The 576,716-nt window shown below is 47.0% G+C and overlaps 1 protein-coding gene across 1 annotated transcript; it reads right to left on the bottom strand.

Annotated features, from left to right (window-relative positions):
- Positions 1–129,139: 129,139 nt before the first annotated feature.
- Positions 129,140–459,481, bottom strand: LOC146785787 (mast cell carboxypeptidase A-like). Its single transcript, XM_085635046.1, has 11 exons — positions 459,344–459,481; positions 459,184–459,259; positions 456,574–456,698; positions 378,557–378,662; positions 378,327–378,428; positions 375,099–375,200; positions 343,331–343,441; positions 280,192–280,282; positions 264,717–264,919; positions 195,645–195,729; positions 129,140–129,433 (listed from the first exon to the last, which is right to left on the bottom strand). Exons 1-11 carry the CDS (start codon positions 459,412–459,414, stop codon positions 129,246–129,248), a joined length of 1,260 nt encoding a protein of 419 aa, XP_085491172.1. The 5' UTR covers positions 459,415–459,481; the 3' UTR covers positions 129,140–129,245.
- Between the last annotated feature and the right edge of the window lie 117,235 nt (positions 459,482–576,716).

Below are 576,716 nucleotides of genomic sequence, written 5' to 3'. Positions count from 1 at the left end.
TAGTACGATTAGGGGGAGAAGAGTCTCAGAGGTTTATGGTTAGCAGGGGCACGAGGCAGGGGTGCCCCTGTTCCCCACTTCTGTTTGCTCTATATATAGATCCTCTTATAAACAGATTGGAGGCCGATTATGAAATTTGTCCGGTTAAAGCACACATGTATTCAGTGAAAGTCTTGGCCTATGCGGACGATCTGGCGGTGTTGTCTGCGGATATGGGTAAGGCCATGGAAAGAATTGTGGTTGCTACTAGCGACTTTGGTGTAGTATCAGGCTATAAACTGAATCTGGACAAGACACAGGTGTTACACACGGAGGTTGGTTTACCATTAGGGATGGATATATCCAAGGAGGCAATGTATTTAGGGGTGCTTATCTCTGTTAAAATTCAAGAGATACCAAGGATCAATGTTGATCCACTGATCATATCAGTAAGTAACACCTTGGAGCGCCTAAATAGGCTCCATCTATCTATATATGGAAGGGGGAATGTATTAAAAATGTCAATTTTTCCGAAATTTTTATATCTGTTTCGGGCGATCCCAATTATGTTTCCTAATATTTTTTTTAAGAGAATGGAGCGAATGTGTTCACGGTTCCTCTGGGGGTATCGGCGCTCTAGAAGGGCGATGAAATGGTTATATTTGCCGGTAGAGCGGGGAGGTCTGGCTATTCCTAACTTTTACGCTTATTATTGTGTTTCGCTGCTCCAATTTATGGGGGTTTTGCTATGTGGGAATACTGAGGTACAGGAGGCTGCCTTTTCCCCCTCAATTTATGAATGGTGTCTTGGTGACTCGGCCCGAGGATTGTTGGTTAAAGTGCTAGAGCCTAGCTACTATAAAAAGACTAGGTTTAAGATTATACAGGCAGCATATGCAGTATGGAGGAGGCTCAGGAAACAATTAGATATGCCCACTATCATATGGTGCACACCTTTTGACTCGTATGGTTTGCCTTCCACTGTATGTCATGATTCAGTTATGAGGAGGTGGTCACAGCAAGGTATAAGAGTAATAGGGGATCTATTTGAAACTGGCAATATTCTTACTTTTTTAATGCTACAAGAGAAATTTGGGGTTGGTAGGGCGGATTTTTTTAAATATCTGCAACTTAGAAGTTTCCTTCAGGCCGAAATTGTGAGGGGGAATTGTCAAGTGTCCCAGATCCGGATCTTGGAGCTGATAAAGCGTAAATCTAAAATTGGTCAATTATATAAAGAATTTATGGTGAAGGAGCCTGATGACATCCACAAATTCGAGGCAATGTGGGAGGGGAAATTAACATTGACCAATATTGATCTTCAGCTGGTTTGGAGGACTGCTTATGCCATTTTGCTTTCTGGCAGTTTAAGAAGTCAAGCGTATATGGCTATGTTCAATTTATATTATACGCCAGCAAAGATTACAAAGTGGAAGGCTGGAAGGGGGACGAGATGTGCTAGATGTGGGTTATATGCTGCAGACTCAATACATATGTTTTTCTCTTGCCCATCGCTCTCCCAACTTTTATTGGATATTGAACGTTTTATTTTAGGATCTTTGGGTATCCCGATCTCCTTGACCGCACATTTGGTTTTGTTCGGAATAGAACATGGCACGGATGCGGGGAGGAAGATGGTTTCACACAGAGGTTTAAAGTTTATATGTATGGCAGTGTTGAGGCTATGTATAACATCTCAGTGGTTAGATTCAGAACCCCCTTCATTTGATAACTGGAGGGCTAAGCTTATCTCATTGTATAATTTGGAAATGGCCCTATATAAATTAAAAGGTAGGGCAAGAAAGAAATTGGGGGTAGCAATATGGGAGCCGATCGCAAATTGGGTATAGGAAATTATTTTGATGATCAGTTTCAGGTTAACGTCTGTAAAATCAAGGATTATTTTTGTTGTATATGACTGTATGTTTGTATATGCCCCTAACTCAAGGCTGTTCTCTGTATATTATGAAATTTGTTTAGCATTTTTGCCTCACTGAATTGAATAAAAAAAAATAAAAAAAAAAAAAAAAAAAAAAAGAAAGTGTTTAATGACCTGATGCATCAGACGAACAACTGAATATAAAAAGAATTGTGAATACATTTTATAAAATGAGAGTAAGAATATTTTTGTACTAAAAACAATTTTTGTATTTCACTAGCATTGAGAATATTTGCTAAACATGAGGTATTTTATTGTTTTGTATTTGCAGCCCCGATGAAGCCTTTCTGGAGGTGAAACGTGATGGCTGCACCTGTATGAAATTGCACTTTAAAGAAGAAGTTTGGCTTCGACACTCAAAATTTTCCTTTTTTTCCCTACTCTTTGCCTCTCTGTTCTGATTGTATTAAATTATTATCATCTCCTTGGATTATATTCTGTATGAAAAAAGAGTAACAAGATTAAAGTGCAATGGTTCTTATGAAGGTGATAAATGAGATTTTAATTTCTTCTCCGTGAGGCTAAAACATCTAACAATTTGGACATTGATTTTTACAGTATCTCCAATGTAATATTCTATAATGGCTTGGCAACGGTTTCGTACGCCCACACTATGAAAGAGGTGCCGCAATGTTCAGGGAGGAGTGCATGGCATGTTCAGGTGACCTGCACATTGGTTACTTGACCCTGGTGGCACCATCTGCAGATACCACCATGTCCAGTCACTATCCATTTTGGTTAGTGGTCTACCATTGAGAGGCCTCCTAGAGGCTGTTTGACAAGTCTCATTTTCATGGAGCACTTTGCTAAAACATTTTTGTCTTCAAGTAGACAACTTCAGCTTTGTGTAGTTAACATACTTCTTGAAGACTGCAAATGATGTTGGCTGGGTCCACAATTGGTTGATTTGCTAGTTCCTTATGCACCTCTGTAAGTAATCACTGTACACCGATTTCCTGGAGCCATCAGCCAGTTCTTGTCAAAGTAAGTGTTCAGACGAACCCTCCCGGGCAGCTCTTAACTGAAAACTGCTGGTTTTGAGAATGTGCCATGTCTTGCGGTGGATTGCTTTACTAGCCTAAATTCCAGCCTGATTTGAGCTGGACGTTTTTTTGTCCCTTTTTTTTTTGTTGCCAGAACTTTGAGCTATTGGAATTACATGTTACATATTGCTGTAGTTATTTGTTCAGCTGGTACTAATGAAGTGAAACTTTTACCCAGAGAGTATTAATCTGTGTTAAACTGCATTGGCGGCTGGTATTTAATGGTGGTGGGGAGTCGGGTCGCAGGGGGGAATGAAAAATAAAATTAAAAACTTACCTGTGTGCCACCGCTGCTGCCTCTTGGTCCTCGTCTTCGTCTGCCTCCAGGACTCCAATGCAGGAAGCAGAAACCACCCGGCTCACAGCCTCCCCATAACCAATCAGAATACTGCAATGCAGCATTGCGATTGGTCTGAGCGCTGTGATTGGGCCACAGTCAGGGAATGGAAGCCTGTGCATGTTCTCCACCCAGGCTGTAATGCAGCCAGGGTGGAAAACATGCAAAGTGCGCATGGCGATTTAGTCGGCCCGAGACGGGCGGCCAAAGCCTTATGTGCACTTGAATTGGGCAAACCACTCCTTCCCTGCCCTGCGCTGTGAGCAGAGCAGCCCCACCCCTACCTAGCTGAGCAAGGACGGAAAAATAAAATGATAATAACAATTGCATAATTTATTCATTCCTAAAGCATAATTTGTTCTCTTTGCTGCCTAATTCCAGTGGCCCTACCTGTACTGGACATTATTCCCAAGGTCACACCATCCCCTCAACCTTTCTCACTCAAACAATGCCTAACGGAACACAACACAACATATTACAACATAAAAATTTGCAAACTCGCATCTGTTCCTGTGAACACAAGGCCATGTAGCCAACAGTGTCACCATAATCCAAGTGGAAAAATGACGTTTTAATTGGGCCCTTTCGTGGTCCCTTGAACAGAGCTGGGCCCAAGGGCAAGTCCTCCCACCGCCCAGCCCTCTGTTTGCCGTGCACGCCAATGCAATTAAACACAGTCCCTCTAAATGCCAATTTTCTTATGCGAATTGCATAAAAGACGGACTTTTCATTCTCTTTTACATTGAAGTTTAGCTGTCAGATTGTAAACGTTTTCCCTGCTTCCCTGCGCTCTTGCAGAGATTAAATGATTCACAGTCTCTATAAACTGTACAAAGGGATATGTTCGGATTTAGCTGGCATGCACAGCAGTATAAAGCAAAGAAACACCAAGAGCAGAAATACCTTGCATTTAAAAAAAAAAAGGAATGAACATTCTGTTCCCTGGTAGCCTGCACAGCCCCAGATGCTGTAATCCTCCGCATCAGGAAGGCTGCCCCTGCTCAGCCCTCATTACCCACGCTTGATGGGTTCAGCTATAAAAGAGAGAGAAGCAGAGGCGGCCTTTCTGCAAGGATTACCCGGGAAAAGCAGAAAAGGGCTTCCCCTGTTTTCATCTCAGACCAGGGGGAAGCATTGTCATGCCGGTGTTTGTGCTTTGTCTATAACACAGCAACAGACAAGAATCGCGTGTCTGACACTGTGGGGATGGTTTTCTGTGCTGACCTTTTGCAGATGCTTATCTGGGTCATCGTGTCAGTGGCGTCTGTTACTGAACATGAAAATACTGCACTGCACAGAGGGATGCACAAACCATAGCTGCTGCACCAAGAACACTGACTCCCAAATGCATTAACTAGAAATACATTCCAGATTATTGTTTTATTGATAATGAGGCAACCGGTGAAACAACAGACATCATTTTTTCCTGCAAAATTGTCTTTCTTGCGCGCCCCACCATCATGATATAAGATCCATGGCAAATTAGGTGTCAAGTTATTTTCTTATTGATCTAGGCCATCTGAGATGCTTTACTGATGGGTATATTATGCTGGTCAATAACACTCAGGAAAACAAACACTGGCAAAACCAACAGGACGGGCTTCAACGGGCAAACACACAAACACATTTGTCAATGCCTGTGACTGTAATGACTGGCAGAATAGGCAAGCACTTGTACTCAGTAGTGCCAACTAAAAGAACATATATCACTAGATTATTATAGAAAAGCAAGCCATGGCTTTAGAAACTGGATTCAATTAGAGAAGGGACTTCGGCCACTCTGGGTGTGGACGAAAGAGTCCATGCTAGATCAAGGGTGGGGTGGGGTGGGGGGTGGAGCATGCTTGACTGACTGATGTAGTGATTGGAGCAATAACATGCAGGGGCTGAACTGATGTGTACCAAGAGGTTTCCATGCCACAGGCAGTTAGTTCTGGAGCCTCGGAGGATTAATGTGTAGTGAGCTGATGACAGTGAAAAGAAGCCACACGCTTGGAAAAAGCTGAGCAGTGAGTGCAGGTCAAGTGTATAGTAAACATCAACCACAGAGCACAATGGTGGAGTCAAACAAACAGCATAGACAGAGCTTCAGCTGCAGAGGGATCTTAATTTACACCATTGAATAGAGCAAATGTGACAAGGATCAGCAGCTCTTTGTGAATCCGTCCTACCTTGATGCAGATAGAAGACACTAAAAGCATTCATTTCTTAACTTGGGTGTGGCCAAGAAGAAAAGATGAAATGGAAGAGGGGTGAGTGTTGGCCATCTTGAAATAGTACCATTGTACACAGCTCATGAGCACATGTCCATGGTACTTCTCATACACATTGATATGATGAGTGTTCATCACTGGCTGGGTAAATAAAAAAAAATGGCTTTGGAGCAGTACAGAGCTATGCAGAACAGAGCAGCACTAGAAGAATGAGGGATGAACAATGAGGTGAAGTATTTAGAAAAAGAGGGAGGAGCGGTAGCATTGAGAATCATAAACTCTTGGCCACCAAATAGTCCCTAATGACTATTAAAGACATTGCACAAAATGCATTTTAATGGAAGAACTCCATTGTAGAAGATAGAATAAAACAAAAAGCCAGTAGGATGTGCATCATGTGAGAGATATTTACTCATTTGAGACCCACTATGAACACATGCACACACACACTCCATAACACACCTCTCTCTCAAAAACACACACAGCCAGACACACACATGCACTCACGCATGCACGCACGCACGCACGCACGCACGCACGCACGCACGCATGCACACACACATTGAAAAACCAAAGTTTTTAAAGTGGAATTATATGGGAGGAAGGTAGTAACATTTTAACTTAGGTTAAAAACCTTAGACATGCACATAAAAAACACTACTGTTTAAAAATTAAAACCCCCCACTGAAATTCAATAGTTATACGTAACAGGCATAAGTAAAACGTGCACCTCCATAGATTTCAGATGTCACCAGTGAGGTAATATGTGGGGCCATAGCAGTGCATCAGAGAAGGTGCAAGTTATACTTATGCCACTTTATTCACTTTTAACCAGCACTACTTTTTCAGTGAATTACTATTTTTTTTCAGCATAGGTTAAAAAACTTACTACCTCCCTTACATATAACTCCACTTTAACCTTTGTTTTATTCTGCCAATCCCTCAACGTATGTAGCCTTCTGCTGTGAGTCAGAATTTCCATAGGAATAGCTGTTTTTGTTTGGCTAATAACTTTGACACCATTTGACGGATCTTCAAGAAAGTTTAAAAAAAGAAAAGATCCTCCACCCATGCTCATTCTTGGAAAGTTTCAGGTCGACAATCTAGTGGGGTTCGAGAAAAAGGGGGTACCAAAACAATTTTTCCCCCATGCATTATCCTTAGGAAAAATTACTATATTAGAAAAAAACGGCTGAACAGAATTACACTAAATATAGCACACAGCTAGATTTGTACTGAAAAAGCATGATTCTTGGTATAAAACTGTTCAGTAGTTTTTAAGCAATTAAGTTTCAAAATGTATAGGTATATTGATAGTTGGTCCCACGGGAGTCCCGTGGGACAGAACATTTACAAATATAAAGCATTTTGATTGGCCGAGAGGGCTTTATTTCCTTGATGGCCGTCTTGCTTGTGCAGTGATTGGTTGGATGCAACCTGAAGAAAAATGTTGTAGCTGCCATTATAGGACTTGGGGACTTGACCGCTGTCTTGCACCTAAACAAAATAAGGTATAAGGGTGCAGGGTATTGCCTCTTTGACCCCTGGATCTTGTGGGTGGGGGTGCCAGAGGGTCCCAACTTGGGGTTAAATAAAAAAAAAGAAAATGGTGGTGCTGCGATCCTGCTGGAGTCCAGTAGGAGCCAGCTGGACAGTCATGTACTCTCATAACAGTACCATTGGAGCCAGGAGACCCCCTGGGGCTCCTGTGAGATAGGGAAAACAATTATGAAAAACAAGAATGTGGGGTGATTGTCCATGGGTGGTTGCCCACTAATGGGGGCTTGACTGCCTGCAGCAAATCCCCTGCAGTGCATCGCAGTGCGCAGCGAAGGGTTGGCTCCTCGCAGAGGGATGGGTGGCAGGAGGGGGTTGCCACAAATGTATCATAATAACGTATGTAGAAATTCACTGAAAAAAAGGTTAAAGTATAACTCGCAATGCTGTGATGCACTGCTTATAACCTCTCATATAACCTCACATAGTACCTCAAAGATGACATCTGGAATCTATGCGATGCAAGTTATACTTTAGTCAAATACGTATAACTGGCAAATTTCAGTGCTTTTTTCAGTTTTTAAATAGCTGGGTTTTTTCAGTGAATATCCAAGATTTCTTTTAATGTAAGTGAAAATCTTAATACCTTTCTCTTGTATAACGCCACTTTAATCTTGCTTTTTGTAGTGAAAAAAACTTTATCTATAGCTATATATATATGTAGATATTACCTTCTGGCGGTCAACCGTAGGTAGTTACAGTTAGGATCATGTTTCTCTAGAAAAAGCGTTTTTTGACTTGCCTGTATTTTGCCATAATTTGACGAATGTTCATAATATTTCCCCCAAAAAGTGTCATAGTGAGTCCTGTTGTGCATGGAAAGTTTCGGGATGATCCATCAATCGGAAGCTGAGAAAAAGGGGGAGGTAGAAAAACACTACAATTTCCCTAGTCAATTCCCATAGGAGCGTTGAAAGTGACTACAGCCTGAATAGCTGGGCGAAATTACACCAAATTTGGCTCAGAGGTAGATTTTGGTTCAAAAATCACACTTTCAGTTGTTTGGTGAAAATCCGTTACGTAGTTGTTGAGAAATTTATGGGAAAGCAAATAAGGATATCTGGGCTAAGCCTAAGCATAGATCTCATAGTAAGATCTCATTGGCTATCAGCATTTCAACTAGAAAGCGCTGGCAACCATTTGAGACAAAACATACAGGATAGCACCCCATTGAAATGCATTGTAGTGAATGGCAGGTTTTGAGGGTCACAAAAAGGAGAAATCATTTGTTGATGGTGCCATACTAATTTTAAGAATTGCGGTATGCTCTAAGGTGATTTTACCCTGTCAAAAAGCCTTTTCCTGGGAGTTCATTCAACCACGTTTGAGAGAAAACAGTTTTGTTATGATTTTCCTATACTGATTATGGAAGGTGTTCCAGGAACTAAAATGAGAGCATATTTTCTGAAAATTCACACTATGCTTCTTATCCATAAGAAAATGAAGTCAGACAGTCTCAGTAAAACATGTACTTCCAACTGGAGCAGCCTGTCAGTTGATTCCTCTGTGTTCTACTGCAGCCTCTCACAGTGTTCTAAAGAACAACTAGAGCACTAACCGTCTTACTTATGACAAAAGTATGGCACACCTGAATCCATTGTCGTAAGATTTTAGAGCTCCTGCCAGATACGGCAAAGAAAACAGTCATCCAGGCGCTTGTAGTGTCATGCCTGGACTACTGCAATGCTCTTTATCTTGGTGTTTCAAAAGGCAGAATAAGAATGTTGCAGAGGGTTCAGAACACTGTGGCTAGAATGCTTATGAATAACCCTAGACGTTATTCTTTGCGCCATGCCCTTGCCGAGCTCCATTGGCTTCCTATTCACGCCAGAGTAGATTTTAAAGCTAGATGTTTATGTCACATAATTTTAAATCTAAAGGATCCTCAATATCTGCTTCCCCTTATCAAACTCCATCTGACGAATCGCTGCCTCAGATCCTCTGGAAAGGCCAGGCTTATGATACCCATAACGCACAGAGTTCGTTTAGGTGGTAGCTCTTTCAGTCTCCTACAGCAAAGATGTGGAATCTCCTTCCTATGGACCTTAAAATGCAACCTTCAGAAAAACAATTTGCAGAAAGTTAAAGACCTGGTTCTTCAGTCCAACTGTGGTAATCTAATTACCATGGCTGGCTCTCTGAATAGATTGAATAGGTTGCTATTAGGAGAAAACCAGAACCTTTACAAATTAATAACATATCATAACTTATGTCAAAAGTATGGCGCACCTGAAGCTATCTTGATGGAATCAAACTGGTAAAACTTAAAACATTTAATTTAGAAAGAAACACAGTGAGGGGGTTAATTTTGTCATAGAAATGATGGTTAGTGCTGTAGCAAGAAAAATTAGAGCACGTTTTAAGCGAGTTCTCAAATATGTTCCTCTTCTATTTCATTAAAACCTTCTGACATGTAGAGTGAAACATGCACGTTCAGCACCTGCAGCAGACTGCCAGTCAACTCCCTGGTGATCATAAGTTTACTACAGTGTTCTGATGAGCAACTAGAGTGCTAACATTCTGCATTTATGCCAAAAGTGTGGCACATCTGACTGCCTTCTTGATGGAATCAAAGTGGAAACATGAAAGCATTTTCTACTGAGGATACCACAGTAAATGAGGAGATCAGGGAGGTCCATAACAAAGAAATCTCCCAAGATTGTCACTAGAGAGAAAAGAGCATAAATGTAAGCACAAATATCACCCAAGTGTAGCCTAAGTATTTCCCAAAGTCAGAAGTGTGCAAATCAACCACATACATTGGGTTTCCTTATAAAAATTTATGAAAGGGTTAACATATACTAACCATTCAGGAATGTAGTGACAAAATAAAAAAATGTAAGATATGTTTTCATTTGCTACCTTCTGCATTAGAAGAGGGTGCAAAGTTGAAAATTCTGTCATTAATGGTTGCTTTTTGTGAGAGAGGTGTGCCGTTCTTATGCTTAGTTTTTAGATAAGACCAAAATATAATGTTTGATCAACAAACTCAATTTTCTGGTATGTGAATTACATTTAATGTGGAGAGAAAAATTGTTGAAAAGGTATATGTGTATGTGAGAATTTTATAAGAGAGAATCATATATTTTTGAGAAAAATATTGGATATATGAGGTAATGTATGAGTGGCTCTGTATGTTTAATAACAGGTAACATAAGAAGCATTATGAGTGCATGAGAATGTAACAGTTTGTCTGATATGCTGACTAGGTGTGTGAGAAGTTGGTTCGCAATCGGTCCCTTTGAATTAGCATGTTGTACATTTGCTGCTTACTACATAGTGTAATTAGTAGTAAAAACACTGTAGATTGAGTTAAACTTTTAGTTAGCAAGGCATTAGGAGATGTGGAAATATTTACAAGTGTATAAATGATGTGCTGTTCTCAAAGACTGTTTTTCTTTGCATTATGGGTATTGTAGTTCTTTTTACACTGCTTTGTCAGACAGCTACAGACGCACATATACATTCAGTCACTCATCCAGACACGACTTGTGCATGTGGCAGATTGAAACATAGTTGTAGTCACATCTATATTGCTCTATTTTCTGTAACACAGGCACTGAGGTGTTTGTTTATAGCCACTTACATCGATATTTAGAAAAGTCATAGAGATACTAAAATAGACACTCACATACCAGCACATTTACTCATGGCACTGCCACAGGTGTACTCCTAAAATTTCCCAGATCTGTTGGCAAGTACTGACACAACCTTCTTATTCATGTAAAGAAATACTCTTTCAAACATGGATGAAGGTTGGTAGCACAGGACCTGTGTGTGCACTTTCACTTGTAGCTTGGTTTGCAATGTAAAATCTATTTGTCAGGTCTTAAATCCAAGTTTCAATAAGTCACTTGTGAGAGATGCTGTAGGTGTGCTATAAAGCATGCTGGTTTGTGCTTAAAAGATGAGAGATGTTATTTTCAGTTCACTGAGTTACTTGTGCACTTGCATACCCCTATGCCAAGTATTACATAGAGTATGACATCCCTAATGTAACTGACATACATGTTCAGAAAAACATAACGCTTCTGTTTCAGCTATTGAGACATGTATAGATTCAGTCACACACAAAAAACTATTAATACAGGCAGCATACCCAAAGTTAGTTGCAGTCACACCTACGTATCTCTATATTGCCTAACACAGGCACTGAAGTATTTCTGCAGCCACTTACATACATATTAGACAGCCATAGAGGTATTAGAGCAGGCAGTTACATACCCGCACATTTACTTAAACCTCTCATGGCAATGATAGAGGTGTACTTCTACACTCTCACGGGTATGTAGGCAAATACTGACACAATCTTCTCAACCATGTACAAAAATAGTCCTTCAAACATGTGTGTTGGCTACTAGTGTAGACCCTGTCTGTGCTCTCCCACTGCAAGCTTCACTTGACATTGTACAGGTTTTTCTCAAGTGTCAAATTCACTCAAAAACATATGCATCCAGTCACTGACCCACTCAGACACTCGTGCACCCACTAATGCATCTACTTAAATAGTCAGACACTCAGACAGAGATGCACCCACTCACACACCCAGTAAGACACATATGGAGGTAATCCCTGGCCCACTCAGACACACACACCCAGTCACACACCCATTGAGACACTCATGAACTCAGTCGCACACCCACTGAGGCAATCTTGCACTCACTCACACACTCATTTTCAAAGGTTATAGTTAGGAAATAACATTTAAAAACCTTGGAAATTCACTGAAAAAAAGGTGACAGGGATGCTATAGTTAGGAGATAGAATTTAAAAACATTCAAAATTCTCTGAAAAAAACAAAGGTTACAGGGTCATTGTAGTTATGAATAGAATTTTAAAAACCTTTGAAATTCACTGGAAAAAACAAAGATTACAGGGACATTATATTTAGGCTCTCATTTCATTCGTACAAAACCAATAAAATGTAGCAGTTATAGTTACCTGAGCCAACTATAACAGTTGCCACCCTAGCTTGCTAAAGAGCCACTAGTAAAGAATAGTTTTTTTTGTTGCTGCACTGCTTATGACCTCACATATTTCATCAGTCAGTGACATCACTGATGGCATCTCAAATTACATCACTGATGATATCATCCAGTGAGTGTGAGTGTTTTCTAAAGATTTCTGAGTGTTAACGATATATACTAAGATACTACAAAACTTAAATAAGTATAGTTTGTGTACTATTAAAGAGTAATGCTATTTGTAACACATAGATGAGTGAATTTTTGATTGTATGTATCCGAGTGTGAGTAGGTGTGTGAGTGGCTCTATGAGAGTGTTAGTGGTTCTATAAATGAGTGAGTGGCTGTATGGGTGAGTGAATGACTGTGTGTGTGGCTGTGTTGGTGAGTGAGTGGGTGTGCCAGTGGTGTATGGGTGAGTAAGTGGGTATGTGAAAGACTGTATAGGTGAGTGATGGGGGTGTGAGTGTCAGTATGGGTGAGGAAGTGGGTGTATACATGGTCTATGGATGCGTATGTGGGTGGGTGAGTGACTGTATGGGTGAGCAAGTAAATGTGAGAGTGGCTTTATGGGTGAGTGTGTGCTTGTGTGAGAGACTGCAGACGTGAGTGAGTACATGTGTTAGTGTCTGTATTTGTAAGTGAGTGGGTGTGTGAATAACTGTATGGGTGAATGAGTGGCTGTATGAGTGACTGTATGGTTGAGGGAAAAGGGGTGTAAGTAGCTGTATGGGTGACTGACGCAGTGTGTGAGTGTCTGTATTGGTGCATGAGTGGGTATGTTAGTGTCTGTATGTCTGTATGACTGGATTGAGTGACTGTATTGATGATTGAGTGGGTGCATAAGTGGCTGTATTTGGTGAGTTAGTGGTTATGCGAGTGGCTGTATAAGTGAGTAGATGTATGAGTGGCTTATGAATCAGTGAGTGGGTGTGTGAGTACCTGTATGAGTCTGTGAATGGGTTTGTGAGTGGTTGTTTGGCAGTGGGTGTTTGTGAGGGTTTATAGGGGTGTGAATGGGTGTGTGAGTGGTTCTGTGGATGAATATATATATATATTTAATATATCTTAAAAACACAGTTAAAGGTCAGTTAATATTTAGCGAATAAAAAACAGAGTTATGGTGTGAAACACACAAAGCACACCATTGCTCATACCCTATCATGTTTTGCTCTAGACGGACAGTCTTTTCTTTTGTATGCCATTGCTGAAGGGGAATACAGAGCATGGCTTGGGTGTGTGGCTGAAAACTGTGCACTGCACAACATAACTGGGGAATTTCAGTGTCTTTTTAGTTTTTTTTTCACTGAACTATAATTGCCCTTGACCTATTTTTTCATTCAAGGTCGTGGTATTTTATGAAGTAATGCATTCATCATCCATGTTCTCATTCTGAGCTGTGCACTGTCTTTCGCCAGCCCCTGAGCCCAACTCTCCTTTGAGATGTGCAGCAGGGGTTGGTCTCAGAGCCTGTCACTGGGCTTAATGTTATAGATGCCAAATTTCAGTTAGATTCATCAAACATCACCAGAGTTATTTGTGGATGAATCTTTTATGACCCCCCTCACCCCATCTATACCCACCACAATGGTTCTGCTCAAAACTTGACATAAATAACTGAAAGCTAAACCAGCTAACTGTCTGCCAATTTTTGTGTGGATTTATGAAATGGAGCCAAACAAATTAGCAAATCAACACTTCTTTGACACGTGGATAAAGGAGTCATGCCGGGAGGGAATTGTGAACGTCTCCTGTACTCTCGACGGTCGCTCCCGGAATGGCCTGGGCACACCAAAGTGGTCGTCCAGTGTTGGAGGGAAGCCAATAAATTCCTGGGATGGGCGGATAAATTGACAGGAAAAACCCCGGTCTGGGTGGGTAACTCTTTAAGCGAGGTTGCGGCGCTGACGGACTTTAAAGGTGGAAATTGATCGATCGGTAGAGAATACTTGGGGGATGTATGGAAAAGGGACTCACCCCTTACATTTGACGCACTCCAGAAAGAATATAACTTACACCAATCACAAAGGTACTCGCACCTGTGAATGATTCATGCTCTCCACACACACATCCACAGTGGGGATTCAGTTCCAGACTGCTCCCCGCTGGAGGATAGGCTCCTACTAGATCCCATCGCGGAGAAACCAACTTCCACGATATATCGTAAACTAATAAACAATATGCCGGATCCGCTGATTAATCTTAGAGCGGACTGGATTTCGGATCTGGGGATCATAGACAATGAGCAGTGGCAAGAGGCGATACAGAGTCCTAGAGAAATTGCCACACGCTCTAGATCCTTCACCGCACCAACTTTCCCCACACTCATCTATACTCTTGGGGTAGGGCACTGTCTGCGCGGTGCGTGAGGGGCTGCGGGGAGGACGGAACCTTCATGCACATTCTGTGAGGTTGCCCTGAGATAGCCAGATTCTGGCAGGGAGTCACAGACACTATGACGGCAGTTGTGAGAGAAACGGTCCCGTTGGCACCCAAATGGGTTCTATAAATGATACGTGGCGATGCGGATTGGTCCAGATACGTGGAGATATGGCTGGGTCTATCTGCGGGGGTGGCAAAACATAACATAGCCAGGAGCTGGTGGGCACCTACACCCCACGGGTGGAGGATTGGAGGCGAGATGTTGACTCGTGTCAGAGAGCAGAAGAGACGGTGTATAAAAGTAGAGGATGTGCCAAAAAGTGGGAAAAGGTGTGGGCTCCGTGGCGAAACTACAGATAGCTGGGGGAGGAGGATTAATGATGTGTCAGAAGGTGACAGTGCTGTTCTCTTTCATCTATTGCTATACAGTCATTACTTTTCTGTGTCTGATACCTGATGTACTAATGGTAATGCTTGTGTATGGTATGGTCTTTCGAGCTTTTCTAATAAAAAAAGATTTACACAAAAAAAAACACTTCTTTGACTCCTCTTGAAATCGGCACCCTCAATGGACCTGCATGAAATCGAAAAAATCAAGAATAATAGGCTAAACATGCTGAGTCTTAGCCATATTCCGCCATATTTCTTCCAGATCCAACAAACAGTGCCAAAGTTATTAGTAAATCAAACATGTTTTAACCCTCTCCTTTTTCTTCACGTCTCCTCTTCCCAATAGATCTGCACAAAACCTGTAATACCTGCTCTGGGTGTCACATGCTAACTGCCTTCCACAGTCTGGTAGTAAGGTAAACCCAGTGCAGAGATCTCAGGCTTCAACAAGATCTGACATTGGTGGCAAAGGTAAAGGGGTGGGCAAATGTAAAGCAGCCATTCATAGCAGGGGTTGGCCAGTCCCTGTGTGATGCCTGTGAGGTTGAAGGCCATGTGCAGTGGGATTTGCTACATGGTTTTGCCTTCAGCAGGATCTGCATCCAATCTGCCACACATAATTGTGACCCCCTGCTGAGCATGACATTAGGCTGTGCTCTGCGAGGGTTGGCGGTGGAGCCTGTCCAAATGCCAGACCCTTTGCCCAAATTTAGAAATGCCCACAGTCTGTGATCCTGTATTTGTGGACTATCTGCCGATTACCGGTCCAGTGATTGCTAACCTTTAATCCTTTTAAGCCCACTGACATATTTTTGTAATGCTATTTTCTTTAAATGTACTGAAGCGATTTCCACCAAACCAAGCAAAGGCACTTCCCTGAGAACATTTCCTGTTTCATGCCAAGTTTGGTATAATTCCGGTTTTACAAATTTCCATGATGTGTGCTCACAAGTGGAAGGAGGTTTTCTTACTGTTGCTTCTCATGATGGACCAGTTCCTTGTGGACTTCCGCCTATATTGCCTTGCCATGACAGGCAGAAATCCCACAGCATTGCAGTGTCTAAGCAGTCATCTTACCTTCCTTCCTTGTGCATCAGAGTGGAGCACACAAGGGATTCTGGGGCGAGTGGTTCCTGTATGCGGCAATCCTCGCAAAGCTGCATGCAGAAATAGTCTATGCACTTCATGGGGTCTTAAAGGCAATTTAGTTTATTCTGGTTGCCTGCTTTTTTATATATGCTTATACATATTTTCCCATAAATCTGAGAAGGGTTTAATTAAACTCCATTTGTTATTTTTGCATTTAAATCTGTATTATTTTATTCCCAATCCAAGATGGCCGAACCATTTTCTAAATTACCTCACATCCTGATTGGGACTATAAATGGGGAGTCCAAGTTGAGTCCAGTTGAATCACAATTGTTTCTGTTTGATTGCTCGTTCACTGGACTCCGTGGATTCACCGCTTCCTCCAGTTCCTGCTTGTGGTTTTGCTCTTCAGCTTGCTGCTTGGCCTGGTCAGCTGGAATGTTTTACTGGACTTTAGTTTTTACTTCTTGCTAGATATTATTTTCTGGAGCAATTCTAGATTTCCAGTTACAGTCTGGTGTCTGGGTTTCTTTCCGAAAGCAGTAGGCTGTTCCTACTTATGAAGAAGACTCTTCCATCTCTTCAGAGAACTCCAGCTGTGAGCTTCCTAGTTATGTAACTTTCTGAATGACAGCAGTAGTATGTCTTAATAAAATGCCTTGCCCTTTATAGTTCGAATGTAGCGTGCTCCCTAGGACTAAACCAGGCCACAATTTCCCTGCCTCTCCCAGCCCCCTCAATGGGCACAAGACCAGTAGTCAATTGCTTAAACTAGCCAATGGATTTGGGTACAAGGGCAACTCCTCCACTTACCTCCTCATCTCGTTTCAGAAGGACATTTTTCCTTCACAACATTGCAATTAGTGGATTGGTGATCATTTTGTCATTAAATTTCAGGTCCAGCTCGACTCCATCCAGACTCCATCCAGACCCACACTTAAGCAGGAGGTCCTTTCCATCAACAAAGCTGAAGAAGTGCAAGAAATAAAAAGCAATCTCCAGATACATACCTAGGATCTGAAAACACGTTCTCATAAACATCAGGGCCGCTCCCACCCTTCTTCCATTTATGATTTAGGAAAGAGGTGAGGACACAAATTACCAAAGAGAACACTGCATCAGAACACAGTAAATAGTTCACCTCCTGTTCCGGCATCGCTGCCTACACACGCTCTCTGATTGGCTCTTTGCCTCTGTAAAAGTCGCCACTGACTTGTGGCTAGGATAACACTATACAATTATCATATAATATACACAAAGCAGAACTCCCACTGCCAGATTCATGTAGCAGCCTCTAAACAACTTCTCTGCAGCAGCTTTTGTTCTTCCTGTAGCTGCTACCACTGGGACATTCCCAGCCAATGAACGCTCCAGTACTACTTGCTACAACTTCCTGTTGCAGCTAATGAATTCATGAATTCCTTTATATTGAAACTGATACAAGTCTGGTTTCCTCTCGCTGTATTTTTAATTGAATGTAACTGTGTGATTGTGTTTCACTGATCTCTCTGCTCATCTAAAGGAAAGCCTTAACTTCGTTCTCACTATCACGAAGCAAACAGGTGAGTGATTTTTAGGATGTTGCTGTTTCACCAACTGGACACCGATCTGCACCCGACTTTGCAATTTGGTTCTTTCAGGGGTCGTTAAAAAATTGAGCAGTTAGTTATTCGCTTGTTTAAGTGCATAACCTTTTTAAGGCGGTAGTTGTTATGGTAATTGCCACTTCAGAATTCTAGTTGAAAGTTTTTTGCCTCGTCTGCAGCCAGCATTAGCAGTCTGTTTGTCGAAGACCTAATGTCTACAGTACAGAACACTGAGTGGCCTTCAGGTCAGCCTTTTGCTTTGATTGCTGTCTTGTCAACTCAATTCCTTTCTCCTGATTCAAAGGCTTTCTTCACTGTCTTTTTATTTGTACAACTGCTACTGTATGCTGTGCTCTTACCAGAGCCAGCAAGTGTTCAGGCGAAGACAATGTACTGATCTCTAAGCCAGGGAGTGCATTGCAAGACCCAAAGTGCAGCTGGATATCCATATGACATACCGCACTGGTGGTCCCTCGCCCTGGGTCACTTGGAGGGGTACTTTTCTACTTGCGAGGATAGGTGAGCCGACAGGGTGATGACGGAGCATTACAATTCGGCACTGGGGAAAATATGCAAATGTCTTGGTGATGTGCCTATTTGACACCATGGGGTTTATTTAAACGCACCCTGCACCACCAGTATGTCACATTTTCCCATGTTAAAAGTAATGCACCGGCGGTTACCCATTCCAAGATGGTGGTCTGTTCCAAGATTTTTGCCTGATGTTGACAGTCCAAGATGAAGTTGAGCCTTTTTCAATGATGTCAGTTCCTGTTTGAAAGATATAAAAAGGCATTAGAAAGTGGTGGATGCATCCAAGCACATTCTCTTCCTTTTTGTTCGCTGTGTTGATTGCCCACTTACACCTATTCTTGTTCCTGAATTTTGCCCCTTGAAGCCAGGTTTCCCTTTGGATATTTGATGGATGTCTGCCCAGGCTTGGCTTATTTCTCTCCCCAGATGTCAGGTAGAGTTTAGCAACCTGCTCGTCTACCTCTGCATTAATCATTAATCGTCACCTTAAGTCAGGAGCTACAATATTGCCAAGGAGTATTTTCACCCTTATGTTGTTTCTTTCTAACTAGGACCCTCATAAGGTGCCTTTGAAACCTTTCACATGTAATATTAAGTGCAGGGTGATGCTGTGTCTACTAGGAGACATTCCTCAGAGAATCATTAAAAGAACTTGACTGACCTTCACTGGGTCCAGTCCATTACACCCACCCATGGAGCAGTTGTCTCGTGTTTTGAGTGGATGAGTTGCATTCTTACACTGCTGATGTCAAGACCCTGCTTTACAGTGCCTGGTGGGCTATTTTCTCTCCCTTTATCTTTTTTTATTGTTTTTCCTACTCCCCTGCCTCCAATCCTTTCCAGCTCCTATTCTCTTCATTTAAAAATGTGCTTTGCCGGCATTATAGCTGGTGGCGCCATTTTTGACAATTTTTGTTGCCCCCCCCCATTTGACCTCCTCCTTGGATCACCTCACTACCACTTGGGCAAAAGTGCACCTCATCTCTCCATAGCCCCTCTCTCAAACACATTTAATTTGTTTAAAGCGCTGGTAAAGGCTGGCTTTAAAAATCCACTTAGCTATGCACATAAAATATAAATCTGTTCTTTGCAGCAGGCATATTAACACTTGCGATACTTTAATTATGGTGAGTCGAAACTGTCACTAGAAACAACTCTTATCTCTCTCTAGCTGGAACATTAATCACAAGAGTTATCATGATATTTTCAATGCTGTCTGAAGGCTGGACGCACAACGAACTCTGCAGTAGGTGCTGTTAAATCTTACGTTATTGCTATAGACAGTGCCCACACCCAGGTCAGTCACCTCCTCCAGTTAGTGCCCAGTGCAGCTGCACCAGTCATAACACCCTAAAGCCAGCCCTGGGCTTGCTTGCCCCACAGCCCCTCGCTCCATCTCCTTGCCAATCACTGTATTAGGGGGTGGCCATTCTTAAATGTTTTTCAAACCATTCTAAGATGGACAAGAGTGCGTGGACTGCAGCCACCTTAGAGTGATTTTTATTTTGTCTTAAATTTAAAAAAAAAACCCAAGGTGCAGTGCATTAGCATGCATGACGGATCTCTTGGAATGTTTTTCCTTAAAATAAAAACAAAAAACAAAATCCAAGATGATGTCTGCGCATGTGCAAGCAGACATGCACATTCAGTGCAGCCATTTAGGAATGATTTTTCCACGTTAAAACATTCAAAGATGGCTGCAGTACTTGCGTAAGCATGGAGGCCATATTTTTTTTTCTCAATATAAAAAAAGCATTTCAAGAGGACTGCCATGCGTGCACATTGCTGCAATACATATATCACCATTTTTAAATGCTTTTTCTCAATTTTCAAGAAAATAATCCTACTGTGGCCACCAATGTGTTCACGCATTACAAACATATGGGGAAAATGATTTGCTAAAGGAGATAGAACTGCACCTGACTGTCATAGGTGAAAAGGCCAATGCTTGTTTTTTGGATTTAATCCTGGACATTCAAGCTCTTCATGGCTAAGGACATCACAGAGTTGCACCCCAGATAAAGATTTGCGATGTGTATGACAGAGTATGCTAGTTTTGCAGATAGCATACTGAACAATGTTCAGTATTAAGTTCACACATTGCTAACAGGACGATTTCTTGCAAAAATAGGCGCACATATCATAAAGGGGATTGTGGTTTAGCTCTTGAGGTGGTATCGTCCACGGGCGCAGTGACGCAGAGCCATGCAGTGTGCCAGTTTTTAAGACATTACACTGTGTTTAGTTCACACACTTAGAAATCTTCTGAGTGCATGAGCTACAGAGAATACAACTCGGAAACTGGCAGCACTCGTTGGCTCTTTTTTGCTTCTGAGCCTCTGCGGCTATGCCACTGACCTGTGCTCTTGAGCAGGGCACAGATGTGCACCTGCTTTTACACAAATGCACTGTCAAAAGTGCATATATTTTATTTAGAATTTCTCTGAGGTAGTGCATGAGCTGCAGGCACCACCTCTTGGAAACAGTGAGCTGTGGCTGCCTTACTCTCTTTCTTAGCTGTGCTGTCTGCAGTTCCGGGACCAGTTCAGAGAAATGCTGAGTTGTGTGTGCATGCTTGACAGCAAAACTCTTTCAATTAAGAATGACAAAACTACTGCCAACCATGCACACCTTAACAGTGTAGCATGCCACTCATCCAAAAATGCACTTTAGTGCCCCACAACAGGATATGCAGCACTGTATAAGAGAAACACTTTGCCTCTGCACCAGCGTTGTATTATGGATGGCCGTCATGAGGCAGGCTGACTGTGCAAAGCAGAGGCAGCACGCAATGAGTGCGCCCCCCGATTGTGCCCCTCTGGTGGGAGTGAAGGGGGTCCCATGGACCCCCCTGCCTTGCCCCAGCAGGAGGGTCCAAACATGCGCAGAATCCCCCTTAAGGGGGCTATACCTCCCCATAAAAGTGCAGGCCGGATGACACTTGCACAGTGAAAGATGGAGCTTTGTCCTTCATCCATGCGCCACCCTAGAGGCAGCGTGGCATCACGGCTGCCTCCGGGGCTGCACAGTATCAGTAATAGGGCACACTCACTCTGTCTGCACCCAGAGCACCTCATTAAAGATGCCCTACTGTAAAACAGCCCATGACACTTTTAAGGACTGCCACCCACCCCCAGAGCCAGGCATGTGCCACCCAGGTCAGTGCCTGCATATTACTTAGCAACATGCCAACAACTGCCAAAAGAATTGTTTTTTGTCTCTGGCTTTTCCGCTTTTTCTGCAGCCTGCCCTTGTGGGCATTGGGTCGGAGGAATACCTAGTACCTGCATTGTTTTATGACTGTGCTACTCTTTTTAGGAGACAGATGCCAAAACACAAACATGGAGCGCCTTGACACTCCTGAGTCTCTTTTAGCAGCACCTGATTTAGGAGTGGAGAGATGGGGTGGCACAGACTCATCAACAACAAAATAGACGCTGTTGAGCGGTGGACGATTTACAGCAATCATCGAAATATATTTTTTTATATACACGAAAGGTCTGTCAGCTTCCACGCTAAAATCTGTTCTGCCCCACGTTATTTGTTTGACAGAATATTTGTTTATGTAGCACGATTTGCTTTGTAACCTATTTATTTGAACTCTTAAATAACCATTGTTTTTATGGCAATGGAGCCACATTCCATTTCGATGTTGTTTTTCATATTTATTTCATAAAAAGTGTGAATAAGCCCTTTTGTCGGTGGTATTTCTGAAAGCTCTTTTTTCTGTTGATAACATTAAGCCTATATTACAAGAAGGCGGTCTCAAGCCAGATCTAATAAAAAGGGCTACTGATACTGCTTGATGAAAGCATAAGAGGAAGAGAGGAAATGTATTTTAGTGAGAAGAAAAATCTTCCTCGAAAGGCTTTCCTTTTCCATCAGCTCATTTGTACAGTGTGATCATGTGTCTATTTTTAAACCCAGGGCAGACTGATATAATATTCTAAAAATAATTTACTGTTTGCATACTGATAGCAATCGGTGTAACAGATTTTTCCCACGCACGAGAGTCAGGGATCCTTTGGTCATACAGGAGACGAAACCTAAGGGCCGGTGCTACCATCTAGTGGTCATGTTTGAGAATTCATACATTATTTTGTAGTTTCATGTTTTTCAGGCGCAAAAAAAAAATCTCCTTTGGGAATGCACTCCATAAAAGTATGTGTGAAGTGAATAGCTAGATTAAAAAAAAATGGTAACTCTATTTGCAACATAAGACTTAAATGAAGTTTTGTGAGACTTGGTGGTTTTAACACTTACAAGTTCGTTGAGACTAAAGTGACTCATGTGGAGCACGTTATTTGCGGTCAGCCATTTGTAAATATAGCTATTAGAGTATTAATGTCAACGTGGCCTGGTAAAATTCAAGGCAGCAGGGGTATCCCCCCCTACCACCGGCTGGGAAAACGCAGAGGACGAGCAGTAACTGCTAATGAAACTCGGAGGCCCGTGAGTCCGACGAAGGAAGACTACATTCCACGCTGTGAAACCAGCCGGTTAATGTTTCACATTCTCCACCGAGTGAGGGAGGCCCAGCCCGGATCAGCAGAGCAGGCCTTGAAGCGGGGCCGCCGACAAAAACGCCTCTTAATGCGGATTGTCTCTAAAAGCGTCAGCGGGGATTGGCTCCTGACATCCCGTCATTGAGAAGGACGGTCCGCTGAGCACGTGTGCTTCAAGTGGACATAGGCAAAAAGTAAATAAAGAAAGAAGTATATAAATAAGTAAATAAATAAAGATAAATTCGATTAAAAAATAAAGCATGGAGCATGTTTCTGCCCAATCCCGGTGCTTTATACCAGGTAGTAATCGCTTTCTCTGGTATTTTCGACATCCAGCACTGTAAACAGAATTTTACATTAAGGTGATCTGTTGGGCAACCTGATTGATTATGCGACTTTGGGATCTGTTACCAAAATAAAATAACAAAATTATAGACATCACTGCCCACCTTTTCAATATTCTCTACAATCGATGGAATGTGCTATAAACACGAATGAATGGATGGAGCGTGCAAGGAAGGGAGGGAGTACGTTTATTTTCCACCTTGCAATCTAAGTCACGTCAAGGCTTTTCTTCTCATTAAATCGATGTCCAGAGTGTGTAGAAAGAGTGCACTGTTAGCTTTCCAGTTTGTTTAAGAAATGGTTTGTCTGGTTGCAGATATGCACAGTGCGAGCATTCCATTGTTAGGGCCATGAAACAGTAAAACATCCACCATTACAAACTACAGACTCCAGAGTAGTGTGTAAAATGCAACAAACTCTGTGGCACCTGGCTATACCACTATTACTCTATTAATCTAAACTGAAAACTCAGACAGTATTGAATTCCCTTCCAGTTTAGCAGAAAAAGTCCTCCCCTATTATTGTTGCAATGTGTTAAATTCCCTTTGCAATGGGCCATTCCGAATCTAAACAAGTGGTCATCTCGTGTTTCCTACTCTGGACCTGCCTGTTCTCCTTCCCTTCCTGGTTGTGCAGACCCTCGTTGTCATTCTGAATCTACCGCGCCTCCTACTCCCCTCTGGATCTACTGGTTGTGGAGATCCCACTGGCTTACTGACCACCCAGTGCCATGGGCTGTCTATCACCTCTGACATAAGCTCGACCCCTCTGTATCATCCGCAATCAAAACAAACAAAAATAACAATATATATACCTCTAACTTCTACACCAAGAAAAATCCTGCCAGAAGGTGTTGTCCTGTTCCTCCACTTAGCATCCCTCCTGCAATTTGGAAACAGATTTAGGTCTTCATGTATTTACATTAGGTATAATTTGCTGACCAAAATAACAAATGCATAATATCTTCTCTAAAAAACAAACTTTTCATAAAAAATTCTCATGTGTTAGCCTCATAATCCAATAGAGATCAATGGGAACTAGCTACAGAGTAGAAGCTCCATGTGTATGTTTGTAAATGAAAAAACATTTGTTTTGTTTAGGAAGACCCCCACCCATCAACCTAGTTGGTGGCATGCTTCATCATCGGGTCCCACCCAAGGTGCTGAGTGCACCCTGGGTGTGCTTCAGTGCCTGATTACAGCGGAGCAGGTTGTGTGCAGTGAAAGTGCAAAGTGTGTGAGTTAAAAAACTGTCCAAACGGTCCCTGATGCTCAAAGAACTATTTTAATAGTGGGCCATTGGCAGCCTTAAAAAACTGAGAAGCGGATACTACTGGAGGTACTTTATGGCTCCAATATCCCATGCGGTCAACATGTTTCAGCCAGGTCTCAGTGCTAAACTGGCTTTCATCAGGACCTATGTGAGTGGTAATTAGTGGTAGTCTAACTGTGTTTTTTCAGACCAAAATGTGTTGTGCGCGCTAAGGTGCAATAATTGGAAGAGTATAGTTTCCACTAGTAGCTCAATACTCTGAAATTTTCAGAAAAGAGCCCCATGAGTTCCGTGGGGGGCCAGACCTATTGTCACACATTCGTCAAGGTCTGCGGCCCTCTGCCCGTACATACTGCGGCCTGCATCTGAACTCCGTCGATGGAAACCATCCTCTTCCAATTATCGCACCTTAGCGCGTGCAACATAGTTTGGTTAGAAAACACACAGTTAGACCACCACTAATTACCACTCACATAGGTCCTGATGAAAGCGAGTTTAGCCCTGAGACCTGGCTGAAACATGTTGACCACACGGGATATTGGAACCATAAATTACCTCCAGTAATATCCACTTCTCAGTTTTTTAAGGCTGCCAAGGGCCCACTATTACAATAGTTCCTTGAGCATCTGGGACCCTTTGGACAGTTTTTTAACTCACACACTTTGCACTTTCACTGCACACTCACTGCACACAACCTGCTCCGCTGTAATCAGGCGTCGAAGCACACCCAAGGTGCACTCAGGGCCTTGGGTGAGACCCGATGATGAAGCATGCCACCAACTACGTTGGTGGTGAGGGTCTTCCTAAATAAAAAACAAATGTTTTTCCATTTACAAACATACACATGGAGCTTCTACTCTGTAGCTAGTTCCCATTGATCTTTGCATACTCAACAGGGGAAGTGAACTATCACATGCTTTTTCTTCTCTCTCGCTTGATACTTATCAGCCTCATAATCCCCACATATCTGCAAAACTGTTCTTGTTTTCTGGCGCAACCAAATCTCCATAGGAGCAAGCAAAGAAATGCAGAGCAGGAAGCATGGAAGGAATGGAAAACAGGGGGACATATGTACAAGCCCCTATCACCACGGGAACGTCACTTTTTGTGACTTTCCCCTGGCGATAGGGGCCTTGCCTTATGTACAAGGCAGCCTTAAATCACATCTTCGTAAAAGTTTTTTCTTATATTCGTTGTGTAATTAATTATTTAAATATTTTTTATATACTCGTTATGTAATTTTTTTTTGTTTACATAAACAAACCTTTTAAAAAAAAGCCATTTTGTAACTTCGATGTGTGCTGCATGAAGCAGCACACATGAACGTTACAAAATGGCATTTTAGACTTGTTTATGCGCAGGAAGGGACACCTTCCTACACATTCCCAATCCTCCCCTGCACGCAGACACCCTTGCTCTCTGGTGCAAGGGTGCCTGCGTTGGCGCTAAGTTGTTAAACTTAGAGGATTTTGTGTTATCTCTATCTCCTATAGAATTAAAATCTTTCTTTAAGATTTCTAGTGGCTTAATTAGCTATCAGAGAGATATTAGGATTTGCAGAAAGAGAGCCAGACTGGAAACAATAGTCAAGTATGCTTCCCTGAGAGTTTCTCAGAAATATATATCGTGGAACTTAAGCCACGGTATTCGTAGATGGATTATTCTCTACCGGATGAACCTCTTACCCATAAATGATTTAATTGGAAATTGGTCACCCAATAGGGAAGGTGGAAAAAATGGTAACCTTTGTAATCAGGCTATTCAGAATTTTGATCGTGTTTTGTTTGTTTGTCCTGCTCTGATTACATTTCGATTTAGGTGGCTATGTCCAATGTTTACCCAGAATGGCATTAAAAATGTTACATCAGCTAGAGAATTTTTGCTCTGTCCAAAAATGAAATAGTATGCATTAAAGTTTTTAACTTTATTAGGGAATTTATGAATATATTTTAAATAGTTTTATTAGACCCCCACTATGACTGTTTCTAATTCTCTGTTGTTTGCACTAATTAGGTTCCTTTTCTCATCAAAAAAGTTTTGAAAGGGAAATATCGTAGCTACTCTTGATGCACCTTAGATAAATTGTATTCATACTTGCCAGGACCTGATTCTTTATTGTTCTAAAATAGGAGATAATTGTTGGATTGCTGCTACCCTATTGCTGCTGTAAGGTGCACTTTACTTAATGATTTGCTATTATTGATACATGAAGCATTTTATTCTATAACATGCCATTAGATGAAACTGCATTTTAATGTTAATATATTTGATGTTTAAATAATATCCTAGAGGTGATTTTGGAAACTTTTATGTCTTTTTATGATGAATCTTTAATGACGTATTGTTTTAAAGGCTGTTGGGTTTTGCTATGATTAACTATGTATGTTTTAAGAGATCCAAATGCTTAATATATATATTGAATTGAATTCAGTTGAATTAGTGCCATTGCAGGGGGAAACGCAAGGCTGCACCACATTCTTGTAAATATGGTGCAGCCTTGCGTTTCAGCAGTGGCGGAGCGTGTCGTTAAACCCAGGAGGCTAACGACACACTCTGCCACTTCATCGTACATATTCCCCAGGATTTCTTTTAACTACCTCTAAACCAAGGAAGCGCCTCACTCCCTTGGTGCTACACACACACAAGAACACTTCTAAAGTGGGACTCCTCCTCACACCTGTGTGCAAGGACTATTTTGCAAACCTTTACATTTGAGAAGGTTAAGGGGGACCAAGTGTGACAGGCTGTACTGATAATACCTGGGATAGCAGTAGGCAATCTCTCATTGAGGTGCAGGTAAAAAGACCTGTGCTACGAGCCGGTAGATTAGCTGCTACCAAGCGTTAGTCATGTCAGGCATGGCCTGATCAACCTGGAGTTTGGACAATTAGCTGTTGCAGCTGTCAATTGATTTGGAACTTTTCATTTTGATGTGGACCTAAGATAAGAGTTACAGCATGCCTCCTGCAATCAGAAATTAAACTGGGATCTGAGGAACCAGTAACAATGATATGGACACGTTTCCATCAATGTAGCAGTGTTACCGAACAATTTTCTGGAAGTAGGGACTTTCAAATTTTGAGGACTGGGACTTGGCATTAAGCCAACCCAAAAAAGGGCCTCTTCATCTCCACTTCAACCTTTTCTGTCCACTCTGATCTTTTATGATCTTTTAAAAAATAATTAGACTAGAGAGGAATTGCTCAACATAACTAGCTCAGCTGGTGGACCCATTCTCAGCTACAGCTTCAGCATTGCCCCACTGATGATCTTTAACCTGCAGAATACATTTTAAGATGGTATCTTAAATCGATGACTGGTAAAAAAATCACCAACTTTTACCCATCTCTGGTCATGCGTGACTTGACCGCACAGGATGCCTGCTCTACTAAACCACATCTGTTAACATCATTTTTTGTACTTAAACCACATCTGTTAACCTAACTTTTTAAAACTTTATTTTACTTTTCATTGAATGTTTGGAATTTGTTTTGATTCTTCGATGTGCATAGGGACCTTTTTCTTATTTTCTTGATCTTGATGCAATCCACTCACAGCATTTTTATCATTTTAATTAACTCACTTGTAACTTTTTAAGCTGTTTATTTCTTCACTGTATGGTTATTTTCAATATTTGCTTCACATATACCCCATTTATGTTCTCTAAGGAAGGCCTAATGATGCTTTCAAACTAGGAAAGGCGAACAAGGGATTCATCAAAGAAAGTACTCTATCTGCATCAAGGCTCTGGGCCTTGTTTAGAGTTTGACAGATGGAATATTCCTCAACAAATGTGTCAGAGGACACTGTCCACCCAATATACTGCCTGCCCGCTCTATTTTGAGTCACGTGTGCTGCCACGTTTCTGCCAGCGGAGCCTCCACTGGCTCTGCTGATAGAACCCATTGACCAATGGCCCACCGGATATTGGGGCAACAGTCAATAGGTGTCAGACTCTCATCCCTATTTAGAACAGATGTTCGGTTATCAATATTTCATCCTTCGAGACTTCTCGCTTTGGGAGATTGTTATTGAAAAACAAGAATCTTTGCTCAGAGGCTTCATGAAGCATGGTGACACCTTAGCAAATTGACAGTGCCTTCAGAGGAGCTACCATAGCTCCTCTGCCGTCTCAGAGGTCCTCATTAGACAGGTGGAGATATCTCAGTAGGGTAGGACGTAATCCACCAGAGTAGTGGAGGTTATGACCTCCTCCAATTTGGCAGGGTGGCTGACTGCCTGCCCAATCTTAAAACGGCCTCATGCCCTGTCTCTGCCTTAGCTAAACACCCTGACTTCTTAAACTCTTAGGGGCATATAATCAAGGGCAATATCGCCGCTTTAGCTGCACTTTTTGCCGCTAAAGCGGCAATATTTTTATCGCCCTACCAGCAAGCTGTCGCTAACAGCTGTTAGCGACAGTTTACTGGCAATAGCGCCCCTTGTCAGCACTCCTCCCATCGCATCACTAATGAGATGCCAAGGAGGCGTGCCTGACAAGACTTCCTTGGGAAAATATCGCTAACCCAGCTTCGTCATATTGACAGCGAGGGTTAGCGATATTTAAAATCACGTTAAGTATGCCTTAACACAGGAATTTAACGTCTGTTAAATTCCTGACTAAGGCATACCTAACATTGGGGGTGGATTGTGTGGCTAAGACCACATGTCCTATCATCTAGGATATCGCCGTTTTACACCATGGAAAACGGCGATATCCCCACTATCTTTGGAATTTTTATCACCCCGGCGATTGTGCGTTGTTGATAACCCGCTAACCGAGCGATAAATTCCAGAGATAGCCGGCGATAAATATGCAAGTGGTAAGCGCGCTTTGCGATATTTATCGCCGGACCTTGATAAGATGCCCCTTAATGCTTTCATTGTAATTTATCTAATGCCACAGCTATTCAAATATCTATAGAGTCAGAAACAATCTATGCACATCGACCTTTCTAGTATGCTGATGTTTCAAGTATTCTTTCAAGAAAGTGTCTTTTTAACTTCATAAGTGGTAAAATGTCCTAACTGCCGTCTTTACGATTTATTTTTAGAACAAGAACATTGTAATCCGAGTTTTGGTATTTTTTTCAACCCCATTTACACTTGCTGATGACAGTATGGAGTTCCATTCCTGGCCAGGCCCATCTCATCTCCCCTTTTTTGATCCCATTGGTTGAAAGAGCACCTCTTCAAGAGTTCCCCTGTATGTAAAAGTGATAGGCTGATGAAGTTGCTGCTGCAGCTGAAAGAATAGAAAGCCAAGGGCTTTCAAACATATTTCGTAATTACCTATGATGGACTACCACCCTCAGGAGTGTGCAGTGAGGGCAAAGGCTGAAGAGAGGTATGTCCTGCTCCTATGGGGGCGGCTGTATTTCCAGCAAGGAAGTGCATTTCTTCTTGCAAACACATTCAGCACCCATTCCCCTTAATTGGCAGAAAAATTAAAGTAGGAAGAGTGACATGTCTTTGGATTCTACTTAAATATTTTTATTGATCCATCGCTAACAGAAATCATTGTACACAAATGAAATAAAATGTAAACATACCACTAACATTTAAAGAAAGAGCCTGAGGCATAAGACTTAGCTTTCTATTCTTCATACCCTGGCACTCTTTGTGAAAAATTACGCTTTTTTATGCGAACAATAAAAAAAAAGTGCAGTTCCGGGTTTACATAGGGTCACATATCAATGATGTCATCAACAACGCTCAAGCACAAAAGCCTACAGTATTGGGTCAAGGTGAATAAACCAATAGTGTTTGTGCCAGTCCACCACAGACACGCCCCCTTTACATAAATTAACAGGAGTTTGGCACAAACTGATTTTAGTCTTTTGTGCGGGTGAACACTTCGGCACTGTAAACCTTTAGTGCAAGAAAGTAGACCGACATTCCTGTTTGTACCACTTTCTTTGGCGCAACCAAGCAGGCAAACCTTTAGACATTTTGGGCTTTCCTGCTCAGTTTCTTGCCCTAAGCCTTTTGAGTAAATGCACATTCATTGCCCTTCACTAACAACATGTCGGAACCTTATTGTGTCTGTGCTGTGCTTGGGCATTCCTGACAGTGATTAAGGCAAGCTTTACACAGTTTAATGTATTACTTTCTACAGTAGCTTCCCGTTCGACGTTGGGTGGGGGTAGGGCTGGTGGGGGGTGTAGTTTATTAAAGATTTAGAAGAATCGGTTGGGCGTGGTGGTCCTGTCTGCCTTTGCATGATGAAGTCACTATACAGGCAGTGCTTTAAATGGGAATGCAGAAGTGCAGGTACTCTCTAGATAGAGTGCCTGTTTGCTCCCAAGAAGTGCAGGTACTCTCTAGATAGAGTGCCTGTTTGCATTTGCTCACAAGAAGTGCCTGTACTCTCTAGATAGAGTGCCTGTTTGCTCCCAAGAAGTGCAGGTACTCTCTAGATAGAGTGCCTGTTTGCATTTGCTCACAAGAAGTGCAGGTACTCTCTAGATAGAGTGCCTGTTTGCTCCCAAGAAGTGCAGGTACTCTCTAGATAGTGTCAGTACTCTCCCATTAAATGTATTGCAGTAATGCTGAGAAGTGCAGGTACTCCCCCTTTCAAATTAAAGAAGTGCAGGTACTCAGTACCGGACAGTACCATGCCCATTTAAAGCACTGACTACTGTTCGACGTGAAACTATAGTGCTAACAGGAGCCCTAAACGTAAAGCCTCACAGTTTATCAATTGTTTCCATTGGACTTTCTATACAAAGTAAAAAATAAAAGATGCAATGTGAAGCCTCATAGTTTGTTTTGAGATGCGTTTATTATCAGCATTATGTATGAATGGCCTCTTTGCAAACTGTTTAGTGGTTCAGTACATCTTACCCCTTGCGGACCACACCGTGAAATGGGATACCAACCTCGACCAACCTTGCCTTCGCCGAAATCCCTCGCATCCACAGAGCGAGAGCAGAAGGAAGATCCTTCTCCTACATCGCGGCCAAGATCTGGAACGAGCTCCCTGCAGACATGAGACGCGCCCCCTCCCTGAACACCTTCCGGAAAACCCTCAGGACCTGGCTCTTTGGCTGAGCAGTACCGCTGCCCACCCCAGCGCCTGGAGGCCCTCACGGGTGAGTAGCGCGCTTACAATTCCCTGATTGATTGATTGACCATGAATGCCTTTTTTTAGTGGGGGATTTGAGGGCCTTAGCAACTAATACATATTTACTCCATTAACGTTTATGAATGCAAATGTGTGTAGTTTTTTAAATATAGTTTTTGTTACTGAAACGTGAAGTGCCTGGAAAATGGTTTTGTCATTGTACCTTTTCCGTGGCTCTGTGTCCTGGGTGAATCAGGATCAGGGACAGAAAATAGACCCTGTCACCAAGAAATTGTCCCCCTTTTGTGAATTAGAAAGCTTACACGTATTTGCAATGTAATCGGTCTCGCATTTGTGAAAGTTAGAGCTATTGGCGTTGTAAATGACAATGGTTTTTACTTATGTTTTTTTGTCTGGAGTGGAGTGATCATTTAGAAAATGAGAGTTAGAGCTATTGGCATTGAAAATGTAATTTTGTGGGATTGTGTGTTATGGAGAGTCATTTTGTGGTATGGTATTTTGTGTTGTGGAGTGTTATGTAGTGGAGTTTAATTCTGTTGTGTGCTATTGAATTTGTGGTGTGATGTGGAATTATGGGGTGTGGATTGTATCTATGTGGAGTGTTATGTAATTGTGTTGATTGTATTATGTGGTTTCTTGTTGAATTATGTGGTGTGGAATGGAAATGTGTTGAGTTGATGTGTGTGTAACTGTGTGGCGTTGAGTGAAATTAGGCTGATCAGAATTCTGTGGCATGTTGTGGAGTGTGTTTAAATGGATTGTTGCTATATGGTATAGATTGGTTTTATGTGGGGTGTATTTATGTTGTAGTGATTAGAGATTTTTGTGTGGAGTTGAACTATGTTGTGCTGAGTGGTATTATGTCTAGTGTAATTATGCTGGGTGGTTTTGAATTGTGTGCAGGTGAACTGTGTGGTGGTGTGTGTGTCAGTAAGCATCAAGTGATAATGACGAAATGGTGGGTTTGAAGGAAGGATATAGGGAGGTAGGGCGGAAGAGATGTCAGAGAGAGAGTAAAATAAGTTAGGAGGTTAGGGTGGGTTAGAGGTAAGGAGGTAGGGAGGTAGGTAGGGAGGGAGAGAGAGTGGAAGAGAAAAAAGGGAGGATAGAAGGGAGGAAGGAAGAGAAGAGGTTTAAGGAAGAAATAAAATGAAAGGATTTTGTGAGAGAAAAGAAGGAATTAGTGACCGAGAAATAGAGGGAGCATGAGAGGAAAATAGTGGGGTAGAGGTGATGTAAGTAATGAAGAGAATGTACGGAGGTAAGGAAAAGTGAAAGGATTGAGGGAAGGGAAGGAGGGATGAATTAAGTGATTGTAAGGAAGTAGTACTTGATGGACAGGAGGACATAAGGTGGTAGAGAGCGGATACTGTGGAGACAAATGAAAGTGAAAAGAGGACTAGAGGATTGACTCAAAGAATGGCAGGAAGGGAGTGGAGGCTGTTTCGGTATCCCCGAAACACAATAGTGAGTGTGGATTGCTACAGCAGAATCTGCCATCCCAAGCGGATTACATGCCTCAATACATTTGTGACCACAAAGTTGTAACCACTAGGAAGAACCTACTCTGCCTTTCATCTTTCTAAGTTCAGTACGATAAATACAATTGAGTTCAGTAATAACACACATCGTTTGCGGTGCTGTGAAGCTACTGTGTGGTGATAACAAGGGTCAAACAAAACACAGCCCATTTATCTCTTCAAGTGTAATCTCAGAAAACTCAGGGCTATAAATAAAGGATATTAGTTGCCAGAACTATTGGTGTGTGCTGTCCAGCTATGAGTGTTCATGCTATTTTGAATAAAACATTTTTATTATAATTTCAAAACATCAGACATGGGGAATTTTGGACGCCGCTATGAGAGATTGTGGAAGCTACTTTCTCCCATATTGTGCATAACGCCGCCTGACTGTAGGATGTGACTGGTAGCTTGGTATACCCAGCCAGGCATAGGTAAAGGGCCTGAGTGTCAGCTGTTATCCCTGATGAAGGTGGATAAACATTATTATTGAGTGAAGTTCACTGGATATCCTATGGACATGTATGTAAAAAGTGCATAGCTATGGTTATATCACATCACTCGTGATGGAATAAAAAGGGAACTGCTTAAGTAAAGTGCTCCGATACCTCCAAGTTTAATTGGTGCTATAGCGCTTTACATGAGCACCAGTTACAAATACACAAAGACACCTTCATTTTTGGTAGGCTCGGGGACATTAACTGATTTGCTCAGAATCACAGAATATGGAGCCGACGCCGAGACTCAAATCTGGTTCCCCAGTTCCAAATTTGTCCGCTCTGGTCATTATGCCAGATCCTCTCCCCAATGTTTAGTTAGACATGGTACTATCTAAGGGTCCCGCACCTCTAGGTAAATGTAGTTTTGTTGTGTAAATAGCACACAAAGAATACGTGCGGTATCAATAGCGGTGTAAAAATAAGTTGGTGATTTTGTTGTTTAAAGGGCTGTAGACGTCCAAATATTTACAGGAAAATCCATGTGGAGAACAGCAGACCTTTGCAAACTCCACGTAGTAATCTTTATAATTACATGTTTGTGAGAAAATCTTTGTAGGATTGCATGCCTTAAGATAGGGCCACCCAAGATTTAGATAGGAGACACGTTGAGCACTAGTCCCTTTAACTACTAAAAGCAAAACTAACAAGAAAATGTACCCTGTTCACCTGGGCACATTAACTGTTGGCAACCCACACCTTTGTACGGCATCCACACCCAAAACAAAAACAACAGTTGATGGACAGAATGCAGAACAATGTCATACATTCACCCCAGTACAGAGATCTGGGCCTAAATCCATCGTTTTTTGCTCACCATGCCATTCCAGTTTGAACCCAGCCATATGCAAATCAGTCTTGACCCTGTGCCTCATGGGAACAGTCCAGCCCGAACTGCCAAGCCAGGTCCTTCCTGGACTGGAAACAAGCATCCTAGGACCGGTTTCGGAGTTTCACCCCTCTTCAGCCAGGATAGATTGATTCCAGTGGCATGGAGAGCAAGGGACTCACGTCTGAGCATACCCGTCCAACTCAGGGTGCAAATGCAAAAACGACAGTAGATGGACAGAATGCAGAACAATGTCATACATTCACCCCAGTACAGAGATCTGGGCCTAAATCCATCGTTTTTTTGCTCACCACCCAAAACAGTCAGCTATTAAATGACCTTGCAGCACAGAGTGACGCTACATTAAATAAATACTTGCAAAGAGAGGTCGACAACAGCAGTTGCCACACCGCCTCAATCAGTGCCGTGCTGAAACACTGAAATAAGTATCACACAGTGAATAGCAAGTCGCCACATTCAAGTTTTTTTGTGTGACAAAGATCTCTTCAGAGTAAGTACCCTGTAAATGAACCAACAGCACCGCGGGCTAGGCAGAGGCGGTCAATAGAAACCATGGACTGTCTGCTGTTACTGTTCTACTGCAGTGTGACCTGCTGTGTGCTCCTGGACAGGACCGAGTGCCAGACCAGGACACGTGACATCTCACTTGTTTACCGGGTGCACAGCAGTGCGCGTTCACTACTGCGGCTTGAGCGGGACTGGACAGGGAGTAGGCGCACCCCACTCTGCACCAATGAAGAGGGAGTGGATTGCTAAATAATGCAATGGTATATCAACCACTGCCCTGCTCACATTTGTGTGTCTGGGTGGACAGATAATTACTACTCACTGCTAGGGTAACTGGAGAACAAGCACAGGGTCACCAAGAAAACACGTGCGAATGACTGCTGCGGAGTAGAATGCTGGGCTCTTATTGGTGGTCACACAGAGTCTGGAGCAGTTATGCACATAAAGCAGGTGTTGATAATGATAAAAGCAGGCTCTGTGTGGGGCGCGTGTTGATAATATGAAAGCGGGCGTTGATAATAGTGAAAGTTGGAGCCGTGTGGCGCCCGTGTTGATATTAATGAAAGCAGACGCCGTGTGGCTCCTGTGTTCATGACAATGAAAATGGGTGCCGCGTGGCCCCAGTGCTGAATATAATGAAAGCGGGCGTTGATAATCATGAAAGTGTGTGCTGGCACCCGTGTTGATAATATGAAAGCAGGCATTGATAAAAATGAAAGCGGGCACCATTGTCTTGGCTGCTTGGAAAGTGGAAGCGCCCATGGTGTGCTGAATAGAAGCAAAGCACGTGGTCGTGCCTGAAGTCGGAGAAAGTCAATAAAGAAAATAGTGCTTACAAGACTAAATAACACATACCGTGTAACAACTGAAGTAAAGGAGCCAGTCGTCATGTGAGGTTACAAATGAAGATAAGGCAGTACTAAGGAGGGAATAACAAGCCTATTAAGGAATAAGAAGCCAGCATTTACAAAGGACAATGACACAAGCCAATGACAAATATGGGTGGAGAGTGGGTGGGCCTTCTATTCCATACTCCAGTACAAGAAGTCTTGCAGGCTCGACCCAAAAAGGGGCCTATGTTTATAAAGTGGGGCAGTTTTAAACTTGTGACACACTGTATACGTGTTTTGCAAGGCATGGAAGACTGGATAAATTTGAGTTTGCTGCAGGCAATATTTGTTTTAATATCATGAAAATCAGTAGTAAAAAAAAGCCCAGGAGATCATAAAACAGGCCTACAAACAGCCAAAAATACAGCTTACACACTGACATGTCATACTAGCCCATCGGGCACTGCCTGATTGCCCTATAGGGCAGTCCGACCCACTACTTGAGCGGTAGTACCTGATTCACATGGGTAACTTACCTGTAATAAAGTTATCAGCTCAAAATCTCTGCACTCAGGGTGGAGTCTCCACAATGGGGTGGAATCTCAGCACCGTGCACTCTCTGCAGAGTTCACAAATGTAAAGTGGCTAAGTTAAGGCTCCTTTGCCACCAACTCATGCATGAGCGAAGAAGATTGAAAGTGGATGGCTTGTGACAGTCAAAAATAAAAGATCTTCAGAGGACAAAGCTGGAAGCTGTAGCTGTGAAGGAGTTCATGAGATAGATAGGTAATGTTGAGTTATTCCTTATAGACTTGACTCTCCAAGTGTGAAAAAGGCTGAGATTAAGACACCAAGGTCTCTTTTTTGGGTAGGCTTGCCACCTTATACTGGTCCTCCAAAAAAGAGACTACCTACTTACTGAAATTTCTTCTGTAGGACAGTTACCTTGATGGAAAAGGGTTCACTCTTTTGGGACATGCTCCTCAGGGCCAAGTGCAAACTTTCCCTTTGCTGGAGACATCCTGCAACTCTTATTTAATGTTCACAGCAAAGTATAAAGTTCCAAGACAACAGAATCTTCCACTGCCCACTGCACTTTGTAATTTTACTACCATAAGAGGGAGGATCCACAGGGCTATACAGGAGAAATGTCCAGTTGTAACAGGTTCAATTGTTTGTATTACTTCCTCAAGGCAATCGAGAATGTCCCCAGCCAAAGTTCATTCTGCATCATACAGCCACAGGTAGGAAGTCCCATCTGGATAAGCAGATTTTAATACCAGGACCCAGACCTGGATTTTCAGTATCACATCCAAAATGTATTTATAAAGTACCAGGCAGGATTGTCATATGGCATTTTACTTCTCCTGTAACCAAGCTGAATGACCCGTAATGTTTCCTAGGTAATCTTTACATTGCTCTCCAACAAAGTGCTAGAATTTGTTGGACCAGAGGAGCCCACTAATGTGGAGCTCCTTTCATAATGGTTGACAACTTTCTTTATGACCAGGTCATTTCATGCCAAGGTTCAAAACTGGACCCCAAAGTGGAAGACTGTCTACTGCCGTTCTAATTTATTTTCTGTGTGGTCTGCGATGTCTGTCCCAAACCCTCCTGAGTGAAAAACATGTGTGAAATATTATTTGCACATGTTTGAAAGTTTGAAAGTGTTCCTGTATGTATGTAGGCCCAAGGGAGGGAGTTGCTTCATAGGTTTTGTAGCAGATCAGTGCTGTTTCAATTTACTCCATGTCCCCTGCTCTGTGTTTCTTTGCTTGAGGAACGGAGATCATGATTGAGCCAGAAAACCAAGGGGCATATTTACAAAGCCTTCCCCAAAGCAGGTGTAATGAGGAGAAATGCTTACATTTCTCCTCATTTCTTTCTCTTTCCATGTGTGCTGCATTCTGCAGCACAAATAGAACAAGGAAAACACCTCCTTTGCTTGTTTTTTTGTAGGAATGTGTCCCTTCCTGCACAAATACCATCATGCCACCAAAGCAGACACCCTTGCACCATGATGCAAGGGTGCCTGCGTTGGCACTTGGCTGCAGTTTGCGCGCTGACAGAAAGGACAGGAATTCGTCGTATCTTGTAGATATGGGGCATTCCTGCCCTTTTCTTTTGACGTAGGGCAGCACAGCCAGATTACTTGCGGCGCTGCCATACGCTGAAATATTGCAAATATGCCCCTAGGTTTTCACTCTTGTGGCAAGGGAGTAAAGACCCTAGTGAGAGAGGTTATACAAAGTATTGTATTCAGCCTATCCAATGAGCACATCTTCAAGCCATAGAGGGTCAGCATGTGACACACGTACAGCTTTGAATTCCATCTGATGGGATCTTACCTGCCAGATTCATCAGCTGAATGATTTCAGCATAGGTCTGCTTGTTCAAATTATGTCCTGTGTAGCCCACCCAGTGACTGTATATAGATATTGAACAACTGCAGAGGGAGTGGCGACCCCAAAGGAACACCACACATCACATTCTCAAGGGAAACAAATGTCAGCCAAGGCAGATACATTATTTTTTCTATTGAAAGCAAATCCACCCAACCCTTGGGGTTCCTTAAAATTCTGGCAAACTTAAGAAAGGGAGAATTCCCATATAAGTAAGCAACCGAAAGCTCAACACTAGAAAAATCAACACTGCTGTTTGTAGTTTGTGAATGGCACATAAGAGTTGATCCTTGGTATTTATTAATGCCTACTCTAGCCCATGTCCTGGCCTGCAGCCAGAGTGAAAGTGTGTAAGACTTTAGGAGTTTCTATATGAGCATATAGTTGTCAATTGCCCCCATTTTCCTTAACTTTCCCTACAAAGGACCCATTCAAGCCTTTATCTATTGCACAGACATTACCTATTCACCTATTGCTCAATTAACCTTCCATGACTGTATGCTTTTGTACAGTGGAGCCTACAGTCCCTTCCCTCCACTAATCCTCTGTACACCATATGACCAGTATGTTTGATGTTCTATACATACCTTTAATAAAATCAAAATGCCTTGCCAAAAGGAAGAAATAAATAGGAAAGTAAGATAAAAAGATAGAAAGAGAGAAAGAAAAGAGAATAAAAGAGGGAGAGTCAGTAAAGAGAGAAATAGAGAAAGGAAACTAAAGATGGCAAGAAAGAAAGGGGAAAGAAGGGAAAAAATTGAAAAGAACAATAGAAAAAAAGAAGAAAGGAGAAAAGAAGAAAGTAGGAGAAAAAAGGTATGGGAAATGAAGAAAGACAAAAAGGAAGAAAGATAAATGAAATCAATAAAAATAAAGGAATGCAAGAATGAAAAAGTAAAGTAGGAAAAAATGGAAGGAAGAAGCAATGAAGAAAGAAATCAAGAAAAAAGTTAGAGGCAAGAAGCAGAAGCAAAAGAAAGAAGGAAGAATTAAGAAAACGATAGAAAGAAAAAGGAAGGAAAGAAAGAAAAAATATGAAAGAAAGAGAGAAAGAAGGAAAGAAAGAAGAAAAGAAGACAGAGAGAAGGAAAAAACTATGGAAAGAAAGAAATAAAAAAGAAAGAAAGGAGGAAGGCAAGTCAGAAAAAGAAAAGAAGGAAAGAAAGACGTTGAAATAAGAGAAAGAAAGAAAGAACGAAGGAAGGAAGAAAGGAGAAGAAATCAATCAATCAATCAATCAATCAAAGCATTTATATAGCGCACTACTCACCCAGAGGGTCTCAAGGCGCTGGGGGAGGGGGGTCCGCTACTGCTCGAACAGCCAGGTCTTGAGTTGCTTCCTGAAGGCGAGGTGGTCCTGGGTCAGGCGGAGGTGGGTCGGGAGGGAGTTCCATGTCTTGGCGGCGAGGTAGGAGAAGGACCGTCACCCTGTGGTGGCTCTTCGGATGCGGGGGATGGCGGCGAGGGCGTGGCCGGTCGATCGAAGCTGGCGTTTGGGAGCGTAGAAGTTGAGGCGGCTGTTGAGGTATCCTGGGCCTTGGTTGTGTAGGGCTTTGTGTGCGTGGGTGAGGAGTCGGAAGGTGATTCTCTTGTTGACCGGGAGCCAGTGCAGGTCTCTCAGGTGTCCGGAGATGTGGCTGCGACGGGGGATGTCCAGGATGAGTCGTGCTGAGGCCATCTGGATTCGCTGGAGTCTCTTGTGGAGTTTGGCGGTGGTTCCGGCGTAGAGGGAGTTGCCGTAGTCCAGACGGCTGGTGACGAGGGCCTGGGTGACCGTCTTCCTGGTCTCGGTGGGGATCCACCGGAAAATCTTACGTAGCATGCGCAGTATGTTGAAGCACGACGAGGAGACAGCGTTGACTTGTCTGGTCATGGAGAGGGAGGAGTCCAGGATGAAGCCCAGGTTGCCTGCGTGGTCTGTTGGTTTGGGTGCGCTGTCTAGGGCGGGGGGCCACCAGGAGTCGTCCCAGGCGGAGGGTGAGGATCCCAGGATTAGGACTTCGTCTTGTCCGAGTTCAGTTTCAGGCGGCTGTTCTTCATCCATTCGGCTACTTCTTTCATCCCTTCGTGAAGGTTGGCTCTGGCGGTGGCGGGGTCGTTGGTGAGGGAGAGAATCAGCTCGGTGTCGTCGGCGTAGGAGATGATGTTGAGGTTGTGCTGGCATGCGATGTCTGCGAGGGGGCTCATGTAGACGTTGAAGAGGGTTGGACTGAGCGAGGAGCCTTGAGGAACGCCGCAGATGACTTCGGTGGCTTCAGATCTGAACGGGGGGAGGCGGACTCTCTGTGTCCTTCCGGCGAGGAAGGAGATGATCCACTCCAGTGCCTTCTCCTGGATTCCGACGTTGCTGAGTCGCTGCACTAGTGTAGGGTGGCAGACAGTGTCGAAGGCCGCGGAGAGGTCTAGGAGGATGAGGGCTGCTGTTTCTCCGTTGTCAAGCAGTGCTCGGATGTCATCTGTGGCTGCGATCAGGGCGGTCTCGGTGCTGTGGTTGGCCCGGAAGCCAGACTGCGAGAGGTCGAGGGAACCGTTCGTCTCGAGGAAGGCGGCCAGCTGCTTGTTGACGGTCTTCTCGATGACTTTTGCAGGAAACTGGAGCAGCGAGATGGGGCGGTAGTTCTTGAGGTCGGTGGGGTCGGCTGATGGCTTCTTTAGTAGAGCGCTGAATTCGGCGTGCTTCCAGCTCTCCGGGAAGGTAGCGGTGTCGAAGGAGGTGTTGATGATGTCCCGCAGGTGGGGTGCGATGACAGCGTCGCCCTTGTTGAAGACGTGGTGAGGGCAGGGGTCGGTAGGAGATCCGGAGTGGATGGAGTTCATCGTGCGGACGGTGTCTTCGGTGCTGATCGGGGTCCAGGCGCGGAGGGTGGTGGTGGGGGGCGGTGGTTCGGTCGTGGCATGCGTCGGTTGAGTGCTGAAGCTGTTGTGTATGTCCGCGATCTTGTTGTGGAAGTAGGAGGCGAGGGAGTTGCAGAGGTCTTGCGAAGGGGTGATGTCGTTGTTTCCGGCGTTGGGGTTGGAGAGCTCTTTAACGATGTTGAAGAGTTCCTTGCTGTTGTGTGCATTGTTGTCCAGTCGTTCCTTGAATGCGGTTTTCTTGGTGGCGTGGATGAGTTGGGGGTGCTTTCGGGTGGCGAGCTTGAGGGCAGTCATGCTTTCCGGTGTTGGGTCTCTGCGCCATGTTCTCTCGAGGGCTCGGCAGTTCTTCTTGGAGCTCTTGAGTTCGTCGGTGAACCATGGGGCTTTCTTGCTGCCGGGTCTGCTAGGCGGGGCCTTCAGAGGGGCGAGGTCGTCTGCGCAGTTGCTGATCCACTTCGCGAGGTTGGTGGCCGCCTGGCTTGGGTTCGTTGCGCTGGTGGGAGGGTTCATGCTCAGGGAGGTCGCGAGCTGGTCGGCTGTGATCTTGTTCCAGCTTCTGCGTGCAACCTGTTGCTGGTGGTGGTGGATCGTGGTCCTTCTGAAGCTGAAGAAAGAAAGAAAGAAAGAAAGAAAGAAAGGTAGATAGATATGTGTATAATAGGTACATTCATAGTTTTATGACAGTAAAAAAGAAAAAGAAGGCAAGAACGAAAAAGGAAAGAAAGAACAAAAGAAAGAGCAAAGAAATAAAGTAGAAAGAAAGAAAGAAGAAATAAAAGACATTGAAAAAATGAAGTTTGAAACAAGGAAAAAAAAGAATTACCTTATGTGCAGATGCGCTAGATGTGGTCATTGTGAAGGGCTGAATGAGTCACTGAGAGTGAAGCTAGTCAGTGGCTAAATTAAGCTAACCCATTGCCCCATGCTGCATGCTGTAGTCCAGTGTTTCCCGAACTGTGGGATATGACCCACTACTGGGTCACCAGCCGTTTTTCGGTGGGTTGACAAACTCCAAGCAATAAATAAAGATACCTTTACATTCTGTAATATTCTTCACACATTTGCTGCGCTTCAGTGCCAAAGGTCAAATGTCAGGCTATGTCTTCTGCTGCTTATTTTGTACGATGAAGGCTGATGTTTGCAAACTCCTCTCACTTTACAGGCAGAGAAAGAAAAGTAAAGAGAATTATGTGACAATCATGCTGGAGTACATGAAGTATAAATGAAAATGCTGTAGGATGTCACTTTTTTGATAACACAACAAAATGTCAGTACCTGTAAATGACCTGTACACATTCAACGGTTTGGAAAGAAAAAATGAAGCATAATTGTTTGTAATTCTGAAGTGTAATGAAAACAAACATTTTAATAGGATGAGAACAAATCAAGACTTTGTACATGGTGATGAAAAATGAATATTCATTGAAATCCGGTTTCCACATATTATCATTTGTGTGCAATATAGTTTTGTCAGTAAAATTGAATGTCTGTGCAAATTTAGTGACCATTTCATTGGAAAATGTGCTGTCTGTAAATGACAATACGCTATTACATGATACTTTAGTTACATAAGCAATTTGCCCTCCAGAAGCCTGGTTCAGCTGGGCCTCATCATTGCAAAAAGAGACATTGCCTGACACTGGCGCTCAAGACTAGCCCCACCATTTACTGAATGGGCCAGTGGGATGGATTATGCCGCCTCAGAAGAGAGATTTGTGTATAAATCCAGGATGTGCCCAGAAAAGCACAATACGGTCTAGCTCTTACGCGATACCCTTTTGTTACTTCTCCTGCTTGGTATTCTAGGGTTCAGGCTTGTTGCAACAAAGCTTTCCTAGTATTGTTCTTTTTATATGTAACCTGAAACATAAAGAGTTAAAAAAAAATTGCCCTCTGCATGTCTATTGAAGCTAGGTGGGTTGCAAACGTTTGAAGTACTAAAAAGTGGGTTTTGATTCTAAAACGTTTGGGATGAACTGCTGTTGTGGGTGGAAACAGACTGTGAATGACTCAACAACTGACCAATGGACGAAGAGAGGTGGCTGAAAGCCCCTTTAAGTAAGTTTTTAAACATATCGGGGCAGATTTACAATTTCTGGCGCATCTCTGCAAGTCAGCAGAGATGAGCCAGAAAAGATGCGGCACGCAATTCCCTCCCTGCACCACCACGAATGCGTCGCATTTGCAATGCGGTGCACCGTGGCGCAAGGTTAGGGTGATGCGTGTCGCATCCTGTGGCGTAAGGGCGGCGCATTGCTGGAGTCATGTCGCAAGCGCAACGTGGCTCCAGCAATACTCAGGGGCGCCCTATGCCTAACATGCTGCGTCACTCCTTACGCATGCTTCAAGCAGGCGCAGGGTTTTGACGTAGCATGCACGTAAAAATGATTCAGTGAAATCTTGTAGATTTCACCGCGTCACTTTTACGAGGCGCCAGAACTCCCACCCTGCGCCGGAACGCCCACATGAAACCCAACGCAGGTTTCATGTGGCACAGGGCTTTACAAAGTGACGTATCTCCCTAGATGCGTCACGTTGTAAATAAGGCGCAACACAGCACATGGTTTACGCCGCAGCTGCCTCACGGAAGTGACGCAACGGCAGCGTAAATGTGGTGCATGGGGCCTGTAAATCTGCCCCATCATTTTCATACATCAAAAAGTCTTGGTTAACGGCAGACGTAAAAATGCAATATGTAGTAATTACAAAGGCAAGTGCTATCAGAAAACAATAAAATAGATCCTTAAACATTGTCATGGCTTTTTTAAATCTCAGCCAGCTAACACCTTATTCACATCTACAACATATGCGGCAGATTAGAAGTAGCTTCCAGAGCAGGGGAGGGAGTTTAATATTAATTCAGTTGATGTTATAATATTGATGCAGAAGAGGGCCATGCTGAGAAAATGGAAATATGTACATGAAACCACTACTTTGATTAAACCTGCTGAGACGGATTTGCTGGGCAAACAGAGAGGAAGAAATCCTGCCTGTAGATACAGATTAATGTACTGGAGTCAAGTGACGCTGCTCTTGGTCTTGTTGAAAGGTGGGAAGAGGTATATTGATTTTTTTGATTAATTGAGGGTTAATGACTAATGGGCTGGTGCACCATGTAGTCTTGTCTCTTTTGGCTCACTTGAACTAATACCTACATGAGGGTGGTGCCACAAATGTGCTTTGTGAGAACAGAGACTTTTGTCTAGGAGGGGCAGAAAGGTGGCTTATAAACTGTAAAACATTGATAGAATACAAGTATAGGAGAACACCATTTGCAGGAATAAGGGGACAATAAGGTTATTTTTGTGGAATGTTTGCATTTTTTATAGAGAGGATATAATGCATTTGTCATTTCTGGTCAATGAATAGTGCCTTATACAGATACATAAACCCACAGAACATGTTCCTTGATAGCAGAGGTGTTAAGGGGAGGAATATGGCAAGTTTTTCCTTGGGTGCAGAAATAACAGATGCTAATTGTTATATTTTTTTGTTTTTAGGGACAGTACAAAGGGGTTGAGGTAGTATTGGAACAGATAGGACAGCCCTTGGCACTAGCTGGTTTGTACGCCATGGGAGCTCTGCCGGTCTGGAGGGGAACAGGAGGAGTGGTACTACTTTCCAGTGCACAGTATATATGCTCTGACTTGTAATCCTGATTAAATTGACTAATTCCCAATTAGCATATGTTGGGACTGAAAAGTCATCTACATGATAATAGATATGTAACCCTGTTCTGAGTGCCTAACTGTACTATATCTGGATCCCTGATGCTGCTTTTTGTTGTCATAGGCACACACGGATCATGAGTGTGCTTCATGACATAGTCCTTGTCGTGTAGTTTCCACTAATCAGTAGGAACTGCACATTTGTGGACGACATAAACTTTGGAATGGTGCCCGACTAATTCCGTGCAACCCTGAAGGATATGTTGTCCCTAGACTAGCTGGCTCACAGTGTCACCATAAGCTCCCCTAAACCTAGACAAGGAGGGAACAGTTTTGTCAAATACTGAACATGACAACTCTGTTCCTTAAGGAACCATGGTGACAGATCTAGAACCTTTCGCTCACATACTTGTGCTCTCTTGTGCTCAGGGAAATATACACAGAATACACAGATGGACGCTTTCAATGTTATTGAAACATTGTGAATCTTGTATAGAATATATGTGCTGAAATTATCAATAGACAGAAGCAGATGGGTTTTAAGGTTTTAAGAATTATCAGGACGGTGAACAGTACAAAAAATTCCACCAATGTGCTGAAACAAAGTATATGAAATACTATACCGATCTGGCGTACTTCTACTATGCAGACTCTAACCTACGTGCCTAAGGTGTATATGTGTGTTCTGCCAAGAATCCCCTTACTTGTTGATCCAACCCCATTACTTGGTGAATAAGAATGTAGGACCCCATCTTGGTCATGAGCTGGACACCCCTCAAAGAGATGTCTGTCAGCTGCTAGGCAAAAACATCAGTCTGTATAGACCTCTAGATGTCAGCAGAAGTGTCTCCTCTGACTACACCCGGAAACAGATGTTTAATGATAGAAATTGTGAATAGATTGTGATCAGGCTGCCAATGTTTGTATGCTACAGATAGCCATGTCACTATATCGACAAAAATAGCAAACACATTTGCACAATGTACTTGGAGGCCTTGTACATAGTGCTAAAGCAATACCATAGTGTTTATGCAAAGTTGACTCGTGTAAGTTAGGTTGGTGTTTCTAGGAAACGAACCCAAAGTGTCACTAATGCAAATGTGTGTCAAAAGTCGCTGTGACATGTGAAGGCAACTTTAGGAAAGCCCCCTGTTTATATAAAATGGCAATGTTTCCTCTAGGCCTAACTGGAACACATAACAGCCTGTCTCACTGATTGCAGTCTTGTTGGAGTGGGAGGGGCACCCAAAATGCTACCATCATAGTGGTGGAACGTCTTCACCAGGAGTTAAGCAGTGAACAGACCATTTTCAACCTGTGTCACTGGAGTTAGGCTTACAGGCTCACTCACTTTTAAAGTTCCACGGTGCTTAACTCACCCTTGACCTATACCAGATTGCTTTGAAGGCCTGCGCAGTGCAGAAGTGGTGTATCTGTACTAGGTGTATGTGTTCCTGGAAAGCACACAATTCAGTGATAGGACAGTACTGAGCAGTGCGAGCATTGTGCATGCATATGCTGGATGTACTTGTGCGTATGAGTGGTACGGTGCCTGAATGATTTAGTGCTGTGCAGTGTGTGCAGGGTGTATTTCTGCCTGGGAGTGGTACAATACATGAAGGGTAAAGTGTGTGCATGTTAAATGCCTATGCTGTATGTATGTGTGCCTATAAGTGGTACAATACATAAAGGATAGAGTGCTGGGCAGTGGGCACATGTTAAATGCAAGTGCTGAATATGTGTGTGCCTCTGAATGGTACAATACATGGAGTATACAGTAATGTGCAGTGCAGGTATGCTATATCATAAATAATAGGGCTTGGGGCCCTGGGATAACCTTTTGATGCATACATCACTATGGCTGACATCCAGATGTGACCTCTAGTTACTCCCATGGCCTGTGCTGTGGGACTATCAGTTTTGGAGACACTCCTTGTTAGACCTGTAATCCTTGGAGTGGTCTTTACCAAAATCTTTGCCGGCTTAGCTCCCCTTTTTTTAAATTCTTTTTATTAGCCTTAGAACTCTGAGCACTTTACCACTGCTGACCTGTGCTAAAGTGTATGTGCTTCTCCCCTAAACATGGTAAGATTAGCATATTTAGTTAAACTTATAAGTCCCTTGTAAGTGGTATACCACTTACTCAGGGCCTGTAAATAAATGCTACAAGTGGAACTGTAGCACTGATTCTACCACCCACAGAAGTAGCCTTTCCAACCTATCTCAGGACAGCCATTGCAGAGCCTGTGTGTGAAGTTTACTGGCACTTTGATTTCAAATTTAAACTACTTGCCAAGCCTGAATCACCCCGTATATTACACATAAGTTACACGTGGTAGACCCTAGGTAGTCCAAAGGGCAGTGCACTGTGTAAGTAAATGGCAGGACATACACTTTAAAGTCTTGCATGTCCTGGTATTGCCAAAAACCCAAATTTGTTTTTTACTACCCAAATGTGTTTTTCACTACTATGAGTGCTACTCCTCGCATAGATTAATAATGGGAATTACTTAATACACTTTTAAGCTGTAATGTCTGATTAGAATGGAATAGCTACATCGTGTTTTATATCTTTGGAACAGTATTGATAAATCCTCTTTACTGGTAAAGTTGGATTTGACATTACTATTTTAGAAATGCCACTTTTAGATAGTGGGCATTTCTCTGCTCCTACTGCTCTGTGTGCCTGCAGCCTGTCTCCAATACACGTCTGGGGTGGGTGACAGCTGCACTGTGTGCATTCCCTCTAGACAGCCACAAAAAAGGAAGGTTAGGTGTGTCCGAGTACTCATCTGCATTCTGATGGTTCTTCCTGGGCAGGAAGGGGGGGATGGGCTGACACTTGCATCTTATAGGTACTGGCCTGAACCCACACGAAGTACTGATTACCCGCAACAGATAGTCTGGAGCCAGGGCTGAGGAAGAAAGGATATGTGTAATCTTCAAAGACCCTTTTCTTTGAAGTTACCCCCATTCAAAAACACATTTGGGTATACTGGGTCTCTGATCCCACCAAATCAAACACTTCTGGCCCTACAACTGGACTCTGTCATAAGAACTGCTGTGCTGAATTATGGCCTGACACTCTTCTGGACTGCTGACCTGATACGCCTGCTTTTCTCCTGTGCTGACCTCCTGCCTGCTGCTCTCTGACTCTGCTGAGGAGAGCTTGACTCTGCCTTGCACTGAAGTGATCTCCAAGGGCTTGTTACCTTCCTTCCTGTTACATGGGACCGGGAGACATAAAAGTCTCTACCCCTGCTAACTCTGCCTGGTTCATTGGAAGTGGACCCAGATACTTGCACCAGAAAAATCAATGCACCTCCAGTCTGCTTGGAGCAGAACCGGTGCATCAACACTGCTGTGGGAGTAGAATCAGTGCATCGCTCCCTGAACCAACGCATTGCCTTGTGAACCCGACGCACCGGAACCGCACATCGGCGCCGCAGTGGTGAGTGGAGAGATCGGTGCATTCCCTTGACTTTGTGGAGTAACCTGGTGTATCGGACTTCAGAACCAATGAATCTCAGCTGGGTGCTTCGTCTTTGTAACTGATGCATCGGCATCACATTGTAAATAAAATCGATGCATCATCTGCTGCGGGATCGACATTGACACATCGATCAAAGCATCACTCGACGACACCTTGTATCGTGCTGTTGCGACCAGGATAATATACTTTGTATATTAGGGCCTGCGTGGGTCCTGTAGCCGCCTGTGCTCTATCGTGGTTGGGGTGGACTAGTGACTTTGCCCTGGTCCAGCACAATCAGATGACCCACATTGGCACTTATTGCTTCTAATCATTAGAAGTCTTTTTATCCTTTAAACATTTGTATCTCAACTTCTACTTATTTAATTTTTGTAGTTCTGGTCTTGATTTATTTATACAATTCTTGTCTATTTCTCTAAACCTGTGTGGAGTCACTTTGTGGTTTTTACATTGTTTTACTGTGTGTGTGTTGCACAAATACTTTACACACTGCCTCTATAGATAAGCCTGATCGGTTTGTGCTAAGCTACCAGAGGGTGAGCACAAGTTATTTTTTAGTGTGCATCTAGCTTACCCTGACTAGAGTGGTGGTCCCTACTTGGACAGGGTGCATACTTCTGCAAACTAGCGACCCCATTTCTAACACTCTTGCACTCATAGACTGCTTTTTGAGAGGAAGAAGCGGCACAGGACTGGACACTTCAACGGAAGCAGAACCCCAATATGGAAATTTAAAATTCAAACCCTAAATTGCATTAAGTGTCTGGAAATGGATTATAAGAAGGGAAGGTTGAGACCCCCAAAAATGGTATTTGCTCATCTGCCAGACAGGCTGTGTGAGGAGGGGAAGCTCTGCAAGACTAGTCTTCCTGCTGACTGAGGGGGACATCACCCAGATAATTCATGACCACCTGCCCTGGAGCCTGGAGCACCAGAGCTTGCCTACTTGCCAAGACCAGTGTGCCCAGTGAGGAAGAGGAGAGCATTTGAGGGAGTAGAGTCCAGTGGGGAGCCCTGTTGAGTGGACTCCCTGTGTGAGGAAACGGCTTCTATACCGATTAGGTTGCTGCTCATGTGCAGAACAAAGTCAGCAACTCCGTATGCCATCTTGAAGTTAGACATGCAGCTACGGTTAGCGAGGCAGCTACCCCATATCCCTGGAGGGGCTGCCGGAGAATGACTGCCATGTGAAAAGGGGCTGCAGCTCTGTGCAGTAACGAAGCACAACCCTGTGCAGTAGCAAAGCGCAACCCCATATGCCAGAAGGAGCCACCAGAGTAAGTCTGCACGTGGAAAGTAGCCGTAGCCTTGTGCTGTAGTGATGCAGCAACCCCATATGCCATGAAGGGTCGCTGTGGAGAGTTAAGTTGCAGCGACTCTGTCTCCGAGAGGGGGTCATCGGGAGCAACGGGGACTCTAACTTGTTCTGCTCTTCTGAAGAAATGAGGAAGCTGTGGGAGCACCGTCACCCAGGCGAGGGATCCAGGACAGGAAAGTTGTACCTATCCCCAAACAGGATACCCACAAACACCCTGCAGGATGAGCCATTGAGTATAATCATTAAATAACCCCTGTCATTGATCATATGGAGCTTTGCTAGTTGACAAGGAGAGATGATAAGGAAAAATCATTTGCTCCAAACACAATGAACAGTATAGTCCAATTAGGGCTTCACAAGAACTATTAAGAAGAGATAATATGAGTTAAAGGATTTTATTAACAAATTGATTCAAATTGATTTCTTCATTAGGTAAATATTACATTTAGTCATAATTGTTACATATTCAAATAATCCATTATTTGGAATTTCAAGACAAGATAAAATACGACAGTAGTAAGATTTATCAATAAAATAGAGAAAATACAGCAAGAGAGTTCCATAAAGGAAATCCCTAATCTAAACAAATAGGGTTTTTGGCTTAAAAGCCAGTTTCTTCAATAAGGAAGGTAAAGTGTCAGTTTCAGAAACCTAAATGAAGGGTGCTGATGAGAGAATACATGTGGGTAACATGAAGCCTTAGTACTTAAGCAGTCAAAGTTAAAAAAACCTAGAAAATATTTTCATCTATAAGTCAGCAGGCAGATCTTCTTCTTAAGTTCTACAGGAAGCTCTCCATATATAATGTCTGAATGAGAAAGGGAAGGGCTTTGATCGGTTCTTTCCTGACTAATCTTAGGAGTACACACTAGTATAATTCTACCTGAACCCCATCAGCAACAAATCATGTATTTCCCTGTTCCCAGCAACCAATCAGTTTCCAGCAGATTCTGGGAGCAGGTAAACTCCCAAGTTTCTCAGGTCTTCACAATGCACTATGGAATTATGTCCTTGGGTTGTTACATTTGATCAAATCTTGTTGTTCAGAAAGTTCTTCCCATGAGTCATATTTCCTGACATCTACTCTCCTCCTGGTTAGAACTTCACTATCAGTTGTCTAATATATAACATACACCAATTCACTAGCTAACCGAAGGCTTCTGGAAAAATACAGCATCTGCCTTTAAATAGAAAACATCTTGTGCCAGACAGCAATTTAATGCAAAACAAGGCCTGTTAACTCTAACATTTAAAGTTGACATTTAACATGACATCAGTAGTCAGCCTAACATAAGTCAATAAACAATTTTACTTCATTAGTGTGCTTTCAATGTCTAAATATGACAACCTAGTACACATTTTTGCATTATTTGTGAGTGTTATTCAGCATTGACATTTTACTTTTCAGTTAAATGTGTTTAGTTGGCAAAATGAGGAAATTCTCTCTATCAAGACTCCCCTCATGTGGCTGGACTAGCCATCACATTTTATCACAGATGAATCTTTACTAAGCATCTATCTTTTCCTTCAAGTTTTGCATCTGCTTCAATTCCTGGTAAACCTTATTCTTTTTTTCTTCAATTTCTATTTATTCACTTTTTTTCCATGTTCGTTCTTGCTCGGGAACATCTAAATACCTTATATAAAGCAAATAAGCATATGAAGCAAATACCAATAATCAATATCTGCTTTAATTTAACCCCTAAATATCCACTACCAATATTACCAAGCCATTTACTCACTGCAGAAGCTCCTTTACCTAAGCTTTCTATTTGAGGTTTTAAAACAGAAATGTGCTTTGAAATTTTTCTATCATCTGACTCTTGTATGCTATATATCAACAGCAATATTGTGCCTTCAACACAGTGGTGGTTTAGGGTCCCAGGGCTACACCCCCCCTTGTTATACCAAAGAGTGATACGCCTTGCCCTTAATAAACCGGCCCGCACCCCTTCTGCACCCCTTTTGAGCCAACTTCATTGGCTTCCGATTAGGAAACGAGCTATCTTTAAGATGCTATGTGTGGTCTTCAAGGCTTTACAGGGGAATGGCCCTGCCTACCTCAATAAGAAGTTTACTTTATATAATCCAATGTGGCAATTAAGATCTAGCAACCGTCACTTTCTGTGCCTTTATTTATTTATTTATTTATAAATTTATACCGCGCTAGAATCGACTCTTGCATAAGAGTATCTCTGCGCACAGAAAGACAGAAGAAGAGAGGTTGGCAGCTACAGGTGACGGGAGAAAAGAAGGCACACCACAAATACAGCGTGTTTCCAGCTAACGTAGTGAAAAATTACTAAAATAAAAACGTTTTGAGTTTTTTTCGAAAACTCAAGAATTCGGAACATTGCCTTAACTCATAAGGAAGATTGTTCCATAGGGTCGGGCCTGCCACAGATAGAGCTTTCCCCCCTTGTCTACTCTTCTTAATGGTCGGTACTTTAAGGTGAAGTTTACTGCTGGATCTGAGGAGTCGAGTAGGAATGTAAGGAATGAATTTATCTTTCCAACAAGGAGGACCAGTGCCATATATGGTTCTATGGATAAGACAACATGTCTTAAACCTGATCCTTTTATAGACTGGGAGCCAATGTAGTTTGTCGAGAAGAGGTTTAGAAGGAGTTCCTGGGGGGGCATTCATCACCAGTCTTGCCGCAGTGTTTTGTATTACTTGGAGTTTAGCTAGGACTCCCTGATTGGCCGATAGCAGGAGTCCGTTGCAATAGTCCAAGCGACTCAGCACTAGAGCCTGAACCAAAGTTTTTCTGATGGAATCAGGCAGTAGTGGAAACACTTTACGTAAGAGCCCAATAGCATGAAAGCATTGGCCAAAGACCCAGTTGCCATGTTGCTTGTAGGTAAGTTCACGGTCAAGACGGACCCCTAGATTTTTTACGACCGTTTTGGGTTCAGGTACTTGTCCCAGTTCACTTGGCCACCACTCTGAAGTCCACAGATTTCTAACCTCCCCAAAGAGCATTACTTCAGTCTTGCTTACGTTGCATTGGAGATAGTTCGCTTTCATCCAATTCGCAACAGCTTTCATGCCGTTTGAGAAGGTCTCCCTCACTTCGTCGGTCAGATGTTTAAAAGGGAATATAAGCTGCGTGTCGTCAGCGTACGAGACAGGTACAAACCCAAATTCTCTCAATATGTTGGCCAGGGGTGCCACGTAGATGTTAAACAAAGTAGGGCTTAGACAAGAGCCCTGTGGCACCCCCTTGGTGATATGGGTTTCTGTCGACCTAAATGTGCCCATGCTGACAGTTTGGGTGCGGTCAGACAGAAAACTCTTTAGCCAGGTTAACGCTGTGCTTTCTATTCCAATTGCGGTCAGACGTTTGATTAAGATGTTATGTGATATAGTATCGAACGCCGCCGATAAGTCCAACAGTACCAGAATCGCAGAATACCCTCGATCCTGGTACATGTGAAGGTCATCTGTCACCGACAGCAGAGCAGATTCAGTACTGTGTCGGGGTCTAAAACCGAACTGAGAACTGTCAAGCTTGCCATGTAGTTCTAGGTACTGAGAAACCTGCTTATTGACATGCTTCTCTATGACCTTCCCTAAAAAAGGGAGTAGCGAGATAGGCCTCAGATTGGATAAATCAGTCCAAGGAATGGAGGAGTTTTTTCTAATAGGCCTTACCAGTGCTTTTTTCCATTCCTTAGGAACTTGCCCATTGGTCAGAGAGAGGTTGATGAGGCTTTGAATCTGAGGACTCAAGCTTTTTCCTACAATCGGAAAAATTCTTGCTGGAATAATATCAGAAGGGCTTCCGCTTTTAATCTGCCCCAGATAACCTTCTGTCTCACTCAAGGAGATAGAGGAAAACGATTGTAGGTTTGTATCTGCTATCTCTTTATCCAATTCTATAGGTGATAGAGTATCATCTATAATGGGTGGCTGAGAATTTAGGATATTATCGTGAATCTTGTTTATTTTGTCGTTGAAGAACTGTGCTACTTCATTACAGAGTTGTTGTGAAGCCAATTCCAGCTGTTGGTTTCACAAATGATTGTAAAGTTTGGTATAATATTCTAGAAGAATTTCCTGCAGCTAGGAGAAGGGCCTGTAAGTGGGATTTCCGGGCACTGCGAATTTCCTTATGATATTTAGAAAGGGCTACCCAAAAATGATTTTTATCCGTATTATCATGGGTTGATCTCCACACCCTTTCTAATCTTCTTACTTGCTGTTTGAGAGCTCTCAGATGTTCTGTAAACCATACCTCTTGTTTCCGAGCTCGGCAGGGTTTATAGGTTTTTATAGGAGCAATCTTGTTTACCACCTGGAGTATCGTCTGATTATAGAGATCTAATGCTATATCAACGTTCTCTCCAAGTGGGGTGGGGTATCCAGCAAAGGATTCTTCAAATGTTTCTGGAGTAATCTTGTGCCGTGGTCTATGCCTAATAGGAAGGGCAAGTGCCTGGGTGGAGGCTTTACCCAAGTATGAGGAAGAACATTTCAAGACAAAATGGTCTGTCCAATTGACCTGGGTAGAGGAATAAAATAGCAGGGTATTAGGTTTGTTTGAGAAAATAAGATCCAAAGTATGCCCTGCCAAGTGGGTAGGACCAGTATTTGTTAAAATTAGACCCAGCACGGACATATCAGTTAAAAATGATTGTACCTCAACATTGTCCTTGAGGTCACAATGCATATTAAAATCTCCTAATAGTAAGAACTCATTATCAGGGTCGATATGCCTAGCCAGTACCTCCAGCAACAAGATATTGAAGTTGGTATAGGGTCCAGGGGGACGATAAACCAGTGCCCCTTTATAACCAATATTCTTTGAGAAATTGATTTTAAAAACCAGAATTTCTAAATCTGGATTACTTATTTCTTCTAGGATGGTTATTGATAGATTATTTTTCTACACAATAGCAATGCCTCCTCCAATTTTGGTAGGCCGATCGAGCCTGGCTATTTTATAGCCCTCTGGAATCCCTAATGTGATAGCAGGAACAGAGTGTGGTTTTAACCATGTCTCTGTCAAATAACAGAGTTCAGGCTGCGATGAAGCTATCATATCCCACACTTCACTGTAGTGTTTAGATAATGATCTAATGTTACAGAGGAGCTGACGACTCTTATGCGAATCATCTAGGAAGGTGATCACAGGTGGTACTTCAAGTGGTGTGATTTGCAAATAATCAGCAGAAGTTTGATATTTACAGTTTCGACATGAGAAGGGACCCTCCAAAATACACCCTTCCTCCCTCATGCAATCCTGAAGTGCCGGCTTACGAATACACAACAGCTCTTCTGAAGAATATTTTACCAGGGGTTTCATACCAGTCGTCAGTTTGGTAGCGTTCATGGTCATATCCTCTAGCCCCTAGCCTCGTCCAGTCGCGGACGGGCGCAGACGGGCTTCTCTTTGGCTTGTCTTAGGCGCGTTCTTAGGCACACCCCTGCGCGCAACCACTGCGCGCTTGGAGTGACGAGCACCCTTTGTAGTCTTGCGAGGGCGAAGCTAGAGCGCTAACCACCCCTAACCCGGAAGTGACAGGGTCTGCCTGTCCGCCCTCCGCTCAACGGCGATAGCCACCGAGTCGGACCGAGGCGTGCAGGCTGTCAGCTGACCCAGACTTCCTATCGGCACAACGAGTGAGTGGGGGGGGATTGACGGTATTACACTGCCCTATGGCCGATTCAAAAGAATTAGTGCGATTTAAAATTTACATTAAAATTATTTAGCAGAGAAAAGCGTGTGTTGCCAAAATTAGCTTACGCCTCCTGTAGCGTTTCCAACAGCCTGTGTAGACGCTGCCACCGTCCACACTGAGCCGCCAGAGCCAGTCGTTCCTCACTCCCTTTGTAGTCTTGCGAGGGCGAAGCTAGAGCGCTAACCACCCCTAACCCGGAAGTGACAGGGTCTGCCTGTCCGCCCTCCGCTCAACGGTGATAGCCACCGAGTCGGACCGAGGCGTGCAGGCTGTCAGCTGACCCAGACTTCCTATCGGCAGAACGAGTGAGTGGGGGGGGGGGGATTGACGGTATTGCACTGCCCTATGGCCGATTCAAAAGAATTAGTGCGATTTAAAATTTACATTAAAATTATTTAGCAGAGAAAAGCGTGTGTTGCCAAAATTAGCTTACGCCTCCTGTAGCGTTTCCAACAGCCTGTGTAGACGCTGCCACCGTCCACACTGAGCCGCCAGAGCCAGTCGTTCCTCGCTCCCTTTGTAGTCTTGCGAGGGCGAAGCTAGAGCGCTAACCACCCCTAACCCGGAAGTGACAGGGTCTGCCTGTCCGCCCTCCGCTCAACGGTGATAGCCACCGAGTCGGACCGAGGCGTGCAGGCTGTCAGCTGACCCAGACTTCCTATCGGCACAACGAGTGAGTGGGGGGGGGGGATTGACGGTATTACACTGCCCTATGGCCGATTCAAAAGAATTAGTGCGATTTAAAATTTACATTAAAATTATTTAGCAGAGAAAAGTGTGTGTTGCCAAAATTAGCTTACGCCTCCTGTAGCGTTTCCAACAGCCTGTGTAGATGCTGCCACCGTCCACACTGAGCCTTCACAGAATAAACGGAGCAAAAATGGGGGGCCGTGCCTCTTCGTATCTTGCCCCCAGTCACTGGAACACTCTACCAGAGAAGATCCGGTCTTGTACCGAGATATCCTATTTTAAGAAACTCTTGAAGACGTGGCTGTTCTAGGAGACTTTGACTATGAGTACTCATTTCTTTAAGCACCGAGAGATCCTTGTGGGGATGATTTGTTTGCGTTATATAAATGAGTAAATAAATAAATAAATAAATTAATAATCTTTTAGTCACTCTTGGTATAAAAAAGAAATGCAGTCTAGCAGCATCCAAGCTATGCAACTCTCTGCCACGTGAGCTCAGATTCCTGGAAGCAGAAACAAGGTTCAGGCTAAAAGCTGAAGACCTGGCTCTTTAATCAATACAATTAAACCTCCTCTAGCTTCTGCTTTGCACCCCACCGCCAGTGCTGGGAAGGCCCTGGGCAGCTATGCACTCTATCCTAAACATAAACATAAACCGAAGTCTAAGACAGCTCGGCTAATGAGTATTTCTAATGTCTGGAACAGAAGCGTGAAGGCTCCTGCACCATCCATCAAAATAATCCAGGGCTGGTGAAACCTCTAGCCCTGGTCTCTGGACCCTGGCACACCTCATTGCCTTTCAATCTCTAGTGAGGTAAAGTGTCCCAGCTAAAGTTAGCCACAGCCATTGCAGGCTTAAGCCCTGCAGTGCCTGTGGCTACATGTCAATCAGCCTGTCACCCCAGCCTTTCCCAACTAGCCACAGAGTTGGGAAGGGGTGGGGTGAATGAGCAAAAACTAGAACCAAAATGCTATGACTGTGCAGGTTTGAGGTTTTAGTTTTAAGTGTCAGAAGCTGAAAGAAGCAGCAGGTGTCTAAACGGATCCTGCTCAGGCATCAAGGTCATCAAAAAAATGCTTTTAAATGCTGTGTATGTATGTGTGAGAGTGTGTTTCTGTGAGAGAGTGTGTGTATTTGTGAGCATGTCTGTGTGTCTATGTGTGTATGGGTGAGTACAAGTTAGAGTGTCAATGAAAGAGTAAATCAAAGAGAGAACAATGAGTAATAAGAAGAGTGAGTATAAGTGAGAATCTATGAGTGAGGGAGAATCACAGGGAGTGTCACTAAATGTTACTGTGTGTGAGACTGAGTGAGTCAAGTCCAAGTAAGTTTTAGTGAGTCAGAGAGTGAGTGAGACATAGTGAGTCAGTGTGAGAGTGAGACTGATTGAGTCAGGCTGAGCGAGAATGATTGTACCTGAGTAAGTTTAAGGCACAATGAGTGAGTCTGATTGAGTATGAGAGAATCATAATGAGCATGACTTAGTGAATCGGTGAGAATGAGCGAGACTGAGTGAGAATGACTAGGGCTGATTGTGAATTAGTGATACTCTGTCACAGTGAGATTGAGTAAGTCAGAATGAGTGAGACTGAGCTGGACTGAGTGCGAATGAGTGATTCTGATTGAGTATGGGTGAGTCACAGTGAGATTGAATCAGAATAAATTGGACTAAGGGAATCAGGGAGTACAAAGTGAGTTTTGGGGATACTCAGGGTGACTAGGCAAGAAGGAGTGAGACTGAGTGGGAATGAGTGAGTCAGAGTAAGACAGAGTAAAACAGAGTTAGTCTAAGGGAGACTGAGTCTGAGTGAGATTAAGTGAGTCAGAATGTGTGAAACTGAGTGGGACTATGTGAGAATGAGTGGGACATGAGTGACAAGGAGCTTGTCTCAGTGAAAATCAGAATGAGTGGGACTGAGTCAATCAGGGAGAACAAGTGACCTATGGGGCGACTCAAGGAAATTAGGTGAGAATAACTGAGACTGAGCAGGAATGAGTGAGTCAGAGTGAAGCTAGATGAAATTGAATGAGCCAGTGTGAGATTGAGTCAATCAGAAGAATTGAACGTGAGTGGGATTGAGTGAGAGGAACTGAGAATGAGTGAGACTGAGTGAGTCAGAGTAAGAATTAGTGAGACTGCATGAGTCAGTGAAAGTAAAAGTGACTGCAAGTGTGAATGATAGTAAATGATAAAGACTGAGTGAGAATCTGTGAGAGATGAAGATGAGCACAAGTGAGTGTGAGCAAACGAATGCTCCAAGTAAGTCAGTCAGTCTCGCTCACTGGAATTCAAGCCAATGATTACGTGCAACCACTTTTAAATGGTCACTACCCTCCACCGCTTCAACATCTTACAGACTCCGCCTTTTTTGCCAAGATGTTCGAAGCTAATTGATCTTGCATAACCATTGATCTAATAGCTATTAATTCTGTATCTACTGCGAACAAAGCGCAAAAAGTACTAGTGGCTAGATTTCCACTACTGTAGAAAACTTTCTGATTTTATAATCATTTAGGACTACTCCTACTAGGGGAATATTCACACCAAAAATATCTTCCACTAATTGTGTCCCATCATCTCTACTACTCCTATGTCTGTGAGATGGATTCATGGTTAAAGCTTCTATGCTATTCACATGATACATTTTAGAGAACAATAAAGCTAAATAACAAACACCTTCCTAATCAGCAGTGAATTTGGAACAATGTATCTCATCAACATATAATTACACTCCAGAAATAACTGGTTCTTCTGCAGTTAATATTTGAACAGGCCCTCCAAGAACTTCAAACGTTTTCACAGCTACTTATCCCCTTGTTGTGTCTAGTTCCGGAGAGGTTCCTTCTCTTGTAAAAGCATAATTTTCCCTTCTATCATCTGTCTAATTTCAGACTTTCATACTCATCTTTCTCTTCTTTCCGCACATTGTTCAAAACACCTTGGTTGTTGCCTTATGAAACAGGTGAGCTTTCTTTTCTTCTAAAGCTTGGATACATTTATTTTCTAGTGGTTTCATTTAGCATGTTAAATTCCATTCATATTCCTTAACAGTGTCTATCTTTGTTGCTGGCCTAAAGAAAAACTAAGCTCTCTCCATGTTGTTAGCTTTTGGGCAAGGATTCATTCTTTGTGAGAGGGACTTCAAAAAGCATAAAGTCATAATAGGGAAAATAATATTAAAAATGATTTTTTCTATAAAAAAATCTAAATAATATACTACATGGAAGTGCATATGAAAGTGGAAAATAATGATAGGTCACATCCTCAGTAGCTGAAGCAGGTAAGTGTGCACAAGCATTACAATACTTAGCATCTATAGCATGTGGGTACTCAAACTAATCTAGAATAAAAGTTTAATGTGAAACCGCCCTCTGGAGCATCTAAAAATGAAGCCTTTAATTTTCTGTCATCTAGATTATGTGCAAGTGATGTAGGTGCAGGTTTAAATCTAAGTATTTCTATCTCAGGTGTGATACTTACACGAACTAAGAAAACTCTCTACATTAGGGTAACAGCAATCACTATTCATCATCTAACCATGTTAATGAAGCATATGTTTCTCAACAATCAGACCTTCAGTCAAATATAGCAACAGGCAGACTTAATATTCTGTGTTGGTTTCTACTTGAGCAAAACAAGCAATATGCATTGATGGTTAGTTTACAGTTATTTCGATCAGCTTCTATACAGCAGTCTTCATGAGGCATCCCTAGCCCTACATTGTATTCTTCAACGAATGTAAATGCTACTGTTCTAGCACAACATTGGCCCTAGGGAATTCTTCTTAATCAGGTTTTTATTTGTTTTATTTCCTTAAGCAACTATTGTTATTTTCATTTATCAGTTGTCTGTCTATTCAGTAGTTCAGTTCAGACACAGTTAATTTCTCAAAGAGTCAATTGTTGTTGAATTGAATCAGTCAGATATCAAATACTTTGAGCTCAGTTATGATTTTGTTTCAAGAGTTTGAATTAGGTGCTGTGATAGTGAGGCATATCATGGAGGTTCAAGCTGTTCTGTTCTCAGCTAATTTGTATCCCAGTCTGTCGGATTAGGCTCACTGGGCCTGATTCACAAAGGCAAACTTACACCTTTATGTAAGTTTACTACTTTTTGATATTCACAAAGGTAAACTTAGACCAAAAATCTAAGTTTATGACTTTTGGTATTCACAAAGGGCATTTACGAGTAGTATCTCTACGTCTGCACTCAGGGTGGAATATCCACACTCGGGGTGGAAGAAGTTTGCTTCGATCCTGACCAGTGGCGGCTGGTGACTTTTTATAGTGGTGTGGCGTAAAAATTGTGGTTGAGTTTGACTTACAAGTGAGCCTGACTTACATGTATACTGATGATAGAACCCAAATAATGTGACTTAAGCTTGTGACAATACCACAGAACTGCAGAAGTATGAAGTGAGAGGAAACATTTGAAATACTCCCATGATTTTTAACAAGATTTCTCTTGCTTCCTGGTGCACAAATACTCAAAGAGCTCTCTACTTGTCTTTCGTTAGGTTTTCAAATATTCTTATTCTTTTTGTTGTACATTTATGAGTCCTTGATATTTCATGGAACACGGATTTGCAAGTACCATAATATGGAGCAGAAATGAGTGTTAACACTACCATCAACATTCTAAAAAACCTAAAATCTCTTGTCATAAAGCTCCTCATCCTGGTATGCTCAACCTGCTAGGCGATACTATAGCTGAGCTAACAAGTCAACCTATGAAGTTGTTAGAACTGCTCCTCAGCCATTGTGAGTGAGGTGTGGAATGTTGGATGAGTGATGATGCTGTGGAATGTTGGATAAGTGAGGTTGGCAGTTGGTGTATGGGCTGAGCAGCAGGAAGGCTGCTCCTGGTGGGGCTCTCTGCACTTCTACTCTTGAATTTACAATCATAATAAATGCTACCTAAAGATACCCTGAAGATGGATCTCCGTTTTGTTTACAACAGAAGTTCACCCAGATTGTCAGAAAAAAATCTGATAGACCAGTGCTGAAAAGCCTGTGGGATTGGGGAAGAGTTAGTCACGCAGCAGGTGGTTGCTTGACATGTGATGGCCTATGTTCCCCACCCTACAGAACTTTTAGAGACCCCAGGCTAAACAGAGGTCCTGGACAGTTGAGCGTTCTGCAGATTCTGTTAAAGTTCAGTGGTTAAATTGCATAAAAAGTATGGGTTTCCTGAGTAGAGTGAAGGTGGGGTTAGAAATGCGGCTAATAACAAACTATTTTCTTGACCTTTCACCTGAAAGGTAAATGCTGCACACTTTAAATGAAAAAAATGCAAATTAAAGTAAACAATTGGAAATGCACTTGTTTAAATGCATTATGTTAATGCGATCACTGCAGATGTCTGTGTATAACCAGAGAGTCATAGACCTGGTTGGTGCAGTGGGGAATAGTGACATGAGCTCCAACAGCAACTGTACTGCAATTATGCAAGTTATAGCTGATTGGCACGAAGCCCCGTCACTATAGAGCGTGAGTCTGAAGTGCCCGGGGCTTACTTCACCAGAATGATCTCAGGGGGTAGAGATTGCTTGTCAAGGTTATAGCTTTGCTGAGCTGATGACTACACAGACCTCAGGGTTGTGAGTTTGTCAGCCCAGCAAATGTTTTTGTAGGCAGAGGTCAAGGGACACTGCACATGAGCCAGCTGGCACAAGGGCCATGATGCAAATGCTCCCTTATTTAATTTTAAAGAAGCTTCAGCCAGGGGAGAGGGAAGGCTGGAATCAATGGGGGCAGAGCCCCAACTCCCATAACGGCGCACCGCCCCTGATCCTGACACACTTGTGTTAGTGCCTACCATCACCCCAGCCAGCTCCAGGGGAAGCCCAACAGCAAATTCCAGCTTTGCTGCAAACATAAAAGCAGAGCTGCCAGAAACAAATCCTTTCAGACTTTTCAATATGTTCGGTTTATTAGTTTGCCCCTTTCCGTGCGAAACGACGATTTGAGGAGAAGGAGGAGGAGGAGACTTGAAAGGATTTTTAGACAAAGTATAAACCACTTTGGGATGTCCAGCAAGATGTCAGGGCCAGATACTGGTTTTCCCTTTTGTCATCTTAGAGATGATTTGTAAGTGGGAGCATGATCTTGACTCTGCAACCTGCCGCTCCCACACCATTCCAGCCTATGTCAAGATCCTAGCAGCTCTAAATTTTATTGCTATATGGTCATTTCAGAGGGTCTTGGTGACCTTGTGGGCATCTCTCAGGCAAGCCAATCCCGATGCTTGCATCAGGTACTGAGCTGAATCAATAGGGGAGCCCATTTCCACATACGAATGTCCCATACATTCGACAGAAGGCAAAGGGGAGCTAGGAATTTCTACCTCTTTTCCCCCTTCCCATGTCTGCTAGGTGCAATTGATTGTACCCATGTGGGTCTTCAGCCACCTCGCGACAATATACACATCTTCAGCAGCAGACGCAGCTGGCACGCTATTAATGTGCAGGCTGTCTGTAATTCCAGTGATAGATCCATTGAAGTGCTTGCAGTGTTCCTAGGTAGTGCCAATAACAGCTATTTATTCCGCAGGTCACCTCTTGCTGGGCAAATGGCAGCGGGAGATTTTGGCAACATATGTCTAATCTGTACACATGCATGTCCCCAACAGACATAGCATTGACCAATCCATACATCATGTACTGTACAGATGCTAAGAGGGACAGGTAAATATATTCCCTAATTGTCCTCCTCAGGTGATGCTGCATATGCACCCTTCCCTCATCTCCTCACACCCTACAAATGTGCAACCACTGTACCTCAGTGGCTGTACAATAGAGCACACATATGTCCACAAGCCACCATAGAGTGCACTTTTGGTCTCCCTAAGTTGCGATTCTGATGTGTTCACTATATTGGGGTCGGGGAATGAGGGGGGGGGGCTGTATTTCCTTGAAGTTGTGTGAAGTTTTGATCCATATAGTAAGACCACCTGAAGGCCTACCTGTGTTAGAGGCACTGGCTTCAATACTGTATATGGTGAAACCTTGCCTATAGACCTTATTTACTGTCCAAGTCTCTTGCAAAATACAAATATGGAAATTATCAATAAAGCTTCCCCAATTTAGATCTGACAGTTTAGATGTGGTTCCAGCGTACTAACTGTATGTTGTTTGTCCGATGCTGAAAAGCATGGTTTGAGCTTTATAGAGAATCCACTGGAGCTATTGCAAGTTTTGGAATAATTTTATAAGAACTAGATGGAGCAGAGTTAAAGGTAGTCCCCTCCCTAGTAGCACTGGCTTTTTCCTCACTATCCATTTGAGAGAATTGCGTGTCCCAAACAAGGGGTTTTGTTGACATCTGGGGGGGGGGAGCAAGCATGTTGATTAGTCAGTCAACCATAGCCAGATTACTTTCAGCAGAGCCACTTTCAGCAGCATGAGTTGGTGGTGCTCTGGCAATTGGGCCACTATCATTCCCTGCTATAGGGATAATGGAACCATTTGCACCTTTATCCTTACTATCTTCTGGGAGATTCAGTTTAAAACAAAATTTAGAACCCCCATATGGAGTGGTGCACTGGTCTAGCGAAAGAAGGCCCTCTACCAGTTCTAGTGCTATGAGTTTTATCTTAATCGCATCCCAAGCACCCCCTCCCCATTATCCAAGAAAGTGCCTCAAATAGGCAATGCCACATTAAACAATCGAGTAGCAATGCCTAACATTTCTGACAAGTACAAGAGGCTACTTTAGGGACCTTTTTCACAAAAACAGTATGGCCCACTTCAGGTCACAGAGTAGAACAGTTTTTTCTGTATGATGCCATTTGACAGGGCAATAAAACAGTTGGAGACCGGGTTCATTGGAAGCATGCCAGTTACAGGTGGAGGGCGTTGTGACCAGGTAGTTGCGCAGTCTGTTCCCCTAGAAAGGATCAAAATCTTGGGTGCATGCGAAGCTAGATGCTTGGAATGATGTTGCAATGAAGGTAATCAGCTATCAATACAGTTGGTGTATGTAGGGCACAAGGAATCAGGCTTGTCGCCTCTTAGATGTCCATCCAAAGATGCCCATACAGATTTATTGGGGTTTTCAAAGTGGAACAGGATAGTATTGAATGTTGGGGCCCCATTCGTTGATGGACCCCAGGTAGTTTGGCAAGGGTGGACACTGGGCCCAACAAAACAAGCTTTAAATCATTTATCTCAGTCCTCAAAGCTTGAATAGTCCTAACCGCCTATTACTTAATTAGGGGGCTAGAGCAAGGGGGAGGTAGCAAGGGGAGGAATTGGGGCAGACCTTTGGGTGTCAGAAAGTTGGTCTGGTTGAAGGATCTCATATCTATTCAAGCACTTGATATTGGGAATTGCTTGGGGGGGATTCACTGTTTACAATTGTGCTTTCCGCCTGAGCAGAGAAGCTATGTTGCTCCTTATTTTGTGAGGAGGCCTCTTCAATAAGGACTTTTTGGGCACTTGTGTTTTATAGAAATAGTCTTGTCGCCTTCCCCACTTTGGGTCCCCAGGCTTTGCTATTGGCCTTATATTTTAGTATGCATTCCACCTCTTCATTTAAAGTGTCAATTTTCCTGGAGACACTAATGATGTCTCCATATTTGAGCTGTTTTGGGGAGTTTGACAGGACAAGCAAGGAGGGCCACTTGGTCTAATCAGTTATTGCTTTCCTTCATTTTGCAATGATAGGAATGTTTTCCAAATATTGTTTTTAACAAGAAAAGTCTTCCTTCAATTCAAAGGGTTTCCGGAAACTCTCTTCTCCCTTTCTTCTTCCGCTTCTCTCTTGGTCTTGCCGTACCCTCAGGAGAAAACCAAATTATGAGACCATTAAATATATGTTCCTTATTGTCTCTCCCTTCACCAAGATTACATCTCTGTGATGAAAGAACAGGCTGTCAATGCTGTGTTTAGAAAATAAAGTGTACCAAATGGCAGGAATTTCTTTTAGAAAGTGCAAGGGGTGATATCAGTGTTGTCTCAACGAATGTTCTCCACCCAATTCTAAGTACTGAAAGTACAGACGACTTAAACTTAAATACCCCACACCTTCCCAGAGTCAAAGAGAAGCTCACAGAGACTCAACCCTAGACTCAGGACAAAGCCAACTCCCAGGACATGGAGGGGATTGTGCCCCACTTGCATGAGGCTGGGACTCCCGTTCAGAGTCCTGGTGGTGGTCTCGTCCTGCACGTCCTCCCTCAGGTTCTTTTTCTCTCGGTCTCTGAACTAAGTGAAGCTGACACCGTAGTTAACTCCTCTCGCCGCCTTCCTTGGATTTGTCCACCCTCCATTCTCCACTACTTCCTCTGTGTTGTTCACAACGTTGCTCATCTTTTCCTAAATCGCTGTCTGCAACCCAGCCAAATCCTCGCCTCTAAATGAGCGTTGTCACGCCTCCTTGTACAACCAATTCCGAGTTATCAAGCCAGACTCTTCCGGGTCAGAAAGGGAGGAAATGCAAGAATGCGGTTTGCTAGTGCCCCCGGGGTCCTTCTGTCGCTCCAGGAAGTCAGACACACTACTGGGGATTACCTTGTGTAGGGCATCTGGAGGTCTAGTGGTTGCCTTCCTTTTACCCATCGAATTTTAGGCAGATGGTGAGTGGCTAATAAAAAGGTAAAGAAGTTATAACACCAATCACAGTTATACAGCCGGTCAGCACTGGATGGATAAAAGGCTACAGTACCTTTGACCATCAGTGCTTCTAGGTTCAGGACTGCAGCAAGTTCCTGAAGTAAACCCAAGAGGGATGGCCCAGCACTGCCTTAACCTGGCTTTATCAGGCTTGGATGGGTTTGGACGGGTCTACCCTTGGCCTGGGCTCGGCCTAGGCAGGGCCCTAGCATGTACGCGTGCTGTAGGAAGATGATGAAAACCCTTTTAGGAGCTGGTGGGGCCAATCCAATGCAGTCTTGCCGTCTTCTGGTGGGAGAGTTGAGTGGTGCCCCCAACAAGCAGGGCGTCTCATGCTGCAGGAGGATAAAATCCCTTTTAAGTGCTGCACGGGCCAATTAGATGCAGTCTTGCCACCTCATGAAGGGAGAGTCGAGTGGTGCGCTCTGGGGAATGGAGTCCCCCAACAAACTATGCATCCCACGCTGCGGGAAGATGTAACCCCTTTTAAGGTCTGGCAGGACCAGTCAGATGCAGTCTTGCCCCTTCTGATGGCAGAGTGAAGTGGTGCCTTCTGGGGAATGAAGTCCCCCAACAAATGATGCGTCCCACACTGTGGGAGGATAAAAGCACTTTTAAGGTCATTCATATGATCCACATAAGTGTTCAAAAGTGATAAAAATGACTTTTGGCTAATGGCACTACATATGTTGCTTCAGTATGAATTTTGGTCCAATTGATTATTTTGGTAAACATTGTAAGATTATTTTTCAAAGATGTGAGTACTCTTTATTTTCATTTACCTGGTACTTGGGTTACATTAAGATATTCTTTGCAATCCTTAGGTCATTCTTTCTTTACTCATATCATAGGAAACGTGGTACTACATAAGTATATAACTTGCCATCTATTTTTCTTGTTCATTAATATAGCTCAGTCATATCTATGTGCTTCATTTAAGTTCTTGAATCGGCAGGGATTAGGGTTCAAATTGGATTCGTTTTTTATTAACTTCCAGTTTTGCAATACATATTCACTAAAAAATTTATTTTTTCATGTAAGTACAATTGATATATGATTTTCTATTTTTTTTTCATTTTAAAACAACCTATTACATTGACGTAACACCTGCATGGCGGATGCACTTAGTGGCCTAGTTGTTAAATTCAGTGCATTTGTTTTAAAGGTAGGAGGGTTTCTAAATGGAGACTTATGAATTATATTAGTTGCTGCTTCTCATGCAATCATCTCACCAGTGAATTGATCTGCCACAACCTTCAGGTTGGGACTGTAATTATTGTTCAAGTTTTGGGATTTTGATGGTGGTTTTTTGGTGTTTTCTTTCAGACCTTATCAAGGGTTTGCAAATATATTGAAGCTATAATTGGAATGCATGTAAAGGTTCTATCATTATTCTAGGTGAGTTTTAACAGACGAATATTCCTTAATTATTCCAAAATTGAAATATACTGAATGTGAGTTAATGGCTTGACATATGTTACTTCAGAATGTATTTTGGGTCAAGGGATCACTTTGGTAGAAATTGGATGTTTTTCCTGTCAATAAAGGAATATCTACTCCTTAAAATGTGAATACTCCTCATTTTCCATATATGAGGTTTAGGTTTTTGGATCACTACATTACTTTAGATAGTCATATGACTTGGGGCCCGATTTATAACTGCATATTTATAGCTACTCACCCACGCATACAAGACACTACAAAACGAAATACCTGCATATCTCAAACAACATGTGACCTTTCACCAGCCCACCAGGAAACTCAGATCTGGTTCCTTCGCCCTAGCTGCCTCCCGTCGCATCAGCAGGACAAACTACGAAGTCCGCTCCTTCTCCCATTTAGTAGCCAATAACTAAACAACCTCCCCCTGCACCTCAGAGCCTCACTATCACTCAAGCAATTCAGCAAAGACCTCAAGTCCTGGATGTTCAACCAATAGGAAAACTGGCAGCATGATCTGACAGCACTTTGAGGCCCTTGCAGGTGAAGCAGCCTTGCTCTCCAAATTCTGATTGATTAATGGATTGCTTGGTAGGAGAGGTACACCATCGCTATGGTGACAGAGTAACTCTACCAACAAGAAAATGATCTGCCTGCCAGACTTTGATGCAGGTGGACCATCAGTTTGTCTACGGTGATGACTCATAGGAAGTTACACAGTGATTGCCACTTTGATAGATGACTCATATGAAGTTCCACCATGATTGCTGTGATTGCTGACTCACAGGAAGTTCAACAGAAGGGAAGACTGTTCTATAAATATGATCGTGCCCCATCTTCTTTGCTTGTTAGTCTGCAAGATCAGCAGGACCAGTCGAAGCCATGGAGAACTTGCAAATCCTGAGATAAGCACAAGACAGAGTTAGCAGGGTCCCATCTGCGCCTTCAAGGAATCACGGAAGAAGAACAGTGAGTTCTCAGGAAGCTGCTGCAACAGAAGCGGTAGAGAACTTTAACGCGGCTCCAACATTGTACCAAAAACGTCACTTCAGTCGGAGAAGTGGGAGAGTCTTTACCAGTTGACCTTGTGCAGTTGGTGGAAGTTCAAACAGCGACAACCCACGCTGGCACAACAAACAAAAGGCAAGTGTGGGTCGTTTGGAATAAGGGTAGGCTCCGCTTTTGTACAAATCATGTTGGGAAAAGAGCAGGGGGATCTGCTAAAGACTTGCTTAGATAATTTGGATTAGTGCAGAGTGAGGAAACTTCGCTTTAATCAAAGATTGAACAAATCTGTAGACTGTGCAAATAATAGTAATACGGAGTGAGGGAACTCCACTATTAGCATACAGAAATAAAGAATAATACTTGTCAGATCACCTGCCTTTGTCGCTAAACAGGAAAAGGGAGAGTAAAAGACATTTCCTGTACCCTTTCAGCGATTAAGAATCAAGGGGAGATTCCATCCCATTAAAGGTTCCTAGAACAGGTTCAGCTGAACTCATTTTCTTTTCAGGTAAGGTGGTATTGATCACAAGTCTGGATATTAGCAGAGTACTAATATGGTAATAGCAGGGACTTATACATTGACTTTGTTGTGTCTTTTACATCTCTGTCCCAGCTGCCCCCTTCCTTTTCTTCCCTTGCTTGATCCTTCCAATTTTCTGTGCCTTAACAGCAAGCAGCAGTTGGGAAGGTCGGGGAGTGGATCCACTTGAGCATCGCCTTGATCCCGAGGAGTTAGTCTGGCTGACAGAAACTGTATTTTAGAGTCAAGGTGAAGAACAGAAGGAAGGTAATCTTCACGAGAAATGTACCAAGAAGACTCAGAGGCAGAGCAAAAAAAAAAAACAAGAGGACTCAGAGTTTCATTTTTGCCACCAGTGCAACACACACACCCAGCAGCATTTCACAATAGTGGAGAGGTGTGGTGCAGCAGCCAGGGCAGCTGACTTCAGAGCACAGGGCTCACAGTTTGATCCCCGGCTCTGGCGGCAGCTTAGCTCAGCATCATGTGACTCTGGGCAATAGCTCACTTAATTTCCACAATGGCCCCCAGCACCTTGAGACCCATAAGGGTGAGTAGTTCACGCTGCTTTACAAATACGGAATTACATTTTACAATGCACCTCTCTCCATTCCATGTACATGAGTACTAGGCCTCAGAGGCATAGTTTCCCTTTGAAGTTGATAACTTCTTGCTTCTGGCTGTTGATGCGGTAGTCCTACCCTGAGTTCATCCTTCTTCCTCCTGACTCTAAGAAACTCCGTCCCAGTCAAGGCCCGAGCAAGATAGACATATAGTGCACTGTTGTTGAAGAATAAGTAGAGAAACAGAATTGCAGTGTTTTGTATAGGTCTTTGTTTGTTAACTAAAGTGACTGTTCTGGTCTTGGAAGAACCAGAAAAAGGAGTGGACCATTCAAATGACTCTGACTGAATGTCAAAGGGCTAATCACCTCCAGGAACAAATGCTCACCCATAATTCAGGCCCTGAACATTGCAAATCATCTCAAGCAAGTTCCCAAATCACTGTCGGCCACCACCTGAAGCATCAATCATCACTCACAATCACTCACTTTTCATAATACAATGGTAAAAGATGTTTGCATCACTCACTGCCTTAACTTACCACCAAGGACAAGAAATAGCACCAGTCCAAAATATTTTTATTTGATCCGGCACTCTAGGGTGCTATGCCTTTGTCCCTCCCTAGCTTCTCTGGCCAAGTAGACCGTACATAAAGTGTTGCATGAAATAATGATCACCCCATCAACATGAAAGGTAGAAATCCCACACTTGGACGTTAAGTTAATTCCTCTCATGCATTTTCGAAACATCTACCAATTACCCTTCCTAACATCCTCATTGGGAACTGGTTGGATGTGGGCAGAAGGAGAGTCAATCACATTGTCAAATAAACAACGTGGACTTACTTGTGCAGAGTGTGACTGTTGTACTTTCTAAGTCATTTTAATTCTCCAATCTCTTACTTAGGGTCATCCAAGCATTACCGTTGCTCTGGTGAAGCAAGATCTAACTGAATGACATTGTTAACCAAACTGATTTGTTCCCAGGAAGTTGACTCAATACTCTGGCCCAGCCAGTGAGCAGAACATTCACCTTGTAGACCCTTTGGAGAGGACCTCAAATAAATAATGCTCCACTACCTACAGGCTTGAAGAAACATTGGAAGTGCCAATGGGTATGGTGTTGGTTGCCAGTCTTTTGGCTTTGTCACGCTTGTTTTGTCATGTTTTTTATAAAATGTTGTTGTTGAGGAGCTGCTGGGCCCTTCAGTATAAAAAAAAAATTATATAGCAGTTCGAAGCAGAGAGGGCTGCCATACAGGGCTGCCCTAGAGGATGTGGCCAAACGGCTAGAATGATCGACCTCAACACTGGGTAACCGGGTTGGATTCTCTGCAAAATCCTGTGATTCTGGGCGAATCCTTTAATCTACCCGTGCCTGGCAAAATAAATGTGCCTGTCTGTACCACAACTGGTGTTTTTGTAAAGCACTCTGATACCTTCGGTTTGAGTTCATGCTGTGTAAAACAAAAAAAAAATCCTAGGAGTGAGTAGAAAATGTATTTGCCCCCACTCTGAAACTTACCTTTAATGGCATGAACAGTTTAAAGCTTGCTTGCCTAAAACTCTTAAATAGACTTCTCTTCACCCATCCATACTTTGATCGATCCACCCATCATCCATCCATCCACTCTTTTATAATCTATCCAACATTTTCCTGCACATCCGTCCATCCATCCATCCATATTATGACCCCTTCATCCATGCATCCTTCTAATCATCTACCATTAGTCCCTTTCGAACCTTTTAGTTTTCCAGCCAAGCGCTCTTTTCGTCTTTCTTCCTTGTTTTCATCCTTCCTGTTTTCACCCTCCCTACGTTTTCACTTTTCCTTTCACCTTTGTTTCTCTACTTGCTTCCTTCTATTCCCATTTGCTTCTTTTTAACTTCTATTTTCTCCCCTTCTCTCTACCCCCTTTTTAGCTACCCATTTTTCTTTGTTCTTCCCTCATTAAAGTGTTCTTATTTCAACTTCTCTATCATACTCACAGTATTTGACTGTCTCGCTTTGACCTCTTTCCCAGTCTTCATCATTCGCCTGTCTTTATCACTGCACTTGCTCATTTGACGGCACTAGCCACGCCTCTTACTCCATTATAGTATTATTTGTGGGCTGCAGACAGAGGAGGACTATATATATGGAATCAATGTTTCAGTGAGTCTGTGGCAATCCATGCTGTACCACTGAAGTGAGGCGACCATAGCACCACTTTATATTTATCCACTTCACAATTGTTCACATCTGACAATATGCTAGTGAGTGTATAGATTTTTTTTTAATGCTTTGGTAGAGATTGGTCAAGAAGGACCAAAGTTAATAACATGTTAAAAATAGCCTTTGCTAAGTAACTCATAGTTTTACCATATTTTTAGAGATACAAACATTCCACGTTTTCAGTTGGGGAATCAGGAGTTGTATGAAATTTGCAAAGTAGTTTTTGCCAACTTTGAGAAAGTTTTTCAAAAAAATCAAAATGTGTTGTAGTTGAAAAAAGTGAACCTCCTGCAATAAACTGATTTAAGGGAGAATAAACAGCCGCCTTGATCGCTTTTGCATTTCTTGGGCAATGTTTTTCGCGTTTCCTTAGAGCTAAAATACACAGTAGGTGCATGTTAGCGCTTTACAAAAGCTAATCCTTAGGTAACCTTGCCTGATGCACACATTCATTCATCAATCCTTCCACGCAGTATCTCAATACTGCCTATTACTACAAGATAAGCATTCTAACTTGTATTTTGGTGTACTTAAAAATGCTATTTATTCCTAGAAGTATTTGTCTTTTACATTTTCATGCCTTGAAAAGAAAGTCATATATAGACAACACTAAGCAGAATGCAATTCTATGGCATTGAAATACAGAAATAAAAGTATGGACAGTGTCACTGGAATTATGTGATATTGGAGACCAAAGTAGGCATCAGGGTTCACTATATTATACGGCAAGAAAAGGCAATTTTTGTCACGTAATGTGGCACCTTATGCGTTAGTATTACTTTGTTATGTTGCCATTTTTACATATGTTAACACTGTTTGGGCAAAGGTTTCACCTCATTAGTTCCAGTTTATGTCCCAAATACAGCAACTTCTCATAGTCCATAACCAATAGCCAATCTTAGCAAAGACCTTACCACTGCATGGCAACACATGTAGAAGCATTTTTAGTATCTTTTGATTCGTTTGTGCTAAAAAAAAAAAAAATTCTGTTAAAATCAGAGAAATATGAAGCAGATGATTTATTATGTGGCAAATGTGGCAAATCCACAATTATTCTGAAAAGGCTGCAGTTGCTCTTAGTACAGGTTGCTCTTTTGCTTGCTTTTGTTTCATGCAAAGTTTAATTTTAGAAGAGGGTATGATGCAAAAGGTTCTACAGGAAACGTGATCAGTTTTAAATGCAAGCGTGTGGTAGAAGCATTAGATGGTATGTTTCAAAACATAGCTAGTGATGAATTGTACTGCAAGCATAATCTCTTCACAGGTCAGTTTTATCTTGAATTTAGGGAGTAGAAATCCAAAATAGTCATCATTGCGAAGCTCAAAATCAAATGTGTAATTCACGCCCGCTTTATATATCCAGTCCAGAGGTGTACCACCAGTAATAGCTGTAGAAATAATAATGAGGAGAATTGGAATGAGAAATTCGCACTTTTGATAGCCACACAACTCTCAGTTTAGATGTATTTTTTATTATAAGGCAGTTCATTATGACATTGCAGGCACCCTTTCAAGGCCATGGGTAAAGCCCTACGTGTATTAAGCTCCTTCACAAAAGGCACAATATCATTATACTTTTGAGGATAGAAACAGGAAGGAATCGGGAAATATCCTGCTTTAAATCAAAATTGACAGTCACGAAAATTACAATTCATTTATGCTCATGAGTATTGCAAAAATATTATTTTTGTTTACAAACTAAGGACCTGATTTATGGTTTTGTTGACAGGGTACTCGGCCACAAATGTAGAGCGATACCCGCCCGTCAAACTATCGGTCTGCCCATTCTATTGTGAGTCGAGTGGTCTGTCAAGTCTTAAACAGCAGCGCCCAGCTGGTTCCGCCATCAGGACCCTCACACCAATGGCCTGATGAAGTAGAGGCCATCAGTGTAAGAACATCGGACTTCAGCCCTTTTACGAGTGGACATTCTCCAGAGCCCCCTCGGATCCCTGCCCTAACCACATCTTCAACAGAGCCGACACCTCCATTGCACTCGAACTGTGCCACACCATCAACTGCTCCATCAAGTCTGCAACCTTACCGGAAGACTGAAATCATACAGAGATCAACCCCCTGCTGAAGAAATCTTCTGATGATCCGATGGACCTCAAGAACTACAGACCCATCTCTCTGCCCCCTTCGCAGCCAATGTCATTGAGAAAGCCATCAATGCCCAACTGTCCGAATTCATCGAAACAAACAACATCCTGTAACTCTCCAAATCGGGCTTCAGAAGCAACCACAGACCACTCTCTCTTTCGCTACAGACAACATCGACACCCTCCTCGACTTTGGCGAGACTACCGCCCTCATCCTTCAGGACCTCTCAGCTGCCTTCAATACCATGTCCCTCCACACCCTCTGCACAAGACTCCACGGTGCCAGCATCACAACAAAGCCCTAGAATGGATCTGCTCTTTCGTTACTGGCTGAACGCAGAGATACAGGATTCCATCATTCAACTCAGAACCCAGAAAGATCAGCTGCGGAGTGCCTCATGGTTCTTCTCTGAGCCTCACCCTCTTTAACATCTGCATGGCCCAGCTTGCAGCTAAAGTCCGAAGCCACAGACTCAACATCATCTCCTAGTTCAACAACACCCAGCTGATTCTCTCCCTCACAGACAAACCCAGAGCCGCCAAGAGCAACTTCCACAATGGGATGAAGTCAGTCGCCACCTGGATGAATGACAGCTGCCTCAAGCTTAACTCAGATGAGACCAAAGTGCTCAACATAGCCTCCTCCCCCTCTGCGTGGGAAGACTCTTGGTGGCCCACAGCATTCGGGTTCCCCCCACATTCACGGACCACTCACAAAACCTCAACGCTGTTTTGTCCTCCTGCTTCCACACGCCCGCCTCCTTAACCTTCAAGTGGATCCCCCCCGAGTCCTGGAAAAATGGTCACCCATGCACTCATAAGCAGAAGACTTGACTATTGAATGCACTCTACGCCACCACCACCGAGAAACTCCCCAAAAAAGGTAACACCATCCAGAAGGCCTCTGCCAGACTCATCCTTAATATGCCACGCCACAACAACATCAACTGCCACCTGAGAGAAGTTCACTGGGTACCTGTCAACAAAAGAATCACCTTCAAGCTTCTCACGCATGGCTACAAAACCCTCTACAACACCGGACCTGCATACTTCAACGAATACATCTCTTTCTACACTCCCACAAGACATCTCAACTATGCCCAAAACTAGCCCTGGGCACCATCCCATGGATCCGCAAGACCACGGCTGGAGGAAGATTGTTCTCCTACCTTGTTGCAAAGAGCTGGAATTCCCTGCCTCTGCACCTCAGGCAATCTCCATCACTGCTGCAATTCAAGAAGGATCTCAAAACCTGGCTTTTTGATTGAGCCGCAAACCCCCCCTACTCAGGACCTCGAGTCCCTCACAGGTGATTATTCGCGCTTTATAATATCACTGATTGATTGATTGATTGATGTTTACTTCTAAGTTTGAGACCGAAAGGGAAAGCCACTTGATTCAAAACCACTTGATAATGGCTAGAAGAACACAGTGGATGGGGACTGATATAAAATCAATTAATAAAGACTGCATAATTTTACATTTTAAAAATGAAAGTTTGGTTAGAGTCTTATTAGGAAGTCTGTCTGCTGGCTGCCCTTCTCTCAATTCCCAGATTTATGCAGTTCCTCTTAACTTCTCGGCCCGCAACAGTATGCGCTAATCAGGGTTACTATCCCGGGAGACCCGGCCCTATGCATGAAACGGTGGCTCCCACTTCTCTTCCCTTATTTAACAGGTACTCAATGTTAGTAGATCTGGAGGCCCGTGATTGACTGTCCTCTGAACAAACGGCTTCTGGTCTGGTATCTGTAGAACGGGCTCGCCTGGCTAGTCCTGATTTAACAAATAACATCCCCCCAATACGAACTTATGATATTCCATCTACCTCTCCGGCCTCGACGGTGCACCATTCACAAGATTCCAACAGACTTAAAGTTTCTATCTTGGAATATAGCGGGATATGGAACCAAAAAAGATAATCCAAACTGGCATAAAGTATTCCTAACTTTTGATATCATTTGCTTCCAGGAAACGTGGTCAGAACAGCCTCTATTTGTAGATGGTTATCGTTCTTATGTTACCCCAGCAGTCCCCTCAATTTTTGGCAGATCTAAGGGGGGGTTTACTTACCCTTATTTCAAATGCGATCACCCTAGGTAAGGTGAAGGTTATTAATAATTCCCCTCATTTTCACATAATTTTGGCTGAAGACCCTGGGCAAGTCGATCTGCTATCGATTAATTTTTATAACAATAATTTTAAGAATACTACACATGTGATAGACGAATTAAGGGAAATACTGGATGCTCTATTACCATTTTATCCACAAATGTGGGCAGGATATTTTAATATACACTGTGGCCTTAAAACAGATCAATGTATTTGTGGTGTTACTGATTCAAATGATTTGCTGCTTACCCATTTTGTGCATCAAAATGATGGCAATATTTTAAACAGTTTCCTATTAACCTGGGATTTAAAAATAATAAAGCCATGTCACCAAATGACAAGCCAACTCCTCCCCACTTTTCAACGCAACAGAGTCACATTGACAATTGATTTTATAATCACTCAATGCAACAATATGCATATTATTAAGTCTATTAAGGTAGAGTGGACAAAGTTTAGTGACCATGCTTTCCTTGCCTTTAATCGTGCATGGTCCTTTAATGTGAATTTAAGACTTTTATATACTCCTAAACTGATACTGAGCAAGAAAAATGGATTTACCCTTAAATGGGACAAAATCGATACAACTCATTTCCTCCCAAAGGTTATCAAAGAGGTCTTACCTGAGATTGAAACTTGTCTAAAACCCTACACTGACAATGACCAGGTAATAATATCATATAATAAAATCTTAACATCTATAAAAATCTAATCTTACATGCCATTTATGAGAAACACTCCATCCACGAAAAAGTGGTTCGAGTCAAACTGTTCGTAGGCTTCTAGAGCTCTTCATACAGCTCTAAAATCGAATCCTAGAAATAAAGACCTAATAAGGTAATTGCATGCTGATTATAAGAGAGCTAGAATGGTGAGTAAAAAAGTGCGACGAGATGAAGCTTGGGAAAAATTGCGAGAGGCATCGAGAAGTAAAGACAGCAAGGCATTCTGGCGGGTAGCAAATGCCCCCTTTCTACAGGAAAAGGGAGGGCCCTCTCTTGACACCCACATATACGAATCCTTCTGGCTCTCTCACTTCAAGAGTATTTTTAATGTAGTGAAGGATAGAGCTACAATTCATCTGGATGACTCGACGATCGTCCACTGGGATGGAGTTCTCCATAGAGGAAATTGATCTTGCACCCTCCCAATAGCCAGCCTTAAAGGCTGCAGGGCCAGATGGGGTCCCTCTGGATATTTTCTTTACACATAAAGATTTATGGATCCTGCTATTGACACAAGTTTTTATGTAGTTTCTAAAATGGAACCTCCTGGAAACAATCAGTGATCATTCCAATATATAAGATAGGTGACCACATGAATCCAGCAAATTATTTCTTTACTAGACAGCACTGCCAAATTAATGGGCCAAATTGCTCCTAAATAGGCTGGAGGAATGGGCAACCTCCATCAACATTTTAGCAGAAACTCAATATGGGTTCAGAAAGGGGAGGGGAACTATTGATCAAGGGCTTAATCTGTCACTACTAACAGCAAAGTATCTCTGTGCGAAGAAGGGCCAGTTTTATATGGTTTTTGTGGATCTGTCCGCGGCCTTCTTCTGCGTAGACCACTCAAAATGATGGATCCTTCTGGAGTCTATGGCGGTGGACAAACCCATAATTCTTACTATCAGGGAACTTTACAGAGAGGCCAGGGCTGTAGTTAGATTTGGAAAACAGGGGGAATGCACAGAGCCATTTAAAATAAAAAAAGGGGTGTAACAGGGTTACATTTTCGCCCTCTTTCTGTTCTCCCTATATACCAACAAATGCAACAAAGTCTTGACCGCACAGTGCTTGAATGTTCCATCAGCAGGTGGCATATTGCTGACAGCCCATTTCTATGCAGATGATGCGGACTTGATGGCCAGGACACCAATGGCCCTACAGCGCATGATTAAATCCTATTCGTCTTTTATGGCTGAATTGGGTTTGTTGGTCAACAAATCGAAAACCTTTATATTAACAGCGGGAATGGGAAGGAAAAGGTTTATTTTATTTAACTTAGATGGGCACTTTGAAACGATTAGAGTCCTTTATGTATTTAGGCATCTTTTTTTACTCTAAATTGAACTGGTCCGCCATGATTACAAATATAATAAATATGTTACAAAAAAGCACAGCCCCCCTGTGGACAACTGCTTCTAAATTGGGCAAAAAATCAATCAGGGAATTGGTTGAAATAAACCAGGCAAAATCTGTTGCCGTAGCTGAAGTGGGTGCTTTGCAAAAAGTGAAGGATACGTTCGTAAAAAACTGCTTTCAGTTAGCCCAGGCTGCTCAAATTCAATCGCACACAACAAACTGGGCCACCCCTACATCACTGATATAGTTAAACTGGCCCCGCTCTTTTTATGGTTGCGCATATGGAAAAGGGACTCTGTTGGTTTGAACCAAGCCGTAATTAATGATATCATCATCCTTGACCGAGCCAATAGTATTCCCTGGCTTGCATATGTTAGTTAGACTTTTACAGATCTGGGTTTGGCAATCTTGTACACATCACCTACACATCACCTAGTGAGTGTATGTTCTTTTCTAAGGATAAGCTAAAAGTGGCCTTTTTTAACAAATGTGAGGCTGAAAGATAGCAACGGAATCAAAGCAAAATCACTGTTATATATTACCACACGTTGCCTAGAGTACGCACGGGTCACGATTCATATGTGTCTTTCATGACGAACAATACCCACCGATATCTATTAACAAGGATGAGGTTAAACTTTTTCCCACTCACGGCAGGCTACCCAGAATCTATACATTAACTAGGCAAATTATCACCATGTCCCTGTGATGGCCTGTCTACCCAATCAACACCACACATTTTATTCTTCTGTGGCATCTGGAAAGGAAACAGTATATCCTCCCTCTGTTAAGTAAATTGAGCCTACACTCTTATTCCCTAGCTCTTTTAGTTATTTACTCTTTAGAAACACCCTACATTTGTTTTACATTAGCAAACTTTTTTTTTCAGTCCTTCGGACTAGGAGGAGATCCACAGATAGGGGTGTTGTTTTACGTGATTATTTTTAACAATCTTTATCAATGGTTTATATTGTTTTTAATTAAATTGCTGATAGTTAGCTAATACGTTAAATTGAATCTGTAAACGAAAAAGGAAATGTATACGTGATGGTGATGTAATCACAATTTGATTAATGTACATATTCCACTTCCGATGTATAGCTGCCAGTTTTAGAAATGCAGATGTACCTAAATTATGTTATTTTTAATAGGCAAATGTACAAAATGAAGTTTAACTGTTTTAAAATATCTAATATCAATTCGTATTATGATAATTTTTTGTACTTTTATGCATGTACTAAGTGCGAATAAAGTTATTTGATTGACCAGCACTGGAGTGTCAATGAAAATAAAATAGTGGTGGTACCAGTGTAAGAATGAGAACGTTTACATGAAGCTTTGTGTTTCTTTCCATTTTACGTGACTCACTTCCTGCTGGTCTACCGAACGACTCTGGATCGCAGCTTTCCCTTCGAGACAAACCATAAGCCGATCTCGAAGAAGCTCCTTGAGTTATGACTGTTCTTTCAGCTATTATTGCACCCATGAGGGATGCATGCCTTTGGAGCTCGCGGTGACCATGCGAGCTTCCCTTTTGGAAAGCTCCCTACTTTTGTTGTATTCTACTATTGGGTGATTCCGGTCCCATATTGTCCTTAGGAGGCCAAATTTGGAGGCCGAAATGCCTTGACGTTTTATCATTCAATACTGTACATTTTAAAGAAAGAAAAAACCCATCTGGGATTAGACTATAAATCTAATTGTGAACTCAATTAATTTGAGAATTGTAACTGGTCTATAATGAATTAGTGTTGGATCCTTCAGACGTTTTTTTATTTGCCCAAAGGAGGGTATATCATCCGTCATTTGCGGAAACCCTACTCACCTAATTTTTGCAAAAATTTGAGTTCCATTAATTATGTACTGTGATTTAGTATTGTCTATGTGTGGAGACATATTACCAAACCAAATAAATGTTTTAAACAACAAAGTTATTTTTATGTCAATGTTTACTGTTCATTTGCACAGCAATACTTTCATTAATTTTAATCGAGAGATTCTACATGATTGTTAAAAAATGAATAGACTAAACTTGGCGAGCACCTCTTCCAGAGGCCAAATATTAAATAGTTAGCCTTTCTAGATTCTTGTTTGTTATCTATCCTGCTGGGGCCATTTTCTCCTTCGACACATGTTTATGTTGTAGCCCAGGCCCTAGAGGGTCACATGGCTGTTGCCCTTCCTTGGTCTTACACTGCCTTGTTGGCATTCCTTTTTTTTCTGTACCTGGGTGTGCCCGTTTTGTCTCTTGTTTCTCCTCTCTTGTAAACATTCCATAGGGAAGGAGATACGTTGTGTCCTGTCCTCACCTGCTTGTCTTTCCTGTAGTGTCATCCATTGCATGCACTTCTCATGCTGTCTTCGAGGCTGATTCCTAACTAGGAGAGTGAAGCTCAGGGGTGGTTTGACCTGAGGAATGCAACATGAGCCTTGATTCGATTGAGGCTTTGATGTGTGGTCATGGGTAAAAGAGTGCATAACAAGAGACAGCATACATGACCAGAAAAGTGAAGCCATGACCAACAGCAGACAAAGGAACACGTTGAGGACAGCAATTCTGAGCACAACATAGTAAACAAATTATTTAATTCACAATTAACACAAGAAGGTTAAATGGAGATAATGGTACTTAATGTTACAGTTTTACAAAATGCTCCAGCACCAAAGAAATTAGGACACCTTAAAGATTACTCCAATTGGAGCACTTTAAAAATAACTCTTATGGGAGCACAGATGAACTCCAGGTCTGCACAAATGTTCTTGTACACTTTCCTGTCCATGAGGTCGTGATTCGATGGTGAGCAAATGTGTACAATTTTCTTCAATTAAATTTTGTGAATTTACTATAAATTCATGACACTATGCTCTTAGCACAAAGTATGGTTTGTCAATCTCTTGAATGAATTTTTATGCGAGGGTGTAACTTGCTTAAAAATGTCACAAATGATACCAGCAGGAGACTGGTTTGAGCAAAAAATGTCTGATGGATCATAATGTGAAATTTTTGTGCATTGCAAAAATAAGAAATGTCACAAATGTTGCCTGAAAGTTAATGTTCCTCCTGTTTTAGCAGGTGGAGCAAGAGTTTGTCAGAAAGGATACTCCACCATGTTGCGGCAGAGTGTCCTTTCCGCCAAACTCTAAATCAAGGACCTAATCCAACCAATCATAAACAGCTAAGTGGCTACTCTTTCTGGCATGGAGTAATGGTCTCCTGCAGTCAATAGGATACATTAAGTCCAGTTTTGAATAAAAAGAAAGAAAATAACATGCATTATTTTTGTTTTGCATTTTACTTTCAAGTTACTAACACAGTTGTTAAAATATTACTTAAACATTATTGGATATAATTTATTCTCTATTTTGAAATAACTGATATAGCTGATGTTAAAGAAAATAGGTGGTTAATTTACATCAAATTCGATTAAGAGCGCCTTCTTTTTATTTTTAATTCTAAATATATAACTAATAACTGAATATTAGCTTGAAAACGTTTTTTTCACTAATAATATATATATTTTTACATACCTCACAAAAATTCCACACCCTCTAATCACTACCAATGCATCAACCCTCAAAATGGCAATGTCCCTCAAATAACTATCTACAATAACCCTTAAAACCCCCTTACCCTATTTAAAATTGTGAGCAATTGAGTTTTGGTTTGAGTGGGGTGCTAACCCTGTAAGCAACAGCCACAATCCCTGTCAGTAAACTACAAAAGTCACAACATTAACCTGTGCTTAACTCTCTGATAGCTTGGCACAAAGAGGTCAGGCTTGACATGGAAAGCAATGTGTAAAGTATTTATGCAGCGCACAAACAGTAATAAAGTGAAAACAGAGTACAAGAATAATCCCTCACCAGTTTAGAGAAATAGAGCAGCATTTAATTAATTATTTGACAATAAAGTGACAAAAATCAAAACAGTAGCACTAGAGTTATGAATTGTTAAAGATTAAGGTAAAAACTAGCTCCTAAAAGATCGAAGCACCAACCGTGGACATCAAGTCGTGCGAGACATGTTCAAAGTCGAAAGATGTGGCCAACCGTGTTGGAGTGCAAGCTGGATACAAAGAATGGGTTGGGCCCGGTCAGTGCTTTCCTTCAGACTGAGAAGAAATTTTAAGAGAAAGTCTCTGAGTAGATAGGTTGCTTGTATCTGAGTAGATAGATAGTGGGGAAGGTGACAGGCAGTGCAAGAGGAGGAGATATTACTATCGGTGGCTGCTGGACGAAGTTGTGGTAAAGATTTAAACATTCCGACTTAAGGGCCGTTGGTGGTCAACTTTGGTGGTGAACTTTTATAACTCCTTTGGTAGAAAAACAGAAACAGAACACATCCTCGCCCTGCAGTGCTTTTTTGAACACTACGAGGAGAAAATGACCACTTACTATCAGGTCATAATATTGGGTGATTTCAATGTACATCTATGTCAGCAAGGCTGTGTTTTTGTAAAAGGATCCCTAGATGTATCTCCTGGGGTTGCTCACTTTGAACATTCGGAGCAAGGTAACTTGATGGAGGAGTTCCTGGTGGCCAGTAACCTGTACTGTCTGGAACAGACAAGGGAGGGCAAAGTTATTCCTTTTTTTCTTGTAGGGGTTGTTCCTCTACTATTGATTTCATCAAGTTATCTGCACCCCTGGCCTCTCTGAGAGTAACTTGGAATAATTTTAGTGATCACAATTACATAATGTTGGATCCGGCCTGGTTAACCCAATAGAATCCTCAGCACCAAGTACCAGGCCCAGAGGTTGAAGTGGGACAGGGTGATACCCGAAGCTTTTTCAGAAAATCTTTATACAGTAAATGTGGGATATATTAAACTATACTTAGAAAGTGGTATGCAGATTATGCAAGCAGATTGACTTGAACCTCTTGTCCCATGGCAAACACAGGAACAACAAAAAGGAAAGGTGGTGTGGTATCTGTGCATTGTTTCTCAGTGCACTTTCTTTATATAAAAATGTTGGGATGTTACTTGGTACTTGTCAATGTATTCTATGTAATACTTGTTTAGAATGTTTGGGCCAGACACTGGAATTGCTTCACAGGCAGTTGGAGCTACCACCTCGAGCCCTCTACACTTGTATACCTGTTTATCCTGTGGATTACAATAAATCTACTTTGAGAGTGAAGACTTTGCGTCCATGTGAATTGCTGTACAACTTCATTGAAGGAAACCCACTTCAGGTGGCATGATGGTAGTGTTTCTAGGGCTCAAAAGAATTTAACAGTCACCTTGCAGCAGTGGCCTAGGGACAAGGATAAGATTAGGGCATGCCGCAAAGCATATATATTAGCAACGCTGCAAAGAAAAAAGGAAATCAAGGAGCAGGACCGGGCAGAAGTACTTCAGTCCTGTGTGAAAGCTAACAGTACTTAATTCGGGGAGATTGCAAATAGACAATTTTTTTGCAGGATCAGTAAATTCTGGGGTGGACTGCACCATCACTCCCGATAAATGGGTCTCCCATTTTGTGGGAATGTATAGTTAGAGGGATATGGAGGGCTCTGATACCTCTTGGGTGCCTGGGAGTGACATATTATCACTGACCTTTAGTATAGAAGTATGTAATGCCATCTATGTTACGGCTGGGGGGATGCCCCGGGCCCGGATGGGGTTCCTGCAGACCTCTATAAAGCTGACCCCCTAACCTGTTTCAAGATACTGACTCGCATTTTTAAAGGGGCATGTAAATGTGGTTACCATTCTGCCATTACTTTACTAATCTTTTCAAATCTCTTTTAGATTCGGCTACTACAACTTTGGGGGAGGTTGTTTATCAGAGCTACAATATGGCTTTAGTCAGGGGAGAGGGACATTGGGCCAGTGTGTCAACCTGCATTTGATTGTGAGTAAATACCCTAAAGCTAAGGGGGGTTGTCTGCATATGGCTTTTATGAATCTTACCTCGGCATTCGATGGGTAAATGGATCCAAGCTTTAGCCCCTTGTTCTGGACTTGGGTATGGAAGCTGAGCTACTGGCTTTTATTATACAGCTCCCATTCCAATCTCTCTGACTCTGTGAGTTATGATGAGAATGGCAGCTTGGCTGCCTCCTTGGGGATACAGAGGGGGATAAGGCAAGGGTGCTTTTTGGTACTCCTGATATTTACCCTATACACATTCCCAGGGTAGGTTCTAAATTATCCTGCGTTGTTATATGTAGACGATGCGGTCTACATTGCACAGACCGCTCTGGGCCTCCGACATCTCTTAAATGCCTCTGTTGATTTTATGGATTCTCTAGATCTGTGAACTACCTAAACTAAATCACACACTATGATGACTGGCCGCGGGAAGGCAGTTGGGATTACGTTTTTTGATAAAGGGGTCAAACATACCACCAAAGTCTCAATTTGGGGGGTACTTGTAGATGATAGAGGGTCTTGGATTGCACAAAAGTTCCTCAAAAAGAACATTTTAATCAGGGCAGTAGGTGCGACGATGGATTTTGACAAGAGACTCAGGGCCAAACCGGTGCAAGCCCTTGTAAAGGTATATTTAGATAAGTGTATTCCAATGGCAAGTTATGGGTGTGATGTTTGAGGGTATAAAGATGTGGTAGAGCTCCAGGTGGTTGAAAATGAATTTCTGCATAGACTCCTCACCATTCCCGCTAGTACTCCATCGTTTATGGTTCATGAGATTGGTTAAGTCAGGTTATAGCTCCGATCTTATTGCTTTGGCACTCGTTATGTGATGGCTGAAAATTTGATCTAGCCCTGCTCTTAAACCAACTTGTAATTGAGGACTGCAGATCACTTGCGGGGGCACTGATTATCCCATGGCTAGGGTACGTCAAAGAGATGCTGAAGAGTGCAGGTTGTTTAGCTTTGTTTACCAATCCGATACCTTTAGGCTCAAAGAGATGCACAATATAAAAAATATGCTTTTAGCCTGGTTACAAAGTGAAAGAGAGGAAAGCAAACTTGTTAAACCCACTGTTTAACAAAGTATTTGTGGAAATCATGTCTTCAAGGGAAACCCTATTTGTCGATTGTTAATAACGCTCACCATCATTTCTTTTTACTGACAAGGTTCAGGTTCAATACAATACACTGGTTTCTAGCTGTCCCCGAGGAATTTGTAAGTCGGGAGATTTAAAACCATGCTCTTGTGACAATTTTTCTGACCAAGACATTACATATTTTATATTTTTCTGTGATTTTTATGGCAAATTAAGATTAAGATTTATTCTCCTGCTGGTAAGAAATAATCAAATTGGTCAAGTGAGACCAACGTTCCTGTACATACAACTACTTTCTTCCCCCTTGGTATGTTGTGGGGTTGCAAGTTTCCTTTCTGGTGCACTTAGACCAGGGAAAAAGCTATTTAATGATTAGAGGGTCTTTAACTAGCTATGGGCCTCATTACAATGTTGGGTGGACACTGTATTGGTCTGGAACTGCCCGACGATATGCCAGCGGTTCTGACCTCACAATTTGGATGCATACGACCGGTTGGAAACATCTATTTTGCTATGACAGGTTGTGTGTGGGGAGGGGAGGGGGGGGGGCGGAAAAGGCCGACAGCAAAAGCTGCCATAGCAAAATGAACCCAGCGCCATGTGGAAGGCACCTCATGGTGCCTGCCACACGGTGCAGAGATGTTTAGGGGGCACCATAAGTGCTCCCCAGGCCCCATAGCAAAGTTATGGGGGGCTCTGTCAGAGGCCCACATAGTCACTTTTGCCTGCCTTTTCATGGTGGGCAGACATGGCGGGCAGACAGTGGAGTGGCGTAGAGTGGAGTTGCATAGAGTCGAATAGCAGAGTGTGGAGCATAGTACAGTGGAGTTCCATACAGTGGAATAGTGTATTGGTGTATAGTGTAGCAGTGCACAGTGGAGTGGCATTGACTGGAGTGTGTTAGAGTAGAGTGGCATACAGTGGAATAACCTAGAGTGGAGGGGCACATAGTGGAGTATTATACAATAGACTGGTGTACAGTGTAGTGAATTAAAGTTTAGTGGCATTGATTGGAATAGTGCAGAGTGTAGTGGAGTAGCATATACTGGAGTGGCATACAGCACATTAGTGTACTCTGGATTGGGGTACCGTCGAGTGGTGTAGAGAGGAAAGGTGTAGAGTGTTATAGCATAGAGTGGGATGGCGTACAGTATATTAGCTAAGAGTAGAGTGGCGTAGAGTGGTGTGAGGTACAGTGTAGCACCATACAGTGGAATAGAATAGATACGAATGGCATAAAGTGGATTGGCATACAGTTTAGTGGCATACAGTGGACTGTTGTAGAGTAGCATACCGTAGAGTGGAGTGTTGTAGAGTACAGTGGGAAATGGTGTAGAGGGTAGACTGTAGTGGCATACAATGCACTAGCATACTGTGGAGTGGTGTACAGTGGAATAGTGCAGAGTGTAGTAGCATAGAGTGGAATGGCATACAGTGGAGTAGAGTACAGTGGAATGCTGTAGACTGGAATATCATTGAATGTCACTGGTGTACAGTACAGTGATGTACAGTGGAGTTGCATATAGTGAAATAGGATAGAGTAAAGTGGCGTAGAGTTGAGTGTCATATAGTGGAATAGTGTAGAGTGTAGTAGGGTAGAATGGATTGGCGTATAATAGAGTGACGTGGAGTGTAGTGCCATGGAATGGAATGATGTACAGTGTAATATCGTACACTCAATCATCGTGGAGTGGAGTAGCGTATACTGGAGTGGTGTACAGTGCAAAGCTGTACAGAGAAATAGCATATACTGTAGTGCTGTACACTGAAGTGGCATACAGTAGAATCGCGCAGAATGCAGTGTCATAGAGTGGAATTGCCTACAGTGGAATAGCGTATAGTGGCGTAGCATAGAGTGGGAGGGCACACAGTGTATTGGTATACAGTGGATTATCATAGAGTGGAGTGGCGTATAGAGGAGGGATGTAGAGCAGAGTGCCATAAAGTGTAATTTCATAGAGTGGAGTCACGTAGAGTGAAGTGGCATTGGGTGAAGTGGCGTAAAATAGAGTGTGATAATTGAAAGAGTTGTACCGTGACAGTGCGTTAACGGATGTAGATGTATTGTGGTAGTAGAATAGATTATTTTGTGTAAATGCTAATTTTTGGTAGCATATGTGAATAGTGTAAGTAATGTTAAAGTTATAATTGTTAAAATACTTAGGTATAAATTGTCAGGCGCGGCGGGCTTAGGCGCCTGCCACATCAACACAAACGACTCCAAACTACAATTCCCATGAGTGCATGGGTATTTCTGTGGGGAATTGCACGCAATCGGCGTGCGTAATTACTTCTGGTTCCCGTGTCAGCACCCGATTCGGCTGCTACGAACACGCTGGGTTTTCTTGTTGGATGATTGAATCCAAGTTTCCACCCAGGTATCGTAGCAGTTCCTTAATCCGCGTGTGAGCAGGGCTCTGCTCGCGCACACTGCGTGAAGACAGGTGTCTTCCCGATTCCATGTCCGCCACAATTATCCTCGAGGAATATCAAGAGAGGTAATCGGGAGGCGGGTTCTCTCAGTTTTCCCCCGGTGGAGTTCCCTGCTCTTTGCTGTGGGTCACAACACTGAAAATCCCTTCTTGGTGACGTAACCTGAAGGGAAGGCTCTGATTTATTGTTTGTTTTGTTGACTTGCTGCCGGTTCTTGCTTTCATGTGAACGCGAAGAGTGCTTTTTGATCAGGAGTTAAGGTCAAGTGTTCAGGACATTATATTTTCCTTAAACTAACCCTCTATTGGACCTTGTACATTGGCTTCCATTTCCTGAATGTGGTATGTTGAATGTAGAAATACCTTTCCTAGTTGCCTGATGAGGTTTGGGGTATGAACGTGGTTTCTCTTTACCTTAGCAGAAACATTCAGGAAGGTTGGTGGTTCAAATGGATGTTGTCCATAGGGAATGCAGTTGCACTTTTAAAGGTATATATTGTTTCATTACCCAGCGAGATTATTGAGTGTAGCCAGTTGAACTTGTATGCCAATTAAATGTGTTCTTTTCTTTCACAGCTTCCAATTCCCTGCAGTTCCCGTCCCTAATCCCTATCCCTCGCTTGACCACTTCACTACTCTATGTATATGACTATAGTCATAGAGTTGGAGATGTCAGGAGGTGGACCATTTTAAGCATCATTTCCGGTTCTGAGGTGTTCGAATTCGCTGGATGCTGACATATATTGTGCTATGGAATACCACGGTACATGAACAAGGAGAAAAGGTACACCCCATGTAAATTTCCAGGTCCAAGAATAACGGGGACAGACAATTACTGTAAAGAAGGACTCTTGTTAGACCTATATTTATTTATGTATGGCCTCCTAGGGCTCACATGCAAGACAGTTCCCCAGCACAAATATTATACACTGCAAAGTATTCAAAAATGCATTTTATTTGTGTTTTTTGTGCATAAAAAATAATTTTTCCTTTTTTTATATAAAATGATTTTCTGCAGTTTTCTGTTCATATCTATTTATTATTTCACAAGTATGTACCTATGTTACACAATTCATATGTAAACAGATAAACAGCAAGTACCATTACAGAAATGCAAGGATTTTGGTTTCTTTGTAAACAATATATATTTTGACATAGGACATGAAATATAAGAATCAATATGCAATATATATAAAAATCAACAATAGCCCCACTCTTAACCATCAAGCAATCACTATCACCATTCAAACCATTTCGCCCATACCAACATTCATTCACAGAAAAATCCAATTGTGTAAGGAAATACTAAGGTTTTTTCAGCAATATACACTGTATCTGAATTCTGTGGTTTGATTCAATAGATTCAATATAAATGTTTTCCACTGGTGTGTTTTTAAGGGATTTCCCATATGAATAGTTGTGGTCAATGCACGTTTCGGACCATATTGGATAGAAGGATAAATCTCAAGAGTGGTCGGGGTTATCTTATATATGGGGGAAAACTTTCATATTTCTCTTTCAAAGACTTATGCTGACCAAGCGGGACGTTAACTCAAGGTGTGCAACAACACTTTCTCATATGCTGGTAGGCACTGTACTATTTAATTCATATTTTTGAAACACGGGTGTTGATCAAACATCCGCTACCGTAGTGGATTCCCACTGCTGGTCTGACTATGATGGCATATTTTCATATAAGCTGGCCCATATGCTTACTGCGCGTTTGGCAGTAATTTCCTTAGACCTCTCTGAGCTCGCATATAGCACGTCTTCCCGGCTGGCTCCGATAAATCCAATGAGTTGATTTGATTGGTGAGAGTGATTACTTGATGGTTAAGCTTGGGGTTATTGTTGATTTTTATATATGTATTGCATATTAATTCTTATATGTCTTGTTCTATGTCAAAGGATATAATGTTTACAAAGAAAAAGAAATTCTGGCATTTATGTAATGGTACTTGCTGTTTATCTGTTTACATATGAATTGTACGTCGCGATTTTATTTTAAAAAATAAAGATTTATTTTTCACACTTCTGGGTCCTTTTTGGACCCCCTGACAAAGGCTAGGGGGTCTGCAACTCTCTACCTTGCCCCCTTTTCACGTTCTTTACCTTTGTTTTTCAGTGTGAGACACACAAAATGGCGGCCGACACTTCCTGATTTCGACCGACTGGAATGTTTAATGTCATGTAACCACCAATCAGAATTACGCTCGCACACGGCAGCGTGCGCGTACGGTATGCTTACCGTACACGCACGGTGCGCGCCTATAGATATGTATGTACTTTTAACTGCAATTTTCTCAGGAACTACTGAACAGATTGACTCCAGATATCCAAAAGGCACATCCCTGACCTGAGGACTACCTCTTTGCCAAATTTCAAGTAATTCTGTTCAGCCGTTCGGGCTGTACCTTGGACTAAAGGTCCCTATAGAAAAATGCATGGGGAAAATGTGTTTTGGGACCCCCCTTTTTTCTCAGCCCCCGCTTGACGAATCCCCCCAAGACTTTCAGGGTAGGAGCGGAGCAGAGCGCCCCACCTATTTTGAAAATTTCACAAGGATTCGTCAACCGGCGCCAAAGTTATTCAAAATAGAATTTTCAGATTTCCTATGGAAACACGGTCCTAACTATAACTATCTACTGGCGACAGCCAGTAGATAATATATACACAAACATAAATATTTCTCAGTATCTATTACCACTTTAATAAAGTGGTAATAGGTGGGGTAAACATATTGAACCTAATAGTTACTTACATCTAAGTGTCAAATGCAGCACCCTGGCAAAGTGTACCTACAACAACATGGCTGCAGTCAACTTTTGTAAAGGTAGTCATTAGACAATCACAGAATGACTTGTCATCTCTATGTACCACTGCACAAAAATAGCACTGTGACAACAGATATCACTAGGTTAAAATGCCTTATAACTTAACAAATGTTTATCCTACTCATCTATAGTATCCAAAATGATCCTCTGCACTCCATCATGTCTAATCCAGCGGAATTTCAAGTATATATGTTCAGCCATTTTAGCTCTATGTGACATAAAAAAATCTATGTAAAAGGCTTTCGGTTACAAAATTTGTTTTGGCATTCCTACGCTTTAATCTTGCACCCCCTGGACCAATCGACGCAAAACTTTGCATAATCTGCCAATGTAGAAGGAAGAATATGTCTGCAAAGTTCTGTGGAGATTGGTAGAATGGGTACAAAGTTATTACTGGTGAAAAATGAAAGGAACTACTTGCTCTGGTATCCCTAATTATAACTACTGAGTGGCTACATTAGATTTTAGTAATTAAAAAGTACTTACGTTCGAAGTAGAGTATTAGCGATGTAAAGTTTTACTAACTTTACATCAGTAGTACTGTACTTCACATGTAATGGCTCCCGATGCAATGCTACAGATGTAAAGGTAGTTTCCCCCACCTAACACAGAGTATAATGCTACATTAACCATATCTGCTGTACATAAGCTAATTAAACACTATAGCCATTGCAAGACTTTTTCAATCTTTTATTTTTAAACTGTAAACATTCAAAACTCATTTTCTAACCTTTCAATAAATACCATCTGGAAGCCACATTCTGCAGTCTGAGTGGGTTGACTTAGACGTTCATCCTTTCATAGTTCTTAAAATAAGTATGAAGCTTAATTCGGTGATGACAATTTTGTAAGCTTAGCAGCTCAAGAAAAATCTGAGAAATAGCAATTCAATTACAGCTGGGACGCCTTAATACACACATCCATACAAATCAGGACAAGACTGAGTACAGTGCAGGCAAATAAGGACACACAACATTGAAAGACTACGGGCATGTGACAACTCACAAAATACTGCTCTCTTAACCCACGTGCCATCTATCTGATCTGACATCCTTCTACATCACTTATCAGTAAAACTAACTGTCATATGTACTCATATCACATCTGTTGGCTATAACATGTATAAGAAATGCTCTATCTTACAAACACAAACTCCTACCACACACTGGTCAGTCCTTCACTGCAATTTGGCACTACTTTCAACACCTTATTACTTCGAGGCGAAAAGACTGCTCCCATGAGTACCCAGGCAGAGTCTGATTCTATGGTTAGCTGTTCTTGTTTACAACTCAGCAACAACCCTTGGGTCCACTGTGACTACATATCACCTCGAAAGAGCACACTTAAAGTCAATAATGAAAATCTCCAATATGGACTCATCAGACCTGAAGCAATAGAGGCTTATCTCATATTTTTCAATATTCTGCAAAGTCAGTAGCATGAGGTACCTAAAGCACTAATATCTGCATGGCAGGGCTGGGCGAAAGAAACTGTCTCCAGTGTAGGCAGAGTCCTGACACCCCAAGATGTTTCGGTTTCAACAGCTAAATTACAGGTAAATGAAATCAAATTTCAACCTGTTTGCACAATCTAGGCATCACTAGCATAAATTCCATGTGAAACACCTTCACCAATTTATCACAATGTGATTGAAACCACAATATTGATGGGATTCAATATTAAGTACAGAATATCACAAAGAAAATATTGACACGTAAGTCTAGATTTTGTTTACAAAGCTCCACATCCATATACCTACGATTACATGAATCTTCAAGGTGAGTATATGTGGAGTTATGAGCAGTACATCTATACTTTCCTTTATGCACCAATATGTTTCTCTCAATATTCTTGTAACACAATATTGTTAGTGTCAATTTACAGTAGTACAATCATAGATCACAAAGTATATCTCCTGCTGAGGAGTCCTCAGTGTCACACGTGTTCTTCAAACTATTCTTCAACCTGTAGTCTCTCTTATATGATCTTTCAACCTCACCTTACACAAGTATGCAAACAAAACCCCAGAAAACCTAATCAAGAGACTTTATTATGAGTCTTTCATTGATTTTCAGAGATAACAGTCGGCAATTGCATGATTCATCAAGTTGCCATCAAGCAAAACTATGATGAGAGAGCATCTAATAACATATGAAGCTGCCTTTGAAATTTGGTACCCACGCCAACCCCACACGTCCTCAAAATCCACCCACTAGACATACATGGTACCCATGAAGAATACAGCCACAGAAATGAAACAATGATGTCCGGAGTCACCATCACAATATTTCTTTCACAGGGCTCCAGTGAGGTGACATGCATGTTACCCCTTGAGAAGTCCTCCCCGCCTAACGACTCACATGAAGATACGGATCAGCAACTGAAGGAGTCGCTGAAATAATGGGCAATCCTCCTGTCCCAGAACCCATCCATACCAAGTCTAGAAGGAAATCTGGCATCATCTAGACAATCTTGGTAATCAGGTAGGCTTTGTCTAGTGAGCAAATTGTGATGTGTTTGCATGAAAGGAGAGGACCATCCTAAGAAAGTTGCCTACAAGCTTGGCGTAGTGGGATAGAGCTGACAACAGAGCTATGGAAGATAAGAAGAGTGCTCTTGGGGCACATGTGTGAAACAGGAACCTCACCGATCTACAAAATTCAAGTGTGTTCGTCTTTTTACCCATCTTACTTTGGCTTAAGAGCAAGAATCAACCATAGAGAGTCAAACACTGTTTCAGTCAGAAGTGGAGCATCTTTTTAGAGCTAGTGATAATCCATCAGATACTGGATCTGGCATGATAGATATAAATGTTCACCGGTTACAACCCAGGATTAGTGAAGGTGGAATGTAGTTCTCAAATATGCGTGCATAGTGTTGAGGGGGATGGAGGACATTTTTCCATCCTATTCCTATTGGGTTCTCTTGAGCTAGTTGAGGAGCATATCATTGTTACAATCCTTAAATGTGCAGTACCAGTTAGCTAGGGAGAATGTTGGCCCAGCTTCTAAACACAGTATATCTTCCATATAAGATTTCATACTCTATGCAATCTCCTTGCACCATGATAATATCTTTATGGCAAATATTCTTAATCAGATCATGCCTGACAAAGCAAAACAGGGAATTGCACCATTGAGTATACAGTTACCACTAGCATCAGTTGGGTTGTCCTGCTAACCTTTTTGGAAGCAGATAATATCAAAGCTAAAATCTGTCTGCAAGCAAGATGACTGGTCAATTCCATTGATTTAAATGATCTTCACTCATTTGTAAAATCTCAGCTTTCCTAATTTAATACTGGAATCTCTTTAAACTTACACGAGGCTCAGGTTGGGAAAGAGAAACACAGAGACAGAAAGACAGTTCCTGCCAGTCCTATAATCACTGTTTAGTGACCCATCAGCCCAGGCACCTATGTGCCACGTATATTAAAACACTGTTCTCAAAATGTGATCACATATTGTAAACTTACTTTTTGTGTCAATTCTTTAATTTTGACATGCAACCTGTGTACTAACAGGTTTTAATGCTATATATCCAATCACTGGGGTGCACCATGACTTTCCTAATAAATATTATCTGAAGGTCATTATTTGTGACCCATTGTCACTGGATAGAAACAGGAGGATGTAGGCCTGTGAGGAGCAACAAACCAACATTACGGTGTTTGCATTCCTAAATATGAAATAGTTATTTAAAGCAAAACACACAAGATGATAGACGGAATGTTTCACATTGGCAAAACATTCACCCCCACTCACAGATCTGGGTTTAATCCATCATTATTTTGCTCACCACGCCACCCCAGTTCAGACATGGCCACATGCAAATCAGTCTTGACCCTGTGCCTCATGGGAACAGTCCAGCCTGAACTGCCAAGCCATGTCATCCCTGGACCGGAATCAAGAAACCAAGGACCGGTTTCGGGGTTTCACCCCTCTTCAGCCAGGATAGCTTGACTCCAATGGCGTAGTGAGCATGGGACCCACGTCTGGGCATACCCTTCCCACATAGGGCGAACAGCGAAACCCACAAGTTGATGGACGGAATGTTGCACATTGGCAAAACATTCACCCCCAGTCACAGACCTGAGTTTAATCCATTGTTATTTTGCTCACCACGCCACCCCAGCTCAGACATGGCCATATGCAAATCAGTCTTGACCCTGTGCCTCATGGGAACAGTCCATCCCGAACTGCCAAGCCATGACTTCCCTGGACCGGAATCAAGCATCCTAGGACTGGTTTCGTGGTTTCACCCCTCTTCAGCCAGGATAGCTTGACTCCAATGGCGTAGTGAGCACGGGACCTACGTCTGGGCATACCCTTCCCACATAGGGCGAACAGCAAAACACACAAGATGATGGACGGAACGTTGCACATTGGCAAAACATTCACCCCCAGTCACAGATCTGGGTTTAATCTATCGTTATTTTGCTCACCACACCACCCCAGTTTAGACATGGCCATATGCAAATCAGTCTTGACCCTGTGCCTCATGGGAACAGTCCAGCCTGAACTGCCAAGCCATGTCTTCCCTGGACCGGAATCAAGCATCCTAGGACCGGTTTCGGGGTTTCACCTCTCTTCAGCCAGGATAGCTTGACTCCAATGGCGTAGTGAGCGCACGGGACCCACGTCTGGGCATACTCTTCCCACATAGGGCGAACAGCAAAACACACAAGATGATGGACGGAATGTTGCAGATTGGCAAAACATTCACCCCCAGTCACAGATCTGGGTTTAACCCCTTCGATGCTCATGACGGAGCGGTTCCTTCATGAGCATCGGTTGGGCTGTGCTTATGACGGAACCGCTCCGTCATGAGCACAGCCCCTGGGGGAAGCGCTGGCGCTCCCCCCCTGGGGCATCGATTCTGCCCCCACAGAGGGGGATAGCAGCGGAAGAGATTCCGCTGCCACCCCCGAGCCCCCCCACGCTTCCCCATGACGTCAGCGCGCACAGCGCGCACCGACGTCATAAGGAAGCGTTGGACGCGCTGGAATTCATTTCCTCCAGCACGTCCAAGCAACGAGGTACGTGTTTGCCTCCGGTGGGGCTGGGGGGGGGGGAATTGGAGTGCCTTGTAGCAGTGGGGGAGAGGAAAGAGTATTTCCTCTCCCCTGATGTCTCAATGCTGGGCATTCCTGTTTCACGATCGAGCACAGTGTCGCGATCGTGGAGCAGGGATGCCCCACTAGACACCAGGGATGTCTTTGTTGTGTTAAGGAAGCGACCCCTTGGGCAAGGGTCGCTTCCTGGGGCCCCATATTAGTATTAAGACTTTTCTGCCCCCCCTGGGGGCAGATCGGTCGTTTTTGTTGCCGTTTCTGCTCCCAGGGGGGGGGCAGAAAAGCCCACTAGACACCAGGGATGTCTTTGTTGCGTTAAGGAAGCGACCCCTTGGGCAAGGGTCGCTTCCTGGGGCCCCATAATGATATTAAGACTTTTCTGCCCCCCCCTGGGGGCAGATCGGTCGTTTTTGTAGCCGTTTCTGCTCCCAGGGGGGCAGAAAAGCCCACTAGACACCAGGGATGATATTTTTTGAGTAAAGGAAGCGACCTCTTGGGCAAGGGTCGCTTCCTGGGGGCCCACATTAATATTAAGTCTTTTCTGCCCCCCCTGGGGGCAGATCGGTCATTTATGTAGCCGTTTCTGCTCCCAGGGTCGGCAGAAAAGCCCACTAGACACCAGGGATGTTATTTTTTGAGTAAAGGAAGCGACCCCTTGGGCAAGGGTCACTTCCTGGGGGCCCGAATATTTATCAAGACTTTTCTGCCCCCCTGGGGGCAGATCGGTTTTTTGTGTAGCCGTTTCTGGTCCCAGGGGGGGCTGAAAAGCCCACTAGACACCAGGGATGTTATTTATTTGCGTAAAGGAAGCGACCCCTTGGGCAAGGGTCGCTTCCTGGGGTCCCAAATTTTGAATAAGACTTTTCTGCCCCCCTGGGGGCAGATCGGTCTTTTGTGTAGCCGTTTCTGGTCCCAGGGGGGCAGAAAAGCCCACTAGACACCAGGGAATTAGTTTAAATAAACATGGAAGTGACCCCTTGGGCAAGGGTTGCTTCCAGGGGGCAATTTTTTATAATATGTATTTGCCCCCCCCCCGCCCCGGGACAGAGTAGCCTGTTTTTTTTTCCTGCTGTTTTCTGCCCCACCTGGCACACAACCCGATTGACCATTTGGGTAGTAACATAGCATGTTATAATGTTTATTGTTATATTTTTTGGGAATTGCAATTGTAATGTTTTTTTTTTTACTTTTTTGTTCTAGGTGAAGGCTTTTGCTCTTTCCAGTTTGCGGTTTCGTTACTGGTGGTTCTTCTGTTTGTGTAGGTTGGTAAGAGACTTTTTTTTGTACAATGTAAATGTGTTTGATTTCTCTGCATGAATTTTTTTTTGCAAATGGTGTAATAATAGCAGTATGTTTGGTTTTTGCTCGATGTGTATTTTGTTTTCTTGTGAGTAATTTTTTTTTTTTCTTCTTTCTAGTTGGATATCGTTGGTTTTTGCTGTGTCACTGCAGAGTAGGTTCTGGTGAGTGTAGCTGTCTCTTGTAATTGAATTCTATAGTTTTTTAGTACATTGATCTTTGTGATAAAGGTACACATTTCTTTATTTACTTGGTATGCACATTGTTGGTTGTTGTTGACTTGTTTGTGCAGTCTTCTATCTTAGTAAGTATAATGGCTAGCCGCAGGATTACTGCTCAGCAGGTTGTTGGTTTGCTTTTTGAGTCTTCTTCTGACCATGGTTCAGAGACTGACTCTGCATCTGAGGCAGAGGAGGCAGGGGACGATTCTGGCAGTGAGTTTTCTCTCCATATGGAGTCATCGGATGATGAAGATACTCTTAGTGCGGATGAAGTGCCTGTGTTAGAGGAGGAGACTGATGTGCCGATAGTGCGGCAAGAGGCATCTGGGCTGCAGCCTGGGCTGCAAGGCTTCCCGTTGGTGTAGAGCGGCAAGAGGCTTCTGGTCTGCAGCCTGCGGCTGCAAGGCTTCCCGTTGGTGTAGTGCGGCAAAAGGCATCTGGGCTGCAGGCTGGGGCTGCAAGGCTTCCCTTTGAAAGTGATGACCTCTGGGTTGCCCCTGGCATGGTGCATCTGGCATTGCCAGACTTTACTGGTGTTCCAGGGTGTAGAGCGAATACTGAAAACTTTTTGCCGATAATTTTTTTTCAGTTGTTTATGGACGATGTCTTTTTGGCAGAGATTGTTGAGCAGACTAATTTGTATGCCGAACAGTTTTTGAGGGACAACAGTGCCAGTCTTAAGCCACACTCTAGAGCTACCCGGTGGACTCCCACGAATCTTGAAGAGATGAAGAAGTTCTTGGGTTTAACTTTGTTGATGGGCTTGCTAAGGAAGCCATCAATGTCTTCATATTGGTCTACTAGTCCCTTGATGGCAACTGCTATTTTTCCGGCAGTCATGACTCGTGACAGGTATTTGCCTCTGCTTCGGATGAACCATTTTGTTGATAATGGTTTAGTGTTGCCACAAGATCACCCTGAGTGTGACCGTCTAAGATTAGGCCTGTCCTTGATCACTTTGTTGATCGATTTTCTGAGATCTATGCTCCTGGGAAAGAAATTGCAGTGGATGAGTCTTTGGTGTTGTTCAAGGGCCGCTTGGTTTTTAGGCAATACATTCCTAGTAAGAGGGCACGCTATGGAATGAAGCTGTATATGCTGTGTGACAGTAGGACTGGATATGTCTCTAATTTCAGGGTGTACACCGGTAAGGAATCCAGGATTAACCCCCCTGGTTGTCCGTCCACTTTTGGAGTGACTGAGAAAATTGTTTGGGAACTTGGTAGAGGATTTTTTAACAAAGGCCACCATTTATATGTAGATAACTTCTACACTGGTGTGCGGTTGTTCAGGGAATTGGCCAAAGTGGACACTGTTGCTTGTGGCACAATCCGCTCTAACCGTAAAGGTTTCCCAAAATAACTTGTTTGTCAAAAGCTTGTGCGGGGACAGTGCAGTGCGTTGCGTTGTGATGAGCTGCTTGCTGTGAAGTTTTCAGACAGGAGAGATGTTACATGCTGACTACCATCCATGATGAAAGCACTGCACCTGTGACTGTTTGGGGTCAGGTCGCTGAAGCGCGCAAACCTGTGTGCATTTTAGACTATAATAGGCACATGGGTGGTGTTGACAGAGTAGATCAGAGGTTGGAACCTTACGCTGCTCTTCGTAAGGCTTACATTTGGTACAAGAAGTTGGCTATCCATCTTTTCCACTTGGCAATCTTTAATGCTTTGTTGTGTTCCAGGATTCTTGCTCTGAGTCAAAGATGACTTTTGCTAAGTTTTAGGAGTCTGTAATAGGCAGCCTTGTTGTAGTGGAACAGGCAAGTGTTCCTAGAGTTGGAGTGGTGGAGGATGTTGCTAGATTGAGAGATCGCCACTTTCCTGATCACATTCCTCCCACACCCTCAAAAGATTTTCCCAGTAGGAGATGTAGAGTCTGTTGGCGAAGAGGTACGCGGAAGGAGATTCGTATGTACTGCCCCGACTGTCCTTCTAAACCTGGGCTGTGTGTCCCTGCTTGTTTTAGAGCGTACCACACGCAAAATAATTTTTGGGAGCATTCATGAGTGGGAAAGTGAACTGCCTGGTCTGTATTCTTTGGAAAATTTGATTCTGTTTCAAGGTTGGCGTTAGTGCAATGTATTTAGTTTCTGATTTTGTGTTTGTAGATTTGTATCTGTAAATGTGATGGCGGTGTGTGTAGGCTGGCGCTTGGCTGTTGGTGTGTGTGGACTGGCACTTGGTTGGCAGTGTGCGTAGAATGGTGCTTGGCTGGCGGTGTGCATGGACTGGTACTTGGCTGGCGGCGTGCGTGGACTGGCGGTGTGCGTGGACTGGTGCTTGGCTGGTGGTGTGCGTGGACTGGAGCTTGGCTGGTGGTGTGCGTGGACTGGAGCTTGGCTGGCGGTGTGCGTGGATTGGCGATTGGCTGCCGGTGTGCCTGGACTGGCGATTGGCTGGCGGTGTGCCTGGACTGGCGCTTGGCTAGCGGTGTGCGTGGACTGGTGTTTGGCTAGCGGTGTGCGTGGACTGGTGCTCTGCCAGCGGTGTGTGTGGACTGGCGCTCGGCTGGCTGTGTGTGAGTAGTGACTTGCTGCTGGTCACTGCACACACTGCTAGCTGAGTGCCACTCCACGCAATCCATCAGCTTGTGTAGTTGCTGTGTCAGGAATGTGGGCGTGTGAAAGTGATGGGCCCTTGAATGGCACTGTGTGCTGGTGTGAGTTTTGTTATGTGATGGGCCCACGGCTGGCGGTGTGAATGGTTTTGTTTGTCTCGCACGTATGAAAGGTGTATGAATGGCCTGTAAAGAGGTTGGTGCCTTGTCGTGGCTTTACAGCTCATGAGCTGTGAGTCAATGGTTCAGTTTCTCGCCCTTTCAATTATTAACAGTGCATTTCATTTTTGTGAAATCACTTGCTAATACAATTGTATGTACTGAACCATCACTCACCCTCGTGCCAAATCCAACCAGTATGTGTGTGTGCTTGAGGATTAGATGGCTGTGCAGTAATATTTGTCTTTCTGAAGCAGGGTGTACCTTGTCCCTTTTCGTGAATTTTGTAATGTGTTGCTTTTGTGCCTGGTGGTGCGAATGGTCTTGTTTGTATCACGTATGAAAGGTGTGTGAATGGCCTGTAAAGTGGTTGGTGTCTTGACGTGGCTTTACAGCTCACGAGCTGCGAGTCATTGGTTTGGTTTTTTGTGAATTTAATTATTGACCGTGCATCTCATTTTTGTGAAATCTCTTGTTAATAAAATTTAATACACTGAACCATGACTCGCCCTCGTGCCAAATCCAACCAGTATGTGTGTGTGTTTGAGGAATAGATGGTTGTGCAGGAATCTTTGTCTTTAGTTTCTCTACCAAGGTGTACTTTCCATGTAAGATTAACCCACCAACTGTAGATATTGTCGTAAACCCATGGGAGTTCATGGTGATGTCTCTCTTGCGAATTCAAAAAGTTTTTTTATCCCCAATGTTCTGCAAACCTCAAAATGTCGGTCACATTTTCATAGCAATACTGTTCAAAATTCTCAAGCTGTAGATACAAACAAATAATTATGTCTAAACAATCTGGTTTTGCATGGGGTGTCACCTGGGTTTTTGGCCCGGTGCTCGGCGGCCATCTTGGGAAACCTACCAAACTCATACATTTCTGAAAACTAGACACCCGGCGACTTCCAGGGAGGTATGGCTTGCGTGGATCCCCCAACGTTTCCTTACCCAGAATCCCCTGCAAACCTCAATTTTAGCTGAAAAAAGCACTTTTTTCACACAGTTTGGTGTGGGAAAGTTGTGGCATCACCGGGCTCACACAAATTTACCACCACCCAGCGTTCCCCCAGGTCTCCCGGTAAAAATGGTGCCTCACTTGTGTGGGAGGCCCAAATACCCGCGACAGGCAAGGGCCCAAAACGTAGTGAGGCGACATCAAAATGGCCTATCGCAAAACCACCTCGTTTTGCAAGGGGGGTCACTTGGGTTTTTGGCCCGGTGCTCGGCGGCCATCTAGGGAAAGCTACCAAACCCATACATTTCTGAAAACTAGACACCCGGCGGCTTCCAGGGAGGTATGGCTTGTGTGGATCCCCCAACGTTTCCTTACCCAGAATCCCCTGCAAACCTCAATTTTAGCTGAAAAAATCACTTTTTTCACACATTTTGGTGTGGGAAAGTTGTGGCATCACCGGGCTCACACAAATTTACCACCACCCAGCGTTCCCCCAGGTCTCCCGGTAAAAATGGTGCCTCACTTGTGTGGGAGGCCCAAGTACCCGCGGCAGGCAAGGGCCCAAAACGTAGTGAGGCGACATCAAAATGGCCTATCGCAAAACCACCTCGTTTTGCAAGGGGGGGTCACTTGGGTTTTTGGCCCGGTGCTCGGCGGCCATCTAGGGAAACCTACCAAAAGCATACATTTCTGAAAACTAGACACCCGGCGGCTTCCAGGGAGGTATGGCTTGTGTGGATCCCCCAACGTTTCCTTACCCAGAATCCCCTGCAAACCTCAATTTTAGCTGAAAAAATCACTTTTTTCACACATTTTTGTGTGGGAAAGTTGTGGCATCATCGGGCTCACACAAATTTACCACCACCCAGCGTTCCCCCAGGTCTCCCGGTAAAAATGGTGCCACACTTGTGTGAGAGGCCCAAGTACCCGCGACAGGCAAGGGCCCAAAACGTTGTGAGGCGATATCAAAATGGCCTATCCCAAAACAACCTGGTTTTGCAAGGGGGGTCACTTTGGTTTTTGGCCCGGTGCTCGGCGGCCATCTAGGGAAACCCACCAATTCCATACATTTCTGAAAACTAGACACCCGGCGGCTTCCAGGGAGGTATGGCTTGCGTGTATCCTCCAACGTTTCCTTACCCAGAATCCCCTGCAAACCTCCATTTTAGCTGAAAAAATCACTTTTTTCACACATTTTTGTGAGGGAAAGTTGTGGCATCACCGGGCTCACACAAATTTACCACCACCCTGCGTTCCCCCAGGTCTCCCGGTAAAAATGGTGCCTCACTTGTGTGGGAGGCCCAAGTACCCGCGACAGGCAAGGGCCCAAACATTTTTTTGATAGGCAATGTTGATTTCGCCTCACAACGTTTTGAGCCCTTGCCTGTCGCGGGTACTTGGGCCTCCCACACAAGTGAGGCACCATTTTTACCGGGAGACCTGGGGGAACGCTGGGTGGTGGTAAATTTGTGTGAGCCCGGTGATGCCACAACTTTCCCACACCAAAATGTGTGAAAAAAGTGATTTTTTCAGCTAAAATTGAAGGTTGCAGGGGATTCTGGTTAAGGAAACGTTGAGGGATCCATGCAAGCCATACCTCCCTGGAACCCCCCGGGTGTCTAGTCTTCAGAAATGTATGGGTTTGGTAGGTTTCCCTATGTGCCGGCAGAACTAGGGTTAAAAAACTACAGCTAGTCACTTTGCCAAAAAAGGGTCATTTTTCACTGCAAAATTGAGGTGTGACCACGTTGCGTTTTGCGCCGGTTCCTGTCGCGGGCACTAGGCCGAACCGCACAAGTGAGGTACCATTTTTCTCGTAGGACTTTGGGGAACGCGGGGTGGGTGGAAATTTGTGGATCCACGCAGATTCCAGAACTTTCCATCACAGAAATGTGGGGGAAATGTGTTTTTTTTGTCAATTTTTTAGATTTGCAAGGGATTCTGGGTAACAGACCCTGGTGGGAGGCACTCAAGTCACCCCATCCTGGATTCCCCTGGGTGCCTAGTTTTCAAAAATATATAGGTTTGCTAGGTTTCCCTGGGTGCCGGCAGAGCTAGGGTTAAAAAACTACAGCTAGGCACTTTGCCAAAAAAGGGTCATTTTTCACTGCAAAATTGAGGTGTGACCACATTGCGTTTTGCGCCGTTTCCTGTCGCGGGCACTAGGACGACTCGCACAAGTGAGGTACCATTTTTCTCGTAAGACTTTGGGGAACGCGGGGTGGGTGGAAATTTGTGGATCCCCGCAGATTCCAGAACTTTCCATCACAGAAATGTGGGGAAAATGTGTTTTTTTTGTCAATTTTTTAGGTTGGCAAAGGGATTCTGGGTAACAGACCCTGGTGGGAGGCACACAAGTCACCCCATCCTGGATTCCCCTGTGTGTCTAGTTTTCAAAAATATATAGGTTTGCTAGGTTTCCCTAGGTGCCGGCAGAGCTAGGGTTCACAAACTACAGCTAGGCACTTTGCCAAAAAAGGGTCATTTTTCACTGCAAAATTGAGGTGTGACCACGTTGCTTTTTGCGCCGTTTCCTGTCGCGGGCACTAGGCCGACCCACACAAGTGAGGTACCGTTTTTCTCGTAGGACTTTGGGGAACGTGGGGTGGGTGGAAATTTGTGGATCCACGCAGATTCCAGAACTTTCCATCACAGAAATGTGGGGAAAATGTGTTTTTTTGTAAATATTTTAGGTTTGCAAGGGATTCTGGGTAACAGACCCTGGTGGGAGGCACTCAAGTCACCCCATACTGGATTCCCCTGGGTGTCTAGTTTTCAAAAATATATAGGTTTGCTAGGTTTCCCTGGGTGCCGGCAGGGCTAGGGTTCAAAAACTACAGCTAGTCACTTTGGCAAAAAAGGGTCATTTTTCACTGCAAAATTGAGGTGTGACCACGTTGCGTTTTGCGCCGTTTTCTGTCGCGGGCACTAGGCCGACCCGCACAAGTGAGGTACCATTTTTCTCGTAGGACTTTGGGGAACGTGGGGTGGGTGGAAATTTATGGATCCACGCAGATTCCAGAACTTTCCACCACAGAAATGTGGGGGAAAAGTGTTTTTTTTGTCAATTTTTAGGTGTGCAAGGGATTCTGGGTAACAGATCATGGTGGGAGGCAGTCAAGTCACCCCATCCTGGATTCCCCTGGGTGTCTACTTTTCAAAAATGTATAGGTTTTCTAGGTTTCCCTAGGTGCCGGCAGAGCTAGGGTTCAAAAACTACAGCTAGACTCTTTGCAAAAAATGTGTAAATTTTAATTGTGAAAATGTGGTGTGTTCACGTTAGGTTTTGAGCCACTTCCTGTCGTGGGCACTATGCCTACCCACACAAGTGAGGTACCATTTTTATCGGGAGACTTAGGGTAGTTCGGATTTTTAAAGCAACTGTTATTACCTATTGATTTTTGATGCATTTCTCCCTTCCAAATGAAAGACATTGTGTAAAAATAAAGTCATTTTGAAAAATTACCAATAATTCTTATGCTAGTATGAGTATTCCCAATTTCGAAAATGTGCAAATATGCACTGTTTCTAAACTCTGTAATTTGTTCCCATTTCAGAAATACATAGGTGTCTTTCATACCGATTTTTCCATGTATACATTTTCCCACAATAATTGCTATATACCCGGAACATAATAAAAAACCATTACAAAAGGCTGCTCTGTTTTTTACTCTGGGTTCGTTGGGCTCTTGGTGAACCTACAAGTCCTATATATCCCCACAACCAGGAAGGTCCAGCGGATGTAACGGTACATTGCTTTCAAAGAGATGTCATAATTAGAAGAAGTTACAGGTGAAAACGTTGACACAAAAGGCTGCTTTTTTCAACTAATTTTTAATTTTTCCTATATTTAACTGGTAGTTTCTATAAAGACACCTTGATGGATCTACACAAATGACCCCTTGCTGAATTCAGAATTTTGTCTAGTTTTCAAAAATGTATAGCTTTCCAGGATCCATTATTGCTTTTGTACCCATTTCTACCATTAACTGGAAGGAGGTTGAAAGCACAAAAAATAGCAAAAAGAGGGTATGTCCCAGAAAAATGCCAAAACTGTGTAAAAAATGTTGGATTTCTGACAAAAATCTGTCATTCCCTAAAAGCTGGAGAAATGGTGATTTCAACCCCACAAACCCTTTTTTGATACCATTTGCAGAGAAAAACCAGACGCTTTCATTTGCAGCCAGTTTTTCCCATTTTTCACAAAAAAAACAAGATTTTGCTGTATTTTGACTAATTTCTGGGAACCCTCTAGGAGAATCCACAAACCCTGGGTACCTTTAGAATCCCCATGATGTTGGAAGAAAAGGACGCAAATTTGGCGTGGATACCTAACGTGGTCAAAAAGTTACAGGGGCCTAAGCGCGCACTACCCCAAATAGCCCAAAAAAGGCTTAGCACAGGAGGGGAAAAGGCCTAGCAGCGAAGGGGTTAACCCATCGTTATTTTGCTCACCACGCCACCCCAGTTCAGACATGGCCATATACAAATCAGTCTTGACCCTGTGCCTCATGGGAACAGTCCATTCCGAACTGCCAAGCCATGTCTTCCCTGGACCGGAATCAAGCATCCTAGGACTGGTTTCGGGGTTTCACCCCTCTTCAGCCAGGATAGCTTGACTCCAGTGGCGTAGTGAGCACGGGACCCACGTCTGGGCATACCTTTCCCACATAGGGCGAACAGCAAAACACACAAGATGATGGACGGAAAGTTGCACATTGGCAAAACATTCACCCCCAGTCACAGATCTGGGTTTAATCCATCGTAATTTTGCTCACCACGCCACCCCAGTTCAGACATGGCCATATGCAAATCAGTCTTGACCCTGTGCCTCATGGGAACAGTACAGCCCGAACTGCCAAGCCATGTTATGTAAAGCAGCATGCCTTCCTTCAATGAATCAATGTTTCTTCTTAGAAAAGGTTTCCCATTTGGGAAAACACTGGGGAAAGTAGGCTGCGGTCTTCTGGGCTGGTGCCTACTACCACGAGGTTGCCAATGGCTTTTCCATTCAGGAATATGCATGAAGTGAACGTCTCCCATTTGTGAATCAGTTTCTATCTCCTTTGAGGTGTTGATAAGTGATCAAAGGTTTACAACTCCCAACTACAGTCTCAGACCATTGATAATACGACAGTGACTTAAAGGGCCTCATCTACAAGAAAATGCTGCAGTGTGGCAGGGCAGGACATTTAGCTGTGCTGTGCTGCGTCATTTTCAAAGCACAGGGATAAGTCGTATTAACAACGTAACAACTCTGTGCTTTTTCATGCATTGGCACACAATTGGCTGCCATGCGCCAGCGCAGTCACCCTTGCGTCATTTTGCAAGGGTGCCTAAGCTGTGGGGATGACTGTTTTTGCGCAGGAAGGTAAACCTTCTTGCACAAAAACAATCATTAATGGTATTTTCCTCTTTCTATCAATGCTGCAGAATGCAGCACACATAGTAAGATGAAAAAACAAGGAGAAATAAATGCATTTTGCCTAGTTAAGCAATTTCCGATGCCTCCCCTAGGGAGGTGTAGAATTATGATGCATTCCCAATTTTACGAAATGCTGTAAATCTGGGAATGTGTCAAGTTCCATGGATGTTACGTGGGAACACCCACAGCAACACCCATGAAATGTCCCTTTCAAGCAGGGTAATGCTTGAAAGGGACCCATATTTACAAGGCCATGAAAAGTCACGCAGGGTGACTTTACATGGCTTTGCAAATAAGGGAAAGCCTGTTGCACCGCTGATGCGTCAAAAAAGTGATGCACTGGTGGCACAATGGGCTTGTAAATAAGTCCCAAAATTAGGAGTTGATAATCTCTTTTGAAGCTCTTCCTAATTGCAATTTACAATACAACACAAAACCCATTTTGCAAGTTGGAAAGACTATTCAAACAAATGACAGGGTTTGCAATCACAAAATGGCTTTTTGCATCTAACCAGTAGTTCTTGGATTGAGCAAGAAGATAAAGACATTGTGAGAGGGTGACATAGACATTGGAGAAGGGAGATATGCAGCAATACAGAAACTATGGACACGGTAACTGGCAGACCTGTATAATAGCACAAGAAGTCATGAAGACTAGGAAAGTAAGTCAAGGGCAGAGTCCCAGGTGACACCATAGGAAAGGGAGGAACAGAAACTGGATCACTGAGAGATGGACACAGGGCAAGGAGGAGTAAACTCATGGAAAGAGAGACAAAGGTACAGGAAGAGGGTCACACAAATACTGATTAAGGTGGAAGATACAGGCAGTAGAGCACAAAGACACACATTCCGGAAAATCTAGCTACATATACTAGGACTAGATGACATGTACCCTAAAACATGAAGAAATGGACTTTGGGATAGGGACACACACCCACAGGGAGAGGGAGACAACAACACTTGGACAGAGAGATAGACACTGGAGTAGAGAAACATAGACAGAGATATAGGCACTGAGAGAGGGAGACATGGAGCACTGTGACCGGAGGCATGAACACGGTCACAGAGACATGTAAACATCAGAAGAGGGAATGCATGCTACGGGATAAGTAGACTTAGATACTAGGAACTGGGGAAATGGATACCAGGTAGGGGTACTCTTATGGGACAAGGAGACACTGACAAGGCATTAGGACAAATAAACATGAATTTGAAAATTATGAATATTTAGTAGAGGACAAAACTCTGGGCAAAGCAACATAACCTAGGATCCACAGTCATGTATTAGGCTACAATGCCCTCTCATGAATTTAATATCATTAAATATAATTTACTTGACTTTATGATTCTACCTGCTTTGGTTCCATTCCTCAGGCAACTGATCAATGAAAAATGCTTTACATAGGGCAAAGGGTAGACAAAGGAAAGGAGTGTGGGAAATAACCATATTTTGTGTGATGTTCTCCCAATTGTTGCCCTATGCCTTGCTGTGCTTAGAACTCTGTGCACTCTACCACTTAAAACCAGTAGTAAAGTCCTTTTTCTCCCCCTTTACACATGATCAAATTAGCTTACCTTGCCTAAAGGTCCCTAGTATATGGTGTATGCACCCAGGACTTTAAATGTATGTGTCACCTGTGGACTGCCACCTGTGGACCACCTATTGTGCCATTCAGAGAGTTGGCCTGCAAACCATGGCTTCAGGGCAACAATTGTAGCCTGATTGCTGCAGTGTAAAACCTGCAGTGCTACCTTTCAACACAATAATTTTTGATAGGCAAACACCTCCCTTTTAAATATTATTAAGTCACCCCTATGTAGGCCTTGTGACCACATCATGCATTGTAATTAAAAGTGAGACATGAAGAAAATGTATTTCACCATGTTCCTACAGTGAGACTGACAGCTATTTTTTACTGTGTCAAGCCTGACTGTCCTATAGAGAAAACCAATGGCTTGGAACAGTTAGAAAAATAATTAAGCTACTATTTTTAATAGTCATTAAAAATGCAATTCAATGCTGAAGTCAGAATTTACATTAATATTAAGGAAAAGTGACCTTTAGAAAGTTACCATTATCATTCCTGAAGTTCCTGTGGGCTAATTTACATTAAATCTCCAGAAGCTGCCCAGCCTTTAATAAGGTGTGAAGTTCCTTCAAAGGGTTACACAATACACCACTTTGATTGAAAGGATTGAAAGTTCAACCTGAATTGACAGGGATGACTCCTCTAGGCTCAGCTATGCATTCAGGGTGGGGTCTGCTGCTCCTCCTGTTGACTTCGCAATGTCAAATCCTCCCTGAAAGAACCTGTCTGAGGCACATATTGCTGAAGGACCCTGCTTTTTCTCCCCAGAATTTTATGACACTGTTTGTTGTCTGTCCATGGCCTGCTTCAAACTAGATTTTAGTGCTACATGTGAGAGGACACTAGTAATTCCCATAGTCCACTCCCCTACACAGCCTGTGCTCTCAGAGCCCAAGTTTAGTGCAGCCGAAGGCTTTGTCCATATCGCAGTTGTTCTAACACAGTGCATTTTGGGCCTGTTTGCAGGGAGGCAAACAGGAACTACTGGAGATGGTAGGTAGAATAGACTCTGTAAACGTTTATCCAATTGGCAAGAGGGTACCCAGGAGTCACTTCTACCCACTAGCTAGTGCCAATGATAAATGTAGAACTCCAAGGTCTCCTCCTCAGGACACGTTCTGGAGCTGCAGAAGAACAGAAGAGGATTTGATCTGCGGTCTGTTACCTGAGAAGAGCCCTGATGGACTTGATCTATTCCCGTTTGTACCCAGGACAAAGATACAAAAGTGCCAGCATCCTGTGTGGCTGCAAAGACACAACAGGCTACAAGAGGATTTTTCCCTGAAGTGGCCAGTTGACCAGTGGTAACTTTACCTGGACAGGACTTTGGTTTTGGCCTCTGCTTGACACCTGGACAGTCTATAAGAGTCTTCTACAGAGGTCATAACAGTCTTAGAAGTGTACTTCTCAGGTTGTTTAGGCACCAGAAGAAAGTTTGATAACTTTTAAAAACTAACTATAGAGCTATAAAGTTTCAGAGGGACCTATTGTGAAATGTATCTAACCATCAGTTCCACAGCCTCTTATTGAATTTCAGCTTCGTTGTATATTAAATTTTACTCTATTTTTCTAATTTTGGTGGGGTTTTTATTGTGGTATTTTGACTTTCTTAGTATTTTGGTACTACATACATACTTTACAACTTGCCCTAAGTTAAACCTGTCTGCTGTGTGCCATAGCTACAAGGGGGTTGAGCTCAAGTTAATTTAGTGACTTTGAGGGTTCATTCTGACAAGAAGTGTTATTGTTCCTTGGGATGGGCAGTCGCCCACCCCAAATATTTATCCACTTTATTAAAAGGGGCTAGAAAAGGGGCTAGAAATGTTTCCTGTTGTGATTGTCAGCACATTCCATAAGGACAAAGAGAGGTCTCCAAAATAAATTAGAGAATATTTTTTAAAAAAAAAGAATAGTCCAATAGGGATCGTCACTTATTTCTAACACTAAATTCCATCAGTATTGCAATAAACTACATTGAAGAGAAAAATAATTCATCATAATGCCCTGGTTTATTAAATACTGATACAAATGTAACACATCCTTGACTGTCTATAGAACTTCATGAACTATTTAGGTTTAATATTTATTTTGTCTGTAGCTTCTAAAACAGTGTTCCACTATGATATGCTTTAAAAGATGGCCATCTTGATGGCTGAAATGGCTATTAAAATTCCCCAGTTCCCCAGAACGTTTAAATGTGCTTTTAAAGTTTGACGTGCTACCTAATAAAGAGAGAATTGCCTCCAAATATAAAAGAGGGACAAACGAATGCAATCACTGAAAGTTTATTCCTTACCTTTGCTGAAAGACTTCATTTCTGATGTTTTGTTAGTCCTTTCTATTGTTCTCAAAGGTCAACCATTATCCTAAACAAATTCATAATTTAAGCCTTTTCTTCTAGATGCAATAGGTTTTTACACAACTATCAGCTCATATGTAGTTGCTAACAATCAGTGATGTTTTGTTATTTAATATGTTTAAAGTGTGCATTCCGTGTGTTGATCTGTTGCCTCCATTGCAGGGGAGGTGCAGCAGTGTAATCTATAGACAAGTTCCAAGCAAGGGGGGCATAACTTGTATAATTCCATCTAGAATATTCATGCGGAATTACCCTAAAATTCCACAAGATTATGTAGAACCATACGAGAAGAGTAATTCTGCATTGAGTACTTTAGCCTCAATGGACGCGAGGATACATTTTGCACTAAGAAATAGCACTGAATACAACAGAACATGCATAGTGAGTGCGAGTAGCTGATCGTGATTACTAAGGTGCCAATTCCGATCCTGTAAAAAAAAATTGCGTACGACTCGTATCCGTATTTTTTCACTTACGAATCGTACAAGTACCGTACAAACGGCCAAGTGCGATTCAGACGTCAAAAATACCTACGAATTGCGTCGGGAAATGTCTACGAGAGGGAGTCGGAATTTTTTACGTCCGAAGGGCCTCGTGAAAAGTGTACGAGAGGGAGCCGGACATTTTTACGTGCAAATCGTAAAACAAAAGTCCGAGCGCGCAAGTACGATTCGTACCACCCGTCCGAATACACAACCGCATGTAAGAGGCCCCGTACGGAGCCAACACAGTATCACACATGTACACGGGTAAACTTGTGCCCGTGTACGAGCCGTACAGCCCCCCCACCCCCCAATATGTCAGCACCGTACACCCCCCCTGTCCGCACTGTAACCCAGGCCCGCACCTGTACGCACCATACCCCCGCATGTACATGCCGTACCCCCCCATGTACGTGGGTACCCCAGGCAAACGCACCTGTACGCGCTGTACCCCCTCAATACGCGCCGTACCCCCGCATGTATGCACCGTACCCCCCATGTACGTGGGTACTCCAGGGCCGCACCTGTACGTGCCGTACCCCCGCATGTACGTGCCATAGCCCCTCCATGTACGCGGGTACCCCAGGCCCGCACCTGTATGCACCGTACCCCCACATGTATGCGCTGTACCCCCCATATACACGGGTACCCCAGGCCCGCACCTGTATGAGCCGTACCCCCACCACCCCAGGCCCGCACCTGTACGTGCCGTACCCCCACCGCCCTAGGCCCGCACCTGTACGTGCCGTACCCCTGCATGTACGCGCAGTACCCCCCAATGTACGCGGGTTCCCCAGGCCCGCACCTGTACGCGCCATACCCCCACCGCCCCAGGCCCGCACCTGTACACGACGTACCCCCACCGCATGTATGCGCAGCACCTCAACCCCGTACCCCAGCACCCTAACCCAGCATCGCGTATTTACGGACCGTACCTACGCGAAAAATAATCGTACTGAACCAGGACACTGTAAAACAGCACAAGGAGGGTCAATTCGACTCGCACAACACCACAAAACACGTCTACATGACAAAATACATCTCAAAGACTGACCTGGCACATCCAAACAGGCAAACAGAGGCCCAAACTCACAAGCACCTCTTATAACACACCCACCAAAATTCAAACACAGCCACACCCAAAAATAGACCAATAAAAAGGGCCCACACACACAACCCATGAGCCTTTGCAACAGACCCACTGCTGCCAGACCCCACACACAAACAACTGCACCTTACTGAGCCCTTAACTACACCTTAACTCACACAGCTTCACACAACCTTCTTCACAAACACCCCCACTCACATTCACACACACACCGTCACATTCACACCCACACACCCACAACCATCCACACCCACACCCCACACCATGCCCATAGACAAGAATCCAAAGTTCACAACGGCGGAGCTGGAGCTCCTTGTCAACGAAGTCATCAGAGTCGAGCCACAGCTGTTTGGAACATTGGTCAGACAGACCAGCATATCCCAAAAAACCAGCCTGTGGCAGAGGATCGTCGATAAGGTGAATGCTGTTGCGCCCATCCGAAGGACCAGGCATGAATGCCAAGCCAGGTGGTACTATCTGCGCAGGGCAGTCAAGAGGAAGATGAATGAGGAATACGCCCAGAGTAACATCACTGGAGGCGGGCTGCCCCGCAGACCTGTACACTACCATCCCTGGGAGGAGAAGGTGATGGCCACGCTTCCGCCGGTGGGAGTACACGGAGTCCAAGAAGTCGCAGAGCCTGGTGAGTACACAAACAACTCACGTAATATGGGGGGAATGCCATCCACACCACAAAGACACTAAATGCATGCAACTTCCCCCAAGCCCTCACCGCACACAACCATACTAAAAAACCACGCTCATGCCACCAACGTCTCCATGCACCATTCACAAATCAAGCCAATTACATGTCCCAGGCTACACCAACCACAAACCGAGGACTGGATGTCCGGGAGGCTGGGAGGGTGGGCCTCACACAACACATTGTGAAAATGAGAAGCAGACACCAATGCCCTCAGCCCATATGGCATAGGTACATACCCATGCACAATGCACAGGGACTGGCAAAGTACTGACAAGGTAGCTGACACTTGGCCCTGCTGTATGCAGCGCTAGGCACAAGGACCACTGTACACTCAAACACCAACTCCACAAGCACAGGTAACTAGCACAGGAACTCACACTCACTGTCATGCCAGCATTCACCATGAGGGGACAGACACATCACCTGGGAGACCCAATGACAAATCACACTACACACAACAGCAGGCCTGGTCACACACACCCCCCTTACACAAGCACACACCCCCGGGGCAGGCAACGGATTTACACACTCTCACAATGGAAATGTGACACAAGACCAATCCATAGCCAAATAAGCATCCTAGCCTAATTTCTACAGGTCAAACACTCAGGAGAACATCTCAATCTGTCCCCCGCAACATACCCATCCCCAAGTGGACATTGAGAGGAATGCTAGGCACATCCAAATACCTGGAGGAACTGTGACAACATGAATATATATGAAACATGGATGTCGCATGAAACAGCATTAACATTGTCACTCTCTCGCACACATGGCAACGTCGTGGATCTCCCCCCAACACTGGGGGGGAATAATCACAGTCCCCGGCTCGGCGTCAAGATGACCCCACCGGCAGCGATGACTCTCACCACTCCGTGGATGACCACGACCAACCTGGCCCCTCTGCTGCCCAAGCCCCTGCAGCACCTGCATCAGGTACATCTGTGCCAACCACCACCCCCATTCCTGCCACATCCCAGGAGACACCCAGGAGCCCTGCTCGCACTGAACAACAGAGCCAGTCTGACCAGGAAGGACAAGGTTCTCCGGGCACCCAGGAGGAGGCAGGCAACCCTGCAAACACCATCCCTCAGGGGTCCCGTAGACCCGATGTGCCCACAACGGCAGGCCAGGCTCAAGTGGGCAGGGGTGGTGGGAGTGGAGGCAGGTGGAGGCGTGAACCTGACCAGCCAGCTGAGGGAACCGATATGTCCCACATACGCCACATCCTGGACACATACCGGCGTGACACCAGGGGCATCAGCCAGGTAGTGTCAAGACTCACAGAGATGCAGGGGACCCTCAACGAGATCAAGAACATGCAGGCCGAGCAACATGCCAGTCAAAAACAACACCAAGGATGGATGGAGGCAAGACAGGCTGAGCTCCTGGCGGTGCAAAGGGACATAAGCCATTCACTCCGTCGGATTGCCGACAACATGGGCAACCCTTCCTGTGACAGCAGGCGCAGACCAGCACCAGCCACAGGGAGGGAGGAGGAGGAGGATTCATCCGACGGAGCGTCCCTAACATCGTCAAGGCCTGCATCTGAGGGTCCCCGGAGGAAGGTGGGTCGTCCACGGAAAAGACCGTGAGAGTCAGCGGACCATCAACATCTCCCAGGTCACCTGGCCTGGCACCTGGCTCTCTGGCGCAACAGCAGCACCTCATCCAATGACAGTCTCTGCCACATGGACTTGCTGGTCACAGTCTGACCAATGATGACCAACACTGTGCTCTGGACTCTGATGACTTCCAATGCCAAGGATACCATCTCCCCCTGTGAACTTTGGATTCTATTTCCCCGGTAGAGCACCTAATTTCACCTACCAAAACGCGTACCCCACCGCAAATAAAAATATGATTTGGTTCATGAGACGTTGCTGTCATGTAGCTTAATTCCACAACATATGTGTGTGTAAATGTCAAACTATGCCTGAGTGTTGAATTAACTCCAGCCAGCCATACCCTGGGATCTGAGTCTGGTACAGGACACACATGGGTCACAAGGTATCATTCAAAGCAGGCATGGAGCTGAACCCTCACCTGTGATGGCCACAAGCTGCTGAGGGGGGGCTTGCAATACTGTGCGGACAGACCTATTTGGAAGATTATCATTAAGGCGTAGAGGTCATGGCTCATGTGGAGGTTCCCGGGGAGGGAGTCCCAGGTATGTGTGGGCAGGTGGGAGAACTATGTCCTGCATGCTGGAGTACGGTGGATGTGAAGAATGGTGGCCAGGGCCAGGTCGGATGCACGGAGATGGCCTAACGGGGTCTCGTATGACAAGACGTACAAGGTTGGTTTTGTGTCTGGGTTGCCTCCTGAGTGTGGGTGGGGAGTGTTGAGGTCATCCTGCAGCAGACAGTGATCCATTGCAGCTATCTATGGTGGACGGTGATGTGGCTGGGGCGCAGGATGTTGAAGCTGAGGTGTGCAGATGCACCCTGGATGTGGAGAAGTTTCCCGGGAGTTTGCATGTACGTACTCCGTAGAGGGCAGGGCAGTATTTGACACGGATGTTGTCGTGGACATGAGGGATGGTCTGTCTTTCCTTGGAGTGGATCTATCTGTGGATCATGTGCATAATGCAGAGGGCGTTGCGGCATGAGGTACAGATGCTGTGGACTGACATGGCAAATGTGTGCGAGCAATACATCATGCACACCATCTTGTGTGTGTGGCCACTGGGTGCTTGTGCAGGGCTCTTGCGGGTGGGACACAAGCAGTTGACCCAGCTGTAAGGGGACAATCCTCAGATGATCACCTCAGTCCTGTACAAGTCCAGCCTCAGGTGGCTCATGTACAGCCATTCATCAATGGATCTCATGCATTCAGGAATAATGGAACTGGCAATGTCTGCGTCTTTGGTGAGGGTGAGGAGCACCTGGCTGTCAATGGCATTTGAGCTGATGAGGTGATGTGTGCATGTGATGGTGGAGAGGGGGGTCCTGAACACATTGTAGATTGACACGCTGAGAGATGATACCTGTGCCATGTGCCAGACGACGACACCATACTACATGCAGAAGCCTTGAGTCCCACTCCCATGGCCTTGCTGGGGTACAGAGCTGGTGGGGAGTATGAGGGACATGACCCGGTTGGTGTGACAGGGCCTGGAAGGCGTGGCAGCGCTGTGTAGGCAGTTGGAGTTGCATACTCAGCATGCAAACCTGTCGTGTGTGCACTTAGGGTATGTCTGACAGCAGGCGGTAGATTTGCGGATGGACATTGCTTGGAGTGTGGCTGCTACATCAGACTGTAGTGTGATGTGGGTTATGCAAGGACATGAGGGTCGTGCAATGTGCACGTTGCATGTGCTGATGGTCCAGCCTTTGCCACCGCGTGGCGCCAACTGTGGCATAGACAAGCTGAGGACAGCCAAATGAATGGGTGGAGGGAAGAAGTGAGGAGCATCTTTGAGGCGTGTGTGTTGCCAAATCAGGATACTCTGTGGGCCCTTGCTGCAGGGTCCGCAGCAGCAGGCGGCATGTCCTTGAAAATATTCCACAATTTGCACACAAAGACTAGGATGTCAGAAGGATAACTGCAACAGGCGTGTGTAAAGGAAGGAGTGTCCCGTTTTACATGGCACACCCAGAGAGAATGCATGCACAAACACCAAAGATGAATGACACCGGATCAGGGAACTGAAGGCCGAGCTGCGCACAGGAGACACACCCTCAGCAGGTGTTGATGGCCCATTGTGTGGACCAATATGCCAAAATACATACACAACCATGGACTTCATGCACAATAGGGATCATTATCCATGAGGAACTGCATGCATGTTGTTAAACGACACATGGACTCCTATGCACAATCTTTCACAACTATGCCAGAGATGCCGCATGCAAAGTGGCAAGAGACCAGCATTGACAGAGATGAGGCACCTTGGAGTGTGAGGAACACCTTTAATACTCAGGCTCACACTAAGGGAAATGCATCCTTTTGAACAGACTCACAGGTCATTCCTCTGACCATGTGGGACCTACACTGGACACCCCCTGCAACACACAGATGTGTAAAATCCTACTGGGCTGGCACACAAGTGAAGTGGGTGAGCCAAACACCCCTTGCTCCACACGGAGAGTCTGCAATTCACCATTGAGCCTCTTATGGGGATGTCCCGCACTATGTCTACCATCAACATCCCGTATGTTCCTGAGGGACGTTTTACACACATTGATGCCTTCATCACATTCCACAAAACATTACAAATGACTGTCAGGAAGGGTGAATATCAAGTCATGGGAGCCATGCCACATGTCATGTGCCCCATGGTGAGTTGACAGGTATGCATGGTAACACAACATGCACAGGAGCAGTCCCAACATAAACCAAACACGTACCACCCACAAAATCCCTTGCTGCACTCCTTACCCAAAATTACTTTTCACCATGTCCGGCAATGGAACGCTGATTCAGCACACGTTGCAATACTCCTGAGGCCAACAATGACACGAGCAGACGACAGGCACAAGACACTGTGGATGACAGACACACCACAAGTCAGCAAAGAGCTAGTTATCGGCAGACATGGACATGTACTCTACAGGAATGATGTTGTCACCATGTTAATTAAACAAATTAGTGTCCCAGCTAAAATGTGTGGAATTACATCATCACTTGAATGACACATCCGAACACACCTCCAAGTCACTTAGCACACAGTCAGCTGGACACACACATTGCAACACATGCCACACAAGGATCAAAGCATGCACACTCAGACACAGGGACTCACCATTATGAGAAGAAGTTGCGGATGAGCTGACTCCGGATGTCCTCCTCCTCCTCCTCACTTTCCTCATGCCCAAGCCCTTCATCCTCCACGGGTGGATGTTCCTGCTCATCAGGATCCAGGATGAGTGGCACTGCCTTCTCCACTGCAATGTTGTGCAGCATGCAGCACACAAGGAAGATTTTGCAGACCTTCACCGGGGCATATGGGAGGGACCCACCGGTCTTGTGGAGGCACCGGAATCGGCTCTTCAGGAGGCCAAATGTCCTCTCAATCACGCACCTGGTCTGCCCATGGGCATCGTTGTAACGGTGTTCTGCGGCTGTTCTAGGATTGTGGAGAGGTGTCATCAGCCATGGCATGTTGGGATAGCCAGAGTCCCCTACATGGAAACATCATGTGAAGAAGTGGGTCAGGAGATGCCGTAAGATACAAAGATACCGCTAAACAGAGGACAAACAGAGTATACCCACCAACAAGACATGCTCGTTCGTCGTGCAGCTGCAGCATCATTTCTGGCACCCTGCTACGCCTCATGATGTAGGCATCGTGTGCTGACCCTGGAAAACGGGCACAGACATGGGAAATCCACATGTTAGGTAGACACACCACAAGGGCATTAATAGAGTGATAATGTTTGCGGTTCCTAAAGGCTACCTCCTGTGCCTGTGGTGGTACCAAAGCCACATGTGTCCCATCAATGGCCCCAATTACATGAGGCATCCCTTCCAGGGCATAGAACTCACCCTTGACACCTGTCAACTGCTCACGAGTGGGAAAATGGATGAATTCATCCAGGTGCTCCAACATGGCTTCTAAAACATCATGCAGGACACGGCTGAACATTGTCTGGGACATGCCACCGACATCAGCTATGGTGAATTGAAAGGTACCGGTGGCAAAAAAATGTAGGGCTGCCATCACCTTCATTTTGGGGGTCAGAGCAGTAGGATACCTGTGTCGCGGTTGGAGGTGTGGTTCCAGCCGGGTGGTCAAGCGCTCAATCAACTCTTGCGCGAAGCGGTATCTTCGGATGCAGTCATGTTCACGCATGGCACCCAGGTCTGGCATTGGTCGGGGGAGAGGCGGTGCCCTGCAGAGATTTGGAAGGAATACCGAAGAGTGAGTACATCACAACACCAATGTCAATAAAATGAGCACATGTTCAACAGCTAATACACATCTGCTAAATACAGAGTCTGGTCTGTGCAATACATCCAGCACACGTATGCCAGCAAGGTGATACTCCTACGAAGAGCCAGCTACAATAGTTTATTTGCAAGGTTGACGTGACATGCCATGAAACGAGCTGTGTGCCAGTGTTAGTGAACAGCCAGACACATTACAGGAGTGACAGACATCCCCATATCTGCATTTGAAGGATGTAATCTCATACAGACAGCTGGCGGGAAGCTAGACGCACAGGTCACATGTCATTTAATAAGGGCAGATCAGACACCTTTCCATGAAGGGGTACATGTCAAATGCTGATAACCCAGACATTCAGACAATGCAGATATGTCCTCAGGTCGCAATACCATGTTCGATGCATGCAGACACATGTCACGTGGGATTCCACATGTGGCATGGGGTGCGTAGTTGTGTGCCATACACATATGCACACAGACACATGTTGGATGCTGCAACAGCAGATGGAGTTGACGGAACACCAACTGCAAGCTCATGGGAACACATGACATAGTCACATCGTGGCACGCTGGTAGTCACATGTCAGGTGTATTTATCCGTGTACCTGGCATCAGGGGACAGTTGCGGGTGTTGGTGACTGTGCCATCCCAGTGATGCAGTGCTTCACGCGTTTGTACTACATGCACACATGTGCAAAGTGTGAAGGGGAAGTGTGCCACGTAGTGCCCCATCACACATGACATGTGTAAACAGCTCATCACACATCTATTGTGCCACAACATGAGGAGACATGTGCCACATCACTGCCTGACACACCTAGGCCCTGCACATGAAGGACTGCACTGACAATGACTTGATGTACAGCCTTGTGCGAGTTTGACACCTCCATTCCTTCCGTGTGCGCCTCCTATCACCAGTGTAAGCTGTGAAACGCAGTACACATGCTCTGAGGCCGTGTGTATGGCCCGTACACGCGTGAGTACGGGCCGTACACGTGTGAGTATGGCCCCTATCACTATAGTTGTGTTACCGTAGGCCATAGTGATAGGGGCCGTACTCATGCGTGTACATCCCGTACACGCGTGTGTACGGCCCGTACTCACGCGTGTACGGGCCGTACATGCGTGAGTACGGCCCCTATCACTATAGTTGTGTTACCGTAGGCCATAGTGATAGGGGCTGTACTCACGTGTGAGTACGGGCCGTACACGTGCGTGTACGGGCCATACACGCGTGAGTACGGCCCCTATCACTATGGCCTACGGTAACACAACTATAGTGATAGGGGCCGTACTCACGCGTGTACGGCCCGTACTCACGCGTGTACGGCCCGTACACGCGCGTGTACGGGCCGTACACGCGTGAGTACGGCCCCTATCACTATGGCCTATGGTAACACAACTATAGTGATAGGGGCCATACTCACGCGTGTACGGCCCGTACACGCGCGAGTACGGCCCGTATCACTGTAGTGATGGTGCCCTAGGGGTACGTGTGAAACGCGCCGTACCTGTGTGGGGATTTAAACATTACAATGGGGACACATGAAGGACAAGTATTAGGGCATAAATGCATGCTGGTTGTCATGGATACCGAGTTTCAAGTTCAAAACTTTACATCATGTGGTTTGGAAAAAGCAGTTGGCCACATTATACATTGTTGCAAAGTGGTTGTTGACTTGACATGATGCTGCAAATTCGATAAAAGCTAAGGCTGTCACTGGTGTACGTTTAAAGGGATTGGAGGAAACGTAGGATGCAAATGAGTCTGACCAATCACTCTGTACTCCTGCAAATGAAATTGGCCAGCAATGCAGATATAAGGCAGGCAGAACCCATGAGAGGACACTTGCCTGCACAACATGTCAGTCGATACCACTGCTGCTGTATTGTCTCCCTCTGGCACCATGTCAAGGACTGTGGAGAGGGCCCAGCCTTTCACCCAGGAGGAGAGTGAGGCCCTGCTGGATGTGATCCTCCCACAGTACCCCATGCTGTATGGTCGACCAGGGGAGCAGGTGAGTGCTGACTCCACTACCTTTGCCTGTGCACCTTTTTTGTGGTTGTCACTTCTGGCATTGTGTCCAGGTGTGACAGACATGCAATGTTGTTTAGAGTGGGTCCCGGGGGGGTGGATGGCTTATGTCTCTCATGCAAGGCTTGATGTAGTTCATGTGTGCACTCCTCACTTGCATTGTGCTTACTGTGACATTCACTGCATAGTGCATGGCACATTCAGCCTGGCTAATCCTCTTGGGCATTCTTGTTCTATTGTCATGCGGTGATTCAGTGGTCACCCCGGTGTGACAGGTGACTGCACCCACAGATGTGTGTGAGTTGAGTGGAGCTGTGGTGAGAGTGGTGAGAGTGTCCAAATGATGTGTTCGCCCCCTGGACATTGATGTGTGTGAATGTTCCTTGTCATGTGGGTGAGTGTCTATGTGGAGTGTTGCACCAGAGCTGCATGGAGGAGGCAACTGCTCGACCCATCTGATGTGAGAAGGAAGCCGTGCTGTGTGTCTGACTTGCTGAGCTAGCCCCACACCTGTGACACCCACCTGGCAAGTGGCACATGTGCAGAGTGAGCTTTGTATCCGCTGTTGACAATGGCAGGTGATTGATCTGTGCCTGTGTGTGTCTGTGTACTCTGCTGAGGTTTGGTCAGTGGCCTGGGGCATGTGACTGCTTTGCGGTGCTGTCCATCAGCCTTGTGTTGCTTGGGATACACAGTGTGTGCCATGATCAGGGATTGGTTTGCACCCCTCATGCCACCTGTGTACTTACTATGCCATGTAGTGCATTGGTGCGTCCACAGTGGCAAATGTCCCTATGACTAAGGTGCTATTACTTGCCAGCATACTATGCCCTGTTCTACAAATCAAAGATGTTCAAATGTGTGTCTCTGTGACATGGTGCAGGTGTAGTGATGTTGTCCCACTTTGTCATCCTCACAGGTAACCGCCTACCAGAAGGGGAAGATCTGGAAGGAGGCCGTCAAGGCCGTTCAATCGGTGGAGGGTCGCAGTCGGCGCCTCCCACAAGTGAGGAAGAGATGGCAGGACATCCGGTGCTGGACCCGGAGGATCGCCCGGGTCATGCTGAAGGAGGAGGCTCCCCGCAAGCATGGTGGGCGCCGGCGCCTGACCCACCAAATGAAGCGTGTCCTGGTGGTGGTCTTCCCTGACCTGGATAAGCGGATACAGGAGTTACAGCAGCAGGAAGGGGGTAGGTACATGTGTGTTTGTTGTGTGTCGCCAGCTTTTGTAGCTGCTCAGTCGCCTGGATACACTGCCAGGGTATATATGTGCAGTGCATATCCTGTTCCCCAAAGTCAACCTGTGCTGTTCTTCCTCCCTTCCCCTCCTTGACATGTGTTACCTGGTCTGTGTGTTATCACTATTGCACATGGTCATCTAGGCTGCCAGTTAATCAAGGTGCACACTGCTTTCAGCATCATGTGTGGGTGTGGTCTGCCTGTGCCCTGTCCTGTTCAGTCATTTGGGGGTGCATAATTGTTGGCACTGATGCTGAGTCTCAACATAGGAGTGTGAGGTTTCAAAATCACAGACTTGCAGCATGCATTACCAATGTTGTGGCCTCAGACATGATGTGCATGAGTGGGAGATATGCATAGTGCCGGGACGGTTGCTCCTGTTACAGTCAGCTCATTCCAGGACCATGGAGCAGTGTGCCCACTACAGTCCCTTTAACACAGCCTGCCCTCCTAATCATGTGTGTCATCCAACACTGTGCACATTCACTGTGGGTTCAGCATGGCCCTGCCTCTGTGGCATTGTTCCCTGGCATAGGTTGTATTTTTCACATGTGTGCTACATGTGTCCACTGGACAGGGATACACCAGTTTGCTTGTGCATACTCACACTGGGCAGTGCCTGTGTGGCTATTCACAACAATCTGTTGCTGGTTGTTTGTGACAAATATGTTTTGCCAGCCCTACAAGGTGATGTTGTGTTAATGAAGCTAGTTTTCAAGCACAGTTATTGTAACCATGAATAAGAGGTGTCACTTCTTGATCGGTATCAGTCACATTGACTCAGGTATGGGTGGGTGTGTGCGGGAGGGGCGTACATGTTCAACCCTGATTTTTCATTGCCAGTTCTGACTTGTGTGTGATAATTCGCAGTACAGAAAGTCATCATGCAGTGCCCCCGTGATGTTGGCCAGTGCTGAATGTTTGTGCTTCGTAGCCTGTGTCAGTTTTTGACAATCATGTATCCTGCTTGTACATTTTTTGCACCTGTGTGTGGTTCAGATGCTACACAGTTGTGACTTTGTGTGCTGACATCTGTGGGTACATTCTGGCTTGCCATGAGGGTGTCCCCACAGTACAGCTAGGCTTTTTTACAAAACAATTGCTGGCCCATTAGCTTATTCATTGTCCTGGGTGTGGACATGTGTGCCACTCCAGATGACAGTCAGTAGGTCATAGCCATGTGACAAATGACATTATTCAAGTTGTTACTCAGAGATATTGTCCCTTGCCAATCACTAGAACTGTCAACATGTCTCAATGTTTCATATGCCTGACCTTGTCGTTAAGTTGTGAAGGACAATAATGTGCCTGCATGACAGATGTCTCCCAAGGAAGTGCACAAGACACCACCTTTACACTTTCCAGGGACCCGCTGGCACATTTTAAAGTAAGGCACAGTTTGAACAAAACTTGTTTAGAGTTCATACATATACATGTTCCCACAGTGTGGTTGCATTTGGGTTAGTCCTTGGTTGTTGCTGATACCAACTTACGAGTGTCAAGTCATCCAGACCACCGTGGTGCCATGTATATGTACTTACTGATACCCCATTTCTGCCTAACAGTGGCTTATTTGAATGAGTCTGGCAGCTCAGACAATGACTGTGTACATGTAGTTTGGTGTGCACCTCCTTGAGTGACTTCTGTTATACAGACACATGTGTGTTCTGTTCACAAAGTGGCACATTCACACATTCTAGACATGTCCATTGTGTAAAGGGTTGTGATTCTCCAGGAATCACAATGTATTCCTTTGGGGTTTCCTAAGTACTCACAGGTCTCAGTGTGTGGGGACACCTTCTGCATTGGCATGTGGTATTTGGCCTTGGGTGCGACATTACTGTTTGGTTCACAATGAACAAGAGGTGGCATGCCTTCATAGTCTTGCTGTGCTCAACTGATCCCAGACACTAGCTTCTCAGGATCTTGGGATTACAAGTTATTTGCTGTTGTGTCCTAATTTTCATTTTTTCCAAGTGGCATGGTGGCTCAACCAACTGGGGAGTGCAGGGCTTACATATGTGGGGAGTATTCTAGATGTTACTCATGATGCCTTTCCTGATATGCACTGTTGCCTATTTTGTTTGGACTCATGTGTCAGATGTATACAGGTGACTGATTTTTTCCTGTCTCTTCACCTTGCCCACAGCATCATCGGAGGACATCGAGGGAGACACCGGCACGGACGTGGAGGAGGGATCGAGCACTGGTGCCACCACTGCTGAGGAGTCGGCGGAATCAAGTGGCACGGAGGGCGAGGGGAGTGAGGCGGAGGACCTGCCCAGTACCAACACTGACTACGAGGCTGACGGGTCCGAGGCTGAACTCCCTGAGCGTGCGGAGGCTGCTCCAACAGCTGGCAGCAGCACTCCATACGTCACCACCCCCTCCATTTCCATCACCACCCTCCCACTTTCTCAGGTCCCTTCTGTCCGGGCTAGGCAACACCGTGTCTCCTTCGTGCCAGGCACCGCACCCCCTGCCCCTGTCCCCCCTGCTGCCCTCACTGCCGAGTCTGTGGACATTCTGCGGCAGTTGCAAGTTGGGCAGACATCGATCCTGACTGTCCTCCATGGCCACACCAGACTGCTGACCCAGATGGTGTCGTACATGGAGGGCATGTCATCAGCGATGTCTGACCAACGGATGTTGCTGAGGTCCCTGGACTCGTCACTGACGGCTGCAGTGAGTCACCTGCAGCGCTGCGTCCCCCCCCTACCTCTGCACCATTCACAAGTCCCACACCCATGCCTGTCCCATGCACACCAAGACATCCACACACACGCACCCCACCAGACAGAAGCAGCACACCACCACGTAAGGGCAAGCACACACCTCCTGACACGCACACTCAGTCAGGGGGAAGCAGGCACACCCACTGGGTCTGGGGCACACAGGCAGGCACACAGCCACAGTGCTTGTCCACATGACTCACTCTCCAGTCCCTCCGATGTCACTCCCTTGGCTCCCCTGCCCCAGATTCGGAGAAGGAGGCCTACTTCGCTGGGCTGGGCCTCAGCCCCACTAGTTCACCTGGGGGCAAACGGTCAAGGCCCTCCACGGGTAGGGGAGTTAAGTCCCCCAGCCTGTCCACCACCTCCCCCAGTAGCGCTGCAGCCCATCCCTCCAACCCCCCCCCCCCCTCCTTGGGGCCTGTTGTTTCTCCGGGTGCAGGGGAGACGCTTGAAGATCTGGCAGAAGTGTGCAGCGCCGAGCTCGCCTCCACCTTTGGTGCTGCCTCACCCCCTGTGGTGGAGTCGTCCTTCTCTGCACCCACCACACCTACCTTTCCCCCTCCTGTCCCTGCGGTGCCTGGTCCTTCAACACATGATGCCCCCCCCAGTCGACTAGCCAGAGGATTCTGATGTGCAGGCAAGCTAGGGGAGACGCGTGGCCATGTGTCCCCCCAAAGGACTTCATATCTGGACTGGCCATTGGCCTTTGTACATAGTGTTCTTTACTACATCTTATTTTTTCATGCTGAAAAAAGCATTTTCTTTTCCGTTTTGAAAAGTCTTGCATTTCATGTATTGATGTTGATGCTGAGGCTCCAGGAGTTGGGGTTGTGGGAATGTGTTATGTTTCATGGAAATGTTGTAGTCTGCATCTCATGGGGTGGAACATGGTATCTGCGTGCCCTCACAAGGTCACTGCAAAGAATCTTTGGTTGTGACTGCTCTTTGTGTTTGGAGACATTGTCCCTAGGAGTGTTCCTTCCTCTGTGGCACCTGAAACCTCCCCTGCAGAGGGTTGCACAATTGTTGTGTTGCCCTGTGTCTACATTTCCTTTGTTGGTGATGGATCCCTTCAACTCTGGCCATGTCTGCTCAGCAATGTCTCCGGCTGCATCGTCTGTGCCATCCTTGGTACTCACTGTACTTGTGTATAGAGTATTTTGCCATGCCTTCATGGAGAAATTGTCAATTTTCCACACAATGCTTGTGTGTAATCCCAGCCTACACACATATGGTACTTGTTCTGCAGGGTATTTGAACACCTGACTCACAATTGTGGGCATTGTATCTGTGGGAACTCCACCCTATTCCTTCCATGACAGACAACATCTTGGTGGCTGTCCCAGCACCTGTACATTCCTATCAGTCCTGGGATGTGCATGACAGTGTGTGTTCCCTTTGTCTCTCTTAGTTTAGTAGGCATTGACATGACCATACAGTCTTGTGGCATGATCTCTGTGTGTGTATTGTGCTGCATCCGCCAGGCGTGGGTATGCATGTGTGATTTGTCCTCACACCCACATGTGGTGTGTCATGCAGTGGGGGAAAGACATCCATCCTCATGGGAGTGGGACACTGCTGTCAGTGATGTGTTGTTATGGCGCTATCAACATAGTCCAAATATCGGGCTGCGTATATACATCCATGGAGTTGGGATCATCTGATAAGGATGTACCCACCCCCATGTCTGTGTCCACTGCTGGTATTCCTCTGCACCCACCTCCATGTCTGTGTCCACTGCTGGGAGTGATAGGCACCCACCCCCATGTCTGTGTCCACTGCTGATATTCCTCTGCACCCACCCCCATGTCTGTGTCCACTGCTGGGAGTGATAGGCACCCACCCCCATGTCTGTGTCCACTGCTGGGAGTGATAGGCACCCACCCCCATGTCTGTGTCCACTGCTGGTATTCCTCTGCACCCACCCCCATGTCTGTGTCCACTGCTGGGAGTGATAGGCACCCACCCCCATGTCTGTGTCCACTGCTGGGAGTGATAGGCACCCACCCCCATGTCTGTGTCCACTGCTGGTATTCCTCTGCACCCACCCCCATGTCTGTGTCCACTGCTGGGAGTGATAGGCACCCACCCCCATGTCTGTGTCCACTGCTGGGAGTGATAGGCACCCACCCCTCACATGTCTGTGTCCACTGCTGGTATTCCTCTGCACCCACCCCCATGTCTGTGTCCACTGCTGGGAGTGATAGGCACCCACCCCCATGTCTGTGTCCACTGCTGGGAGTGATAGGCACCCACCCCTCACATGTCTGTGTCCACTGCTGGGAGTGATAGGCACCCACCCCTCACATGTCTGTGTCCACTGCTGGGAGTGATAGGCACACACCCCCATGTCTGTGTCCACTGCTGGGAGTGATAGGCACCCACCCCTCACATGTCTGTGTCCACTGCTGGGAGTGATAGGCACCCACCCCTCACATGTCTGTGTCCACTGCTGGGAGTGATAGGCACACACCCCCATGTCTGTGTCCACTGCTGGGAGTGATAGGCACCCACCCCTCACATGTCTGTGTCCACTGCTGGGAGTGATAGGCACCCACCCCCATGTCTGTGTCCACTGCTGGGAGTGATAGGCACCCACCCCCATGTCTGTGTCCACTGCTGGTATTCCTCTGCACCCACCCCCATGTCTGTGTCCACTGCTGGGAGTAATAGGCACCCACCCCTCACATGTCTGTGTCCACTGCTGGGAGTGATAGGCACCCACCCCCATGTCTGTGTCCACTGCTGGTATTCCTCTGCACCCACACACCCACCCACTTGCCCCCTTGCGGTGGTACACTGCTGTCCTGGGCATACACCACCCTCAATTTACAGCTGATGTGCTGCACCAAGCCGTAAACCAACATTCATGGCGTGTGTACGCCTTGTATCCATCATGTAATGGGGCCGTAGGGGTACGGGTGGTACGGCCCATACCCCTGCATTCATAGGGTGTGTACGGGCCGTACCACGCGTACCCCTACATCACCACTGCAATGGTGGTACGGACTGTACCCATTCTCTGAGGTGCGTGGGTACGTCCCGTACCACCATTGTAGTGGTGATGTAGGGGTATGTGTGTACAGACCGTACCCACGCTCTGGGGTGTGTGGGTACGGTCCGTACACGCGTACCCCTACATCAACACTGCAATGGTGGTACAGACCGTACCCACGCTCTGAGGGGCGTGGGTACGGTCCGTACACGTGTACCCCTACATCACCACTGCAATGGTGGTACGGACCGTACCCACGCCCCCCAGAGCGTGGGTACGTCCCGTACACGCGTACCCCTACATCACCACTACAATGGTGGTACGGGACATACCCACGCTCTGGGGGGCGTGGGTACGGTCCGTACCACCATTGCAGTGGTGATGTAGGGGTTCGTGTGTACGGACCGTACCCACGCCCCCCAGAGCGTGGGTACGGTCCGTACCACCATTGCAGTGGTGATGTAGGGGTACACGTGTACGGACCGTACCCGCCTCTGGGGGGCGTGGGTACGGTCCGTGCCACCATTGCAGTGGTGATGTAGGGGTACGCGTGTACGGGACGTACCCATGCTCTGGGGGGCGTGGGTACGGTCCGTAACACCATTGTAGTGGTGATGTAGGGGTACGCGTGTATGGACAGTACCCACACTCTGGGGGGCGTGGGTACGGTCCGTACATGCGTACCCCTACATCACCACTGCAATGGTGGTACGGACCGTACCCACGCTCTGGGGGGCGTGGGTACGGTCCGTAGACGCGAACCCCTACATCACCACTGTACGTACGTGACGTCCGGACGGAGTCAGGCAGCGTTTTACAAACCAGCAAGTACGATTCGTGCCTACATCATTCCGCACGTAGCATTTTTTACGGGAGCCAAAAACTGCCGGGAAATTGAGGAGGACGCGAGGAAGGAGCACCTGTACGCGACGGACAGCCATGGACCCCATCCTGCGTGTCATCCCGGCCCTCATAGCCTACGACCTTGTGTACAGAAACCGCCGCAGATGCCGCAGAAGGTCAGAACAACCCCCAGGGGCAAAGGGGGGGTGGTGGGGGCAAGGGGCAGGAAACATAACCCACACCCCACAAAAAACATATATATCCTGCACATTAATTACCTCCATGGTCTGGTCACTTCGGGGGGTGTGTCCACCAATCCCACGTCCCGCCACAACGGAAGTGGACGTGGACGCGTACCCGTCACCACCACAATGGTGGTGCGGGACGTACCCATGCCCCCCAGAGCGTGGGTACATCCCGTACCACCATTGTAGTGGTGATGTAGGGGTACACATGTACGGACAGTACCCACGCTCTGGGGGACGTGGGTACGGTCTGTACACGCGTACCCCTACATCACCACTGCAATGGTGGTATGGACCGTACCCACGCTCTGAGGGGCATGGGTACGTCCCGTACCACCAATGTGGTGGTGACGGGTACGCGTCCACGTTCACTTCCGTTGTGGCGGGACGTGGGATTGGTGGACACACCCCCCGAAGTGACCAGACCATGGAGGTAATTAATGTGCAGGGGATATATGTTTTTTGTGGGGTGTGGGTTATGTTTCCTGCCCCTTGCCCCCACCCCCCCCTTTGCCCCTGGGGGTTGTTCTGACCTTCTGCGGCATCTGCGTCGGTTTCTGTACACAAGGTCGTAGGCTATGAGGACCGGGATGACAAGCAGGATGGGGTCCATGGCTGTCCGTCGCGTACAGGTGCTCCTTCCTCGCGTCCTCCTCAATTTCCCGGCAGTTTTTGGCTCCCGTAAAAAATGCTACGTGCAGAATGACGTAGGCACGAATCGTACTTGCTGGTTTGTAAAACGCTGCCTGACTCCGTCCGGACGTCACGTACACGGTGTCCCGGATCGGAATTGTGGGTATATTTTAGCAAGTCGGTGTTTTGTACGAATCGTACAGAGATGGTATTTCAGTACGAATCGTACTTGCGGGTTTGTAAGGTGGTTTTCCCGGGTATGAGTCGGACGGAGAAAACGCTCCGTACGACGGTTCGTACCCGGGTTTTACAGGATCGGAATCGGCACCCAAATGCGCACTTGGGGGTAAGAATTTCCCCCAACTTCTTTCTTGGCAAGTTGGCTTTCAGAGGTACTCAGGGAGGAGGAAACCATAATCGTCTGAGAGTAATTCTGCATTAAAGCTATTTTCTTAGCAAAAAAATGCCCCTTGACCCCAAAATGGACACAAAGATATGTTTGGAGCTAAGACATAGCATAGCACTGAATGCAACTGAACATGAGTAGCAAGTGGGAGCAGCTGCTTGCACTTGCTAAATGTGCACTTGGAGTTGGGTTTCCCCCCAACTTACTCTCGGTATTTAGAGCAAAATGCACCCTCGCATACAAAAAGGATGCAAGGATATATTTAGCAGTAAGAAAATAGTGCTAAATTCAACAGAACATAAAAAGCAGAATGGACAGTCACCCATGTTTGCTAAATGTGGTCTTGCGGCAGGATAGTTTCCCCCAAATGACTGAATTACGCAAGTGGGCATAATATTAGCTGTAATTCTACTTCAAAGAGTAGCATTTTGTCACATAAAATTATAAGAATTATGCTCCAAGAGTGATGAGGTCGTTTCCAGGCATAGATGTGAAATTTCCTGGCAGTGATTGACCAGCAAAATTCTCATTTCTTGATGAGCCAGGTTACAATATTGACATTTAATGCAATAGCAAAAAATCTAGTTTACTTGTTCAAAGTTATGTAAAGTGCACATTAAATGCAGACCTAGCAACACAAATGTTACACAAATTATTCAGACAACACAACTTCTTAATCTATCCACACACACACATTTTTCATTATAAAACCCAAAATCAAAATGGATTGACTGTCTCAAGGCATGTTTATTCATCCTATGTTGCATCACAATATGTTTCTGCTAACAGTTGTTGATCTGTCCAGCACAGATACCTCTGTATCATCTTTAGATTTAAGCTGCAGTCCCGAGAACATGATTAGCAATAGATTTCACAGCCAGCATAGTTTCTTGACAGGTTGGCTTTATGAAGTACTCAGGGAGGAGGAATCCATAATCGCCCGTGTCACGAAGTTCAAAGCCGAATGAGTACTTGATGCCATAATCATAGGCCCAGTCAACCGATGAACCAGCAGTGGGATCTAAAATACACAATTAATGAAAACAATATATGACTAACACTGGAAAACACACTGTATACTCAGAGCAAACACTCATCAGAGCTTTAGAAGTTTAGAAAAATGCAATAGCAAGTCTTGTATTAAGATCATGTCAAGTTTACTCTGCTGTTGATAGTAACTGTTTAGGGTGTGTGAAACTGTAAATTTTATTTCCCTTCAAAACTTCTGGAAAAGGTCCTCAAATTATGCGAATTGAGATTTGTCTATATCTGGAGTGAAATTTGAGGCAATACCTTGAGTTAAAAGAACACACAAGATACTTGAAGAACACCAGTTAAAGTGGAAATGGGGGTGTTTTCTATGCAAATCAGCCTCCTGCATTTGAAAATTAATCAATGTCTAAGGCCAAGCTGAACAATTATCACAAAATTTGTGTAAATCAAAATCACCAGTTTTGCAAATTTTACTAGCGTAATAAAATATCACCCAGTCCTTTGGTAGATCCTCTGGCCAGAACTCTGTTCAAGTGAGTTGACCCGTCTCTCTCAAAAGCCACTGTCACACTTAGGACATGTTTAAAGTTTCCTCTATCAACACACCAGTTTCCACCATATGTATTCAAGACACTTATCCATATCTGGGCCAGTCACCCACATTGATAGCTCTAATTAGTGCAGCAAGGGCCATGCCTGTGATTGGTTGATTACACTCATATTTTGGCTTTTTCAAGGCAAAAACATGGGTATGACAGACATTTTTCTTGCTTGTGTTATGAGTCATGACACACTTGCACATCACTGCAGTCACTGCCAGAAAGGATTGGATCTCAATAAGTAAGGAGTTCTGAACTCCATCCGTTAACTAGGCGCTGGATATCTAGCAATATACTTGTAAATAGGATTGGATCTTTGATCTTAAATGTTCTTTCATTACTGTATGTCAGAACACTGAGTCTTCAATATTGTGTTGCCATACTTTCTATAACAATGACTGAAAAATCAGAAATGTAAGTCTATACTGGTAAATTCAGATTTACCATTCTTAAAACATATATATAGAGTTATGTATAGTTAGCAATTACTCACCTCTATATAGTTATCTTGTAGATAATTTTGTCGTCAATTTGTTTGTCCTACAATATTAGAGGCTCAATATTCAGCAACCCTACTCTGGTAACTTCCTGCCCTATTTCCATCGCTGTGCACAAATATTTTGTGTTTATCAATATATTAATAGGTATCTCCTGCCCATTGGTGCACAGTGAAATTACGGTTCAGTGACTAAATATCGATGGACATAATATAGAATGCCCAAAATATCGACGCCAAAATATAGAAGGACAGAATATCGACTCCCTATCTACAATCAGGTAAGTACTAAAATATCGATTCCAAAATATAGAATGTTAAAATATAGTTAGCTAAAATATTGAATTTTTTAAATGTATTAAAAATAATATAAAAGTAATTAAATATTAAAAACAATTAAATAAAACATACATAATATAATATAAAAAAGCTTAAAATGTAAACATAATAAAAGTAATGTAAAAAAAGTAGAGCTTTTGTTGGATAGTGAGGGAGTAAAAATTACTATTCCCACTCCAGTGAGTGCAACAGTAGGGAAAACGTTGGATAGCGTAGGGGTAAAAATTACTATTCCCACTCCAGTGAGTGCAACAGTAGGGAAAGCGTTGGATAGCGTAGGGGTAAAAATTACTATTCCCACTCCAGAGAGTGCAACAGTAGGGAAAGCATTGGATAGTGGGAGGGTAAAAATGACTATTCCCACTCCAGAGAGTGCAACAGTAGGGAAAGCGTTGGATAGCGGGAATGGAAGAATTACTATTCGCACTCCAGTGAGTGCAACAGTAGGGAAAGCGTTGGATAGCGTAGGGGTAAAAATTGCTATTCCCACTCCAAAGAGTGCAACAGTAGGGAAAGCATTGCATAGCGGGAGAGTTAAAATTACTATTCCCACTCCAGAGAGTGCAACAGTAGGGAAATCGTTGGATAGCGGGAAGGGAAAAATTGCTATTCCCACTCCAGTGACTCCAACAGTAGGGAAAGCATTGGATAGCGTAGGGGTAAAAATTACTATTCCCACTCCAGAGAGTGCAACAGTACAGAAAGCATTGGATAGCAGGAAGAGAAAAATTACTATTCCCACTCCAATGAGTGCAACAGCAGGGAAAGCGTTGGATAGCGTAGGGGTAAAAATTACTATTCCCACTCCAAAGAGTGCAATAGTAGGGAAAGTGTTGGATAGCGGGAGGATAAAATTTACTATTCCCACTCCAGAGAGTGCAACAGTAGGGAAAGCGTTGGATAGCGGGAAGGGAAAAATTACTATTCCCACTCCAGTGAGTGCAACAGTAGGGAAAGCGTTGGATAGCGTAGGGGTACAAATTCCTATTCCCACTCCAGTGAATGCAACAGTAGGGAAAACGCTGGATAGTGTAGGGGTAAACAATATTTTGAATTCGATATTCTGGGCAGTCGATATTTCTGAATTGATATTTAGGGTGTTCACCTGAAATTTCACCAATGATTGTTTCATACATTGATATCTCTTCACATCCATTAGAAGGCTAGCTGTTCCATATTGGAAAAGTCAACATGTGTCAATAGTTCACAAATGTTCCCAAGCACATGTGCTTTTTTCTACTGGATATATAATTTTGTACATGAGGAAACCCCTCCCCATCCCCTCATTAAATATGACAACCTTCCATTCCACTCCTAACATGAAAATGCACTTACTCCTGATTTTGCCAAAAAGAAAAAAGCATGTGTTTAACGGATATACTTCATTATAGATGTTTATAGTAGGTCTCTAAGAAATTGGCTACTACTCATTAAATACGCAGGATTGTGAAGCACAGGAAAACAAGATGTTGCAATGTATGGCTCTCTTTCCTGTCTGCCATGAAATATAATGCAATCTAAATTAATTATTAGGCTCTGAAATACAATAACACTTCTGTACAAGCATGACCAATGCACGTCTGATGTTTGAACACTTTATACAGACGTTGGTTAATATAGTGGATATTTAACTGGCAACAAATCTCATATACATAGTTAGGAATTAGAAAGATAGGAGCATGGTCTGGTAGATGACCACTCAGTGTGTGTTAGTGCTCAAAGCTGCCTAGTTTGCTGACCAGAACAGGCTAACAAAGCTGGTTTTATGAAGTGGATGTAGAAATTGAAGAAACAGCACATCTAACTGAGAAACAATAATGTTAGGATTTCACAGGATCAAGATCATGGCATTTATTCACTAATAAATAAATAAGACCTAAATGGAGACGACTTCTTGCAAAAGATTGCATGTTCCAATGATATTGCAATATCATAATGTCAAGTAAATCTAACCAGACCAACATTATGTAAAACCAACAAGAAATGTATTCAAAGATAGTACTCTGTATATCACAATTGATAATAATTCAACCAAGGAATTTCAAAAGATCTTGAATGATATTCACGAGAAAGTCCTCAATGCAATTGCATAAAAGAAAATAAACAATACATTTTCCCATCTACCAATCTCAAATGACCATGAATATATCTTACTGAAGATCACAAAGTTCACATCAATTCACCATTCAGAACTATGTGTTATGTAGTTCTATAGACAAAGCAGCAGGTAAATACATCAATTATTTCTTCCAACCTCTAGTACAACAAAGTAATTTGTCTGTGAAAAGTACCTTTGAGATTTGGAGAAAAATCAAAAACTTTCAAATCGCTGATAGAATTCAAATCGTCTTACATACAGATGTTTCGAATGCTTTATATACCTGAAGGGTACATCATGGGGGCTTGCACAACTTAGATTGGGCACATTTGAAGCATGAGATGAAAGGAGCTAATAAAGATTTCTTTGTGCTATATTTTTCATTTTATTCTTTATATTTCAAATAGGATAGCAATTTATACCAATGAGATAGAAACTCATGACTTTGTGGATTAGATTGCAATGCAAATATAGTTATGTCTGAGTTTGAGGATGAAAACATTTATAAAACAATGAATGGAAAGAGAAAGTACTCATTTACTTGTAGTATATTAACAATATTTTTGTCATTTGGAGACGTCAACAAGAAATACTAGTATGCATAATCAATGAGCTTAATACCTAAATTATTGTATATAATTCAGCAAAAACCTAAGTTTAAAACAAACTGCTTTTTTATGTACTGGTAGAGACTGATGACAGGACACTGCAAATGAGTATGTATGGCAAATCCACTGATAATGATAAAAACAGTTTGTTGCTTTATCAAATTTTTCATCCTGAAGATATTGAAAATATCTGCCTTATCTCAAATTAGTCTGACTTCAATTAATAACATCACAGAAAACAACATATGTACATCAGGAATATGAATTTTGACAACGATTTAATAAAGACTAAGGGGATATTAACAAAGTGTAACAGATGATGAAAAATCACATCAGCAATATTCCATGAATTGTTTCTAAGTATGCTACTGCCAGTAGTAACATCAAAAGGATCATCAATAAAAGTTGTGAAATAGTGACATTTTATCCAGATTTTCAAGGAATGTTTACAAAAAAACGTTATTTGTATACCTGCAATCCAGGAGTATTAAAGAAACAGTTACTGTAGCTAAACACTTACAGCAAAAAGCAGGCTTTAAATTGTATTTTCTGTAACTAAACTGTGTACAATATGTGATACAAATGATTGTGTGTGTGCTTTTACATGTCCTTGTGGAAGAACATGATTAATTATGATTATCAGAACATAAAAGCGATATATGCAACAGAAATCCAAAATCTTCAGTAGCTACACTTTTGGATCTGTATAGGCTTAGTATTAGTCTACTAAAATTTTTGATCTTGGAAATTGCATGATCAGATGGTGAACATGACTGTCATAAGGCTTTGTAACTATAAGAAAATAGATGGATAAAATTATTGGAAAATATGCAACTGCAAGCACTAAATGATAGAGTTGAGATGTTATGCTTTCTATGATATTGTATATTAAAATTTGTAGGTAGAATTTAGACTGTAATTCTTTATATAATTTGAATTGAGTATCAGATTAAACTACTTGATTCATCTTTTCACTTTGTTTTGATCCCATTTCACACTTGTATTACAGATCATTGTTAGTTAGTGCCTGCAGTTCTATTTATCTCATTTCAAATTTGGGTAATTTAAATTTAGCGTACCACAGATTCTGATATATTAACACTATAGGTTGTGTAAGAAAAGGGGTTATTAGTTGGGAGGGTATAAGTCCAAATAATATGTCCAAAATGCTGTCAGGTACAACACACAAGTTCAATAAATACACCGGATCTCAACCCCTGATAGCAATGACACAAGGCAGACCAGCCTAACATGAGGAAAAGTGTGAAAGGTATTTAGTAGTACCAATTAAACTTAAAACTCAGAACACAACACAATAAAAATCCCATAACCAATGACAAAAACTAGAGTGATTTCATAAAATTAAAATGTCCCCAAAACAACTAAAGTTCATTAGAAGGAAGGCAAGATATACATTTCTAATGTTTCAGGGCAAAAAGCACCAAGGAAAAGTAAAGAGTCAACCGGAAGTCACTGTTCATTGCTGACTGAGACCTAGGCATGTATTCTGTTTTGTCAGTGCAATAGCGGCGCAAGTTCTAGAGCCCACCCCACCAAAACCCAGCAGGGTGTTTTGGGTTGCCTCCTGTACTCGAGGTTGTGCTATGTGTTGTGGAAAAAGGGATTTTTTCTGATCGGCACACTGGTGGCTGCACTTTCCCACCCAGTGGTAGTGTAGCCAGAGTTTGTATATGTCTTAAATAATATAGTATAGACAACTGTGTAAATGTCTGTTATTCTTATGCTTAAAACACTCTTCTGTTTTACAGGCCCTCATTGGGACTTAATTTCCCAGCTGCCCTAGAGGGCAGTGATCTTGGGAGTGGCCCAAGTTCATATCAGCAGCCCTACCCTGGGGGAGCTGCGCACTATTCTGGATACTTTGGTTGGAGCACGAGCTCCAATTTTTCCTGCAAGCTATAATAGTTCCTTGGTAGCCCTCCTGGTGTTCTGTCCTTCGTTTGCTTGCATGAAGTTCGTTCTTGTCCTTGCCTGTGTCAGCCATGGGTGACTCTTTTGTGGTGCTGGTGCGTGAGCTCCTTGTGGAGTTTTGGGTCGCTGACGGCTTCCGCAACAGCCTGTGCCGGATCCAGTTTTCCTAGACATTGCAGATTGCTACCGGCAAGTTTCCATAGATACAGAGGTAGGTTGTGCTCTGAAGAGTAAGCCCAGCTTCAGGACGCGCTTACTGTGTTTTGTTTTGAAAAATCGGCAACATTAGCCTAAAAGGGTTCACCTTTATTTTCTCACGCACTAGCAAAAGAAACCTCGGGATCGAGGTTGGTGGAAGTTTATTTTTGTATTTGGTTTTTATGAACATAAGTAACTTATTCAAAAGTCCTCCCAGTTTGTAAGTCGATACTGTGTTCTTGTGAATGGTGCAAGTTACACTTTGACACAATCCGTGAAGCATCTGTTTATTTTGATTAGTGCAAGTCATTGAGGACATACTTTGTGAAATACCTTTTATTTTGTCGAATGCAAGCTGTATGTTGGTGTACCCTGTGAAGTAAACAATAGATGTATGTCTATCATATCTGTTGTTAAGCAGTGAAACATTATTGAAGAAATAAGTCTTTATGTTCTTCCAGAAGATTCATGGTTGTTTTGATCACCATTATCTGTCTGTCTGCTAATCAGTTTTTCTGTCAGATCTCCTTCCCTGCTGTTCCCTTCCCACACGCTTCCACCGCCTGGCCACTCTAATCCTCAGTGCTATTAAAGCTACTGAGTTGGAGCTGCCTGGAAGTGGGCCTTAATATCATCATGCAGGAATCCGAAGGCTGTGACAGAATAGTGAGCCAGCAGAATGTATTCCTTCCGATCTGCACAAGGGCTTAAATCATGGCCATAACTCAGATGCAAAGGAACACTTAACGGAGTCAAAAAATGTCATGGCCGCTTTAGCAGATAAAGTAGTGCAGTTACAGACTAAGATTAGTGCAGGTCAGACTGGGCCTGCGTGTCACAATGTATACTCACCTCCTGGTTCTTTGCAACCTACCAATATTTCATCAATAGTTCCCACTCAAATCCTGTCAGCTGCTCCTGAGCATTATTCTGGGACTCAGGCATGGTGCAGATCTTTCTCACTCAGGTAGAATTACATTTTACATGTTGACCAAGCACTTTTCCAGATGCACAATCTCGCATAGCATTCCTTATCTAATATTTGTCTGAAGATGCAGCCACTTGGGCTGTACCAATGGTGTGTCAAGACAGCTTGTTATTGTACAACTGGAGACAGTTCATTCAAGAATTTGAAGAAGTCTTTGACAGATGGGTAGTCACGTTGTCTGCCAACCGCAAACTGTTGGAGCTACAACAAGGAAACAAGTACCTAGTGTCCTACCTAGCACAGTTCAATAGACTAATAGCAGAAACCTCGTGGCCAGAGGAGGAAAGGTCAGCACTGTTCTATCAGGGCTTGAAAGATGCCCTGCAAGATATCTTAGCACAGATTGATTCACTGCCTACTACCTGTGCAGATCTCATGAACCTTACGTTATGGTTAGATCACCGTCTTTAAGAAAGAATAGAAGAAAGGACCAAGCCAGAAAAATCAGCCTGGCACTTTGACAGAACAAAGGTACCATCAGTATCAGCCGATAACACCACAGAACCTATAGAAATAGGGACAATTTGCCAACCTCTGACCAAGGATGCAAAAGAACTAAGCCGCAAAAATGGTCCAGAAACAAAACGTGGTATTAAAGCAACATTAGATCAGTTGCAGTATCAAGGCATCACAGTGCCTTGTCATTCACCAATGAACACTCTCCTTTTCCTGTTCCCATGCCAGACGGTTCCTACAGAATAGTCTTAGGCTATAAAAATTTGAATTCCAGAATTCCAGTTGATGACAAACCTGGCGCTGGAAATATTTAAAATGACTCTGGATATTTCCAATATTTTTTTCAGTCAAAACACAACACTTGAGAGTGATTATCTAACCACTTTCAGTTTTAACGGAGTGCAATTTTCTTCCCAGAGCTTGGCCATGGGCTAAAAGGACAGTCCTTGCTTATTTTCAGCACAAATCATGGACATCTTACAACCAGATCCCAAGGTGTTGTCGGGCATTGATGATATCTATCTCATTGAAGATGATTTGACTTTACACATAGCCAGGGTAGACAGAGTAGTGATGTTATTTACATCACATTGTTACAAAATTAATTTAAAAGAATCAAATATTGCCCACCTGATGATGACCTTCCTAGGATATGAGTTATCTAGTGAGGGAAAGGGATTAGCTCCGGACTTCCTTCAGAAGTGTGCTACCTTGCAACCTCCCCAACACACTGAAAAAGTTGCATTCCCTGCTGGGATTTCTTAAGTTTGGATGCACTTATTTGGCTCACTAAGTGGAGAGAGTGAAGCCTTTGTATGATTGATATCCTTGGTGACTATGGTCACCAAGGATACATGTCATTCTTCATTCCAGCGAGATGGGAAGGCAAAGGCCGTCCGTCAGGAGGTCTTACGACTTGGGTTGCATCTCATCTGGGCTGTGTGGCAATTCGGATGCCGACCAATTCTGAGGACATTCTTGCGATTTCTCTATTATGGCCCAATCAAGTTAAACTGGTGTTCATTAATATTTATTCCAGGCCAATGGGGAATGTAAAGGAATCGCCGACCATAGATGAACTCTCTAATTTTTTAGTTGACCTACCGAGTGATTCATACTATGTTGTGGGAGGGGATTTCAATTCTCATTTTGAGCCACTCCCTGGTCTTTTGGATGGGCTATCATCTGAAGAAGAAGTTAGTTGGGCAGTCCCTATGGTGGAAGCCCCACCCCCAAAGGCATGGACCCCTTTAGCCGTGCAAATCACAGCCCTCACCCTGAAGTTCGGACTCAGAGCTTGTAATGGGCGAACAAAATCTGATATACCCAGCAAAACCACCTATAACAGACTGGGAAGAGAGTCCCGTCTGGATTATGTCCTGGCTCAAATAGTGAAGTGGCAGACAATCCAAGACTTCAGGGTGATGGAAAGGTCCGATAGTGACCATAACGCACTGGAGCTCGACCTTGTCCATCCTGGCCCCCAAGCTCTTGTGAATAACGTGGTAGGTAACACCCCGGCGCTTCTCCTTGACAACAATAGGAGAAGGATCAGGTGGGAGCACCTGGCCACAAGCAAGAATAAACTCCCCAGGCTCTATGATGGGATAATTCCCATTTTGGAAACTGTGGGTTGCTTGGACACTGAGCCATATAACAAAGACTCCCAGGGTAAATTGTCCAAAGCCCATGAGGAACTTATAAAAGCTGCGGCACCTCATTTCACTTGCAGCCCACGAAAAGCAAAAGGGGGGCGTCGAGGTAAAACATTATGGTATAACCTTGCTTGCAGAAGGGCAAAAACAGAGCTCCTTAAACTAATCAAGGAGGGTTTAGGTGGGGATAGTCTAAAACAAAGCAGACGAGTTTATAAGAAACTCACTGCCCACGCTAAGGCAGAATGGGAGGAAAAACAGTGGGAAGAACTCACTAAGACACTAGCGACCCAAAACCAACGGCTGTTTTGGAGGATTGTGAATGGGGGGTCGGGGAACCTAAAATCTGCATTCGAGCCCAATATTGCCCCAGGGGTGTGGCAAGCTCACTTCCAGACCCTATACAGTCCTGACCCGGGAGAATCTCCTGCTGTTGACGGGGTAGGCTGCCCGGACTATGAAGGGGAGCCGATAACGCTCGGTGAAGTGACCGCTGCCATTTCAGGACTTGCTTCTGGAAAGGCGCCGGGACTGGACGGTTTACCAGGGGATATGTTTAAACAAGAACCTACTATATGGGCCCCTTATCTTACCGCCCTCTTCAACGGAGTTCTCAGTGGCATGGAAATCCCTAGTACTTGGCTGGGGGCCGAGGTGGTCCCCATTTTTAAAAAGGGCTCACCTCTCCTCCCAGCCAACTACAGACCAATCAGTCTGACAGATGTGGCACAGAAACTGTTTGGTAGGGTGATGCTGAATAGGCTCCAGGACTGGATGGAGGAGGTGGGAGCCCTCAGTCCATACCAGGCGGGATTCAGGAAGGGGGTATCCACAGTGGACCAGGTTTTTAGATTGAATCTGATCTACTGGCGGGCAGCAAAAATCGAGGGCGGTAGTTTGTACACAATTTTTGTGGACTTACGGGCCGCATTCGATCTGGTGCCCAGGGGGAAACTTTGGAGCATCTTGGCAGAGATGGGCGTTCCCCCGGACATCCTATTGATCTTACAGAGACTGCACCATAATAACTACGCCCGAGTGAGGTGTGGGAGGTCGGGGGAACTGACCGATAGATTCCCCGTTGACCGGGGGGTAAGACAGGGCTGTGTGTTGGCACCGACCCTGTTTTGCCTCTTTGTCAACGGGGTAATCGCTCATCTGAACGCCACCGAATATACCGACGCCCCGAAATTGAACGGCAGCAGGGTGCCCGCAATTATGTTTGCGGACGACACCCTGCTGCTATCCAAAACCCCCATGGGCATTCAGAGGATTCTTGACTCCTTCGTGGCCTTCTGTACTGATAGGGGGCTGGAAATTAATGCGGCAAAAAACAAATTTATGGTTTTGAATCCGAGGCAAAAACTACGGCCAAATCCGCAATTGGGAGCTGGACGGCTTGAGAGAGTGGCCACCTTTGAATACCTTGGTGTGACTCTCAATGAAACCATGACTTGGGGATCCCATCAGAGCAGGGCTAACCTTAAACTTACGCAAATCACTGGGGGTATTGCCCGGATGATGACTGGTTCATCATATCGTCCATTGGGGGCACTGATCCAGATATATAAGGCCCAGGCTAGGGGAGCGATAATGTATGGGGCGGAAATATGGGGCCATACGCCTTGCCAGAGTCTGTCATTAGTGGAAAATAAGTTTATAAGACAGATAGCCGCACTCCCGCCCAGTACTCCGCTCTTCCCCCTGAGGCTTGATCTGGGCCTACGACCGTTAGCTGACGAAATAAGCCTGAGACCTTTAGCATTCTGGCGTAGGCTGTGGAGCAGCAACGATCTCGTAGAATATAGGGCGGAATTGGTTGAACTTCTGAATCACCCAATAGCGCTCAATATCCCTTGGGTCAAAAATATTCAAGCCATTTGCATGGGAATAGGGCTCCCCGACTTATGGACTGAGCCAGCGAAAGCCGCACTAAATATATCCAAAAAGTCACTGGCCAAGGTCTATCACGAATATAAACTAGCCAGGGCTCAAGCTACCCAGGCAGAAGGGTCCTTAGCTTCTGTGTTTATGCAGAGCAAGGATTTCTATAGATTTGAGAGGGTGTTGGATCCTATCTCCCCCGTACTGACCCGGAAGCTGTTCCTCCAATGGAGATACGGTACACTGCCGTTCCGGTCTTTTACAAGTAACTGGTTACCGGCTCCCACCCTAAAGCAGTGTCCGGCCTGTGATGACACGGAGGAAACCGATCTGCATGTGTTTTTTTTTTGCCCAGCCTACAAAATAGCACGGAAATATTGGCTTCTCCCGTTGATAAGGAATATGGGTTGCAGGGAATACGCACCAATGTATAGAATTTTAAAAACTGACCTCTCTGGCCCAATTGTTTTTGCATTAGCTAAATTTCTGACCAATGTTTGGCACACGCGTAACCGGATTTTAAAGGCGTTGGGTCCCTCTTAATAGTTTTTATTCTTATATTAGAGATTGAATACGTATACTGCAATTTTTTATTGTTTCCACTTTGATAACTGCTGTTTAATAATTTTTTTATCTCAACTCCTGAATTATTTATGTATTTTATGCTTGTATATATTTTACCTGTGCTTTTATGGTCACCGACCGAAATAAAGCTATCAAAGTGAAAGTGATTGATTTCTCCCATGTTTTCATTCAAACAGTGGTTGAAGACAGACACTGATATCTTGTATGCTCAACATGCAGACATGCTGGAGACTAAATATTTTCAAACAAGGGACAACAAAAACAATATAGTTATCAGAGTCATACCCGGTCACTATGGTTACCCCTATGTGATCTGCAACGAAGGACAGACCATTCCAGCTGCTTACAAGTCTCACTTGTAGTCCCTGGCTGCATCACGTTTTGCCTGCATCAATTAAAATCTGATGGTTGTGCAAACAGCTTTCTTAAATGTGCCCTTTGGTGCAGGTAAAACATAAATGTATTGTTTCTCCCATATAAGCCCCACATGCAGCCACAAAAGCATGCATTCCTAATACTCCTACCCTACACCTGAGCATAGTGGGAGTCCAGTGGATGTGAAGTTTCATTATGATCCCTCTGTTCGTACACAAGCTTTTCTTCAGTATGAACAGGGTCTTGCTCCGACTCTAGCCACTTTACCCATTGAGTCTTACCAGAGCATCTTCTACATAGATGGATCTGCACAACCTGCAGTAGGAAATAAATACAAATACTCCGCAGCCTGAGCAACGGTAAATGTTGTAGTGAAGGATGGTGAGTTCATCCCACAAAACACTAACACTAAAATCTTAGGTGACAGTGCTGCACAAGATGGAGATTTACATGCCGTGCTAATTGCGTTACGAAAGACTGATTCGTCAGTTCCCATGCTTATTGTGTTCAACTCAGCCTTCTGTGTGCAAGCCAGGTGACAGTGCGCTCTATAAATGAAATAAATAAATAAATAAATAAATAAATAAATAAATAAATAAGGCTACAATGTCGATTTGCAGCATTTGAGATTAACTAGATTTAAGGATTTAAAGAGAAAACCTATGAAGAATAAACAGATTTGGGGAAAGTTACCTGTCGTATGAAGACAAGCTTTCATTAGTCCATGCGAGGCACAGTTTGGGCTGTCAGCCTGATGGCATTCATGCTAAAGAGAACTGTGCAGCTGACTTAGCTGCAAAGGCTGCAATACAGAGTGTCCGAGTAGCAGCCCTAACCAGCTCTCAAATGAAGATACACGCACATTTTTTAACAGCTATAAATTCAACCAAGTAAGCAGGAATAAACTCCTACAGGTTTTCCCACTAAATACTCTTACACCTTTAATACAGATAACATTCCTGTAATTACAGTCCCAGGAGTGGAAGACAGGATTATACCCAACAGTCTCTCTAGATTTGGTTTAATCAAAGAAGCACATGAGGGGTTGGCTCCTGCCCTGGCTGGAATAAATGCAACTGCAGCCGTTCTACAGCTGCGCTACTGGCCTAGTTTATATAAACAGACTAGGAATATTTTGGAAAGTGCGACATTTGTCAACAATCAAACACCCCACTGCAAAAAGACCCATGCCAACTCTCCTCATGAAGTCAGATATCTCCTTCCGGTTGGATTATTTGGACCACATCAGTCCCTTCCATTCAGCTAACCAACATAAGAACATATTGGTAGCTATGATTTATGTTCCCAATTCCTATGGATTTTGCCACAAAGAGACGCAAGCGCTTCAGCAGTAGTAAAAGATTAGCAGTGCCTAGTGCCAATGGGGGCAATTCATTCATTTCATTCAGATAACAGTCCTGCATTGGCCTTTAAAGTTTACAATGATTAAATGTCTGCTCTGGGAGTTTGTCTTCAATCCAGCAACCCGTTCAAAGATTAATCAAATGGCGCTGTAGAGAGGGCCAATGCAATGATTAAACAAGCTTTGCCTGCTAGAGTGCTAAGTTCAGGGAGCGTTAAATGAATTGCCCTGTTGAGTACTGGAAGAACACACTCCATACAAGGCTCTCTTCGGAATTCCTATATATTTGCGTGGCTTAGGTAATTCTTGGAAGGTGGCCTACGATAATATATTTGACTTGGAGAAATGTTTGAAAGTTTTACAACGTTTCCAAGACGTCAGAGACCAGCTATCCAGTACAAACCACTCTAATGCGCCACCTGTGAAGAGGTTATCAATGCTGCTGACCTAGGAGCCCAGTTCGGAAGAAAATCCACGACAAGCAACCTTTTGAACCATCTTTTAGACAACCTGTCACTGTTCTTGGGTAAAAGGCAACAGAACTGTGATTCTGCCTCTTCTGCCTGGCTCTAGGAAAAACAGACAGGTATTGATCAACTATGTCAAAAAGCACTATGCGGCCAACCATCAACAGCCGACCTCCACAGACACCAAAAAGGATTCAAAGAAGTACTTCCCAGACTCTCCCTACTCTGAATATCCTACCCCCTGAATAAAGCAGTAACCTTGAGTTCCCAGCTGGGGATAACTGAGCTCAACACTCTAAGCAGAACATTGAGTGTAACCGACACAGTGGATATTGCCAATATGACAGTGGTTACTGTCCAATACAATGCTGTGGTTTACTTAAAAAATCCACCTGATGCTATTTGAACTGGTACCCTTTTCTGAGAGCCTCTAAAGACCAAAGATATTAAAAATCACTCTGGATAAATCACAGGAAACTTTTCAACCCTTTCAACAGTCACTCACTTCAAGAGACTGCTTTGTGCTTTTCAGTGGTTTTGAGACAAGTATTTGATTCCTCCATGCTCTTATGCCTGGATAATTTTGGGAACTGCTGTTCTCTTCATTCGCTTGTTAATGATACTCGTCATTCTACTGCTACTAAATGGACACTTCGTCCCTGCAAGAACAATTGCCTCACCTGTGGTTTGTGAACTGCAAACATACTCCTCAGAGTTCAAAGAAGTCTCCATGCTGTGAACATTACAGCTTGTCCTGTGCCCAAGGGTATAGCTTGGGAAAAGGTTCCATATCAGTTTATGGGGCTCATTGAGACATTGCAATTGCCTTATCTGATAAACGTTTCAATGACTGATGTTACAATACCTGGCTCTATTGCAGATGAGTAAGACATTGAGACTGTTGAAAGGATTGTCTGGTTTACAGCCATATGCTACTTTCAGCAAGAAGATCCTTATTTAAACTCAGCAAATACAAAGAAATGTATTGTTATCACCATTATGCACACCATTTCATACATAGGACTCCACCTCCTGAAAGCCATCCTAATTTCTTAAAGAAATGTCCTTACTTTCAAAGTGCTGTCAGATAACACCTATTAGCCATCTATTTAACAGAGACCATAACACTTCAATAAATATAATCGCTACCAACAAGCTGATTTACTTTATTGAGTTTAGTGAAAACGTGGCTATTCAAGGATGATAGTATTGGAAAGCAAACGTTGACGAAAAAAGCATTTGGGCAATCGAATTTTGGCAGATCTAAGGCAAAGCAGCTTTATTGAGAGACTACATAATACCAAAAGAAACAAGCCTCCTAAACAAAACATCCAGCAGACTACTTATCTGGGATTCGGAACAATAAAGGACTTAAAAAACCTTCTATTCCAAAAGTCAACTTGACCATGTTCGGTAATTGGTGATTTCAAATGAATATGAATGATATGATAGAGAAAGGAACCTATAATTCCATCTAATTTCCTGTTAAAGTATTGACCTTATCTTTCTAAGAACTGTGAAATTATCAAGCCATTGATGACACAGATACAACCATCAATGCAACTCTTATCAAGAACAAATGCATTCTTTCCATCATGTCAAGGTTAATAAAGAACACATACAGATATATAACTAAAATAGTTTAGTCTGAATTGATGTCCTTTTACCTTCTATGCTCAGAAGGAAATGTCTAAAGCACTTACCTTGATGCAAAGTCTATGTCAGATGTTGTTAAACCAATGTAGGAAATTCCAATTCTGATAAGATTTAGTGTATGAGAACAACTAATTGGCCACTTGTCAGTAGGTGTCCTTCGTCCAAGATTCTGCCAGAGACAGTCTCACATACTGCCAGCACACTTTGCACTTTGCAGATGCTACATCTCGCCTGAAGCCTGGCGCTTCCAGAGGAAGACCAACTGACTGCTACCGCCGGAGGTGTTTGCCTTTTGCGGGGAATGGTATTTGGACAAATTACTGCATTAACAATATCGAGTTGCAGAAATATTAGGTATTTAATATCATGACACAGAACTTTTGTGTGCAAACATATCACTGATAAAAATATTGATTTGTTAAGGTAAAAAATATAGTTTTTTAGATTTCTTTATGTGTTTAAATAATATTTTACATGTATATGTTTTATGTTGTTTGTATAATTGTTTTGCTTTGCAATTTTTTGATTAACTAAATAAAAGTGATTCAGCATGAATGCCACCGACATCCAAATATAGTAACTCTGAACAGTAATAGACAGGGTGATGTGGTACATTGTACTGAGAAGGGAAGGGAGGTAGGTGGGCATTTGCAGGATGGAAGGTAAAAGGCAATCTCCAAGAGAATTTAGGAGATGTCAAAGTAAAAAGGGGGGAGAAGAAGAAAAGAAGAAGGAAAAAGCCCTCCGCTGGGATTGCAGGTGAATCTCACATGCGCTGTTAGGAGGGTGTGGTGAAGTCTTGGTAGAACATTAGACTGACGGGACTGAGTGCAGCATCAGTTACCCTTGGTAAAGGAAGGGGGTCTTGTCGTTCAGTAAACCTGCGTGTCTGAAGGAGATGGGAAGAGAGGAGTGATTTGAGGAGGGATGAGGGAAATAGGAAGAAACAAAGGAAAAGGGGGTGGGGATGGGGGTGGAAGAGAAGGGTGTAGGAGGGGCTGAGGGGTTGTGTAACTCACAAGGGGGATGGAGGAGGGGGTGGGAGTAAGGGGAGGGGAGGGAGAATGAGAGAGTCAGGGAAGGGGGAGGGAGAGGGAGACAATATGGGGTGGGGTGGGAGGATAAGGAGGGGAAGTAGACACCATCATTACTCAGATAGCGAGGGTGGGTGTGGAGAGAAAAGGAGGGGAGGGGTAGTAAGCATTCCGTGGGACTGCAGTAGTCAGTTGTGTGATTCAATTTAGTTAGATGCGATACAAGGGGGGGTGGAGAACCTGGGGCAGGGTGCCTGTTAGAAGTCTCATCACAGAAGAAAGGCGTCCATGTCTGTAAAAATAGCTCAGTCTGGTCCTGCACGTTGTAAATGACGCCTTCGTGTGCGGCTGTTTGAATCCTTGCCACCAAACAGGCTTCCTGCAAAGGGGGTACGGGCGACCTCCACTGGTGGAGAATACATATCTTGGCTGTGGCAAAGGCTGTTTGCAGGAGGCGGTGCTGCGGGCGGGAGAGTTCTGGTGAGTCCTCCACGTCATGACTGAGGGGGTAAGTGGGAGGTGAAGCAGCATAGAAGCACCCAAGACTGCTCCAATGTGAAAACAGAAGGGTTGAATCAAAAAGCATTCACAGATGATGTGGGCTATATCACAGTGGACAATCACACATCAACAACAGTTCATATGAGTGAGGAGTCCTGCTCTGTTCAATTTCATCCGTGTTCAGTGCCAGTCGAATAGCATTTTAAAAAGGCAGAACTTCAAGTGGGCCTCTCTTGTGCCCTTGCCCAAAGCTTCTTGGATGTCTGCCCATTCATCATCCTCATAGGAAGCATGTAGGTGAGTTTGATATTTGATGCAGCACTCGTACTGAGTGCTGCGGTTTTTAAAACTACGCTGCTTTAAAAACTTGAATGTGATTCTGTATTGTTTTAAACAACTTGTTCTTAACTTTTGAATCTTGCGCACTCAGCACTTTCATTTGGGCTTCCGCATTTGGACGCCGTTGAACGCTGATTGGCTGTTTAGGGCTAACCAGACGTGACCCGGAGGTGCCTGTTCGTGCCCACCGTCTATTTTAAACGCACCCGATGCGGATGCGCAGCGGACGAGCGCAGCGGGCGCGCCGCAGGCGCGCCGAAGGCACGCCTAAGGCAAGCCCGTCTGCGCCGAGATGCTGCCAGATGCCAGTCATCCTGCTCAAATGTTTTATGATAAGTATATTTATAGACGCTCTGATCTTTTGTCACTCCATATCAATTGTCTCAGTTGTTTGAAGCATACCTGGTCTCCTACGGTTGATTCCTTTCAGTGTCAACAATGTCTCCTTAAGTTTAAGTCAGTTGGGAGAGGTATCTCTCTCTCTGGCTCAACTGAGTTTAGGTTTTATAGTTTAAACTGTCGTTCTCTTGTAAGACATCATTGACATTTTAACAGATGAATCGCCTGTTGGACTTTTTTTGACTGAGACCTGGTTAACACAGGATTCTGGTGCAGAATCCTGGTTGGCACTCCCCCCAGGCTATATTATGCACCAACTTAATAGACCTGTTAATCGTGGCGGAGGTATCGCACTAATCCTCAAGGAGCCTTTTTCAGGCAGTTTTAGGAAGGAGGATATTCCTGAGTGTGAAAGTGTGTTTTTTCAAATCACCCTCAACCACAATTTTACGGTTTCAGGGCTGCTTATATATCGTCCTCCAGGGTCATCTAAAATATTCAGGGAAGCCCTTGTGAATAGGGTTACCCTACTTGCTAGTAAACTAGCTAATTTTACTATCTTTGGCGATTTAAACCTTCATCTGGAAGATAGTGGCAAAACAGATATTGCCGATTTCTTAGCTGACTTAGAGGCCTGTCAACTGATACAATGTGTGGCAGATAGCACACACGTTGCTGGCCATCTGCTGGATCCCATATTTTCAAATTTGAGTTCTCTAACAGTGTCGCCCCCACTCCCTTTGGTCTGGACAGACCATTTTATGGTCTCTTTTTCCCTCCGGCTGCCAGGGAAACCTGTTCTGAACCGTTCTCGGTCAGTGATGAAACGTCCTTGGCATAAATGGGATGTTAGTCAATTTTCAGACTCTCTGTTAAGTCTCATGCTACAGTTTCCTCCTAATATAAAGACAGCTGATATGCTCTTTCAGGACTGGCTGATCGAAGCCCTAGATACCTGTATTCCTGCTAAATTGAGCTCAAAGAAGAAACAAGGGCCCTCTAATCCCTGGTACAATGAAACCTTGGCTAAAGCTAAAAAGGTCTGTAAGCAATTGGAGTGTACCTGGAGGCGGGCCTATGACATGGAAGCAAAAAATAAATACAGTGATTCAATTAACACGTACCATAGGTTGACCCGGAAAGCCAGAGCTGAATACATTGCTGCAAAAATTGTGGAGAGCAATGACCCTCCCAAAATGATCTTTTCCCTTCTTAAAAAGATGCAACATTCTAATGTGAAAGCTGATCCACCAGTCTCCTCCAATACTCAGTGCAATGAACTTGCAGGGTTTTTTGTGCTTAAGGTGGAGACTTTCAACTATTAGTCCCTGCTCAGTTATTGTCAACATTGATCGAATAGATGAGCTTGAGGATAGGATAATCATCTCTGAACCAACGTTGTTTCTTTCCCCTCACTTTCGCTCTCTGAGACTGAATATCTTTGTCTTAAAAATTAAATCAGGCTCTTCAGCCGATCCTTTTGAAGAAATCAAAACCTTCTCAGGGGTTTTACTGATACACCTGGTCCTTTTAAACCAACAGCTAAGAAGAGATTGGCACAGAAGCTGTAATATAAAAGACATCTTTTTTATTAACCTCAGAAGAGGGAGATTGCGTCATACAGTAATCTCAAGTCACTGTAGGGGGCATTCTAAAGAGTACAGAGAACAGGGGCCTTATATACCCACACAGGGGCTCAAAAGAAGGCGGTACAAGTACACATGAGAAGAGTTGCACACATAGATGGTCATACAGAAAATGCACAGTCAACAAGTAAGAGGAGTAATAAGTTGCTGACATCAGTTAGAACAGCCTGACAGTTCTATACTAGGAACAGGTGCATTCTACTAGCTAGGCAATTCTAAGCATGTGCAAGGCTCTGGAAGAGGGAGAAAGCAAATGGCCAGAACATAGCTAACTAAAATGGCTGCCAAGTACAAAATGGCTTTCAGCTCATGCTAACACATCCCTGTAATCTTTAACACTTTGAGACCAGATCAACTTTGTCAAGTTCATAATTCCATTTTACCAGTGGTTAGAGATTTGATCAATTTATCATTGTCTTCTGCATTATTGCCTCTCGCGAGAAATGCGCAAGCGCGGGCGTCCGCACATGCGCATTTGTGAGAAGAAGTTGCCGTGAACCAGGAAGAGGGAGCCCCAGGACGCCACACCGCAGGAAAGGCATTTTCTCTTACTTTTAAAATACTTTAAATTATTTTAAAATAAGGGCGGGCGGGAGGCGGGCGGCGCGTAGTGGGGCTACGCGGAGCGTGCGAGTGTGCGTAGATTTGGCCACACTACGCGATGCTCCATGTATCCCCACTACGCCCACTACGCCCAGGGTTAGTTGAAACCTCTGCTTGGATATTTTGAACCAAAAATCCGCCAAAGCATTCTTCAGGCTACAATCTTAGCCAGGTTAGATTATGGCAACTCTCTTGATCTAGGTGCTAATAAATCTTGCCTTCTACATCTCCAAAGAATTCAGAATGCTGCTGCACGTGCTCTGTTGGCACACCCCAAGTCATGTTCGGTATCTAATTTTCTCCCTAAACTTCATTGCCTGCCAATAGCTAAAATAATTCAGTTTAAGTCTCTGTGTGTAACCCATAAAAGTTTGACTCAACATGTCCCTCCGATTTTAGGGGATTTGATAGTCCATTATGTTCCAAATCACCCTCTGCGCTCCGCCAACTCGGGTTTGATCTGTACCCACTGATTTCAGAGAGCCAGAGCTGGTGGTCGCTCTTTTAAGGTTCAGGAAGCCCACCTATGGAATTCCCTTCCGATTTCCATTAGAGAACTTCAGAACCATCTGGCATTTCGAAAGGCCATAAAGACCTGGCTCTTTCCAGCATAACTGTTTTGTTTACTTGAGTGGTCTCTTGACACTTGTTCTTTGGGTAGCGCTGGGACGTCCCATTGCTGGGGCCGCTATGCGCTATGTAAATTCGTAAATAAATAAATGCAAAGAGTTCGTTAAAGGGGTTGAGAGATAAGGTGAGTTGAGAGCGTGCCATATAATCCTGACATCAGACCCTTGTGATGCCCCCACACATTCAGATAAGACAGTATAGGCGAGGACTGTAAAGACCGGGGCGAGGGCACCTTAGGCAGTGCTGCAGTTGCTTGTAGCACCAGGTTTGTCATGGATGGGGGCCTAATCCCTCTCTCAGCTGGTTGAATGGTTTAAGGTCTCCAGTAAGTAGGAGTTGGTCCAAGGTATGAATACCAGCTTCATCCATTGAGTCCAAGACAGTGTGCGACCATCAATGCCGTATACCATTGTTGCCCCATGGGGCGCCTTTTCATGGAGTCGTGGATCTACCCCAAGTGGATGATGTGCGGATAACCAGGCCATGCGCATATCGCGTAACACAGGGTGCGATGGCCCTGATTGATGGGTGTGGCCCCCGTACAGAATGGAGAGTCCTGTGCCATCAAAGAGTAGCTCTGTTCGACATGGGCCCAATGCAGTGGATCTGGGACACCAGGGAGCATGCATGACAATTGGGAGAGCTGGAGGGCAAGGGTGTAATGGTCTACAGACGGGAGTCCCAAGCCACTGCATGAATGGTGTGCTGTAAGTTTGGTCACAGCCAGTCGGGGTTTCGAATATTTCCATACAAAGGATCAAATTTGGTCATCAATGAGGCACAGTGTGGATAGAGGCACCGGGAGGGGAAGCAACCCAAGCGTATATGTGAAGCGAGGCACCATTACCATTGATACTGCCTGCACCCTGCCCCACATAGAGAACCCCAAGCTTGACCATTTCATCTGGACTATTAATGGGTCCATGTTGTCCCAAACCATCCCCTCAATGCCCCTGTTCACCAGTATCCCTAGGTATTTGAGGGATGAGGGCTACAAGCAGCAGGGGTATCCATGTGAGGCCACTTTGGTGGTTCCAGCCGAGATTGGGAGGTCCTCGCTCTTGATACAATTTACTTCATAGTCAGATAGGATCGAGAAGTCATCAATGATGCCCAGCAAAGCCGAGAGAGAGTGGTTAAGATCGGTTAAAGTAAGCAGGATGTCATCTACATAGAGATATATCTTGGAGTGGCTGGTTATGAGTGGGACACCCACTAGGCTGATGGAGTTGCATTTGGTGGAGGCCAGGGGTTCAATAGCCAGGAAGAATAGGAGTGGTGAGAGAAGGTGCCCCTGGCTTGTGCTCCTCCGAATTGGAAAAGGGTTGGATAGGAATCACCCACAGTTAACCTGGGCAGTGGGTCAGTCATATAAAACTGCACCTTGGCAATGAAATGGTCTCCGAGGCCAAAACGTTCCATTGTAGCAAAGAGGTAGTCCCATTCAGTACGGTCGAACGGTCTTTGGGCATCAAGGGAGAGAACCATCGTGTCTGTTGGAAGGGCCTTGACCACCCTGAGGGTGTGTGCCAGGATGCAAATATGTTTTCTGGAAGAACGGCCCAGCACAAAGCCTACCTATGTGTGGTGCATCAGAGAAGGGAGAACCTTACTCAGACATGCTGCCAAAACTCTGGCCAGGATTTTAATGTTGCAGTTTAGTAGGGAGATGGGCTTGTAACAGCCACACAGTAAAGGGTCTCTCCCAGGTTTGGGTAAAATTGCAATCATCACCTTATTAGATAGGGGTACCAGGGAGGTCATCTGCTCTGCCGCCCTGAAGGCAGTATGCAGGGTGTCGACCGTCTCTTCTCCAGACCATCTGTAAAATGTGTTGCTGAAGCCGTCCTACCCGGGGGCTTTATGATAGGGCAATTTGGATATAGTGAGCTCTATCTCTTCTTTACTGATTTCCCCCTCTAGGAGATCCCTACCTTTATTGGAGAGACAGGGAGGTCAACCCCTCCTATGAAGGTGGCCACACTATGTACTGATTATGTGTGTGAGAAATACAATTCCCATGCACTCTTGGAATGAGCTTCCGGGTCACTGACACACATGCAAGTTGTACATTCGTTATGTCATACATTAAGAGACATGTCCCCCAGGAGTCTCCCTCCTGCTGATTCGTCATGAGACCCAGCCTACGAGGACTCGATAGTTAAGACATTCTCTATCGGCTCCCCAGTTTGACACACCTCTCCTTTTGGTCATATTGGCGGTTGGAAACTACTTTAGTTTGGAGTCCATGTACATGGCGTAAACCGTGTCTTTATATACCAAGGAAACTGAACTTCCATTCCCCTTCAGTCTGCCCAAAGTTTTAAGTGGCAAGATGAATGTCAACATATGCTTTTAATCCTGTAAGAAACTCCTCTGTAAGCCAGCTACGGTAATAGTATGATGTACTTCAAACTTGGTCCCGTTTAAAAACGATTCTACACAGCTCACTAAGTAATGCTCAACTAAGATTTAGACTGAGGTATGGAAATCAACATTATCTCGTGAAACGTGTTTATATGAAAGGTTGTTTATTTACAAGAATTTCTCCTTCTGTATTTTTAAGAGGACTTTTTTTTTTCTTTTATTGTTTGGTTTGACCAATGAAGGGTGAGCAGACCTGACATGCTGTAGATGGTAAGGACATACGGAGTATCCTCATGGGCATACAGATTCACTTTACACCAGGTTTGCAGTGTTAGTGATGGACACTGGGGTTTTATTGATATGAGGATTGTTTATCATTGTTGCGCTTTATTTTATTTTACTTTCAGAATCTTGTGGATCTTCCCATAGGATGGTACCACGAGATTGACCAATACCATGAAAGTATGGTCTTTTTTGGCTTCTTTAAATAATTTGAATTAGCAGAGTGACATACACCTTTGGTCCCGAAGAATGCTACAAACCTTTTTAGTCAAATAAGGCAGAAACATGTTGACCATAGAATAGGGGAATATCTATATCCCATCTCACTTAGCTTGTTTTTAAACCTATCCATTTGGGTTCCAGAAATAAAGTTGTCTTACCCACCAAGAGATAGTTTTAATTAACCTTTTTTTTGCACTCTGCCCCTCCCTCCCCATACAGGAAATAGTACTTGCAGTGCCTGTGACAACCCCACTCCTCTCCTATGGGAAAATTGTAGCCCACACTGGGTTCCTTGAGGTCCCAGTGTGAAGAGGGGACCTAATGATGAAGCATGTCACCTTTGGCTGAGTGAGTGTTCTCGTCTTAACACAGTAGTGCTTTCCAGTCTCTCTTTCTCCTATTTTTCTCTTCTTTGTACCACCCGCTTACATAGTGTGAGTTTAAGGCCACACTTTCTATGCCAGCTGATTTCCTCAGAGTGTATAATTTCTTGTAAAACAAGGCAAACTCATTTACAATGTCCTGGGGATAGGTAAGAACCTCACCACCCGTGAAATTTATGGATGGATGGCCATGGCAGCCTCTCGTTGCCGTAGTTGGGCTGCCAGCAGTCGACCAGCCTTTTCCCCCTGGTCATAGTGTCGCCTTTTCAGGCGTTGCAGAGCGTACTTGGCCTTAGAGTTGAAAAGACGATTAAGGGCCATCCCGGCTTGTTCTAGGAGTCTGCGGTGATGCAAGATGAGGTGGGTATAATAGAGGTGAGTGAGTGAAGCGATGTCCCTCTCTTTTTCCTTCTGGTAGGTAATTGCCTGTTTATTAGCCATTGAGGCATCTTTCATGAGTTGGCCTCTGATGGTGGCTTTCGCAGCAGCCAAAAGTACTTTATGAGAGTCTACTGAGTTATTATTGTCTATTAGAACATTGGAATGTTGGGAGCTCCATTGAAAACAATGGAGTGCTCCGGGCTTATAATGGCTGGTATAAGCCCGGAGCGCCAACATTCCAATGTGTCTTTGTTCACAGCTCTGGCTGTGAACAAAGACTTCAGGGAGCCGGAGGAGATTTGAATCCCCTCGCGCTCCCCGAAGGCTTCGTTTTGTTAGAACATTCTGTCCTCTAGTGGCAGAATGTTCTAATAGCCTTATAGCCCTTCGTAGCAGGGCTATACCGGCTTTTAAAGTCCCGCTGCTGTTGTTAAAGTCCCTCGCCTTCGGCTCGGGCCTTTAACGCTGCAGCGGGCCTTTAACAGCCGGTATAGCCCGCTACGGTGGGCTATAAGGCTATAAGATATACATGGGCATGTGAGTTTTTAGTTGGGATTTGCCCTGAGGTGTGCGGAACCTCTCTTTGTTTATGTGCCATGGTTTGCATCCCAGGGAGGCCAGTCCCACCTCTAAGGACACTAGAAACATAGAATGATCGTATAGTGCCGCCTCTAGTATTCAAGACTCCTGGACAAGAACAACCATTTTCTGTGAGATAAGAAAGTAGTCCAGCCTGAAATGCATGTTGTGGACTGAGGAGACAAAGTATACTCTGTGTCTGTTGGATGACTAAGGCACCAGTGGTCTATAGTCCCTTATCCGAGGTCACATTGCTCATCAGGGCCCTGTCCACATCATTGCCTCTGTCTAAGGGTCCTGTCCTGTCCAGCACCGGGTCCCATGCAAGGTTCCAGTCCCCACCAATAATGTATTGCGATGCTCCTATCTCCATTAGGAACTGATTCAAATGGAGGAGGAAGGACCATTTTGCACCAGTCGGTGCATAGACAGAGCCCACGCATAGGCAACTATCTCCGAGGCGCAGTTTGGCAAATGCGTATCTGCCATTGGAGTTGGACCATGTCCTTGTTATGGCGACGGGGAGTGATTTACGAATAAGGATTGCGACTCCGTATTTGCAGGAAGGCCCGCTGTTGGGGGTTGTCTTTGTTGCTATACTGCTATGCATTACTCGGGTGGCCACCACAGTTTGCTCTATAGACTGGGTTTCTGACCAAACTCTATGACCTCGGTTTTTCGGTGTTTAGCTTCAGGAATTTTATAATTATCCAGGCCATTAGTGCCATTAAATAGTCCCGGAACCTTTCCACCCTCAAGTCCACACTTTGCATAACTGTCACCACTAATTGGGTGTCATCTGCATATGACACAAGCGTGAGACCATGGCTTTTTATCAGTCTTGCCAACTGAGCCACATACACATTAAACATGGTGGGGGACAGGGCCGAATCCTGGGGTACTCCACAAGGGAGAGTAAACTTTCCAGACTGAAGTCCTTCTCAGTGAATTACTTGTTCCCTGAAAGCCAAGTATAATGCTTAGAGGGCTAGAGCCTTGTCCCTGATACCAGCTGCATTCAACCTTTGCAACAACACCGCGTGATTTACAGTGTCAAATGCTGTGGTTAGATCGAGCAATATCAGGGTGTCCCTGCCCCCTCCATCCATCACCTTTCTGATTTCTTCCGTTGCCATAATCAGGGTTTATTCTGTCGAGCGCTGAGCTCTGAAACCATGCTGAGTGGGATCAAGGATGTTGTTCTTAACCAGAAATTCCGTCAGCTCTCTATTAAGAGCTTTCTCAAGTATCTTAGAGGGAAACGGGAGGCAAGATATTGGCCGATAGTTTTTAGTTTCCATTGGATCAAGTCTGTTTTTTTTAAAAATGGTTCTGATGCAGACCTTTTTCCAACACATTGGAAAGACCCCCGAATTCATATTTAATAAGAGGGTCAGGGAAGCACTGATCTACTTCGGGATTAGATGTAAAATGTACTGGGGCAAGGGTCAAGGGGAAACTCTGACTTGGTTTGCACCAGTAGATCTGCCACTTGTTTCTCACCTAATATAGAAAACCATGATAGGCTACAATGGGGGACAATATCTTCTAGTCCATCAGTGCAGTTCGCCTCTGGCTTTAGTACTACATTCAGAAGCTCATTATACACCGACTGGATTTTGTTTAAAAGAAAGCCAGCCATTTTGTCCACAAACTGTTGGTCCAGTGTGAACACCGTATCCCGTGAACATTTAGATAAGACGGTATTAGTTTTAAACAATTCCTTGGAGGAGTTAGTAGCCTCCTGGATTTTGGTAGTGAAGTAATCTGTTTTGGCTTGTTTTATAGTGGACTTGTATTCCTCTAATGCTGCGTTAAAGGCAGTCCTATATTCTGTGCTATAGTTGGATCTCCAGGTTCGATCCTGGCGTCTGCCTTTTTAAAAAAAAAAACCTTTTTAATTAATTTTTCCATCAGTACTGTGATGTTTCAAAGAAATCCCGGTTGATTGCCTCTTAGGTGGTATGTTTGTATTTTTAAATTTAAATAGATCTTAACTGATCAATGCACTTGTTTTTTTATTTTTCACAGGAGACTGAGTTAATACCTTGTCATGAAGAAACGCTAAAGAGCAACTATAGAGGGTGTGAAAATGTGATACATAAATTGCTTCATTATGTGGAATTTGCCCAGTGTGGCTTAATTGGACCTTTTGAGATCAATTCAAGTCTTTACATGGGGATTATGGAGTTATTGTGTATTAATATGGCCCACTGGGGCAGAATTGGATTCATTTCACTACATGTATGCACATGATTTATTCAAATCTTGGAAGTGTAGGGTTTGCAAATATGAATCAATTCCCTATATTTATTATGTGGATAAAGAACTTGAACATGTTGCATTTGCCCACGGGGGCTTAATGCGATATTGTGTGATGAAGTCAGGCTTTCACTTATGGAATATCAAGTTATTGCGAATTACCATGCCCACTGCAGCAGAGCTGGAGTATTAATTATATCATATGTATATATAAGAATCAATATTTTGGGGTACAAACTAATCCCCCATGTCTATTATGTGGATAATTATATTTTTAACATTATGGTACCACTTATGAATTCACCACTCCAAAATGGATGCCGTTTTTGCCTCACATTTAAGGTAACAATGTAGTCCTTTGTTAATGTTTACACTAAGTGCACTATATGTAATGGTTAATAACAAATGTCAATCCGACCCGTAAGAAAGTTACGGCTGTTGCGAAACGCGTCAGGAATTGTTTGCCACATGATTTGGATTTAATAAACCATGTTGAAAATGGATTTTGGGCTTGGCACAATGTTTGACGCACTGTGAGAAGAATTGGTGTTTGTTTATATATATATATATATCCACCAACATGCTTACCAAAATAACATAAGCACGAGCCACACCGATCCAAGGTTACTTCAATCTGATTTATTATCTGGGCACAAACCGACGCGTTTCGAGCACAACAGCTCTTGGTCACATTTATATATATATGTATGAAGTTTAAACAGTCCTGGCCTACTTCCCTTCACGGTGGGACTCAACAGGTACCGACCACAAAACGCACAAACTCAATGTTGCTCCATCAAAAGTGCTTTTTAATCCAATATGTAAACCTCAAAATAGTTCAGGCTTAGTGCCCGCCATGACGCATTTCAATCGCACGAACGCGATCATGATCACATTTTAGTTGTTGGTTGTTAGGTTTGTAGGTTTGTAGGGTTATAGGGTTGAAAGTTAATTAATAATTCATTTATAATTAATTATTAATTCATTCTTAATTATCTAATTGATAAATAATTTTGTAGTTATTAGATTTTGTAAATTATGTTTTAGGTGCAGGTTGTTAGGTTTGTTGGTGTATAGGGTGGGAAGTTAATTATGTAATAAGTGATTATTATTTTTTTTTATTGAGAATTAATTATGTACATTTTCTAGTTAATATATTTTAAAGTTGTATTTTAGGAATGGGTTGTTGGGGTTTTAGGGGGGGTAGGGTAGGAAGTTATTTAAGTAATATTTAATTCACAAATCATTATTAATTTATTACTAACTATTCTTGTTTACTTAATATGTTAATTGTGTTAAAAAAATATTTTCAATATATGTTAAATGTGGGTTGCCAGGTATGTCAGAGTGTGGAAATGTAATAATGCATTTTTTACTATAAGCTACTTTACAATTGTATGGTAATTCAAATAGTTTAATTGTTTTTTCAATGTAGATATTTAATTTTATAGTAATAGTTTTATGATTGTATTATATTAATGCTTCTTTTAAAATATTGTATGTGTTTGAAGTGTAGTACTTTACCTACTGTTACACAGACTGGAGTGGGAATAGTAAATGTTACCCCTCCTGAGTCCAATGTTTTCCCTACTGTTGCACGGACTGGAGTAGGAATAGTAAATGTTACCCCCCCTTAGTCCAACACTATCCCTACTGTTGCACAGAATGTACTGGGAATAGTAAATTTGAACTCTCCGGTCTCCAATGCTTTCCCTACTATTGCACAGAATGGAGTCGGACTAGTACATTTTACCCCTCCTCAGTCCAATGCATTTACTACTGTTGAACAGACTGGAGTGGGCATACTATATGTCTCAGCCCTAGAATTTTATAGTTTTGTTAATATTGTTTAAAATTATATTATTATTTTGTTTCTGTGTATTTACAAATATATTTTTTCATACAGTATGTGTGTAATATATAATATACTTTTAGGAAGATGTATTATTTTAATTTGTTTACTTTTTAAATGTAATTAAATTGGTAAGTTGAAAAACAAAATTACACTTTATTTGTTACGATTTTTGATTTATTGTGTGTATATATATATATATATATATATTCACTTAAAAAACCATAGGTTTCACACACGTTATAGTTAGGAAATTAGCAATTAAAAAATCTTGCAAATTCACTTAAAAAACCATAGGTTTCACACATGTTATAGTTAGCTGGACATTTCACTCGTAAAAAACCATTGAAATTCCCCTGTTATAGTTAGTTCAGATAACTATAATTCGCGCGCCTGCAATCCACTGCTCATATTACATCACTCATGACATGGTCAGTGGCATCACTCATGACATCACTGATGACATCATCCTTGTGATAGAGTGGCGGTCGCGCAAGTTATAGTTATCTGAACTAACTATAACGGGGGAATTTCAATGGTTTTTTATGAGTGAAATGTCCAGCTAACTATAACATGTGTGAAACCTATGGTTTTTTAAGTGAATTTGCAAGGTTTTTTAAATGCTAATTCCTAACTATAACGTGTGTGAAACCTATGGTTTTTTAAGTGAATTTGTAAGGTTTTTTAAATGCTAAGTTATGTATGTATTATTATATTTTGTATATATTTATTTTACAATAAACTACCTATGTATATAGTAATAGATTGACTGTATCCTGTAATATGGAATGGCTTGTTTAAAATATATATATATATTTTTAAGGTTTTTCACCGTGCGCGCACCCCGCGATTTTTTGAAAAAAAATAAAATGTTTTTTTCATCCTTCGGGGTCCTTCAGGGACCCCCTGACAAAGGCTAGGGGGTCAGGAACTCTCTACCCTGCCCCCTTTGCACGTTCTCGACCTTTCTTTTTCACTATCACACAACCAAAACACAGAAAATGGCGGCCGACACTTCCTGATTTCGACCGATTCGAACGTTGACTGACATGTAACCACCAATCAGAATTACGCTCGCGCACGTTAGGGTGCGTGCCTATAGATATTTATGTGCTTTTAACTGCAATTTTCTCAGGAACTACTGAACAGATTGACACCATATATGCAAAAGGAACATGCCTGACCTGAGGCCTACCTCTCTGCCAAATTTCAAGTAATTCTGTTCAGCCGTTCGGGCTGTACCTTCGACTAAAGGTCCTATGGGAAAATGCATGGGGAAAACGCGTTTTGGGACCCCCCTTTTTTCTCAGCCCCCGCTTGACGAATCACCACGAGACTTTCAGGGTAGGAGCTGAGCGAGCGCCCCATTAGTTTTGAAAATTTCGCGAGGATTCATCAACCGGCGCCAAAGTTATTCAAAATAGAATTTTCAGATTTCCTATGGAAACACGGTCCTAACTATAACTATCTACTGGCGACCGCCAGTAGATAATATATATATATATATTCACTTAAAAAACCATAGGTTTCACACATGTTATAGTTAGCTGGACATTTCACTCGTAAAAAAACAATGAAATTCCCCCGTTATAGTTAGTTCAGGCAACTATAACTCACGCGACCGCAATCCTCTGCTGATGATGTCAGATATTACATCACTGTATTTAGACACTTATTTACCCATGTCTTCTTCCATTAATCTTTAGCTATACATATATTACAAATATTTATTTTTCATAAAGACACATATGTCATCAGTGATGTAATATCTGATGTCATCAGCAGAGGATTGCGGTCGCGTGAGTTATAGTTGCCTGCACTAACTATAACGGGGGAATTTCATTGGTTTTTTACGAGTGAAATGTCCAGCTAACAATAACATGTGTGAAACCTATGGTTTTTTAAGTGAATTTGCAAGGTTTTTTAAATGCTAATTCGTAACTATAACGTGTGTGAAACCTATGGTTTTTTCAGTGAATTTGTACGTTTTTTTAAATGGTAAGTTATTTATTTATTAATTAATTTTTTTCAGGTTTTTCACCGTGTGCGCACCGTGAATGTTTTTTGTTTTTTTTAAATCGCGATTTAAAAAAAAAAATTAGTTTTTTTCTCCCTTGGGGGTCCTTCTGTGACCCCCTGACCAAGGCTAGGGGGTCAGGAACTGTCCACTCTGCCCCCTTTTCAGGTTCTCCACCTTTTTTTTTCACCCCCTCAGACTGCGAGAGACAAAATGGCGGCCGACACTTCCTGGTTTCGACCGATTCGAATGTTTACCGACATCTAACAACCAATCAGAATTGCGCTCGCGCACGGCAGGGTGCGCGCACCGTGCGCGCACGGTGCGCACGTATAGATATTGATATGCTTTTAAATGCTATTTTCTCAGGAAATACTGAACAGATTTACACCAGACCTGCAAAAGGCACTTCCTTGACCTTATGGCTACCTCTCTGCCAAATTTCACGTAATTCTGTTCAGCCGTTCGGGCTGTAGCTGCGACTAAAGGTCCTATGGAAAAATGCATGGGGAAAACGCGTTTTGGGACCCCCTCTTTTTCTCAGCCCCCGCTTGAGGAATCACCCCGAGACTTTCAGGGTAGGAGCTGAGCGGAGCGCCCCATTAGTTTTGAAAATTTCGCAAGGATTCGTCAACCGGCGCCAAAGTTATTCAAAATAGAATTTTGAGATTTCCTATGGAAACTAGGTTGTAACTATAACTATCTACTGGCGACCGCCAGTAGATAATATATATATTTATAATATTATTAAATGAAAAAAGTAGAATATTATAATATAAATCAAAATCTTTATTTTATTAATAGTTTTATATTTTATATGTTTACATAAACACACACATATAGATATATGTGTGTGTTCATTTAAATAAGGATATATTTATATATATTATTTATAAATTATTTAAAAATATATTTATTTACATTATATTACATGTTAATATATTACATAGTTACAATTTTTAACGATATATCTTAAAAACTACAGTTTGAATATATTTTTTGATATTAGTGTAAAAAGATATTTTTTTCGATATTTTTGTACTTACCGTTATATGTATAGGAAAACTACATTTTTTAGATCAATATTTTTGACATTATATTATTGTATCACTTTTTTTAGGGCTTCGGTATATTTTCAGTGAACCGCGGGGAACACTTTCTTCACACCTTTGCTGATACATCTAGCCTTTGCTGTGGTGCGTCTCTTCTCTCTATGAAAATCTCAACTGCAAGTTGCTCTGCCTTCCATGACCTCTTGGGGCCTGAGTTTTGCTGTCCTCCTTTCGGTGCAGTGGTGCAGTTGAGATTTTCATCGAGAGAAGAGACGCACCACAGCGATTATGAGTTTTGCCACCACTGCGCCAACAGGAGGACTGCCAAGCCTGTAGTGCGTTAGACCGTCGGATTATAAGTTTAACCATGGTGGGCTGGCCGTGCTGTGGCGGTCTCACAGAAGTGGTCTGCAAGGTTCAATGGAGAGACTTAACAGCAGTCCGCCGCTGTGACAGTGCCTGCAGCACTTTCCTGCCTGATGTGGCATATGCACCATGTCGTGCATGCCACACTGTGCAGGAATGGGGTTTCAATTCCAGGAGCACACAACATGTGCCCCCCCATGTAACCCCAGGCCTAGGAGTGGCAGGGGGCCTTGTTAGGGCCCCAATCGTTACCTCTCCACCACCCTTTTCATGGCGGGCTCACTGCCATGAATTGGGCTATGGACAAGCAACTATCAATATGCTCAACGGTGCCGCAGCAGCACTGCAGCATATTGTTGCCCCTGTCTGCTGCACCACCACCGCAGGGTCCTCGATCCCAGAGGAGACGGTAGTCCTGTGGTGGTCTCACCGCCACACTCACAATACTGTGGGTGGACCCACAGTGGTGGTAGTAGTCGGACCACTGCCGTGAGTACAGCAGTCCTGAGGACCACCGTACTCATAATAAGCCCCTTGGTGTAGCGCATAGGAATAGGTATTAGGAATTTAAATTTTAACTGACATTTTAAAACGTTCATTTTATTCTTGTTACATATAACGTGTCCCCTTCCTGTTTTTTTATAATATTCTTGTAGTTGTTCCAGACGTACAGTGAAACAGATTATTCCTGTAGTCATGAATTCTTTTTAATTAAAAGTGTTCATTCTTCTTAGTACATTGTGTGTGATATGGTGAGTGATGAAATAAGGTTTGTTTCTGTTTCTATGGTGCCCCTGATCCATTTATGGGAATTTTAGTAACTCAAAAGCAATGCTTCTATTTTAATTACACATGAAATAGTGTTTTGCTGAACTACAATAATCTGTCTTTCACATTCCTCCCTGGTGTATTGAACCGAGCCCACTCGTGTCTCCCATGGGTGGGAAAGCACACCTTGTAGAGCTACATGAAAGCCATAACTTACGCAACTAGTCTACCACAGGATTTCTTTTTTCTTTCTCTCTTTTTTTAATTTATTAACAGAGGGTAACGATAAAGAAAACACAGTATTAAATGCATACAGATATCAAAGAAAATGATGACACAAAAAAAGGAGAAAAACAACACCAGCTAAATTAAAATTACAGAAAAATAATTCATTGAACAGAGAGCATAATTAAGCCACAATGAACTCCATGTAATACTGATTATAAATTAAAACAGAGACCCCCAGATTGCATTACATTTGACTACAGAGCGAATGCCCCTTGATTTAGCCAGTGCTTGTTCCATATCGTACGTCTGTCTTACTAACAACCACCAATCAGTGACAGAAGGGGGTTTTGATGAGATCCAAACACGAGCAGTTGTTAGTCTTGAGGAAACCAATAAAATAGCAAGTAAGCCATTAGATTTGGAGCTCAAATTCCTACAACCCATCATGATTTCCATAGTCGTAAGAGGTAATTCCATCCCCATCTTCTGAGACAGTACTTGACCGACCTTCTGCCAAAATATTGACAATTCTGGACACGTTACAAACATGTGTTTTATGTCGGCTGCATACAGATCACACCTTGGGCATTTTGTCAGATTACTGACTAAGTTGTTAGATGACCACTTAGCAATTCTTTCTAGCGTATAATATTGTAGACATATTGTACGATGTTGCTGCAGTCGCAAATTAGTAGAATGCACTACCTTATCTATAGTGCTAAGAGCTTACGATATGGTAATAGCTGTAACCGGCGTCCCCAGGACCTTACTCCAACGATCAGCTAATCTCACACAGTCATCTGATCTACAAGTACTTAAAGATTTATACACCCTGCTGATCAAAGACTTTATATTTACATCATGTAGACAATCCCAGATGTCAGAACAAGACATATTCGTCAAATTTAAATGCCATAAAAAATAATCCCGGATCTGATAGTACTTAAACAGCATATGATCAGATAGTTTATGCTGTATTTGTAGTCCCTCAAAAAAACAAAGCCACTGTAATCATACAGATTCCCTAAGCAGACAACACCACAACTAGCCCAGCATTTGCCCACAGCATCATGGAATATCTCCGGCAGGCCAGGATTATACCAAAGGGGGAATTTATCATGAAAAAGCGATATATTGCACCTGAGAGAAATAGCACGTCAGATGAATATGCTATCTCGTACAGCCTTGAACTTAACCTTTTTGAAATATTTTGGGTCATTAATTCTAGAAAGAAACATATTGCTCTCCTCTCCCAACATGAACTTGTGACAAAAAATAGTGCAAGCAGGATTAATGAGACTACGAAGACGGCCCAAAAGAGCTGACCAAAAATAAATTTTAGGGTCAGGCACGGATCACTGACATAATATCGACTACAAAAATATAGACTTACAAAAATATCGATGCCAAAATATAGAATACCAAAATATCGACTCCCTATCTCCAAACAGGAAAGTACAAAAATATAGAATCCAAAATATCGTTGTAAATAATATAGTTAGTCAAAATATCGAATTTTTAAAATGTTTTAAAAGTAATGTAAAATTAATGAAATAATACATATAATTAACTGACACATACTTAAATATACTTAAATAACATTAAAATTTATAAATAATTAATGTAAGTTAAAAAAATAATTAATACATATATATTAACGTAATATTTATTAAAAATATTCAATATTTTCTGCGTAGGATAGCGGGCGGGTAAAATTTACTATTACCACTCCAGTAAGTGCAATAGTAGGGAATGCGTTGGATAGCGGGAGGGTAAAAATTACTATTCCCACTCCAGAGAATGCAACAGTAGGTAAAGCGTTGGATAGCGGGAGAGTAAAAATTACTATTCCCACTCCAGAGAGTGCAATAATAGGGAAATCATTGGATAGCGTAGGGGTAAAAATGACTATTCCCACTCCAAAGTGCAACAGTAGGGAAAGCGTTGGATAGCGTAGGGGTAAATATTACTATTCCCACTCCAGAGAGTGCAACAGTAGGAAAAGCATTGGATAGCGTAGGGATAAAAATTACTATTCCCACTCCAGAAAGTGCAACAGTAGGGAAAGCGTTGGATAGCGGGAGTGTCAAATTTACTATTCCCACTCCAGAGAATGCAACAGTAGGGAAAGCGTTGGATAGCGGGAGGGTAAAAATTACTATTCCCACTCCAGAGAATGCAACAGTACGGAAAGTGTTGGATAGCGGGAGGGAAAAAATTACTATTCCCACTCCAGAGAGTGCAATAATGGGGAAAGTATTGGATAGCGTAGGGGTAAAAATTACTATTCCCACTCCAGAGAGTGCAACAGTAGGGAAAGTGTTGGATAGCGGGAGAGTAAAATTTACTATTCCCACTCCAGTGAGTGCAACAGTAGGGAAAGCGTTGGATAGCGTAGGGGTAAAAATTACTATTCCCACTCCAGTGAGTGCAACAGTAGGGAAAGCATTGGATAGCGTAGGGGTAAAAATTACTATTCCCACTCCAGAGAGTGCAACAGTAGGGAAATCGTTGGATAGCGTAGGAATAAAAATTACTATTCCCACTCCAGAGAGTGCAACAGTAGGGAAAGCGTTGGATAGCGGGAGTTCAAAATGTACTATTCCCACTCCAGTGATTACAACAGTAGAGAAAACGTCAAATGGCGTAGGGGTAAAAATTACTATTCCCACTCCAAAGAGTGCAACAGTAGGGAAAGCGTTGGATAGCGTAGGGATAAAAATTACTATTCCCACTCCAGAGAGTGCAACAGTAGAGAAAGCGTTGGATAGCGGGAGGGTAAAATTTACTATTCCCACTCCAGTGTGTGCAACAGTAGGGAAAGCGTTGGATAGCGTAGGGGTAAAAATTACTATTCCCACTCCAGAGAGTGCAACAGTAGGAAAAGCATTGGATAGCGTAGGGATACAAATTACTATTCCCACTCCAGAGAGTGCAACAGTAGGGAAAGCGTTGGATAGCGGTAGGGTAAAAATTACTATTCCCACTCCAGAGAGTGCAACAGTAGGGGAAAGCGTTGGATAGCGGTAGGGTAAAAATTACTATTCCCACTCCAGAGAGTGCAATAATAGGGAAAGCATTGGATAGCGTAGGGGTAAAAATTACTATTCCCACTCAAGTAAGTGCAAAAGTAGGGAAAATAATAAATTAATATTTTGTTAAAAATGTATCAATTATTAATACCAAAACAAGTATTACAATTAATTACCAATCACACAAGATTTAATAATTGATTATTTATAAATACCAATATATTTTTGTTTAATTAATTACCTATTAATAATTAATTAACAACCATTAATAAATTCTAATAATACCAATTAATCATTAATTAATAATATATTGATTAACGATATACCCAAATTATTTGAATAATTATTTTTTTACAATTATATTACTTCCCACAATATTCCCCTATAAACACACTACCCACTACAAATATTAAATGAATACAATTAACATAATTATCAATTAAACAATTAATACAAATTAATTACCAATTAATACAAATTATTTACCAATTAATAATTAATCAACAACCAATTAATTTTCAATACCAATTATTAATTAACTAATAACAATTAAATTACTTCCCACCCTATTCCCCTATAAACCCACAACCCGCTACAGAAGTAAAACGCAAAATTAAATTAAAAATAATTAATAATTCCTATAAATTATTATTTAATGTACTATAATTAAATTACTTCCCACCCTACTCCCCTATAAACCCACAACCCGCTACGGAATTAAATTACACAAAAATAAAATAACATAAAATTCATTACTTTAAAAATATTCTAACATACATTACAATATTAATACATACTTTTAACACATATACTAACACTTAAAACACTATAAAAAATTCGACATTTTTAACAACTATATTATGACTGTCGATATTACTTACTTCTATATTATTGCAATCGATATTTCTTACCTGTTTTTCGATATTCTTCACCACTATATTTTGGCAATTCGATATTTTGTCCATTCTATATTTAAAACTCGATATTCTGTCCACTCGATATATTTTTTTCGATATTATGTCTATTTACCCAGGAAGCTCAAGACCGCCTTGACTAAAAGGAAGTTTTAACAAATCTATTGCTCGTCACTCTTTTCTGTAACCCCATGTAAAACTGCTTAACGTTCCCTCTAATCGCTTAAAAAATGAATTAGGAACTCGTAGTGGAATGGAACGGAACAGATAAAGGAATTTGGGCAGAATCTTCATTTTTATAATGTTACTTCGCCCAATAATACCTAAGGGCAGCTTATACCCATTCTTTAGTGACTTAGCTGTCTCTTTCAGCAGTACTTCATAGTTTAGAGAAAATATCCTGTCTATCTCTGCTGACATCCTGAACCCCAAATAAGTAGCAACAGAACATACCCCATGCATTAAAACTAGAGGTTTATAATTAAGAAGAACTTGGGTCGTATTGACGTTTAATTTATAACCCGAATATGAACCAAACCCACCATCTTCTTCCTCTATCACTTTGAATGCATCCCCAGGTTCCGTTGAGAAAACCGCAATATCATCTGCGTATGCAATAACCTTGAGAGAGTTCACTTCTGACGTAAAAGAACAGATTATGGGAGTACTTTGAAAAACAGAGATAAATGGCTCTATCAATAAAGCGAATAACAAAGGTGAAAGGGGGCATCCCTGATGGGTGCCACAGAGGATCGGCAAGATAGGAGACTGCAACCCTGAATATACTAATTTAGCGCAGGGCTTATCATGTAAGGCTTGTACCCATTTCTTAAATTGGCCCTTGATTCCAAATGCTGAAAGTGTGGCCGAAAGGAAGTCCCACCCCACTCGATCAAATGCTTTTTCAGCGTCTAGCAAAATCATACCGAGTGGGGTCGACCTTGTAGTTGCCACATCAAATGGGGGCTTGGGGGTGGCATTCGAAGAATGTCCACCCCCGGGCAGCTTCGGGCTTGTGGTATCGCCCAGGGCCGAGCACGTGCAGGCAGGGAGCCTGCTTTAGAACGCTGGCGTTCAAACGCCGAGTTCTAATTATTGGCAGTTGGGGGTCCAGGAGCAGGTAGGCAGGAGGCGCGCTCGTGTTTCGTGCCTCTTGTGTGATTTATTGGGTCTCTGGCAGGCTGCTAATTAGTCTTTTATGATGGCTGAAGCTGCGGAGAGAGGCAGGGAAGCCCTTAGAACATTGTGCCAGGCAGGGAGGGAGGATTTATTGGCCCCCTGGTGTCCTGAATCAGGCTTGGACTGGGTTAACACTTAAGAAGAGGGCTTCCTCTGAGGGAGTGTCTGCTGCAGTTATTGCCTGCACATTATCGGACAGCTCCCCTGAAGTTTTTTCTGTGGAAAATTCAAAGTCTTTGAAGAAATTATCTAGGGAGGCTCCCCTTCTTACCTCTTTTCAGCAGTCAGCTCCTACTGTTGTGGTAAAAAGCAGGGGGAGGGCTCGCACACGCTCAGTGAGGGGTAGAGGGGCAAGGAAACCTGCCTTTCTTAAAGGGATATCCAAGGTCTCTGAAGTTGTGGAAACTGTTAGTAATGAGGCATTGGCGCCATCTAGCGGCGATGCACAGTTTCGCGATTCTGGCAATGGTGAACACATGTTTTCTGGTAAATCGCCTATAAAACGCGATATTCCTATTTTTAATAAGAAAATGCTATACTCAGCGGATGGTAATTCTGTTTCCGGTGACCGGTTTCTTACTCCTGTTAGGTCTTAAGATAACATTAATTTGTCAGCGGAGTTTTCAAGTTTGCCAATTGTTCCCATTGGAAGGGCTGAAGAGAATATGGCTTCTAGAGTATCTTCAGATTTGCCTTCTTTTGATTTTCCGGTCAGGGAATTAAATAAGGATTTTTTGTCTGTTTCTGTTGTTGGCGGAGCAGACGTTAGCCGTTTTAGGTCAGCGAGTGAGCCTCCTGCCGCAGGGGGATGGGTTTGGGTGTGGGGGGGAAATAAAGGCAGTTCTGCGGTGCCTGAACGTCACCGCTCTGCGAGTAATAGCGACTCGCAGGCCAACTCTGCGTCCAGATTGCAGAAGGGCATCAGGTGTGGCGAGTTTCCAGCGTCTTGCTCACCTTTTCACGCGGTGCCTGAAAATTTTCAAAGACCCCCTCAGTCTGCAAGTACTAGCGGATTGCAGGCTGACATTCCTACAAGCCTGCGCAAGGGCAGCGGGCGCGGCGAACAACCATTGAGCAAGTTTCAGGCGTCTTGCTCGCCTTTTTCCACGCAAGAAACATCTGTTAAAGAGATTTTTCCAAATTCCTTACCTGATTATAGGCTTCCACAGTTTAAAAAAGCAGTGAATTGGAGGGTTTTCGATGGTGGTGTTGGGGATGGGGCTAGGCCTTCAGGTAGTGGCGTCGAGCAGAATTATTATGACAATGGGGATAACAACTTATCTGACCTGGAGGAGGGTGAAATCCCCCATCAATAGAACCTTTCTAATGACTGTTTTCCTTCCAAACAGGGGGGGCTTGTTAATCAGTTTTCTCGAGCTGATCTTTTACAGACACAAGAATCCGAGAGGAACTGGAAGTGGCTAGAGCGTTTTTCCAAGGCCTCGGAAGGAATCCAGACGAGGAAGCGCGCAGCTTTGGACAAGCCCCTTCAAACAGGTGGGCAAGTTAGCGATGCTTGTTCTTTATTTGATGTTAAAAAGCGTAGGGAAGTAGCAGTTCCGGAGTCAGTCACAGGTGATAAGGTCTGTTGTCATTGTAAATTTGCGAGTTCACCGGGACAGGTATCCCCTAAAACAGATGCGGTTGCAGCTAAGGTACCTGTTTCAGTTTCGCAACAGGAAAAGAATACCAAAGACAAAGGTACAGGTTTAAAGAGGTTGCCTTATATGGGGTTGTCCATGTCCCTGGGGTCACATTTAACTAAACGTACTAAAGAAAAGATTTGGAGCGGGGAGTTTGTAGACGTTTTTAAACTACTACATCGGGAGCTTCAATCTAAAGAGGGTTCAAAGGAGAAGGCATGGGAGCTAGCGAGAAGACCCAGGGTTCCCACTAATATTGATTCCTGGACCTCTGCCTTTTTGATTTTCGCAAGCGTTTACTGTGAAAAGTTCCCGGACCGTTCAGTCTCTCTTTTAAAATATATGGATACTATTAGAAAGGCGCATGCAGAATTTGGGGGCTTTGCACGGTTACACTATGATGAGGAGTTTCAAGCTCGTTTAGTGTTAATTCCAGAAAAACCCTGGGGTGAGGTAGATAACGAGTTGTGGGTCCAGTGGATGTATCCCCAAAGGCCTCCTCCTGCATTACATACAGCAAGCGGTTTGGCGATTACCCCACGGCCCTTTCTTAATAGACCCACTCTGGGAGGGGTGGGGTCATGGGCTAAAAACACAGCTTTCACCACGGGGGCGTGCTATAATTTCAACAGGGGTTTCTGTCAAAAGTATCCATGCAAATATAGGCACGAATGTTCAAAGTGCGGTGGTAAGCATGCCGTGTTGCAAAGTTTTAGAGAACAAAACCCCAGCTTCTAAACAGGTCAGGGCAGAGGGAGAGGAGTCCCTGTCCAGCCTCCTTTCAAAGGCGGTTGGGCCAATTGACATTCCCAATTTATGTAAGTGGCTAAAATTTTACCCTCTCAGGGAGAAAGCTTTAAAGTTAGATTGGGGGTTTAAGGAAGGTTTCAAACTCGGTTATCAAGGTCCTAGGCAATGTATGTTTGCACAAAATTTAAAATCTGCAAAGCAGTTTCCTCAAGTTATTGTTAACAAATTAGTCTCTGAAATTGCTGAAGGTAGAATAGCCGGCCCCTTCTTTTCCTAGCCCCTTCCCAATCTTATTGTTTCTCCTTTAGGAGTGGTTCCCAGGAAAACGGAGGGAGAATTCCGTATGATTCAACATTTGTCTTGGCCTCAAGGACTGTCAGTAAATGATTTTATAGCTAAAGAAGATACTGTAGTGCAGTTTTCTTCTGTGGACGTAGCTCTGGATTTAGTTGAAAAGGCCGGCTCAGGAGCGGAGTTGGCAAAGTGTGACATTAAGTCAGCTTTCAGACTGCTTCCAGTGCATCCTCAAGATTTTGAGTTGCTAGGGATTCATTTTCAAGGTCAATTCTTTGTTGACAAAGTGTTACCTATGGGATGTGCAGTTTCCTGCCAACTTTTTGAAGATTTCAGTTCTTTCCTACAATGGCTTTTTTCATTCAGGTCCGGCTACATGCAAGTGTCGCATTATTTGGATGATTTTCTTTTTGTGGGTAGAAAGGGCTCTCGTTCATGTGGCAAGGCCCTCCAATTTTTCCAATCTGTGACTCAGAAATGAGGCGTTCCCTTGGCGGCAGAAAAAACAGAGGGACCAGAGACTTGTCTAATATTTCTAGGCATAGAAATTAATACTGAAAAGATGGAAGCTAGGTTACCATAAGGCAAGGTGCAAGAAATTGTACAGTTGCTCAATTATGCTAAGGCGGCGAAAAAACGGACTCTATTTGAGATGCAACGGTTGTTGGGTCATTTGAATTTTGCCTGCAGAGTAGTGAAGGCCAGGAGATCATTCTGTAGGAGGTTGGGTTTTGCTATGCTGTTGCGTCATTACCTCATCATAGGGTCAGGGTATCTCTTCACATGAGAGCAGACTTTGAGGTCTGGTTGATTTTCCTGGACAGTTTTAATGGTGTTCCTATTAGGTCCATGGGCGACCAGTTTTTATGGTCTATACAGATATTCTCCTATGCTTCAGGATCTAACGGTTTTGGACTTTTCTGTGATGGCAAATGGTGTGCTGAGCAGTGGCCTCCGCACTGGTTTAGTGAGAAGCGCAGTATTGTGTTTTTTGAATTTTTTCCCTTGATAGTAGCACTGTCAGTCTGGGGTAAGTTTCTAGCTCACAAATCTGTTCTCTTTCATGTCGATAACAGGACCGTGGTCGATCTGGTCAGTGGTCAGAAGGCAAGAGACAAACGCCTGCTCCAGTTATTGCAGAATTTCATACTGAGTTGCTTGTTGTTGAATATAACTTTTAGAGTGAAGCATATTCCTGGAATAGACAATACTATAGCTGATGCGTTATCTCGTTCCCAGTGGCGGAGATTCCGTGGTTTGGCACCCACAGCGGATGCAGAAAAGACTCCAATTCCTCAGGAGTTATGCTGCTGGTGGACGGACGATTAGGAAGTTGGTGGAGCAATCTCTGGCTATCGGCACACGCTTAGCGTACAGGAGGGCATGGGCGGAATTTCTACAGTCAGGAGCGGCTTGTCATAGCAATGATCATACAGGCCTTTTACTACGCAATGATGACATTCTCCGTTTTGTGTTGAGCAACATTGATAAGGGCATTACAGCTGCTACCATTGCAGGAAAGCTATCAGAATATCCTTTTACGGAAAATGTTTTGTGGGATATGACCCGTCTTCGGGAGAGTTGGGTAGAAGGATTTTGTCAGGATGGTCCAAGGTTAAGAAACGTAGTACAGTACAGCGCAAGCCTATATCTCTAAATTTATTGGAAAGGATAACAACGTTGCCTACACTTTGCTTTTCCAAGTTTGAAGCGGCGCTCTTTACACTTTGCATGTTATGACTATTTTTTGGCGCCTTTAGAGTATCTGAACTTTTGGGTAAACCTTTTATTCAGGGTCTCAGATATTCAAATGTCTCTATGTCTGCAGATTCACTAAAAATGTATTTAGAATCATTCAAAACAGACCAAAGAGGAAAGGGGGCTACAGTGGTGTTGTGGAAATTTAGTGGTCCGCTATGCCCATGGTTTGCCTGGTTAAAATTTCAAGAATTTCCTCATTATCCTAACAGCAGCTGCATTTTTCAACACCAGGATGGCTCTCAGCTGACTGCTTCTCAGCTTTTGGCCGTACTGAGGAAATCGTTGTTGTCATTAGGGTTAAACCCTTTTGAGTTTGGAACACATTCATTTCGTATAGGAGCTGCTTCAGAGGCTGCCAGAAAGGGCTGCTCTTTACAACAGCTGCGTAGGCTAGGCTGTTGGTCATCTAATTGTTGTTTGAAATATGTTAGAGATTTTAATGAATGTTAAACATCCATTTCGCTGTTGCTAATATGTATCTCTTTCCAGGTCACCACTTACCTTCATCAACCTCCATGGCGAATGTGTGGATTGTAGGACACTCTGGCGCCGATCACGATCCTGTAAAAACCGGGTACGAACCGTCGGACGGAGCAAAACCTCCGTCCGACGCGTACCCGGTCGTCAAAATCTACCAACATGGAATTACGATTCGCACGGAAACACCATTTCCGTACGATTCGTAAAAAAGCCCGACCGAACAAAATAAACCTACAAATGCGATCCGGGAAAGCGCCGACCTGACGTCGGGACGCTCGCAGCCAGCCATTCACGACCCAGGAATTACGATTCGCACCGACGTCATCCCGCACGGTGAATATTTTCCGGCTGCCAAAAACTGCCGGGAAAGCAGGACGACGCGAACAAGGACCACCAGTACGCGACGGACAGACAGGACGACGCGAACAAGGAGGACCAGTACGCGACAGGACGACGCGAACAAGGAGGACCAGTACGCGATGGACAGACAGGACGACGCGATCAAGGAGGACCAGTACGCGACGGACACACAGGACGACGCAAACAAGGAGGACCGGTACGCGACGGACAGACATGGACCCGAACCTACGTGACATCCCGGCCCTCATAGCAGTCGACCTCCTCTACAGCTTCCGACGCAGACGCCGCAGAAGGTCAGAATAACTAAGGGAGGGGGGAAAGTGGGGTGGGGTGGGGGTGGCAGGACCAGGCCAGGCCACAAAACCCCCACCAAAGTCACACACCACACATGCCCAGGACATACCTGACACCCATGCCCTGGTCACTACGAGGGGGTGGGGGCGTGTCCAGCTAAGCCAGCGACCGCCACAACGGAAGTCCGTCACCACGCGAACCGGCAACACAACCAGACCGGTACATCCCGTACCCACGCCTGAGGAGCGTGGGTACGAGACGTACCACGCCCACACCCACGTCACCCCAACAATGGCGGGACGGATCGTACCCACGTGGCAAAGGCCTGGGTACGGCCCGCACAAGCATCACATAGCGTGGGGACGGATATGTATGGATCCTACCCCCACCCGCGTACGTATGGAGCGTACCCCCACCCCCACCAGTGTAAGTATGACACGTACCCCCACCCCCGTATGCATGGAGCGTACCCCCACCCCAACAGTGTAAGTACGACCCGTACCCACCCGCGTACGTATGGAGCGTACCCTCACCCCAACAGTGTAAGTACGACTCGTACCCTCACCCGCGTATGCATGGAGCGTACCCCCACCCCAACAGTGTAAGTACGACTCGTACCCTCACCCGCGGACGTACGGACCGTACCCCCACCCCACCAGTGTAAGTACGACTCGTACCCTCACCCGCGTATGCATGGAGCCTACCCCCACCCCACCAGTGTAAGTACGACTCGTACCCTCACCCGCGTATGCATGAAGCGTAGCCCCACCCCAACAGTGTAAGTACGACTCGTACCCTCACCCGCGTATGCATGGAGCGTACCCCCACCCCAACAGTGTAAGTACGACTCGTACCCTCACCCGCGCACGTACGGACCGTACCCCCACCCCACCAGTGTAAGTACGACTCGTACCCTCACCCGCGTATGCATGGAGCCTACCCCCACCCCACCAGTGTATGTACGACTCGTACCCTCACCCGCGTATGCATGGAGCGTACCCCCACCCCAACAGTGTAAGTACGACTCGTACCCTCACCCCGTATGCATGGAGCGTTCCCCCACCCCAACAGTGTAAGTACGACCCGTACCCACCCGCATACGTATGGAGCGTACCCCCACCCCAACAGTGGAAGTACGACCCGTACCCACACCCGCGTACGTATGGAGCGTACCCCCACCCCAACAGTGTAAGTACGACCCGTACCCACTCGCGTACGTATGGAGCGTACCCCCACCCCAACAGTGTAAGTACGACCCGTACCCACACCCGCGTACGTATGGAGCGTACCCCCACCCCAACAGTGTAAGTACGACCCGTACCCACCCGCGTACGTATGGAGCGTACCCCCACCCCAAGTAAGACACGTACCCTCACCTCGAATGCATGGAGCGTAGCCCCACCCCAACAGTGTAAGTATGACACGTACCCCCACCTCGAATGCATGGAGCGTACCCACATCCGTGTATGTCATGAGCGTACATATTGTGAAATTGGACAGGTGGGTGCAGAGTCCTCCCAGCAGTGCCCTGAGACAGGAGGGGTGGGTGCCTATCACTCCCAGCAGTGCCCTGAGACAGGAGGGGTGGGTGTGGAGTCCTCCCAGCAGTGCCCTGAGACAGGAGGGGTGGGTGCCTATCACTACCAGCAGTGCGCTGAGACAGGAGGGGTGTGTGCAGAGTCCTCCCAGCAGTGCCCTGAGACAGGAGGGGTGGGTGCAGAGTCCTCCCAGCAGTGCCCTTAGACAGGAGGGGTGGTTGCCTATCACTCCCAGCAGTGTCCTGAGACAGGAGGGGTGGGTGTGGAGTCCTCCCAGCAGTGCCCTGAGACAGGAGGGGTGGGTGCCTATCACTCCCAGCAGTGCCCTGAGACAGGAGGGGTGGGTGTGGAGTCCTCCCAGCAGTGCCCTGAGACAGGAGGGGTGAGTGCCTATCACTACCAGCAGTGCCCTGAGACAGGAGGGGTGTGTGCAGAGTCCTCCCAGCAGTGCCCTGAGACAGGAGGGGTGGGTGCAGAGTCCTCCCAGCAGTGCCCTTAGACAGGAGGGGTGGGTGCCTATCACTCCCAGCAGTGCCCTGAGACAGGAGGGGTGGGTGTGGAGTCCTCCCAGCAGTGCCCTGAGACAGGAGGGGTGGGTGCCTATCACTCCCAGCAGTGCCCTGAGACAGGAGGGGTGGGTGTGGAGTCCTCCCAGCAGTGCCCTTAGACAGGAGGGGTGGGTGCCTATCACTACCAGCAGTGCCCTGAGACAGGAGGGGTGTGTGCAGAGTCCTCCCAGCAGTGCCCTGAGACAGGAGGGGTGGGTGCAGAGTCCTCCCAGCAGTGCCCTTAGACAGGAGGGGTGGGTGCCTATCACTCCCAGCAGTGCCCTGAGACAGGAGGGGTGGGTGTGGAGTCCTCCCAGCAGTGCCCTGAGACAGGAGGGGTGTGTGCCTATCACTCCCAGCAGTGCCCTGAGACAGGAGGGGTGGGTGTGGAGTCCCCCCAGCAGTGCCCTGAGACAGGAGGGGTGTAACACATGTGTGTGAGGCTGGAAGTACACACATGCATACTGCCTACAAGGGAACATGTCCCCATGAACTCATGTCAACAGACTCCATACACAAGTACAGTGATCACCAAGGATGCCACGAATGTTGCAGGTGGAGACATGGCCCTGCATGCATGGCCAAAGTAGAAGGGCACTGTCACACACACAGCTCATGTAGACACAGCTCTGCGCTAAATATTGGGAACACCCTGCAGGGAAGATATCAGGGTACACAGAGGAAGGAATACACCCTGGGACAATTGCACCATGCAGTAACTGCTTACATGAACAAAGAAAGTTAGCTAACACCTTGTGATGGCACACAGATCCCAGGGTCCCCCCAATGAGCAACACACTACTACATATCCCACACACCCAACACATAAACACCACCCAAAACCATGTAACAGCCCCACCAACACCAATACCAGCATAGCAGTAGTGTTATAATGAAAAAAATAATGAAGCTTTATTCAGCATGAGCACAATGTCCATGGATCGCAGGCAGTGCAATATTCACAAAGCCCATAGGGCAGTCAATGAGTCTCAGCTGGATGGGGGACACAGTGGGATGCGTGTCCCCTACCTTGCCTGCACAGTTACATGCCTTCGTCTTCCACAGGGGTGAGGGCATCATGGGGGGGGGGAGCACCAGACACCGCAGGGACATCAGGGCAAAGGGGAGGCGTTGTGGGTGCAGGGATGGAGGACTCCACCACAGGGGGTGGGGCAGGGCCAAAGGCGGAGGCCAGGATGGCACTACACACCTTTGCAAGGTCCTCCAGGGATTCCCCTGCACCCGAAGGATCCACAGGCCCCAAGGAGGGGGGGGGGTCAGAGGGATGGGTCGCAGCGCCACCGGGGGAGGGTGTAGACAGGGGGGGAGAATCAACCACCCTGACCGAGGACTTCCTTGACCGCTTGCGTGGTGGTGTCACTGTGGGGCTCAGGGACAGAGCGGCCATGAAGGAGTCCTTGGGGGAGATGTGGCCAGGAGAGCTGAGGGGAGGGGATTTGGAGGGAGTGGACTGGGTGGAATGCGGACTCCCACTATGGCTGCGTGTCACACGTTTGCCCCCCGACCCAGTGGGTGTGCCTACCTCACCCTGTGTGTGCGTGTCAGGAGGAGTGCGGTGGACCTTCCCTGCTGGTGTGGTGCCTGTGTCTGTTGATGTGGGTGCATGCCGACGTCTGGGTGTACGTGGGACAGGCATGGGAGTGGGAAGTGTGGATGGGGCAGGGGTAGGTGGGGGGAGGTCGCGCTGCAGGAGACCCACTGCTGCAGTCAGTGTGGAGTCTATGGACCTCAGCAAGTTGCGTTGGCCAGCCTGCGATGAATGAATGCCCTCCAAGTATGCCTCGATGTTGGTGAGGGTTTGGCCGTGGGCATGGAGGACATTAAGGATCGCAGCCTGACCAACCTGCAGCTGCCGCTGGATGTCCACTGACTCGGCATTGGCGGCAGCAGTGGAGACAGGGGCAGGGGGTGCGGTGCCTGGCATGAAGGAGACATGCGGTGACCGGGCACGCTGGGAAGGGACACGAGCAAGTGGGAGGCGGCTGATGGGAACTGAGGGGGCGGTGCGAGGTGTTGTTCCGCTGTCAGCTGCTGGTGCAGCCTCCGCCCACTCGGAGACATCCTCCTCGGACCTGTCAGCTTCGTATTCTGACATGCCAGTCGACAGGTCCTCGGCCGCACTCTCCTCCGCCTCTGTCCCACTCGATGTGCCAGCCCCGATGTCACGGCTGGCACTGGTGCTCGGTCCCTCCGCCTGGTCTGTGTCCATGTCTCCCTCTGTGTCCCCCGACGATGCTGTGGGCAGGGTGGAGAGACAGAAATTAATCAGACACCTGTACACATCTGTCACATGAGTCCAATCTACATAGGTTACATTGCATAGCCTGAAAAGGAAGATCCCTAACATCTACTAAACAAGGTACCGATGTAGGGCACAGTTGGTTGAGCCACCATGCCACTGAAATACCATGGAGAGCATGAGACAATAGCAAAAGACAGGAAACGGAGTCTGACATAGCACCCAGGCCCTGGGGACAATCCAGCACTGCATCTGCACCACACAGCGTTGGCGAAAATAGGGATGACCAGGGACCATATCCATGAACTTGAGACACATGCTGCATAGGTAATGCTGAAAACATGCCCAACATGACTGGGTCACTGCACCTTGCGTGTGTGTCCAGACAAACATCACACACTGCCCAGACCCAGCAAGTAGAAATCAGGATTTGACATATAGGCTTTGCCCGCACCAACCACCCCCTACACGAGGCAAATTGTTGAGACACAGGTGGCACCAACATCTCATAGTCTGGGTGATAAACACAGGGGCAGGCAAAATGCAAGATTGGACGCCAAACACCCAAGGTGCACCTGTACAAATAATGAGGTACCAGTGCCCATCCTCAGATGAGTATAACAAGACACACAGGCACTGGCAACTGTGAGTATGAAGAAGGACATTCAGGTCAGGCTGCACAGTGGACACCTGTACAAAATTGCACGTCAATATACATGGTGCCAGGGGACAATGGCACAGAGCACAACCTACGCTGTAGACACTGAGAGTGTCCACGTTTTGTGATGACACATACAACACTGAGGAAAAGGTGCCCCAGGGGACAGTAGTGGCCACGCAACTCCATGCTCCTGAATGGTAATGACTGCAACACACGCCACCATCCCTGCACTATGCGTATCGCACACTCAAGCACATCATGTCACAGGCCACTACATAGGACATGCGCGCTGTCAGGCATGACACTTGAGAGACTAACTCCCATGTCTGGACTCAGCATCAGTGCCAACTGACATGGAACCCACATGCAGTGAACTGGACAGGGCACAGCCAAGGTCCCAAAACCTGTTACACACCACCCCCACACATGATGCCACAGGCATAGTTCTCGTGGACAAAGCGCCAGCCTACATTACCTTGTGAAGGAGTGACTACACACAGACCAGGGAACACATTGCAAGGAGGGGAAGGGTGGCAGGAGCGCAGCGCTATACTGGGGCAAACTGGATCTGCACAGCACCTTTAAACCCTGGCAGTGAATTCATGCTACTGTGCCCTTACAAATGCCGGTGACACACAACAAACACACATGTACCTACCCCCTTCCGGCTGCTGCATCTCCTGTAAGCGCCTCTCCAAGTCTGGAAAGACCACCGGCAGCACACGCCTGTGGAGGTGGCTCAGACGGCGGCGCCCGCGGTTCTTGCGGCTCTCAGGTGAGTCCCCCAGCAGGACCCGTGCAATCCTCCGCGTCCAGCACCGGATATCCTGCCAGTGTTTCCTCACCTGGGACAGGCTCCGCCTCCGACCATCCACACCCCTCACGGCACTGACGGCGGTCAGCCAGATCTGCTCCTTGGCAGTGGCGCCTACCTGTGAGGAAGAACAAGTTACACCACATCAATACACCAGCCACATGTCACAGAGAGACATATGAGAACAAATTAGCTGGTTACAACAAGGCATGTCATGCAGCCAACGCATTGCACCTTTGTCATAGGGACATGATCCTCTGGTGAGGGAAAAAGCAGTACGTGCCATTGTGGGTACACAGGTGGAATGATGGCAATTTCACAATCAATGATCAAGGCTCACACTGTGCATCACACCCACCCCTCCTGTCTCAGGGCACTGCTGGGAGGACTCTGCATCCACCCCTCCTGTCTCAGGGCACTGCTGGTAGTGATAGGCACCCACCCCTCCTGTCTCAGGGCACTGCTGGGAGGACTCCACACCCACCCCTCCTGTCTCAGGGTACTGCTGGGAGGACTCTGCACCCACACCTCCTGTCTCAGGGCACTGCTGGGAGGACTCCACACCCACCCCTCCTGTCTCAGGGCACTGCTGGGAGGACTCTGCACCCACCCCTCCTGTCTCAGGGCACTGCTGGTAGTGATAGGCACCCACCCCTCCTGTCTCAGGGCACTGCTGGTAGTGATAGGCACCCACCCCTCCTGTCCCAGGGCACTGCTGGTAGTGATAGGCACACACCCCTCCTGTCTCATGGCACTGCTGGGAGGACTCTGCACCCACCCCTCCTGTCTCAGGGCACTGCTGGTAGTGAGAGGCACCCACCCCTCCTGTCTCAGGGCACTGCTGTGAGGACTCTGCATCCACCCCTCCTGTCTCAGGGCACTGCTGGTAGTGATAGGCACCCACCCCTCCTGTCTCAGGGCACTGCTGGTAGTGATAGGCACCCACCCCTCCTGTCTCAGGGCACTGCTGGTAGTGATAGGCACACACCCCTCCTGTCTCATGGCACTGCTGGGAGGACTCTGCACACACACCTCCTGTGTCTGGCCAGCACCTCAAAGCAGTCACATGCCACAGGCCACTGACGCCACCTCAGCAGAGTACACAGACACACACAGGCACAGGACATTCACCTGCCATTGCCAAATGCAGATACAAACCTCACTGCACATGTGCCACTAGATCGGGGGGGCTCACAGGTGTGGGGCTGTCTCTGCACGTCAGACACACAGCACTGCTCCCTGCTCACATGAGATGTGCAGGGCATATCCAGGCCTCATGCATCTGGGGTGGTCCACTACACATATGCACCCACACAAATGACATTGGACTTACACACACAGATGTCCAGGGGACAAACACATCATGTGGACACCCTCAGCATAGGTACAGTGGACAAACACACATCTGTAGGCACAGTCAACTGTCACACTGGGGTAACCACAGAATCACAGGAAGACTGTAGTAGCCCCATTCCCTGGAGGATTAGACAGGCACAATGTGTAATGCCACATGCAGTGAATGTCACAGTAAACACAATGCAAGTGAGGAGAGCAGACATGCACCACAGCATGCTCTGGCTGGGAGACATCAGGCATCCCCCCCTGGGACCCCCCCTACAGTACATGGCATGTGTGTCACACCAGGACACAATGGCAGAAGTCACAGTCACAACATAGGGACAGTCTGTGCCAGTGGCCTATGCACTCACCTGATACCCTGGTCGCCCATACAGCATGGGGTACTGTGGGAGGATCACATCCAGCAATGCCATGTTCTCCTCCAGGGTGAATGGCTGTGACCTCTCCACAGCCCTTGACATGGTTCCAGGGAATCAGTAGCAGCAGCTGGGTCGACGAATTCAAAGATGTGCAGGCAAGTACTCCCTCATGGGACCTGGCTGCCTTATATGTGCCTTTCTGCCCTGTCTCATGCACAGGAGTACAGAGTGATTGGTCACTCACATTTGCATCCTATGTTTCCACCAATCCCTTCAAACCTAGCAGTCTGTGTGTACTCTATCGGTTTCATTCTCCTGCATGATCTCAGCTCCACAAACACATTGCAACAAAGTAGATTAATTCCAACTGACTTCTGCTGTGCACCTTCCAGAAGAAATTCGATTTTTGAACTTGGTCTCCATGACAACCAGCATGCATGTAGGCCTTAATACTTGTCCCTCATGTGTCCCCTATGTAATTTGGAGCTTCACACACAGGTATGGTGCGTTCCGGGGCCCTAGGGCACCCCAAATGCATTGCAACGGCCCGTACACGTGTGCCTACGTTCACTATCACTATGGGTGTCCTCGCGTATGCGTACTCGTAGTGATAGGGAGCGTACAGGCGTGTGTACGGCCCGTACCACTATGGGTGTCTGCGTACTCGTAGTGGTACGGGCCGTACACACGCCTGTACGCTCCCTATCACTATGGGTGTCCTCACGTATGCGTACTCGTAGTGATAGGGAGCGTACAGGCGTGTGTACGGCCCGTACCACTACGAGTACGCATACGCGAGGACACCCATAGTGGTACGGGCCGTACACACGCCTGTACGCTCCCTAGCACTATGGGTGTCCTCACGTATGCGTACTCATGGTACGGGCCGTACACATGCCTGTACGCTCGCCATCACGATGGGTACACATACGGCAGCACTCCCATAGTGATATGGGAACGTACACAGGCCCTCTTCGCAGCAGTACAGCGGTTTTCACACATCACAGTGGTGACATGCGGCACACAGGTAGGGATAGGGCGGACATACTTGTCCATGGATGGACATACTTGTCCATGAATGGACATTACTGTCCATTAATTGACATCAAGGCATCGTCTGTGCATCACTACATGTGTGGGGCACAGGTGTGACGGCCTGTGATGTGGAACATTACTCCTGAGTCGAGAAGGCACCAGATGTATGATGAGATGTGTACAGATGTACTGTGTGATGGTGCTATGTGTGCCAGGCATGCCCTTGACTCCTTTGACATGTGTGCATGTCGTACTGCACACTTGGGGTGAGCGGCACTGGCATGGCACGGACACCAACACACGGAAGTGTCCCCTGATGCCCGGTACAGGGGTCATGACACCTGACTTGTCACTACCCACGGTGCACAATTTGACTATGTCATGTATGTGTGGGGGCTTCCCATCAGGTTGATGTTGGAGCACCCTCAAAAGCTGCAGCCGTTGCAGCAACCAACATGTGTCTGTGTGTAGATTGTCAGTGCACACTGTTCCGCACACCATGCCACATGTGGTATCGGATGTGAGGTGCACATGTATGCATGGGACACGGAGTAGCGTGACAAGGACATGTCAGCATCCTCACAAGGAATGTGTGGTGAGTCATGACATGTGCACCTTCATGGCAAGGTGTGTGGGCTGACCTAGTGTAATGTCATGTGACCTGTGGCTCCAGTGTTCCGCTACCAGTCTCTGCAATTGGCATCCTACGGCTGCTGATGTGTGGGCGTATGTCACTCCTGTCTTGCGTCTGGCTGTTCACTTGCACTGGGACACAGCTATTCCCATGGCGTGGTATGGGGAGGTTCTCAATCTCCGTGTGTAGCTGGGTCTTGGTAGGAGTGTCACCTTGCATCCATACGTGTCCTGGCCATGTAGCACATACCTGACTCCCTATGTAGCATGTGTGTATTGACAGATTAACATGTGCTCAGTACACATGATTTGTTGTCGTACTGCACTCACTCTTCCTTGTCACTTCCAAATTACTGCAGAGCGCCGCCTCTTGCCCGACCAATTCCGGACTTGGATGCCATGCAGGAGAATGACAGCATCTGGAGTTGACGGTGAGACTGGCACCACACCTGCAACCGCAGCACAGGTATCCTACGGCACTGACACTCCAGCTGAAGGTAATGGCTGCCCTACATTTTCTTGCCACGGGTACCTTTCAAAATACCATAGCTCATGTTGGTGGCATGTCCCAGAGCATGTTCTGCCGTGTGCTGCATGATTTCTTAGAGGCCATGTTGATTCACCTGGATGAATTCATCAAGTTCCCAACCCCTGAACAGATGACTGAGGTCAAGCGTGGATTCTATGCCCTGGGAGGGATGCCCCATGTCATTGGGTCCATAGATGGGACACATGTAGCTTTGGTACCACCACACGCACGGGAGGTGGCGTACCGCAATCGAAAGCACTACCACTCCATTAATGCCCTTGTGGTGTGTCTGTCGAACATGGTGATTTCACATGTCTGTGCTCGTTTTCCAGGATCAGCACACGATGCCTACATCATGAGGCGTAGCAGGATGCCTGAAATGATGATGCAGCTGCGCAACGAATGGGCAGGTGTTGTTGGTGGGTACAGTCTGTCTGTCCTGTATTTTGCATAACCTACCAGCACGACCGCTTCACCACTTCTAACGATGTCCATGTGCTTCCCATGTAGGGGACGCTGGCTATCCCAACATGCCTTGGCTGCTCACACCTCTCCGCAACCCCATCACGCCGGCCCAGCTCCGCTACAACACCGCCCATGGCCGGACAAGGCGAGTGATCGAGAGGACGTTTGGCCTGCTGAAGAGCCGATTCAGGTGCCTCCACAAGACCGGCGGCGCACTCCCATATGCCCCGGCGAAGGTCTGCAAGATCTTCATGGTCTGCTGCATGCTGCACAACATGGCAGTTGAAAGAGCTGTGCCACTCATCCTGAATCAAAATGACGAGGACCATCCACCCGTGGAGGACGAAGGGCTTGGAAATGGGGCTAGTGATGTGGAGGATGTGGAGCCGCAAGAGGACATCCGGACTCGGCTCATACGCGACTTCTTTGCTTAGTGGTGAGTACCAGTGTCTGAGTGTGCACGCATTGGTCCCCATGTGGCATGTGTTGTGATGTGTGTGTCCACCTGCATGTATGGCACGTGAGTCAGAGGTGTGTGTGGGTGTGTCACTGGAGTGATGGTGGCAGTGATGGTTGTACTTCCCCAGTCATAATTGTGACCTAGCATGTTGTCATCCATACATGTGTCGAGTAAATGCACATGCAAGTGGCTGTGCTTTTTGTGGCTGACTTCTTGTGTGTCTCTCTTCCCCAGGTACTTGCGCATGCCGTCTGCTGCTTGCATTGTTGTGGCACTGCTATTCCTCATGGACATGACATCGTGGGCTGACTCAGCGTTACAGGCACGGACACGTTTGGAAGTCTCCATGGGGTAAGGGATGCATCTGGGGTGTATTGGGTGTGGCAGTTGTTCACGATGTATGCACACTGCCCCTGTCGATGTTTGGTTCCTCTGCAGCCATGTCGCATCCCCATGGGACACGACATGCAGCTGGGTACACCTGAATAGATGGTCTGCCTGGTTGACCGTCATCAGTGATGGGATAGGGGATTGTGATGATGGCATAAATGTGTGTGACACTGCCCTCGGCCACATACGGTTAGCATTGGCTTGACATGGTGTGGGACTTCGACATCAGCGGATCTATGGTGTATGGCAGGCTCTCCGTGTGCAGCTGTGGGTATTTAGCTGTTAGCCGACGCTTGTGTGCCAGTTCCATGGCGAAAACGCATTTGTGCTGCAGAAGGGGGGTGCCAGTGTTGGACCCACATGTTACTCCACATGACGTCTCCATGTGTACTTCGAGTTGCCTCTGCAATCCCGAATACATGACTAATAAAGGTGTCCCTATGCCTCCAAGGTGCCTCTTCTCAGTCAATGTTGGTGTGTTGCCACGGTGCATCCAGCATGTCTGGCATGGTATTCCCTGATTGTGGCTATGTGTCAATGTGTCGAGTAGCAAGATGCAAGCTGTGTGTGGGCTGAGACTGTGTATTGGGCATGATGTCCATGACTGTGTGGGTATTGTGACATGTGCCATCCCCATGCATCCAACTTTGGCCAGGCCCCCATTCTCTGCATCCACCGGACTCAAGCTTGCAGGACATGGTTCTGCCACCTGTCTACACATACCTGGGTGCCCCCCAGGACACTGGACTGGATCCCTGACCTCTGCGCATGACTGTTGCTGTACTCAATGTGTCTGTCAGCACGGTTGTTCGCCAACCCCCTCAGCTGGTTGGGCCCATCACGGGTGTGTATGGTGCTCCATGTCTGTCTTGCCTAATACACTGTGACCCATGTGTCCTGTGCCAGACTCAGGCCCCAGGGTGTGGATGGTTGAAGACAAAAGATGACTCAGGCATGTTTAAACTTTACAAGACACATGTTAGGTAATAATGCTACCAGCAGGCATCTACTCTTCATAGTGTGATTTATTATTGGGGGGGGGGGGACAAAGTGAGGGGCTTTCCGGGATTTTGGAATCCAAAGTTCAGTAGGGGAGTTGGTGTCCTAGCCATTGGAAATCCTCATAGTCCATGCCACAGTCTTTGTCAACATTGGTCAGCCAGTGACCAGCAGGGCCATGTGGCAGAGAATGTCTCTTGATGCTGTGATGCTGTTGCTCCAGTGGGCCAGGTGCCAGGCCAGGTGTCCTGGGAGATGGTGATGTTGCGCCGACCCTCACGGTCCTTTCCGTGGATGACCTGGCCTCCTGCGGGGACCCTCAGCAGCAGGCCGTGACGACATCTGGGATGCTCCGTCGCATGTTTCCTCCTCCTCCTCCTGATCCCTCCCTGTGGGTGGTGATGTTCTCCGCCTTCTGGCACAGGGAGGGTCGGCCATGTTGTCGGCCATCCGACGGAGTGTAGCGTGAATCCCCTGGAATGCCGTCACTTGCTCAGCCTGTCTGTCCTCCATCCTCCGTTGGTGTTGCAGTAGACAGGCATGCAGCTCCGCATGTTGCTGGGCCTGCTGGGCCTTGATCCCCTCGAGTACGGACACAACCTGGGCCATGCCCGTGGTGTCCTGCCTGTATGAGTCCAGGATGTTACGGACATGGGAAAATACCGGATCCCCAGCCAACTGGTCAGGCTCGCGCCTCCGCCGTCCTCCACTCCCACCACCCCTGCCCAATTGCACCTGGCCTGCCCTTGTGGGCACATCGGGTCTCCGGGACTCCTGAGGGGTGGCATTGGCGTTGTCGCCTGCCTCCTCCTGGGTGCCCGGGACACCGTGTCCCTCCTGGCGAGCCTGGCTGCATTGTGGTGTTGGGGCAGGGATCCTGGGTGTCTCCTGGGATGTGGCAGGAGTGGGGGTGGTGGTTGGCACAGTTGTACCTGACACAGGTGCTGCAGGTGGTTGGACACCAGAGGGGCCAGGTCGGTCGGGGTCGTCCACAGAGTGGTGAGAGTGGTCGCTGCCGGTGGGATCGGGCTCCTGCAGATCCGGGTCCTGTGAGGCTTCCCCCCCAGTGTTGGGGGGTGAACCACGACGTTGACCTGTGTGTGAGAGAGACAATGTTAATTTTGGTCCATGCAACATCCATGTTTCATCAGTGTCAAAGTTGGCACTTTTCCTCTTGGAATTGGGATCTGTCTTGCATTCCACTCACAGTGCACTTGTGCATGGGTGTGTCCCTTGTGCACCACTTTTGCCCTTTTCACTATGTGTGGCACGGTCTTACTTGCTGCGTCAAGTGTGACTGCAGTCAGCAGTGGAGTGGGCAGGTGTGGCGAGCCATGCATTGGCGCCTTCCGTGTAGCACTGTACATGTGCACATGGAGTGGATCCACACACTTATATGATCCAGGTAGCTGTCGTTGTGCTCGTGAACAGGTTGTGACATGGCCCTGTGTTTTGCCATGGTGAAGAGGGGGGGTTCTGGGACTGGCCACCCTTGTCTACATGCACGCAGTCTACCTGCTGACGAGCAGACATTCGCACACGCCACACGGCTGATTTGCTCTCCCTGTGTCTCGCTCCCTCTGTGTCCCCCTCTCCCTCCCTCCGTGTGTCAGCCTCCTCCCTCTGTCCGTCTCCCTCCCTCTCTGTCCCCCTCTCCCTCCCTCTCTGTCCCCCTCTCCCTCCCTCTGTGTCCCCCTCTCCCTCCCTCCGTGTGTCAGCCTCCTCCCTCTGTCCGTCTCCCTCCCTCTCTGTCCCCCTCTCCCTCCCTCTGTGTCCCCCTCTCCCTCCCTCTGTGTCCCCCTCTCCCTCCCTCCGTGTGTCAGCCTCCTCCCTCTGTCCGTCTCCCTCCCTCTCTGTCCCCCTCTCCCTCCCTCTCTGTCCCCCTCTCCCTCCCTCTGTGTCCCCCTCTCCCTCCCTCTGTGTCCCCCTCTCCCTCCCTCCGTGTGTCAGCCTCCTCCCTCTGTCCGTCTCCCTCCCTCTCTGTCCCCCTCTCCCTCCCTCTGTGTGTCACCCTCTGTCACCTCAGCCCAGCTTCCTGGGCACACACTGTTAGCAGATCTTTGAGTGGCCCTTGGCTTGTTGATGTGAGTTTGTTTCTGATCTGCAGGCACCCATTGGGTGTGATGTGTGTCTGTGCGCTGCTGCTGTGGTGGTGTGTGCTGCAACTCTTTCACAATGTTGGCTGTTCATCAGCTGCTGTCATGTGCAAAACAGTGCCTTCACCCCATGTGTTGATGCAAGGCGTCCGCCATTTGCTGGCAAGTCATTCCTGTGTTGGGACACACTGTTTGTCTGGCTGTGACCTAGGCCATATGGGCAGAGGGCATTGTTGTCTGCTTCTGAGTTGCACTTAGTGATTTTTGTGGCCAAGCCTCCCGCCATCCGGGTTACCGTGTCATGTGTTGGTGTCTTCTGTGGCCTGTGACTTGACATTGTCCAGCTGGGTGCATGGGGCATGGTGGCAGCAGTGGCATGTGCGTGCTCATGGAGTGTGGTTGAGTCATGCGATGGCTTGTGGTGGTTGCGTGCCTGTTAGTGATTTTGGTTGTGGATGCCGTTCCCCCCATGTGAGGTGCGTTGTTTGTGTACTCACCCGGGTCTCGGAGTCCCTCTAATCCTTCGACTGCCTCCACCGGCAGTATGGCCATCACCCTCTCCTCCCAGGGCTGGTAGTGTACGGGTCTGCGGGAGGGCCCTCCTCCTGTGGCGTTGGCCTGGTCGTGTTCCTCCTGCCTCTTGGCTCGGACCCTCCTCCGCAGATCGTACCACCTGTTCTGGCATTCCTGCCTGGTCCTTCTGGTGTCCGCAACAGCATTCACAGCATCGACGATGGTCTGCCACATGGCTGTTTTTGCTGCCATGCTGGTGTTTCTGACCAATGTTCCAAAGATCTGTGGCTCGACTCTGAGGATTTCATCAACAAGGACCTCCAACTCTCGGTTACTGAACTTTGGATTCTTGGTGGTGGGCATGGTGAGGGGTGTGGGTGTGGATGGTGGGGGGGGTGTGTGGATGTTGGGGAGTGTGTGTGGATGGTTGTGGGTGTGTGTGTGTGAATGTGATGAGGGTGTGTTTGTGAAGGTGGTTGTGTGAAGGTGTGCAAGTGTAAGGTGTGATGAAGCTTGTAGTATGGTGCTGTGGTGTCTGGCAGCAGTGAGTCTGTTGCAAAGGCTCATGGTTTGTGTGTGTGGGCCCTTTTTATTGGTCCATGGGTGGGTGTGGCTGTGTTTGAAGTTTGGGTGGGTGTGTTATAAGTAGTGGTGGTGTTTTGGGCCTCTGTTTGTCTTTGGCAGTTGCAGGTCAGTGAAGGTGTTTTTGTAGTGTTTGTTGGCCATGTTTAGTGGCTTTGTGCCATTCGTATAGTGTATTATTGTGTGGTTTTGTTTTGTCCTGGTTGTGTACGTGCGTTTTGAGCGTGTGTACGGTGTGTACATGGGCCATTTGGTTGTACGGTGCTGTCCTTGTGTGTGGGTTGGTACGACTCGTACATGCGGTTGTGATGTTGGGGCCTAGGGTGCGCTCCGTACTTAGGAGGTTGTGTTGGGGGTAGGACCGGAACGTACTGGGGTGTACATTGACGGTGGAACGACACGTACACGGGTGGGGGTTCGACACGTACACGGGTGTACATCCAGGGGGGGGTGTACATTGAACGGGGGGTACGACTGGAACGTACTGGGGTGTGGGTACACGGTGGTATGACACGTACAGGGGTGGGGGTACGACTCGAACTTACTGGGGTGTAGGTACACGGTGGTACGACACGTACAGGGGTGGGGGTACGACTCAAACGTACTGGGGTGTGGGTACACGGTGGTACGACACGTACAGGGGTGGGGGTACGACTCGAACGTACTGGGTTGTACATTGACGGTGGTACGACACGTACAGGGGTGGGGGTACGACTCGAACGTACAGGGGTGTACGTACACGGTGGTATGACACGTACAGGGGTGGGGGTACGACTCGAACGTACTGGGGTGTGGGTACACGGTGGTACGACACGTACAGGGGTGGGGGTGGGGGTAGGACTCGAACTTACTGGGGTGTAGGTACACGGTGGTACGACACGTACAGGGGTGGGGGTACGACTCGAAAGTACTGGGGTGTGGGTACACGGTGGTACGACACGTACAGGGGTGGGGGTAGGACTCAAACTTACTGGGGTGTAGGTACACGGTGGTACGACACGTACAGGGGTGGGGGTACGACTCGAACATACTGGGGTGTGGGTACACGGTGGTACGACACGTACAGGGGTGGGGGTACGACTCGAACTTACTGGGGTGTAGGTACATGGTGGTACGACACGTACAGGGGTGGGGGTACGACTCGAACGTACTGGGGTGTGGGTACACGGTGGTACGACACGTACAGGGGTGGGGGTACGACTCGAACGTACTGGGGTGTGGGTACACGGTGGTACGACACGTACAGGGGTGGGGGTATGACTGGAACGTACTGGGGTGTGGGTACACGGTGGTACGACATGTACAGGGGTGGGGGTACAGCTCGAACGTACTGGGGTGTGGGTACACGGTGGTACGACACGTACAGGGGTGGGGGTACGACTGGAACGTACTGGGGTGTGGGTACATGGTGGTACGACACGTACAGGGGTGGGGGTACGACTCGAACGTACTGGGGTGTACATTGACGGTGGTACGACACGTACAGGGGTGGGGGTACAACTCGAACGTACTGGGGTGTACATTGATGGTGGTACGACATGTACAGGGGTGGGGGTACGACTCGAACGTACAGGGGTGTACGTACACGGTGGTATGACACTTACAGGGGTGGGGGTACGACTCGAACGTACTGGGGTGTGATTACACGGTGGTACGACACGTACAGGGGTGGGGGTACGACTCAAACTTACTGGGGTGTGGGTACACGGTGGTACGACACGTACAGGGGTGGGGGGGTGTACATAGACGGTGGTACGACACGTACAGGGGTGGGGGGTGTACATGGACGGTGGTACGACACGTACAGGGGTGAGGGTACGACTCGAACGTACAGGGGTGTACATACACGGGTGGGGGTGTACATACACGGGGGGTACGTGTCGGACGTACGGGGGCTGGGGGGAGTGTTTGGCGCATATGCGGGCACATGTCTCCATGGTTGCTATGGGAGTTCGGTGCGGACGGTGTTTTTTCCATACGGTTGTAGCCTCGGACGCACGGGATGGATCGTGATTCCTCGGTCGGACTTCACCTTTCACATTTGTACGGTAAATCGTACGAGGACGTGTCGGACACATTTTCCGACCCGAGGACGTGTGGGGAAATATTCCCAATGCGGTTCGTATGGACTTTTTACCATGCGAATCGTGATTGCCAGTTCGTACGGCACTTGTACGATTCGTACGGTAAAAAGACCGGATACGAGTCGCACGGGGAATTTTTTACCGGATCGTAATCGGCACCTCTTTCGTCAGATGGGCAGCCAAACAAGCAAACAGGAGCCACTATGGTGTAAATTTAGGCTTTAGTTTTGAAGATGCAGACATTGTGTTTTGGTAAGAGGGGAATGAAATGGGGTCAACTGTTGCCCAGTTTAAATGAGTTGGCTTCTTCAAAGCCGCTACCTAAGGTGTTATTAATTCATTTGTGCGAAAATGATTTAGTACAGTTGTCTGGCCTGGGACTCCTTTTGGAGGTGAAAGCTGATTTAGCCAAGATAGTGCTTGCATGGCCTAATACAAAAATTGTTTTTACTGCACTGGTGCCAAGGAGGGTTTGGAGAGGCGCTGAGAAGTTTTCTGCCATCGACAGGGCTCGGCGTAAATTTAACAGGGAACTACGCCAGTTTTGTCTCATCAATGACATTTCTTGGTTGGCACATGAGGACATCAGTAAAGATGACTTTCAATTTTTCAGAGCGGATGGTGTACATCTACCGTTCATTGCAAGTGAATTGTACATTGTAAATATTAAAGATAAGTTATCGTATATTTTGGGGTTGCATCCGTGGGGTTGAAGGTTTGCAGTAGCGGCGTTCCTTCTTGTTTGGGGAGCATATTTCATATTAAACAATCTCTGGTTATTCTTGCAATGGTGATTTTCTATCATTTGGGGAATGCGTTTAGCACAATATCTGATACTCCAAAAAAAAAAATGGGGAACAGGGGGGGGGGGGGGGGAGACAGGAAAAACACCTTTACAGGGTTTTTTCCTGGTGGCCGATTGGGACGGGATTGAGGCAGGTAGGAAGGGTTGGGTCAGGCAGAATAGCTTAGGACAGAAGGGAAACAGAGATAAGGCGCTGGGGTAGAGGTTCCAGGTGGGGGAGAATTGGGGATCTACGTGGGGGAAAAATTCATGGGGAAAATCTCTTGGGGGATCGATATGGGGGAAATTTCATTGGGGGTCGATATGGGGGAAATTTTATTTGGGGGATCGATATGGGGGAAATTTCATTGGGGGATCGGTTTGGGGACTTTTCTTGGGGGATCATTGAGGGGTGGCGGGGGTGGGGTAATTTTGCATTGAAAGTCATTGTTTGGCATTATGATTATTTTGCTATGTTGCTAAATAAAAGCGACCTTTTAACCCCCATCGGCCTGCAATGTGATTCATTGCCAAATGGGGGCTTGGGGGTTGCATTCGAAGAATGTCCACCCCCGGGCAGCTTCGGGCTTGTGGTATCGCCCAGGGCCGAGCACGTGCAGGCAGGGAGCCTGCTTTAGAACGCTGGCGTTCAAACGCCGAGTTCTAATTTTTGGCAGTTGGGGGTCCAGGAGCAGGTAGGCAGGAGGCGCGCTCACTTTTCGTGCCCCACCCACCCTCCCTATTTTGTTGTAGGTTTTATATTTTGCGGTTACGGTAACGTTTCCCGGTTCCTGGGTTTTTGGGTCTCTCTCTCCCTCCCCCTCTCCTTCTTTTTCCATTAGGGGCAGATTGGGACGGGATTGAGGCAGGTAGGAAGGGTTGGGTCAGGCAGAATAGCTTAGGACAGAAGGGAAAGAGAAATAAGGGGCTGGGGTAGAGGTTCCAGGTGGGGGAGAATTGGGGATCTACGTGGGGGAAAAATTCATGGGGAAAATCTCTTGGGGGATCGATATGGGGGAAATTTCATTGGGGGATCGATATGGGGGAAATTTTAATTGGGGGATCGATATGGGGGAAATTTCATTGGGGGATCGGTTTGGGGACTTTTCTTGGGGGATCATTGAGGGGTGGCGGGGGCATTGAAAGTCATTGTTTGACATTATGATTATTTTTCTATGTTGCTAAATAAAAGCGACCTTTTAACCCCCATCGGCCTGCGATGTGATTCATTGCCCGAGGCAACCACTGCCATATTAACGTGGGCAGTACTGTCTCTCCCTTGGATGAACCCATGCTGATGAGGGGATACCAGACTAAGCAATACTGGCAAGGTGATTCGCCAGAATCTTTGCAAAAATGTTAGCATCGGCATTGATGAGCGAAATTAGTCGATACGACCTAAAAAGACAATTTGCGTCTCATTCCATGACTCGGAGACCTAACCATTTGTCCCAATGAACCTTATTACCTGACTAAACAGTAACAACAAAACATTTTTAAAGATCTTATAAAATTCCAAACGCATGAGTAACCATTTCTGCCAGCTTGTTGCCAATAATTGCTTCGGTAGCAGATTCCGAGGAGAATAACTCCGCTGACTTTCCTGTATGTAGAAAGCGCAATACCGGCTTGCCAAGCCCTGTAACTTCCTTAGAGGGATCCACCCTCAAAACCTCCACATTCACCACCAACCGATCGCCCCCAGAAGTCACTGCTGTACTCACTGGCAGTCGATTAGCTGCCCGAGTGCTTCTAGCTGAAAGCTTCGGCGGAGCCATGACCTGGGATTCTTCGATATTCAGGTGTGGCCGCGGGGTAGAGCCGAAACAGAAGCACAATGGTAATTGCCAAGCCACCAAACGTGCAGCCACATACGTGGACGGTAAGCGCCTGAAGCCAATCCTCACAATCGCCTGCATTCATCGCGGAGAGACTTCCAGACTGTGAGTCCGTGCAACAACGGTCAACCATTAGCCTGCTGAGAAAATGCCAAATGCGAGTAGAGAGTTTTTCCCTTTCCTCATTTTTCAAAGCCAATTCAGTCCTTTGAACTAATCCTCATAGTATCGTGTTTGAAGAGACAGAGGGACAGCAGCCTCGGGAGCTCCTCTGTGCGCTGGTTCACAGAGACGGCATCAGTCCGCCATCTTGCCTCCTCCCCGTCTACCACAGGAGTTCCAAGCAACAAAAACAGAGTCGGTTTCTTGGAGGCTCTTGGTGTCAAATTCTGGAATACTCTCCACTCAAGCTTGGTTTTAGAAACCAATTCATGAATGTCAGGACATTCCATGAAGGTAAACTGTGGTTTTAGACTGAGAACCTACGTTGTGGAGGTCAGTGACTGAGGAATACAAGTATGGGGATTATGAATCATAATCAGATTCTTCAGGTTATTTATGATGTATTTCGTTTGCCATTTCACTCAGTATCGCTCTGCATCCTATCATCCTACAGTGGCTGACAGTTAATGTACAGAGCTTAATAAAATTAGTAAATAAGACGCAGCAATAATTACAAAATAAAAACCTTGAAAAATACATAAGTAAATATAAACACACACAAACAGTGAGACAGCCTGCATTTAATTTAGAATCTAAATATTGGTCGGTATATCCACATAAACATATAATTGCAATGAAAAAATATACAATAATAATTTAAGAGAACAAATTAGCCTGCTTTGTGCTTTCCTCGCCATTAGTTGTAGCAATCAAAATTGATTTGTATTACTCAATTTTGACAATTATGTTTAAAGTTAATTCTTCAAAGTAAATATTTGCAGGCGTGCCGTCATTTCAGGCACTCATGAGTAACTAATAAAAACTTGATCAGGCACTGTATAAGTAATCCTTCAGGCCAAAGACACAAAAAAGTAGTAAATAGGCACCTGTAGTAATACTCCTAGGAATGGGTGCAGATTTACTTCTTTTAGGATTTTTGAAATTCTCGCACTAATTTCCGTGGAAAGCTGCATCAGACTTCGGTTTACAGGCGTAATACTGGGAATGTCATTTACATTTCCCATTGCGGAATTATACGAAGCACACATAACCCTTGGGGAAATATAGCCAATGCAAAAGCACATTTTTTCTTTTCTTTTCTTTTCTTTTTCCTTTGGGAAACCAATTTTCCTCTGTAGACACCTCTTCCCCAACTATCCCTTGTTTTATGTCGAGGATTCAAGGCCTCTTATATATATACATTAGTATATACTTGAGTATATATACTTTAGTATATACTATAGTATATACTTATATGTGTATGTACTTTGTGGCCTCTGGAGATCATCCCTCTGACTTGTCTGCTTCTGCTAAGGGACTTTTTTTTCTGTTCAACTGCCTCTATTTAACTGTCTTGATAGAAAAAGACCAGCAGAGGTAAGTAAACTACCAGAATTGCTTTCTGCTGCGAGACTTTCTTGTTTTTATTTTTCAAGCAGCTGCCTCTTTAACTTTCTTGATAGAAAACAACCAGCAGAGGTCAGCTAAATACATATAAGGTCCCAAAGGCGAGACCAATTGCATTGCAAATGCTTGTTATTAGGGGATGTTTTCCCTTCCGACCCTGAAATGTTTTGCTCCATTTCTTTGCTGGAGCTAAACTCTGAACATTTACTTGGTTAACTGGAATTTGTGAATTCTGCAAAGCTCATAGGTTTGTGGGTGTTTCAAGGCAAAGAGCGCCTGGACCTTCTCAATCCCCACCCTTGGTGTGGGGTTTGCTACTGCAGGTTGCAACAGCTTGTCAGACCCATTTGCAGTATTGGCTTCCCCCAAAGTGACCACAGTTATCACACATAAATATAACAGTTAATTGTCATGTTTAGAGATGAATCACGTGCTCCATAAATAAAAAATGCAGAAAAAAACTTACAAATTGTAGTTGCTAATTGTCCGTATGTGTAGTTTGTCCCATATGCAGTTTCCAAAGCTTCCACCGCAGCTTTTGCAACAGCATTCTGAATTGGAAGAAATTACTTTTAAGTTTTCAAAGGTACAAAGACTGTGAAGTACTTGTTGATAACTCTAAGGTGTTAAGTGGAGCCTGACAAAGAATACATTTTTACTATGCGTTATTTGTGTAATAACCATCAAATACATTAATTGAAAGTTTTTACTGCACTGAAATATGCATACATTGAGAGAAACAAGGAGAATCACTACTTTCATATTTTGATATACAAAGTGAGCATGTGAAGACCGATAACAAATAAGCTGGCTGTCTGCCATTCCTTCCAGTTGTTCGGTCGCCCTGATCTCTCCTCCACCAGTCTGTTTGGCTGCAGAGAAACCCTGTAATGGCCGAGTTTAGCTTTTGAAAACCAAGTGATTAGCCTACGGTCATGTATTATGTTATGTAGAGTTTGGATTTCTCTGTGTGCGGGGGTTCTACACAGTGTGCTCTCCACAGCATGTGGAGTGTGTGTGTAATCCAACCATAGAGTTGCAACTAACCCTCCTATCGTCTTCTGTTTTCGATCAGCACCAGGAAGGACAGAGGTACCCCACCCTCACAGAGGTCACACAATGTGTGGATTTCAGTCCCCCCTCTCATCTTATCAATTTTTGGGGTATGAGTAGGCCCCCCATTGTAGGGAAGCCCAGTAATGGAGTGGGTATTTTTTCCCAATAATATCCAAACTCTAGGGGGTTATGACTGGAAAATGTCTTCTCTATTTAGTGCTTGTGGTAGACAGTTGCTTGAAGAATGCTGGAACAGTCAATCTAATCTAAGCAACATACAACTAATGTGGAGGGGGAAAAAGGAGTATTCTCGAATCCATTTCTGCACCTCCAGGACTGTTCATGCACTCATGGTCTTAGCATTACGCACGGTGGGTGAGAGTGGTCAAGGGCTACATAAGGACATTTAAAATTGCCCCCAGTACCCAAGGTATATGCACTGATGTGGTTAACTTCCTAGATAATACTTCCAAAATGGTTAAATTGTCAACATTAGGGGGAAAAATTCTACCCAACACTATTGGTTGGTTGTCTAGTCACCCTTAAAGCAAGATGTAACAACCGTAGGGTCAAGTTGTTCTTCTTCCTTGGTGAAGGGTAGGTCCTCCTAACTTGATCCAGATCTCTGCGCCTCTAGCATACACCATGCGGTTAGCATAAAACAGATTGTTCCTTCCTTTTATGACACAATCTGGCCCCTTCTGCTGCCATTAGACGAGTCTCTAGAGGCAGCTCTATATTGTTCCCTCACAGCTTCAGCTGTCAAAATCTTATAGCATTTACTGACAATGCCCAAGCCCCAATCCCCTCGCTATCCAAGTTGTAAACACGTATTTACCTTTGACTGTCATGCCTTGCCTTCCTAGAGTAGGGTGAATGTCTACATTTCAGGGGTGTATGGCCACAACTATGGCTACCTGTGCAAGCCCTCCACTGGACCCCACCCCCAAAATAATAATGGGATACCCGGATTGATAACCCACCACTCTTGTCAAACTCCCAATCAGTTGCAGAATGGCAAAAAAATCAAAACAGTACAACTCCAAAACCATAACTGTGAACAACAGAAATGTGAGGGTGTGGCTACAGCGTTGGGTAGGCTTTATCTTCCAGGAGAGAGTGAGGTCCCAAAATCTATCAGAGTGCAGCTTATCTATTGGGCCACCACGTCCCGAAGGAAAAATGTAAGGGGAACTGTGAGAGCAGTAAAGGAGCATTGCCTCGGCTCAGCATTTATGGGACCATAGTGTCTCCAGGGGCTATACTAGTTCACCAAATGTTTGGGGAGTTACCAGGGTGCCAGCATATGAGTTGCCACTGAAGTCAGAGCCTGTTGTTTCACCTGTTATGTCTCCAGTGAGAGAGGTTGGGGCAGAGTCATGCAGGATGGCCGTGGTTGTGAGGGCCACTCTATTGTCATCCTGGATCTGGGTACGCGCGGAGCCGCCCCATGCAGCGTCAGTGATTACATTGTGTTGGAGATCACTGTGGCAGGCCCCTGGCCTCCCTTGCACTCAACTCAGCCTGGTAGCAATCGATCCAGGCTTAGACATCATCTATGTCGATATAAAAGTGGGAGCATTGGTCTGGCACAATTTTCAAGTGAGATGGGGAAAGAAGGGCATAGGTTAGGCCAAGCTCACTAAGTTTCTTACTTTCTGTTTAACACGCAGAAAGGAGGCCCAGTGTTTCAACACAAATAGCGTGCAGTCCAGAAAAATCAAGATGCTGTAGTTATCGAGCACTCAGGGTGGCCCGAGTGCGCCCGTTGCATCTCGGTCCCATAAGTTGAAGTTCTTGGCCACTATAAGTCGTAGTGGGGCTCCCGGTGTAGAGGTTTTGGTCAGCACACTGTTAGTGATTTTTACCACGAACATTACCGACAAGCCCTACAGGGAAGCCACAGTCTGCAGCCAGTTATCAATGTAGATAATAGTTTTAGCCCCTTCTGTGTTCTCTGGGAGGCCAACTTTATGGAAGTTATTTCATCAGTTCTGTCCTTCGGCATCTTTGTTAAATACGAGAGACGACTATCTTGCTATCATGTTCTAATGTTTTTTCTAGACTATTGTGTGTTTCAAAGTACATGTTATTATGTTTTTTTAACTCTGCCACTATATCTTGTTTCTCAAATTGGCTCACTTACCTCTGTTTGTACGGGCAGGGTAAAGTGGCCTGCTCTTTTTTTAAAAATTTCTTTTCTCAGCCCTAACGCTTGTGTTTAATAGTGTTTGGATTATTCCTTACTTTATTTCCAGTAATGGTTTACATGGGGCAGGCCAGTGTGAGCTAATCGGGCAGCTATCAGGATAAAAGGATGGCTGTGTACCCACTTCCGCTATGTTCCCACTAGAGCCGCCATTTTGATAGGCTGCGTTCTAGTCTTTAAGCACAACAGGGCCACAGCCGATGTACCGAACGTGCAGCAGTCACACACTGTGCGTGCTGCTGGCGCTCCAAAGGCAAGCCCGTCTGTGCCGGCCTGCGCCTGTCCGCACCCGGCCAGGACCAGGGGCCAGGACCCCGGCCTACCCTGGACAAACTTGTGCCATTACCTATACCAGAGATTGACTTTATCAGCTCGCACCTGTTATAGCAGTGAACTGCAACCGATCAATTTCATCTCCAAGGGAGTTCCATGGTGCAATCATTGCAACTTTGACCTAAGAGGTGAGCTTACACTGAAGGGGGGCTCAGGTGGAAAGGGTCAGACAAGACAAGCGGTGCAGTGTTTGGTGGTTAATTGCCGTTCGCTACCTAAGCACAAGTTAGAGATTTTTGACATTCTTTCTTCACAGTCCCCTGACCTTCTGTTTCTAACAGAAACATGGCTCTCTGACTCCTCAGCAATGGACATTCTGAATGCCATTCCAATTGGCTATGGTAAAGTGAGATGCCATCACATCTCGCAGCATGTGGGAGGCATTGCAATCATTTTTAAACATATCTTACAGTGTTATCTCACAGCCTTAGATGTACAGGATAGTGATACAGCCTTCTTTGCTTTTACAATATCTGGTGAGTCCACCATTGCAAGTTTTTTAATCTATCGCCCACCCGGATCTGAAATGCAGTTTATTTCAGCATTACTGGATATAATACCATCTTATGCACTTCGCAAGAAGCATATGTTGGTCTTAGTGGTTCTAAATGTACACTATTGATGATAAAACTGCTCTGCAGCTTATACACTGGTTGAGAACTTAGGAATTCTGCAGCTAACACAGCTAGTTAAAACACCCACGCACCAGCTGGGGCACAAGTTAAATCCCATTTTTTCTAATTTTGCCAACAGTACAGTTCAGCTTCCTGAACAGGTAATCTGTCCAGATCATAGAATTATCCTCATCCAGATATAGCTAGTCATACCATGCGCGGGGACCACCAAAACTTGAATGCAGCAAATCCCGTAAATGGACAAAAATGTCACTGGGGTGTCTGCTGAACGCTCTACATCAAATGAGCCCAATGGCCTGTAAAGATGTGGAAGCAGCTTTTACTGCCATTGGAAATTGGTGGTCCCTTTAACTCAGATCAAGAGGACACGTACCCGACCCACTGCAGAGTTGTTCACGAAAGATCTATCTCTCTCCAAGAAAGACTGTAAACTTCTGGAGCGAGTATGGCAGAGAGACTATAGTATAGAAAGCTAGTATGTAGATAAGCAGGCTTTAAAACGATACCATTGATCAATCCGCTGTACACGTAGGGCTTACTACACCCACAGAATTTAGTCCTCACAAACTTTACAAAAGATGTATTTTCTATAGTCAAATCTCTATCCTCTCTAGATCGTGTGGCAGTTTGCAACCCACCATCAAAGATTAGCTGCAATGAAATTGCTGGTTTCTTTGCTATAAGATCTCAAAAATCTATGAGGCCTTCCCTCAAGAGGCTAGAAATTTCTGTGCAGCAGGATATTATTGTGACAACCACCGAACAGGGGCCCGTCTTATTCAGCTTTAGGGTGCCCCCCCAACAGTGAGCTCAATGGGCTTTTGGGTAACATTACATCTGGGTTTCCATTGGACCCAGCCCCTGCTAAAATCCTCGTTCAAGCACAGGAAGCTATTCTGTCCTATTTTAGCAACCTATTAGCCATGTTTTTCACACTGGGACTAGTGCCCCTGAAATGGAAACAGGCAATGGCTATTCCATGACTGAAAAACCCCTCCCCAAACCCCTCACAGTTGGAAAATGTAAGACCTATCTCCCTGCTCCCCTTTTTCGGAAAAGTCACAGAAAAACTGGTCAATAGCCAACTCACTAAGTTTATTGAGGCCAATAACTTATTGCATTCTGCTCAATCCAGCTTCCGGGTGAACCATTCCATGGAATCAGCCTTATTATTGGCCACTGAATCTCTGTGGAGCTATGTTGATGGGGACCAGACGACAGCACTCATTATGTCAGACCTGAGCGCTGCCTCTGACACTCTGTTACCAGTGGCGGCTCACAGTGGGAGTGCTGCGGGGTGGTGGGCTGGGGTGAGGCATGGTGGGGGTAGTGGAGTCAGACATACGACGTCCACGAGTAAGGTAAGCAAATACAACTATTTACCTTGCGCTCACTGCATCGCAAACTCAGCGATGCGCAAGGGAAATAGTTTTATTTATTTATTTACTTACTTTACTCGTGGACGTCGTATGTCCGACTCCACTACCCCCCACCCTGCCTCTCCATCACCCACCCCACCCCACCGCCTGCAGCACTCCCACTGCGAGCCAGCACTGTGTGTTACACGGCCTACTCTTACACCGGCTAGGTGCCTGTGATGCGACAGGTATTGCCTGGCAATGTCTGCCATCCTTTTTACAGGACTGCTCCTGCCAAGTGGTGCAAAATCTTTCTCCTCAGATCCGATCCTCTGTCCCTGGGGTGTCACAGGGCTCTATGTTGAGCCCTATGCTATTTAATATCTATGAGAGCCCCCTGGCTGAAATTGTTGAGTGTCATAACGTGATGATTGTATCCTATGCAGATGACGCTCAACTAATAGTTGCTCAATAGCAGGAGTCGGATAGGGAGGTTGTAGAATATGAGATGTGCCTGACAGAGGTGGATAAATGAATGACCAATAGCTGCCTCAAATTAAATGGTAACACAACTGAGGTTCTCATTGTAGGGAAAAGTCCCTCTATTTGGCCATCAGCTTGGTGGCCTGACGTAATGGGCCCCACCCTTGTCCCAAAGAAAAAAATAAAGAATCTGGGAGTGTGGTTAGACCTGGAATTATCATTAGAGTACCAGATAGCTGCTGTGCGGTGAAAGTGCTTTAAAACCCCAAATATGTTAAAAAAGATCTTTGATGTCCTTCCACTCTCAGCAAAAAAAATCATCCCACATGCATCGGTCACCTACCAGTTGAACTACTGCAATGTACTCTACTTGAGAACTACTGAAAGGAGTTTGCAGAAACTACAGCAAGTGCAAAATGTTGCCACCCACCTTGTACTGAATCTTCCTAGGTATGCTGCTGCCAGGCATGCTCTGACTAGCCTGTACTGGCTGCCCCTTAAAGAGAGAATCTTAATTAAAGCCAAGTGTTTCTGTCATTGAATTCTAAATGATAGAGGTCCAGGGTAACTCACCTCTTTGGTGAAATGCCACAAACCAAGCTGTCATCTCAGATCATCAGGAACAAACCAGGCAGTTATTCTGCAGAAAAGGAAAGCTAGATGGGGCGGTCACTCTTTGCCTTTCTAGTAGCTCAGGCACGGAATTCCCTACTCCTCCATCTGAGGATGGAACCATCAACCAACAGTGACTGTTCCGAAGGAGACTAAAAACATGGCTATTTCCTCTAGATGCCAGCGTAGTTATGAATCTCATATCCATCAAGTAGATAGACATATGGCATGATATCTTTCTTGTGGTCACTCTCTAGCAGCACTGGGAGGCACCATTAGGCATAACCAAGCACTTTATAAATATTCTTATTATTATTAGCGCTGCTTTGTCTGGTTATCATACATTTGGTTGACATTGATGACCAGTGTGTTGATCTCCGATTCAAGGGGGTTCTGAGTGTCACCTATAACAGCAAGATTTTGGTCTAGCCTATCTGGAGCCGGTTCCTCTTCTGGTAACATCATAAGATCAGATGTCGGCAAATGCCACTTCCTCATTGCTCCATCTTAGGGTGTCACCTGATGGCCTCGAACCTGCCATTTGGAATGGTAAATGTGTTTGTCAATGTCGGTTGGCAGGTACAACGGCACCCTGGTTGGAAAGTAAACATGCAAATAGCCTGCCTGGCACCTATGGGTCTGGGGCTGACCCGACAGGCTATTGTCTGGTTCCAGGGCCACTAGCAATGCGCTGGTAGGAATCTGCAGAGACACTGAGGGTCCAGTCTGTGGCAATGGGAGCCCCCTTCTTCAGCGATAACAAAGATCCCCACTGGGCACCACCTCCACCTGACTGATACGACTCCATAGTAGAGCCCATATTAATAATATGGAGCAGAGTCATTAGCGTCTCTGAGGCATCATGTAGACTCCCCTCATGGAGTTGCCAGGTGTCCCCAGGCCACAACAAGTCTCCTTGTGTGCCAGTCAAAAAACACAACTTACCTCAGGGCACTGTTCTAATGCCCTTGGTCCCCTAATAACAGCATTCAATCAAAAGGCCCCCACCCCTAGTGGGAAGGTGGTGGAGAAGGCTGATCAAGGGAAGTAATATAGCAAGGAAAGGGGTAGAAGGGAAATCCAAGGCCCCCATCCATCATGAGCTCACCTCCCTCTGGAACTGTAGGTCTTGGTCTCCTCACAGCTGCATAGCCAAGATGGGCCTCTCCAGCCCTTCGGTACAGTCCAGAGGTAGGGTACTCCACAGCCCACTGGTGTCGCTTCCGCCTCACTACTACTCCAGGAGGCAAGTCAAGGGTGTCCAATTGTCCAATCGCTCCGTGGACCGATTCCACCTGTTTAACTGGTCAGGGCCTACTGGTTAAAAGTAGCTGGCTCTTAAGCTGCTGGCCGAAGAGGGAAAATTGTGGTTTTCCACCAGATGATGGCAGATTATGATGGGCTGGTGCCAGAAGCTTCCTCAGAAAACATCTGCTTTGTTCAACAGTTGGCCACATCTTCCAACTCAAGATGTCTTTATAGAGTCATGATCTCTTGTCGCTTTGAAAGAAGTCACACACTTGCACTTTTTCCAAATAATTACATGTATCATAATGTTTTGTATTTTCTTTTTCTTTTTTTCATTTAAATACTACAGCTGACCACCACCAGATTCATAAATGTGTGAGAGGCTTTACTCCAATGAGATGGAAACAGAAGTCATGTTGTATCTGATTCACACAGGCTAGGTATGAAAATTTGTAAAGTACCTGGCTGCACACTGGGTGACTTCTAAAAATTGCAGGATCTTCAAATTGTGCAGTAGATCCTCATTTTATGTGGTATATACTCACATTTTTATGCAGCCTGCCACTCAGATGGAGCCTACGGTCATGACTTTTAGGATGCCTGCATGGAGACAGCAGTGAATGTGCTTGTGATGCTAGTGTAGACCCAGGGGTAACAACCAGGCAGCACATGAATGATATCCACAATCCTGGGTGGCATGACTTCTGTCATGGAGCACAAATGACATCCTGTGTGACAATGTCCTGAGCAAGAGGTGGAAGGGTCGGCCAATAATGCCCAGGTCCAGAGGTGGATGGGAGTGAGACTGAGAACCTGTGACAAGCCCTGGCATCCAATTTCTCCTGAATTGAGTCATAAGCACTTATAGACTGTAAACCAATCACTGTGGACAGTGATAAATCCTTTGGTGTCTTTGTAGACATCAAATTTTACCTACAAAACAAAATCTCTGCAATGGCTAAAAGTTCACTGCATCATACAAATGTCTACTCTCACTTACTTAGCTAGGACCTGAAAATATGTGCTGGCCAACAAGGACCTAGAAATGCACAGTGCCTTCTCCTGGAGCATCCTACCTTTAAAAAGTACAATATAGGAAGCAATATTTCTAGGGCAGTGCCACAAGAATTTAGAATGCACAATCTCCAGGTCTTCACTGCAAAATAATGCCTCCCAGACTATGAATTGTGTGTATTTCATTAATAGAGAACTAAAAGAGTCTCTCTACTTTTGTTCAGCTATTGAACAATCTTACTCTATTTGACTTTTGGGAAATACTGAGGTTTCCCTAATTTTACTTAAATTGTGAAACCCAACTGGTTATGTTGAATAAATACTCGTGCGCCAGGTTGTTACCTAATGTTAAATGTTTATCATTGACTATTTTTTTAGTGATTTCATCTTGTGTTCTTTAAAAAAATAGCAGTAACATACACAGTGACATTACATTGCATTAAAAAATGCACAAACCAAAAATTGAAATAAAGAATAACAGTACATTTTACAAATAAACATTACATGTATACTGAGACGTGACTACCTACACTGTATACATCCAACATAGGCATTGTAAATCTTGTGTGTTATTACATGTATTTAGTTCTTGTATGCCCTACTGGAATTTAACATCGGGACCTATTGCCCTTGTGTCCTCAACCACTTTTAAGGTGGTGTAAGGTCCTATAGAGGTCAGAGTGTTAATATGTTGATTCCTGTCTAAGCAGTCTTAATTGTGCTTAAGCATTTGGTGCTTTTTTTGCTCCCATTGATTGATCATGGTGGCTCTTGGCCTCAGTTTGAAATGTGCAGACACGTTTGGACCTTCTGGGTTGGACCTAGGTGTGGTTTTGGTGGAAGGTCTTCTTCAGGGCAGGGTATGCTCTTGTAGGACACTATAAACATATTTAAGAGACAAGGGAAAATTAGTTGGTGTTGTTGAAACAGGTTTCTGTATGGGTGCTGTTACTGTTCCTATACTTTACACATACCGTTATTTGTCTTTGGGTTTCCTAAATTACATTTGTTGCCCAACATGGAAAGGGGTCTTTCTGTGATGGGTATTGTAGGCGAGATACCTTCACTGCAATTTCTTTTCTTTTCTTTTTCCTGGGGGATAAATAAGGAGGATGACAATTGTGTCTTGTTCACTACATTGTATTGACACAGGCATGTGGCTCTACATATCTAGCAGGGTGTGTAGCTTGGTACTGACACACAGTGCTCATCCTCCCTAGATATAGGAGTTGAGTAGCGCTGACTTCCAGAGATGTATGGGCCCTCTTCATAATTCCGCTGTCACTGGGGCCCTGATAGGGCTGGCTCACTCTGTTATACTAGACACGGCAGCAGGTCTCATGCGGCTCCCTTATCCCTCCTTGGATTAAGTTGTCCTCATTTTGTTGTACCCTATGTCCACAGTTTGGCATAAGACGCACTGGGTCTGAAACATTCATAAGCTGTCCAGTGATCAGACTCTGGGGCACCGATACACCCTCTATACAGACGCTGTCATGAGTCTTCTATTAGTATCTATTGAACAACTCATCTGTCTTTTTATAGTTTAGTACTGGATATTGTAACATTTGCAAGCAACTGTACATGGTGCATATGCATTGTTCTGGTTGTATGCTTAAAATGTGAAAAATGTCAATAAAAAAGATTTCAACAAAAACAATGGTGTGTAGTTTGGTGTCTTGCATGCAAGGTGGATCTGCTTGCACTTATTCTTAATTTAATAGTGCGTGGTTGGTGCCAAGAATGGATCTTATTGTTGAGATTTAGATGTGGTGCAGGTGCATCCTATTGATGTCCAATTAATGCATGCTGGGGTGTTCACATTCTAGTGATGTCCATTACATGTTTGTGAAAGGGGGGGTGAACATGCTTTGGTGCTGTGGTGTCACTTGTATCGGCTCAGCATCCCCCATGCACGTAAGTAGGCATTATATCGTAACTCACTGACTGCACCTTGCTCGGGCGTAAGCACTGATTACCTCAATGTCAGGGCTATATTCTTCACTCACGGGGACTTGGGGACAGTGGCTTGCTTCAACTGCTCCTAGAGGTGGCGTCTTTCCTGCACTCGCGGTGGCGGCTGCCTTCTCTTCTGTTTGATTTGCGGGGGCGGGTGCCTGTTACGTTTCTTTGTTATCGCCGGACGTCAAAGTCTCGATGACGCAGTGGGCATGGCTCCCAGTTTGGCATGTCTTGCCAGACTAGTGCCTGGCTTCCTGTGAGGAAGCGCTCCTCGGTTGTCATCGCAACTGGGGAGGTACTTTGTTAAGGTTCTTATGCGCATGCAGTCCTCGGTTGCCTAAATGAAAAGAGTGGTAATATTACGTGGATGACGGACTGTCTTTTGACCATGTCCGTATGGTGTAATTCCAAGTTGGACCGCTGTATTATGCTCACTGTGACCAGATGCAGCATGCTGTTGTAGACACGATTTTCCCATTGTCTTATGCCATAAATCCCGCTCTTGCTTGGGGAAAATCTCAGTTCACATTGACTTGTGGCAGTCAGCCTATGTTTCTGGTGTGCTAGTTGGAAATCTCTAAGGTCTTTGCAGCACCTCATGCCTTTCAACTGTCAAAAGCAAACTCAAAATCCTCTTGTTCAATATACCTCAATGTTCTGTATACCTAGGAGTGGATGATACTGCTTGCGCTCTGCTTTTCACCTTTGTTCCTCTGCTTTGGCTTAGCCCTTCACATGTGTTCATCACTCTCCATTCAAGATTATTGTTAAACCAGATGCCCAGAAATTGTTGGACTCCTGCTGGGCGCTATATCGTCTCCTTCACCTATGTACTACAATTCTGCCACATCCTCAAAGTTGTGCTGCAACAACAGTTTTTTGGGCCTCTCCAGTGTTATGTGCAGATCATGTGTGGACCTTTGTTTCTGATGTATGTCAAGTTGTGCACCATTAACAACTGCTGTAGGACATTGGAACATCAGTCTCATGACTCATGAGAATTTGTTTGGGTCTGACATGATTAAGATGCTATACCACTGATATGTTTAAATGTTAAATGCTAACTATGATATGGTGAATCATGGTTTATTACTCTCCATGTTTGACTGTGTTTTATTGTTTGTAATTATGATATATAACAGATAATGTAATTGTTCTATTTTGAAATGACAAAAAGAAATCTTTTTTTGCAATAAGAAAACATATGTTTCACTTAATATATTCATGTCAGCTTGGCCTCATCATGTCCATTTTTTAATAAAATCTTATTTGCTGAGGGCAGTTTCTCACACTAATCCTCTATCCTGTCCTTGGGACAGTTATTCTTCAACAGGGGGTCCTTGTTTTGTCTCAATACGATAAATACTTGGAAATCAGCAACATGATAAAGATTAAATATATGCTTTCTTTTCAATCCAACGAAAAAAAAGGTAATTGAACAAAGCTTGCAGGAAGTCTAACCACTGACAATTGATCAGGTAGCACCCCAACCCATCGTTCTTTTGCCCACCATGTTCTTCTGGTTAGTCCCAACTATACACAAATCAGTCTTGGTCCTGCGCCAATAGCAACAGTCCAGCCTGAACTGCCAAGCCAGGTCCTCTCTGAACTGATAAACAAGCAATGTTAGACTGGTTTCGGACTGCTTGGCCTCTTAAGTTGGTTGTAGCTTGGCTCCAGTGGCACAGTAAGAAAGCGACCCATGTCCGGCCATACACTTGGCCATTGAGGGTATTACAACAAACACATAAAGGTTGATGGAAAGAATGCTTGCCATAACTCTAACCACTGGCAATCACTCAAACCCATTGTTCATTTGAATACCATGCAACCTCTGAATGGAGCCACCAGTTTGCAAATCAATCTTGATCCTGCTGCAATAGAAACAGTCCAGCCTCAACTGCCAAGCCAGGTCCTCTATGAATTGGAACACAAACAACACAAGACTGGTTTCAGCCTAATTGGGCCTCTTTAGTGGGGTGCAGCTTGGTTCCAGTGGGACAGTAAGCAAGGGACCCACAATTGAAATCCAACATTTCTGTAGTGTTGCTCAGATTAGAAAAGTAAATCTGACCCCTACAAAGTACAATAATTTATTTACTGTTGCTCACATTGGAGTGTGTATAGTAAGTCTACCCCTTTTGAAGTCCATGACTTTTCCTTCTATTGCTGAGGTTGGTCTAGGCCATTATATCTGCCCCTCCAAAGTACAACTCTTTTCCTACTGTTGTTCAGTTTGGAGTGGGAATAGTAAATTTCACCTCCGAAACTCCAATAATGTCCTTACTGTTGCTTAGATTGGATTGGGAATAGTAAATCTGACCTCCTCTGAAGTCCAACATTTTCTCTACTATTACCCAGTTTAGAGTGGGAATAATAAATCTGAAACTTCCAAAGTCCAACATTGTTCCTACTGTTGCTCACATTGGAGTAGTAATAGTAAATCTGGGAATCGTATATTTAAACCCTCCAAAGACTCACATTTTCCCATTGCTTGGGTTGGAGTGGGAATATTACATTTGTTTTTTTTATGTATGTTTTATGTTTATTGTATTGAAGTTAAAATTGTAAATATTGTCCCCTTTATCTTAGTTCTATCTATTTCTATTAATGTTCATTGGATTTTATTTATAGTAATATGTGTGTATATTATTTAACCATTTTTATTTGAATCTTACTCATTGTTTTTTATCTGTCTCAGTATTTTTATATATGTTGTGCAATTTAATTTGAAACTTCATTCTAATTTAACATTTTTAGTTTCCTTTTGCTATTTTTGTTTCAGTTTTAAAAAAAACATTAGTTTTAGTTTTCTAATTTCTGTATTTGATTTCAATTAATTAATGATTGTATTGCAAAGTTTATTTTTATCTCATTATTGTATTTTTTGTTTATCATTTTATTTCTGTATATACTAATTTAAGTGCAAGAAGAGTTGCCTCTAGGTGGGATGCACTCCCAGGTGGAGATTACGCCAAAGTAAGGGTACACACCATGAACAAAGTCCTTTTTCGGATTCCTGCCAAAAGGTTCACCTGAGCATAATTATTACGGGGATTTACTGGTGGATGCCGTACGCCGTCACGTCACATGGTCTGCCACTGAAGAGGGCGTTGTCCCGAACCGCGTCTGGCAGGAAACCAAAAAAGGACTTTGTTCATGGCGTGTGCCCTTGCTTTGGCGTAATCTCCACCTGGGAGTGCATCCCACCTAGAGGCAACTCTTCTTGCATACTAATTTAAGTATATAATGTGTTTCAAACAATATTTAAGTTACATATTTATTTATTAGTTTGTTACTAAATTTACACATAAAGTTTCTTTATTATTATATATATATATTCTACATGTTTTAAAGTAATTCTTCTATAGATATTTTGTTAAATATTGTTAAATGCAAAAATATAAATCCTTACCTAAGTAATGTTGATATTTTGTACACTTTATTTTTGTTGTCAACATTTTTGTACTTTAAATAATAAACACAAAAGTGTGTATTATAATCTTCACAATTTTTTCAGCAATATTTTCGCATCACAAGATTTTCAACTTTGATATTATGTCAAAGAAGCAACTCTATTTAGATCTGTTTGTTAACCGAATGGAGTACAAAATCTTGCGCCAAAGGAAACAAGTAAATATCAAACAGTAGCAGTGAGATGGAGGAATGCTGTAGACTTCCACATTGTAGTTTGTGGGATGATGAGCTGGAAGTACATATTTGTTTGCTCCAGATGAGAAGGAATGAGTGAAAGGCTGACCCTGAACCCCCACCCAATTCCTTAGCCTTGTTAGAAGTGTGGTGTGGTCGAATGTATCATAAGCCGCTGAACTCATTCAGTTGTGAAGCCCTGTGTGTTCTTTAGTGCATTTTACTGTGAAATCGTACCTGAAGTGCTTTGAATTTAATTAAACCACTTCTCCCATATTGCCCTCTACTGCCACATATTCTCACTATGCCTTTTTCTTTACCTCTCTCCCCTTGTGAAATTGACCCACTCAGCTATAGTGTTCTTTACTCACACTTTGTCCTAAACTTTGCAGGGTTTTAGAGATACATAACATAAAACAAAAGTAAATCTAGTCACTCTTTGAATAAGAGTCAGGATGCCTCAGACAGTTTTTTTTCCCTTATAGTTAATTCTGTCATCTTAGTGCCATGCAAATATTATTGAAGGCAATGAAACTACACTTATATAATCCTGGAATCTGGAGTGGCATATGACACCATTGTTTACATGATGACAGGAATCGCAGGTCCCTATTTTCTCTGAAAATAGAAAATCACTGAAATATTTATACTTCTCCTTCTTGCAAAGTTTTCCTCTCGTTGCCATAGGCCTGCAGACATACAAGGATATATTAGCCATGTCAGCTGACCTCTTCAAAACTTACTTTGAAGAAAAGCTTTCTCAGCTCTCAGCTTTACCTTTGTAGAAAAGGACAAATTAAAGTATCTCTTTTGAAGTGGCTGTGTGGGACCTAGGCACCATAGATAAACAAATGCAGTCAGATAGTTATTTGTGGCTGGTCTTGCTGAAATTGATTACTTTTTTCGATTTCAGGAGGAAGTAAATCTTCTGCAGGGCAAACCTGAAAGCCATGGGAAGATATGATTCTTCAAGGTTAGCTATGATAGTCAAGTGATTCCAAGATAGTCACTATATCTTATTAAAAGCACTCAGTGGGTCAAAGTGCAAAGTTGTATCTAACAAGATCATGCCTTAGACAGAGTGAGTTTGTACCTTTCCTCACGTTCTCCATTTGACATTTTTCAAAGATTGTGGTGCCGATCACGATCCGGTAAAAATTTTCCCCGTACGACTCGTATCCGGTCTTTTCACCGTACGAATCGTACAAGTGCCGTACAAACTGCCAATTAGGATTCGCATGGGAAAAAGACCATACGATTCGCATTCGGAATAGTTCCCCTCACGTCCTCGGGTCGGAAAATGTGTCCGACACGTCCTCGGACGATTTACCGTACAAATGTGAAAAGTGAAGTCCGACCGCGGAATCACGATCCATCCAGTGCGTCCGATGTTACAACCGTATGGAAAAAACACCGTCCGCACCGAACTCCCATAGCAACCATGGAGACATGTGCCCGCATACGCGCCCAACACTCCCCCCAGCCCCCGTACGTTCGAGTCATACCCCCGTGTATGTACACCCCCACCCGTGTATGTACACCCGTGTACGTGTCGTACCCCCCTGTATGTACACCCGTGTACGTGTCGTACCCCCGTGTATGTACACCCGTGTACGTTCGAGTCGTACCCCCCGTGTATGTACACCCGTGTACGTGTCGTACCCCCCCTGTATGCACACCTGTGAACGTGTCGTACCCCCCGTGTATGTACACCCGTGTACGTTCGAGTCGTACACCCCGTGTATGTACACCCGTGTACGTGTCGTACCCCCGTGTATGTACACCTGTGTACGTGTCGTACCCCCGTGCATGTACACCCATGTACGTGTCGTACCGCCCGTGTATGTACACCCGTGTACGTGTCGTACCTCCCCCTGTATGTACACCCGTGTACGTGTTGTACCCCCCATGTATGTACACCCATGTACGTTTGAGTCGTACCCCCCCTGTATGTACACCCGTGTACGTGTCGTACCCCCCGTGTATGTACACCCGTGTACGTTCGAGTCGTACCCCCCGTGTATGTACACCCGTGTACATGTCGTACCCCCGTGTATGTACACCCGTGTACGTGTCGTACCCCGTGCATGTACACCCGTGTATGTGTCGTACGCCCTGTGTATGTACACCTGTGTACGTGTCGTACCCCCCCTGTATGTACACCCGTGTACGTGTCGTACCCCCGTGTATGTACACCTGTGTACGTGTCGTACCCCCGTGTATGTACACCTGTGTACGTTCGAGTCGTACCCCCATGTATGTACACCCGTGTACGTGTCGTACCCCCATGTATGTACACCCGTGTACGTGTCGTACCCCCGTGTATCTACACTTGTGTACGTGTCGTACCCCCGTGTATATACACCCGTGTACGTTTGAGTCGTACCCCCCCTGTATGTACACCCGTGTATGTGTCGTACCCCCCATGCATGTACACCCGTGTACGTATCGTACCCCCATGTATGTACACCCGTGTACGTGTCGTACCCCCCCGTGCATGTACACCCGTGTACGTATCGTACCCCCCCGTGTATGTACACCCGTGTACGTGTCGTACCCCCGTGTATGTACACCCGTGTACGTGTCGTACCCCCCCTGTGTGTACACCCGTGTACGTGTCGTACCCCCGTGTATGTACACCCGTGTACGTGTCGTACCCCCGTGCATGTACACCCGTGTACGTGTCGTACCCCCGTGTATGTACACCCGTGTACGTGTCGTACCCCCGTGAATGTACACCCGTTTACGTGTCGTACCCCCCCTGTATGTACACCCGTGTACGTGTCGTACCCCCGTGTATGTACACCCGTGTACGTGTCGTACCCCCGTGTATCTACACCCGTGTACGTTAGAGTCGTACCCCCACCCGCCTATGCATGGAGCGTACCCCCACCACAACATTCTAAGTACGGAGCGCACCCCAGGCCCCAACATCACAACCGCATGTACGAGTCGTACCAAGCCACACACAAGGACAGCACTGTACAACAAAATGGCCCATGTACACACCGTACACACACAAAAAACGCACGTACACAACCAGGACAAACCAAAACGACACAAGAATACACCATTCGAATGGCACAAAGCCACTAAACATGTCCAACAACCACTAAAACAACACATTCACTGACCTGCAACTGCCAAAATCCAAAACAGAGGCCCAAAACACAACCACTCCTTATAACACACCCACCCAAAGTTCAAACACAGCCACACCCACCAATGGACCAATAAAAAGGGCCCACACACACAAACCATGAGCCTTTGTAACAGACTCACTGCTGCCAGACCCCACAGACAACCTACAGCACCATACTAGAAGCTTTACCACACCTTACACTTGCACACCTTCACACACACACCTTCACAAACACCCCCACATCACATTCACACACACACCTGCACAACCACACCCACACACCCACAACCATCCACACCCCCCCCCACCATCCACACCCACACCCATCACCATGCCCACTAACAAGAATCCAAAGTTCACTGGCCGAGAGTTGGAGGTCCTTGTCGATGAAATCCTCAGAGTTGAGCCACACCTCTTTGGAACATTGGTCAGACAGACCAGCATTTCAGCAAAAACAGCCATGTGGCAGACCATCGTCGATGCTGTGAATGCTGTTGCGGACACCAGAAGGAACAAGCAGGAATGCCAAGCCAGGTGGTACGATCTGCGGAGGAGGGTCCGAGCCAAGATGACGGATGAACACAACCAGGCCAACGTCACTGGAGGAGGGCCGCAGACCCGTACACTACCATCCCTGGGAGGAGAGGGTGATGGCCATACTGCCGGTGGAGGCAGTGGACGGATTAGGAGGACTCCGAGACCCGGGTGAGTACACAAACAACTCACCTCACATGGGGGGAACGTCATCCACAACCAAACTCACAAACAGGCACGCAACCACCCCAAGCTATCGCATGACTCAACCACACTCCATGAAGACGCACATGCCACTAGCGCCACCATGCCCCATGTACCCAGCTGAACAATGTCAAGTCACAGGCCACAGAAGACACCAACACATGACACGGTAAGCCGGATGGCGGGAGGGTGGGCCCAAAAAATCACATAGTGCAACTCAGAAGCAGACAACAATGCCCCCTGCCCATATGGCCTAGGTCACAGCCAGACAAACAGTGTGTCCCAACACAGGAATGACTTGCCAGCAAATGGCGGACGCCTTGCATCAACACATGGGGGTGACGGCACGTTCTTGCACATGACAGCAGCCAATGAACAGCCAACACTGTGAAAGAGTGGCAGCACACACCACCACAGCAGCAGTGCAGACACAGACACTACACCCAATGGGTGCCTGGAGATCAGAAACAAACTCACATCAACAATCCAAGGGCCATTCAAAGATCTGCTAACAGTGTGTGCCCAGGAAGCTGGGCTGAGGTGACAGAGGGTGACACACAGAGGGAGGGAGAGGGGGACAGAGAGGGAGCGAGACACAGGGAGACGGACAGAGGGAGGAGGCTGACACACCGAGGGAGGGAGAGGGGGACAGAGAGGGAGCGAGACACAGGGAGACGGACAGAGGGAGGAGGCTGACACACAGAGGGAGGGAGAGGGGGACAGCGAGGGAGGGACACACAGGGAGACGGACAGAGGGAGCAGGCTGACACACAGAGGGAGGGAGAGGGGGACAGAGAGGGAGGGACACACAGGGAGACGGACAGAGGGAGGAGGCTGACACACAGAGGGAGGGAGAGGGGGACAGAGAGGGAGCGAGACACAGGGAGAGCAAATCAGCCTTGTGGTGTGTGGGAATGTCTGCTCGTCAGCAGGTGGACTGCGTGCATGTAGACAAGGGTGGCCAGTGCCAGCACCCCCCCTCTCCTCCATGGCAAAACACAGGGCCATGTCACAACCTGTGCACGAGCACAACGACAGCTACCTGCATTATCTAAGTGTGTGGAACCACTCCATGTGCCCACGTACAGTGCTACACGGAAGGCGCCAATGCATGGCTCACCATACCTGCCTACTCCACTGCTGACTGCAGTCACACTTGACGCAGCAAGTAAGACTGTGCCACACATAGGTAAAGTCGCCAAAGCTGTGCCCAAGGGACATACCCATGCACAAATGCACTGTGAGTGGAATGCAAGACATAACCAAATTCCCAGAGGAAATGTTCCAACTTTGAAACGAATGAAACATGGATGTTGCATGGAACAAAATTAACATTGTCTCTCTCACACACAGGTCAACGTCGTGGATCACCCCCCAACACTGGGGGGGAAGACTCACAGGACCCGGCTCGGCCGGATGAAGGAGCCACCGGCAGCGACGACTCTCACCACTCTGTGGACGAACCCGACCCCGACCAACCTGGCCCCTCTGGTGTCCAACGACCTGCAGCACCTGCGTCAGGTACAACAGGGCCAACCACCACCCCCACTCCTGCCACATCCCAGGAGACACCCAGGATCCCTGCCCCACCACCACAAAGCAGCCAGGCTGGCCAGGAGGGACACGGTGTCCCGGGCACCCAGGAGGAGGCAGGCGACAACGCCAATGCCAACCCTCAGGGGTCCCGGAGACCCGATGTGCCCACAAGGGCAGGCCAGGTGCAAGTGGGCAGGGGTGGTGGGAGTGGAGGACGGCGGAGGCGCCAGCCTGACCAGTTGGCTGGGGATCCGGTATATTCCCATGTCCGAAACATCCTGGACACATACCGGCAGGACACCACGGGCATGGCCCAGGTTGTGTCCGTCCTCGAGGGGATCAAGACCCAGCAGGCCCAGCAACATGCGGAGCAACATGCCTGTCTACTGCAACACCAACGGAGGATGGAGGACAGACAGGCTGAGCTCGTGACGGTGTTCACGGGAATTCACAGCACACTCCGTCGGATGGCCGACAACATGGGCAACCCTCCCTGTGCCAGAAGGCGTAGAACATCACCACCCACAGGGAGGGATCAGGAGGAGGAGGAGGAAACATCCGATGGAGCATCCCAAACATCGTCACGGCCTGCTTCTGAGGGTCCCTGCAGGAGGGCGTGTCGTCCACGGAAAAGACCGTGAGGGTCGGCGCTACAGCACCATCTCCCAGGACACCTGGCCCACTGGAGCAACAGCAGCACAGCATCAAAAGACATTCTCTGCCACATGGCCTTGCTGGTCACTGTCTGACCAATGTTGACAAAGACTGTGGCATGGACTCTGAGGATTTCAAATGGCAAGGACACCAACTCCCCTAGTGAATTTTGGATTCCACACACCCGGAAAGCCCCTCATGTCAACCCCCCCCCCCCCCACTAAAATAAAAAGTCACACCATGAAGAGAAGATGCCTGCTGGTTGCATTATTACCTTACATGTGTCTTGTAAAGTCTAAACATGCCTGAGTTCTCATTTGACTTCAACCATCCACACCCTGGGGCCTGAGTCTGGCACAGGACACACGGGTCACAGTGTATTAGGCAAGACAGACATGGAGCACCATACACACCCGTGATGGGCCCAACCAGATGAGGGGGTGGCCGCACAACCGTGCCGACAGACATTTTGAGTACAGCAACAGTCATGCGCAGAGGTCAGGGATCATGCCGAGTGTCCTGGGGGGTACCCAGGTATGTGTAGACAGGTGGCACAACCATGTCCTGCAAGCTTGAGTCAGGTGGATGCAGAGAATGGTGGCCTGGCCAACGTTGGATGCATGGGGATGGCACATGTCACAATACCCTAAGTCATGGACATCATGCACAATACACGGTCTAATCCCACACAAACAGCTTGCATCTTGCTACTCTACACATAGAGACATAGCCACTATCACGGAAAACCATGCCAGACATGCCGGATGCACCGTGGCAACACACCAGCATTGACTGAGAAGAGGCACCTTGGAGGCATAGGGACACCTTTATTAGTCATGTATTTGGGATTGCAGAGGCAAGTCGGAGTACACATGAACGGGTCATGTGGAATAACATGTGGGTCCAACACTGGCACCCCCCTTCTGCAGCACAAATGCGTGATATCCATGGAACTGGCACACAAGTGTCGGCTAACAGCTAAACACCCCCTGCTGCTCACGGAGAGCCTGCCATACACCATTGATCCGCTGATGTGGAAGTCCCACACCATGTCAAGCCAATGCAAACCGTATGTGTCCGAGGGCAGTGTTACACACATTGATGCCATCATCACATTCCACAATCCCATCACTGATGACTGTCAACAAGTTTGAAGCAAAACCAAAGGAAATGATGGACGGAGGGTTGAACATTGCAAGCACTCACCCCCAGTCAACTGATCTGGGTTTAATCCATCACCGTTCTTTAGCCCACTCTGCCACCCCAGTTCAGACATGGCCATATGCAAATCAGTCTGACCCTGTGCCTCATGGGAACAGTCCAGCCCGAACTGCCAAGCCATGTCTTCCCTGGACCGGAAAAAAGCTTCCTAGGACCGGTTTCTGGCATTTCAGCCGTCTTCAGCCAACTGATCTGTTGACTGGGGGTGAGTGCTTGCAATGTTCAACACTCCGTCCATCATTTCCTTTGGTTTTTGCTTTGTTCGCCATAAGTTGGCAGGGTATGCTCAGACGTGAGTCCCTTGCTCACTTTGCCACTGGATTCAAGCAAGCCTGGATGAAGACGGCTGAAATGCCAGAAACCGGTCCTAGGAAGCTTGTTTCCGGTCCAGGGAAGACATGGCTTGGCAGTTCGGGCTGGACTGTTCCCATGAGGCACAGGGTCAGACTGATTTGCATATGGCCATGTCTAAACTGGGGTGGCAGAGTGGGCTAAAGAACGGTGATGGATTAAACCCAGATCAGTTGACTGGGGGTGAGTGCTTGCAATGTTCAACACTCCGTCCATCATTTCCTTTGGTTTTTGCTTTGTTTGCCATAAGTTGGCAGGGTATGCTCAGACGTGAGTCCCTTGCTCACTTTGCCACTGGATTCAAGCAAGCCTGGCTGAAGACGGCTGAAATGCCAGAAACCGGTCCTAGGAAGCTTGTTTCCGGTCCAGGGAAGACATGGCTTGGCAGTTCGGGCTAGACTGTTTCCATGAGGCACAGGGTCATACTGATTTGCATATGGCCATGTCTAAACTGGGGTGGCAGAGTGGGCTAAAGAACGGTGATGGATTAAACCCAGATCAGTTGACTGGGGGTGAGTGCTTGCAATGTTCAACACTCCGTCCATCATTTCCTTTGGTTTTTGCTTTGTTAGCCATAAGTTGGCAGGGTATGCTCAGACGTGAGTCCCTTGCTCACTTTGCCACTGGATTCAAGCAAGCCTGGCTGAAGATGGCTGAAATGCCAGAAACCGGTCCTAGGAAGCTTGCTTCCGGTCCAGGGAAGACATGGCTTGGCAGTTCGGGCTGGACTGTTCCCATGAGGCACAGGGTCAGACTGATTTGCATATGGCCATGTCTAAACTGGGGTGGCAGAGTGGGCTAAAGAACGGTGATGGATTAAACCCAGATCAGTTGACTGGGGGTGAGTGCTTGCAATGTTCAACACTCCGTCCATCATTTCCTTTGGTTTTTGCTTTGTTCGCCATAAGTTGGCAGGGTATGCTCAGACGTGAGTCCCTTGCTCAGTTTGCCACTGGATTCAAGCAAGCCTGGCTGAAGACGGCTGAAATGCCAGAAACCGGTCCTAGGAAGCTTGTTTCCGGTCCAGGGAAGACATGGCTTGGCAGTTCGGGCTGGACTGTTCCCATGAGGCACAGGGTCAGACTGATTTGCACATGGCCATGTCTAAACTGGGGTGGCAGAGTGGGCTAAAGAACGGTGATGGATTAAACCCAGATCAGTTGACTGGGGGTGAGTGCTTGCAATGTTCAACACTCCGTCCATCATTTCCTTTGGTTTTTGCTTTGTTCGCCATAAGTTGGCAGGGTATTCTCAGACGTGAGTCCCTTGCTCACTTTGCCACTGGATTCAAGCAAGCCTGGCTGAAGACGGCTGAAATGCCAGAAACCGGTCCTAGGAAGCTTGTTTCTGGTCCAGGGAAGACATGGCTTGGCAGTTCGGGCTGGACTGTTCCCATGAGGCACAGGGTCAGACTGATTTGCATATGGCCATGTCTAAACTGGGGTGGCAGAGTGGGCTAAAGAACGGTGATGGATTAAACCCAGATCAGTTGACTGGGGGTGAGTGCTTGCAATGTTCAACACTCCGTCCATCATTTTCTTTGGTTTTTGCTTTGTTCGCCATAAGTTGGCAGGGTATGCTCAGACGTGAGTCCCTTGCTCACTTTGCCACTGGATTCAAGCAAGCCTGGCTGAAGACGGCTGAAATGCCAGAAACCGGTCCTAGGAAGCTTGTTTCCGGTGCAGGGAAGACATGGCTTGGCAGTTCGGGCTGGACTGTTCCCATGAGGCACAGGGTCAGACTGATTTGCATATGGCCATGTCTAAACTGGGGTTGCAGAGTGGGCTAAAGAACGGTGATGGATTAAACCCAGATCAGTTGACTGGGGGTGAGTGCTTGCAATGTTCAACACTCCGTCAATCATTTCCTTTGGTTTTTGCTTTGTTCGCCATAAGTTGGCAGGGTATGCTCAGACGTGAGTCCCTTGCTCACTTTGCCACTGGATTCAAGCAGGCCTGGCTGAAGACGGCTGAAATGCCAGAAACCGGTCCTAGGAAGCTTGTTTCCGGTCCAGGGAAGACATGGCTTGGCAGTTCGGGCTGGACTGTTCCCATGAGGCACAGGGTCAGACTGATTTGCATATGGCCATGTCTAAACTGGGGTGGCAGAGTGGGCTAAAGAACGGTGATGGATTAAACCCAGATCAGTTGACTGGGGGTGAGTGCTTGCAATGTTCAACACTCCGTCCATCATTTCCTTTGGTTTTTGCTTTGTTCGCCATAAGTTGGCAGGGTATGCTCAGACGTGAGTCTCTTGCTCACTTTGCCACTGGATTCAAGCAAGCCTGGCTGAAGACGGCTGAAATGCCAGAAACCGGTCCTAGGAAGCTTGTTTCCGGTCCAGGGAAGACATGGCTTGGCAGTTCGGGCTGGACTGTTCCCATGAGGCACAGGGTCAGACTGATTTGCATATGGCCATGTCTAAACTGGGGTGGCAGAGTGGGCTAAAGAACGGTGATGGATTAAACCCAGATCAGTTGACTGGGGGTGAGTGCTTGCAATGTTCAACACTCCGTCCATCATTTCCTTTGGTTTTTGCTTTGTTCGCCATAAGTTGGCAGGGTATGCTCAGACGTGAGTCCCTTGCTCACTTTGCCACTGGATTCAAGCAAGCCTGGCTGAAGACGGCTGAAATGCCAGAAACCGGTCCTAGGAAGCTTGTTTCCAGTCCAGGGAAGACATGGCTTGGCAGTTCGGGCTGGACTGTTCCCATGAGGCACAGGGTCAGACTGATTTGCATATGGCCATGTCTAAACTGGGGTGGCAGAGTGGGCTAAAGAACGGTGATGGATTAAACCCAGATCAGTTGACTGGGGGTGAGTGCTTGCAATGTTCAACACTCCGTCCATCATTTCCTTTGGTTTTTGCTTTGTTCGCCAGAAGTTGGCAGGGTATGCTCAGACGTGAGTCCCTTGCTCACTTTGCCACTGGATTCAAGCAAGCCTGGCTGAAGACGGCTGAAATGCCAGAAACCGGTCCTAGGAAGCTTGTTTCCGGTCCAGGGAAGACATGGCTTGGCAGTTCGGGCTGGACTGTTCCCATGAGGCACAGGGTCAGACTGATTTGCATATGGCCGTGTCTAAACTGGGGTGGCAGAGTGGGCTAAAGAACGGTGATGGATTAAACCCAGATCAGTTGACTGGGGGTGAGTGCTTGCAATGTTCAACACTCCGTCCATCATTTCCTTTGGTTTTTGCTTTGTCAACAAGTTTGACCATCTATTCAGGTGTACCCATCTGCATGTCATGTGTACCATGGTGATGCAACATGTCTGCAGAGGAACCAAACATCGACAGGGGCAGTGTGCATACATAGTGAACTACTGCCACACCCAATACATCCCTGATGCATCCCTTACCCTAAGGAGACTTCCAAACTTGTCCGTGCGTGTAACGCTGAGTCAGCACACGATGACATGTCCATGAGGAATAGCAGTGCCACAACAATGCAAGCAGCAGACGGCATGCGCAAGTACCTGGGGAAGAGAGACACACAAGAAGTCAGCCAAAAAAAGCACAGCCACTTGCATGTGCATGTACTCGACACATGTATGGATGACAACATGCTAGGTCACAATTATGACTGGGGAAATACACTCATCACTGGCACCATCACTCCAGTGACACATCCACACACACCTCTGACTCACGTGCCGTACATGCAGATGGACACACACATCGCAACACATGCCACACGGGGACCAATGCGTGCACACTCAGACACTGGTACTCACCACTAAGCACAGAAGTCGCGTATGAGCCGAGTCCGGATGTCCTCTTGCGGCTCCACATCCTCCACATCACTAGCACCATTGCCAAGCCCTTCGTCCTCCACGGGTGGATGGTCCTGGTCATCTTGATCCAGGATGAGTGGCACAGCTTTCTCAACTGCCATGTTGTGCAGCATGCAGCAGACCATGAAGATTTTGCAGACCTTCACCGGGGCATATGGGAGGGCGCCGCCGGTCTTGTGGAGGCATCGGAATCGGCTCTTCAGGAGGCCAAACGTCCTCTCTATCACTCGCCTTGTCCGGCCATGGGTGGTGTTGTAGCGGAGCTGGGCCGGCGTGATGGGGTTGCGGAGAGGTGTGATCAGCCATGGCATGTTGGGATAGCCAGCGTCCCCTACATGGAAAGCACATGGACATAAGTAGGACAGGAGAAGCGGTCGTGCTGGAAATCTACGCAAAATACAGGACAGACAGACTGTACCCACCAACAACACATGCTCGTTCGTTGCGCAGCTGCGTCATCATTTCAGGCACCCTGCTACGCCTCATGATGTAGGCATCGTGTGCTGATCCTGGAAAACGAGCACAGACATGTGAAATCACCATGTTGGACAGACACACCACAAGGGCATTGATGGAGTGGTAGTGTTTGCGATTCCTGTAGGCTACCTCCTGTGCCTGTGGTGGTACCAAAGCCACATGTGTCCCATCTATGGACCCAATGACATGGGGCATCCCTCCCAGGGCATAGAATCCACGCTTGACCCCAGTCAACATTTCAGGGGTTGGGAAATGGATGAAGTCATCCAGGTGAATCAACATGGCCTCTAAGAAATCATGCAGCACCCGGCAGAACATGCTCTGGGACATGCCACCAACATGAGCTATGGTATTTTGAAAGGTACCCGTGGCTAGAAAATGTAGGGCTTGGGTGTCAGTGCCGTAGGATACCTGTGCAGCGGTTGCAGGTGTGATGCCAGTCTCGCCGTCAACTCCAGAATCAACCGTTGGGGGAAGCGGTAGGACCGGATACAGTCATTCTCCCGCATGGCAGCCAAGTCCGGAATTGGTCGGGGAAGAGGCGGCACTCTGCAGTAATTTGGAAGTGACAAGGAAGAGTGAGTGCACCACAACAACAATTGATTTGTACTGAGCATATGTTCATCTGTCTATACACATATGCTACATACGGAGTCAGGTATGTGCCACATGCCCTGGATACGTATGGCTGCCAGGTGACACTCCTACCAAGACCCAGCTACACACGGAGATTGTGAACCTCCACATGCCATGGCATGGGATTAGCTGTGTCCCAGTGTAAGTGAACAGCTAGACGCAAGACAGGAGTGACATACATCCACACATCAGCAGAAGTAGGATGTCGATTTCAGAGACTGGTAGCGGAACACTAGAGCCACTGGTCACATGAAATTACACTAGGACAGCCCACACACCTTGCCATTAAGGTGTACATGTGATGACTCACCACACATTCATAGAGAGGATGCAGACATGTCCTTGTTACGCTACTCCGTGTCCCATGCATACATACACACCTCACATCTGATACCACATGTGGCATGGTGTGCGGAACAGTGTGCAATGTCAATCTACACACAGACACATGTTGGTTGCTGCAACAGCTGCAGCTTTTGAGGGAGCTCCAACATCAAGCTAATGCGAATCCCCCACACATACATGACATAGTCACATCGTGCACCGTGGGTAGTGACATGTCAGGTGTGGTAACCATTGTACCTGGCCTCAGGGGACACTTCCGTGTGTTGGTGTCCGTGTCATGCCAGTGACGCTCATCTCAAGTGTGCAGTACGACATGCACACATGTCAAAGGAGTCAAGGGCATGCCTGGCACACATTGCACCGTCACACATTACATGTGTACACATCTCATCATACATCTGGTGCCTTCTCGACTCAGGAGTAATGTGCCACATCACAGCCTTTCACACCTGTGCCCCACACATGTAGTACTGGCCAGACAATGCCTTGATGTCCATCCATTGACAAGTATGTCAGCCCTATTCCTTCCTGTGTGCTGCCTGTCACCACTGTGATGTGTGAAAACCACCGTACTTTTGCTAAGAGGGCCTGTGTACGTTCCCGTATCACTATGGGAGTGCTGCCGTATGCGCACCCATAGTGATAGTGAGCATACAGGCGTGTGTACGGTTCGTACCACCATGAGTACGCATACGCGAGAACACCCATAGTGGTACGGCCCGTACACGCGTGCGTACGTTCACTATCACTATGGGTGTCCTCGCGTATGCGTACTCGTAGTGGTACGGCCCGTACACATGCCTGTACGTTCACTATCACTACGAGTACGCATACGCGAGAACACCCATAGTGGTACGGACCGTACACGCGCCTGTACGTTCACTATCACTATGGGTGTTCCCGCGTATGCGTACTCGTAGTGATAGTGAACGTACAGGCGTGTGTACGGGCCGTACCACTACGAGTACGCATACGCGAGGACACCCATAGTGATAGTGAACGTACAGGCGTGTGTACGGGCCGTACCACTACGAGTACGCATATGCGAGGACACCCATAGTGATAGTGAACGTACAGGCGTGTTTACAGGCCGTACCACTATGGGTGTTCTCGCGTATGCGTACTCGTAGTGATAGTGAACGTACAGGCGTGTGTATGGGACGTACCACTACGAGTACGCATACGTGAGGACACCCATAGTGATAGTGAACGTACAGGCGTGTGTACGGGCCGTACCACTACGAGTACGCATACGCGAGGACACCCATAGTGATAGTGAACGTACAGGCGTGTGTACGGGCCGTACCACTATGGGTGTTCTCGCGTATGCGTACTCGTAGTGATAGTGAACGTACAGGCGTGTGTACGGGCCGTACCACTACGAGTACGCATACGCGAGGACACCCATAGTGATAGTGAACGTACAGACGTGTGTACGGTCCGTACCACTATGGGTGTTCTTGCGTATGCGTACTCATAGTGGTACGGCCCGTACACACGCCTGTACGGGCCGTTGCTATGCATTTGGGGTGCCCTAGGGCCCCGGAACGCACCGTACCTGTGTGTGAAGCTCAAAATTACATAGGGGACACATGAGGGACAAGTATTAAGGCCTACATGCATGCAGGTTGTCATGGAGACCAAGTTTAAAGTTTGAATTTGTTCTGGAAGGTGCACAGCAGAAGTCAGTTGGAATGAATCTACTTTGTTGCAATGTTTTTGTGGGTTTGACATCATGCTGAAGAACAAAACACAATAAGAACCCACTGACTGTGCTAGGTTTGAAGGGATTGGAGGAAACATAGGATGCAAATGTGAGTGACCAATCACTCTGTACTCCTGTGCATGAAACAGGCCAGCAAGGCAGATATAAGGCAGCCAGGTCCCATGAGGGAGCACTTGCCTGCACATCTCTGTATTCCACGACCCAGCTGCTGCTACTGATTCCCTGGAACCATGTCAAGGTCTGTGGAGAGGTCACAGCCCTTCACCCTGGAGGAGAACATGGCTCTGCTGCATGTGATCCTCCCACAGTACCCCATGCTGTATGGGCGATCAGGGTATCAGGTGAGTGCAGAGTCCACGAGCACAGACTGTGTCCCTTTTTTGTGACTGTGACTGCTGGCATTGTGTCCAGGTGTCTCACACACGCTATGTACTGTAGGGGGGGTCCCGGGGGGGGAATGCCTGATGTCTCCCAGCCAGAGCATGCAGTGGTGCATGTCTGCCATCCTCACTTGCATCGTGTTTACTGTAACAATCACTGCATGGTGCATGCCACATTCTGCCTGTCTTATCCTCCTGGGAATGTTGCCTCTACAGTCCTCATGTGATTATGTGGTCAGCCTAGTGTGACAGGTGACTGTACCCACAGATGTGTGTTAGTTCTGTGTACCTGTGCTGAGAGTGTCCACATGATGTGTTCGTACCCTGGACATGGGTGTGTGTGTAAGTCCCCTGTCATGTGGGTGGGTGCATATGTGGAGTGTAGCACCCCAGCTGCATGAGGGATGGATATACCCTGGCCATGTGATGTGAGCAGGGAGCAGTGCTGTGTGTCTGACGTGCAGAGCCAGCCCCACACCTGTGAGCCCCCTCCATCTAGTGGCACATGTGCAGAGTGAGGTTTGTCGCTGCATTTGGCAATGGCAGGTGTATGTCCTGTGCCTGTGTGTGTCTGTGTACTCTGCTGCGGTAGCGTCAGTGGCCTGTGGCATGTGACTGCTCAGAGGTGCTGCACATTATCCTGGTGTACCTTCTGATGCACAGTGTGAGCCTGGATCATTGATTGTGTAGTTGCCCTCATTCCACCTGTGTCCTTTCAATGGCATGTACTGCTTTTGCCCTTCCCCAGAGGATCATGTCCCTATGACAAAGGTGCAATGCGTAGGATGCATACTATGCCTTGTTGTAAACAGCAAATGTGTTCTAATATGTGTCTCTGTGACATGTGCCAGGTGTATTGATGTAGTGTCACTTGTTCATCCTCACAGGTAGGCGCCTCTGCCAAGGAGCAGATATGGCTGACCGCCGTCAGCACCGTGAGAAGTGCGGATGGTCGGAAGCGGCACCTGTCCCAGGTGAGGAAACGCTGGCAGGATATCTGGTGCTGGACGCGGAGGATCGCACGGGTCCTGCTGGGGGACTCACCTGAGAGCCATAAGAACCGCGGGCGCCGCCGACTGAGCCACATCCACAAGCGTGTGCTGCCAGTGGTCTTTCCAGACTTGGAGAGGTGCTTACAGGAGATGCAGCAGCAGGAAGGGGGTAGGTACATGTGTGCTTGTTGTGTTTCACCAGCATTTGTAAGTGCACAGTTGCATGGATACACTGCCAGGGTTTAAAGGTGCTGTGCAGATCCAGTTACCCACTGTATAGCTGTGCTCTCCTGCCTCCCTTCCCCTCCTTGCAATGTGTTCCCTGGTCTGTGTGTAGTCACTCCTTCACAAGGTTATCTAGGCTGGCACTTCCTCCACGTGAACTATGCCTGTAGCATCATGTGTGGGGGTGGTGTGTAACAGGTTTTGGGACCTTGCCTGTGCCCTGTCCAGTTCAGTACATGTGGGTTCCATGTCAGTTGGCACTGATGCAGAGTACAGACATGGGAGTTAGTCTCACAAGTGTCATGCCTTACAGTGCGCATGTCCTATGTTGTGGCCTGTGACATGATGTGCATGAGTGTGCGATACGCATAGTGCAGGGATGGTGGCGTGTGTTGCAGTCATTCCCATTCAGGACCATGGAGTTGTGTGGCCACTACTGTCCCCTGGGGCATATTTTCCTAGGTGTCATGTGTGTCATCACAAAACGTGGACACTCTCAGTGTCTACAGCATAGGTTGTGCTCTGTGCCATTGTCCCCTGGCACCATGTATATTGACGTGAAATGTAGTACAAGTGTCCACTGTACAGCCTGACCTGATTTTCCTTGTTCATAGTCACAGTGGCCAGTGCCTGTGTGTCTTGTTACAATCATCTGATGCTGGCCATTTGTATAAGATTATTTGGACAGGCGCACCTTGGGTATTTGGCGTCCAATCTTGCATTTATGCAGCCCCTGTGTATTTCACCCAGACTAAGAGATGTAAGTGCCACCTGTGTCTCAACAAATTGGCTCATGTAGGGGGTGGTTGGTGCGGGGCAAGCCTACATGTCAAAACCTGAAATCTCCTTGCTAGTTCTGGCCAATGTGTGATGTTTGGCTGGACATACACTGAAGGTGCAGTGAGCCAGTCATGTTGGGCATGTTTTGAGTATTACCTATGCAGCATGTGCCTCAAGCTCATGGATTTGGTCCCTCCTCATCCCTATTGTCGGCAACGCTGTGTGGTGCAGATGCAGTGCTGGATTGTCCCCAGGGCCTGGCTCCTATGTCAAACTCCATTTCATGTCATTTGCTATTGTGTCATGCTCTCCATAGTTTTTCACTGGCATGGTGGGTCAACCAACTGTGTGTTGCATGCCCTACATCTGTACCTTGTTATGTAGATGTTACTGATCTTTCTTTTCAGGCTATGCACTGTAACCTATGTAGATTGGACTCATGTGACATATGTATACAGGTGTGTGATTAATTGCTGTCTCTTCACCTTGCCCACAGCATCGTCGGGGGACACGGAGGGAGACATGAGCACAGACGGAGCGGAGGGACCGAGCACCAGTGCCAGCGTTGACATCGTGCCTGGCACATTGAGTGGTACAGAGGCGGAGGAGAGTGAGGCCGAGGACCTGTCCACTGGCACCACCGAATATGAAGCCGGCAGGTCCGAGGATGATCTCTCCGAGTGGGCGGAGGCTGCACCACCAGCTGACAGCGGCACGACATCGCACCCCGCCCCCTCCATTGCCATCAGCCGCCTCCCACTTGCTCGTGTCCCTTCCCAACGTGCCCGGTCACCACATGTCTCCTTCCTGCCAGGCACCGCACCCCCTGCCCCTGTCTCCACTGCTGCCGCCAATGCCGAGTCTGTGGACATCCAGCGGCAGTTGCAGATTGGTCAGGCTGCGATCCTTAATGTACTCCATGGCCACAGCCAGGTCCTCAACAACATGGAGGCATACTTGGAGGGCATTCACTCATCGCAGGCTGACCAACGCAGCTTGCTGAGGTCGATAGACTCGACACTGACTGCAGCAGTGGGTCTCCTGCAGCGCTACGTCCAACCCCCTACCCCTGCCCCATCCACACCTCCCACTCCCATGCCTGTCCCACGTACACCCAGACATCAGCATGCACCCACCACGACGGACACAGGCACCACACCAGCAGGGAAGGTCACCCGCACACCTCCTGGCACGCACACACAGGGTGAAGTAGGCCCACCCACTGGGTCGGGGGGCAAACGTAAGACACGCAGCCAGAGTGGGAGTCCGCATTCCACCAAATCCACTCCCTCCAAATCCCCTCCCCTCAGCTCTCCTGGCCACATATCACACAAAGACTCCTTCATGGCCGCTCTGTCCCTGAGCCCCACAGTGACACCACCCCGCAAGCGGTCAAGGGAGTCCCCGGTCAGGGTGGTTGATTCCCCCCCTGTCTACACCCTCCCCCAGTGGCGCTGCGACCCATCCCTCTGACCCCCCCCCCCTCCTTGGGGCCTGTGGTTCCTTCGGGTGCAGGGGATTCCCTGGAGGACCTTGCTAAGGTGTGCAGCGAGATCCTGGCCTCCGCCTTTGGCCCTGCCCCACCCCCTGTGGTGGAGTCCTCCATCCCTGCACCCACGACGCCTACCCTTCGCCCTCCTGTCCCTGCGGTGCCTGGTTCTTCCCCCCCACATGATGCCCTCACCCCTGTGGAAGACGACGGAATGTAACTGTGCAGGCAAGCTAGGGGACACGCATCCCACTGTGTCCCCCATCCAGCTGTGACTTCTGGACTGCCCTATGGGCTTTGTAAATATTGAACTTCCTACAAACAAGATTTTTTGGTTCATGCTGAATAAAGCTATTTATTTTTTTCCCCTTGGAACACTTCTGCTTTGCTGGTATTGCTGTTGGTGGGGCTGCTACATGGTTTTGGGTGGTGTTCATGTGTTGGGTGTGTGGGAAATGTAGTAGTGTGCTGGTCATCGGGGGGACCCTGGGATCTGTGTGCCATCACACGGTGTTAGCTAGGTTTCTGTGTTCATGTAAGCAGTTGCTGCATGGTGAAATTGTCCAAAGGTGTATTCCTTCCTCTGTGTACCCTGACATCTTCCCTGCAGGGTGTTCCCAATATTTAGCGCTGAGCTGTGTGTACATTAGCTGGGTGTGTGACGGACTCCTTCAACTTTGCACATGCACGCTGAGCGATGTCTCCACCTGCATCATTCGTGGCATCCTTGGTAGTCATTGTACTTGTGTATGTGGACTATTGACATGACTTCATGTGGACATGTTTTCTTTTCTGCGCTACGCATGCGTATACTCCCAGCCTCGCACACATGTGGTACATGTACTGCAGGGTCTTTGTGCACCTGACTGAAATTTGTGGGCATGGTATCTGTGGCTACTCCACCCTTTGCGTTCCATGGGCACTGCTGTGAGTGTTAGGCACACACCCCTCTTGTGACTGGGCACTGCTGGGAGGACTCTGCACCCACCCCTCCTGCATCTGGGCACTGCTGGGAGGACTCTGCACACACCTCTCCTGTCTCTGGGCACTGCTGGGAGTGATAGGCACACACCCCTCCTGTGTCTGGGCACTGCTGGGAGGACTCTGCACACACCACTCTTGTGACTGGGCACTGCTGGGAGGACTCTGCACACACCCCTCCTGTGACTGGGCACTGCTGGGAGGACTCTGCACCCACCCCTCCTGTGTCTGGGCACTGCTGGGAGGACTCTGCACACACCCCTCCTGTGTCTGGGCACTGCTGGGAGGACTCTGCACACACCCCTCCTGCGTCTGGGCACTGCTGGGAGGACTCTGCACACACCCCTCCTGCGTCTGGGCACTGCTGGGAGTGATAGGCACACTCCCCTCCTGCGTCTGGGCACTGCTGGGAGGACTCTGCACACACCCCTCCTGTGACTGGGCACTGCTGGGAGGACTCTGCACCCACCCCTCCTGTGTCTGGGCACTGCTGGGTGGACTCTGCACACACCCCTCCTGTGACTGGGCACTGCTGGGAGGACTCTGCACACACCACTCTTGTGACTGGGCACTGCTGGGAGGACTCTGCACCCACCCCTCCTGTGACTGGGCACTGCTGGGAGGACTCTGCACCCACCCCTCCTGTGACTGGGCACTGCTGGGAGGACTCTGCACCCACCCCTCCTATCTCTGGGCACTGCTGGGAGTGATAGGCACACACCCCTCCTGTGACTGGGCACTGCTGGGAGGACTCTACACCCACCCCTCCTGCGTCTGGGCACTGCTGGGAGGACTCTGCACACACCCCTCCTGTGACTGGGCACTGCTGGGAGGACTCTGCACCCACCCCTCCTGTGACTGGGCACTGCTGGGTGGACTCTGCACCCACCCCTCCTGTGACTGGGCACTGCTGGGTGGACTCTGCACACACCCCTCCTGTGTCTGGGCACTGCTGGGAGGACTCTGCACACACCCCTCCTATTTAACAATATGTACGCTTAGAACATACACGTGTGTGGGTTCGCTCCATGGGGGTACGGGTCGTACTTACACTGTTGGGGTGGGGGTACGCTCCATACATCCGCGGGTGAGGGTACGGGTCGTACTTACACTGTTGTGGTGGGAGTACGCTCCATACGTACGCAGTGAGGGTACGGGTCGTACATACACGGTTGGGGTGGGGGTACGTGTCGTACATACACGGTTGGGGTGGCGGTACGGTCCGTACATACACGGTTGGGGTGGGGGTACGTGTCGTACATACACGGTTGGGGTGGGGGTACGGTCCGTACATACACGGTTGGGGTGGGGGTACGCTCCATACGTACGCGGGTGAGGGTACGGGTCGTACTTACACTGTTGGAGTGGGAGTACGCTCCATACGTCCGCGGGTGAGGGTACGGGTCGTACTTACACTGTTGGGGTGGGGGTACGCTCCATACGTCCGCGGGTGAGGGTACGGGTCGTACTTACACTGTTGTGGTGGGAGTACGCTCTATACGTACGCGGGTGAGGGTACGGGTCTTACATACACGGTTGGGGTGGGGGTACGTGTCGTACATACACGGTTGGGGTGGGGGTACGCTCCATGCATACGCTGGTGAGGGTACGGTCCATACATACACGGTTGGGGTGGGGGTACGCTCCATGCATACGCTGGTGAGGGTACGGGTCGTACATACACGGTTGGGGTGGGGGTACGTGTCGTACATACACGGTTGGGGTGGGGGTACGGTCCGTACATACACGTACATACACGGTTGGGGTGGGGGTACGCTCCATACGTACGTGGGTGAGGGTACGGGTCGTACTTACACTGTTGGGGTGGGAGTACGCTCCATATGTCCGCGGGTGAGGGTACAGGTCGTACTTACACTGTTGGGGTGGGGGTACGCTCCATACATCCGCAGGTGAGGGTACGGGTCGTACTTACACTGTTGTGGTGGGAGTACGCTCCATACGTACGCAGGTGAGGGTACGGGTCGTACTTACACTGTTGGGGTGGGGGGTACGCTCCATACGTACGCGGGTGTGGGTACGGGTCGTACTTACACTGTTGGGGTGGGGGGTACGCTCGATACGTACGCGGGTGAGGGTACGGTCGTACTTACACTGTTGGGGGTACGCTCCATGCATACGGGGGTGGGGGTACGGTCCGTACATATCCGTCCCCACGCTATGTGATGCTTGTGCGGGCCGTACCCAGGCCTTTGCCACGTGGGTACAGCCGTCCCGCCATTGTTGGGGTGACGTAGGTGTGGGCGTGGTACGACTCGTACCCACGCTCTTAAGGCGTGGGTACGGGACGTACCTGTATTGTTGTGTTGCCGGTTCGCGTCGTCAGGCACTTCCGTTGTGGCGGACGCTGGCTTTGCTGGACACGCCCCCACCCCTTCGTAGTGACCAGGGCCTGGGGGTCAGGTATGTCCAGGGCATGTGTGCTGTGTGACTTTGGTGGGGATTTTGTGGCCTGCCCCTGGTCCTGCCCCCCCGCCTTTCCCCCCTCCCTTTGTTGTTCTGACCTTCTGCGGCGTCTGCGTCCGAACCTGTAGAGGAGGTCGACTGCTATGAGGGCTGGGATGACACGTAGGTTCGGGTCCATGTCTGTCCGTCGCGTACAGGTACTCCTTGTTCCCGTCGTCCTGATTTCCCGGCAGTTTTTGGCAGCCGGAAAATATTGTCCGTGCGGGATGACGTCGGTGCGAATCGTAATTCCTGGTTCGTGAATGGCAGGCTGCGTGCGTCCCGACGTCACGTCGGCGCTTTCCCGGATCGCATTTGTATGTTCGGGGTTTTGTACGATTTGTACGGAAATGGAGTTTCCGTGCGAATCGTAATTCCATGTTTGTATATTTTGACGACCGGGTACGCGTCGGACGGAGAATATGCTCCGTCCGACGGTTCGTACCCGGTTTTTACAGGATCGTAATCGGCACCTGTGTGTCCAATTATTGATCATAATAATATTGTGGTAAACAAATATTATGGTAAAAACAACACTTGTTGCTAAAATAACAAATGTGTTGGCTACCTCAATATCATAATGGTAAGTAAATGTAATCAGCTGTCATCAGCATTATTATTAATTTAAATAAAAGCTAAATTAATTTTTTCAAACAAACCCTACATTTAAAATATATCAAACATAAAAAAATAACAAAAATATTAATGCAAAAATACATATAATTTAAAAAATATATCACATAAAAATGATTTATTATTGAATTGTAAATGACAATAATTGATTATAGAAATAAAATAAGTATTCAATTTAATATATTAGTAATTTATATTGCAGAATATTACATAAAATATATATGTATTATGATTAATTAAAAAAATATATTTGGCATGTTTTACATGTATTCCCATGTATTAGAATTTAAAAGATGCTCCAAAAAAATAATAACCTTAAATACTAAAAGAATAACAAAGTAATAAATACTTTAAAAAATCAAAATACAATATAACGCTAACTACAATCTGACACACATTGGGGAAAATACGTACATTGTGTGTAGGGGCACATTTACTATTCTAACTCCAGTGTAACAAACACTGGGGGAAATTCATACCCTGGGCAGGGTCAGCTCTAACTCTAGTCCAACAAATCCTGGGCACAACACATACATTGGGGGTAAATGTATATATTGTGTGGGCATATTACTTTTCTAACTCCAGTTCAACAAACACTGGGGAAAGTGCATTCTTGAGGAGGGAGGGGGGTCGAAATGTATTATTCTAGCTTCATTTTAGTAACTATTGGGGAAAGTGCATACATTTTTTGGAGGGGGGTCACATTTATACTTATACAACCAGATTAATAAACTTTGGGGGAACTGCATACTTTAGGGGGCAGAGTAAGTCAGATATAACCAAATATGATAAATCTAAAATGAAATATGTTCATAAATTTAAATACAAACTTTAAAAATCCTATATATATGTCAAATGTCAAAACACATTGAAAACATATTAAAATTGCCACATATATCCAGATATGTAATTTTTTCTATGTATTGAATAGATTATACCATTTCCCCAAAAACTCCACATAAAAACACAGAAATAAGTAAAGTAATAAACAAAGAGCAATGTCAAACATTACAGATTTAACATTAAACAATGAACAACTAGTACACACCTTAAAAATAAAAATACCCAACCACACCCCACAATCCATAACAAATACGCATGCTACCCATAAGCAAAATGTACTGACCGACACGGACCCAGAACGGAGACCGACTGACACGGACCAGCACCGTACGACCCGTGCAGTACGATTCAACACGTGTGAATTACAACCGACACGTACGGAATACAAGACGTACGACCGAGCCGTAGGAAAAACATTGATTCGCCGGGAAAACGGACGCGAGTAGCACCGACCGACATGTACCAGGAATGAACCCTACCGACACGTAGCCACGATGTCCGATCCGCGCAGTACGATGCAGTGCGTGTAAACCCAGACCGACTCGCACGGAGCCCAAGCCGCATGACCGACACGCACAGAAAACAGGGACCTGAAGCAATAGAGATCCCCACCACCGACGCGTATGAAACACAGAAGAAAGACAGCGTGAACAAGCCGGAGAAGCCCGCACGAGCCAACATCAGCATCCGTCTCGGTCAGAAGAGCGTCTCCTTCATGCCTAGAACACCCAAAGGAAAGAATACAAAAAATGGACCAAACAAGCAATGACAAAGCCAATAAATAACAAACAAAAAAACTTGGAACAAAGACACACCCACAACTGCACCTATATAAAGGACATCAATCACTACCATGATCCTTTGTAAAGAGAAGACAACAACCAGCAGAAAACACCATCACACAGCAACCACAGACACACTCACAACTCACCCATCACACAACTTTCACACCATTAGCACCTCACCAAAAGCACCCACACATACAGCTAGCAAAACCGACACTCACCCACCCTCACTTGCACCCTCAAACACACATCACTCACCACCACCACCCATCACCATGCCCCCAAAGAAGAATCCAAAGTTCACAGATAGTGAGTTAGAAGTGCTGGTAGATGAGATCATCAGAGTAGAGCCACATTTGTTTGGTACATTGGTCCAAAGGACCCCCATGTCACAGAAAACAAAGATGTGGGCGAGGATTGTGGACAAGGTGAACGCACAAGCACCAACGTTGCGCACGAAGGACGATATCCAGAACAGGTGGTATGACGTGCGCAGGAGGGTCAAGAAACTTATAGAGAAAGATCACGCCTGAGTCAGCGCACTGGCGGTGGCCCTCCTGCCAAACCAGTATACTTCAGGTCCTGGGAGGAGAAGGTGTGGGACATCCTACCACCTGAAAGCGTCCATGGTCTAGCAGACATACTAGAGTCTGGTGAGTACATAACCAACATACTCAATATTGTGTGGCAAGGGGACAGTGAAACCATGCACCGTTAGCAAAGCCACAGTAACCAATAGATGTGTATGCTAGTCAGACAAACACAATACCTGCCATCTCATAGTGACTTGTAACTGTGTCATGACATGTACAAACCTACCAACAAATAGAGCAAGGCAGTGCCACAAAGCCAAATAAACTCTGTCAGACAGTTTGTCACCACAAACACACTACCTCACAGTGCAGCTGACTGACAGGAAGGAATAGTGGGTATGCAGGTGGAGTGAGTGTATCCAAAAGCATGATGGGGTTTGTAGTCACAGATAATGCTCCCCCTCCAAATTGGCCCATCAAGACCTCTCTGAACCACGCCCACATCACAGGGAGTGGAAAATGAATGACAAGATGTCTGACACTGGGTCCTGCTGTGGGGAACACAAGACCCTGGTAGGGGTTGTGCGCAAATCAAAAGCAGGACACCACTGACTGACATCCTGAAAGACAACTTGCACGCCCTCCAATGGAAGCATGTTTCATGGTGGGATGTCTCGCCGGGTGGGAAGGAGGTTTGACAGCTCTGACCATACTTACCAGCATGTGGAGACACACAAACCCCTCAACACAAACTCCACACAACTCACCAGGTAGAATACATTGACTCACACTGTAGTGAAATATCACCCAAAGATACACTGCACTGGGTGCTGCTGTGTGAAGCACAGGGTCCCTCTTTGGACTTGTAGCCAAACAAACCCCAGGACTTCACAGTCAGCCATCTTGCCATTGCTGTCACACCCCCTCACAGGGAAGCAGAGTCAAAAGAAAGGAAGTATGGGCATGCTGGGAAGGGGGGTGTAGCCAAGAGCATGATGGGAGTTGCTGTCACAGACATTCCCCACCCACCCACATGGCCCAGCAAGCTCACACTGAACCATGCTCGCCTCACAGGGAGTGGGAATTGACTGACATGATGTCTGACACTGGGCTCTGTTATGGGGAGCACAAGGCCATGCTGGGAACTGGGCACCAACAAACACCAGGACTGCACAGTCAGCCATCTTGCCATTGCTGTCACAACCCTCACAGGGAAGCAGAGTCAAAAAGAAGGAAGTATGGGCATGCTGGGAAGGGGGCGTAGCCAAGAGCATGATGGGAGTGGCAGTCACAGACATTACCCACCCACCCACATGGCCCAGCAAGCTCACACTGAACCATGCTCACCTCACAGGGAGTGGGAATGGACTGATAAGATGTCTGACACTGGGCTCTGTTGTGGGGAGCACAAGGCCATGCTGGGAACTGGGCAACAACAAACACCAGGACTGCACTGACTGACATGCTGAAAGTTAACCTGCACCCACTGCAATGGTGGCACGCTTCATGATGGGATAACTGGCCTGGGTGAGAAGGAGGCCCTGACTTGAAAACAAATAACACCGATGCTGGCCATACACACACCTTCTATGCTAAAACACATTGCACACGTGGTACCAGTCACTCACAAAGATGATGCCTGGGCAAGATGTCTGACACGTGGGCCTGAGAAATTATGTGGCTGAAAATCACACATATGCACTGGCCCAAAAAAAAATGGTCGCACACACAGCCATTGTAACTATATGTTCAAACTCACTGTCTGGGGATGCAGTGTCCAGGGGTGCCCCCTGGCCTGGCTGGGGAGGTGTGTCTTGCAGATGACAAGTGTGGAGAGCCATATATAGTACATTGCACAAAACACACAAGAACTCCCATATACATCATTGACAGGGGACATCTGACAGTGAATGGAATGGACACACCAATATAGTCGACACCATAGCATGGTCTCATTCACACTCGGTGCTGTTGTGAGCTGTATTCCACTCCTACATCGTGCTGCAACATATGCATCCTTCACACAACACACCACTCACTGACATAGACACTGTAGACACAAGGTCTAACCTGGACTGCATTGGAGGAGACATACTACTCACAGCAGCCAAACTGCAACACACACACCACCGGCTCTCACTGTCATGAGCATTGAAAACCCAGAGTGCTACCTTCCCCAATCCATGTCACCATGGAGAACATTGACAAGTCAAATCACATGTGCACGTATAAAACTCAGCACCAGACTCATTAATGATGGTGACATCATCACTTGTATGAAATGAGATGGGAACTAAGAACACTGTAAAAAAAACACTTTCTCCAAAGAGATCACATGTCGTACCAATACACCACTGTGACACACAAAGACTAGCAAAATCTGCTACCACCCATGCCCCAAACTTAGAACGTCTCCTCAGTGGAATTGCACGTATGTCCTTGTTAAAGTTCAAATGTGTACAGGGATGACACACCTGTGTCAGCAACGTGATGGCCCTAGAGTAGTAATGGCCATGTACAGACAAATCTATACATGAGCTGGGCATGCACACACTTCGACGTGCCCATTGAAATGTTTCATTTTGGCTGGGCAATGTGCCACAACAATATCAATCTCTGTCCGTGACAATTTTGGACAAAGCAGTGTACAGGCACGCATCCTGACGTACAGTAGAAAATGTCATGTATGTGAACCATTGATGCCTGTAGAAACATAACTTACATTGTGTGTCTCTTCCAAACACAGGTGATGCTGGGGACACAGCACCAAATGAAGAGGAGTCCCTGTCCCAGACTCTGGTGGACCCTCAGCTCTCTGGTGTGGATCCGTCTCTGTCCTCTTCGGATGACGACGAACAACCTGGCACCTCCGGTGTGAGTCATCATGCAGCACCAGCAGTACCAACATCTGCACCCCCTGTACCCACGCCTCCAGCTTCTGGCAACAGACAGGGCATCCCCGCCAACACAGACAGACCAAGACCACAGAACACTGACAGCACAGGGACACAGGACCCCCAGGATGCTACGGACAACACCACCAGCAACAACACCCAAGGGGGCCCAGTGTCACCTGTCCGTGCCGCTGCAGGTCCTGCCCGTGTGGATAGGGGTGCTGGGAGGGGTGGTAGGCAGAGGGCGCGCCTTGCAGAGGGGTCTGGACTGCATGATGACCCCCAAATGGCACACATCATAGATGCGTACCAGGATAGCACCGAAGGATTCGGCCAGGTAGTGGGGATCCTCAAGGACATTCAACAGGAGCAGGCTGCCCACCATGCCCGCATGGAGGCAAAGTGGGATGCACTTACTGCGGTGCATCGGGACATACTCCAATGCCTCCGTCAGATAAGCACAAACATGTCCACACCTCCCTGTGTGGCCACAACATCTGTTGCCACACCATCTGCCAGTGCCACAGGGAGGGAGGATGTCTCTGGTGGAGAGTCCCCTGCACCGCAGACGCCTGCACCTGAGGATCCCCCCCGAAGAAGAAGAGGGGTCGTCCGAAAAAGGACAAGTGAGACGCAGATGTCCCTGAACATCCCCCAGGGCCTCTTAACCTGATCTGGACAATGTTCTTTGTGCGCAACCCGTCCACCTTGTCGTATTTGACACAACTTGCCAACATGACATGAAGGGTTCATGTTGGTCCAATGTAGCAGATGACTGTGGACTTTACTCTGGACATTTCAGATACCAACACTTCTACCTCTGCTGTGAACTTTGGATTCAAAACCCAATGTACAGCACACACCATCCAGTGCACTATCCTCACACATGTTTGTAAATAAACTCACCAGTACACCATACTTGCCTCTGTTGTGATTAGGGGTGGACGGAATTTGCGAAATTCACTTTAGCAAACTAACGCAAAAATGTTAAAAATCTCCGCAAACACGCAGAAATATCACGAAGACGCGGACGTTTTTTTCCCGCCCGTTCGTGGTATTTTCTGCGTGATCGTGCCCTTGCCAACTTACCCATGCGGTTGATCACAGGCGCGGCCATCTTGTTTTCACTTGTCCCGCCCGCTCGCGTTCGATATGACGTGCCCGCGTCCTCATGCTCTCGCTCGCAGTGGAGAATGACGTGTTCGAGATCTCAAGCATCTCATACTCTCGCGGTGCATGATCGCGAGAAGAAAGACGTGATCGCGCGACGAATGACGTGATCGCGCGACAAATGACGTTGATGTGGGTGTGAACTGTCGCGAGACAGAGCAAATGGCTACCAACAATCCAACATCTCGTGGAGAGCGCGACCTGATCGGGAAAACTTGACGGCGAACGCGGGGATTCAGGTAAGGCGATCATGTATTTTTTTACAGCGCGAGCAAGAAAAAAATTTCCGGTAAGATGCGGATTGCGGAAATTTTGACATTTTCGCGCTCTCCGCGGAACGCGAAAATGTCAAATTATCGCAATTTCCGCAAGCGGAACGGAATTTTCGCCCAGGCCTAGTTGTGATTCCAACTTGTCATGTGTCATGGAGATGTTGATCTGCTAAACAACACAGTGCATGCCAAATACTACAACAATGTGACCACCGTTATGTGAGTCATGGTGATGTGACACATGTGAGGGAGACACACCACTATGGCACCACAACACATACTCACCATGTCCATGTTACTCATCCCACACAATGATGTTGACCTGAAATACATTGGTATGCACAGACACCACACCTATCCACAGTCAGTGATAAGAAGCCCACAGGTGAGGTAAGCAAATGTTAGTCAGATGTGGGAATACAGACAACGCACCTAACAAAGCGTAGCACAGGTTCATTACACATCATCAACATGTTTATTCCACAATAGTTGCAAGGTAATTGTACGTTACAGTGGACACACGGTCACAAACTGTCGGAGAATTGAAGTCCAGGGGTGTGTGGCACATCACTTGATGGGAATTGACAACTTCCACACTGGTGTTGGATTCTGGGTGTTGGGGGTCAGTGTTGACCAAACAACAGGCAAAGTACCCTGGGAAGGACAGACACAAGACACAGTAAAAAGCACAGCAGAACAGGAGAGAAATGCAATACACATGCACAAAACATGTCAAAAGAAAGCTACACAGAAACAAGTTAGCAGTTCGACACTATTGTGGAGTACAGACCACCTGAAAGGACACATCATTGCATGCATCCAGTCAAGTGGCACACACACACTAAAACAGCAACAGAGCAGCCCCAACACATTTCAGGCTAACCCAATACATTGACATAACAACCCTGTAAACTCACATTCAGGCGAAGAAGTTGTTGATGAAATGTGTGTGGACGTCACCCTCATCATCATCATCACTGGCATCGTGGCCCAGGCCTGGATCCTCCACAGGTGGCGGAGGTAGGTCATCGTTATCCTGGATGAGAGGCAACTTCTTCCGCACTGCCATGTTATGTAGCATGCAGCATACAAGGATAATTTTGCACACCTTTGCAGGGTCATATGGGAGGGCCCCTCCGGTCTTGTCCAGGCAGCGGAAGCGGCTTTTCAGGAGACCAACTGTCCGCTCAATCACCATCCTGCTCCGACCATGTGCCTCATTGTAGTGCATCTCGGCTGGTGTCACAGGTTTCCTGAGGGGTGTCAGCAACCATGGCATGTTGGGGTATCCGGAGTCATCTACTTACAAACAATTGAACAATTAGCTGAGTTTTGAAAGAGGGTGGAATACAACATTGCCAAACACACACAATGGTAAACAGTCAGTACACACCTACAAGCCAGGCACTCTGGTCTGGCATCTGTGACATCAGCGTTGCAATGCAACTACACCTCATGATGTAGGCATCGTGCGCAGAACCGGGGAAACGTGCACACACATGTGTGATACACATGTCTGCAAGACATAACACCAGAGCATTGATGGAGTGGAAATGTTTCCTGTTCCGTTATGCCTACTCATGTGCCTGTGGTGGTACCACGGCCACATGTGTACCATCAACAGATCCGATGACGTTCGGCATCCTCCCCAGTGTATAAAAAGCATCCTTTATTTCAGTGAGTTGACCTGGGCTAGGAAACTTGATGTAAAGGTCAAGGAAATGCAACATCCCCTCCAAGACATCGCGTAGCACACGACTGAACATAGTTTGCGACATACCACCAGCAGTAGCAACAGTGTACTGGAAGGTACCAGTAGCAAAGAAGTGCAGGGCTGCCATTACCTTCACCTCTGGGGTCAGTGCTGTAGGGTATGTCTGGCCAGGTAGCAGATGGGGCGCCAACTGCTCCGTCAACTCCTCAATCAGTGGCCTGGTGAAGCGGTACCGTCGGATGCAGTTGCGTTCCTGCATGGTTTCAACGTCTGAGAACAGTCTATGGACAGCTGGTGCCCTGCAGTACAGAGATGAACAAAGGAAGATTGTCGATTCATCCACCCATGTGGCTATGACCAAGCAAAATATCACATGATACATCATGACAATACAAAATGTACTGAGGTGTGTGCTGTTGGGCATGGACACATATGTCACCTACATGCCCATCAGCTCACATCTCAAGTCCACATGTCTACATAAGTCCCATGTAGTGCAATGGCCAATCATTGGGCTGTGTCACACTACCTATGTACTGCTGTGATGTTACAAACACACACCACAGTGACAAGTGAGGCCTGATGCCTCCCAGGCATCACAGATCTTTGCCATGTAGATACCCAGGGTCCCTGTATCGCCACATGGACACTGGCATGACATGGCGTATCATGTACATGCCACAAGACAACTGTGAGTCCCACCGGTAGTGGCCACTGTTGTCTTTGCAGGCCCTGCATGTAGTCTCTTATACACACACACAGCATCAATGTTGATGCACAAACCACATGGATGTGGAGACTGTCTCCCATTGGGCACATTTGATCAGCCCCATCTGAGACACAACATGCACACAGACTGTGGGTGTACATCTGAATTGGGGCTATAGGTCTCACTGTGACGTACATACCATCACCCCCAGGACTCAGGGTGTATGTGACATGTCCTAAACATATCAAACCTGAAACTGTGTCCATGACTCTTGCCCATAACTGAACAGTTGCACATCACAGTGGTAATGTGCACAACACACAAAGGATTCTGTCCCTATGAACACGTGCACAGCCTGGGAGTGGCTGCACAAAAGTGCCACACAACAAACAAAATGTTGCCCCCCAAACACACAGGGAATGCAGTCTTACATGCCATGGGACACAGTGTGGCACATGCTGTAGTGTGGTAGGTGTGCACCTGAGTCCCTGGCAAGTAATTGTGTGTGGAAGCCGTCAAAAAGTCACACCAATGAGAACCGACGCGGGTGACTATGCGTATGCATTGCACAGTTCAGGACCGAGCCGTGCGTACGCTTAGCCATTGACTGCAATGAGGACTGACGTGGGTGACTATGTGTACTCATTGCACACTTCAGGACCAGGTCGTGCGTACGCTTAGCCATTGACTGCAATGAGGACCGACGCGGGTGACTATGCGTACGCATTGCACAGTTCACGACCGAGCCGTGCGTATGCTTAGCCATTAACTGCAATGAAGACCGACGCGGGTGACTATGCGTACGCATTGCACAGTTCAGGACCGAGCCATTGACTGCAATGAGGACCGTCGGGCAGGCATGGACCGAGACCGGCGTACGCCTTGGCCATTGAATCGTATGGAGACGGGTGCGTGCGTATTTTCAAACTATGCGTTGTACAGTCAGTTGACTGAGCCGTGCGCACCCATTGGCTCTGGACTGTCATGGAGACGGATGCGGATTCAAAACTTGTACGAGTCGTGCGCAGGAAATTCAGTTGGATGCCTACAGCAATGTTACAATTCCTAGGGTTTTATGAAGGTGAAGAGTTGAACGATGTAGAAGACGTGTACGAGTCGTACATTTCCATGGATTGGCCAGATTCATAGAATGCAACCGTGTTGGACCTATCACTTGGGACACATGGCACAGATTCTGCCTCTGCAGCACAGATATAAGGCTGGCTGGCCCCAGGGAGCTCACTTGCCTGCACTACATGCTACTGGACCACATCCCTGATACCACTGCTGCTGTCTCTGCACCCTGTGGCTACTGCTATGGCACGTAGTCTGGAGAGGACCCCAGCCTTCACTGAGGAGGAGAACCAGGCCCTGCTGGACGGGCTCCTTCCACAGTACAGCAAGCTGTATGGGAAACCAGGGGAGCAGGTGAGTGTGCTGTCCACTGCCTTCCTAATTGTGCATGTTGTCTGACTAGCAGTACTAGCAGTGCGTACACCAGTGGCAAGCGTACTCACTGAGTACTTTCATCCCCCAAAGTGTGTAGGTACATGTAATGAACAGGTATTCTGCAGCTAAAGTGCATTTGTGCAAGCTTAAACTTCCCAGGCATTGTTAACATGTCAGACATGCAGGGCATTTGTCCATTTCCATGGGTGCACTACCTGTGTAACTTATTTTCCTTTGTGATGATGACATGTCTATCCAACTGTGTGCGGCACACATATGGGCATGTGTGTTAATGGACTTTTAACTTTGTCATCCTCACAGGTTGATGCCCACCAGAAGCAGGAGATATGGCTGACCATCGCCCGGGCAGTTCGATCGGTGGGGGTCTACAAGCGCCGGATCCGCAACTGCCAGAAGAGGTGGCAGGACCTTCGGGGCTGGACCCGGAGGATCGCAAGGGTCCAGCTGAAGCTGTCACCTCCTCGCAGGAAGGGCAGACACCGGACCCGGCCCCCCCACATGCTCAGGATCCTGGCAGTGGTCTTCCCGGACCTGGATGGGCAGCTGAAGGCCAGACAGCAGCAAGGAGGGGGTAAGTCCATGCCTAATCTGTGTACTATGTCTGACATGCTATTTGGTGTCTTTTGGCCTGGTCACACTTCCACATTACATAGGTCTTGTAGCCCAATACTCATGTCCCTCAATTGTGTGATGCACCCTCCTCATCTGATCCACAGGTGTGGACCCTACAGTCTGTTGCTTGTGTCACTAGGGCACTGTGTCCCTGCAGTCAGCTATGCTTCAGCTTCCGGACAGCATCTGTTACCATGACTCTGTTGTGGGTTTCATGGGTGGGTCAATTGTTTACACAATGCCTGAGATCTGACATGTGATCTGTGTGTGCCCTTGATATGTGTTACAATTGCTGGTCTGACTCACCACATGTGGCTGGGGTATTTCAAACAAACCCATGGAGCAGGGGACTCCAATTTGTGTGCCTCAGGAGTATGTATATCAAGTGTGTCACACTTGCTTAGCCACCTGACTACTGTCCAGGGCTAAACACTGTTTCACGTAGACCTGGGCAGTCATGCCTACTCAAGGGCACTTAGAAACAATCTGTAATCCCACTCCTGTGTATCAACGTACAGGTTGTGCTTAGAGACATGTGCCTTCATGTGTCTGCCTCTCTGTCATTGTGGTGTGGCTTCCTTTTCCATACAACTGGGGTGTTCATGAGATTGAGGGTCAGTAGGACATCTGAGATGTGACTATGGGAGACAATACCTGTGTGACATATAGGTGTGTGATCACTTGACAGTGCACAATGGTATATGCAACTGTGCACTTCAGGCAGCTGTGTTTCATGCACAGCAGACTATGGATGTGCTCATGTACAGGGAGTTGTGTTCGCAGAGACTCATATGTCTGTTTTATATGATGTGGGGTCTTCTGGGTCCGGGATATGTTGTTTGCAGGGCATGGGCAAGTGCACTTGTCAGCTGCAGAGTTTGCTTTACCCATGAGCTATGATCGTGACACAGTGCATGCTGTTGTTGTCTGGATGCCCTGCCCCTGTGATGGGAGATAGTGTTGATTGACTTTCCAGGCATGCCAGTGCCATGGCATTTAACTTGCTATGAGTGATCCTGCATTGTGTTCAAATGTGCTCCATGCACCCCATTGTAGCATTGACTATCAGGACATGAGAACATCATAGTGTGTGTTGCTGGCATGCATCACAAGCATGTGAAATGAGACTCTGGCCATCCCTTCATCCTGACACCTGTACTGAGTCAGTGGCAAGAGATGTGATGTGTGTATAGTGACATACTCCTACATGTTCACTTGCATGTCCAAAACATTTGTAGGTGGTGCATGTCGGCACATAGGGATATTAGCATCCAACATGCAACAGACATATGGGTGCAAGTCCAGGAGAGATATGAGTGCCATGGTTGATGGTGAGACTGACAATTGGCTTATTCTAAACAGTGTGAGCACTTTGAGCAGTGTTCAGCTGATGATGCCAGGGCTTGCTCTGTGATGTGCTGTACTCACTGTGGTGTGTGCAGTCAGTGCAGGTTACTGATGTTGTTCTCTTTTGTCATAATTCTATCCAGACACATCCACGGCCACAGGAGGGGACAGCTCCATGGACCAGGAGGAGCGACAGAGCCTGACTGGGACAGAAGGCGAGGAGTCGGAGGGACCCAGTGGCATGGAGGGCGAGTGGAGCCACACCAAGGAGTCCTCAGCACCATCCACCCCAGCTGAGGGCCACAGCAGCTCCCTTGTGGAAGCGGGTGTCAGCAGCCACCAAACCCCAGCTAGAGAGGCTGTCCCCGCCACCGCCCCCACCACCACCACCACCACCCTCCCATTGGCTCCCATCCCAGAGGTCCGTGGAGGCTCCCGTGTTCGGGAGCATGTCTCCTTTGTGCCAGGCATCGCACCCCCTGCCCCTGTGTCCCCTGCTGCCCTGAGTGAGGAGTCTGTGGACTTGCTTTGACAGATCCATGTAGGGCAGACATCAATGCTGAGTGTCCTCCATGCACACACCAGTCTGTTGACACAACTGGTGTCGTTCATGGAGGGCATTTCATCGGGAATGTCTGCCCTACAGAGGACCAATCAGTCCGTGGCCTCCTCCCTGATGGCAGCAGTGTCACTCCTCCAACAGTCCCGCACCCCTCCTACCCCTACACCACCCACAAGTCCTAGCACCCTACCTGTCCCAAGCGCACACACACACCAGCACATTCTCACAAACCCACAGACACGAGCAGCACACAAACACCCAAACTAAGGGCTAGACGGGCACACAAGCAACCTCAGGGGACTGATACCACACTCACAGGGGATGGTTTGCAGACACACACACAGTCATCCACAACCACTCCTCAGTCCTCTGATACCTCTCCCTCCCAGCCCCCTTACCTTGCCTCACCTGCAACCCCATCTCCCCAGAAGCTCTTCCTGTGTGATGTTGGCCTCTTCCCCACCGACCCAGCAGATCCAGCTTACAAGGGGAAGAGGAAGTCCCCACACACAGAGGGGAGTGCCCCTCACACCCGGACACCCTCCCCCAGGCACAGTCAGACTGAGGCCCCCACCCACAAGTCACCCCCGGAGCCAGAAGAGCAAGACCCCACCCCCGCCCTGCAGCTCCACAACGAAGCCTCCGTCCTCCATCCCCCAGTCCACCACTCTACAGGTTCCCCGCCACACCCTGCCCCAGGTTCCCCCACCCACAGATACACCATCCCTAAATTGCTCAGGCCCTCCCCCCACCCCTTCCTCTTCCAACCCCACCACCCCCGGTCAGACAGTTTGTGCCACTGATGTGGGGACCATGTCCCCCCTCTGTCCTGCCGACCTCACCTGAACCCCATTCCGCTCCCATTGAGGTAGGCACTGCAGTGGAGTTCACGACCACCCCGTCTGACTTGGGCACTGCACTGGGGACCCAGTCCACTCCATCTGACCTACCCACTGCACCCACCCCATCTGACTTGTGCCCCACAGTTGTGACTGCACCCACTACTTCAGACAGCTCCACTGCAGTTGTCAGTGACTCTCCTGCATCCACCACCCCTTCACTGCCTCCTTCTGCTGAGCCCTGATCCTGTCCCTGTGGTGCCTGGCCTGCCCCCATATATGCCCCTCCGAGGGGATGTCCCCTGTCCTTACCAGTGCAGGCAAGCAACGTGTGACAGTTGTCATTCAAGTTAACTTTTTGTCATTTGGATATGGACTGGCCATTGGCCTTTGTTTTGAAAGGACTTGGCATTTAAAAATTGCTGAATAAAAGCATTTTTCTTTATCCTTGTGAATTTGATTTAGCTGTACATTATGTTGATGATGTTTAGCATGAACTTGCAGTTGTAATGCTAGATTTCCAATGTTGAATACAGAGGTGTTGATGTGAGGTACTCCATGTGGTCCATGAGATATGTATCCTATTCTGGTCGTTATCCATATCATCCTTTGCAGCTAACGGGGTGTGTCATGATTAACAATTTGTGAACATCTCTGTAAACATTTCATTTGCATGGTCACATCTGTGGCTTGCACACATGCGATGTGCTTCCCATTGTCCAATTTGTCTATTTTCCTGACTGTGGACGCATCTCCACTGGACATGTAAGTGTGGGCATCATTGGTGTAGGAGCAACTGGGTCCTCTGTGCAACTTGCTGGACATATGTATTGAGTATGTGCAGATGACTTAAGGGACACTCCCATACCCAGGCTGTTGTGACCGGAGCCTATATTGTGTGGTAACTGATGGCTGACTGACCAAGTGTTCTGCTGACATGACTGAGACCTGCTGGGACTATGTTTGGCACAGCTGAGCTTCCACAGGAGTTGAGTTCCCTCAAGTAAGTGTGTTGTTCCGTGACATTGCCTGGGCCCATGGTGTGTGTTTCGTGAGCATGTGTGTGTGTGTGTGTGTGTGTGTGTGTGCACATCCCTTTTCATACACAGGCAGTGTTCCCTTGATATGTTCTTGTTGTTGATGCTTGCTGAGTTGTACTGTGTTCATCTCACAACTTTGCCATGGGCTACCAGATGTGTGGGTGCATGACACACTACTGTTAATTGGTGTTTCATCATTGGGATTTGTCAGTTCTGAGTGCTGATGATGTGGTGAGTCAGGGGTCCCCAAGGCACTTGTTTGTTTGCAATATCATGTAGTTGTCCCTAGGTGGTACCTTTCAGTGATTGAGACATGTGTATGTGTGTGTGACTATTCCCACTTGTCAGGTTCAGGGCTGCAATGTTGGCAGGTGTTAGCATGTGTGCCTTGTGGTTCTCCTTGGCTTCTGCATTGTCCTGGGACTGTGGCAGGTATTCCGAAGGTTACGGGAGCTTTGACGTCATGGCCATGTACCGCATACTGTGCCGTATGTCTGTCATTCACCAGGGTTATAGACTGTCCTTGTGTGATGAGTCTGTGCACCTTAGTTCCTTCTAACATTACTGTGTTTGTCATGGGTGCATGTGCATGTGGGCTTCACAGATGCACATTGGTGCAGTTCAGGGTGTGTGGTGTTGAGGGTGGACTGATGTAAATGTTTGCATGGATGGGCCCCTAGCTCCCGTTTGTCCATGGATGATGGGCCATGCTGAGTGATTTGTGTTTGTATAGGTGTGATGTACGTTTGTGGCACAGGACACTTGTCAGTTTGCACGACATCTACCTTTGTCAGCACAGTGGACGTATCATGCATGCTTGTGTCACCCCAATGTCTGGTCCCTGGGGGTAGTGCTGTTGTGTGTCAGTCTCTTGCTGTGTTAGTTGCTGTTCATTCCAGCTTGTGTCACATGTGTCTGTTGTGCTCTCTCTCATCTCACAATGACTGATTGCCCAATAAGGGGGGCCCATTGATGGGTTACTTTTGTATGGCACTGTGTCCACATCTGTCTCACTGTGGTTCAACCCCCCTCATGTGTTGTGTAGTTGCCTGGGGATACTGAGACACACGCATGTTGTGTCAGATGTGCTGTGTGAGGTTGTCTGTTTGTGTTTGTGCATCTGCACCAGTGCATTGGTATTGCTGTTGTGGGCCATTGTCTGGATGTTGTTTTTGTGATTTACCCTGCAGTCCCTGTGAGTCATATCACATCATTCTGCACATTCATCCTGGTACTTAGGTCCTATTGCTGGCATGGAATGGGAGTTTGTGACCTGACACCTACAGTCTACTCATGATGTTTTGATTTGTGTGTCTATTTTAGAGATGTGTGTATGCTTTGTGATGGTCACTTCTGCTTTTGTGTCATTGTACACTGTATGCATTGTCAGCCCCCATGGGTGGTGCTTGTCTGCATATGGAAGAGAGTATGTTAGGGTTTCACAGCACTGTTAGCCTCACCACATCTCTGTGGGTATGGGACACAACCACTACTTTGCCCCAAAAGTGTTTCATGTGTTGGGACCAGGAATCATACATGCTGTTTGGCATTTGCAGCTTTGACCATGATGACACTTACCTTTTGGTCACTGTGATGAGGAGGGCTTTGGACCCCATCACCACAATGCTCAAAATTGGCTGCAGTTTGGAACCACACACTTAACTTTTGTTCTACACAGTGAGGGGATGTTAGTTTTACATTGACACAGTGCTATAGTGATGCTTGCCTTGTGTAGGCCACACTCCGTTTTTGGTCACACATGTGATGGTAGTTACATTGTAAGGCCTAATTACTGTTGTGGGCATTTGTCACAGACTACACACTGTTGTCGTGATGTTAGGGGGGATGTATTTTGCTGACATACCTAATGTTGGTGTATGCTGGATGTGTGGTGCATCACCCATCCTATGGATGGGGGTGGCAGGGGTGATAGGCAACATAAGCCCTATGAGTGGGGGTGGCAGGAGTGCTGGGCAACATAGTCACTATAAGTAGGGGTGGCAGTAATGCTGGGCAACAGGTTCCCTATGAGTGGGGGTGGCAGGAGTGCTGGGCAACAGGTCCCCTATGGGTGGGGGTGGCGGGAGTGATGGGCAACAGGTGCCCTATGGGTGGGGGTGACAGGAGTGATGGGCAACATAAGCCTTATGAGTGGGGGTGGCATGAGTGGTGGGCAACAGGTCCCCTATGAGTGGGGGTGGCAGGAGTGATGGGCAACATAAGCCCTATGAGTGTGGGTGGCAGGAGTGCTGGGCAAAAGGTACCCTATGAGTGGGGGTGGCAGTAGTGCGGGGCAACAGGTCCCCTATGAGTGGGGGTGGTAGGAGTGCTGGGCAACAGGTCCCCTAAGGGTGGGGGTGGCAGGAGTGCTGGGCAACAGGTCCCCTGTTGGTGGGGGTGGCAGGAGTGATGGACAACATACGCCCTATGAGTGGGGGTGGAAGGAGTGATGGGCAACATAAGCCCTATGAGTGGGGGTGGCAGGAGTGATGGGCAACAGGTCCCCTATGAGTGGGGAGTGGCAGGAGTGATGGGCAACATAAGCCCTATGAGTGGAGGTGGCAGGAGTGCTGGGCAACAGGTCCCCTATGAGTGGGGGTGGCAGTAGTGCTGGGCAACAGGACCCCTATGAGTGGGGGTGGCAGGAGTGCTGGGCAACAGGTCCCCTATGGGTGGGGGGTGGCGGGAGTGCTGGGCAACAGGTCCCTTATGGGTGGATGTGGCAGGAGTGATGGGCAACATAAGCCCTATGAGTGGGGGTGGCAGGAGTGATGGGCAACAGGTCCCCTATGAGTGGGGGTGGCAGGAGTGATGTGCAACATAAGCGCTATGAGTGGGGGTGGCAGGAGTGGTGGGCAAGAGGTCCCCTATGAGTGAGGGTGGCAGGAGTGATGGGCAACATACGCCCTATGAGTGGAGGTGGCAGGAGTGCTGGGCAGCAGGTCCCCTATGAGTGGGGGTGGCAGGAGTGCTGGGCAACAGGTCCCCTATGGGTGAGGGTGGCAGGAGTGCTGGACAACAGGTCCCCTATGGGTGGGTGTGGCAGAAGTGATGGGCAACATAAGCCCTATGAGTGGGGGTGGCAGGAGGGATGGGCAACAGGTCCCCTATGAGTGGAGGCGGCAGGAGTGATGGGCAACATAAGCCCTATTAGTGGGGGTGGCAGGAGTGATGGGCAACATAAGCCTTATGAGTGGGGGTGGCATGAGTGGTGGGCAACAGGTCCCCTATGAGTGGGGGTGGCAGGAGTGATGGGCAACATAAGCCCTATGAGTGTGGGTGACAGGAGTGCTGGGCAACAGGTCCCCTATGAGTGGGGTGGCAGTAGTGCTGGGCAACAGGTCCCCTATGAGTGGGGGTGGCAGGAGTGCTGGGCAACAGGTCCCCTATGGGTTGGGGTGGCAGGAGTGCTGGACAACAGGTCCCCTATGGGTGGGTGTGGCTAAAGTGATGGGCAACATAAGCCCTATGAGTGGGGGTGGCAGGAGGGATGGGCAACAGGTCCCCTATGAGTGGAGGCGGCAGGAGTGATGTGCAACATAAGCCCTATGAGTGGGGGTGGCAGGAGTGCTGGGCAACTGGTCCCCTATGGGTGGGGGTGGCGGGAGTGCTGGGCAACAGGTCCCCTATGGGTGGGTGTGGCAGGAGTGATGGGCAACATAAGCCCTATGAGTGGGGGTGGCAGGAGTGATGGGCAACAGGTCCCCTATGAGTGGGGGTGGCAGGAGTGATGGGCAACATAAGCCCTATGAGTGGGGGTGGCAGGAGTGGTGGGCAAGAGGTCCCCTATGAGTGGGGGTGGCAGGAGTGATGGGCAACATAAGCCCTATGAGTGGAGGTGGCAGGAGTGCTGGGCAACAGGTCCCCTATGAGTGGGGGTGGCAGTAGTGCTGGGCAACAGGTCCCCTATGAGTGGGGGTGGCAGGAGTGCTGGGCAACTGGTCCCCTATGGGTGGGGGTGGCGGGAGTGCTGGGCAACAGGTCCCCTATGGGTGGGTGTGGCAGGAGTGATGGGCAACATAAGCCCTATGAGTGGGGGTGGCAGGAGTGATGGGCAACAGGTCCCCTATGAGTGGGGTGGCAGGAGTGATGGGCAACATAAGCCCTATGAGTGGGGGTGGCAGGAGTGGTGGGCAAGAGGTCCCCTATGAGTGGGGGTGGCAGGAGTGATGGGCAACATAAGCCCTATGAGTGGAGGTGGCAGGAGTGCTGGGCAACAGGTACCCTATGAGTGGGGGTGGCAGTAGTGCTGGACAACAGGTCCCCTATGAGTGGAGGTGGCAGGAGTGCTGGGCACCAGGTCCCCTATGGGTGGGGGTGGCAGGAGTGCTGGGCAACAGGTCCCCTATGGGTGGGTGTGGCAGAAGTGATGGGCAACATAAGCCCTATGAGTGGGGGTGGCAGGAGTGATGGGCAACAGGTCCCCTATGAGTGCGGGTGGCAGGAGTGATGGGCAACATAAGCCCTATGAGTGGGGGTGGCAGGAGTGCTGGGGAACAGGTCCCCTATGACTGGGGGTGACAGGAGTGCTGGGCAATAGGTCCCTATGGGTGGTGGTGGCAGGAGTGCTGGGCAACAGGTCCCTTATGGGTGGGGGTGGCAGGAGTGATGGGCAACATAAGCCCTATGAGTGGGGGTGGCAGGAGTGGTGGGCAACAGGTCCCCTATGAGTGGGTGTTAGACGGCGACCTCAGAGGAGCCTGGAAGGGGTCCTGACTACCCTGAGTCCCACCCTCAAGGTATCGTAACCGGGCACTGGCGGGAGACTCCCCAGGGGGAGGAATCTCGTATCTAGGATCGTACTTCTGGCAACACACGACACAGAGTGACCACACCGGGTATTCTGAGAAAACAATCTTTATCAAGTAGGTTATCACTGCAAATATGTACAAGGTGAGCACGGGCTCAAGAGTCTCGGAAGGGGTAGGGGGTAGCTGGACAGTCTCTGGTAAAGGTTCAAGCAGGGACGTATCCGGCGCACAGCTCACAATCCTCGAGCTGGGGGATACGATGTTGTAGTCTGGGTCCGGCGGGACCATGAGGGTCGGTTGGAGCCGCGAGTCACTCAGCGGGCTCAGGTACAAGTTCGGAGGTCTTACGATCTTCAGGGAGCCGCGAGTCACTCAGCAGGGCTCAGGTACAAATTCGGAGGTCTTACGATCTTCAGGGAGCCGCGAGTCACTCAGCAGGGCTCAGGTACAGGTTCGGAGGTCTTACGATCTTCAGGGAGCCGCGAGTCACTCAGCAGGGCTCAGGTACAAGTTCGGAGGTCTTACGATCTTCAGGGAGCCGCGAGTCACTCAGCAGGGCTCAGGTACAAGTTCGGAGGTCTTACGATCTTCAGGGAGCCGCGAGTCACTCAGCAGGGCTCAGGTGGGTTCAAGTTCCAGGAGCCGCGACCAGGTCGGCAGGCTCTCGTTGTTCCAGCGTCGAATCTACCGGACAGACCCAGAGCACCCCTTGTTATAGGTCGACCCCTCTTTGATGTCCGGAGTCTGTGCAGGCAGGGGTCTTGTCACCTGGGGGTCGCTTGTCGGGATTTCCTGCTATAGTCTTTTGATCTTTTCAGGGCCGGGTCGGGAGGAGTCCCAGACACCCAGCAGGCATGGAGCCAGCCCTCAGGGAGGCCGGAGGGCCGATCGAAACCCATCGTCCCGGGGGAGTTCAGAGGTGCGATAGAACGGCTCCTCCCTCTCTCATCCCCTGGAAGCGTGATGTCCTCCAGCCGGAGTGGCGCCTCTAGGCCCGGTCGCGCTGGGGCAGGGCGGCCATCTTGGTGCATGAAGTGGGCACGCGGGCCCGGGGTGGCCGAAAGGAGAGAGGCCAGGGACGGGGATGTCCGGGTCGGTGCGTGTGTCCTGGTGGGGAGGTTCGGCTGGGCCGTGGGCTCGGGCTGTAGGTACCAGGTTTCGGTGGTGCGGGGGCACGGAGGGCCATTCTACGAGGCCGGGTCCAACACGCGTCCCCCCCAGCTGAAAGCCGGAGAGAACTGCCCATCAGCTTGGGGGTTCTCTTCGCTGAGGCGGAAGAACCGGGAGAGGCCGTCAGCATTGGCGTGGTCCGTACCAGGGCGGTGTTCCACGGTGAAATCCATCCCCTGGAGGGAGATTGACCACCGCAGTAGCTTGGGGTTTTTTCCTCGCATCTGCATGAGCCATCGCAAGGGCCGATGGTCAGTCTGGACTCTGAAATGGGTGCCGAACAGGTAGGGTCGTAGCTTTTTGAGTGCCCAGACCACGGCAAAGGCTTCGCGCTCTATGGTGCTCCATCTCTGTTCTCGGGGCAACAGCCGCCGACTGAGGAAGGCGACGGGCTGGTCTAGGCCTTGGTCATTCACTTGGGACAGGACGGCCCCAATGCCATGCTCGGAGGCATCGGTCTGGACTATGAACTCCTTGGCGTAGTCGGGAGCCTGGAGGACGGGGGCAGTACACATGGCCTTCTTGAGGGCATCGAAAGCTTCCTGGCAGGCAGCCGTCCACTGCACTTTCTTTGGCTGTCTTTTAGACGTGAGTTCTGTGAGAGGCCCGACAAGGCTGCCATACCCCCGAATGAATCTTCGGTAGTAGCCCGTGAGTCCCAGAAAGGCTCGGACCTCCGTCTGGGTGATGGGTGGGTCCCAGGCCAGGATGGCGTCGATCTTTGGCTGTAGAGGGGCAACCTGGCCACTCCCGACCTGGTGCCCCAAGTAGACCACGGATCCTTGCCCGATCTGGCACTTGCTGGCTTTTACTGTGAGGCCTGCCTGGCGCAGGGCGGTTAGCACCCTCCGGAGGTGCTGGAGGTGCTCACTCCACTCTGAACTGAAGACAGCGATGTCGTCCAGATATGCCGCGCTGAACTGTTCTAGCCCGGCCAGGACCCTATTCACCAGTCGCTGGAAAGTGGCCGGGGCATTTTTCATCCCGAAGGGCATTACGCGGAAGCGGTAGTGCCCATCGGGGGTGGAGAAAGCGGACCGCTCCTTGGCCCCTTCGGTGAGCGCAATCTGCCAGTATCCGCAGGTGAGGTCGAATGTGCTGAGGAACCGGGCTGCCCCTAGTCGGTCAATGAGTTCGTCAGCTCGTGGAATGGGGTGGGCATCGGCTCGGGTAACGTCATTGAGCCCCCGGTAGTCCACGCAGAATCGGAGCTCGGGGGCGACACCGGGGCCGCTGCCTTCGGGACCAGGACCACGGGGCTGGCCCAGGGACTGTCAGAGGGCTCGATCACCCCCAGGGTCAACATCTTCGAGACTTCCGCTTGAATGCAGGACCGGACCCGGTCAGGAACCCGGTAGGCTCGGTGTCTCACCGGCGGGCTGTCCCCGGTGTCCACGTCATGAACACACCAGTTGGTGACCCGGGGGGTCAGGGAGAAGAGGTCGGAAAATTGTCTCAGGAGCCGGCGGCAGTCCGCTTGTTGCTGGGCAGTGAGGGCTGGGGAGAGGTTCACTCCTTCCACGGAGCCATCCTGCTCCTTGACACACAGGAGGTCCGGGAGGGGATCCGACTCATCTTCGGCCCCGTCATCGGTGGCCAGCAGGAGGCTCAGTTCTGTCCGCTGGAAGTGAGGCTTGAGGCGGTTCACGTGCAGGACCCGGAGGGGATCCCGAGGTGACTGGACGTCCACCAAGTATGTGACTTCGCTCTTCCGCTCAACCACCTTGTAGGGCCCAGTCCATCGGTCCTGGAGGGCGCCCGGCTTCACGGGGGCCATGACCCACACCTGCTGGCCCGGCTGGAACTCGACCAGAGTGGCATTCTGGTTGTACCAGCGCTTCATCTCTTCTTGACTTGCCTCCAGGTTGGCCTCGGCCAGTTCTCGGAACTTTCTGGTCTGGTTTCGGAGGGCCAGGACGTATTGGAACACATCTCGGGGGGTGGTCTGGGGTGCTGCCTCCCACCCTTCCTTAACCAAACTGAGGGGACCTCGGACGGGGTGTCCATAGAGTAATTCAAACGGGCTGAACCCTAAGGATTTCTGGGGGACCTCCCGGTAAGCGAACAAGAGGCAGGGGAGCAGGACGTCCCACTTACGCCGGAGGGGCTCTTCTAGGCCAGCGATCATCCCTTTCAAAGTCCTATTAAACCTTTCTACTAGGCCGTTCCCTTGGGGATGGTACGGGGTGGTGAACTTATAGGACACCCCACATTGTTGCCACAGGGACGTCATATACTTCGAGATAAAATTAGTGCCGCGATCGCTCACGACCTCGCGGGGAAAACCCACCCTGGAAAAGATTCCCATCAGGGCCCGGCCCACCACGGGGGCCGTAATGGTGCGTAGGGGAATAGCCTCAGGATAGCGGGTGGCCTGGTCCACGAGGACCAAGATGAAACGGTGGCCTTGGGAGGTGGGGGGGTCCAGTGGTCCCACGATGTCGATTCCGACTCGTTCAAAAGGGGTACTGACGACCGGGAAGGGTTGGAGGGGAGCCTTGCACTTCCCCCCACTCTTCCCACTAGCCTGGCACGTGGGGCAGGACTTGCAGTGGGCCTCTACCGCTGCTCTCATTCTAGGCCAGTAAAAATGGGTCACGAGTCGGCTGTAGGTCTTGTCCTGACCCAGGTGGCCGGCGAGGGGGACGTCATGGGCTAAGCCCAGGAGGAAATCTCGGAAGCGGAGGGGTACCACCAGTACCCGTCCGGATCCCAACTCCACCGACTTCTGCTCACTGTACAAGATGCTATTTTCCCAATAGATTCGGTGTGTCCCGGTCTGGTCACCTGCGGCTTGGCCCTCGGCCTGGCGCCGCAGTCCGACCAGGGAAGGACAAGTGGCTTGTTCCCGGCAAAACTCTTCCCGAGTGGGCCCGCCCTCGTGGCGCCAATGTGCCAACTCGGGTAGATCTCCCAACTCGGGGACCGGGGCGGGGTCGGATGGTGCGGGTTCGTCGTGGGCGACTGACCCTTCTGCTGGGGGGACGGGAGGACCCTCGGCGGGGACTGTACTGGTCTCTTCGATCGGGGTGTTCTCGACTTCTCTCCGGGGAGTGAGCCGGGCTGACATAGATCGGGTGGTGGCGCACACCCACTCGGGGAGTCCCATCATTCCTAGGTGGGCCTTGCGCTTGACGTGCTTCCAGGGAGAACTCTCTAGGTCATTCCCTAAGAGGCAGTCGACCGGCTGGGAGGTTCTTACGGCCACCTTGAGTTTACCTATCACCCCTCCCCACTCAAACGGCACCAGGGCTACCTGACACATACTTTCTCTATTGTCTGCGGAGATTACGGGGCAAAAGACGTTGGGGAGGATCTGCTCCTCGGGGACTAGGTGCCTGAGGACACCGGTGATACTGGCCCCGGTGTCCCGCAGGGCCTCTACCTGGTGGCCATTGATTTTGACGAGCTGCCCGTACTTCTGTGTGTTGGAGGGTAGGAGGCTACCAGGGATCATCTCTCTATCTCCCAGGGATACTAGGGCCATTGCTGCGGGTTCCCACTCCTCGGCTTCCTCAACCTCCTCCCCCAGAGCTACGTTGGCTATCTGTCTCGCAGGGGTGGTAGGGGAGACTTGGGTGGCCATGGGGCACTCTGGGTCATTGGCGTAGTGCCCGGGTTTCTGGCAACGGAAACATGTGACGGTCACCCGGTGTCCCCGTCTCCCAGGGGGCCCTGTCACCAGTGGGGGGGGGCGCCGGGAAAGGTGGAGGTTGTCTTTTCGGGGGGCTAGGCTGGGACTCTCTCGGCCCTCCCTGGTTCCCTCCCCCTCTCTGGTGGAGTGGTCCCTGACCGGCTCGGGGGTACTCTCCTACCATGCCCCGGGAGACTCGGGTGTTGGTCCAGCGGTCGGCCTCCACAGCCAGCTTCCGGGGATCTGTGAGCTTGCTGTCAAGCAGATGCTGACGTAGTTCTATGAAGCAGTTCGCAGCCAGATGTTCCCACAACATGAGGTCAGTGAGTTCGGCCAGGGTGGTGACTTTGCTGCCCTTGATCCACCCATCGAAGGCCCGACTGAAAAAGTTTACATACTCCACCCAGGTGGTGCCCGGGATCTTCCGGCAGTCCCGGAATCGCTGACGGTACATTTCTGGGGTGAGGCCGTATCTTGTGAGTAGAGCCTCTTTCATGTGGCTGTAGGAGGTCTGCAGGGAGAGGGGTAGGTCGAGCAGGGTGTCCCTACCTTCGCTCAGAAACCGCCCCCACAACCCCGCCCCCCAATCCTTCTGCGGGATCCGATGGGAGGTCATGGCGACCTCGTAGGCCCTGAACCATTGCTGAATGTCATCGTTTTTATAATATTCCTTGACCACATCCTTGGGGATGTGGACCTTCTGTTCCGCTGGGGAGGCCGTCTCTCGGTTTCCCGGGGGCCTTCCTTCCTCGCTTCTGGCCTTGAGCTCGATTTCTTTCAAGCTGCGTTCGTGCTCTAGTTGGAGCTTCCTTCCCTCGTGCTCCCGTTGGAGCTTCTTTTCTTCCAGTTCGCCTTGTACACGCATTTGCTCTACTGCTAGCTTTTTTTCCGCTAACTTCAATTCGCCCTCGATTTTGAGTTTGGCTAACTCGAGTTCATGATTGCGGCTTCTCTCTCTGTCCGCGAGCTCTTCTGGGGATAGGCCCCCGTCCGGTACGATGCCTCGCACCTGATTGCTATTGCTTCCATTTTGGGGGGGTTCGGCTTCGTCGGGGCGCTCCCCCGTGCCTTCCGGGCGGGAGGCCCCGGTCTCCACCCAAGTTTTCAGTGCTTTCTGCAAATCCTCTTTAGTGTTGAGACCAGTGGTAGCGATTTTAAGTTCTTTGCAGAATTGCTTTAACTCCTTGTGTGTGTATTCTTCTAGCTGCTCCACCTGGAACACCCTGTTGGCGCTGGTTTCTGCAGGGCTCACGGCGCTCCCTTCTGCCATTTTTGTCGGTAGTGCTTTCGTCGTTCACGGTACGATCTCTAGGTGATGGGCCCGAATCCCGTCGCTTGCCACCAATGTTAGACGGCGACCTCAGAGGAGCCTGGAAGGGGTCCTGACTACCCTGAGTCCCACCCTCAAGGTATCGTAACCGGGCACTGGCGGGAGACTCCCCAGGGGGAGGAATCTCGTATCTAGGATCGTACTTCTGGCACCACACGACACAGAGTGACCACACCGGGTATTCTGAGAAAACAATCTTTATCAAGTAGGTTATCACTGCAAATATGTACAAGGTGAGCACGGGCTCAAGAGTCTCGGAAGGGGTAGGGGGTAGCGGGACAGTCTCTGGTAAAGGTTCAAGCAGGGACGTATCCGGCGCACAGCTCACAATCCTCGAGCTGGGGGATACGATGTTGTAGTCTGGGTCCGGCGGGACCGTGAGGGTCGGTTGGAGCCGCGAGTCACTCAGCGGGCTCAGGTAGAAGTTCGGAGGTCTTACGATCTTCAGGGAGCCGCGAGTCACTCAGCAGGGCTCAGGTACAAATTCGGAGGTCTTACGATCTTCAGGGAGCCGCGAGTCACTCAGCAGGGCTCAGGTACAGGTTCGGAGGTCTTACGATCTTCAGGGAGCCGCGAGTCACTCAGCAGGGCTCAGGTACAAGTTCGGAGGTCTTACGATCTTCAGGGAGCCGCGAGTCACTCAGCAGGGCTCAGGTACAAGTTTGGAGGTCTTACGATCTTCAGGGAGCCGCGAGTCACTCAGCAGGGCTCAGGTGGGTTCAAGTTCCAGGAGCCGCGACCAGGTCGGCAGGCTCTCGTTGTTCCAGCGTCGAATCTACCGGACAGACCCAGAGCACCCCTTGTTATAGGTCGACCCCTCTTTGATGTCCGGAGTCTGTGCAGGCAGGGGTCTTGTCACCTGGGGGTCGCTTGTCGGGATTTCCTGCTATAGTCTTTTGATCTTTTCAGGGCCGGGTCGGGAGGAGTCCCAGACACCCAGCAGGCATGGAGCCAGCCCTCAGGGAGGCCGGAGGGCCGATCGAAACCCATCGTCCCGGGGGAGTTCAGAGGTGCGATAGAACGGCTCCTCCCTCTCTCATCCCCTGGAAGCGTGATGTCCTCCAGCCGGAGTGGCGCCTCTAGGCCCGGTCGCGCTGGGGCCGGGCGGCCATCTTGGTGCATGAAGTGGGCACGCGGGCCCGGGGTGGCCGAAAGGAGAGAGGCCAGGGACGGGGATGTCCGGGTCGGTGCGTGTGTCCTGGTGGGGAGGTTCGGCTGGGCCGTGGGCTTGGGCTGTAGGTACCAGGTTTCGGTGGTGCGGGGGCACGGAGGGCCATTCTACGAGGCCGGGTCCAACAGTGGGGGTGGCAGGAGTGATGGGCATCAGGTCCTCTATGGGTGGGATGGCAGGAGTGATGGGCAACAGGTCCCCTATGGGTGGGGGTAGCAGGAGTGATGAGCAACATAAGCCCTATGAGTGGGGGTGGCAGGAGTGATGGGCAACATAAGTCTTATGAGTGGGTGTGGCAGGAGTGATGGGCAACAGGTCCCCTATGGGTGGGGGTGGCAGGAGTGATGGGCAACATAAGCCCTATGAGTGGGGGTGGCAGTATTGATGGGCAACAGGTCCCCTATGAGTGGGGGTGGCAGGAGTGATGGGCAACAGGTCCCCTATGGGTGGGGTGGCAGGAGTGATGGGCAACAGGTCCCCTATGAGTGGGGGTGGCAGGAGTGCTGGGCAACAGGTCCCCTATGGGTGGGGGTGGCAGGAGTGCTGGGCAACAGGTCCCCTATGGGTGGGTGTGGCAGAAGTGATGGGCAACATAAGCCCTGTGAGTCGGGGTGGCAGGAGTGATGGGCAACAGGTCCCCTATGGGTGGGGGTGGCAGGAGTGATGGGCAACATAAGCCCTATGAGTGGGGGTGGCAGTAGTGATGGGCAACAGGTCCCCTATGGGTGGGGTGGCAGGAGCGATGGGCAACATAAACCCTATGAGTGGGGGTGGCAGGAGTGATGGGCAACAGGTCCCCTATTGGTGGGGGTGGCAGGTGTGATGGACAACATAAGCCCTATGAGTGGGGGTGGCAGGAGTGTGGGCAACAGGTCCCCTATGAGTGGGGGTGGCAGGAGTGATGGCCGTCAGGTCCCCTATGAGTGGGGGTGGCAGGAGTGATGGCCGTCAGGTCCCCTATGGGTGGGATGGCAGGAGTGATAGGCAACAGGTCCCGTATGGGTGGGGGTAGCAGGAGTGATGAGCAACATAAGCCCTTTGAGTGGGGGTGGCAGGAGTGATGGGCAACATAAGCCCTATGAGTGGGGCTGGCAGGAGTGATGGGCAACAGGTCCCCTATGGGTGGGGGTGGCAGGAGTGATGGGCAACATAAGCCCTATGAGTGGGGGTGGCAGGAGTGATGGGCAACAGGTCCCCTACGAGTGGGGGTGGCAGGAGTGATGGGCAACATAAGCCCTATGAGTGGAGGTGGCAGGAGTGCTGGGCAACAGGTGCCTTATGAGTGGGGTGGCAGTAGTGCTGGACAACAGGTCTCCTATGAGTGGGGGTGGCAGGAGTGCTGGGCAACAGGTCCCCTACGGGTGGGGGTGGGAGGAGTGATGGGCAACAGGTCCCCTATGGGTGGGGGTGGCAGGAGTGAAGGGCAATATAAACCCTATGATTGGGGGTAGCAGGAGTGATGGACAACAGGTCTCCTATGAGTGGGGGTGGCAGGAGTGATGGGCCACATATGCCCTATGAGTGGGGGTGGCAGGAGTGCTGGGCAACAGGTCCCCTATGAGTGGGGGGTGGCAGTATTGCTGGGCATCAGGTCCCCTATGAGTGGGGGTGGCAGGAGTGCTAGGCAACAGGTCCCTATGGGTGGGGGTGGCAGGAGTGCTTGGCAACAGGTCCCCTATGGGTGGGGGTGGCAGGAGTGATGGGCAATATAAGCCCTATGAGTGGGGGTGGCAGGAGTGATGGGCAACAGGTCCCCTATTGGTGGGGGTGGCAGGTGTGATGCGCAACATAAGCCCTATGAGTGGGGTTGGCAGGAGTGATGGGCAACAGGTCCCCTATGGGTGGTGGTGGCAGGAGTGATGGGCAACAGGTCCCCTATGGGTGGGATGGCAGGAGTGATGGGCAACAGGTCCCCTATGGGTGGGGTAGCAGGAGTGATAGGCAACATACGCACTATGAGTGGGGGTGGCAGGAGTGATGGGCAACATAAGCCCTATGAGTGGGGGTGGCAGGAGTGATGGGCAACAGGTCCCCTGTGGGTGGGGATGGCAGGAGTGATGGGCAATATAAGCCCTATGAGTGGGGGTGGCAGTAGTGATGGGCAACAGGTCCCCTATGAGTGGGGGTGGCAGGAGTGATGGGCAACATAAGCCCTATGATTGGGGGTGGCCGGAGTGATGGGCAACAGGTCCCCTATGGGTGGGGGTGGCAGGAGTGATGGAAAACAGGTCCCCTATGGGTGGGGGTGGCAGGATTGATGGGCAACATAAGCCCTATGAGTGGGGGTGGCAGGAGTGATGGGCAACAGGTCCCCTATGGGTGGGGGTGGCAGGAGTGATGGGCAACAGGTCCCCTTTGGGTGGGGGTGGCAGGAGTGCTGGGCAACAGGTCCCCTATGTGTGGGGGTGGTAGGAGTAATGGGAAACATAAGCCCTATGAGTGGGGGTGGTAGTGGTGCTGGCCATGCAACCCCTAGGGTGGCCTTTTGCTAGTGGCCAGGATATGGATCCTCTGGGTGTGTGACATTTGGATGGTACGTGTCGTTTGTTTGTGTGGTGGGTGTCTGACTTACCGTCTGCGCCGTCCGCGTCTGTTCCTGATCCGGTCATAGATGTACAGTACTAGTATGACCTGCGCAATGGGATTCATGATGTGTTCGTCTCGTATACGCTGCTTGTTGCTCCGTCTCGTACCCGTTGCAAGCTGGTCCGTCTCGTAGCCGTGGGTAGTGTTCTGGCACAATTCGTACCTGATATCCTTCTTTTCCGGATGCTGTTACGTGCTGTTCGTGGCGACCCGTCCGGTGCGTATGATTTGCGCACCGTACTTGTCCGGCCGGAAACTGCTGTGGATACTGCTTCCGGGCGACTCGATTCGGCGTTCGGAGGTACGGCTCGGACGGAGAATGAAACTTGAATTACAGCCTACGTGTCGGTCAGTTATGCGCATCGTACTTCATCGCCCGGATGGACCGGCTCCTGGTATGAGTCGATCGCAAGGTAAGGCTACGAACAGCTCTTGGTGAGCTGTCCGACCCGGATCGGAATCGACCCCTTATTATACTATTCAGTTCATATCAATTTATAAATATTTTATTTAAGCACTACCCACCCAATCTCCCAATAAATCATGCAACCTGGCATTATAATTTAGCATATAATGTAAAACGTTTATAATATATAACTAAATAAATAAATAACAAATACAAAAAATGTAATCAACTAAAATGAATATAAAGTTTAAAAACTACTACCTACTGAATCCCCACTAACTAAACAACCCCAAAATAGAATACTTTAATATGATATAAAAATAATTTCTTAATAAAATAATGAGAATTAAGACATTATACAATACGATAAAACTAGATTATCAAAAATATTATTCTAGTAAACTATATTTAAAACTTAAATATTACTATCAAATACAAAAAACATATACTTACATTTAATGGTTTTGTGTACAATGTTTTTGTATTCATGATATTGTGCCCACAATATTATGGCCCATTTATCTGAGTTGTAATGTAGGTCTACCAACTTTTCACTAATGTCCATAGTATTTCAATAGATTCTGGCATCAGTGCTAACTTGAAGAAAACACCAAAAATCTTCAGGACTATCCTCATACTCTACAATCCTTCTTTCAGTTGTGTGTGGGGGTGATGGGGTGCCTCAAGCCGGCTTCCTAGCCCAGATGAAATGCTCCACTCTGATAAAGGCAGACAAGGCCTCCACTGTATCACTTGGTTAGGCACCTTCCAGTCTTAGGAGAAAAGATTCACAGGGGCAATCAAGCATCACTTACATCAACTTTTCACCCTTCAACTCTGTAACCAGCAGGGAACCTGAGCCAATTGTCCCAGTGCAGAAGTTGAGACAGATGAGGGGGGTTCCTTCTCACAATGAGCATGCAGGAATTCTTCATTGCAGCAGAAAATGAGTATTTCGTTTCTGCAGATTCTCTTCTTGGAGTGAGTCAAACACAGTGTTTTAATGATCAGCCAGTCAGTGGATGTGCCACTAACCAATCCTAATTAAAATACCAGGCTTTCCACTATTGGTTTTGCAGCAAAGTGGTGCATATCCTAACCTGAGAACTTGCTTTCTGCCATCAAAATCATCTATAAATTCCTTAAACCAAATACCCATGATCATTAATGTCTGCTCAGCTGTGTAGAGGGTCACCTTGCCTCCCACCACCACCACTTGACTTTATTGGTCATCCTTTTTAGCTTCTAAGGAAATCTGCACATAAAAAGATATCTATTTACATTTCACTGGGAAGTTTAGGAGTGGGAGGGCCAGTGGCGTAATGCAAGTTGAGGTAAACCCCCTGTAAAGTACAGGGAGGGGCCCCTCTCCGGACTCACCTAGGAGCTTTCTGGCCATGGTTCAGCGCTGAGAGGGCCTCCCTCACACTGTGGGAGCTGTATTCCCACTGGCAGAGGCCCTACAGTCAGGGCAGAGACCTCTGTGCGTAGCAATATCCTTTTGTATGATGCGTTCTCTGCCCCAACTTCAGAGTCTTTGCACTAAAATACAGTTTTGTGAATACTGAAAAAGCGTAAACTTACACGATCACTGTTCACCCTCGTGAATCAGGACCACAGTATTTATTTTCATTCATTCACAATAAAGCACATAGGTGACTGTTGGTTCTTTGGGTATGGTCACTACCTGCATGTTCCTACTCCAGTTAAAGAAATTGAGGACAAACAAGAACATGGAGATGCGCAATCTAGTGCATCAAGTAATGTGTCTTCTTTAGCAATCTTCACATTAAAATCCAATGAGAGTGTTAATTTCTCTTCATTATGAAGTGCAAATTAATTATACAAACCTTACAGTTGTTACTACATATCTTAATACTTGACATGACACAATCTGCATTTAAGTTATCTGTTTAAGTAACCTTTTGCTGCATATTTGGGTATTGGAACATTGGAATGTATTAGACTATAATAGATCTCTAACAACATTTCACTCAACTTGGTAATTTTAGAAAATGTATTGTCTTGAGCCTCATTGTGGAAGCTAAACAATAGTGAGGAACTCAGAACCATCATCCAATAGCCCCCCCACGGACACGATGAGGAAGTCTAGATAAGGAGGAGCATCTGCTAAACGTACAGCAAAGAAGGTGCCTTCTCTAGCTCATCTGCTTGGTACTTCAACTACAAACCTATTACTTAGGGGGTTGTTTAGGAGCATATTTGATGTAGAACCAATGAAGTGCCACCACACTATCTGTATAAAAACATTATCAGCCAGGCTAACAAACACAATTTCCCTTTAACAATTACATCAATAAAACAAATATGAGTCCTTATCTACATAGCAGTTGTGTCTTACTTCATTGCCTTGATAGAGTTAGTGTCATAGTCTTTGTTTCACATATACATCTCTTCATAATAGATACTAACTAAAAATCCATGTCATTAGATAAATATTATTTAATTGTATCTCACATAAGGTCTTATGATAAATGAAAAAAAGATGATTGAACTACAGTGTGTACATATCTACAAAGTAAAATACATTAGGATGTAACATGTACTGTATACCTACCAGGTCTTCGTGAGTCGGAGCCAGGTCATAGGTATAGCCATAGGGGTACAGCAGCATTTCGGAATAAGCATGGAAACTTAGATAGGCCTTGAGGGAGTGAACATTTTTTCGAATGAAATTTGCAACAACCTTCGTTTCCTTTTCAGACTCTGCTGCAGCTCCACAATAAATTTCCTCACAGGGTTCATTTGAAGAGCCTATAGCTGCAAGTAAGATTTTACATTAATATTGTTTTTTAACTTTACCAACCATAGTACCCATCAGTGTTCAGAGGACAATGACAGTTTTGTTTATTACAATAGGATTTTGCTGTTCTGCTATTTTTAAGCACATAGAAGAGGTAATCCAAATATTTACCATAATAGAGTCTGATAGCTATTGAGAGGGATAAACATGTTTGGTATACAGTCGTGCGATGGTGACAATTATGAATGTTTTGCCATTACTGGTATTTATACTATGATTGCCATTCACTTTCTTACAGTTCTTGGATTGTCATGGCTGTTTCCACTCTACTCTGGCTCAGTTCATTTTGATACGCGTGGTAGCTTCTGTTACCGCACATGTTGCCCTTTTGAGTTTTGCAAAAATATCAGCAGGTGAAACTTGCAGATGTTTATCAAACCTTTGGATTTGGTGCAGTAAGCATTAAAGTCCAAGAATACTATTGATTGCATCCAAAAAGATCCGACTCAGAGTATTTTATGTATTCTATGTATTCTATATATCACACCTTTGGCCGCACCACTAGCAATGAGGGCCTTTATCTTTAAAATATGCAGCTTCCATATCATAGGTTTCGAAGTATTTGAGAGGATTGAGACTCAAACATGGAGAGGTGTTGTTCCTTAGTTGGCCAAGAGGAATGTGCTAAACATTGAGTATGTATTCAGGTACTTTTGCAAGACACGCTCAAATAAGTGGGGATGCAGATCTGAGAGAGGACATCTTTAGGGTGATGAGAAGCTGAAATAATGCTGGGAGTGTATAGATTTATTGGCATGGATTTGTTGTTGTAATTGTTTTTTTGTATGCATGGAAATGCTGGAAAACAAGATTAGACTGTGGACCTGCATGAATTCTAAAAGAGGGAGAGTGCAGTGTGAGTATGTTGTTCTGTGCAAAAAATTGAAAAATGGTTGGCTTTTGAGAAAGTGTTGAAACCAAAAAAAGGAAAGTAACATGTTAGGGAAGGTGGGGGTGCTGTTTCAAAGATACAGAGGTTATCCGTGTTTATTAGCATATTAGAACAAAATTATTGTGATCTGGAAATGGATGTCATCAATACGTTTAATAAAGGAAATCCTTCATGAGTCACAGCCATCAAATTTCATCAATTAAACATTTCTCATTTTATCATTTGGAAATATTGCTACCTAGATTTAACCTTAGAAGGTGCATAGTTGATCTACGAATCATGAATTCATCACATTTTATTTAGAACTACTGAAAAATTGTTGAATCTGCAATCTAAAAACAATATTTGCAAAGAATCCACATATGGTCCTTGCAGCTGCTTATAAAGCACAACACAATCACATTTCTTAAAAAGTGTATCCTAATGGACAGACGGAGGAATATTTACAAACAAATTAATTGAACACTTGCTCTCATATTTCATTTAAAATAGATTGTTCGACTTCTGTTCTTTAGCGGGTTTGCTCCACATGTTGGCAATCTCTCATTGTTCACAGACCCCATTTGAATAATGAAACAAGGACCTTGGCATAAAACTGCACTCTTGATGTTGAAAAATCAATGTGGGCCTGATTCACAAAGGTAAACTCAAAATTCTGTACATATTTCTGATTGTTTGCTATTCACAAAGGGATTTATGAGTAGTGTCTTTATAAGTGTGGAGTCTCCAACCATACAAACGTATCTAGCAGGATTTCTTCATTGCAGCAGAAAAGGAGTTTATCTTCTTCAGATACTTTCAGATTCTCTCTTAGAGAGAATTAAGCAGAGTGTTTGAGGAGTCAGCCAGTCAGTGGCTTGACCGCTAGCTAATCCTAATAAAAAATACCAGGCTTTCCACTACTGGTTTTGCAGCAACATGGACCATTCCTTACCTGGGAACCTGCTTTGTGCCATCTAAAGTATCTCAAAATTCCATGGACCAAATGTAGAGGGCCACCTTGCCTCCCACTACCACCCCTGAGCTTTCTTGATCATTGTTAGAAATAGGATATCTGGTTGGCTAAGGCTTGCGCCAAAGCCAGGCAGAAACCACCACTCTAGTCAGGGCAAGGGAGTTACACGCTGAAGATAACCCCTGCTCACCCCCTTGGTAGCTTGGCATGAGCATTCAGGCTTATCCCAGAGGCAATGTGTAAAGCGTTTGCGTAACACACACTCACAGCAGCAACACACTAGGCACACTACAAAAGGAACTCCACACAAGGTTATATAGAAAAATATCCTTTGTATTGTCATAAACACATTGGAAACATAATCACACATTTACACAGTGCCAACTGGCACTAGGCAATATTGACAGGGGATTATATACAGGACCAGGCCAATCGGGCCACAGTCAGAACCATCAGAACAGATAAGTAACTGTAAAACATAACCAGTAACTACTGGTACACTAATGACCTAGGTATTATCACATTAGCGTTAGACACCATCCTAACATATCAAACCATGATATTAGGCATAAGCAGTAGGCATAAACTACATTAGGCCACCAAACCTCATCAGCATAAACACATTAGCAATAGGCCTCACCAGCATAAAAACGTCATGCCTAACCTCCTAAGCATAAATACATTACACATTAGGTGTCACCAGCATAAACACATTACGTCTGAATCACAATTAGGCCGGAACATATTATGCATTGGTCATCACGTCAGGGCCTTGCGCCCTACCAACACTCTACACTAACAATTGAGCCCCACTCACCGGGCTCCCCTCGAGGACTCCGTGGGTTATATCTGGAATCAGGCACCACAATGGCTAGCGGCCTTGCTCACGGGACCTTTCCTCTCATCTGCCACTCACCAGGGCTCTTCCTAAAGGCTCTGTATCCTCTCGGGCAGGCTCCTCATGATGGGGTAGGCTCCCGCTGGTCATCAAACTCTTCAGGCTTCCACTCCGTCTCTGGCCACCGGACTGCAGCAACACACAGGGCTCTCCCCAGTCACGGGAGCCCCGCTCCGCAAGGCTGGAACCTCGTTGGTCCTCCGGCCGGCACTTTCCCTCGCTTCCTGCTGGCTTCTTCTTGCGTCTCGCAGCCCCGCCCCCAGTCAGGCTGACTCTGCCTGGCTTCCGGGTCGGGCCGCAGCAATCTCCGGGCACCTGCGATCGGCGATTTCAGAGTGCGGGGTGGGCTCCCGCCACACAGCAATAATGCGGGGGTAGGCTTCCGTTGTTGAAACAACACCAATGCGGAGGCAATACGGGGTAGGCTCCCATTTTCCATAAATACAAAAGTGGGATGAGCACCCGTATGAAAATAAATACAAAAGCGTGGTGGGCACCCGCTCTCTCTGGTGAAACTGTGGGGTGGGCACCCGACTTAAAGGTACCGAGGTGGGTTGGGCTCCTGCTCGGTTTTCAATTACGCAAAAATGCAGGGTGGGCTCCCGCTCGATGTCATGACGGGGTGGTGGAATCCCCACGTCGGGATTCCCTCGAGTTGATAAGCAGCTCAGCGCTGCAGGGCCCACACGCTCCTCTTCTCTGGGGCCACAAAAACGGTGCAGCGCTCACAAGGTGCTTGAATCCCCCAAGCTTCAGGGCAAGGGCTGGACAAGGTATCCAGCAACCAAAACAATCTAGCGCATACTAGGCGCTAAGTCCAAGGCAAAGTTCAGGGGCACAAGGCTGGGCTCAGGCAGGCCAGCACACACAGCCCTCCAGCAGGGAGGCAGTCCCTTGTGGCGGTTTTTCCTGGAACCCAACAGCAGCAGCCCCCAGCGTCAGAAAAAGCACAGGAACCAGCTCCCAAACATGGGGTCACAGCCCCTACATTTATATTTTGTTTTCCTTAGTCTGCCCTGGCACAGGTCTTGGGGGAACCAGTCTCAACTGGTTCTGGGGTGTTTTGGAGTACTTTGCTTACAGTGCGCACACCCTCCTTTCAGAGAGGGGGCTCTGCCATCAGACAAACTACAGGGGGGTGGAGCCAGCATTGTAGAGGCCAGGCACTGACCTATTCAGGGACCAGGGATTACTCCTCTCACTACTCCCAGCACAGATGTCCCATTCAGCCTAGCACTGACTCACCCTGCCCCTCCTGGAGCCACACATACCTCACCAGCCCCTGTCACTCACAAGCCAGACATGCAATTCACATCAGGCAGGCAGACACATAGCACACAGAAATGCCAACTTCTAAAATAGTTATAATAAATCTGCACTCACCATTGCGTATCACTATTCCAAACATACCAAACTTGACCACGCTGCGCCTCCCATATTAGGGATTACCACTGAAACACTTATGAGGGAATCCCCAATGCACTCCTATGGGAGGGCAGCCCCACAGTAGTGAGAAACTAAAATGGCTGTTTGTCACTACCAGGACATGTCACACACTTAAGGTAAATGTTCTATCTTTTACCTACAATGCACCCTGCCCATAGGGCTAGCTAGGACCTACCTTAGGGGTGACTGACATGTAGTAAAAGGGGGTTCACAGACATGGTACACACTTTAGGTGCCACGTCACAGCGGCAGTAACACTGTGCGCACAGGCCCTGCAATGGCCTATCTCAGGCTTCTGAGATAGGTTTGAAAGGCTACTTTGGTGGGTGGCGCAATCAGCGCTGCAAGCCCATCAGTAGCATTTAATTTACCAGCCCTGGGTACATGGGATACCACTTTACAAGGGACTGACAGGTAGATTAAATAGGCCAAACAGGGGTAGACTAATCTTACCATATTTAACACAGAGAGCGCACACACTTTACACTGGACAGCAGTGCTAAAGTGCCCAGAGGCCTAAAACCACCAACACCATGTCAGAAAAAAGGCTAGGAGAAAGGAACAAAGTTTAGGGATGACCCTGCAAATAGGGCAAAGTCCAACAGTCATCCTCTCAGCGTTTAACAAAATCTACAACCCTGACCCCACACTTTTCTAAACACAATGATGGACGGAGCGCTGAAACTTTTCACTCACCCCCATTCACAGATCTGGGTTGAATCCATCATCGTTCTTTAGCTCACTTTGCCACCCCAGTTCAGACACAGCTATATGCAGGTCAGTCTTGTGCCTCATGGGAACAGTCCAGCCTGAAACTGCCAAGCCATGTCTTCCCTGGACCGGAAACAAGCATCCTGGGACCATTTTCGGACTAACAGCCCTCATCAGCCAGGCTAGTTTTAAACCAGTGGCAGCCTTCCTGCAAAATATGGCTACTCCCAATCTTCTGTGCATCCTTTCTGGATAGAAAATGGGTTACAGACTCCATGTAATCACAAATAGCCAAATGGCAGTCTCCAAGAGGTGTCCTCTCTTATATCTTGGACATTTTGTGTTCATTCCTTTAGGGTGGCTGTTAGACAGCAAAGCCACCACATTGTATATGTAGACTAAGATGCTTGGGTACTCAGATGGGCTTGTCTCACTCTTAAGGTCTAGAGTCAACGAACATCAAGGCAAATGCTTGCAATGTGACAAATCTCTCGTAATGGACATGCCAGGACTTTGAGCGGTCACCATATGTCCTTTACTTGTCATGACTCTCAAGGGTTCAGCATCAAACGCCTTGAGTTGCTGTTTTTGTTTGACCAGGACCCAGTCCCTGTCCTCGAAAACCATGTCCCGAGAACATAGGTGCTTATCTGCATAGGCCTTCATCTTGCTTTTGCAAGAAGTGTCAGTGACACGAATATCATCAGTGTCTATTACTCAACTCGTGATTATTGTGGTAGCATTGTCCCAATGGCTCTTCTGAACAGCAAGGTAGCAGGGTTTTGACCTGTTGTGAAATGGAGAGTTGACTGATAGGCATGAAGGGCTGGATATAAAGCTGATTTGAATCAACCGCTCCTTCGAGACCGCCTCCTTCTCCGATGACTGGAAACATGACGAGATCAACCCTCTACTGAAAAAACCCTCAGTGGACCCCACCAACCTCAAGAACCTCAGACTGATCTCCTTCCTCCCAAATCCGGCGAAAGTCATAGAAAAAGCCATCAACAGTCAACTCGCCTTCTTCTTAGAAGAAAACAACATCCTCGACTCCTCCCAATCGAGCTTCAGGAAGAACCACAGCACCGAAACTGCCCTACTCGCTGTGACAGACGACATCTGCTCCCTCCTCGCTAGAGGGATTCCTAAACAAAGCTGTCGACTGGATCCGCTCATTCCTCTCCGGCAGATCCCAATGGGTCAGACTCCCTCCCTTCCTTTTGAAACCCACACCAACCACCTTCGGAGTCCGCCAAGGATCCTCCATCAGCCCACTCTATTCAAATTCTACATGGCTCGCACACATCTATCGTCAGATCACATGTGCACAACATCGTATCGTACGCAGACGACACCCAACTCATCCTCTCCCTATCCAACGAACCCAAGATCTCCAAACATAACTTTCAAAGTGGAATGGAAGCAGTCACCAAGTGGATGAAGAACAGTTGATTACAACTCAACATGGACAAAACGGAAGTACTCATCATGGGCCTGCACCCCGATGCCTGGAACAACAACTGATGGTCCCCCGCTCTCTGAAACCCTCCAGCTACCACGGACCACACACGCAACCTCGGAATCATCCTGGACTCCGAACTAAAAATGGACCACCAGATCAGCGCCGTCACCTCTTCCTGCTGTAACACCCTCCGCCTACTCCAAATTTCTTCTGTTAGGGCAATCAATTGTTTCTGGTGTTGGAAATGTGGACAGTATACTTCAAGAGAAATAACTTTAAGATGCTGAATGTCTTTCATCTTAGTTGGAGTTCTTTCAAGTGCATATTTTCTGATATTACTTTATTTAATCTGCTAACGTATTTGGGCTACAATCCTAACTTTCCTGATTGTATTCATGACATTATTAGGAGACCTGGGGTAAGGTCAATGTTCTGCATTTAGGTGAAATATTTGATAGGCATGTTTTAGGCTCATTGGGGAATAAACAGTTTTCTCTTCCCTATACAGTTTCTTTTAGATATTTTCAGTTGTGTCACTTTATTTTTAGTCTTAGGGAAGAAGATCCGAACCATTCTGAGGATCCAGGTTTGGACCTTATAGAGAATACACAACTTAAAAGGAATATTGGGCTGGTTTATAAGGTAATATATCAGTCGTTTCATGATCATTCCGTGAATCCTGTTCAGCGTCAGGCAAATAAACGGATCCACTTACAGAAGTAATGGTTGCCAATCTGCAGCAGAGTAATGTCTTGCCTCTTTTGAACTTGAACATCTCGCATATTAAGGTACATCATCCTAAATGCATTAATGACTGGTACTATACTCAACACCGGCTATTTGTTATGAAGTTGCGGCAGGAAGACTGCTGATTTGGTTGTGGACTCCCAGAGCTAATTTCGTGTATGTTTTTGCATCCTGTTCCAAGTTGTGGCTGTTTTGGGAGTTCATGTTTGGCAAGCTGTATGGCATTTCCAATCTGTCAGGTGCAGCAGACTTGCGCTGATTATGCTGGGACATTCATCTATTATCCCTTCCCATTTGTCTGGTCTTTTTTCTGCTATGTTTTCTAGACTGGTGTAGGCAAATGTTTGGCTTTCTATTGACCCTCCTGATCCTCAGATTTTTAGCCTAAGTAGGTTGGAGATGATATTAACTGAGAACAATCCACAGAGGGGGAAGCTTGGTCAGATTTGGCATCTTGTCCGTGGCTGGCTGGCAGATGTGGCTGTTTCCTGGGACCTGTCCGTCTCGTCTTCTCTTTTGTTTTCCCGCCTCTGTGGCATGGTCCTCTACCAGGGTCAGGCCATGCATAAATGTTTATGCTCAATTTGGAAAAAAATCTGTGTATGATTAAGGATTTTGATTTTTCTGTTTTCCTAGTATGTAAGGAGCTCTTGGCCAATCTGACCTATTGTTGTTGACTCTTTTTTTGATACTAATATTGCTGTATCTCAATTTGTTTCTTTACTGGAAAACAAAAATGAAAAAACAAATAATTGTTGGTGGAGATGGCCCGCTACTCCAGGTGCCACTCATTTCCCATGTTAAGTTTAATAAAACATGGGGCACAAAAAATAGGTTCTGCATCAAATGGAGTATCAGATTTTCTTTTCTGCATCTGACGTGAGAGCATTTTATCTCCTCACTGAAAGGTGCTGTTTTGTGCATGATGTCTTCGGTCAACATAGGTCAGCATAGGTTTTCTTTTTCTGTTTAAGAACCAAGTCCTTCGTGCAAGTTGCATTGTCATCTCTTCCTCTCTGATTGGTCCACTCAGGTATCTTGGTTGTCATTGATCCCCTGAACATCAATGTCGCTAGCCTTTCATCGGTAGTCGAGTGAATTACATTGTAAATTGAGCTCTCAAGGGTAGCATGCTGTACACCTTTCTTTAGTGTACTCATGAATCTCTCAACCAGTCTGTTGACTTGCAGTCACAGTTTCTCTTTTGATTCTTTATGTACAGATACTCCAAGACTTCTTTGCACTCCTGATTATTAAAAGGTGGGCAACTGTCTGATTTTAGTATAGTCGGAACACCCCATGTCACAAAGATGCCATCTAGTTTCTCAATGACTCAGTCTTGAGTGGTAGATGGGAGATCCTTAGTTAATGGAAATTAAGAGTATTGGTCCACAATCACCATCAGGTGATGTCCATTGTCGAGTGTACTGAAAAAGTCAATAACTATTCTCTCCAAGTCATGCTTTGGGAGATCTGATGTGTTTAGAGTGTGAAAAGCAACATTTGTAGAAATGCAGTAACAGAGATGACAAGCCTTTAGTTTCTTCTAGACCCGCTCGTTGAGATACAGAAACCAGACTCAGTCTCGGAGAGTTTGTTTTGTGGCAATGATTCCTCAATGTCCTTCATAGGCCACTTCAATCATTTTCTGCCACAGACTCTCTGGAATCAAGATTCTCAACTCTTGCAATATAACTCTCCCTTGAGTTATGGACAGTTAATATTTTACATTTCTGCATTTTTGATATTCACCCTCACTGGTTAGAGGTCAAGAGTGCTGTTTCGATGACTGGTGTGTAATTATGTCTTTCAACTTTAGCATACTACTCTTGTGGCTCTTGGCAGTGATAATCTGGACTAGGAAAATAGCAGCTGGTGTGTTTAATTTTACGATGAAGTTGGTATGAGCTACAGCTGACTTGGATGGATTACCATGAGCTTGCAAGGGCACTGTGGAAAAGTAGTCAGCAGGGTTCTGATCCTTTCCTGGATGATGCACAATCTTGTGACTGTACTCCCCAATGTTCAATGCGAGGAGGCATCTAGGCCTTTGGATTGCCAAGTATTGTTAGTAAAGCTTAATGATCATTTACCAGTGTAAAAGACTTTTGGTACTGAAATACATGGAAGTGTTCAGAAGCCCATACCATGGCTAAACTTTCTTTTTTAGGTTGTGAATAAGCATGTTCTGTTTGGGACAAACTCCTACTTGCATAAACTACAATATACCTTCGAGCTTTTGTTTGTCTGCTGTGCTGTACAAGAATAGCTCCTAACCCAACTGGGCTATCTTCAACAACAACCTATGTATGAAGTTTCGGATTGAAATAAGCCATTTTAGTAGCATTTTCATCAACTCTCTCAATGGAGCACTTACAGTAGCTGTGAGAAGTTGGCCTGGTTTATACTGTCCACTAACTAAAGTGGGCACCTTGCACTAGTCCAAGCAACCCTTATGATGATTTAAGAGCTCAAAGATAACATTAGAAAGCTATCCAAGTGGTAGCTGTGGAGAGCAGCCTTCAGGCTTAGTTTTGAAGGAATGTTAAGCAGCTTGTTTTACCAGAATGCAACCTTATAGTATTGGTTAAATGAAAGAAGGACCACACAGTAGTTATAAAAATGTATTAATTAATATATCACTATCTAGTACGACACAGTATCTCCTATATGGAGATAATCACAAAGCACACAATACTTAAGCACAGAAATGACAGTAAATAATAGTAAATAGTGCTATTTACTGTCACACAGTAGGCCCCAGGGGGGAACCAAACCATATACTAAGAAAGTGGTATAGGAACCAGGACTCGAGTTAAGGCAGTGTCGAGAGGACGTAGTATCGCTGGGACCCCAAGGAACCAACCAAGTTGAGTAGGTAGGGATGCCATGGAGGACGGGTGCAGTGTGAGAACACGATTGCATGCTCCGTACAATTCTATGGGAGGGCCACGGTTGAAGTTTTAAACTTTAAGGACCCTTTCCAGTGGACTTCGAAGAAACCTCATGGAAGTTGGGAGGTTGGAGAGCCACCCCACCCGTGGATACCGAAGTACCAGAGTTATCAATCCTAGAGAAGCCATGCATAGTTCTGAAGTGGAGTTGGAAAACGCTGTCGAACCCAATGGAGGACTTTGAAGAAGAGTTGCTGCTGGAAGGAAGAAAAGTGTCAGATGGAATCCAAAGGTAGATTTTTGTTAAAGAGTACTCAAAAGCAGAGGGGACAGAGTCTGGGTCACTCAAGAGTTACCAGGGGCTTGGTAGACGAATGCCCACTGATGTCGGGTGCTTCAGGTGCATTGATGGAGGTCTTGACTCTGCAGCTACGGGGACCAGGTGATGTTGAGGACAACCAGGAGCTGGATATGAGCTGTTCCACAAAGGATGTCGAGTGCTGAGGGACTCGGTGTCCGGCGGGAGCACCAACAAGCTTTGGCAACAGGAACTCATGCAGAAGGTCAAGGTTGTGTACGGCTCAGACCAGCAAGATCCAGAAGAATCACCACAGCAAGGGGAGTCAGGGCAAGCCTGGAGCAACCAGGGGAGCCCAAGAAAAGTAAAGTTGACCCTCAAATGGACCCACAGGCCGGAGGCACAGGAGTTGCGAGAGGACCTCGATCGATTTCACCAAACAACAGCCAACGGAGCACTCGGTGTGAGGAAGCCAAAGTTCTTGGTAGGAAATGGTGCCAGAGATTGGGGCTACTCGGAGCCTAATGCACTTGTTCGGGAAACAAAAAAAAGCCTATGCAATTGTACGCAGTGCACAGGGGTTCGGGTATTGCAGCCCCCACAAGAGATTCTGACTTCAAACTTGATGTGAGGGCAGCTTGTACCTCGAGGGATGTAGAAACCTACCTTCTGTGTTGCTGAAGCCTTCGTAGTCTGTAAGAGCTCAGGGTCAGCAGACCACACAACATTGTTGTGGTGCCTGGAATTCAGGGGAGTGACTCCTTCACTCCAAGGGAGATATCTTCGGTTGTCCTTGATGCTCCACAGGTCCTGCACAAAGCATGTATGGTGCATGGGCACATACAATGCTTCAGACTGAGAGGGAGACGAAATTGGGCCCAAACGAAGCCCAGCGAGGTCTAGAGTGTCCAGACGGTCGGATGGTACCGGGAACACCAGGAACCCAATGAAGCTCGCTTCTGAGGGGTGGAATCATATCACCCACAGCGGTTACCAGTGTGGGGGTATGATTCCAACATGTTTAACACCGAACACAATAGGGTTTGTTTCAGCCATTTTAGAGTTGGTCATAACGCGGTCTCATAATGCCACTCTCTATGTCCTAAATGGATGCCTCACTGACAACCCGGGAAAATGGACTCCGTAGGCTGCAGGTGTGTCCTGCTCATGCAGTGGCACCCTCTCACTTAGAAACAAGCACCCTGCCCTCAGGATTGTAAAGGCCTGCTAGAGGGGTGACTTATAGGTTTTAAGTGCAGTGACCCTTAGATATAGTAAACCTTTATCTTTAGTAAGTGGTGCATGCACCAACTTACACTGGTTGCAATGGCAGGCCTGTAGTTCCATTTTGCATGGCCTCTCGTGGGTGGCATAATACATGTTTCAGCCCATGGGAGGCCTCTGTGGTACCTATGCCCTGGGTACCATATACTAGGGACTGACAAGGGCACCCCAGTATCCAATCTGGAGTGTACCTAGGTACATAACATAACAGTTTAGGGAGAAAGCAGATAGACTGGGGTCCTGATTAGCAGGATCTCAGTCAGACTAGTCAAAAACAGTATCACGTTTAGCAAAAAGTGGGGTAACCATAAGAAGCAGATCAGAATTTCCTACAGTGGCAAAGTCTTGTATATTTCTAGAACAGTAGCTGGCCATTCCAAGAAATGAATGCCCCATTGAAACATTTTGTGGCTGATCATCTTGTACTTTAGCAGTACTTTATCAGGATCAGGTGTCATACCCCATTGGAAAAGATATGACCAAAGAATTATGGCTTTGCCACTTAGAACTCATTTATCTGCATTCAAATTCAAACATGCATCAACCTGTAAACAACATACTTGTGTGAGAACATTATCGTGCTCCTTTTGAGTAGATCCGAAAACCAATATGTCATCACTATAATTGAATGTATTCATGACAGGATGTGTGATACGTCCAATGATGTCTTGAAAAAGTTCTGCAGCTGATGACTCACCAAAAATGTGTATTTTGTATTGAAACAGACCAACGTGTGTAGAAAAGGTAATGTACCTGCAGTTTTCTTCAAGTTCCAACTGATGATAACCTTTAGTGAATTCAAGGCAAGGCAAAACCTTTGAACCATTTACTTGCATTATCATATCAGCAATGTGTGGACCTGGATGTCCTTCTCGTTCAATTGCCTTGTTTACCTGATGCATGTAAACACATATGCATACCGCTACTTCACTGTTGTTTTTGGGCACCACCACAATGGGAGAAACCGATGGTGTTGGATCAGTAGAATGCTCAATGATATCATGCTTAAGTAATGATTCAAATTCTTTTTTAACAGCATCTTGTAAATGAAAAGCAATTTATTTATGCCTTTGAGCAACAAGACAGATGTCCTCATAATTATGGAGCTTTACTTTTATGATGCTAATCTTCTCCAACCCATTAAACAATGTAGGAAACTGACTTACTATTACATGGTTAGCATTCATGTTGCTGTTTAGGGAAATCAGTCCCATATCAGCAGCTGCGCTGAAACTGTGTAGTTAGGCACTGAAGCTGATGGATGGGTGCATGCACCTTCGTTTCTTGTGTTTCATGGTCACTACAAATGAGCCTTGACTTTTTAAGGGTGTTGATGCAGTCCAGGTACACACTTTGACAGTTCCACCCAAACTGTTGCTGGTTCAGCTAAGTATTCTAGTAGCACTTATACGTTCACCCATACATAATAGATTTTGCAATCATTATGAACCAAGAGCATTCTTTCGCAGAGAGAAATAGAAAACAGTTTCTCATGCTTACAAATCATTGAAACATTAAACATATGACAATTGGAGATGTCATTCTTCTATTCTCTTTTTAGACCTTGCTAGAGGCAGCTTTAGTTGTCTGAAAGACCCCGTGTTGCCAATACCTAAAAGAAAGTACATACAAGTAGCAGTACAGAGAAAGAACAGGCGTTCAGTCAGTGCATTTCAGGCACTGGCTTTCATGTGATTTTTATGATTTGCTATTGCCTGGATGGGTTGTCCATCAAGTACATTTAGTGGAGGGTTACCTTAGGATTTGTTATCCGTTGTACTGTTGTATTGAGTGGAGTTGTGTGGGGCTACAACAACAGTTTTCACACACAATCGTGGATATGAAAGCAAACCTTGTAGAGCTAAGCCAAAGTCTTAGTTTACACAGTAGAAGGACAGATGTGTAGAATGAAGGATGGGTACATCGATCGAAAAAGACATAAAAAAGAATTGAGAAATGTAAAAAATTGATTCAAAAAGATGTCAACCACTCCCTCCCCTTAGTGCTCCGATTGCTTGCATCACTTGCTCACACAGTACTCTTTTGGTGTAGTTCTGGCTCATTTTGCTGGCTATCCCCCAGCCCAAAGCTCAGATCTCTCACATGTCTGCCTCTAATCTGCATGTCTACGTTAGAGTCATCCTCATCGAAGTGAACCACATCCTGGACATCTCTCAATCTGGATTCTGAAGCAACCACAGCTCCAAGACTACACTCCTCAGTGCCATTGACGACATCCGTTCCCTCCTTGACCAAGGTGAAACCACAGCCCTCATCCTGCTGGACCTCTCGGCCGCCTTCGATACCGTCTCCCACCACACCCTAATCACGAGATTCCATGATGCTGGTATCAGCAACAAGGTCCTGGACTGGGTCCACACCTTCCTTACTGGCCAAACACAGTGAGTCAATTATCTCCATTCATCTCAGAACCCACAGAGATTAGCTGCGGAGTGCCCAAGGGTTCCTCTCTGAACCCCATCATCTTCAACGTCTCCATGGCCCCCCTCAATGCTAGTGTAAGGAACCATAGACTCAACATTGTTTCCTATGTCGATGACACCCAACGGATAGTTGCCTCAAAATCAACTTGGACAAGACTGAAGCAATCATCTTGGGACCCACCCCCTCAGCTTGGGATGACTCCTGGTGGCCCACGGCATTGGGAACCTCCACGGACCACCCACGTAACCTTAGCATCATACTGGGCTCCTTGCTCACAATGAACCGCCAGATCAACGATGTATCCTTATCATACTTCCACATGTTCTCTTTTCTTCGAAAGACATTCAGATGGATTTCCACAGAATCCAGGAAGATGGTCACCCTCACACTCATCACGAGCAGACTCAACAACGGCAACTCACTCTATGCTGGCGTCATCCAGAAAGTCTTCAGGAAACTACAGAATGTTCAAAATGCCACAGCCAGACTGGTCCTCAACATTCCCCACCACAGCCACATCCACGAACACCTTTGAAGAACTCCACTGGCTCCCAGTCAACAAAAGAACCACCTTCAAGCTCCTCACACATGCATACAAAGCTCTCCACGATACAGGACCAGCATATCTGAACCAAGGCCTTTCATTCCACGTACCCACCAGACACCTTTGCTCTGCCCAGCTGACCCTGGCCACTGTCTCACGGATCCACAAGACCAGAGCCAGAAGAAGATCCTTCTCCCACCTCACTGCCAACACAAGAACACCCTGCCTCTCCACCTCAGGCAATCCATGTTGCTAACCCAATTCAGGAAGGATCTCAAGACCTGGCTCTTCGACTGAACCCTTGCCCCCAGATAGACCAGCAGTGTCCCTCCCCCCTCAGCACCTTGAGACCCTCACGGGTGAGATGGGGCGCTATATAAACCCTTGATTGATTGATTGATTGATTGAGAGTAAATTCATGAAATTATTTTCCTATGTACAAAAAGTAAATAACTGGTACTCTTTCAAAATGACTTTCCACAGGTTTTGCTCACCACATTGGCCACACATCGTTATCACTGGTAACAGTGTTGGTAACAGTGATGAAACCAAAAATACTGGAAATGTAGTTTCTATAAGATAAAACACGTTTCTAATTCTTTAAGTTATTTAGATTGTCATTGCATTTGTTTTATGTGTCTAGAACTACTTACAGCCCCATGCTACATCAAAGTTTCTGTTAAGGTCAGTGCCCATACAGTCACTTCCAGGGTTTTTTGAACGATTCTTTCTCCAAAGGCGATCCTAAAAATTGAACCAATAAAATTTCTGTCAATATTTGTAGATTGACTCCAGCCAATAACTCTGCAGTTGAAACTTTTTGAAAACAAATAAGTCAGCTGAAGTATTCATTGAACTCTTCGCACCCCTTGAGAAAATGAATAGAGTTAGGTATTACAATTTTTTTTAAGAGCTAAATTGGGCTGCAGGAGTTTATGTCAAATAATTGTCAGACAAAAGCGGAGCAGATAATGGGATTTAGAGGAAGGGGATGCAAGGGACAATATAAGCCCCAGATTTTGCAGTATAAACCATGCATAAAACATTGCAGACAAAACATAGGTCTCTGAAGTCATGCTACACATTGTCTGCCTCTTTGAAGCACTTTAGCCTGTGGAGTAAGCTTTGTGGGGCTGTGTGATCTCTATGTTTTATTCATTCATTATCTTCAGTCATTGAGGTGTTGAGCCTCTTCTAAAATAATTCTGTTTCTCCAGCCTGGCGAGCCAGCAGAGTAAGAGGCAGGAGTACATGCTCTTTTCTGTTAACGTTATTGCTAGCTTGCCTCATGTGGGAGAAAGAAGGACTTTAGAAGGCCCAGCATCTAAATTACCTCAAGTGAATATTTGCCAAATATGAAGAGGTCTCTGAGTTTGTTCTGGAGGCTACAGTTATGTATGTGTGATCTTCAGCGCCAGTGGAAATATGCATAATCACAAATTTAAATGTTTTGACTACAAACACATAAGTATATATATATATTACCTACTGGCAGTCGCCAGTAGGTAGTTATAGTTAGGACCTATTTTCCTTGGGAAATCCGCAACATTCTATTTGGAATAACGTTGGCGCCGATTAACGAATCTTCGCGAAATTTTCCAAACTTTTTCCCAGCTCCGGTCCGCTCCTATCCTGAAAATTTCACGGTGATTTGTCAAGCGGGGGCCGAGAAAAAAGGGGAGTCCCAAAACACGTTTCCCCATGCATTTTCCCATAGGACCTGTTGACGCAGCTACAGCCCGAACTGCTGAACGGAATTACACCAAATTTGGCAAAGAGGTAGTCCTCAGTTCAGACTTGTGCCTTTTGCTTAAATGGTGTAAATCCGTTCAGTAGTTCCTGAGAAAATTAGAGTTAAAAAGATAGATATATCTGGCGGAGTCTAACCACACATCTCATCGTGAGATCTGATTGGCTGTCAGTACTTCATCCAAGAAGTGTTGGCAGCTATCTTGGGACCAATATACATGATAGCACCTCATTAAAAAGCATTGCAGTTAATAGAATGTTTTAAGACTTTAGTTACATTAGAAATCATTTGTTGATGGTACCATACTCATTTTAGGAATTGTGGTGTGTTCTAAGGTGATTTTACCATGTGAAAAAGCCTTCTGCTGTGATATCATGAATCATGTTTGAGAGAAATCTATTTTCTCATGCTTTTCCCACAGAGGTTTGGAAGGTGATCTATAAGCTAAACTGAGAGCATATTTTCTGTAAATTCACATTATCTTTCTCAGTCATGTGAGAATGAAGTCTGACATTCTCAGTAAAACATGTACATCCAACAAGGGCAGAGACTGTCAGTTGATTCCTTTGTGTTCTACTGCAGCTTCCCAGAGTGTTCTAAAGGACAACTAGAGCGCTAACAGTCCTACTTATGACAAACGTACTGCACACCTGAAGCCATCTTGATTGGAATAAAGTGGTAACTCTTAAAACATCTCATTTAAAAAGGAACAGCATGAGAGGGTTCATTTTGCCATAGAAAGTATGATTAGTGCTGCAGAAGGAAAAATTAGGGCACATTTTGAGTGACTTCTCAAATCCTCCTCCTCGATTTCATAAAAAAATTCTGACATGCAGACTGAAACATGCACTTTGAATACCAGCAGCAGACTGAGAGTGAGTAGTAGAGAGTAGTAGAGAGTGAGTAGTAGAGAGAGAGATTAGTAGAGAGAGAGTATTAGAGAGTGAGTAGTAGAGAGTAGTATAGTGAGTAGTAGAGAGTGAGTAGTAGAGAGAGTAGTAGAGAGTAGTAGAGAGTGAGTAGTAGAGTAGTAGATAGTGGCTGGTAGAGAGTAGTAGAGTGAGTAGTAGAGAGTAGTAGAGCGTGAGTAGTAGAGAGAGTAGCAGAGAGTAGTAGAGTAGTAGAGAGTGAATCGTAGAGAGAGTAGTAGAGAGTGAGTAGTAGAGAGAGTAGTAGAGAGTGAGTAGTAGAGAGTGAGTAGTAGAGAGTAGTAGAGAGAGAATAGTAGAGAGTGAGTGGTGGAGAGTGAGTAGTAGAGAGTAGTAGAGAGCGAGTAGTAGAGAGTGAGTAGTAGAGAGTGAATAGTAGAGAGTGAATAGTAGAGAGAGAGTAGTAGAGAGTGAGTAGTAGATTGAGTAGTAGAGAGGGAGTAGTAGAGAGAGAGTAGTAGAGAGTAGTAGAGAGTGAGTAGTAGAGTAGTAGAGAGTGAGTGGTAGAGAGTAGTAGAGAGTAGTAGAGTGAGTAGTAGAGAGTAGTAGTAGAGAGTGAGTAGTAGAAAGACGTAGTATTAGAGAGTAGTAGAGAGTAGTAGAGAGTGAGTAGTAGAGAGTAGTAGCGAGTGAGTAGTAGAGAGTGAGTAGTTTAATTTAAAAGGAACACAATGAGGGGGTCCATTTTGTCATAGAAATTATGATTAGTGCTGAAAAATGAAAAATGAGGGCACATTTTGAGTGACTTCTCAAATCCTCTTCTATTTCATTAAAAAAGTCTGACATGCAGACTGAAACATGCACTTTCAATACCAGCAGCAGACTTCCCTGGTGAGCAGTAGCTTTACTACAGTGATCTAATAAGCAACTAGAGTGCTAACATTCTGAATTTATGGCAAATGTGTGACACATCTGAATGCCTTCTTGATGGAATCAAAGTAAAAAACTGAAAGTATTTCCTACTGAGGAGACTGTAGTAAATGAGGAAATTAGGAAACTTCATAACAAATAAGTCTCCCAAAATGGCCACCAGAGACAAAAGAGCCCAAATGTAGCACAAATATCACCCAGATGTAGCCCAAGTATAGCCCAATGACAGAATGTCCCAGAGTGTTCTAACGAACAACTAGAGCGCTAACAGTCTTACTTATGACAAAAGTATGGCACACCTGAAGCCATCTTGATTGGAATAAAGTGGTAACACTTAAAACATTTAATTTACAAAGGAACAAAATGAGGGGGTTCATTTTGCCACAGAAATTATGATTAGTGCTGCAGAAAGAAAAATTAGGGGACATTTTGACTTCTCAAATCCTCTTCTATTTCATAAAAAAATTCTGACATGCAGACTGATACATGCACTTTGAATACCAGCAGCAGACTTCCCTGGCGAGCAGTAGCTTTACTACAGTGATCTAATGAGCAACTAGAGTGCTAACATTCAGAATTTATGGCAAATGTGTGACACATCTGAATGCCTTCTTGATGGACCAAAGTAAAAAACTGAAAGTATTTCCTACTGAGGAGACTGCAGTGAATGAGGAAATTAGGAAACTTCATAACAAATAAATCTCCCAAGATGGCCATCAGAGACAATAGAGCCGAAATGTAGGCCAAATATCACCCAGATGTAGCCCAAGTATAGCCCAATGATAGAATGTCCCAGAGTGTTCTTAAGAACAACTAGAGCGCTTACTGTCTTACTTATGACAAAAGTATGGCACACCTGAAGCCATCTTGATTGGAATAAACTGGTAACACTTAAAACATTTAATTTAAAAAGGAACACCACGAGGGGGTTCATTTTGCCATAGAAATTATGATTAGTGCTGAAGAAATAAAAATTAGGGCACATTTTGAGTGACTTCTCAAATCCTCTTCTATTTCATTAAAAAATTCTGATATGCAGACTGAAATGTGCACTTTTAATACCAGCAGCAGACTTACGTGGTGAGCAGTAGCTTTACTACAGTGATCTAATGAGCAACTAGAGTGCTAACATTCAGAATTTATGGCAAATGTGTGACATATCTGAATACCTTCTTGATGGAATCAAAGTAAAAAATTGAAAGCATTTCCTACTGAGGTAATTAGGAAACTTCATAACAAATAAATCTCCCAAGATGGCCACCAGATACAAAAGAGCCCAAATGCAGCACAAATATCACCCAGATGTAGCCCACATGTAGCCCAATGACAGAAGTGTGCAAAACACTTATTTTTTGAGTATTTGCAGTTTTATATAGTGCAGACTTGTCAGGTATTGGAGTGCTTTACATGAGCATTGGTTACATCACACAAGATCAAATTCATTTTAGTTGTAGACATGGGGAGAATAAGTGATTTGACCAGAATCACAGAATGTTGAGCTGAAGCAGAAACTCCAACCTGGTTCCCCAGTTACAAAGTCTGCAGCTCTGGAAGTAACACCACATCCTCTCCCCTAAGTGCAACATTTAATCAAGTGGTCAACTAGATAAAAAAACATAAAGATTACAAATAATTTAAAAGTTATTTGTCGCTATTTGAAAACTCAGAAAATATGTCCTCATTTTAATTTTTCTAGAGCACTAACCATAATTTTGATGCAAATAAGACCCTCTCATATATGTAATTTCTAAAGGGAATGGTCTAGGTATTACAGTTTTGATTACATCAAGATGACGTCAGGCTTTCCACACTTTTGTAATAAATATAGAATGTTAGCAATCTAGTTGTTCATTGGGATACCGTTGAGAGGCAGAGGCCAGGGGCACGGACTCTGAAAATTGAAGGCAGGTAGGAGAGTGCAGAGGCAACAATTTGACCACACCGGGCAGGCAGGAAGGGCAGTGGCAGCACAACAGACTATGGAGGGCAGTGGAAAGGGGGGCAGGGGCAACAAACCAACAATACAGGACTGGCAAGAGAGGCTGTGGCAATATAATAGACCATTGTGGGCAGAAGGAAGAGGCAGTGGTAGTACAACCATACATGCCAACAGACCCGTTTCAGTCAGGAAACGTCCAATGTTTTTAAGCTCAAATGGGCTTTATTTGATCTGTCTTCTGTCTACAATCGCCTCTTTTTCAATGTAACTCAAAGGGGAAAATCAATACCCCCGCTTTTTTTCAAAATCTCCCTCTTACCAAGTTCAAGATGTTCGCAAGTATGGTACATTGGATCATGGTAGGTAGGAGGAATTGGGGTAGGGACATGGACTCGGATAACAGAGGACAGGAGGGACATGGAGAGGTGCACCAAACTGACCCTACAGGGCAGGCATCAGGGTTTGCAGCAGCACAATACACCACACAGGGCATGCGGGACGGGAGTGCAGCACAACAATCTATAGAAAACAATAGGGAGGGGACAGGACCATGCACATGGACAACAGAGAACAGAGGGGAAAGAGACAATGGTAGCTAGCTGACCATAATGGACAGACAGGAGAGAAAGCTGCTGCATAACAGACCATAAAGGGCAGGAGGGACGGATCAGGGGCATTACAATGGAACAGACAAGCCAGGAGGGAGGGAATAGGGGTCTGCACATGGAAACAGAGGGCTGGGGGCAAGGGAGCAGGGCAGGAGCAGCAAGATGACCATAGAGGTCAGGCAGGATGGGCACTAGAAACAAGACACACCATGGAGAGCAACAGTGAGACTATGATGGCATACACACATACCATGGAGTGAAGGTGGGAGGGGTCAGGGGCAGCTAGCTGACCACACAGGGAAGGTGGGAGGGGCCATGGCAGCACAGAAGACTATGCATGGCAAGCGGGAGGGTTAGTGGCAGCACAATGGCTATGATAGGCAAGAAGGAGGGTGCAGGGGCATGCACAAAGAACCATTGAGGATAGAAGGGAGGGTCAGGACCTGGGCACAGACAAGAGAGTTCAGGGGAAGGGGCCTCACAACAGACCAAGTGGGGCAGGTAGGAGGAGCAGTTGCAGCACAACAGACCAGGGAGGGCAGAAGGGTGTGGCAGTAAAATGGACCATGGAGGACAGGAGGAAGGGGATAGGGGCATGGCATGTGGACAGGCAGGGTGGAGGTGGCAGGGACAGGTTACAGTCATCTGACAATGCTAGGTAGGTGGGAGGGGAGTGGCAGCTCAACAGAACACTCCGAGTAGATAGGAGTGGCAGGTCCATGGAACATGGTGGGCAATAAGGATGGAGCTGGGGCATGCACAAATACATCGGAGGGCAGGGGGAAGGAGAATAGGGGCAGCAGGCTAAGCACAGAGGCTAAGCAGGAGGTCAATGATGGGCCATAGAATTGGGCAATGGAGGGCAGGAGGAGTGGACTGGTACATCATGCTAAATGGAGGACAGTGGCAGCACATCAGACCATGCATGGCAGGAGGGAGGAGGCTAGTCCATAGATTCAGACAACAGAGGATAGGGAGGAGGTGGATGGGGCAGCAAGCTAACTGTTCAGAGAAGATAGGTATTAGGAACTTTATTGTTTTTAAAATGTGTGTCTGTGCGAACTACTTAAAATATGAACAAGTATGCAGCATAATCTCACTTTTATTCAGGAAGAAGAGGACATTTGTGACTGTGACTCCGGGCTCACTTGGCAGAAACACCCCCTGACCCTCCACCCCCCCATCGCAAAATGTAATGCCCGTGAAAAGTGTAGGCGAACGCAGTGTTATATAGAACATAGTCCTGAGAGCACGATTGAAAATGAAAACTAGATATAGTATATGGTGTAAACTATGCACCAAAAAGTGTGATATAAGATGAACCGGGGCGTGAAATATAATATGCAATACATTATGCGCAATGACAGATTCATTGGAGAGCGCGAGATACCACAGGCACTAGCGCGTGCTATGCGATATGCGCCTTGGAGTGTAATATGCACAGGGCAGTGTTGTGTAACCTAACTAGTCTCTAAAGTAGTAATATAAAATATGTGCTGGGGAGTGTAACGTTGCATATGCACTGTGACAAAGATATGGATCCCAGATTGTAATATGCATGGCATAGCGCTGTGCGTTATAACATATGCATCGAGGAAGGCACGTTAGATGGGGAAAAATAACCCGTGCAAAGGCAAGTGTGGCATGACATATTCACGGGGTGGTGCTACAGTGCACATGGGCTAGAGAGTGTCATAGCATACGCAATAGCTGGTGGAATACAACACAGAGGTGTGTGGCACTGGGCGGGCACTATTGGGTGTAACACAGCATTGGGCGCAGCCAGGAGCACGCTGTGACTCTTTAGTGAGGTTCGTCTCCTTTCCAGAGAGTAAAATAAAAAGAATTAAACATCCGGCGGTGGATGTGTGTTTTATTAACCGTGAGGGGGGTTTCTTGCATAGTTTGGTCGAATTTTTGTCGAATCCCCTTTGAATGGCTTGGTGTGCGTGTGTATTAAATGTGCCCCTCAATAGCTACTCATGTTTGTTTAAATAAACGACAAGGGTGTCTACTTGGAGAGTACCCACCAATGGGGGCGCCGGGATTAGGCATGGTAGGGCGTCAGACACGTCAGAGCTTCGCTAGCGGTGTAAATACATTCCACGTGGATTCATTGTATGCATAGTCGTCTTTTAATGAATATCACGCAAATCGTCATGGTGATAGGTACATACGGTTTGTCCTGCATGTCCTAGGTGTTTCTATAAATATATATTTTTTTAAAATAATAAAAAACAAAGGCCGGTCCCGGGGGATGGGGTCCCCGGGGCCATAAGTGGCCTGAGGAGAAGGGCAACACAGCCCCCCTCCTAAAGAATGAAAAAAAAAAAAAAAAAAAAGCCATGACCCAGGGGTTGGGGTCTCCAGGGCCGATTAAGGCCCGATTAAGGCCTTTGGAGGGGGGGCCACGCGGCCCCCTTCCAAATTAATTTTTTCCAACAAAAAAATTAGGGTGCAGACCCTGGGGGATGGGGTCCCCAGGGCCAATAAATTAGAAAAAGAAAGGGGGCCACACAGCCCTCCTTCTTAAAGCACTCTGCAAACTCGCCCCCTGTCCAGTTGTAAGTTGGGAAATTAATTCCCCTTCAATACTGAGGGTCCCTAAGGGCCAACTAGCCCAACAGGTATCTCCAGTATGCGCCAGGTAGCTGCGTTGCAGACAGGTGTTCTGAGGCCACGCCCCTTTTTACACCTCTATGCAATGCAGCTCTGTGGCACTTACTGGAGGTACCTAGTGGGCTAGTTTGACCCTAGGGACCCTTAGTATTCAAGGGGACTTAATCTCTCACCTTAGAACGGCCACAGGGCGCGTTTACACAGTGGTGAAGGGAGGGGACGGGGCCTGAGGTGACATGTGCAAACACGCCCTGTGGCTCGTTTTAGGTTGGGGAAATAATACCCTTTCAATCCTGAGGGACCCTGGGGGCTAACTAGCCCACCAGGTGCTTCCAGTAAGCACCACTGCTCTGCGTTGCAGAGAGGTGGTGCAGGCCGTGCCCCTTTTTACACCTCTCTGCAATGTTGCTTACTGGACATACTTAGTGGGCTATTTTGCCCCTAGGGACCCTCAGGATTCAAGGGGACTTAATCTCCCAACTTAAAACGGCCACAGGGCGTGTTTACACAGTGGGGAAGGGAGGGGACGGGGCCTGAGGTGATGTGTGCAAACACGCCCTATGGCGCGTTTTAAGTTGGGGAAATAATTCCCCTTCAATCCTGAGGGCCCCTGGGGGCTAACTAGCCCACCAGGTGCTTCCAGTAAGTGCCACTGAGCTGCGTTGCAGAGAGGTGGTCCAGGACGTGCCACTTTTTATGCCTCTCTGCAATGCAGCTCTGTGGCGCTTACTGGAGGTACCTAGTGGGCTAGTTGGACCCTAGGGACTCTCAGGATTCAAATGAACTTAATCTCCCAACTAAAAACGGCCACAGGACGTGTTTACACAGTGGTGAAGGGAGGGGACAGGGCCTGAGTTAACGTGTGCAAACACACCCTGTGGCGCGTTTTAAGTTGGGGAAATAATTTCCCTTCAATCCTGAGGGACCCAGGGGGGCCAACTAGCCCACCAGGTGCTTCCAGTAAGCGCCACTGCGCTGCGTTGGAGAGAGGTGGTCTAAGCCGTGCCCCTTTTTACATCTCTCTGCAAGCAGCTCTGTGGCGCTTACTGGAGGTACCTAGTGGTCTAGTTGGACCCTAGGGACCCTCAGGATTCAAATGAACTTAATCTCCCAACTAAAAACGGCCACAGGACGTGTTTACACAGTGGTGAAGGGAGGGGACAGGGCCTGAGTTAACGTGTGCAAACACACCCTGTGGCGCGTTTTAAGTTGGGGAAATAATTTCCCTTCAATCCTGAGGGACCCAGGGGGCCAACTAGCCCACCAGGTGCTTCCAGTAAGCGCCACTGCGCTGCGTTGGAGAGAGGTGGTCTAAGCTGTGCCCCTTTTTACATCTCTCTGCAAGCAGCTCTGTGGCGCTTACTGGAGGTACCTAGTGGTCTAGTTGGACCCTAGGGACCCTCAGGATTCAAGGGGACTTAATCTCCCATCTTAAAACGCCCACAGGGCGTGTTTACACAGTGGGGAAGGGAGGGGACGGGGCCTGAGGTGACGTGTGCAAACACGCCCTGTGGCGCGTTTTAAGAGGTAGTTTTAATCCCCTGCCCTATTATACACTAGGGGCTTCCAGAGGAGGTCATGCTAATCACAGGGGGACCCCAACGCATAGTGTTCCCTAGTGTATGTAGGTGTTTTCACTGTATTCTGAGTGTCTTTTAACATAGCACTGGCTCTAGGACTGGTTAGTCAGACTCAGTTACCACCAGTATCCGTCTGAAAAAGTTGAGGGTACAGGATGAATTTGCAATAAGGCTTCTTTCTGCTCTTCTGTTTGTTCTTTCTGCACGTTATCCTTCTTCCTGCACTTTTCTTCGTCTTTGAGGACTTCTGTTGCTTCTTTCTGCGTTTTCTTTCTGTGAGTTTTTTCTTCCGTCTTCACATGTCCTATCTCTGTAGGCATAGTTAGAAATTAGCATTTAAAAAACCTTTGAAATTCACTGAAAAAACCATAGGTTTCAGGCATGTTATAGTTAGGAATTAGCATTTAATAAACCTTAGAAATTCACTGAAAAAAACATAGGGTTCAGGGGCGTTATAGTTAGCTGGACTTTTCACTCGTTCAAAACCATTGAAATTCCCCCGTTATAGTTAGTTCAGCTAACAATGGGCCATATGTAGGTAGGGTCACATTTACCGACTCATAAATACCGAATTTTACCGATTCGGTATTTATGAATCGGTAAATGTGATGTAGGTAATCAATCGGTAATATTTACCGATTCGGAAAGGGTCGGTAATTTAGAATCGGTATTTACCGATTCGGTAATGAGGCATACCTCCCCATTGAGTCCTATGGCCAGGAGGCCCATAGGAATGAATGGTAAGCCAGTTACCATTACCGAATCGGTAAACACCGAATCGGTAATGGGGGAGGCAATATCATGGGTGGCAGGGTGTCACATTGACACCCTGTTGCGTCCCTGATTCGTCCATGTATGCACATGTGGCGCACATACATGCCCTAAGGGCATGTATGTCTGCCACATGGCACTTTGACATCAGCAAAATTTCACGTTTTGTTAGGGATTCGGTATTTATCACCAACCTATATTTGGTGGTAAATACTGAATTCTAATTCCTACACATCACTCATTTGAGTGTTTCCTACATCTCATTTCAGGATTCGGTATTTACCGAATCGGTAATTTTACCGATTCTGTAAATTACCGAATCCTGAAATATGCCCCCTACATAGCAAATGCCTAAATACCGGTCGGTAACGGGATATTTACCGGAAATCGGCCGTTACCGACCGGTATTTGGCTTCCTACATATGGCCCTATATCTCACGCGCCCGGAATGCACTGCTGATGACATCACATATTACATCACTCATGATATGGTCAGTGACATCACTCATGACATCACTGATGACATCTCAAAAGACATCACTGATGACATCACTGATGACATCATCCTTGTGATAGAGTGGCAGACCTCCTCTCCCCCTAATATAACCTTTGATACACACATTCAAAAATAGAAACTAACATTTTCAAAACAATGGACATACCAATACCAGTTACAACAACCTATTCAGTAATTCTAAGATCCACATACACATCCAGTCATTCACCAACAGTCCTATACAGTCACTCATACATGTACTCACTCATCATATGTACTCATACACCTATACATCCTGTTACACAACACCACTCATCCATAGAGTTACTCACACACATAGTCACTCATACTAATAAAGAATCAAACATCCATTTACTTGCATATACAGTTATACACACACCACCACACTTAATTCTACAGAAACTTACACATACTTTGTCTTTTAAACAATCGCTTATAGAAACACATACTTATTCATACAGGAACTCTTCCAATCTTTCACTCTCACATATACTCACTTATATACACCAGTAGTCACATATACTAGTTTAAAACATATAGTTACTCATAAAGACACTATTGAGACAGTCATTCACTCACTAACACACCCATGCACACACTCATCCACCCATACAGTCCTGCACACATGCTGTCTTCAACACAGACAAACAGTGAGTCACTCATTCATGCACCTATGCACTACGTAATAAACCCCACCGAACCATACAGACACTCAGACACTCATTGTGATACTTAAAAAACCAACTAATAACCTATATAGACACTCATGTAGCTACTCACCAACCCATGCAGCCACTTATACACAAAGTGAGAGACTGATACTTACATATTTAAACATTACTCACTAAGCCATGTATTCACTAAGATACACTTAATCAGTCAGTTATACAATCAATTTTTCAAAAACAAATCATCCATTTAGACACTTTCATACCCATTTATTCTTCCATCGACCTTGAGATATACATATATAAAACATATGTAATTTTCAGAAATATACACATTGATGTCATCAGTGATGTCATTTGAGATGTCATCAGTGATGTCATGAGTGATGTCACTGACCATGTCATGAGTGATGTAATATGTGACGTCATCAGCAGTGCATTGCGGGCGTGCGAGTTATAGTTAGTTGAACTAACTGTAACGGGGGAATTTCAATGGTTTTGTACGAGTGAAAAGTCCAGCTAAGTATAACGCCCCTGAAACCTATGGTTTTTTCAGTGAATATATATTATCTACTGGCGGTCGCCAGTAGATAGTTATAGTTAGGACCGTGTTTCCATAGGAAATCTGAAAATTCTATTTTGAATAACTTTGGCGCCGGTTGACGAATCCTCGCGAAATTTTCAAAACTAATGGGGCGCTCCGCTCAGCTCCTACCCTGAAAGTCTCGAGGTGATTTGTCAAGCGGGGGCTGAGAAAAAAAGGGGGATCCCAAAACATGTTTTCCCCATGCATTTTCCCATAGGACCTTTAGTCGAAGGTACAGCCCGAACGGCTGAACAGAATTACTTGAAATTTGGCAAAGAGGTAGTCCTCAGGTCAGGCATGTGCCTTTTGCATATATGGCGTCAGTCTGTTCAGTATTTCCTGAGAAAATTGCAGTTAAAAGTACATAAATATCTATAGGCGCGCACTGTGCGCGCACGGTGTGCCCACCCTAACGTGCGCGAGCGTAATTCTGATTGGTGGTTACATGTCAGTCAACGTTCAAATTGGTCGAAATCAGGAAGTGTCATACGCCATTTTGTTTGTTTTGGGTGCAACAGTGAAAAAGAGAGGTGGCGAACGTGAAAAGGGGGCAGGGTGGAGAGTTCCTGACCCCCTAGCCTTTGTCAGGGGGTCCCTGAAGGACCCCGAAGGGTGAAAAAAACATTTTATTTTTTTTAAATCGCAAGGTGCGCGCACGCTGTGTGCACGGTGAAAATCCTTAAAAAAAAATATATAATAATACATACATAACTTAGCATTTAAAAAACCGTACAAATTCACTTAAAAAACCATAGGTTTCACACACGTTATAGTTAGGAATTAGCATTTAAAAAACCTTGCAAATTCACTTAAAAAACCATAGGTTTCACACATGTTATAGTTAGGTGGACATTTCACTCGTAAAAAACCAATGAAATTCCCCCGTTATAGTTAGTTCAGATAACTATAACTCGCGCGACCGCCACACTATCACAAGGATGATGTCATCAGTGATGTCATGAGTGATGCCACTGACCATGTCATGAGTGATGTAATATGTGACGTCATGAGCAGTGGATTGCGGGCGCGCGAGTTATAGTTATCTGAACTAACTATAACGGGGGAATTTCATTGGTTTTTTACGAGTGAAATGTCCACCTAACTATAACATGTGTGAAACCTATGGTTTTTTAAGTGAATATATATATATATATATATATATATATATATATATATATATATATATCTTATCTACTGGCGGTCACCAGTAGATAGTTATAGTTAGGACCGAGTTCCCATAGGAAATCTGAAAATTCTATTTTGAATAACTTTGGCGCCGGTTGACTTATCTTCGTGAAATTTTCAAAACTAATGGGGCGCTCCGCTCAGCTCCTACCCTGAAAGTCTTGGGGTGATTCGTCAAGCGGGGGCTGAGAAAAAAGGGGGGTCCCAAAACGCGTTTTCCCCATGCATTTTCCCATAGAACCTTTAGTCGAAGGTACAGCCCGAACGGCTTAACAGAATTACTTGAAATTTGGCAAAGAGGTAGTCCTCAGGTCAGGCATGTGCCTTTTGCTTAAATGGTGTAAATCCGTTCAGTAGTTCCTGAGAAAATCAAAAGTAAAATCACATATATATCTGGGCGGAGCCTAACCACACATCTCATCGTGAGATCTGATTGGCTGTCAGCACTTCATCCAAGAAGTGTTGGCAGCCATCTTGGGACCAATATACATGATAGCACCTCATTAAAAAGCATTGCAGTTAATAGAAGGTTTTAAGACTTTAGTTACATTATAAATCATTTGTTGATGGTACCATACTCATTTTAGGAATTGTGGTGTGTTCTAAGGTGATTTTACCATGTGAAAAAGCCTTCTGCTGTGATATCATGAATCATGTTTGAGAGAAAACTATTTTCTCATGCTTTTCCCACAGAGGTTTGGAAGGTGATCTATAAGCTAACTGAGAGCATATTTTCTGTAAATTCACATTATCTTTCTCAGTCATGTGAGAATGAAGTCTGACATTCTCAGTAAAACATGTACATCCAACAAGGGCAGAGACTGTCAGTTGATTCCTTTGTGTTCTACTGCAGCTTCCCAGAGTGTTCTAAAGAACAACTAGAGCGCTAACAGTCCTACTTATGACAAACGTATGGTACACCTGAAGCCACCTTGGTTGGATTAAAGTGGTAACTCTTAAAACATTTAATTTAAAAAGGAACAAAATGAGGGGGTTCATTTTGCCATAGAAAGTATGATTAGTGCTGCAGAAAGAAAAATTAGGGCACATTTTGACTTCTCAAATCCTCTTCTATGTCATAAAAAAATTCTGACATGCAGACTGAAACATGCACTTTGAATACCAGCATTCAGACTTCCCTGGTGAGCAGTAGCTTTACTACAGTGATCTAATGAGCAACTAGAGTGCTAACATTCAGAATTTATGGCAAATGTGTGACACAACTGAATGCCTTCTTGATGGAAACAAAATAAAAAACTGAAAGTATTCCCACTGAGGAGACTGCAGTAAATGAGGAAATTAGGAAACTTCATAACAAATAAATCTCCCAAGATGGCCACCAGAGACAAAAGAGCCCAAATGTAGCCCAAATATCACCCAGATGTAGCCCAAGTATAGCCTAATGACAGAATGTCCCAGAGTGTTCTTAAGAACAACTAGAGCGCTTACTGTCTTACTTATGACAAAAGTATGGCACAACTGAAGCCATCTTGATTGGAATAAAGTGGTAACACTTAAAACGTTTAATTTAAAAAGGAACACAATGAGGAGGTTCATTTTGCCATAGAAATTATGATCAGTGCTGAAGAAATAAAAATTAGGGCACATTTTGAGTGACTTCTCAAATCCTCTTCTATTTCATTAAAAAATTCTGATATGCAGACTGAAACATGCACTTTTAATACCAGCAGCAGACTTCCGTGGTGAGCAGTAGCTTTACTACAGTGATCTAATGAGCAACTAGAGTGCTAACATTCAGAATTTATGGCAAATGTGTGACATATCTGAATACCTTCTTGATGGAATCAAAGTAAAAAATTGAAAGCATTTCCTACTGAGGAATTAGGAAACTTCATAACAAATAAATCTCCCAAGATGGCCACCAGAGACAAAAGAGCCCAAATGCAGCACAAATATCACCCAGATGTAGCCCACATGTAGCCCAATGACAGAAGTGTGCAAAACACTTATTTTTTGTGTGTTTGCAGTTTTATATAGTGCAGACTTGTCAGGTATTGGAATGCTTTACATGAGCATTGGTTACATCACACAAGATCGAATTCATTTTGGTTGTAGACATGGGGAGACTAAGTGATTTGACCACAATCACAGAATGTTGAGCTGAAGCAGAAACTCCAACCTGGTTCCCCAGTTGCAAAGTCTGCAGCTTTGGAAGTAACACCACATCCTCTCGCCAAGGTGCAATATTTAATCAAGTGGCCAACTGGATAAAAAAACATAAAGATTACAAATAATTTAAAAGTTCTTTGTCGCTATTTGAAAACTCAGAAAATATGTCCTCATTTTAGTTTTTTAGAGCACTAACCATAATTTTGATGCAAATAAGACCCTCTCATATATGTAATTTCTAAAGGAAATACTCTAGGTATTACAGTTTTGATTACATCAAGATGACGTCAGGCGTCCCACACTTTTGTAATAAATATAGAATGTTATCAATCTAGTTGTTCATTGGGATACTGTTGGGAGTCAGAGGCCAGGGGCACGGACTCTGAAAATTGAAGGCAGGTAGGAGAGTGCAGAGGCAACAATTTGACCACACTGGGCAGGCAGGAAGGGCAGTGGCAGCACAACAGACTATGGAGGGCAGTGGAAAGGGGGGCAGGGGCAACAAACCAACAATACAGGACTGGCAAGAGATGCTGTGGCAATATAATAGACCATTGTGGGCAGAAGGAAGAGGCAGTGGTAGTACAACCATACATGCCAACAGACCCGTTTCAGCCAGGAAACGTCCAATGTTTTTAAGCTCAAATGGGCTTTATTTGATCTGTCTCCTGTCTACAATCTCCTCTTTTTCAATATAACTCAAAGGTGAAAATCAATACCCCAGTTTTTTTTCAAAATCTCCCTCTTACCAAGTTCAAGATGTTCGCAAGTATGGTACATTGAATCATGGTAGGCAGGAGGAATTGGGGTAGGGACATCGACTCGGATAACAGAGGACAGGAGGGACATGGAGAGGTGCACCAAACTGACCCTACAGGGCAGGCATCAGGGTTTGCAGCAGCACAACGCACCACACAGCACATGCAGGACGGGAGTGCAGCACAACAATCCATAGAAAGCAATAGGGAGGGGACAGGACCATCACATGGACAACAGAGAACAGATGGGAAAGAGGCAATGGTAGCTAACTGACCATAATGGACAGACAGGAGAGAAAGCTGCAGCATAACAGACCATAAAGGGCAGGAGGGACGGATCAGGGGCATTACAATGGAACAGACAAGCCAGGAGGGAGGGAATAGGGGGTCTGCACATGGAAACAGAGGGCTGGGAGCAAGGTGGCAGGACAGGAGCAGCAAGATGACCATGGAGGTCAGGCAGGATGGGCACTAGAAACAAGACACACCATGGAGAGCAACAATGAGACTATGGCGGCATACACACAGACCATGGAGGGAAGGTGGGAGGGGGTCAGGGGCAGCTAGCTGACCACACAGGGAAGGTGGGAGGGGCCATGGCAGCACAGAAGACCATGCATGGCAAGCGGGAGGGTTAGTGGCACCACAATGGCTATGATGGGCAAGAAGGAGGGTGCAGGGGTGTGAGACCGGCCTTGTGGCGTGGACCCTCCCGACCAGTAAGCAACCCTGCAACCACACCTGATCCCCGGTACACAGACTTCCGGCCACCATGGCCCAATAAACCCGATGGCCGGCCGGGGCCCCAGCAAAACCCAAGACACTACCACGCATGCCCGGCCGAGGGAGAGAGAAACCCCCAAGTGAGACCGGGAGACGCCGTCTCTGTCACACCTCTGATCTCCTCCCCAAGGAGGGTTTCGATCGGCCACCAGGCCCCCGGTGAGCGGGCGCCTCGCATGCTGTGCGTCTGGAGTCCCTCCCAGATCAACCTGAACAGATCAAAGGGCCGAGAGGCAGGAAATCCCAACACACCGCCCCCAGGCACCAAGACCCCTCTGTGCGAGGACTCCAGACTTCAAAGAGGAGGGGGAGTATAACAAGGGGTGCTGAAGGGACAGGCGGCAGAGAAGACCTGGACCTACGAGAGCCCTGCTGACGCTGTCGCGGCTCCTCAAACTCTGAACCATCTAAACCCAGCTGACGCTGTCACGGCTCCCCGAACTCTGAACCATCTGAGCCCTGCTGACGATGCCGCGGCTCCCCGAACTCTGAACCATCTGAGCCCTGCTGACGCTGTCGCTGCTCCCCGAACTCTGAACCATCTGAGCCCTGCTGACGCTGTCGCGGCTCCCCGAACTCTGAACCACCTGAGCCCTGCTGACGCTGTCGCGGCTCCCCGAACTCTGAACCATCTGAGCCCTGCTGACGCTGTCGCGGCTCCCCGAACTCTGAACCATCTGAGCCCTGCTGACGCTGTCGCGGCTCCCCGAACTCTGAACCATCTGAGCCCTGCTGACGCTGTCGCGGCTCCCCGAACTCCGAACCATCTGAGCCCTGCTGACGCCGTCGCGGCTCCTGAGAATCTGAAACCACCTGTGCCTGCTGAGAGACTCGCGGCGCTCCTATCCAGAAAGATCGGCGGAGATTGCCGAGTGAGCCCAAATCCCCCAGCTCGAGGATTGAGAGCTGTGCGAAGGATACTCCGCAGAGACACTGAACTTAAATACTGTCCCGCTACCCCAATACCCCCATCCCGAAACCGCCGCCGCTTGCGGCATTGATTCAACCATTGATTCAACAGCTGTATCACGGATCATAAAGATCCCCTGACCTTTCGATAAAGTATACTGTCTTACTAAGAACTACTGTGTGGTGTCCCTCTGTCAGAGAGTGTAAGTTTAGCGTGTACGATCCTAGGAACGAGACCCTTCCTGGAAGGGCCTCCCCGCCAGTGCTCGCCTAACTCTGGGAGAGGTGGGTCAAGGGGTGGTCAGGAACGTATTCCGAAACCCCCCGGAGAACGCCCTTCCAACATTTGGTGGCAGACGACGGGATCCGAGCCGACACCTAGAGATCGTACAGTAAACGGCTGACGCACTACCGAAAGGAGATGGAAGGAGAAATCACCATGAGTGCCGCAGAAACCAACGCAAGCCCGATGTTCCGAGAGGACCGGTTGGAATATTATACGCATCGAGAACTAAAACAGTTCTGCAAAGACCTTGGAATCGCTACCACCGGATTAAGCATAAAGAAGATTTCCAGGAAGCATTGAAAACCCGGGTCGAGGCAGGAGCTTCCCTGCCCCAAACCGAAGGAGACGCCCGAGAAAGAGAGCCGCCAAATGAACCACGAAGCATCTCGGTAAGGAGCAACGCCACAGAAGGGGGCCTATCCCTGGAGGAGCTAGCGGACCGAGAGAGGGGCTGCAACCACGAACTAGAACTAGCCAAACTAAAAATATAGGGAGAGCTAAAATTGGCCGAGAAAAAGTTAGCCGTTGAACAATTACGCCTACAAGGGGAACTCGAGGAAAAGAAATGCCAGCGAGAACACGAAGAAAGAAAACTTCAACTAGAACACGAACGCAGCCTAAAAGAGATCGAACTCAAGGCCAAGAGTGAGGAGTCCAGAACCACGGGAAGCCAACCGACCTCCCCCGCCATGGAACCAAAGGTCCACATCCCCAAGGATGTGGTGAAGGAATACTACAAGAACGACGACATCCAGCAGTGGTTCAAGGCCTACGAAGTCGCCATGACCTTCCACCGAGTTCCCCAGAAGGATTGGGGGGCTGGCTTGTGGGGCCGGTTCCTGATCGAGGGGAGAGATACCCTGCTGGACCTGCCCTCCACGGTGCTGAATTCCTACAGCCACATGAAAGAGGCCCTATTAGCCAGATATGGACTCACCCCCGAGATGTACCGGCAACGGTTTCGAGACTGCAAAAAGATACCCGGTACTACGTGGGTAGAATACGTGAACTTTTACAGCAGGGCCTTGGACGGGTGGATGAAGGGCAGTAAGGTCTCCACCTTTGAGGAACTGTTCGACCTAATAGCATGGGAACACTTGATTGCAAATTGCTTTGTGGAGTTATGCCAGCACCTCCTGGACAGCAAGCTCACTGACCCCCGGAAACTGGTGGTCGAAGCTGACCGATGGGTGAACACCCGGGCCTCCCGGGGCCCCGTGGGAGACTACGGTCGCCACAGTCAGGGACCCCCCCCGCCAGAGGGGTGGAGGGAACCAAGGCAGACCGAGGGAATCCCAGGTGGGCCCCCAGCATAGTCCTCCCAGGGGCCAACCCCCGCACTTTCCAGCCCCACCTCCAGCCAGCACCGAGCCCCCGGGGAGGCAGGGACCCCGTGTCAAGATCACCTGTTTCCACTGCCAACAGACCGGACACTATGCCAGTGACCCCCAGTGTCCCATGTACCAACGACCCGCAGCGACAGCCCCTCCAGCCCGACAAATGGCCTCCGTAGACCTAGGAGAAGAGATGGAAGACCCCGGGGAGTGGGAACCAGCAGCCATGGCCCTGGTCTCCCTAGGAGACTGAGAGATGGTTCCCAGAACACCCCTACCCGCCAACACGAAAAAGTACCGACAACAAATGACGGTCAATGGCCACCGAGTCGAGGCCCTCCGTGACACCGGGGCGAGTGTCACAGCGGTCCACTGCCACCTGGTCTCCGAAGACCAGATCCTGCCCGACGCCTTCTGTCCAGTCATATCTTCGGACAATTCCGAGAGCCTCTGCTGGATGGCCATGGTACCCTTCGAATGGGGGGGAGTCACCGGTAAATTGAGAGTGGCAGTCCGAACATCCCAACCAGTAGACTGCCTCCTGGGCAACGACCTTGAGAGCTCCCTGTGGGGACAAGTGGAACGAAGGGCCCATCTGGAGATGATGGGCCTACCTGAATGGGTATGCGCCACCACGCGCTCCATGTCTGCCCGATCGCCTTCCCCCGAGGGAGTTGAGGCCTTTCCCCTGAACCCAGTCGCCGTCCTCGAGGACTGGGAAGCGCTATCCGAGCCCGAAGACCCTCTCCCGGAAGAAGAACCCGTTCCCAGTGACGGATCAGTGCATCCGGACCCCGAGCAACTGACCGAGCTCGGGGACCTACTCGAGATGGCCCATTGGCACTGCGAGGGAGGTCCCTCTCGAGAAGAATTCTGCAGGGAACAAACCACCTGCCCTTCCCTCATTGGACCCCGACAGCAGGCCGAAGCCCAGGCAGCAGGCGACCAGTCCGGAACCCACTGGGTGTATTGGGAAAACGGCCTCCTGTACAGCGAACAGAAGTCGGCCGAGCTGAGATCGGCCCGGGTACTGGTGGTACCCCTGCGCTTCCGAAGTTTCCTCCTAGGCCTAGCCCACGATGTACCCCTGGCGGGACACTTAGGCCAAGACAAAACCTATCATCGCCTGGTTACCCACTTCTATTGGCCCAAAATGCGAGCGAATGTAGAGGCCCACTGCAAGTCATGTCTCACGTGCCAGGCCAGCGGAAAAGGTGGTGGGAAGCACAAGGCTCCGCTACAACCCTTTCCCGTTGTTAGTACCCCCTTTGAGCGGGTGGGGATCGACATCGTGGGACCCCTGGATCCCAGGACCGCCCAGGGCCACCGGTTCATCCTCGTCCTGGTGGACCATGCCACCCGCTACCCAGAGGCCATTCCGCTCCGCACCGTGACGGCCCCCGTGGTGGGCCGGGCCTTGATGGGGATCTTCCCCCGCGTGGGGTTCCCTCGCGAAGTCGTGAGTGATCGTGGCACGAACTTTATCTCCAAGTACATGAGGTCCTTATGGCAACAATGCGGGGTGTCATACAAATTCACTACCCCATACCACCCTCAAGGCAATGGCCTAGTTGAACGATTTAACCGGACCCTGAAAGGAATGATCATGGGCCTCGAAGAACCCCTTCGCCGGAAATGGGACGTCCTCCTCCCTTGCCTCCTGTTCGCCTACCGGGAAGTACCCCAAAAATCTCTGGGGTTCAGCCCCTTTGAATTACTCTACGGACACCCCGTCCGGGGACCCCTGAGCCTGGTCAAAGAGGGCTGGGAAACGGCTCCCCGAGGAACCCCTCCCGCTGTGTTCCGCTATATCCTGGCGCTCCGCAACCAGCCCCGGAAGTTCCGAGAGCTCGCCGAGGCAAACCTCGAGGCTAGCCAAGAAGAAATGAAGCGCTGGTATGACCAGAATGCCACGCTGGTCGAGTTTCAGCCGGGCCAACAGGTCTGGGTAATGGCCCCGGTGAAACCCTGCGCCCTCCAAGACAGATGGACTGGACCCTTCAAAGTGGTCGAGCGGAAGAGTCAAGTCACGTATCTAGTTGATGTGCAGTCTCCTCGGAACCCCCTCCGGGTCCTCCACGTGAACCGCCTCAAACCCCACTTCATGAGGTTGGAGTTGAGTTTGCTCCTGGCCACCGACGATGGGACTGAAGAAGACACATAGCCCCTTCCGGACCCCCTGTGTGCTAAAGAGAAAGATGGCTCCGTAGAGGGGGTGAGACTTTCGTCCACCCTCACCCCCCAACAGTCCGACGACTGCCGCCAGCTATTGAGACAATTCACAGACCTCTTCTCCCTCACCCCTAGGGTCACCGACTGGTGTGTCCATGACGTAGACACCGGAGACAGCCCGCTGGTAAGACACCGAGCCTACCGAGTCCCTGACCGGGTCCGGACCTGCATCTGGACCAAAGTAGCCAAGATGTTAACCCTAGGGGTGATTGAACCCTCTGACAGCTCATGGGCCAGCCCAGTAGTACTGGTCCCAAAAGCAGCAGCCATTGCTGATTGGCTCCTGAGGCGGAAAGCCGGGAGCAGGGACGATTTTAAAAATTGTAGTCTGTGTAATATTCATTGTGCTTTTAAACTGCCATTCATTCTCACCTGCATCTTGGCATCTTAGAACAGCGCTTCTCGCTGCAACGACCTCTTCCCCTCAGTCGCCATTCCCGAGGGCGAGGCGAGACACGCCCCCTCGGCTGGCCACGCCCCCCCGCTACGACTACAAATAGCGCGCGCCGACGCTAGGCGCTGCATTGCTGATTGGCTCCTGAGGCGGAAAGCCGGGAGCAGGGACGATTTTAAAAATTGTAGTCTGTGTAATATTCATTGTGCTTTTAAACTGCCATTCATTCTCACCTGCATCTTGGCATCTTAGAACAGCGCTTCTCGCTGCAACGACCTCTTCCCCTCAGTCGCCATTCCCGAGGGCGAGGCGAGACACGCCCCCTCGGCTGGCCACGCCCCCCCGCTACGACTACAAATAGCGCGCGCCGACGCTAGGCGCTGCATTGCTGATTGGCTCCTGAGGTGGAAAGCCGGGAGCAGGGACGATTTTAAAAATTGTAGTCTGTGTAATATTCATTGTGCTTTTAAACTGCCATTCATTCTCACCTGCATCTTGGCATCTTAGAACAGCGCTTCTCGCTGCAACGACCTCTTCCCCTCAGTCGCCATTCCCGAGGGCGAGGCGAGACACGCCCCCTCGGCTGGCCACGCCCCCCCGCTACGACTACAAATAGCGCGCGCCGACGCTAGGCGCTGCATTGCTGATTGGCTCCTGAGGCGGAAAGCCGGGAGCAGGGACGATTTTAAAAATTGTAGCCTGTGTAATATTCATTGTGCTTTTAAACTGCCATTCATTCTCACCTGCATCTTGGCATCTTAGAACAGCGCTTCTCGCTGCAACGACCTCTTCCCCTCAGTCGCCATTCCCGAGGGCGAGGCGAGACACGCCCCCTCGGCTGGCCACGCCCCCCCGCTACGACTACAAATAGCGCGCGCCGACGCTAGGCGCTGCATTGCTGATTGGCTCCTGAGGCGGAAAGCCGGGAGCAGGGACGATTTTAAAAATTGTAGTCTGTGTAATATTCATTGTGCTTTTAAACTGCCATTCATTCTCACCTGCATCTTGGCATCTTAGAACAGCGCTTCTCGCTGCAACGACCTCTTCCCCTCAGTCGCCATTCCCGAGGGCGAGGCGAGACACGCCCCCTCGGCTGGCCACGCCCCCCCGCTACGACTACAAATAGCGCGCGCCGACGCTAGGCGCTGCATTGCTGATTGGCTCCTGAGGCGGAAAGCCGGGAGCAGGGACGATTTTAAAAATTGTAGTCTGTGTAATATTCATTGTGCTTTTAAACTGCCATTCATTCTCACCTGCATCTTGGCATCTTAGAACAGCGCTTCTCGCTGCAACGACCTCTTCCCCTCAGTCGCCATTCCCGAGGGCGAGGCGAGACACGCCCCCTCGGCTGGCCACGCCCCCCCGCTACGACTACAAATAGCGCGCGCCGACGCTAGGCGCTGCATTGCTGATTGGCTCCTGAGGCGGAAAGCCGGGAGCAGGGACGATTTTAAAAATTGTAGTCTGTGTAATATTCATTGTGCTTTTAAACTGCCATTCATTCTCACCTGCATCTTGGCATCTTAGAACAGCGCTTCTCGCTGCAACGACCTCTTCCCCTCAGTCGCCATTCCCGAGGGCGAGGCGAGACACGCCCCCTCGGCTGGCCACGCCCCCCCGCTACGACTACAAATAGCGCGCGCCGACGCTAGGCGCTGCATTGCTGATTGGCTCCTGAGGCGGAAAGCCGGGAGCAGGGACGATTTTAAAAATTGTAGTCTGTGTAATATTCATTGTGCTTTTAAACTGCCATTCATTCTCACCTGCATCTTGGCATCTTAGAACAGCGCTTCTCGCTGCAACGACCTCTTCCCCTCAGTCGCCATTCCCGAGGGCGAGGCGAGACACGCCCCCTCGGCTGGCCACGCCCCCCCGCTACGACTACAAATAGCGCGCGCCGACGCTAGGCGCTGCATTGCTGATTGGCTCCTGAGGTGGAAAGCCGGGAGCAGGGACGATTTTAAAAATTGTAGTCTGTGTAATATTCATTGTGCTTTTAAACTGCCATTCATTCTCACCTGCATCTTGGCATCTTAGAACAGCGCTTCTCGCTGCAACGACCTCTTCCCCTCAGTCGCCATTCCCGAGGGCGAGGCGAGACACGCCCCCTCGGCTGGCCACGCCCCCCCGCTACGACTACAAATAGCGCGCGCCGACGCTAGGCGCTGCATTGCTGATTGGCTCCTGAGGTGGAAAGCCGGGAGCAGGGACGATTTTAAAAATTGTAGTCTGTGTAATATTCATTGTGCTTTTAAACTGCCATTCATTCTCACCTGCATCTTGGCATCTTAGAACAGCGCTTCTCGCTGCAACGACCTCTTCCCCTCAGTCGCCATTCCCGAGGGCGAGGCGAGACACGCCCCCTCGGCTGGCCACGCCCCCTCCAACCTCCTCTCTCACCGGCATAAAGTATGTGTCTTTGTAGGAAGCGCAGCGGACGAGCGCAGCGGGCGCGCCGTTTGCGCGCCGAAGGCGCGCCTAAGGCAAGCCCGTCTGCGCCCGTCCGCGGCCGGACGGGGCTAGGGGCACGACTCCATGCCAAATCTACATCCTACTCTTCTAAGGATCTTATTGCCCTTCAAGGTAAATGGCTACTTCCAGATTCCACCCGCAGATTGATTTCCTTTTTAGGCCTTGCTCCCACTTCCCCCATAGCCCCTCATCCCCCGTTACACGCTCCACCGTCACCCTGCCCCCTTCCCCCTGACCTCTCCCCCTGTTCGCCGGCACTGTCTGTCTTTTTACTCAATACCAGGTCAGCGGTCAAGCACCACCATGAGTTGTTCGTCGTACTCGATTCTGAGAAACCGGACCTACTGCTCCTGACCGAAACTTGGTACTGTGACACCTCCCTCCCCGTTCTCCTGGCCACCCTACCCTCCTCCTATGTGGCCCTTCGAGCCGACCGGCCGACGGGCAAGGCAGGCGGTGGGGTTGCCCTGATCGCTCGGTCGGAGTTGAACTTCCAACCACTTCCCTCACCTCCCATTCCCCCTGCTGACTTCCTGGTAGCCCGCTCTCTTTCATTTTCCCCCCCTATTACCTGCCTATTAATGTACCGGCCTCCCCAGCCCTCGCCCTCATTTTTGCCGGCCTTTCAAGACCTATTGGCCAACTTGACGGTCAACTATGCCTCGGTCTTGGTGCTAGGGGACTTTAATTACTGGCCCTCTGACCCACTCGAGTGCTCAGCCTCAAAAGAGTTTACAGATTGCCTATCAACCCTTAATTTCGTGTCGCACATATCTGTCCCCACTCACTCCCATGGACACACATTGGACCAGGTCTGGTCCCTCAACCTCCCCGTGGCCTCGGCCACGGTTTCGCCGTGCCCTTGGTCCGACCATGCCCTCATTTCCTTCTCTATTCCTCGCACCGTGATGCCTAAAATTCCGTATGCCAAAAACACCTGGGCACGGAACTGGAATAGATTGGATTACCCCTCCTTGACCTCCATGCTCTGCGACTCTACTCCTACTCTTACTGGCTTAACATCTACCTCTCAAGCCAAGGCCATTAACACCTGGCTGGCGGATGGCTGCGACTCTGCGGCGCCCCTACGCCGCATCTCCGTCCGCCGACCAAAGGACTCTAATAGATGGTTCAACGACCACCTAAAAGCTCTCAAACTGAGCGCCCGTCAGGCAGAAAGGCATTGGAGGAAAAACTACGATCCCCTATTAAAAACCCACTTCTCATCAGCTCTGGACAAATATAAAACAGCAATCCTGGCTGCTAAGTCCGCCTACTTTTCGTCCAAAATTACATCTGCCGAAAACAAACCCAGGGTAATCTTCGAGATAGTGAATGACCTGGCATTCTCAGACCGAACCTCGCCCATTATTCCTCCCTCCCAACTTCTCTGCGACCAGCTTAATATCTATTTTTTGGCCAAAATAGCAACTATCAAGCTTAATATCCCTCCACCCTCCTCTGCCTTCGTCGATCCCGCCCCCCCTCCTCTCCCCCACCTTCTTACCTCTATCCCCCCCCTCACGCAGGACTCTTTTCTGGAGATACTCCCTAAAGTGAAGTCGGGATCTCCTGCGGACGTCTGCCCAGCACGAGTCCTGCAGCAAATATACTCCAGCTGCCCTGACCCCCCCATCGCCTTCCTCAACAGCTCCCTGGCACAGGGCGTAGTGCCCTATTCGCTTAAAGCAGCTACCATAGTGCCCATCCTGAAGAAAGCTGGCGCTGACTCTTCTATCTCGGCTAACTATCGCCCCATCTCCCTGCTACCCTTCCTGGGCAAGGTGATGGAACGCCATGTTACCGCGGTGCTCAGCGCCCATGTGGAGGCAAACGGGGGACTGGCCTCCCGCCAAGCCGGATTCCGTCCCAGGCATTCGACCGAGTCAGTCGTGGTCTCAGTCTTGGACAAACTCAGAAAGGGTATGGACGAAAATAAACACCAGGCACTGGTCCTCCTTGATCTTTCCGCCGCCTTTGACACGGTGGACCACACCATCCTACTCACCCGTGTCAAGGCGGCCGGTATCGGGGGATCAGCTCTGATCTGGCTCTCCTCCTTTCTGAGGGAACGCACTCAGGCGGTCCGGTTAGGCGACTTCATGGCCACTCCCCTTCCTGTCACTTGCGGTGTTCCCCAGGGATCCTCGCTCTCCCCCTTACTTTTCAACCTTTACATCTTTCCTCTCATCTTTGCACTACAGCAGCTGGAGGTCACCGTCTATAACTACGCGGATGACCTCCAGCTCATCTTTGATCTGTCCCCCTCTCCTCTCTCGGTCTCCAATTTCCAGTCAACCCTGACATTCATCAGTGACTGGATGATCCACAACCACCTTAAGCTGAACCCGGATAAAACCGAGCTGGTTCTCACCGGTGGTTCATCCAGTCCCTGGAACTCTCTCTTCTGGCCCCCTTCTCTTGGCCCTGCACCGACCCCCTCCACCACAGTCAAAACACTTGGTGTCAAAATAAACAACCAACTCACTCTCCACTCACAAATCAGTTCTGTGGTGTCCTCCTGCTTCCTTTCTCTTCGCACTATCCGCACTGTCTCCCGCTTCTTTTCCCCCCAAGCACTTAAGATTATTATGGCCGCACTCGTGATATCAAAATTGGACTACGCAAACGCTCTTTATCACGGTATCCCCGCTTCCAGCTTGCGTAGACTCCAGACCGTTCAGAATCAAGCAGCTCGGCTTGTGTACGGCCTCCCTCGTTATCACCACTCCACCCCCCTTCTTAGAGAGCTTCACTGGCTCCCCATAAAGGAACGGGCCCTATTCAAGATCGGGTGCATGGTCTTCCAGGCCCGCCAGGGCTCCGCCCCTGCCTTCATCTCCTCACTAATCAAGTCCTATTTACCCACAAGAGAACTTCGATCTTCCTCCAGGTCCCTCCTCCAGATCCCTCGCTTCACTCGCAAAAAGTGGGGCGGGGCTAATTTCTCCACCCTAGCTCCAACCTTCTGGAACTCACTCCCTGACCACCTCCGGTCTGCCACCCAGTATCTCCCCTTTCGCAGAGATCTGAAAACGTTCCTTTTTAACCAAGCCTTCCCCATTTAAACCCCTTCAAATTTCCCTTTCTTCTTTCCCTGGTCTCCTTGTTTTCACCTCAGTTGCCGATCTCCCCAGCGCCAAGAAACCGCAAGGTGTATGCTGCGCTTTACAAGTATTTTAAATTAGAAATTAAATTAGAAATTGGTGTCGCCCCCAAGTTGAGATTCTGTGTAGACTACCGGGGACTCAATGCGGTCACCCAAGCGGACGCTCATCCTATCCCCCGCGCAGACGAGCTCATCGACCTCCTCGGGGCCGCTCGCGACCTCAGCACCTTCGACCTGACCTGCGGATACTGGCAAATTACGCTCACTGAGGGAGCCAAGGAGCGGTCCGCCTTCTCCACCCCGGATGGGCACTACCGCTTCAGAGTCATGCCTTTTAGGATGAAAAATGCCCCGGCCACCTTCCAGCGACTGGTGAACCGGGTCCTGGCCGGGCTAGAGGAGTTCAGCGCAGCGTACCTAGACGACATCGCAGTATTCAGCTCCCAATGGACCGAACACCTCCTGCACCTCCGACAAGTACTGATGGCCTTGCGCCAGGCAGGCCTAACCATCAAAGCCAGCAAGTGCCAAATTGGACAGGGCTCAGTGATCTATCTGGACACCAGGTGGGGAGCGGGCAGGACGCCCCCCCTCCAGCTGAAGATCAACGCCATCTTGTCCTGGGAACCCCCCACGGCCCAAACGGAAGTCCGGGCCTTCCTAGGCCTCACCGGTTACTACCGGAGGTTCATTAAAAACTATGGCAGCATCGCAGGCCTCCTCACAAAGTTAACCTCCAAAAAGCACCCGAAGAAAGTACAGTGGACTCCCCCGTGCCAAAAAGCGTTCGACGCCCTGAAAGCCGCTATATGTACTGCTCCGGTCCTCAAAGCCCCCGACTACTCCCAGGAATTTGTGGTCCAGACGGGCGCTTCGGAGCACGGCATCGGGGCAGTCCTCTCCCAGTTCAACGACAAAGGCATAGATCAGCCCATAGCCTTCATCAGCCGGTTACTACCTCGGGAACAACGGTGGAGCACCATTGAAAGAGAGACCTTCGCAGTAGTCTGGGCCCTCAAAATGCTACGGCCCTACTTGTTCGGAACCCACTTCCGAGTTCAGATGGATCATCGACCCTTACGGTGGCTGATGCAAATGAGAGGAGAAAACCCCAAGCTGCTACGATGGTCAATCTCCCTCCAGGGGATGGACTTCACTGTGGAGCATCGCCCCGGGACTGACCACGCCAACGCTGACGGCCTGTCCCGATTCTTCTGCTTCAGCGAGGAGAACCCCCAAGTGGATGGGTAGTTCTCCCCGCCTTTCAGCTGGGGAGGGCACGTGTGAGACCGGCCTTGTGGCGTGGACCCTCCCGACCAGTAAGCAACCCTGCAACCACACCTGATCCCCGGTACACAGACTTCCGGCCACCATGGCCCAATAAACCCGATGGCCGGCTGGGGCCCCAGCAAAACCCAAGACACTACCACGCATGCCCGGCCGAGGGAGAGAGAAACCCCCAAGTGAGACCGGGAGACGCCGTCTCTGTCACACCTCTGATCTCCTCCCCAAGGAGGGTTTCGATCGGCCACCAGGCCCCTGGTGAGCAGGCTCCTCGCATGCTGGGCGTCTGGAGTCCCTCCCAGACCAACCTGAACAGATCAAAGGGCCCAGCGGCAGGAAATCCCAACACACCGCTCCCAGGCACCAAGGAGGGGTAGTATAACAAGGGGTGCTGAAGGGACAGGCGGCAGAGAAGACCTGGACCTACGAGCGCCCTGCTGACGCTGTTGCGGCTCCCCGAACTCCGAACCATCTGAGCCCTGCTGATTGCGTCGCGACTCCCGAGAATCGGAAACCACCTGTGCCTGCTGAGAGACTCGCGGCGCTCCTATCCAGAAAGATCGGCGGAGATTGCAGAGTGAACCCAAATCCCCCAGCTCGAGGATTGAGAGCTGTGCGAAGGATACTCCGCAGAGACACTGAACTTAAAGACTGTCCCGCTACCCCAATACCCCCATCCCAAAAACGCCGCCGCTTGCGGCATTGATCCAACAGCTGTATCACGGATCATAAAGATCCCCTGACCTTTCGATAAAGTATACTGTCTTACTAAGAACTACTGTGTGGTGTCCCTCTGTCAGAGAGTGTAAGTTCAGCGTGTACGATCCTAGGAACGAGACCCTTCCAGGAAGGGCCTCCCCGCCAGTGCTCGGCCTAACTCTGGGAGAGGTGGGTCAAGGGGTGGTCAGGAACGTATTCCGAAGCCCCCCGGAGAACGCCCTTCCAACAAGGGGCATGCACAAAGGACCATGGAGGATAGAAGGGAGGGTCAGGACCTGGGCACAGACAAGAGAGTTCAGGGGAAGGGGCCTCATAACAGACTGCGCAGGGCAGGCAGGAGGAGCAGTTGCAGCACAACAGATCAGGGAGGGCAGAAGGGTGTGGCAGTAAAATGGACCATGGAGGACAGGAGGAAGGGGATAGGGGCATGGCATGTGGACAGGCAGGGTGCAGGTGGCAGGGACAGGTTACAGTCATCTGACAATGCTAGGCAGGTGGGAGGGGAGTGGCAGCTCAACAGAACACTCAGAGTAGATCGGAGTGGCAGGTCCATGGACCATAGTGGGCAAAAAGGATGGAGCAGGGGCATGCACAAAGACATCGGACGGCAGGGGGAAGGAGAATAGGGGCCGCAAGCTAAGCACAGAGGCTAAGCAGGAGGTCAATGATGGGCCATAGAATTGGACATTGGAGGGAAGGAGGAGTGGACTGGTACATCATGCTAAATGGAGGGCAGTGGCAGCACATCAGACCATGCATGGCAGGAGGGAGGAGGCTAGTCCATGGATTCAGACAACAGAGGATAGGGAGAAGGTGGATGGGGCAGCAAGCTAACTGTTCAGAGAAGGTGGGTATTAGGAACTTTATTGTTTTTAAAATGTGTGTCTGTGCGAACTACTTAAAATATGAACAAGTATGCAGCATAATCTCACTTTTATTCAGGAAGAAGAGGACGTTTGTGACTGTGACTCCGGGCTCACTTGGCAGAAACACCCCCTGACCCTCCACTCCCATCGCAAAATGTAATGCCCATGAAAAGGGTAGGTGGACGCAGTGTTATATAGAACATAGTCCTGAGAGCACGATTGAAAATGAAAACTAGATGTAGTATATGGTATAAACTATGCACCAAAAAGTGTGATATAAGATGAACAGGGGCGTGAAATATAATATGCAATACATTGTGCGCAATGACAGATTCATTGGAGAGCGCGAGATAGCACAGGCACTAGCGCGTGCTATGCGATATGCGCCTTGGAGTGTAATATGCACAGGGCAGTGTTGTGTAACATAACTAGTCTCTAAAGTTGTAATATAAAATATGTGCTGGGGAGTGTAACGTTGCATATGCACTGTGACAAAGATATGGATCCCAGATTGTAATATGTATGGCATAGCGCTGCGCGTTATAACATACACATCGAGGAAGGCACGTTAGATGGGGCAATATAACCCGTGCGAAGGCAAGTGTGGCATGACATATTCACGGGGTGGTGTTACAGTGCACCTGGGCTAGAGAGTGTCATAGCATACGCACTAGCTGGTGGAATACAACACAGAGGTGTGAGGCAATCGGCGGGCACTGGTGGGTGTAACACAGCATTGGGCTCAGCCAGGAGCACGCTGTGACTCTTTAGAGAGGTTCGTCTCCTTTCCAGAGAGTAAAATAAAATGTATTACACATCCGGCGGTGGATAAGTTTTTTATTAACCGTGAGGGGGGTTTCTTGCATAGTTTGGTCGAATTTTTGTCGAATCCCCTTTGAATGACTTGGAGTGCGTGTATATTAAATGTGCCCGTCAATAGCTACCCATGTTTGTATAAATAAACGACAAGGGTGTCTACTTGGAGAGTACCCACCGGCGGGGGCGCCGGGATTAGGCACGTAGGGCGTCAGACACGTCAGAGCTTCACTAGCGGTGTAAATACATTCCATGTGGATTTATTCTATGCATAGTCACCTTTTAATGATTATCAGGCAAATCGTCATGGTGATAGGTACATACGGTTTGTCCAGCATGTCCTAGGTGTTTCTATAAATATATATATTTTTAAAATAATAAAAAACAAAGGCCGGCCCCGGGGGATGGGGTCTCCAGATCCATAAGTGGCCTGAGGAGGGGGGCAACGCAGCCCCCTCCTAAAGAATTTAAATAAAAAAAAGCCATGACCCGGGGGTTGGGGTCCCCGGGGCCGATTAAGGCCTTGGGAGGGCCAAATTAATTTTTTTCAACATAAAAAATTAGGGTACAGGCCCTGGGGGATGGGGTCCCCAGGGCCAGTAAATTAGAAAAAGAAGGGGGGCCACACAGCCCTCCTTCTTAAAAAAATAAAATAAATAAAAGACCGGCATCGCGCTGGAGGCCACGCCCCCTCCTTGCAGCACTCTGCAAACGCACCCCCTGGCCAGTTGTAAGTTGGGGAATTAATTCCCCTTCAATACTGAGGGTCCCTGAGGGCCAACTAGCCCAACAGGTATCTCCAGTGTGCGCCAGGGAGCTGTGTTACAGACAGGTGTTCTGAGGCCACGCCCCTTTTTACATTCCTATGCAACGCAGCTCTGTGGCGCTTACTGGAGGTACCTAGTGGGCTAGTTTGACCCTAGGGACCCTTAGGATTCAACAGGACCGATCTCTCAACTTAGAACGGCCACAGGGCGCGTTTACACAGTGGTGAAGGGAGGGGACGGGGCCTGAGGTGACGTGTGCAAACACGCCCTGTGGCGCGTTTTTAGTTGGGGAAATAATTCCCTTTCAATCCTGAGGGACCCTGGGGGCCAACTAGCCCACCAGGTGCTTCCAGTAAGTGCCACTGCTCTGCGTTGCAGAGAGGTAGTGCAGGCCGTGCCCCTTTTTACACCTCTCTGCAATGGTGCTTACTGGAGGTACCTAGTGGGCTATTTTGCCCCTAGGGATCCTCAGGATTCAAGGGGACTTAATCTCCCAACTTAAAAAACAGCCACAGGGCATGTTTACACAGTGGGGAAGGAAGGGGACGGGGCCTGAGGTGACGTGTGCAAACACGCCCTATGGCACGTTTTAAGTTGGGGAAATAATTCCCCTTCAATCCTGAGGGCCCCTGGGGGCTAACTAGCCCACCAGGTGCTTCCAGTAAGCGCCACTGAGCTGCGTTGCAGAGAGGTGGTCCAGGCCGTGCCACTTTTTACACCTCTCTGCAACGCAGCTCTGTGGCGCATACTGGAGGTACCTAGTGGGCTAGTTGGACCCTAGGTACCCTCAGGATTCAAATTAACTTAATCTCCCAACTAAAAATGGCCACAGGGCGTGTTTACACAGTGGTGAATGGAGGGGACGGGGCCTGAGTTAACGTGTGCAAACAAGCCCTGTGGCGCATTTTAAGTTGGGGAAATAATTCCCCTTCAATCCTGAGGGTCCCTGGGGGCTAACTAGCCCACCAGGTGCTTCCAGTAAGCACCACTCCGCTGCGTTGCAGAGAGGTGGTCTAGGCCATGCCCCTTTTTACATCTCTCTGCAACGCAGCTCTGTGGCGCTTACTGGAGGTACCTAGTGGTCTAGTTGGACCCTAGGGACCCCCAGGATTCAAGGGGACTTAATCTCCCAACTTAAAACGGCCACAGGGCATGTTTACACAGTGGTGAAGTGAGGGGACGGGGCCTGAGGTGACGTGTGCAAACACGACCTGTGGCGCGTTTTAAGAGGTAGTTTTAATCCCCTGCCCTATTATATACTAGGGGCTTACAGAGGAGGTCATGCTGATCACAGGGGGACCCCAACGCATAGTGTTCCCTAAAGTATGTAGGTGTTTTTACTGTATTCTGAGTGTCTTTTAACATAGCACTGGCTCTAGGACTGGTTAGTCAGACTCAGTTACCACCAGTATCCGTCTGAAAAAGTTGAGGGTACAGGATGATTTTGCAACAAGGCTTCTTTCTGCTCTTCTGTTTGTTCTTTCTGCATGTTATCCTTCTTCCTGCACTTTTCTTCGTCTTTGAGGACTTCTGTTGCTTCTTTCTGCATTTCTTTTTTTTCTTTCTGTGCGTTTTTTCTTCTTTCTTCACATGTCCTATCTCTGTAGGCATAGTTAGAAATTAGCATTTAAAAAACCTTTGAAATTCACTGAAAAAACCATAGGTTTCAGGCACGTTATAGTTAGGAATTAGCATTTAAAAAACCTTAGAATTTCACTGAAAAAGGGGCGTTATAGTTAGCTGGACTTTTCACTCGTACAAAACCATTGAAATTCCCCCGTTATAGTTAGTTCAGCTAACTATAACTCGCGCGCTCGCAATGCACTGCTGATGACGTCACATATTACATCACTCTTGACATGGTCAGTGACATCACTCATGACATCACTGATGACATCTCAAATGACATCACTAATGACATCACTGATGACATCATCCTTGTGACAGAGTGGCAGACCTCCTCTTCCCCTAATATAACCTTTGATACACACATTCAAAAATAGAAACTACAATGTTCAAAACAATGGACATACCACTACCAGTTACAACAACCTATTCAGTAATTCTAAGAGCCACATACACATCCACTCATTCGCCAACAGTCCTATACAGTCACTCATACATGTACTCACTCATCATATGTACTCACACACCTATACATCCTGTTACACAATGCCACTCATCCATAGAGTTACTCACACACATAGTCACTCATGCTAATAAAGAATCAAACATCCATTTACTTGCATATACAGCTATACACACACCACCACACTTACTTCTACAGAAACGTACACATACTTAGTCTTTTAAACAATCACTTATAGAAACACATACTTATTCATACAGGAACTCTTTCAATCTCTCACTCTCACATATACTCACTTATATACACCAATAGTCACATATACTAGTTTAAAACATATGTAGTTACTCATAAAGACACTATTGAGACAGTCTATCACTCACTAACACACCCGTGCACACACTCATCCACCCATACAGTCCTGCACACATGCTGTCTTCAACACATAAAAACAGTGAGTCACACATTCATGCACCTATGCACTACGTAATACCCCCCACCGAACCATTCAGACACTCAGACACTCATACTGATACTCAAAAAACCAACTAATGACCTATATAGACACTCATGTAGCTACTCACCAACCCTTTCAGCCACTTATACACAAAGTGAGAGACTGATACAGATATTTACACATTTAAACATTACTCACTAAGCCATGTATTCACTAAGATACACTTAATCAGTCAGTTATACAATCAATTTTTCAAAAACAAATCATCCATTTAGACACTTATATACCCATTTTTTCTTCCATCGACCTTGAGATATACATATATAAAACATATGTAATTTTCAGAAAAACACACATTCACTGGATGATGTCATCAGTGATGTCATTTGAGATGTCATCAGTGATGTCATGAGTGATGTCACTGACCATGTCATGAGTGATGTAATATGTGACGTCATCAGCAGTGCATTGCGGGCGCGCGAGTTATAGTTAGTTGAACTAACTATAACGGGGGAATTTCAATGGTTTTGTACGAGTGAAAAGTCCAGCTAACTATAACGCCCCTGAAACCTATGGTTTTTTCAGTGAATTTCTAAGGTTTTTTAAATGCTAATTCCTAACTATAACGTGCCTGAAACCTAAGTTTTTTTCAGTGAATATATATATATATATATATATATATATATATATATATATATATATATATCCTCTTGTTTCTCTCGAGCATTTCTTTGCCACTCCTTAACGAGAGCTGCGTCGTCACAAGGGACCTCTCGAGAGCAGGTCCTAATACATCCATCCAAGAAAGACGACGCCGTGTGCGGTTCAAAATTTTATTTAAACTGCCGTTATCAAACGCGTTTCAACTGCAAAGCAGCCTTGTTCACTGATAGCGAAATTCAAAACGCGCGGCCATTTTAAAGTGCTTACGTGCTTGAAACTAATCACATGTTAAACTACAACCGTGACAAATGTGAAAACAGACTCGTAGTTTTTTTCAAATCCTCAAGTATTGCATACCAAATGTCCAATCAATTTCAGAATGCAACCTTCGCACAATGTACGGCGTTTTTCATAATTAAATCCATGTCAAAACAATTCAACTGTTTTACAAAATATAATTAAATAAAAACATCTTGAAAAAGCACGTTGAGCATTGGTGCTATTATATTATGTTTGACATATAAGCATTTTTTGTCAATTCCGCTCGTGTGAGCTTTACGAAAAACGCTGAAACAATTACGCCCAAGTGGGCTTCTAATTTCAATTTGTTGCAAGTACATTTCTTGGTTTACTGGTAGATGCTATAAATGGCAATCTTGCATAATTTTCTCGGTCTGATACAAAAATCTACACAATACTATTCATGATTAAAATTCCTTACTGCACTATTTACATTTCGGCATTTCATCCCTTACATGATCAATCTACAGATGTGTGTATAGGTCTTCCTTCAGCATTTTTCGTAAAGCTCACACGAGCGGAATTGACAAAAAATGCTTATATGTCAAACATAATATAATAGCACCAATGCTCAACGTGCTTTTTCAAGATGTTTTTATTTAATTATATTTTGTAAAACAGTTGAATTGTTTTGACATGGATTTAATTATGAAAAACGCCGTACATTGTGCGAAGGTTGCATTCTGAAATTGATTGGACATTTGGTATGCAATACTTGAGGATTTGAAAAAAAACTACGAGTCTGTTTTCACAATTGCCACGGTTGTAGTTTAACATGTGATTAGTTTCACGCATGTAAGCACTTTAAAATGGCCGCGCGTTTTGAATTTCGCTATCAGTGAACAAGGCTGCTTTGCAGTTGAAACGCGTTTGATAACGGCAGTTTAAATAAAATTTTGAACAGCACACGGCGTCGTCTTTCTTGGATGGATATATATATATATATATATATGTGTATATATATATATATATATATCGGTTTTGGGGTTCTCAAGTTAACCGCAATTTGGAGGAAAGATTGATTAGCCCCCAGGGATTCCGCCAGAAAGACGAATAACCCCCGCACTGTGCCCATTCCGGGAACCGTACCATACTTGTGCATCTGCGTTACGAACACAGCCAACCGTCATTGCATTTTTTGTGGTGGTTGTTGGCCGCAGTTTTTATTGCTCATTACATACATCATATTTGTACATTCCCCTGGACACCTTCTGCTGGCCAGGGTCATAAATCATTCTCATACATGATCACAAATTAGTTATCTCTCAGTGTTATTGGACATCATAACTCATGGGTCATAAATCATCGGGTGTCATAAATCATTCTGCAGCAACCGGCCAATATTTCGCGGTCATAAATCACTCTTTTTGATCATCCTAAATCATCAGCCATAAATCGTGGTCATAAATCATCGAGCTGTCATAAATCATCCAGTCACAATCTGTCATCATTCTGTTGTCATAAATCATTCTACATGGGCATCATAAATCATCGGCCATAAATCATTGTTTGGCCATAAATCACTGGTGTGTCTTTTGCTCATTTGCATCTCCTAGGGTCGCAAATCACCCTGACAGCTCGTAGATTGTTCTTTGTTGTTTTCCATGCCCCTTTGCGTGTGGGGGGTCACCTTTCCCCGGAGTTAGGCCCCAACTCGCTACCTCGCTAGTCTCCTTTTGTGCCCTGCCGTCTGGCGGGGGCTGGGCTGTGAGTGCCGTCTCCGTTTGCTTCCCAGATTTTTGTCAGGCGTACTCACCCAGCCGTAAGGCATCCCAGAGTGAGTGGCCCTCCTTCTACACACAGCCCTGTTGGTATGTTTCCGCAACCAAACCAATACACCTTTTGTTTCCGCCCTTTTTGGTTGGATTTCCGCTCCCTTCTGCGCTAACTTTGTGTGTGGGCAGCATCTTTCCCCGTAGTTAGGCCGCAGCTCGCTACCTTGCTGGACCCTCTTGTGCTCTGCCGTCTGGCGAGGGCTGGGCTGCAAGGGACGTCTCTGTTTGCTGCCCCCTCTTATTAGACCACTTCACTTAGCCATAAGGCATCCCAAAGTGAGTGGCCCCCACTTCACTCAGCCGTGTGAGGCATCCCAAAGTGAGTGGCCCCACTTCACTTAGCCGTGTGAGCCGCTCCCCCAGCTCCCTGATGCAAAGGTGAGCTGGTTGCCAGCACCAAAGTCGGCAGTCTAGCCGACGGACCACATCCTCGATTTATTTATGCACCCGCTTGAATAAATCTTCCATAAAGGCAATTAGATGGGTGAATTTGATTGCCCACCGTGTGTACTAGTGACCTGTCCGTCAGGGCGGAAGACATGAATGCTTCCATGTTCATGTTTAAAACTTTCACATTAAAACTTTCAATTTTTAATGATATTGTGCGTCACGCAAAGGGTCACCTCTAATGTATGCTAGCAAACCATAAGAAACCTTCCTGTGGGTTTATTTATTCATTTTTGCAGGTTTATGACTCAAGGGTATTGGATCGCTTCACATGAGCACCAATGCCATTACACCCGGACACATTCCTACTGTCATTGGGAGGCAGGGTGTCCATGGTTTGCCCCGAATCACAGGATGTGGAGTTGACCCAAGGCTCGAAACTTGGTTTCCCTGCGTATGAGTCAACAGCAATAGCCGTGAGCCCACAAGAGCAACATGGGACCCTGTGCATTATTGATATCTATGCCCCCTTCCACTCGGGCCACTAGATGTCACTGTTATTACACCGCAAGGTCAATTTCCGTACAAAGTATTGTAACCTCGCACATAATTCTACTGCTAAGACAGTCAGAGCAGAACGAATATGATAACTCGCAGGGTGACCGGCCTGATACGCCGCAACTCCTCTCTCCTTGAGTCTTTACCCTGCCACTGCTTTTGGCACCAAAAGCATCTTCGTCTTCGACCGCTGCCTGGGGAGCTGGGGGTCATGCCTGCATCTCACGACCTCGAACCTTCGGTCCACTCTGCCCCGACCTTCCATGCCCCAGCGGAGGCCGCGCCTTCCTCCGTCTCCCGGTACTTCTTGTGGTCGCCTGGCTCCTTGCTTTCTCCTGCTGGCCGGGGTCATTCTTCGCTGTTCCCTGGGTTGCGACGGAGACGAGACGGTAATTCGCAATTCGCCGGCGCCGCTTCCCCAGCTCCCTGATGCAAAGGTGAGCTGCCCAGGGGGAGCGTCGCCTTATATCCCCTTTCTCCTTCCTCTCTTCCCTTTGTCCTTGGAAGGGGGAAGGGAGCAGGCCTCGGTGTGTTTCGCCGGGCGGCGCAAACCAGCCCAACCGGATTCGTTCCCTAGGGGCTCAGGCGGCCGTTATGGCGCCGGCCCTCGAGGCCCCCTTCGGGTATGGCCTCTGCTAGAATGGATGACTGCAGTGTGGGAGGCATAGATCCTGACGCGACGAGGTCTATTGACATTCAGCGCGGGGTCTGTGTCTTTCCCTGACCTGAAATGCCTCACGCTTTGGACCGGTGGATGTCTGGTGACTGGGCACCGTTAAGGCCAATGCTGCAATGGTGAGGTTTGCTTAGAGTGTGGCTTTTCAAGCAATGTTCTCCCCCGACCCTGCACAGTGACTATGGTGTTTAAACTGCGGGTGGTGTTTACATTGGAGACTGATTGAGTCCAGTTTGGAGCCAGGATTCGGAGCACAACGGTGAAGCTGTAAATGCTTTATAAATTTGCCTTGTTAGGCACGTAACTTTCCCAATCGCTTGCCGATGTAATATGTCAGCCATCTATAAAGACTGTATATCTGTTACCGATTCCTGTGAACTGGAGGTGCCTGTTCAGAAGTCCGTATGAGTTTCCAATGGGACATCATGGGGCCTTATGGGATCAGTAGTCCAGTGAGGTTTTGTCAGCTGCTTACGGGTCGATACTAGAACGTTTAAAATACACATTGTGCGATTACATGACAGTATACTAGTTGCCTGTATGTTTTTGAGCTTCTTGGGTACTGACTGCTGGCAGAGATACAATTAGGCGTTCAGCAATACAGCTCCATACCGTAACCGTGAGAGAGCTCCAATGGTATTTGCTTCAGTCTGTCTCTACGGTAATCAAGGAATCAGTTGGATGCAAGTCTATGCACTGTAAAGTGGTGGGGGCGCTAGGCCCACATACTTTAGGAAGGAGCACACAGACACTGGATGTATAGTAGTTAACTGGCCGGGAGCACGTGCACTCGGCCCCTTTTATTATCAGGGTCACCTGACTGGTGACGCCTGTGGTGGGTGGGTGTTTAGTGTGGGTTTACAGGCAGTAGGAACACTAGACTGTATCATGCAGGATACTACATCCCTCCCAACTTTGGATAAAAAGAAATATTCTAAGTCCAACCTGTAAAGGAAAACAGACACCCAAAACAAATCACAAGTAGCCTTAACTTCAGGCCGCAGTCCGGCGGTGTTGGATTTCTAGGACCACCACTGTTCGTGACGTTCGGGTTCGTCTTGGCAAACTACCTGAGACCGACCTGGTTTATCAGTAACAATGTCTATGTACAAGAGTCCTTCATCAGGATACTGGGAGCTGTGATGAGATCCACTCTGTGATGATTCTTAGCATGAGGTTTCTGCCTAGAGGTGACGTGCTAGCTGTTCCAGTATCTTGACGGTCAAGATGCGTCCAACTTGCCTCTCTCACTTGGGCACCTCTCTCACCGGCGCCTCCGTGTGGGCTTTCCTGCTGGACGGTCATGGAACCGTGTGGACCGTGCGGGCTCTGCGTGGGCCGCGCTAAGGCGTCGCTTCCGAACTGCCAACGGGACTCACAGCCTAGTCGCTCATGTGTCCGCCAAGGGTGATGTTTCCATCTCGGTGCCTTCGCCATCAGGAATCCGGTTCTGTGTCTGCCTCTCGGGGTTGTAGGGCAACCAGTCTCCGGCTGTGGCCTCCGTGCATCCTGCGCATGTCGAGGAGCTGCTGCCGAGCATCTCTCCCACTCGGACTCCATTTCACTGGAATTCCACCGAGGCCCCTTGCCCCTGGATTTCCACTTGACTGCATGGGCTGTGCGGGCCTTCGTGTAGGCTGCGTGTAGGGGTCGCTTCAGAACTCCCAACAGGGCCACGGCCTAGTCTTGCTTTATCCCAAGGGGTGGATCTTCAAATGTTCAGTTGTGCTCTACTTCCGTATGCTGCAGGCTGACAGGGGTGCACAGACGGTTCCTGGGCATCCTGCCTTCTTGGACTCCGGTTGCCTGGAGTGTGTGGATTCCCTTAGGTGTTGTGCTGCTCCTTGATGGTGTTGATGACTTCACCATTATTCTTTGATGGGGCAGTAGGCGGCGGTCCGATGTCTCTGGGTGTTCTCTTCTGTGATGATGTGAGTACTCTGCCCGGTCACTTTGCCTCATTGTCCCTCGCACGCCTGTGTTGGTTGTCTGCCCGTGGCGCGGAGCCACTGTACCTTCCTCCTTTGCAGGCTGACATCCTGTCATCCTCTTCTTTCTTCATGGCGTCTTGCCTCTCACTCTCCTTCTCTTCTTTCCTTCCTTTGCGACGCGGTCTGGTCCTCTCGCATTCTTTCTCCTCCTAACCAGGCTTCTCCGTGTAGCGTGCACTCTACACATTTCCCTCTGGTCTTGTCCCAGCACTGGGACACTGTCTTCTTTCCACTATGTGACTGGACCGGTCGCCGCGACCTTCTTCTTTTGATTCCTTCTAACTTCTAGTTTCTGATGTTGAACTTCTTGTCCGTCTCTTTCTGGTCCTCTTCGCGGACCTCTCCTGGGGTCCTCTTTGCTGACATCCTCTTCGTTCTTCACATTACGGACTTCTTCTCCATTCTTCTGATCAGGCCTCTTGTCAGGCCTCTCATCTCTGACGACCATCTGGCTGGTCCGCTTCTTTTCTTTGGCGACCATCTGGCTGGTTGGCTTCTTCTCTCTTCTGGAGACCGTCTGGCTGGTCGACTTCTTCTCTCCTCTGGCGACCATCTGGCTGGTCGGCTTCTTCTCCTCACTGGCGACCATCTGGCTGGTCGGCTTCTTTTTTTCGCTGGCGACCATCTGGCTTCTTCTCCCTTTCCCAGGTCTTCATGCTTCTGGTGGCTCTCGTAACCACCTCTTCTTCTCCGCAATCACGTTGCTGTGGCGCGCTTATGATGGCGCTCATCCATTACCTTCCTGGGTGCACTCGCAGCGCGTTCCTCTACCTCTTTTGTTCCTGGAGCAGTGTCTGCTGTTCTTGCACGTCTTTGCACTTGCCTGGTGGTGAGTTCCAGAATCACCGTTTGTTCAGGTGGTGGTGCTCCGGTCTCTTCCTTCTGCTGCAGCGACAACCTGTGGCCACTAGGTACCGCTGCGCTCTCTCGGCCTCACCTCAGTTCAGTGCTTCTGGTGGTCTGCGCCACCGCTCCGTCGACCTGCTCCTGGTTACTCCCGTCTGCGCGCTAGTGTCTTCGCTCTGCTCCTCTTCTTAAGGTTCCTTCACCGTGTCACCTTATCTGCGGGGTACTTGCTTCCTGCACTTCAGGCGCATTCCTGCACTTCGACTCCTCATCCTCAAAGGCTGTGTGGTGGCTTGGCGCCACTCTGACATGGCAGTTTTACTGCGCACTCTTTATGCACTTGGCGGTCTCCGCTGTCCAGGATTGCATTACTCTTCCTTCATCCGCTCTATTGTGTGGCAGCTGTCCCAGGGCTGCTGTGCATTGTACCAGGTGCTCTGACCTGCCGTTTTCCCGTGTGTACCATCTTTGTGTCCTTCTTTTCTTCCCTGAGTGCTCTTTGTCGTTCAGTCATGTGCTGCAAACAGCCGATCCTCTCCTGTTGGTATTTCCTCTTCTCTATCTTTTCCCACTAGATTGCCATGGTCCGTTTTTCCCCTAGGCCTTCCTTGGCAGGCTTTGCTAAGTCCTAGTCGTGCTGCCATATGTTTTCGTTTAGCGGGCGCGGTACCGCTACTTGGCCACTAGATGGAGCTGTGGGCCGGCCGTTTTGTTCCTTCCTATCTGGAACCTCCGCCGGTTCCGCTGTGCTGCCAATTGTCTGATGTCCACGGGCTTCAAGGGGGGCAGAGAGAAGAAGGACAAAAAAACTTGTGGCGGACGCAGCCCCCCACACAGCCCAATGAGCTGCATACACCAACAGACCTCCCCGAAACTGCCCGTGGGGCACTCGCACTTGCAGAGCCTGGATCAGCCTTAGCAGCTTGGTATACGCTGCTGGCTTCGCTTCATCCCGCTGATGGGCGGGGCATCCTCTCCGTGGGCGCTGCCTGATACCCAGCTGTGGGTGACGCACACCCCACCGGACTTCGCCGAGCATCTCCCTCGGCCCTGCGGTGAGTGTCTCTATATTTAGCTCATTTTACTTTGCAAATGCAGGCAGGTGTCGTGTTTGATTGTACCATCATTACCGCGGGGTGCTGGCGTTATTCTCCCCCTCGCTCTCCCCGCCTCACTCAGCTCACATGCTGCACGGGTGGAGGAGACAGGGGTCGCTGCTCAGTGCTGCGGCTGGGCTCCGCTCTTCCTTTCTGTTTATTCCACCCCCGCAGCAGATCTCCTCATCTCCCATGCCGTGGGGGCGGGGGGGGGTGCTGGTGCCGCTCTCCTCTGGCCGCGGGCTGGATGCTCCTTTAACGCTATTCACCCCGCTGCCGCAGCCTCACCTTCCATACACTCACGGCGGGGAGGGGGTCACAACGTACTTTCTGTCGTCGTGGCGGGGTGGGCTCCTGTTCGCCTCGATGCACCCACAGGGCTTGTCGTGCTTCCTCGCAGGGATGAATTAGTGGGGTGGGCTCCCGCTGTCTTCCAATCGTATAAGGTCACGTCCGTCGCGGGGCTCCTCACCTTCAGCCGGCGGGCCTCCTCCTCCACGCGGGAGGGCTCAGTGTGTTTCGCCTCACCTGCGGGGGGGATCACCTCGTCGCGGCCAATGTGAGTGGGCTCCGCTCAGCTCGCACTTCTCCACAGGGGGCACAGCGGCAGGCTCGACGGGGTCGGGGTGGGCACTCGACTTCCTCTTGCAGGGGTCACAGTGTTGCGGCCGATGCGGGTGGGCTCCGCTCGGCTCACTCTTCTTTCGGGGCACGGACCAGCAGGCTCATGATGTGCGGGGTGAGCTCCCAGTCACCTCGTTGGCTTCATGTAAGCCCGGGGCTCATTGCACGCCCCTCGGGCCGTTTGAGGTCCGGCACCTTACTTGCTGGAGGTGGGTGCTGACTTCACGCGGCAGCTCTCTTCCCCTCGCCAGTCCTCCTCGGCCTCACACTTCCCCCACCAGGACCAGGGGAGGCGAGGCCACCGCACACGTGGGATAAGACCCCCTCGTCGCCATTGTAAAGTGGTGGGGGCGCTAGGCCCACATACTTTAGGAAGGAGCACACAGACACTGGATGTATAGTAGTTAACTGGCCAGGAGCACGTGCGCTCGGCCCCTTTTATTATCAGGGTCACCTGACTGGTGACGCCTGTGGTGGGTGGGTGTTTAGTGTGGGTTTACAGGCAGTAGGAACACTAGACTGTATCCTGCAGGATACTACATGCACCTGAAGCATCACTGATACGCAGCACACTTTCAGTTATTAAAAGCATCACATGAAATCTGTTTGCAATATTCAACTTTAGTAGTTGTTTAAATATATTGAAAAAGATACATATTTGTTAAAAAGATGTAGTGTACATACCGCACATATTTATTGCAGTGGCCGATGTTGCATTACGTACCTAAAGGACGTATGCAAGTGCACTATGCACTGTCTGATGAGTATCATTACTCTTTCAGTACCATAGGTGACCACCAATGTTATTTGAAACAGCTCCAGTGAACATTTATGCATGTACGTTTTTCTATGTATGCATCTATTCTTTTTTAAATTGAAGTCGAGTGATTTCTTTTATGTCTATGATGATGACAGAGTATAAATGCCTATGCAATATGGCGCTCATTGGATTGAGGAAGGCTGCTGTGACAGCCGAAACAAATCTCTCTGTGTTGCCGGGTCGGAGGAGGCCCTATGGAATAAAAAATACCTCATGAATCAGGGTGTGTGTGTGTGTGTGCATTTGTGTGAGTGCGTGTGTGTATATATGAACGTAAATCGCCACTGTCGATGCCTTCCCAAGACACAAGAGACGAAGAGCGGACCCAAGTTTTGTGCCAATTTAAAGTGCTTTATTCAGTTGCCCAGCCAGTCCGTCATGACGCGTTTCGACCCCCACTCGGGTCTTGATCACATATATATACACACACATGTGCTTGTGTGTATATATATACACACACACACACAAATATATATATAGTCACATATATTACCTACTGGCGGTCGCCAGTAGGTAGTTATAGTTAGGACCCCTTTTCCATAGGAAATCCGCAACATTCTATTTTGAATAACTTTGGCGCCGGTCGATGAATCCTCGCGAATTTCTCAAAATACGTGGGGCGCTACGCTCCGCTCCTACCCTGAAAGTCTCGGGGGGATTCGTCAAGCGGGGGCTGAGATAAAAGGGGGGTCCCAAAACGCGTTTTTCCCATGCATTTTTCCATAGGACCTTTAGACAGAGCTACAGCCCGAACGGCTGAACAGAATTACTAGAAATTTGGCAGAGAGGTAGTCCCCATGTCAAGGAAGTGCCTTTTGTAGGTTTGGTGTAAATCTGTTCAGTAGATTCAGAGAAAATAGCCTTTAAATCAATATATATATCTGAGCCCGCTTACGGTACGCTTACGGTACGCTTACCGTACGCGTACGGTGGCGTGCGCGAGCGCGATTCTGATTGGCTCTTAGATCTTAGTAAACATTCGAATCGGCCGAAACCAGGAAGCGGCGTCCGCCATTTTGTCTCTCGCACTGAGTGTTATTTATCAAACATGATGCCCAAAAACATGTTACGGGGCTGTTTTGACAACTCCCTCCCACATAGTCATGTTGAGGGAGTCCCCAAACATCCCCCAAGAGCAAAAACGGTTTTATTTTTTTTTCGGCAATTTCGCCGAGTACGCTTACCGTACGCTTACCGTACCGTCAGTAAAAAAACTATATTTTGGCAACATGAAATTATAAAATCGAAATAAAAAAAACACTATCCACATTGACCCCACCCCCTGTGCTTTTGGTGGCCGAAGGCCACCAAATGTACAGGGCTTATTAAAGTTGATAAAAACCGTGCACGGAACGCACTGCGTTAAGTGGGCGCGCATGCCTCGAATGGCGTAAAGTAACTTTGCATTTAAAAAACCGTACAAATTTACTGAAAAAACCATAGGTTTCACACACGTTATAGTTAGGAATTAGCATTTAAAAAACCTTGCAAATTCACTGAAAAAACCATAGGTTTCACACATGTTATAGTTAGCGGAAATTTTACTGATAAAAAACCAATGAAATTGCCCCGTTATAGTTAGTGCTGGCAACTATAACTCACGCGACCGCAATCTTCTGCTGAAGACATGTGTCTTTATAAAAAAAAATATTTGTAATATATGTATAGCTAAAAATGTATGGAAGAAGACATGGGCAAATAAGTGTCTAAATACAGTATTAGCATCAGCAGAGGATTGCGGTCGCGTGAGTTATAGTTGCCAGCACTAACTATAACGGGGCAATTTCATTGGTTTTTTATCAGTAAAATTTCCGCTAACTATAACATGTGTGAAACCTATGGTTTTTTCAGTGAATATATATATATATAGTGTTACTTTGATTTAAGGTATGATAAGTCTCTTTATTGAATCTATTATCTAACACTAATTGAATAACTGAATAAAAAGTAATGCCCTTTGGTGTTTAATGGAAGAGAGAAGAATTTAACCCAACAGTTTCTGAACTGCACAGTATGCAGCCTGGCCTTAAATCCCAGTCTACCCACTTAACCAAACTGTTTCAGCTAGGGCCCATCGTTTCAATCTCATTAACCCTTCAGTTTAGGAGCACATTGAAGTAATTCAAAACAAGATCTGCATTCTACAAACACTTCGCTTATATATGACTAGTTGCTTGGTTTATATAAAATAATCTTACTTCACTTTTAAAAAGAATACAGGCAATATAACTGGACATCATGACTAACACATTTTAAGTACCTTGTATCAGTTTCATAAGAAGAGTGGGGTATTCTTGAATATGACTTTCAATAAATGTCACTCAATTCAGCTATATTATTGTATGTACTTTATTGTCTCTCCTTGCCTTTGTAGCTGTACCCTACCATAAACCCATAAGGTGAATGCTGCACAGTTGTGTTAGGAAGGGTGAACCATGTAAATGAATGAACAGGTCATTAAATAACTGAAACCCTAAATAAATACAAAAATATGTGGTGCAGCTAGTTTTTTGTGTCCAACTCATACATTTTCACATCCACGGTTTTTCATGGAGACATTTCAAAGCCATCAGGCATTAATACATTGATTGCACCTCATAAAACAGATTGTGTTCTAGCTACAGTTCAATGCCTCTTTGAAAAAATACATTCAAGGCTTAGGTTTTTGGACACATTGTACCTATATTATTAGGACCTATATAGACAACTATGACTTATTTAAAGATATGGGGCAAGCTAGGGAGGGACATTTCTAGTGTAGGCTTAGTATTTTGCACCTGTCCTCCTCAAAGGCTATTGATATTTATGCTGCAGCGGTTTCAGAACCATATAAAGTGTGCACTTGTAACATCAGGCTTTGACTTATTCAAAGGTTTTCAGTGTGAATTCACAATGGACGAGTTTTATTGCACTACTATTATCTAAGGGGTTGGTTTTTTGCTGGGTGCAAGCTGGGTTTGAAAAAACATACAAGACATAGATTGGCCTGCTCTGCATAATTGTTATTAAAATGGCAGGCAAACCCTCATGTGAGGTCTTCAACATAAAAAAAATATTCTCTCCTCTCCTTGTCAGTTTACTACAATGTGTCCCTCTGAAACTCTTTGTAATTCTTTATCTGATATTTCTGTACCAAAAATGGAAAACATTTGAAAAACATTTGCTCCAAAGCCCCTAAACCCTGAACACCTTCAGTATCTTTATAGAGTTAGCTCCACTTTTTCAAACCTTGGACAATTTTCCTCATCGCACAACTGAATCCCCTCCAATCTGGATTTTGCATAGATTACTTGGGGCATGTTTTAGAGTTTGGCGGACTGGTACTCCATCACAAATTCTCCGGGTACAAGGATATAATGCATTTCTACTAAGTCAGACAGAATATCTGTTATGTTTGTGACAGTGTAACTGTCCACCGAACTCTAAATCAGACCCCTTATCCTTCAGGAGAGTGATGATGCAATTTAACAAACTAATGCTTGGTCAGATTCATCAGGCCAGATCTCCATCCTCCAGTGACGGATATTGTGTGCGTAAGTGGAGTGTGATGTAAACAGAACATGCAGGCAAGTTGCTCTGAAGCCTGTTGCTTCTTTCCTGCACTTCTAGATTATTCATTCACAGACTCTTCTCCAGGTCCCTAGGGTGTCTAAGGCCCGTACGGGCGGTAGAAGATTTGTGGTCCATACAGCCACCCTTTGGAACGCGCTCCCGTTGGAGTTGCGTTCAGAAATTGGCACTCTTTGCTTCCGGAAGCTGTTGAAATCCTACTTATTTCCTCTGTGATGTGTTGACTTGGTCTCGGCCAGGGTCTGCCTGATCAAGCGCTGGGATGCCCGAGGGTAACTATGCGCTATATAAGACCGATTACAATTACAATTACAATTACTCTGATGGCTTTGATGCAAGTGGGTTGATGCTTTTTCCTGCAGCACAAGAAAATCACATAGGACTCCCGTTAGACCTGTCAGCTTTATGGTGGTCTTCCCCAAACATTTCACCTTCACTCCTCCTATTTTTGTTGAATTTGTTTTGTTGGTCCTAGGACTCTGTGCACTTTGCCACTGCAAACTCCCTAAATCATGGTAGGATTGGCGTACACCTGATTGCCATATTTAAATTACTTGTAAGACCTTAGTAAAGTAGTGCTCCATGTACCCAGGACCTGTAAATTAAATGATACTACTGGGCCTGCAGTACTGATTTTACCACCCACTTAAGTGCCTTTTAAACATGTCTCAGACCTGCCAATGCAGCCTGTGTGTGCAGTTTTAATCTGCCATTCTCACCTGGCAAAAAAACCTTTTCCCAAGCCAAAACATTTCTTTTTAATACATATAAGTAATTCATAAGATAGGCCTTAAATAATCAATAGTCAGGGTGCATCGTATTTAAGAAGTTGGACATGTATTTGTTTTACATGTCCTGGTAGTGAACAACTCTCAAATTAGTTTTTCACTATTGCAAGGCCTACCTCTCACATAGGATAACTTTGGGTTACTTTATTACATTTATTAAGTGCTAACTTATGATTGGGAGCCAGTAGGAAAGTCATGTTTAGTGTCTGAGAAATTGTAATTTAAAATCCACTTTAAAGGTGAAGTTGGATTATCGATCACAATTTTGAAAATGCCATTTTTAGAAAGGTTGGAGATAAGGCAGCTAAGCGCGCACTCGTGTAGAGAAATTCTTAATCAAAACGTATACACAATATTCTAGTTCTGTGTGCAATGCCTGAGGTGGTTCTACCCTGCCACCTGTGAAATGAGAACTGCAACTAGGCCCCTGTGGTCTAGACAGGCTGTGCACTACCTAATTCACTCATAAAAGAGTATATTACATGCTTCAAAACATTCTTGACATCAGTTTAACTAGTTCAAACTCATTATGACCAGTTGCTGAGCAACAAATTGCAGAAACGAAATCCTTGCAGGAGTTAATCCAAAAATAATGCCAAGAGTCCAAAATAGAAGTGCTTCAATAAATGTTTCTTGAGGATGTGTAATTATTTATTATCACATCTGTAAACGTAAATCCAAAAAGTTTCTTCACAGAAAATCAAATTAATCCCAATGCATTTCGGGTGTAACAATCACCCTTCTTCAGGGGATCTATAAATAACAAAAATACAAATTAACAATATAGTACATACTTGTTTGAATACAATAAAAAGAATTGGACTAAAATCTAAGTTAACAGCTTGATTATGTAAAAGAGAAGAATGGTATAAAATCTACCAGGAGGAAGAACAATAGTGTTCAATAGTTGAATATCCAGAAATGTTCACGAAATAGCTTGTGACAGTCGATAGTAAAGAACCAGAAGGCCCACAAAGCACCAACATGCCGCGTATCTAATAATGTGAAAAACGCTGTGTAAAACAACAAGTAGACTACCTTAAAATGAGTCTGTGATGTGGGAAACTGCCGGTGATTAAAACGATGAAAAGGTATGCCACATAACCTGAAAATAAACGTGAGTGTCAATGTAAACTCATGCTATATAGATAAAATAGCATATTGAGTTGTGAGGTCTAATCGATACGCCTAAACTGCTAAATACCTCATGGGAATTCAACCGAATTCGAGATGGGATGTGGAGGAAAACCAAAACAGTGTACTGTCTTCATGAGCAGGACTCCTTAGAAGGAGTAGATAACTTCCGTGCACATGCACTCGCGCTGATATTAGTAGCTGTGTCCGTTGCGGTCAATTTCGCAGCTGTCACTGGAAATAAAATGGAATGCGCAAACTAAGAGATAGAAACCTCGTGAAGAAAACGGCAGCTAGAGCGGTTTATGGAACTCGGATCGAAGTTCCTTACCTAAATCATAGAAGACGATACGGTGTGAACTGTGCTCCGGTCAGGAAAGGAACCCAGGTGTGCTGAGCGTTCAGTCGGCTCCCGTATGTACTAACGTGAGATGCCGTTCACGTGTTAATTAGTGAAAAGAGGTGAAGGACTCGGAAATCAAAAGAAAGGAGTGCGATGTCGGCCATATTGGACTGGTGCCTATAACGTAATATGTGTGGTTTGTACAAGTCAATACTGTGTCAAGACGAAAGAATAAAAGTGTATTTGCTAAGTATCCAAACAATATGGAATATCCAAACAATAAAAATATATAATCATGTTAAACATGCGTGCTGGATACAAGCGTCCTCATTTCTGTTGACGGACATCAGTTTATAGGATAAGTTATGACTCGATAAGCATCTCGAGTACCTTACGCTCCTTAATGGTCATCAAAATTAAAATTAAAACAGAACATGTCAAAATCTTCCTACTTCTTTGATGCATAGAGTGCATCTAGTGATTGCAAAACATACAAATGAACAATAAGAAAAAGTAGACATGAGAGCAATAAAACAAGCAACTGACCATGCATAACATGCTAATGAGATATTTTAGTTGTATCAACAAAATGAGCCCTTGCCTTACTTTGATGTAACTAGGATGTTTCCAAAACAAAAATACAGCATGCATTTGCAATTTCAGCTTCAAATTTCAAGTCAGTTCCTGATTGCCCATAATATACAAAAAATTAAACACACAATAGCACGTAAGTAATACATGTAGTCAAACTTGAACATACTATGTAGGAACCATCTAACATAAAGACTTGTGTGAGTAAACCTGTGTGGTAACGGCTGTGCTTATGAACGTGCAAGGGAATTCCATATGTGAAAACATAATAACCGCGGCTGGAGGAAGCTGAAGAGGGCCTAAGCTGTGAGAACATTTGAGACAGTGCTGCCCTGGCTGACTCGTGAACTGATACTCATAGGAAACAAGAGAATTCTATACGGTCATTAAGACCCTTTGGATGCATGGTATTCAGGGTCCTGATCCAAAATGTTTCTCGTTGGGTAATGTATTTTGATAAGTCCTTGTCTTTGCTGTCGTGTATTACTTCCAAAACACAAAATTTCAGTTGTGCTATGGTATGATGTGAGCCTACCCAATGGTTAGCCAATGGTGAGTTGGGATTCTTGGTGCGAATTCTGCTCTTGTGTTCCGTGATGCGTATGCGCAAACTCCTTTCGGTCTTGCCCACATAATATAAGCCACATGGGCATCGTATTATGTAAATCACATTTTGAGTGTTACAATTAGCTGTAAAATTGAGCTTGATGGGTTTACCCGACCAAGGGTGTGCAATGTGAGTACCTGAAATTACGTTATTGCAATGGGAACAATTATAGCACCGTGTCATCCCTCTGTTGTGTTGGCCTGAATCACTTGTGTCCTGCCTTTTAAGTAATTCTTTTAGATTGCGTGAGCGTTTGTAGGCAAAAATTGGGCGATCTCGAAAGAGTTCGCCAAAGTCTGGTTCAGTTTGCAATAATTCCCATCTGTTGAGAATTATTTTCTTAATGGCCGTTGAGTGGGTTGAGAAGGTGGAGACAAAAACCTCCTTGTGTTTAGAGGATTTGATTCTTTTCTTCAAAAGTTCTGATCTAGGGAATTCCTGTGTCCTAGCTACTGCATCACAAACTGTTTGTTCTGGGTAACCACGTACCAAAAAGTTTTTTTTGGTCTCTTCAAAAGTCCTGGATAGCTGGGTGGAATCTGAAGTGATGCGTTTAATTCTCAAAAATTGGGAGAGTGGTAGGTGCCTTTTCAGAGATTCCGGATGGAAACTAGTATAAAGTAGGATGTTGTTCCGGTCTGTGGATTTTTTGAAAACTTTGGTTGTGATGATGGAATCATACAGTTCAATGCTGACATCTAGATATGATATAGTATGGTTGTCTAAGGTGTGTGTGAATTGAATCCTTGGGTTTACAACATTGAGTTCACTGAGTTTTCTTTCTAAGTGGTGTTTTTGTCCTCGCCATATGACAAAGATGTCATCGATATACCTACGGTACATGAGAAGGTTATCTGTCCATGATGAATCGTTCAGAATGTGCTCCTGTTCAAATTTCATCATGAAGATGTTGGCGTAGCTGGGAGCTCCTGGAAAACCCATGGATGTGCCATTGGTTTGGAGGTAAAAATCCTCCTTCCATTTAAAATAACTGTGGAAAAGACTGAATTGTAATAATTCAATCAGAAAAACTTTGTTGGCCGTGATATTGTCTAGTTGTAAGAGTGCCCATTCGACCGCCTCAATACCCTCAGAATGGGGTATGGAGGTGTAGAGGGACACTACATCTATAGTAGTCAACCAAATCGGTTCACCAGAAGGTAAAGAAAGTTCCTCCAATAGTTTAAGAAAATGTGTGGTATCCTGAACATAAGTGGGTCCTGCCTGAACAAAGGGTTGAAGAAATGAATCTAGATAGTGACCAATGGGTTCGTAAATGGAGTTGCAACCTGAGACTATTGGGCGTAGAGGAGGATCATGCAGGTTCTTGTGTATTTTTGGAAGCATATACACCATGGGTCTACGTGGAAATCGTGTATGTAGGAATTCAAATGTTTTTTTATTGATCCAACCCATTTCCTTAGCTCTGGTCAATATATCTAGCAGGATAGAAAGAAATTCAACGGTGGGATCCTGTTCTAGTGGCAAGTATGTTAACTCATCAAGCAGCATCTCTTGGACCTTGGTTTCATAAAAGACGCGGTCCATGACAACTAGGGCACCGCCCTTGTCAGCTGGAGAAAATGTCAATGAGGTATTTTTCTTTAGCAATTGGAGTGCCTTCTTGTCTGCAATTGTCAAGTTTTGTCGTTTCTTGTGTGGAGCAGCTAGGTTGGAGAGATCCCTCTTAACAAGTGTCTCAAAAGAATCGAGAACTTTGTGCGAAGTGGGAGGCATGAATGTACTCGTGGGTTTAAATTCTGTCTGTTCTACTTCGATGAAAGGTTGATTAGAGAAAAAATATCTGAGTCTGAGTTTTCTCATGAATTTAAACAATTCTATCTCTGTGTTGAATGGCGTAGTATGAAATGTTGGGACAAAGGATGTGCCTTTGTTCAATAGTGCTATCTGTGTTTTTGACAGAGTGCTGGAAGAGATATTTACTACTAATGCTTCTTCTGTCTCCTGCCTGCACTGGGCTGTTTTTGACTTTCCACTACCTCTGCGGGTTTTGTGCTGCTTGTTTCTGGTAATGATTGCGTCGTTGGTGGATTGTTGGCGGCAGGGCTGGATTCTAAAAAAGAAACCTTTTCATCGTTTTAATCACCGGCAGTTTCCCACATCACAGACTCATTTTAAGGTAGTCTACTTGTTGTTTTACACAGCGTTTTTCACATTATTAGATACGCGGCATGTTGGTGCTTTGTGGGCCTTCTGGTTCTTTACTATCGACTGTCACAAGCTATTTCGTGAACATTTCTGGATATTCAACTATTGAACACTATTGTTCTTCCTCCTGGTAGATTTTATACCATTCTTCTCTTTTACATAATCAAGCTGTTAACTTAGATTTTAGTCCAATTCTTTTTATTGTATTCAAACAAGTATGTACTATATTGTTAATTTGTATTTTTGTTATTTATAGATCCCCTGAAGAAGGGTGATTGTTACACCCGAAATGCATTGGGATTAATTTGATTTTCTGTGAAGAAACTTTTTGGATTTACGTTTACAGATGTGATAATAAATAATTACACATCCTCAAGAAACATTTATTGAAGCACTTCTATTTTGGACTCTTGGCATTATTTTTGGATTAACTCCTGCAAGGATTTCGTTTCTGCAATTTGTTGCTCAGCAACTGGTCATAATGAGTTTGAACTAGTTAAACTGATGTCAAGAATGTTTTGAAGCATGTAATATACTCTTTTATGAGTGAATTAGGTAGTGCACAGCCTGTCTAGACCACAGGGGCCTAGTTGCAGTTCTCATTTTTAGAAAGGTGGCATTTTCTTGCCCTAATGATTTGGTGACTGCAGCCTGTTCCTGGGTCACATGACTAGGTGTGAGTGGCAGTGGCCTTTGAATATTCCTCCCACACAGTGGGAGGATTAGGTGTACCTGGATGGGCCATCTCAGGCAGGATGTTGGGCAGAGCTGGGTACAGCCCGACTTGCAATTCAATAGGCTGTACACTGCTCACACACAAAGGATTTCACACTAAGCTATTGTGCATTTAGTGAGGCTGGAGCCAGGGAATGGAGGTAGGAATTTCCAAGCACCTCTGAAAAGGGGACTTCTAGAAATGTTTCCTACTTCAAAGAAGACATCTGGCATAACATCGGACCCTCAGACCCACTCTTCAGATCACTTCTGGACCTGTGGAAAACTCAGAAGAAGGACTGCTTTGCTGTACTTCTGCATGAAGGACTGCCCTTCTGCCCTGCTACTCTGCTGCCCTGCTGCCTGAGTAAGATGGACTCGACCTATACCTTGAACCCCGGACCGCCAGAGTGAATCCAAGGTCTAATTGGCTGGCCTGATCATAGCCCCGGGTTCAGAAAAGGCTCCAACTATCTTGAATCCAGCACCTGGTCCCTGCCTGCTTTAAATCCATACCCCCGCCCCCTAACTGGTGTCTCTCCAGTCCTGAACCTTGGAAGTGGAATAAAGGTGCTCTTCCAGGCTAGCTGGGGTATCCAAAAGAACCAACAGTGTGAGATGCATCCTCGTCATGGACCTTGCATTGTTCCTCGGAACCGCAACTGTGGCACAAAGCTTTGCACCGAGGACTTATGGTATATTACTCAACGAGCCTAACTTGGCCACCATAGCTGGCCTGATCTCCATTATGGTCAGCCTGAAATTGTGACTTTGTCCCAGTCTGGCACAACCAGATATGCAAAGTTGGCGATTTGTGCTTTTAAGCACTATTTCAACCTACATTTTTTTAATTGTGTATCTCTGGTTCTACTAATTGGATTTTAGGTGTCAAATAATTTGTTACATTTTACTCTATTTTTCCAAATTAGATTGATATTTTACTTGTGTTGCATTTTTACTTTATTGCTGTTTATGTGCCGCATAAATAAGTTACACATTGCCTCTAAGTTAAGCCTGACAGCTTTCCTTACAACCTACCAGAGGGTTACGCAGAGATTCATTTAGTGACTTTAGTGGTTCACCCTGATGGGGTTGTGACAGTGGCTTGAAGAGGGTTCACAGCCCCCTCTATCAACAACCCGATTTCTCACAGCTCCAAATGAGAGTAGATGTTGATGAGAACATCTTCTGGAGTGTGCAATTTTTTTCCATTAAAGGAGACCCTGGCAAATAATGAAGAATCAGTGGCTTGATATATGCAGACTTTGCTAATGTGGTATAAGTAGGGACATTACAATTCTACATTTGTAAAAATGTATATGAGATCCATTAACAAACCATATAAATAAACCTCATTGTTTCGTGGACCATATCATTGGTTGACTCAATTGGAATAGGAGAGTTTCAGGTCAGTTGTTTATAGCTTCCATATATTTTTTTATCAAAAGGTGAATACTTTGAATGAATATTGACAAAAAGGAACCAAAATGCCCTCCTCATTGTAGTAAGGGATCAGTTTGTCCCATCCATAAGGTTACAGTATGTTAAGTCAATGGGTTACTCCATCTAAATGTTGACTGACAAATATTGGCTGGCCATTATATTGTTGTTAAAGCATTGGGTTTACAAAAATATTGTGCACTAAAATATTGAGGGTATGTTTCAATAATATTGAGGTTTAATATGTTATTTACTTTAGGATTTATTTTATTATTGTGTTCACCTATATTGTTAAATGTTTTCATTTTTTTATTATATGTTACAATATCTGTATTACAGATGCACAAGTAAATGTGGGCCTTTATTCAATATCATGCTGCCCAAGCATGCAGAAAGTGAGCGCACATACCTGTTGCAAGCCTGGATCACTCAGCATAATACTGCCCCAAGTGGCATATGTGAGCTGGGCTTCAACCGTAGGCGTGCACAAATATCAACTGCCTCAGGCACAGAAAAGGAGGCGACTCTATACGAAGACTACAGCGGGTTTAGAGTAGGATATTTGTTCTGACAGGATTAATTGCATCTTCACAGGTGTTAAATTTTGCAATTCTTTTAAACAAATTTGCAAACTGCGTCCACTGGCGTTTGCCAGTCCTTATGTTTACCGATGTGTCTGATATTCAAAAAAAGGATCAAAGTACTCAGCATCAACTCAAGAAAAGGGTCAAAATTAATCAGCCTCAACAGCGTGAAAGTTGCAGTGCCAAGTCACCACTCTCAAACTGAAGAGAAAACTGACTTTGCAACCAGTGCGGAAAATACTGTGAAAGAAATGGTCTCTAATTGATATCATTCAGAGTATGAAAACAAACATGGAATTGATTCATGAAGCACTGGCTGGCATAATAAAGGTCTTCAAGGAACCGTCTTTAGGGATCACAGAATTGAGGGTTGGAATATTGGAGAACAATTGTGCTTCACAATTGAAACACAATGATCCAACCTTAATTAACTTATATGAAGAAAATAAAGAGATGACTAATTATGACAAAGGAATGGAAGGGGCAGCATGATGTTTCTCTGACAATTAGTAAAATCTAAGAATGGCATAAATTCTTGTAATTTTATTTTAATATATGGATTTTGAATCCACTGCGTTTTGCAGTTGCAAGAGACTTTGAAGTTTGGATCATGTAACTATTCTCATGTTAGAAAAAAAAGCAATACACGATTCCTGAGATCCTTCAATGCAGCCTGCTCAGTTTCCAAAATTCGAAACTCATACCACAAAAATTACAAAGGTAGTTTTGGATGCCATTTCCAAGGTTGTGAATCGAGCTTCCAAATAAGTTATGACAATGTGATAGTGAAATAGAGCTAGGTGTTCCTCTTGCTTAGAGAGAAGATGACAGACATGATCATTACCTTCACCTTGGCAGGCTTCTGTAAGATGAGGATCACCATCAACAGCAAGACTCGTTTTTAACATGAGCCGAATTAACTTGTATTCTTAATAACTTGATCCAATCCATTAATGGACAACTGGGCACATAGCTGTGTATCCTAAGTATATTTTTTGACGATGAGTTAAAGGGATAATTGTCTAACCTTACATTAATCTGCTTTTGTCAGTGAGCATGGTTTAACATATATGAATTGGAATAGGATCTACTCTATGTTTAGGTCTCGCCTGATCCAGCGCTTGCGCTGATCTGGCCGAGACATTTTGTATACAGGCTTTTTGAAGTGCTGCCGTGGCCTAAAGCTACAGTGCACGTGAACGTGCACGCGCGCAGCGCCATGTGTCTTTCCTAGCACGCGATCCCTCCTTGGCCCATGCTTTGCTTGTTTTTTTTACTTTCAGCGCACCGTACAACATTAAAACGGCCCCTCTGCCTCATCTCGATTCTTTCTTGTTTTAACTTTAGATTAAGTTTTGGCGCTCAGACCATTCCATATTATTTTTTGGGTCATCCATGGAAGCATTTATCTGTTAATCTTCGAATGTTTTTCATGTAGTAAGCTTCTTTTTTTATGTGCCTCAACCTGACTGGACGTTATGCTTGCTTTGCATGCGAATGCTTAAATTCCGCACCGTATTACAAGGCCATTGCGCCGGTCCCATAGTCCCCGCCACCAGCAATCCTCCTCCTGCCGGTTAGCCCCGCATAGCACTTCATGCATGGATGAGCCCTTTTAAATAAAACCCGGCCTCTGGTCACGTGCTCGCTTCCTTTCCTGGCTGCTCGCGTTCGCTCTCACGCAGTATCTCGTAACTCTCACCAGTGACCAGGAAGTTGCAGCAGTGAGCGGTGCGGGGCTGGCTGTGTCAGCTGCTTGCAGCCTTTCCTCAGAGCGGCTTCGGGGGATGTCCGGCTTGCTTTTCTTTTGGTGAAACGGGCACCCTAGTGGGGAGTTGTGCTGCTTTTCTTGCTGGACCCGGCAGCTTGATTTCTGTGAGTTCACGGGGCAAGGGTCATAAGAGCGGTGAAGAAAGTTTGGGTGTTTAGAATTGTAGGAGGGTGGGGGGTGCAGGGGTTACGTCCTGTTTCCGATTCCTGGCATTTGAGTTCTGGTTGTTTCTAGTACCCTGTAAGGATGACTGATGCTTTTAAGTCTTGAGACACGAGCCTCTTCCAGGCTAGTTATTTTCTTTAGCAACCATATGCATTCTGGGACTGGAGAGGCAGTTTCATGTGTTTCCAACCAGGCGATGTCTAACACGGTTTTACAGTATTGACTACCATTCGAACAAGCAATGGCAAAGGCAATAAATAGGTTTCGCCTATCCGAGATCGATTGACTTTGTCAATGTTTTTAGGCATGTTGTACAGCTACGCAGTGTAGTATGGTAAAGTTATGTATATAGTTTGTTATTTATTATGGTATAGTTATGTATACAGCTATGTTACTGTATTATTCACTGTGTACAGTTTTGCATGTATGGCATCATTGCATCCTGGAAGGAGAATGTAGGATGGATTCTCTGGTCACGGGGACAGCAGTCTTGTCCTAGCTGCTGAGATGACCAGAGCTTCCTTTCCTCTGCTCCTCCGTCGTGGGTTTATGGAATGGAAATTACCGTTCCTATTTCCCCAGCAACAATTGTTTGTCTCTTATTTCCACCCTACCACACGCGGGCTTCAGGACAACATGACTTAAAGTAAAGAAAATAATAGCAGTGTGAGGTGGCCAATGCTGGTTGCATCACAACTCTTTTTTCCCCTTATACTTTAAGGCATGTTGCACAGCAACAAGTGCTGCTGTGCAACTGTGCAACAGGTGTAAAAAAAAAGTATTTGCAATGCAATAGGTCTCGCATTTACGAGAGATTAAGCTATTGGCATTGTAAATGACAATGCCTTTTATTTATGTTTTAAAGACCAACACGTAAATAAAAGTAATTGCCCTTTACAATGATAATAGCTCAAACTCTCACAACTGCGAGACCTATTGCATTGCAAATGCTTGTTTTACATTAGCTGACATGCACTTGTTGGATAGTGTCTTTGCATGGTTATGTTACTCGTATATGAACTTACCTTGAAAAAACAAAAGACAAGAGGCTTTTGACAAAAGAGAAACAGTTGGTTTAATTGAACACTTCGGCCTGGAGAACAGTTACAGAGTCAGAGTCTGAGGACTGTCTCAAAGTACAATCGATCTGAGTGCCATTACATACATTTCTTGGAGCATCATAAAACAATTTGAAGAGTCTTTTTTGGTAAGGGAATGTGAGCCTAGTTTTGGGGTCATAAATATTCCCACCTAATCACAAATGCAGATGGGCCTTACACTTGTGTGGACACAATGAGGGCCAGTGACCAACATATTCAGATGTCCAGGATGATCAACGCATGATCACTGTGTGTACTGTATGTGCTGTGTTCTGATTGACTGAGTGTTCCTAACTTCATGTGACATCTAACTTTATGGTGTTTTGGGAACGCGTGCACCCCTTCGGCCATGTGTGCTTTAATGGAGCCAATCTCCCTGGACCATTGTGGTGTCACTGTGCCTATCTGTGGGATTCATCTGAGTTTCCTATTTCCATGTTTGTCTGCCGGCTATGTGCCATTGCACCTGTGACCTGTCAATCAGTAACCTCAGGCCTAGGTCACAGAGCCTGCCTGACTGAGTATTTTTGAATCTGGGATAATGGAGAGGTCATGTCGTTTAATTTGAAAGTAGTGCTGCAATGTCGTTCTTATATACAAATGTATCATGGAGTACATAAACATTGACTTTTCTAATAATAACAGCAATTGCAACAATATGAACCTGTCCTATCCCATTTGATGCACCTAGATCAGCCAACAAAGTTACCGGTCATTTAGTCATCAATATGACTAAGCAAACTCATTAACGTGATCTTTATAACCATTAAGTGAGGTGATGTGGATAAATGAATCCAATGTGAGTAAATATGGGACTTGGGCAGGCAGTAGAGGAAGTGATTGCTTATTTTTTTATTTTGTTCTTTTCTTCATATATATTTTAATTCCTAAGTTACCTGGACAGTGGTAAAACTGATTGCATGCTGGGCAGTAAGAGATATGCGTAGGAGACAGCACTAACTCACCTGTTCACAATTATTATTGTGCCTTCTGTGACCCTGATGGTTGTATAACAAGGAAGCAAATGCAGAAAATGTTTTTCTGGCTATGTGGTCTTGAGAAAACGCATTTATCCTTTCATGTTTCCAACACTAAGCTCCACTAAAATTTCACATGTGTGATTTGTAGGTGCTACTACTCAATTCCCAATGTCTGAGACATGTAGTTAAGAAACTTTTAAAATATTATTGTATCGATTGAAGGGAAATATCATGGTTATGCAAGAAACAACACATTCTGGTGGCAAAGCACACAAAAAACAGTGCATGGGTGAATGTGGTTCAATAGTAAAATGTTATAGAAATAAAGTGGTTTCTTGATGCTGATTTCTAAGAAATCTAAATATATTTTGTTCTTAACTTAAAATTGGATGAAGAGGGCAGGGCTACTCAAAAAGGTTAATAAGAGAAATTATAAATGTAACAGTGTCATGAAATTAAATGCGCCTACCACAGATCCATCCTTAATGCCATGGGCACTGGGTGGGGGTAAGTGTCAAAAGGGTGAGCAGGCAGGGAAAAGTGGCGGGGGAGAGGTGGAATATGAAAGTAGATGGCGAGAGAGGTAAGTTATGTACCGGAGGACAGGGGAAGGATCAGAGAGCAAGAAGCAAATTGGCAGCAAAGAGAGAGGAAATAGTGGTAGCAGAAGTAGAGAGAGGAGAGAAGGGAAGGGCAAATGGTGGAATAGATGGTGGGAGGGAGAGGTGAAGGAAAATAGAGTAGTGGAACAGTGGGAGCAGACAGGGAGCTGGAGTTGCGGGACACTACCTTTCAAATTTACTACGAACAGTGTTTGGGTATGTTTTAACAACCACTGCCCTCTCCAAAAGTGCTTGACCCAGCTGCCCCCACACACATACGGCCTGATTACGACTTTGTTGATGCAGCACCGGCACAATGCCGCCTCCGCTGCCTCAAAGCCACACAAGGACTGCAGACCGTATTACGAGTTGAAAATGTGCAATTCCTAATACAGTTTGTGGTCCTTTGGTTGTTCCCATGGTGGTGCCTTGAAAACATGCACCGCGATGGGAATGGCCAAAAAGTTCCAGCACGGCATGGATGGTGACGTCAATGCTGTGCTGGAACTGGGGGAATGGAGACAGAGGGGCACCTGTTGTGCCCTCCGAATGTATCCACATAGCGTAGGGGACATGGGGTCCCTCAAGGGCTCCCTTTGTTACTGCACCACCAGCATTTTTATGGCGGGGCTCCACCATGAAAAGGCTGGCGGTGGAAGTACTCAAAATATGCTGAGTGGGACCGTGCCAGTCCCTGTCTACTATAATGCATTGTAGCACTCCTGTGTCTGTCGTTCCCTAGCGCAGCAGGCAGTCCACTGCCGATATGACTTTGTAAGTCATATTTGGCAAAATGGTGGACCACCACTCCTGCACCACCGCAAGTCTGGCCATCGCAAGACCGCCAGACTCATAATCAGGCCCATAGTTCTAGACATCACCTGCAGAAATGTCCAGTAAGAAAACTTTCCAAAAAATGGTTTGACACCACACACATGGCACCAGACATCTAGAAAACCTCCTGGACAATAGTTGAAACTGCCTTTAACATAAGGTCACGCCATTCCTAATTCTGATGAGAGAAAACAGTAATTGGATGGGAGCACCATCATGGTTAAGACTATGATAGAGCATTAATGATATATTTCCTTGGGGGGGTTAGGCCAGAGAAATAAAAAGGGTTCCAGATAATAAGGTTTGCATACATGTGCCACACACTTAACAGCATAACCCTCTGTTGGTGTCTCCTAACATGAATACTAAGATGGAGATGAGGGTCCCTCCACTATCAATGACCTAGACATGTTGTGAATGCATCAGGAGGCCCAATTTCAATCAGCAATATTGCACCACCACCAACGCTGCCTGACTGCTGCCACCACCACAGCACCCATCACCATTGTTATCATCAAGACTGTATTCACTATCACTGCTATGAACACCCCTATATTGATCAGTCCTCTTAGAGCAAGGTGTGCCAAACCATCAACAGAATGGGGGACCTCTTCGCCAAGAGCAAGGACAGCAATACATGGAATCATGTGATAGTCTTGGAGTGATAGAGGTCATAAGAGCCACAGTGAGACAATGGCCCCTGAAGAAACAACTGCTGCACCTGCAATTGGGCAGGTTTTTGGTTTTTAGCTATAACAAATTTAAAAAAAATGTAGGTTACTTACATTTTTTTGGCTTAGTAATCAGTTGCTGCAGTGGGTTAAATTTAATTTTGTAGATGCTAGAAGATGCATTTCTGGGAAATGCGAAATATCAACAAGTGGTATCATTTGGCATGTCAAAAAAATTTGAATGGATGCACATCAGGTGTTCAACAATTTCTGTTTTGGTTGGCAATTAAAATGTGCTTGGATGTAATTTGTAAATTCCTACTGTTATAGAATTTACCAACAATAAACTAATTGAAATCTCTCGGCAGGATATCAAAACTGAATATCCAAAGTATCAGCTAAAATAATCGGAGACTCTCGGTTCAACAATTTTTTAACCATCCTAGTGGCTGTACCGACCACTCTCATCAACAACGTCAGAAAAGTTGTAATGGAATTCAAAACATGCTTAGAGGTGAAATGAAATATAACAATGTGCGAATGTTTAAGCAGAAATGTATACATTACCTCAATCCATGTATATACATAGCCATCAATGTTCAGTAAAGGAAGAACATAAAAAGCCATTTCGTTCAAAAGCTTGGTCATGGTTCTGTCCTTTCCATATGTTTCTGTGGCCTGAAAAGCACCAAACAAAATGTTATTTTTATTTAAATGCAGGTAAGCTAACCAAAGTTCAGTTCATCAAGAACGCTGTATTTATCTCCCATCAAGGGAACTTGTGTGCTATATTTTGTTGGGCTAGGCACTGATTATTAGATACACAACACAACTCTAAGGACAGTTGGCCTTAATCCCGAGAACAAATGGTACACCAAGTGAATGTGAATACCTTAGGGTTCTATAATTACTTTGTGTGTAATGGCGGGCATTCTGAGTTGCTATCTGCTGGAAAATGGCCCTATATGAAGGATCACCCCAACCTTTTTGCCTTCCTCCTCCTCTTTTTGCAGACCTTTTTCTTGGTTTCTGGACTGCTGACCAGTGCAAAAGTGCATGTGCTCTCTCCTTTAAACATGGTACTATTGGTTTACACCTGTTTGGCATATTTTATTCACTTGTAAGTCCTTGTAAAGCGAGACACCATATACTCAGGGCCTTTAAATTAAATGCTACTAGTGGGCCCGCAGCACTGATTGTGCCACCCGCAGAAGTAGCCTTTCAACCCTGTTTCAGGCCTGCAATTGCAGGCCCTGTGTATGCAGTTTACTGCCACTTTGACTTGGCATTTAAAACCACGTGCCAAGCCTGAAACTCCCTTTTTGTTACACATAGGTCATCCCTAAGGTAAGCCCTAGGTAGCACTATGGGCCGGGTGCTGTGTATCTAAAAGTAGGAATTGTACTTTTAAGTTTTACATGTCCTCGTTGTGACAAACAGCTAAATTTATTTTTCACTACTCTGAGGTCTACTACTCTCATAGGCTAGCACTGACTTTTCCTTAAACCACTTTTAAGCAGTAATTCCTAATTAGAGTTACCATCCAAGTTCTGTCAAAAATTGACTAGTGCAATGGACTGTACTTAAACCTGCAAGAACAATATCTCAATAAATTGCAAACCCTGCAAAATGCAGGAGCCAGGGTGCTCCTGGGTATGTCCAAATTACGATCAGTCACACAAGCTATCAGAGGGCTTCATTGACTGACAGTTAGGAACCGCATAACATTCAAGGCGGTATATATAGACTACAAGGCCTTACATGATTCAAATACACAGAAAGGTGCACTATATCACAATTTTTTCATTTCCATGAAAAATAGACAGTCCAATAGGATTTCCAAGATGCGTTCAAATCTTCTTTTTATTCTGTATATTTTTCCAAGGTTCTTCTATGATAGGTATATACAACAGATAACAGCCAACGTGTTTCATACAGCACACTGGACTTCTTCAGGGTGAGAAACAAAATGATGTTCGAACTGGTAGTTCTTGTCCACTTGTCCATCCAGAATTCAAGGCGGTACACAAACTTAGCACATCATATCAGACGCATCCAACACAAAAAAATGGATAGGTGTATGTTGCTATATATATGGGCAACAATTATATGTAGATTCGCTGAATATCTATTCCAAACACCTCCAAGTGTGGAAGTTGTAGGGGCAATCCACCCCAGAAAGGAACTGATATCTGTGTCAGTTACGCTCGGTGCCGTAATCCAACTCTACCTATGTGTTTGGCTCGATGAAGCCTTGCATGATATTGACCCTTTCTGAGACAAGCTTTCAAATTGTACAAACCGAGCAGAAATCGTTGCTCACTAGGGGCAAAGAAAGCTGTCGTCACTAGATTCAAAAGGGTGAACTGAGGAGTAAACAGTTTTTTTATAGGGGCTACCAAAACTTGGAATCTGCTTTCACCTCACACCATGGCTGCCCCCTCCATGCTTGACTTAAGAAAGTATTTGAAAAAACATGACTTTTTAATAATAGTGCTCAAGCTGTTTGCTAGCACTAAGACTCCCCAGGGTATACAAGCGCTCTATAAATTGTTTAACATAACATGACATAACATAACATAAGATTAAAAGGAGTAGCTGCATCATGTTTGATATCTTTTGAATGTTCATTATAGATCCTCCTACTTGTTAAAGTCAGATTTGACATTACTATTTTAGAAATGCCACTTTCAGAAAGTGAACATTTCTCTGCTCTTACTGTTATGTGTGCTTGCAACCTGTCTCAAATACACGTCTGCGCTGGGTTACACCTACACTTTCTACATTCTCTTTAGAAAGCCACAAACACAGGAACAGTGGGTGTGACAGAGGACTCATCTGCATTCATATGCGTTCTGATAGCCTGCCTGAGCAGGTAGGGGGAGAAGGAACTCACACTTATATCGGAATAGACTATGACCTTTGCCAACAGTAAGGGCTGATTACCCCACACAGATAGCCTGGCAGACTCGGGCTCAGATGAAAGGGGACCTGTGCACTTCAAGGAGCTGCTTTGAAGTCACCTCCCACTTCAAAGGCACATTTGGGTATAAGTACTCTGAGGCTCTGACCCTACAGAATCAGTACACTACTGGGCCTGGGAAGACCTCTGCGGGAGTAACGACTGCTGTGCTTTAAGGATTGCCACCCTGCCTTGACTGACTGTTCTGAAGAACTGCCCCTTTGCTTTACTGAGCTGCCCTGCTGATCTCAGTCCTGCTGAGGACAAGGACTGGACACATATCACTAGAAGCCAGAGGGACTCCAAGGGTTTTCTGACTAGTCTTCTGTTTTTTAAGTCTCAGGGACACAAAAGATTTCCTGCAATCCTGCTGGTGCTGCTGGAACCTGCCATAGGAGAGTCCTACCCCTACTGGAGGTGCCCCCTTTTATCCTGGGGCTCAGAAGTGGTTTGTGCTGCTGTTTTGCTTCAAAATCGATGCATTGTGACCTTTGCATGATCGGAATCAATGCATCACCTTTTCACGCTGATGCAGAGGCTGTTCGGTGACAGACATTCCACAGATTGCACTCTGTGCGTCTTGGTAACGACATATTGCCTGCATCTCTACAGAGCTTGACAGTGATGCAGTCACCAACTGTGTGAATTGGAACGGATGCATCATGCTCTTGACGTCAACAATTTGCTCCATCCAAGGTACTTTTTCAGCAAGACCTGCGTGAATCTCATATCCGGCCTTCCCTCCTTCGTGGTCAGCCTGACATATTTCCGATTTGCCCAGGTCCCTCGTGACCTCAATAAACCTTTTAGTGCTATTGGCTTCTAAGAACTGTTTCTGCATTTATTCTTCAAAAAAGTATATCTCGACTTCTACTGATTGGATATTTATCAGTTTGCTCTTGTTTTACTCAGATAAATATTCTATATTTCCTAAACTGGTGGGGAGTCTGTTTGTGATGTTTTCATTGTGTTACACTGTCAGTTTACTGCACAAATACTTTACACATTAGTTAAGCCTCACTGCTCAGTGAGGGTCAGCCCAGGTTAATTTGAAGTGTGTATCTCACTTACCCTGACAAGAATTGTGGTCCCTGCATGGACAGTATGTAGGAAAGTGCCCTCTTTTTGCATGGTTGCCCCCAACTTTTTGCATAATGTTCATGTATTGATGTTCTTTGACTGAGTGTGCCCTGGGTTTCTGCCAACCAGGCACCCAGGACCTATGTTCTTTCCCTAAAATTGTCCTGTTGCAAAACCCAATTGGCATCTTTCTGGCCATATTTAAGCCCGTTGTAAAAGGTGCCCTATGTACCAAGGGCATCGTGAACAGGGAAGGCATCTAAAGGCTGTAGCACTTATTGTGCCCCCCTTAGAGGCCCTGTACCTTTACACACACACACTCTTCTTTTGCAGGCTGCTGTTTTGGTGCAGAATAAAGTGAAGAGCCGACATGGCACCCATCCCTGAGTGCCATGCCTACAACCTATTGCCTTGGCAAAGGTAAGCCACCCCTCTAGATGGGTGCACTACACCAGTGGTGAGGATACAGGTGCATGTGCCCTATACCCCTACAGTGTCTGTTAATTTTTAGAAATTTTAAGTGCAGTAACCCCATTTGCCTCAACAGCAGTGGACTGACTCCGAGGGAACTGCGACCGAATCTGCAGCATCAGCCAAGTCCGCATCCTACACCCGGCCGCCCCTGTGCCGGTGGTGGTGTAGTTCTTATGTTGGCCATCGGGCCCTACAGTGCTGACCTCAACCCCCGGAGCTTCTGTTCCCCAATCTGGTGGCCTGCTTGCCGTAAGTCCCAGAGCCCACGACCGTGCTTAGCCCGTCGGCCAACGTGTGGTCCCTGCACTTTGGACCTGGCCGCCTCTGTGCAGCCGGCAGTGCGAATCAAGTGCCCATTTGACCGAATGTTGCCCACGGACCTATAACACTCAGTGCTTCCTTCTCAGGACTAAATGTGGCTCATGAGCAGTACTGTAAGCCTGTATTAAAGTTGGTAAAATTTATTGTATAATTTTTCTCTCCATCAGGAAATACACCAGCCTTGTATCTAGAGATACCTGGCTGTGTAAGAAAAGTAATTGCAAAGTAATTCTGACTATCTGCAAATACAACGTAATTCTACTGTAATTAATTCACTGCATTCAAACTGTATTTAAAACTGCATATGCTTGCAAAATATTCTTATACTTACCTGTACCAGGCTGGCTTGGTTCTAGAAAATAAATATAACTAAATAATATTTTGATACAAACCCAATTGATTTGAGTTCAATCCTTGAGAGTGTGAAATAATTTCTTGCCTAAGTTGTACAACAAATGCTTCGCACTACCCTCTAAGACCTTACTGCTCGCCCACACTACCGCAAATAGAGAGTAAGGTACTGTCTACTTTAATCTCTGCCTTTCTTTGGGGATCCACTGGAGTCTGTGTACACTATACCTTACTTTTGTACAGTATATACAGAGCCGGTTTCCTACACCGGGTGCATACCTCTGCCAACTAGAGACCCAATTTCCAACACTATCCTTGGAATGGAAGATAACATGCTTATATTGCTTTATTGTCTCCATTGTGAAGTGCACACACTCAGAATGTACACAGTTTGACCACACAATGTGTGCCAGATTTCCCCACAGCATACTAATCCCATTGTAGGTGAAAACAGGAGTTTGCACACAAATAAGGTTTGCACCAATTGAATGAAGGCTATTTGGACACAAATGTCCCGTGTACGGTGTACCTCTTTGTTTAATAAACACCAAGAACAACCTAGTTGGTGGCATGCTTCATCATTTGGTTGCCACCTAGGGGGCTGAGTGCTTCCTAGGTGTGCTTCGATGATTGATTAGAGCAGAGATGTAATTAGGCGTAATCAGGGGTTGAAGCACACCTAGAAGGCACTTGGCATGTTAGGTGGGAACCTATTAATGAAGCATGCCACCAACTACGTTGGTGGGTGAGAGTTCTTTTAAAGTCCTAATAGTTTTCTGCAAGGGAGCCAACTTCTATGACCCCTGATAAATTGGTTCTCCCAGATGACCTTTAGCTTGTTCATAGTGTTTAATCAGTGAATTTTGGTGAGACGAGCGAACCCCATTGTTCCCTCCTCTCTCTTAAATCTTTGTTTAGAGTACCTCTTTGATCTCCAAAAACCAAACAAGTGTACCTGTATGAAAGTATCTGGTACCCTGGTTTTTGTTTTTGGCCTTAGCCTCACCCTAATCTATTGTGTGCAAAGGCCTAGGCCACTCACTCGAGGTGAGTAAGGTCCTATACCCATCCTTTAACCTGGAGGGGAACATTAAGGGCCATTTTATGAGTCTGGTGGTCCGAGGACCACCAAACTCGTGGTGGCATAGCGGTGGCAGATCCAGCCACCGCCGCACTGGCAGTCCGACCACCTGAATATGACCTGGGTATTCAGACCACCCTGGGACCACTGGCTCTGCTAGGGAAACACCATTACCTGGGGTTGGAGTGGTGGTCAATATGCTTGGTGGGACCGCGTAGTCAAAGTTTCCTCTCTGCCAGGGTATTCATTGTGGTTCCACCACCATAAAAAACCCTGTCGGAGAGGAAACAAAGTGGGCCTCACAGGGCCCCGTGCCTCAAACATATGTGAATGCACACAGGGGGCATAACATGTGCCCCCCTGTGCGCATGCTCATAGGTTCCTGCCCGGGATGGACTTTTGAATCCTTACGATACAGGAACCTTGCAGTGCGGTCCCATTGCAGGGCCTTTTTTAAGGGCACTGCTACCTTTAAAAGAGGCACCACCATTGGATTGCCACTGACCATGTCATGAGTGATGTAATATGTGACGTCATCAACAGTGCATTGCGGGGCACGAGTTATAGTTAGCTCAGCTAACAATAATGACCGAATTTCTCTGGTTTTATACAAGTGAAATGATAGCCTAACTATAAAGTCGCTGAAACCTGTGCTTTTTTAGTGTATTTCTAAGGTTTTTTAAATGCTAATTCCTAACTATGACGTCCCTGAAACCTCTGTTTTTTTCAGTGAATTTATAAGGTTTTTTCAATGCTGATTTCTAAATATGCCTACATAGGTAGGACATGTGCAGAAAGAGGAAGAAAGGCGCAAAAAGAAGCAAGAGAAGTGCAGAAAGAGGCAACAGGAGTCCAGAAAGAGGAAGAAAGGTTAAAAAATAAGCAAGAGAAGTGCAGAAAGAACCAACAGAGGTACATAAAGAGACCTACTTTGACTGTACCTTACAACAGACTCATACAAAGTAGCCTAATCACTAATCCCTCTTCCAAGATGTCTTGAACCTCACTTTTCTCTTGAAGGTTCACTATTAATCGACTGCTCAGAATGTTAGGCCTACGGAATATAAAACAGCAATCCTAAGCAAATCACTGTTGTAAGTCTGACCAAGTTTGTGAAGGTATGCATGCGTGTCTCTGCTTTTACGTAGTGACATGTTACATGAAAATAAACATACAAATACTTGAATACCTGTGTTTCAAACAGCATTCTCTGTAAATATGTGTACAAAAAAGTGTGTGTTTTTCTTTATGCTTAATACAGAGCACATGGGTATTCAATAGTATATTTGAGGGACTCTATAATACCTATATACATAAGACCTGCCTGCCTGTGCAACTGAATGACAGAGTAGAACTGAGAACATTTAACCACCTATAGGAGAAGCTGCCCACTTTTTAAGCTACCATCTTCAGATGCATAATACATGTGAGAGTACATATACAAGTAAACATATACCTCAGTCACAAGAGCACGCAGACCTTTAAACTTGACAGCTTGCACTTCCCATTTGAGTAGAGAAAGAGGTAAGAGAAGTACAGAAAGAAGCAAGAGAAGTGTAGAAAAAACAAGAGATGTGCAGAAAGAGTACCAAATGTGCAGAAAGAGGCAAAAGAAATACAGAAGGAGGAAAGAGGGGTGCAGAAGGAGGCAAGAGTGGTGCAGAAAGAGGGAAGAAGAATGGACAAAGAGGAAACAGGGGTACAGAAAAAAGCAAGAGAGGTGCAGAAAGACGTTAGAGAAGTGCAGAAAGAAGCAACAGAGGTGCAGAAAAACGCTGGGGAAGTGCAGAAAGAGGCAAGAGAGGTGCAGGAATAGGCAAGAGAGGTACAGAAAGAGGGAAGAGGGGTATGGAAAGAGGCAAGAGGGGTACAGAAAGAAGCAAGAGAAATACGGAAAGAAGCTAGAAAACACAGAAAGGCGCAACAGGGGTGCGGAAAGAGGCTAGAGGGGTGCAGAAAGAGGCAAGAGAAGTACAGAAAGAGCCAACACAGATGCAGAAGGAAGCAAGAGAACTCCAGAAAGAGGCAATACAGTTGCATCAACAGACAAAAGAGGTGCAGAAAGAGAGAACAGGGGTACAGACAGAGGCAAGAGAGGTGCAGAAAGAGTTAAGAGAGGTGCAGAAAGAGGCAAGAGGGGTGCAGACATATATAAGAGAGGTGCAGAAAGAAGCAAGAGCAGTGTAGAAAGAACCAACAGAGGTACAGAAAGAGGCAAGAGGGTTGCAGAAAGAAGCAAGAGAAGTACAGAAAGATGTAAGAGAAGTGCAGAAAGAAGCAACAGTGGTGCTGAAAGAGACTAGAGGGGTGCACAAAGAAGCAAGAGAAGTGCAGAAAGAAACAACATAGGTGCAGAAGGAGGCAAGAAACTACAGATAGATACAAGAGAGTTGCATAAATAGGCAAAAGAGGTGCAGAAACAGGCAAAAGAGGTGCAAAAAGAGGGAAAAGGGCTGCAGAGAGAGGCAATAGAGGGTGCAGAAAGAAGGAAGAGGGGTGCAGAAAGAGGCACGAGAGGTGCAGAAAGAAGCAAGAGCAGTGCAGAAAGAGGCAAGAGAGTTGCAGAAACAGGCAGAAGAAGTGCAAAAAGAGGGAACAGGGGTGCAGACAGAGGCAAGAGAGGTATGATAGAGATAAGAAGGGTACAGAAAGAGGCAAGTGTAGTACAGAAAGAAGCAAAAGAGGTACAGAAAGAGGCAAGAGAACTGCAGAAAAAGGTAAGAGAGGTGCACAAAGAAGAAAAAGGGTGCAGAAAGAGGCAAGAGGGGTACAGAAATAAGCAAGAAAGGTGCAGAAGGAAGCAAGAGTAGTGCAGAAGGAAGCAACAGAGGTGCAGAAAGAGGCAAGAGGGGTGCAAAAAGAGGCAAGAGAAGTACAGAAAGAAGCAAGAGAAGTGTAGAAAGAGGCAAAAGACGTGCAGAAACAGGCAGGAGTAGTTCAGAAAGAAGGGACAGGTACAGAAAGAGGCAAGAGAGGTACAGAAAGAGGGAAGAGAGGTGCAAAAACAGGCAAGAGAGGTGAAGAAAGAAGCAAGTGAGGTGAAGAAAGGCAACCGATGTGCAGTAACAGGCAAGAGAGGTGCCGAAACAGGCAAGAGAAGTGCAGAAAGGGGCAAGAGAAGTACTGAAAGAAGCAACAGAGGTATAGAAAGAAGCAATAGATGCAATTAAAGGAGGGGGCCGCGCGGCCCCCTCCTGAGGCCAAATTTGGGCCCGGGGACCCCATCCCCCGGGGCTTTGCCTCTTTCTTTCTTTTTTTATATTTTATGGGGGGCACGTGGTCCCCCACCCCAGGCCAATTTTGGCCCCGGTGACCCCATCCCCTGGGCCGGGCCTCACATTGGGGACCGCAGGGGATCCCCATGCCCCTGCAGTACCTGCCAGCTCCCCACCTCCTGCGGGAGCAGGCATTGCTTTTGGGCAAAGGGAGCTGCTGACATGCAGCTCCCTTTGCCCAAAAGCAATACTGCTTCGCTTCATAGAAGCAAGAGCAGTTTTTCTGCTCTTGCTTCCATGAAGCGAAGCAGAGGTTTTCTATGACAGGGCATAGCAGGGCTTCTGCCCTGCCATAACACACTGCAATGTCCCGGGGTGTGCACCCCAGAACATTGCTAGAGCTGGCCCTGGGGGGCTCCAGGAAGGGGGCCACGCAGCCCCCTCCCAACTGGTTTAAGGCCCCAGGGAGGAAGTGGTCCCCGGGGGGGCCACAACAGACTCCCTATTTGCATAAAGTGTGCCACGGGGAGGTGGGTGCCCCCAAGGTAGTGTGGGGGCAGGAGCCTCCCCACACTTAATTTAGATTATTAAAGCCCCAGGGAGGTGGGCTTGGGGGCCCACGAGGCCCCTCGCCCAAAAAAAATGAAAGCCCTGGGGAGGTGGCAGTCCCAGGGGCAGTGTGGGGGGGTAGGAGCCCCCCCACGCATTTGTATACAAAAGCCTCAGGGAGGTGGCGGTCCCCGGGGCCTGCAACAGACCCCCATATTTGAATAAAGTGTGCCCCGGGGAGGTGGTGGTCCCCAGGGCAGTGTGGAGGTGGCCATCCCCAGGGCTTGGGGGGCCCGCAAGTCCCCCTGCCCAAAATAATTAAAAGCCCCAGGGAGGTGCTGTCCCCAGGGCTGGGGGGGCCACCGCAACATAATTATATATTGCCCCCAGACCTGGCCCATCCGCGGGCTTAAAACAAATGAAGCATGGGAGCCCACGCTTCCTTTCTTTTAAGAAAATGTCAGCCGAATTTGCGTACCGTAAACGAATCCCGCCGATTTTTTTCTCCATTTTTAAAATGCTTTTTGTGGCCCTGTGGGACCCCCCTGAGCAGGCCTAGGGGTCAGGGTGTTTCTACCCTGCCCCCTTATCTTGTTTTTTTACCTTTTTTCTTGTGACTCACATTTCTGGTTTGAAGTGTTGGCAGCCAATCATAATAAAGCTTGTGATCAGGAGAGTTTGTGGATCCAGATATCAATATATATTTTTTTCAATTTCTCAGGAACTACTGAAGGTATTTACACCATTTAAAGCAAAGAGTGCACTCTGGACCAAGAGCTACCTCTCTGCCAATTTTGGTGTAATTCTTTTCAGCAGTTCGGGCTGTAGCTGCGACAAAGGTTCCTTATGGAAATTACCATTGAGAAAACGTGTTTTGGGACCCCCTTTTTTCTCGGCTCTCACTTGACGAATCACCCCGAAACCTTCAAGACAACAGGTAGTCGGAGCGCCCTATTAGTTTAGAAAATGTTGTTAAGATTTGTCAAACAGCGCCAAAGATATTGGCAAAAGAAAAAATGCTTTTCCTGTGAAAACAAGGTCCTAACTATAACTACCTACTGGTGACCGCCAGAGCGCCTCGGCTACCTGCTGTCTTGAAAGTTTCGGGGTGATTTGTCAAGTGGGAGCCGAGAAAAAAGGGGGGGCCCAAAACGCACTTTCTCCATGTTATTTCCCATAGGAAACTTTAGACACAACTACAGCCCGAACTGCTGAACGGAATTACACCAAATTTGGCAAAAAGGTAGACCTTGGTTCAGAAAGAGACCTTTTGTTTAAATGGTGTGAATCCGTTCAGTAGTTGCTGAGAAATTCCAAAAATAAGTGGCAAAAAATCAATTTCCCATAGGAAACTTTATGCAAGGCTTCAGCCGAATCTACTGAACAGATTTACAACAAATTTGGCAAAAAGTTATTGCTTGGCTCAGAAAGCGACCTTTTTAAAAATGGTGTTAATCCGTTCAATAGTTGCTGAGAAAATCAAAAATAAAAGTTTCAATATTTAGAGGCGCGGTGGATCCGCGCACCCTTCCGATCACAAGCTGCATTCTAATTGGCTGTCAACACTTCAAACCAGGAAGTGTTGGCAGCCATCTTGTGCCTCGGTAGAACCAAGGCACAAGAAATCAGTAAAACAAACGTGAAAAACAAGAAAAGGGGGCAGGGTAGAAACACCCTGACCCCCTAGGCCTGCTTAGGGGGTCCCACAAGGACCCCCAGGGCCACAAAAAGCATTTTTTTTTTAAATTGCAAGATGCGTGGAGGATCTGCGGATCTGAATGCGAAAATAAAAAAAACGAAGCGCGCTTTGTTATTAATTAGCCCCTGGGAGGACCAAGTCCAGGGGGTATGTCAAAAATATATTTGTTGGGGTCCAGGAGGACCACCACCCCCGGGGTTTTCTATCAATATTTGTGGGGGGGCACACAGCCCCCCGTAGCCCCCCGTAGCCCCCCGTAGCCCCCCGTAGCCCCGGGGACTGCCAGCCCCGGGGCTTGCATTTTAAATGGGTGGGGGCCTCCAGGGGCCCCAAGCCCTGGGGACTGCCAGCCCCAGGGCTTTTCTAAAATATTTGCGGGGGGCTCATGGCCCCCCCAGCCCCGGGAACCGCCACCCCCTGGGGCTTGTATTTTAAATGGGCAGGGGGCCTCCAAGGCCCCAGGACTTTCTTTACACCCCCGGGGCTTGTTTTTTTTTTTAAACTAGCTGTGTGGGTGGGCTTGAGCCCCCCCACATGCACCAGGGACCGCCACCTCCCCGGGCATTAACTATGCAAATTTGGGGTTCGTTACCCCCCAGGGCTTTTCTAAAATATTTGTTGGGGGCTCACGGCCCCCCCAGCTCCGGGGACCGCCACCCCCGGGGTCTTGTATTTTAAATGGGCGGGGGGCCTCCAAGGCCCCAGGACTTTCTTTACATATTTGTGAGGGGGCACATGGCCCCCTGCAGCCCCGGGGACCGCCAGGTCCCCAATTCCCCCACAGTTCCACCGGCTCCCCGCCTCCTGCAGGAACCGGCATTGCTTTTCCACACGGGGATCTGCTGACATGCAGCTCCCCTTGTGGAAAAGCAATCTGGTTTGGTTTTTGGAAGAGAGAGCAGGTTCCCTGCTCTTTCTTCCTAAAACCAAACCACAGTTTGCAATGACGCCCTGTCATTGCAAAGAGCAGTGTCCCGGGGGTGGGCACCCCAGGACACTGCAGGAGCCGGCCCTGGGGGGGGGTGGCAGTCCCCAGGGCCTTCACTGGCTCCAGGAGGGGGGGCCGCATGACCCCACTCCCACCTATGGCACAGCCCCGGGGAGGTGGTGGTCCCCGGGGCTCGGGGGTCCATAATGGACCCCTGAATTTGAATATTAGTACCCTGGGGAGGTGGCGGTCCCCAGGGCGTGTGGGGGACTTGAGCCCCCCCCACACAGGTAATTTAAAAAAAAAAAAAAAGCCCGGGGGGGTGGCGGTCCTTGGGGCTGTGGGGGGGCTACGTGCCCCCTCGCAACTCTGTCATCAAGCCCCGGGGGGGTGGCGGTCCCCCTGGGCCCCCGCATACATTTTTATTCAATGCCCCCGGGACCTGGCCCACCCGGGGGCCTCAATGAAATGAAGCGCGGGCTTAATTTTTTTTTTTTAAATCGCCGTAATCCGCGGGTCCTCCGCCTATTTTGCCGATTTTCTTTTTTTGTAATTCTTTTTTTGGCCCTGGGGGTCCTTGTGGGACCCCCTGAACAGGCCTAGGGGGTTTCTACCCTGCCCCCTTTTCTTGTTTTGCACGTTTGTTTTACTGTTTTCTTGTGCCTCGGTTCTACCGAGGCACAAGATGGCTGCCAACACTTCCTGGTTTGAAGTGTTGACAGCCAATTAGCATGAAGCTCGTGGTCGGGAGGATCCGTGGATCCACCGCGGCCATAGATATCAATACTTTTATTTTTTGATTTTCTCAACAACTACTGAATGGATTTACACCATTTGAAAAAAAGGGCACTTTCAGAACCAAGCACTACCTTTTTTGCCAAATTTGGTGTTATTCCGTTCAGCAGTTTGTCTAAAGTTTCCTATGGGAAATTGATTTTTTTACCTCTATTTTTTTAATTTCTCAGGAACTACTGAACGGATTTACACCATTTAAAAAAAGGGCGCTTTCTGAACCAAGGGCTACCTTTTTGCCAAATTTGGTGTAATTTCGTTCAGCAGTCCGGGCTGTAGCCGTGTCTAAAGTTTCCTATGGGAAATAACATGGGGAAAGAGCATTTTGGGACCCCCCCTTTTTCTCGGCCCCGCTTGACGAATCACCCCGAAACTTTCAGGATAGGAGCTGACCGGAGCGCCCCACTAGTTTTGAACATTTCGCAAAGATTCGTCACCCAGCGCCAAAGTTATTGGAAAAACAAAAACGCTTTTCCTATGGAAAGTTGGTCCTAACTTTAACTACCTACTGGCGACCGCCAAGAGGTAATATATATATATATATATATATATATATATATATATATATATATATATATATATATATATATATATATATATATATATATATATATATATATATATATATATATGGTTGTATATTTAGTACAAAAAAATTAGAAATGATCCAAGGATTCAGATTTACCTGGACAGAAGGGACTATTTGGGGAGTAAATACTTCCTGCCCATCTGCTCCAGGTATCGTTCAGTGGGAGGATACGGTATTGGAACTTCAGATACAGAGATCTTGCCTCTGGATGTTCTATACAATTAAGAAAGTCCTCACTAGTGATTCTGTTTATGAAGTCCAGAAATCTACTTGTTAGCTCACCGATCCGGGAGCGGTTTAGGCAATGAACATTACTATTGTCCTAGTACTTCTTCTTCAGACTATTTAAGGACTTCTTTGGCATAGCGTATGGGTTATTCCATCATTCGGGCATCCCCAACCTAAATAACAATTGCTTGACATGGTTAAACCAGGGTATTTTCCCTTTTAGATCTAAGGCAAGAATATCGGCAACTGATTCCCGTAATAGAAGAGAAGACTAGTTAATCCATAATCTAACCCAAAAAGACAAAGGCTTAAATGCAGCCACATGAAACAAAGTTCAAAACGAATAGGGGTTAAGGGCACGTTGTGAGGTAGAGCAAGAACAGATCTCATAAAATTGTTCTCAGTAATTTCAATGCCACCTATATCATATTAGCCTTATAGCAATTGCGCACCCCATCTGCTATAGTGTTCCCTGGCTCTTAATTTTTTGTGAGGACCATGAAAGAGTATTAGCAAGCTTAACCTCTAAATAATCAAATTGTTTTAACCTGCTCCAGATATGTATCCCCCAACCTGATCTTACCCTTAAGGGACCTATTTGGGTTGAAAATCATAAATTTAGTTTTTGTAACATTTATTTCCAATGCAAATTCCCTACAAGAGAGTGAGAATCGGTTCAGAAGGTTCTGTAATCCCATAGGTGTGGTGGAGACATGTATCGTCTGCAAATAATAATGACAATATCCTTTGTCCAGAAATCATAGGTTGCTGACCAATATAATCATTCAATTTCTCTATCAAGCAATTGATGTATAGGGTGAACAGGGTAGGTGCAAATACACATTCTTTGCAAACTCCCCTGTCTACCCCGATAGGTTCAGTTAGTTCTCCTTTCTCACCCCCATCTTATTTGGGCATTATTATTGGTGTGAAGTCTTATTGTAGTATACCGCAAGTAGTCAGGTACTCCCATGCATTTTAAAGCGATCCACAATTTTTCTCAAGGGTGGAGGACAAAAGCTGCACGTAAGTCAAGAAAAACTACATAAATATGTTTTTTCTTAATTGTCACATACTTCGAAAGAATTCCAAGAAATTAAATAATGTGATCTATGGTACTTGTATTTGCTCTGAACCCCGCTTGCAGAGGTGACAATTTATTCCCCTCTAAAATAAAGACTTTCAATCTTTCTAACAAGTGCCTGGATAACAGCTTCTGTGACATATCAATGAGGATACTGGCCTATAATTTGATGGATCCCCTTATTACCTTTTTTAAGAACTGGCACCACCTCAGCACCTGACCCTGATTCGGGTACCTCTGCACCCAATAAAACTGCTGTTAGACCTGCCATTTTTTGGTGAGTTTTCCCTGTCTTTTTTCCCTGTGGTTTTGACTCTGTTTATGCTGGTTTAGTGTCTCTGTGCACTTTCTCATTGCTGTCTAGTGTTGAAGTGCAAGTGCTCCTATTGTAAATTGTATTATGGATTGGAGTTTCCATGATTGGCATATTTTGATTTACTGGTAAGCCCATAGTAAAGTGAACTGAGAGTGCAATCAAACACTGCTAGTGGGCATGCAGAAGTGATTCTGCCACCCACAGGAACAGCCTTTCAAAGGGTTCTCAGGCTGCCACTGCAGTGTCTACGTGTAGTTTTTACTGCCATGTCAACCTGGCAAGTGTACCCACTTGCCAAACCCTAACCTTCCAGTTTATTGCATATGTCACCCCAAAGGTAGGCCCAAAGTACCCATATGGGCAAGGTGCAGTGTATGTGTAAGGTTGGACATGTCCAGGTGTGTGTGGCAAGCCCGTCTGCGCCCGTCCGCGCCTGGACCGCGCCCAGTGCCACAACCCCTGGCTCCCGCGACCTCCCCCGCCGCCCCCGCCTGACCTACGACTCCGCCGTCCTCACCGCTCTCAACCCCGGCCACACGCCGGGCTGCTGCCACACCACCCCAAAGCGGACCCACGGACCCTTCACCTGCCGCAACTGCCATTTCACCTGCCTACGAACTCACATCGCACCCAACAGGAACGACTCGCCCGGAAACAACCTCGACTGCATCCTGGTCAACACCCGATCCGCCCACAGGCACGCCATCGAACTGTGGAACCTCATCGACTCTACAAACCCGGACATCGCCTTCCTCACCGAGACCTGGATGAACCCCTCCTCGGCACCCGACATCGCCATAGCCATCCCCGACGGCTACAAAATCATCAGGAAAGACCGCACCAACCACACCGGAGGAGGCATCGCCATCGCCCACAAGAGCTCCATCCGCATCGCTACCTACACCGACGACTCACTCCCCGATGCCGAGCACCTCCACTTCTCAATCCACAGCGACCCCAAGACCACCCTCAGAGGCACCCTCATATACAGACCACCAGGACCACGCACAAAGTTCAGCGAAGACATCGCAGACTTCATCAGCCCACACGCACTCCCGTCCACCGACTACATCCTCCTAGGGGACCTCAACTTCCACCTGGAGAACCGCACCGACAACAACACCACCGCCTTATTGGACAACCTCGCCAACCTGGGACTGAAACAACTAGTCAACACCCCCACCCACTACGCCGGACACACGCTCGACCCCATCTTCTCCTCCAGCAAACACATCTCGTTCAGCCACACCACCGAACTCTCCTGGACAGACCACAGCTGTGTCCACTTCAGCTTCAAGAAAACCAACGTACACCACCACGCCCAAAAACCACCAAGAAGACAGTGGAACCGAATCACCACAGAACAACTCGCATCAACCCTCTCTCAGAACCCACCCACCAGCACTACAGACCCCAACGAAGCCGCCAACAACCTCACGAGCTGGATCTCAGACTGCGCCAACCTCCTGGCCCCCCTGAAGACCCAAGCAAACAAAAACAACCACAAGAAAAACTCCTGCTTCACCCCCGACCTCAAGGACTCCAAAAAAGAATGCCGCACCCTCGAGAAGGCCTGGCGCCTCAACCAAACCGACGAGAACATGTCTGCCCTCAAGAACGCCACCCGCAAACACCACCAACTCCTCCGCGCCGCACGAAAATCAGCCTTCCAGAACAGACTAGACAACAACGCCCACAACAGCAAGGAACTATTTGGCATCGTCAAGGAGCTCTCCAACCCCGATGCCGAAAACAACTCCATCCCTCCCTCACAGGACCTCTGCGACTTCCTCGCAGCCTTCTTCCACCACAAGATCACCGACATCTACAACAGCTTCACCACAACCAACACGAGCCCTCCACTGGAACCCGCCACCGACAACACCACCATCCACACCTGGAACCCAACCACCACCGAGGAAACCACCCGCGTCATGAACTCCATCCACTCAGGATCACCATCCGACCCCTGCCCGCACCACATCTTCAACAAAGCCGACAACATCATCGCACCCCACCTCCGAGACGTCATCAACACATCTTTTACCACCGCCACCTTCCCGGAGAACTGGAAACACGCCGAACTGAACGCCCTCCTAAAGAAACCAACAGCAGACCCCACCGCACTCAAAAACTTCCGGCCCATCTGGCTCCTACCATTCCCCACCAAAGTGATTGAGAAAATCGTCAACGCTCAACTCACCACCGCCCTGGAAACCAACGACTCACTCGACCCCTCACAGTTCGGCTTCAGAGCTAACCACAGCACCGAGACCGCCCTCATCGCAGCCACGGACGACATCAGATCCCTGACCGACAAAGGAGAAACCGTGGCCCTCATACTCCTGGACCTCTCTGCAGCATTCGACACGGTCTGCCACCGTACCCTGATACGTCGCCTCAACAACGCCGGCATCAGAGGCAAGGCCCTGGAATGGATCATCTCCTTCCTCTCCGGAAGAACCCAGAGAGTCCGCCTCCCCCCCTTCATATCCACAGCTACGGAGATCATCTGCGGCGTCCCCCAAGGATCCTCCCTCAGCCCCACCCTCTTCAACATCTACATGACCCCCCTGGCGAACATCGCACGTAAACACGGACTCAACCTCATATCCTACGCAGACGACACCCAGCTCATCCTATCCCTCACCAACAACCCCACCTCAGCAAGAACCAGACTACACGAAGGCATGAAGGAAGTAGCGAACTGGATGACAGACAGCCGGCTTAAACTGAACACAGAGAAGACGGAGGTCCTCATCCTCGGCCCAACACCCACCGCCTGGGACGACTCCTGGTGGCCCCCCGCCCTAGGCAGCACTCCCCAACCCACCGACCACGCACGCAACCTCGGCTTCATCCTGGACTCATCCCTCTCCATGACCAGACAGGTCAACGCGGTGACCTCGGCATGCTTCAACACTCTCCGCATGCTCCGCAAGATCTTCCGCTGGATCCCCACCGATACCAGGAAGACCGTCACCCACGCCCTCGTCACCAGTCGCTTGGACTATGGGAACACTCTGTACGCCGGCATCACCACCAAGCTGCAGAGGAAACTTCAACGAATCCAGAACGCGGCCGCACGACTCATCCTGAACATACCCCGCCACCACCACATCTCCGGACACCTGAAGAAACTCCACTGGCTCCCAGTCAACAAGAGGATCACCTTCAGACTCCTCACCCACGCACACAAAGCCCTGCACAACCTCGGACCAAAACTCATCAACCACCGCGTCTCCTTCTACACTCCTCCTCGCACCCTACGCTCGAGCGGACAAGCCCTGGCAGCCGTACCTCGCATTCGCAAAGCCACCGCCGGAGGCAGGTCTTTCTCTTACCTAGCAGCGAAGACCTGGAACTCTCTTCCCAGCTACCTTCGCGCCATACAAGACCACCTCCCCTTCAGAAGGCAGCTCAAGACCTGGCTCTTCGAGCACTGACCCCCCCCCCCCCCAGCGTATGGGTGAGTAGCACGCTTTATAGATGCAATTAATTGGTTGATTGATTGATTGGCATGTCCTGATAGTGAAATACAGTGCACTTCAATTTTCACTATTAAAAGGCTATCTGTCCCATAGGACAGAATGGGAGGTTACTTGTAATATCTTATAAATATAACTGCCCACTGGGACAGGATAGGGGAATGGAGTTTAGAATGTCTGAACCTCGGAATGTAGAAATGCATCTTTTATTGAAGATGATTTTTATGTTCTGTGTTTGAAAATACCACTTTTAGAAAGTAAATATTTACTTGCTAAGCCATCCAGTTTGCCTCTGCTGGCTTGTGGATTCACTGTCTGGCTTTTGAGTGATAGGAGCTGTGAATATGCATTCTTTTCAGACAGCCACTGGGGATGGTCGAGGTGTGTTGTGCCTTTCCTGGATGAGTCAGGGCTGGGCTGAATAGACTTGGGCTGCATTTAGAGTAGTGGGAGGAGATTTACTCACACCTGAATGGGCCTGGTCTGCCTTGGACAATTCTGTGTCCACCGTCCTCCTGCCATGAAGTAGGGCCAGAGAGGATCACAATGGTTTGGACTGAGCACAGACACTCTCTGCTCAAGAGAACAAAGAGAAACTGAGTATAATATCGGGGTCCAGACCCCAGAACTTTAGAACTCATTTGGGTCAAGGAACCTGCCAAGATGATGAGCTGGAAGAACTGCCAGGATGAGTACTGCCCCTTTGCTGTGTTGTTGCTTTGTTGGGTTGGCCTGGAGGTGCTACTTCTGCCTTGGGCAGGGAAAGGACTGGACTGAACTTTCCTCACTTTTTGCTGAGTATCTCCAAGGGCTTGAAATAGAGCTTGCCTCCTGTTCACGAAGTCTCAGGGACAGCAAAGACTTCACTTACCTCTGGGTACCGCCTCCAGAACAGTGGGTTTTCAGTGGCCACAGAGGGGGAAAACAGCCACACTTTGTACCGCAACCCTGGTCTCAGCGATGACAAAGACTGATGCTGCTTGCACCGTGACCTATGGGCACCGCACTCTGCACCGCCTTGCTTCACGCTGCCACCCTGTTCTCACCGACGACGTTGCTCCACGCTGACCTCAACACCCGTGACTGCACCGTGGCTTGGGGGCACCACTCGTAAGTCACACAATGTACCGCCCGTCTGACATGGCAGTCTAGGCCAACCAACGCTAGCTCCCATCAACCGTTGCACCATGACCTGTCAGCACCGTAACGGGCACCGCCTCACATTGCACCGTAGCCCTGGTCTCACCGATGTCGCTAGAGGACCGTCACTGAGCCACTGCCTGCACCGTGACCTGAGGGCATCACAAGCTGAGGGTACCGCACGTCACACCACTGCGTTTCACATCACAACCCCGATGGTTGCTGCGACCAGCCCGCATGAATGTGATTGACTGCAACCTTAGGTACTGTTTACAAGTCTGCTAACACTAACGCAGGCCCGCACCAACGTGGTCCACCAGAACTGTTGGATTCTGTTTTCATCAGCAGCGCGGTTGCCCTGGACAGACATACCGACTACAAGGAACTGCATTTTAAAGTCATTCTAGCAAAGTGCATATTTTGAATTACTGTATGTTGGTTTTAAAAAAAATCATTTTTGTCTTGTTTGCACAGATACATTTTGGTTATTTTTTTTAATCTGGTAGGGTGTCCTTTTGTAGTGTTTTCACTATATTACTGCTGGTTAATTGCAAATGTTTCACACACTGCCTCTGAGATAAGCCTGACTGCTCGTGCCAAGCTACCAAGGGGGTGAGGAGAGGTTATTTCAGTAGTGTATCCCCCTTATCCTGACTAGAAGGAAGGGTCCCCATTTGGACAAAGGTGCAAGCCATTGCCAACTAGAGACCCCCATTTCTAGCAATTGCATTAAACTTTGGTTAAGAATAAAACACAATTTTTCTTGTTCAGAGAGGTGAAAGTCATCAGGAATTTTATCCAAGCCAAGGACCTTATCCCTCTGCAGGGTGGAAAGGGTCGTCTTAGATTCATCTAAGCTAAAAAGATCTTAATCAACAAGTCAAGACATCCCAAAGCTCTCTAGACATTCTTTATCATTTTCAACTAAATGGGTATTTGACAAATTTGTGTATAGAGATTAACCCAGAGGTGTGGTTGAATATGAAATGTTTCTTCCACAATCCTACTCTTGGAACCCTTGGCTACCATATGACAAAACTGTTCACAATCTTTTACTTTTTCTGCATAAAGGCGTTCAGTTTTATTGCAACTAATGGCCTTGCCCTTTATCTCCTAGAAAAAAACAATTTTACCGCATAAATTGTTAAATATTCTAATTATGTGGTGTTCAACATTTGCATATTTTTTTAAGTAGGACCACATTGCAAATTTGTGATGGAACTGTTGAGTTACCTTCAATCTTTAACCACTTAACCTTCCTTCTGTTATTACTAAGTATAATCGGATTAGGATTATTATCTTCAATTGATGTTTCTCGTTCTAGGGCTAATGCATTGAGCTCACTGTCAGATGGTTCTATGGCTTGCATATCAATTAGAAGTTGCCAATATGAAGGGTCCATCAGAAAGTAATCAATCCTCGTTTGGCAAGTTATTCTTTTATAAATATAGCCAAGGTATCGGATATGGTACAGCCATTACATGCTCTTAAACCATATTGCAAGGACAGAGATGTTAATTGCAGTTTCACTTTGGCGTTTTTTGCAAATCTAACCTGGGTCAAGCGGGGAATCCACCTTTCCTCATCCTCTTCCTATGTTAGGTTTGATAACAATTGCAAAGGTTCATAGGTGACAGTCATGTCCCCAGCTATAAAAATACAGCCATTACCCCCAGTATTTCCCAGGAACTCATTCAAACCCATAATAGTGCATGAGTCTTCAGTTTGGGCAGAAATTCTATTATATATATTTACCAGTAAGATAGACCATTTTTCTTATCAGAACTAAGTTTCAAGGCCAGAAGATCTTTTGATTTTAATGGAGCAGTTCAAATAGGTCTTAATCCAAATCATCAGGCCCCCCCACAGCCTGCTCCACTGTGGTAGGTGATGCCTCAACACTAAAGTTCACAAATCGCACCCGATAGATTGGATCCATAGACCATGTTTCCTGAAAAATACATATATAAAAGCCTTTTGTAAAGTTCCCCCATTTGTCACTATTAATTTTGGATTTAAGTCCAGCAAGGTTCCAGGAGAAAACTTTAAGGGCTTTGTTAGACACTGGAGCTAATTCACTCAATTCAGGAGATTGCCTCTCAGCGTGAGATCCACAGGGAGGTTAGCATTTCCGAGACTACTAGCCAGATGACCCATTGTATCCAATCCAAAGTCCCCAACATGGGATGACAATCCATTTTCCCCTCATGCCTGCACCTCCAACCAAGGAGTTTTGTGTTGTTGGGTATCATTCAGTCCTTTCACCACTAGATTAGACCCATCCCCACATCCACCTGGGATCTCAGCTAGATTCACCTCAGGCACATTTAATTTAAACTGGATCTTCAACCTATTTGGGGAATAGTACGTTGGTCCAAAGTCTCTAGGCCCACCCCTAAGGAATGAGTGCCTAGGTCTAGGGTGATGTATTCAAATTCTTCATTATAGTTTCACGCGCATTTCTGACCCGGTGCCACATTTTGTTACAGAAGCCTGCCGTGAGGGAAACGGCTTTCTCTGGGGGACCTCACCTCACTCCAGCTCAGTAAAACCATCACCGCTGCCGTGAGGGGAACGGCCACAGGACAACTACACCTCCCAGCATCCTAAGCCCCGGGCGCCTGCCGCTGACGTCACCAGGCAGCGCCTGGGTCTCTCTTAAGGCCCGCAGTATCAACGCAGCGCGGGACGCGCGCGGGCAGCGCCCGGGCGAAGCCCGGGCCAAGGGCGGGCCCGTCCTTGCCCGTCAGGGGCCGGAGGAGGCCGGGCTGGGCAACCCCACTAACATCTGCAGCAGGAGTACATAACTGTAAGTTTTGCTGTGAGTGTGGACGCGTGACTCGCTTGTATGACTCTGCTTGTTCCTGGAGCCACTTCGCTCACCAAGCTCTACGAGACTTTTAGGTTGTTTCCTTGTGACATTCCCCTACTCGTGCCAATTGACTGCCTTTGGACCTCGCTACTCTTGCTGGTCTTGTGGTACGGGTCACGCAGGTTAAAAGGCGATACCGCCTGAGGGCCGTTAGAGGTCGAAGGAAGTTGGATTGGGCTACCCACTTAACGTCTTTATATAGTTCGGGTGGCGCCCTTCCCTTCCCTTCTTTGTGGGAAGCTACTTCTTTGTACCTTGTTTGTCTTGTGTTACTGTAGCCTAGTCGTGGCTCTTTTAATAATGAGTAGGAGGGAAAACAAAAAGACTGTTATTGGGGGAGGAGTGATGGGCACCCTGGATCAATTTATAACAAGAGCAGCTTCAGTGCTGGAAAAAGAGATTGGACATGGAGAGACGGCTTTCCTTAGAGCCCCTGATGAACAAAAGATCCTCCCTGGGTCCATTGGCCGTAGTCCGTTCACCTACTCAACCCTCTTCTTTGGTCTTGCAGACGAGGGCCACTGAGTCATCGGGCTCCCAACTTCTTAGTATTAGCGGCGAACTCGCCAATTCCATCACTGTCCCTTCTCCCGTGCAAGTAGCTGCTCGAAGCAAAAAGAAAAGAGTCTCCACTAGAGCTGCTGTGGTAAATAGGCCTAAACCCACTGCTGTTACATCCAATTCTACCACTAAAAGGAAAAGGGGTGGTGAGTCGCAAAGATCTTCTGCCGCCAAAGTGCCGAGACTCAACATTCAAGCCAAGGGGGGGAACTCTAATCAGGGTAATGGACTAGCCTTCTCCTCCAACCCATTAACTCTCCCGAACTCCCAAGATAATGCTGATTTCAGCCTTCAAGGTGGTGAAGATATGTGGCGCAGATTAGAGAACCTTATGTCCACTTTAATAACTCCCATTACCTACAGATTGAATAAAATTGAGGAAAACTTATCTAAGCTCCTTATGATAGGCAATTCTGTAAACAAGGATCTTTCTGCCAATAAAGGCCAACATGCCCTATCACAGCCCCCTTCCAATCCTAGTGATATTAGGCTTGGTACTACTTCTCCATTCCAGCCTTCAGTGGACCCCCCTAGACAATCCGTTGGGGACTCTAACACAATGGGGAAGAGTGCTGTTAAGTCTCCATCTCAAGCTAGCAGGCTACCGCCACAGCTTGGGAACTCGGGTGATCCGGGTAATACGTCAGGAGAATTTGCTCAAACACCCTTGTGCTCCCCTTTGGAGCGCATATCGATTTCAGGTAGTAAGCTCAACGGCCTCCCTCATGTTAGTAGTAGTGATATACTCAGTAAACACCCACATAGGGTAAGATCTCTATTTCATACCGACATGAAAGACTAAAAGGTTACGCAAGGATCTAGGCTGAACAGTGATTCCCTCCACCTACCGCCGGAAGCTGCACCCTTAGTGGTTATTCTGAGTGACGTGCCTCAAATCCAGAGTAGACGCCCTGAATCTACAGGGCAACTCTTGAATAAAACTAGACACTGGCTTAGCGCTAAACTTAAGGGAGTAGGTTATTGGAATGAGGACAGTCTTAATCACATGATTATGGCTAGACGTAGTTCATGGGTCAGTCCTCGAAATAAGGAATTGAAAGGTGACTGTGTGACAATTAATTTTGACAATACTCAGTCCCCCAGAGTGATACTTGATATTCTGGGTGAGCCCTTAAGGTCTAAAGCTGACTCAATAGTGGTTTTACCATTGGGGTTTTTCTACGAGCAGGGTTCACACCTATTCCATCTACGGATCCCCACCAAGGAACCCGGGCCTTTGAGAGCAATCTCGAGGCGTGACCTCAGACTTTTTGAGTCCCCTGTTCACAATAGGTTTGCTCCATTATCTGACCTAGAAGATTGTGATTGACCGTTATTAAGTAATCTGCCACGAAGGGACCCTACAGAGGCGTGTGGAAAAAGTCCTAACCATTTGCCTCTCCCCTTATTAGCTCCAACAATAGCTCAAGATCTTGATCCTAGCCCTTAAAATCTCGAGGGATGGTATGGCGGTGTTAACCTTAATTAACATTTACTCGCGAGGGCAAGTGGGGGGCAGACAGTCCCCTACTATCCAGCATCTGGATTCCCTTCTTGATGATTCAAACTGCCTTAAATCTTTGGTGAGAATGGCTGATTTTAACTGCACCTTTGAGCCCTTGGGCCACGAAGATGGTAGTTTGAGTGCAGAAGAGGATTCCATTAGGGGTGTTCCATCTTTGTCCCTAGCCCCCATTAAAAAGTGGACCGAGGCAGCCCTTCAACTTAAAGGATTTTCCCTGGGGCGAGGTCTGAGAGCTGTAAACGGGAGAACCCCATCAGATCATAATGGTAGCAACACCTTTTCAAATGGGAGGAGTGGCAGCAGGATAGATTATATCCTTGTTAGCCTGGACTTATGGTCTATTGTATTGGACATGACGGTAATTAATAGACCCGAAAGTGACCATGATCCCCTATCAATGAGGTTGGCTTTAAAGATACTAGCGAGTAATAATCCTCAGCGGGAAACGTTGATGGGAGATTTTGTAGTATCAAATGATTCTCGTCGCTTGAAGTGGGTTTTCATATCGGGAAACGATAGTATCCAAAGTCAACTTTGTAAACTTATCGAAGAAACATTGTCAACACTTTCAGCCTTCAACTTTTTAGATGAACCCCCTCTATGCTTAATGAGCGAACATGAGGCTCTTTTTGGCAAGGTGAAGTCCGTATTAACTGTTAAAAAAAAGGAAAGCAAACCTATTGTACGGAAGGCTGCCAAATGGTACGATGAAGAGTGCTCAGCAGCTTTTAAGCTGCTTTCTTTGGCAATAAAGTCTAAAGACATCCAGACAATGAAATCTGCAAGGGTCACGTATAAAAGGGTCCTTCAAAAGGCAAAAAAACGTTTTGACGAGGATAGATGGGAGGAGTTAACGAAAGCCTCCTATGAGAAGAACTGGACACAATTTTGGCACCTAATAAAATGGGGTAGTGGGGTGAATGTCCCCACCCCCCACAATAATGTTCCCCCTGATAAATGGGTTTCCCATTACCAAGCCCAGTTTCCAGTTTAGTTGCCCTCGAAGCTCCGCGCTTGGCCATAGTGATCTAGAGGCATATGTATCAAACGATTTTTTAATCGCAAACGCTGCGATTCGCAAAATAATAGCGTTTGCGATTAAAAAATCGGTAATCGGGATGTATGAGCCAAATCCCATCGCAAAATTAAGGAATTGCTAATTTAGCGATTTCTTAATTTTGCGTAAGCATTTAAGAAATCGCAAATCGCGATTTCTTAAATGATATGTAAAAAGCACCCAAGTTGTGCGAATTATCCGTAAGAAATCGCAAATTACCACCAACTTCCAGTTGGTGGTAATTTGCGATTTCCTTTCAAAATGCACTTATTTGAATTTTGCAAAGTGCCACGTGACGCTCATACATGCCCTTAGGGCATGTGTGTGCGCCATATGCACACACATGCTCATTTCAGGGGTGCATCAGGGTGTCATCATGACACCCTTGCACCTTTGAAATTATTCTCAAATAGCGATTAGCAAATTGTGAATCGCTATTTGAGAATTACTTCCCATTCATTCCTATGGGTCTCCTGGCCCATAGAAATGAATGGGCAGGTATTCCTTAATTGCGATTTCGCAATTTGCTAATCGCAATTAAGGAATTTTAAGAAATCGCAAAAAGTTTGCAATTTTTTAAATACATCCCGTTTTGCAATTCTCAAATAGCGATTCTTTAAAAATCGCTATTTGAGAATCGCAAATGGTGATGTTGATACATATGCCCCCTAGTAACTTCGATGGTCTTAACTTTTGGCCTGGCGGAAATTAAGGCTGCCATAGATTCGGCACCAGTATGTAGGGCACCTGGCCCGGATTGCAACCCTTTGGACCTTTTTAAATCTGACAGAAATAATTGGGCTAGGTACATTCTTATCTTGCTAAATGCTTTAGCTCGGGGTGCACCTTTGCCTGTCTCCTGGCTAGGTGCAGAAATTGTTCCGATTTTTAAAAAAGGAGATCGTTCTTGCCCTTGCAATTACAGACCCATTAGTCTAACTGATTCACTTCAAAAAATAGTGGCTAGGACTATATTAGCTAGGGTTCACGAATGGATAGATGAGTCTCGGGTGTTATCTGTCTATCAAGCTGGCTTTAGGTCACACGTAGGCACTATTGACCAGGTATTCAGATTTACAATGATTTATTGGCGTACGGTCATTTTATCGGGGGGGACTTTGTATGCAGCTTTTGTCGATTTAAAATCTGCTTTTGACTTAGTTCCCCGCAATAAATTGTGGGATTCCCTTAAGGAAGTCGGTATGCCGTTGCCTCTCTTACTTTTCATAGTCAAACTCCATACCTCGAACTTTGCACAAGTTCGATGGGGTCAACAGGGTGAGATAACTGATAAATTCCCTGTAAATAGGGGCGTTAGGCAGGGATGCGTTTTAGCTCCAACCTTGTTTTCCCTTTACATAAATAGGGTTATCTCCTATTATACAAACTATTCAACCAACACCCCTTCATTAGATGGCTCCAAGGTTCCCACTTCTCATGTTTGCAGACGACACGCTTATTTTATCAAAAACTCAATCTGGTCTGCAGCGGGCCCTGGATCGATTTATGGTGTTTTGTAATGACCACGACCTGGTAATCAATGTTGAAAAGACTAAGTACATGGTGATGCACAAACATAAAATAGTTAAGAGGAAAGTGTCATTGAATGGCATTCTTTTAGAACAGACTGACACATTTACATATTTGGGCATCACAATGAGTAGAAAGCTGTCCTGAAAGCCACAAATTGATTTATTTGCTCTTAAACATAACCAGCTAGCTGGAGCTATTTTGAAAGAATTTGGAGCTTCCTACACAAAATCAGTGGGACCTGCTATTGCCTTATACAAAGGGAAAGTCAGAGCATCAACCATATATGGGGCAGAGATCTGAGGTTTTGATAATCTATCGCCCCTAGTTAAAGCCCAAAATAAGTTCCTGCGTTCATTGACCTCCCTCCCACAGTCCACCCCTATCCAGCCCTTATTGTTAGATCTGGGGTGTAGGGCGTTTGACGCTGACGCTGGGTTCAGACCTCTCTCTTACTGGAGAAGACTGTGGACCACCCCTGAACTTCTATCTTATGCCAACGCAATTTGGTATATTAAGGATCTTGACACGCAAAGGAGAATAGCCTGGCTTCAACATATTAAAAAAGGCCTGACTGATATGGGGCTGGGCCATTTGTGGGTGGATCCTAGGGGCAATCAATTCCCCAGTAAGCTAGAGTATAAAACTCTATATTGGGAATCCAGGTCTCGGAAACTATGGTCTGAGACAAATAGTAGCTCACTAACTGGCCTCTTCTTGGACCATAAGTTCCTAAGTAGCTTTGAACCCTACTGGAATTTCATCTCTAGAGTAGGGGACCGTAAACTATATCATCAGTTTAGAGTGGGGTCTCTCCCGCTCAATTCCTTTAGCTACAAGTGGAAGGGTGGAGCCGATAGATACTGTCCCATCTGCAAAACACAGGAAGAGTCTACCGCCCACGTTTTGTTTGTGTGCCCAGCTTTTGCTCTCCCTAGGCAAATATGGCTAAAGCCGATTTGTTCCAACCTAGGCACTAGATCACACAAAATAGCTATGCGTCTTTTGAGACCCAACACCCGAGAGGACATAGTCGTTGCTCTGGCTAAATTCCTCAGTTGGTCCTGGGCTATACGTAGGGTCCAGGTGAATAGGAACAATCCTTCAGTTCCTTAAGCTTTAGAAATCTAAGTCTACCTATGCCCCGCTATTTTTAATCTTATTTTTTTTTACTTCTTATTAAAATTGAAAGATCACTATGTTTTGTCATATTGGTTTTAGCATGACCTCGAGGGCTGGTCCCGTTTTGAGGCTTTCTGTCTTTGTCTTATATATACCTTTTATTCCTCTTATTGTAGTGTATCTTTCATGATGTAACAATCGAATAAAGATTTGTTGAATGAATGAGTATCACACTTAGCTGACAGTCGGTGAGATTTGTTTATAGACTGGCAATTCTTTCTCTGCCTAATCCAGTGGGTTACATTGTTAATTAGAGTCTCACTATCCTCCTGTTGAAATGACACAATTTTTCGTACAGTATTAATATGCATTCTACACCCTTTTCCACCTGTTGTGGGCAAGTGACCATGATAATTCATTTCTGGCCTGGAACTTGTATATACACTATGGGCTAAATGATTTTCCTTGAAATCAGGTCTTGATCTACCATTTTGCACACAGCATGACTGGGGATGCTCTTTGTTTACAAAACCTGGTTCAGTGCAAGTGAGTAGGTATCTCATGCGGGGATCTAGAGGAACCCTCAGCTGCCTCCCTACTACCTTGCCATGAGAGTAATAAAGCCTAGGGTTAGGGGCAGTATAATCTTGACTTGGCCCAGCTCCCTTCGTCGTGGCCTCCCTAACCATAAGCTGCTGTTGCAGTGACTTTCCATAAGGTCTGGATGCTCTAGTATCCCCACCATGCTTCTGTGAGCCAGTGGCTTCTTTACGTTTTTGGAATAAGTGCATAATATACATTTTGTCAACTAACTTCTCTATTAATCGCATTCTAGATACCTCATATGCAAGTCTCTAAACCGAGTCTTTAAGGGGGCCGACCTAAGATAGGCAACCACATGCAACATCATTCTGTTTTGTTCCAGTCATTTTTCTGGTCCCTGTTGGATCTTCATTCTTCATTTCAGCCTCTTTGTTGATCTACTTGAGGGGGCTCACATACTAAAATGATTTGAACACACAATTTGATGAATCTGTGGAGCTCTGGATGGATTCCCTTGTGCCATATTCTCATTGGACAAGCTTTGTAACCTGACAGCAGAGAGACCTGTCTCCATACCATAACCAGCAATCTTTACATCACCCTTGTCAATACCATCCCAACAATTAGGTTGTTGGCTGGCGCTGATAGTTTTTTACCAGGCAGGAGCTTGTTTTAAAAAAAAAAATATCTGACACACGCCTGCTAGGTTTGGGGTATTTAGACGGGGATTCCCCACCAAGGAGAGATTCAACTTCCTCTATTAGGACGTCAATATCATCTACCACACAATTGTTTGCTCCATTGACACCCTCCAGTTTTTTTTGCCATTTTTGGTACCCCGTGGGGGCTATCTTTGCCTTCCTTGTACCCATTAGTAACAAAGCCTTACCTAACGCAGGTTATCAATCAATAAAAACAATCACAGATATGTAGAAATATCTGAATTTGAGACAAAAGGGTCCACAGGGCTGACGTTAAGGATCAAGCCCTGCCCTGCCTTTTCCTATCTCAATCATGGAAGTGTCCTCAGCATCAACATGAGGGCAGTCTCTCCATCACTTCTCCTCTATTGTGTCCCGCACTTGGAAGCTATGAACCCTCTACTGCTAGACATGGAAGGAGGCTCTGCCCCTTAAGGAGTTAGCATCTGCAGCTGCCCCTCCTGGTGCGTTGTGGTGTGGGGTATGGAGTCCCCAAGGGACCTCAGAATCCACAGAGGTCCGTCCCCCACCACTTCTCCTCTTTAACGCTCATTCAGCTGATTCTGCACTGATGTAGGGTTGGAAGCAGCCTGATGCCTCTGATGCAGCTCCGAAGTGGAAGAAGCAAGACACAGTCACCGTGTTGGGAGCTCTCCTCGGGCCTCTGCTGATGAGGGTGGGAGACTGAGTGCAACCCGCTACCATTGGCTTGAAAGGGGCAGCACGCAACCCTCTGCATTGGGGGCCTTGGTCCTCCGAGGAGAAGGAGTCCGAGGCTCGCAGCATTATGCTGCCTGTCAGTGTGGTGTGGCTGCGAGTGGCTGCCAAGTCTCATACTAAAATCTAGAAGACTCGTGGCCGAATCCCAGCATCAAGGCTCACCTGCTCAGGTTTGTTTTGGAATTAATAGACATAATCACCCTCAATGCTATTAAATTCCACATTAATCCTATATCCACTATACTACTGAGCTACCTATGATTGGTTACTCAGAGGCATACAAGGGTGTGTTTTGTAAGGAGTGAAATACTCATCTGAAGTTGTAATGAATCTCTCTAAGTTAGAGCAAATAAATGTTGAAAAAAGTCATAGAAAAGTGAATTTTGCTAGTGTCTGCTAGTATGAGCAGTGGAGGTTTAGATAAATGAGTCTAACATATCCCATAGTATCCTGTTCAGCTGAGAGGAAAAAGGCCCTGAATGCAATGTATGGAAGACTTTTGAGATATCCAGTAAGAGCTGCAATGATAGATAACACTCATCATATAATGCCACATCGTACAACACCCAGAGCCTCTTCCTTCCTTCCTCCGACAGCATGAGTATCAACGTTACTGTGGATCCAGAAGGTTCTGGAGGTGTTGCAATTGTGATACAAATACATTTATAAAGACTACAGACATTCTTACGAAAGAATGGAAATTCAGGAGTCTGTATATGTCTCATGATGTGTTTTTTTCTGTAAAACGTTTGGAAACAATCCTTTAAATGTTTTTGAGAGCTAAACCCTAGGCTATTTAGAAGGCTAACATCTAACAAGTCTCTCTGATGTAACTAGCACATTTGCACTCTTACCTAAAAAGACAAAAAAGAATCTCAATATAGCACAGTAAATTTCAATGAGTATATTTCTTAATTTTCTTTCACACAACCGCATCCTTGATGAACAATTACAGTCCCAAATAGCTTTATCAATGAGTTTGGATGCCAATCAATGAGGTTTTCTCAAGGACTGGAAGATGTCTTTCACTCTAACTCATACTCGAAGGTAGTACCGGGGAAACAATGATCTTATCCATTCATGCGAAAGACTTATTCGTTCACATTTTCGATTACAATAACTTCATGGACAGAGTGATATTCCATGGAAAAGGCCACAAAATCAAAAATCTTGCTGATGATTGTGAATGGTATTAATTCGGCTAGGTTCTTTATGTTGTATGATAAAGAATGCTCAGCTCTTCTTTACTAAAATATGTCAAATTAAACTTGATAGTATGTGGAAATGCAAAGTCTATAAATAGTGTGTTACTTCATTCAAATCAACATTACACACAAAAGAGATAACACATGTAGATGAAACAAAAGTCATCATATGTGGCTTATTTGCGCTAATCTGTGTACTGACCTCCTTTACAAACCACTGGCAGAATGCAGGAGAGACCCATTCTCGGGCGTGGATTCCGCAGTCCATAAAGATGGCTTTCTTCACAGAACTTTGTTTTCCAACCTTTTTGCCATGAAATATGATAACATAATTTAAGCCGAGCCCAGTAAACATTTGAATATGTTTGAGTTTGCTAAATTACTATACAATATTATCAGTTAAATGCACACGAGCAATCAAATAAATTTTCATTATTTTCTTTATATTGTCTAAAAATTGAGATTTGAGGTAAGTGGTATAGATAGGGATACAATGATTTTAAGTACAAGGAATTATATTTCCATCAATAATATTTTCAGTAATTTAGTTTGAATGTATCATAAAGTAGAAATCATGCTGTAGTCTCTCATCCCTCTTTCCAGATTTTGAAGCTTAATTTCCTACACACAACTCAGTAAGAAATTATCCCAAACACAGCATAAGCTCAATTTCAGTTTTTGGCATGAAATTCTTGTGGAGTTTGGAGCCACGGCCAGCAATATTACAAAATGGTGGGGCCCGATGCCCAAAACACTCACCAGATATGCTGGCCCCAGGGTCTGAATGTGGTCTCCATCCTGGCGTCCTGGCGCTCTCCTCCTTGGCACTGACTCGGGGGAATGGGAGTGACTTTTTTCCTTGTACAACCCAAAACCAACCAATCTTGAAACTGCTTTGGATGGAGCAGGCTCACCAAGTGCTCATTTTGAGGCTGTCATATTAGTCGCCTGTAAGCGGCCTGCCAATGTGACATGCGCACTGGCAGGGGGCTGCATTAATAGTGCAATTGCACTAATCAGCCCCGCCCCCTGCCCTCACGCAGTACCAGCGCGAGCCTGGGACACATTAATAAACTTTTATCTATTAACTTTTTATTAATGTTTGTGCCTGCTACTATTGCAGCAGGCAGGGCGATGCTCCTCTGCCATAATGGAGGAGCCACTACTTTATATACTGTAGTGGCAATGTTGTTACTGCAGACTATTACCTCATACGTTTGCATTTTGTGTAAACATTAAGGAGTTTGCAGTAACAGATATACCACAAGATTTACAGGCCTTTATGCAGGATTTATGGTGGTTGTACTAAAGCTTAAGATGCTCTGTGCTGTGATGCAGCTTTATCACATCACTGATGGAATATCACTGCATCACACATGCACCTTTACTGCACAAATGTGTGCAATCAGGATACACATGCAGTAAGTGGGTGACTGCACATTTTCTGATTGTGTTCTACAATAAATGCACTCAATAATCGGAAATGGATGTTGCTTTGTAATATGTCTCACAAGGTAAAACAACTTGTGGCTGTAAAAAAGGTGAAAGCAGTATAGATACCGAAGATTATATTTGTACTTTACCGACTGCTATGTGGTACTGCCTATTATAAAATGACTACTGCTCAATGGTGACAAGCAGTTTGATTAAATTAATGCCAGTGTTAACATTAATAGCAGGAGTTACTTCAACATTAGCAGTAAAAGTAATGATAACTGTACTTATTAAATCACCATTTGTAATCCTCAATAGAGAAGACATGGTTGCTGGGTTAAAGGGCCTCTTGTTGGGTATTTGATTGGTGCATCATGCACCTTTTAAACTTTTAGGAGGCTATGGATATTGCTGTTAAGTTGCTATTGTTGTAAATACAATGTATTTATTTTATGGTTTTTCTGAGAACCGAATAAAGATGCATTGATTTGAATTAAATTGAGAATACATGCCACTGAAAACTGATGGTGATTGCCACCTCAAACAAGTTTAACTCTTGGTGGGCTCAAAAAGAGGCCACCCTTTTAACCAGCTGCCCTTGCCTAAAGTTTAGTATTACATTGATCTCACATGCTCATAAAGTGGGCGATTACAGTGCGTGCAAGACTATTACACAGCTGAAAAGTACTCTTGGTGGGCCAAAGGTTCACTGTCTGCGGTGCTGCTCTACAAGAGGCCCTGTCATCATTGTCAAACATTAAGACAGCATTTGTAATTTGTGTTTACTGAGGTGAGATGACGGGGGAGTGGTATGGCCCTGTTTAGAAACACATCTGTATTGAAACTATAAAACTCAGTGCACACACATTGTGTAACACTACATAAGAAACTAAAGGTACAGCAGAAATAAGTGTTTATCTCCAGAGCTAGATATCCCATAGTTTTGTATAACAGGCCCCCTTGACAATGTTGTGGTTGAAGAGATGCATATCCATTCTCATATCTGGTTTTCTTTCTTCGGGGTAGAATTTTAGTTTTACAGGATTCTCAGAGAATTTCAGGCAGATTCTCTGGATTAATATCCTTCAACTTCATCAAATGTACTCATGTGACTTTTTTACCGGATGGAAATTCTGTACGAATACATTAAAGGTAAATAAGAATCTACATATGACCCCTTGCAAGATGAGGGCTTTCCCTTCTCTTTACTCCTCAAATCAAGATCTTGTCTTCATTCACACAGTACCTGAGTTCTCATATGCAGAATTTCTCTTAACCAAAAAGTATAGGAATATCTGATTTTGTTTACTTTCTTTCTTAATATCTATTAGACCCCTTTTAAGAAATATGATGGTAATCGTGCAGAAAGGAAACGTTTTCAGGAATGACATGTTTTCCTTTCTGTACTATGACCACCAAGTATCATAACGAACAAGCCTGGGAATAAACAGATGATGGTCCGGTAATACTGCACACCCCTATTAAATTCCCACAGAACTTGGGTGTCTCAGGCAGTCTCCTGCTGTAGGGCAGGTGTGTAAGGGAGATTTTATGGAAATACTAGCAGAAACAATCTCTATGACAGTTACACTCCAAAACTCCCTAAAAGTACAAAATATGACTGAAAGAGGATGTCGGTGAAGGTGAAACCTTTCTCTCCCACTTCACAGTTTTTTTCAGAGAAATTGGCATACTACAAGTGTCCTACATCTTACAGCACTCGTAATAAGATGGATGGCATGAGTACCACATTTATGATGGGGTAACCAGTCTTTCAAACTCTAAATCAGGCTCTAAGTCCTTATCACAAAATAAATGAATTGCAACAAATGACCCCATTGCAAACCATTGATCTTTTGAACAACATAAGATACAAAATGTGTTACAAGTAAAACTCTTATGTAGGGCTAGCTGAACAGGAAATTATGTAAACTGAGAGATGCCATAGTTTAATAAAGGTTCTACCCAAAAGTGAATTATATTGTGAAGTTTCTACCTTGAGGAGATACATGGGGCGCCCTTCAGCAGTGTCTCCGATTTTGATGCGGGACACCAGTTTTGAATTCTTTTCTGCAATTCGTTTAGTCCATGTGGCAATCTTTAAAAAACACAAACTATTGTTAAACAGCACATTAAAATTAGAATATAATTTAGTATGATAAAAGAGGATACAATATGACATTAGAAGTTCTTATTAAGCTGTTTGCTGTTGCCAGGCTTACTTACCGTTTTCCAAGTATTATATCTGGTGTAGCTGTGGACTTCACGTGTAAAACTGCTTTTGGTGAGACGCTGTTTTTCAATTCCGTCTTGCACGTTGTGAAACAAAATTCTGTTAACAAAGCATGGGCACATCTTAACAAGGCACTGCTACGTGATGCATTCAATATCACAATTTCTGCACGCACTACTTTGAAATGTTTGTCACAGCTGTGGTTTTCAATAAAAACAATGAATGGCATTTTTATGTTGTAACTTTTAAGAGTTTGTTGATTCTTCTGCTTAAAATACCGTGGGTCTCATCATGTACAGCTCGCCCTGCCCTGGTCTGCGCCTGGGGCACCTTTAAGTGGATGCACAAAATAGACCTTGCCAGCATGCTAAGTTACAGTGAATGCTCTGCCCCAAGGGCAACTGGCCTATGGGCTGCGCACTAGTGAGAGGTGAAGAAGCTGTGGAGCTGCAGGTGGTCCATCTTTCACTTTACAAGTGGCACTGTAGCCTGCATTTCAAAGGGGGCACAGAGAGTGACTACCCACCTGCCAGCAAATGTCTAGGGTTTCCTTCTTTCACGCTTTCCACTCTTTCAAGGGTGGTACACAGTAGACACACTATCTGTGCACCATTGCTTTGTGACACACAGTCAGTGCACTCCTCTGACAGCAACTTTGCATAGGCATTCATGTTTATAATATGGCGTGGATGCCGAGGCAAAATGTTCCCTCATTTGTGTGGGGCCAAACCCCATCAAATGAAGGAATTCCTGTTTGAGATTGCCCAAGCAAAATTCATGCAGCGTCAGTGCGATCTGCTTTACAGAAAAGGCTGAGTATACGTCTGCAACTACTTCTGTGGTACCAAAGTGATTAGGGGCTCACATGCCCGTTGCGCCCTCAGGGCATTCAATGTAATACAGTCCCATGTGTTGAATTAGATAGACTGCAAACATTTCAGACGTTTTCACCTGAGTTAGTACAATTTTTCACCAGCATTTGTATCAATCAGCCTGTGCAATATTAGCATTTGATCATGATGGTTCAAATGTCTTTCTAACACCAATCAAGCTTTTCAAATGATTCTGCAAACTTGCCTGGTTCAATCAATCCACTTAATTTACCCCATTGGCAGGGTCACAAAACATTTTTGACTGGCGCTTTTTCACAGCCTTGGTTGTAAGTTAAAACAGTGGCTGCTCCAAACACTTTTTACCACTGTTTTATGACAACATGATTTAGGAAGGGGTACCAGCCATGGCCCGTATAGGGCGTGCTACCGGGGCGGTGACGTGGGGCGGGGTAGGGGCTGGGTCGGGGGTTGCAAAACGCAGCATACGGCCGAAAAAAAGTTATGGACAAAAAAAAAATAATAATTTCGTCGCGCACGCTACATCGCTAATGCGATGCAGCGCGCGCAACAAAATTTGTTTTTTTAAATTTTTTCGTAACTTACCTGAAATCGGCCGTATGCCGCATTTTGCAACCCCCCACCCTGCCCCTCCCCCACCCCACGTCACCGCCCCGGTAGCACGCCCTATATGGGCAATTGCTGAGTGGTAATGTGTAACAAGAACGTGTGTGCATATTTTTTGTGTGGCATTTTGTTACGGCGATGATGTGTTCTGTGTTTTTTTGTGATGGTGTGTATTTGTGCTGCAGTATTGCATTGTGGTTTTGTTTAACTGCAGTTGTAGCATTGCCTTGCGTTTGGGCTGTTTTGTTGTGATGTGCCAATATGTTTTAATTGTGTTATTAAGTTACTTTGTGTATGCAACTGTGCTATATTCTGCTGTTTACTTTAGGCATGACAAAAATGTTGCTACATTTCCACCAAAAGAAGCACATGCCTTGTCAGTTCCTGTGACAAGCAACCATTTACTACTGTCTGAGGTGGTAATGTAGCACTGCCACCCCTCTTCAACTACTAACGCCACTAGGCAACCCTAAACTGTGGCAATCATTGTAATGTTATATCTGTGAGGTAATAAAGCTTTCTTAATGGTGAGTTCACACTACTTCGGTAATAAACTGCAATTTGACCTATGCACTGCAGAAAGAAATGTGTGAATTTGACTACATTAGCACAGTATAGCAATGTTTACCTCCTCTCAGATTGCATGCAACAATTACTTTACAAAGGGTAACAACACTCCTTATTGTCAGGAAATCTCTTCAATTTGGTTATACCTTACTGCACAAATGTATCCCTTTGTATCATGGTTTTGTTTAAATAGTTTTTGGTAAAACAAATATATTTAAAAACACATCAGCAACTCCTGTCTGCTGGCAATACATAAAAAGAAGCACACATATAGCATTTTCCCTTATTGATGCAGCTTACTACTATCTGGATCTAACATTCATTTTAAAATGTGTCTAAACACCTTGGCCTCAATTACGGGTCTGTCTGACGACGGACTGCCAGACTCGCGAAGGGGCGCGGTGGTGGCGGTCTCTTGACCACGATATTATGAGTCGGGAGGTGGGACCGCCACAGCCCTGCTGCAGCCGCCAGGGAACCACCATTCCCTGGCGGTGGTGCGGTGGTCAGGAGGCTGGAATATGTTTGGCGGGACTGCCGCGGTCCTTCCAATCAAATTACGAGTTTCATCTCTGCCGGTGGTGTCATGGAGGTTCCTCCTCCATGAAGGTATTCAGACAGAATATCGAAAAGAAAACATAACCCCATATTAAATTATTGACTCTAAAATATTGTGATATGGAAATATCCTCACACAGTATAGGAGCAGTGGTTCTGCCACATAAAAAAAACTTTTTTGTTTATGTCTCCTATCCTGATGGGAATTCACAACATATGTATAAGAAGCACACAACAGATACAACAACAATTTTGATTAATCAAATCTTTCAGCATTTGGAAAATTTAAAGCGTAAAAAAAAATATTGACAAACAATATTTAACATACACAACAAAACACACAAAAATATATTCACATTAGTGATGAAATGGTGACAGATTGTGACAATACACATCAATAACTCCACAAATATCAACAAAAAGACAAAAACATCAAAATTGAAATCATATTAATTCTGCTATTACAAGCAACCAGAGAGACCCTAGTTGTTGAGTTTCGACCTTTAGACCCCTCTTATCATGTGTGTTTCATAAACATCACAATGGGGTCTTCTCCAGGACAATAAACTGCTCTGTATGCCCTTGTGAATTGTATCTAAAGATTACAATTTCCGTCTGATAAAAATTATTTATAAAAAGTCCTAAAGTACTCTGGTGTCTTGTTCCTGATAATGAAGACGTTTCAGGAATGATCATTCGATTATCCAGGACAAATTCAAGTAGAGGAAAGCTCAAACGCTCATCCTCCGGTTCACAGGCTCGGAGCACCCAGCAAATCATCAGCAAATATTTATTGGGTTTTAAACAACAAACACTGCGTCTCAAGTTAGACCTGGACCAGCCTAGGTTCTTTCATACCCACACACATCAGGTATTAGACCTCCATATCTACGGCAAGGCTGCTCGGAGTCTGCAGAGGAAATATCCTCAGCTAGAATTTCGATGTCAAGAATGTTGATGTTGAGGTAAGTAATATCGATTTTAAAAATGTAGAAATCCTTAATATTGTTTGCAAAAATATAGTTATTTAAAATATCGTTTTAAAATTATTGTTATGTATTTTAGTATATATTTGAAATGTATATTATGTAATTTTTGTATAATTAATGTTTCTGTTGACTCGAAGATTCCTCGGGAGCGGAACGATGCAAAAAGGGGTCCACCTCTCGACAGCCCCAACCCTGACTGCTATTAAAGCACAGGAGAGTGGGATGGTCAAGCGGGGGAAGGAAAGGATGGGAACAGCTGGGGGGGAGATCTGAAAGTAAAAGACACTAAACACATTAGCCTGTTCTTTACTATGCTTGTTCAACTCACTCTAGAGGAAGAAAGCGTACCTGCAAACAAACTTAAACAACGTTTTCTCCAGGTGTACTCATCCTGGATCCCACTCAAGCAATACCCTGTTCTGAATGATCTAGAGAGTTCTAGAAACAAAAGAAAGGCAACATGAAAACACTTCCTCACACTCTGTGGCCCAGCAACCCGCAACACTCTATTTGTGCTTCTTATCATACACACCACAAGGGTTGACTTGCTTCACTTCACAGGGGATGAGCAGACTGCCGCCTCATGGCCCCCTGTTAATAAACAAGGGTCCGGAGTTAAAATGCTTCTTTCAACTCCGTGGCATTTATTTCACTGTCAACCGTTGGTTAATGTTTTCAGGGTGAATATATACAAGTTCCACTAAACACCTAAATCACCCAGGAACGTGTGCACAGGGAATGCGAAATAATAACACACATGAACATAGAGTAGTCAGGAGACTAAGGTAATCACTCAGCAAGGAATAGCAAGATATGGTCTCTCTCGCCTCACAAGAAAAGTCTAGGCAGGAGTACGAAGTCTTTGTAAGAACTATATCGAGAGCAGCGGCTCTCAATGATCCAGGTGGTGCATGTGCACCCTTACCCTACACGGGCGAACTGCAGACGTCGGGGATCTCGGCTGCAACGGAAGAATAATCAGCAACGAGTGAAACGCCGAACGGCGTTTTCAAGGTTTACCTCTTCCGGTTTCTTCCCATGTGATCGGACTTGGTGGCGGAAGTGCAGGGATCATGTGATCGGACTGGGTGGCGGAAGTGCAGGGATCATGGGAATTGTAGTCCTAACTCCCGTTTGGCTCTCGTTCCGTCTCCACCATCTGGCTAACCACCCCATCAGCGCTCTCGTCTTAGCGTCTGGTGAGCTATTCAGGGCATGACGTGAGTCAGGCGAGGCACGGAGAGGAAGGAGTGTGACAGCACATCCTTTCTTCGGGGCCCCTCTTTGAGGGCCAGGTTTACTAGGGTTCTTTTTATGAAATAGATGTATCAATCGAGGGGCATGCACGTTCGTTGCTGGCTCCCAGGAGTTTTCTTCAGGTCCATAATTCTTCCAAGCCAAAAGGTACCACAGGGATTTGCGTCTCCACTTGGAGTCGAGTATTCTCTTTACCTCGTACTCAGGTTGTCCATCTATTATCGCCGGAGACGTGGGTTGTCGAGGTGGTTTGGCAGATGGTTTCAGAAGGGAAACGTGAAAAACCGGATGGATCCTCATGTGTGTGGGTAAGGCGAGTTTGAACGCCACTGGATTAATCTTTTTCACTATGCGATACGGGCCCACGTATCGTGGATTGAATACACTGTATTTGCGAAACCTGAAATTCCTTGTGGACAACCATACATAGTCACCCTTCATATAGGTGGGACCTGGTCTACGATGCTTGTCGGCCTGTTTTTTGTATTGTTCCTTGGTTTTTTGTAGATTACTTCTGGCGGTTTTCAGAGTTTCTTGAATGACTGTTACTCTTTCTTGTACACTCGGTATTTTCTCATTATACTGAGGTTTCCCTATGGGAAGAAAGCGTGGATGAAAGCCATAGGTACAGAAAAAGGGTGTCATTTTGTTGGAACTATGCTGAGCATCGTTGTAGGCCACTTCTGCTAACCACAGAAGGTCCACCCATTCGTCCGTTGTTTGATCCACGTAGCAACGTAAGTACTTCTTTAAGGATTGGTTCAGACGTTCTGTTTGACCGTCTGTCTGGGGGTGGAAGGCCGTGGAGGTGTTGTTTGCTATGTGAAGTGTTGAGCACCAGGTTTTCCAAAATTTGCTGGTAAATTGAGGACCCCTATCCGTAATGATGACTTTGGGTATCCCATGAAGACGCACGACATTAGTGAGCAGCAAGGTTGCCAATTGGGATGAGGAGGGCAAATCAGCGCACGCTATGAAGTGACCCAACTTAGTTAGGTTATCCACGACCACTAAAATGGTTGTACAGCCTTTATCCTTTGGTAAACTGACTATAAAGTCCATTGATATGTATTCCCAAGGTTCTTCTGGAGAGGGTAATGGTTGTAGCAGTCCTTGAGGTTTTCTATGGTCTGCCTTGGCCTGACAGCACACAACGCATTCTTGGATTCTTTTTGTGATGTCTTGTTTAATCTTGGGCCACCAAAAGTGGCGCTGAATTTTTTCCATCGTTTTCTCCAAGTCTGTATGTCCAGCGCATGGGTCTTCATGGCACCAAGCGAAGACAGTTTTTCTTAGTGCAGAGACAGGTATTAACAGTTGATGCTGGCGCATGGGAAGACCGTCTTTTAAGTGCCAGTCTGTATTGTCCTTCATCCAGGTTTTCCACGAGGGCTTTTTAATGGCCTGTTTTACTTGGTCTAGGAAGTTCTCTGTTTGTATTACACCCACAATTTTTGTGGAGGGAATGATGGCCTGCGGCTCCTGTTTGTTCTCAGCAAGGGAATTGTCACGACGAGATAAGGCGTCTGCCTTCCTATTCTCCACCCCGGGTCTATAGGTAACCACAAAGTCGAACTCCGCAAAGAACAACATCCATCGTAGTTGACGCGGAGTGAGTAACCGAGCCGACTTCATAAATTGCAGGTTACGATGGTCTGTATAGACCGTTACGGTATGTCTTGCCCCCATTAGATGATGCCTCCATTCTGTAAAGGCGTCTTTAATAGCAAGGAGTTCTTTTTCTGCTATGGTGTAGTGGGTTTCCGCCGTGTTTAATTTTCGGGACATATAGGCCACCGGATGTAATTGCCCGTTCATTTTGTTTCTTTGTGATAAAATGGCTCCAATGGCCACATCCGAAGCATCTGCCTCCACTACGTAGGGTATGTCACTGTCAGGGTGGGCAAGAATAGGTGCAGTGGTGAAGGCGGTTTTTAACACCGTGAATGCCTTCTGGGCTCCTTCAGTCCACACATAAGGAACGTTCTTCTTCAGTAGTCTGGTCAGAGGAGCCGCCACTTGCGAGAATTGCTGAATAAAACGTCTGTAAAAATTGGCAAACCCCAGAAAACACTGCAGTTCTTTTACGCTTTTGGGGGGTAGCCAATCTAACACAGCTTGTATTTTCCGTGCTGCCATCTCTTGTCCTTCAGCCGATAGAATGATTCCTAGGAATTCCACCTTCCTCACGTGGAATTCACATTTGCTTATTTTACAAAATAAGCGATGTTTTCGTAGCGTGAGCAGAACCGCTCGAACGTCTTCTACGTGGTTTTCTTCTTTCTCAGAGTATATTAAGATGTCGTCAATATAAATGATAACCGTAACATCAAGGAACTCACGCAAGACGTCGGTCAAGAAGAACTGAAAAGCGGCTGGGGCGTTGCATAGGCCGTATGGCATCACACAGTACTCAAATAAGCCATATCTTGTACGGAAGGCCGTCTTCCACTCGTCCCCAGCACGCATTCTTACCAAATGGTAAGCGCCTTTCAAATCCAAGCGGGTATATATTACCGCTCGGCGTACTTGGTCTAACAACACCGGAATGAGGGGCAGAGGGTAGCGATTCTTAATGGTGATGTTATTCAACGCCCTAAAATCCACACAGGCCCTGAGTTCTCGATTGGCCTTAGGGATAAAAAAGAGGGGAGATGCAGCGGGTGATTTGGATGGTCTTATAAACCCGTTGTCTAAGTATGTGTCTAGATATTGGCGTAAATGCTCATTTTCTGGTTCGGTGAGCGCATAGATTCTTCCACATGGCACCACAGCCCCGGGAACCAGATCAATTTGGCAGTCGTAGCTACGATGCGGTGGTAAGATATTGGCTTGGTCTTCGTCAAACACGTCCCGGAGGTCGTGGTATGGTGAAGGTAAACGAACGTTTTTCTCCTCAGCAGTGGCTATCATATGCGTTCGAGAGGACCCTTTCATTGTGCTTTGTCGATTAGAACTACAGTGTTCTATGCAATAGGGTGAATTAAATTCAATTGTCTCTTTCTCCCAATCAATTATCGGATTGTGTTTCCGGAGCCAGGGAAGACCCAATATGATTCCGTACTGGGGTGCCTTTATCACATTGAAACAAAGCGTTTCCCAATGTTGTTCTTCCCAAGATATCTCTAGGTTTTCCGTACAATATCGAATGGGACCAGAAACCAATTGTCGCCCATCTACCGTCATCACTATTTCGGGTTCTGCCTTAGGTATTAGTTTTAATTTCAAAGCGTGAGCTAAGTCCTTGTCTATAAAAAGACCAGTTGCCCCCGAATCTACCATGGCCTTGAGGGGGCGTTTCTGTTCTCCCAGATGGAGGTGTAACGACACATGTAAATGGGACGTCGAACTGTCATCAATGTTTTGTACGGAAGGGATCGCCATTATGCCCAAGAACCTCCCTTCTTGTCTTCTTGAGCCTTGAAGTTTTCCGTCTTCAGATTGTCTCCACTCCTACGGGACAAGACCTCCCTATCCCTTCCTGGAGGTTTAGCCAAACACTCCCTCACATAATGCCCTTTCTTTCCGCAATATAAGCACAGCCCATTCTTGCGTCTCTGCTCCTTCTCTTCTGTGGTAAGAGAGGCTCGAACTGAACCTATTTCCATGGGTTCCGAAGTAGAGTTATATCCTCCAGGAGCTGGTCTAGCTCGGTCAAACCGAAATGAGGTTTTCTCTCCTCTCCTTTTATCCACCCTACGATCCGCTAATCTGTGGTCTAACCTCTGGGTTAGTTCAATAAGAGCCTTGCAAGAGGTGGGTTGTGGATCTATCGTAGCCAATGCGTCCTTCAATTCGTCATTAAGACCCTGATAAAACAACGCGCGTTGATTATTCTCGGGCCACTCTGTCTCTGCAACTTATCGTTGGAAGGCGTTGACATACACAACTAATTCTTTATTCCCCTGTCTTAATTCTAGCAGTTCACGTTCAGCTGTAAAGGTGGCGGCCCTGCGATCAAACACTCGTTCAAATTTGTCTCGGAATGCATCCCAGTCATACAAAAGTGGATCATCGCGCCGCACCAAGGGAACAGCCCACTGTGCGGCATCACCGTTCAAATAGGAAATGGTGAAGGCTACTCTAGATTGATTGGAAGGAAAGGCCTTGGGTTTACACGAAAAGTGTAGCAGGATTTGTGTAATAAATACCTGCACCTTATGGGCATCTCCTGAAAACCTTTCGGGAGGTGCAAGGGGAATAGGTGTAGGTAGTTCTACGCTAAATGGTGTGGCTGAGGCTGAAAAGCCACCTAAAGGAACCCGCCCCATACCTGCATCAAAGGGGTTGCGTTGCATTCCTTCAACCCTCTGTTTTAAGGCTGCTGTTTCGGCTCGAGAAGTGGCTAGTTCTTGCTGTACCAAGGCTAAGGCCCCTACAACTTCCTCTAATGTGGCCATGTTTTGCATCGACCCGCCCAGGAGGAAGTCAATTCGTGGGCTGATTATTCTGTTGACTCGAAGATTCCTCGGGAGCGGAACGATGCAAAAAGGGGTCCACCTCTCGACAGCCCCAACCCTGACTGCTATTAAAGCACAGGAGAGTGGGATGGTCAAGCGGGGGAAGGAAAGGATGGGAACAGCTGGGAGGGAGATCTGAAAGTAAAAGACACTAAACACATTAGCCTGTTCTTTACTATGCTTGTTCAACTCACTCTAGAGGAAGAAAGCGTACCTGCAAACAAACTTAAACAACGTTTTCTCCAGGTGTACTCATCCTGGATCCCACTCAAGCAATACCCTGTTCTGAATGATCTAGAGAGTTCTAGAAACAAAAGGAAGGCAACATGAAAACACTTCCTCACACTCTGTGGCCCAGCAACCCGCAACACTCTATTTGTGCTTCTTATCATACACACCACAAGGGTTGACTTGCTTCACTTCACAGGGGATGAGCAGACTGCCGCCTCATGGCCCCCTGTTAATAAACAAGGGTCCGGAGTTAAAATGCTTCTTTCAACTCCGTGGCATTTATTTCACTGTCAACCGTTGGTTAATGTTTTCAGGGTGAATATATACAAGTTCCACTAAACACCTAAATCACCCAGGAACGTGTGCACAGGGAATGCGAAATAATAACACACATGAACATAGAGTAGTCAGGAGACTAAGGTAATCACTCAGCAAGGAATAGCAAGATATGGTCTCTCTCGCCTCACAAGAAAAGTCTAGGCAGGAGTACGAAGTCTTTGTAAGAACTATATCGAGAGCAGCGGCTCTCAATGATCCAGGTGGTGCATGTGCACCCTTACCCTACACGGGCGAACTGCAGACGTCGGGGATCTCGGCTGCAACGGAAGAATAATCAGCAACGAGTGAAACGCCGAACGGCGTTTTCAAGGTTTACCTCTTCCGGTTTCTTCCCATGTGATCGGACTTGGTGGCGGAAGTGCAGGGATCATGTGATCGGACTGGGTGGCGGAAGTGCAGGGATCATGGGAATTGTAGTCCTAACTCCCGTTTGGCTCTCGTTCCGTCTCCACCATCCGGCTAACCACCCCATCAGCGCTCTCGTCTTAGCGTCTGGTGAGCTATTCAGGGCATGACGTGAGTCAGGCGAGGCACGGAGAGGAAGGAGTGTGACAGTTTATGCTTTTTAATCTATATATGTGTTACATTTTTAGTAGTTATTAAATTAAATGTAATTACATTTTGTATTTTTTAGTTCCTTAGCCGGTTGTGGGTTTAAAGGGATAGTAATTCAATTATAATAAATGTATGATTATTTTTTATTTAATATTATTTATTTAATTGTGTTGATTGTGCTTTTAATATTTCTTTGGTAAATTTTATGTGCGGGTTGTAGGGTTTATGGGGTAAATGGTGGGAATAATTTATTCTTAATTAATTAATAATTAGTTGTTAATTAATATTAATTAATTGATAATTAATTATGTTAGTTGTGTAATTTTTGTTTTAGTTGTGGGTTGTGGGGTTATAGGGATAAAGGGTGGAAAGCAATTATTTTTAATTAATTAATAATAAGTTGTCAATTAATATCACTTAATTCATTGATAATTAATTTTGATTTTTTTTAGGTGTGGGTTGTCGGGTTTAAAGGGGTAAAGGGTGGGAAGTATTTATTTTTCATTAATTAATAATTGGTTGGTTATTAACAATAATTAATTAATTGATAAAATAATTATGTTACTTGTTTAATTGAAAAAAATTGTATGTGCAGGTTGTGCGGTTTATAGGGGTAAAGGGTGGGGAGTAAATTAATTTTAATTAATTTATAATCAGTTGCTAAATACTATTAGTTATTTAATTGAAAATGTATTTTAATTGTACCAGTTGTGGATTTATAGGGGTAAAGGTTGGGAAGTTAATTAATTTTAATATATTAATATTTAGTTTTTGATTTATAATATTTGTTTAATATTTGTTTAATTGATAATAATGATGTTAATTGTGCAATTATTTCTTTATTTTAGATGTGGGTTTTGTAGGGTGTGGGGTGGGGAGTGAATTAATTTTAAGCAATTCATATTTTTTTGTAATTATTCATAATTATTCATATAATAACTAATTATGTTAATTGACAAAATAATGAGTAATACATTTCAAGTGGGCGTTGTGTGTTTTGTGGGGGTATTTTTTGGGAAGGACATTCATTATTATTAATCATTAAATGATATTTAATTAATGGTAATTAGTTTGTTGAGACATATTTATATTAAAATAATATTTTTTTTACAAGCTGAGTTTTAGGTGCAGGTTGTGAGTTTTGTGGTGTTGTGGGGTGAGAAATATCTAAATAAAATGTATGTAATAAATAATGTTTATTTTAATAAATAATTAAAAAAATCTTTAATTGTATGTAAATTATTTTTGTATTTTATTCATAATAATATTTGTAGGCATTTGTGTAGGCATTTGTGATACATAATTGACATTTTAGGTGCCGATTCCGATCCGGTAAAAAAAATTTCCGTACGACTCGTATCCGTATATTTATACGTATGATTCGTACAAGTCCCGTCCCACCGGCGAAGTACGATTCGTACGTGAAAAATACATACGAATTGCTTCGGGAAAAGGTCTACGAGACGTACCCGGACAGTTTTACGTACAAATCGTAAATCTAAAGTCCGAGCGCACAAGTACGATCCGTACCGCCCTTCCGAATACACAAGCGTATGTACAACGTCCCGTACGGAGCAAACTTTGTACCACTCGTATCCCGGGTAAACTTGTGCCCGGGATACGAGTCGTACAGCCCCCCCCTCCCCCTGCGTATGTCCGCACGTCCCCCCGTATGTCAGCACCGTACCACCCATGTCTGCACCGTATCCCAGCCCCGTACTTGTACGCACTGTACCCCAGCACCGTACCCCAGCCCCGTACTTGGACGCACCGTACCCCAGCACCGTGCCCCAGCCTGTAATTGGACGCACTGTACCCCAGCACCATACCCCAGACCCGTACTTGGACGCACCGTACCCCAGCACCGTACCCCAGCCCCGTACTTGGATGCACCGTACCCCAGCACCGTACCCCAGCCCCGTACTTGGACGCACTATACCCCAGCCCCGTACTTGTACGCACCGTACCCCAGCACCATATCCCAGCCCCGTACTTCTACGCACCGTACCCCAGCACCATACTTGGATGCACCGTACCCCAGAACCGTACCCCAGCTCCATACTTGGACACACCGAACCCCAGAACCATCCCCCAGCATCGCGTATGTACGGACCTTACAACAACATTGCGTATGCGAGCACGGTACAACAACATCGCGTATGGATGCACCTTACATGCGCGAAAACGACTCGTACTGAACAGGACACTGTAAAACAGCACAAGGAGGGTCAATTCGACTCGCACAACACCACAAAACACGTCTACACTAGAAAAAACATCAAAATGACTGACCTGGCACATACTAACAGGTAAACAGAGGCTCAAACTCACAACCACCTCTTATAACACACCCACCAAAATTTCAAACTCAGGCACACCCACAAATGGATCAATAAAAAGGGCCCACACACACAAACCATGAGCCTTTGCAACAGACTCACAGCAGCTACAGAGCACACCCCAACAACTGCACCCATACACCTTAACATATACACCTTCACACACACACTCCTATACACATACCCCTTCTTCACATTCTCACACACACCTTCACATTCACACCCACAACCATCCACACCCTCACCCCACACCATGCCCACAGACAAGAATCCAAAGTTCACAAGGGAGGAGCTGGACATCCTTGTCAACGAAGTCATCAGAGTCGAGCCACAGCTCTTTGGAACATTGGTCAGATAGACCAGCATAGCCGAAAAATCACGCCTGTGGCAGAGGATCGTCGATAGGGTTACTGCTGTTACGCCCATCAGAAGGACCAGGAATGAATGCCAAGCCAGGTGGTATGATCTGCGGAGGGCAGTCAAGCGGAAAATGAACGAGGACTACGCCCAGACCAACATCACTGGAGGTGGGCTGCCCCGCAGACCGGTACATTACCATCCCTGGGAGGAGAAGGTGATGGCCCTGCTTCCACCTGTTGGAGTACATGGAGTCGAAGGAGTTGCAGAGCCTGGTGAGTACACAAACATCTTACATAACATGGGGGTAATGGCATCCACACCCCAACTACACCAAATGCACACAACTACCCCCAAGCCCTCACCGGACACAACCACACTCAAAAACAACGCTCATGCCACTAACATGTGTATGCCCCATCCACAAAGCAAGGCCATGCCATGTCCCAGGCTACACGAAGCACAAACCCAAGACTGGATGTCCGGGATGCTCGGACAATGGGGCTCACAAAACACATTGTTCAACTCAGAATCAGACACCATTGCCCTCAGCCCATATGGCCCAGGTACATACCCATGCACCATGCTCAATGCACAGGGACTGGCAAAGTACTGACAAGGTAGCTGACACTTGGCCCTGCTGTAGGCAGCACAAGGCCCTCCTGTGACCACTGTAAACTCAAACACCAACACCACAAGCTCAGATATCTAGGACAGGAACTCACACTCACTGTCATGACAGCATGCACCATGAGGGGACAGATACATCACCTGGGAGACCCACTGCCAAATCACACTACACCCACCAGCAGGCCCTGTCACACACACCCCTTACACAAGCACACACCCCCGGGGCAGGCAATGGATTTACCCACTCTCACGATGGACATGTGACACAACAAGATCAATCCATAGCCAAAGAAGCATCCAAGCCAAAAATCTACATGTCAAACACTTAGGAGAACATATCAATCTGTCCGCCGCAACATACCCATCCACAAGTGAACATTGAGGGGAATGCTAGGCACATACAACTACCTGGAGGAACTGTGCCAACTTGAATATGTATGAAACATGGATTTCGCATGAAACAGCATTAACATTGTCTCTCTCTCACACACAGGGCAACGTCATGGATAAACTCTAATTTGGAGCCAGACGCGGTTGGGGGGAAATACACTTCATAGAACGAGAGACGAGGTGCTCAAATTTGGAGCACAGCTGAAATGTGAAAGCGTTTCAACCAGAAAAAATTCATCAACCACCCCCGCCCTCGTCGTTTGTTTGTATGACCTGGAAATATCGTCATACTAGACACTTTGCATATTAAACCGTATTCAGCCGTGAACAAGTCGCATGTAAAAAACTACTAAAGGCGACGAAACACGTGTTGGCTTGGGAACCATTTTGAAGACTGTGAAATACATTCTGAGAAAAGAATATTAAACCGAAGAAACTCAAAAGAAAGAGACGAAGATCTACTTGTGTTATTTGTTTATGTATATTCTAACTGTTTTGACCTTGATTTTACGTGTGCTTGGGTACCCTTATCTTGATTCTATGTGGTCTGACCGCAGTTTTTAGGGAGGCTGGTGGTTCTCCCCTACCCTCTAGCACCGTCACTGATTTATGAAGTTTACATATATCAGGTGTACTCACCATAAGCGCCTATCATCTATTATAAATACCACTGTGCAAAACGTTAACAACGTCATGGATCTCCCCCCAACAATGGGGGGGAAGAATCACAGTCCCAGGCTCGGGAGGAACCTGATCCCACCAGCAGCGACGCCTCTCAACACTCCGCGGATGACCCCAACCCACCTGGACCCTCTGGTGTCCAAGCCCCTGCAGCACCTGCTTCAGGTACATCTGTGCCAACCACCACCCCCATTCCTGCCACATCCCAGGAGACACCCAGGAGCCCTGCCCACACTGCACAACTGAGCCAGTCTGAACTGGAGGGACAAGGTTCGCCGGGCACCCAGGAGGAGGCAGACAACCCTGCAACTGCCATTCCTCAGGGGTCCCGTAGACCTGATGTGCCCACAGCGGCAGGCCAGGCTCGTGTGGGCAGGGGTGGTGGGAGTGGAGGCAGGCGGAGGCGAGAACCTGACCAGCCAGCTGAAGGGACCGGTATGTCACACATACACAACATCATGGACGCATACCGGCGTGACACCAGGGCCATCAGCCAGGTAGTGGAGACCCTCACTGAGATTAAGAACCAGCAGGCCGAGCAACACGCCAGTCAACAACAACACCAAGGACGGATGGAGGCAAGACTGGATGAGCTCCTGGCGGTGCAAACGGACACAAGCCGTTCACTCCGTCGGATCACCGACAACATGGCCAACCCTCCCTGTGCCACCAGGCGAAGACCACCACCAGCCACAGAGAGGGAGGAGGAGGAGGATTTGTCCGACGGAGCATCCCAAACATCGTCAAGGCCTGCATCTGAGTATCCCGCGAGGAAGGTGGGTCATCCACGGAAAAGACCGTGAGAGGCAGCGGACCATCCACATCTCCCAGGTCACCTGGCCTGGCACCTGGCCTTCATGCGCAACAGCATCACCTCATTCACTGACATTCTCTGCCACATGGACTTGCTGGTCACAGTCTGACCAATGATGACAAACACTGTGGTCTGGACTCTGATGACTTCAAATGCCAAGGATCCCATCTCCCCCTGTGAACTTTGGATTCTAGGCACACTGTATAGCACCTATGTTTTTCCCACAAAACACCCCCCCCACCGAGAATAAAACTACGTTTCTTTAATCAGATGTTGCAGTCATTTTGCATGAGTCCACAACATACGTGTGGGGAAATGTCAAACAATGCCTGAGTGTTGAACTAACTCCAGCCATCCATACCCTGGGATCTGAGTCAGGTACAGGACACACATGGGCCACAATGTATCATCCAATACAGACATGGAGCACAATACTCACCTGTGATGGCCTCAAGCTGCTGAGGGGGGTCTTGCAATACTGTGCGGACAGACCAATTTGGAAGAATATCATTAAAGCGTAGAGGTCATGGCTCATGTGGAGGTTCCCGGGGAGGGAGTCCCAGGTATGTTTGGCCAGGTGGGAGAACTATGTCCTGCATGCTGGAGCTCGGTGGATGTGAAGAATGTTGGCCAGGGCAAGGTTGGATGCACGGAGTTGGCCCAACGGGGTATTGGATGACAGATGTCCAAGGTTGGTTTGGGGTCTGGGGTTGTGGACTGCCTCCTGAGTGTGGGTGAGGAGTGTGAAGGTCATCCTGCAGCAGACAGTGATCTATTGCAGCTATTTCAGGTGGACGGTGATGTGGCTGGGGCGTGGGATGTTGAAGCTGAGGTGTGCAGATGCACCCTGGATGTGGACAAGTTTTCCGGGAGTTTGGCTGTACTTGCTCCGTAGAGGGCAGGGCTGTAGTTGACACGGCTGGTGTCATGGACCTGGAGGACGGTCTGTCTTGCCTTGGAGTGGATCTATCTGTGGATCATGTGCCTCATGCGGAGGGTGAGGCAGCATGAGGTACAGATGCTGGTGAGTTGAATGGCAATTGTGAGCGACGAGTCCATGATGCACACCATCTTGTGTGCGTGGCCACTGGGTGCTGGTGCAGTGCCCTGGCGGGTGGGACACAAGGAGTTGACCCAGCTGTAAAGGGACAATCCTCAGATGATTACCTCAGTCCTGTACAAGTCCAGCCTCAGGTGGCTGATGTTCAGCCATTCATCAACGGACCTCATGCCTTCTTGAAGGTTGGAACTGGCAATGGCTGTGTCTTTGGTGAGGGTGAGGAGCAGCTGGCTGTCAATGGCATACGAGATGATGATGAGGTTGTGTGCGCATGTGATGGTGGAGAGGGGGGTCATGGACACATTGAAGATTGACACGCTGAGAGATGAGCCCTGGGCCATGTGCCAGATGACGTCACTGTACTACATACTGAAGGCTTGAGTCCCACTCCCATGGCCTTGCTGGTGAGCTACTTGGTGATTTCATCCTGGTCCATCCCCTGGATACCAGTGTTGGAGATGTGTGCCTGACAGTGTGTGAGCACATCGTGCATAATGCTGTGGAGAGGTCAAGGGGGGTGGCCTCACCATTGTTGAGCAGGGCAAAGTTGTCGGTGTTGGTGGCAATGATGACGGTTGCAGTGGGGTGATTACTGTGGAAGATGGTCTTGTGCAGGTTGCCTGGAGCTCTTTGCGTGGAGGAAGTTTGTCAGTTGCTCGTTGACTGTCTTCCTGATGACATTTGCTGGCTAGGGAAGCACGTTGAGGTTCCTTGAGAGCCAGCGTTCCTGCCATCCATTGTCTAAGAAGGGCCTGGGTCACTGCATGCCTCTATCTACCATGGAATGTGGCTAACTCCAATGATACATACATGACGTGCTGGATGTGGGCTACAAGGATGGGGAATGATGTGGTTGAGATGTTGCGTCGGAAGGGTCCTGATGGAGATCCCCAGGGGATGTTGCACATGAGCCGGGTGTTGTATCTGCTGATGATGGAAATCCAAAACCTGAGGGTGGTTGGTCCCGCGTACAATAGTGCGTTCTGCCTCTGTGTGCCAAGGCTTGCGTGTATGTCCATGAGCTTGCAGTGGTAGAAAGTTGCAAGGGATTGGCTCAGCCTTACAAGGGTGGGGTGTCTTTTGGATGGAGAGCTGATGTCAGTGCACTCACAATGCTGATGAGCTCCTTGATGTCGTGCGGTTTTTTGGCCTCGGCCCCATCTGCAGGATCTCCAATTGTCCTTGCTGATGATATGGTGATGGCTGTGTGTGCCGTTTTCCAGGGTTGTAAGGACATTGATGGTTATTTGTGTTGCAAGCTGTGCACAAGAGTCCTGCTAGACGTGTATGAGTCCAGTAGGTCTGCCTTGTCCCAGGTGGATTAATTGTTGATGTGCGTCACAGGAAAGTCCATCAACATGGCTAGATTGTTGGATCAGTTGCTGATCCAGTGTGTGAGGTTGCAGGGTGTGGCGGTGGTGGTATCCCACACAGCATGTCTGTGTTGACTTACATCAAGCATCTTTGGGGGATTGGTAGCGGGGTGTGTGGCAGTGTGTTGCCCGTCGGAGACGTGGATGCTAATGTGGATGGACCAATGATGGATGCTGGTGTGGTTCTCATCCAGCCAGAAGTTCCTGGCCCACAGCCACATGTATCCTGTGGATGTGAGGGCGTGCGTGACGATGGACGTGTTAATGGCTTTGCGGAATTGTGGATGTAGGCCTGGAGATCTGTAGATGAGTGTTACTCTGAGGGTTTGCAGGGGGTTTGTGCCAAACCGGATTTGTGACCCTGAGTGCGTACTTGGGAATAGATATAAATTCATCCTCCGGGATTGTTAGTGCCGTCCCTGCGGGTGCTCTTGTATCCGTCTGAGTTGGCAATGAAGAAGTTGTGTGCTGAGGATGCTTTCATCCAGGTCACTGTCATGAAGGTGATGTGTGGGCCTTTTGTGTTGAGGAGGTAACAGAGTCCAATGGTGTGCTGGTGGACGGAGCTGGTGTGGAGTAGGAGGGACATGACCTGGTTGGTGTGACAGGGCCTGGAAGGCAGGGCAGCGCTGTATAGGCAGTTGGAGTTGCACACTCAGCATGCGAAGGTGTCGTGTGTGCGCTTAGGGTATGCCTGAGAGCAGGCGTTTTTTCGTTTGGACATTGCTTGGAGGGTGGCTGCAACATGAGACTGTTGTGTGATGTGGGTCATGCAATGTGATGAGGGTCGTGCAATGTGCACGTCGCATGCGCTGACGGTCCTGCCTGCATGGCCGCATCAGTGGCACAGACAAGCTGATGACAGCCTAATGAATGGGTGGAGGGAGGAAGGGAGGAGCATCTTGGAGGCGTGTGGGTTGCAGAATCCGGGAACTTGGTGGGCCCTTGCCACAGGGGCCGCAGCAGCAGGCGGCATGTACTGGAAACTTGGCCAAAAGTAGCACACAAAGACAAGGATGTCAGAAAGGACAACTGCAACAGGCGTATGTAAAGGAAGGAGTGTCAGGTTACTCATGGCTCACCCAGAGAAAATGGATGAACAATCACCAAAGATGACTGACACAGGATCAGGAAACAGAAGGCCGAGCTGCGCATAGGAGACACACCCTCAGCAGGCGTTGACGGCCCGTTGGGGGGAGCAACCTGCCCAACTACATACACAACCATGGACTTCATGCACAATAGAGATTATTAGCCATGAAGAACTGCATGCATGTTGCCGAACTACACATACGCTCATATGCACAATCTTTGACAACTATGCCAGATGACGCATGCAAAGTGGCAAGAGATCTGCAGTGACAGAGATGAGGCACTTTTTAGGGTGAGGAACACCTTTATTACTCAAGCTCACACTAAGGGAAATGCATCAATATGAACACACTCACAGGTCATTTGACTGAACAGGTGGGACCTACGCTGGACACCCCCTTCACAACACGGATGCTGTAAATCCAAATGAACTGGCACACAAGTTAAGGGGATGAGCAAAACACCTCCTGCTGCACACGGAGAGGCTGCAATTCCCCATTGAGCCTGTCATGGGTATGTCCCACACTATGTCCACCCGTAGCATCCCGTATGTTTCAGAGGGAAGTTTTACACACATTGATGCCTTCATCAGAATCCAAAAACCATTACAGATGACTGTCACGAAGGGTGACTAGCAATTCATGAGAGTCATGCTACATGTTATGTGCCCCATGGTGAGTCGACATGTATGCATGGTAACACAACATGCACCGAAGCAGTCCCCACACATTCCAAACACGTACCACCCCCAAAATGCCTTGCTGCAATCCTTCCCCAAAATGACATTTCCCCATGTCCGTGCTTGGAACGCTGATTCAGCACACGTTGCAATACTCATGAGGAATAGCAGGAGGATAACGATGACACGAGCAGACAACATGCGCAAGAACCTGGGAATGACAGACACAGAAGAAGTCGGCTAAAATATTTTTCTTCGCATACATGGTCATTTACTAAACAGGAACAATGTTGTCCCTATGCTAATTTAAAAGAAAGTGTCTCAGCTAAAATGTGTAGAATTACATCATCACTCAAGTGACACATCAGAACACACATCTAAGTCACTCAGCATACAGTCAGCCGGACACACACATTGCAACACATGCCACCCAAGGCTCCAAGCGTGCACACTCAGACCCAGTGACTCACCATTATGAGAAGAAGTTGCGTATGAGCTGACTCCGGATATCCTCCTCCTCCTCCTCCTCCTCACTTGCCTCGTGACCAAGCCCTTCATCCTCCACGGGTGGATGTTCCTGCTCATCCTGCTCCAGGATGAGTGGCACTGCCTTCTCCACTGCCATGTTGTGCAGCATGCAGCACACGAGGAAGATTTTGCAGACCTTCGCCGGTGCATATGGGAGGGACCCGCCTGTCTTGTGAAGGCACCGGAATCGGCTCTTCAGGAGGCCAAACGTCCTCTCAATCACTCGCCTGGTCTGCCCGTGTGCATTGTTGTACTGGTGATCTGCAGCTGATCTTGGGTTGCGGAGAGGCATCATCAGCCATGGCATGTTGGGATAGCCAAAGTCCCCTACATGGAAACATCATGTAAATAAGTGGTTAGGAGATGCCGTAAGAGCCAAAGATACCGCAGCACACAGAACAAACAGAGTATACCCACCAACAAGACATGCTCATTCGTTGTGCATCCGCAGCATCATTTGTAACACCCTGCTACGCCTCATGATGTAGGCATCGTGTGCTGACCCTGGAAAACGTGCACAGACATGGGAAATCAGCATGTTAGCAAGACACACCACAAGGGCATTTATAGAGTGGTAATGTTTACGGTTGAGATAAGCTACCTCCTGTGCCCGTGGTGGTACCAAAGCCACATGTGTCCCATCAATGGACCCAATGACATGGGGCATCCCTCCCAGGGCATAGAAATCATCCTTGACACCTGTCAATTCCTCAGGAGTAGGAAAATGGATGAGTTTATCAAGGTGCTCCAACATGGCTGCCAAAACATCACGCAGGACACGGCTAAACATTGTCTGTGACATGCCACCAACATCAGCTATGGTGAATTGAAACGTACCTGTGGCAAAAAAATGTAGGGCTGCCATCACCTTCATCTTGGGGGTCAGCGCAGTAGGATACCTGTGTCGCGGTTGGAGGTGTGGTGCCACTTTCGCAGTCAAGTCCTCAATCAACTGTTGAGTGAATCTGTACGTTGGATGCAGGCACGTTCCCTCATGGCACCCAAGTCTAGCATTGTTCGGGGGACAGGCGGTGCCCTGCAGAAAATTGTAATGAATGACGAAGATTGAGAGCATAACAACATCAATGTCAATGAACAGAGCCCATGCTCAACTGCTACTACACATCTGCTAAATACAGAGTCTGGTGTGTGCAATACATCCAGGACACATATGCTAGCTTGGTGATACTCCTACGAAAAGCCAGATACACCCATTGATTGGCAAGTCTACATGACATGCCCTGAAACGAGCTGGGGGCCAGTCTGAGTGAACAGCCAGAGACATCACAGGAGTATCATACATCTCCATAGCTGCATTTAAAGGATGTCATCTCATACAGACAGCTGACGGCAAGCTAGACGCACAGGTCACATGGAATGTCAAATGTCAAACACATTGCGATGAAGGGGTACACATGAAAACAGAAAACACAGACATTGAGACGACGCAGATATGTCCTCATGTGAAAATATCATGTCCGATGCATACAGACCCTGCTGACGTGGGAATCCACATGTGGCATGGTGTGCGTAGATGTGTGCCATGCCCCTCTCGACACAGACACATGTTGGATGCAGCAACAGCAGATGTAGTTGAGGGAACACTAACAGCAAGCTCATGGGAACACATGACACACACATGACATAGTTACATCGGGGCACGCTGATCGTGAAATGTCAGTTGTTAGTGTCCCTGTCCCTGGCATCAGGGGATAGTTGCAGGTTGTGGTGACTGTGCCATACCAGTGATGCAGTGCTTGACACGTTTGTACTACAGGCATACATGTGCAAAGTGTGAAGGAGAAGTGTGCCACATAGTGCCCCATCACACATGACATGTGTACACAGGTCATCACCCATCAATTGTGCAACTACATGCGGAGACATGTGCAATATCACTGCCTGACACACCTAGGCCCTGCACATGAAAGTCTACAATGACAATGACTTGATGTACAGCCTTGTGCGAGTCGTAGACCTCCATTCCTTTTGTGTGCGCCTCCTATCACCAGTGTAAGCATGTGAAACGCACCGTACGCACGCTCTCAGAGCATGTGTACGGTCCGTATCACTATAGTAGTGGTGCCATAGGAGTACGCGTGGTACGCACCGTACACACATGCGTACTCCTACGGCACCACTAGTAAAGTGATACAGACCATACACACGCTCTGAGAGCATGTGTACGGTCCGTATCACTATAGTAGTGGTGCCATAGGAGTACGTGTGGTACGGGCCGTACACTTGAGAGCGTGTGTACGGTCCGTATCACTATTGTAGTGGTGCCGTAGAAGTACGCGTGGTACGAACCGTACACACACGCGTACTCCTATGGCACCACTACTATAGTGATACGGACCGTACACATGCTCTGAGAGCGTGTGTGAGGTCCGTATCACTATTGGAGTGGTGCTGTAGGAGTACACGTGGTACGGACCGTACCCACACGCAAACTCCTACGGCACCACTACTATAGCGATACGGACCGTACACACGCTCTCAGAGCATGTGTACGGTCCGTATCACTATTGTAGTGGTGCTGTGCGTGTACGGGTACATGTGAAACGCACCGTACATGTTTTTTGGAATCAAAAATTACATAGGGGACAAGTATTAGGCCCAAAGTGCATGCTGCTTGTCATGGATACAGAGATTTCAGTTGCAATGTGGCCATCATGTGGGCTTGAAAAGTCAGTTGGGCCAAAAATTACAATTTTGCAAAGTGGTGTTTGCCTTGCTATGATGCTCAAAATTTGAACCATGCAAATTCGTGTCATTGGCGTATGTTTAAAGGGATTGGAGGAAACGTAGGATGCAAATGAGTCTGACCAATCACTCTGTACTCCTGTAAATGAAAGCCCCCAACAAGACAGATATAAGTCAGCCAGAAGCCATGAGAGGGCACTTGCCTGCACAACTTTCCTGTCGACCATACTGCTGCTGTCTGTGCTTCCTCTGGCACCATGTCGCGGACTGTGGAGAGGGCCAAGCCATTCACACTTGAGGAGAATGAGGCATTGCTGAATGTCTTTCTCCCACAGTACCCCAGCCTGTATGGGAGACCAGGGGAGCAGGTGAGTGCTGACTCCACTACCTTTGACTGTGCACCTTTTTTGTAACTGTCACTTCTGGCATTGTGTCCAGGTGTGACAGTGTTGGACAGGCCACATGAAGGGCTTGCTCCCTCCCCGCATGACAGGGCCCGAGCCCCGGCCCCCCAGGTGTTACCCACAGAAGCAACCCACACCCCGTCCCAAGACGGGATTCCTGCCCCCGGACATCTCTGTATCATGGGGCCGAACCACTACCGGCTCCCTCGCCCGGCCCGGCCGCCATCTTGGACACTGCACCACGAGGCCGCATGCAGCTCGACCCTAACCCTGGGCCTGGCCAGGCCCCGACATCCCGGCACCACCATCCACCCAGGAGGTGAACGGACCACTTGGCAGGTCAATGGGAGAAAGAAGTGTCGATGGCTCTCCCCCGCCAGGTGCCGATCGCCCCCAGCTCCCCCGGGCGCTGGCTCCACCCCCCTGCTGGGTGTCTGGACTCCCTCATCCCGGACCTCCCGACCTCCAAGTGCGAGGGTCCGGACATCAAAGGGCGCCAGACCTATAACTGGGGCAGCTCCAGAGCAGGAAGGCAGTTGTATCCTGGAGTCGAGAGACACCGTGAAGAACTCATCTTTGACGGACTACTGGCGCTGCCGTAGTCCTGCCTTGTGAACTATCATCCTGCCTGCTGGTGCTGCCGCAACCTTCTGCATCCTTCATCCTCGTCGGGACCTGCTGGCGCTGCCGCGGACCGTTGTAACTACCATCCTCGTCGGGACCTGCTGGCGCTGCCGCGGACCATTGTAACTACCATCCTCGTCGGGACCTGCTGGCGCTGCCGCGGACCGTTGTAACTACCATCCTCGCCGGGACCTGCTGGCGCTGCCGCGGACCGTTGTAACTACCACCTTCACCGGGACCTGCTGGCGCTGCCGCGGTCCGTCCATCTCGAACGCCGGGCTCGAGGATTGTGAGCTATCCATCATACCATCGCATCTACCTGATTGGTAACAAGACTGTCCCGCTACCCCCTTTCCCAACCAAGAGACTAGAATCGAGGGGACCCCTGAGTCCTGAACTCCTTGTACCATTCTATCGTACCTAAAGATTGCTTATAAAGAACGTTAAACCATATCATTGTGTGGTGTACCTCTGTGGGGGGAAGTTATTCGTCTGTACGATCGCTGGAGACGGCTCTCCCCGGAGACCTCTCCCCTTGTCCTCGGCCGACCCTCCCGGTCCGTCTAACATTGGTGGCCAGCGGCCCGATCCGAATCAACGCGTAATCGTACAGAGAGTAACTCACCCCACTACGAAACCACAATGACAACCAAAGAGAGCGGATCCACCGAGAAATTCCAAATGGAGAAATTGGAAGAGTACAGCCATCGTGAGTTGAAACAATTCTGCATTGAACTAGGCATTGCTACCACCGATCTGAGTACTAAAGACGATTTCAAGCACGCCATTGAGTCGTGGGCAGAAACCGGGGCCGCCAGACCCCCGGGCCAAAACATTGCAGCATCAGAGAGGAACACCACGGCTCCCGAGGAGCGAAGAACGGGCCTCTCGCAGGAAGAGATCCAAGAGAGAGAGAAAAACAGACTACATGAGTTAGAAATGGCACAGCTCAAAATGGACGGTGAACTAAAATTAGCCGAACAAAAACTGAACCTAGAACATCTGCGGCTCCGAGAAGAACGGGAAGAAAAACAGAGGCAGAGAGAGCTCGAAGAAAAGAGATTAGCATACGAGCACGAGCGCAAACTGGCAGAAATAGACCTACGGAAGCAGAACAAAGAACTGGAGGTGCCCGAGCAACCGCGCACCCCAGGAGCGACAGAAAAGAAAGTCCACATCCCCAAGGATGTCGTTCGAGAGTATGTCCGAGAGGACGACATACAACAGTGGTTCAAGGCCTACGAGATCGCCATGACCTCCCACCGGATCGATCGAAGTGACTGGGGAGCCGGTCTATGGGGGAGGTTCGTCAATGAAGGCCGCGATGCCCTGTTACAGCTCCCAGACCATCTGATGTCATCCTATGATCACATGAAGGCTGCCCTCCTCACCCGATATGGGCTCACACCCGAAATGTACCGCCAGAGGTTCCGAGACTGCACCCGGATCCCGGGTACAACTTGGGTGGAATATGTCAACTATTTCAGCCGAGCCTTCGAGGGTTGGATCAAGGGAAGCCACGTAATGACCTACGAGCAACTTTTTAATCTCATGGTGTGGGAGCACCTCTCTAACAACTGCTTCGTCAAGCTCAGGCAGCACCTCCTCGACAGTAAATTGACTGACCCACGGCAACTCGCCGCCGAAGCTGACCGGTGGGAAAGCACCCGAGTAGGCCGGAGAGGGCCGCACGAACAGAACCGGAACAATCAAGGTCAGCACCGTCCCCGAGGAGGGGGAGGAGGTCAGGGACGAGGAAGAGACACCGTCCCGGCCGCTCCCGCTGCCAGCACCCCGCCCCCGGCCAGCCGGGGCAACCCCCCGATGCGCCCGGGGTTCCGAGCCAGCCACTACGCCAATGACCCGAACTGTCCACAGAACCAAACTCCGAGACCCCGCCAGGTAGCTGCCACCGCCCTGGGGGGAGAACAAATCTCCGAAGAACAGGAAGAATGCGAACAGGAACGACAAGAGTGGGAACCGGCCGCCATGGTTCTAGCGTGCCTAGGGGGAAGAGACATGGTCCCGCGGGCTCCCCTACCCGCCAACACCAGAAAATATAGTCAGTGGGTGAACATTAATGGACGCCGGGCCGAAGCACTACGTGACACGGGGGCCAGTGTGACGGCCGTCCGCTGTCACCTGGTAAAACCAGAGCAGATCCTGCCGAACATTCTCTGCCCCGTCCGTTCAGCCGACAACTCGGTGAGTCTATGTCGGATGGCCTGCGTCCCCTTCGAATGGGGAGGAGTCTCCGGCATGTTGAAGGTGACGGTCCGAGATGATGCCCCCGTGGACTGTCTCCTGGGGAATGATCTTGAGAGTTCCCCGTGGGCCGCCGTAGAAAGAAGAGAGCACCTGGGGATGTTGGGCCTCCCGGACTGGGCGTGCGTAACCACCCGGTCCATGGCCGCCCGGGCCATCCCCCGATCAGAAGAACCAGAATGGCCAGCACCTCCTCCCCCCGATCGCTCCAGTAGAGGACACCGACCATACCGACCCCCCAGAGCAAAACCCCCGAAGGGCTCGCTCAGCCCCAGGACCTTCCCGACCTGTCTCAGTGGCGTCAAGAAGGGGGGCCCACCCAGGAACAGTTCCGTCAAGAACAGAAGACCTGTCCCTCCCTCGAGGGACTCCGCCAGCAAGCCCTCGCCACGAGCGCAGGGGACACCACCGGAGCCCATTGGATCTATTGGGACAACGACCTATTGTACAGTGAACAGAGAATCGCAGAGTTAGGGGCCAGTCGAGTGCTGGTGGTGCCCCTCCGTTTTAGAGACTTCCTGTTAAATTTGGCCCACGATATCCCTCTGGCTGGACACCTGGGCCAGGACAAAACCTACAGTCGCCTGGTGACCCATTTTTCTGGCCAAAGATGAGAAACGACGTCCTCAACCACTGCCGGTCCTGCCCCACGTGCCAGGCCAGCGGGAAGAGCGGCCGCAAACTCAAAGCACCTCTGCAACCCTTCCCAGTTGTCACCACCCCGTTCGAGAGGGTGGGAATAGACATTGTGGGGCCCCTGGACCCCCGTACAGCACAAGGACATCGGTTCATCCTGGTACTGGTGGACCACGCCACCCGCTACCCCGAGGCTGTGCCCCTGCGAACTGTAACAGCCCCGGTGGTCGGCCGGGCCTTAATGGGGATCTTCTCCCGGGTGGGCTTCCCCCGAGAAGTCGTCAGCGACAGAGGCACAAACTTTATTTCGAAATATATGAAGTCCCTCTGGCAACAGTGCGGGGTCACCTACCGATTCACGACCCCCTATCACCCTCAAGGAAACGGACTAGTCGAGCGGTTCAACCGCACGCTCAAGGGAATGATTGGGGGGTTGGAAGAGCCCCTCCGTCGCCAGTGGGATGTGCTACTTCCGTGCCTCCTCTTCGCATATCGAGAAGTCCCCCAGAAGTCCCTCGGCTTTAGCCCTTTCGAACTCTTGTACGGGCACCCTGTGCGAGGGCCCCTCAGCCTAGTCAAAGAAGGTTGGGAGATGGCCCCCCTAAAGACCCCTCCAGACGTCTTCAAGTACCTCCTGACCCTACGCAATCAGACCAGGCGATTCAGAGAAAAGGCGAAAGCGAACCTGGAGGCCAGTCAGGAGGACATGAAAAAATGGTACGATCAAAATGCCTCCTCCATTGAATTCGAACCTGGCCAACAAGTGTGGGTGATGTCCCCCACCGAGCCATGTGCCTTGCAGGACAAGTGGACGGGGCCCTTCAAAGTGGTCGAGCGCAAGAGCCCCGTCACCTATCTCATCGATGTGGAATCTCCACGGAACCCCCTCCGGGTCCTCCACACCAACAGACTCAAACCCCACTTTGTGCGCTCGGAGCTCAGCCTCCCGATGGCTACAGACAGTGGAGCGGAAGAAGACTCCGAGCCTCTCCCTGATCTCCTGAAGACTCGTGAGAAAGATGGTTCCGTGGACGGGGTCCGACTCTCAGATGCCCTCACCCCGGAACAGCGCCAAGGCTGCCGGGACCTCCTGCTGCAGTTTGCGAACTTGTTTTCCCTCACCCCAGGGGTCACCCCCTGGTGCTTGCACGACGTGGACACTGGGGACAGTCCCCCTATCAGACACCGGGCGTACCGCGTACCAGATCGGGTACGGGCCTGCATCCAAGAGGAGGTATCAAAGATGCTCACGCTCGGGGTCATCGAGCCCTCGGACAGCCCCTGGGCCAGCCCGGTCGTGCTGGTCCCCAAAGCTGCTGCCCCCGGCACAACTCCTGAGCTCCGATTCTGCGTCGACTATCGGGGCTTGAATGCTGTCACCAGAACCGACGCTCATCCCATCCCCCGAGCGGATGAACTGATCGACCGCATGGGGGCTGCCCGCTACCTCAGCATCTTCGACCTGACAGCGGGCTACTGGCAGATCGGTCTCACACCCCGGGCCCAAGAACGATCCGCCTTTTCTACCCCCGATGGCCACTACCACTTCAAAGTCATGCCATTCGGCATGAAGAATGCCCCAGCTACTTTTCAGCGACTAGTGAACCAGGTCTTGGCGGGACTCGAGGAGTTCAGCGCCGCCTACCTGGACGATATCGCTGTGTACAGCCGCCACTGGTCCGACCACCTCCACCACCTCCGAGAGGTCCTGCAGGCCCTCCAACGAGCCGGCCTTACAATCAAGGCCGGCAAGTGCCAAATTGGTCAGGGGTCCGTGACCTATCTCGGACACCAGGTGGGAAGCGGTCTGGTGGCCCTTCTACAACTCAAGATCGCTGCCATCCAGTCCTGGCAGCCTCCAGTCACGCAGACCGAGGTCCGAGCCTTCTTGGGGCTCACCGGCTACTACCGGCGGTTCGTGAGGGACTATGGCAGCATTGTGGGGCCCCTCACGGGACTCACATCCAAAAACCACCCGAAAAAGGTCAACTGGACCCCAGACTGTCAAGCGGCCTTCGAGAAGCTGAAAGCCGCCATGTGCACTGCCCCTGTGCTCCAGGCCCCCGACTACAGTCGGGAATTCATCGTACAAACAGATGCCTCCGACCATGGCATCGGGGCGGTCCTCTTCCAGTTGAACTCCGAGGGACTTGACCAACCAGTGGCCTTCATCAGCAGACGCCTCCTGGCCCGAGAACAGCGCTGGAGCACCATCGAGAGGGAGGCCTTCGCAGTGGTGTGGGCCCTCAAAAAGCTCTGGCCCTATCTCTTCGGTACCCACTTCCGGGTGCAAACAGATCATCGGCCCCTGCAGTGGCTAATGCAGATGCGGGGGGAAAACCCCAAACTACTGCGTTGGTCCATCTCCCTGCAGGGGATGGACTTCACTGTGGAACACCGACCGGGCCAAGACCACGCCAACGCGGATGGCCTGTCACGCTTTTTCCGCCTCGACGAGGAGAGTCCCCAAGAGGATGGGTGACTCTCCCCGCCTTCAGCTGGGGGGGACGCATGTTGGACAGGCCACATGAAGGGCTTGCTCCCTCCCCGCATGACAGGGCCCGAGCCCCGGCCCCCCAGGTGTTACCCACAGAAGCAACCCGCACCCCGTCCCAAGACGGGATTCCTGCCCCCGGACATCTCTGTATCATGGAGCCGAACCACTACCGGCTCCCTCGCCCGGCCCGGCCGCCATCTTGGACACTGCACCACGAGGCCGTATGGCCTCAGCTCGACCCTAACCTTGGGCCTGGCCAGGCCCCGACATCCCGGCACCACCATCCACCCAGGAGGTGAACGGACCACTTGGCAGGTGAATGGGAGAAAGAAGTGTCGATGGCTCTCCCCCGCCAGGTGCCGATCGCCCCCAGCTCCCCCGGGCGCTGGCTCCACCCCCCTGCTGGGTGTCTGGACTCCCTCATCCCGGACCTCCCGACCTCCAAGTGCGAGGGTCCGGACATCAAAGGGCGCCAGACCTATAACTGGGGCAGCTCCAGAGCAGGAAGGCAGTTGTATCCTGGAGTCGAGAGACACCGTGAAGAACTCATCCTTGACGGACTACTGGCGCTGCCGTAGTCCTGCCTTGTGAACTATCATCCTGCCTGCTGGCGCTGCCGCAACCTTCTGCATCCTTCATCCTCGTCGGGACCTGCTGGCACTGCCGCGGACCGTTGTAACTACCATCCTCGTCGGGACCTGCTGGCGCTGCCGCGGACCGTTGTAACTACCATCCTCGTCGGGACCTGCTGGCGCTGCCGCGGACCGTTGTAACTACCATCCTCGCCGGGACCTGCTGGCCCTGCCGCGGACCGTTGTAACTACCACCTTCACCGGGACCTGCTGGCGCTGCCGCGGTCCGTCCATCTCGAACGCTGAGCTCGAGGATTGTGAGCTATCCATCATACCATCGCATCTACCTGATTGGTAACAAGACTGTCCCGCTACCTCCTTTCCCAACCAAGAGACTAGAATCGAGGGGACCCCTGAGTCCTGACGTCCTTGTACCATTCTATCGTACCTGAAGATTGCTTATAAAGAACGTTAAACCTTATCATTGTGTGGTGTACCTCTGTGGGGGGGAAGTTATTCGTCTGTACGATCGCTGGAGACGGCTCTCCCCGGAGACCTCTCCCCTTGTCCTCGGCCGACCCTCCCGGTCCGTCTAACAGACAGACATGCAATGTGGTTTAGAGTGGGTCCCAGGGGGGGAAAGGCTTATGTCTGTCATGCAGAGCATGATGTAGTTCCTGTGTGCACTCCTCACTTGCATTGTGCTTACTGTGACATTCACTGCATAGTGCATGACACATTCAGCCTGGCAAATCCTTGGTGGCATTTTTTGGCTATTGTCCTGAGGTGATTCAGTGGTCCCCCCGGTGTGACAGGTGACTGTACCCTCAGATGTGTATGAGTTGAGTGGAGCTGTGGTGAGAGTGTCCAAGTGATGTGTACGCCCTCCTGGACATTGATGTGTGTGAAGGTTCCTTGTCATGTGGGTGAGTGTCTATGTGAAGTGTTGCACCACAGCTGCATGGAGGAGACAACAGCTCTACCCATCTGATGTGAGAAGTATGCCGTGCTGTGTGTCTGACTTGCTGAGCTAGCCCAACACCTGTGACACCCCACAGGCAAGTGGCACATGTGCAGAGTGAGGTATGTATCCGCTGTTGCCAATGGCAGGTGATTGATCTGTGCCTGTGTGTGTCTGTGTACTCTGCTGAGGTTGTGTCAGTGGCCTGGGGCATGTAACTGCTTTGAGGTGCTGTACATCAGCCTGGTGTTGCATGTGATGCACAGTGTGTGCCATGATCAGGGAGTGTGTCACACCCCTCCTGCCACCTGTGTAGTTTCAATGCCATGTAGTGCATTGGGGCTTCCACAGAGGCCAATGTCTATATGAGTAAGATGCTATTCCTTGGCAGAATCCTATTCCCTGTTCAACATATCATCGATGTTCAAATGTGTGTCTCTGTGACATGGAGCAGGTGTAGTGATGTTGTCTCACTTTGTCATCCTCACAGGTAACTGCCTACGAGAAGGGGGGATCTGGAAGGAGATCGTCAGGGCCGTGAGAGTGGCGGGGGGTCGCAGTCGGCGCCTAGCCCAAGTCAGAAAATGATGGCAGGACATCCGGTGCTGGACCCGGCGGATTGCCCGGGTCCAGCTGGGGCTCTCACCACCACGCCCCCATGACGGGTGCCGACGCCTGACCACCCACATGATGCGTGTTCTGGCGGTGGTGTTCCCTGACCTAAATAGGCAGTTACAGGAGGGACAGCAGCAAGGAGGGGGTAGGTACTTGTCTGTTTGTTGTGTTGTGTGCCCCCAGCTTTTGGAAGTGCTATGTAGCCTGGATACACTGCCAGGGTTTATATGTGCAGTGCATATTCTTTTCCCCAAAGTCAACCGGTGCTCTTATTCGTCCCTTCCCCTGCTTGACATGTGTCCCCTGGTCTGTGTGTAATCACAATTGCACATGGTCATCTAGCCTGCCAGTTGATCCAAGTGCACATTGCTTTCTGCATCATGTGTGAGGGTGGTCTGTGACATGTGTTGGTACCTTGCCTGTGCCCTGTCCTGTTCACTCTGTTGGGGGTCCATATTTGTTGGCACTGATGATGAGTCTCAACATGGGAGTGTGAGGTTTCAAATGAACACACTTGCAGCATGCATGACCAATGTTGTGGCCTCAGACATGATGTGCATGAGTGGGAGATATGCATAGTGCCAGGACGGTTGCTCATGTTAGTCAGATCATTCCAGGAACAAGGAGCAGTGTGCCCACTACAGTCCCCTGAGACACCTTTGCCTCGTAATCATGTGTGTCATCCAACACTGTGTCCATTCTCAGTGTGTTCAGCATATGCTTGCCTCTGTGGCATTGTTCCCTGGCCTCATTTGTATTTATCCAAAGTGTGCTACATGTGTCGACTGGACAGGGAGACCCCATTTGGCTTGTGCATACTCACACTGGGCAGTGCCTGTGTGTCTATTCACAACTATCTGTCGATGGTTGTTTGTCACAAATATGTGTTGGCAGCCTCACAAGGTGATGTGGAGTACATTTAGGAATTCTTGCTGCACATTTTTGTAAACCCTGATTAAGAGGTGTCACTTCTTGATCTGTCTCAATCACATTGTCTCGGGTATGGGGGATTTGTGCGGGTGAGGCCTACATGGCCAAACCTTATGTCTCCTTGCCAGGTCTGACCTGTGTGTGATAATTGGCTGGACAGAGACTCAACGTGCAGTGACCCAGTGATGTTGTGCAGGGTTTAATGTTTGTGCTTTGCAGCATGTGTCAATTGTTTAAATACATGATTCCTGCTCATACATTTTTTGCACCAGTGTGTGGTCAAGATGCTACGTAGTTTGGTCTTTGTGTGCTGACATCTGTGTGGACATTCTGGCTTGCCATTAGGGTGTCTCCTCAGTGCAGGTATGCCTTTTTACGACACAATTGCAGGCCCATTAGCTCATGCATTGTCCTGGGTTTGGACATGTGTGCCACTCCACATGACAGGCAGTGGGTCAGATGTGTTGGCAACTGTGTCATCAGGTAACGGATGGCCATGTGACAACTGACATAATTCAAGTTGTTAGTCACAAGGTATTGTACCTTGGCCCTCACAACACTTGTCAACAGGTCTTCATGTTTTCTATGCTTTAGTTTGATGTTTTGTTGTTAAGAACAATAATGTGCCTGCATGACAGATGTCTCCCAAGGAAGTGCACAACAAACCACCTTTACACTTTCAGGGAACACGCTGGCACAATTTAAAAGAAGGCACTGTTCTAATGAGACTGTTTTTCAGATTATACATATACATGTTCCCCCAGTGTTGTGGAAATTGGGTAAGTCCTTGGTTGTTGGTGATACCAACTTATGAGTGTCAAGTCATCAAGCCCTCTGTGGGCCGATGTATATGTACTTTCTGCAACAACATTTCTTTCTAACAGTGGCTTCTTTAAAGAAGGCTGCCAGCTTCTTCAATGACTGGGTAAATGTAGTTTTGTGTGCACCTCCTTGGGAGCCATCTGTTATGAAGGCACATGTGTGTTCTGTTCACAAAATGGCACATTCTCACATTCTGACCATGTCGATTGTGTAAAGTATTGTGATTCCCAAGGGACCAACATTTTTTCGTTTTGTGTTCCAAAGTACTTACAGGTCTCTGAGTTTGGGGATACCTTTGGTATTGAGGTGTGTTACTTTGCTTTGGGTGCACCACTACTGTTTCTTTCAGGGTAAACAAGAGGTGGCATGACTTCATTGTATTGCTGTGCTCACCTGTTCCCAGACACTAGCTCCTCAGTGTATTTCTCATTCAAGTTTTGGGCTGGTGTGTCCTATTTTTCCTTGTGTCATGCATGGTGGGTCTACCAACTGGGGAGTACAGGGATTATGTGCGGAATAATCTAGCTGTTACTCATGATGCATTGCCTGATATGTACTGTGACCTATTGTTTTTGTACTCATGTGTCAGATGTATACAGGTGACTGATGTTTTTCTGTATCTTCACCTTGCCCACAGCATCATCATTGGAAACCGAGGGAGACACCTGCACGGACCTGGATGTGGGACCCAGCGCCAGTGCCACCAGTGCTGGCGAGTCTGCGGGAGCCAGTGGCACGGAGGGCGAGGTGAGTCAGTCAGAGGACCTGTCTGGTGGCGATTCCAACTACGACGCAGACGGGTCTGAGGCTAACCTCATCGAGGGGGCGGAGGCTGCTACAACACCTGGCAGCAGCCCAACATCTGTCCCCGCCTCCTCCATTCCCATCACCGCCCTCCCAGTTGCTCCGCTCCCTTCTGTCCGTGCAGGGCACCACCATGTCTCCTTTGGGACAGGCACTGCAGCCCCTGCCCCTGTCACCCCTGCTGCCCTCAGTGCAGAGTCTGTGGACATACTGCGGCAGTTGCAGGTTGGGCAGGCATCGGTGCTGACTGTCCTCCATGGCCACATGTTGGACAGGCCACACGAAGGGCTTGCTCCCTCCCCGCATGACAGGGCCTAAGCCCCGGCCCGCCAGACGTGACCCACACGAATCACCCGCACTCCGTCTCCCGACGGAACTCCTGCCCCCGGACCTCCATGTATCACGGGACCGAGCCACCACCGGCTCCCCCGGCCGGATCAAGCCGCCATCTTGGGCCCTGCGCCACGAGGCCGCGTGGCCTCCACCCGACCCTAACCCTGGGCCTGGCCGGCCCCGGCATCCCGGCACCACCATCCACCAGGAGGTGAGCGGACCACTTGGCAGGTCAATGGGAGAACGAAGCGTCAAGGGCTCTCCCCCGCCAGGTGCCGATCGCCTCCAGCTCCCCCAGGCGCTGGCTCCACCCCCTGCTGGGTGTCTGGACACCTTCATCCCGGACCCTCCGACCTCCAAGTGCGAGGGTCCGGACATCAAAGGGCGCCAGACCTATAACTAGGGCAGCTCCGGAGCAGGACGGCAGTTGTATCCTGGAGTCGAGAGACACCGAGAGAACTCAGCCTTGACGGACTACTGGCGCTGCCGTAGCCCTATCTTGTGAACTATCGTCCTGCCTGCTGGCGCTGCCGCGGCCTTCTGCAACATCCATCCTCGTCGGGACCTGCTGGCGCTGCCGCGGCCCGTTGTAACGACCATCCTCACCGGGACCTGCTGGCGCTGCCGCGGACCGTGCATCGACCATCTCTCCGGGACCTGCTGGCGCTGCCGCGGACCGTGTATCAACCATCTCCACCGGGACCTGCTGGCACTGCCGCGGCCCGTCCCAGCTAGAACACCGAGCTCGAGGATTGTGAGCTATCCACCGTACCACCTCAACTACCAGACTGGTAACCAGACTGTCCCGCTACCCCCTTTCCCCATCTTGAGAGACTTGAATCGAGGGGACCCCTGAGTCCAGACCTCCTTGTACCTTCCATCGTACCGTAAGAAATTGCCTATAAAGAACGCTAAATCTTCTCCTTGTGTGGTGTCTGTCTGTGGGGGGGAAGTTATTTATCTGTACGATCGCTGGAGACGGCTCTCCCCGGAGACCTCTCCCATTGTCCTCGGCCGACCCTCCCGGTCTGTCTAACATTGGTGGCCAGCGGCGCGATCCGAATCAACGCGTAATCGTACAGAGAGTAGCTCACCCCACGACAAAACCACGATGTCAGCCAAAGATAGCGGTTCCACTGAAAAGTTCCAAATGGATAAGTTGGAAGAATATAGCCACCGCGAACTTAAACAATTCTGCATGGAACTAGGCATTGCTACCACCGGCCTGAGTACCAAAGTCGATTTAAAGCGCGCCCTTGAGTCGTGGGCGGAAACTCGGGTCACCGGATCCCCCGACCAAAACAGTGTCGCACCAGAGGGGAACGCCACGGCTCCCGAGGAGCGGGGAACGGGCCTCTCGCAGGAGGAGATCCAAGAAAGAGAAAGAACCAGATTACATGAGTTGGAAATGGCACGACTCAAGATGGACGGTGAACTAAAGTTAGCCGAGCAGAAACTAAATCTAGAACATCTGCGGCTCCGAGAAGAGCGAGAAGAAAAACAGAGACAGAGAGAGCTCGAGGAAAAAAGAATAACACTCGAACACGAGCGCAAACTGGCGGAAATAGAACTCCGGAAACAGAATAAAGAACCGGGGGTGCCTGAGCGACCGCACACCCCGGGAGCAACCGAGAGAAAAGTCCACATCCCCAAGGATGTTGTCCGAGAATATGTCCGAGAGGACGACATACAACAGTGGTTCAAAGCCTACGAGATCGCCATGACCTCCCACCGGATCGACCGGAGTGATTGGGGAGCCGGACTATGGGGGAGGTTCGTCAACGAAGGCCGCGATGCCCTATTGCAGCTCCCAGATCACCAGATGTCGTCCTACGACCACATGAAGGCTGCCCTCCTCACCCGCTACGGCCTCACGCCCGAGATGTACCGCCAGAGGTTCAGAGACTGCACCCGGATCCCGGGTACAACTTGGGTGGAGTACGTCAACTATTTCAGCCGAGCCTTCGAGGGTTGGATCAAGGGGAGCCATGTAACGACCTACGAGCAACTCTTTAACCTTATGGTATGGGAGCACCTGTCGAACAACTGTTTAGTCGAGCTCAGGCAGCACCTCCTCGACAGTAAATTGACTGACCCCCGGCAACTCGCCGCCGAAGCTGACCGATGGGAAAGCACCCGAGTGGGCCGGAGAGGACCGCACGAGCAAAACCGAAACAACCAAGGCCAGCACCGTCCCCGGGGAGGAGGAGGAGGCCAGGGGCGAGGGAGAGACACCATCCCGGCAACACCCGTGGCCAGCACCCCGCCCCCGGCCGGGCGGGGCAACCCCCCGATGCGCCCGGGGTTCCGAGCCAACGTCACGTGCCACCGATGCCAGCGAGTCGGCCACTACGCCAATGACCCGAGCTGCCCGCAGAACCAAACACCAAAGCCCCGCCAGGTAGCGGCCGCCGCCCTGGGGGAAGAACGACTATCAGAGGAACAGGAAGAATATGAGCCGGCCCAGCAAGAGTGGGAACCGGCCGCCATGGTTCTAGCATGCCTAGGGGGAAAGGACATGGTTCCGCGGGCCCCCCTACCCGCCAACACCCGGAAATATGGCCAATGGGTGACCATTAATGGACGTCGGGCCGAGGCCTTACGTGACACAGGCGCCAGTGTGACGGCCGTCCGCTGTCACCTGGTGAAGCCCGAGCAGATCCTGCCGAACATTCTCTGCCCCGTCCGCTCAGCCGACAATTCCGAGAGTCTGTGTCAAATGGCCTGCGTCCCCTTCGAATGGGGAGGGGTCTCCGGCCTGTTGAAGGTGACGGTCCGGGATGATGCACCCGTGGACTGCCTCCTGGGGAATGACCTGGAGAGTTCCCCGTGGGCCACCGTCGAAAGAAGAGAGCACCTGGGGATGCTGGGCCTCCCGGACTGGGCCTGCGTAACCACCCGGTCCATGGCCGCCCGTGCCGTCCCCGGATCAGAAGATCCAGAATGGCCAGCACCTCCGCCCCCGGTCGCCCCAGTAGAGGACCACGACGAGACCCACCCCCCAGAACCAACGGCCGAAGGGGTCGCGCAACCCCAGGACCTCCCCGGCCTTGCTCAGTGGCGTCAAGAAGGGGGGCCCACCCAAGAGCAGTTCCGCCAGGAGCAAAAGACCTGCCCCTCCCTCGAGGGGCTCCGCCAGCGAGCCAGCGCCCAGAGCGCAGGGGACTCCACCGGAACTCATTGGGTCTATTGGGATAACGACCTGCTATACAGCGAACAAAGAATCGCAGAACTAGGGGCCAGTCGAGTGCTGGTGGTGCCTCTCCGCTTCAGAGACTTCCTACTAACTCTGGCCCACGATGTCCCCCTGGCTGGACACCTGGGCCAGGACAAAACCTACAGTCGCCTAGTGACTCACTTTTTCTGGCCGAAGATGCGGAACGACGTCCTTAACCACTGCCGGTCCTGCCCCACGTGCCAAGCCAGTGGGAAGAGCGGCCGTAAGCTGAAAGCCCCTCTGCAACCCTTCCCAGTGGTCAGCACCCCGTTCGAGAGGGTAGGAATAGACATTGTGGGGCCCCTGGACCCCCGCACGGCACAAGGACATAGATTCATCCTGGTACTGGTGGACCACGCCACCCGCTACCCCGAGGCGGTGCCCCTACGAACTGTAACAGCCCCGGTGGTTGGCCGGGCCCTAATGGGGATCTTCTCCCGAGTGGGCTTCCCCCGAGAAGTCGTCAGCGACCGAGGCACGAACTTTATCTCGAAATATATGAAGTCCCTCTGGCAACAGTGCGGGGTCACCTACCGATTCACGACCCCCTATCACCCCCAAGGGAACGGACTAGTGGAGCGATTCAACCGCACCCTCAAGGGGATGATTGGGGGATTGGAAGAGCCCCTCCGTCGCAAGTGGGATGTACTACTCCCGTGCCTCCTCTTCGCCTATCGAGAAGTTCCCCAGAAGTCCCTCGGCTTTAGCCCTTTCGAACTCCTGTACGGGCACCCTGTGCGAGGGCCCCTCAGCCTAGTCAAAGAAGGTTGGGAGATGGCCCCCCTAAAGACCCCTCCAGACGTCTTCAAGTACCTCCTGGCCCTCCGCAATCAGACCCGACGCTTCAGGGAGATGGCAAAAGCGAACCTCGAGGCCAGTCAGGAGGACATGAAAAAATGGTACGATCACAATGCCTCCTCCGTCGAGTTCGAACCTGGTCAACAAGTGTGGGTGATGTCCCCCACCGAACCATGTGCCTTGCAAGATAAGTGGACGGGGCCCTTCAAAGTGGTCGAGCGCAAAAGCCCCGTCACTTACCTCATCGACATGGGGACCCCCCGGAACCCCCTTCGGGTCCTCCACACCAACAGACTCAAACCACACTTTGTGCGCTCAGAACTCAGCCTCCTGATGGCTACGGACAGTGGGGCGGAGGAAGACTCCGAACCCCTCCCGGATCTCCTGAAGACTCAGGAGAACGACGGTTCCGTGGACGGGGTCCGGCTCTCCGATGCCCTCACCCCAGAGCAACGCCAGGGCTGCCGGGACCTCCTACTGCGGTTCGCTACACTGTTCTCCCTCACCCCCGGGATCACCCCTTGGTGCTTGCACGACGTGGACACCGGGGACAGTCCCCCTGTCCGACACCGGGCCTACCGCGTGCCAGATCGGGTACGGGCCTGCATCCAAGAGGAAGTGGCCAAAATGCTCACGATCGGGGTCATCGAGCCCTCGGACAGCCCCTGGGCCAGCCCAGTTGTACTGGTCCCCAAAGCCGCTGCCCCCGGCACCACGCCTGAACTGAGATTCTGCGTCGACTACCGGGGCTTGAACGCTGTCACCCGGACCAACGCTCATCCTATCCCCCGAGCAGATGAATTGATCGACCGGCTGGGGGCCGCCCGCTATCTCAGCATCTTCGACCTAACAGCGGGCTACTGGCAGATCGGTCTCACGCCCCGGGCTCAGGAACGGTCTGCCTTCTCTACCCCCGATGGCCACTACCACTTCAAGGTCATGCCCTTCGGCATGAAGAATGCCCCCGCTACTTTTCAACGTCTAGTGAACCAGGTCTTGGCGGGGCTCGAGGAGTTCAGCGCTGCCTACCTGGACGATATCGCGGTGTACAGCCGCCACTGGTCCGACCACCTCCTCCACCTCCAAGAGGTCCTGCAGGCCCTCCAGCGGGCCGGCCTCATGATTAAGGCTGGCAAATGCCAAATTGGTCAAGGGTCCGTGACCTACCTCGGGCACCAGGTGGGAAGCGGGCTGGTGGCCCCGCTGCAACCTAAAATTGCTGCCATCCAGTCCTGGCAGCCCCCCGTCACCCAGACCGAGGTCCGAGCCTTCTTGGGACTCACCGGCTACTACCGGCGGTTCGTGAGGGACTACGGCAGCATTGTGGGGCCCCTCACGGGTCTCACGTCCAAAAACCAGCCGAAGCGGATTAGCTGGACCACCGACTGTCAAGCGGCCTTCGAAAAGCTGAAGGCCGCCCTGTGCACCGCCCCTGTGCTCCAGGCCCCCGATTACAGTCGGGAATTCATTGTACAGACAGACGCCTCCGACCACGGCATCGGAGCGGTTCTTTCCCAACTGAACCCCGAGGGCCATGACCAGCCGGTGGCCTTCATCAGCAGACGTCTCCTGGCCCGAGAACAGCGCTGGAGCACATTCGAGAGGGAGGCCTTCGTAGTGGTGTGGGCCCTCAAAAAGCTCCGGCCCTATCTCTTCGGTACCCACTTCCGGGTACAAACCGACCATCGACCCCTGCAGTGGCTGATGCAGATGCGGGGGGAGAACCCCAAACTATTGCGCTGGTCCATCTCCCTGCAGGGAATGGACTTCACCGTGGAACACCGACCGGGCCAAGACCACGCCAACGCAGATGGCCTGTCACGCTTCTTCCGCCTCGACGAGGAGAGTCCCCAGGAAGATGGGTGACTCTCCCCGCCTTCAGCTGGGGGGGACGCATGTTGGACAGGCCACACGAAGGGCTTGCTCCCTCCCCGCATGACAGGGCCTAAGCCCCGGCCCGCCAGACGTGACCCACACGAATCACCCGCACTCCGTCTCCCGATGGAACTCCTGCCCCCGGACCTCCATGTATCACGGGACCGAGCCACCACCGGCTCCCCCGGCTGGATCAAGCCGCCATCTTGGGCCCTGCGCCACGAGGCCGCGTGGCCTCCACCCGACCCTAACCCTGGGCCTGGCCGGCCCCGGCATCCCGGCACTACCATCCACCAGGAGGTGAGCGGACCACTTGGCAGGTCAATGGGAGAACGAAGCGTCAAGGGCTCTCCCCCGCCAGGTGCCGATCGCCTCCAGCTCCCCCAGGCGCTGGCTCCACCCCCTGCTGGGTGTCTGGACACCTTCATCCCGGACCCTCCGACCTCCAAGTGCGAGGGTCCGGACATCAAAGGGCGCCAGACCTATAACTAGGGCAGCTCCGGAGCAGGACGGCAGTTGTATCCTGGAGTCGAGAGACACCGAGAGAACTCAGCCTTGACGGACTACTGGCGCTGCCGTAGCCCTATCTTGTGAACTATCGTCCTGCCTGCTGGCGCTGCCGCGGCCTTCTGCAACATCCATCCTCGTCGGGACCTGCTGGCGCTGCCGCGGCCCGTTGTAACGACCATCCTCACCGGGACCTGCTGGCGCTGCCGCGGACCGTGCATCGACCATCTCCCCGGGACCTGCTGGCGCTGCCGCGGACCGTGTATCAACCATCTCCACCGGCACCTGCTGGCGCTGCCTCGGCCAGTCCCAGCTAGAACACCGAGCTCGAGGATTGTGAGCTATCCACCGTACCACCTCAACTACCAGACTGGTAACCAGACTGTCCCGCTACCCCCTTTCCCCATCTTGAGAGACTTGAATCGAGGGGACCCCTGAGTCCAGACCTCCTTGTACCTTCCATCGTACCGTAAGAAATTGCCTATAAAGAACGCTAAATCTTCTCCTTGTGTGGTGTCTGTCTGTGGGGGGGAAGTTATTTATCTGTACGATCGCTGGAGACGGCTCTCCCCGGAGACCTCTCCCCTTGTCCTCGGCCGACCCTCCCGGTCCGTCTAACACCACACCACACTGCTGACACAGATGGTGTAGTTCATGGAGGGCATGTCAGCATCGATGTCCGAACAACGCAGGTTTCTGTGGTCCATGGACTCTTCCCTGACAGCAGCAGTGAGTCTCCTGCAGTGGTTCGTCCCCCCCTACCCCAGCCCCATCCACACTTCCCTCTCCCATACCTGTCCCATGCACACCCAGACATTCCCAAGCACGCACCCCACCAGGCACAGGCAGAACACCACCAAGTAAGGGCAAGCGCACACCTCCTGTCACGCACACTCAGGGGGATGTAGGCACACCCACTGGGTCTGGGGCAAAAAGAGATACACGCAGCCACAGTCTGAGTCCGCAGGCCTCACAACCCAGTCGCTCCAAAAGCACTCCCCTTGGCTCCCCTGCCAAACTGACACCCAAAAAGGTCGACATGGGTGAGCTGCCCATCACCCCCACTGTGACACCACCCCGCAAGAAGGCGAGGAAGTCCCCGGGCAGGGTAGGTGAGTCCCACCCCCTGTCCACCCCCTCCCCCAAGAGCGCTGCACCCCATCCCTCAGCCACCCCCTCCTCCGCTGGCCCTGGGGTTTCTTCCGGTGCAGGGCTTCCCTGGACGCCCTGGCAGCAGTGTGCAGCGACATGCTCACATACACCTTTGCCGCTGCCCCACCCCCTGTGGTGGAGACGTCCACCCCTGCACCCACCACACCGTCCCTTCCCCCTCCTGTCCCTGCGGTGCCTGGTCCTTCCCCACATGATGCCCCCCCCCCGGTCAACAAACCTGAGGGTTCCACTGTGCAGGCAAGCTAGGGGAGACGTGTGCCCATGTGTCCCCCCATGGACTTCTATTATGGACTGGCCATTGGCCTATGTATATAGTGTCATTTCATTATTTGTTTTTTATGTTGAATAAAGCATTTTGTTTTTACTTTGCACACTATTGCATTTCAGGTATTGATGTTGGTGCTGAGGCTCCTGGAGTTGGTGTTGTGGTAATGTGTTATGGTTCAGAGAAATGTTCTAGTCTGATGGTCATGAGGAGGACCATGGTATCTGTGTGCCATCACAAGGTTTCTGCAAAGAATCATTGGTAGTGTGTGTTATTTTGGTTTTGAGACATTGTCCGAAGGAGTGTTCCTTCCTCTGTGGCACCTGACATCTTCCCTGCAAAGAGTTGCTCAATTGTTGTGCTGACCTGTGTCTACATTTCCTTTGTTGGTGACGGATCCCTTCAACTATGGCCATGCCTGCTCAGCAATGTCTCCGGCTGCATTGTCTGTGCCATCCTTGCTAGTCACTGGACTTGTGTATTGAGTACGTCTAAATGCCTTCATGGAGACATTCTCCCTTTTCAGCACTATGCATGTGTGTACTCCCGGCCTAGCACACATATGGGACTTGTTCTGCAGGGTATTTGGGCACCTGACTCACAATTGTGTGAACTCCACCCTAGTCCTTCCATGAGAGACAACATCTTGGTGGCTGGCCCAGCACCTGAACATTCCTATCAGTCCTGGGATGTGCGTGACAGTGTGTGTTCCCTTTGGCTCTCTTAGTTTAGTAGGCAGTGACATGACTATACAGTCTTGTGGCATGATCTCAGTGTGTGTATTGTGCTGCATCCGCCAGGGGTGGGTATGCATGTGTTATTTGTCCTCACACCCACATGTGGTGTGTCATGCAGTGGGGGAAAGACATCCATCCTCCTGGGAGGAGTGGGACACTGCTGTCAGTGATGTGTTGTTATGGCACTATCATCATTGTCCAAAGTTAGGGATGCGTACATACACCCATGGAATTGTGGTCATCTGATAATGATGTACACCCTCCCATGTCTCTGCCCACTGCTGGGAGTCCTTTGCACCCACCCATATATGTCTGTCCACTGCTGGGAGTCCTCTGCACTTAGTGTCTGTCCACTGCTGGGAGTGATATGCACCCACCCACATGTCTCTGTCCACTGCTGGGAGTCCTCTGCACCCACCTCCATGTCTCTGTCCACTGCTGGGAGTCCTCTGCACCCACCCCCATGTCTCTGTCCACTGCTGGGAGTCCTCTGCACCCACCCATATATGTCTGTCCACTGCTGGGAGTACTCTGCACCCACCCCTCACATGTCTGTCCACTGCTGGGAGTGATATGCACCCACCCCCATGTCTCTGTCCACTGCTGGGAGTCCTCTGCACCCACCCCTCACATGTCTGTCCACTGCTGGGAGTGATATGAACCCACACCCATGTCTCTGTCCACTGCTGGGAGTCCTCTGCACCCACCCCCATGTCTCTGTCCACTGCTGGGAGTTCTCTGAATCCACCCCTCACATGTCTGTCCACTGCTGGGAGTGATATGCACCCACCCCCATGTCTCTGTCCACTGCTGGGTGTCCTCTGCACCCACCCCTCACATGTCTGTCCACTGCTGGGAGTGATATGCACCCACCCCCATGTCTCTGTCCACTGCTGGGAGTCCTCTGCACCCACCCATATATGTCTGTCCACTGCTGGGAGTCCTCTGCACCCACCCCTCACATGTCTGTCCACTGCTGGGAGTGATATGCACCCACCCCCATGTCTCTGTCCACTGCTGGGAGTGATATGCACCCACCCCCATGTGTCTGTCCACTGCTGGGAGTCCTCTGCACCCACCCATGTATGTCTGCCCACTGCTGGGAGTCCTCTGCCCTCACCCCTCACATATCTGTCCACTGCTGAGAGTGATATGCACCCACCCCCATGTCGTAGTCCACTGCTGGGAGTCCTCTGCACCCACCCCCATGTCTCTGTCCACTGCTGGGAGTCCTCTGCACCCACCCCTCACATGTCTGTCCACTGCTGGGAGTGATATGCACCCACCCCCATGTCTCTGTCCATTGCTGGGAGTGATATGCACCCACCCCATGTGTCTGTCCACTGCTGGGAGTCCTCTGCACCCACCCATATATGTCTGTCCACTGCTGGGAGTCCTCTGCACCCACCCCTCACATGTCTGTCCACTGCTGGGAGTGATATGCACCCACCCCCATGTGCCTGTCCACTGCTGGGAGTCCACTGCACCCACCCCCATGTCTCTGTCCACTGCTGGGAGTCCTCTGCACCCACCCATATATGTCTGTCCACTGCTGGGAGTCCTCTGCACCCACCCCTCACATGTCTGTCCACTGCTGTGAGTGATATGCACCCACCCCCATGTCTCTGTCCAGTGCTGGGAGTGCTCTGCACCCACCCATATATGTCTGTCCACTGCTGGGAGTCCTCTGCACGCACCCCTCACATGTCTGTCCACTGCTGGGAGTGATATGCACCCAACCCCATGTCTCTGTCCACTGCTGGGAGTCCTCTGCACCCACCCCCATGTCTCTGTCCACTGCTGGGAGTGATATGCACCCACCCCCATGTGTCTGTCCACTGCTGGGAGTCCTCTGCACCCACCCATATATGTCTGTCCACTGCTGGGAGTCCTCTGCATCCACCCCTCACATGTCTGTCCACTGCTGGGAGTGATATGCACCCACCCCCATGTCTCTGTCCACTGCTGGGAGTCCTCTGCACCCAGCCCCATGTCTCTGTCCACTGCTGGGAGTCCTCTGCACCCACCCCTCACATGTCTGTCCACTGCTGGGAGTGATATGCACCCACCCCCATGTCTCTGTCCACTGCTGGGAGTCCTCTGCACCCACCCACATGTCTCTGTCCACTGCTGAGAGTCCTATGCACCCACCCATATATGTCTGTCCACTGCTGGGAGTCCTCTGCACCCACCCCTCACATGTCTGTCCACTGCTGGGAGTGATATGCACCCACCCCCATGTCTCTGTCCACTGCTGGGAGTGATATGCACCCACCCCCATGTCTCTGTCCCCTGCTGGGAGTCCTCTGTACCCGCCCATATATGTCTGTCCACTGCTGGGAGTCCTCTGCACCCACCCCTCACATGTCTGTCCACTGCTGGGAGTGATATGCACCCCCCCATGTCTATGTCCACTGCTGGGAGTCCTCTGCACCCACCCCCATGTCTCTGTCCACTGCTGGGAGTCCTCTGCACCCACCCATATATGTCTGTCCACTGCTGGGAGTCCTCTGCACCCACCCCTCACATGTCTGTCCACTGCTGGGAGTGATATGCATCCACCCCAATGCCTCTGTCCACTGCTGGGAGTCCTCTGCACCCACCCATATATGCCTGTCCACTGCTGGGAGTCCTCTGCACCCACCCCTCACATATCTGTCCACTGCTGGGAGTGATATGCACCCACCCCATGTCTCTGTCCACTGCTCACCCACCCCCATGTCTCTGTCCACTGCTGGGAGGAGTCCTCTGCACCCACCCCTCACATGTCTGTCCACTGCTGGGAGTGGTATGCACCCACCCCCATGTCTCTGTCCACTGCTGGGAGTCCTCTGCACCCACCCCCATGTCTCTGTCCACTGCTGGGAGTCCTCTGCACCCACCCCTCACATGTCTGTCCACTGCTGGGAGTGATATGCACCCACCCCCATGTGTCTGTCCACTGCTGGGAGTGCTCTGCACCCACCCCCATGTCTCTGTCCACTGCTGGGAGTCCTCTGCATCCACCCCCATGTCTCTGTCCACTGCTGGGAGTCCTCTGCACCCACCCATATATGCTTGTCCACTGCTGGGAGTCCTCTGCACCCACCCCTCACATGTCAGTCCACTGCTGGGAGTGATATGCACCCACCCCATGTCTCTGTCCACTGCTGGGAGTCCTCTGCACCCACCCCCATGTCTCTGTCCACTGCTGGGAGGAATCCTCTGCACCCACCCCTCACATGTCTGTCCCCTGCTGGGAGTGATATGCACCCACCCCCATGTCTCTGTCCACTGCTGGGAGTCCTCTGCACCCCCCCTCCCCATGTCTCTGTCCACTACTGGGAGTCCTCTGCACCCACCCCTCACATGTCTGTCCACTGCTGGGAGTGATATGCACCCACCCCCATGTCTCTGTCCACTGCTGGGATTCCGCTGCACCCATCCCCATGTCTCTGTCCACTGCTGGGAGTGATATGCCTTCACCCCCATGTGTCTGTCTACTGCTGGGAGTCCTCTGCACCCACCCCCATGTCTCTGTCCACTGCTGGGAGTCCTCTGCACCCACCCATATATGTCTGTCCACTGCTGGGAGTCCTCTGCACCCACCCCTCACATGTCTGTCCACGGCTGGGAGTGATATGCACCCACCCCCATGTCTCTGTCCACTGCTGGGAGTCCTCTGCACCCACCCATATATGTCTGTCCACTGCTGGGAGTCCTCTGCACCCACCCCTCACATGTCTGTCCACTGCTGGGAGTGATAGACACCCACCCCCATGCCTCTGTTCAGTGCAGGGAGTCCTCTGCACCCACCCCCATGTCTCTGGCCACTGCTGGGATTCCTCTGCACCCACCCCTTACATGTCTGTCCACTGCTGGGAGTGATATCCACACACCCCCATGTCTCTGTCCACTGCGGGGAGTCCTCTGCACCCACCCTCATGTCTCCTGTCCACTGCTGGGAGTGATATGCACCCTCCCCCATGTATCTGTCCACTGCTGGGAGTCCTCTGCACCCACCCCCATGTCTCTGTCCACTGCTGGGAGTCCTCTGCACCCACCCATATATGTCTGTCCACTGCTGGGAGTCCTCTGCACCCACCCCTCACATGTCTGTCCACTGCTGGGAGTGATAGGCACCCACCCCCATGTCTCTGTCCACTGCTGGGAGTCCTCTGCACCCACCCCCATGTCTCTGTCCACTGCTGGGAGTCCTCTGCACCCACCCCCATGTCTCTGTCCACTGCTGTGAGTCCTCTGCACCCACCCCTCACATGTCTGTCCACTGCTGGGAATGATATGCACCCACCCCCATGTCTCTGTCCACTGCTGGGAGTCCTCTGCACCCACCCCCATGTCTCTGTCCACTGCTGGGAGTCCTCTGCACCGACCCCCATGTCTCTGTCCACTGCTGGGAGGAGTCCTCTGCACCCACCCCTCACATGTCTGTCCCCTGCTGGGAGTGATATGCACCCACCCCCATGTCTCTGTCCACTGCTGGGAGTCCTCTGCACCCCCCCATGTCTCTGTCCACTACTGGGAGTCCTCTGCACCCACCCCTCACATGTCTGTCCACTGCTGGGAGTGATATGCACCCACCCCCATGTCTCTGTCCACTGCTGGGATTCCGCTGCACCCATCCCCATGTCTCTGTCCACTGCTGGGAGTGATATGCCTTCACCCCCATGTGTCTGTCTACTGCTGGGAGTCCTCTGCACCCACCCCCATGTCTCTGTCCACTGCTGGGAGTCCTCTGCACCCACCCATACATGTCTGTCCACTGCTGGGAGTCCTCTGCACCCACCCCTCACATGTCTGTCCACGGCTGGGAGTGATATGCACCCACCCCCATGTCTCTGTCCACTGCTGGGAGTCCTCTGCACCCACCCCAATGTCTCTGTCCACTGCTAGGAGTTCTCTTCACCCACCCCTCACATGTCTGTCCACTGTTGGGAGTGATATGCACCCACCCCCATGTCTCTGTTCACTGCTGGGAGTCCTCTGCACCCACCCCCATGTCTCTGTCCACTGCTGGGAGTCCTCTGCACCCACCCATATATGTCTGTCCACTGCTGGGAGTCCTCTGCACCCACCCCTCACATGTCTGTCCACTGCTGGGAGTGATAGACACCCACCCCCATGTCTCTGTTCAGTGCAGGGAGTCCTCTGCACCCACCCCCATGTCTCTGGCCACTGCTGGGATTCCTCTGCACCCACCCCTTACATGTCTGTCCACTGCTGGGAGTGATATCCACCCACCTCCATGTCTCTGTCCACTGCGGGGAGTCCTCTGCACCCACCCTCATGTCTCCTGTCCACTGCTGGGAGTGATATGCACCCTCCCCCATGTATCTGTCCACTGCTGGGAGTCCTCTGCACCCACCCCCATGTCCCTTTCCACTGCTGGGAGTCCTCTGCACCCACCCATATATGTCTGTCCACTGCTGGGAGTCCTCTGCACCCACCCCTCACATGTCTGTCCACTGCTGGGAGTGATAGGCACCCACCCCCATGTCTCTGTCCACTGCTGGGTGTCCTCTGCACCCACCCCCATGTCTCAATCCACTGCTGGGAGTCCTCTGCACCCACCCCCATGTCTCTGTCCACTGCTGTGAGTCCTCTGCACCCACCCCTCACATGTCTGTCCACTGCTGGGAATGATATGCACCCACCCCCATGTCTCTGTCCACTGCTGGGAGTCCTCTGCACCCACCCCCATGTCTCTGTCCACTGCTGGGAGTCCTCTGCACCGACCCATATATGTCTGTCCACTGCTGGGAGTCCTCTGCACCAACCCCTCACATGTCTGTCCACTGCTGGGAGTGATATGCACCCACCCCCATGTCTCTGTCCACTGCTGGGAGTCCTCTGCCCCCACCCATATATGTCTGTCCACTGCTGGGAGTCCTCTGCACCCACCCCTCACATGTCTGTCCACTGCTGGGAGTGATAGACACCCACCCCCATGTCTCTGTTCAGTGCTGGGAGTCCTCTGCACCCGCCCCCATGTCTCTGGCCACTGCTGGGAGTGATATGCACCCACCCCCATGTCTCTGTCCACTGCTGGGAGTCCTCTGCACCCACCCCCATGTCTCTGTCCACTGCTGGGAGTCCTCTGCACCCACCCATATATGTCTGTCCACTGCTGGGAGTCCTCTGCATCCACCCCTCACATGTCTGTCCACTGCTTGGAGTGATATGCACCCACCCCCATGTCTCTGTCCACTGCTGGAAGTCCTCTGCACCCACCCCAATGTCTCTGTCCACTGCTAGGAGTTCTCTGCACCCACCCCTCACATGTCTGTCCACTGCTGGGAGTGATATGCACCCACCCCATGTCTCTGTTCACTGCTGGGAGTCCTCTGCACCCACCCCCATGTCTCTGTCCACTGCTGGGAGTGATATGCACCCACCCCCATGTCTCTGTCCACTGCTGGGAGTCCTCTGCACCCACCCCCATGTCTCTGTCCACTGCTGGGAGTCCTCTGCACCCACCCATATATGTCTGTCCACTGCTGGGAGTCCTCTGCACCCACCCCTCACATGTATGTCCACTGCTGGGAGTGATAGACACCCACCCCCATGTCTCTGTTCAGTGCTGGGAGTCCTCTGCACCCACCCCCATGTCTCTGGCCACTGCTGGGAGTCCTCTGCACCCACCCCTTACATGTCTGTCCACTGCTGGGAGTGATATCAACCCACCCCCATGTCTCTGTCCATCTGCGGGGAGTCCTCTGCACCCACCCCCATGTCTCCTGTCCACTGCTGGGAGTGATATGCACCCTTCCCCATGTGTCTGTCCACTGCTGGGAGTCCTCTGCACCCACCCCCATGTCCCTGTCCACTGCTGGGAGTCCACTGCACCCACCCATATATGTCTGTCCACTGCTGGGAGTCCTCTGCACCCACCCCTCACATGTCTGTCCACTGCTGGGAGTGATAGGCACCCACCCCCATGTCTCTGTCGACTGCTGGGAGTCCTCTGCACCCACCCCCATGTCTCTGTCCACTGCTGGGAGTCCTCTGCACCCACCCCCATGTCTCTGTCCACTGCTGAGAGTCCTCTGCACCCACCCCTCACATGTCTGTCCACTGCTGGGAATGATATGCACCCACCCCCATGTCTCAGTCCACTGCTGGGAGTCCTCTGCACCCACCCCCATGTCTCTGTCCACTGCTGGGAGTCCTCTGCACCGACCCATATATGTCTGTCCACTGCTGGGAGTCCTCTGCACCCACCCCTCACATGTCTGTCCACTGCTGGGAGTGATATGCACCCACCCCCATGTCTCTGTCCACTGCTGGGAGTCCTCTGCACCCACCCCAATGTCTCTGTCCACTGCTAGGAGTTCTCTGCACCCACCCCTCACATGTCTGTCCACTGCTGGGAGTGATATGCACCCACCCCCATGTCTCTGTTCACTGCTGGGAGTCCTCTGCACCCACCCCCATGTCTCTGTCCACTGCTGGGAGTGATATGCACCCACCCCCATGTCTCTGTCCACTGCTGGGAGTCCTCTGCACCCACCCCCATGTCTCTGTCCACTGCTGGGAATCCTCTGCCCCCACCCATATATGTCTGTCCTCTGCTGGGAGTCCTCTGCACCCACCCCTCACATGTCTGTCCACTGCTGGGAGTGATAGACACCCACCCCCATGTCTCTGTTCAGTGCTGGGAGTCCTCTGCACCCACCCCCATGTCTCTGGCCACTGCTGGGAGTGATATGCACCCACCCCCATGTCTCTGTCCACTGCTGGGAGTCCTCTGCACCCACCCCCATGTCTCTGTCCACTGCTGGGAGTCCTCTGCACCCACCCATATATGTCTGTCCACTGCTGGGAGTCCTCTGCACCCACCCCTCACCTGTCTGTCCACTGCTGGGAGTGATAGACACCCACCCCCATGTCTCTGTTCAGTGCTGGGAGTCCTCTGCACCCACCCCCATGTCTCTGGCCACTGCTGGGAGTCCTCTGCACCCACCCCTTACATGTCTGTCCACTGCTGGGAGTGATATCCACCCACCCCCATGTCTCTGTCCACTGCGGGGAGTCCTCTGCACCCACCCCCATGTCTCCTGTCCACTGCTGGGAGTGATATGCACCCTCCCCCATGTATCTGTCCACTGCTGCGAGTCCTCTGCACCCACCCCCATGTCCCTGTCCACTGCTGGGAGTCCTCTGCACCCACCCATATATGTCTGTCCACTGCTGGGAGTCCTCTGCACCCACCCCTCACATGTCTGTCCACTGCTGGGAGTGATAGGCACCCACCCCCATGTCTCTGTCCACTGCTGGGAGTCCTCTGCACCCACCCCATGTCTCTGTCCACTGCTGGGAGTCCTCTGCACCCACCCCCATGTCTCTGTCCACTACTGGGAGTCCTCTGCACCCACCCCTCACATGTCTGTCCACTGCTGGGAATGATATGCACCCACCCCCATGTCTCTGTCCACTGCTGGGAGTCCTCTGCACCCACCCCATGTCTCTGTCCACTGCTGGGAGTCCTCTGCACCGACCCATATATGTCTGTCCACTGCTGGGAGTCCTCTGCACCCACCCCTCACATGTCTGTCCACTGCTGGGAGTGATATGCACCCACCCCCATGTCTCTGTCCACTGCTGGGAGTCCTCTGCACCCACCCCAATGTCTCTGTCCACTGCTAGGAGTTCTCTGCACCCACCCCTCACATGTCTGTCCACTGCTGGGAGTGATATGCACCCACCCCCATGTCTCTGTTCACTGCTGGGAGTCCTCTGCACCCACCCCCATGTCTCTGTCCACTGCTGGGAGTGATATGCACCCACCCCCATGTCTCTGTCCACTGCTGGGAGTCCTCTGCACCCACCCCCATGTCTCTGTCCACTGCTGGGAGTCCTCTGCCCCCACCCATATATGTCTGTCCTCTGCTGGGAGTCCTCTGCACCCACCCCTCACATGTCTGTCCACTGCTGGGAGTGATAGACACCCACCCCCATGTCTCTGTTCAGTGCTGGGAGTCCTCTGCACCCACCCCCATGTCTCTGGCCACTGCTGGGAGTGATATGCACCCACCCCCATGTCTCTGTCCACTGCTGGGAGTCCTCTGCACCCACCCCCATGTCTCTGTCCACTGCTGGGAGTCCTCTGCACCCACCCATATATGTCTGTCCACTGCTGGGAGTCCTCTGCACCACCCACCCCTCACCTGTCTGTCCACTGCTGGGAGTGATAGACACCCACCCCCATGTCTCTGTTCAGTGCTGGGAGTCCTCTGCACCCACCCCCATGTCTCTGGCCACTGCTGGGAGCCCTCTGCACCCACCCCTTACATGTCTGTCCACTGCTGGGAGTGATATCCACCCACCCCCATGTCTCTGTCCACTGCGGGGAGTCCTCTGCACCCACCCCCATGTCTCCTGTCCACTGCTGGGAGTGATATGCACCCTCCCCCATGTATCTGTCCACTGCTGCGAGTCCTCTGCACCCACCCCCATGTCCCTGTCCACTGCTGGGAGTCCTCTGCACCCACCCATATATGTCTGTCCACTGCTGGGAGTCCTCTGCACCCACCCCTCACATGTCTGTCCACTGCTGGGAGTGATAGGCACCCACCCCCATGTCTCTGTCCACTGCTGGGAGTCTTCTGCACCCACCCCATGTCTCTGTCCACTGCTGGGAGTCCTCTGCACCCACCCCCATGTCTCTGTCCACTGCTGGGAGTCCTCTGCACCCACCCCTCACATGTCTGTCCACTGCTGGGAATGATATGCACCCACACCCATGTCTCTGTCCACTGCTGGGAGTCCTCTGCACCCACCCCCATGTCTCTGTCCACTGCTGGGAGTCCTCTGCACCGACCCATATATGTCTGTCCACTGCTGGGAGTCCTCTGCACCCACCCCTCACATGTCTGTCCACTGCTGGGAGTGATATGCACCCACCCCCATGTCTCTGTCCACTGCTGGGAGTCCTCTGCACCCACCCCAATGTCTCTGTCCACTGCTAGGAGTTCTCTGCACCCACCCCTCACATGTCTGTCCACTGCTGGGAGTGATATGCACCCACCCCCATGTCTCTGTTCACTGCTGGGAGTCCTCTGCACCCACCCCCATGTCTCTGTCCACTGCTGGGAGTGATATGCACCCACCCCCATGTCTCTGTCCACTGCTGGGAGTCCTCTGCCCCCACCCATATATGTCTGTCCACTGCTGGGAGTCCTCTGCACCCACCCCTCACATGTCTGTCCACTGCTGGGAGTGATAGACACCCACCCCCATGTCTCTGTTCAGTGCTGGGAGTCCTCTGCACCCACCCCCATGTCTCTGCCACTGCTGGGAGTCCTCTGCACCCACCCCTTACATGTCTGTCCACTGCTGGGAGTGATATCCACCCACCCCCATGTCTCTGTCCACTGCTGGGAGTCCTCTGGACCGGTATAAAGATAGAATATCGACGGGAAAATATCGACTAGCATTAATATCGTGGTAAGAATATCGACTGTGAAAAATATCGTTATAGAAAATATCTTTTTAAAAAATATCGTTTCGTGAGAATGACAAAAATATCGTCATTAAAAAATATCGATGAACAGAATATCGTTGAACAAAATGTCGTTTCATATAATATTGACAGAAAAATATAAGTTGTTATAAAATTTTAAAAAAAATATGTATTATGTTTTTAAAAAACTTACAAAACTCCTACTAGTAATAATATGTGTAAAAAAATATTTTCTACAAAAGAATTGTTAAAATTTTAGTAGCCGGTTATTGGTATTATAGGGGATAAGGGTGGGTAGTAATTTAAAATTTGGTTTCTAAAAAATTTATAAAATATAAACAAATTAGAAAATATTTAAGAAATCCAAATTTTAAATTGAAATTTCGAATTCTTCACGAAATTAAATTTGTAATTACATTTTTTAATTTCAAATAAAAATTTTAGGAGCGGGTTTTTGGTATTATAGGGGATTAGGGTGGGTAGTAATTTAAAAATGTAGTGTTTAAAAATTGTATAAAATATTAATAAATTAGAAATGTATAATGAAATCAAATTTTAACCTCGAAATTAAAAAATTCTACACAAAATTTATATTTTATTATTAATAAAAAATATTACATTAATATTGAAGAAGCGTTATTTTGGTATTATAGGGGAATAGGGTCTAAAAAATAATTTAGATAGAAAAATTTATATTGTTTACTAACCTGCACATTTCCTGACTTATGTTGGATTGGAGTTAGAATAGTAAATTATTATAAAATATAAACAAATTTGAAAATAATTAAGAAATTAAAAATTTAATTTTAAATTTCTAAATGTTTACGAATTTAAATTTGTAATTAAATGTAAAAATTTCAAATAAAAATTTTAGGAGCGGGTTTTTGGTATTATAGGGGATTAGGGTGGGTAGTAATTTAAAAATGTAGTCTTTAAAAATTGCATAAAATATTAATAAATTAGAAATGTATCATGAAATCAAAATGTAACATCGAAATTAAAATTTTTACACGGAATTTATTTTTTAATATTAATAAAAAATATTAAATTAATATTGAAGAAGCGTTATTTTGGTATTATAGGGGAATAGGGTCTAAAAAATAATTTAGATAGAAAAATTTATTTTGTTTACTAACCTGCACATTTCCTGACTTATGTTGGATTGGAGTTAGAATAGTAATTTATTATAGTTTACTATCCAGCACTTTCCCTGAGTTATGTTATGTTTGTAGTTAGAATAGTAATTTATTATGGTTTACTATCCAGCACTTTCCCTGACTTATGTTATGTTTGGAGTTAGAATAGTAATTTATTATGGTTTACTATCCAGCACTTTCCCTGACTTATGTTGGATTGGAGTTAGAATAGTTATTTATTATGGTTTACTATCCAGCACTTTCCCTGACTTATGTTGGATTGGAGTTACAATAGTAATTTATTATGGTTTACTATCCAGCACTTTCCCTGAGTTATGTTATGTTTGGAGTTAGAATAGTAATTTATTATGGTTTACTATCCAGCACTTTCCCTGACTTATGTTGGATTGGAGTTAGAATAGTAATTTGTTATGGTTTACTATCCAGCACTTTCACTGAGTTATGTTATGTTTGGAGTTAGAATAGTAATTTATTATGGTTTACTATCCAGCAGTTTCCATGACTTATGTTGGATTGGAGTTAGAATAGTCATTTATTATGGTTTACTATCCAGCACTCTTCCTGACTTATGTTATGGTTTACTATCCAGCACTTTCCCTGACTTATGTTTTGTTTGGAGTTAGAATAGTAATTTATTATGGTTTACTATCCAGCACTTTCCCTGACTTATGTTGGATTGGAGTTAGAATAGTAATTTATTATGGTTTACTATCCAGCACTTTCCCTGACTTATGTTGGATTGGAGTTAGAATAGTAATTTATTATGGTTTACTATCCAGCACTTTCCCTGACTTATGTTGGATTGGAGTTAGAATAGTAATTTATTATGGTTTACTATCCAGCACTTTCCCTGACTTATGTTATGTTTGGAGTTAGAATAGTAATTTATTATGGTTTACTATCCAGCACTTTCCCTGACTTATGTTGGATTGGAGTTAGAATAGTAATTTATTATGGTTTACTATCCAGAACTTTCCCTGACTTATGTTGGATTGGAGTTAGATTAGTAATTTATTATGGTTTACTATCCAGCACTTTCCCTGAGTTATGTTATGTTTGGAGTTAGAATAGTAATTTATTATGGTTTACTATCCAGCACTTTCCCTGAGTTATGTTATGTTTGGAGTTAGAATAGTAATTTATTATGGTTTACTATCCAGCACTTTCCCTGACTTATGTTGGATTGGAGTTAGATTAGTAATTTATTATGGTTTACTATCCAGCACTTTCCCTGAGTTATGTTATGTTTGGAGTTAGAATAGTAATTTATTATGGTTTACTATCCAGCACTTTCCCGGATTTATGTTGGATTGGAGTTAGATTAGTAATTTATTATGGTTTACTATCCAGAACTTTCCCTGAGTTTACAATTGATTTTTGATCAAAAGGGTATTTAGTCCTCTGGAACGCGTAGACCCTCGGTTTGAGTCGTCACATACTGTAACTACATATTCTGTGGGAAAGTTATGTCAATCCTGGCTGCGACATTCCACCTTAGCATCTGTCAAAGTTCATTTATCGAAGTTACATGACAAAATAGATTTGAATTATTTTGTTAAAGGTCCTGTGGGTTGCAGAACCAAAAGGTGGGCGTATGCTATTTACAACGAAGTGTGGAAATTTTCACCAATTGAGGCGGCTTCAAGATTGAGAGCTATTGACCAAGCAAACATGGAAAAGGTTTTAGCCTTTATAGATAACAGCATTAGCACTCTCTCTTCCAGAATTTATACATTAGATAATATTGTTTCGTCAGTTGTTGATGTTGTGCATGATGATATGTCTGTGTTATATAATGGTCAAAACCAGTTGCGTTCTGTTATGCAGTTTGCATGGACTTTGCAGACGTTAAAGGCAGGGAGGGTCCCTTGGGACTATTTGAGCACTACATCGTTATTCATTCCTTGTAACATTACTGATAAGCAGTTATTTATGTCCATGAAAGATGCTAAATATTCATTATTACATATTGAAAAATTAGAACCGTTACCTTTCTCTGTGGCGGAAATCAATTCAGTCACGTGGGTTATATACGGGTTGATAACTCTACCGTTCGCACTTCTTAAGTTTACGTCTTGTATGAAACATTATGCTCTGGGTAGATATGAACAGCTGGGCACCGCTTTCATACATGAGGTTTGGTCCCTCCCCTTTACGTATAGATGTACTAGGGACGGAACTGAGGTTTATCTGAAGGGTGAGGAATGTACCACGACACCAGATCATTTCTTGGTATGTAGGCACATTCAATTACACGGTGCATGCAATGTACAAGCCCCGATTTTGGCCTGCGTCCTACGAGGTGTCCCAGTGCCTGTGATTACGCCTTCTTTGACGCTGCTTGCAAACAGTAGTTATTTAATTTTGAATAATGAAGCTTGCTGCGGGATGTTAGTGTGAATCCCATATATAGTAACTGTATCGGAGAGGGTTGTCTCCTGCAATAATATTATCTTTTCACCCCCGCACTGGCGGCTGGATGTTTACATCTGGCCTTCGATTCCAACCTTGAAAGCAGAGTTCAACTAGTTGAGCAGAATAAGAGCTGTATTGTTCCAAAAAGAGGTGTCATTGACTTCCTCTCGTGAAACATTTGTCCTTCACGTTGCTAATACGCGCACTGAGGTACAGGCGGTTTTGAATACTGACCTCCCCCTACATTTCGGAGCTTTGATCCTAACTATTTTCAATGCCTCGTCCACGACCGGCCTGGCTTATTTTTTTAAACTTGTAGGCTCAGGCCTCGTGACCTCTTTCCAAACTATTTTTGGTGTGATTCCGGCATTTTGTCATTCGATTTTCTCGAGCATCTTTGGAGGTGTTCCGCTGCTTCTGGCGCTGGTGGCAGGTGTGCTGCTTTTACTTTTCATACTACGGAATGGCTGCTGTTTCTGTGCCACACGAGCACCTGTCACGTCTGCATCTTCTTCGTGATAGGATGCTTGACTTTTATGGTACTCTGCCATTGGCGACTTTAAGCCTGGCATATGGATTATCCTTCAGGTATTCCTACTTCACCTGAGTGCAACCTGTATTTCACTGCCTGGATTGTCCCTTTGAATGGCCTCTGGATTTGTGCTTGACCAACACGGTGTCTCCGGTGCCGGATTTCGATCGACTGATGAGGCCCTTAGTGTCTCACGAGTTGGCCTGTTCTGGTGTCCGGATTATGGCTTGTGGTGCGGCGCATGGTATCCTGGGTAATTGGGACATATCAACGGCTGCCTACGACTTCTTGGCTATGAGCTATTTAGAGGAACATTCCGGTTGCCCTCTGATTGTGCTAGAGGCTCCGATGGTTGAAGAACACGTATGTTCCTTTTCTTTAATTAATTGGATGGCTGAGACTTTTAGTGGCCCTGCAAACGATTTTTTGTTGGAAGCAGTTGCCACGTATGCTGCCTATACATTCATGGATTAACTGAACTATCCTCCTTTGCGCCTGTGCTACTGGACAGCAACCTAGTGCAGCATTCATTTTTTTTTTCTAATCATTGTGTTACTTATAGTATTTGGATGATAGTAGTTGTTAATATATGAAGTAAATTGTACATTTACTTAGCAAGTTTAAATAATTTTTGTCAGCTATCTAAGTAGACATGGATAAGGTAGTTAATAAATGTTTTTACATGTAAGTTTCTGGTTGTTGTTGATAAGTTCAACATGTTCTTTTTTCACTCTAAAGAAGAACACTTTTTAATTTAGGGAGTTTATCTACTTTATGCTAAGTTCGAATGAAAAAAGCAATGGGATTTTACTTACTTCAAGTGTAGTATGACGTTTTGTAGTTGTAGTCGTAGGTTTGTATTTTTTTTATCTTAGCAAGGTAACTGTTTTTCTCCAAGTTTGGCCCAAAAATGGTAAATTACGTTAAGTGTATAATTGTTTTTATATTAGTGAGTTAATTAATGGTAGCTTTTGATTGGTTCAATTAGTGAAATTTCAAAATCATTGGTCGACAACGTTATTTTGAATTAGAAAACCGTTAAATAATTATATGTGTGAATAGTTTTGTAAAGTTAAATAGTTAAAAAAAAGTGTGTAAAATAAAAGAATAGTGCATATCGAGTTGGTAATAAAAAGACGATATTTTTTGTATATTTCTATAAGCAGATAGGTCGTCGATGTTGGTGTAGTCGATATATATGTCTAAGGTCATGTTATTTAAAATAAAGTCGATCATGTAGTAGTCGATATTTATGTTGTCGATATTAGTGTGAACGATATTAGGGTTGTCGATAAAAAAAAAATCGATATTTGTGTGAATCCTTGTTTAAGTATAGGATGACGATATTAATGTAAGCGATATTTTAGTGACGATATTTATTTCTGACGATATTTATGTTAACGATATTCCATCATGGAACCCTCTGGACCCACCCCCATGTCTCCCGTCCACTGCTGGGAGTGATCTGCACCCTCCCCCATGTATCTGTCCACTGCTGGGAGTCCTCTGCACCCACCCCCATGTCCCTGTCCACTGCTGGGAGTCCTCTGCACCCACCTATATATGTCTGTCCACTGCTGGGAGTCCTCTGCACCCACCCCTCACATGTCTGTCCACTGCTGGGAGTGATAGGCACCCACCCCCATGTCTCTGTCCACTGCTGGGAGTCCTCTGCACCCACCCCCATGTCTCTGTCCACTGCTGAGAGTCCTCTGCACCCACCCCTCACATGTCTGTCCACTGCTGGGAGTGATATGCACCCACCCCCATGTCTCTGTCCAGTGCTGGGAGTCCTCTGCACCCACCCCCATGTCTCTGTCCACTGCTGGGAGTCCTCTGCACCGACCCATATATGTTTGTCCACTGCTGGGAGTCCTCTGCACCCACCCCTCACATGTCTGTCCACTGCTGGGAGTGATATGCACCCACCCCCATGTCTCTGTCCACTGCTGGGAGTCCTCTGCACCCACCCCAATGTCTCTTTCCACTGCTAGGAGTTCTCTGCACCCACCCCTCACATGTCTGTCCACTGCTGGGAGTGAAAACTTTACCTCCTGAGGCGGAAGCCCGGAGTAGGCTATTACTTGATACTGATTTTAATATCTATTGTTTGCTTTTACTTCACTTACCGCTTGATTGCTCCTCTTGGGGTTTCACGCTTTCCTCTTGCCGTGCAGCGGATCTAGCGCTGACACGGGACCCTGGGCAGAGGCAAACATCCCGCCGCCATCACCGGCGAGATCGCTGGCCACGCCCCCTTTTGAGGCCACGCCCCCCGCCCACCTTACTTAAACACTACTATCGGCAAGCGACGCTAGAAAACTATACCTCCTGAGGCGGAAGCCGGGAGTAGGCTATTACTTGATACTGATTTTAATAGCTATTGTTTGCTTTTACTTCACTTACCGCTTGATTGCTCCTCTTGGGGTTTCACGCTTTCCTCTTGCTTTCCTCTTGCCGTGCAGCGGATCTAGCACTGACACGGGACCCTGGGAAGAGGCAAACATCCCGCCGCCATCACCGGCGAGATCGCTGGCCACGCCCCCTTTTGAGGCCACGCCCCCCTTGCCGTCATCCAGCACATATAAAAATGTGTCATTTCAGGAGGCGCAGCGGACGAGCGCAGCGAACACGCCGATGGCGCGCCGAAGGCGCGCCTAAGGCAAGCCCGTCTGCGCCCGTCCGCGACGGGCCGGGACTAGGGGCCCCCACCTTTATTTCTATTAACAATATCAGGAGATATACCTCTACAGATCTACGAATGATTAACTAACAGGTAAATCTGTCTTGTGTACATAAGTACTCTCCGCTTGACCTACCCATTCAATGTAGTGACTGTAATACACTTTTCACTACTAAGCCCCACACACACAGGCAACAATTGTTTAGAATGTTCCTTCTAAACTGTAGGTCTCTGCCTAGACACTGCACAGAACTATCATTGCTACTCGAGGAGAGAAAACCTGATGTTCTTTTTCTCACCGAGACATGGCTAACTTCGCAATCCGACCCGGAGTTGGTTCAAACCCTAGGGCAGGGCTACCAAATTGTTAGACAGGACCGTGTGAAGGAAAGAGGGGGTGGTTTGGCAATCATTTTCAGAGACTGTTTCACCTGTCGCTGCACCCCTAGTCCCTTCTCGGACTGCGAAACCTTGTCCTTCTCCTTGGAACTCTCTCCTAATATAAGTTTTTCTGGTGCACTTATATATCGCCCTCCGGGCCCAGCCAAACAGTTTTACGAATCGCTGCCCTCGCTGGTCGCTGACCTAGCCGTCTCACCCTCCAACTTTACGTTATTGGGCGATTTTAACATTCATTTCGATGGACCTGATGACTCCATCGCCAATAAATTAATTGGGGATGTTAGACGGACCGGGAGGGTCGGCCGAGGACAAGGGGAGAGGTCTCCGGGGAGAGCCGTCTCCAGCGATCGTACAGACGAATAACTTCCCCCCCACAGAGGTACACCACACAATGATAAGGTTTAACGTTCTTTATAAGCAATCTTTAGGTACGATAGATTGGTACAAGGAGGTCAGGACTCAGGGGTCCCCTCGATTCTAGTCTCTTGGTTGGGAAAGGGGGTAGCGGGACAGTCTTGTTACCAATCAGGTAGATGCGATGGTATGATGGATAGCTCACAATCCTCGAGCTCGGCGTTCGAGATGGACGGACCGCGGCAGCACCAGCAGGTCCCGGTGAAGGTGGTAGTTACAACGGTCCGCGGCAGCGCCAGCAGGTCCCGGCGAGGATGGTAGTTACAACGGTCCGCGGCAGCGCCAGCAGGTCCCGACGAGGATGGTAGTTACAACGGTCCGCGGCAGCGCCAGCAGGTCCCGACGAGGATGAAGGATGCAGAAGGTTGCGGCAGCGCCAGCAGGCAGGATGATAGTTCACAAGGCAGGACTACGGCAGCGCCAGTAGTCCGTCAAAGATGAGTTCTTCACGGTGTCTCTCGACTCCAGGATACAACTGCCTTCCTGCTCTGGAGCTGCCCCAGTTATAGGTCTGGCGCCCTTTGATGTCCGGACCCTCGCACTTGGAGGTTGGGAGGTCCGGGATGAGGGAGTCCAGACACCCAGCAGGGGGGTGGAGCCAGCGCCCGGGGGAGCTGGGGGCGATCGGCACCTGGCGGGGGAGAGCCATCGACACTTCTTTCTCCCATTGACCTGCCAAGTGGTCCGTTCACCTCCTGGGTGGATGGTGGTGCCGGGATGTCGGGGCCTGGCCAGGCCCAGGGTTAGGGTCAAGCTGAGGCCATGCGGCCTCGTGGTGCAGTGTCCAAGATGGCGGCCGGGCCGGGCGAGGGAGCCGGTAGTGGTTCGGCCCCATGATACAGAGATGTCCGGGGGCAGGAATCCCGTCTTGGGACGGGGTGCGGGTCGCTTCTGTGGGTAACACCTGGGGGGCCGGGGCTCGGGCTCGGGCCCTGTCATGCGGGGAGGGAGCAAGCCCGTCATGTGGCCTGTCCAACAGGGGACCTTTCTGCTTTACAGTTATCTCAGTTGGTTCCATCCCCTACGCACACCAAAGGTCATTTGCTGGATCCGGTGTTTAGCAACTGTCCCAACCTGAAAGCATGCCTCCCTATAGCACTCCCCTGGACAGACCATACATTAATCCCGCTTTTATGGAAAACTGACAAATCTCTGCCCCTCGCACCTATAGTGCAAGAAACACGCAATTGGTCAAAAATCCCGCTGGCTCAGTGGACTCAGGAATTACAAAATTCAATTCCCCTAGTTGGTCAGACTCCATCACTGGCCAATGAAATGTTCAACGAATGGATAAACAACTCTTTAAATGCTATGCTCCCTATGAAGAAAACTGCCTTAAAAAGATCTAGGATTTCAGCCCCTTGGTACTCGAATGATCTACGAATGAAAAAGTGCCACTGTAAGAGACTGGAACGTAAATGGCGATTAGGATATGCTGGAGCTGACAAAACCATCTACAGAGTATACAAAAAAGACATAAAGAGCGCACAATCTCTATATTACGCACACAAAATTGCAGAGGCCAGCTCCAGCTCTAAGGAGATCTATAAAATTGTAAAAAGTCTTATTAACCTCCCAACGCCTCCACTTACTAACGAAAACCCTCGGCTTCGCTGTGAAGATTTGGCCAATTTTTTCTTCCAGAAAATAAATCTCATCTACTCTTCCTTTCCATCCTCAGAGCAGACTACTCTGAAGGAGTCACCTTTATGTCCCTTACAAGAAAACATATCCAACTGCCTTCCAGTATTGGTGGAATTTCCCCAGATGGATGCAGACCAGCTCGCCTCCCTCATGCACCAGGTGAAATCAGGGTCCCCTAGGGACCCAGCACCCCCTCACATTCTACTCTCTGCCACTCAGACCATTCTTCCTACACTGTTAGCTGTACTAAACACCTTGATCTCTACCAGCACAGTCCCAGTGGCCTGGAAACAGGCCATGGTGAGGGCCCTTGTTAAAAAAACCCAATCTGGACACCAAGAATCTTAACAACTTTCGTCCGATCTCCTTGCTGCCTCGGGTAGCTAAAATCTTGGAGAAATATATAAACGGCCTATTAACAATTTTCTCGAACAAAACCAGCTGCTCGATCCCTCCCAGACAGGCTTCCGCCCCAAGCATGGGACCGAGACAGCACTATTGGCCGTGACAGAGGAGTCCAGGAGGATCTTAGATCGGGGAGGGTCGGTGGCAGTCATCCTCCTCGATCTGAGCGCTGCATTTGATACCGTCAATCACGATATCCTCGTGCAGCGTCTCCTGGACACCGGAATATCTGACAGGGCCTTGGAGTGGCTCAAGTCCTACCTGAATGACAGATCTTTTCAGGTATATGAGGGCAATGTCACCTCCATCAGTAAGACTCTGGGGTGTGGAGTCCCGCAGGGATCATCGTTGAGCCCGACGTTATTTAACGTCTACATGAGGCCACTAGCTGAGATCGTCCTTCCGTATGGTATTAAGATCATTACCTACGCGGACGATACTCAGCTGGTGGTTTCTCTGGCACAGGAAGGGGGATTCTCAGCATGCGCAGATCTAGCAGGCTGTCTGGAGATGGTTAAGAGCTGGATGACCAAGTCTTGCCTCAAACTCAACGGAGACAAGACTGAGCTCATGCTCTTAGGTCGTCTCGTACCTTCTTCTATCGATACTCTCTGGCCATCCAGTTTGGGACCTGCCCCGGTGCCTAAAGATACCATTAAGAGCCTTTGTGTCTGGCTGGACAGGTCCCTGTCATTTGACCAGCAGGCAATAAGATTATCTGCTATCTGTTTCGGCATCCTTAGAGTCATCAGGAAGGTCCTTCCTCTACTCCCCTTCGAAGCGAGAAAGACCGTGGTTCTGGGCCTGATCCAGTCACGGTTGGATTTCGGGAATGCTTTATACCTGGGAGCTCCCGACTCCACTCCACGCAAACTGCAGTTGATACAGAACTGCGCCGCACGGACTCTCTTACAAATCCCCCGCAGATCATCAGTAAAGTCTGGCCTAAGGAGACTGCACTGGCTTCCCGTTAGGGAAAGAGTCAATTTCAAATCACTTTGTATTGCACATCAAGCCTTTTGGTCCTCAGGCCCAGCAATTAATTTTCCCCTTATCACACCCTATCAGCCCGTTAGACATCTGCGTTCAACTTTTGCCAACTTAGCCATTGTGCCGAAAATAAAGAAGTCAAGATCGGGAGGCCGCTCCTTTTCCTTTAATGTGGCCAAGCTGTGGAATGCTCTTCCCCAACATCTAAGGTCCAATCCCGACCTCAGTTCCTTCTGCAAACAGCTGAAAACGCTTTTGTTCATGAATCAGTAGTAGGTTAGATACTCTTTCTAAGCAACCTTAGCCCAGTCGGTTTTCTCAGCGCTTGGACGCCCCAGGGCAGCTACGTGCGCTTTATAAAACCCAGTTAATTTCATTTCATTTCATATGCACCCACCCCTATGTCTCTGTCCACTGCTGGGAGTCCTCTGCACCCACCCCCATGTCTCTGTCCACTGCTGGGAGTGATATGCACCCACCCCCATGTCTCTGTCCACTGCTGGGAGACCTCTGCACCCACCCCCATGTCTCTGTCCACTGCTGGGAGTCCTCTGCACCCACCCATATATGTCTGTCCACTGCTGAGAGTCCTCTGCCCCACCCCTCACATGTCTGTCCACTGCTGGGAGTGATAGGCACCCACCCCCATGTCTCTGTCCACTGCTGGGAGTCCTCTGCACCCACCCCCATGTCTCTGGCCACTGCTGGGAGTCCTCTGCACCCACCCCTCACATGTCTGTCCACTGCTGAGAATGATATGCACCCACCCCCATGTCTCTGTCCACTGCTGGGAGTCCTCTGCACCCACCCCCATGTCTCCTTCCACTGCTGGGAGTGATATGCACCCTCCCCCATGTATCTGTCCACTGCTGGGAGTCCTCTGCACCCACCCCCATGTCCCTGTCCACTGCTGGGAGTCCTCTGCACCCACCCATATATGTCTGTCCACTGCTGGGAGTGATATGCACCCACCCCCATGTCTCTGTCCACTGCTGGGAGTCCTCTGCACCCACCCCCATGTCTCTGTCCACTGCTGGGAGTCCTCTGCACCCACCCCTCACATGTCTGTCCACTGCTGGGAGTGATATGCACCCACCCCTATGTCTTTCTCCACTTCTGGGAGTCCTCTGCACCCACCCCCATGTCTCTGTCCACTGCTGGGAGTCCTCTGCACCCACCCATATATGTCTGTCCACCGCTGGGAGTCCTCTGCACCCACCCCTCACATGTCTGTCCACTGCTGGGAGTGATATGCACCCACCCCCATGTCTCTGTCCATTGCTGGGATTCCTCTGCACCCACCCCCATGTCTCTGTCCACTGCTGCGAGTGATATGCACCCACCCCCATGTGTCTGTCCACTGCTGGGAGTCCTCTGCACCCACCCCCATGTCTCTGTCCACTGCTGGGAGTCCTCTGCATCCACCCATATATGTCTGTCCACTGCTGGAAATCCTCTGCACCCACCCCTCACATGTCTGTCCACTGCTGGGAGTGATATGCACCCACCCCCATGTCTTTGTCCATTGCTGGGATTCCTCTGCACCCACCCCCATGTCTCTGTCCACTGCTGCGAGTGATATGCACCCACCCCCATGTGTCTGTCCACTGCTGGGAGTCCTCTGCACCCACCCCCATGTCTCTGTCCACTGCTGGGAGTCCTCTGCACCCACCCCCATGTCTCTGTCCACTGCTGGGAGTGATATGCACCCACCCCCATGTCTCTGTCCACTGCTGGGAGACCTCTGCACCCACCCCCATGTCTCTGTCCACTGCTGGGAGTCCTCTGCACCCACCCATATATGTCTGTCCACTGCTGAGAGTCCTCTGCCCCACCCCTCACATGTCTGTCCACTGCTGGGAGTGATAGGCACCCACCCCCATGTCTCTGTCCACTGCTGGGAGTCCTCTGCACCCACCCCCATGTCTCTGGCCACTGCTGGGAGTCCTCTGCACCCACCCCTCACATGTCTGTCCACTGCTGAGAATGATATGCACCCACCCCCATGTCTCTGTCCACTGCTGGGAGTCCTCTGCACCCACCCCCATGTCTCCTGTCCACTGCTGGGAGTGATATGCACCCTCCCCCATGTATCTGTCCACTGCTGGGAGTCCTCTGCACCCACCCCCATGTCCCTGTCCACTGCTGGGAGTCCTCTGCACCCACCCATATATGTCTGTCCACTGCTGGGAGTGATATGCACCCACCCCCATGTCTCTGTCCACTGCTGGGAGTCCTCTGCACCCACCCCCATGTCTCTGTCCACTGCTGGGAGTCCTCTGCACCCACCCCTCACATGTCTGTCCACTGCTGGGAGTGATATGCACCCACCCCTATGTCTTTCTCCACGTCTGGGAGTCCTCTGCACCCACCCCCATGTCTCTGTCCACTGCTGGGAGTCCTCTGCACCCACCCATATATGTCTGTCCACTGCTGGGAGACCTCTGCACCCACCCCTCACATGTCTGTCCACTGCTGGGAGTGATATGCACCCACCCCCATGTCTCTGTCCATTGCTGGGATTCCTCTGCACCCACCCCCATGTCTCTGTCCACTGCTGCGAGTGATATGCACCCACCCCCATGTGTCTGTCCACTGCTGGGAGTCCTCTGCACCCACCCCCATGTCTCTGTCCACTGATGGGAGTCCTCTGCATCCACCCATATATGTCTGTCCACTGCTGGAAATCCTCTGCACCCACCCCTCACATGTCTGTCCACTGCTGGGAGTGATATGCACCCACCCCCATGTCTTTGTCCATTGCTGGGATTCCTCTGCACCCAACCCCATGCCTCTGTCCACTGCTGCGAGTGATATGCACCCACCCCCATGTGTCTGTCCACTGCTGGGAGTCCTCTGCACCCACCCCATGTCTCTGTCCACTGCTGGGAGTCCTCTGCACCCATCCCCATGTCTCTGTCCCACTGCTAGGAGTCCTCTGCACCCACCCCTCACATGTCTGTCCACTGCTGGGAGTGATATGCACCTACCCCCATGTCTCTGTCCACTGCTGGGAGTCCTCCGCACCCACCCCTATGTCTCTGTCCACTGCTGGGAGTGATATGCACCCACCCCCATGTCTCTGCCCACTGCTGGGAGTCCTCTGCACCCACCCCCATGTCTCTGTCCACTGCTGGGAGTCCTCTGCACCCACCTATATATGGCTGTCCACTGCTGGGAGTCATCTGCACCCACCCCTCACATGTCTGTCCCCTGCAGGGAGTGATAGGCACCCACCCCCATGTCTCTGTCCACTGCTGGGAGTCCTCTGCACCCACCCCTCACATGTCTGTCCACTGCTGGGAGTGATATGCACCCACCCCCATGGCTCTGTCCACTGCTGGGATTCCTCTGCACCCACCCCCATGTCTCTGTCCACTGCTGCGAGTGATATGCACCCACCCCCATGTGTCTGTCCACTGCTGGGAGTCCTCTGCACCCACCGCCATGTCTCTGTCCACTGCTGGGAGTCCTCTGCATCCACCCATATATGTCTGTCCACTGCTGGGAATCCTCTGCACCCACCCCTCACATGTCTGTCCACTGCTGGGAGTGATATGCACCTACCCCCATGTCTCTGTCCACTGCTGGGAGTCCTCCGCACCCACCCCTATGTCTCTGTCCACTGCTGGGAGTGATATGCACCCACCCCCATGTCTCTGCCCACTGCTGGGAGTCCTCTGCACCCACCCCCATGTCTCTGTCCACTGCTGGAGTCCTCTGCGCCCACTTATATATGGCTGTCCACTGCTGGGAGTCCTCTGAACCCACCCCTCACATGTCTGTCCCCTGCAGGGAGTGATAGGCACCCACCCCCATGTCTCTGTCCACTGCTGGGAGTCCTCTGCACCCACCCCCATGTCTCTGTCCACTGCTGGGAGTCCTCTGCACCCAACCCTCACATGTCTGTCCACTGCTGGGAGTGATATGCACCCACCCCCATGTCTCTGTCCACTGCTGGGAGTCCTCTGCACCCACCCCCATGTCTCTGTCCACTGCTGGGAGTCCTCTGCACCCACCCATATATGTCTGTCCACTGCTGGGAATCCTCTGCACCTACCCCTCACATGTCTGTCCACTGCTGGGAGTGATATGCACCCACCCCCATGTCTTTGTCCATTGCTGGGATTCCTCTGCACCCACCCCCATGTGTCTGTCCACTGCTGGGAGTCCTCTGCACCCACCCCCATGTCTCTGTCCACTGCTGGGAGTCCTCTGCACCCATCCCCATGTCTCTGTCCACTTCTAGGAGTCCTCTGCACCCACCCCTCACATGTCTGTCCACTGCTGGGAGTGATATGCACCTACCCCCATGTCTCTGTCCACTGCTGGGAGTCCTCCGCACCCACCCCCATGTCTCTGTCCATTGCTGGGAGTGATATGCACCCACCCCCATGTCTCCGCCCACTGCTGGGAGTCCTCTGCACCCACCCCCATGTCTCTGTCCACTGCTGGAGTCCTCTGCACCCACCTATATATGGCTGTCCACTGCTGGGAGTCCTCTGCACCCACCCCTCACATGTCTGTCCCCTGCAGGGAGTGATAGGCACCCACCCCCATGTCTCTGTCCACTGCTGGGAGTCCTCTGCACCCACCCCCATGTCTCTGTCCACTGCTGGGAGTCCTCTGCACCCACCCCTCACATGTCTGTCCACTGCTGGGAGTGATATGCACCCACCCCCATGTCTCTGTCCACTGCTGGGAGTCCTCTGCACCCACCCCCATGTCTCTGTCCGCTGCTGGGAATCCTCTGCACCCACCCATATATGTCTGTCCACTGCTGGGAGTCCTCTGCACCCACCCCTCACATGTCTGTCCACTGCTGGGAGTGAAGTGCACCCACCCCCATGTCTCTGTCTACTGCTGGGAGTCCTCTGCACCCACCCCCATGTCTATGTTCACTGCTGGGATTCCTCTGCACCCACCCCCATGTCTCTGTCCACTGCTGGGAGTCCTCTTGTCGGACCCGGCCTTGTGGCTTGGCCCATTCCGACCCGTGGCACACCACACCTGATCCCCCACCCCGTAGTAACACCACACCTGATCCCCCACAGACCCGGGGCTAGCCCCGTCCTTCCCTCCATCTTCCCGACACCAGGCCCTGCACCCCAGATGGCCGCCCCCGACCCCAGCGCAACCCCGGCCTAGTCGCGCCATGCTGGCTGGGGGGAGAAAGAGCTCCCGGTGAGCAGGAGAGGGAGGGGCAGTTTCACTCACACCTCTGGCCTCCTCTCGAGAGATGGTTTTGATCGCTCTCCGGCCACCCTGAGGGCTGGCTCCACGCCTGCTGCATGTCTGGGATCCCTCCCGACACCGCATTGAAAGGATCAAAGGACCGCGTGGCAGGAACCCCCAACAAACGACCCCCAGGGCTAAGACCCCTGCCCGTGAGGACTCCGGACATCAAAGGGGAGTCGACCTATAACAAGGGGCGCTCTGGGACTATCAGAAGATTGAACCTGGAACGAGGAGAGCCCTGCTGACGTGGTCGCGGCTAAAGCAACATTATCACAAGATCCGACGGAACTCTTGGAACCTCGGTGAGCCCTGCAGACAGCGTCGCGGCTCCACCTGGCAGAGACGGACTTCTGCCTAAGTCATCTGAGCCCTGCAGACAGCGTCGCGGCTCCCCCTGGCAGAGACGGACTTCTGCCTGAATCAACTGAGCCCTGCAGACAGCGTCGCGGCTCCTCCTGGCAGAGACGGACTTCTGCCTGAATCATCGGAGCCCTGCTGACGCCGTCGCGGCTCCCCTCGCAACCTTGAGAATTCGAGCCCGGCAGACTTGGTCGCACTCAAGTACTATCCTGGTCCTGCTGGACCCCAAAGACCATCCCGTATCCCCCGGCTTGAGGATTGAGAGCCGTGCGCCGGATACGCACCTGCATTGACCCTGATCCTAAGACTGTCCCGCTACCCCTACCCCTACCGAGACTCTACGAGCCCTTGCTCTACTTGTACAGACGAATCTGCAGATCACAAAGGTCCCAATATTTCTAGATAAAGGAATACGTGTTTCAGAATCTACGGTGTGGTGTCTCTGTGTTGCATAGTATTAAATCAGCGTATACGATCCTAGATACGAGACCCAGCCCTGCAAGTGCTCGGCTACATCTTCCAGGGAGGGTGAGTCGCAGGGCGGTCAGGTACACACTCTGACCTTTCCTGAGGCTGGCCCTTCTAACACCTCTGCACCCACCCATATATGTCTGTCCACTGCTGGGAGTACTCTGCACCCACCCCTCACATGTCTGTCCACTGCTGGGAGTGATATGCACCCACCCCCATGTCTCTGTCCACTGTTGGGAGTACTCTGCACCCACCCCTCACATGTCTGTCCACTGCTGGGAGTGATATGCACCCACCCCCATGTCTCTGTCCACTGCTGGGAGTCCTCTGCACCCACCCCTCACATGTCTGTCCACTGCTGGGAGTGAAGTGCACCCACCCCCATGCCTCTGTCTACTGCTGGGAGTCCTCTGCACCCACCCCCATGTCTCTGTTCACTGCTGGGAGTCCTCTGCACCCACCCCCATGTCTCTGTCCACTGCTGGGAGTCCTCTTGTCGGACCCGGCCTTGTGGCGTGGCCCATTCCGACCCGTGGCACACCACACCTGATCCCCCACCCCGTAGTAACACCACACCTGATCCCCCACAGACCCGGGGCTACCCCCGTCCTTCCCTCCATCTTCCCGACACCAGGCCCTGCACCCCAGATGGCCGCCCCCGACCCCAGCGCAACCCCGGCCAACACCACTGCTGGGAGTACTCTGCACACACCCCTCACATGTCTGTCCACTGCTGGGAGTGATATGCACCCACCCCCATGTCTCTGTCCACTGCTGGGAGTCCTCTGCACCCACCCCTCACATGTCTGTCCACTGCTGGGAGTCATTTGCACCCATCCCATGTCTCTGTCCACTGCTGGGAGTCCTCTGCACCCACCCCCATGTCTCTGTCCACTGCTGGGAGTCCTCTGCACCCACCCATATATGTCTGTCCACTGCTGGGAGTCCTCTGCACCCACCCCTCACATGTCTGTCCACTGCTGGGAGTGATATGCACCCAACCCCATGTCTCTGTCTACTGCTGGGAGTACTCTGTACCCACCCCCATGACTCTGTCCACTGCTGGGAGTCCTCTGCACCCACCCCCATTTCTCTGTCCACTGCTGGGAGTCCTCTGCACCCACCCATATATGTCTGTCCACTGCTGGGAGTCCTCTGCACCCACCCCTCACATGTCTGTCCACTGCTGGGAATGATATGCACCCACCCCCATGTCTCTGTCCACTGCTGGGAGTCCTCTGCACGCACCCCTCACATGTCTGTCCACTGCTGGGAGTCCTCTGCACCCACCCATATATGTCTGTCCACTGCTGGGAGTCCTCTGCACCCACCCCTCATATGTCTGTCCACTGCTGGGAATGATATGCACCCACCCCCATGTCTCTGTCCACTGCTGGGAGTCCTCTGCACGCACCCCTCACATGTCTGTCCACTGCTGGGAGTCCTCTGCACCCACCCCCATGTCTCTGTCCACTGCTGGGAGTCCTCTGCACCCACCCCTCACATGTCTGTCCACTGCTGGGAGTGATATGCACCCATCCCCATGTCTCTGTCTACTGTTGGGAGTCCTCTGCACCCACCCCCATGTCTCTGTCCACTGCTGGGAGTCCTCTGCACCCACCCCCATGTCTGGGAATCCTATGTAGCCACCCACCCCCTTGGTGCAGTACACTGCTGTCCTGGGCCTACACACACCCCAATATCAAGGTAATATGCTGCACCAGGCCGTAGGGCAACATTCGTGTACGCCTTGTATCCCAAATGTACTGGTGCCGTAGGGGTACGTGTGATACGGACCGTACCCCTGCATTCATGGGGTGTGTAAGGTCCGTACCACGCGTACCCCTACGGCCCAAATACAATGGTGATACGGCCCGTACCCACGCTATGTATGTGTGGGTGCGGTCCGTATCACTATAGTAGTGGTGCCGTAGGAGTACGCATGGTACGGCCCGTACACACGCTCTGAGAGCGTGTGTACGGTCCGTTCCACGCGTACCCCTACGGCACCACTACAATGGTGATACGGACCGTACACACGCTCTGAGGGCGTGTGTACGGTCCGTACCACGCGTACCCCTACGGCACCACTAAAATGGTGATACGGACCGTACACACACTCTGAGGGCATGTGTACGGTCCGTACCACGCGTACCCCAACGGCACCACTACAATAATGTTACTTACCGTACACACGCTCTGAGGGTGTGTGTACGGTCCGTACCACGCGTACTGCTACGGCACCACTACAATGGTGATATGGACCGTACACACGCTCTGAGGGCGTGTGTACGGTCCGTACCACACGTACCCCTACGGCACCACTACAATGGTGTTACGGACCGTACACAGGCTCTTAGGGCATGTGTACGGTCCGTACCACGCGTACCCCAACGGCACCACTGCAATGGTCATATGGACCGTACACACGCTCTGAGGGCGTGTGTACAGTCCGTACCACATGTACCCCCATGGCACCACTAATATAGTGCTACGGACCGTACCCACGCCATGGATGTGTGAGTACAGTGCGTATCACTATTGTAGTGTTGCCGTAGGGGTACGCGTACACGTCCACGTCCACTTCCGTTGTTGTGTGACGCAGGGATTGGTGGACACGCCCCCCCCCGGAGTGACCAGACCCTTGAGGTAATGTATGTCCTCAATATTGTAGGTTTTATTTTGGGTAGGGGGTATGTTTCCTGGCCCTCACCCCCCCTTGGCCCCTGGGTGTTGTTCTCACCTTCTGCGGCGTGTGCGTCGGGTTCGGTGCACCAGGTCGTAGGCTAAGAGGTCCGGGATGACACGTAGGATGGGGTCCATTTGCTGTCCGTCTCGTTCCGGGGCTCCGTTTTCGCGTCGACTCGGAAATAGCTGTGCGGAGTGACGTAGGGCCGAATCATACTTGCTGGTCCGTAAAACGCTGCCTGACTCCGTACGGACGTCGCGTACGCGCTGTCCAGGATCAGACTCGTAGGTATTTTTTAGCCGTACGGTGTTTCTGTACGAATCGTACGGAAATGGTATTTCTGTACGAATCGTACTTGCTGGATTGTACGGTGGATTTCCCGGGTACGAGTCGTATGGAGAATACGCTCCATACGACGAATCGTACCCGGGTTTTACAGGATTGGAATCGGCACCAAAATGTGTGAGCTGGTTTAAAATCTGTGATTAAAGCATCCGTGGCAGGAATAAAGTGTATTGATATTTGGCTGAAGATGGTAATGACTCTTGTCTCAGCTTCTAGCTATCAAGCTCACTCGACAGCTAGAAGTGGCAATCAAATACTTTGTTTTAGCAATGTACAGATCTCTGCAGCCAATCACAATGCTCAATTTTGGTATTGTACAGCTGTATTCAATTCAATTCGACTTTATTCGACAATTCTGTCATAAAAGCTTGTAAAAAAAAAAACACCTAGCACCAATTTTACAGTACGAATATGATAAAAATGAGACAATAAATACAATTCTTTACATATTAATAAGACTTGTAAAAAGATATTAAATGAGAGACATTTGTCGAATGATACTTAAAAAGGTCTGGGTACAAACCTTCAGACCAATTCTGTGATATAAAATACAATACATACTATAAAATGCCTCCGCATCCCCAAAATTCTCAACTGAAAACAGCTATCTCTTAGGATATGGGTAGATGTTGTTTTAATGCCTTGGCTCGAATGGACCATGCCCAACCTAAAAACTTGGCCAAAGCTATAGCAATATGGGGGGACGCGTCTGATCGGAGAACTCTAAGTGCTTCCTCGTGCTTTCTAAAACCCAGTAATCTCCATATAGGGATAACCCATGCCCTTCGAGGTTCAGTATAGATAGGGCAGAAAAACAGGAGATGACTTAAAGATTCCTTGTTGTCTGGACACCATGGGCATTCTTCTTTTGAGGATCCGGCCCAGCTACTTGTAAACGACCTTAGTGGGAGGGTGCCAGCCCTCACCGGGACATATAATTTCCTGTCGTGGGGTTTCGTAATCACATACCAGTATTTTTCTAGTGCCGGTCTTTGCTTGAGTTCTAAAAATTGGCCTGTTAGGTACCTTGTGGATCTACTCATGCAAGCCTCTGCCATTACCCAATCCCAATACATATTCTTCAGGGTTTTTTTTGATGGTAAAACTGCATTTTGGGGATCATTCCACAATTCGCTCAGATTCATCTTCACAAGAAGCGATCTAATCTCTTTTAGCCAAGGGATTTTGTGGAAGGTATACGCTCAGATATGTGAAGGCATTAACTTGCTCAAGCAAAACATTGTTCATGCTAATTTTGCCCCTGAACGATCTATGTTCGTTGAATGACATGAATTTAGTCTTCCCTGTATTTATTTCTAGGCCACGGATTTTACAGAACTCTTCAAACCTCTCTAGAGTTTCCTGTAGACCACTGGGTGTCTTTGAGATTAATAGGGTATCGTCCGCAAACATGAGGACAGGAATATGAACTCCTGATAGTACTGGGGCGTCGGAGGGGACCTGTATTCATGAATCAGATATAAATTACACAAGCTTATTGTGCAATATTTTATATGTGCAAATCACAATTATACTTGCACTAATGAATTGTGCCCAAAATGTGTATCCTAGTGTAATAAAGTATTAGCATGAATAATATTTGGCCATCAGGTTTTATTGCTACTATGAATGATATAACAACCTATTCATATGGTGAATGTTCCCGAATTACTTAAAAATCTGTGGTAATCTTATGAAAATCACAAATAAAACACAAGACGACCGATTAAACAATATATTCATATTTCTTCCGAAAACTTTAGCCCACGCTGATTTTAAATCTACATGTGCCCAGCAGTTTAGGGCTGAATGGAAATATTAACATGATAAAGGAACCTGCTATCTTGTGGTGGCAGGCATGGTTCCAATATGAGATGCAGTGCTTGCAAAGTAAACCCAAATATAAATATAAGACATTCAATTCACTGGTGAAAAGTAACCAAGGAAAGGAATTTTCTAAAAAGGGTCTAATGTTGAGTTGAGCGCAATGAAAAAGTATGGGATTTACTGACGAAAGTGCAATATTATGGGGAGAACCAGCTCCCCTAACTCAGTACGGAACAAAATGTGTATTTATGACAATAGTGGCCATTGTCCTGTGTTGATGCCTCAGCAGTGCTGCAATTGTTTATGATCTCCTTGCTAGCAGAGTCACCCTATGGACGGAATAACGAATAACACCAATTGCACATTATGCTGAGGCGTTGCACAGAATGTTCAAGGCACAGTGATAATGTACATGTGAAGTGGTTTTGTAGACAATACAGTTCCAGAGAAACTAATCCTGAATTGTCATGCACGCAAATGTCACCGTGTGGAAGAGAAGGCAACTTAAGAAAACATGTACATGTTAAAATGGCAGCATTTCTAACCGGGCTGAAGCGAGCCATGTGGCATTACCAATACCTCTGGTAGAGTACTAACCTTGGGTTCCAGGACAGTGTGCTGCCTTGCAGTAAGCACTTCAACGCTTCATGAAGGCATGTAAGCTGTATAGATGCAATTACAACGCAATATAATGGAGGAAATTCCCTCAGTGGATTCTCGTCCTGCTTTATCATGTTTTCTAGAAATCTGAGGATTTTACTTAACTACTCTACACTTTGAATAAAGCCATGACATTCTGCAGGCTTCATTTTCAGGGGTCCTGCACTGAATCACACAAAGTGAGTTTTGGAAGTGCTATTTTAAATCATGGTCTGTCACAAGGCGTAAGGTAATTTAGAATCTTTGTTAGTGGTTTGCTTTACACTGGGTAAAGTAGCAGTATTTTTGCAACAGATGAAGTAATCTATATATCACAAATGGTACACACCAGTGAACCTAAATATCAACATAACACAACTACAGAGGAACACACACATCAAAGCAATGTAACATAATGCAGTAAAGTAGCAGAGCACCAGTTTATTAGCAGAACACAAGCCACATAAAGCTAATAAAAACAGTATAGCAACACAACACCAATAATGCAATACTAAAACATCACAACAGAATACAGTAACCTACCTCTTTGACCAGAAGAATCAACAGAATACAATTATAAAGGAAAACAACACAACAAAACAATGCTAGATAATGTAGTAAGCGGTACAAAAGGGGGAGGTGATGGACGGAGCATCAGAACCAATCAAACACTCACACTTTGCTTTGTTCGCCATAAGTTGGCAGGGTATGCTCAGACGTGAGTCCCTTGCTCACTTTGCCACTGGATTCAAGCAAGCCTGGCTGAAGACGGCTGAAATGCCAGAAACCGGTCCTAGGAAGCTTGTTTCCGGTCCAGGGAAGACATGGCTTGGCAGTTCGGGCTGGACTGTTCCCATGAGGCACAGGGTCAGACTGATTTGCATATGGCCATGTCTGAACTGGGGTGGCAGAGTGGGCTAAAGAATGGTGATGGATTAAACCCAGATCAGTTGACTGGGGGTGAGTGCTTGCAATGTTCAACACTCCGTCCATCATTTCTTTTGGTTTTTGCTTTGTTCGCCATAAGTTGGCAGGGTATGCTCAGACGTGAGTCCCTTGCTCACTTTGCCACTGGATTCAAGCAAGCCTGGCTGAAGACGGCTGAAATGCCAGAAACCGGTCCTAGGAAGCTTGTTTCCGGTCCAGGGAAGACATGGCTTGGCAGTTCGGGTTGGACTGTTCCCATGAGGCACAGGGTCAGACTGATTTGCATATGGCCATGTCTGAACTGGGGTGGCAGAGTGGGCTAAAGAATGGTGATGGATTAAACCCAGATCAGTTGACTGGGGGTGAGTGCTTGCAATGTTCAACACTCCGTCCATCATTTCTTTTGGTTTTAGATAATGTAGTAAAGCAGCACAAAACAGAATACAAGTCAACAGAACTACAGTCACAAAACAACTATAATAAAACATAATACTAAACCGGCACCAGCAACGCAGTACTAAAACTACACAACATGCTACAACAACCTACCACACCAAAGCAACAAGCAATACAATGATAGTAAAAATAAAACTTAACCAATGCCAAATCAAAACAGTTTTTGATTTCAAAGCTGTTCTGCTGTGGTAGTGTGTTGTGTTGTGATAGGGCTTCTGCTGCTGGGTTGCTGTGTTATTGATTTGTAATTATGTTGCATTTTGTCATGTTGTTTAAGCAGTCGTATTTTAGTTTTGTAGGTTTGTGGTGTTGTGGTGTGTTGTTAAAATGCTGTGTTTTTATTTGTTGCATTGTTGATTTTGTTTTTGCATTGTGTGCTATACTATGTTGTTCTGTTGTATTGTTGTGTTGGTGTTTTGTGCTCTTGTGATAATGAGCTGTTCTGTATTTTTGTTTCGGTGGTGTTGTGTTTTGTTGTGGGATTGTCATTTTCTGTGGTTTTGTTGTTGCATTGGTGTGCTGTGTTGTATTGGTATGTTGTTGTGTTGTACTGTTCTATTGTCGGTGATCAGCTAAGTTGTTGTAACGTGATTTGGGTGTATCGTATAATCTGGTCGTTGTTTCTAAATTGCATTTCATCTGTTTGAATGTGAAAAACACTCTTGTGAAACTGGCACCTTAAACTCCTTGTCATGATGCAGTGGTAACATCCGTTTGCATGAAGACCTGCTATTCGCAACAGAAGACATGCAAAAGTCCCAACCCAAAAATATTTTGTGACCTGGTCCATGCGCCTTAACCTTGTATTACTAGTTAAAGAATTGCTTCGTATATGCACTGTATAGAAATAAGTTTACTTGTATTGCATGTGATTTTGCTCCAGTAGTTCCTGAACTGGTCCACTCTGATCAGCAGTGACATGGAAATCCACATTCATCTTGGAAGTAATCTGATGAGCTGAATCCGGGCGCCAAAAATCAAGCTGCGAAGTGTGAAGTGAAATTATGTGGTTTAGTTATTAAAAATAAAATACATGATGAATAGCTATTTAATAAATACAAAAATTATCATAAACATTCAACATTTCAAAAATGCCATACTTAATTTGGTGTTCATATAGAATAGAACGTTAGTTTGCTTAGCCGGGTTAATTTGTAATCGTATTGGCATTTTCACATGACACTTTTGCTATTAAGTTCTCTTTCTCCTCTGCTAATCACTGAAGCCCACTCTGAAGAGATGATAAAACAGAAGGTGCTGGGTTAACATAAAGGGACCACTTGCGGGTGCTAATTTCTTACATTGACTATATCAAAAAACATTTTTAATTAGTACTGTGTCATTTTCTTGGTGGTAAATTAAGGCATTGCTTCTCGAATCTGTTTACCACTTTATTATGAAACAGGATTCTGGAGGTGCTAATATGTCCCAATAATGTTTGCAGGCATTTGCTGTGTGGTATTTTGTTGTAGTAGCGATTCATTTCGTGAGCTTTTGTTCTGCTGTGTTTTTGCTCTAGCATTGCAATGTGGGGTTGTGCAGTGGTTGTTGTGTTGCTTTCTGTTTTGGCAATTTCGTTGTGATCTGAAATGTTAAGTTCAGTATGTTGTTATACTACTTTAAATCTGCTATGGTGTTATGTTTTGTTGTGTACTTTAGATATGTCAACAAATTCTGCTGCATTTCCAGCCAAAATCAGGACATCCCTTGAAAGTTCCTCTGACAAGCAACCAGCAAACTCTCTAACTTAAGAAAGTAGCGCTGCTCCAGCTACAGCTACTTGAGGCACCAGTCAGCCCACAACTATGGCAGAAATAGTCTAACCTTAGTGCTCCCAATGCTCACTTTATCTGATATGGCCCAGTTTTGTGTTGTATTTGTCACCTTAGCCAGTCTTCAGCATGGGCGTTTTTTGAAACTGCATTAATAGCATCCTCCTGGCGTAGGGATTGTGGAGGACAGCAATAGAGAAAGAGGGTGGAAAGTGGTGGGAGGGGAGAATAGTGGGACAAATGGAGAAGGGAGAGGGTGAGAATTAACCTAAGGATGAGGCAAGTTAGATACAAACAGGCAGAGACAACAGGAGGCAAAAGGGGACGGGGAGAGAGAGAGAGACAATGGGAAATAGAGGAAGAGTTAGGGGGAGGAGTGAAAGGAAGAGAGGCAAAGAGGGGAGAGAGACAAAGGTAGGAAAGAAGGAGGCTACAAGGACAGGAACAAAATTGGAGAAGAGTTGGAATGATGGAGCAGAGGTAGAGGTAAAGTGAGAAAAGGGATAAAGAGAAGAAAAGGAAAAGAAGTCCAAAGGAGGAGGAGGAGAGATACAAAAATGGATAGGCGTTGAGAAAGAAACAAAAAGAAAATGGGAGGAAGGATCAGAAGATTGGGAGAGAACAGGAGAGAGAAGAGTAAAGGTTGCAAAGAGGAAGGACAGAGAAAGATGGAGGTTTAACCAAAAAAGAAGAGAAAGGTGTGAGACGGGGAAGAGGCAAAAGATGGAAGAGAGGATGAAAATTTAGTGGAGCAGAGAAAGAGAACAAGCAATTGTGTCAGACAGAAAGGGTGAAGGGGTAGGGTATGTGTAGAGAGTGAGAATAGGAGGGAGGAAAAAGCAGTGGAGATTAAAAACCAATGGATAGAGGGAGAAGTGAATGGTAATGAGAAGGATAGGTGGGAAGAAAAAGATATTAGGAGTTTGAATGTGGATGGAGAGAGGGGTAAAGATATGTGTAGGAGTATGGATAAAGAATGAAGAGAGGAGGAAAGCATGTTGGATGAAAGATGCAGGGAGGAGGAAAGAGAGAAGGGGAAAGTGCTAAATACAAAGGAACATCCTCTGATTCACCATCAGAACAGTATGGTGGAGGAAACACCCCTGTTTGGTACTCTCAAGGTCACGTTGTTAGTTCCTTTACTGACTGTCCTTGGTGCCAGGTGCCAGGCTTCCAGATCCTGCTAATCAAAGTTGCCCCTGTGCTCTTTCTCAGAGCCCAGCTCTTAAAAGACTGGGATGCAACAGGAAAGGCTGCCAGGATCAGTTAAAGAATAATTTATGGTGCGTAGGGCCAGGTCGCATTTGCCAATAAAATCATCACCTGAGCCTAACTGCACCGGGCTATTGCAGCCCCTTTAAACTCTCTTTAGTCCATTACACTTCGGATGAAGGATGTCATTTCTGAAAATAATCTCTTTAAACGGACATAACTGCCTTCTTCGGCTCGAAATAAAGTTTCACTCAAAGTGTAACACGAGGTCTTGAAATGTCACACATATCACTCTGCAACCATAGAAATGGCGCACACACGCAAAGTGATAACTTGGCAGCCATTTATCAAGGCCTAGCAACATGTTTGCATACCTTGTCAAAAAAGGGCGCAGATTTACGGTTATAACGATCATTCAGAGAAATAACAACCTGACGAGAAAAAAACAACTAGTGGAGTTGCAGGTGTAAAAGAGTCACTTACCGGTACAACTCGAGTCAGGTTCCTCAGGGTCTCTACTTGCCGATCCGTTTTCAGATTTACACGAAACACTTTCGCTCTGAAAATACAACAGCATGAGAATGTAATACACACATAAATGATTCATTCCAAAAATCTTTGCAATGATAATCGCTGGTTCTACCCGTCGTATCGTCTAGTGGGTGAAAATGCAAGAGCCAGTGGAATCAATCCGAGAAGAACAAGGCGTGCCATGGCTCTCAGCAGCAAGCGCCTTCTGCTAACTGCACTAGTCTGCTCTGCTGCTGCTGCTGAAAGCGCTGTGATTTCACAAGTGATGACTCGCGGATGCGCCTACAGATTAGGCCCTTGACAGATAAGGGTCATCCTCTTTCGGAAACCCTTTAAAAAAACACACAACCACCGAGGCCGGATCACAAAACATTTTTATGGCATATTACAAGCCATTGGTGGTAAGGCGCTGCACAGTGCAAATACCTTTTGCTACCACATTATAAGAATAGATTTGTGGTGGTGATAATGCCTGACACGAATATGTGGGCAAATGTAATCAGACAGACTGCAGTTAAAGTGCAGCCACACTGCAGCAAAATGACACCATATTACACATACACATCACAATAAAAGGAGTAAGGCGCCATAATAAAACGGTGGCACAATAATACAACAAATGAACAACACAATAACAATATACAATGCACTAATAAACTTTAATGAAACAACAACACAATGACGACACAAAAACACACCCCAACAATACACAAATGCAGCAAAGTGTACCAATCCAGCCACACAACCCAATACTTTACCAATATTAAATAACTTAACAAATATATATGTTGTGTAAAGTTGTGTTGTGTTATTGTTCAATAGTGGTGCGGGGTTGTGCTATTTTGTTGTGAACTGTTGCAGTTGTGCTTTTTTTTTTTTTTTTTTTTATTCCATTGTCTTTTTCTTTTTCTATTTTGCTCAGAGCAGGCGTGATACATACAAAAGAAATACAAATGGTTCGTTTATCTCAAAATTGCAGGGTCTTCCAAAGGAAGAAAATGAGAGAAAGTATAGTTTTCCAGTCTAAATGAAAAATACTAACCAAAACATAACAGACTTGCCTGGTAATGCATTAAATTGTTAACGTGGAATGCTTTTGTCTTAACATTACCCATTATTAGCAGCGTGTCAATCAGGTATTATAATGAGATTAACAATTCTCTGTTATCCTTCTTTAAGATCAAGGCTAAGGGACTGATTAGAATGGCGTTCGGACCGCCCCAACAGACTGTTGGTGGCGGCCCAACCATCATCCAGCATAGCGGTCCGACCGCCGCATTAGGATGTGGCCGGTCAGACCGCTGTAATCGGAGAGACCGACTGACGATTCCGATGGGCTGAAGGAGCCCATTGGGCAGTCAGTCAGATCATATTCCCTACAATAGGGGCGATGTCTGCACTGGCATCGCTGTAGGGATTAAGATGTTCCTTTACGACAGCCTTTGTATTGCGGTGTGATCATCATAGAAAGGCTGTTGGAAAGGGACTTTGTGGGTCCTCTCTTTAGGACTAGTAAGTGTAATTATCTCTATGTGGTAGGCCTACATATCTGTTAGGCATTATAAGGTTAAGGGATGAGACGGTCCCTGTAGTAACATATTTGTCAAGGGACTACATCCACAAACACATTTACTAGACTCCTCGTAACCCTACATGCAGGGTTACGGCGACTCAAGTAGGTGTGTTCGTGTACGTAGTCCAATGATGAATGTGTGACTACAGGGACCATCTCATCCCCTAACCATATGGAGCCTAACAGATACTAAGGGCATTTCAGAGGGAAACGGCTACTACAACGCGGCCGTTTCCACGCAAACCTTAACCACGCATGCATTACAACGCATGCGTGGTTACCACAAAAGCCTTTAACACGCATACCTTTACTACGAGATACGTAGTAAAGGCATGTGTGGTAAAGGCTAAAATTAGAAAAAGGGGGCTTGGGGGATCTCCCCCCAAAAATAAAAAAAAAGAGTGGGAAAAAAGGGGGCTTGGGGAGGTCTCCCCACCCCAAAACAAACCTCACCTGATGTCACGTCGAGAAGTGCAGGCAATCTGCGTTGTTTGAGAGGAAACAGAAAGAAATTTCCGCTTCCTCTTTACGACGTACAACGTCACGACGGAAGATGGAGAGGAGACGATGTGAAGAGGTAAGGGTAATTTTACTTTAAAAAAAAAAAAGGATTGAGGGTTAAGGGCAGGGGTAAATATAAGAAGGATTGGGGGCTGGGGGGTCACGTAAGGGTACAGGGGATGGGGTATAACCTTTACCAAGAGTAAGCCCTTACCATGCATAAATTTACAACAAAAATCGTTGTAAAGGTATGCGTGGTAAAGGAATATCCATGGTAAAGGTATTGCGTTGAAAAAGCATTCCTTTCTAACGCATGCGTGGTAAAGGCATGCGTTGCAACGGAATGCGTTGTAACGACATGCAACCCATTTCAGACCACAACAAGGAAAAAGTCTAATCAATAGTCTGTATAGTTATGTACATGCTTTACTGAATATATGTACAAACGCATGAATAATTGTTAAAATCAGCAACCCTACCACACAGGGATTATTACACTTACTGGTCCTGAGGAAAGATGATTAACCCACTGGGCATTAAAACGGCTGAAACATGTCGACCTCAGATGTCTAGGGCCATTTTACCCCTATGGCATATCATTGTTTTTAACCTTGCCAAAGGACCTTCTGATTAAATAAGATATTAGGATCTGGCAGGCAATTTTATCTCACGCTTAGTCCCTGGGCAGTAGTTTAAGAGCTCAGCTTACACATACAATGAGCCCGCCCACCCACACTAGATGAGTGGGGTGTGGGTCTGATGATGCAGCAGGCCACAAGTGGTACCTGTGGGAGAGGACCAAACAAATTATCCCAGGGATGTGCTGATCACACCAATTCACCTGGGTGTAGATCTCACACTCTGATGAGATATACTATGGGCCATGCAACAAATTTACAGACCCAAATTTGATTTAATTAGATAGGTTAACTCTCTATAGTGAAATTACATCATGTTGTTCCTAGCCTTGTATCCTTGGCCTCTAGGGTGTGGTCATCCCAGTCCTGATGCCCCTGGTTCCGATACCTTTTTTCCACCTTATTCTCGTTCTCCTGGTCCTGATATTAGAATTCCTGGTCCTCTTTGCCCTTCGCTTCCTGGTCCACCTAGTAAATTATTTCCTAGTCCACTTAGAACCTTTCCTTCTGGTTCCAGGTGCTTGCATCCTTGTTCTCCCCTCCCTTGCATTCCTGGCAATGGTTGTGCTATTCTTAGACCTTGTCTTGAGGTTATGTGCCCATTGGCCCTGATCCTCTTGGTCCTGGTTCTTATAGTTTGTTGTATACTGGGCCTAATTCGTATGGAGCTGATCCACCAGCCATCCTAGTCTTGGTCTCCTTGGTCCTTTTCAAGTTGGTCATCCAGGTTCTTTTTGTCCAATTGTGCTTCTTATCCTGAACCTTGCCTTTTAGCCATTCTAGACCTTTGTGCTAACTCCAAGCAGTAGACTTGTATAGCAACATATAACCATACTCAAAATTTGGGAATTAGAACATGCCAGTCATTAAAAGTCTCAGAATGGCAGCAATCTTCCTCTTTATGTATTCTCTGGGACATAAATCTGATAAAACAAATGTTAACACCAAGCTCTTAGACTTAAAACATCTGACTTCCAGAGTGTCTAATGCAATTACTCGGTCTCTGTCAACAAAACAAACACTAAAAAACTCTGATACAAAAAAAAAAAAATATTGAAACAAATTTATGCTGACACAAAAAATAACCAAATATAGAACTCTGATACAACTTCTATTTTTCTCTCCTCTCCAAATTCTTTTCTTAAAAATGTTAAATATAACAGTGAAAGAAAAAAACTCCTTGCCAAAGGGTGGAAAGGGAAAAAGAATCCTAGCTCTGTGACTTTAATGAAATCTTGATTTTCCTATGGCAACATTTGGAGAATCTACATTTCATGCCAAGACCAGAGGCTAATATAATGCTTGTTCAAAAGCTACAGAGAGTCACACACGATACATGCTCCAATGGTTTCAAATAAAACCTTGCAATCACTCCAGAATTTGATCAATCAGTTGCTTTCTAAATCTTCTCCAAATGCCCCTCTGATTAAAAAATCCTTTCTGTAAGAAATAACGTTGTTCCTTGATGACTGTGAGAACCCACCCTAAATAATTATCACAATCCTTGTCAGGGTGAACAACAAAAGTCACAAAAGCAACCTCTGCTTAACTCTCTCAACTTCTTGTCACAAAAGTAGACAGGCTTCACTTTGGAGCAATGTGCTAAATATTTATGCAGCATCCAAACAGCAATATAGTGAAAATATACCACAAGAACAATGCCGAAAGGCATAAATCGCCACCTGCGTGTATTTTGTCACGCCACACCTAGACAATGTCACAAGATCAGGCTGACCATGATGGAGTGCCGGTGGGATGTGAGACCAAGGTGCCGATCACAATCCGGTAAAAACCGGGTACGAACCGTCGGACGGAGCATATTCTCCGTCCGACGCGTACCCGGTCGTCAAAATATACAAACATGGAATTACGATTCGCACGGGTACACCATTACCGTACGAATCGTAAAAAAGACCGACCGAACAAAAAACACCTACCAATGCGATCCGGGAAAGCGCCGACCTGACGTCGGGACGCACGCAGCCAGCCATTCACGACCCAGGAATCACGATTCGCACCGACGTCACCCCGCACGGTGAATATTTTGCGGCAGCCAAAAACTGCCGGGAAATCAGGACGACGCGAACAAGGACCACCAGTACGCGACGGACAGACGACGACGCGAACAAGGAGGACCAGTACGTGACGGACAGACATGGACCCGAACCTACGAGTCATCCCAGCCCTCATAGCAGTCCACCTCCTCTACAGGTTACGACGCAGACGCCGCAGAAGGTCAGAATAACTAAGGGAGGGGGGAAAGTGGGGTGGGGTGGGGGTGGCACTACCAGGGCAGGCCACAAAACAACCACATGAGTGACACACTACACATGGCCTGGACATACCTGACTCCCATGCCCTGGTCACCACGAGGGGGTGGGGGCGTGTCCTGATAATCCAGCGACCGCCACAACGGAAGTCCGTCACCACGCGAACCGGCAACACAACCAGACAGGTACGTCCCGTACCCACGCCTGAAGAGCGTGGGTACGAGTCGGACCACGCCCACACACGTCACCCCAACAATGGCGGGACGGATCGCACCCACGTGGCAAAGGCCTGGGTACGGGCCGCACAAACATCACATAGCGTGGGGACGGATATGTACGGACCCTACCCCCACCCCGTATGCAAGGAGCGTACCCCCCACCCCAACAGTGAAAGTACGACCCGTACCCCCACCCGCGTATGCAAGGAGCGTACCCCCCTGCCCAACAGTGTAAGTACGACCCGTACCCCCACCCACGAATGCATGGAGCGTACCCCCCATGCCAACAGTGTAAGTACGACTCGAACCCCCACCCACGAATGCAAGGAGCGTACCCCCCAGCCCAACAGTGTAAGTACGACCCGTACCCCCACCCACGAATGCAAGGAGCGTACCCCCCACCCCAACAGTGTAAGTACGACCCGTACCCCCACCCGCGAATGCAAGGAGCGTACCCCCCTGCCCAACAGTGTAAGTACGACCCGTACCCACACCCGCGGACGTACGGAGCGTACCCCCAGCCCAACAGTGTAAGTACGACCCGTACCCACACCCGCGGACGTACGGAGCGTACCCCCAGCCCAACAGTGTAAGTACGACCCGTACCCCCACCCGCGGACGTACGGAGCGTACCCCCAGCCCAACAGTGTAAGTACGACCCGTACCCCCACCCGCGAATGCAAGGAGCGTACCCCCCTGCCCAACAGTGTAAGTACGACCCGTACCCCCACCGGCGAATGCAAGGAGCGTACCCCCCTGCCCAACAGTGTAAGTACGACCCGTACCCACACCCGCGGACGTACGGAGCGTACCCCCAGCCCAACAGTGTAAGTACGACCCGTACCCCCACCCGCGGACGTACGGAGCGTACCCCCAGCCCAACAGTGTAAGTACGACCCGTACCCCCACCCGCGGACGTACGGAGCGTACCCCCAGCCCAACAGTGTAAGTACGACCCGTACCCCCACCCGCGGACGTACGGAGCGTACCCCCAGCCCAACAGTGTAAGTACGACCCGTACCCCCACCCGCGGACGTACGGAGCGTACCCCCAGCCCAACAGAGTAAGTACGACCCGTACCCCCACCCGCGGACGTACGGAGCGTACCCCCAGCCCAACAGTGTAAGTACGACCCGTACCCCCACCCGCGGACGTACGGAGCGTACCCCCAGCCCAACAGTGTAAGTACGACCCGTACCCCCACCCGCGGACGTACGGAGCGTACCCCCAGCCCAACAGTGTAAGTACGACCCGTACCCCCACCCGCGAATGCAAGGAGCGTACCCCCCTGCCCAACAGTGTAAGTACGACCCGTACCCCCACCCGCGTATGCATGGAGCGTACCCCCCATGCCAACAGTGTAAGTACGACTCGAACCCCCACCCACGAATGCAAGGAGCGTACCCCCCTGCCCAACAGTGTAAGTACGACCCGTACCCACACCCGCGGACGTACGGAGCGTACCCCCACCACACCAGTGTCAGTAGACTCGTACCCTCACCTCTAATGCAGTGTGCGTCACCCCACCGTGTATGTGCCAAGCGCACATATCCAGAAATCGGAGGTGTGTGTGCAGAGTCCACCCAGCAGTGCCCTGAGACAGGAGTGGTGGGTGTGGAGTCCTCCCAGCAGTGCCCTGAGACAGGAGGGGTGGGTGCCCATCACTCCCAGCAGTGCCCAGAGACAGGAGGGGTGTGTGCAGAGTCCTCCCAGCAGTGCCCTGAGACAGGAGGGGTGGGTGCAGAGTCCTCCCAGCAGTGCCCTGAGACAGGAGGGGTGGGTGCCCATCACTCCCAGCAGTGCCCAGAGACAGGAGGGGTGTGTGCAGAGTCCTCCCAGCAGTGCCCAGAGACAGGAGGGGTGTGTGCAGAGTCCTCCCAGCAGTGCCCTGACACAGGAGGGGTGGGTGTGGAGTCCTCCCAGCAGTGCCCTGAGACAGGAGGGGTGGGTGTGGAGTCCTCCCAGCAGTGCCCTGACACAGGAGGGGTGGGTGCAGAGTCCTCCCAGCAGTGCCCTGACACAGGAGGGGTGGGTGCAGAGTCCTCCCAGCAGTGCCCTGACACAGGAGGGGTGGGTGAAGAGTCCTCCCAGCAGTGCCCTGACACAGGAGGGGTGGGTGCAGAGTCCTCCCAGCAGTGCCCTGACACAGGAGGGGTGGGTGCAGAGTCCTCCCAGCAGTGCCCAGACACAGGAGGGGTGGGTGTGGAGTCCTCCCAGCAGTGCCCTGAGACAGGAGGGGTGGGTGTGGAGTCCTCCCAGCAGTGCCCTGACACAGGAGGGGTGGGTGCAGAGTCCTCCCAGCAGTGCCCTGACACAGGAGGGGTGGGTGCAGAGTCCTCCCAGCAGTGCCCTGACACAGGAGGGGTGGGTGCAGAGTCCTCCCAGCAGTGCCCAGACACAGGAGGGGTGGGTGTGGAGTCCTCCCAGCAGTGCCCTGAGACAGGAGGGGTGGGTGCAGAGTCCTCCCAGCAGTGCCCTGAGACTGGAGGGGTGTAACACATGTGTGTGAGGCCAGAATTATCCACATGCATACTGGCTACAAGGGAACATGTCCCCATGAACTCATGTCAACAGACTCCACACACAAGTACAGTGATCACCAAGGATGCCACGATTGTCGCAGGTGGAGACATGGCCCTGCATGCATGGCCAAAGTAGAAGGGCTCCGTCACACACACAGCTCATGTAGACACAGCTCTGCGCTAAACATTGGGAACACCCTGCAGGGAAGAAAGCTGGGTACACAGAGGAAGGAATACACCCTTGGACAAGTGCACCATGCAGTAACTGCCTACATGAACAAAGAAAGTTAGCCAACACCTTGTGATGGCACACAGATCACAGGGTCCCACCAATGAGCAGTACACTACTACATATCCCACACACCCAAACCCTTACACACCACCCAAAACCATGTAGCAGCCCCACCAACACCAATACCAGCATAGCAGTAGTGTGATAATGAAAACAAAATTAAGCTTTATTCTGCAGGAGCACAATGTCCGTGGATCGCAGGCAGTTCAATCTTCACAAAGCCCATAGGGCAGTCAATGATTCTCAGCTGGATGGGGGACACAGTGGGATGCGTGTCCCCTACCTTGCCTGCACAGTCAAATGGCATCGTCTTCCACACTGGTGAGGGCATCAGGGGGGGGGGAGCAACAGGCACCGCAGGGACATCAGGGCAAAGGGGCGGCGTTGTGGGTGCAGGGATGGAGGAGTCCACCACAGGGGGTGGGTCAGTGCCAAAGGCGGAGGCCAGGATGGCACTACACACCTTTGCAAGGTCATCCAGGGAGTCCCCTGCACCCGAAGGGACCTCAGGCCCCAAGGAGGGGGGGGGGTCAGAGGGATGGGTCGCAGCGCCACCGGGGGAGGGTGGAGACAGGGGGGGAGACTCAACCACCCTGACCGGGGACCTCCGTGACCGCTTGCGTGGTGGTGTAACTGTGGGGCTCAGGGACAGAGCGGCCATGAAGGAGTCCTTGGGGGAGATGTGGCCAGGAGAGCTGAGGGGAGGGGATTTGGAGGGAGTGGACTGGGTGGAATGCGGACTCCCACTATGGCTGCGTGTCACACGTTTGCCCCCCGACCCAGTGGGTGTGCTTACCTCACCCTGTGTGTGCGTGTCAGGAGGAGTGCGGTGGACCTTCCCTGCTGGTGTGGTGCCCGTGTCCGTTGATGTGGGTGCATGCCGACGTCTGGGTGTACGTGTGACAGGCATGGGAGTGGGAAGTGTGGATGGGGCAGGGGTAGGTGGGGGGAGGTCGCGCTGCAGGAGACCCACTGCTGCAGTCAGTGTGGAGTCGATGGACCTCAGCAAGTTGCGTTGGTCAGCCTGCGATGAATGAATGCCCTCCAAGAAAGCCTCGATGTTGGTGAGGGTTTTGCCGTGGGCATGGAGGACATTAAGGATCGCAGCCTGACCAACCTGCAGTTGCCGCTGGATGTCCACAGACTCTGCATTGGCGGCAGCAGTGGAGACAGGGGCAGGGGGCGCGGTGCCTGGCAGGAAGGAGACATGCTGTGACCGGGCACGCTGGGAAGGGACACGAGCAAGTGGGAGGCGGCTGGTGGAAACTGAGGGGGCGGTGCGAGGTGTTGTTCCGCTGTCAGCTGCTGGTGCAGCCTCCGCCCACTCGGAGACATCGTCCCCGGACCTGTCAGCTTCGTAGTCTGATGTGCCAGTCGACAGGTCCTCGGCCACACTCTCCTCCGCCTCTGTCCCACTCGATGTGCCAGCCCCGATGTCACGGCTGGCACTGGTGCTCGGTCCCTCCGCCTGGTCTGTGTCCATGTCTCCCTCTGTGTCCCCCGACGATGCTGTGGGCAGGGTGGAGAGACAGAAATTATTCAGACACCTGTACACATCTGTCACATGAGTCCAATCTACATAGGTAACATTGCATGGCCTGAAAAGGAAGATCCCTAACATCTACTGAACAGGGTACCGATGTAGGGCATGCAACACACAGTTGGTTGAGCCACCATGCCACTGAAATACCATGGAGAGCATGAGACAATAGCTAAACACAGGAAAAGGAGTCTGACATAGCACCCAGGTCCTGGGGACAATCCAGCACTGCATCTGCACCACACAGCGTTTGCGAAAATACCGATGACCAGGGACCATATCCATGAACTTGAGACACATGCTGCATAGGTAATGCTGAAAACATGCACAACATGACTCGGTCACTGCACATTGCGTGTGTGTCCAGGCACATCACACACTGCCCAGACCCAGCAAGTGGTAATCAGGATTTAACACATAGGCATTGCCCGCCCCAACAAGACCCTACACGAGGCAAATTGTGGAGACACAGGTGGCACCAACATCTCATGGTCTGGGTGATACACACAGGGGCAGGCAAAAAGCAAGATTGGACGCCAAACAGCCAAGGTGCGCCTGTACAAATAATGAGGTACCAGTGCCCATCCTCAGATGAGTATAACAAGACACACAGGCACTGGCAACTGTGAGTATGAAGAAGGACAATCAGGTCAGGCTGCACAGTGGACACCTGTACAAATTAGCACGTCTATATACATGGTGACAGGGGACAATGGCACAGAGCACAACTTACGCTGTAGACACTGACAGTGGCCACGTTCATGATGACACATACACCACTGAGGAAAAGGTGCCCCAGGGGACAGTAGTGGGCACGCAACTACATGCTACTGAATGGTAATGACAGCAACACACGTCACCATCCCTGCACTATGTGTATCGCACAGTCATGCACATCATGTCACAGGCCACTACATAGGACATGCGCGCTGTAAGGCATGACACATGAGAGACCAACTCCCATGTCTGGAGTCAGCATCAGTGCCAACTGACATGGAACCCACATGCAGTGAACTTGACAGTGCACAGGCAAGGTCCCACAACCTGTTACACACCACCCCCACACATGATGCTACAGACATTGTTCCCGTGGACAAAGCGCCAGCCTACATTACCCTGGGAAGGAGTGACTACACACAGACCAGGGAACACATTGCAAGGAGGGGAAGGGTGGCAGGGGCACAGCGCTATACTGGGCCAAACAGGATCTGCACAGCACCTTTAAACCCTGCCAGTGGATTCATGCTACTGTGCCCTTACAAATGCCGGTGACACACAACAAACACACATGTACCTACCCCCTTCCGGCTGCTGCATCGCCTGTAAGCGCCTCTCCAGGTCTGGAAAGACCACCGGCAGCACACGCCTGTGGAGGTGGCTCAGACGGCGGCGGCCGCGGTTCTTGTGGCTCTCAGGTGAGTCCCCCAGCAGGAGCCGTGCAATCCTCCGCGTCCAGCACCGGATATCCTGCCAGCGTTTCCTCACCTGGGCCAGGCGCCGCCTCCGACCATCCACACCCCTCACGGCACTGACGGCGGTCAGCCAGATCTGCTCCTTGGCAGTGGCGCCTACCTGTGAGGAGGAACAAGTGACACCACATCAATACACCAGCCACATGTCACAGAGAGACATATGGGTACAAATTAGCTGGTAACAACAAGGCATGTCATGCAGCCAACGCATTGCACCTTTGTCATAGGGACATCATCCCCTGGTGAGGGAAAAAGCAGTACGTGCCACAGTGGGTACACAGGTGGAATGATGGCAATGTCACAATCAATGATCTAGGCTCACACTGTGCATCACACCCACCCCTCCTGGCTCAGGGCACTGCTGTGAGGACTCCACACCCACCCCTCCTGTCTCAGGGCACTGCTGGGAGGACTCTGCACCCACCCCTCCTGTCTCAGGGCACTGCTGGGAGGACTCTGCACACACCCCTCCTGTCTCAGGGCACTGCTGTGAGTGATAGGCCCCCACCCCTCCTGTCTCAGGGCACTGCTGTGAGGACTCCACACCCACCCCTCCTGTCTCAGGGCACTGCTGTGAGGACTCCACACCCACCCCTCCTGTCTCAGGGCACTGCTGTGAGGACTCCACACCCACCCCTCCTGTCTCTGGGCACTGCTGGGAGGACTCTGCACACACCCCTCCTGTCTCAGGGCACTGCTGGGAGGACTCTGCACCCACCCCTCCTGTCTCAGGGCACTGCTGGGAGGACTCTGCACCCACCCCTCCTGTCTCAGGGCACTGCTGGGAGGACTCTGCACACACCCCTCCTGTCTCAGGGCACTGCTGTGAGTGATAGGCCCCCACCCCTCCTGTCTCAGGGCACTGCTGGGAGACATCAGGCACCCCCCCCCCTGGGACCCCCCCGACAGTACATGGCATGTGTGTTACACCTGGACGCAATGGCAGAAGTCACAGTCACCACATAGGGACAGTCTGTGGCAGTGGCCTATGCACTCACCTGATAACCTGGTCGCCCATACAGCATGGAGTACTGTGGGAGGATCACATCCAGCAGAGCCATGTTCTCCTCCAGGGTGAATGGCTGTGTCCTCTCCACAGCCCTTGACATGGTTCCAGGGAATCAGTAGCAGCAGCTGGGTCGACGAATGCAAAGATGTGCAGGCAAGTGCTCCCTCATGGGACCTGGCTGCCTTATATGTGCCCTTCTGCCCAGTCTCATGCACAGGAGTACAGAGAGATTGGTCACTCACATTTGCATCCTATGTTTCCACCAATCCCTTCAAACCTAGCAGTCTGTGGGTTCTCTATCGGTTTCATTCTCCTGCATGATGTCAGCCCCACAAACACATTGCAACAAAGTAGACAAATCCCAACTGACTTCTGCTGTGCACCTTCCAGAACAATTTCCAATTTTGAACTTGGTCTCCATGACAACCAGCATGCATGTAGGCCTTAATACTTGTCCCCCATGTAATTTGGAGCATCACACACAGGTACGGTGCGTGTGGGGGCCCTAGGGCACCCCAAATGCATGGCAACGGCCCGTACATGCATGCCTACGCTCTCCATCACTTTTGGTCTGCACGCGTATGCGTACTCGTAGTGGTACGGACCGAACACTCGCATCTACGCTCACTATCACTACGGGTACGCATACGCGTGCAGACCCATAGTGATAGTGAGCGTAGATGCGAGTGTACGGTCCGTACCACTACGGGTACGCATACGCGTGCAGACCCATAGTGATAGTGAGCGTAGATGCGAGTGTACGGTCCGTACCACTACGGGTACGCATACGCGTGCAGACCCATAGTGATAGTGAGCGTAGATGCGAGTGTACGGTCCGTACCACTACGGGTACGCATACGCGTGCAGACCCATAGTGATAGTGAGCGTAGATGCGAGTGTACGGTCCGTACCACTACGGGTACGCATACGCGTGCAGACCCATAGTGATAGTGAGCGTAGATGCGAGTGTACGGTCCGTACCACTACGGGTACGCATACGCGTGCAGACCCATAGTGATAGTGAGCGTAGATGCGAGTGTACGGTCCGTACCACTACGGGTACGCATACGCGTGCAGACCCATAGTGGTACGGACCGTACACTCGCATCTACGCTCACTATCACTATGGGTCTGCACGCGTATGCGTACCCGTAGTGGTACGGACCGTACACTCGCATCTACGCTCACTATCACTATGGGTCTGCACGCGTATGCGTACCCGTAGTGGTACGGACCGTACACTCGCATCTACGCTCACTATCACTATGGGTCTGCACGCGTATGCGTACCCGTAGTGGTACGGACCGTACACTCGCATCTACGCTCGCCATCACGATGGGTACACATACGGCAGCACTCCCACAGTGATTTGGGAACATGCACAGGCCCTCTCAGCAGCAGTACGGCGGATTTTACACATCACTGTGGTGATAGGCGACACACATGTCGGAATAGGGCGGACATACTTGTCCATGGATGGACATACTTGTCCAGGAATGGACACCAAGGCATCGTCTGTGCATTACCACATGTGTTGGGCACAGGTGTCACAGGCTGTGATGTGGAACATGCCTCCTGAGTGGAGAAGGCACCAGATGTATGATGAGATGTGTACATGTGTACTGTGTGAGGGTGCAATGTGTGCCAGGCATGCCCTTGACTCCTTTGACATGTGTGCATGTGGGACTGCGCACTTGGGGTGAGCGTCACTGGCATGGCACGGACACCAACACACGGAAGTGTCCCATGATGCCCGGTACAGGGGTCATGACACATGACTCATCACTACCCACAGTGCACAATGTGACTATGCCATATATGTGTCCGGGATTTACATCGGGTTGATGTTGTTGCACCCTCAAAAGCTGCAGCCGTTGCAGCAACCAACATGTGGCTGTGTGTAGATTGTCATTGCACACTGTTCCCAACACCATGCCACATGTGTTACCGGATGTGAGGTGCACATGTATGCAAGGGACACGGAGTAGCGTGACAAGGCCATGTCAGCAAACTCACAAGGAATGTGTGGGGAGTCATGACATGTGCACCTTCATGGCAAGGTGTGTGGGCTGGACTAGTGTAATGTCATGTGACCTGTGGCTCAAGTGTTCCGCTGCCAGTCTCTGCAGTCAGCATCACACTTCTGCTGATGTGTGGGTGTATGTCACTCCTGTCTTGCGTCGGGCAGTGCACTTGCACTGGGACACAGCTATTCCCATGGCGTGGCATGGGGAGGTTCTCAATCACCGTGTGTAGCTGGGTCTTGGAAGGAGTGTCACCTTGCATCCATACGTGTCCTGGGCATGTAGCACATGCCTGACTCCCTATGTGGCATGTGTGTATTGGCAGATTTACATGTGCTCAGTAGACATGAGTTGTTCTCGTAGTGCACTCACTCTTCCTTGTCACTTCCAAATTACTGCAGAGCGCCTCCTGTTGCCCAAAGAATTCCAGACTTGGCCACCATGCAGGAGAATGACAGGATCCGGCTCTACCGCTTCACCCAACCGTTGATTCTGGAGCTGACGGCGAGACTGGCACCACACCTGCAACCGCAGCACAGGTATCCTACGGCACTGACACCCCAGCTGAAGGTAATGGCTGCCCTACATTTCCTTGCCACGGGTACCTTCCAATATACCATAGCTCATGTTGGTGGCATGTCCCAGAGCATGTTCAGCGGTGTGCTGCATGATTTCTTGGAGGCCATGTTGATTCACCTGGATGACTTCATCAAGTTCCCAACCCCTGAACAGATGACTGAGGTCAAGCGTGGTTTCTATGCCCTGGGAGGGATGCCCCATGTCATTGGGTCCATAGATGGGACACATGTAGGTTTGGTACCACCACACGCACGGGAGGTGGCGTACCGCAATCGGAAGCACTACCACTCCATCAATGCCCTTGTGGTGTGTCTGTCCAACATGGTGATTTCACATGTCTGTGCTCGTTTTCCAGGATCAGCACACGATGCCTACATCATGAGGCGTAGCGGGATGCCTGATATGATGATGTAGCTGCGCAACGAACGTGCATGTGTTGTTGGTGGGTACAGTCTGTCTGTCCTGTATTCTGTTTGGCCGAGCAGCACTACCGCTTCGCCAGTTCTAACGATATCCATGTGCTTTCCATTTAGGGGACGCTGGCTATCCCAACATGCCTTGGCTGCTGACACCTCTCCGCAACCCCATCACGCCGGCCCAGCTCCGCTACAACACCGCCCATGGCCGGACAAGGCGAGTGATAGAGAGGACGTTTGGCATGCTGAAGAGCCGATTCCGGTGCCTCCACAAGACCGGCGGCGCACTCCCATATGCCCCGGCGAAGGTCTGCAAGATCTTCATGGTCTGCTGCATGCTGCACAACATGGCAGTTGAAAGAGCTGTGCCCCTCATCCTGGATCAAGATGACGAGGACCATCCACCCGTGGAGGACGAAGGGCTTGGCAATGGGGCTAGTGATGTGGAGGATGTGGAGCCGCAAGAGGACATCCGGACTCGGCTCATACGCGACTTCTTTGCTTAGTGGTGAGTACCAGGGTCTGAGTGTGCACGCATTGGTCCCCGTGTGGCATGCGTTGTGATGTGTGTCTCCACCTGCATGTATGGCACGTGGGTCAGAGGTGTGTGTGGGTGTGTCACTGGAGTGATGGTGGCAGTGATGGTAGTATTTCCCCAGGCATAATTGTGACCTAGCATGTTGTCATACATACATGTGTCGAGTAAATGCACATGCAAGTGGCTGTGCTTCTTGTGGCTGACTTCTTGTGTGTCTCTCTTCCCCAGGTACCTGCGCATGCCGTTTGCTGGTTGCATTGTTGTGGCACTGCTATTCCTCATGGACATGGCATCGTGGGCTGACTAAGCGTTACAGGCACGGACACGTTTGGAAGTCTCCATGGGGTAAGGGATGCATCTGGGGTGTATTGGGTGTGGCAGTTGTTCACGATGTGTGCACACTGCCCCGGTCGGGGTTTGGGTCCTCTGCAGACATGTGGCATCCCCATGGGACACGACATGCAGCTGGGTACACCTGAATAGATGGGCTGCCTGGTTGTCAGTCATCAGTGATGGGATGGTGGATTGTGATGAAGGCATCAATGTGTGTGACACTGCCCTCGGACACATACGGTTAACATTGTCTTGACATGGCGTGGGATTTCCACATCAGCGGATGTATGGTGTATGGCAGGCTCTCCGTGAGCAGCTGTGGGTATTTAGCTATTATCCGACACTTGTGTGCCAGTTCCATGGCTATCACGCATTTGTGCTGCAGAAGGGGGGTGCCAGTGTTGGAGCCACATGTTACTCCACATGATGTGTTCATGTGTACTTCAAGTTGCCTCTGCAATCCCAAACACATGACTATTAAAGGTGTCCCTATGCCTCCAAGGTGCCTCTTCTCAGTCAATGCTGGTGTGTTGGCACGGTGCATCCTGCATGTCTGGCATGGTATTCCCTGATTGTGGCTATGTGTCAATGTGTCGAGTGGCAAGATGCAAGCTGTGTGTGTGTGCTGAGACTGTGTAATGGGCATGATGTCCATGACTGTGTGGGTATTGTGACATGTGCCATCCCCATGCATCCAACGTTGTCCATGACCCCATTCTCTGCATCCACCGGACTCAAGCTTGCAGGACATGGTTCTGCCACCTGTCTACACGTACCTGGGTGCCCCCCAGGACACGGGCCAGGATCCCTGACCTCTGCGCATGACTGTTGCTGTACTCAATGTGTCTGTCAGCACGGTTGTTCGGCCACCCCCTCAGCTGGTTCTGACCATCACGGGTGTGTATGGTGCTCCATGTCTGTCTTGCCTAGAAAACTGTGACCCATGTGTCCTGTGCCAGACTCAGGCCCCAGGGTGTGGATGGTTGAAGTGAACAGATGACTCAGGCATGTTTAGACTGTACAAGACACATGTTAGGTAATAATGCTACCAGCAGGCATCTACTCTTAATAGTGTGATTTATTATTGGGGGGGGGGGGCCAAGTGAGGGCCTTTCCGGGATTAGGGAATCCAAAGTTCAGTAGGGGAGTTGGTGTCCTTGCCATTGGAAATCCTCAGAGTCCATGCCACAGTCTTTGTCAACATTGGTCAGCCAGTGACCAGCAGGGCCATGTGGCAGAGAATGTCTCTTGATGCTGTGATGCTGTTGCTCCAGTGGGCCAGGTGCCAGGCCAGGTGTCCTGGGAGATGGTGATGTAGCAGCCACCCTCACGGTCCTTTCCGTGGACGACCCGGCTTCCTGCGGGGAACCTCAGCAGCAGGCCGTGACGACGTCTGGGATGCTCCGTCGGATGTTTCCTCCTCCTCCTCATGATCCCTCCCTGTGGGTGGTGATGTTCTCCGCCTTCTGGCACAGGGAGGGTCGGCCATGGTGTCGGCCATCCGACGGAGTTCAGCGTGAATCCCCTGGGACGCCGTCACTTGCTGAGCCTGTCTGTCCTCCATCCTCCGTTGGTGTAGCTGTAGACAGGCTATTAGCTCCGCATGTTGCTGGGCCTGCTGGACCTTGATCCCCTCGAGGACGGACACAACCTGGGCCATGCCCGTGGTGTCCTGCCGGTATGAGTCCAGGATGTTACGGACATGGGAAAATACCGGATCCCCAGCCAACTGGTCAGGCTCGCGCCTCCGCCGCTCTCCACTCCCACCACCCCTGCCCACTTGCGTCTGGCCTGCACTTGTGGGCACATGGGGTCTCCGGGACCCCTGAGGGGTGGCATTGGCGTTGTCGCCTGCCTCCTCCTGGGTGCCCGGGACACCGTGTCCCTCCTGGCGAGCCTGGCTGCATTGTGGTGTTGGGGCAGGGATCCTGGGTGTCTCCTGGGATGTGGCAGGAGTGGGGGTGGTGGTTGGCACGGTTGTACCTGACGCAGGTGCTGCAGGTGGTTGGACACCAGAGGGGCCAGGTCGGTCGGGGTCGTCCGCAGAGTGGTGAGAGTGGTCGCTGCCGGTGGGATCGGTCTCCTGCAGATCCGGGTCCTGTGAGTGTTCCCCCCCAGTGTTGGGGGGTGCAGCACGACGTTGACCTGTGTGTGAGAGAGACAATGTTAATTTTGATCCATGCAACATCCATGTTTCATCCGTTACAAAGTTGGCACATTTCCTCTTGGAATTAGGATCTGTCTTGCATTCCACTCACAGTGCACTTGTGCATGTGTGTGTCCCTTGGGCACCAATTTGGCCCCTTTAACTATGTGTGGCACAGTCTTACTTGCTGCGTCAAGTGTGACTGCAGTCAGCAGTGGAGTGTGCATGTGTGCCGAGCTATGCGTTTGCGCCTTCCTTGTAGCACTGTACATGTGCACATGGAGTGGATCCACACACTCATATGATGCAGGTGGCTGTCCTTGTGCTCGTGTACAGGTTGTAACATGGCCCTGCGTTTTGCCATGATGAAGAGGGGGGGTTCTGGCACTGGGCACCCTTGTCTACATGCACGCAGTCCACCTGCTGACGAGCAGACATTCCCACACACCAAAGGACTGATTTGCTCTCCCTGTGTCTCCCTCCTTCTCTGTCCCCCTCTCCCTCCCTCTCTGTCCCCCTCTCCCTCCCTCCGTGTGTCAGCCTCCTCCCTCTGTCCGTCTCCCTCCCTCTCTGTCCCCCTCTCCCTCCCTCTCTGTCCCCCTCTCCCTCCCTCTCTGTCCCCCTCTCCCTCCCTCTGTGTCCCCCTCTCCCTCCCTCCGTGTGTCAGCCTCCTCCCTCTGTCCGTCTCCCTCCCTCTCAGTCCCCCTCTCCCTCCCTCTCTGTCCCCCTCTCCCACCCTCTGTGTCCCCCTCTCCCTCCCTCCGTGTGTCAGCCTCCTCCCTCTGTCCGTCTCCCTCCCTCTCAGTCCCCCTCTCCCTCCCTCCCTGTCCCCCTCTCCCACCCTCTGTGTCCCCCTCTCCCTCCCTCTGTGTGTCAGCCTCCTCCCTCTGTCCGTCTCCCTCCCTCTCAGTCCCCCTCTCCCTCCCTCTCTGTCCCCCTCTCCCTCCCTCTGTGTCCCCCTCTCCCTCCCTCCGTGTGTCAGCCTCCTCCCTCTGTCCGTCTCCCTCCCTCTCAGTCCCCCTCTCCCTCCCTCCCTGTCCCCCTCTCCCACCCTCTGTGTCCCCCTCTCCCTCCCTCCGTGTGTCAGCCTCCTCCCTCTGTCCGTCTCCCTCCCTCTCAGTCCCCCTCTCCCTCCCTCTCTGTCCCCCTCTCCCTCCCTCTGTGTCCCCCTCTCCCTCCCTCCGTGTGTCACCCTCTGTCACCTTGGCCCAGCTTCCTGGGCACACACTGTTAGCAGATCTTTGAGTGGCCCTTGGCCTGTTGATGTGAGTTTGTTTCTGATCTCCAGGCACCCATTTTGTCTGCTGTGTGTCTGTGCGCTGCTGCTGTGGTGGTGTGTGCTGCCACTCTTTCACACTGTTGGCTGTTCATTAGCTGCTGGCATGTGCAAAACAGTGCCTTCACCCCCATGTGTTGATGCAAGGCGTCCGCCATTTGCTGGCAAGTCATTCCTGTGTTGGGACACAGTGTTTGTCTGGCTGTGACCTAGGCCATATGGGCAGAGGGCATTGTTGTCTGCTTTGGAGTCGCACTATGTGATTCTTGGTGCCCAGCCTCCCGCCATCCGGGTTACCGTGTCATGTGTTGTTGTCTTCTGTGGCCTGTGACTTGACATTGTCCAGCTGGGTGCATGGGGCATGGTGGCAGCAGTGGCATGTGCCTGCTCATGGAGTGTGGTTGAGTAATGCGATGGCTTGTGGTGGTTGCGTGCCTGTTATTGATTTTGGTTGTGGTTGCAGTTCCCCCCATGTGAGGTGCGTTGTTTGTGTACTCACCCGGGTCTCGGAGTCCTTCTACTCCTTCAACTGCCTCCACCGGCAGTATGGCCATCACCCTCTCCTCCCAGGGATGGTACTGTACGGCTCTGCGGGAGGGCCCTCCTCCGGTGGCGTTGGCCTGGTCGTGTTCCTCCTGCCTCTTGGCTCTGACCCTCCTCCGCAGATCGTACCACCTGTTCTGGCAATCCTGCTTGGTCCTCCTGGTGTCCGCAACAGCATTCACAGCATCGACGATGGTCTGCCACATGGCTGTTTTGGCTGCCTGGCTGGTGCTTCTGACCAATGTTCCAAAGATCTGTGGCTCGACTCTGAGGATTTGATCAACAAGGACCTCCAACTCTCGGTGACTGAACTTTGGATTCTTGGTAGTGGGCATGGTGAGGGGTGTGGGTGGGGATGGTGTGGGTGTGGGGGGGGTGTGGATGTTGGGGGGGGGGTGTGGATGGTTGTGTGTGTGTGTGAATGTGATGAGAGGGTGTTTGTGAGGGTGGTCGTTTGAAGGTGTGCAAGTGTAAGGTGTGGTGTAGCTTGTAGTCTGGTTCTGTGGTGTCTGGCAGCAGTGAGTCTGTTGGAAAGGCTCATGGTTTGTGTGTGTGGGCCCTTTTTATTGGTCCATGGGTGGGTGTGGCAGTTTTTGAATTTTGGGTGGGTGTGTTATAAGGAGTGGTGGTGTATTGGGCCTCTGTTTGTTTTTGGCAGTTGCAGGTCAGTGATTGTGTTATTTAAGTGGTTGTTAGCCATGTTTAGTGGCTGTGTGCCTTTCGACTGGTGTATTCTTGTGTTGTTTTATTTTGTCCTGGTTGTGTACGTGCGTTTTGAGCGTGTGTACGGTGTGTACATGGGCCATTTGGTTGTACGATTTTGTCCTTGTGTGTGGCTTTGTAAGACTCGTACATGCGGTTGTGATGTTGGGGCATGGGGTGCGCTCCGTACTTAGGAGGTTGTGTTGGGGGTGCGCCAGGAACGTACTGGGGTGGGGGTACGACTGGAACGTACTTGGGTGTAGGTTAACGGGGGGTACGACACGTACAGGGGTGGGGGGTGTACATTGACGGTGGTACGACACGTACTGGGGTGGGGGTACGACTGGAACGTACTGGGGTGTAGGTACACGGGGGGTACGACACGTGCAGGGGTGGGGGGTGTACATTGACGGTGGTACGACACGTACTGGGGTGGGGGTACGACTGGAACGTACTGGGGTGTAGGTACACGGGGGGTACGACACGTACAGGGGTGGGGGGTGTACATTGACGGTGGTACGACACGTACTGGGGTGGGGGTACGACTGGAACGTACTGGGGTGTCGGTACACGGGGGGTACGACACGTCCAGGGGTGGGGGTACGACTGGAACGTATTGGGGTGTAGGTACACGGGGGGTACGACACGTACAGGGGTGGGGGGTGTACATTGACGGTGGTACGACACGTACTGGGGTGGGGGTACGACTGGAACGTACTGGGGTGTAGGTACACGGGGGGTACGACACGTACAGGGGTGGGGGGGTGTACATTGACGGTGGTACGACACGTACTGGGGTGGGGGTACGACTGGAACGTACTGGGGTGTAGGTACACGGGGGGTACGACACGTCCTGGGGTGGGGGTACGACTCGAACGTACTTGGGTGTAGGTACACGGGGGGTACGACACGTCCAGGGGTGGGGGTACGACTGGAACGTACTTGGGTGTAGGTACACGGGGGGGTACGACACGTCCTGGGGTGGGGGTACGACTCGAACGTACTTGGGTGTAGGTACACGGGGGGTACGACACGTACTGGGGTGGGGGGGTGTACATTGACGGTGGTACGACACGTACTGGGGTGGGGGTACGACTGGAACGTACTGGGGTGTAGGTACACGGGGGTACGACACGTACTGGGGTGGGGGTACGACTGGAACGTACTGGGGTGTAGGTACACGGGGGGTATGACACGTACTGGGGTGGGGGTACGACTGGAACGTACTGGGGTGTAGGTACACGGGGGGTACGACACGTACTGGGGTGGGGGTACGACTGGAACGTACTGGGGTGTAGGTACACGGGGGGTACGACACGTCCTGGGGTGGGGGTACGACTCGAACGTACTTGGGTGTAGGTACACGGGGGGTACGACACGTCCAGGGGTGGGGGTACGACTGGAACGTACTTGGGTGTAGGTACACGGGGGGTATGACACGTCCTGGGGTGGGGGTACGACTCGAACGTACTTGGGTGTAGGTACACGGGGGGTACGACACGTACTGGGGTGGGGGGTGTACATTGACGGTGGTACGACACGTCCTGGGGTGGGGGTACGACTGGAACGTACTTGGGTGTAGGTACACGGGGGGTACGACACGTCCAGGGGTGGGGGTACGACTGGAACGTACTGGGGTGGGGGTACACGGGGGTACGACACGTACAGGGGTGGGGGGGTGTACATTGACGGTGGTACGACACGTACTGGGATGGGGGTACGACTGGAACGTACTGGGGTGTAGGTACACGGGGGGTACGACACGTACAGGGGTGGGGGGTGTACATTGACGGTGGTACGACACGTACTGGGGTGGGGGTACGACTGGAACGTACTGGGGTGTAGGTACACGGGGGGTATGACACGTACTGGGGTGGGGGTACGACTGGAATGTACTGGGGTGTACATAGACGGTGGTATGACACGTACAGGGGTGGGGGGGTGTACATTGACGGTGGTACGACACGTCCTGGGGTGGGGGTACGACTGGAACGTACTTGGGTGTAGGTACACGGGGGGTACGACACATCCAGGGGTGGGGGTACGACTGGAACGTACTGGGGTGGGGGTACACGGGGGTACGACACGTACAGGGGTGGGGGGGTGTACATTGACGGGGGTATGACACGTACTGGGGTGGGGGTTCGACTGGAACGTACTGGGGTGTACCTAGACGGGTGGGGGAATACATACACGGGGGGTACGTGTCGGACGTACGGGGGCTGGGGGGAGTGTTGGGCGCGTATGCGGGCACATGTCTCCATGGTTGCTATGGGTGTTCGGTGCGGACGGTGTTTTTTCCATACGGTTGTACGCTCGGACGCACGGGATGGATCGTGATTCCTCGGTCGGACTTGGCTTTTCACGTTTGTAAGGTAAATCGTCCGAGGACGTGTCGGACACATTTTCCGACCCGAGGACGTGTGGGGAATGATTCCCAGTGCGGTTCGTATGGACTTTTTACCATGCGAATCGTGATTGCCAGTTCGTACGGCACTTGTACGATTCGTACGGTAAAAAGACCCGATACGAGTCGCACGGGGGAATTTTTTACCGGATTGTGATCGGCACCCAAGTGTGGCCCACTGGGAGTTACCTTTCCCTGAGAGCTCCCTTTGCCCTTGGGCTGGGGGTTGTTTGGTTCTGTGATGTGAGGTTCTGTTTCACACTATGTCTGGTCTCACAAGACTCTGATCAAGAGTTGCATGGAACTGCGATGCAAGGTTCTGTGCCACTCTACATTGGATACAGTGAAGCTGCTAATCAGGAGCGACCCAGTGCTGTGATACTAGGGCCCTGTGTCGTCCTGCGCCATTCTGCATCTGATCCGTTGAGGCCACTGATCAGGGGTTTGGAAGGTACTGTGATGTAAGTACCTGTGTTGTTCTGTGCCATGCTGCATTGGATCCAGTGAAGCCGCCGATTAGGAGCTGTGAGGTGCTGGGATGCATGTCTCTGCGTGGGTCTGCGTCACACAACATTGTATCTGCTGAAACCTTCAGCTGAGCAGGGAGTACACACTGACGGTGTTTGCAAAAAATTACAGAAAAAAATATTGTAATACAAAAATATTCTGTCCAGAATATCGAGATGTCAAAAACATCATTGACAGGAATATTGATGTCGAAAATATTGTTGTATGTCATATTGTTTGTAACTGTTAATTATTGTGCACTTTATTGTAGTGTTTTGACCCTACAGGTTTATTAATGTTATTTATTTGTGTTTTTAGTAAGATAATGTATTAGTTATGACATTTTTGAAATTTGTATTTTTAGTTGTATTAATGTTAATAATGGTTTTATAATCTTTTTTAGTAGCTAGTTATTGGGTTTTTTGGGTATAAGGGTGGGAAGATTTTAAAAAAGTGTTTATTTTAAAGCAAATGTTATATTAATTATTGTAATTATATGCCAATTAATATTTTATTATTTTTTAAATAATTTTTAAGCATTCTTATTTCTAATAGATCTCAATACATATTTAATTAATATATATTGATCATATATATTTTAAAATATATATTAATTACTTTAAATTTAAAAAAATGAAATATTAAAAATATGCTTAAATTATAAAGATGTTTAAAAAAATGTAAATATTTAAAAATGTATTTTAATTAAGTAAAATAATTAGAATTAATTTCTACAAGTTTTCGTTTTTAACTTTTTTGAAAAATAAATGTAAATTATATAAATATAAATGTTTAAAATGTATTATTTAATATTATTAACATATTTTCAATTTTCTGGTGTTGTATTTCTGTACTATATGATTGTTAGTTTTGGATTATTATTCTATTTTTATTTTATGGTTTAAAGTTTAGGAATGGTCATAAATAATTAAAAATACATTAATTATTTATGGTAATGAAAATATTTTTTATATGTTAATGTTCAAATATGAATATATATCTTTGTAGTTTTGGCAACTGAGTTTTTAGATTTAATTTTAGACTATTTTTAATTTAAGACACTGTGTGTGGGTATGGAGTACTGAATGTGTCTATAGAATGTTTAATTTTTATTACCTTGTATAAAATGTTGCAGATTGCAGTGGAAATACAAACTTTCCCCTCTTTAGCATCCAACAACTTCTTCAAATAGGTGTAGATTGCAGTGAAAATAGTAAATGATACCCCTTTGGGGTTAAACACCTTCCCACAATATGGTTAGATTGGAATGGGGATAGTAAATGATATCGTTTTAGTGTCCAACACCTTTCCCAAATATGGTTAAATTAGAGTGGGAATAGTAAACAATATAATTTTAGTGTCCAACACCTTTTCCCAATTTGGTATAGGTTGGAGTGGGAATAGTAAATAACTCCCTTTTAGTGGCGAACACGTTCACCAGATTGGTTTAGATTGGAGAGGGAATATTTAATGTCACCCCTTTAGTGTCTATCACTGTCACTAAATTGGTATAGATCGTAGTGAGAATAGTACTTTTCACCCCTCTGGTGTCCAACACCTTCTTCAAATTGCTATGAATTTGATTGGGAATAGTAAATATCACCCCTTAGTGCCCAACACCCTCTAAAAAATAGTTTATATGGAGCAAGATTTTTTAATTTCATAATCTAGGGACCTATTATGATTTCGGTCAGAAACGATCTCGGTCAGAAAGCCTCCGAACTTAGGGGTCAATTAGAATGTCGGGCGGATCGCCACCGCCCATATGGCAGTGGCGATCCACCTGACATTCCCTCCCGCCCTCATGCCATTTCCCCCCGCCATATTACTATGGTGGGGGGACCCCGGCGGACGGAAAGACCGTCCACCGGTTTTCCGCCCGGTCGAGGAGTCGACCGGGCAGAAAAGGTTTTAATATGGTGCCATCCATATTACGATACATGCGGGGATTTGCCTTTCCCGCCACGGAAAAGCATGCGGTCCTTGCCATTTGGGGCCTGTAGTGGGCCCCCAGGAATTTTGGGAGGGGGGGTGCATATTGGGGGCACCTATGGTACCCCCCCGCATTTGCATGCACAACATGGTAGGCACCGCGCAGTGCCTGCCACGTTGTGCATGCAAATGCACAATATGCATTTTTGGCATTGCGGCGGGTGGTGCTGCAAGCACCGCCTGCTGCAATGTAAAAAATGCAGCATGCGTCCGCCAGTGTGGCGGGCGCATCCTAATCTTCCCCACGGGACCGCCGCATTTATGGCGAGCGGTCCCTTTTTACGTCGGGATGGTGGGTGGACTTTCCTAATGATGACCTTAGGTCGGAGGCTTTCCGACCGAGATCGACGGTTTCAATTCCGACCAGCTGATTACAATACAGCGGTCATAATTGAAACCGGTCGGTCGTGCTGCCAGCTTCCGATGGGCTCCAGGAGCCCTCCAACCAGTTGGAGACCAGCCAGTAATCCCATAGGAAGACGTTTCTGCCTTTGGGATTACCATGCTCGGTTTCCGACAGGCTTTCCATGCCAGGCTTTCTGACATGGAAAGCCTGTCGGAAAGTAATGTTAGGGGTCCCTACCTGGACCACTCTCTCCTTTCGACCTCTGAGTGGGGGCCAAGGTCTCTTCACCTTGTAGCAGACACCCTGAGGTGCCTGCCACGGGGTGCAGGGATTAACACTTTCTCCTATTTCTCTTAGGGAGCTTGTGTTACGGCCGGTTTACAGTCGTAACACAAGCTCCCGTAGTGAAATGGGAGAATGCGAACACCACTATATGCATCATAATGGCAGTATCAGGAGCGCTGACCTGAGGTTGGACGGTTCCGAGACCGTAATCGAGCCACTAGTCTGAAATCTTTTGTTCTAATTTTATTTTTATGCAGTAGAAGTAGTTTGTATTATTTCATAAGTATTGCTGGTGTTTAAAAATATAATAATAAAATAGCTGTATGTTTATAAGCAATAATATCATTGATTACTTTTTTATAGAATAAAAATGGGACATTTTTTCTCATTTTATTTATGTTTTCAACTTTTTTAATGTAAATTTGTACTTTTTTAAACATTTATATGGTTAAATAAATAAAATATTTAATGATTTTGTATTATTAATATAAAATGTAAATTCTAAAATTTTAAATGTATATTTATTTACATACTATTGTATGTTGTACATTTCCCACTGTTTTCCATTGTTTAACTTTATAGCTTTCTATAAATATTTTCAACACAATTTTAACATAATTTTTTTTAGTGTATATAAAATAATTTTATATATTGTTGTCTACTATTATTTTAAACTTTACTAAAACTATTCTTACAAAATTTTTGACAGGTTTAATAACTTTGACATTTTGTGAAACATTTTTCAAGATTTTTACATTAATTCCTATTCATTTCCATGGAGCGGTAGTGTTTAATTTTTTGTTTCATTTGGCAGCCTTTTATTTCTTAATTTATTTATATTCTTTTTTATTTATTTTCCAAGAACCAGGACGTGGTAAGGTGCTGCTGTTCAGAATAACAGGTAAGTCTATTATAAGGAATTTTTAAGGGTTTTGAGGGTACAGGGTTTAGCGGTTAGTTATTGTGCTGTTTGTGGGTTTGTGCTTAGAAATATTAATGGTAATGTTTTTCACTAGTTTTTAGTCTTGGGTTTTTGTATACTTCTTTAGTGATGCATTGTTTTGTTACGTTAAATTGTGTTATGTTACCTATATTTTAATGATTAAGGCCCTTATTATGAGTTTGGTCATCCGACTGCTGTACCGCCATGGTGGCGGTCCCTAGAAGACTGCTGCGCTGGCGCAATGAGGCATGCAGCCTGAAACCCCGACCGCAACTAAGGCCTTGTTTCCACCTGGGCCGCAATGGTCTGCAGTGTTAGCAATGTGTACTCTGTCGCTATTAGGGCTGCGGCTTCCCGCTGAACCTATTATGACAACACAGTTATACTGGCAGTCCCCTTGCTGTTGATCCCCAACAGTGGTAGACCGCTGTGGTACACTGCTGCAAAGAACCACAACAGTGCTCATTGGATGTTTTAAAAAACTACACAGCTTTCTCTAATAAGATTCTGATGCTACCGCGAGACTGAGGTGGATTTGCGTGTCCAAATATTTTGGAGTACTATTGGGCCTGCAATCTCTAGTAAATATCGGAGTGGTTGGTTTGCTAGAGCCAAAAACGTTGGTTCCATATGGACCGAGCCGTGTCCTGTAGACCCTTGTGGGATATGGCTTGGCTCCCTCGCGGGGCTTGCCCCCATAGCGCTTATATAGCCACCCCCACAAAAACGGTCCTAGAGATATGGGATAAATTAGCAGTTTCTTGTGGTCTGACAACATTCCCTGCCCCCAACACTCCTATAGTGCGCAACCCCATGTTTCCCCCTGCAATGCAGCCAAAAACTTTGATTGCGTGGTCAGACGGTGAATGCCAGGTCATTCCGGATTTGTTCCATGGCGACAAATTCCTTTCCTTTGACCAATGCAAAAAACCTTTTCACCCTATGGAGGAAGCTCAGATGCAATATTATCAGATTGGTCACTGGCTACTCTCCCAGGACTACGCCCAAGACGCGACTAGACAACTTACTGCCTTTGAATCAGCAAATTCGAGGGGTCGAAGGGTCTGATCTCCCATACTTACACTGTCTTGCAGTACTCTCAGCGACCCTCTCCTCACACATATCAGATGCAATGGGCTTCGGACTTAGGTGATGAAATACCTCCAGAGAGATGGGACCGCTTATGGCAAGCATCCCGAAGGTATTTCATAGCACTCCGCAGCGTGAATCGGCATATAAACTCATGATGCAATGGTACTTCACCCCAACCCGTTTAACAACAAATGCTCCCACATTTCCCCCCGATATACTAGAGATGTCAGGACGACAGAGGTGACTTTATTCATATATGGTGGTCTTGCCCGAGGCTCACAATGTTCTGGAAAGAGATTCTCAGCCATATTAAGGATGTAGTGGGGTTCCCTTTTCCTTCCTCTCCGACAGTCACCTAATTAGGTATTAGGTCCTTGACTTTGACTGCTATGACATACACAGACTGGCATATGATTTTACATATGTTAGGAGATGCCTGGCAATCCATAGCCTTATTTTGGAAGAAATCACCCCCCCACCCCGTAGCCGCATGGTTTCTCCGATTATGGCATGTTCTAGCCCTTGAACTACTTAATGCCTGTATCAACCACACGATGCTAAATTCATCTGTATCTGGCAACCGCTTATACGCTACTTTACCAAGATTGAACATTCTCGACTGGTTCTCCCTCAATTACAAGCTTTGCAATTATTTGATTACCCTCTTGAGCCTTACTTTAGGGGCCAGCAGACGGAATCCTCTGCCCCGTCAACTTAACAGAAAAGGTTTCGCCTCTTTCGCCCTCATTAGGCAATCATTCCTCCCTAACAACAAGGCATTCTCAGCGCATCCTCCCTTTTCCCCTCCCCCCTGGTAAGAGTTTGTTTCTACCCTTATTTAGTTACAGTTGAGGACATGCCCCTGTAGCTCTCTGGACCAGAATATCCAAACGTTTAGAGGACAGTGCATGTGCATAGGGTTAATGAAACATAGCCGGATACTTGCCATTTATTATCTTTTTTTTTTCTTTGTGTTCAAATATTTTTATTGTTATGTAAAAGAGATAATACATTGATAATACATCGCAATCCAACATAGCATTAGACAATAAATAGTAAGTTAAAATCAAAGGGATACAGAATCAAAAACAGAGTTCATATACAGTAATTAATGAGCTGGGATAGAAAAAAAAGAAAAAATGTAAACATATCATCATTTGGGCAATATAGAAATAGAAATGACAAATATGATATGTTATACAGTGAGTCAGATAGTATGTCAAAACCCAGGTATAGGAAATAAATAAGAACACCTGCAGAAAAACATGTGAAGATCATACACCAGTCGAATTACTGATAATGAAAAGCACAGCATGAAAGAAAAATAGAGAAATCGAAGAAAAGACGGAAAGATGAAAGGAAAGATGAAAAAGAAGAGAGATGGAGGAAGAGGTGGGGACATCTGCTTCAATGTAAAACCCAACCTAAAGAGTAGAATCAAAGGGATACTGAGCTATTTACCCCTGAGAGGCCAAATTCATATAATTATCCAGTGACTGCTATAGATTACTAGAAATAGAGGAGGAATAATACTTGTCAGCAACAAAAGTACGAGCTCCATGAAGGTAAGATACCCATGCCCACCAAGTATGATAACTATATAAACGAACAAGGCTTGGGTCCTGTCACTACCTGCCCTGGACGACTACAATACCATCAAACAAACAAAGTGACCAGGTAGGTTGTTATAATCAAATTAAATAGAACCCTAGACAATCAATTCTAAAGTCTGCGTGCTTTATTTCACTTCGGCTTCAAAGTGTCACAGGCAGGACAGTAGGTGCAAACCAGAGTATGAAACGTGTTATTGTCCGCCTAGTGCTTGTGTGCAAACAAGGACTGGTCATTTGCACTGTTTATGAATATTTTCTGTGTTCATGATTTGTTTTTGACGTGTTTATACTGTGCTTAATTACAATTATGTTGTTTTAACGTGTTCATGTGCATTTTATGTTAATGTTTTACACTTACAATGTGCATCTAAATGATGTGTCGCCGTCTCATGACATGAAATGATTGGGTGAATATTGCTCTTTAAAATTTTTGAAGCCGAAGTGAAATAAAGCATGCAGACTTCAGAATTGATTGTCTAGGGTTCTATTTAATTTGATTATAACAACTTACCTGGTCACTTTGTTTGTTTGATGGCACCAAGTATGATAAGGCAGGAGATGAAAAGATTTCCATTCTGTTAGTATGACTTTAACAGCAATGGATAGAAGTAAATCCATTAGCTGCATATCTGTATTATCAAGGGGTAAAGGAATAGTTGAAGCCCAATAAAATCAAAGGTAAAGAAAGCTCCAACGATATATTAGAGATTAGTGATAAGTGTTTCCATACTAAATCCCAATAGGATTGTAATAATGTACATTCAAAAAACATATTTTGATGAGTACCTGGAGTCAAAATACAGTTCAAACAAAGATCACTATCTCTTAGTTTCAATGTATATAAACCAGCAGGGGTCCTGTTAGGGAGATTTAAAGTAAAAAATGTAGATTGAATAAGAGGAGAAATTTCATTATATAGGGATAATTTCCCAATCACTTGCCAGGTCTCCTGTAAAATATATGTTTTAAAATATCAGGTTCAAAATAATAAGACCACTTATCATATGTAATTGTGGACTGTGAAGTAAGAGAAGCAGAAAGAAATATATATTCACGAAGCAGTATGTCCTGAATGATACCACATAGACAGAAGGGAGACAGTGACCGAATCTATAGATAGGGATACTTCAGAAAGAGCAACCTTCAACTTTAAAAACTAATAAAAATCCATATTAGTAAGGTTATATTCCTTAGCCAAAAAAGAGAATGGAAGAGGGTCATGATTGGAATCATAGAGATCTTTGACTAATCTAATACCACGAGCAGCCCACGAAGATACTGTAGCAGGATCAATATCAGTAAGAATTGTAGGGTTGTACCAAAAAGAAGACCACCTCGATTTATGAATATGTATAGATACTTTTTTGTCAATATATTTTGGTGCATTGATTGTGTCGAAAATAATACGCTGGAAATGACATAGAGCAAGTTTAGAAGCAATAATGAAAGAAGAAGTAGAAAGAAACGAGCACAACTCACGCTCAATATAAAGCCACGGGGTGTATGTTGGGAGTCTGGTAAGAACCAAAGAATACCTTGTGAGGCTAAAAAAGCAATTTGCTATAAATTCCAATCTGGCAGACTACAACCACCCAGAACAGAAGGCTTCCTATGGTGTTTATAAGCGATTCTAGCACCTTTGTCACTCCACAAACATTTTAAAGTGAGTAAATCAAACTCATGGAAAAAGGAAGAAGAAAGCTTTACAGGTAGCATAGAAGATAGGAAATTAATAATCGGGGCTATCAGCATCTTCAGAGCTAGAAATCGTCCCCACCAGGAGATGTATTTAGGAGACCAGGAAGACAGAAGATCTTTAAATTTAGCTATTATGTGGGATTCATTATAAGAGATAGTATCTGAAAGGTCTACAAATCCAGATTCCTAAATACTTAATACGAGTCGATTGCCTTTTAAATCCTGATTCACCCATATGAGCAGAGAAACACAACGAATTAAGGGGGAACATTTCCATTTTCTCTTTGTTCAGAGAATATCCAGAGACAAGCGAAAACTCTCTTCTGATATTAGAAATAACAGGAATCGCAACAGCAGTATTCTCCTCTGAAAAGATAAGGATGTCATCCGCATAAGCGGCTGTTTTAAGTATATGTGAACCAAATTGAAAACCTTTGATACCTTGGTTCAGGTTAAGTAAACAAAGAAGTGGGTCAATAGACAATAAAAAAAAGGGGATAAAGGACACCCTTGTCTAGTGCCCTGATGAAGATTAAAAAAGGAAGACGTAGGTCCATTAACTCTAATGTTGACTTTTGGTTGCATATAAAGAGACATTACAATAGTGATAAGAGAGTCCCCGAGGTTAAGGGATTGTAGAACTGCTTGTAAAAAAGGCCATTAGACTTTATCGAAAGCCTTTTCGGCGTCAAGGGCGATCGCCGCCGAGGGCAACGATGAATGTTTTGCTTTCTGTAAAATATGGCAAAAGGTACGGATATTATCTCTGGCAAGTCTTCGTTTAACAAAACCAGTTTGGGAATCATGAATAAGACTAGGGATGTGACCTTCTTAACGCTTAGCCAAAATCTTGGCAAAAATCTTAGCTTCCATACTTAATAATGAAATTGGATGGAAATTTTTAGGATCAGAATGATCCTTGCCATCTTTCGAAATCACAACAATAGTAGCCTCAGCAGCGGAGCGAGAAACCTTGCCAGAAAGAACAAAATTGGCAAAAACCTCCTTAAGGTATTTAATTATTGAGGAATACAATGTTTTATAAAAGGTAATAGGAAACCCGTCTGGCCCAGGAGCCTTCCCTGACCTAGTAGCCTTTATAGCCTGAATTATTTCATCAATCTCAGTCGATTTCCCCAAATCAATCATATCAGAATGGGAGACAGTAATCGTCGGAATCAAATTCAGAAACTGTTGACATACAGAAGTGTTACATGGATCTTTAGGAGTGTATAACTTTTCATAAAAATCACAGAAGACTTCAAGAATTTCTTGAGTATGACATTTTTTTAACCATTTTTATCAGTAATAGAAGAAATCTGAGTGGCTTTAATATTAGTATTCTGATATTCTAAGGTGGCAGCTAGCAACCTACCAGCTCGATTGTGTAATAACAAACAGCGAGATTTTTGAGCATATACCCCAATAGAAGCTCTTTAAGTAACTATAGAATTAAAATAATATTTGAAATTCTTGATATCCTATAAGAGAGACTTGTCATTAGAGCGTCTATATAGCACCTCTTTACATTTGATCTCATCTCCCAAAGACTGCAACGTTTTCCTGACATCACTATATCGTTTTGAAATCTTTTTGATATTATGACCTTGAATAGTACATTTACATGCATCCCACAGAGATATTGGGGATTTAACCGACTATTCGTTATCTTTGAAGAAATTATAGATTTCCTCATTAAGCTCCTTGACTTCATCCTTGTCATCCAAAATTTCCGTATGAAGGCGCCAAGTGCGAGGGCCTCGCATATCTGAAAGGTCAAGAATAGTCAAAGAAACCGCTGCGTGATCAGAAAAGACTATAGGATGGATCATAACATTTATGGTGAGCTTTAAAAGAGCAGCATCAACTAGGAGATCATCAATACGAGAAAAGCTAGTATGTGGAGAGGAGAAAAAATTGAAATCGCTACCCATAGGATTATGCACTCTCCATGCGTCTATCCGATGATGAGAAGAACACATATTACACAAGTGCTTGTGCGACAGAGGGGGATGAAATTTAAAAGCAGAATGTCTATCCAAAATAGGGTCCAAGGGCAAATTAAAATCACCGCCAACAATTGTTCTAGCTTTCTGCCGAATGTCAGAAAGTCTATGGAACGCCAAAAAAGAGGATCATCGATGTTGGGGGCATGGATATTCATGATGTAGAAATCATCTGAACCATTGGACAAGCGCGTAAGTAACTATCTGCCATTTGCATCATGCTCTGCAGTACCAATAGACAAACAAGAGTTTTTGGAAATCAAGGTCACAACCCCATTCTTTTTACCAGAAGCTTCAGAACAAGTGACATCAAGAACCCACTCCTTCTGCAAAAGCAAAGCTTCTTTAAAAGCTATCTTAGTCTCCTAAAGTAGAACAACATCACCAGACAAGCTTTTGCAATAGTCTAAGATCTTGGTCCTTTTGACAGGGTGATTCAACCCATGAACATTAAGTGATACTATATTTAAACCTGCCATAGGTAAACATAAGAAAATACAAATGAAAACAATTAATAATAAGAAAAGAAAAAGATAACCAAAAGAACCTCACGTATAGGGGTAGAAAGAAAGCTAACAAAACGTAAGAAAAAATATACTGAAGCAGAAGTCCCCAGAGGAAGAAAAAAAGAGAGAGGGGAAGAGAAGACTAGAAAGATGAAAAGTAGCCCAAAGAAAAAAGGAGCATGTAAAAAGAAAAACCCCACCAGGGGATGTCTATAATAGACAATTTGCATGGGGGAAATAACGTGGAAGAGCAACCACAGAGGCCAGTAAACACAATGCAGATGTCTCAACAATAAATATTTCATTAAGCGACTGAACAAATTGATAAAGTTAATGTCTACTATACTATTAATAATCAATCAATAGGAATAAATATTACAAGATTCAAACAAATATATGTAGCATAGTTGAAGAGTGATCAACATATTATCATAACTTGAATAAAAAAACAAGACAGTAATATCAGATAAATATCAAATTAAAACATTAGAAATAACAATATTAGATAAGATAAATAACAGTCTAAGGCATAATAAATACTAAAAAATTGTGTAAAAAATAGCAAATTGAGGTAAGATAGATACCAAAATAAAACAGCATAAATCTCAAAACACTAATACCAAACACTACAAAATTGAAAACTGCTAGGTATAAGCACTAGAGTATGAAGAATTAAGAAGTAAATAACAAAAAAGAATAAAAAATACAAATGTCAAAAAATATATCATATTTGATGAGTAGCCAACATATCATCATATCTTAAATAGAAAAGTTCGACAATAAAGTCTGATAAATATCCAATTAAGGAATTATAAATAGTTATATTATGTACTATAAGTAGTTGCCTAAGGCATAATAAATACTAATAAGTAGTGTACTAAATGGCAATTTGACGTAATATAAATAGCAATATAAAACCTTATAAATTGCAAATCAAGTGCAAAACAAACATTACAAAATTGATAGCATCTAGGAATCAATACTAGAATATAAAGACAATAAGATAAAATGTAATTCCTGACTTAAATAAATAAAAAATGAAAGCAAATGATTCAAAATAATAAATAAACTTATATATAGAGAATTGTACATCAGAAACGCAGATGTGTATAAGAAAAATATTAGTGGAGAAAAGCACTGATGAATAGTGAACACACATAAAAGTTTATCACCACATAAGACTATATTAAGAGAGGAGGAACAGGACAAGCAAAAAGTGAAAGAAACCGACAAATAGCATAAATAAGAGAAGAATGAGCCAAGAAAGAGAGGAAGAACAGGACAAGCAAAAAGTGGAATAAACCGACAAATAGCATGAATAAACGAAGAACGAGCCCAGAAAGAAAAAGAGTGTGGAAAGTAGAAGAAGAGATAGCAGGTTGGAATAAGTCAAAGATATAAGAAGATAATAAGAAAGAAAGTAAGAAGAAGGGAAATAGAGACACATTTACAACCAATAGTTAACAAAATAGCACCGAAATATTACCAGCAAATTGGATGTAGACTCCCAAAAAGTATTCAATAAATAATGATAAACCGTAAAACCTGTGAAGGAAAAATCAGTGAAAAGAGAATAACCAATATTGAACTAACATCTGCAACAGTGCGTAGTTATCATTAGAAAAAGGAACCCAGAGGAGCAATATGAACCACATACTTGTGGCAAGGCACAGAAAGCATGGAACCAACTGAACTGACAATGAAAGTCGTTAAGGATGAGAAGTGCCAGGAAGAGACTCAGAGTCCATCTGTGATTCAGAATGATTATCCAAAAAGGTGGTAAGTTCAGAGGGTTCATTAAAGATCTGTGGGTGACCACTGAAAGTTATTTTGAATCATGAAGGACCTGCAAAGGAAAAAGGAATATTCATATCTATGAGTCTTCTGCTTAGATTTAAGAAACCTTTACGACGAATGACGGTATCTCTGGCAAAGTCCTGTGATATTGAAATTCTGTTGCCTTTCCATTGTAACGTTTTAATCTTCCTCATTTGGGCCAGGATTTGCTCAATGTGTAGATGGTGGAATGGTTTAAAGATCACCGGTCTTGGAGAAGATAACGTTTCAGGCTTGAAAGTCGGAACTCTATGAGCACGTTCTATTTCAAACTCCTTGTGGGAAGAAATGTTCAGAGCAGTTGGGAACCAAGTGAGCAAAAAATCTAACACTGAAGGAGCCGATTTCTCAGATTCCTCTGGTAAGCCAAAAATACAAAGATTACTTCTACGATTCCTGTCTTCCTGTTCAGTCAGATTTCTTCTTAAAGAAGCCAAAGAGCGTTCCATCCATTGATCCTGTTTGGCTTGTTTGTTTGTGAAATCCTCTACAGTACTTATTTGAGTCTCTGCATTGGGATCATGTAGTGATAGATTTTTGAGGTAATTTCGAATAGCCGCCACCTCAATTTGAAGCAAATCAGTATTTGTTTTGGTACTCTGTGCAATGTCATGCACTAAATTAAGTTTGAGTAACATAGTGTCCAAGGTCAAAGCTGAGTCTATATTACCCTTAGTTGGCAGATCAGGAGGAGGTGATTTTTGTTTAGACCTCTTCAGATTCCCTTTAGAGTCTCTGTCCTTGAAAGTAACGCCCATGCCTTCTGCCATTTGAACCAAACACAAGAACCACACAGAGTATCAGAGAGTACGTAAATGTCCGAAAAAATTAGTCAACATACAATTGGCACACTAGTAAATACCAGATATGCTTTAGTAACAGGAACCAGTGCTGAATAGACTCTGCACAACCAAACATAACAGAAGAGGTTCCAAAGGCTTAGAATTGCGCAACCAAACAATTGTGCCTGAGATAGTGCACCCCCGCTGAGGCAGAGCCAGCTGGATATTAGGCCACAGATTAGTCCATATGATTTTCAAGACAGTTCAGTCAGCGGACGCCATTTTCTGTGACCAGAAAACGCTAGAATATCGTCCCCTCAAGAGACTATCGCACTACAGAGAGAGGTATAAAGAACACTAACACAAAACCTCATGTAGAGTGGGGAATATGCATGGAGCCAAGGTATACAGACCAATTTAGTCATGCGTTCGGACTGAGTATTGGCAAAACCTCAATATCAGCTTCCATTTTGGAAATCTGGCTTGAAGAGAAAGTTGCCGTGAAGCTCGTAACACCAAGAAGCAGATCGAATTCCCTGAATGCCGGTCCTGGGGCTCCTAAGCCATTACGTCACCCATTGCTGCTGTGTGGTGGACAAAAATCACCCGAACAGCATATTTTTTTAAGCCTCTGTATCGGCGGTCTGACGGAGCTCAAAAAAGCGCCGCCATCTTGATTGCGCGCTAAGCCACGTCCCCACCATTCACTATCTTTGACAACGACAGAGCCTTTACAAGTCTTGGGCTACTGAGTATTTCATTTTGGCCCTTCCTGAAGTGAGACGTGTTTCAGAATAGCCTGTGAAAGGGTTTTAACACATTGCTTCCTCTCACATCTCCGCTGGACAGAATTGGGGGCGCGTTGGAAGGCATTTGCTTGGTCTTATAAGTTTTTACTGAAGCACTGTGCTATTTAAAATGGAACGTGGTTTCAATCGTATTTTCTTTGACAGGGATGTATGTCTTAAACCTGTTTGATTTTTGTTGTTTGATATCTACTCAATACACAGATTTGAATCAAAAGCTACACAGCTTATGTCAATTGCCCAAGTGGGCATCCCTGCAATTAACATTATAACACACCCCATTCCTGACCATGATCCTTTGCTTCTCAACTACAGCACTACAAGACAGTCACCACCATTTTATGTTTTTGAGATAAGGCAGCCCTTTTTTTCATCATCCCATAAATCTTGGCACTGTTTTTTTATCTTTCTTGTTATCTCTAATATCCCTTGTTCAATGTCGTCCACTTTAATTTGCAGTTATGCCTAGCCCCAAAAACCATGTTCTAAAGAGCCTGAGTTGTCAGTCATGGAGGATGAAGCCATAAGCGTAGAGCCACAATTGTTTGGAGCCAAAGTCCAGCATCATCCTCTCAGTACGAAAATGGAAATGTGGGATAGTATAGTTGACAAAGTTAATGATGTAGGTACCACCCTCCGCACACAGCTGGAAATTAGGGAGAGGTAGAATGACCTGAAGACAAAGGTGCATTACCTGGCCTCCAAACACCACCTGGAGGCCCAGATGACTAGTGGTGGTCCTCTCAGTGCCCCATTACAACTCTTTCCCTAGGAGGAGAAAGTATTGGCCATCCTGCATTCTGATGGCTTAACAGGAATATCTGGGGTAGTGGAGTCTGGTAAGTTACACTTCACTAACTGTAACAATACCTCAATGTCCTGTTTGCTCTCAACTCTGCTTTTGCTATTGTGTTGTCTATCTATTTTCCTACCATGAAATCCTCAAAGTATATGAGATGTTGGTTTGTCAGTGTTAATATGTACTGACGGTAGCTCAGCTGATTAGAAGTGGCAGGTGATCCATTGACTGCACTGCTGACATGATGACTAATGCTAAATATACAACAAAGTTGTGCATTCACCTCTATTCTACACAACTAGGCCTTGGAATGGTCAAATACACATCTTACTTCTTTCTACACTGCGTTGGCTTACATTTTTGGGAGATGTCATGTTCATCTTTTATTTCACATCAGCACATCTTTGAGCTGCTCAATTCTACCACATCGACTAAATGTCTCCAAATGTCTTGTAAACAAGTTGAATACCATGACAATAGATCATAATAGTAATCTCTACCAATTTTGTTTATTCCTAGGTCTCTACTTCCTGTGACACAAACGATGTGGCTGTAGATGCCACACTACCACCAACAACAATATCCTCTATTTCTCAACAGATCAATCTGGCATAGCACCCGCTCAGAGCTTGGCCACCAAACAAACTCCGACTCTACCCCAGGATCAAGCCCTCAGTGATGACAACACACCTGGAGATCAGGATGTGGATGACCTTCCTGGGCCATCTGGTCAACCTGGGCAGATGACAACAGTGGGTCTCACTCTGCCCACAACAACACTTCACAACCCAGTTGTAACACCATAGCCAAACCATGCCCCCCTACATCCATACCTAGCCCAGTCAGTAACATCTTGTGCCCCCAGTCCTGGGTTCTGTGGTGTTAATCACCAACCCAATCACAGGAACCAATGGGTGGATGCAGCCTGGGCGAAATACACAGACCCTTGGGGTAGGGTTCGTGACTGTGGGCCCGCTGAGTGATCCCACAGGGGCCACTCACACCCAGGCTGCCATCAACCAAGTTCTGAGAGCCTATCAGGACTCCCAAGGCATGATGGGCCAGGTACTAACGGAATTCTGGGAGGTGAAGAGACTGCAGAGAGACATACACCAGGAGCTGGCCACCCACAATACCAACATGGGCCAGCTCATTGGGGTGCTGCAGGACATCAGTGCCACCTTCTGCAGGGATTTCCAACCACATCTACTCCTTCCTTTGGTTCAGCTACATCTGGGTCATTGACATCTGTGGCAGCCACAGGGAGGGAGGCCCTATCAGAGGAAGACACGTCTTCAGACATCCTGTCTCAGCAGCAGTAGATACTACTCATTCGCAAGAGGGGACGTCCACCCAAAATTCCAAGAGGTGTGGATGACAAGACATCCACCACCACCAGTAAGAAATATTACACCAAATTTCCTCCTGTGTGTGTAACACATTCACTTTTTGAACTAATTCTGGATACTTCTACATTTCTGATGGAAGAAGTATTTTGAACTTTGGACTTCAAACAATTGGGTACCTACAACCAAGGTTTCATTCATCATGACTGACCTCTTTTCTTTTGGTTTTCCCTGTTTGATTTTTCACATTGTTAAATTTCTCCTTGTTCACTGCAATAAATACACTAGTCACAAACTCATTGCCTCCTTTAGTAGTAGTATCTCCACATCTAGCAATGTATATATACTTCCATGTGAGCTTTGCAATGCCAAAACAAGCTATTTGTGTAAGCACCTACATGTTGAATATAAACAATGTTTAACTCAGGATCACAACCATGTCACACCAACACATACATACAAGTCTCTGGTCGTATCACATATTTATTTCATTGTTCCAACCATAGGCTGACATGATGTCAGAAACATAGCAAATCAGACATGACTATAATATTCTGTGCCAGTGATCACATTTTCAGTTGCAGACCTTAACAACATGGAAGGAGGCTACACATCAGGAAATATAGAATAGGTAACATAGAAATAAGTGTACATTATCAGCTGGAGCCATATTGCCTACCTCACAAAAGGAATCCCACATTGTTTAAGCCAAGAAACAGACACATGGCTGTACAACAGTTTCCGTTCACTGGGTCATTCCAATCCAGTGTTGCTTCATCTGGTCAAATGTCACAAACAAATGTAATCAGTGCAAATGGCCGACAGTGAGGAGACACATCAACAGCGACATATTTTGCATTAAGACTGCCATGCCACAAGGGACCCTCTTAACTTCTATCCCATCACTGTGTAAGCTGTCTTGATACAGGTTTTGTACAACCAAAGTCTGTGACAGACATTCCCAGGAACAATCCATATCCACTTCATTCATCCAAACAGCATCATACACCTGCTAATGTCACAACTCTGAAATATCCAAATGAAGATGTCAGGATCATTCCAATCCAGTGTTGCTTCACCTGGTGCAATGTCACCAGCAAATGTCAGTGTTGTGCCACAAACACTTTGGCCTACAATGAGGAGACACATACAGTTGATACAAAATGAGTATTTAGTCAATGTGAAGACAGAATAGCATGAATTGGTCCCAAAACAACATTGTGTTGAAGCACATGATGGCACACATTTTTCATTAGGACCACCATACCACAAGGAACAAGTCCATTGGAACCCTCTTAACATGTAGCCTATCACAGTGGAAGCTGTCTTGGTACAAGATTTGTACACTCAAAGTCTGTGACAGGCATTCCCGAGAACAATCCATGACAACTTTGTACATCCAAAGAGCATCATATACCTGCTAATGTCACAACTCTGAAATGTCCAAATGAAAATGCCATTGTGACAGTATCTAAAACAGACCAAAACAAATAGATTAGGTATTACACAATACATATGACACCATTCTCATAGTCAACTTTTAGAGAACACAGCCCAAGACAAAATCCTAAGCTAAACAAAGCAGCGCTAACAAAACAAACACCTTTCACCAGATTTTGCCAGAGGTTTATCTTCCTAGTATTTTCCATAAACATACATCTCTTATCATCAAAACAAGAGTTGCTTTAATGGTCACGGCCATGACATCTCACAAAATACTTACACTCATGAAAAGAAGTTGTTGATGAGACCTTGATGCAAGTCAGCTCCTTCTCTTCACCATCATCATCATCATCATTTGACATTTCAGGATCCTCACCCAGTGGCTATTCATGGTCTCCGTCCTCTGCGGTATAAGGGATGTTCAGTTGTAGGGCAATGTTGTGTAGCATGCAGCAGGCCACAGTGATTTGACACACCTTCCCGGGTGAGTAGAGGACGGCTCCCCCAGCCTTGTTCGGACATCTGAATCTGGCCTTCAAGAGCCCAGAAGCCCACTCCACTGAGCACCGTGTTCTTCCACGGGCCTCATTAAAGGGAACTTTCCCTGGTGTAGTTGGATTCCTCAGTGGTGCCAACAACTGTAAATGTAAACATGTTAGCCCTCATTTGCAGTGGTGGTGATGCACCAATACTGTAGTTCCAACCGGTTAAATGGAAGATGCCTGACCTTGCATATAGAACATTTGGAACAACTACCACCGGTGGAAGTCAACCGCGGGGTAGGTGGTTGCATCCATGGCAGACACAGCCATACGCTGTCATTGGTGATTGTGACGGTTGCAGTCCAATGGCGTTGTACGTCTACGCTGATGACCGCATATGTGGCGTACATGTATGCCGCGATTTGAAAAATAACTCCCTTGCCTCCCGACACCGCTGATATCAACACCCCCAATTTATGTGCTGTTTGCCACCTCTAAGAGCAATCATGCCAGGCCAAGCAGGCGAGATGGCCCTGCCTTCTCTCCTCTAGAGGAACTGGAGAAACTTGCAGAAGAAGTCCTTCCGCTATATGGCCAACTCTTTGGCTCACCAGGGAATCAGGCAACTAACTCACATACATATTTTACTCTTTTCAACTCCATCCTTTCTAATCCCACAGGCTACAATGTGCTTCTGAGTCCCAGAGTGAATTCTGATTACTATTGTAAATATTTTTGATGACTACATAGGACAATCATGTCATGAATTGTGTATCGACTGTACTTTTTGTATTTAACATCATCATTGTGATGTGTGTTGTATGTTAAGTCCTATATTCTACTTGTAGTGCATTCACATATCTCTGCATGTACACTTTTCATGGTACCTATGTTTGATTCGCAAATCAGATCATAGTAAATGTGCATCCTAATGTGTAGGGCTTAGTGCATGAACTGTGCATGTATACTGTACGAAGCAGATGAGGCTGATGTTAGTTATATGTACAGTCCCACAATTCACTCAGCCCAGATCAGGGCTCACCAAACTGTTGTCTGGAAGCTAACTATTCCTCATAGATCCCTTCAGAGTGCCACACTACCTTGAGGTCATGTATTGGATGGCCACAATATGTACATTTATGTTTTGAAGTGTTTGAAATGTGAGGTTCATGTGGGATCAGTATGCACAACCTACAGAGATCAAGGCCTGACAATGAGTTGTGCCCAGTATGGACCGTGGCCCTGGCTGGACCCGAGATACTGTGGCAATAAACCGGATGCACAGAATAGTCTTCACGTAGACCTGTAGATCCTTGGATGTTCCCAAAATGAGTTTTCTGAAACACTACTTGCCCTGATTAATTTTACATGGACTACATTTGGAATGTTGACTGAGGTCACCCCACACCTGATACTTCTTTCCACTGACCCACATTGTCCATGTGTGTCATTTCTGATAGGTCCCTTACTCTCGCAGGTCTGGTGTCACGTTTCCATAAGTAATGCCTGCATTGTAGAAGCCTATTGCATAGGTGATACATTAACAGTGCAGAGGATTTATTACTTCTGAAGAGTTTTTGATATGTGAATCACCAGCTTTTGTTACAATTAACCAATCTAACAAGACATACAATGGTATGTTGCATGTCATCCCTGTAAGAGTGACATATATAGCAAACGGTGTGTCATGTGAGGGCAGTATATATCACACAACATCAATCACATGTAGTTTGATATCCCATTACGTTTTCTACATGTCCTCACATCCCCAGAGAGGTGCTCTCAATGACTCACGCCAGCCCATTCTTTGTGATCTAAGTCTTAGGATGTTGTCTGTACTATGGCACTAGCCTGTATGGATCTTATGCATCAAGTCAATGGGCCTGGCTGTGTAGGTGTCTGTACAATCATGCAGAATTAGTTTACCCTACTTTAAATGTCATTTCCGATGCATCCAAGGCAAGCAAAGGAGAAGGGGCCAACATCTGGAGCAAGACGAGTCTCGTAGCCTGGAGCTCAACTGTATTATTTGTTAGTATACCTGCAGTAGTGTTGATGACTCCCTCTACTACTCTAGCAAGGCGGCGAATGTCGTGACTATGAAACATGGGACCCCAGAATGGGACAACACCTTTGATTATATCAGTGAATTGCTGCAAGGATGTATCCATTTGATCAATATCATCTGCATTGACAACCGTCTTAACCAAGAATGGATGGAGATCTGTACGGTACAACCTATGGACTTTATGATAATTGGACGGTGCAAGGTAAACAGGAGGCAATAGGAAAGACAAATAACACCGGCCAGACCACCCTCTAGGAAGCAAAGTGTAATCACGCTCCCCACAAATAAAATACACATTCAGAGGGGTCAGCAAAGGTGGACTACTGGTAGTATTCAACTGATAGGTGTAATTACAATAACTCTGTCCCACTGAAATGTTCCCCGATCCTTGAACACAAAAACTGGCAGTTGCATTTATCACAGGGACCTGCATGGCTTTATCTTCAGTGATATTGCTTTCTTGGAAGCATTTAAAGTATTCAGTAACATTGAATCTTCGGAAATCTAATACTTCATTCAGTAACCATGGAACATTTTCATGAACTGTGAAGACATTCATACAGGCATCAGAATGCAGGGTACCTTCCTTTCCATCTGCTCCGGGCGTATATCACTGATGTACTACTATATAATCTAAGACTGCTTCATAATCCGCCTGTGTCATTTTCATCGCCTCCACATAGTAATGCATGTAAACCATAGAGAGCAGTTGAAACCAAGCCTCACCACTACCTAGATATGACAGAGGCATTGATATCTGTAGATCATTTTTATACATAACTGAGGGGAATAGACCACACACCCAGCATTTCGTGGCATTTGTAGTGCTATGCACTTGGTGAAGCATCTGATGAAAGCATTGTGAGTATAAGGTAGGTCTATTTCTTTCTTCATGCGGAGCCAATGTAACAAACGAATGCTCAGTTGGGGCTGGGGTAGTACCTATTAGGATATTCACAGGGTGTTGCACTTCTAGGAAAAGCAATACTCCTAATACAACTAGCAAAGAAAGCAATATTATCAGTACAAATATTATTTTAGTCTCGGGGGCCAAGAGGACCAGATGGGATCATGTGTGTTCGGATGGGGAGCAGCAAAAGATTGCTCCTCATCAGGAATGGGACAACCAAAGGGGTAGATTGCTAAAGAGGGGTATTCTTCTTCCCTGTGTCCCTCTAGAGCCTCACAGGCAGGCTCCTATCAATCATCAATTGCACAGCTTGCAACCCAGCAAAACAATTGCGGCCCAAGCTAGAAAAAAAAATCTTCTTTCAGGATAGGGTAACCTCCCTCCGGGGCAAATACCCTCAACGATCCTGTCCAGTGTCTCAGGCAGTGCACCAGTATTCTTCACTGTAATCTAACAGGCCCAGAGGCACAGCACCTGTACCCCAAACTCAAGTCCTTCCCTAACTCCTGTGTTGCCCTGCTGGTGCACTCTCCTTTCGTCGGGGTCGTAGATTGTACCTAGTGTGCCCAGGCACATCCTCATCAGCAAAAAAAATGCAGGCTCACATTCAGTTGGGGACCGGGACTTAGGTGCTTATTGTACAGGAGCTGAAGTATCCAAAGCAACCCTTATCTCAGAGGGGGTCACCTCGGGCAAAGCCTCGTCACTCTCCTTGTCGGTCTGCGCCCCTCTTAGCTGGGCGTCAGAGAAGGGAACAAAATGAGGGTCCAGCTCTCCTTCCTGATCAGTGATCCTGTTCTTCACCCAGGAATCGTATGGCAGCAGCAGGGGCGCCTTTTTTACATGGGAGGCATGCACCCAATGCTTCCAGCCATCCACCTTAACAGCTGTCCTGGTAGTCAGTAGCACTTGGGCAGGATCCCTCCACCTCGGCTCCAAACTGGACTTGCACTGAAAGTTTCAGACCAAAACGATATCCTCGGGCTGGATCTGATGTCCGGGCCCCTCTGGCAGTGGTTGTAGGGCAGCAGATATCTGTTGATGAACAGAACAGAGATCTTTAGACAAGGCAAACAAGTAGTCAATCAAAAGAGGGTATTCAATTTCAGAAAAGCGCCTTGGTCTCGGGACGCCCCACACATTAGCAGGGCGCCCAAAGACCACTTCGTAAGGTGATAAGCCAGTCCTAGAGTGTGCTGTCACCCTTGTGGACAATAGAGCTAAGGGCAACGCATCTGGCCATTCCAATCCTTTGTTTTCATGAATCTTTGCTAGCTTCAACTTGAGGATACCATTGTACTTCTCAACAAGGCCTGCGGATTGGGGGTGGTTTGCTGCATGAAATTTCTGTGTTATCTGTAAACCTTTACATACCAACTCAATGACTTTGGCATTAAAATAGCTCCCATTGTCACTCCAGATCATACGTGGCAATCCGTAACGTGGGAAGTACTCCTTTAGAAGTGCCTTTGCTGTTGCTATGGCCCTATTCTCTTTAGTCGGGTAGGTCTCGACCCACTTACTGAATGCGCAAACCACCACCAGTACGTACTTTAGATTATTCACTCATTCCATTTTGATGAAATCCATCTGGATGACATCAAAAGGAAAAGAAGGTGGAGCAAAATTACCAGCAGGAGTAGGGGTGCCCTTTCCATGATTGTGCTTCAAACAAACTATACAGTGTTTCACCAAGTGTGTTGCAACCTTAGGGATATTCTCATTCTGCCATACCGGATCCAACAATTTATAAATGCCCTTTGCGCTTATGTGTGCTGGACCATGGGCCATGGTAACTACATGAAGAACATACGCATTGGGCAGTAGCCACCTGCGCTTGTCCGACAAGTCAGTCCAATAGTCATCCCCATCCAAGCATCGTGTCCTCTCTTCCCATATCGCCAATTCATCTGCCGTCGCCTCTCTCTGTATTTCTTTCCCGCTTTCCACAGTGTCCTCAAACATCCCATTGTCTGGCACCCACCTAGTAGGAACTGCCACAAACATTTTATTCATCTTTGATCTAGTGTCTCTTTGGCTGTCTGGTCAACAAATGCATTCCCCCTCCCAACATCGTCCACAACGGCTTTATGTGCACTGCATTTTATTATAGCCAATTTGTCAGGGAGCGTCAATGCTGATAACAGTGTGAGTATCAATGGGCCATGCTGTATTTTTCAGGAACCCTCTCTCTGCCCAGAGATGCCCAAAATTATGTGCAACACCGAAGGCATATTGGCTGTCAGTATTGATGTTAACAGCCAATCCCTCACTCAATTCACAAGCCCTCAGTAGGGCGACTAACTCAGCAGCTTGAGCTGACTGGTAGGGGATACGGGATGTCTCAACTACAGTATGTAATGTGGTAATTGCATAGTCTGCAGTAGTGGTGCCGTCCGGCAGTTTAAAACAGGAGCCATCAACATATAGTTCCCCTTGGGGGTCAGATAAGGGAACATCAGTCAGGTCTACCCGAAATAAGCAATCATGGAAATCACTGTCCTTTTCTTCCGAAGGGAGGGGTAGTAACATGGCTGGGTTCAGAGTGGCGCATCTTTTGATGGTAATGTGCGGAGCAAATAGAGTTCGCTCATATCCAGTAACACGTGCACTGGTGAGGTGCTGTGTCTTATTCTTTTCAATAGCGTGTCCACAGCGTGAAGTACCATCACTGTCAGGTCAGTGTCAAGAACGAGCCCTGCCGATTGTCTGATAGACACTGCTGCTGCCGCCACAGCTCTTAGACACCTCGGGAGCGCTCTGGCAACGTTATCAAGGATGGCAGAGGAGTAAGCGCAGGGTCTCTGCTTACCACCGAAACCCTGTGTTAGTATGGAGAGCGCGCAACCTTCCGCCTCATGTACGTAAAGCACAAAAGGCTTCTGGTAATCAGGAATGCCAAGCACAGGAGCAGAGCAAAGCTCAGTCTTCAACTGATCAAAAGCTTGTTGGCATGCAGGTGTCCAGGGCAAAGGCTCATGCACATCTTTAGTGGTAAGGTAAAGAAGGTGTTTCGTTAGTAGGGAGAAATTATGGATCCACTGTCGACAATATGAAGTTATACCCAGAAACACGCGTACCTCGCGTTGGGTTTTAGGGACAGACATGTTAGTAATGGCTGCTACGCACTCTGGTGTTAGTCTGCGACCCTCCTTCAACAGTAGGTGACCTAAATAGGTGACCTTCTGTCGAAAATACTGAAATTCTGATAGGTACTCCTTGTCCCATTGAGCTACAAGTGCAGCAGCAATTTAACCCTGGCTTCCTTGCAACCCTGCTCAGTAAGCGAGGCCACCAACGGGTCATCTACGTACTCTAGCAGCACATTACCAGACGGAAGCTCCAGTGAATCCAATTGTGTTTTTAATAACCCTGGGCAGACAACTACGCTACGCTCGTGAAGTTTGCGTAGTTTGTGCTACTTTGCACTACGTGAATTGCACGTAGCACAGTGCAAAATCGTGTAGCGTAGCGTAGTTGCCATTTTTTGCTTGCTCGCGGTCCTCAACGTCAAGTTGGCGACCGTGAGTGAGCAAAATGACAACCCGGCGAGACTTTTTCCTCGTTTGCGATCAGCAACATCAAGTTGCCGATCGCGAGCGTGGAAAATAAACCTCCCGGCGAGATTCTCAACACGGGGATGTGAAACTACCAGTCCGCGTCGAGAAAGCTGCCGCTCGAGGAAAAATCTACTTGAGCGGCAGAAAACGACCGCTTGCACTGTGCAAGATGCCGTTTGCAATGATTGCACAGTGCGGACAAGCATCCGGCACTGTGCAATCATCACGAACAGCATACTACGCAGTTCGCGTAGTGCTATGCGTATCTCGCATAGTTCAAAGTGCACTTCGCATAGCTACGCGTAGCTCTACTACGCGAACTACGCCCAGGGTTAGTTTTTAAAGCCTGGCTGTAGATACTGGGGCTCTCGGTATAGCCTTGTGGAGCACGACAGAATTTAAAACTCTGGCCAGCAATTGTAAATCCAAAAAGATGGCGGCTATTGAGGTGTATTGGTATGATAAAGAAAGCATTCTTCAACTCAATCACTGAGAAAATGTCGCTGTCGGGGGAATCATGGTCAGTATTGTTGTGATGTCAGGAACCACAGAATATTGAGGAATCACCACTTTATTGACCTCCCTCAGATAGATAACAAAACGGTAAACATCAGGGTTGGTGTTGGAACAGTCAGAGGGTGCCTTTTTAAGAATGGGGAGGATAGGGCTAAGGCACACATTCGCTACTGTTTCCTCAACCACCCCTGACTTTATCAAATCCTGTATTATTTGTAGTAAGGCCTTTTCTGCTGCCTGGGATATCTTGTATTGGGGAGTCCGGGGCGACTTGGCATTGGTCTTAGTCTGTATAGAAACAGGTGGGATTTTGAGTAACCCTACATCTGTGTCACCTGTATCCCACAATGCAGATGGCACCTCATGAATCTCGGGGTAAAGAGGATCTTCTTTTGCGCAGCATTGTTTATGCCAAACAATGCTTCGCAAAAGATGATCCTCTTTTCGCCGACATTCATGAGGTGCCGTCTGCATTGTGGGCTACAGGTGACACAGATGTAGGGTTACTCAAGTCGTGGACATACAGTCATATAAACACCATCCGGGGAACAGTGTATGGTCACGTGTAATCTTTTTAACAAATCCAGACCCATTAAATTCTCTCCACAATTTGACGTCAACAGAAATGGTGAATCAACGGTAAACGGACCAAGTGTCAAAGCAAGGGGCTTGGAAATTGGGCTAACAACCAGTACACCTAAAAAACCCGCTGAAATATTATTCTGGCCAGAGAGACCTGCTCCCGGGACAAGGGAACGGGAAACAGAGCTAGTCATAGCCTCTGTATCAATTAGAAATTTCTCGGTGAAACCTTGTAGATGCGCCGTAACATACGGTCCACGCTGATCTACAGGCACCGGAACTGGTCCCTTGCTCTGCCTTTGGCTGTCCTAGCTGTGTGAAAATCCCCTCACATTGTCCATATCATAATCGTTATGGTAGTACTGTCGTCCCCTAGTGTCATCAAAATAGTTCCCCCTCTGCCAATTGCCGGCTGTATTCTTCGGGTGCATTTCTCCCCGTCCTCCGCCTCCTCGGCCCCTACCCCCAAAACCTTTACCTCTCAGGCCTCTCCTTTCTGTAACAGTTCCGGGCACTCATTCCACCAGTGTCCCTCCTTTTTACAGTACACGCACTGGTTGGGTCCCACAGGTGTACCCGAAGCACCACCCCTATTGGACCTGGGACACCGTGGACCGGAACCTGAACCACATTCTCCACCACCTCCTCTTGTAACCTGCTGCAGCAACACCCTTGTTTTCAAATCCTTCAACTTCTTCTCTACCCTTTCCTTGTCCTCATTCTCTCTATGCTCATAATATTGAGCCTTACTCAGTATCACTGATGGAGAGGACGTTGTCCAGGTACTCTCCGCAGCTTGTAATCGAGCGGCAATCTCGGGAAGCAAATTAGTGACAAACCTATTTACAAATAGTCAAACCCCACCTTCCTGTGCCAGATCCTGGCCACTGAAATCTAGAAACACCCCTGAAATCCGAAACACTCTCGTCCTTTTTCTGGCGACATGCAGTCAACTTATCCCAGACCACTTTCTTCGGTGGGATAAGGGAGGGCATGTAGGCGATGATAGGCCCTAGTAAGGCTAACAACTCTGCCTTTGGCTTCTCACCGGGCTTGCGCTCTTTGTCCCATGACCTAATGTCTTGTGTATGGACCTGCCTCCTACAAACCAAAGAATAACTCTATGTCAGCTAACGTCATCACAGTGGAAGAGGCCGCTTCTGTTAGTTCCTTGTAATATGCAGTGGGATTTTTCCTCTGGTGACTTTTCCAAGGAGTGTAGATCCATTGTTCTTGGAACCAGGCATTGACTCGCCGTCTAATTACAGTGTTCGTAGAGTTGTGCAATTCTGGTATTTCAGGATGGTAGATGGGGTGAACCTCTCTGATGAGGTGCAGGGTCTCTAGCAATGGGACCTTATGGAGTAATCGGCCTCTATAACCCACCAATGTAGTCACATTACCAAAATCTTAATTCGGAGCCATGTCTATAATGTATACTCGATCTCGTATGTCATAAATAATCTGTGGTGCAACACACTGAAAACACTGTTCCCACAACTGTATCAGAGTAGTCAACATGTGTTTAAGGGCATGCTGCTAGATGAAGGGCTCATAATCTTTCATTACACTCCATATATCCTCCACACTATAAATCGGGTGCCGAGCCCACTGAGCTGCTTGATTCGCTACGACCTGTTTTTCCTCTGTCCCCACAGCTGAGCGCACTAACACTCTTTTCAATCGCTCCTGTGCTGCTGACCAGCTGGTGTCAGGGAGTCCGCGTGTAGGCGTCTCGGTGTGCATTGATGACTGCGTGTGGCACCTACAGAGGATAGGGCAGATGCAGAAACGGGCACCATCACATAAGGGGTCAGAGTCGGGGGTGTAAGGGGAAGTGTAGTGGACAAGGCGGAACCAAGGGAAGGATCAGGGGAGGGAAGAGATGATACAGGATCAAGGATGGCCTCAGCTCATTTGGCGGGATGGGAGACAAGCGGGGCCGGGGCTGACACAGCGGCATCATGGGTATTGCAGTGGGCCATCCCCATGGCCGGAGAAGTGGGGACCACAGAGTATATCCACTGCGGGACATATGGCGGTGGCGGGAGGGATTCCAAAAGCTCCTCAACTAGTTCATCCCCATCCTCCCCGACAACATAACTTTTATCAGCCTGCAATTGAAACTTCTGTTTTCGCGCTCTATACCTTTCTCCATCTTTTCCATGTCATAGGCTACCGCCTTTTATGTAATCATCTGCGTCTCTTTCCTCCTAGCTACCTTCTCTACTCTCAGATGTTGTTGTTTTGCTTCCTTCTGCCACACCCTCAAAGAGTCAAACATAGACTGTCGACACCTCCTGGCAAACAATTTATCTTGCAGGAAATTGATTTTCTGCTCATCAAACGAACCAGTAACCAGCCATTGAAACTCAGTATTGTCCCTCGTATATTTATTTACAACGTGCTTAACATAATAGGGCCAATACCATGCAATATCATGCTGGATCTCTTCCAAGCGCGCATCAGTAGAACAGTAGCGACATCCAAAACATCTGAACTTACTAAAACAAGGCACCTTTATATAAGACACATACACTGTCCCTAACGGACAAACAATACACACAATTGTGACACAAAAAAATAAAATAACAAAGAACGTTCTCAATCAAAAACAACTGTCTGGAAAGCTGAGTCGCTTATCACACACACACACCTTTTATCCGTGCCTTTATCAACATTGGTCCACAGACACACAAATACACTACCAAGCAGCCCGAAGACCTGTAACATACTCAAGATAACAATGACTAAAATTATACCTATTCCAGAAGGCAGGTTCTAGCCCCAGACCTTTTTGAGAACACACTAATTGCCAGTTGGTCTGGCAGGTTACCTACAAGCAGCCCTGAACCTTTTCAAGAAGAAAGCCAAATTACCAGTTGGTCCAGCAGGCTGCTTGCAGACACTCTGTGCCTATCACATGGGTCCGTAGGTCTACCAAGTACAAGACCAAGACGGTATCCAAACCGTACAAAGACACAGTCCGTCGACTCGTGTCGTTCAAGCAAGGCAGTTCAGAAACTGCAAACAAGACAGCCCGGAGACTGCATCAAGACACAGCCCGAAAGCTTGTGCCAACCAAGAATGGCGCCATTTTCCAAGAATCAAATCACTCACCTGGTGCTCAAAGGTCAAGCATGTTATTCTCCACTGCCGACTCTTCAGACCAAATGGTCAGCTCCAGGGTTTCACCTTTAGGACCCCGGCCAAGGGCCACTATCCGAGGATCCGTCCAATCGGGGGGGCAGAGCAGCTGCAAGAACCAAACTCGGTCTTGTATGTGAGGGCCCTCCGATCCGCACCAACCGACCAGACACCACCCCTACCACCTAGTTGTGGGTGAGGTGACCCTTTCAAGGAGTCCCTGTTTGGGTGCCAACTGAAGGACGGGGCCTTCTAGGGCCCCGCGGTCTGTACACGCACAACCACCTGCTATGCCTTCCCAAATGAAGAGTTGGTCAGACAGTAGAGAATACAAAGAAGCATTTATTACCAAAAGTCTCTGCAGAGGAGCCCCATCAGAACCTCACCCAAAGGAGGGCGTCGAGAGGACTGACGTCCCAACATTTGCTAATAGATGATATACCTTACAGGGGATTTCAGCCACGCCCACAGTGCCAGTAGGACTCATTAATTCGAATATTACTAAAATTAACAAGTTAAAGGACCAAGGGCTTCGGAATACCATCACCGAAACAGAGTCAGCTAAGGTGGTCCTTATTAGAGAGAGACCACAAATTGAGGCACTTTGTGTCGAGGAAGCACCTCTTGATAGTAATAATGATCTAGTGGATGATCAATTCAGTGGGGAGGTTTGGTCCCTTTTGAGCTGGAATATTGCAGGACTGAGGTCTAAATTGGGCAATAAAAACTGGGAAAAACTGGTAGGCAATTTTGATGTTATTAGCCTCCAGGAAACATGGACAACTGAACCTATACATATCAATGGATTTAAAACATTCTTTTCTCCAGCAGTTAGTTCAACTCATGGTAGGGCTAAAGGAGGTTTGTGTACTTATGTTTCGAACCTGCTAGTAGGAGTTAAAACTGAGTTAGTTTTTAATAATGTGTATTATCATATTATAAGGATCACAGTTAACAAGGGGTTTTCCGTAATTTTGATTAATTTTTACGATAACATCCAAGGAGAAGACCCAATGGATGTTTTTAGATTATTAGGTAGTAACATCACCTCAGCAATAGGGCGGAGGACAGAGGATACCTGCATTATTTGGGTAGGAGATTTAAATCGCCAATTATGCAGGAGCTCTGAGAATGGGTTATGTGGAACAAAACTAAACAGAGACATTGGCTTTAGTCATTTCGAACATTCTGGACAAGGGGATTATTTAAATGAATTAATATTTGAAAATGATTTGGACTTTGTAAATAGGTTGATTAGTCCAGAAATCCCCTTCTTACCAACGTTTAATGGCAGAGGGGCAAATACAACTATTGATTATGTCCTAATGACTTCTAGACATAGGGATATGATACGGAACTATAGAATCCTGGATTGCCCACTTAGCGATCATTTTCCTTTAAGCTTTAAAATAACCATGAGAGTTAAGAAACATTGTGGCAGGGTCAAATCTAAAGTGATAATAGATAACATTATTATGGCCCGTAAAAATGGTTATGCTTTAAAGTGGACAAAAATTTGCCCCAAAGATTTCCAGGAGAAACTAATAAAAAGTATGCTGCTCCAATTTTATGTATGTACAGATGTGAATGCCAATGATTCTGATTTTATTAATATTTTTTTATTGATTATTGCCCAAATAAGGAAGTTATTGTGGGTTGGTACTAATGGTGGGAATTCAAGGCAGAAGAAGTGGTTTGATACAGAATGTACTAAGGCTTACAGAAGGCTAAAGCATGCTATACATGCTACAGAGAAGGATACTGATTTTATCAGGAATTGTAGGAGTGCCTATAAGCAGACCCTTAAAAATAGGAAAAATGCTTTAAAGTTGGAAGCATGGGATGCTTTATGTGACGCCTCGTTAAGTAAAGACTCTGCCTCATTCTGGAAAGTTGTTAATGCCCCTTTTCTAAATTTCAGCGACACGGACCCACTAGATGTGGCAATTACTGAGAGTGAGTGGGCTGAATATTTTGCTAAGTTGTATTCCACTGTACAGGATAATATGGAAAGTATTAATGATAATATCCAATTGAGAGATCATATACAGAGTAGTATCCAACTTGAACCTGAAATAACAATAACAGAGGTACAGAAATGTATAGATGCAAGTCTAGCGGGAAAAGCACCTGGCCCCGATGGAGTCCCTGTTGATTTATTTAAAAACAACAAGGAACTATGGGCTCCGATTCTTACACGCTTGTTTAACGCAACTCTGAAAAGAGGCCTCCTCCCATCGTGGTGTGAATCCCTGATAGTCCCAATTTTTAAAAAGGGTGATCGTGAAAACTGCAAGTGTTACCGCCCAATATCACTCCTGGATTCTACTATAAAAATTCTAGGAAGGGTAATCTTAGATAGGTTACATGTATGGGCTAATGAAGCTAATATTTTAAGCGACTTGCAGTATGGCTTTAGGAAAGGTCTTGGTACTATTGAACAGTGTTTGAATTTGCATATTTTAATTGAAAAATACACCAAAGTGAAAGAGGGACGAATGTTTTTAACTTTTGTGGATCTAACCTCAGCATTCGACTCAGTAACACACTGTAAACTTTGGGTAGTAATGGATAAACTGGGTGTGGATAAACAGATTATTGACTTCCTGAGAGATCTTTATGCAGGAGCATCGGCCAGAGTAAGATATGGAAAAAATGGTGAATGCACTAGATCTTTTGCAATCAAAAGGGGTGTAAGACAGGGCTGTGTCCTGGCGCCGTTCCTTTTTACACTCTATATTAACAACGTGGAAAAGACACTGATAACTGAGTGCAGGGACGTACCAATGGTAGGAAAAAGATCAATCACAATTTTGTTATATGCAGATGACGCGGTCCTGATGGCTAGAACACCGCAGGCCATGCAAAGAGTAGTCACATCCTTTTCTGATTTTATGAATCAGCTTGATTTAAGCATAAACTGTTCCAAGACATTCACCATGCACTGTGGACCGGGTGCACAGAGGAAGAAAAAAGTAATTTATATTGGAAGCACCCCAGTAGAGGATACCTTAACATTTCCCTATTTAGGGGTCTTAATAGATAGCTCCGGGCTATGGAACAATACTATTAAGACAAGGAAACTGTTGTACTGTAAATCTATCATGGCTCTAAAAATTTTTAGCCGAAAAATAGGGAGGAAACCAATTAAGGAAATGTTGACTGTTTATAAAGCAACTTGTGTAGCTATTGTCACTTATGGGGCAGGCCTATGGGGATATGCAAATGCCAGTACATTACAAGTGGTTGAAAACAATTTCATGAAATATCTCCTAGGTGTCCCACAGAGTGTTTCAACATATGTTTGCCATATAGAACTTGGGGAACCATATTTGGAAGATATAATAAAAACTGCACCAGTTCTATTATGGCATAGAATATGGACCGCAGATGAATCTGGTCTAAATCGAATGATTATGGAAAATGCGATGGGTCTAGAGAAGTGTGGGAAAATTAGATGGCTGAATTATATTAATAATTTTCGCACGCTATTAGGGCTGGGGGACTATTATACAGACCCGCCCTCTCTTTGTAATATATCTAGGAAATGTTTAAAAGATAGATGTATGACCTATTTGCAAGAGACCAGAGTTAGAATAGAGTTTAAGAAAACTACGGTAGTAGCCCATGAGCAAATTGTAATTTGCAACAGTCTACAGCCATATTTAAAGCTACAAACGAATGATTATGAAAGGTTTTTATTGATACGTTTGAGACTTAATTTATTATTCAGATCACTCAGTTTTCCATCTATGAATAATTGGTCAAAAATTTTGATTAAATGTCCCTGTGATGATCAATCAGTGCAATCTGATATGCATATACTATTCTTTTGTAAATTTTATACCAGACCTAGACAAATGTTTGTTGTTCCTTTGCTAAAAATGATGGAAATTAATCGGTGTCGCCCTGCTTTTTTAGCTGTACAGAAATTGGATAATATTTTAACAGTCGTATTTATTTCCTCATTCCTCAAAAATGTTTTTAAATTGCGGAAAACAATTGAGATCTGAACTGACTCGGTTTTTTCATATGCTTGGTTCCTATAATTGTCATTTTAATATGTGTATGATTATTTCTTTGTACTTTTATGGTTATTTTGTTTTAATAACCGAATAAAGATCAACTTGACTTGACTTGACGTTATCAGCAGACCAAGGCCGCTGTGCTGAATCTCAAAATCTCCCAATGTGAGAACAGAATTAAGTGTGTAAAATAGAATTTGAAACAATCTCGCTCTCAGTAGCGAGCCAGGCTGCAACCTTGAACATGAACAGAAAAATATAACTAAATACAATGTTCTGCTAAGGCAGGCGACTTCAGTTCTGGGCCTAACATGAGCACAAAGCAGACAGTCTAACAAGGATTGAAAAATCCAATATGGAGGTACATTAGTCAATGAGGTCTTTATATTGCAGGCGTAACTTAGCAGGCCACAAAATGCGAGCATCAGTGGATGTAATTTAGCCACACACCGCTAACCTAATATAGCATGGCGGATGTGTCAAAGGAAAGGGAATTTTAAATCTAACACCACCTCCGGCCCCGTCATTGCCACCGCCATCCCCGATGGATACAGGATCCAGAGAAAGGACCGCCACCACCGCCCAGTAGGTGGACTCGCCATCGCACACAAGACCTTCCTCCTACTTTCCACCTCCAGCAGGAGCGACCCCCACCCCAACACAGAACACCTCCACTTCCAGATCCAGACCAGCCCCCGGACCACGCTGTGCGGCACCCTCGCCTACAGGACCATGGGACCTCGCACCCAGCCTGCCACAACCATCGCCAGCCTCATTGCACTCCACACCATCACCTCCACTGACTACATTCTACTCGGAGACCTGAACTTCCACCTCGACAACCGAGCGACCCCGACTCCACCACGCTCCTTGACAACCTCTCTCTTCAGACTTAAGCAGCTTGTCACCACCCCCACTCACAGAGCAGGACACACCCTTGACCCCATCTTCGCAGGAGGAACAAACATCCACTTCAGCCACACCATGCAGCCCATCTGGACGGACCACCACTGCGTACACTTCAGCTTCAACACCACCACCGCACCTAAACCCCCTCCACGCCCGCCATAAAGGAACTGGAGCAAGATCACAGAGGAACACCTCAACACCACCCTCCTCTTAGACCCTTCAGGGCCACAACCAATGCCAACTCAACAGCCAAAGACCTCCACCGCTTGATCTCAAGCTGCGTCGACAAGCTCACACCCCTCCGCCACCCCGCCAAGCAACGCCCCCGAAGGCCGCCTGGTTCACCACGAACTCCAAGAAGCCAGACACTCCTGCAGACGCCTTGAGAAAACCTGGCAAAACCATAAAACCACAGAAGACCTGAACAACCACAAGAACGCCCTGAAGGAATACCACCGGCAAATCAGGGACACCAAACGGAAGTTCATCAAGAACAAGATCCACACCAGCGCACCCAATGCCAAAGAACTTTTCAACGTCATACAGTAATTGACCAAACCCCCCAGTGAAGCCACGGATGTCACACCATCCCAGGAACTCTGCAACAAGCTCAGCTCCTACTTCCATCTGAAAATCAAGGCCCTCTACGAAAATTTCAGTGAACAGACGCTGGGCACTACCCCCCTCCCCAACACCAACAACCAGCCGACTGTCACTACCTGGAATCCCACCACTGTTGAACATATCACAGCCACTATGAACAACACCCACTCAGGAGCCCCCATGGACCCCTGCCCTCCACACATCTATCACAGGGCTGCTGCCGCCATTGCACTCAAACTAGGACAGACCATTGACGCTTCTTTCAAATCCTGCATCTTCCCAGATGACTGGAAGTGAGCAGAAGTCAAGGCCCTCCTCAAAAAGCCCACGGCCGACCCCACGGACCTGAAAAACTACAGACTCATCTCCCTACTCCCCTTTGCTGCCAAAGTCACCGAGAGACTTCTAAATGCTCAGCTGACCGCCTTCATCGAAGAGAACTCTATCCTAGACTCCTCCCGGTCTGGATTCCACAGCAATCACAGCACCAAGACCGCCCTCCTCGCCGCCACTGATGACATCTGCATGCTACTCGATCAGGGACACACCGCAGCCCTCATCCTATTAGCCTTCGACACCATCTCTCATCGCACGCTCGTAGCCAGACTTCACGACACTGGGATTCGAGGAACCGCCCTGAACTGGATCTGATCCTTCCTCTCTGGCAGAACCCGGAGGATCAGACTCCCCTCCTTCCTCTCCGAACCCACAGAGATCAACTGCAGAGTACCCCAAGGATCATCGCTCAGCCCCAAGCTCTTCAACATCTACATTGCCCCCCTCGCCGACATCATCAGACAGCATGGGCTCAGCATAGTGATGGAGCAAGGTTTCACAGCTAAAGAAACTTGCTTGTATGCAATCCTCTCAAACAACCTGCAATACTATAACCAACCTGTTCGTGAGTACTAATTTTGCACCACATTTTACATAATCGTATCTAGGGGAAGCTTTTCCATGTGCTGTCTTAATAAGTAACTCGAGTGTCCTAAAAATGGCCGCTAAAACGCGGGAAATCTTCTGTGCATGCGTCTACCACATCACGTGGTGTGACATTCTTCTGTCGTTTGGGGGGAAATCTTGCAGCTGCGCAGTAGCTTCTAATATGGCCGCTTCAAAGTAACATACTAATGCGCTTGCCGAGCTGAAACTAACCCATGCAAACTCTACTACTTTATTAATGGAAAAGATGTATTAAGTAAATGGGGTTAGAGTAGAAGCAAGTGGTATACAGTGAATTCATTTAAGATTGTATTCTAATGTGTTCTTGTCTGACTTTATTATTAGTTCGTATTTGGGCCTTGGAGGGTGACCACGTCTCTGTTCCCGTATGATTTCTATGTTTGGTAAAGTAACATGGCCCCTGCTAACCTGATACACAGCCCAAGCAGGGAATATACTAATGCAAAAAAAGGGGGGGGGGGAAACACCGGGCTACAGTGTGCTTAATGAATGGATCATCTGTCAACTCCAAATTCCACAAAAATATTAGTGGCTATACATTGTAACTATATGCATTTATAAAGAAGAAATTTAATAAAAAGTAATTTAAAAATTCTTTATTTTCTTTTTTCTTTTTTTCTTTTTTTGATATATAAACAATTTTGTATTGTCACATTTTTTAGAACAAATTAATATGACTGTAAACATATCCAATGATAACAATCAATAATTAGTCATAATTTTAGCATACACATATATTGTATTCCTAGATATTCATAATATAAGTGTGTACAGTTGCTAATAGCATCAAATAGAATTTTTCAATATATGCACTAGTATAGCCCTTCTTTCTCTAGTCAGAATTATGATAATGAATACTAAGCATTACAAAAGAACAGTTTGTACATATCCAAACATAATTCTTTCTCAACAGGTGGTTTGTAGACACCTAGACAGAATTATGATAATGTATACTAAGCATTACAAAAGAACAGTTTGTACATATCCAAACATAATTCTTTCTCAACAGGCGGTTTGTAGACACAACGCGTTTCGGCTAAGCCTTCCTCAGGAACCCGCTCAAAGTTGTTTACTATATCCAAAAAATAATTAAAAACCAATATTAAAATAAGGAGTTAACAAATCAATCCATACTTATTTACAAATTTTACTATCAAGATACAAATAATTGATACAAAAAGATCCAGTTTGAAGCTTCCACACTCAATCAAGGCAACCACTTAATTTAGTCACGATTCATAGATGATGTCTTTTTCATTTGGTCAGACACCCATGAAAAACTACTTGAATTCATCGAGTGGATAAATCTTTGTGAGGAAAATATATGTTTTACTCACAACATAAGCACTGATCAAGTTGAATATTTGGACATCCTTATCAAGCACCTTATGGGTATTTTGGTAGTCGTATTATTTACCAAGTCCACCGCCAGGAATACGCTACTTCACTATGATAGTTTTCATCCTATGAGTCAAAAAGTAGCATTCCGTTTGGCGAATTCTTACGCCTTAGGCGAAATTGTACGAGCATTATTGATTTTGATGAAAAATCTATTCAAATGAAGAATACATTTTTAGCCAGAGGCTACCCCAATAAAATTGTACGGGACTCTTTCAAAAGGGCTCGTTATTACGACAGACAACACCTATTAACAAATACCAAAACAAAAAAAGATCCGTCTTTGGTCTTTGTAACACGGCATTCTATGCTTAATGCCAGAATACGCCAAGCGGTTTGCTCTAGTTGGCAAATTCTGAATGTAGATAAATCCGGTGAGAGAGGATCAATATCTAAACCGTTATTTGCGTACAGACGCAATAAGAGTTTGAGAGATTATGTAGTACACTCTAGGATGAAAAACACTAGAACCTTCCTGCAGACTAGTTTGGAAGGATTAAAAACAGTAGTGGGGAATTTCAGATGCACTTCGTGCAAATCTTGTGAAACTGCCATCAAAGCCCCAACATTTGTGTTTAATAGCCAACATATCTCTCTCAACAGCCCTCCACCATCAGCAGGCTCCACCTGCGCCTCATCCCTGGTGGCCAGTGGTAGCCTTAGGTACGTTCTCACTGCCGCCTATTGTTTTGCCTGTTTCTGTCTGTACCCCCTGCCCTCCGCTCGCCGCTTTGCTCTGTGCCCCTTTTATTCTGTACCCCTCGCCGTCCTCTTTACCCTTGCGCTGATTCTGTGCCCCCGTGAACTCTGTGCCTGTATCTGTTCTGTGCCCCCTGCCCCCCGCTCGCCGCTTTGCTTTGTGCCCCTTTTTATTCTGTACCCCTTGCCGTCCTTCGCGCTGACTTTTGTGCCTCTGTGACCCGAATTTTGTACACTTTCTTTTCTGTGCCCCGGTCTCCGGTCCCCCGTCCCCGAGGTGCCTCCCCTGCGGCCCGCCCCCTCCGTGCCCATTCTTCAACCCGTACCTTGCCTCCCGCCTCCCAGCTGCTCCTCCCTCCCCACCTTCCCACATATGGCGGCCGCCGTGCGGCCGCGCTGCTGGCGCACCGAAGGCGCACCGAAGGCGCGCCTAAGGCAAGCCCGTCTGCGCCCGTCCACGCCTGGACCGCGCCCAGCGCCAGAACCCCTGGCCCCCGCAGCAGTCACGATGTCCGCCTCCGCTACAACACCCTCATCGCTCTTAACCCAGGAAGGACCCACACCTGCTGCAAGGCCGCCCCGAGGCGCACCCACGGCCCCTTCACCTGCCGGAACTGCAGCTTCTCCTGCCACGAAAGCGCCAAGACACCCACCACAACGGAAGCCAACCAGCTTAGATGCATCCTGATCAACACCCGCTCCACACACAAACACGCCGTCGAACTCTGGGACCTACTCGAATCCACATCACCGGACGTCGCCTTCCTAACCGAGACCTGGATGAATGAAGCCTCCTCGCCTGACATCGCCATAGCCATCCCCGACGGGTACAAGATCACCCGCAGAGACCGCACCAACAAGGCCGGAGGAGGAATCACCATCGTCCACAAAAACACCATCAAGATCTCAACAAACACCAACGACACCCTCAGCATCGCCGAACACATGCACTTCCAGATCCACACGAACCCAAAGACCACCTTAAGAGGCACCCTCTTCTACAGACATCCAGGACCCCGGCCTCAATTCTACGACTCCACTGCCGACATCATCAGCACACACGCACTAACCTCCACCGACTACATCCTCCTCGGAGACCTGAACTTTCACCTGGAGAACAACAACGACAACAACTCCTCCACCCTGATCGACAATCTCGCCAACCTCGGACTAAAACAGCTCGTCACGTCGCCGACCCACAACTCCGGCCACACGCTAGATGTCATCTTCTCCTCAAGCCCCCACGTCACCTTCAGCCACGCCTCCGAACTCACCTGGACAGACCACCACTGCATTCATTTCTCCTTCCGAAAACCACCCACACACCACAGCACCCTACAGACCCCCAGCCACCGCTGGGGCAAAATCACTGAAGAACAACTACAGACAAACCTCGTACTCAATCCCCCGACGACCCCAAGCAACCTGGATGAAGGGGCACTCGCCCTCGAACGCTAGATGAAAGACTGCGCCAACACCGTCGCTCCACTGAAAAACCCCACCAACACAGACACCAGCAGAAGAGTCAGCTGGTTCACCCCGGAACTCCTCAACTCCAAACGCACCTGCCGAAAACTGGAAAACATAAGGCACAATGAAGAGATGCCAGACAGCCGCACTGCCCACAAAGACGCCATCCGCAACCACCACCACCTCATCAGGACCGTCAAAAGAACCTCCTTCACGGACCGGCTTGACAACAACGCACACAACAGCAAGGAGCTCTTCACCATCATGAAGGAACTCTCCACCCCAAGCTCCAACGCCAACGACATCCCACCATCGCAAGCCCTGTGCGACTCCCTCGCCACCTTCTTTCACTGGAAAATCACCGACATCCATGACAGCTTCAGACCCCGGACGACCCCTACTGACCACACCGCACTGAACCCACCGCACCTCGTCGCCCACGACACCCTGACAACCTGGGCCAACGTGAGCATCGAGGACACAATTAAGACCATGGGAACAGTCCACTCCGGATCCCCATCGGACCCTCTCCCGCACCACATCTTCAATAAAGCCAGCAAGTCCTGAGGTCTGGAAGCACGCAGAGATCAACGCCCTACTGAAGAAACCCAAGGCGGACCCGAGCGACCTAAAGAAATTCCGGCCCATCTCCTTGCTTCCATTCCCAGCTAAGGTCATCGAGAAGATAGTAAACACTCAGCTCACCCAGCACCTCGAAGACAACAACATCCTAGACCCGTCCCAATCTGGATTCCGCAGCAACCACAGCACCGAGACTGCCCTCATCGCCGCCACAGATGACATCAGGATCCTGCTGGACAACGGCGAGACGGTGGCCTTCGACACCATCTGCCACCACACACTACGTACACACCTCCACGACACAGGGATCCGTAACAATGCCCTGGACTGGACCACCTCCTTCCTCTCTGGCAGAACGCAGAGAGTCCGCCTCCCCCCGTTTCGATCCGAGGCCTCCGAGGTCATCTGTGGCGTCCCTAAAGGATCCTCCCTGAGCCCGACACTGTTCAACGTCTACATGGCACCACTAGCACGCATCGCCCGACAGCACGACCTCAACATAATCTCCTACGCCGACGACACTCAGCTGATCCTCTCCCTCACAAAGGACCCCCTCACCGCCAAATCCAACCTCCACTAAGGAATGAAGGCCGTCGCCGACTGGATGGAGGACAGCCGCCTCAAACTGAACACAGACAAGACGGAAATCCTCATCCTCGGATCCAACCCCTCCGCATGGGACGACTCCTGGTGGCCCACGTCACTGGGGTCCCCCCGGCCCCCACCGACCACGCACGCAACCTGGGAATCATCCTCGACTCAAAAATCTCCATGACCAAACAAGTCAACGCAGTCTCCTCCACCTGTTTCAATACCCTCCGCATGCTCCGCAATATCTACAGATGGATTCCGACCAACATGAGGAAAACAGTCAACCAGGCCCTAGTGAGCAGCAGACTCGACTACGGAAATGCCCTCTATGCCGGAGCCTCGTCCAAGCTCATCAGCAGACTACAGAGAATCCAGAATCTCTCCGCATGCCTGATCCTTGATGTCCCGCGCCGCGACCACATCACCCCCCACCTGAGGAACCTGCACTGGCTCCCCGTCGACAAAAGAATCTCCTTCAAGCTCCTGATCCACGCACACAAAGCACTCCACAAAACCGTCCCAGCCTATCTCAACAGTCGACTCTCCTTCTACGTACCCAACAGGAATCTCCGCTCCGCTGACCACGCCCTGGCCACGGTCCCACGCATCCGGAGAACCACTTCCGGAGGCAGGTCCTTCTCCCATCGCGCCGCCAAGACCTGGAACACCCTCCCCCTCAACCTGCGACAAACCGAAGACCTGCTGACCTTCAGGAGACAACTCAAGACCTGGCTCTTAGACCAGTAACAGCACCCACCCCACCCCCCCCAGCACCTTGAAACCCTAACGGGTTTGTAGTGCGCGTTTACAAATTATGTGATTGATTGGTTGATTGAGAGGCTGCCCGATTTGCTGCCATCTGACTGAAGAATCCAACACTAGGGAAATTCGCGGAAGAAACCGAGGAGGCACATCTAGGAAAGGGTCTGGACGTGCCCGAGCCGGAGAGAGTAGCAGCAGAGAGGGGTGTAACGCTGGGGTTGCACTAGAAGAGGTCACCTTTCCTTGTACCGAACCTGTCCTGAAACCTTGACTCTTTGATGTCGGGGTCCTCACACCATTCTAGGTAAATATATCTGTAGGGTAAATGCTTCATACTTGCTCTCTGCCCTCTTTCTCATGCTGTCATTGCAAGAATTTATTAATGCAAACTGATAATAAGATAACTGTACTATTTTCCTGATGGAGATTTCTGGTGTATTCTTACGTGTATTTTGATTTGACTCACAAAATTATTAATTCAGATAAACTTTTAAACTGCCCTCTGAGTCTGTGGTTCTTTAAATTAAAGTTAAATGCATTATTGTCTTTCTTCCCTATTCTAATCTACTACTAGATCTTATTGCACGTTCATTTACTCAGGAGACAGGAATGGTAAGAAGACTGGTGTAAAGGTTTCCTAGGGTAAGATAAAATTGATGACCAGTGGATATTTTCCAGCTCATTGTGTGTATGTATGTATATGGGCCCAAATGAGTGTTTTATGTATTTGTTGGACCCGGCCTCGTGGCGTGGCCCATTCCGACCCGTAGCAACACCACACCTGATGCCCCACCCCGTAGTAACACCACACCTGATCCCCCACAGACCCGGGGCTACCCCCGTCCTTCCCTCCATCTTCCCGACACCAGGCCCTGCACCCCAGATGGCTGCCCCGACCCCAGCGCAACCCCGGCCTAGTCACGCCATGCCGGCTGGGGGGAGAAAGAGCTCCCGTTGAGCAGGAGAGGGAGGAGCAGTTTCACTCACACCTCTGGCCTCCTCTCGAGAGATGGTTTCGATCGCCCTCCGGCCACCCTGAGGGCTGGCTCCACGCCTGCTGCGTGTCTGGGATCCCTCCCGACACCGCCTTGAAAGGATCAAAGGACCGCATGGCAGGGACCCCCAACAAACGACCCCCAGGGCTAAGACCCATGCCCGTGAGGACTCCGGACATCAAAGGGGAGTCGACCTATAACAAGGGGCGCTCTGGGACTATCGGCAGATTGAACCTGGAACGAAGAGAGCCCTGCTGACGTGGTCGCGGCTGAAGGAACATCATCACAAGATCCGACGGAACTCTTGGAACCTCGGTGAGCCCTGCAGACAGCATTGCGGCTCCACCTGGCCCCCAACAAACGACCCCCAGGGCTAAGACCCCTGCCCGTGAGGACTCCGGACATCAAAGGGGAGTCGACCTATAACAAGGGGCGCTCTGGGACTATCGGCAGATTGAACCTGGAATGAAGAGAGCCCTGCTGACGTGGTCGCGGCTAAAGGAACATCATCACAAGATCCGACGGAACTCTTGGAACCTCGGTGAGCCCTGCAGACAGCGTCGCGGCTCCACCTGGCAGAGACGGACTTCTGCCTGAATCATCGGAGCCCTGCTGACGCCGTCGCGGCTCCCCTCGCAACCTTGTGAATTCGAGCCCGGCAGACTTGGTCACGCTCAAGTACTATCCTGGTCCGGCTGGACCCCAAAGACCGTCCCGTATCCCCCGGCTCGAGGATTGAGAGCCGTGCGCCGGATACGCACCTGCATTGACCCTGATCCTAAGACTGTCCCGCTACCCCTACCCCTACCGAGACTCTACGAGCCCTTGCTCTACTTGTACAGACGAATCTGCGGATCATAAAGGTCCCGATATTTCTAGATAAAAGAATACGTGTTCCAGAATCTACGGTGTGGTGTCTCTGTGTTGCATGGTATTAAATCAGCGTGTACGATCCTAGATACGAGACCCAGCCCTGAGGGGGTCTCCCGCAAGTGCTCGGCTACATCTTCCGGAGAGGGTGAGTCGCAGGGCAGTCAGGTACACACTCTGTCCTTTCCTGAGGCTGGCCCTTCTAACAGTATTTTTTTTTACATAGCGTTAACCTGACCCGGATCGGGTATCAGAGCGCTTTACATAGCACCAGTTACGTAACATGAGGACACATTCATTTTTGTTAGGCACAGGGAGATTAAGTGATTTGCCCAGAATCACAGGATGTTCAGCGTCATTGTCGAGACTCGAGCCCAGTTCCCCAGATTCGAGGTCGACCACCCTAGCCATTAGGCCAACTCCTCTAGAGCTGGTAAACTCCACTGCATCAATAGCCTCATACGCAGACGACACCCAGCTGATCCTCTCCTTCACGAAGAGCCCCGAAGACACCAGACTCTGCTTCCAGGAAGGAATGAAGGACTTTGAGGCCTGGATGAAAGATAGCTGCCTGAAGCTCAACTGGGACAAAACTGAGGTCCTCATCCCAGGACCCTCCAACTCTGCCTGGGACAACACTTGGTGGCCCTCCTCCCTCGGGAGCCCACCCACCCTTACAGACCACACACAGAACCTCGGCATCATCCTGGACTCCTCCCTCACCATGACCCACCAGATCAACTCCGTCGCCTCCACCAGCTTCAACTGACTTCGCATCCTTCAAAAGACCTTCAAATGGATACCCCCTAAATGCAGAAAGACCGTCACCCATGCACTCAAAACCAGCAGACTGGACAACGGCAACGTCCTCTACTCTGCAATCAACAGAGCTCTTCTACACAAGCTCCAAGCCATCCAGAATGCCACAGCCAGACTCGTCCTCGGGACCCCACGAACACATGACCCAGCACCTACGAGACCTCCACTGGCTCCCCGTCAAGAAGAGAGTAACCTTCAAACTCCTCACCCATGCCTACAAATCTCTCCACAACATTGGACCCAAATGCCTCAACAAGAGACAGACCCCCTGCATCTGCAGAAACAGAACTGGTGGACGAGCCTTCTCCTACATCGCAGCCAAGACCTGGAATGAGCTCCCAGTGAATGTCAGATGCTCCCCAAACCTGCACACCTTCAGGAAGAACCGCAAGACCTGGCTCTTCAACTGAAACTGGAGCTGCACCCCCTCCCCAGCGCCTTGAGACTCTCACGGGTGAGTAGCGCACTTTATAACCCTCTGATTGATTGAAGTGGGAGAACAACCAATAACCCAGCTAAAGAGGGGACTAAAAGTAGGGCCCAAATGGAATCACCATAGAGTTCTACAAAAGTCTATTAAATAGCCTTGCAAGGCCTATTCTACAATCGCGCCAGGCAACAAAAAATGAAATGATCTGCCACTTTACCTTTGAATTGTCACCAATGGCATGATACATAAATTTGGAAATTCTCCTGAAGACTAATTATTTTACAGACTGATTTCAATTTCAAACATTAAAACTAAAAGCCTTTCTGAAATACTCACATACAGGTAATTTAGGATAGGAATTACACTAATTCATCCAAATCAGTCAAAGTTCATGCCCAGCATATCAACAATATTCATTCTTAGATGCCCATACTGTTGTTTAGAACTGGTATGGTCTGTAATGGGTGCATATGTTGTGGTTTCTCTTGAAATTGAAAAGGCATCTACAAATGGCTATTTTTTTGTTTACAATATTAGAGAGAATGGATACTGACCCCTAATTATGTGGCTCAGTGAATCTGCACTATGCAGCTGCTATGGCAATGGTAAAAGGTATTGGGACCCTATTAAAGCCATTGTATTCAGGAAGGGGTATTAAACATAGATGTGTGCTATTTCCAATGGTAATGTATTGTGTAATAGTATGTGTATTGTATACATCCGAAACCACCCTTACTCCCAAGTTTTCTCTCTTCACCCATGCCTAACCCAAATACACCAACACTACAGCTCTCATTCAATCTCCTTTCATCCATTGCACAATTCAGAGACTTACAACATGACCCATATGCTCCAAAACCACCTCTCACTCATACACTTTCCAACCTAAATATACGCAAACAAAATAAACAACATGCCACTCTTCATAATCTTGTATCTCCATGTCTAATACACAACGAGGCTACACTGCAAAAACAACACAATTCACCAGCTCACTCTTAACCACTATCTCCACCACCTACACACACAGACCCATCTGATTTGTTCTTCCGTTTTACAAGGAAAATGAAGAGTGGGTTCTGGATGACAAAGTTTCACAAAACAGCTTGAAGAGTGGTGATCTCTCTTTTTAGACCTCTTCACAACAGATCAAAACAAAAAATGCTGAAACTTCATTTCCAGAGTTTTGAAGTCTGGATCAATGGTCGGTGTCCTTTTTACCCAATCCCATTCAATCTGATTGTGCTGTTCAAACGGCACAAAAGTTAAAGATGATGTCACATTAAACTGGCATGTGGACTTTATCACCTGGAAATGACATTTGAAGTTAGCCCCCCTCATGTATGGAAATTATAGAAGCAAGATGGTTTCACATATTTTGTATGTGATAATGTCATAATAATGGATCCATGACCCAATATGTTTCCAAGAAGGCATCATTGTCCCATACTACTTGCATTCTGCTCAGTCAGAATTGTGGTTCTTTCCATAACTTTGCCATTACAGACCTCTAAGATCTTTAAAATCATCCTCAGAAAATCTGGTCTGTGTACCAAAATTTTCAAAGATCAGAATGGTGGAAAGTCCTTTCAGGTTAAGGTATCTGAACTATGGAATAAGCTGCCAAATTCCTTGAGCGAGAATGTGAAACTGCTCAGTTTCAGGAAGAGCCTGTAGATGAGTTGGACCCAGATTCTCCTGTGTGACAGCTCTTTAACATAAGGTAACTGGTGTACTGATGACTCAAGTTGCCCAAAGATGCCTGTGGGGTGGACGTCGCGCTTTACAAATAATTAAATTAAATTAAAAATAGCTGTAGCCATGTGGAGGCATTGCAAATTGACAGTTTATTTTAAGTTGCCTGATGCAGTGAATTGATCCCTGCTTGTAATTTTGCATTGGGTAGCCACTAATGTAATCATCTGACATGGTCACAGTTACCACACTACTATTATTAGCTCTGTATGATTTTACTTTGCACTAAGTGGACTTTTTTATAGAAAAAGTTGGTCCCCCTGACCTAGTGGGACAACCTGTGGTATAATAGGATGGTTATCCAGCCACAGTGAGTGTTGCTGGATGACTTGATTGATTCGAGAAGGCAGGGAGAATGTGAGCTCTGGCTTTATACACGTAGAGCAAGCATTTTCCATGGGGCCATATGTAGGGGATCGCCAAAAGCTTTGGTTACTTGTATGACCCAGGGTCACACACAAATGCAAAGTATGTATTCAGGCGGGTAGGCCCACTCGTTCCTTAATGGAAGAGAATAAGAAGACTGAGGAGCTTTGAGTGCTTAGGAGTAGGAACATCCAGAGCATCATCTAGTTCACTCAGCAAATTCAGAACTTATTATGGTCTAGCCTCCTTAGAGCTTTTTAAAAACAAAATAAGCTTAGTTTTTAACATTGTGTGGTTTTAGAACGTATCCAACAATTTTTCACTCCTATCACCCTTCGCATGTTTTCCCCTACTTGGAATGAAATTGGGGTTTGGTTGGATTTGCGAATTATTGACTTGTGCATTAGGACTTCTTCCCTCACGCAGAGTTAGTGCCTGTGACTGTTAATATTTTTTATAAAGAATCAAAGGGAGGGAGAGAGAAGATCAGTTGGGCTCCCCCAACTTCCCTAAAATGGCCAAATATAATTCAAAACAAGGGATCCTACCAGTAAATGGTTAAAAGGCTGCCTGAGGCATACCTCCATCAACAGATATTATCAGAATATTACCTTGGCAGTGTTAACAACAAATGCAGACACTATGTGGAGTTTAATTACTTTAGTATCCTTCCTCGCGGTCTACATGTTATTGCCTTCATAAAAGATACTGAGACTTTCGTCAGGACCAGCATTTCAAGGATCCCTCTGGATTGCCTAATCCTTTCTGGGTCAAAAAAGTGGGGAATTATCCATGCTTGCACATCATACTTCCATTCATACCATTCATATACTTAATGCTTAAGTCACGACCACCGGCTAAATTATGGGTGCATTTCTGTGGAGAGATCAGAATAATCACCACCCCGCTTAATGCTACTTTTCTTGGTATATATCTACATAGATTAATTGTCTCTTGTTTACCGCTTCCACCAAACACCTGTGTTTAGGGTCACATTGCACACTCAATAAGTGAATATAGCTATGGACTCCTAATGAATTCTGATATTGGCCCACTCTCCTAGATGATTTTAGTTCACCACTGGGTCTCGCTGTATCCATAACACCTACAGAAACGTAACAGATTATACAAGTCACCAATCAAAAAAGCTAAGAAAAGATAATATTCAGACAGAATGCTAAATGTGCAAATAAAGAATTGTTAGACCTGGCACCATTGGCGTGGGTCTCCCTTCCATTTTTTGCTGTTGCCTCATGTGTTTTTGCTGGTGTTAGATGCTTTGGGCACTGTGCCATTGCTGTCCAGAGCCACAGTGCAAGTGCTCCCTACTGTAAATGAATGTATTGATTAGTGATTCCATGATTGACTGATTTGGTTTATTTGTCAGACCCTAGTATAGTGCGCTGAGTGTGCCCAGGGCTTGTAAATCGAAATGCTGCTGGTGAGCTTGCAGCACTGGTTGTGCCACCCACATAAGCAGCCTTATAAAATGTGTCTAAGGTCTGCCATTGCAGAGCCTGCATGCAGTCTGGTAATGTCATGCTGACTGGGCAAGTGCACCCACTTGCCAGTCCCTAAACCTTCCCTTTTCTTCATATCAGACACCCCTATGGTAGGCCCAAGGGCAGGGTGCATTGTAAGTATAAGGTAGGACATGCCCTGATGTGTGTGGCATGTCCTAATAGTGAATTACAGCCATTTTCGTTTTCACTATTGCAAGGCTACCTGTTCTCCATAGGCCAGAATGGGCTGTTAGATTATTACATGTTTATAATCTTAACTGACTCAGAGAACATGGTAGAAATTCGAGTTTAATATGCCTGAACTCAGGATGATAAAATACATCTTTTAGTGAAGGTGGTTTTAACATTCTGTGTTTGAAAATACCACTTTTAGAAAGTAGATATTTTCTTGCCTAACCATTCAAGCCTGCCTCTGCTAGGTTGTGTATTCCTTTGTCTGGTTTCTATGAGTGACAGGGCTGGGGGATTCCAAGAGACAGGATGAGTCAGCCCGGTGGTGAATAGAGAGATCTGCCTCTAGATGGGAGGGCGGGGTTACACCTGAACCTTGAATAGGGCTGTGCCTGCCTTCCACAATGCTGGCTCCACCTCCTGGGGAGCGGCTGATGTCTCTGCCCTGCTCAGTGAATGAAGAGAAGGAATCCTGTCAACAAAGTGCTCCAGGGCTGTACTTGCCTTCCACAGTGCTGGCTCCACCTCCTGTGGGGCGTCTGATGTTTCTCCCCTACACTGTGAAAGGAAAGGAAAAGTCTGGTAAACAGAGTGCTCAGGAACTGGTTTGGACTGGGCAAAGGCCCCTCTCCCCTCAGAGAACAAAGGATTTTGGGGTATAAGTAGTGGGACACTGATCCCAAGAATTTAGATCACTTTTGGAACAAGAAGAAACCTTTACTGAGGAGCGGAACCTGAAGAAACTGAGGAGAGACTATCCCTAAGCTGAAGTGCTGCTTGGGGTATTGGCCTGCAGTGGTTTGCCTGACTGCCAAAGGAAGGAGAAGAGACTTTGTGTTCTTATTTCAACTTGTAAGGATCTCCAAGGGCTTGGAACAGAGCTTGCCTTCCGCTGAAGTCTCAGGGACAACAGACTTCAACCCCCAGCTCCCCAGAATTCTTTGGAAGTGCCTGCTGCTGTTTTGGGCCTCCTGAGGGACTGCGTGTCGAAAGGAGCTGGAAGCGCGACTCAACGAAGCCGAAGCGTGTCGCTGTCGCTGCTGCTGCCGTCGCACTTCTGAACAAGGGTGTCGCCGCTGGAGTTGTCGCACTGCACCGCATCGAGAGAAGCGTCTCGCAACGAAGAGGAAGCATGTCGCCGTCGCTGTTGCTGCCGTTGCACTTCTGAACAAGGGTGTCGCCGCTGGAACTGTCGCATTGCACCACATCGAGGAAAGCGCCTCGCATCCTAAGAGAAGCGCGCCGCCGTTGAAGCTGCTGCCATCGCATTTCTGAACAAGGATGTCGCCGCTGTAGTTGTCGCATTGTGCGGAAGCTTCACGCAAACTGGGAGAAGAGTGTCGCAGCTGAAGCTGTTGCCGTCGCACTTCTGAACAAGGGTGTTGCCGCTGCAGTCCACACATCGAACTGAGAACTTCTCGCATCCCCAGAGAAGCGTGCCATCTCTGGAAGATCTTCACGTCTTTATTTCTTTGCACCAGAACTTTGCCGCATTTCCATCGCTACGACATTGTTTGTCGTGGAAGCGCAACGCATTGTAAGGTACATTGACGCAAAGTGTTGCATCTTAAGAACTGAACTGAACTAAGCTAAAATCTACCATCTTAAACTAATAGTATTGTGTATTTTTGTCGTTTATGGTCTTGTGGTAAATCTATATAAACTATACTTATTTTTTATATAAAACCTGTGTGGGGACCATTTGTAGTGTTGTCACTGGATTACTCTATGTGGTCACAAATGCTTTACACACTGCCTCTGAGATAAGCCTGTCTGCTCGTACCAAGCTACCAAGGGGGTGAGCAGGGGTTATTGTAGGAGTGTACCCCCTTACCCTGACTAGAGGCAAGGGTCCCTATTTGTCAGAAGTACCTACCTGTGCCAACTAGAGACCCCCAAATCTAACAAGAATTCTATAAAATTCTCACAGAATTTTGTAAACCAAATTGCCTCGAAGGAGCTCATCCCAGCACTCAAGAATTTGCAGACAAACTGGCAAATCATTACACGACCAAAGCAGAAATGTTAGACTCATATTTAAAGCAAAGAAAAACTACCAGCACCAACCCTTTTCTAAAACAACAACCCAAGAGTACACTAACCCAGCCTCTCAATTCCTTCCAACAAATTTCACACTATGAATTTATGGACCTTTTCAAAGCAAGCAGGCCTGCCTGACGTCCCTTCTGACTCGTGTCCTCCACAAACCTTCAAGACGATTCTTCTAACTACCTCTGCTGCTACACCGGTAAAAAGAATCATCAACAATTCCTTAACTACTGGAATATTTCCAGAAGATCTCAAAAAGTCTTACATATGCCCATTAATAAAGAAAACAAACTTCGACCCACTTAACCCCGACAATTACAGACAAATTTCAAATGAACCTTTACTGAGAAAACAGATAGAAAAAGAAGCATTCGCCCAGATGTCACAATTCATTGAAGATAATTCCATACTTTCAGGCTTCCAAACAGGATTCTGTCCAGGAAGAGGCACAGGATCGACCCATGTTGCCATCTGGGATGACCTTAAGAACACAGTTGACCGGAACAGGGTTGCTACACTACTTCTCTTGGATCCCTCAGATACCTTTGATACTGTTGACCATGACACTCTAATACAAAGCCTCAATGAAGCCAGCATAGAAGGGACTGCTCTTGACTGGATCACATCCTGCCTTTACAACAGAACTAATGTCATCCACACCCCTCCTCCCCTTTCTCGTCCAATCTGTACTTCACAAAAGCAGGGGTCCCTCAAGGTTCAATCATCTCACCCATGCTTTTCAACATTTACATGAAGTCTTTGCCACCACTGATCATTAAATTTCACCTCACATGCTATAACTCTGCAGATAATATACACATGCTCCTTAAACTGGAAAGCCCCAAAGCATTGGCACTCCCAAATTTTCAATTTTCTCAGAGCCGTGGATCAGTGGATGACATGGAGCCATCTCAAACTGAATACTCTGAAAACAGAAATACTCAAGTGTGGCAGTTGGAAAAATGATGACCCACTCGCCGCCTGGCTAATGACCTAGGAACACCACCTAAAGTATCAAAGGAAGCAAGAAACCTCGGAATTACCATGGACTCCAAGTTATCAATGAATGCCCAGGTGGACAAATTAGCAAGATCAAGTTTCGTTACTACAAAAACTCAGAAACGTATCTTCACCCACCTGGGATTTCCACACAGGGTCCTGGATACTATTTCTCTTGTTATTTCTAAACTCTATTACGCCAACAGCCTCTACCATGGATCACCTTTAACAACTTGGAAAAGACTTCAATGGATTCAGAACTCTGCTGGCAGACTACTCTTACATATAACGCCACAAGCCCACATCTCCCCAGCTTTGAAAGCCCTACATTGGTTGCCGGTTGCTGTAAAATCTACATTCAAGCTCCTTTGTATCACCCACAAAGTGATACATGGAACAGGACCTCTCTTCATCAGGAATAAAATCAAATACATTCAACAAAGGTATCTTCGTTCTAGATTGGCACCTCGCCTCAAAATCCCACTGTACAAGAAAAAACAAACATAGGTAGCACATCCTTCTCTGTTCAAGAAGCCAAACTATGGAACTCATTACCCCCAAACAAAAGATCCATGGATAACTATCTAATCTTCAGAAGACTACTCAAAAGTTGGTTCTTCCCCACATCACCACCATACTCAAACATAATTGTACAGCATATCCCTGTGCATATAAACACTTAATTTCATTATATGTATGTATAAATATGTATAGTAATTATGTTTTAAAATATATATCTTAAGGTCTGCTTAACAAATGTACATATTACTTATGGTTAAAAAAATGTGTATATATATATATTATTCTGTGCTTAACATGTATATAGGTCACTGCAGTTTTCGTATTAGTTAGTTGATCAGATGCTTATTGTTCTCTGTTTATTTATCTATCACAATATGTAAATATTATCATAACTATTTATCTACAATTGCTTCACTATTGAAATATTGAAAAAAACATTTTTTTAAAGTTAAAAGGTACACAAATCTTATCCTTTGAAGAGGGGGGTGATATGACCCTAGGGCGGTTTGAAACTGAGACCCCCATAGCGGACTGATCTGCAACCCTGGGGCCTGCGCGCCCTATTGTACGTGTGATGTCACTGCGATCCTTTGGTATTGATGCTAAATATAAATAATTTTGACAAAAAAAGGTACACAAATAAATTTGCTTAAAATACAGAAGCACTTGAAAGTCTGAGTTTATTAAATAGAACCTAAATCTTAAAATATAACTTTCCTTATACATGTGTACCCTCTATGTACTTATGAATCTTTCTGTTTATTACATTAGTTCTATTGTAAAATAAACAAAATAAAAAATGTAGTCTCTCCAATACACTACTCTTTGTTTCACCCAAGACCACGCACGGAACCTGGGCGTCATCCTGGATTCCTCACTCTCGATGAACAGACAAGTCAACGCCGTTTCTTCATCTTGCTTCAACATTCTTCGCATGCTCAAAAAAACATTTAGCTGGATCCCCACCGAAACTAGAAAAACAGTCACCCACGCTCTGGTCACGAGCCGACTGGACTACGGAAACACCCTTTACGCCGGTACCACCGCAAAACTCCAGAAAAAACTCCAACGCATCCAGAACGCTTCAGCTAGGCTCATATTAGACATCCCGCGTAAAGAACACATCTCTGGTCACCTGAAAAGCCTCCACTGGCTCCCCGTCAATAAGAGGATTACTTTCCGCCTCCTAACCCACGCACACAAAGCACTCTACGAAATCGGACCCGAATGCCTCAACACACGACTGTCCTTCTACACCCCCCCCCGCCAGCTACGATCCTCCAACCAGGCCCTTGCCACTGTACCTCGCATCAACAAAACCACCATGGGAGGTAGATCCTTCTCCTACCTGGCAGCTAAAATCTGGAACTCACTTCCCACTCACCTTCGCCTTACTCAGAACCACCTAGCATTCAGAAAGCAACTTAAAACGTGGATATTTGACAAGTAAGTCCCCACCCTTCTTCAAGCGCCTTGAGACCCTCTGGGTATGTAGCGCGCTATATAAATTTATTGACTTGACTTGACTTGACTTAATATATCCTCTACCTCCACTCTCTGACTTATCCCAAACCTCATTCTATTACTATGATCTCCAAAATAACCTTATCTAGACTCTTCCCTCCTCTATCCCTCCTTGGGTCACCTCAAACCTCATTTTAATACTACAAACTCCCAAACAACCCTTTCTACATTCTTCCCTCATGTATCCCTCCTTGGACTAATCATCTGAAAACTCGTTTTAATACTATGATCTCCCTAATCTATTTCTGGAGACTCTTCCTTCCTCCATCTTGCATTTTACTCCTACTATCACTACTATGGTTTGCCAATAAACACTTTCTAGACTCTTCCCTCTTCCATCCCTAAATTATACTTTTCAATCCAACTAGCAGGCTCACATGTCCACCATTAAAATTAACTCATAGTTCCCTATATTAATTCATCACTAATTCTTTTTGTGTTCTGGAGTAGCTTGCTTCTCGCTGAAAAGTGCTTTGAAGCCTCGTCAGGGATAGTAAGCACTACATAATTGCAATTACAATTTGCTTTAGTTCTAGAACAATTAGAGTGCTTTATAAGGGGAAACTACTTACTGGGAGCAGAGAGGTTTTAAGGCAATATCCAAGGGCCCACTCCTTCCGAGGGTTCCCTTTGGAAATTGCATCTTCTCTTGATCTCCGTCTCTCTTGCTAAATATATCTCTGTCTGTCTACTTAGGGATATTTGAGGTCCAATTAGGAGGAAATGGAAAATGCAATTCACAATTAGTGGACTGATTAACAGTAGAAAATCAAGTATATCTTAGGACGGACAAAAAAACGGACATGGAAGAAAACCGTAGGGACAGCACTCTACGGAATGAGATAGGTAAAGGAGTGTGCAAAACCCAACACATACCAAATGCTGTAACTAACAATGTAGATGAGCTCAAACTTGAACAGTCGCCCCAGATGCATAAAATATTACCAAAAGTATCAACACCTATAGCCATTGTCTCCTGAAATGTTGCAGGTCTAAAACAGAAACTTGAGGACCCAGATTGGCATAGATACATAGATAAATTTGATCTCTGCCTCTTCCAGGAGACATGGTTAACGAATCCCCCATGTAAGCTGGGATATAAAACATATTACAAGAATGCTGCTTCATCAAACAGAGGAAGACCCACAGGGGGGCTTGTAATATGAATAAAAATAACACTGGGCATGCAAATAAATGAGCACTCAATAGATTTGCTTGATCTATTGGCAGTACATAGAGACACGAATATCCGTAACAATTAAAGACTACACATCTTTAATGTTTACAACAGACCAAGCAGGCACAATCTTAACTCTAAAATCATTGATTTATTGAGCATCTCCCTGGACCAATTAGACCCCAGTGATACTGCAACTGTATGTGGGGACTTTAACTGTACCTATGAACCACTAAATGGCCTAGAAAGTCTAGCAGAGCCAGAAGACATGGCGAGGGGGCTACCTCAGCTAGAGGCTGGATTATCAAAACCGTGCACGAATGCCGCAATCCAGATAATGCAGTTAACTATGGAACATCACTTCAGGGCCTGCAATGGGTCACTAAAAATGAATATGATAACCCTCTCCTTAAATACTTTTAAACGAGGCAGCACAAAGTCAAGAATAGATTATATTATGCATAGTACGCACAGTTGGAGTAGGATAGTGAATTTTAGAATAGATATGAGAGAGGACAGTGACCATCTGCCACTTTGCCTAGAAATAGCAGGCTATACCCCAGGGGATGGGCCACTGGCCGCTTGCTCACCAAAAATACACCCCCTAATAGGGAACAACCGTAGAGTCATCAAATAGCCCCAGATTACAGAAAGCACAGAAATGATGACTGGAATTTACAATCCATTTGTAGAGCTAGTGGGCCCATATCCAGAGATAAGCGGAATGCCTGTATTAAAAATGCACAACTGCCTAGTTGCAAAGCTAGAGCCCTTTCTTACAAGAGACACTAGTAAGAAACAGAAACCCAGATGTAACATGAATATAAAAACAAACCCCTGGAACACACGAGAGTGTATAAAAGCTAAGAAATGACTATTTGAGAATTTAAAGCAGGAAACAGCAGATTCAATAAGGGAGGCCTGGGACAACCACAGGAAGATACTAATTACAGCAAAGAAGAATTGGGAGGAGAATAGTTGGCTGGGCCTCCTCCAGGCTGCAAAAGCTAATATTATGGCAGAGTTCTGGAAAATAATTGCATGTGGGGGGAAAGACCAAGTGGTGCGAACAGAGGACCACTTGGATCTGGTAACCTGGACAGAGCACTTTACTAACTTGTATTCAAGTTTTCGGCCCACTCCTGCCGAATACTGTGAACTTACTAGCGGTGAGGGAGTTAATGAAGTGATTACATTTACATTGAAAGAAACTGAACATGCAATAGATACCATCAAGCAGGGAAAAGCACCGGGACTAGATAGACTCCATGGAGACTTGTTTAAGCAGGATAAGAATGTTTGGGTCCCGTATGTTAACTTAATTAGTAACACTTTAGCAGCAGGTGCACTTGTACCGGTAACATGGAAAGGGGCGGAAATAGTTCCCATACATAAAAAAGGCTGCAAGCTGAAACCCAAAAACTATAGGCCAATTAGCCTAATAGGTGTGCTCCAAAAAATCTACGCCAGGCAATTACTGAATAGGCTCAATGAATGGATAGAGACCAATATCATAATGTCCTAGTACGAGGCAGGATTTAGAGTTTGCACAAGCACAGTGTACTAGGTCTTTAGACTTTTATGTATCATCTGGAAATACGTTAAGGTAAAGGGAGGGCACATTTATGTGGCATTTGTAGATGTAAGAGCAGCCTTTGACCTTGTACACAGATAGTTACTGTGGGACTCATTAAAAAAAACAGAAAGTCCCCCCATACCTACTAGCACAGATAGAAAGATACACTGTGACAACTATGCAAGAGTCAGATGGGACAGAAATGGGACCGATCCCAATAGACAGAGGGGTAAGACAGGGGTGTGTACTCGCTCCCACCCTGTTCTCACTCTATATCAATGATGGGGTTGCTTCTTACAAAAACAGAAAACGAACGATGAGTGGGGAATTGGTTCCAGCGCTGGTATTTGCAGACGATACTATCTTGATCTTGCAAACACCAAGGGCACTGCAAAACCAATTGAACGACTTTAGTAGATACTGCGGTGTAAAAGGTTTAGAAATAAACACTGGCAAAACCAAGTACATGCCATAAATCCCTGTAAAGGTTTTAGAAAGGGGTTTGAGATGAACAATCAAAAACTAGAACACGTCCCTAACTTTACTTATCCGGGCATATTGCTTGATTCAAAGCTCTTGTGGAAACCGCAGGTAAACCAGACAAAATCCTAACTTTACGACTTTCAGTATTCACAAAAGGCATTTAGTAGTAGTAAAGTTAGGAGTCCTAACTTTACTACTACTAAATGCCTTCTGTGAATACCAAAAGTAGTAAGTTTAGGATTTGATCTCAGTTTATTAGTAGTAAAGTTAGGAGTCCTAACTTTACTACTACTAAATGCCTTCTGTGAATACCAAAAGTAGTAAGTTTAGGAATGTATCTCAGATTAGTTCTGTGAATCGGCCCCTTTGGAAATAGCGTCAGATGAGAAGGTTTTTGGAGGCCAGTTGTGGGTTACCTGGCAATGTTAAGAGGAGTCTCTCTGGAACACACCCCTAGAATACAACTGTTGGTCATGTGGGGCACCTCTGCTCCCTCGAAATACAATTGAATGTTTTCTGATATATGGCCCTTATTACGGGTTTGGTGTCGGTCCACGGCCTGCCAGACTGGCAGTCTGCATGCTGCATTAGGACTGTGGCAGTTAGACTGCCATGGGACCGCTTGTGCATCCAGGGAACCGCGATCATAGTGGTGGCACAGTGTTCTGAGACCCCTAATATGTTGGTGGTTCCACTGTGACACCATTAAGCATATTAGAAGTTTCCTCATCTCCACACTTTTCATGGTGGTGCAACTGGCATGAAACGTTTGGCGGTGGAGAAACAAAGGGTGCCCTACCTGGCCTCCTGTTCCCTCTGCTCCACTGGGTTATGCATGGGTACACATGTTGTGTCTCCCTGTGTGCATACATCTCCAGTTCCTGCAGGGCATGGACTTGAGAGTCCATGCCCTCTGCGAACCGCCTTTGACACTCCCATTGGGTTCCCTTTTTCAAAGGCACCGCAGTGGGACTGCCAAAGAACCACCCGCCAGAGTAAAAACAAGTCGTACTCTGGTGGGTGGTCTTAAATGGCTTTGGCGGTCCTGGAGCAAGGTGGCAGCCTGGCAGCCCCACTCCAAGACCAGCAAAGCTATAATAAGGCCCATGTACTTGAAGGTTGCCAGGATGTATGTGGTCAGGATGTGGGGGTAGCAGGTGATTCCCCCTGCATGTTGGTCCTTGGAAGAGTAATATGAATTAATGTGTTATGGCAGAAAAGGTAATATATGTTGGTAGGGGGTATCCCCAAAATATTAACAAAATGTGTCTAAAATGGCACAACATTTATAATTTGATAATCAAGAGGTCATTATTTGTTTCTTGAACATATTATGTGGGTAGTAATCAATGAAAGAACCCTTAAATGTTAATGAGGTTCATGCTTGGCATCAGAGGTGTGATGATCTGTCATGTATGAGCAATGTATTTCTTCCTAGTGACGGGGGTGGTTTACACCTGAATACTTATCTATTGCAACAGCACAGTTTGGCTCTGCCTCAAAATGTATCATTACACGCTGTACAAATGCAGCTGTGTTCGGGTGAGTGGGATTTTAATATTCTGTATGTTTCTTTCTGAGGCTCTATTTCATTCAGACTGGATTCAAAATGTGGAGCGCTTTGGCACACTACATCATCTTCTGAAGCATCAGTGAACAGGACCACTTGATTGAGTAATGCCACTGAGGCTATACAGCAGTCAGAAAGAGCTTGTTAGGCAGACACAGTCCAGGTAGTATATGGGAAAAGCCCAGATCATGCCAGTTGCCCAACTTGCACAGCTTTGTGTTACACCAATAATGTACTGATACTAGTTTTTCATAATTGCCCATCCTGCATAATCTCTGGACTGCATGGCCTAGAGGACCCAAAAGAGGTCGGAAGAAATTGAAAATACCATAAGGTTAAGGATGTGCCAAGTTGCCTAGTATCCACACATTTAAGATTTTCTATCAGCATATGAAGCTTACAGAGTGCTTGAAGATGGCTTATAAATAATTTCTTAGAAGGGGAATATTGTGCTTGCTGCATGGGCTTCTGAAATATGTCAGGGCATTAATGTTCAGCACCTATTAGAGACCATTCATCCTTGGTGTGGTTTCCCCCAAACTTTTTGCCTTCTCCCATTCTTTTTTTCTGAAATGTGTTTTTGTTGGAACTGTGCTTTACTGCTGCCAACCAGTACTAAAGTTCTTGTGTTCACGCCTTTAAACATGGTAAAATTGGCTTATCCCAATTGGCACATTTAATTTACTTGTGCATCCCTACTAAAATGGTACTAAATGTACTCGCGGCCTGTAAATTGAAATGCTATTAGTAGAACTGTATCACTTATTGTGCTACCTAATTAAGTAGCATTGTTAAAACAATTTCAGGCCTGCCATGGCAGTCGGTAGTGCAGTTTTAAACTGCCAATTCAACCTGGCAAAATAAACCTTTTGCTGGGGCTAAACCTTCCTTTTTAATGTATATCAGTCATCTCTAAGGTAGGCCCTAAATAGCCCTTAGGGCAGTACACATTGATTTTTTTTTAAAAGTAGGACAAGCATTTTTAAGTTTTACATGTCCTGGTAGTGAACAACTCCTAAATGTGTTGTCACTACTGTGAGGCCTTTCTCTCCCATAGGATAACTTTGGTTACCTTATTACATTGAATAGGTTCTAAAGTTTGGTTGGGAACAGGTAGAAATGTAATGTTTGGACACAAAATAATTGCAATGTACCATTCACTTTATTGGTAAAGTCAGATTTTAAGTCACAATTCTGAAAATGCCATTTTGTAGAAAGGTCAAAACTAAAAAGCTGAGTCTATTGCGATCAGCAAGGCTAGGCCACTTTAATATAGTAACAACAAGAAATCCTTACTGATAATGCTTTGAACAACACTTTTATGCAGTTCAATAAATTAAATTAACTTGACCTTGTTTATTATGAACAAAATTACATATACATTCATATGAGCTTATTGCATGAACATTGAATAGAGATTAGATAGCATTCCACAAATGATATAAGCTATTTAAACCACATCGCAAAATAAAACTCAAAAACACAAGAATACCTTTACAAACATTTACAAATAACACATAAAGTACATTGTACCAGTCCTGAATTCAATCAATCAGGTGTCTTGCAAAGTGCAATTAGTCACCCGTAAGGGTCTCAAGGCCCGGGGGAGGGGGGGACTGCTGATCCATCAAAGGCACTGTGGTTCAGTCAAGAAACCAGGTCTTGAGGGCCTTCTTGAAATGAGGCAGTGACAGTGATTGCCTGGGGAGGAGAGTCAGGGTGTTGCAGATCTTTGTTACGAGGTAGGGGAATGATCTTCCTCTGGCCCTGGTCTTGCGAAGATGGTCAGTTGGGCGAAGCGGCGGTCTTTGGTGGGTGCATGCAATGCGAGGCAGTGTTTGAGGTAGGCATGTCCAGCGCCATGTAGTGCTCTGTAGGCGTGTGTGAGGAACTTGAAGGTGATACTTATTGTTGACTGGGAGCAGCCAGTGGTGGTCTGTCAGGTGGCTGGTGATGTGGCTGCAGCAGGGGATGTTGAGGGTGAGTCTGGAGGAGGCCTTCTCAATGTTCTGCAGTTTATAGAGGTATTTCTGGATGATGCCAGTATAGAGTGCATTGTAATAGTCAAGTTTATTACTGATGAGTGGTGTGCGGGTGACCACCTTTATGGACTCAGTGGGGATCCACTAGAAGATCTTTCAGAGCAGGCATAGCATGTGGAAGCAGGATGATGAGATGGCATTGATCTGTCAGTACATGGTGAGAGATGAGTCCAGGAAGATGCCGAGATATTGTGCGTGGTCTGTGGGGGGCTCCAAGAGCTGCAGGCCACCAGGAGTCATCCAAGGTGGAGAGGGTAGAGTCCACAATGAGTATTTCGGGCTTCTCTGAGTTAAGCTTGAGGCAGCTGCCCTTCCTTCAGGTGAATTCACAACAAAAAGGAGTCAGCAGGTATCTCTCAAGTATGGAGACTCATACAATTTTGGCATGTGTAGGGGTTGTAACTACTGATTATTTAAACGTATTCCAGAATCCTGATATTATTTTCAGAATTGCCTTTATGTAGTTGGTGAGTCCATATAACTCCCTATTCCACAAGAGGTTGATGTGTTTCGGACCACATGGTTTAGGGTACTTATCAGGACCAAGATTGGTTTTAACTTAAAAATAATTAAATTGATTTTCTATAATAAAATCCACATATGCCTGGGTAATTAATATCTTTCAGATATAGTTAGCGTACATTTTACTTCTCCTTTGGTGAATGTTGGGTCTTTTGTGATTAAATGGCAAGAAGATATTTAGAATGCAAGTATTTTCTAAGCTGGAGCTTGCAATGACCCAAACTTTGGTGATTTGCAGATTTTTTAGAATTATTGACTGGCGAGAAAACAATAAACCACTTAGGATGTTCATTGTTAAATTTGGACAGTTATCTTATAAAGTTAAATAACAGGCTTACTTTTTCACTGTGCACATTGTGTACATCATGGGCATTTTTTAATAACTGTTTGCACTCATAACAAAGTTGCAGGGAGGTGTTGTAGTGCGCGAAAACAAACAGAGGAATACTCTGAAGAAAATGTCAATGTATCCCATATTGTCATCTGAAAAAAAGCACAATAATCTTTCAACTTATTCAGTCCATTACAAACGTCCTTGATCACGGCTCACAGTTTGGTTGAACGTGGCGCAGCTTAGTTTTCATAACTTTCCTTTACTGTGATGATATCGAAATAACGCTGCCAGTGATTCTTGAAATGCGGGAAAACAAACAGAAGATTGCTATGAGGAAAGTTTCAATGTGTCCCATGTCGGCCTTTTTGAAAAGCGTGATAATCTTTCAGCACATTTGTTCCATTGCAAATGTATCTGGCTCACAGTTTGATTGAACGTGGTGCAGCTTCGTTATCCTCACTTGCTTTCGCAGTGGATTAGCTTCAAAAGGATATTGGAGCTTTTCCTTTGAGAGAAACAGTGAAATCAAATCTTCTAATCTCTGCACGCAGTACAATTTATGACATTGTTAATTTAATATTCTTTTACAGTTATAATTTCAACGCAATGTTTACTTTTTGCTTTGAGTTGTGCAGCTGTGAACCTTGCCTTTACTCTGGTGATGGATTTCTCTGTTCTGGTTTCATCTACCAAGTGCTTCAGCTGCAGACATGTAAATGTGGCTCTGTGATAGTCTACTTAATGAAGACTCCGGTGTATATGTTTGCCACCTATAGGCATGTTCTGCTCGATTTTCCCGGCCCTTTTGTGTTGTAGGGTGATTACTGTGACTTCAGTCTCTTACCATCCAAGTCTAAGGGTTAGAGTAGTGAATGGAGCCTATCTGCTGGGCACTTTAACATGATCCTGTGCTCTTCCCGTAGATCAGGGCTTGCACACATAACCTAGGGGATAGATTTGTTAGTATTAGGGATAACCTGCCCTGTAGTGAGGGTATTTCCTGGAGCCGTGCTGAATTCAGGCCTGGTAGGCCTCAAACGGGAGAGACTCCATCTTTCTTTCTGCTCCAGCAGCTTGGGAAGCTTCTAGGTAAAAGGGGATGTTTTAGTTATGAGGTGTTATTCGCTTGGAGAGAACCGGTTCAGGCCGGCCCTTATCGAAGGATTGTATTTTTCTTCGTGCCGAAGACACTACATCAGGCCGGCCGGCTGGGAAAGTGTCCTTGGTACGGGGAGGTACAAGAATTTGGTGGGCGGCAGGTCACGGGCCGGAATTTTCCATGAGGAAATGCACCTCTATATTAGTGAAAGTCCGAGGCAGTTGCTTGGCACTTGTTTCAGTCCGTAGGCGGCGTCTGGCCGTTAGCAGTAGAGCTACTACTTATTCCAGGGAAGACAAAACGCCATCTTGAAGGCGGAGAAGAAACCGAGAGACAGATATTCTCCTAGTAGAATAGCCGGAGAGGAGAGAGTAGCTGATGAGGAAGAGGTCCCAGTGGCTCGGAGAAGGGTGAAGGGAACAGATCCGTGCGCGGAGGTGTGACTCCCAGACGAGCCGAGGCATAGACGAGAAGGGAACCTAGATGACCACGGAGTGCAGGCTACACATTATTAAGGTGATGTCGACCCTTTCTTATTAGATTGTACAACTTAATCTTTCGCTTTTCTTTACAGGTTGTGAGTTATATTGTAATGTTGTAATGTTATGTGATTGTGTAATAAAATACCCCAGTTTGTAGTGAACCAACATGTACTGCGTGTTCTTGTATGAGAGGGTAGCCTATTCCTCTAGTCAGCTGCGACTATATGAACAGATGTCAACCCTGATCAGGTAAGTGGTAACTGAATAAGGGAGAAGAGGAGCCCCTCAAACCAGGGAACAGGTTGTGCTCAAACTAGCAATCTTTGTGTGATCTGATGAATAATGATACCCCAGTTTGTAGTGGACCAATGTGTGCTGCGTGTTCTCGTATAAGAGGATAGCCTGTTCCTCTAGTCAGCTGCGGCTATATGAACAGATGTTAATCCTGATCGGATGAGTGGTAACTGAATAAGGGAGAAGGGGAGCCCCTCGAACCAGAGAACAGGCAGTGCTCGAACTAGCAGTCTTTGTGTGATGATGTTATGGTAATCATAGGATGAACTTGTGCTGATACTGCCGTCTGGGTAGAGAGTCCTGGGTTCGTATGGGACCGCGAGGCCGCCGCTTGTGATACTGCCGTCTGGGTAGCGAGTCCTGGGTTCGTATGGGACCGCGAGGCCGCCGCTTGTGATACTGCCGTCTGGGTAGAGAGTCCTGGGTTCGTATGGGACCGCGAGGCCGCCACTTGTGATACTGCCGTCTGGGTAGAGAGTCCTGGGTTCGTATGGGACCGCGAGGCCGCCACTTGTGATACTGCCGTCTGGGTAGAGAGTCCTGGGTTCGTATGGGACCGCGAGGCCGCCGCTTGTGATACTGCCGTCTGGGTAGAGAGTCCTGGGTTCGTATGGGACCGCGAGGCCGCCACTTGTGATACTGCCGTCTGGGTAGAGAGTCCTGGGTTCGTATGGGACCGCGAGGCCGCCGCTTGTGATGCTGCCGTCTGGGTAGAGAGTCCTGGGTTCGTATGGGACCGCGAGGCCGCCGCTTGGTATGTGTATTAGGAATTCCCTGTCCTTAGGCGGTAGATATATGTGGTTACCTATTGTAGATAGGTCCTAGGGACGAAGAAACGTTCTGGCTGGGTTAGTGAGGCTCTGATGAGCGAATTCCACCTGATCCAAAAACCCAAGCAGAACATTTGGCGTCACGAACCGTTTACGAAACCTGTGTGCGTTGTTGTTGTGTCGTGTTTGCTTTCGGCGCGTGCGTGGTTTTGTTTGTATATTATTTGTGGTATAATTGTACGTATAGTTTTTTCTTTTTCTCTCTCTCTTCTTTCTTTTCTTTTTCTTCTTTTTCTTCTTTCTTTTCCGAGATGTTTTCCAGAAAGTCGAAATCTACTTTTCAGTTGCCCGTTGAGATTCCCGGTTGGGGTTCAACGCCTTATGAAGCCTTAGCCCGCGAGTGGGCTGATTCCACTGGTTTGAGTGAGAATTGGAATTCTTTTTTGGAGCTGGCGGAGCCGGCTAATGTGATTACTTGTTTACAGAAGGCACCCGTATCTAAGGGTGATGAGCTTCCCGTTTTGGGGCGCAGAGGTTGGATTGTTCTGTCTGCGTACAGGATTCTGCATGAGAGGTTGTTGAACTTACAGAAAGTGCATAAGGACGTGGAAGCGAACTTTGTTGAGATTCAGAATGCTCATACTTTGTTGCGGTGTCAGAATAAGTTGCTTGCTGACAAACTTGAGACGTACCAAACTATTGCCGAGAGGGCGGCTGTGCGAATTGCTCGTTATAAATACAAGAACCGGCGTGGTCGGGTTTCGACGCGAAAGGTGCGTCTGGTCGTGGCGAAAGCTGGACTAGACTGGAATCCTGATGAATGGGATGGTAATATCTGGAACTCGAGTGACTCTTGTTCCTCGGGTGAGGAGTCTGCCAAGCGCGTGTCCTCTCGCTCCGGCCGTGATTGTGAGTCTGCTTCTCGCACCTCTGATGGTGCACCCCGTGATTGCGCTCATCCCTCCAGTGGGGTCGCTGCTTCTTCCACTGATTGTTCCCCTGCGTGTACTGCTCGGGCTCCTTGTGATGCTCGTCCTGCGGTCTCGGCACATCCAGTTTTTCGACGGAAATTGCAACAGTCTCCCGCTGCTCCGAATGGTGTTTCTTTGGATTCTTTGGAGGATTTTACTCAACAAGAAATTAGTGATATTTTGCAGCGCTTTCGCCAGCGAGCTGGTGAGACCTTACTCACATGGATGGTTCGCCTTTATGAACTGGGCGCTGCTGGCATTATGTTGGATGCTGGCGATTGTTTGAAGTTTTGTTCCTTGAGTTCGGATTCTACTATACAGGATCATTTTCGTAACTTTAATGGTGGTGGTCAAATTTCTTTGCTTCAATTGGCGACTGAGGGTTGTAATCTAAAATGTCCTACTGAGTCTGACTGGCCTGTGAATGATAAACCGTGGTATACTTTGCGCGATGCTGCACAACGCCTCAAAGAGGAGGTGATGAAAACGGCAATTTTTCTAAATACTTCTGACAGGTTGCTTGATGGTTTCTTGACGTCTTCTGTGCGGAATCGTATTATTCGTTCTTCCCCTGTTGCTTATAAGCAGGTCATGATGACTTTATTGATTAACCAGACTGGTAACGTGTTATCTGTGGTGCTGGAATCGGTACGCCAACTCGGTGAGTTGGGTGAGTGGTTTAAACCTGAACGACAGTCCCGGCCTGACACTCGTACTCCTGGTGACAATAAACTTTCTAGACGTGATATGTTTGCTGCTCTTGTGGCTGATGGTGTGCGGAAGGAGGATATTGATGGTGAGACTACTGGTCGTTTGTGGGAAATGTTTCGCAAACGTAGCTTGGATCGAAAGGAGGGTGCCCGGCGTGTCCGCACGACTGAGTGCGATCGTGGTTTTTCTGACGGTAGCGGTGATGACGACCGCCGTGGGCGCTCTGTTCGTCGTGATGATCGTCGTCCTGTACGTGATTTGTCCCCCCGTCGTGACGGAGACAGAGAGAGAGAGGGGGATAGAGAAAGGGGGAGAGATGATTATGTTAATAGCAGACGTAGAGATGATAGGGATCAATCCCCTGAGTTGAGAAGGAGAGAGGATCGGCACAGATTGGCTGATCGACACCCGCAGCACAGTACGGAGGACAGGAATCCATTTCGTAATGGAGATGGATATGAACAGGAGGTGTCGATACCTAAGAAACGTGAGAGTCTCTATCCTGATTTATCCTGGTACACAGAATGCAGTAAAAATGACTAGGAGATAGGTCAAGCTCCAGTACACAGATGGGCTCACAGAGATAATAGACCCTATGTAGATATTGATATTTATTGGAGACATCGTAATATCCAAAGGGCCCGAGCATTGGTAGATACAGGAGCGGAGGCCACTCTTATTCATGGAAAATCAAAGAAGTTTAAAGGTCAGTCTTTTACAATTACCGGATTAGGAGGAAAGGAAACTCCCGCAGTTCAAACGTTACTTGAAATGAGAATAGGTAGAATTCCTAGAAAAGAATACTCTGTATTAGTGGTGCCACTCTTAGAATTCATAATTGGAATTGATATTTTGAAAGGAATGACTTTGCACTTAGATGACGGATGTTATCAATTTGGAACAAAAAATTATATATCGTCCAGGCCTGTACGGGTTGGTCGTTTAAGAATGCCCCCCATAACGGTTCCCCAGGCGACAAAAGTGGTTTGTCAGAAGCAGTATCGTATTCCAGGTGGTCATGAAGAGATTAGTACCACTATTCAGGAGTTGGTGGATGTAGGAGTTATAACCCCAATTACTTCTGCTTGGAATAATCCTGTTTGGCCTGTACGTAAGAGTGATAATTCTTGGCGTATGACTGTTGATTATCGAGAATTAAATAAACACACACCCTCTTCGACTGTTGCAGTACCGGATGTCATTACACTACTTGAAAGAATTCAAAAACATCCAGGTACATGGTATGCGTCCATTGATATTGCTAATGCTTTCTTTTCGATTCCGATTGCCCCTGAGTGTCAGGAACAATTCAGTTTTACATGGAATGGGCGTCAGATGACGTTTAGAAGTCTTCCCCAGGGCTATGTACATAGTCCTACGATATGTCACCGGCTGGTGGCAGAGCATTTGGCTGAGGTACCGGTTCATCCACAAATTCAGATATGTCACTATATTGATGACATTTTGATCCAAGGCAAGACACAAGAGGAAGTTCAGACACAATTGGACAGAGTCATTGAGTGCCTGCGTGAGAAAGGTTGGGAAATTAACCCGGATAAATTACAAGGTCCGTCCCAGGCTGTAAAATTTTTGGGTATTAATTGGCATGAGGGGCACCGGGAAGTGATCCCTCAGGTTAAACAGAAGATCCTTGACTTTCCAGTTCCGAGGAGTAGGAAAGAAGCCCAAAGCTTCATTGGTTTGTTTGGTTTTTGGCGACAGCATATTCCTCATTTGAGTCAAATATTGGCCCCTTTGTACCGTGTCACTCGTAAAAAGAATGCATTTGAATGGGATAAACCACAGCAAGATGCGTTCAGTCTGGCAAAAGAAGCGATTCAGCATGCTCTGGATTTATGGCCTGTACGTGATGGTGATGTGGATTTGAATGTGTCGGTACAAGGTCTTTATGCGAATTGGAGTTTGTGGCAGAAACAAGGCAAGAGTAGAGTACCGTTAGGTTTCTGGACCAAAAAGTTGCCTGATGCTGGTGAGCGTTATACACCTTTTGAGAAACAGTTACTTGCATGTTATTGGGCTCTGGTGGATACCGAGCAATTGACTTTGGGACATGATATAGTTTTGCGACCTGAAATTCCTATCATGCAGTGGGTTAAGAGTTCGCCGAAAACTCACCGAATTGGACATGCTCAAGAGGCGAGTGTGATTAAATGGAAGTGGTATATACAAGACAGGGCGCGTGTGGGACGAAAAGGAGTTGCATCTTTGCATGAGCAGGTGGCGCGAGCGCCATCGACTGAGACTGAGAATGAATGTTCCGTACCTTTAGTACAGGAGTCTCCTGTTAAATGGGGTAAACCTTTTGATGATTTGTCCGCTGAGGACCGAAATCATGTCTGGTTTACGGATGGTTCAGCAAGGTTCATAGGGACGAAGCGGCATTGGAAGGTGGTGTCCTACAATCCGATCACACAAAAATTGCTGAGCACAACTGGTGAGGGTAAGAGCAGCCAGTTTGCTGAGCTCTATGCTGTCTATCAAGCTTTGAAACAAGAGTTACCTGGTACATGTCATATTTTCACCGACTCCTGGTCTACTGCCAATGGACTGGCAGTTTGGTTGCCGACTTGGCATTCCCATTGTTGGGAATTACATTCCAAAGAACTGTGGGGAAAAGAATTATGGCAGGAGATTTGGGAAATGCTCCCACAGAGTACTGTTACAATCTTCCATGTGGATGCTCATACCCCGATAGACTCTCTTGACAAATTTTTTCATAACATTGCAGATGAGAAATCCAAAATTGCTGAGGCAGTGGTGGATAGGCAAGATTCTGATATTGCGGGATTGGCGAAATGGGCCCACCAGAAAGCAGGACACTTTGGAGAGAAAGCCACTAGCAGGTGGGCTGCTGATCGAGGGATTTATATTCCCCTAGACTTAATTAAAAATGTCATTCTACATTGTCCCATTTGTCAACATATCAGGCAGCGTAAAGTGCCCCAAATTGTTAAAGGTCATTTGCATCGCGGGAAATTGCCCGCTCAAATTTGGCAGATTGATTACATCGGCCCACTTCCTATGAGTAGGAATTGTCAATATGTTTGCACTATTGTTGACACATACAGTGGCCTATTGGTGGCCCTTCCCTGTAAGCAAGCTACCCAATTGAATACCATTAAAACATTGGAATTGATTATGATGTATTATGGTGTGCCATTCCAAATTCAATCTGATAATGCATCCCATTTTCGTGGAAGATTGGTACAGGAATTCTGTGTGGAAAACAATATTGAATGGATTTTTCATGTCCCATACTATCCACAGGCCTCGGGTCTTGTGGAGAGATTGAATGGTCTGCTGAAGGGGCAGCTACGTAAATTAACAGATGACAATTATAAGAATTGGCGAGACTTTTTGTCCCAAGCGCTATTGATACTGAATAATCGTCCTTTTCTAAATGCTGAATCTCCACTTATGCGTTTGTTCCCTCCGAATGTTAATGCTCAGCCAAATGAAATCAGAGAGACTGTGATGTACTGGGAAATTACTCCCGGAGCTTTGGCTCCATGTAGAGCGACCCCAGGGTCAGCAGGTTTAGACTTGCATGCCATGGATGACACCGTTTTAAAAAGTAAAGATCGGGTCATCCTTGCTACCGGTGTTGGTGTTCATATACCAACTGGGAATTTCGGATTAATCGCCCCTAGATCGGGGCTGGCTGTGAAAGGCGTTCAGGTACTTGGAGGAATAATTGACAGTGATTATCAGGGAGAGATTAAGGTGCTCCTGCTAAATAGCAGTGAGATTGACTTACTAATACGATCAACCGACCGAGTGGCTCAATTGTTAATAATGCCTGTTTTCAGTGGGGAGATTATAAAAGGCACTGCCCCAACGTTGCTAACTGTACGCGGCCAGAAAGGCTTTGGCTCCACGGATAATCCTGGGGCCAGAGTTTGGGTGCAGTCGCCTAAGAATCCCCCTGAACAAGCAGAGGTCATTGCTACCGGACATGATAATACCATTTTAGTTATGAGACCAGGGAAAGATAGCTGGGACGCAGTCCCGGCTGACAAATGTTACTTACGAGAATGAATAATGCCTGTATTTGACTTTCTTTCAGATCATTCTTTGGACTGTTGCTGCAGGATGTGTCGGAAGCGCACTGTTTTTGGGCTGGTACGACGAGAGAGGAGGGATCCCATCAACCCGGGCTGAGCCAAGGATCCGAGTGTCGCGTTCATTCACTGCGTGGGATTCGTCGTCGAACTTTTGGACTGCACTAGCGAAGCGGGTGACTAGCGCCCCTCATTTCTGCTTGACACCGATGAGATCAGTGAATGATATTTTAGCAACTTGTCTGGTTGCTGTCCCTGCGTCACTGGAGACTTTAACTCGTGTTTTTAATATATCCAGGGCTCGCCCCAATGTTCTTCTGGGAGACTTTGCCACCCATGAATATTGCCCCTCATGTACTGAACTTTCGGATCTGATACCTCCCATCCAGTCTCAAATAACTACCTATAATATCACACAAGGTGATCTATGTTTTTTCCTTACGTGTAATCCTAGTGCGATCTCTGAATGTGTGCGCCTCAAACTAAAAGGTGCCACGTCATTTACTGCTCATGAACGAACTTTGTGCCTTCAAAGGACACCGAAAACATGTACTCCTGTTCTAAATAATATGACTTGCAAGAGCTTGGTAGTTGCCCCCAGTCATTATCACACGATGTTACTACCTGCCGGATGGCTTTTCTCATGTGGTAATACTTCCTGGCCATATGTCCCCGCGAATATCTCTGGAGGCCCTTGTGCTATTACTAGACTGAGTTTACTCATGTTCGCTTCACATCCAAATGCCAACGCTCATGTGATTCGAGATACAGTGCAGTTGCATGAGGATTGTGACTCATCTTTACATTTATATTCCAAGTCTGAATACCTTAGCCTGGCTATTTCAATTATTGGTGTTCCTGCTTTGGCAGTTTATAATGCCAAATCTATTGGGAAAATGGCTTGCTGGATGGTGAAATCCATTAATCATACGTCTACAGTCCTGTCTGACATGCTATTAGACGCCCAGGGTGAACGCAGGGCTATCCTGCAAAACAGAGCGGCCATTGATTATCTTTTGCTTAAACATGGACATGACTGTTCTGAATTTGAGGGTCTTTGTTGTTTTAACTTGTCTGATCATACACAATCCATTCGAACCCACATCAATAAGTTACATGATTTGACGGAAGAAGTTAGAAAACACATTGACCAGGGCTGGTTTGACTGGATCTTTAATTGGTTACCCGATGTCCATATGTTACGTCAAGTATTAGGAGGTATTCTGATTGCTATCGCCATTTTAATATCTATCTGTTGCTTTATTCAGTGTGTTCCTTCACTACTTCAATTTTGCACACCTGGTACTAGACATAGATCAGTTAGTTTTGTTTCATATTATTCTTCCACAGATGTTAGTTCCGTTTAATGGATGTATAATAGACTAAAGTCAAGGGTGAAATGTTCTGCTCGATTTTCCCGGCCCTTTTGTGTTGTAGGGTGATTACTGTGACTTCAGTCTCTTACCATCCAAGTCTAAGGGTTAGAGTAGTGAATGGAGCCTATCTGCTGGGCACTTTAACATGATCCTGTGCTCTTCCCGTAGATCAGGGCTTGCACACATAACCTAGGGGATAGATTTGTTAGTATTAGGGATAACCTGCCCTGTAGTGAGGGTATTTCCTGGAGCCGTGCTGAATTCAGGCCTGGTAGGCCTCAAACGGGAGAGACTCCATCTTTCTTTCTGCTCCAGCAGCTTGGGAAGCTTCTAGGTAAAAGGGGATGTTTTAGTTATGAGGTGTTATTCGCTTGGAGAGAACCGGTTCAGGCCGGCCCTTATCGAAGGATTGTATTTTTCTTCGTGCCGAAGACACTACATCAGGCCGGCCGGCTGGGAAAGTGTCCTTGGTACGGGGAGGTACAAGAATTTGGTGGGCGGCAGGTCACGGGCCGGAATTTTCCATGAGGAAATGCACCTCTATATTAGTGAAAGTCCGAGGCAGTTGCTTGGCACTTGTTTCAGTCCGTAGGCGGCGTCTGGCCGTTAGCAGTAGAGCTACTACTTATTCCAGGGAAGACAAAACGCCATCTTGAAGGCGGAGAAGAAACCGAGAGACAGATATTCTCCTAGTAGAATAGCCGGAGAGGAGAGAGTAGCCGATGAGGAAGAGGTCCCAGTGGCTCGGAGAAGGGTGAAGGGAACAGATCCGTGCGCGGAGGTGTGACTCCCAGACGAGCCGAGGCATAGACGAGAAGGGAACCTAGATGACCACGGAGTGCAGGCTACACATTATTAAGGTGATGTCGACCCTTTCTTATTAGATTGTACAACTTAATCTTTCGCTTTTCTTTACAGGTTGTGAGTTATATTGTAATGTTGTAATGTTATGTGATTGTGTAATAAAATACCCCAGTTTGTAGTGAACCAACATGTACTGCGTGTTCTTGTATGAGAGGGTAGCCTATTCCTCTAGTCAGCTGCGACTATATGAACAGATGTCAACCCTGATCAGGTAAGTGGTAACTGAATAAGGGAGAAGAGGAGCCCCTCAAACCAGGGAACAGGTTGTGCTCAAACTAGCAATCTTTGTGTGATCTGATGAATAATGATACCTCAGTTTGTAGTGGACCAATGTGTGCTGCGTGTTCTCGTATAAGAGGGTAGCCTGTTCCTCTAGTCAGCTGCGGCTATATGAACAGATGTTAATCCTGATCGGATGAGTGGTAACTGAATAAGGGAGAAGGGGAGCCCCTCGAACCAGAGAACAGGCAGTGCTCGAACTAGCAGTCTTTGTGTGATGATGTTATGGTAATCATAGGATGAACTTGTGCTGATACTGCCGTCTGGGTAGAGAGTCCTGGGTTCGTATGGGACCGCGAGGCCGCCGCTTGTGATACTGCCGTCTGGGTAGAGAGTCCTGGGTTCGTATGGGACCGCGAGGCCGCCGCTTGTGATACTGCCGTCTGGGTAGAGAGTCCTGGGTTCGTATGGGACCGCGAAGCCGCCACTTGTGATACTGCCCTCTGGGTAGAGAGTCCTGGGTTCGTATGGGACCGCGAGGCCGCCACTTGTGATACTGCCGTCTGGGTAGAGAGTCCTGGGTTCGTATGGGACCGCGAGGCCGCCGCTTGTGATACTGCCGTCTGGGTAGAGAGTCCTGGGTTCGTATGGGACCGCGAGGCCGCCACTTGTGATACTGCCGTCTGGGTAGAGAGTCCTGGGTTCGTATGGGACCGCGAGGCCGCCGCTTGTGATGCTGCCGTCTGGGTAGAGAGTCCTGGGTTCGTATGGGACCGCGAGGCCGCCGCTTGGTATGTGTATTAGGAATTCCCTGTCCTTAGGCGGTAGATATATGTGGTTACCTATTGTAGATAGGTCCTAGGGACGAAGAAACGTTCTGGCTGGGTTAGTGAGGCTCTGATGAGCGAATTCCACCTGATCCAAAAACCCAAGCAGAACAAGGCCTCATTAGAATATGCACAAGCTCTAAGCAATCGACTGAGAAATACTGAATCCTGGTTAATGAAGTCCAATTCACCTTCTATATACACGGATTTGTTAAAATCACTGAGTTTTGAAACCACTTGTGCTTTCATTTTTCTTTTGATATTTGAGCTTCATTTGATTTGTAGTTCAGACATTTCATTCAAACCTCTAATAGTTGCATTGAAACACAATAGTAGGTAGGCAGCTTTTTGGGTCAAATTCTCTCAGTGTCATCACCCCTTGTGTCGAGCAGGACTACCAACAAGACTGGCCATTTAAGAATCCTTTTCTGTATGTCCTTTTTCCTCAAAGTTGTTCACAAGCAGTGCTGAGATGCCCTTACAATGAATTCTGGATTCGTGTTGTATAATCCTTTGGTGTATCTCCTGGTTGGTTTTGCCGATGTATTCTTTTTGGCAGGCTTCCTAAGGAGTGTTGTTATTAGCTTTTCATCAACTACCTTACCTTCAACATCCAAAAATGTTGTGTTCATATTCCTCTTGCTCATGGTGAACTTGATGTCTGGTAGTCTATTGTTCAACCAGGTATGGAAAAAACAATGCCCTTCATTGTAATAGCTTTTATCTGCGCCGTCTAGATGACAACCTACCCAATGGGCAATTTTTAAGAATACAGCGCAATTGCACAAAGAAGAGTGACTACATACGCAATGCTAATATTCTCTATGAAAAATTGAAAGACAAATGCTACCCATACAAGCTCTTGAAACAATCTCTCAAGATAGCCTGGTTTGCACCCAGGGAATGCTTTTAGGAAAAGAAGAATCGAATAACATCCGAGCGACTGATCTGTGTTACCACATACTGTCCCCAAACATCATTTTAAAAATAAATTCAAAACTGCCATCTGATTTCAAAATTGGACAGCACTTTTGAGCACTCTTTATTGGCCCGCAAGAAAACTGCAAGTTCAGACAAGAAACTTGTTCAGACTTACACTCCTTTTCCCGCAAAAATCTATTTGATTTAACATTAGATGCTATCTCCCTTAGAAGGGTACCTTAAATGTGGTACAAATGTGGCCTGTAACCAAGCAATAGAAGGAACTGAATTCTAGCTAGAGAGCATTAAGTGGTGACACTCTGCATTTTCAAACTGCTGAGCGAAGAATTCATGTCATTATTTTCACCTGCCAAAAACTGTGCATCGGCAAAACCAACCAGGAGATATGTCAAAGGCTTATACATATCTGCTTGGGGTCCCATGGTGCATGGGAGTGAGTCTGTTCTGTTGGCATAGGAGGCAGACCAAATGCCCCAGGAGACTTTGCAGCTGGGAGCCGCCAACATCACCAGCTCACGCCCGGAAGGTCTCTCGATAAATCTACTGGGGTCCTACAGTGCGTGGGAGCAAGTCCGTGCTGTTGGCAGAAGGGGCAGACCATAAGCCGTATGAGATTTTGTGGCCTGGAGCCGCCAACGTCACCAACTCATGCCCAGAGGAGCTCTGGATAAATCTTCTGGGGGTCCTGTGGTGCAGAACACCCGCATGCCGCAACCGGACAAAGCCCAGGCCAAGCGTGGGTTGTCATGTGCCTGCCAGCAAAAGGCAGAGGCGGGGCAGGGAAACAAAGTTAGTCACCCCACTTTGCTTTGGATTAACCATGGATTTAAAGGTGCTTTACATTTTTGCTCTAGTCCTTTCTTTTCCTGCCCCATATGGTTTATGTACTATATGTGACTCTAGTCTTTACACTGTATTAACCTCCTCCCTTTTAGGAACTTCATTTATTTGTGGAGTTGGAAGCAAAACGTTTTGCTTTTTGGTGGGTCTTTCTCTGGAGACTTTGGGTACTTTGCAAGTATTGTGGTTGTTATCTAATGCTATTTCTGTGCTCTTTTTTCCCAATTTTAGCAAGTGTTGTGGTTGCTGCTGTCCAGTAATTGGTAAAAGGAAATCCCAGGACAGGGCCCATGGTAATTCCCTTTCTTAAATATCACCTTCCGGCGTAATTTGTAACAATGCCATGGACAGGATTGATGTTTTTTATCTGAATGTGAAGTTATTGCTCACAGTCCTACTTCCACCATCTACCATCTTTGATGTCCCACTCCCAGAGCCATTCACCTCAGTACTCCACCTGCCAAGAAAACCACCAAATGTATCCCACAGATGTTTAGCAAATCGCGTAGAAGTACACATACTCGCAGCGGCACAAGTACTAGCAGTAGAGGTAGTGAAATAGAGACATTTTCCCGTACCTTAGAGCAGACCTCAGATGGACAGGTGCCAGACCAGGTGATCAGGTCGAATACCGTAATAGATATGCTGCTCTTTCAGTTGCAGAGAATAGACACAGTGTGGAGGGACACGTCTGATTTGGATGTCTCAAGCAATGTTGGCTTGTGTGTGTTCTATAGCTTATAGTGCATATTCGAGGGATGAATAAAGAGGTAGAAGCCCTAGGAAAGGTGGCACGTGACTTGGAAGGGAGAGTGATTAAAGATCAGGCTCTGAATGCAGCTACCCAGGCAAAGGCACCAGGGGTACCTGTGCATTGATGCCCAGCGAAACGCCCGTTCCCCCCCCCCCCCCCAGTGCTGTCTGATTGTGTAACGGTTGTTGCCAAAAGTCAGTGGACCCCCCCGTTTTCACTATGCCACTCTACCACCTAGCAAACCTTTACCTAACCATAAAGATGGCCATATTAGGCATAGTGATAAATTAGTTGTACATTGAAGTGCGCTACAGGACAGAGTCATGGAAAGAGGATCAGATGGGGTGAAGTGGTGCTAGATGAGGGATAGTCCCATGATGCGAGATTTTTCTAAACATATGCAAAGGGGTGGTAAAAAATCATTTCTATACTAGAAGTTGTGGCCAAGTTGGAATATTTTTGGTACAAGTCCCCAAACTCTCCAGTGGCAGATGAGAAGATTACGACTCCCTTAAAAACAAGGTTATCTATTGGCTAAGAGAAACACGCCATTGCCATTCTATTATATGGTATGACATTGAGCAGGTGAAAAGGATAATTACATCAGGGATGTCGAATGATATGGTGAAAGTCCGTTTTTTTCATACAGCTATAGTAGACGGCCTGATGACCATAGACTTTCATACAATCCCACTTGCCAAGACTACTATTATGATCAAGTATCGATTGGCTTTAGACGAGTGCACCCGGACTAGTGGTTCTGCCCAAAGATGGGGTAGTTGGTGTAAGGGGGATTGTTGGTGACCAGGGATGAAATCAGGAAGAGGGTGTGTCTTAACAGTGATCACCGCAGTAGACTCACGTCTTTTCCACTCCTGGTTAACTGCAATAAGCAATGAACTCATCCCACCAGAGAAACCCAATAAGAATGCGAAAACAAAAACCCATAAAACTCCCTGGTTTACACCTACTCTTGTACAAATACATCTCCAATGTAAGCAACAAGAGCGCAAGTGGAGAAGATGTTATGATGAGGGAGAGGAAAAAAAGTTTAAAATAAGAAGGAAGCTCTACCATACCAGGATCAAATTAGTCAAAAAAGAGTACTACTCCAACAAAATACAGGAGGCAAACCAAGACCAAAAAGACATTTCTTTGGTCCTAAAGCCCTTTACCAATCCCAAAGCTTTACAGAAAGAAAGGAGCACAACCCTGTTACTACTAGGCATTCTATCCAAATGTTTGAACCAGTGTCACTGGAGCAAACTTGTGATGCAATTGCAGCATGTAAATCAGGATCTCCCTTGGATACCTGTCCTCCCCCGATTCTCCACCAAATCATAGACACGGTCAACCCAATAATAAACCAGATAGTTAATTCCTCATTAAGTTCAGGTACAGTGCCAGATGAATGGAAGCCAGCGATAGTAAAACCATTGAAAAAGAAGCAAAATACTGACCCATTCGTTCTATCTAACCTCCGCCCCATATCACTACTTCCACTACTGGGAAACATTACAGAAAAATTTGTTCACAAAGAGCTAACCAAATTCACAGAGGCAGCCAATATCCTCCAACCCCAGCAATCAGGTTTTCGCCCCAAGCACTCCACGGAATCCGCACTCCTGGAAATCACAGATGCTTTAAAAATTACAGCTGACAAAGGCAGGAAGGCTGTGCTGATCCTGCTCGACCTGTCGGCCGCGTTTGATACTATTTCACACAGTATTCTCCTGGGAAGACTCAAATCGAGCGGTCTTTCTAGCACCGCACTGGAATGGATAAAATCCTTCCTCACGAATAGCAGACAAGCTGTGTCCCTTGGAAATTTCCTCTCTGTTGAACTCACCATTACAACAGGAGTGCCACAGGGTTCATCCCTAAGCCGTTGTTGTTTAACATTTACATGACCCCACTCATCTCCCTGATAGCATCATTTGGGATTGAAGTTATGTCCTACGCAGACGATACCCAAATGATCTTATCGTTAGACAACGACTCCACGGACGCTGAACTTAACTTCAAACGAAGGTCATCCAGTGGATGAGGGACAACCACCTCAGGTGCAACACCGATAAAACCGAGATCCTACCAATAGGAAAAGATGTCTCATTTCAGCATGGTGAGTGGTGGCTGGAGGGTACGGCACCTCCACCTAATACAGTGAAGGTAGCTAGAAACCTAGGAGTACATTGATTCCGCTCTCACCTTCCAACCGCACACAATGACAGTAGCAGGGACGTGCTTTAGCCTCATAAAATCCTTAAAGTTTTTTTAATTTAATTCCACTCACCGCAAGGAAACCAGTGGCGGTTGCCCTGATACTCTCATGCCTGGACTATTGCAACAGCCTTTGGCGGGAGCCAATAAACAAACATTAAAAAGACTCCAAGTGGTCCAACACGTAGCGGCTTGTTTGGTACTAAAACTACCATGAAGGACCTACACATCTGCAGCCTTAAAAATCCTTCATTGGCTTCTGCTGCGTAAGAGAATACTCTTCAAGATTCTCTTAATCACCTTTAGAGCCTCACTTAAACTGGGACCAAAGTACCTCTCATCGAGGTTCCCCCCTTACATTACAACCAGGACCCTTAGGTCCTCATCAGCATACCTCCTCAAACCCCCCAGTTTTAGATGAAAAACAAAGGGAGTAAAAACAATGGCCATCTTGGGTACCAAAGCCTGGAACCTGTGCCAATGCTCTGAGATTGTTAAAAACTGAAACACAATATAGGAAGGCACTGAAAACCTGGATCTTCAGATCCTCAGATTAATTCTGTCTTTCACTCATTTAAGATCATATGGGCTTCCTCCTACCTCCAAACCAGCGCAAGGATGCTCCTGTCAGAGTGGCAGTTAGCACTTTATAAATACCTCATTCAATTCAATTCATCTGGAGGACTATGAAGGTAGCTGGCCCCACTTTGAGGGAAACACTACCTAGGCCCCCACCTTTTACCTCCATCAAATACCAGGTAACTCGTGTCCCAAATATGACAGTCCCTAATTGTAGTAGGTGAACAGGCCAATAGCTGTGGAGTCCCAGGGCGTTAGGCCAGTGTCAGCAGTAGTGACATCCAGGAGGCCGTAGGTATGTACCTATGGACCAAAGTCTGGAATCAAATCCCACCTTTGCACCACAGACCAGCTAGCCATTCTGGTACCTGGATAGCCTGGATGCTTATATAGGAAGAATGGGGCAACTTTGTAGACTCCCATGATGTTTGTTTGTTTCAAGAAACCTGGAGCATGACCCCTCCTTAGAAGAGTGGGTTATCTTCGATTGTATTAATGCGACCAAAAAAGGGAAAAGGAGACCATCTGGTAGTCTAGCAATTTGGTTTAAAGTTGCACTCCAGTGTAAAGTCAAAAGAGTCCCTGTTAACTCTCTGGACATCTTGGCACTTGATCTCGTCCTGTCTTCTGTGCTGAAAAGCAGAGCCTTTAATGCCTATAATAGAGTGGGCTCCGGCAGAGAGGAAACCAATACTATAGAGGTTCTTAACAATGCTCTTTCTGAATATATGGGTAGTAACCCCCTATTGGCAGCTGGGGATTTCAGTTGCATATTTGAGCCATTTGTATCCATTCCAACTGATTTGACAGATAAGTGGGACAGAACATGGAAAATTCCCCACCTAGAGTTACCTACCGATAGATGGACTAAAAAAGGAGGTCATGTGTTGGCCCTAATGCTTCAGCATTACTTGAGGGCCACAAACGGGAGGACAAATTCTGATCATAATGGTGGAATGACTTTTAACAGACCCGGCTACTCAAGCAGAATTGATTATTGATTGGTCGATCACAGACTTTGGCCTATTGTGTATGATATTAAAGTGGTTGAAAGCTCCGATATTGAGCATAATGTCCTGACCTTATCATTATGAGAAGCCATGACTAGGGTCTCTATAGATTTGGGGATGTTATCCCAAGCTAATGATCTAAGAACGATAAGATGGGATTGGGTGCAGAAAAAACCCAGGATCCTAGAAGTTGTTATGTCCAAAGAATCTGAGGAGGTGGCTGTGCTGTCTAAACTGTCTAGAGTAGATAGACTGGAAAAGCTGAATAATCTGCACAAGGTACTTTACACACAGATTACGGAAACCTTGGGCAAAGTGAAAAGTGGGGGAAGTAGAAAGCTAAAATAGGGGGGGAAGCGGCCCGATGTAGTAGAGTAGTGCAATCAGGAATGTAGGAAGGCCATGGGTGAGCGTCTACAGGCAGTAACATCTAAGTCTTGCCCTGGATTGGTGCGGTGTACAGCTAGCTATAGACAGGTAATTGACCACGCTAAGAAGAAATAGGAATGTTTGGTATGGTCCTCCCTTCATAGAGCCCTAGTAGATAAAGGCAATAGGACCGCCTATCAATCCCAGAGGCAGCAATTTGAGCAACCTCACTCACGTAAATATCTCCCAGACTCCTCCCTCCTCAAACCCACTACGAATTAAATATGTACTTCTAAATTGCAGATCAGCCAGTAAACACGCCACTGATATCTTCGATCTCATACAACACTTGGACTTAGACATTATCATCCTCACTGAAACTTGGTTAAATCCCGCTTCCATTTCGATTCTTATCCTAGTACCTCCCACTCATGAAATTATTAGGTTAGACAGAGCTGGGAAATTGGGCGGGGGCTTAGCCCGTATTCATAGAAACACAATTTTGATCTCTCCCGTTGAGTCCTCTGCGCCCTCCTCCTGTGAATATCTCTGTCTCAACATCTCAAATAAGAACCTACCGGTCTGCAAACTTCACACCTTCTACCACCCCCCAGGAGACAATCTCCCCTTTATTGAGGGATTATTTGAAATCATCTCTAGCAATGTTGACTCAGCCTTGTCCCAAATCTTCCTTGGTGACTTTAATCTGCACTGGGCTAACTCCATAGAACCTGCAGTTTCAAGCCTTAAAGCCTTTCTAATTGATCAGGATCTGACCCAGCATTGTGACCAACCAACCCATAATAAAGGTAAAATTCTTGACCTCATTATTTCTAACGGGCAGAGCGTCTCCTTGGATTCTATTACTCCATGTGACTGGTCAGACCATCATTGCATCCTTTTTTACATCAACAAAGAGGTACAGTTGTGGAAGGCCCAACCAACTAAATGAAAGATATGGAAAAGGGACCTCAGACTAGTAAACCCTGTTGAGCTAGCCGCCCTCTGTACATCGACCCTCTCCTTTCAAGCGGACCTACGGAGGTGCAGCTACTGACTGACTCCTACAATGTGTCCATCTTCAACATCATGAATGACATTGCTCCACTCAAACATAAAAATGCCTCAACTAAAATATCTAAACCGTGATACAATGAAAACCTAAACACGAAACGTCGCAACCTTAGGGCAATTGAACGCTCCTGGAGATCGAATCCCTCCTCGCACCAACTCAAACTCCTAAGAGACGCCAGGAGCCTTTACTACAAACAAATCAGGAACGCTAAGTCTAACTATTTCAGACTCCAATTAGATCAAGCGGCAAACCGCCCCAAGAAACTGTTTGAATTGGTCAAACAGCAATCAATTGTAGGTCCAAACCTATCTGAACCTGGAAGCAGTCCACCCTCATGTGACGATCTTGCTTCTTTCTTCATTGAGAAATCTAAACTCATATCATCTGAGCTCGCTGCTAAGAATGCTGGACTCCTCTCCTCTAGGGCAGCCTCTCCACCTGTCCTCTTTGAAAAGCTTAACTCTACCTCCCTGATACCTAAGAACAATGCGGTCTGGGACACCTTTGCCCCGCTCAGTGAACAAGATATCAAAAGGATTCTCCGGAATATCAATCCTTCTAACCACTTCAGTGACCCGTTACCCCCATCCATTTTCAAGGAAATCATGAATGCACTCATTCCTACCTGGACAAGGATTGTAAATGCTTCTCTGTCACAAGGCACAATCCCTGATTGCTTAAAAGCAGCCCAAGTATCCCCTATACTAAAAAAAACTAACACTGATAGGTCAGACCTCAACAATTTCCGACCTATCTCCAACATACCTACCCATGCGAAACTCCTTGAAAAATGTGTTCAGTCCCAACTCTGTGCTCACATTGAGAACTACCAGCTCTTGGACCAACATCAATCCGGCTTTCGGAAAGGGCATAGCACTGAATCGGCCCTCATTCATGTTATGGATGACATCTTAAAGATTCTCGATCAAAACGGTTCCTGCCTCCTGATCCTCCTTGACCTTTCCTCTGCTTTTGACACGGTCAATCATGACAGTCTCTTAGCTATCCTGCAATACAGGATGGGTTTTGGTGATCAGGTGCTACAGTGGTTCTCGTCCTTCCTCCATCACAGATCGCAAAGAGTCAAGGCAAATCACTCTCTCTCCCAGCCCACTCCTGTTCTCATGGGGGTCCCCCAAGGATCTGCCTTATCTCCTATCCTCTTCAACCTTTTCTTGGAACCATTAGCTAACGCACTTAACTCCATGGATATTCATTTCCCATGTATGCCGACGACACGCAACTCTACTTGAAAATCTCATCCCCGGAAAACCTCATATCACTCAACACCATCCTAACGTATACTCAAAACTGGTTAACTGAGAACCATCTCTTGCTCAACACCTCAAAAACTGAATTCTTGCTCGTCTCCCCTCAGAATCACACCCCTAATCTCGACCTCTGGCTGAGCCACCTCACTGCTTTCAACTGCACTCCGCTCATCGTAAACTCAGCCAAATCTCTAGGAGTCACCATGGACAAGAACCTGAATATGAAAAATCATATCAGCAACACATGTAAAGGAGCAAACCACTTGATAAGGACACTCAGAAACATCAAACCTTTCCTTCCAATTAAGGAAATCAAGCAGTTGGTTCAAGCGCTTGTCTTACCGAGGCTAGACTATGGCAGTGCAACCCTCTGTGGCCTGCCCAAATACACCCTGGCTCCGCTAAGGGCCTCATTGAACGCTGCTGCTAGACTGGTTACAGGCACCAAACGCAATGAGCGCATATCGTCAGTACTAAAAACTCTAAATTGGCTCCCCTATGAAGCTCTAATCCAGCTAAAAATTGCCACGATGACGCACACAGCTATCCACTTCAAGGCGCCCAGGTATCTGGCGCAAAAACTTGAACTATCTTGTGGTGTAAGAGCCTCTAGAAGCGCTACCTTACTCTTGAAACCACCTATTCTGAACAAAAAGAGAACCTCTAACAGAGCCTTCTCCGGCGCGGCTCCAAAGATTTGGAACTCTCTTCCTCCAGAAATACGCAGAATCACCAGAACAACAGTGTTCAAACTGGAAGTCAAAAGATTCCTGATGAATAAACTCCTTCAGTAATTGGGTTAACCCCTTAGCTCGTTGACATTGTTCTTACTTCCATTGTTTTTACATTTACGACTATACTATTTTTTATTTATTTATTTATTTATTTATTTATTTGTGTTTTTTATTGACATACTGTGTACACTGTCTTCTGTTTAACATAACTTATATGTGATCTTTTATGCACGTTACGATTCATTTGTGTTTTCATCTTGTGGTTGTTACTTTATTAGCTTCCAGATCTAGTTTGATTGTAAAGCGCTCTGATATCCCTTGGGATCTTGTTCGCGCTATATAAAACTTTATAAATAAAATAAATAAATACAATTCTGGAAGAGAGCGGCTTTCTGGCTGAATGGCCCAAGGACTGCCCTAAAGTACACTGTACAGCCGGAGGAGTGGGTGACCCATTTTGGGGGTTTGTATGCCCATTGCCCTAAGGAGGATGAGAATGACAGTGGCCCACTGGATAAGTCTCCATCTGGCAATGTTGAAGTCCTTGAAATTTCGCTCAAAGAAACCTATGCAGCGATCAGCTCTTGTATTCTAGCTAGAGCATCAGGCCCTGATAGAATTCCGAATGATCTGTACAGGGAAGACCCAGAAGTGTGTAGTGCTTATATCAACATGCTATGTAACACCATTCTTTTTGGTATGGAGATACCCTTCTCTTGGATTTCAGCTGAGATCATACCGATTTTAAAGAAAGGGGACTGGGCAAATCCAGGAAGGTAGAGACCCATCAGCTTAAAAGACTCCTTTCAGAAAATGTTCTGCAAACAGATTTTGGCCTGCCTTCAGTCACGTATTTTAGAGGGGTATATTTTGTCTGACTTCCAGGCTGGGTTTCGTGCCAACATTAGTACCCTGGACCAGGTCTTTCAATTTCTTTGTATCTCCTGGAAAGAAGTTACTAAAGCAGGGGGAGCTGTATGCAGGGTTCGTGGACCTGCGTACAGCTTTCAAACTGGTACCACAAGGTAATCTATGGAAGGTGCTAGCAGAGATGGGGATCCCATCAACTTTACTAGATATCCTGATGCCATTACATTCATCAAACAAGGCCCAAGTTAGGTGGGGAGAGGAGGAACAGCTAACAGAGCCCTTTATGAGTAGACATAGAGTCAGACAGGGGTGTGTTTTAGCACCCACCTGTTTTCACTATTCATTAATTTGGGTAGTAGGGTACCTCGACAGAGAAGGGTGCAATGCCGGAAAAGTCGGAGGGAGAAGGACTTCTACTCTCCTCTTTGATGATGATACGTTATTGATGGCAAATCCTCCACAAGGACTCCAACAGCTATTGAATTAGTCTCTACCTTTGGGGTTCATTTAACTCTGAATTTGTGCTGGACCCCTCATATAGAGAAAGCACACTTTTCTCTAATTCATCAAACTGCCCACATACCCAAGATCCATAGAAGAACTGTGTCAAGAAAAGTTACCCCAGAACTAGAAATCAACAACACAAAAGCATTAGGTTCAGCTATTTATGGAACAGGACTGTGGGAAAGTGGGAACACCGACTGCCTGTCTGTGATCGAACATCATTTCATAAGATCTCTTTTTAACCTCCACACTATATTTCATCTGACTCCTTACTTTCTTGATCAGGCCCATAGAAAAATTGTACAAGCAGTTAATGTTTTGGTACTGTTTATGAATGATCGAGGAGCATGCCCCCTATCGAGTGGGACTTAGGGATCTTATGATATTGCCAAGAATGAGTGAAATCCCCTAGTTCTGTTCCCTTAGGGAACTATTGAGAAACTTAGGGATGGAGGATTATTGGACCTCAAACACGAAAAGTAGGGATAAGGATATTTATTGGGAATTTGTTATGATGGAAAATGTTTCTAATCCTCTGGGTTCACTGACTCAACAGTTCCTAGATTTACAAAGACTTTAAGTCTAAAAACATTTTTTCCCCTAGTTCTAACTAAAAACTATCCCGTCTCAAATAAATTAACCTCATACACAAAAAAGAAAAGAAAGTGGTTTCAAAACTTTGATTCATTTCAACAAAGCGGTGTTCATAGAAGGTGAACTGGACTTCATTAGCCAGGATTCAGCAGTCCAGGTCTCAGTCTCTTTCTAGGGGCTTGTGAATATTCTAATGAGGCCTAAAGGTGCCAAACAGATATGCCGGAGTTTTCATTAATTTGAATCTCACAGAGCAACATTTATATGACTGCAAACGCCAGGGCCGAAGTACTTTGCAGATGAAATCAAAACAGAGAAATCTATTGCCAGAATAAAGGCAAAGTAAGTTCACAGCTGCATGAGTCGAAGCAAAAATTAAACAGCATGTTGAAACCATAATTGTACCAGAATATATAGTTAACAACCTCATAAGTTTTACCATGTGCAATCATTAAAAGATTTGTTTTTACTGTTTCTCTCAAGGCAAAATCTTCAATATCCTTTTGAAACAAAATCACCTTGAAAGCAAGTTGGGACAACAAAGCAGAAAATTGTCTCTTTTTGTGGAAGACAATCTCCTTCTTAAATGAGAGCAATTAGGTTTTAGGCTGGATCATGGCACAGAATCTGCCATGCACATAGCAATCGATGAACTTAGAATGCAGATTGATGGTGGCCAGTCAGCAGCTGAGAGGTCCTATTAGACCTCTCAGCTGCATCTGATATGGTTAACCACAGCACACTTCTGGCTCGACTGGCTTCAATCAGAGTGCGTGGAACCGTATACAATTGAATGCGCTCTTATCAATCTGAATGTTCTCACGCAGTTGGTCTACCCCAATACTGCTCTGACTTTAAGATTTTGGAACAAGGTGTTTTGCAAGGCTCACCTCTGAGCCTGTTCTTGTTCAATATCTATGTCACCTTATTCTTTGTCTTTTCTAAATTATGGACTATTTTATACTTAGACCATATAGTTGTTTTTTTGGTCTTTACTAAAAAATACTGTTTTAGGTTCCCGTTTCCTTTTGCTGCTTTATTGCATATTGAGAATGGTTGTAAACATTGGGTCTTATTTTTGGCATCTATTGCAGCCTTGAAAAAGTTTCATGGAAATGAAACACGTGTCGGCTGCCGGTCCATCACTGAAGTGAAATAATTACCAGCTTATCACTGTTTGAACAAATATTATCTGTTTTCGAATAACACATCTCAATGTATTTGAAAGATATGTTTAGTACATTGAACGTAAAGAAATGTGCAACTTGTACTTGTTGAACATAATCAAAAATTGGTATGTACAACTCAAAATCAAACTAAATTGAGTGCCAAAATGTACCTTTAATCTATGTCACCTTTGATCACTCCTACCAGATCTCATAATTGTGGTGAACTATGCTGATGACACTCAAATAATTGTGTCTTTTGATAACAGTCAACAGGCATCCGTCAAGCCTCCCATAACTGCATGAACGAGGTCATCAGCTCAGATGGCTCAACCTTAATTCCCTTAAATTTAACAGGGATGAAAGTGAGCTCCTGTGCTGCTCTTCTGGCAAAGTCTTGGATGCAATTCCCTCTTACTTCTGGCCAGTGCCATCTGATTTAGAGTTGTCACCCTATGAATCAATCCATAATGTAGGGGTTACATATGATAATAAACTGTGCATGGAAAGACAATGTGAATAAAGTTGCTGGCACATGTTTCTCACTACTTTAGGGTCTTCTTCAAGTCCCTTTGCATAACTTTCAGAGCAGTACACGGACTGGGACCTGTCCCCTTGCAGGATAAGTTTGTACGCCACCTACCAAGCAGGCAACTCCGCTCTTCAACAGCTGGTCTACTAATGGTTCCGAGATTCAGGCGCGCCAGGGTAGGAGGAAGAGCCTTCAGCATAGTAGTACCTGGCATGTGGAACAAGCTCCCTGCAAACTTGAGACACTGCAATTCCTTATTGGAATTTCGCAAGGGACTTAAGACATGGCTATATCCTACAGTTTGACCCAGGTTGGCCCCATGATTCTCTTCTGTCACCTTTTATATCGCTGATCTTTAGTCATAAGCGCCAGGATGCCCGTAGGGCGACAGCCGCGCTATATAAGTTTCACATCAATCATCAATCAACTTTAGAGTCTTCAGGAGATTCTACAGCTGTTGGCTCCTACCGCTGAAACACTCATTGTACACAGTATAGTTCTAAGCAGGTTGGAATATTTTAATGCTCGTTTGTTAGGAGTACTGCCTTAAACAGACCAAGGAGGTCGTCCGCTTACAAGGCTTTGAAAGATCTTCACTGGCTTCTGCTGCGACAGTGAATAGTTTATAAATCTCTTTATATTGTCTTTAAAGTACTCCAGGGTGGTGGATCTGTGCACGTACATAACAGACTATAAAGATACTCCCTTGGGAGGTGTCTTAGCTCTGTCACACCCAACCCTGTATGTATTCCAAAATTCAGGAAGACCAAACACGGCGAGCGTGCCTTCACAGTTACAGTTGATCAAATCTAGAATCAGTTTCCTGCCTACATCAGATGCTTGAATAAATAAGAAAGTATGCTGTTCCTAAAGAGAATTATTGGTGAATAAAGAGATAAATGTGTCCCCGAGGTCAGGAGGAAAATCCTCCTTTAGGAAAAAGACCCTCACACACCCGGCAGACTAGCTGTCATATGTCGTCAGCATGTGGCCCAGATGTAAAGTGTCATCATCGGGTCTGCTCCGAATCGGGGCGGCGCTGCAATCCCCGATCGGCGACCCCAATGGCGCCTTTTAGTGGAGATCTTTATTCCATAGTTGCCGGTGGGTGAATGCAGGTGAGGGCCTTCAAGTGAAAGGTGTGTGGTGAGGGGAGTGTATTAAAAATAAGTAGTGGGGAACCTGAATAGTGTTTATTAAATGACTGGGTCATTTAATAAACACTATTCAGGTTCCCCACTACTTATTTTTAATACACTCCCCTCACCACACACCTTTCACTTGAAGGCCCTCACCTGCATTCACCCACCGGCAACTATGGAATAAAGATCTCCACTAAAAGGCGCCATTGGGGTCGCCGATCGGGGATTGCAGCGCCGCCCCGATTCGGAGCAGACCCGATGATGACACTTTACATCTGGGCCACATGCTGACGACATATGACAGCTAGTCTGCCGGGTGTGTGAGGGTCTTTTTCCTAAAGGAGGATTTTCCTCCTGACCTCGGGGACACATTTATCTCTTTATTCACCAATAATTCTCTTTAGGAACAGCATACTTTCTTATTTATTCGAGTACATCTGGGCTATGTATGCTGGACCTGTCATAAACAGCCCCTGTTCCTCCTCTTTTTAAGTACTACATCAGATGCTTCACAGATCTTATGTAATTTAGAAAAGCCCTAAAAACTTTATTTTTTCCTAAGTAAACCTTGTTTATATTTTAGCACACATCACATCTGGTGCAGTTCTAGTTGCAGCGTCCCTCTACCTTCCACTTTTCTCTCATCCCCTGAGTCCCAGTGAGGTTTTTCTGAACCAGGATACCAGTTTTGTCACAGTGAGCTTTATAAATGGTTGAAAAAAATAAAAAATAAAAAAGACTGACATTTTCTTCAGAAAAATCCTCAGTTTTTGCCCCACACTACTAACCTACCGGCGACATTGCTACGAGTGCAAACAGTTTTTGAAAAATGCTGCACTACACCCATAGACAACATGCACAGTGAAAGAGTAAGCCTGTTTTGAACTTTATATTCAAACCGTCCAAATTAAACAATGAACATCTTATGTAATCTACTGTTTTCTCACCAGTCAGGAATTCTAAAAATCTGTAAACCACCAAAGTTTTGCCCATCACAAGCTCCAGCCTACAAAATACCCACATTCTAAATATCTTTTTGCCATTCAATCACAAAAAAAGGCAACATTCACTAAAGGAGAGGTAAAATTCACACGAAGAATATCAGAGAGATATTATTTGCCCAGGCATATGTGTATTTTGTTATCGAAAATCCCCTTAAAACCTTTACAGTTAAAAACGGTCTTGGTTCTGAGGAGACCCCTAGACCGTAGAGTTCCGAACGCGTCGACCTCTTGTACAATAGGGGGTTGCATGGACTCACCAATCCTGAAAATAATATCAGGATCCAGGTTTTGGTTTATCAGATCAGTAGTTATAACCCCCACACATGCTACAATTGTAGGAGTCTCTTTACTTGAGATATACCAGCTGACTCCTTTTTGTTGTAAATTTATTACTGGTACAATGTACTTTAAATGCTGTTTGTAAATGTTTGTAAAGAAATTGTTGTTCTCTTTTTTAATTTTATTTTGTAATGAGGGTAAATAGCTCATACAATTTGTGGAATGTTACCCAATGTCTATGATATGTTTATTCATGAATGAGCTCATATGAATGTATAAGTAATTGTGTTCCTAAACAATGAGGTCATGTTGGTCAAATCATTATCAGTCTTTCTTGATGTTACTATACTTTTAGAAAGGTAGCATTTTCTTGCCCTAACCATTTGGTGTCTGCAGCCAGTGCTCTTTGTAACATAACCCTGGTGTTAGGCTTTGTGTATTACTCTCAGAAAGTGGGACAAAAGGGCTTAGATTGGGGCAGGATAGACCACTATGACAGGATATGGTGGGCAGAGCTGTTCCCTCTCCCACTTGCACTTCAATAGGATTTCCCTCCAGCACAACTAAAGAAACCTAACAGCAGTCTTTTTTACCCTAGCCTTAGCAAGGGAAGGAAGGACATTTCCAAAACCAGATGCAGAGGTAGCCTAGATGTTTTCCCGACTTCAAAGACTTGCACCAGGAAGAAATATTGGACCCCAGAGTGCCTTTTCAGTGCACTCCTGGACCTGTGGAGGACTTCATAAGGACTGCCTTGGATCTCCAAGCATTGTCTTGCTACTTAAGGACTGCCTTGTGCCTCGGAGGACTGCCTGTTTCTACTAGAGTTCTTTTACCACAAAACAAACAGAGAGTGAGAAAAAATTAGACCAGTTGAATTCTCCCAGTTTTGCTAATTACATACAAAAGGCAACTGGAATATTTAAAGAGTCCTGGGGAATAAACAATCATTGACTATTTCTCAAAGGGGTCTCAATGTTAATCTCTCGGATATCCACAGATATTTGAGGAGACACCTCACTCACTTATCGTGGCATGCTTCATCATCCGCACCTATCCACACCCTGGTAGGATGATACCACCAAGGCAGACTCGATCAAAGGCGGATTAGGAGTTCCTAAATTAACTGGATAAGCTCTTAAAAATACCTACAGATATAACCAAAGGTTCCCTTTATCTCTCAGGTACCAGGGGTATAGATAAAAACGTATTTTGAGGTTTCTTCTTGATTATAATCATTCAGCAAAACCTCCTATATTTGTGCCAACATGTTTCGCCTAACTCTGAGAGCCAGATCGGGTATAAGGCCTTCGTCAGTGCTGAGTGAATGTGTCCCTTCTTAATTATGCATGCACACAGGTACACTCATGAGGCCTAGGGCTCCTCTCACCTGTCTTGTTGTCTGGTCTTTGAGGAATTTCTGGAAGAAAAGAATGTTTCATGTGATAGAGGTTAAACTCAAATCATCGTGCTTCGTGAAATTAAGAAATTCTAGTTCTCTAACCATGTGATTTGCAGATAATAGCCCGTGTTTGATGCAGATTTTAGCTAGGTGAGGACACCTCCCTTTATAAAAAAAGCCTGTATTATTGATGTGAAGAAAGATTCCAAGAGAGTGGGGTCTGTGTATGTATAGATTAAAGGTGAAACATTTTACTCTTTAAAGTTGTATAGTATCATTTTTACATATAATTTTATTTATTACTGTATAAGCCAGGTGATGAGAAATGGATCTACCGGTGACTCGTGTTCGTTCACACATTGCATTCATACTCTCATCTTACCCTCTGTAATAATGTTTCACGAGTCATGCGGTCTCTGGAGGTTACTGCTGTCTTTTAATCACACACTTTTTTGCTGGAAAAAACATATTTATTGAAGAAGAGTCGAACTAAGAAAGCATGTATTGTGATAAAAACCGATGGGTATTTTAATATGCTTTTTACATTTGGTTTCTACCGAGCTCGACCTGTTGGTTTGCAGGATAACCCTTGTAAGTGACTTTTTCTTCCTTTTAGGATAAATTTTAATTGTAAGTTGTTGTTGCGGATGCTGAATATTAGGATAAGGTTTCTTTGTTTTTGTAGGCATATGTAATATTACTGGTATTGAAAGAGCCTCCGCCAAAGCCCCTAAATGGTATATGTGGTGTCCTACAATGATTCAAGCTCGCATTTTGCAATTGGCGGAAAGAAGCAGAAAAACAGACTGAATCACATAATCATTAAAGCTCCAGCCTAAGCCGTGTTTTTATGTCCGCCTCATTGGAAAATCCATATCACTCGGATATGTTTAAAGTGTCAGGTAAAATGCTGTATGTGTAAATGAGGCTCCCGCCTGGGCCGAAAAGGTGCCTTTTACTATGTCCGACTATGTGCATGTACTTCTTAGGAAAAGGTTTCCTTTTTTAATAGGCATATGTGATATTACTAGTGTTAAAAAGGCCTCCGTCAAAGCCCTTGCACAGTAAATGTGGTGGCCTATAGTGATCCAGGGTTACAAACTGCAGTTGGCAGTAGAAAATGGAGTGACGCCCACAATCATTTAAGCTCCCGCCCAAGCCATGTTACTACGTCTGACTGATTAGACAGGAAACAGCGTTTACAACGCTGTTTCAAAAATGCAGTGCTATTACAACGCGGTCGCTAGTACGCAATACCTTTACATCACAAGACATTACAACGACTTGCCGTAGGGGGTGCAAAGGTAATCCAACACCTTCCCTGCTGTTCATAAACTGGAGTAGGAATAGTAAATAATACTATTCCTAAGTCCAGCGCGCTCCCTACAGCAAGTAGTTGTAATGACTTGCGAAGTAAAGGTATTGCGTACTAACAATGCGGTCGTTGTAACGACTGCTTTGTAATAGCATGCCATGTAATCGCATGCGTTGTGACATGCTATATTCAGGTCGACAATGCCTACCACCCGAGATAGGTTTGTTTACGTGTCAAGTGAGTCACAGGGTGTGTCACTGAAGCTCCTACCTAAGGAATGCCTTTTGCTGTATCCAACCACTTGTACTGTTACATTCATGCTAATTCAAGCACTCCATGATTAGTTTGAGCCTCCTTATGCTATGGTGACTTACTTCATCAAAGATACAGCACCAGGGGAATACCTCGAGTGTCCTCTCTGGCTGCCACTGGGTAAGGGTTTAGGCTCGGACGGCCGTATTTACAGAGGCTACCTTGCTGCTACCAGAGGCTTGCTGTGCACCCCAGTGGACTGCCCTGCTGCTTGAGGCCTGCCTTGTTGCTTGAACACAGGGCAACCAGATTCACTCTAAGCGTTAGTTGCCAACACTATTGTGTGATCTACAGGGACATAACTAGCTCCAGAGACCTTAAACCCGGTACCTGGCCCCCTCTGGAGTGAGTCCTGAGCTCCCAAGTGGTGCCCCACAGTTCTGGATCCTTGGAAGTGGTTGCTGTTGACTAACTCTAAATATTGGGAAATTGTTCACCAAAAAATGGCCTGAAAACTGACAAAAAACCAGGACCTACCTGCTGGCTGATCCACCTGGGGTGCATAGTGGTTTGGCCAGACTCCACAGTAGCTCTGGCTGTGTTCTTCTCCACAGCAGCAAATCCTGTTCTGTGAGACCTCTCAGCAAAGGCATATAGCCTTGTGAAGCCAGTCTCAGCCATAACCTGAAGCTTCATCCCACTGGAGTGTCTTAAGGTAAAAATCTTCAACACAACTTTGTCAGGTGGATCCCGGGTGACAACGCTTTCTCATCAGACACTGCTGGCTGCCTTGTACCGCTGAACTTTACCTTCTCAGGAACTTTTCTTCGAAAACAATTCTAGGTCTGAAAGTAAAGTGAGACCGGGCCCAATCCACCTTGTGTATCCAATGCTCACTCAATTGCTTTCAGCCTTAACTTTTGACTTTGCCCCAATCTCGCAAAACCACATACCAGGAGTTTGTGCTTTGACTTTCAGACACTAAATTAAATAAAAAACTTTAAACATTCATAACTCTGGTCCTACTGATTGGATTTCATTTATTTTGATGTCATTTTTTTTTCTAACTTGGTGTGGGATTTTTCATGTGTGGTATTTTCACGTTATTACTGTTTGTGTGCTGTGTAAATGCGTAACAGTGTCTCTAAGTTAAGGTGACTGCTTTTGTAAAAAGCTGCGGGGGGTAGGCACAGGTAATTTAGTGACTTTTGTGGTTATCCCTGGTTATCCCTGACAAGAATTGTGGTTGTTGCTTGAGTATGGTTTTCACCCCTCAATCAACAACCCAATTTCTTAAAGGACTCATTCAGAACGAATGAGGCCCGCATCTACTTCCACCATGACCTCCTGTGTCAAACACAATCTCAGCACTCCTAACAGTTGTCTTTCAGCCACCTTCTTCGCATCTACATACACAAACAACCTCCCCGCATCCAGGCCCTTCAACTGCACAAAGCACTACACTAGCCTCAAGGGGTTGATCACCACCAGTAGCCCCAGAAGCTCCAAAAACACTATCCTTTCAAGGAAATTCCTGTCCGATTTCAAGCAATGGTAGCTGGTGCAAGCCTTTTTCAACTTGGCTCATTAAAACATTTATCAGATTACCTCTTCTGTCCTCTCTGCCCCTTTCCTATCCACTTTTCCTCTGGATCTCTGACCCCATACGCTCCGTCCATGCTGCCTTTATGCTCTCCTCATCAAGTCAGCCAGCAACCTATTGGCCAGTTGCATTGCTCTTACAGGCCAATATTCCACATATCCATTGATACTGTGGTCCCCAAACACTCCGCTTCCAGAGCCAAACCATGGAACCTCACAAGACATGTGCCTGGCTTGAAACATCACATTATATCTCACATGCATCTGCCCAATTTCTGCGACAGTCAAAGCACATACTTGTCCCTCTTTGCTATTTCTTAATCACAGAAGCATAGCCTTGTTGTCTGCCACAAAAGGCAGTCTCCCATCACTAAGCAGATCTCCCCACAATCTCATGGTCAGCAGCACTTGAAAGAATTCCAGGAAGGCTAAGCTGTGCCACCTCTTTAACTTCAGCTCTGGCCATCTGTCCACACACCACCGATCACTGTAGTACACTCTGAAAGGTTATTCTGAGGCCACAACATCACATCAATGTCATACCATTAGAATGCTCTAAAAAACTCAAACACATCCACATGTCACTGCATACTCTCTGTTATCCTGATCCTTCAATGGGGATTTGTCACAGTACTTATCACAAAAGCTAATTGTCTGCAAACATCTCTGCCAGGAGCAATCCGGCTGTAGGCAAATTTCAGGTGTCCAACTAAAACTTGCTGAGTGAATCTTAACTCATAGTCTTTTCTCCTTACCAGTTGCACTATACTTCTCAGTTTGTCCTATTTATCTTTAGCTAGGCATGACACTACGCCCCCTTAGTCCAGCTTGATTCCCAGGAACATTAGGAGTGTGCATACACCTTCTGCCTTTTTCAGGCCAACAGCAGACCTAAAGTGTCCTCCACTGTCTAAAATGTGTACATCAGCTCTCCTGTCAAACTGGCACTGTCTACAAGGAGGACATAGCCACCACCCTTTCCAGGACAAGGAAATGCAGACCACTGAGCATCCCATTGCATGGCCTTTTACATGGAAAGCTGACCTTCAAACTATACCTGAAAGTCTTCACAGTGTACCAGCAGCAGTCGGAATGCAGACTTAATGTCGAACTTCCTTATCTCTGTCCCCTGCAACCCTTTATGGATGATTGCTATTGGTACATCAATGTTAGAATATTTGACTGAAAATTTGGCTTGGTCAATAAAGTAATTCACAGATGCTTCTACCATCCATTCTACGATGTGTATGAGGTAGATTTCCCCTGCCAGATTTTTGGAACTAATATTAAGGGAGGTATCCTCAATTCCTCAATGGGAGGAGAGCCAAACGGGCACACAAT

Source organism: Triturus cristatus, chromosome 11, assembly GCF_964204655.1.
Source record: "Triturus cristatus chromosome 11, aTriCri1.1, whole genome shotgun sequence".
In the NCBI taxonomy this organism is placed as follows: Eukaryota; Metazoa; Chordata; class Amphibia; order Caudata; family Salamandridae; genus Triturus; species Triturus cristatus.
This window is presented reverse-complemented; position numbering and strand designations above follow the sequence as displayed.

Excerpts from the sequence above, each read along its gene's own strand:
- LOC146785787 (XM_085635046.1), bottom strand. The coding sequence starts at position 459,414 with ATGGCACGCCTTGTTCTTCTCGGATTGATTCCACTGGCTCTTGCATTT. Across the intron at positions 378,429-378,556 it reads GATATAATACTTGGAAAACG|ATTGCCACATGGACTAAACG; the intron begins GTAAGTAAGCCT and ends TGTTTTTTAAAG. Across the intron at positions 343,442-375,098 it reads GCCAGTGGTTTGTAAAGGAG|GCCACAGAAACATATGGAAA; the intron begins GTCAGTACACAG and ends GGTGCTTTTCAG.